Source organism: Bombyx mori, chromosome 13 (assembly GCF_030269925.1).
Source record: "Bombyx mori chromosome 13, ASM3026992v2".
In the NCBI taxonomy this organism is placed as follows: Eukaryota; Metazoa; Arthropoda; class Insecta; order Lepidoptera; family Bombycidae; genus Bombyx; species Bombyx mori.
The window spans coordinates 17139678-17618901 of record NC_085119.1 but is presented as its reverse complement, the minus strand read 5'-3'; the positions used below and the strand labels follow the sequence as shown (position 1 = coordinate 17618901).

General features: G+C 39.5%; 12 protein-coding genes, 4 long non-coding RNA genes and 1 other non-coding gene across 36 annotated transcripts; 9 read left to right on the top strand and 8 right to left on the bottom strand.

The window, feature by feature from the left end:
• Window positions 1-1634: 1634 nt before the first annotated feature.
• LOC101736574 (uncharacterized protein KIAA0930 homolog) lies at window positions 1635-60664 on the top strand. 3 transcript variants are annotated; one of them, XR_009974763.1, is made up of 10 exons: window positions 1662-2034; window positions 7270-7430; window positions 8631-8813; window positions 23113-23211; window positions 39534-39674; window positions 56979-57227; window positions 57609-57762; window positions 59035-59184; window positions 59265-59842; window positions 60518-60664. XR_009974763.1 is itself a non-coding variant. In XM_038014907.2 (9 exons), exons 1-9 carry the CDS (start codon window positions 1920-1922, stop codon window positions 59303-59305), a joined length of 1293 nt encoding a protein of 430 aa, XP_037870835.1. In that variant the 5' UTR covers window positions 1635-1919; the 3' UTR covers window positions 59306-60664. The 3 variants fall into 3 exon arrangements, 2 of the variants coding, with proteins under 2 accessions (XP_037870835.1, XP_062527922.1); XM_038014907.2 differs by having other exon boundaries at window positions 1635-2034; window positions 59265-60664; XM_062671938.1 differs by lacking the exon at window positions 8631-8813 and having other exon boundaries at window positions 1661-2034; window positions 59265-60664.
• On the bottom strand, window positions 4975-115519 carry LOC101746851 (phosphatidylcholine:ceramide cholinephosphotransferase 2). Of its 4 annotated transcripts, none has more exons than XM_012691756.4 (2): window positions 115094-115519; window positions 4975-10220 (listed from the first exon to the last, which is right to left on the bottom strand). In XM_012691756.4, exons 1-2 carry the CDS (start codon window positions 115185-115187, stop codon window positions 8863-8865), a joined length of 1452 nt encoding a protein of 483 aa, XP_012547210.1. In that variant the 5' UTR covers window positions 115188-115519; the 3' UTR covers window positions 4975-8862. The 4 variants fall into 4 exon arrangements, with proteins under 4 accessions (XP_012547210.1, XP_004927734.1, XP_021204912.1 ...); XM_004927677.5 differs by lacking the exon at window positions 115094-115519 and adding an exon at window positions 10822-11754; XM_021349237.3 differs by lacking the exon at window positions 115094-115519 and adding an exon at window positions 10676-10749.
• Window positions 45656-47029, top strand: LOC134200021 (uncharacterized). 2 transcript variants are annotated; one of them, XR_009974767.1, is made up of 3 exons: window positions 45656-46202; window positions 46286-46533; window positions 46638-47029. It is a non-coding gene; the product is annotated as an uncharacterized LOC134200021 (long non-coding RNA). The 2 variants fall into 2 exon arrangements; XR_009974768.1 differs by having other exon boundaries at window positions 46286-46647; window positions 46708-47029.
• Window positions 66690-83705, top strand: LOC101746713 (spondin-1). Of its 6 annotated transcripts, none has more exons than XM_062671933.1 (16): window positions 66778-66796; window positions 69230-69342; window positions 69647-69840; window positions 71096-71348; window positions 72135-72258; window positions 72727-72881; window positions 73057-73235; window positions 73481-73611; window positions 74425-74647; window positions 75036-75207; window positions 75622-75812; window positions 76044-76301; window positions 77293-77463; window positions 79303-79422; window positions 79954-80066; window positions 83444-83705. In XM_062671933.1, the coding sequence occupies exons 3-16, from the start codon at window positions 69675-69677 to the stop codon at window positions 83516-83518; spliced, it is 2331 nt and encodes a 776-aa protein (XP_062527917.1). In that variant the 5' UTR covers window positions 66778-66796; window positions 69230-69342; window positions 69647-69674; the 3' UTR covers window positions 83519-83705. The 6 variants fall into 6 exon arrangements, with proteins under 6 accessions (XP_021204911.1, XP_062527917.1, XP_062527919.1 ...); XM_062671935.1 differs by lacking the exon at window positions 66778-66796 and adding an exon at window positions 66858-66875 and having other exon boundaries at window positions 69235-69342; XM_062671934.1 differs by lacking the exon at window positions 66778-66796 and adding an exon at window positions 66944-66961 and having other exon boundaries at window positions 69235-69342.
• Window positions 115520-118586: 3067 nt separating the features above from the next.
• On the bottom strand, window positions 118587-196562 carry LOC101746988 (probable phospholipid-transporting ATPase IA). Of its 2 annotated transcripts, XM_012691761.4 has the most exons (24): window positions 194573-196562; window positions 191135-191251; window positions 147927-148056; window positions 145122-145305; window positions 144382-144542; window positions 143379-143576; window positions 142905-143029; window positions 142372-142518; window positions 141268-141377; window positions 140651-140824; window positions 140256-140436; window positions 138466-138639; window positions 138127-138299; window positions 137923-138054; window positions 137269-137427; window positions 136224-136580; window positions 135455-135591; window positions 135254-135374; window positions 134500-134691; window positions 133732-133850; window positions 133299-133433; window positions 132730-132828; window positions 125976-126067; window positions 118587-124101 (listed from the first exon to the last, which is right to left on the bottom strand). In XM_012691761.4, exons 1-24 carry the CDS (start codon window positions 194628-194630, stop codon window positions 124004-124006), a joined length of 3573 nt encoding a protein of 1190 aa, XP_012547215.1. In that variant the 5' UTR covers window positions 194631-196562; the 3' UTR covers window positions 118587-124003. The 2 variants fall into 2 exon arrangements, with proteins under 2 accessions (XP_012547215.1, XP_062527908.1); XM_062671924.1 differs by lacking the exons at window positions 191135-191251; window positions 194573-196562 and adding an exon at window positions 156421-156860.
• Window positions 161945-162028, top strand: TRNAL-CAG (transfer RNA leucine (anticodon CAG)). Its single transcript has one exon. It is a non-coding gene; the product is annotated as a tRNA-Leu (tRNA).
• A 100-nt stretch (window positions 196563-196662) lies between the features above and the next one.
• On the bottom strand, window positions 196663-219027 carry LOC101747123 (cholinephosphotransferase 1). 3 transcript variants are annotated; one of them, XM_004927680.5, is made up of 8 exons: window positions 218665-219027; window positions 217115-217355; window positions 208741-208899; window positions 205372-205503; window positions 202914-203072; window positions 202180-202305; window positions 200645-200801; window positions 196663-196770 (listed from the first exon to the last, which is right to left on the bottom strand). In XM_004927680.5, exons 1-8 carry the CDS (start codon window positions 218874-218876, stop codon window positions 196700-196702), a joined length of 1257 nt encoding a protein of 418 aa, XP_004927737.1. In that variant the 5' UTR covers window positions 218877-219027; the 3' UTR covers window positions 196663-196699. The 3 variants fall into 3 exon arrangements, with proteins under 3 accessions (XP_004927737.1, XP_004927738.1, XP_012547226.1); XM_004927681.5 differs by lacking the exon at window positions 205372-205503 and adding an exon at window positions 206913-207044 and having other exon boundaries at window positions 218665-219019; XM_012691772.4 differs by lacking the exon at window positions 205372-205503 and adding an exon at window positions 207974-208102 and having other exon boundaries at window positions 218665-219018.
• LOC134200019 (uncharacterized) lies at window positions 216090-217924 on the top strand. The gene is made up of 2 exons (XR_009974762.1): window positions 216090-216179; window positions 216274-217924. It is a non-coding gene; the product is annotated as an uncharacterized LOC134200019 (long non-coding RNA).
• Window positions 219028-219126: 99 nt separating the features above from the next.
• LOC110385551 (uncharacterized) lies at window positions 219127-222281 on the top strand. Its single transcript, XR_002430814.3, has 3 exons — window positions 219127-219536; window positions 220937-221096; window positions 221718-222281. It is a non-coding gene; the product is annotated as an uncharacterized LOC110385551 (long non-coding RNA).
• On the bottom strand, window positions 219674-280634 carry LOC101736718 (ankyrin repeat and BTB/POZ domain-containing protein 3). 4 transcript variants are annotated; one of them, XM_012691768.4, is made up of 25 exons: window positions 280330-280634; window positions 269181-269312; window positions 243867-244051; window positions 240217-240380; window positions 236526-236684; window positions 235812-235956; window positions 234916-235039; window positions 234547-234678; window positions 233772-233898; window positions 233111-233256; window positions 232297-232499; window positions 231886-232014; window positions 230969-231153; window positions 230142-230356; window positions 229574-229799; window positions 229322-229454; window positions 227851-227993; window positions 226078-226205; window positions 225237-225454; window positions 223610-223737; window positions 223415-223501; window positions 222708-222865; window positions 222412-222577; window positions 221734-221916; window positions 219674-221086 (listed from the first exon to the last, which is right to left on the bottom strand). In XM_012691768.4, the coding sequence occupies exons 1-25, from the start codon at window positions 280335-280337 to the stop codon at window positions 220889-220891; spliced, it is 3822 nt and encodes a 1273-aa protein (XP_012547222.2). In that variant the 5' UTR covers window positions 280338-280634; the 3' UTR covers window positions 219674-220888. The 4 variants fall into 4 exon arrangements, 3 of the variants coding, with proteins under 3 accessions (XP_012547222.2, XP_021204877.2, XP_021204878.2); XM_021349202.3 differs by lacking the exons at window positions 269181-269312; window positions 280330-280634 and adding an exon at window positions 259563-260805; XM_021349203.3 differs by lacking the exons at window positions 269181-269312; window positions 280330-280634 and adding an exon at window positions 259563-260805 and having other exon boundaries at window positions 222708-222862.
• A 2976-nt stretch (window positions 280635-283610) lies between these two features.
• Window positions 283611-284720, top strand: LOC101735514 (uncharacterized). The gene is made up of 2 exons (XR_209829.4): window positions 283611-283791; window positions 284528-284720. It is a non-coding gene; the product is annotated as an uncharacterized LOC101735514 (long non-coding RNA).
• Window positions 284721-286289: 1569 nt separating this feature from the next.
• Window positions 286290-292602, bottom strand: LOC101735651 (ADP-ribosylation factor-like protein 1). The gene is made up of 5 exons (XM_004927682.5): window positions 291981-292602; window positions 291682-291898; window positions 291057-291168; window positions 288195-288417; window positions 286290-287440 (listed from the first exon to the last, which is right to left on the bottom strand). Exons 1-4 carry the CDS (start codon window positions 291982-291984, stop codon window positions 288208-288210), a joined length of 543 nt encoding a protein of 180 aa, XP_004927739.1. The 5' UTR covers window positions 291985-292602; the 3' UTR covers window positions 286290-287440; window positions 288195-288207.
• Window positions 292603-328238: 35636 nt separating this feature from the next.
• LOC101735793 (uncharacterized) lies at window positions 328239-338182 on the top strand. 2 transcript variants are annotated; one of them, XM_004927683.5, is made up of 5 exons: window positions 328239-328558; window positions 328877-328989; window positions 331859-331960; window positions 334868-334994; window positions 336685-338182. In XM_004927683.5, exons 1-5 carry the CDS (start codon window positions 328438-328440, stop codon window positions 336720-336722), a joined length of 501 nt encoding a protein of 166 aa, XP_004927740.1. In that variant the 5' UTR covers window positions 328239-328437; the 3' UTR covers window positions 336723-338182. The 2 variants fall into 2 exon arrangements, with proteins under 2 accessions (XP_004927740.1, XP_012547432.1); XM_012691978.4 differs by having other exon boundaries at window positions 328347-328558; window positions 334868-335050.
• An 11052-nt stretch (window positions 338183-349234) lies between these two features.
• LOC101736849 (uncharacterized) lies at window positions 349235-363610 on the bottom strand. Of its 2 annotated transcripts, none has more exons than XM_004927938.5 (14): window positions 363209-363610; window positions 361875-361978; window positions 361309-361522; window positions 359889-360017; window positions 359031-359189; window positions 358623-358745; window positions 357818-357961; window positions 357214-357555; window positions 356533-356684; window positions 355865-355959; window positions 355063-355337; window positions 353949-354059; window positions 353369-353531; window positions 349235-353300 (listed from the first exon to the last, which is right to left on the bottom strand). In XM_004927938.5, the coding sequence occupies exons 1-14, from the start codon at window positions 363290-363292 to the stop codon at window positions 352843-352845; spliced, it is 2553 nt and encodes an 850-aa protein (XP_004927995.2). In that variant the 5' UTR covers window positions 363293-363610; the 3' UTR covers window positions 349235-352842. The 2 variants fall into 2 exon arrangements, with proteins under 2 accessions (XP_004927995.2, XP_012547322.1); XM_012691868.4 differs by having other exon boundaries at window positions 361309-361519; window positions 363209-363597.
• Window positions 363611-364713: 1103 nt separating this feature from the next.
• LOC101735920 (lipoyl synthase, mitochondrial) lies at window positions 364714-373351 on the top strand. Its single transcript, XM_004927684.4, has 8 exons — window positions 364714-364920; window positions 365596-365788; window positions 366381-366514; window positions 367167-367323; window positions 367706-367763; window positions 369665-369817; window positions 370398-370519; window positions 372068-373351. The coding sequence occupies exons 1-8, from the start codon at window positions 364873-364875 to the stop codon at window positions 372301-372303; spliced, it is 1101 nt and encodes a 366-aa protein (XP_004927741.2). The 5' UTR covers window positions 364714-364872; the 3' UTR covers window positions 372304-373351.
• A 1605-nt stretch (window positions 373352-374956) lies between these two features.
• LOC101736048 (fumarylacetoacetate hydrolase domain-containing protein 2) lies at window positions 374957-375993 on the bottom strand. The gene has a single exon (XM_004927685.5). It carries the CDS (start codon window positions 375891-375893, stop codon window positions 375036-375038), a length of 858 nt encoding a protein of 285 aa, XP_004927742.1. The 5' UTR covers window positions 375894-375993; the 3' UTR covers window positions 374957-375035.
• A 2967-nt stretch (window positions 375994-378960) lies between these two features.
• LOC134200018 (uncharacterized) lies at window positions 378961-380929 on the bottom strand. Its single transcript, XM_062671925.1, has 3 exons — window positions 380864-380929; window positions 380228-380381; window positions 378961-379172 (listed from the first exon to the last, which is right to left on the bottom strand). Exons 1-3 carry the CDS (start codon window positions 380912-380914, stop codon window positions 379012-379014), a joined length of 366 nt encoding a protein of 121 aa, XP_062527909.1. The 5' UTR covers window positions 380915-380929; the 3' UTR covers window positions 378961-379011.
• Between the last annotated feature and the right edge of the window lie 98295 nt (window positions 380930-479224).

Genomic DNA, 479224 nt, shown 5'->3' with positions numbered 1-479224 from the left:
CATGACCTGAGGTTCGAATCGATTCTGAAACACCTAGAGGCAGCGTCAGAACGGTACTTCGATAAGGATATGTGTCATGACAATAGTCTTATTTTTGCCGTCGCTCATTACCCCCCGACTCCTGCCCACGTAGGAACTAGTCACCATCTACGCCCTAGATAAGTCCTTACGGATCCATCAGATCTAATAACTCTTAGACGCATTTAACTCCTTCGGCTCTGGTAACCGTTGAAGTCGGTAAAGAGTTCCATGTGCAACCTAAATTTTAATTTGCGTAACACTTAACACCAGGTGGGCTGTGAGCTCGTCCACCCACCTAAGCAATAAAAAATAAAAAAACCTAACCCATACACCAGCGCCCCAGTCCGCTGAGTTTCTCATCAGATCTTCTCAGCGGGTCGCGATTTCGATCTGGTAGTAGATTCATTGGCGAAACAATTGCCTTTGAGTTATTAAGTCTCTTTCGGAGGCACTCCGAGACCTGTTAGCAAATCCCTTCTCTCCTGACAGAGCCTTTGCTCGCCCACTTGTCCTGGTGAAACTGGAAAGGCCTCTGGGCCACCAGTAAACCATAATTTAAAAAAAGTATACATTCCCAGTAATGCTGGTGCTATTTGGTAAGAAACTGTAATGAATTATACCGGCACAAAATCACAAAACAATCACCATAACATTTTTAGGGGTTATATTTTCATTTGGGGCATTGCCTAGATGCTGAACCAGGGTCTTATTTACATGATCACCAGTTACGATTAACTTTCAGAAAAAATTCATTTTTTATCGCAATTTTTTTTTATTGCTTAGATGGGTGGACGAGCTCACTGTCCACCTGGTGTTAAGTGGTTAGTGGAGCCCATATACATCTACAACGTAAATGCGCCACCCACCTTGAGATATAAGTTCTAAGGTCTCAGTAAAGTTATAAAGGCTGCCCCACCCATCAAACCGAAACGCATTACTGCTTCACGGCAGAAATAGGCAGGGTGGTGGTACCTACCCGCGTGGACTCACAAGAGGTCCTACCACCAGTAAAGAGGCAAGTGTCAAATCGGCTTAAATGCCTTCATGAGTGTCCATAATAGCAACGTAAGGCATACCTTAAAGTGTTCGTCGTGCTGGCAATCGTTCAGTTCTTGCGGCACACTATTTTCAAGTTTTATTACCTTTCCAATTTGACCCAAATGGTCCTACACTGTTTTGCTAATTTTTGGTAATTTTAAAAATAGATAGATAGATAGAATTCCATGTTGTAGTTCGTCGTGACCTAAATGATAAGACGTCCGGTGCATTTGTATCTAGCGATGCAACGATGTTCGCATGCCGCAGGCAGGTACCAATTTTTCTAATGAACTACGTACTTAATAAATGTTCACGATTGGCTTTCACCGTGAAGGAGCAACATTATGTAATAAAAATCAAACCCACAAAATTTGGTAGGACGTGTTGTGAGTCCGCACGGGTAGGTACCATCACCCTACTTATTTCCGCCATGAAGTAGTAATGCATGTCGAGATGAAGGGTAGAGCAGCCATTGTACCCTAAAAACTGAGACCTTAGCACTTATATCTCAGGGACCGTAGAGAATTGCAAAACCAAGATAGGCTAAAAAGTCGATGTATCCAAAGTCAAAATCAATTCGTTAAAAAATCAAATGTACACCTACGACATAAATATCAAAACTGTAATTTTCGTTGTCATAAAAAAATGGTGGGGTTTTTAAATGGCAAAGTTCCTAAAGTAAATCAATAATCTGTTAATTGATAATATATGACTTGATTCGGTTAATATGTGCCTTGATTACTAATCAATTACTTTTATAATTAGTTTAATTAAGTACCTGCTAAAAGTTGAAGTCGTTATGTGTTGATTTCCGCCGGTTATAGCGTTTATTTAGGAACAATTACGATTGGAATGTAAAAATGGCTCTGGGACTTGGAGGATGCACGTTTCTGAAGAATGCTACGATGCTGGAACAGCTCCTCGAAGAAATCAACTTTCAGAGAACGAAGGAGATGCGTCAATTGATGAAGGATGGTGAGTGACATTCTTTCGCTTTTCTGTGTAAGCATAAGTCATCGCTTGTGTGTTGTAGTCATTCATTTTGAAGATTTTTTAGACTGAAGATAAGACAGCAAAAAAATAATAAAAAGTATAATATGTAGCTTCTGTCCTAACCACAATTATACGGTCCATCCATAGATTAGATTTAGTTTATTTTTGTTACCATTATTCTCAAACGATTTTGTACTTAAATTAAGTTTTAGTAAACATTTGATTTATATATTTTGAAATAAAAAATGTACAGACACTAACTTAATTTGTTACAGTTTGATTAGACCACGATAATATAGATAGTGATTATTTCGAAAAACACACCATGAGTGTTGTTGTTAGATAAGCCTTAATAACCAAATAATGGATATTTTAGTTTATAATTTGAAAATGACTTAACAAGTATTAAATTTTTGTTTAGGAAATAAGTTAATGACTGACTAGATTATGAAGTATCTCATTGCAGAAAAGGACATAGTGGTCTATAACTCTTTGTTGGTATGGAAGAAAGTCTTATTTAACCAATCCTCTGTCATTCTACACTAGCTTACATCCTGTAACTTTGCCTAAATAGACTCTAGCAGCAGCAATTTCACTTCGAAATTTTAGCAGACAGATAGAACTACATACTTGTATAATAGGAATATAATATCTAAAAGTATCCTAAACTCAAAATCTTCCAAAAATTATAATCTTTAAATGACAAATTTTTGGAATACCTTATTAAAAATGAAACAAAGCTTATATACTAATTTTAATCTCTGAAAACTACGTAAAAACTGTTCAGCAGTTAGTGTTGTATGAAAATAATTTAAATTATCTGCTTTATCTTCTCTAACTCTGCTTTCATTACCCCTTTTTTAATTTGATTTGATTTTTTTAATGTACTGAAACACAAAATTCTACAATCCCGTATGTTTTTAAACAATAAAATAAACAAATAACAGTGTGTAATATAAATAAATTGTAAACAATAAAATCTATATATATATAAATGAATTGCTGTTCGTTAGGCTCGCTAAAACTCGAGAACGGCTCGACTGATTTGGCTAATTTTGGTCTTGAATTACTTGTGGAAGTCCAGAAAAGGTTTAAAAGGTAGATAAATATGATCTATCTAAATATGATGATGAATTAAATAAAAATAACAATTTTGATTTTTCTTCGATGTGCTCCCCGTCGGACGGATTCTTTTTGTTTGTTTTAGGTTTATTTTATACAAAAGCTTAGGACTTTTATTTATCGATTGAGACACTACGAAGTCTGCCGGGTCAGCTAGTTTATTATAATTATAAGGTAGATTTGTTGTAAGATTTTGTAATGTTACAATTTATAATGATCAATGTTTTTAAGTAACAGGTTAAATGTGTACATAATTTTATTGATCCATAAATGTACCTACAATAAATTATAGCCCATCTGAGTCAAGTCATAGTTTCAAAGCAGATTAATTTAACTTTAGTGAACAATTTAAAGTGGATCAGTATTGAATTTTGATACAAGGAAATAATAAAATAGTTTGTAGATAGATTTTACAATCAATTTGTTTTATTAAGAAATATGTGTTCGAGGATTAATTCTTTGAGAATGATTAACCTTATTTATTCTTTATTTATTTCATTTACTCCAGATTTTGCATCCATATTACATATTATTATTAAACCTATGGTTGCTTAGCAACAAAAATGGTCAGGGTCTTGTGAACTTGTGCAGACTTTGATGGAAAACAACTAGAGGTTCTTGATTGGTTTCAACTCTTATATATCACTCCACTGGCCCAACATTTGGGATGATGAATTGGTGATGCAACACGTAGACAACAAAAATGATGTTAGAGCATGGCCATCTTTCTTACAGTGGTCAATATTATTATTATTATTATTGTGTATTATCACAGTAAGCATTGTGGCCCAGATTGAGTTTGTTAGTATCAAATTATACATACTTACAACCTACTTGGATAAAAATTAATTGTTATATTTACTTACCTGTCGATAAGTTTAAGATCTAATACTAATACACTCATATAGTGATACAACTGTGTTAGTCTTCTAGTGCTACACCAGGTACTCAGCTTATCAACACCTAAATAATTAAAAGGTCTCATCTAAACATGTTCACAAAGTGAAATCAATAAATGACACACTGAATACTCAAGGCGGGCGTTGGCATAGTTGGTGTCCATGTGCTTCACCAATTCCAGATAATATATCACAGTTTGCATTATCATGGTATCGTTTTAAAGTAATCTGATCAATTCTTTTAAAAGTAGAGCCAAGCATACCATTGAGACTTGTTCAGCGGATCACTGACTGTTCCTATGGCATTTATTTCTGAGTAAGGTTTGTGCTAAGACAAATGTAAAATCTGTCAAATTTACGTTACATAATCAAAACAGATAGCATTTTACCTCAAATAAAGAAATGAAATTGTGTATAGATATCTCAACTCAAAATCAAAATAAAATTTAAGGTAGTTAATTGATACAATTAATCTAATTTCTTACTTTGTTTTTGTTGTATTTTATCTACAAAGTTTGAAATGAATATGAATAGTAACAACAACTCGCAAACATGTAGCTCAGTTGGTGAGATGCAGTATTAAATATTTATAGAATTAAGATTTGAAAGTATCGTTTTACGAACATGGTGCTGTCCTGAAACTAATATTTAGAATTTTTATTCTATTACTTTTTTCTTACTTATTCGCCAGTAGCCTAAGGGTCTATTTTAGCAACGTGCGGACGGGTAAGTGACCTCACGGGCTCAACCCGCGAGACTGCTAACACTAGCCCTAGCAACAGCAGCTTTGTAGAATCTACCATCGAATCGTAATCGATATATCTATTACTGTGAATCTGTGCCACGTTTCTATTATATACGTCTCGAAAACTACGAAATATAGGAAATAAAAGTGGTAAAGTCTTATGAAAACATTTATTAAGTATGTATTATTTATATTTTTTACATAACAGCATAATGTATTGTATGAATAATAAGTTGCATGCCTCATTTTACAAATAACAATAACATTCACATTAAGTTATATTCAATTTAGTTTCTTACGCACGGAATGTAATTATTGGCGACGCTACACCAGTCTGGGGACTTATTCATATTGTTTTTTTTTTTTCGTTTCCACATAATTCTCAATCAGGTACATTAATATAAAAATAATAACGATGTTATTTGATTTTTATTTGGTTACACCGGTAGTCTAGAAATTAATGTAAACGCGAGCGTGGCTGACGACATTAACACTTTTAAATTATATCGACAACAGGATGACAAGCGTCGGCATCCGTGAACATATACGTGGTTGTTAGCGGTACTAATATCTATAGATGAACTAACCACCTCTATACGAAGAGAAGAGCACGGTGTCACCGAGCCACTAAGACTTTCAATAAAAACAATGTTAATTTTCGTGTTTATTGTTTCATTTATCTTTTAGTTGGTGTGAATGGGCAGACCAACTGACGGTCGATCTGGTGCTTAGTGGTTATCGAGCCTGTGGCGCTGCCCACATTGGAATTAATTAAGGGTAACTTCACCCCTCAGAAAAGAAATCGAAAAGCGTACAATTGGTACTAAAGCGTGTGACGTCAGCACCCCTAATTTTGATGTATTAAAGTATTTTAGACGTTTTAAAGACACGATGGAACCTTGTCCACCCTATTAGTAAATGCGGAGCGAGTCTATCCCTTACGGTCTTGTTGAATCTGAACGCGGTACTACCATTCTTAATTTACAAGACGGTTATCAGTAAAGCAGGTATTTGTATCGTGTCTACTTAATACGAGTACCATTAAAGTATCTGTGTTATTTATATTGTTAAGAAATCTTATTGGTTAATTTGATTTATACTATTTAGTGTACAAAAGAGCTGGGATGATAAATTTTCATTCAAACTTCTCTCCTTGTCACTTTTTTTAAGAAATGAAACTTGCCGTTTTGAGAACTAACAATTTAAAGTTAATATTAAACTAAACAATTTAAATATTAATGCGAAAGTAATGTAACTTTTAATTATAAAAAACCAGGGAATATCCAATTGATAAATGTCATTCAAAATTATTACATGAAAATTAATTTATTTGTGAAACAATAACATTGATTTCTTTTTTAGGTCTTTATTTTAACAAATTCGCGAGTCACTGCGAGCATACAGTCGACACCTGCTTCTACTGTCGTTTTCTATCATTTATCAATTTAATTATAAATTTAAAACCACATTTGATATAACTAGTCCTTTTCAACGATTTGATTCATATGGTTCCTAAAAAGATGAACACACGCAATGTATATATGTACATACACACATATATATGAAAATATGTACATTTTTCTATCAAAACTGTTTTCGTTTGCGTGTCAATGTTTCGCCAGCCTCGCATCAAAATAAACATTAAGCAGTGCCATCATTTTAAATGAGGTGTACATTTCACTTAAGTATTAAAACGCGCAACGTGGTCACAAGTTTCTATGTTGTTGGAATCTCTTAGGCGGGTACTGTCACACACGGATGACGATTTTTTTGTGGCGTGCACAGATTCGTGATTCATTTGTTTTCAAATGCAACTCGATCGAACAACTTTTTATAAGATCAACTTTTACAAACAACAACTTAACAGTGTTAAATAGAATGTATTCAATCCACCAAGTCATTGAAGGCAGAGAAGCTAGTGGTCCACGTGACGTTCTTTGTCGCTCACGGATATGGATAATGCCAGAGCCGCTGAAATCCTGTATCATAGTTAACTGGTAAGACTAGGGTACAAATTACGGCTATAAGAAGGTCATATATCCGGGCTAGATAAATGCCCAGTAAAGTAAGCTATGTGGACCTATATGGACGTTTACAATTTCATATTAACAACAACAATGATGGCAAAATAAATACAAGACAACAATACAAGCAATATTACAACACACTTCACCGACATTACATTATGTTACGTACATTACATACTCGAAGGATTTCATCACTAATCCGTTTAGATCAAGGATCACACTCCCCAGTTTTGTACAAAGGCACTTCAGTACATACAACACATTCGGTATTCTAATTTAAAAATATAGGTACATAATAACACGAGATAATATTTACAAATAATTTTGATAAAGATCACAATTCAAGCACTACCAAACTTTAAATATCTCTCAAACGATCGAACCTATCCAGTGACGGATGTTAACATGATAGTAACGTTTGCAGATTCTGGCTTCGTAGTTCTACAAGGAACGACGTATTGGACAGATTTGTTCGTGAGGCACTTCCTCTTCCAGGAGGAGCAGGCCATTGACTGTGACGACCTGCTGTTCTTTGTTCGAAAACGTCATGTGAAGGGATCGTCGCGCTACCTGCCTAAATACGAGGTAAGCTACCAGGACCACAGAAGACTACGGCGTTCATTTTGGCATATAGAGAAATCATAACAACTAAATGGGAAATTAAAATTATATTATGAAGGTTACATCTTTTAACTCCCCTCAAGTATGTTATCCCTCAATAATGAGAACATGTGTACTACCTTTGAATTTTTTTTTAAAAAGCGATTTTTATACTTCATGTTTTGTGTCGTCAAGACTAAAAAAATAAATCGAAATATATTTATGAGTAGAATGTATGTGTACGTTCAAGATACCGTACAAACGCTTATCAAGAGATTATTATCGAACAGTTTTATGATATTTTTACCTGTTTCATACTGTTAATATTCTGATAATATTTTGTTTTCTTGTATTTTTTCGTTGAAAATTCTACATCAATTTATCATAATATTCATAAATGTTGTGTTCAGGATAAATATAATGTAGAATGTAAGTCTATTGCTCATACACATTATACATAATTAGCCAATAACAAATCTTCAAAATAGTGCGTTGCTTGTCAACTTTGAATGATAACTCAAGGTAGAGGAGTGCTGAGCGGAGAGTACAGCACACTGAGTTGTGGAATGTCGCTTTCTTAAATAGTGTCGGCGCTCTAACTATCCAACCGATTACTCGAACAATTAATGTCTCCCGATTCAATCCTAGTTTAGCACCATTCTTTGAAAACGAACAGTCGCTGAAGAACCTTTGGAAATACAAAAACTATCATTTAACAACACTCAAGTATGTACTTTATTTGAAACAATATAAAAATATGTTTTCTTATTAAAGGCTAGGAGCTTAGAGTGCGTAAGTGCAGCCGCACTCGGCACGAGCCTCGCAGTACGGTACATAAATACTATGTTCTTATATAGACTCCAGATTTATAATTCTATAACCACTTATAAAATATTTAATTTACAAAACAAATATTCTATCAACAGCTGAAGATACATTTATTTGATTATTGTTCTTTGTCCAATAAAAGATAACTTATATTACTTTTACGATACACAACAACAAAAATACACGAAGTAGTCCGAAATAGAGTTCGCGACAGAGGTGAGGTCCGACTCTTTGTCAGATTGCCGTCGAACCCACTGCCACGTAGTTTGACACAGTCTTGATCGCGACCCGTCCTCGGCCGTGGTAGAGATTCACTATTGTTCATCGACCGGCCCGACCGGCGGCGCCTGTTCGCAGACGGACGTCGAGGTGTTCCGTAAAGACTCCAAAAAACTGCCGATCGGCGACCCGGAGATCGACTGGGAGGAAACGGTCTACCTCAACCTGATCGTGCACCAGTTCGACTACACGCTCACGCTGGCCATCTGCACGCGCACCAGTCCCAAGGAGCTGCAGGTGTTGAAGCGGCACTCGCAGAAGGTGAGCGTCATACTCGCTCCGGCGGCGGCGGGGTCGCTCGGGCGCGTCACTAGCTTAGCCGGTTGAAGAGTTTGGTGCGGGGCCAGGGCAGCGGCCAGTCGTACCGCCGCGGCACCGGCCCCCTCACGTTGCGCTCCAGGTACGTGAACACCCAGTACCACCACTCGCGCTGTATCATGTAATGGTTGTATCCGTTTCCTGTCCGATGTGGCGTCACGAGCAGCGAGTGAAACGTCCAGAACAGTCTCGTGGTTATGTAGTACGCGATCACCACGTCCACGGTGTAGTGACCGTGGGCGAGCAGGACGAACGAGACGCCCATCACGGCGGAGCCCGCCATCGCCCAGTGCATTGGCCACAACTTCTTGGGTGAGTATTCCGCGACTATCAGATAGCTGAGCACCAACACCATCGTGTGCCCCGAGTATATGTAGTCTCCACAGTATGTGTGTTTTCCGTTTATCGAGAGCCCGAAGCCGGATATCAAGTAGAACATTCTCTTGATGATGAGCAGCGGGGCCGTGCTGTTGCTCTTTGGGCTACAGGTGTACGTCATGCTGGACACCGGCAACACGGTCACGAACATCGTGATCGAGCGGTACAAGTACAGCAGGCCGATGATGAAGAACAGCCGACGCGCCACGATGAAGCGGTGCTTGTGGAACACGACCACTAGCATCGCCACCGTAGTTGACACCATGATCAGGTACTCGGAGACCGCCAGGCCCCAGTCGTGCGCCGGCACGTTGTCTAACACTATGTCGTTGAGCGGCTTCGTCGTGTTCCGGTCCGGCAGTCGCTCGTGCACCAGCGATAGTGAAATCATGTTGATGCAAACGCACATGAATAGGAAGAAAAATGATAGAATCGTTTTCCATATTTCTTTAGGGTATCTTTCTTCTCTGACGGTGCCCGGAGGTAACTCTATGATGAAGTCGCCGGTGTGCGTTCTCTGCGGAGAGTGGTCCTGGTCAGGGTCGGACTCGTCCGTGGCTGGCTGCGGTGCGTCTGTTTTGGTGGTGCGGGCCAAGAGCGGTTGCCTCTGCATGAGTTCCGCTTGGCTGGGCATGGTGCCGTTTTGTGGTTGGTCGTTTTGTTGGCGAGGAGGATTGTTGTTTAGGTCATTCCGTTTGAAGCGCGCCTCGAAGTTGATTCCCTTGATCTCTTCGCGAGCGGTCTGAGAGGCTATGTCGACATCACAGACGGGAGGAGTCGGCGGGGGCGAGGGCCGGCACGCGGGCACGCAGGGCACGAGGGCTAGCTGCTTGGAAGGCACTTCATTTGCGAGATACACACGCACAGACTCCACTAGCGGCTCGGCGAAGTTAATTTGTTTTGGTGGCGACGGCTCCTTATCTGGGGAGCGTGCTGCGATCGTCATCCAATCACCATTTGGTTGAATTGAACCTGAAATTGAGAAATTCTCATTAGAAATGCTAGTATAATAATGTGAATGTAATATGTAAATAATGTAAATAAACATAATTTGTGTACCGACTCAGTGACAGATAACAGAGTTTATTGTGTTTGGTTGCATTTGGAATGCCGCATGTCGTTCTAAGTTAACAAACTTCCATACTTCGCATGCGAACAATTATTGACGAAAACACAACACTAATAATATAAATTGTATTGAAAGTAATGAATCAGTATAATTTACGCCATTATTGACTGGAAAACTACTAAGTGAGAATGTTTTTGCTATCGTGTATTTTATCACATGTTCGTTCTCATCGCCTAGTTTCAGACATTATATATTTGAAGGTTGGTAAGCAGTATAAACACACTCGTATATAATGACATACAAATATGCTGTAAATCGTATATTCTAGAAAATGTACGGCGAATAAACACAAACTAACAATAGCAGCGAATGCACGGTTCAAAGACCGCCGGGTGGGATTGCGAGCCGCGCCGCCGTGTACCGGCGCCCCTCTATCTGCTGTCAAATGATCGTAATTAGCCGTAATTGTTTGTTGTGGGCCGCGACTCGCGACTCGCGACTCACCTTTATGGTAGTTTCACGAGCACTGCGCGTGGCCTTCGAGATGCGAACACTTCGAGATAGCTGTCGTGAACAGTCGACTACGTTTCACTTTAAATCTCCGGACAAATGTTTTGTTCCACCTTTACGAATCTTTTGCTTTAGAAGATTCGGACTAGAGATGGCGTTAACGGTTGAATTTATTTATCTGTTAACTGGTAATTGATAAAAAAAATTACCGATATTTTTATTGGTTGAAAATACCGGTAAATCTTTTCGTTGAAAAATTAATTTTGCTAATGTTAAACTTGAATGGTACTAGCACTTTTCGAAATGATCCCATATTTCTGCATTGCGTTTCGGCATTTTAAATTAGATATACAATTTAAAAATCCACAACAACAAAGTAAGCAAAGTCTCAAACACACAAAAACAAAGTCAAAACACACAAACACAAAGTACAAATCTCTTAAAATACAAAAACACAACTTTACCAAAATAATAGAAAAGATGCACTGAGCCACCAAAATGTCAAGTACCAAACAAAATATTACGTTTAAAAAATCAACCAATCACGTCATCTTCGCGTTCGGTAAAAATATCGTTTCATTTCAATTTTTTAACGAAAAAAATTATCATTAACTGTAAAATACACCAACTTAAATATTGTGCTTTATTTTGAGGGGTATAGAGCATACAATGAAATCATAAAATTCAATATTTTTTACATGATAAGTTGAAGACATCTGCAAGGCGAAAATGAATCTTACGTGTTGAAATAAAGTTGAAACTTGCATAAATATAATTTCCAATAATTGCCTATGCCACTACACGCAGTGTGTTTGGTAAACGGTATTTTTAACCGTTTTGGGTAATTTTATTTATCGAATAGAAGTGTTAATTTTTTTTACCGGTAAATTTATTGGTTATTGGTTATATTAGCCACCTCTAATTCGGACTCACCCGATCAATGTGCGAACTGTCATTCGGAGCGAACGCGAGGGCTCATCGATTGGGCGGCTCAGTATCCCGTGTGCCCCTCGGGAACGCGGCTTCGGCTTCGCGTTCAGATATTTCATAGATTCATATAAACGAGGTCGAAATAGAAAACGATATAATGCACACACTTCACTGCATATCGGTAACGGCATCAGTGGCACTAGAGAACGCGTCGACGCTGACACTCGCGACGAACCTATTGCACTTTTAGATGGGCGGCTCGAGTGGCCACAGCGGATATTATACTTTATTACAAATGAATGTTGATCGGGACGTTATGATACTGCTGAGCGTCGGGTCGTGCACGCGACGACCGCGTACTAGAAAAGATTGAACACTGGTTGGCTTCGGTCCGGCGCCGAGTGTCGGGGCTCGTCGGCTTCGTTCGTGCGCACTCGGCTCAATGGAAGCAATTACGCGCAGGCTGACGTCACGCCCCCCGACCCCGGCCCCTCACAGCTGCTGTCTATTCGGAGGGTCTACACTCTACTGTGAATGAGGAACTTCGACCGAACGAGCGACGCTTTTTAACTATTGGCCGTAACTAGTCTATATTGAGAATTGAGATTGAAGCGGCTTACGGTCACAATTTCGCTGCATACAGTGCACACACGATTAACGAGTGTTATTAAATAACATAGGTAGCAGTAATGTATCCCGGCTAGTAGGGTGCGACAGCCGTTAAACCACACAATTGAGACTTGGAGCTCACGTCACGAAGTGGGTGGCGGCGTTCATGTTGCGATGCTTACGGGCTCCGGTTACTGCTTAACACCAGATAAACCATAACATTGTCACTATGTCAATGTGGAATTAAAAGAATGTAAAACTGATTGATAAGTTGAATTATGACACTGGAACGACATTGTAGCGTATTTATTATCTATTAGAATAGATAGATTATTCTAGCGACCTGATATTTGTAGATTTATAATCAAAATGTAAACCATTTTTAAAAGAACACAATAAATAAAAACAAAGGAGTCAAATTACCGTTCGGTCCTTTTTTCAAGATGTTAAAACAAAGGAGAGAATTTAATTTCATTTACTCTTAGGGTGTCGAAGTGTGGTCGAATTTCGAATCAGATAAATTCTGGTTCTGTTTTATACGTCTACAAATTAGATCATGTCGGAATGAGGATCGTGTTTGCATTTATTGTACCTACGTTCTGAGATCCGGTTTAAGATAATGAGGACATAACTTAGAAGAGTTTTATAGATACGTAGTAAAACCGACCACGCACAGGGATGTCGCAATTTACGTGTGAATTGTGCAATGTTGAGATTATCTTACTTATATATAGTAATATCAAGGTTTATCCCGGTTTGATCAGTTGCTAAGCTCGATTTCAAGTGTATTCGGGAGTGCTCACTGCTACCCGTTAGTGAGTGATACGCTGGAGTTGTTTATCCTTTTTTATTGAACACAGTATTGGCCTTCCTGATCAAGTGGCTGAGAGGTTCGCCACTGAAATCACGTTCTTGCGATGGATATAAAATATCTTTCGTTACCAGGTCGAATTTACAAATGTAACATGGACAATCCTGCCAATCTTTATATATTATATAGAACTATAATGTGTCATAATGTAATCAGTCGATGCGTGAATACAGCATCGGTTTCCTCAATGATGACTGTTAAAATTAGGTCGTTACCAGTAGCGCTTCACGACCGCTCTGTTGTGACACGAACATGATTTTTATATTATTGCATCGAATTCATGATGATTAGTTACATGTAGGGCACAAGATACTCATACAAGTAATAAGAGTATTTATTACACTATGAGACAGCCTCTAGTGGTTCGAACACGTGCTAGAAAAATTTGGACCACTACGAAAATGTATATTCTTATTTATTGTTTATGTGGGTGGACGACCTCACGGCCCACCTGGTGTTAAGTGGTTACCGGAGCCCATAGACATCTACAACGTAACTGTCCCAACTACCTTGGGATGTGAGTTCTAAGGTCTCAGTTTTTACACTACAGTGACTGCACCACCATTCAAACCGAAAGGTATGACTGCGGTGGTGGTACCTACCCGTGCGACTCACAGGACGTCCTACCACCAGTTATTACGCAATTTTTAGGGTTTGATTTTTATTACAAGATGTTATTCCTTCACCGTGGAAGTCAATCAACATTTGTGAAGTACGTATTTCATTAGAATACTTGGTACATGCCGCGGAATTTGAACAGGTACCGTTGTATCGCTAGATACGAATGCACCGGACGTTTTCTTATCTTTTAGGCCACGACGACTTGTTCTTTTGGCTACAACGACTAGTTAAAAACGTGGCCTATCGTTAAAATAATATCTACCTAATTTAAATTAAAAAGCTCTTATTGCGCTCATTTTACGTTTTTGCTGATGATACCTAACCATGTTAAGGCGTGTTATAACAGTGTAATAACAAATTTGGTTGTAGTTAATACCGTATTCAAATTTTGATTAACAACACCTTGGTTATCCGTGATCACGAAAATTAAATAGTATTCGAAGCATCGGAAATAATATAAGCGAGATTAAACCTATAAATAGTTTCAATTATATCTACAATTCGCGGAAACCGAAAAAAATTACTATGACGTCAAGGAAACCTGGAGGTGGTGACTAACGCTATGGGTAACACGTTAATACTATGTAACGCCACTGGTCAGAACTCAGAATGAACCGATGCGTTTTATAAGTTTCTAGATTCCGATTGTGATTTAAAAGCTCATTAACGTGACATTTAGGTTGCGTTAATTAGTCTCAGTTATTTTAATACGGTGCCAATTATTATCGTGGAACTTTATTGTTATTTCATTAATTTACCAAATAGCCCGATTAACAAATTATACCACTAAGTAAGTGCCTCTTCGTCATTTCTACAAAACAACTTTGGTGGACTGTAATGGTAGCGAATACCTATGTACGCTATGTAATAAGAAACGCGACAAAAATCTGAATCGTGCTAATGATGTAATCAAGCTAAGTTTGCAAATATACAATTATTTAACTTACAATTATAATTATTATTTATTTATCATTATCATTTTATACTTAACTTATCAAATTGTTTGTTAGTTTTTAAATGGTTCTCTGAAACAGAACTAGTAGAGCATATTCTTTGTTAGCTCGGGCTATCCATTGCTCAGAACTTTTCCCCGTTTCTTATACGGTTCTCTTCATTGATGTAACAAATTATGTAAGAAATTTGGTTAGGCCACTTGTGGTCAACGTTAATTTTACTTTATAAGGATCTCTAAAAGCATGTTAATTTATCTCTATGTTAATTTAAACACAAAGGATGTTTGTATACCAAAAGTGAGAGTTATACGCGGCCCTAACTCGGTCAACGGCTCTACCCAGGCCACCTGGATACTAGCACGTCTTATATTTAATCACGGATATGGTGTGGCCGTATTGTGTATTTATTGTTATACATATACTGACTGGCGTAGTTGAATGATCAAAACGTACCAAAATCGTTAAAACTTCACCCTTTAGGTTCATTTTGTATATTAATTTTCCGAATTTGTTTAGTTTAATAATAATCAAAAAATTTAAAAAATTATATAAGCTATCGTTTTCCTTCCAAACTAACTTGCCTATGATAACAGTTTATGTGTGTTTCTTTACGAATTTGTCACATCGGCAACGGTGAGGGCCTTGTAAATCCCTATTACGACACTTTCAAACTGATCGAAATCTGAATTGTTTTTTATTACCTAACCCGGCAGACTAGTTCACGACCACCTGTTGTGTAACGAGTGTATTTTATCTAATTACGTTGAGCCTACGCGTCGAACCGAAATGCATGATGGCTTGGTTCAGTAAAAAATGTTCACCATCCTTACTGGTGTAGACTTAATTCGCCATCAAGCTCCCTTTTATCATTATTTACCCTTCAATGGGAACTTTTTTTGGTTTATAAAAGGCTAGGCGGTATACTCGTCTGCGTTCGAATAAAAAAGAAAGGACGTGAAGGGTTCGCCTAGTGTACATAAAATACGTACGTGACTACGGTCATCGCTCACTTGAAAGAACAAGAATAGTTTTTTTTTTTTTTTTTTTTTTATTGCCCTTGTAGGCAGACGAGCATACGGCCCACCTGATGGTGAGTGGTTACCGTCGCCCATGGACTTCAGCAATGCCAGGGGCAGAGCCAAGCCGCTGCCTATCGCTTAATACTCTCCACAAGCCTCTTTTAAAGAAGGACATGTCATAGCGCTCGGGAAACACCGTGGAGGGGAGCTCATTCCATAGCCGGATGGTACGTGGCAGAAAAGACCTCTGGAAACGCACTGTCGATGACCGCAGTGGCTCCAGGTAGTATGGATGAACTCTACTCCGGTGGCGGGCGGTGCGATGGTAAAAACGAGATGCCGGTATCATCTCGAACAATTCCTCAGAGCACTCCCCATGGAACATTCGGTACAAAATACAGAGGGAACCGAAGTCCCTCCGCAGACCCAAAGGTTCCAAACGATCCGCGAGAATGGGATTATCGACGATTCGAACGGCCCTCCTCTGTATGGAGTCAAATGGAAGAAGCTGGTATTTGGGAGCCCCGGCCCAGAGATGGGAGCAGTACTCCACGCGAGGCCGGACTTGTGCTTTATAAAGCAAAAGTCTTTGTCCAGGCGTGAAATACCGCTTCGCTCTGTTGAGGACTCCCAGCATTTTGGACGCCAACTTGGCTTTGCCTTCCAAATGACTCCGAAATTGGACATCACTCGAAATGTCGACCCCAAGTATCCCGATGCTCGCGGAAGGTTGCAGGGATACTCCTTGGAATTGCGGCGCCATGACAAAGGGGTCCTTCTTCGCAGTGAACGCGCAAACTTGTGTCTTCAACGGGTTGAATTGAACTAAGTTCGATTCACCCCACTCGGAGACTCGCCCCAGAGAGTTCTCCACTTCAGACACAAGTTTTGATCGTCTCTCTTGCACCACGCTCCGAGAGAGACTCTGATGGCCGATATATCGCGCATCCCCCGTGCTGTCATCCGCATAGCAATGCATGCCATCAATAGACAGCATGTCATTGATATACAGGATGAAAAGCGTGGGGGAGAGCACCGAACCTTGTGGAACGCCAGCATTAATGGTCATGGTATCAGAACAATCACCGTCTACAACGACCGTGATGCTCCGCCCATCCAGAAAGCTAGCGATCCACTTGCAGAGACCCTCGGGGATTCCGTAAGATGGTAGCTTCGACAGAAGTGCCCTATGCCAGACCCTGTCGAAGGCCTTCGCGATATCAAGGCACACAAGGCTCACAGCAAGAGCCTCGCCCTTGCTCTCCAAGGCTTCAGCCCACCTGTGAGTAAGGTATACAAGAAGATCGCCAGCTGAACGACCGTGACGGAAACCGTACTGTCGGTCACTGATCAGCTGGCGATCTTCAAGATACTTCAGGATTTGTGTGTTTATTATTCGCTCCATCACCTTGGAAAGCAAGGAAGTTATCGCGATAGGCCTATAGCTCGATGGGTCCGACCGGTCACCCTTCTTGGGGATAGGGTGGACGTGGGCGGTCTTCCATGAAGATGGAACCCTGTTAGTGCAATAAGAGAGGCGATACAAACGCGTTAGCGCAGGCGTCAGCTCAGGGGCGCACTTTTTCAGAACCACTGCGGGGATGCCGTCTGGCCCACTCGACTTATGGACGTCCAGGAGTCGGAGCTCCCGCCTGACTGCACACTGTGTGAAGCAGATATCCGGCAGGGAGCTATCACACCGGGGGATGTTCGGTGGTGTGGCACCCCCGTCGTCCACAGTCGAGTTCGAGGCGAAGAGTTTGACCAGAAGGTCAGCCTTCTCTTTCGCGCTGTGGGCCAGAGTGTCATCGGACTTGCGCAGTGGTGGGAGACTAGACCTGCAAAAGTTTCCTTCTGCAGCTTTGGCGAGCGACCAAAAAGCACGGCTCCCAGAGGGATAGCTCTTTAGTCGCTCGCCAACTCTAGCAACGTGCTCCGACTTCGCCTTGGCAGTTACCTTCTTGTAGGACCTGGAGGCGGCGTTATATTTCCGCCTTTCCTCTGAGATGTTAGGATCCCGACGCCTCCTGGCATCATCCCATGCCACGTATGCGGACCGCTTGAGGTGTGCAGCATCCCTGCTGGCATTGTTATACCAGGGTCTGCTGCGACCCCCAACGGGCACTTCAGAAGAGGGAACAAACAATTCCATCCCCTGGAGCACCACGTCTTTAAGACGGTCCGCACAGACGTCAGGATCAGCAGAGGAAAAGCAGAACCGCCCCCATGGGTAGGATGCGTAAAATTCACGCAATCCATCCCAATCTGCTGACATATACCGCCAAACTCTTCGATACCCGGTCGTCGTTCGACGACCAGGACGAGAGAGTGGTACGGCAGCACGGATAAGGCAGTGATCGGACGATCCAAGCGGAGCGTCGACCACCACACTGTATCCGGCCGGATCCGTGGTCAGCAGAAGGTCCAACAGAGAAGGCTCGTGCCCCTCGATATCTGGGACACGGGTGGGCTGTGTCACCAGCTGGGAGAAGCCGTAGGCCAAGGCGAAATCGTAGGCAGTCCGACCCGGGAGGTCAGTGGTTCTGGACCCCAACCACTCTTGGTGGTGAGCGTTAAAGTCTCCAAGAACCACCACCTCCGCAGATGGGTACTGCTCAAGCACGCGGTTAGTCCCCTCTTGCACATGCTCTATCAGAGCTGCACCTGCATCACTGCTGTGGGACCTGTACAGGCACGCGTAGACTCGGGTACAACCCCCGTGATCTACGCGCAGCCACAAGAGGGACAGGTCCCGTTGTTCGAGGCCTCGTAGACGGCGACAACAAACATCAGCCCGGACGAATACACACACCCCGGCTTTACGCAGGAAGTTGTGCTCCAATACGTAGCCGGGGTATTCAAGGTAAGAGGTATCATCCGGAGCAGATATCTGTGTCTCCGTCAGAAACAGTAGGGCAGGCTGCGCCGTCTCAAGGTGGTGGTGTACGGCGTCAAGGTTGCTATGTAGGCCCCTGACATTGCTGAAATCCACATTAAATGTGGAATAGGGGATCGCCGATATAGCCCTTTTTCTTTTTCTTATTTTCATTTTGTTTTTTTGGAGAGTGGGATAAGGTGAGGTAGGATGTTCGGAGTGAAAACATGACAACACCTGAATAAAGCGCGGAACATAGTGTGCGGTCGATCACGGGTTCCGTGAGAGTCCGACGCAGGGCATGGAAGGGCCCCCAGTCCACCCTGCGTACGATCGCCGGGATCCACTCCGGTCTCCGACTCCGGCACGACGACCGCACGACAGGATTTTACACCGGTTGGCGGGACAGCTTCCCGGGGCGGAGTTTAGTAGTGACACCCGGGTTCAGGTCCCCTACTGACCGGCGGGCGGCGGCGAACACCGTTTCACTGGGTCTCCCTATACCCCTGTCAAACAATCACGTCCCGCAAGCTCGCGCGCACGTCTGATCCGCATGTTCCAGGTGTCATCAAGATTCACCCCCAACAAGGAAGAGGAAAGGGAAGGAATAGAACTGGCTCTCCAACCTACACGCCGGAACACAGCTAGGCTATTTGGCGGCGGACTCTAGTTGGAGGGTGGTCGCCAGCCAGTCGGACAAGTCCTACCACCGATTATGTATTCGGCTCCCGTTTTGCACCACCCAGGGGTCACTTGTAGGGAATCGCGGGTTAAACCTACGGAAGCGGGAAGCACCAACCCCCATTACCCATAGTACCCTTTTACGGGTTTAATAATAAATGTATTTATACCCTTAAAACGGGATTAAAATGTAACAAAACATTGAAGTGAAACAAAGCTTCGGGTTGGTTTCAAAAACAAAACGAAGGAAATTTCTTCCCAATTTTTTTTCTCGTCCAGCGCCGGATAATGTTATTGACAAAGTCAGAAATCCTGAACACATATTCTAAGGTCCGAATTATCGAAAATATTAATAGTTGTCCAGATCTCTTACCTGACCACACTAATCACAAAAACAAAATGTTTCGACACATGAAAGGAACCTCATAGAAGATACATAGTTTTTATTGTTTTATGATATCCGGAACTTAGTATTTGGTGCACCATGTAAATAGGCTGAAGTCTCACTTGTATTGTACATATAACAGCTGTTCAACCCTTCAAATCGTAACGCTTGATGGCTTCGCCATAGAAATAGGGGCGATGATGATTTACAATGCGCTCTTTCCAGCACCAATAAACTTGTTTATGTAAAAATTTCAATAATGTGAGGATGACGTTTTCTTCCTCTGTTAATTTTTTACAGGAATGTGAGTTTTTTTTTGTTCTATTGCTGTAGTTCTTGTCAAGGATAAAATTATTTTCGATATTTTATAATGAGTCATGGTCGTCATAGACTACAATACGTTCGATTGTCATCATAAAACAGACGTTTCCGCATGTAGCCGCGTGTACTCGACTACACAATAGTTTCGCGTCGATATCTCTTTATTCAGCTGTGCGTTATCGCTGTTATATTATACAGCATAATTACATTAATTAATATTCGCGATACCAATTTTCTTCACCTGAAAATGTGTTTGAACATCTAGAATAGTCTTTTTGAATACGTTTATACTATTTTATAACTAATGTTTCATATTTTTGATCAGACGTGAATTTTAGACGACGCGGCAGACGGTGCACTGCGTGTTATTTATAAACGCGTGCAATATTGGCAGCTCGGCGTCCTGGATGTTTGTCAGCCGTCTCTGCGTGACGCGGCGTGTTGTTGTGATCACTATTCTGGTTACCGTATGACACATTTTTTATGTTGTGAAACGCAGAATGGGCCCAAAATTTCTTTTATGTGGTAATGGGGAAGTACTTTCTATAGATCAATAGATAGGTAAGTTAATGTCCTCATGACGTTTCATAAACTCCTGTGATGGCTAGAATAAGCGTTTTAGTATTACAGCTATTTAGATTTCGCGGGATCGAGTTCGATTTTCTGTCTGAACTGTCGCTTGTTCATTGGTGTATGTAAAGTTATGATGAGAAATATAATAGACGTTTTGTTTTTATAATTGACATTGTCACAATACCTACTTCTAGATAATTTGTATAGCTTTTTGTAATATCATTGACATCTTTATACATCCATTCAAGATAATAAATAGAGAACTAATGACTTTTCACTCCATTGTCGTTGATGATAATGGTGTGCATATTAATGTAGACGTGTGAAAGCCCGGGCTCGTAAATATTTCCATAGTAGCTTATCTACCACAGATATTCGGTTGTTATTATCTGTATTATTTTTATCGCCCTAATGTCGTTATTGCCTTAGGGGAAAAGAAATTATAAACAGTTTACGAAGTTACTCGTTTTTGCTATGATTCAAATAATAATACTAGCTTTTGCCCGCGACTTCGTCCTCGTGGAATAGTTCAATGCTGTCGCGGACTTTTTTTTTTTAGATCTTTTAAAGGGGAACAATTCTGTCATACATTATTTTAGAGAAACTTTAACCGTTTCTGCAGCGCACGCAGCGGAAGCTCTCAAAAGGGGAAAAACCCCGATTTTGAAACATTATTTATTGGTGCTCCGCCTGTATTGATCTTAGCGTGATGTTATATAGCCTATAGCCTTCCTCGATAAATGGGCTATCTAACACTGAATTTTTCAAATCGGACCAGTAGTTCCTGAGATTAGCGCGTTCAAACAAACAAACTCTTCAGCTTTATAATATTAGTATAGAAGATAGTTTGTGTTCTTTGATCGTTCATGTTCTTCGTTCGTTACGAAATTCTACCGTGTGAAGTAGGCTGACAATTGAACACTAGGCTGAGAACGTTCTTAACGAATTAAACCTTTCAATCAATCAAATAAAATCGATCAAAAATCAATCAATACCGTATTGCGGAAACAACATAGAATGATAATGCAAATAGTATTTAAATACGAAAACGATAAGCCGATATACCCCAGACAAATATCCCATCCGATTTAAAAAAAAACAACTAAAATACCTACATAATATGTCTGAACGTGTTTATAAAATTTTTGAAATTTAGATTTATTCATTTTATGATATGTAATTTTGTGTATTCTAAACATTGTTTTTAGCCGTCTTTTATTGTGGAATGCAGTTAAGTATACGGTTCATTTGATGGTGAGTGGGGATACCGTGGCTCATTGTGGCCTCTCGTCGCTACCGGTCGTTGAAGACTCTTCTTGAACCTGTTTGAATGTAGCAAAAAATGTCCGCTTAGTGGACCACAAGAAAGAAAGTATCGTATCATTAATGATATTATTTGTTTGATTGTCATATTAATTAGCAATATGTTTCAATTGTAAACTTCCTCTTCGATTCAATGGTAAGCTTTTATTTTAAAATTAATGTTTAAGCCTCAAGCTCCCCTGTATCGCCACGTAGCGAACTAGAAAGGAATCAGGTTTGTGATATTTCTTACGAAACTGTACTATTATACATATACAAAATAACATTGAAGGCGCCGAGGTCACGGGACCGGCATCATTTCTGACAGGTATGTTTTTGTTTTTCTAAATGTTTTTATTACCTTTAATCTATATTATGTAATTTTGCTGCTAAAGTGCTCTGAGGAATTGTTTGAGATAATCCCATCATCTCTTTTTTACCATCGCGGCATCGCACCGCCAGCCACCGGAGTAGAGTTCATACTACCAGCCACTGTGTTCACTCACAGTGCGTTTCTAGAGATCTTTTTTGCCACGTACCATCATACTTTGGAATGAGCTCTCCTCTACGGTGTTTCCCGAGCGCTATAATCTCCTTGTTCTAACGACGCTTATGGAGAGTCAGGCCGTTAGGGAGCGGCTCGGCTCTGCCCCTGGCATTGTCCATGGGCGATGATAAACACTCATCATGAGGTGGGCCGTATGCTCGTCTGCCTACAAGGGTAATAAAAATATTCTCTTGATATTTGTTTCGAGACATGGTTAGTCGAAGCTCACGGCCTCACAACATACAACAGGCAACATGGATGCCGCCGTCCACCTTTTTTTTAAATTGTAGAAACGATCATCCTATCCTCTAATGGCGGCGACAGGATGTATGGCACGGCAATAGCTGTTCAGACTGTGGTACCAAACAAGTAATGTCATGCAATATTAGTTTTGAACACATGTTACGTCGGTACCTGATATTATAACTTATTTGATTAATTTTCTTACTTGCCGAATACTGACACACCGGCCACCTTACATACGACACTTATAAATAATAAGAATGAACGTGGATATATACTCGTATATACTATGTTTGTGAATATGATAGGTTGTAATGCGAATGTAAAGCGGCGTGCTGTTGTTTCTACTGTACAGGTCTACGCGTCTCCGAGCCGCCGCAAGATGGACACGAAGGGGGAGGGCGAGGAGATGACGTACCCGCATATCTGCTTCATGGTCGACAACTTTGACGAGGTGAGTGATTCGAGTATACGACTATTTTAAAATATTTTGTGTTCTATGAGTAATTGTGTGTGAGAGTCGAATCAAACTGCTCGATTTTACGTACACAGAAAATGACAACATTTTAGTTAACCACGAATTAAAGTGTTTGTCTTTATAATTTTAACAAAGACGAAGGATTCGTTTTCAGAAGTAATTTCGTACAAGTGCGCGGTTTTTATTGTTTCAATTCGTCCAACCTTGCAAGTTAATTTAAAAAAAGCTAATACGATTTTCAACCTAACAAACTGACGCGTAAGGCACTGTTTCAGGAAAACCTTGCCAGTCACGAATTATCTCATGATATTATTTTCAATTCATACGTATTTACATAAACTAGGGGTCCCGCAGTAGCCAAAATTCAATTTTAATTAATTGAAATTATAAGTTTGAACCTTAGAATAATTACACATATTCTAAGGTTTGAACATTATTATGATTCTATTGTCAAAGACTAATAATACTTCTATAATCACAGATTTCGCCAAGACTGCACTATAGACAAATAATATTAAATATTGGCTATATTAACCTATTCTCAATTTGACTACAGACTTTAAGCAATAACAAAAGTTTGACAATAAACCTACGAATAAATAATAAATAATTATTTATTCGTAGCAATAAACAAAGAATGGTATATGTTCTTATGTGTGTGTGTGTCAAATACATGGTAGTGTGTGTAATGTTTTTTTATTGATTCAATGTATTTTTAATGCATAATTAAAAAAAAAAATTAGCATTCTGCATTCCTTCTCTATATTCTGTATAAGTGTGGGAAATTTCATTCTCCGTCCGCACAATTTTAGGGGTACAAAGTTTTTGCTTCACGTAATGTATAGATCTACAAGTGCTTGATTCAAAAACAAAGCGACTATGTATAACTATTGATTTGATGTTTTTATTTTAAATTTTTTATTGCATAGATGTGTGGACGAGCTCACGGCCAATCTGGTGTTAAGTGGTTACTGGAGCCCATAGATATCTACAACGTAAATGCGCCACACACCTTGAGATATAAGTTCTAAGGTCTCAGTATAGTTACAACGGCTGCCCCACCCTTCAAGCCGAAACGCATTACTGCTTCACGGCAGAAATAGGCAGGGCGGTGGTACCTACCCGTGCGGACTCACGAGAGGACCTACCACCAGTAATTACGCAAATTATAATTTGTCGGGTTTGATTTTTATTACACGATGTTATTCCTTCACTGTGGAAGTTAATCGTGAACATTTGCTAAGTACGTATTTCATTAGAAAAATTGGTACCCGCCTGCGGGACTCGAACACTGGTGCATCGCTCGATACGAATGCACCGAACGTCCTATCCTTTAGGCCACGACGACTTCAAAACTGATTGTCAACCTGTGTTGGATATTGGAAGATATTTTATTATATCACACGTTATCAGAGAGATAAAGCAACTGAAATTAAATATGACCTGCTTCAAACCTTGACCCCCAGTTTGCGCATCTAGTAGTCGAACGCGCTGCGGCGGCTGCACTGGGATTTGAAAACGCAACGATTGCATCGGCTTTGTCGTCGGCTCATAGGCCACAACTTCACAACTGACAATATATTAATGAACTGTATTGACTGTTTGTTCATAAAACACCTATGCAGTCACTCAAATTACTTTTAGGATATTCTACAAATGTCTATATTATTATACAATAAGGAGCCTTTTTGCACTCAGAATGTTACACCGCGAAATTCAAACATCAGTGTCAATTCGACTAAAGGCTGCGTTGACCTTGAAATGTGTTGAACATGAAACATTGGTGAGGAAACTACATCACTATGGTATTAGGGATGGTGCATTGGAACTTATTACTTCCTATTTATCAGGAAGGATACAAACAGTAAATGTGAAAGGAAATAGATCTTCAGGCACCACGTTGAAAATGGGTGTACCTCAGGGTTCCATTTTGGGTCCTTTTTTATTTCTAATATATATAAACGATTTGCCTAGTTTTATTGAGTCCCGACACGAGGTCGTATTATTCGCAGATGATACATCTTTATTATTTAAAATTAAACGACAATTACAAGTCTATGACGAAGTGAATGATGCGATTTCGTGTGTGGTTCATTGGTTCCGTATCAATAACCTATTATTGAATAGTAAGAAAACGAAATGTATTAAATTTACTTTAAAATGTATTAAATCATCTTTAAATGTGAGACAAGTAGATAGTAATGTAATTGTTTCTGAGGAATCATTGGAGCTTGTTGAGTCAACCGTATTTCTTGGTATAACAGTGGACTCCAAACTGCAGTGGGGACCTCATATTCATAAATTGGCGAGTAAGCTTAGCTCTGCAGCATACGCAGTAAAAAAAATTAGAATGTTAACAAATGCGGACACGGCCCGTTTAGTTTACTTTAGTTACTTCCACAGTGTCATGTCCTATGGCATTTTGCTATGGGGCAATGCGGCCGATGTAGAAATGATATTTATTCTGCAGAAAAGAGCTATACGTGCTATTTATAACATGCATTCAAGGGAATCCCTGAGGGAAAAATTTAAAGAAATTAAAGTTCTCACTATGCCATCCCAGTACATCTTTGAAAATTTGATGTATGTTCGTAAACATATTGAGGAGTTTCCTAAGATGTCGGACATACATAATAGAAATACTAGGAACAAACACAAGCTTGTTGTGCCGATGAGTAGGTTACATAAGATACGAAATTCATTCGGGTGTTTGTCTGTGCGCCTGTACAACAAAATCCCACAAGATGTTCAGAACCTACATATACATAGGTTTAAGAAAACTATTAAAGAACATCTGTGCAATAAAGCTTACTATAAAGTCAATGATTATCTAGAAGATTGCACAAAGTGGGAATGAGTTGCTCGCTCCGGGAATTTCAATATTGTAAAATTGTTATGTTATAATTACTTATTGTAATATGAATATTTAAAAAAAAAAAATATTTAAAATAAAAATAAAAATCTAATATTAAAAAAAAAAAAAAAAACATGCCGGCTGAGTTTCTTGCCAATTCTTCTCAGGACGGAGGCTAATTCTTGTGAATTGGCGGTAATTCTTTTGACGTTCAATAAGTATGTACTTTCATTTATGTTGAATAAAACTTTTTTGATTTGATTTTGATTTGATTTGAAAGAAGGCACATTGCTTTTTAAGGGGGGCGGTTTAATATTCAGAATATTTTACTGATTAGAAAATGTTGATATATGATCGTTTTTTTCTGTAGTTATTACCGTCTGTCCATCTAGAGATATCATCAGCATGGTTGGTGGCACATTAACAGAAAATTAATCCGTAAGTCGTGTCACTAAAACTGAATATCATTAACTAAAACGTCAGGCGGTGCGTAATGTTGGCAATGAAACTATCGGTACACTCACGAAACGAACACTATGTATAATAATAAAAATGCGTTGGATGTGCTGTCCTTGACCGAGATATTTGAATGGAGATGTATCGAGCGTCCGACTGCACCGTCTCCTATGTGTGGGTATATTTTCTCTAGCAGCAAAAGCAAAAAAAATCGAAAGCTGTTTACATAGATAAACGGTCACTGTTGCTCGTGGATATTACTAGTGCTGTTCTTACCTATAATATTATATTATATAATAAAACTGGAAGAATATTAATTTAACAAATAATAATCAAAAGAAAAATATCCGTAATTTCATTTTAAAATAAAATTTCTTAAATGAATAATCGATCTACGTTAATAATTACAATTATCACGCAAAAAACTGATGAATTCGTAAAATAGCTGTTTCAAATATGAACGCGAACACTGCACTGTCGCCTGACAGACAGACTGCGTATACTAAGCTAAGGGATAATTTTCACAAATTCAATGGTCAGTTTGTCCTACTTTGAAACGAGGATGAAGTTGAAGTTGCGTCGGTACAGCGGCTGTCCCGCGCATCAAGCCGAGCCGCATGGTAGCTGCGTTCCGCGGTGATTGTCTACGAAATATGACAAAAACTAGGATACATGGGTTGGGAATTAGGTAGTTAGGTATGTGGCATTCCGCCATTAAGTCTCATTACAATATTTGCTTCTTTGCGGCTGTAGGTTTGGGTATTGCTGATGTCCTTTGGCGACAAATGTAATCGCAAAAAATATCATATATTGAAGCGGCGACCTATGAAACGCGCATGTATTGTGTCACTACGACCGGACATAATGCATGAAATCCGCGAGTCGTGTCGAGCCGGCAGCGTCTCGGAACTTGCGCGAGCGTCGCGGCTTGTTTGTTTACCAGTCTATATATAGACGACCTAGACCGGCCCACTGTGGAAACACTAAATTACTGGTGTACATATTGATGTTTGTATAAATTAAATGGCCTTATTATGAGATTGGTACGATTATGTAACGCAAATGTCTTGACACCGCGATGCAGAATAGTAAGTAAGCAGTAGCATTCTTTCGTCTTTGAGCATTATACCATCATACTGGTCGAGCGGACGCGGATAGGCACCACCATCCGCACGATTTCTGCTTCGACCTAATCGTGCTCCGGTTTGAACAGCCAAGACAATATGATCTTGTATAACTTGGACCTCATGTCTCTAAGTAGATGATGCCATTCACGTCATGTACACGGGTACCGTAGTCGTTTGATACCAGATGGGGCGTGAGTTCGTTTGCTCTTCTACACCATTAAAAAATAATGTTACATACAACTCCTGCATTCACCTTGTTCATTGGAACTTTCTTCTTTAGTGTCGAGCGTTATAACAATATGCTTCACACTAGTATATTTTATTTCTGTTGTGACGCATTCTCATCTAGCAGTAAACGAAAATGAGAGGTCGTATTTGTAATCATGATCTTTATCGCACGCTAGTGATAAACAAGAAGTTTGAAAATTAAATTAGGTTCAAGTATATAATAATATGTATGTACATTAAATGTAATGTTTCTGTAAATAGTACCTGTGTTCTTGCGTTGAGCGAGTTCAAATCATGTTTTGTTTATGTTCAACGTCTGTAGTGCGTTTGCCAGAATTTATGCGAATGTTCGGTTATTTCCTAGCTAGCATTAATCTGCGAAAAGCCTATAAAATTAGGTTGCCAAAACTTTAAGGCCTTGATCAAACGTTTTGTAACCTTTGATACCAATATGTATCTTCGTAAATTAGCTATACTATGTCGCTATGTTACTAGCAATGTCGGTAAATTAGTAGTGAACTTATGATATCGAACTACTATCTAACAGTGTTAATAACTACAACACCTTGTCCACTTATCAACAGGCAATTTTACCTACCCAACTGCCGGCACTTCGCCTTAATTTCTGCCGTAGCATATCATGCATTATTGTATTGTGGGATAGCCACTATTTCAATTCATCTGAAATTTGGACCTGGTATTTCAAAGTATCCCTGCGCTTTCATATATAAGTTAAATGTGATCCAACTACAGTCTAAATTTAAACACTCATTGTGTAAAGTTCAGACTGTCTAAAAATATCATGTTCCAACAAGCTCAGAGAGTAGTTTGACTTCAGCGGTACTCTTGGAATTAAACCCAATGGACATTTAAATTGCGATAGGTCTGACGAAGAAGAAAACCTATCGTTCCCCACTTTCGAATATATCAAACTTTAGAGTATACATAAGCATGTTATATGTATACTCTAAGCATAAAACATAACAGCACGTATATTTTTTCATTCCATATTGAAAGTCGTGGCTTGTAACGGTACAATGGAGGGTTATAAGTTATAACCATATTGAATTTAGCATACGACTACTACTATGTGTACATGGAGTCAATCGCTTCATGTTTCGACGATAATATTTGTCGACGTTGCATTGATGCCTCTATAGTTATAAATAGACTGACTCGTTGACGCACTGGTTAGCGCCCTTGACGGTTGCGCTGAGGTCGTGGGTTCGATTCCCACATCGGGCAAATATTCGTGTGATGAACAGGTTTGTTTGCTCTTTGTTTGGGTGTTTGTTATCTATAGATGTATATATATTTAGACGTATATAAGTATCTGATACCGATAACAAAGAGAATCCTAAATTGGGACCGGATGACTGCATGATTTGTTCCCAGCTATTTATTTATTATAGTTGAGAAACCCGATATTTTCACACTTTATACAACTAGCCCTCTGTCTGACGTCCACTCTCTTTGCGAACGTTACTGTTATACTTGTTCGAGAATATAAAAATATGCCATTATCAAACAAGAAATGCAGAACTCGACTAAAACTCGACTTATGCAGACACGCTAGATTAGGAATGATTATGACACGTGGAAGATTGGCTCTCATGGAAATTTTAGAGTATTTGTCAAACTACTATTTATTTTCGACGGCGTGATTCACGTTATGGTGTCAATATACAAATTAATAGACTATTTCACACACGACTGTGTCTCAGAATAATCATTCATTATGGAAAAATAATATACAAAACATAGACATTTTGGTTTTATTAATCTGATGGAAAAATTTGGTGATTTTTTCATATCCGGGTATATGACACTCACAAGTAAACTACGACAACAACTAACTGATGGTCGGACGGACGGACCGCGTGGTGAGGCCGTCTTTCCGTCTGTGACAAACAAGACTTACAACAGATCATACAGCACTGGATCTGAAAATAGGTTGTGCCGTGAGCCAAGCTGGACTGCCACGTTGGACATATCTGCCAAATGAATCAAAGTCTGTCTGTCTCGCACAAAATACTTTGACAGTTTCAGATCAAGCTGCTGATGTTGGCCAGACGTAATTGAATTTCATTGATTCTGTACATAAAGCTATACGCCAATGGTGTTGCACTCGATATTGTTTTCTTCTGCCTTGTTTTGAGAATAACGGTAAACGGTTCCTGTTTCATGTTTTTTTATCCATTTTTATTGCCCTGTATGTATTCAAAGTGTGAAGTGAACATGATTCATGATACATTAAACATTATTGTTTATGGAAGTTTATAATGATGTCATCATAAGCAAAAATACATTCGGAATGACTGTATACATATAATGTTACGGTTTTTTAAACTCATTATAATTTTCTGTTGTTTAATTTAATTTAATGCTTCATGAAGCATTGTGCAATTGTTATTACGGATTGTTTCCTTACTGCGAGGTTTCAAGTACACTGTTGACTCATCGTAGGTTTTATGCAAGAAATCTTTAAATGACAGACGACGTGAATATATTGTAATATGGAAAAAAGCTATCAATAGAGACGTATGAATACTTCGCGTTACAGTCAGTCTTTCTAGTACAGCAGAGTAAATTGATCTGTGAAAATGTTGTAATAAATCGATAGGTTCGTAGCATTGAGATTGATCAAACACAATTATGTTGCAGTGAACCAGAGAAGTAGGCCATCCTGTCTGCTCCGAGTGGTCAATTCAATTATATGCGCGCTCTCAACTTTAACTGAAATAGACATAAAAATTCATCCAAGTAGTGAACTTTATAGTCAAATTTTTTTTTTTTTTAGCCGTATGGGCAGACGAGCATACGGCCCACCTGATGGTGAGTGGTTACCGTCGCTCATGGACGTCAGCAGTGCCAGGGGCAGAGCCAAGCCGCTGCCTACCAAAATTACAATATTACAAAAGATACAATATTTATTGGTCGTTAAAGTTATCTAACATTGCATACCGAACACTGGAATTAAAAACCGTATCTGTTCGGATTAAATGACATTCGTTTTTGATAAAATACGAGAAGCGACGCAGCAGTCGAAGTAACAGATGAATCAGATATTTCGACTTATATGAATACAATATATTTATACATTGAAAAAAATCAAATTTTAAAACTCTGCTGTACTCGTAATAGGGTATTAAAACCGTATGTAATCGCGCTCAAAGACTATTCTCAATTTCATTAAGAATGTTCACGTTAACAATTAAGTATCACAAATCCAACTGTTCTTAACCGGCTTCCAACCATGAGCATGCATGCCGGTTTGAAGGAGAGGGTACTGTGTGCGAATGGTGAGGCCCACCGAGACACAAGAGCGAAGTATCAGTTGTATTGTAATTAGACAGGTTGGTGTTACGGCTGGTCGTACGGGTGAGCTCACAATGCGCCACGTATCACCAGTAATTAGTAATTTTAGAGTGTTTTTACTCTAGTCTTTCGTGAACACGTGCCAAGTACGTATTTACCTGCTACTACAAATCCCGGCTTAGTCGCTACACTCAATACAGAAACACGTTTGGCCATTGACACTTTATTATTAAGAACTAAAAGCCTTTCTATGTATAGTCTATGGGCGCCATCTGAACTAGGGCTCAGTACGCGGAGGTCGGAGCCCGCGGCGTTTGGACCGTATCCAGCCGCCCTAGTTCCGAGTTGGCTTCGGTCTCGACCTGTTTAGCAAAATTGTTTGCTCTCGCTTCAATATCGACTGGAGCTGACACTGATGCGTCTAAATATGGCTGCCGTTCGTTGTTTGAATCTTGTCATATCCCATATACACCGTTCAAGTTATTTATTTAGCAGACCGAGTTTGAGCGAGTTTGTTCTTGTCGTTATTAAACTATATTCCCGGTATCCATAAATCTTGAATTAAGGAAAAAATATTGGTTGTCCTAGAGGGTTGCACCACATAGAAGGTTAGGTAGGCAGATTGCAATTGAAGCAATGACTTATGCATGTATGTGTCAAGGTGCGTGTAGTATCTAGGAGCTCAGGGAACTGCTTGGGGCATGCTTCTACACTGTGTGGTGGTCGGCTGAAACACTTGCTCGGAAAGTCAAAAGCTAGTCTTATAATCAGAATAGTAAAAACATACACAAACGTTTAGTTGTAATAATAAGGACGTCATTCATAAGGTGTGACGTGAAGCGTCGTTCCATTGTGTATATTTCTTGACAAGTTCAGTGAACCAGATCTCATGTTTGTCATTCCTGCATGTATGGAAGTATTTTCATTTGGTTTTTGATGCATTAAGGATCTTGTACAATGCCTTTTTTATTGATTTTGTTATTTTTGAAGTAGTTATTTCATGGATTTAGACTTCCCATTTGTACGTGTTGACTTTTATATAATTCTGTTTGATCATCTCCCAATTAAATATAAATTGATCTTAAGCAATGAATGAAATGTAATCAAATCTTAGCTGTATTTTTTTTTATTTTTGATGTTAATGCACTGTCGATTGCACCTATAATTGAGGTGACATTTGCCATGAACTTTTGTCAATTGTTCAATGTATTGTATTGATGATAATTTTGTTGGTGCAACTTAATAAATAAATAAATAAATAGTTATTTTGGGAAGTGTAAATTAAATTTAGAACGTAAATGCGTAATCAAATGAGCCTGTGTACTTCATCATCGGTCTAAAAATATGTAATTGCTTTTTCTTAAAAATCTGGTGACACATTAGTTGTGATTGTAACTTATTAATAACACGAGTCCGAAGATCAGGACTTCCATTTTCATGTGAAGCATGACGACTGACGCGCATGTACAGTGTGGTTTCCCTGCGACAGTATTACTTGTGACGTCACTGCTGCTCCATTGTTGAGACGTCATTGTGTATCATGCTTACTGTGATATTTGCGGACTAAATTCGGTAGAGGTACAACAAACACCTAGAGCCTTGAAATTATAGACAGAACGATGCATTTTTCTGTGAGTATGTAATGTGAGTCCTATAGCTTCAGTGTCTGATTATCATTACACGGACGGTGAGCTAGTCTGTTTATCGGCGACAAAATCACTCTTGAACGTAATTGAACATAGAGCATGGCAAGAATTGTTTGTTACTAATTGTACCCATGCTATGTGATCATTGTGCAGCTTGTTGATTTTAAAACACAAAGATAAACACCAAATAGCACTATGGTAGTTCATTATCAGGGGAATTTCTGAAGAATTACGTATAATTTGATGTTGGAATGATTGCTTTGTTGATTACATGCCCGGTCAGGTATCCACGGATGCAAACATTGAGGCGCTAGTTGTAGGGCTAACTATGCAATTATTGGCGCAGTAATGTATGTAATAAGCATTGTTAATTTATTGTTTTTCCTTAATTTCATAAGGATATACCGCAACACATATTCTGAAATTTTGATGACTACTTCGCCTGTAATAGATCGGTTTGTTTTCTTTTAATTTTAATTTTCAAATTGTCAAATTTTTTTGGTGTGACATTTAAATAGAATATTGGCCTTTTAATGCTCTTCTTCGAACGAGGTTTTAAACAATCTTCAGCAGTAGGACGCCTGTGCTTCTGTCACTACTCGCTATCAGGTGTCCCAAGCGACAGTCTATTAAAACAAACAAAATAAAAGTGTAAAGTCATCTGCGTGATGAATAATGTTCATTGGGTTTGATATCCACAATCCACTGTAATTCAGAAGTACAGGTTGTGCAATGACTTTAAAACACTTAAGTACTGTTCAATCTGCTAAAAACTGTTTATATTATGTTTATGGACCACGGAAATCTTGGAAGTTAGGGAATGTTATTTTTCAATTAAAATCTTGAACATCTATCTCCAATGTCCTTGCACATTAAAAAACCGTTTCGGACTTCGATCAATATTAAATTGTGCCCAAAAATACTTTTTAGTGTGTTCGGCCTTTTGGCTCTACAGGCTGTCCGCTGAATATTTTACCACAGTAAATGCGTGATAACGTGATTAGCTTATGAGCATTGATTTTTATTAATATTAGCGTCGGCCCAATTTTCTTTTTAAACATTTCGTTATCTTGCATACCTACTTTATACTTATCTCTTTTAAAACAATATATTATGTTACACCTTCTCTCTCTAACATTTAGTTTCCCACATAAATAAAATTACGATAAGAAGAGTACGCACGCACCTAATTTTATTTACGAGATTCTTTAGTAAAATACGCGGATTTTTCGTAACCGCCTACAGTTTTTTTATCAGTATACGTCGACAGGCGAGCGACTTGGTACTAATGTCCGTCACCAGAGACACGCGACAACTTCAGCGTCGTTAGCTCAATAACACGCTGATAAACACTAGCTGGGTCCAGATAACGTGCTCTGTGATCTAATTTAACGTTCCTACGACACAGCCAGCGAACAACCGCCCACATGTACCAACCAATCGTAATTATTACTCATTAGCTGACCCGGCAGACTTCGTAGTGCCTCAATGGATAAATAAAAGACCTAAACTTTTGCATAAAATAAAACAAACAAAAGGAATCCGTCCGACGGGGGACACATCAAAGAAAAAGCAAAATTGGCATTTTTATTTAATTCCGAGCATTTTCATATTTATCTACCTTTTCAACCTTCTCTGGACTTCCACAAATAATTCAAGACCATTAGCCAAATCGGTCCAGCCGTTCTCGAGTTTTACAATACGAAATATTTTCGCGGTACAGGACAACAAAGTATAGTGTGAGACTCACAGCACATTGATGACTCATTTTACACATTAGATGGCGCACTCACCAAGCGACTTGCTGTTTGCTCTTGCTATTTAGCTATTTATATGTCGTCTTTCCTTATAGAACTTTTATTTATTTTTTTATTAAATGTTAGTAGTTGATTATTAAACAATAACTAATAAAAGATTATTTAGCTAATAAGTTTTAAAATAAGGTACGGAAATCTGTTGTGATATAGGCTGATAATAATAAAATGACGAATTTAGTTGAAATTATTTATTGGGGTCGTATCGTACATGTTGCTTTAGAGGTTGTTACAAAAAAATCACTGACAATAACATGACGGAACCGCGTTCGGCGGGCAGGAGTCCAGTCAGTCGCTTTCGATCGATTAATGTCTTTTTAATATTCGCTGTTTGCTGAACTGATGTTGTTTGTCTACTCGTGGAGTATTTAACTCGAATCACAAAATAATATCGCTGCTATTCGTCATTTCGGCAAGGACTGAGTACAAATTATGAGTAAGTAGTTTTATTTATATACATTTTTTTATTCTAGTGTAGGCAGACGAGCCCATATGATAATGAGTGGTCATCGTCGCTCGTGAATATCCGCAAAGCCAGGGGAACAACCAAGCTGCTGCCTAATCAGTTAAAAATCCCAGTAGTTAGGTTTGGTTCGTCATTATTTCTACTGTACTGCGACAGCTACATACAAGGGCGGGATGATAAGTAACTAGCCTAACAATAAAACACTTAACTTTTCGTGATAAAACTAATTTTATTTTTCGACATAATCTCCGTGAACTTCTACGCACTTATTCCATCTTCGTTCTAAAGCAGTAATGCCTTCCATAAAATGATTTCTTTCGAGGCCTGCAAAATACTCCTCTACAGCGCCTATGATTTCATCATTTGTGGCAAATTTCTATCCGCCAAAAAAAGTTTTGAGCTTAGGGAATAAGTGGAAGTTTGATGGCGCTATATCAGGCGAATAAGGTGGGTGGGACAGCAAATCATACTTCAATTCGTTGATTTTTGCCATAGCTTTAACACATGTGTGAACCCTAGCGTTGTCTTGGGGGAAGATGATTTTTTTTCGGCAAATCTGGTTGTTTTTGCTGAATACACTGATGAAAATTATATAGAAGATTAGCGTAGTATTCTCCATTAATCGTTTGACCTTTAGGAAGGTAATCTATCATCAAGATCCCATTTGCATCCCAAAAGACGGAAGCCATCACTTTTCCAGCCGACTTTACAGCCATGGCTTTTTTGGAGCCGGGCATCGCGATTGCGTCCACTGTTTTGATTGAATTTTTGATTCTGGCGTGTAATAACGAACCCATGTTTCATCTGTTGTTACAAATCGACGTAAAAAATCGGCATTATTACTCTGAAACGGTCCAGACATTCTTTTGACTTCTGCACCCGAATCCTCTTTTGATCGTGCGTAAGCAATCGCGGCACCCAACGGGCCGATGACTTTTTCATATTTAATTCTTCACTTAGGATATGATGTACCTGGTCTTTTGAGATACGTGTAGTATCAGCTGTTTGAGATAACTTCAGTCGTCGATCTCTTAAAAGCATATCATGTACTTTCACGACCATTTTCGGAGTCGTGACGCTTTTTGAACGTCCGGGGCGGGCTTCATCTTGGACACATGTACGACCGCGTTTAAACTCAGCCACCCAGTTTTTTACCTTTTTTTATTTAACTCGTCATAGATATCTTTCCCCTTCATTCCCTTCATATGAAGAAACATTATCACCGCTCTTTGTTCAATTTTATCCATTTTGAAAACACTTGGCGAAATATATTTTCAAATGACAAAAAATCAATAAAATTTTCACGCCATCAAATTCAAATTTAGAACACAGGTAGCCAGAGATACGAATTTAAAAATGACATATACATTTTTAAAATTTTAACTTTTTAAATAGTAGAGGCTAGTTACTTATCATCCCGCCCTCGTACATACGTGTTATAATGTCTGTTGGCCCGGTAATCTTTTATGACCAGGATACAGAGAGCTGATCTAGCCAAACGGTATGTTTCCTCGCCTGACGTCAAGGATGAGACGATGAGCCTCGTGAATCAGTCAGTGTGGAATGGAAATAGTAATCACCATGATACTTCCTAATTCAATTACAACGTTGGCAGCGGCCACGAGTATGTGTATCGTCAGGTGCTAATTACCTCGGAGATATTTGTTTGGTTTCCGTTTGATTCATTTCTTAAACGGATGCTATTGCAATACTTTGGATAATTCAAATAGATTTATTACTTGATTAGGACGAAGTCTGATATGTGTTAACTTAGATGTATTTATTCCATAGACGGGTTTAAGAGCTCACGTGCAATAGACATCACACCGACAATGCCGCCACCCACCTTGAGAAGTGGAATCTTATACCCATTACGCAATCTAATAATCTAAGTTATTACGCAAATTATCAGTATCGCGAGTTTTGTTGTTGATATGTCAGGATGTTAGTGTTTTATCGTCGAAGTTATTCGTGAAATAAATTAAGTACATTTCATTACCAGAAAAATTGGTACCCGTCTGCGGGATTTCACATCGCACCGCTCGATATGATTACACTTAATCTAAAGTCCTTTTTTATTACACGTATTAGTCGTTGTAAGTAAACGTTCTAATAATTGATAATTTTCGTGCTCAAATAATTAAGTGTTTTTATTAATAGTATTATAATTGTAAAAACTCAAATAATAATCTGTCGAAAACGACATAACGATCTCTTTCGACTATAAAATTATGTATTTGAATTGCTCGATCCAAGCACGATATTGAACTGAATTAATAAGTACCTAACCGTAGCCACCCTCGGTTAAATCTAAGCCCAATGAAAGTCCATATACCTAACTTACTTGTTCGCGGTTACGGAAACCATATTCGAAGCGATGGATATTATAGTTACGTTAAACGAAAATAATAAGCGTGATATTAAATTACAGGCAGTTTGCAGTATGTAAGTATATGTATTCGTGTGATCTCTCATAGCTCCCAAACTTCCACTGTATTATTATTAAGTACACCAGCACTCATCAAGTCGATTCACTGGATGCATTTTAGCTAGTCATGCATCGATAATGTCCCGACAAAACGATCTTTAATGGAGCAGCAAGCAAATGAAAGTAAACCGTCGTCCTATGTGAATGTATTGTGTAGCATCGCTCTATCACTGACGTGTTAATGTTATCAACGGGATAAGAGAACTTGCTCCAATTAATATAATTGTTTTATAATAACGTCTTTATCAGCTATGCGATTATTGTCGCCATGAAAGAGTTGCACATACCGTCGTTACAAATAAAGCTAACTCGAGTTTATTTTGCAAAGGACTCGAATTTAAATATAAAATTTTAGCAGACTTGATTGCATTTAATAACAACCTCGGCCGATAGCCGGACCGGACGCCGCGCCGGTGTGCGTTTGTTATACGATCCGAACGGTTTGTGTCACACAGTTATATGAACATGAGCTACTCGTGTCAAGTTACCTCCCTATATATATACTGCCAAGCAGTTTAGATAAAGCATCGTACTCTAGTACTATCTGAAGTTGTTACGATTCGTAAAAAAATACAAGAGGCTCGTCTTACTTTAGTCATTTATTATCCAATATACATAAAATACAACGCGGCGATTGCATGCAGCAGAGATGCGAATGTTGCGATGGATGTGTGGAGTAACGAGAATGGATAAAATACGGAATGAATATGTTAGAGGAAGTCTGAAAGTGCCACCTGTTACAGAGAAGCTGAGAAGTGCGCGTTTGGGATCGTATGGACATGTGATGAGACGAAATGAAAATGAGGTTGGTAAGAGAATGTTAACTATGAATGTGGAAGGATATAGAGAAAGAGGTAGACCTAAGAAGAAATGGTTGGATTTCGTGAAAGACGATATGAGTAAGAGGGGAGTGAGCGAAGAAATGGTATATGATAGAAGAGTATGGAAGGAGAAAACATGTTGCGCCGACCCCAGGTGACCGGGAGAAGGGCAGAATAAAGATGATACATAAAATACAACATAAAATAAAAGTTTTTATTAATCAAGCAATTGTTATATTTTGTTGTTGTTAGGGTAGTATATTTATTTTAGTCGTCTCTACCCACAACACAATAGAATGTCGCATGTAGCTTGGGGCCGCTGAATGTGGAACTTTTGTTCATTAATTAGCCCAAATTGGACCTAGACGTAATATCACAATGCAGCGTTGGTATTCATGGTTATTGTAGTTTTTACCTACAATTAGCCTAAGGCACCGAGATTTGAATAGGTTTTATAGATTTAATCTCAGTTCGATGTTATTGATTTATAAAGTATAGTAAGCTGGGAAAACGGTGTTAGTGGACCAGGGTCTTGGCAATAAAATGTCCGCACATTAAACGGAACGAAAAAACGTCGAGATTACTATTGTTTTCATATCAAGATATACCGGTGCGGGTCGACCGAACTCGTGATAATCTTATCAGGATACTCGCTATCACGATGAGGTTCGATATCGTCGCACTGATACGTGCCGGATGGAGATTGTGTTCTTGTTCGAGGAAATGGCATATGTATACACTATACACCTAGCCCGGATCTGGTTATACAGGCTATACATACAGACAGACTGCGGATTATGCAACGTTACTGTCAATAAAGGGCTCGCTGCACAACAGCACGCAACTACAGCTCGCACTCTACTCAGATTACTCGTATTTTGTCCATGTTTACCGATTTGCTATTTAGGTATTTGACGTTGAAAACATCGCACATGCATAGAAATATTGTAATAGGTGCGTCAATACGCAATACACAAATGTAAGAATAATCCATAATTACTATATTTACGTATCTATATTTTAATTACTAAATTACAATTGCTTGATTTAATTTAATTAAGGTGGACAATGTATCGGCAGGTGTTCTGTGACATCGTGGTGCGAGACGGCGAGATGGTGTGCGTGGAGCTGGTCGCGCGAGGGCGGGGTGGCAGCGCCCAGGCGGTTATCTTCCTCGGCTCCATCCGATACGACACGCTCACCAGGGTCTACGACTCTAGGGTAAGTCTAACCTCCCTTGTGTCCAGTCTCCTAACATTTCAGGTTATGTGACAGCAATACTTACTGCATTATAAGAAAGGCAACTTCTTGGACAAATCAAAATATCACACTTCACTCCGGTTTGAGCCCCATGAGCTTACCTACTAGTTAAGGTTACGCTGAAATAGCCTCTCAAGGCTATCAGGCTAGGTGGGAAAAAAAGCAAAAACCTCCAAAATAACAATAAGTTTGATGAAATATAGTTCAGTTGGTTACGTTTGACGAGGGAAATCTCCTTTTCACGTTTATTGTTACGGTCATGTAGACGTGACACAGTAACTTGAGCCAGTATCGAAATGTCCTGACACAAGCCGAGCTATTGTGGATAAGGTCGGCCCGGCCCTACCACGTAAGGTCATTGGGTTGCTCGAAGCGGATCCAAATCCTAAACAAACCAGCAACAAGTGTTCCCGACTCCGTGACCGACATTAAATATGGCACAATAACCCTTTACAAGTCTTGAATCTGCTTGATTTTTCAACCGTCATAGTCACTAACAAAATTATGTTAAAATAATTGTCTAGTTAAATTTTATATTATAAAGTTATACTTATAATAATATATAAGTTAGAGCTTCGTTTCGACTCTGGGAACAGTCTCCACCACCCCATGGAAAAGATTAGTAAAATTATCCGCGATTTTGTCAGTGCAGATGATTGTTACTTCGTGGTGTGACAAAATATTTTTCTTGTTTTCTTTTTCATTATTTTATAGACAAGTAGCAATACGAGTAAAATTTTTTGAACACGGTAATCGTCTTCCAGCGTGGTACATAGCCGTTCGTGAAATTATGTAGTGTACACACTTGCTTATGATTTGACTTAGCCGCGTACGTAGGGCTGTACTTAGTTTATAACAAAGAACCCGCATTTTGCTGTCGATTATAATTTCATGCCAATGATTCAGTCAAATTACCAGCATCCCTACGTATTTTTGTGACCGATTGATTCAATTAATTATATTAAGAAACTGGTCACAAAAAATGGTAAATTGAATTAAAATTTTATGTCGACAATTTTAATTTTAACGACTGAGTTAATACTCAGAACATTAGCTTGTTAAAATCATTCGTATGATAAAACCAAATTAGTGTTGACCTTGTGTTAAACTTGTTCAGAGTGAGCTTAGCGTTCGTTGGATAATTCACTGCATTTATTTCACGTAGGTACTGTTTGAAAGTCTGTTTGATTAGTTATTGCTTTGCCTGAAACTAGCCGATTTATTGTAGTTTACGTAGAATGTAGGACAAGGCAATATAACATTATAATAACTTGCCATTAATTAAAAAAATACGACTATGTAATCTCAGCAACCTCGAGTCAATAGTTCTTTCTTTTCTTTCCTATCGTCGGTCCGTTGTAAGCAGCCTCACCTTGTCTCTCTGCATAGCGTTGATAATGCGGATGGTCAGTTATCGGCCGAGTAAAGCCGTAGGCTTTTAATTGGTGTGCTCTGCTATTTCGATAAAATAATTAAATAATGAGTCATCAGTACGAGCTCGTGACGCAACGATGGCGATAAATGCGCATTTGTGTTATTGTACAAAAACAACTGATTAGTTCTTGGATACGCGTGAACAGAAACGATGAGGAAAGCGCTAATTTAAAATCAAACGACTCCAAAAATTTATGCGAACTGTATATAAACAAGCGTACCGAACATTACTGTAGATTTGGGGGAACCGGGACACCTTCCAACTCCAATCCAAATTTTCAGCGGTTTTATACCAATAAAATTGAGATCAAATTTTCATATACGATGCATTATTACGAGTATACATATTTCATTGCAAAATATACACAAAAACTTAACAAACTAGATTCATCTGACATTTAGGTGAATCGGATCACATATAGAGTTTTTCGATAGGGCTGACACTGTTTAGTCGTCAGGTAGTTAGTTACCTACCTTTAAGTAATTAACTTTTCAATATCTTTATTCAGTTACAAAACTTTAATGACTAAATTAAACGATTTAAATATTCTTAAAGTAAATAAAAATTATTTTCAATTCAACAAAGTTAAATCTCTAATAACACAACATAAGTATTGCGACAACCCAGATTTATACCCCTAGTCCCTATATTCCCTCAATCTATTGCACGTTAAGTTTACATCCCTTAGTGCCTTGTCACAGGAATCACAAGCACACGGACATGGCGCGGTCGCATTCAATGACACGGCTTGTAGGGCACCGCGACTGGCTTAGTGTCGTTTTATTTGAAAACAAGGGTACTCGGATATGCGTGCCCTCTTGCACAACCTTGTCAATAGGCAAGCATCTTGACTCATGCATTTCTTATAAAATTGTATTTAATGAATTTAAAGAAGAGGATTAATAAACAAATTAATCTAGCAGATTTTGAACTTCTGATTGGTAGTATTGTGGCTGAGTCCGCAAGGAGTGGTACCGCTTCTGTGCATATTTGTGTCGCAAAGCATCTTAGGTTCCGTTTCGAAGGCCCTACTTTTTACGATACTACTTTATTGGGACTTCAGCTGTTTGAAGGTGGGTGGGCGCACGATACTTAATACTCAGTGGGCCGTGATGTCATCTGTGTATGGTACGCGGCGATTGGAAATTTAATATATATATAATAAACGGTAGCGGTTTAGCGGTAGGCAGCGGCTTGGCTCTGCCCCTGGCATTGCTGAAGTCCATGGGCGACGGTAACCACTCACCATCAGGTGGGCCGTATGCTCGTCTGCCTACAAAAAGTATTCAATATGTATCAAATAGTAATGTCGTAATTGTTAGTCGGTGGTTCTTAGGATAGAATGGAGAACATCGACCAGATGTTATTATTAAAGATTTTTGCGAATTGTTGATAGTGTCACAGTACGATTCAGTACAATTGCTAAATTGAATCTGGCTTATAGCTAAAAGGTGTTACGGAAACAATAGGTAATTTTGTTTCTTATGTTGATATGAAAATTGTTCTTGTTTGATTGTTTTAGAATGAAGCATAAGGCAATCCGATGGTGGTTCATAGACTTTAAGAATATAAATTGATATCAATCTCACGAAAAGCACAGCCGTGCCCATCAAAAGGAGCCCAACAGTTCAACGGCTGCTCCACCCTTCGAACCGAAACGCGTTACTGCTTCACGGCAGAAATAGGCAGGGCGGTGGTGCCTACCCGTGCTCACTCACAAAACATCCTACCTCCAGTAATTACGCGAATTATAATTTTGCGAGCTTGATTTTTAACAAGACATTATTCCTGCGTGGAAGTCCATCGTGAACATTTGTTAAGTACGTATTTCATAAGAAAAATTGGTTCATAAGTTATTGGTGATTGGACGTTTTATTCTTTAGGCCTTATTAGCAATATTAGTAACGAGCGGTATTTTTACGAAACCTTGCAAAATAATATAGAAAATGCCTTCCAATATCGCTGATACGACAAGATATACAATAAATTCGATAAGGTAACAACGTGGTACATATGAATAGCTAAACGTAATGTAAAGATATTTCTGTACATTGAAGAGATTAACAGAAAACCGGTCAAGTTTGTATAGAGGACAGGTGCCTGCCAAGGATTCCGTGTTCAGTGTTAATATTCACGGTTCAGTGTCAAGGTGAACGCGTAATAAAATTAATTATATTAGTCGCAAGTATCACATGCACAGTTTAATCTATATTCCAAATTTAATCTATCCTATTTTCACAATCTCATAGTAAAACCACTGGTACAGATGATCAGTGTGCTCATTGCCAGCTTTTTCACTTCTCGATCGCGTAAAAGTTAACTCAAATTTATATAGAGTTGGAACAGCTTCCCTTCGTTTGCCACTAGGGGCGCTGTTCTAACTCCATAAAAAATTAAGTTAACTTTAACGCGGTTGAAAAGTAAAAAACTCGCACTAAGTACCAGTACACATTACGCGTTCCATTCTTTGCAATTTAGCTACAAAAATTAAAATAATATGACCTACAACTAGGTCTACATTTAGTTGCTGACTCTGTGTTTTATTGGGGCGTTGTGCAATAATTATGTACGTGATTGATCGAAAAGAAACGTACTTATTTTATTATAGAAAAGTCGAACGCAGATATTTGGTAGGACGTTGACGGATCTAAGCGTGCATGGAGAGGTACCGCCGTACTGTATACATATCTCTGCCGTGAGCCAGTTAAACTTTCTGGTGCTGTGAGTGCGATAGCCATTACACGACGACACAACATAATAATAACACAGCTCTACAAAAAAATCTTTTTTTGTTGCCCTGGATATCTTATCAAATTGTGATGTTTTCAAGTGCCCAGATTACGAAAATATTCATGAAAGTATTGAATGTGCTTTGTTTTTATGATTATTGCATATCTTATATCGTATATTTTAATCAAATTATCGGCTTCTAATAAAATTGGCCTCTAAAATATTGGAGGTCCTCAATAGAGCGAAGTGGTATTTCACGCCTGGACAAATACTTGCGCTTTACAAAGCACAGGTCCAGCCTCGCGTGGAGTGCTGCTCTCGCCTATGGGCCGGGGCTCCCAAATACCGGCTACTTCCATCTGACTCAGTCAGTCAGACAGTCCCGTTCTCGCGGATCGCTTGGAACTTCTGGGTCTACGGAGGGGCTGCGTTTTGTACCGTATCTTCCACGGGGAATGCTCTAAGAATATTGTTCGAGATGATCCCCTCATCTTCTTTTTACCATCCCACCTGCCGCCACCGGAGCAGAGTTCATCCATATTATCCGGAACCGCGGCGTTCATCAACATTGAAACGCTACATACCATCCGGCTTTGGATTGAACTTCCCTCTACGGTGTTTCCCGAGTGCTATGACATGTCCTTCTTCAAACGAGCCCTGTGGAGATTACTCAAGGGTAGGTAGCGGCTTGACTCTGCTCCTGGCATTGCTGACGTCCATGAGCGACGGTAACCGCTTACCATCAGGTGGTCCGTACTCTCCTCTGCCTGCAAAGGCAATAAATATATATTGACGGAGCGAGCGGTGACGTCAGAGACTGATGGCGTTGGTGATGGTTTCCATGTTTTTTCTCCCAGGTTTCTTTAGAGTGTATTCAATGCATCAGTCGCTAATGTGACGTTACAGTAAATAGTTACCTACTCATTATTTTGTGTTATCTAAAACTTTTCCTTTTCAATAAATAGAACGTAATGAAGAAGCAATAAAATTTTGTTGTTGTTATATTTCCCATAGTAGTAATATGTATGTAACATATATCGCACCAGTTCTGCGGAAAAATAACACTTTGTCTGCATAACATATACATATATTTGATCCCTGCCAACCTGTATCTCGCCTTCGTATTTGAAGAGTAGTAAAATACAGTGATTGGCTACGATTCTCTAAACCCAAGTATTGGTACGTGATAATATTCTTCCGATAGACATCCCCCTGACCTATTAATATTAATTTTCTATTAACTTTAGTATTGTAAATTATTATTCACTAATAATATTTATCTTTTAAGTACATAGTTAGAATAACATATTCGTTTGTTCTGTTCTTAAAATCACAGATTCGCGCATGGAAAAACTGATCAGATCTGTTTGTATTTAGATTATTTTTTCTCTAAGCACCTCTCATTTTTGTTTATACTGTGAAACTGGCCAAATCAATACTTAAGGCGTTGGAGCAGCTTTTTTTTATATAAAAAATAACAAGTATATACAGTAGTACAGCCAGTCTTACAAACTGTGTATGTGAAGCCGTTCGTTGAGGTTTAGCTGTGTTTATGAGGAGTGTGGATGTGTCGGGCGGCGGGTCGGCGCCGGCACGCGCCCTTGAGATACACGCTCCTGTTATCGCTCGGCCGCTGCCTCCGACGGGAGGGGAGCAGGGTATATTCTCGCTTGCAATATAATTATCGTACTCATATATTCTATATTTTTGTCATTTATATTTTGTTTGTTAAACCTTGCGAAACCGTTATTATTACGCCGGACTATTTTGATAAAACACTTACGGCCGTTTTCAATAACGTATCTGAGTTTTCGGATAGATAGCTATCTCCGAATATCAGCAAGAGCGTATCTATCCTTAGTTTGCGTTTCACAATCACGGATAAGTGCTATCTCTCTTTAACCAACAGTAGATAGCTTCTTCCCTCCGATTTATCCGAGCCTCTTGATACGTTTCGTTCTACTACAAATACGAAACAACATCAGGATCAAGACTTATTTTATTTTATTCTAAATTATAACTATAATTTAACCAGCATATTGTAGACTATCATAAACACATTTGTTTATAACAAAAAGTAATAAAAACATATGTAGATTTTTTTAAATTGGACGTATTGCTATTTTTATCCTAGTCGAAATTATGAAACGAAACGTTTTGACAGTCCGTTTGCCAATAAGCAGTGATCAGTTTCTTTTGTTTGTTTTTCTATTGTTTACCTACTATATTAGATAATGACTTACCTCCAAAACGCTTTAAAACTTTCGTTTATAATTCTAAGTGTGTTTATAATTAAAGAGCTACAGTGAAATAAAATGAATTCTGTAAGTATCTATGAACTACATTGATAATAATAATTTTACTTTGAAAACTTTGAGTTCAAGTTTAGAAAATATATCTTTTTCAGTCAAGAAAGGCAGCACCCATGACAAAAGATGAGACGATGATTCTAGCAGAACTTGTGGCGGCGAAAAAACATTTCAATAATAAGGCAACAAATGCCACAAACAATAAATTGAAGGAACAGGCTTGGCAAACCCTTGTAAATGATTTTAATTCGTCGATTCGTCGTTTCCCACGAACTCCATCGCAGCTTCGACTAAAATGGGAAAACTTAAAGAACGCTACGGCAACATAAGAAACAACCTTAGTAAGGTTAGTATAATTAGTTGATTGTTTGTCTCTAATAACACATTGATAAACATGATTTTTTCTTCAGGTTGCCGTAGTATTTGAAATAATTATGCTCTTTGTTACAGGCTGGAGGTGGTAAGGATTGCAGATGAAATTTTGGATAAAGCATGCACATTGTTTTTAACACTTTTACAGCCAAGCGGAAACAAGATGGAAGAAAAGAAATGCAAGGCTAGCATAGGGACAATGCATTAGCAGAATATCTAATAGCAAAAAAGAGACTTGACTTGGAAAATAAAGAAAAGGAGATTGTTGTAGCAAAAGTTAAGTTAGATTTAGATAATTAAAAAAATTAAAAATTACTTAAAAGGAATATTAAATTTCATAAATTAAGTAGGCAATAATAATTTTATGTTAGATAGTTTTTTAAGTATATGTACAAATTCTAAATTAAATATCTTGCATGTACTAACTACCATGTAATTATCATTTTGGAAAATAAAAAATAGTCAAATTATCTTTGGAGTTTATTTTATAAATTATCTTTGGAAGCAATTATTTATAAGTACATAGTTGTATTTCAGATGTAAGTTTTGAAAAATTGTTACGAACAATTATATTATTTTCCTGTAATGTATCTGCGACTGAAATTTCTGATTCTAATTCTTCTAAATTCATACTTCTGACGATATTATGCAGCATGGCAGCTATAATAACAGCTTGCATATTTTCTAGTTTTAATCTACTTTTCAATGATATACCGGGACTCTTCTTTTACAAACACCAATGCATCTGAAAATTATACATTATTCGCTTAAATTATTTTACAATACAGTATAACAAGCTCTTAACTAAAAAAAAAGATTACCTCTCTATAGTATTTCTTGTTTTAATATGTGATTCATTTTAAATCGTTCCGATTGAGTATGTGGGTTAATTATTATTAATCACGTTAAAAGATAGGGTTGTGGGGATAGCCTCTATCGGCAAGCAAATAGCAATTTCCAAGTCCACCTTGTTATCAATGTTCTCTTGATATGTAGATAATTTATTATAATAGTGTCATATTAAATTCATATAAACACCTAAATATATAATATAAAGAAATAAAAATATAATAATAATATATAATAATAATAATAATATAAATAAGGTAATATAAATAAGAAATACCTTTTCAATCGGAATGGTTAATTACAGTTGTATCATGAGTAGACCCAGGCCATCAAGCAACAACATTTTGAAACATCAATGATGCATTGCACACAAATTGCACTTTCAAAATACTCTTTTTCTATTTCTAAATTCCTCTCCTATATTTGAATCTGTAACACAAATATAAAATGTAGAGGTATCAGTGTGTAATAAGAATGAAGGTAAATAGCCTACCAGGTTATAGTATTAGTATATGAATGTCATTTAGTGCACCATGGGAATCCAGCAGTATTATAGAATTCCTGTTGAGTGTGATTTTGTAACACAACAAAAATTAGGTATAATTTTGCTATTGCTATAAACAAATATAAGTTGTAATAACGAGTACTTTTATGGTTAAAATTTATCTTACCGTTTTGACGTTACACTCAAATATGGTCTCATTAAATTAATCAATTCATTCACAACACCTTTGCTCAGAAATCTATAGTCAAATTCGTAATTATTGATCTTCGGCATGTAATTCAGACGATCTTTATTTTCCTAACCATATGATATCGGCCTCACTATCACTATCTGCATCACAATCCATTATCATTTGAAATAATTCCATATCACTATCATCACTGCTACAATATGCCAATATGAAGAGAAACAATTATTAAATTAAAGCGATTTACTTTCGAAAGATAAACATGTAACCGGCCGATTTTGACAGATAAGCGAATGCCCATACTAGAGATAGTGCCGCCTACCGGAGAGTTACTTAAAACTCATATTGAAACGGAAGTAAGCACGATTTGTATGAGCGTTCTATCTTTAGCAGGCTATCCGTCCTCCCGACGATGGATAGATAAATCCGATAGGAACTGCTGCCCGTCGATAGGTTATTGGAACGTAAGTAAGGACAAAAATATAGATTTGTCTATCTTTAGTAACCGAAACTAGGGATAGATAGGTTATTGAAAACGGCTGTTAGTAATTTCGCTATTATTTATTTTCACAAATTTGAAAATAAACATTTACAGTTATCCTTAGAATGTGTCTGTGAGGATTACCTTCTTACGTTTTAAGAAATAAAAGTATCTATAATTAAATAAAAAAAATTAAATGCGTGATTGGAAGTACATGGTTATTATTACTATGATTGAAAGTAAATAATATAATTCAACTTGGACGTCATTTGGCATACTTTTTGAATACCAAAATTAACTCTACCAACACTTAGAAAAAGTCATAAGTATTGAAAAAAAAAAAAACTCGAAACAAATTCAGTGTACTTGTCCTGTTTTTATATGTTCATATTTAAATAAGTTTTTGCTGTTATCAAATTCACGATATTATTTTGAACATAAATCAAGTATTATTAATAATAATAATATTAATAATAATAATATTAATAATAATGTAAACGTGAGGGACGAATATTTCATTGCCATGTAGTATGAGGCGTACAAATATCATCTAGTTTCGAGGGGTTGTATGAACCGGTACTCGGGCTGTAAGGTTCACATGGGCTATTGCTCCTACTTTCTACATCGTGATTTCTGTTGGCGGCTGTAGCATTTTCGGGTTGTAAATCCCCGGCGAGAGCCCGCCTGCTCAACTCTCCGCCGCTGACGGATCCTATGCTGGAACACCCAGCTGTTATAGTAGTTATTTCTTCCTCTGTCACGTCATCAAATTGCATTTCTTCTATTGTATCCCATCTTTCTTTTTCTTCAGTAATCCAATTTGCTTTGTCATTATGTTTTGCACTATTTTCCCATAACCTAGCCCAATACATTTCCAATTGTTCTGCTGTTGGTATATCTATATTACTATTGTCTCGATCAGTTTTCGGCTTTATTAGGTTTCTGTAGAATAGTTTTTCATTTGTTAGAAATATAGTGTTCTCATTCTTTCGTTTCTGTGAGTTGTTATATCTTTTTAGTCTGTGGGCTTTTAGAGCTAATTTTTGTTTCAGTGTGTCTAAAAATTCTTGAGATTTTTTATTGCCATTTTCGTGTGATGTGTGTATTTTAGTGTTTTTAAATATTTGTTCAACGCTTTGGACTACTTTTTTAGATCTATTATTATTTATGTATTGGGTCAGTTTACCAATATCTGCTCTCAATTTTGCTATATCCTTCTCCAATCTTTGTTGCCACGGTGGTTTGAAGTTTTTTTTATGTCTCGCGTTTCCTTCTATTGCTATAATTTTATATTTTAGTTGTTCCGAAATAGTTACGGCGGTGCAATATGTTAATGTATGTACATCTGATAGTTGTGTGTCTGGTGAGATGTAATCTACAAGTATGTCATTATTAAATAGACGTATCAGTTCATTTAGCTTAGAGCTATATTTAAGTTTAGGCAATGGCGGCCTTGCTTTAGGGTCCATGCCTGAGTACATTGTTAAATTCGTTTCAAATTTATCTTTAACTTCTTGTGTCTGTGTTGCCCCTTCTGTGGGGTTAGTATTTAAAATATCGACTTCATTTTCTAACAGCAGAGTTATTGATTCGGTTTGAGTGGATGAATGAGAGGTCTGCGTGCTAGAGATAATATTTGTATGTTGCTGTGTTTTCTTCGTTAAAATAGTTTGTGGAGTAAGTGTCGTATATTCGTGTGAATATGTTTCTGAATTTAATTTTTCATTTTCAACATTATTGGTTTGTTCGTCTTCGAGCTGTTTTCTCACTTCCTCTTTTAGTCGGTCTAGGGTTTCTTGAGATAGTAGTTTATTTCTTTCTATTGCCCTTTTTTGGTCAGATATTCTTTGCTGTGAAATTATTACATTAGGGTATTTTAGTGAAAAATGTTCATGCAGCTTTTTTCTGTAAATAGTCAGATCAGTTTCTAATTTAGTGACGTAGTAGTAGGTGCGCATGATAAATAGGTTTACTTCTCTGCTCCATTTCATGCGCACCCTTGTTTTGCCAGCTTTGGTGGACGCAGGTAAAAAGGCATTCGCCCCCTGCGCAACATCCATAGTCGACGTTGGTGAGCCTCTATGACCCGAGGATGATGGTGATGATTGTACCGAGGGGTTGTATGAACCGGTACTCGGGCTGTAAGGTTCACATGGGCTATTGCTCCTACTTTCTACATCGTGATTTCTGTTGGCGGCTGTAGCATTTTCGGGTTGTAAATCCCCGGCGAGAGCCCGCCTGCTCAACTCTCCGCCGCTGACGGATCCTATGCTGGAACACCCAGCGCCAGCTCCAGGTGTGCCCCGGCGATCGCCCCCGGGAAGCGGCCCTCTCAATTTTCTTTTTAGTCTTGTCTCCATATTAATGGGTTACCTTTACCTTGTTAGCCGCGTAAGTTTCGATAGTACGCGTTTCCGCTCCCCACGTGGACAGATGTTCGCCTCGGACGTAAGGTAGGATTTTAGGGAGCTAAGGTAGGATTTTAGGGAGCTAAGGTAGGATTTTAGGGAGCTAAGGTAGGATTTTAGGGAGCAATAATAATATTAATAATAATGTAAACGTGAGGGACGAATATTTCATTGCCATGTAGTATGAGGCGTACAAATATCATCTAGTTTCTAGTCAGTATTACGGCTTGCTGCTCTGTTAATGTGAGCTAATACAAACTAAAGAGTATTAAATTATCTTAGGTAATATTGTTAGTGCTCCCGTCGGTAATGGGTCGTGTTACGGAAGCCGCTTAAAGTTTACTCACCCTGTAAACCTGTCACGCTGGTGAGGGGTGGTACTCAAACAATACACGCGCGTATTCACATGTTTTCGTTCATTCTGGTTAGAAGGATAGGACTGCCGTTGTACGATCGACTGCGGTATTATATGGATACCTAAAGTTCAATAGTCCTATGAACAGTTGAGTCCAAGCTGATAAAAATAAAGCAGACAGTGTTGGGAGTAGGGAACTACCGGTTCACTTTGTGCGGCGATGCGGTATACCTACCTCCACCACATGTATATCTCATCTAAATCGTATAATTATGTACCTACTATTGAACACTCATCACTTACCGTCACAGTGATATGTAGTAGTAGTTATAAATATTCGTACGTATTTTTATCGAGAGTGGGCGCTGTAAATGCATCTGGTATGTGAGATATCAAAACTTATCTGACGCAGGACTGTGTTGTCCTCTGGTGACAATTACAGATATATTTACATTTTCGCAATCTGTTTGTTGTCTGATCAACAGACTGGTTGCATTGCTTTTATCAAAGAATGTTGGCTCGGCGTTGACTAAGTTAGCGTTAAGAGGTATATTTGATTAATATTAGTTGTATGTTGTGCTCACTTTAAGAGTTCTGTCGGAACGAGAGAGAGCTCTGAGGAATTGTTGTAACAGTAATTCGCCCGTGACGCCAAGCGGCCAGCGAGATCCACTAGTGTGAAACATTTATCAGTTACTTATTAGGGTGCGCACATACGTTTGTGGGGGGATCTTTCAACCGGATGAGAGTATCCTGATTTATTTAAAATTTAATTGTGATAGTTTCAATATAAACACTTGTCGCTATCGTAGTTCTGCGATGGTGCCTAGGTGAGTCCAGAGATCGCAGCTTCGTGGCCTTGTACCTAATCTATTGATGTTTTTAGGTTCTGTAAATTAATAATGGCGCGTATCGTTGTAGTCCGGGCGTCCACGATTCATCATCTTGTTAATGGTATACCAACAGCCCTTCTACCAAAGTAAGTATGTAAAAACACTTCGACAGTTGCTGGGATTATGGCGAACCGTCTTTCAGAGAACATCTGTTAATTCGTTTTGTCCCACTGTAGTTGATAATTTCATGAAAAGTTTAGTAAGCTGAACTTGTTTGGTGCTTGTCGCTACAATATAAGGAGGCGGTGGAGTGCTGACGTCACGCCGCCCGCCCACGCCGCGGACTCGCACCAGGGCTCCCACTTACTGGCTAATTAAATATTCAAAGAGATCGCCTGCTCACTGAGATTTATCACGACCACACTACATTATAAATGCAAAAGTTTGCATGTTTGTTAATCAATTACACAAAAAATACTGAACGGAATTGAATGAAATTCCGCGGAAAGATGGTTCATAATGTGGATTAACTTACAACACAGGAAACGCTGATGTCGCACCCACGCAACGCCGCGCCGGGTATCTTCTATAATAAATATATTTAGTTTTGTCGTTTCATATTTTCATTTTACAGCAGATCTTTAAACAGATTTATAGAGTTTATGGGATTTTATTTATGTGTTCAAAGCAAAACTATTTGTGTTCGTGATTTCTATGGCCCGTAATAATATATTTTCTTACAATAAATAAGCTCATATTTTTTAACTAACTCACTCGGTAGTAAAAAATAAAATAATGCTAACGACAACAAAATATGAGTAAAAATAGTTGAACTTCAAAGTTGAAGTAAATCATAAAACATTATTAATGTATCACATACACGAAACAGACACAGAATAACGCAGACATTGGCACGAATATATTGTTTATGGTCTGTTATAAATACAAAACGTAAAAACTAATATTTTTGCCAAACTATTTTTGAGATGATCGATAAATTTACCTTTTATACTTAACCGCTGTCAGTAAACTAACTAATAAATTTGACAGATTGATTATGAACCAGACGCTGTCTGTTCCCACTAGTGTTTGATCTGTTGATGTATGTAGAATTTTATAGTACTTTTATGGTATGAGGTAAATTTTGTTGTTCAGTGGAAACGGGAAAAATAGGTCGATGTTGCGTTTAACTTGTAAATTACGATCTTCTGAACTAATTTATTGGTTCACGCGGGCACCGGAGTAGGTACTGGTAATTGCTTGACCGAAACTGAACACAGAACACGTGTATATGACATTCTCAAACAAAACTATATTATTATAGTTTATGAGCAGGAACCGCAGGGCCTCGCGGTAGTTCGACGAACAAGTAACTATCTTGTAGGGATTCCGTTTGTGATAACCCTAGCTCTCGCCGGAGACTGCGCGATCTATAACTAGGCCGAGTGTGACTTTTTATAGTCTTCGGAGTGACTTCACCACTAATAACTAATGTCCCACGTACTATTATTGTTTTTAGACGTCGCATATTACTGTACTAACTAGGGCACTAGGTTTATTTCTCTATTTTGTTACAACAGATGGCCTTAGAGATGTTCCGAGCTTTTTCATGCGGTTACCAAAAATAATGGACACCTGGTGGTTACTAGCGTCCACTATCACGTGGGAAGGTCGAACTTTCAATCGTATTAAATTAATTCGCGTAATGCCACCTTTCAAACCAGATAGGACGGGGAACCGACCCGTGTAAACACATCTCCGGGGGCGGTGCGTGTGTAAACACAGTAAGGATACGAAAATAGCAATAGCAGGCTGTATTCTGGTTCGGGCCGACTGACCGAGAACGATCTGCCTGTGATAAATAACGTACGTTTTATAGTACGAACTAGTAGTAGTGAAAAAAAAGATGTGTTGTGATTATTCAGATCAAAAAACATTATCAGCACAGCATACGCAAGCTAACGACCTTCCAGCCCAGAGGGTTAGAAAATTTCCATTTGAATTATAAAAGTGAAGCGGAGTGGAGCGATGTGGGGTTAATTTGGCGTCCGCCTCGCCGCCGTCCAGACTGGGACTTGTTGATACGCCGACCCCCTGCCGCCGCCGCCGCCGTCGTCACGCCGACGACTCTTCCACACAATATCGACACTCTTATATTACTAAATGTAATGCCGTAAATGGGTAAATGAACTAAACAAACACACCATCGTCATAAAGTTGAAGTATTACTTTACAACCTGCTCTGCTATTCAAACTCGAACGCACTACTGCTCCGTACCAGAAACTGACAGCAATGTGAATCTGCTTACTAGGATGATGAAAGAGGTGAAACGGGAATTAGGGAATTGAGAATATGAGGATACAGGAATATAGATAGCATAGCCATCCGATTTCGGCCTCCTGCAATCATACACAGTGCCACATGCCCTATAACCTGCCTGAGCCGAAAATCCTAAGCTGTGAATGATAAAGTTTAAATAGAATGACATTAACTGATAACAGTTGTCAAATGATATCGTGTGAGGCTAAGTGCTCAAGTGCGTGGCGGAAAGTGCCGTGAAGCCATCCACACTCGGCAGGAACGTTACAGCGGTCAATATATAATTAAATATCAATTTAATTATATTTTTGCTTAACTCTCAAAAGTGTACCAAACATATCCACATGCACCTTAAATATATACCAAGCAACGTAATATCTTGTTCAAACAAATCTCAATCGTTTTATTTACAATAATTAAATATTTAAAACTATCTGCTATATATGATATGAACAGGTAAACTTGGAACCTGACTGTGTCCTCGCGAATAAAACTGGATTATCCACATTATTCGTACGTTAATATTCATTTCAATTAAATTTAATTATAAAATTCCGGTTTGATCAAACGTTACGTGTTTATTTTCATGTTGTTATACATCGGAATCGACTATGATTTAGATAAAAGGTTTTTTACGGATTAAACGTCGTGAGGACGTCAGAGCTACCTTAAGTGTTTATAAGTTAAAAAAAGCTAGACTTATTTCGGAAAGATATTAATTAATAACTAATATCATAAAAAATATTTGAACCGCTGCGACTAGTTGGATGAGTTCTTCGACCCATCTGAAGCATCCAAAAATAACCTCGAAAAGAACGGCTTACTCGAATTACTGGACTCTTTGTTCATCCCTCAATAGCAGTATCTTATCCTTTTTGTCATCTTAACTTTCTGGATGAATGTGCTCTATACTACTCTGCCTATTTTTGCCGCGAAGTCGTTGCACAATTCGTTTCGAAGGCAAGACTGCCGGGTGTACTGATACTGAGACTTCAACCTTGTCACGAGATAAGCACAAAATAACAAAACAAAAAAAACTGGAGACTGTAATTTGATATTTTACTACAATCACGTAATTTAATAACTAATATAACACTAATACATATGAAATAATGAAAATGAATAATGAGACATATTTAAACTTGTTCCCTTGAAGAATGACCGCACCTTTTAATGGTCTTCTAGCCGAATGGCGCTCTGCGTGGAGTCGTGCTCTGTACGATGCGATGCGAGCGATGTGTATATACTACGTGCAGTGAACGTAGTGCAAAATAACCGCGTATGTGTTAGTGTGAGTTTTTAACGTTCTCGATAGCGTAAGAGTTAACTCAAATTTATATGCAATTAGAACAGCGCCCCTAGCGGCAAACGTAGGCAAACGCTCTAACTCCATACAAATTTGAGTTAACTCTTACGCTATCCAGAACGTTAAAAAACGCACACTAAGCACACAATCTCGTTTCACTGCTTGTGTTGCTCATTGGAGCGGATTATTTACACAGCATCGGCTCGTGGCAAACAAACAGCACATTACTCACTGATAGATAGGCATATAGAGAGTTAGTTTGAGTGTCAGTTTATTTTTGAACTTTATCTGCATAATAAAATAAATATTTTGGCTCAGTAGTCTTAGCCTAGAATAGTACTACTCCGTCTCTTCTCCCAGGAGTCGTAAAAGGCGACTAAGGGATTCACCGGAGGCGTTCTAAGAGTATTGTACCAACGTACTGAAATCGGTAACCGGCATCTACTGGTGGTAGAGAGTATTGTCCGCTCGCACGGGTCGGTACTACTGAGCTGCTTATTTCTATTGCGAAGTAGTCATATTTTGCATTGTGAAGGGCCCGCTTTCTGTAGAGCGCACCCGATAAACACAACAATTGAGACTCCGACCTTTGGGCTCCGGTAAGCACTTAACACTAGGTGGGCCGTGAGAATGTTTACTCAACAACGCAATAAAAAATATATTATGTTTGTTGGTTGGGTTCTGTTAGCGCATTGATATAATCGCGCCTTACGTTATACACTAACGTATTCGTTAACCTACTTATTAAATATTTTCAAAGAATAGTAAAAAAGAAGGACATCGCCAGTCTTCTTAAGACTATAGCTCATTTTGAAGTAGGTCGTAGAGATGACATTGAACAAGTATGTTGCGGATACAGAAGTCATGCTTGCGGTGTTCAAGTTATGAATAAACGTGGAAAACTCGAAGTGGTTTCGTCGCATCACGAGCGTGCGCACGTGAGGACACACGCGCTCTACAACACGTTTTGTTTGTGGAAGTAAACTCTTTAATATGTTAGTTTATGTACAGATTACCTCAATAGTTACGTCCAGGCATATTTCAATTCATAAATGAAAGTCAAAACCGCGTACAACCGTGTGACGATAAACTGGGCTTAGCGAGCACACACTCGAACGAATTGTTTGTGAATATAATATGAATAGAATGACTCATTGATCCGTCCTGCATTCCAGCAAACTTCATTATCAACTAAAGTAGCCCAGCGTATGTCGTTTGGTCTACTGGGCAGCAAGACTGCAGCGCGCTGTGAGTTCGTGCGCATGAAGGGGCCGGGGGGCAAGGGACACGCGGAGATGGCGGTGTCGAGACCGCGGGGGGCGGGGGTCGACACCCCCACGTCTGAGCCCGGCCTGGCCGCCACAGACATGTGGGATAGTGACTGGGATGAGGACCCCGAGGAGCTGTTTGTGTATCGACATCAGGTGAGACTTACTGTAGATTTCCTTAATTTCTATAAATAAAATTAGGATGGTGATTGTAGGCCTGCAGAGGTAAGTTCTACCACACGACCTATTTCTGCCACGACGCAAGTCGTCATATGTTCCGGTTTGAAGGTTGTGTTAGTTGTTGTACAGTGCGATTCAGTCGCCGAGCTCATCTCCGGCTAGAGGCCGTTCAGGATGCGAACTAGAGTTCGATGGGGCTCAACCAAAACCAACATCCAGTGGGCCGAGAGCTTGTGTCTCCGCCTAGTGACTAGTGTAATCGAATACATTCTGCCGCGTAGCGCCATCTATATGTCACATGACGAATCTATTGTATCAGATTTAAATATAAATAGGTATGTTTTGATTGCATTTCAGCGTCGTCTGAGCGACCCCAGTGCCAACATTAACAACTTCACTCGCAGCGGGTGGCGCACCAAGGACAACCGGGACAAGAGCCGCTCCGAGAACGAGGGGCTCGATTCCATGGTCAGCGGGGTCGCGGAGGTCGAGGCCGGGGACCTCAGGGACGGTACGTGCCGCCCGCCGCCCTCCCGCCGCCCTCCAGTCGCTTGTTGGTGCTTGGCTCAGTTTGTAGCGGGGCGCGAGTTCCACTGTTGGCTCTGTTTCTTATTCCCTGAGCTTCACGTAGTTTCCACGTGTTGGCTTCTTGCATGTCGTGTGCTGGTATGTTTCGATTTTCTGTTTCTGTTCGTACCTTATTTGATTTAGCTATAATCAAACGGAATCGCATAGCACTAGTGGTGGCGCTCGGAGGAAGCCGTTCAATAAACTCGCGCACCGAATAGTACATTTGAGAATATCGACTCAAGCGTAGAGGTTGCTAGCGCCCGCTCTATAGATCTTAAACGAGTGAACGTGTCGCATGCTGCCTGGGAACACGAACACATTCTGTGCCTCGATGATATGATAACGGGACGCTGCTGAGTTTTACAAGATTTACGTAATAGTTAACTGAAATGCGAGAACCCGATGTACTGAGGGCTCGCGCGGGCCGCCCAGAGCACACGGACTGAGGGGCCGCGGCCCTGTGTGTTGCCAGGGCGGCGCCGGCCGGCTTCCTCCGCGCGCCGGGCGTGCCAGCCGGCCATGCGCGACCTGTACCCGCGCGCGCCCCGCGACCTCTCCTCCCCCGCCTGCCTGCACACCGTGTGTCCGCGACCGCCCTCCGCCGCCCTCTGCACCGCGCCCTCCGCGCCGCGCCCCCTGCCGCCCGCCCGCCGCGCCGCCCGCCCCCGCGCCCTGGAGCCCGGCGCGCGGTGCGAGCTCGCCGACGAGGCCGCCGCGCTGGACGAGGCCGCGCTGCTGGCGGAGCGCGCGCCGGGCGTGCTGCAGGACGCGGGGGGGCGCGCCGCCGTGCGGGGGTGCGAGGAGCGGGTGCGGGCGGCGCGCGGGGCGGGGGGCGCGGCGGCGGGGGACGCGCGCTGCTACGTGACGCTGCCGCGGGCGCGGGGCGGGCTGGCGGCGGCCATGTTCCGGCGGGAGCGGCTGCCGGCGCGCCGCACCACGCCCGACGGCACCGACATATACTACTGGTGCGACGTGCCCAGGAAGAAACACAACGGTAGGCCGACGCGGGCTGCGACGCACCCCCCCCACGCCGCCCCTCCCCGCCCCCCGCTCGCTTTGCGCTGCAGATTCGCTTCTCGCCCTGCTCTCTGTTAATTTTGTCCTTTTAAGTCAGCCTCTAATAATTTCTCACGGAACGTTCACGACCGGGCACGTAGCTAGATGTGGCCCCTGAAACTTTCTTTGTTCTCGGCGCCATGTCCGCGCGGCACAGAGCTGGACGCCGGGCTGTACAACCCGCTGTGGGCCATGCGGGGGTTCTCGCAGACCTTCCACTTGTGGAAGGAGGGCAAGAGGCAGAGCTCCTCGCCGCTCAACGCCTTCCTGACGTACGTGACGCTGCCCTGGTGGACCATCGCCAAAGGTCAGCTTCGATTATAAAGTACCCAGGCTTTAAAAAATGCAACCAATTCATAGTTTTATCGCTCATTGTCTGTATTTCAGATATTCTCGACCATCGCGAAGAACCGATCTTGACGTTCTAAGCAGCTCGGCCGCGACACACGAGGCCGCGGCGTGTCGTCCAACAGGAGCACGACGAGCCAGTACTCGCTCTATAACCGACAAAATCACAGGAACTTGTATGACTACTCAGTCGCAGTTTGTTTCCGTTTTTTCCAACGGACTTTCTGAATTTCATTCCTTAAGATATTATTTCCCAAAATGCACGTCTCGTATGTTATGTTCGCGCAGTCGGGCGTGCACTGTACAAACAATATTGAGCTGTGAACGTATTTGTGATCGTGTAATGATGCTACCTCATAAATGTTGTGTGTTCATCGTGCAAATGTATTGTACTGTCCGATAACAGATGTATAACAAGGCAACAAAATACAAAAACATTGATTTGGTGAGACGGAGTACACCGCAGTGGCTCTGCAAGTAGTTCGCGCGCCGTCGCCTAGATGGCGCTTATACCAATATTGAGAAACTAACAAAATGTGTTAAATGGTTATTGAATTAAATATACAATATTCCATGACTGATATAATATTCTAGTCGACATCGGTGATTATGTACATGTAAGTTGATGATATTATAATGTAACTTATTATGTAATAAATACGCTTAGAAAATTTTTGTCGTACTCGATATGGTATACCGAATAACATTTGTAAACAAAAATAAAATATGTGTTTAAAATTCAAAAGTAAATTAGAAAGAATTGTAACGAACCGCATTTGATTTGTTTAGTTTTATTTTGTAATCGTTGGAATGCATGAGGCCTCAGCAGTAACCGCATCATCTGATTTAATGAATACGTCTCGTTCTGAGTGCCCGCTACAACATTACTATTGTAGTACAATCGATTGCAATTGTATTTAAGCTTGTGTTGTATTGTTCCCCTAAAATCCGTTATAAAGCGTGGTGTCCGCCCCGGGGGAGGGGGACTGGTTTGTGGGTGTCCGCCCAATAATTGAATACACATTCGATGTGACAATATGTCGAGATATAAGTATGCCGAGTATCAAAACGTGACGTCATTCTGAACTTTGAAAACATTACGGAGGTGGGCGCATGGACTGTCCAGTTTGGATTTGGCTTAAGTTTTTAAAGTAAATACATAATTTTGATTAATATTAAGAACATTTTGAAGATCTCGAAATCTCTTTAGTTTTTTTTTATTATGAAAAATCGAATTTTCAAAATTTTGTTGCTATTTCTTACTTCATTACTTTATATTGCTACCCTTTCAGGACCAATACACCTCAGAATTATAAAATTTGCAGTCAACGTGCATATTACTTTGTATTTAAAATCTAATCCAAGTAGCCGCGACCACGCGAGCTGCGGCGGGATGAGGTGACTGTGTGATTGAATAAAGTGAATTGTAATTAACTTTATTTGGCATATAATTTTGTTATACTTTTCCAATTTCCCAACCGTTCTTATATATTACGGAAATGCGCGGTGTGAATATGGAGCTTGTAATTAAAGATGAACTTATTCACCTGAACCGTGGTGCCGCCAATGCACTAGTAGCCACGCTCGGGGAAGGCGACATTGAATCATATAACTAATCCATCGGTGTGCGGGGTCGAATGCCTCGCACGGCGCTCCGGAAAGTACCATTTTTTCTAATGACTAATACAAACTTAACAATTGTCCACGATTGACTTCCACGATGAAGGAATAACGTCGTGTAATAAAAATCAAAAACCGCAAAATTATAATTTGCACAATTACTGGTGGTAGGACATTTTGTGAGTCCGCACGAATAGCTACCACCACCCTGCTTAATTTCTGCCGTGAAGCAGTAATGCGTTTCGGCTTAAAGGATGGTGTAGCGGTGGTACTGTAAAACAGAGACCTTATAAATCGTATCTCGAGGTGAGTGGCGGCATTTGCGCTGTAGATATCTATGGGCTCCGTTAACACCAAGTGGGCTGTGAGATCGTCCACCCATTTAATCAATCAAAAAATAATATATGGCTACTATTTGTTAACTGTTTGTGTTGAGGTAGGTTCTATTACCGGTGCGGTCCCGGGCCCCTCGCCCGTGCACTCCGCGCACAGACCATTATACCTATATATTTATCGATATTTTTCCGTCAAAGTTTCAAGTTTCAGTTTGTGTGATAGTCGAGTGAATGGGGCTACCTTTTGAAGAAACAAAATCTTGGCGTTCATATCTCCAGTACCTGCAACAATAATATTCATTTGATTTATTTATTTCAAAAACAAATAGTATAATACATTCACATAGATTAAAGGTAGATACAACAAAATAAGTGTGCCACGTGAGCAGATAGTAAACACAAAACAAATAACTGACATGACTTAATTTTACCAAAGACAAATCTATAAACTACAGTACCTACTACAAAACTACTATTGTTATAAAAATTCTAAAATTTGCGTTTCTATATTCTTCGTCAACGTTGGAGGAACGCGCGTCCTGTATACTCTGCTATTTAGTTTTCCTACCTATTCCAGTAAACTCGAGGGGTTATACTAGATTCACGGAATGATTAGGTGAGCTGACGGGTTCGAACCTGGTGGCGTTTGCTAATACTAGCCCTAGCAAGAGCAGTGTTTCGCGGAATCTATCACCGGATCGGAAGTGCGTCCCACTGACAAGATCTGGCGAGAAACTCAGTGGGCTGGGTCTGTAGTTTCATTACTGTCGATACGAACGATAACCGAGAAAGCTCCCCGACCTACGGACCAATGTATTGAAAATGTTTTATTTACCTTTATAGGAATCTACATTTGTTATTGTTGGGTAGACCAAGCACCGGTAAGCATTTCTGATTTGGTGGACGGTACAGAACGCTGTAAATACTGTCGTGTGGCCAATAGCTGTGTATCCAAACTTTTCTTTTATTATTATTAACTGCATGGTAGAGGAACCTGTTTCAGGACTGGTCTATCGACACCGGACGAATGCACCGGGGCTATTTACATTCCGATCAAACATATCGTTATGCAAAATCATTACCTACAGTAAAAAACAAGGTTTTATTAATAACAACTATAGCCAAAATAACTATTAAATAAATTAACCTCATTAATTGATTGCATTATACAATATAAAATATAAAAATTGTGCCGGTGGTGTTCGTTGGCCGTCCGATCGAGTTTTCCTTCATCTGGAGCTAATCCTGGAGGTCGACTCAGGTCACGTTTACGATAAAATGCATATCTATTAAAATTGAACCGACAAACTAAATAATTAGATACCTACTCCGTAAGAAAAGATTCTGTAGCGGGTAGTCATCACAGAAGACATTTGAAGGATGTCTGAATCTCGCTTACCTACTATATTTTAAAGATAAGCTTGCATAAACGAGGTGTGATCAAAAAATAACGAGACTTCGTTTTCATCCAATAATATTTATTTATTTGTGAATATCAATTTTATCGCCTTTAAAGTAGCCCCCTTTGGATACATGCACGTATGCCAGCGCTTTTTCCACTTTCACTTTCCGGTATTGCATTTAGCGGCTTCAGCGATTCTGCTTTTATCTCATCGATTTGGCAAAACGTCTTCCTTTCACGGGTTGCTTCAGCTTTGGGAATAAGAAGAAGTCACAGGGGGGCATGTCCGGTGAATACGATGGTCGCGGCATCAATACAGTGTTGTATTTGGCGAACAGCTTACGATCAGGCATTGAGGCATCAGCACCTGCAGTATCGTGGTGCAGTCGCCATGACTGATTTGATAATGATATCCGCAGAAGTTGATTGACATCAGCCCTATAATATACCGGCATCCTCGGCAACCTCTTATAGTAATTCAACAATCGCTCATGATCAGTTTTTTCACTTTCTCGACGTTATCGTCCATTACTGATGTACTAGGATGCCCAGGACGCTCCTCATCTTAACTTCTTCTCGTCCACTTTTAAAACGGTTATACCACTCGACAACTCTTGCTTAGCTCGTAGCAGAGTCACCGAAAGCAACTTTATCCCATTTTTGTAGCAAAACTTGATGCAAATTGTCGGATCAATTTTTCGAAAAGTGAAAAATGACTGAGCGCATTAAAACCTGTAGAATTCACTGGCAGTTGATGGCAAACTAAACATGTAATATGGATACCAATGCACATACAGGCAAGTGCAGTAACATAACAAAAATATTTTTGCCAATCTGACGAATGCAGCCCGGGAAATTTAGTCTCGTTATTTTTTTATCAATCCTCGTATTCCTACAAGTTCCGAACAAGAACATGCGGACTGTCGGTCTACCGAGCAATATCACCCACTCAGTGGGAGATCTTTCCTTTGTCGTATACCCCCAAAATTCTAATGTAGCTTGCAATGTAAAACCCCCCAAATACCTACACAAACTACACATACAAACGTTCCAGGTTAAATGAAAGCTTGTAAAGTAGATTAAGTTTTGCATTTTTTTCATTATAATATTGCGTTGACGTGTGGACGAGCTCACAGCTTTCGTGATATAAAGTGGGTACCGGAGCTCACAGACATCAGAATGTGAATGCTGCCGATCTTGAAACTTGAGTTCCAAATGTCTGTTGTATAACGACTGCCCTTCAAGCCGGTACACATGACACCCCCGCAACATGTATGTATATTATGCCATCTACTCGTACCTACTGCATCTACTGCAGTAGACTAAACGTGGCTGACAAAGGCGTGAGACTGAACCCTAATACTCAATATGAATGTCTCGCTCATTCGTAATTAACACACAACAACTCCCATCTGTTTTTATGAGCTTGTGTTTTCTTCATCAAACATTCCGGTATTACTCAGAGTAGGTACACAGTTTGTAGTTGTGTATTTTTTATTGAAAATCATTAATAATATTAATATTAATAATATTTACTAACAATCACGCCACGTTAACTGGTCCCGTGATAAGTTCGGAAAGAACTTGTGTTAAAGGTACCAGATAATGGATATAAATGTAAGATTTTTATTATACACATACATATTATATTTAATATACATCCATAACCCTGGAAAAGACATTGATATTTATCATACAAATATCTTCCCTTGGCGGGATTCGAACCCGCGACCCCCTTGTGTAGTGACCATGTCACTTACCACTACACCAGACGGCCGTTAAATCATGATGTAACGCACTGGCTGTTTACCTAAAGATATACAAATTTGATCTTCTGGCTGAGCCTTGATCGCCCACCTGTCCTGTTGAAACTGGAAAGGCCTCCGGGCCACCAGTAATCCCTCAATCATAGAAAAAAATCAATTTCGAAACTTTGATTGCATTGTCATCTATAAGAATAGCGAACTAAGACGTTACTTTTTTAACCAACGTTAAAAAAATCCTTGGTTAAATTACAGGAAGTCCACTGTCCTGATGTTGTCAGTGCAATTAATCAATTCAATATATTTTTTATTGCTCTTGTAGGCAGACGGGCATACAGCCCACTTGATGGCGAGTGGTTGCCCTCGCTTCTGGCCGTCAGTAATGTCAACAGTAGCCAAGTAGTTAGCCAGTAGTTATAGATGGAAATGCATGAAAGAGATCTATACTTAAACTTAAAGAAGACGAAGAAACTGCATCTTGAGAAATGTTTGAAGGAACTTAATAGTTACTCATATCCGACAGATTGTGGAGGGAAAATCCTTGATTTAAACGACGTAATGCTCTTAAAAACCAAAATATGACAACTAACATTTGTACATACATATTTAATTAAATTGTGCAAGACATCCGTTCTGTGCTCTACAGGAGCGAACTCGGAAATGTAATGAGAGCCCTTGAAACCCGAGCTCACTGCTTTGTTTAATTTAAATCATAACATTTTATGTTCGTTTTAATTGATCATGTTCTGAATACGGAATACCTATCATTCTTATTATTGAACTGAACACTTCTTTAGCACTGTTGTGATTTGAAATTTGATGAAGCGAAAAAGCGATCGTAAAAAAGGTAATATATAAAATCCATAGGATTCAACCTGAAAGAAAATAAGTTAATACTTCTGAAGGTTCGATGTGAATTACAAACATGTTATATTTCATCAAACTATGAGTTTGCGTAATTATCACAATAACTGTTCCGGTTTGAAGGATGATCTCTATACTACCTTGAGCATCGGCGATGCAGCGTGTTCTGAGTTTGCATACTTTAGCACCGTGTTCTGTCCTGAGCGCCATCTAAGTTATTATTTCAATGCGGGTAAAATTTTGAATGTCAATATGCTAAATCAAAAATGGCGACGACGTTCATGTCAAGAGTACCTTTAACATCGGAAGAATTTTATCAAAGTAAGAGGATAATAATAAAATAATTAGTCGACGAAAAATGACTTCCACGAATTCGTCTGTAGATGATTGTCTTTTTTAAGGCCCCGGTCTCTAGGTACTGTGGTTTTAAATTAATAATTGTCGTCGCGGCCTAAAGGACTATGCATCGCTCAACACGAATGCATCGGACGTCTTATGCTTTAGGCCACGACGACTTCATAAAATTATTTAAGTTGGTACTCTATGTTTTTTTTTTAGATTCGTATATTTGTGTCAATAAAACCGTGTTTAAATCGTCTCGGCCTAAAGCACAAGATGCCCGGTGCAGTCGTATCAAGCGATGCAAGGGTGATCGAGTCCCGCAGGGGGGTACCAATTTTTAATGAAATACGTACGATTGATTTCCACGGTGAAGGAATAACATCGTGTAGTAAAAATCAAACCCGGAAAATTATAATTTGCGTAATTACTGGTCGTATGATGTTTTGTAAGTCCGCACGGGTAGGTACCACCACTCTGCCTATTTCTGCCGCGTAGCAGTAATGCTTTCGGCTTGAAGGATGGGGCAATCGTTGTGCTGTAAAACTGAGACCTTAGAACTCGTATCTCAAGGTGGGTGGCAGCATTTACTTTGTAGATGTCTATGAGCTCCGGTAACCATTTAACTTCAGGTCGGCCGTGAGCACGTCCATCTACCTAAGCAATAAACAAAAAATTAGGGATCCGAAAAATGGATGTTTATACATATAATAATAGACACAACTACCAGTGGAAATTAAACCTTACCACTCTGTGATTCGCTTAGTAACTCCGTAGGCTCCGCTGCAGAGTTAAATGGTTCTAGCAAGATCACACTTAAGATACGGAATCATCGGCGTTGGCAATTGTTATCAGCCGATATATAGGTAATATTTTAAATAATCTGTTTTTCACTTACGAAGTAAACCCACAATGAACGTGGAATATTGCTTACAAAGATATCACACCATGGTTAATTACAAAATTTAAAATTTATCTTCCATTTACAAGAAGAAAGTGCATATGTATAAAACAAATAAAAAACATTCATAAACATGTGTAATTTTTCTTACTTAAAATAAGCCTATTTCTCATTCGTTTCGCTGTGATCCCGCTGTGGGTCATAAATTCGGAATGATAAAATCCAAATCTGGGACCCGTTGGAGCTGGTGGGCGGCGCCTGGCATGCGGCACACGCTCCGGAAGCCGCCACTTGGGTAGCTCAGCGCGCTGTCCGCGGCTCATTACCGCATCAGTCGCGAGGTGGAGGTGAGTGGACTTTAGCTATCTCATACATTATATCACACGAGCAGAGTTTTAATGTTCCGTGTCAAAACTTTCACAAAAGGTATAAAAGTATTTTTTATTGTTTGTTACTGCCTGAAAATAAAAATGAAGAGAAAAGTGTTCGCTGATCGTTCGTCATAAAGGCGGGTGTGTCAATTATTCAAACATTACTTAATTCCACAAATATAACATTCCATTACATATAATTCAGTTAATTCAGTTACATATAATTCATATAATTCAGTTTTTAAAAAGGCAGGAGTTTTCATTTAAAGGTAAAAGTAAAAAAAACATAAGAATAATCCTAGGAAGTCGTTTCACATTAAAATCTTTTACTTAACCAATAACATTACTGTTTTCTGTCTTTCCATACGATCGAATTACGTTAATGAATAATGCGCCTTGTTTGTAATATACAACATCGGAGTTAAACAATACAATTTAAACTTCACCCAAAATGTTCAAGTCTTGAAGAAGTGGCTTTATCGGCGTCGTGATGTCCATGAGTTCCGATTATCCCTTAATGTCAAATGGGCCGTAAAATCGATTACCCATGTAATTTAAAAAAAATATGTTTTATTTGCCCGTGGCCTATTGATATTACTGAAGTCATGAAGATATTCCAAAGCGCGACGCTTGTGCCTGTAGGTACATGTTCTAATTAAGTTGTGGACATAACGTGATCAAGGACATCGAATTATCAATTGAAACTCTTAAATTTTCCTTTGTTAGTTGAGCAGTAATGAATATCATCTTACCACTAAATCGATTTCACTAAAAAGATCGCGGGTCTGTCCTAACTTAACTTACCCCGAGAAAATATAAGTAAGATAATTTTGTCTTGATCGTATGCCAGAAAAACAACTATTGTTTAATTCTCAGTAGAAATTGAGTTAATCTGTCGTTAATATAATTATATACCTAGTTAATTATAAAATAGTTAGGTAGTTTTTTTTTAAAAGGACACTTGGTTCTGAAGTATAAATATATAATATGTAATATGTTTTATATTGAATAAATAGTCATTATTTTTAATTCAATTGTCTCTCGGAAAACTCGTCATTTCATCGGGCTATGAGAGTCGCAGCCATAACTAATACTATATTAAGATTAAATCTTGCATTTCATATTTACATTTTATTATTTACTTTAAAATTTTCGTAGTCACCAATGGCTGAAATAATATATTTCCTAAGAGCACGTGATCCAAGTATTATATTACAACACTAGATACTTACTGTACGTACGATTTCATTGAACAAGCCACATAATTGTTCACTCCAGTAGCAGGATTGACAAGACAATATAATTGCCTTAGTGACATGCCGGGGATACGGCGGGGTGTTTATGTTCCGCCGTAGCCTTGACCGAGGGCTGTGACGTCATCGCCAGACGATCCTCGAATTTGTTAGGTAATAACGATTCCGAAAACTAGACCACAGCGCGGCGGGTGCCTGATATTGTACAATATAGGTACACTGTATTATGAGTACTTGTATTATTGAAATGTCTTTTGTTGTATATTGCATATTGTTGCGTTTGTGTAGGTTCCGTCTTTGTTTTTTTTTTATTGCTTGGATGGATGGACGATCTCACATCCCACCTGGAGTTAAGTGGTTACTGGAGCCCATAGACATCCACAACGTAAATGCGCCACCTACCTTGAGGTATAAGTTTTAAGGCCTCAAGTATAGCTACGACGGCTGCCCTACCCTTCAAACCGAAATGCATTACTGCTTCACGGCAGAAATGGGCAGGGCGGTGGTACCCACCCGCGCGGAGTCACAAGAGCTCCTACCACCAGTAATTACGTAAATTATAATTTTGCGGGTTTAATTACACGATGTTATTCCTTCAACGTGGAAGACAATCGTGAACATTAGTTGAGTACGTATTTCATTAGAAAAATTGGACCGTCTGTATTTTTATTCGTGTTCAATAGTGGATAGGCAGGCGTACCCTCAATGGGCTGGACTGCATAACACAGACGCCGTCTTCCAATTTGAGATGTGATGTCGGCGAGTAACTGTCAGCTTGCCCTTCAAACCGGAGTTGTATGGTGGCCTCACAGATATGTCTGAGCGGCGCCGTCAGAACCCACCCGCGTCGACCAAGAGACGTTCTACCTCAAGCTAAGCAGTTTAAGTTACAATTAAAGTTTGCCGCACATGTATACAAATAGTACCGTCGGTGTTAAGTGAGTAGGTAGACTTGCCGTAAGGACCACAAGCGCGATAGAGAAGAAAAAACTGCAAACTTATTTTCTCAGAGAAAAGCGCTAAGAGTTAATGCGTGCTCGTGGCTACATAAACGGATCGCGCTATTGGCGGTCAGCAACAATAATGTACACCAATAGGCTTACTTAAAATTTGCGTAATCAATGTTTACTTAATGTAATATAGCAAACTTATTTAGAGCAGTCGCTTGACCCCCGACATTTGACCTCTTATCAAGTCGTTCTCACGAGTTTGATAACTAACTACATTCTGCGTACTCTATTCTCGACTGTAGGCGGTGGTGGTGACGTGGTGAGTAACATTTGAACTACACGAAAATTTAATATTGGTACTTAATTAGAAATAATTAAGGAAAAATAAAATTCATAACAAATCAAATAATTGTTTATGCCGCTAGATGCAAACCAAAAGACTTTTTAAACGACATAATGAACTGCGCAGGTAGCGTTTCTATTTGGTCGCAGATATTATGTACATTACAATATGAAATGAGCTACATGTTTAATAAAAAAATGTCGTATTGAAGAGTCAAATAGAACCTAAAGTGTATTGTGATAAAATTAACTGTTTTTTACATGTTGCTTTGTTTACGCAGGGTTTAGTACGTCTTAAGCCCAAATAAAATGGGCAATCTGAGAATTTTAGTGTGGCTGGGCCTAGTGTCCGCGGCACTGGCCTGCGAGCTAAATCCAGGTCCTGGAGTAGGTTCAAAGTCACCTGGAGACAATCACTACAGGCTGATTGTTAACGGAGAAGTTGAGCGATATGCGCCGGATCAGAGATATGTCGGTGAGTTCTATCTGGAAGTTTCTTGGAGACGTTTTGTTGCCATTGTACAGCTGAACTCGATCACTAAATGAGTCAACATAATAGTATAGTATAGTAGTGATCATAACCTACAGACCGTAAGGAGGTAGTTCACGCCTCAATTGTTACAAAGTGGCTGCTGTAGCCAATCGACGAAATCACGTAAATACATTAATAATATTGTCATTAATTATAATTATATAATTAATCACAATTTGTCTTTTTGGTTACATATTTATGATATATAACTATTATACAAATAGGAATCTCTTTGGCTTTCGCGAGTCCTAGACACTGTTGAAACTGTTTTTATGGTTTAATCTCGCTTTTATTATTTTCATAAATTTTTTTTCGACGTTTCAAACACTTTACTGTATCCGTGAGCGCGGACCAGTCATCCATCGTATAAATAGCGTTAAAAATGTACAAAATATGATACAATCGCGCTTGAACTGACTTTAAACGATAAGGCCTCTGTGTGACGGTGTCCAGTACTGAAAACACGGAAATCAATATTTAAGAGATACATCATTAAATTCCGCGCCGAATGTTTTGCATGTTCCACTGTTTTGCAGCATTTATTGCAGCACCGAGATAACGCCGAATTTGCTCGCTCTAATTATTTGTCACTGATAACTGCGGTCTGTCCAAAACGAACGAAAATAATTTAATGTGTCGTAAAATTTAAAGTTTGCACCAAAATTGAAATTGCCCGTTCTAAGCAATGATCAAATATATTTTTACAATATAAATTGTTACGACCGCTTGTAAAGTATTAGAAATGTGTATAACTACAAAGACCAATAATGCTTAATAATAATAAAAAGTAAAAGTAATCGGTAAAGTTGACACGACTCGCGTGGACCGTTGAAACACGTGGTAAGCCGGTCATCTTTAATTGTTATTACTTATATCTGGATAGCTTTTTGTTTAAGGACATGTCCTATCACATATCATTACTACTATATTAAAATATTTAAACGCGAAATAAACATTTTTGTTTTTCCGAAAACCACGATAATACTTCCTAGAATGCAATCATTCTGGGAATACCAACTGGATGATAATAAACTGAATGATAATTATTGAAACAATTTACTTGTTGATACAATGCAACCGTTGCTCTTACAAAATGAAATTATTTTCAGTAAATTTTGAGTCTTCTCTAATCATAGTTTACAGACCCCACGCAATGATTGGAATCGAAGATTACCTATTTAGTAAATGCTTTTTTTAGTGACTCTGGTCGGTTCCCGCACTCATGACGTAGTACAACAGTTTGCGGGCTTCAAAATAATCCTTGATCCTTTGAACCCGGACACAAGGAGGGCGCCCAGCAAACAGGGACAGTTCCAGCTCTTCGCCGATACTTTAACTAAGTTCGACGAAGAATGTACGAACTCCGTTGTCGAGGCTGACGATCTGCCCAAAACTGAAGTCCAGGTCATGTGGAAAGCGCCACCGGCTGGTTCAGGATGCGTGCTTTTGAAGTAAGATAGTCATTTAAAAGTGATTTGATACTATATGGGCTATTTAAGTCCAGCATTTCCAAAACTCGTTATTAACACATTGTTCAGCATAGATATGTATTTCAATAAATATTGTATTTTGTTGAAATGAGGTAGGTGCATGCGAATAAAATAGTCACTGATGAACTTAGCGAGCTATCATTGAATATATCGCATCATATAATTTAAGTTAAGGGTGGTGGTATCTACTGGTGCAGACTCCCATGACACCCTATTGTCAGTAGCGGAAAATTAATACTTACTCGGCCTTGAAAAGTACAGAGTTCAGAAGACAATAATCTATATAATGAAATGGTCAGGTATCGTGTAGCTGGTACCTAAAGCTTAAACCTTTAAGCTTTAAGACATGAAACGCGGAGTCACTGAGAGAGCTCAACTTACAAATTAAATACAAAATACAAATATTTTCTTTTTAAATTAGCTAAATTGAATTTGTATTTTCGATAATTCTAGCTTATCGTCGTTGTAAACCCAAAATCGACTATGTGCACTTTTTGAGATTTTTACTTTTTGACCTTTTCGTATAGTTCACAGCCCAATTTACCGTATAAAAGAACTGTTAAATGTCTATAGCTTTAATATTTATCTATAGCTTTCATTTGATATAGTTCTTAAAAATCCACCTTCATATAAATTTTTACACGAAAATGTTTTTACTCATTAATTCAAAATTGAGTTTTTGTACATAGCAGATTTTGGTTTGACAGCGACGATATGTTAGTTTCATTGCAATCTCGTTTATTCCAGGGCGATGGTGTATGAAAATGCGAGTCGTTGGTTCGCTGAAGACGGTCAGTTGACCAAACGAATCTGCGAGGACACGTCTCTGTCCATCCCCGACTGCTGCGCCTGCGACGACGCTAAATATAGGGTCAGTTGAAACAGGCAGGCGATACTTAGAGCGTCACTCGATGCGTCGCCCGCCGGCTGTGATCCCTCACATTCTCTATTACAACTTCAGCAATAAGTTTTCAAAACAGTAATCCGGACATGTTCAAGGTGACAACTCGAATCGTCAATCGTGTAATAAAAATGAAACCCGCAAAATTATAATTTGCGTAACTACTGGTGGTAGGACCTCTTGTGAGTCCACGCGGCTGGCGTACCACCACCCTGCCTAATTTCTGCCGTGAAGAAGTAATGAGTTTCGGTTTGAAGTGTGGGGCAGCCGTTGTAACTATACTTGAGACCTTATAACTTAAATCTCAAAGTGGGTGGCGCATTTTCGTCGTGGATGTCTATGGGCTCCAGTAATCACTTAACACCAGATGGGCTGTGAGCTCGTCCATTCATCTAAGCAATAAAAAAAAAGAAATCATGTAATTTTTATGAACATTAGATGGTGTTCGAGGGGCTCTGGTCTCCGCAGACACATCCAAAGAACTTCCCGACCCAAGCTCTGTGGCTAACTCACTTCTCTGACGTCATCGGAGCCACTCATCCTAAGAATTTCACTTTCTGGGGCGAAGGACAGCTCGCTTCAGACGGATTTAGGTAGGATATAATTTCTTTCAATCAGTTGTGTGCAAGAATAGCTTGTTTTTAGACGTCCACAAGTGTATCGGAGCGGATTTGCTTGTAATAAAACAGCTTTCGCTTACACTTTGGGCTCACGGGATGTGGACTTGCCAACACAACGCACTACAATATTATTGCGAATCTATTTTAGATCTCTGGCGGAATGGGGTTCAGTAGGTCTGATGGAGCGTGAACTTCGTCAACACGGAGGTCTGCTCCGGTCCATCGTCAAGGCCCAGGGTCTGTGGCATCCGAGGGTCAATTCCAATACTTCTGCTGCCTTCACTGTTGACAAAAAGAGGCATTACCTCTCTCTTGCTTCTATGTTTGGTAAGATTGAAGTTTAATTATTATTAGTAAAGCTCCATTAAATTTGTTCTATGTAAGTTGAGTCCATAGCCGACCTGCTGCGGACCAGATAGCAGAGGTTGTGATATGACGACAAGAATATTCAAATCCATCTTTAGACACAAATGCGATGATTTAATATGATAAGTGAATAAATTCCCGCATTTACCGTTAGAGGACTCCTGACAAACCGAGTCATCACTAAATACGATTACTTTATAAACCAGGTCCATCTCCTGACTGGGTGGTGGGAGTGAGTGGACTGGACCTCTGCCAGAAAGATTGCTCCTGGGTTGAATCTAAGATTATCGACTTGTATCCTTACGACGCTGGCACAGACAATGGCGTCTCTTACATGGTACGTTTATACTTTAGTTCATTACATTAAGATTACATAATCGCTTTATAACAATTATGATTTAAAAAAAATAATATGATGCTAGCCTACCACGACTCTGTAATGTTCAATTTTGATTAACAATGAGAGTTTCAATGTAAGGAACACTTGATCCTAAACAGGGATCATTGTTCTTATTGTTCTAATATTATCTCCGGCTTCCGTCAGTTTCGCAAAAATTAAAAATAAGTGCATTTGTTTTTAAGCCGTTTATTTCTTCCAGTCAAACAAACATTTAATAATGTGGAAACCTTTGATTTAGATCCGACGACTTTATTATAATTAACCATTAGTGTTTTTGTAGGCATGTTAGGTTAATTGTCTCTTACAATATCTAATCGTAAGGGCTCCAGTAACCACTCATCATTAGGTGGACCGTGACCTCGCCTGCACGCTCAGAGTAATAAGAAAACAATAAATGTCTGACTTAAGCACCCGTGAGTACGTTTGACGATATGTACAGATAAAACTTATGCAATGAAAATAAAGGTCACGATGATCATAGGTCGTGGTATCTAGTGTTGGCTGGCGGACGGGTATTCGTTAAATCTTGAATGATTCAGTAAAAAAACTTTTCTCTGCGGCTTCGTTGTAGTTCGTTGTACATCAGTGCAGGGCAGTCATGCGTGTCCAAGACTATTGTAAACTTAAATGAATAAATAACTTTGATGTTGCGCTGCACAGATACTATTAAATTACGTGGAGGTAATAATCTAAGAAAATATTTCGAAAATATCTCTTACAACAATTACTCTATGGTTATTATATTTTTAGTCGCCCAATTCTGAGACCGTACCCCGGGAAAGGATGTACCGCATCACCCCCATGTTCCCCGAGGACCCTCGTGCTCCGTTCTACGACCCCGACTCCAAGACGATGGCTCCGATGGCCAGACTCTACCTCACCAGAGAAAAATTAATTTCCAAATCTTGTGACGAGGAAACTCTTTTAGCTCTCGTCGCTGAAGAGGAAGAGAACACGCAGACGGTCGATAAACGTGAGTAACTTGTGCTTGCCCTCGCCACTGACTGCTGATTCTGCGAAAGCGGCGCTCGTCCAGTAGGGGACCTTCGCCTCTCTTCTTAGAAAGGGAACAAAACAATCATATGACCATCTTTCCCGGATATCTCTTGTATGACAATTACGGAAAAATGTACGCGTGTTCTGAGTTTTGGTTTCAAAGACCGACATGGACGGCATCGAGAATAGCTGCCGAGGGATTAGTAATGAGATATAATGTAGTCATGTGACGGTTGCAAAGAGCGGGTGGTTATAGGCAGCACAGAGCCGTACGCGGTGAAGATAATTGGGTTATATTTTAAAGCAGAAGTAGACGTCTGCAGGCTATATCACGATGTTAGAATAATGAAGGGTGTGTTCGGCAGCGCAATGTGCGGTGACGGAGTGGAGCGCGTGGTCGGAGTGCTCCGTGAGCTGCGGCAAGGGGCTCCGCATGAGGACGCGCCAGTACCGCCTGCCCGACAAGGCGCGCATGTTCTCCTGCGACCGCCAGCTCGTCTCCAAGGAGATGTGCGTCGCGCCCGTCGCCGAGTGCGAGTGAGTTCGCCGCCCTACCACTCTTGCACCATGTGACGCCTGTTCACTCGGGTCAGGTGAACCCCGAGCGTGGCCTAACTCTACACTGCATGTCAATTTAATTTCTGTTCATATATTTATAAACAACTAGCTGTAGCCGTCCACTTCGCTGGGCATTTAAAATTAACATTATTATTTCTCACCCCCACAAAGATTCTCATCATTAACGCCCCCGCAGCTGGTGTAGGGAGTCCAACACTCATATAAATATTAAGCCTAATATTAAGCCTATCCATTAAGCACATGTATTTTCTACATGGATACCAAGTTTCAAGTCAATCGGATGCATGGTTCAGTAGTTATAACGGAACATCCGTAAAAACCACGGTAGATTTATATATTAGTATAGAAGTTGAATCATCAATGCCGTTCTAGCGGTGACGGCGAAGGTGACTCGGAGGCCGACAGCGTGGGCACCCCGGTGGAGGACCTGGACGGAGTGTGCAAGACCTACGACTGGGGCTCGTGGAGCGAGTGCTCCGTCACGTGCGGCGTCGGCATCAGCACCAGGAGACGACAGTTCGTCAACCACATGGGACTGAAGAAATGTCCGCTTGTGCAGATCGGTGCGTGCAGATACCTACACACAGCAGCTCTATTACGTTTATGTAGCGCCGGCGGCGTGAGGTTAAGGAGTGACTGCTCTTACAAATCGGTGGGACAATAAGTATGACGCATTTTTCCACGTTTTTAATTATCAACGATATCTAGTATTTTTTTCTTTAGTTTCTATTTTAAGAAAACAATCCGTATCCTGATGCTTGTATATGGCAAGTAGTCCACAATGTCCGTTGCAGAAGAGAACCGCAAGTGCATGGAGCCGGCGTGCGCGGAGGAGGAGGCGGCGGCGGCGGCGGACCCGCGCTGCCCCACGTCGGCGTGGTCGGGCTGGTCGCCGTGCTCGGCGTCGTGCGGGCGCGGGGTGCGCTTCCGCACGCGGCTGCTGCTGGTGCCGGCCGACCAGCAGGCCGCGTGCGCCGCCGCCGTGGAGCTGCTGCAGCAGCGGCCCTGCTCCGACCGGGACGACTGCACCATCGACATGCTCACCGCCAAACGTAATCGAACTTACTTGTTATAACACTACCATTATACTCAAGGGTGCCTACACACTCTAAGGAGACGAAACGGCTATGCGTAGATCACGGATGCCCTCAACTGAAGCAGCTCAGTTCTAGAGTAGAGACCGGGCTCGAGAAGAACCAAGACTATTTCTGTTACTAAATATTTTGTTAAACTTCCTGTCCAATTACACCCGTTTGTTTTTGTATACAAATAAACTGTATCTCTTTGGACGTCAAACTATGAACACCAGTACCAGTAGATAATATTATAGATGCTAATAATCTTCAACAAAATTCGCAGGACATTTTAATATGAACTAAATCATCAAGATAGTAGATGTTGTTGTTGGAAGGATTCGCATCGTTACTCGCGCACTCGGCCACGGACGCTCTGACGTCGGCTGCTCGGCTGCTCGTGTCATAGTTGAAACGAATCATACATACATACATACATACATGTGTAGGCACGTGCGTCGGCGGTCGGTTGACTGGCCGCGTCCTATCTCATTGAAACGCATTATACCACTAGGCTCATTCTCGTATTGGGACCACGATACGACTCGGTACTTGTGTTAAGGCGTCGTGTTAGTATCTGAGATCGTGGGCCTGTACGGGACGGTACCACCACCTGTCCGTTTTTGCCACGAAACAATAACGCAATCCGGTGTGATGTAATCTAAAGCAATCGAAACTTCAAGCTCATCTACGCGATATGTACGACGTGATCATTTTAAGATCGTCTGGATAATTGTTTCAAAATGAAGATATTGTGTCGGTTCTCTTAGGTCCAAACCAATACAAGAAGTCGTAGGTTGTAACCTAACAGCATTGGTATTTATAAGTACAATATAGAGTTCACTATATGGAGACGTTTACAGCTGCTTAACTCTACCTCTGATATCGCTCTAAGGGATAACGGCAGAAGACAAGCTTTCTGTATCAAATTTTGTTATTTATTGTCTAAATCATCAAATTGTATGTGTAGGCATATGTATGGAGGAACCCACTCAAGGGCCGTGCAGAGGACTGTACCAGCGCTGGGCCTTCGTGGCCATGAAGGGGATGTGCATTCCCTTCAACTACGGCGGATGTCGCGGCAGCCAGAACAACTTCCTCACGCAAGAAGACTGTATGAACACTTGCAAGATTATGCTCGGTAAGTAAACGCTATCCACTCACCACAATTGGGACTTCTGGCCCTAAACAAGCCCTTTGACTTGTAACGCGACTGATTATTTAACAAGAAGACAAAGGTATGTTTGTGTACTTCTCACTAAAAGCGTCTTGTGTTCCATTTGAAGGGTGGAGAGCTGGTGGTTCTTCTGCTTGATAGTTTACTGATTTCGTATTAGGATTATTACAAGTTTTGTGATTTGGTAACTTAAGATCAGGTGACTTGTGAGTTCGTCTCTATTAATCCCAACTAATAAAACGAGTTAGTTGCTCAATGAAGAGAATAATATTTTTAAATAAATAACAGAAAGTCTCGACACGAGTGTAACTATGATCCTCACAATGTTGGCACAACTTTATCGGTTATCGGTTATCGGCTATTATATCGATTGCTTAAGAACGCTTCGTTTCTAGAATATTCTTATTTGAACTTAACTTTTAGATAAACAAATTATACAAAGGAAAAACATCATTTTTTACTTCATAGGAAAGTGGAACAAATTGATTGAAGATTCATCATGTACATACTCTAAATATTGGCCCCAATCAGGCCGTCAGATACCGTCTCATCCAGCACAGATCCAACAACTTCTCTTCTTAGTAGTCTCCCCACAATTAAAGTCGGACTACGGGAAAGTTAAGGAGTTTAAGAATTAAAAAAAAAACTATCCGAAGTCTTGACTTACAGGTGTAGAATCCAAGCCAATAAAATATTAATAAACAGAATATAATAAACAGAAATATTAATAATTAAATAGTACTTTTACTGTTATTGAGTCCAATTTAAATTTTATTAAACATATTCTTATATATATGTATGTATAAAGTGATCTAAGTCGCGAGTGGAGATCCCAAAAACGCAAGTAGTGGGTGTATAGTTCTCTATCTCAAAGCGTTTATAGTACTTATATGTATAAACAAAATAGTAAACAGTATGGCTCACAAAAATAAATTATATCGTAGTTTTTATATATAATAACATCTATAAAGTATGAAGCGAGAATAATTTAATTCCCGTGAAAACGATTTACAAAATGTAACACCAAAACTGACATTTGAACAATAATAATGAAGTCAACACGCCCTTTCGGCTCAGCGCTCCCGCAGCGGCGGGCCGACCCAGTGACCCACTAGGCCAGTGCGACTCTATCGTGACGTAAACCTGACGTCACCACTCAACATTATAGTGACACGTCATGTGACGTCACTCTATTGTCTGGAACTCAACCACGTTACTGTAAATCAATAGTTTTCCTGCGTGGGACTGTGTGGACACTGTGTGGGAAGTAATTTAAGCTTTTAGATTTGTATATTTGTGTCAATAAAACCGTGTTTAAATCGTCGTGACCTTAAAGGTTAAGATGCCCGGTGCAGTCGTATCCTAGCGATGCACCGGTGTTCGAATCCCACAGGCGGGTACAAGTTTTTCTAATGAAATACGTACTTATCAAATGTTCACGATTGACTTCCGCGGTGAAGGAATAACATCGTGTAATAAAAATCAAACCTGCACAATTATTATTTGCGTAATTACTGGTGGTAGGACCTCTTGTGAGTCCACGCGGGTAGGTACCACAACCCCGCCTATTTTTGCCGTGAAGCAGTAATGCGTTTGGGTTTGAAAGGTGGGGCAGCCGATGTAACTATACTTGAGACCTCAGAACTTGTATCTCAAGGTGGGTGGCGCATTTGTATTGTAGATGTCTATGGGCTCCAGAAACCACTTAACAGCAGGTGGGCTGTGAGCTCGTCCATCCATCTAAGCAAAAAAAAAGGTCAAATGAATCTTGGTGTTCTTAAATTTGTATGTTTGAATGCTCAGGTGGAGTAGTGCCGGGGGGATCAGTGCCTTCGCCGGCACTTCTACCGTCGCCCGTCGTCAGTTCCAACTATCCAGGACTCAGTATCAGCTCCATTGTGCCTCTTTCTAACGGTGTTGGTGGTAAGAGCAGATTTTTTTAAATATAATTTATAACTTGCTCAGAATTTAGAGCACAACATAGACCTTATAACTAACTGATATTGTATTTTAAACTGCAATTGAACCCTTAGATTAGTTTGATTATCAATTTTACAACATTTCTTGTCTCTAAATTTTATATATTGATTCGAAATTAATTTATTATTATTATTATTGATTACGATGATGAATCTCGCATCGATTCCGTATATTATTAACAATATAATATTGCAGCAAACCGGTCGCTACTGTACTGCACGCGCTAGTGAACGAGTCAATACTTGTTATTTTTTATTTTCTTGTTGCCGTATAGGCAGACGAGCATACGGCCCACCTGATGGTGAGTGGTTACCGTCACCCATGGACTTCAGCAATGCCAGGGGCAGAACCAAGCCGCTGCCTACCATTTATGTTATACAATTTCCCACAAACATTATTCTATGTAACTAGGTATGTTTCTCATGAAACTTAAAAATTAGTGCGTGAGGACTGTGTGTGTGTGTTTTACTACAGGTCCTACCCTGACGGGAAGTCCAGGAGACTGTCAGGTGAGCCAGTGGAGCGACTGGAGCAAGTGCAGCCAGCCCTGCGGAGTCGGCTACCAGGAGCGCGTCAGGACTATTCTTGTAAGATAGCACGCTTGTAATCTCCAGTTGGTAAATGTGACATGAGAATTGCCATTCAAATTGTGGCAAAATATTACAAGTTTGCGGGTTTTTATTGGACCGTATGGTGTTATTACTCCATGGTGGTATTCCTCTATGAACAAGTGTTCGGGATAAAAGAGTCGAACACCCGCGATGGCGTTACACAGAGTAGGTATGCCACTACGTGCACCGCTTCAAACTATGCAGCCACTTCGCGTTAGCTGAATGTGCGTGTGTATATGTAATGTACCGGGTTATTGCTAAATGTCATCGAGAATCCTCAATTCGTGACTGAAAACAATCTGTTCGTCCGCGACTCATCACGTCCAACTCGTAATAAAACATTATTAAAGCACTAAAAGAATTTGAAGAAATTATCGAAAAACACTTCTTTGGGGAATGAACGTAGCACCCAGAGCCTAGTAACATGTAAGAGTACGAACTTGACTTCTTACTCAACTGATACTAACGGACAGATATTAACAAGGGGCTAAAATTAAAACAGATTCCTTCGGTGTAGGCAGAGTGACGTCACAGGAAACAAGACTGAATTTGAATCACCGAATTTATGCTCAAAGCTCAAACTTCTGTAGAAGCATTTCAATTAGTCAGTGAGTTCAAGTAGGTATTATCCAACCATTAATGGTATGAAGAATGTATAAATTCATCGGCCCAAGTGTCAAGATATGATTTTTGTAAGGTTAAGTATCTTGACAACACCATGCTCCACATCCACGAATGATCCTCTTACCACCACATCTCTAGCTGGAAGGCGACCTTTTTGACCGAATTCACTAAAGCCTGAACGTCGCCGCGTCATCTACTCCCGGCCTTTATCCGATTCGTTACAATTTGATTTCTTTGATGCTCTAAATACCAAGATGATTAGGATTTCCTAAAACATCCTAAAAGATTGGCCGTGACAAATTCTCCCATGCAATAAAGTGCGTACTTGCATCGATAGCTGATCGTAACGATTGAAATATGTATTGAAGTTAATGGAGTGATCATTATGAATTAGTTTCATGTTTTTTAAGGATTGTAATGTAAATGCAGAAAATAAAACTCGCTGAACTACCAGATGTGTCGTATGATAAAAAAAGAGAAAGATGTTTTCCTTGTAACGATAGTCAGAGCGGGAAACAATCTGCACGCGGACATTAACACTTTCGTATAATTGATTCCGAGTTAGAATTATCAATACGATCAGTAAATGATATGAATGAGTAGGTACAGAGCGCAAAGGGCATAGCCCTCCTCCAGCGATCGATTCCTCAGCACCAAGTGATTAGCAGCTACGTAGTCTATCGGTCTCAACTATGAATTTCAACTATTAATGTACTAACTAAATATTGTTCTATCAACATCATCATCAACACATCTAATGAAACAGTATGATTCTGCATCTGTACATTGATAACAAACTAATATATAAAAATGAATTGCTGTTCGTTAGTCTCGCTAAAACTCGAGAGCGGCTGGACCGATTTGGCTAATTTTGGTCTTGAATTATTTGGGGAAGTCCAGAGAAGGTTTAAAAGGTAGATAAATATAAAAAATACACAAAAATTACAATTTTGTTTTTCCTTTGACGTGTCCCCCGTCGGACGGATTCCTTTTGTTTGTTTTAAGTTTATTTTATACAAAAGCTTAGGTCTTTTATTTCTCGATTGAGGCACTACGAAGTCTGCCGGGTCAACTAGTAAACTAATAAAAATGAAAAGGAGGCTACTAAAGAAGTGCAACAGAACAGAACCCTCCTATTTTAAACGTACTTCGAGATATGAGCTCCAGACCACCTGCCCTACCCTTCAAAGAATTACAGCTTTTTTCAGAAAGAGACTCCTGTCTGGGAACCATCGACCGCGGCATCCTGGTATAGTGCTATTGATTCTCCGCTGATTCCCTACGTCCTCTTGCACGATAACCACCGGAAAATATGAGTGTAGCTGTTCTAGATCAACACAATACAGTCAGTCTACACTATGTGAACCTCATATATCAAGTTGGGCGAAACGTGCATTATTAACAGATGTTCAAACTTATGCGACGAGATTTTAAATTCACTGAACTTCAGCAGGAGAGACTTCAAATACCCATGACATAGGAAACATCCTACACACTATTACATATTTACAAATTAATTAATTCATTAGCCGATGTCAACCGTTTGTGTCAAGTGTCTGACACTCGTCGTGATAGTTAACGACGCGTCAAGTTCAGTGGCAATGGGTCAGGGCCTGGATGACATCAGCTAGTTAATGGAAGACAATTTACGTCTCCTTTTAATGATGATGCAGTACATGTATTGTTCCGAATGTGGTTATATGAATAATCTGACAGCAGAAAAAAGAAAAACCGTCGTCCGCGCACAGAATTCTGTCGATATTCAGTTAACGTGTCCACTGTGAGTAGGTGCTTGTGAGTTACGACGTGGGCGACACGTGACCTGCGTAGCCGCAGCCAAATACATTGGTCCGACTGCTCTTGATTCCACCTTTCACAACGCCCTCCACACCGCCAGAGACACAAACGGATGGAGAAAGTGATACAGAAGGGTGGTCGTGACCCTCAGCAGTGAGGAGTACGACACAAGGAGGAGATTATGGAATCAGGACAACTGGAAATAAGTTTTACAAATAATACCGCGATTTTATTCAAGTAAATGGGTGCGCGCGACTGATATCTTTCTAGGGTGCTGTTATTGTAACTGCATCCCATGCAGCGGGAGACATTGTATATATGTACATAGATATTTTCATTCTGAATTCAGAATAAAATTAATGTCTTAGTTACCTGAATAGAGGTCATATCAATTTTTAAATATTTGTTTAATCGCATTTTTAATAATATATATTGCGGAGAATCAACAATTATTAACACCATCGTGAGAAGGGGCGAATAGGGGGATCGAGCTAAGAGAAATATTGAGTACACCGATCACGTTTGTTGTCTTAGAACAATTTAGAAATCTTCTCTTGACGCCAGCAAACGGAAACGAATGACAGTTCTTAGGGCAGAAGCATCGCTCTTCAAGAAGGCTGGTTGTTAAGTGTGATGGCGTCTACGAGCCTCCATCGGCTAGGCTCTGTCGTAGCACGAAGTTAGCCGAGTTCCGACGATACCGCGATCGAGCTGCGTTTTGTTTAGCTATGAAACTAATGGCCGTCTCCGACATATACATATATCTCCTAAACGTACAATGTTATAAATAATCAATGAGATATTAGTGGTGTATCTCTCATCATTCGATGGTTGAAAAATTTTAGTACCGTACTAATATTATTAATATCTTGGCGATTCTGTAAGGCCTTAAAAGTATAATTTTGTGAACATTTTGATTGTAATGATTACAGGCACAGCCCGGCCCGGGAGGAGTGCCGTGTCCGAAGCTAATGTCGCGGCGCCGACGGTGCTTCAGGCGGTGTTAAGTACACACACAAATAAATGAAAATTATTATTTAGATTATGAACTTACCAGAATTTTATTTTTTATTTTTCTTAAGATTTATATTTTATGTTAAGACACTAATTATTATAGTGTAATCGTGTCTACTTAATCGAAATATTTTCTATGCTTTTTGTATTGTTTCCGATAAATACAAAATAATACGCAGATTTTTATCTTTAATTTGCCCTCTGTGCATTGAACATTTCTTATGTTTACTAACAATTAATAAATTGTAAAAGCGTTGCTTCTGTTATCAGAGCGTTGCGACTCCTTGTGAGTACACAACATGACACACCGCTTCGTTCGCGGACCAGGTCTTGGCCCAGCAACGGTATTTTGTCATAGCTCCCGAAGATAGGCAAGGGGGGACCCTTGTTACCAAGTGGTTACTGTCAACAATAGACAAAATGATTATTATAGCCAAGCTACTGATTGAAATATAGTCGTTACTCAGGCGCAGTTAATTGTGTTCCGAATTAGCTCTCAGAGATTTCACTAATTAAATGATTCAGTTGTCAAATTACCCCGGGCGCTACAAACAAATTACATAGTTGTATCAACATGACATCACTGGTGTTTTTTCGTGTATACCTCGTCATGTGCATTGGACCAGCGCCAGCCTTGATGACTCCGCGGCTCTCCTGCGACTCCCCTGTGACTCAGTGTGACGAGGTGCGTGGTTTGTTAGCCAGCTAATCCTTTCGCAGTTAACACACTGTCACACCGGTAAGTACAAGCTGTAAACCGCTAGATACAGTAAACGAATAGAGCGTCGAAGCGTTTTTTAATATTAAAATACTAATTGTGTCGATAAGAGTACCGCCGAGAGCCTTCGAGTAATAATTAGTACCTTTAATATCGATTTTTAATATTGGTTGGTCACAAAAAGTATGTAATGTGTGTTGATATTATTAGTACAGGATTTTGCAGACTGAATATATTTTAATTAACATTTCGGAAAAAAACACTCAAGTATTGAATGAATTTGAAATTAGGAAACAAACTTATTAAAAAGTAAGTCGGTACTTGGTTCTCTCTCGGTCTATCTTGGTACTAGAGCCATTAGCGCACAACACAAACAGTAGCGTACAATACCGCTTCTTAATTGAAAAATTCCTGAGAGTCATTTCAATTAAAATAGCAATTCCCACGCTCGAGTTCTTTAAGCTAAAAAAGCAGACGGTCACATACTCAATACTCATACACGACGGCGTCTATCCGGACATATTTCAGTTTATAGTCTTCTTAGGCTCTCTATCCTTCGTCAATCGTACTAGTATAGTTAAATATCACATTATTCTCCTATTTACCCTCTCCTTAATTCTCACTTTGAGCACAGGCTTAGGCCGTGTAGTCTGTCCGATTCAAGCAAGGCGTACGAGGCGAGAGATATTGTGGATAGAGGCTTATTCCCCAGTTTCAATAAGTCTAAATATAACTTCTAAATATTATAGAATGTTTCACATCTGAAAATGTCTATAGGTACAACACTACGTGTCTGTAAAACTGTGGATCGCGGCCGCGTAAGTCAGCATCCACAGCCTGCAGCCGAGAGTTTGAGTTCTACTGGAACAACTTAAACCATATTTTTCGCGATTGAGGTATCTACTTTGTATGTATGCCCAAGTTGCAATGTAGATTACATTTGAGGCTTTCTCGGAATGAAGATGTCGCCGGTTCAACAATAAGTCCCCACGTCACTATAATATGTTAGGCGAGAAAGCTCTCAGCGAGAAAACAGAGCAGACATTGATGTTATTACTGGTAGCTTCAGATACAGTATTCCCAAAACCAATATAATACTATGTAATTATTATTTTTTATTGCTAGTCCACCCATCTAGGGTGGACGAGCTCACGGCCACCTGGTCTTAAGTGGTTACTGGAGCCCATAGACATCTACAGCGTAAATGCGCCACCCACATGGCGACTGGTGGTAGGACCACCAGAAAAAAAAAAGTTCTAAGGTCTCAGTATAGTTACAACGGCTGCCCCACTCTTCAAACCGAAACGCATTACTGCTTCACGGCAGAAATAGGCGGGGCGGTGGTACCTACCCGAACGGACTCACAAGAAGTCCCACCACCAGTAAAGCAATGTTTATTTCACTACACGTAATGTAACACGACATATGTAAATCTGTTGACGCGCGGAGTCGACGACCTCACGGGACGCGAGAAACAGCCTTTGCTTTTGACTGTTTGGTCAAGCGATATGGATTTACTAAAGCGATAATTATTCATATTTACTTTACCAAATGATTATCGTTTTCCTGTTTGTTTATGTACCATATGTTCTTTCCTTCTATTATCGAGAACCGTAAAAAAAGGGAATAAAACCTGTATTTTTGTATTTGCAACTTGTCAAAACAAGTTTAACTATATAAAAATGCTAAAAGCAAAACGAATTGTAATGAGACCAATGAAAATTACAACTTCGTATTTATGCGCCCAGTAATTCGTTCCACACACGTGAGCATGGCGGTTGGTCGCTAGCTCACAGAATTTTAATTTTCGCACTTAGAGGATACAGGTTTTAGAAGTTAGTTTTGGAAGTTTTCGTTTAGTTGTTAACTAACTAACATCCAACGGGATGAGAATCTTGATCCACAGTCTCATCCAAGGGGACTATCTTGTCGCGTCGCTGTTTAGAATTAGTATTCTGACCCTTGTGTATTGCTAAGTTAGGTATATCAGCTACTACCCGCATCCGACATCTATAATCCGTATACATATCGTATATCTGTATCTGTAACAAAAAATACAGACATGCAAATGTAATAAGTGCATTACCATATTTATGTAAATTTGTAAAAACACAGTGAGTGATACTTGAGAGTACGTTATTTATTTGTACAAATAATATTTGCTAATTTGCCGCTTATTACTTTCAACTTTATTAATATTCATTGTTTTGGAACAGTTCAACAACCTCAATTTATATTTTGGTTTCCGAGACTTTTTTTATTGCCCTTGTAGGCAGACGAGCGCACGGCCCACCTGATGGTGAGTGGTTACCGTCGCCCATGGACTTCAGCAATGCCAGGGGCAGAGCCAAGCCGCTGCCTACCTCCACCACAAAGTGTCCACGGACACTACGTACATCAGGTTGAAGTCTCTATTGGATTGATATATCGACTGTTTTTTGTGTTTCACTTATGAAGCCATGCAGCATGATAATCTCAAGCTGCGTGCACTCAAAACACGACCTATTCTGTACTATGCGACAGTCATGGGGAAATTCATTTTAAGGTAGAAAAACGTCGTCGTGGCCTAAGGGATAAGACGTCCGGTGCATTCGTGTTGAGCGATGCACCGGTGTTCGAATCTCAGGCGGGTACCAATTTTTCTAATGAAATACGTACTCAACAAATGTATACGATTGACTTCCACGGTGACAGAATAACATCGTGTAATAAAAATGAAACCCGTAAAATTATAATTTGCGTAATTACTGGTGGTAGGACCTCTTGTGAATCCGCGCGGGTAGGTACCATCGCCCTGCCTATTTCTGCCGTGAAGCAGTAATACGTTTCAGTTTGAAGGCTGGATGGCGCATTTGCGTTGTGGATGTCTATGGGCTCCAGTAACCACTTAACACTAGGTGGGCTGTGAGCTCGTCCACCCATCTAAGCAATAAAAACAAAACTCAAGGCTACTTCTACCGGTGCGGACAAAACAAATGACCGTTGTTAATAACAGAAACTTCCTGTACACTAAATACAAAACAAAAACAACTAAAACAATTTGGGTAATTGTCTGTAAAATTACATTGATCAATGTGAACCTAATGGTTTTCTATAAATAACTGAAATTATAAAAAGATCATAATGCTAATACAATATTTCTCTATGTAATTTAAATTGAGTTTTAAATTGTTGTTATTCATAGCCTTTTTGGATGAAAACGTCCTTCGTATTCCAGTCATTTAACATCTTAATTGGTTCAATAGCAGTTATTTTGTTAGTGCTCATTGGTTCTCCATGTCAAAGTACCACAGTAGACTAAATTACAATTAGAGAAAAATTTAAGTGCCGTTGAATGATCATTATTGAAACCACATTTACAGTATTACGCGAATCCGCGTTATATTCAAATTTTAACGACTTTTCTAGTATTCCACAGTTTTTGGTGTATCCGGACGACTGAGTGTTGCATTTTAGAAATATCTTACAATATCTTCAGGTCTGGCAGTTTTGAACATAAGACTTTTTTATTTTTTATTTATTGCTTAGGTGGGTGGACGAGCTCACAGCCCACCTGGTGTTAAGTGGTTACTGGAGCCCATAGACATCTACAACGTAAATGCGCCACCCACCTTGAGATATAAGTTCTAAGGTCTCAGTATAGTTACAACGGCTACCCCACCCTTCGAACCGAAACGCATTACTGCTTCACGGCGGAAATAGGCGGGGTGGTGGTACCTACCCGTGCGGACTCCCAAGAGGTCCTACCACCAGTGATTACGCAAATTATAATTTTGCGGGTTTAATTTTTATTACACGATGTTATTCCTTCACCGTGGAAGTCAATCGTGAACATTTGTTGAGTACGTATTTCATTAGAAAAATTGGTACCCGCCTGCGGGATTCGAACACCGATGCATCGCTCATCTCGATCGGTCATCTTCAGACCAACCGTCTTCTCTTGGCTACGATTCGCCAATACTCATAAACAAAATGCTATAATGAACTGATGATGTGTAGGAAAGAGTGTCTACAGGTAGAGAGAGGGAATGGCTACTGATCTTTCTGCTGAAAATCAACATTCTGACAAGATGAAGAGGAAAAACACGCAACAATAATATGCGTGGCTTCTGCAAAGTTGCGATGACGCAATCCTACCGAAAACGTTAGTTTACTAAACACGAATCAGATACACAAAAACAATTTTACATTACATGGCTTGTGTTGTTTCAAGGTGATCTAGTTCTTCCGGGTTACAATCGCGGATCGCTGCGATCTACACAACATCATACGGTTGTTCTAAATCAAAATACAGTGCACAGCTTTTATATTTATTTTATGGGAGAACGCAAAGAAAAACCATCTATCCGAATATTTAGAGTGCATGAAAACCAAAAAAATATATTCAAAAATATTAAATAGTTTTCGGTTGAGGGTCGACATCAGTATTAGAAACAATCAAACGAGCTATTCATTTACATGATCTATATCTGATCAGAGAAATTTATAGTTGATAATAGGAAATTCATTTAATTCCAGAGTTTTTTATAGACGGGTGAACGAAATCGTGGCCCACCTGATATTAAGTGTTTCCCGGAATCCATAGAGATCAACAATGTTAATGCCGCTACCCACCTTGAGACATGAGTTCTATCTCTCGGTTTTGCAGTACAACGGCTGCTCCAGTCCTCAAAGCACATTAACACATGAACACTACTGTTTCTCGGCGATAATAGACAGGGTAATGGTGGCTCTTCTGAGCCCCACCACCATTAAAATACTTTCTGTTTCCAGTTTTCTACAAGATGTTAGCATCATATAAGAACTTATTTTATTTATTATTTTACTGTCCACATGGACAGACGAGCATACGGCCCACCTAGTGAGCGGTTACCATCGCCCACGGACTTCAGCAATGCCAGGGACAGAGCCAAGTCGCTGCCAACCGTTAAAATTGGCTTCCCGTGGCGTATTTTGTAATTAATGTTCCTTACTGCGTTTTAGTATAAAGCAGCCATGTTGGACACGTACTTAACGATTGTTTCCAAGGTCTTTCCGTACGGCTGACTTAAAAGTCTAAAGTAACGATGTTTCTGTACCGGGGGGCGATGGCGTAACTATTGTTGTCGTTAACGGCCCCTAAGAGAGCGGGCTAAATCAATCTCGACCACTTTCGTATTGTCATTGACTGTCGCCGTGAAGAATATCGCGTGGTAAACGGATTCGAGACGTGGTTCGAGGGTAGAATTCCAATGACTTCATGGTAAAGTCACGAAGCATTAAAAGTGCCTGCAAAAACTTACTTGATGAAAATATTTAGATTTTGACTTTTTGTTTGATGATGAATTGATAGTATTCACATCCTGAAGTTCTGACTCTAATATCAATATCGGTATTTTATTTGACTACAAATAAAGTTTCAAATTTTATTACCGGAAATAAAAACAATTTATTACATCTGAGTTATTTTCATCACTTTGAAATATTATTTTCTTTTATTTATGTTTCGATCATCACTCCCTACTTTACCAGCTGCATTTTAGAATGAAGGTCTTACAGCTAATGTGAGTTTAGTAGAACCATGCATGTATTTTCCTTTCACAGTAAAGCCGGGCATTTGATAAAAGTTTCGACCTCGTTGCCAAGGCCTCAAGTAGTTAGTACCAAATGCGCTCATTATTATTTGCGTTTCTTGTGTAGTCCACTGGTTGTTACGTTTCTTTCGTTTGTTGATGTCACTATTTCTTTTGTTTAAAACTTAAAATAAAACCTAAAACCTTAATAACGCACAAAAAAAAAACCGAACAAAGCTAATGGCCAACAAGGTCTATGCAGAATTTAGATAATGGCAAATATTTTAATACGGAAGCGTTTTGAGAAACTTTAAATAATATCGACCTATAAAACCTAGGAGACAATGACGAGAATAAATGAAACTCGTGACTAAAAATCAAACTTCTCTAAAAACTATCGCAATTCAGGTAATTTCACGGGTGAGTTGTTGTCACACGATGCTCACAAGCTGAAAGGCGCGACCTCTAGGGCCGGACGCGAGTATCGCAAATCACTAACAACACTGCCAACTGAATTAGCAACGTTTATATTTAGAATGTTCCCGTAAATAAGTGGGCGTCCTAAAGCGCTTGGTTCTAATACATTTTTATGTCATTAACAACACAGTAATACTCACTATAATGTGTAGCACGTATTTTTTCTGTCACACACTAGCTATTCCATTCTGTTCGTATATTTGCCTCGCAAATTAACAGTTCGTTCCGCTGTAATGTTTGTTTCTTTGTAATTCGTATTCATAGTTTTAGCGCTATAGATAAAATGTGCTTGTACCCGCGTACCAGTCCGAGATGGTTTGAATTCTATGATTCGATGTATTATATCTATGTATGTATTGTATCTGTATATATGTATTGTTATGTATTGTATATGCATTGTTATGTATTGTAGACGCTGCCCACTCGTCGTGTGTCATGTTGGTCTTGGTCCGTTATCAGCGTTGTCACTATTGCCCACACCTTCGATATAAGAGTTCCAAGTCTTATTAGAAATATTGTTGCTTTTATTTTGGAATGTGCGACTGCAGGAATGAAGAGGATGGCCGCAGTTGTGCAATAAAAGATTCAAACCATTGCTAATAATTATTAGAAGCAACAGCTCCTGACCGTCAACAGAAACACTTGTAGAATTCCGATACATCTAGTTGTCGGTACTATCACGTATTCACAAACGACTTCCGCTATAAAAAAAACATCTTGTACTTAAATTAAATCCACAGAATTGAAGGTTTTTTTATGAAGGAAGGATTACTAGTGGCCCGAAGGCCTTTTCGTTTTCCGAGCGCCTCCGAAGGAGACCTAACAACTTAAGAGCAGCTGCTGCGCGAATGAATCTACTACCGGATTTAAATCACGGCCCGCGGAGAAGATCCGACGAGAAACTCAACGGGCTCATGTTAGAGCTGAAGGCGTCTAGTGCTGAAGTTAATGGACCCGTAAGAACGTGACAATCGAAGTACGTACCGCCGCCCTGTTCTCCCTGCGAGCGCACTCACGGGCTCAACCTTACGATTTACGTTACGGATGCTCCGCGACGATCACATTATTTGATACTTTGATCTCACGTTTGAGAGTAGGCGACGACTCGCGCGCCGTGCAGCTCCGGACATTACCAGCCAGAGCTCGATAGCCCAAATACGGCAGCAGAAAACAATATTTATAAAATACAAAAGCATGTTTCGTCACAGAGTCGCTTGTTGATACAGCGCCTCAGTTACCGCGTGTACCGCGGCCGCGTGCTCTTGGGATCTTCCTAGACTAATTGTCTCATTGTTAACAATACCTAAGGAAGTGTTTGTAAGCGTGACATAATTACGAATAGGAAATACTAAACATAATTTTATGAAGGGTTTTTTGCCTACTTTTATTGTAGACGATGGGACTGTGAATGCGAATAATCATTATAATTATGGGTATTTCATCGGAGTAAATCGATGATATTCTCCGAGTGAACCATCCATTATTGGCGATGGTGTGAACGATGACGCGTTGGTCGTTTCACTGAACTTATGTGTATTCAAGTTTTAAATTAAGGACGGATATATTTTCGTGGTGGGTGGGAAAAATAAAATCGATAGCCACAAGCTACGGAGGGGGTATCGTGGAGGGATGACTTTAAAAACCTCATTTGGGGCGAGTAGGAACAACATTAAGACATAAGTGCGATCATCCGTTCAATCCACATAACCATAATACAGTTTGTCGACATCGCCCAAAACACGACATCTCGGGTCCTCCCGATCCACTAACGGTGCTTTCAGGTACCCCAAGCACCTGTCATAGTTCTCGTCGAACCCGTCGCTTACGACGAAGGGCTCGGCGAGTAAATTAACCCATAGACACGGTCCACTGAGTTTCTCGTCGGATCTTCTCAGTGGGTCGCGTTTCCGATCCGGTGGTAGATTCTGCGAAGCACGGCTCTTGCTAGGGTTCGTGTTAGCAGCATCGCCAGGTTTGAGCTCCGTGAGCTCACCTACCAACCCGGCGACGCTGACATGTTCTCCTAGACCATCATGTTAGGTAGGAAAAGAAAAAAAACGTACAGTTTGGAAGCTGCTCAAATAACAGAACGAAAACAACAAACGCGACATTAAGCCGTAAAACCGTTTAGCATTATTTTAATTACTTTTCTATTTTTTATTTACACTTTTTAAAGAGTTTTTCAAGTTATGTATTCTTCAAGAACACAATGACCTCAAACATAAGCCGTTAAACTGCTTTTATTACCTACTATTACTTTGGGAAACAAAATGTGGGGAGCTCTAGCAGCATGCGGAGTGTGGTCTTGTGGCAGACGCCCGGTAGGAAATGTGTACGATGGGCTGAGCACCGAGTTCTCTGGTGGGAGTGGGAGTCATTCGTCATTTTAAATTAGCACGTGGCGTCACTAAAGTCACAATCTCGTTCTTGTTTTAAGAACGACTGCTGTTCGCATCCATTGGACGACTAAAAACACAATTCAGATAGAGTTCGTTTGCGATGTAAAAACCGCAAGTGAGAATAAACGTGAACAGGAATGTTGTGACGTAGCACGGGTTCGGTTGTGACCCTGACAGCGAGAAAGTGCGCGGCTTGAAGCGCGGCGCAACCGCACACGTCAGTACACTAGTATAGTGTCAATGGACTCTGCTAAGTACTACGCCACTACACGCACGAGTATCGCAATCTTCACAGAGTAGTCGTGGCCAATACGACTCGAGAGCGCCGCTGCTACAAAGTCACCGAGACTGCGACCTTAGACGTCAGCCTGGCCTGCGCCATTTCAGTGGGTGGTGAACACATAAAATGATGAAAGATGATGGATATTACCAGAGATGTGCTAACGTCATTGTCAATATACAAGAGGCGCTATAATCCGTGTCGGTGGCGTTAACCTTTACTGACAATAAAAGTATTAAAGAAAGTAACTCTGATTTGAATGTATAATTTCGCCGACGATGCCGCGATGGCCCGCCGGAGATAAGCAAAGAAATAAAACAAATTTGTATGTGATTTAAACGGCCTCATCGGCAATTCCGTTACTATATTTGTAATATAGTCGACACTATAATAGCTCTCCGAATAAGTATATAATAACTCCGACTAAAATAAAAAGAAGATATTTGTGTTATAGTGTTATAAATATATTTTTAATTATTTTTCCTCTTTTAGTTAATAATTAAATTCTGTCAGTATTTTGTTTCACTTAATATATACATACTTTTTTTTTTGTTCGTTTAGTTAATTTTAACAGGCTTACAGAAGTATTACGTATTTTCTCTAAATTAAAATGTATTTTGTAACGCTGTATAATGTTCGTCGTAACGATGCTGTACGCGTTTTTTATTGTCATTGTGATGTTTCCAACGCAACGTTTCGAATAATATAGAGTTTTGTGGTAGCCGACACCGTCGTGCATAAAATTTATTAATTAAATAACTTTTACTTAATGAAGTTATTAATTAGATAACTTTTACTTAATTAAAGGTTGAACTCGAGAGATTAAATTCTTGAATTTCAAGATTTTGGGTCTGAACCGTGTACTTGAAAGCCTCGTGCTCAATTTGCAAGTGTTCAATTCTTTAAGGTCGAGTGTCCAGTCGTCATGCCCCACACGAGCAGACGAGCCTGATCCCCGCGACGGGCAGTGAATGCGCGCGCTCCCCTTGACACAGTTACTTTAACTTTACAACATCACACAAAAATTCACGGCGAATTTAACTTCCAAATGCCATTCATTTGGTACTGAACGTACTGTTTTCAAACACACAGACTGCTGAGTCCGCGGCCTGCCTGTCGTGAAGCGGCCACCTTTAGATTCCGCGACATAAAGCTAGTCGTCCAGATTGCAACATGGGGTTGATGGCGGCTTGGCTCTGCCCCTGGCATTGCTGAAGTCCATGGGCGACGGTAACCACTCACCATCAGGTGGGCCGTATGCTGGTCTGCCTACAAGGACAATAAAAAAATAATAATAACTATTATATCTAAAGTTGTCGTGGCCTAAAGGATCAGGCTCGCCATTATCCTCTCCGGATTAGATATGAAAAAGATTGTTATGCTGATGTAATGGAAGAAGTTGTAGCTCGTGACGGCCGGGGTCTTGTCACCACATTTTCTACTAGCCCGGTGACGCTGATATGGTCCCCTAGACCATCAGCTTAGGTAGGAAAAAAAAGTCACCAAATTTTCTGACGTAACTAGGTGCTCAGGCGCACTCTCACCATTGATCTTACTGTTACAATGTTTAGGTATGTTAAAATGGTTAGTTTGTCTATACGTACCTACCGTGAGCACCTAGCTTTGCTAAACCGATGCTACCATGAGCTTAATTGCAGCAGTTCAAAAACGTAAGAAATGTTTCCGCACTTAGGCAATATACCAATCAATTACGTATATACTTCTTACTCATATAATTCCTCATTGCCTGACCGACATGAGGTCACTTTAATTGTATCCTAACGTTGTTCGATCATGTTACTAGATTTTCTCAGTATTTCTAGAGCATGAGACATAAATGAAAGTTTTAAAATATTCCAGAACCAGCCATTATTTCGCGAAAATGATCTATTTGATTTAAAATAGTGAAATAACACACGTTGTATGTATGTTGTAAAAATCTTAGGTGACCTTCATCTAAGATTTTTACAACATTACCTTTTCACGGAAGGTTTATTAGGGCACAATATCATCAGAGTATCGCACGACAGAAGGCGCTTCATTATGACCGAATATATAATGTCATCTAATTTCACTGGTAAAATTCAGCAAACTCTAAGCCAATATACCTATATAAGCCAGTTTTAGACTACCCCGCGTACCCCACTATTATTTAATAGTTAATAAAATGGGTCAGCGTGTGTTTATGAACTAATTTAACGGCCCGTACGCAGCTTGTCTCCATTACACAAAGAGGGCTTCAGGACGCACCTTGTAGTCTAGTTCACACGCCGCGACCTGACGCCGCTGTACCGACATTTGGGTCAAGGTCTTGGCGCGACCTCAATGAGTAAATCCCGCTCTGTTATTTTAAGGCGGATTGTTTAAGAAACTTTTCTCTTTGTGATTATTGTATTATTATTATTCTGAATACTCATTGATGTGTGTATGTGATGGCTGTATTTGTTTTATTGCTAAGAGTGGTGGGTGAACTTACGGCCCACCTAATGTTCTTAAGCTCATAGACATCAACCGCGTAAATACCATCACCCACTTTGAGACATGAGTTCTATGTCTCAGTTTTTATAGTACAACGGCTGACCCCGCTACACCACCCTTCAAACCGAAACGCATTACTGCTTCATGGCAGAGATAGGCGGGGTGGTGGTACCTACCCATGGGGATTCACAACACGTCCTACCGCCGGTAATTACGCAAATATATTTTTTGGCGGGTTTGATGTTATTCCTTCACCATATAAGACAATCGTGAACATTTGTTAACTACGTATGTATTTCATTAGACAAAATGGGTACCCGCCTGCGGGATTCGATCACCGGCACAGTGTCGCCGCTACCGGTACGTGATGCCCAACAGATTGAGTCAAAACTTGCAGAACCGGTGTCGGAAGACGCAGCCAGTCTGCAGTACCTACATGAGTCTATGAATCACAAGCTATTATTAACCAGTTTTATAGGTTTTCACAAGTAACTCTTTATAAGGAACGAGAGGATACCGGTCAGGCTTCGTTGTGATTGTCACGAAATATTATACAGACTCATTCTGGGAGTTTGTATTAAAACAACTACATTTTACTGGTGGTAGGACCTTTTGTGAGTCCGCATGGGTAGGTACCACCACCCCGCCTATTTCTGCCATGAAGCAGTAATGCGTTTGGGTTTGAAGTTGTGACTATACTGAGACCTTAGAACTATATCTCAAGGTGTGTGGCGCATTTACGTTGTAGATGTCTATGGGCTCCAGTAACCATTTAATACCAGGTGGGCTGTGAGCTCGTCCACAGATCTACGCAATAAAAAAAATAAAAAAATTGTTAATTTATTTGTACCAATATCTTATCCGTCTATTCTTTTCTAGAGTATTTACAGATATGATTAATTGGAATGCTTAAAAAAATGGTATCATTTACATAATCATAATAAGAAAATTCATGTGCGATGTACATTGAGAGCATTGATTTGGAATTCGACTGATCAATTTGAAAGATTTCAACAAAATTTGACGGAAATGAATCACGAATGTATTAAACACATATAGCAGGAAAAAATTATTCGATTTGAAATATTCGCTAGGCTGGCAAAACAAAAAAAAAACTGTACCTCGTTTAATTTATTGATTCCACAATTTCCGTTAGTATTATGTTTGTACAATGTTTGTGGTCATTGACGAAAAATGCCAAATAATGAATAATGCGATATTGCCAGTAGGTACAGAATACACACTGCCACATATAATTTTATATAATTTTAACATATAATTTTAAATGCCCGATATTACCCTAGAACGAAGCTTAAGAATCGACAAAGGGTTAGTTGACACAGTCCACATTGAATGATTTCAATGAATACTTTCACTATCGACGGTACAGTGTACGAGTTCACACAGCTGCCGTCGCCGGTAACTGCTAGAAATGCTGTGAGTTTGTTATAAGAAATAAAAAAAATGAATTTGTGAAAAAAAATTTTAACTGCAAAATAATAATAACAGAATATCACCATTGTAGATGAACTCAATCAAATATACATTTATGAGGATAAACCAAAAAGTACTGGTCAGATCTTGATAAAATTTAAATGTAGTGTAGTAGTATTAGCATCAGTAGTAGTAGCCCTAGAAGTATCAGCTTTCAAACAAAAACATCGAATGAAAAAAAAAAACAATTAAACATTCAAAAATATCGATGTTTCAAAACTATTTTTGATTGCCGCTGTGGGCACAACGGCCCAGCTAATGGTGAGTGGTTATCGACGATTCGTCGCTTCAGGAATTCCAAGAACCCAGCCGTACCGTTGCTTGCAAAGAGTGCTACTACATACTTCCACTTCGGTACGAATAGCTATGAGAAATAGTTTAAATGAATTTCTCGTTTCTCGCATATATCCATGAGGTGTAACAACAAAAATCTTAATAGGCCAATAATTAAGATTTTTGTTACTAAATATAGAACTGGGAGTTTTGAATCGGTATGCTATAATTTAACGTGCTCTGAAACAAAGAACAAGTTTGGAACACGCAATGTACAATTGGTTTTTAAACGCGTCTTCGCCGACATAACATTGACGTAGACAAAAATATATATTTATTAAGGTATTGATCAGAATGTAACGACCATCCACTGTTTGTGCGCTGGACTGTGATGAATTACATTTAAATTATTGAATAAAACGTTTGACATTAATCACATCAGTAATGTGTCATAGTCATCGTTCTAGCGATTTCTTAATTGGCCCACACGACATTCCGGCAGTATGTTCTACGACAAGTTTTTGAATTTGCACAACAATTTCGAAATTAAGTGAAGTAGCTGTTAATTAAATATATATTTATTTAAATAATTCTTCACGAATGTCGACTCAAAATTAATCAGTCCCATAGATATTATATTGTGAATTGTATCGCAAGCAGAATTGAATTAAAATTAAAATCGATCTTCTAGAACCATTATTGTACCTGGAACAGTCAACACGTTCTCAACTACAGAAGAATGCGTCGCACTAGAGGTCACGGCAACGCGCCGCGACGGTGCGGTGGCCCGCTGTGCTTACTCGCCAAGACGCAAGGTCTCATAGTTTTTTGGAGATCAATGTTTTTTTTTGTATATTTTCCGTTTACGTTTCTAATAGATGTCATTCTACCATCGGGCGATGAGAATCCAAACGCCCTGTAAAATACCTTACCTTAATTCCAACAAGAGCTCAAATTTCCATGGAATACGTAAAGCAGTTAGCCATGTTGAGAGTTTTTTGTGTCAGATGAAAATTGTTAATCAAATACATAATAAAATTGAATTACTGAACAACAAAAGATTCAATCTTGATGCCATTCAATTACGTACGAGTATAATCAGTCACACACAAAATCTATGTAGTGAACACACAATGACAACTATCCAAATATAATTCGTTGTGTAAATAGTTGTATGTCACGCAAGCCGTGGTAAAATCTTATAGCCTTTTTTCGTAGATCAACTTTGGTAGCATCGCACGTGTTCATTCGTTCCTAATGTAAGGTTTCCGAGGTTTTGGTTTCAAATGTTATTGGGGTAATTAACGTTGAAATATTGTTTTCATTATATCTGCTAATTTGCTACACGCACTGGTGGTGCACGGCGGTGTGCTCCGCCGCCCGTTTAGGTATCAGGGTCCTGCTAATTTCAGTGGCAAAAAGTACAAATACTTTTAAATGAGGTCCAAGTTAAGGTCTTAAGATGGCGACTTACATTGGTGTCCATAGGCTCCGATGTCACGGCCTGGCCACGGGGATCGGCGGTGCGAACAGCGAAGCGGTGGGCGAGGCGACCATTCGCGCAGCACCGTTTGCAGGCCACGGGTACTCACGTTCGCCGCCGCGACTAGTAAGGAAGTCCGACAGCGAAATGTCTATATCGAAATTATCTCGATATTGCTTACAAATTAATAGTTTTTTGGTTCAGGACCTATTATTTGGAAAAGATTGTGAAGTACATGATTTGAATAAGAATCGGAGTATACCTATAGATGGAGAATTCCACAAGAAGTACGAGAAATACTTTGGGTGGCTTCCAAATAGCTGGTCTAGCTAGTATTTCAGCTATTTTATTTTTTTATTGCTTAGATGGGTGGACGAGCTCACAGCCCACCTTGTGTTAAGTGGTTACTGGAGCCCATAGACATCCACAACGTAAATGCGCCACCCACCTTGAGATATAAGTTCTAAGGTCTCAAGTATAGTTATAATGGCTGCCTCACCCTTCAAACCGAAACGCATTACTACTTCACGGCAGAAATAGGCAGGGTGGTAGTACCCACCCGTGTAGACTCACAAGAGGTCCTACCACCAGTAATTACGCAAATTATTATTTTGAAGATATCATTTTTATCACACGATGTTATTCCTTCACCGTGGAAATCAATCGTGAACGTTGAGTGTTGTTGAGTACGTATTTCATTACAAAAATTGGTACCCGCCTGATATTCGAACACCGGTGCATCGCTCAACACGATTGCACCGGACGTCCGTTAGGCCACGACGACTTTAAAAATATAAAATAAAAAATATAAAAATTTCGGCGTTAATTTTTCGCGGCGAAAACAACTAAACTCATTTAATCACTGCACTATTCGCCGCGACTACCGCTCGACTCCGTGGCTCGCGCCGTCCTTATGCATGCATTTGTTTTGCTCGCCCGCCGCATCGCGCGATTCGCTCGGTACATTTCGCCGGTCGCTTCGCCGGTCGCCGGTGCGCGTGGCTTGTTAGGTACATTTCTATGCGCTTGTTTTAGTCGCTAGACGCTTCGCCGTTCGCACCGCGCGAATATTCGCATCGGCGAATGTCCCGTGGCCAGGCTGTCATTATCAATACCTGCATTGGGTACACTTTCGTAATTATTTTCTTAGTGTGATATTTTAGGATAATTAATTATACCTAAATATTTCAATGGTTGTATGATATAACTCTATACCAATGTTACGCCAAACTGGACACAAGTTGGCCACTCGAGCTGAACGATGTCGCAACTCTTGTGGACACTCAATCAATCATGTGAACATATCGCTCTGGTTTTGTTTTTCTGAAAGTTTTTGCCAGATAATAACGAAGTATATTTTTACATCAGTCCAAAGTATAAATGGTGTAACTTTAAACTTTAAGCGAATAAATGAAAACAAGAAAGCGCGTTTTAGTTATAATGATTTATTTTATCCAATTACGAATCATTTAATTGTGCGAGCATATTTAGATCCAGAGGTAAATTGCGTATTATCACTCCAGATGCAGGGAGCGGGGAATTTGTGGAACTCGAACTGGGGCTGAAAGCCATCGGTGGTCGGAGTGCTCTCCCCACAGCCTTCCACACTCCTATGTCAGCGTGTGGCATCCTCAATCAAGAAGCACTGAGCGGAAGCGTCCTTATTGCAGAGTTAGTACCATAACTCACAAGCCTGAGGGATATTGAAGATATAAGAAATTTAAAACTCTATATTGCAATAAACATATAGAAAATACCTAAATAGCATTAACTATTTTGTAGTTTTTTTCCTTACCCTTCAGACCGAAACGCATTACTGCTTCACGGCAAAAATAGGTAGGGCGGTAGTACCTACACGCGCGGACTCACAAGAGGTCCTACCACCAGTAAAGAGGTCCTACCACCAGTAATTTATCTTGGGCTTATAATATTTTGAAAGATACGCATTTCCGTAAAAAAATCTCAGTAGATCTAGCAAAAGTATTAATAATATGTGAAGTATGCACTGCTGAGCGGTACCAAGGTCGAAGGGCGCGCCCTTGTCGGCACAGGAAGCTGCTGACGGCCGGTAAACATCGCTAAACGACGACATAATCCATCGGATTAACGATTATACCGTCACTCTCGCTGTCACTACCGTGACGGATCGGTTTACAACTGACGTCAGTCTATTGTTAGTAGTCTTCTTTAGGAGATTTGTATTCGATTTTTTAGTCAGTGTGTACGTTCCCACAATTTTTTTTCGTTATTTGGGTATCAACTTTTAATTGCTCTAGATTAGCAGACGACGTTATGGCTAATTAAATAATATAGAATTCAGAAATCAGAGTCCAGATGTCACCGTGACCGCGAATTTTGCGTCACCCGTGACATGAGGTTGCGCGGTTGAATATATAACGGCCATCACACTATTCGAGCCCGAATGCGTGTTTGTTTATTGTCAGAAATAAGCCGGATGATGGAGGTCCCCGGACCGCCATGCGCCAGTAACTTATATGTGAATATTTATAAATTTAACAGAGTTGGTTTTACAATACTATGTGTGTCTCATATCATGAATATTTGTGAAGTTCTTAGCGGTCTGGAATCATTGGTTCCCTTTAGAACCCTTCAACACCAGGCGTCTGGTCAGACGAATAAATTTATTTTATTTTTTAATCCGATCCAGGATGATCCACCTCGCGTACTTTTTCCGATGATATAATAACTAAGGTGTGACGTCACGCATCCTAGCTAATGACGGTAGCGGGCCCTCCAAAAGCACAAAAGCAATCCAAAGTACAAAAAAAACAATCGATACAGACGTTAAATGATGAACGGTCATTAACTACCGAGACACTCCGAGTCGACAGTTAATGCCATTATTTATGTACGAGCTAGGAGTGTTCAATGTCAGCCGATAAATTAGTGGCAACTAATAGGATGTTAATTAATGTTATTAATATAGGTAGCTCTCTGACATAATGTGATAGTGTTGCGTGAAACAAAACGATTCTAGCCGAGTGTAGAGCGCGACAGGAGCGCCACTGACGCCCGAAGGGTGTGTCCGTAATATTTTAGGACTTACAGCGTATTTATGGTTGTGTTACATCATTTGTAACCGGGTTTTGTTTGACCGAGCCACTGTATAACAGATGTGATTGTTTGAGTTAGCAATTGTGAATATTGACGATAGGTCGAGGAAGTTTGAAACGTGTGCCGTATCATCTCATGTTTGCTAGAAAGACTGTTAACATTTACAGATCTTTCAGGGTTGTTGGGCGAAATCAATTCGTGTTAGGGGTAGGGGGCTGTTCTACCTAAAGCCACATTACGAGTCTCTCCGGCGCACCCAGTCCCAATGGTTTTTGAAGCCGAATAGCTTGCTGTGACATTGTTTTACTTTTTATTAATTATCTTGTGTCAGAAAATTGATAATGACGACAATTCGCGCTAGTAATAATTCCACAGATTTTCAATGTTCAACGCTTGTCTGAGGTGAACAACCCGCTTGGTGTGAAGTAGTTAGTAGTAGCCCATAGACATAAAACTTTATATTCTTACATTTTTCTGTGAGCTCACTCCACATCCATAACACAATTCACACCAATCTTAAAGTACAAATCGAGTATGTATGTAACAGGTGCCAGTCGACAGAATACATGTAAAGCATAACGAATTTCGGGTAATCGATTTATCCGTACGTACGTATATTACTAAAATCAATCATATTGTGGGCTTCTAGTCTATAATATCATATGTGCTTCATAGCGACTTCCACAGTGAACGAATATTAATATTTTATTACATATGGTACATAGCAGCGTGTTGTACAAATACGTTTCCTTGGATAGTTACTGAAGGCGTCAGACATCGGGTGGTTCAATGCGACTGTCCTGCTTATTTTTGCCTCAAAGTAAAGTAATGCTCGATGAATTAATGTTTCAAGGTAGAGACAATGCTAAGGTTTTCTACGTTACAGTTTGTTCACGAGTGCTATTTTTTGACGTGATTTATTGACATTGTTAATTAAATAAATGACCAATTAATCATTTAAAGGCGCCTGATACTGAACTTTATTTAAGCTTAAAAAGATGATGATTTGCCAATACTAAGGTGTACACCATATTTGTTCGTGGTTATTAATTAATCATCTACATGTGAAAAGGAATTAGCGAGTGGGGCCGTCGGCGAGCCAAGGTCGACAACAACGCCTCAGAGCTAGGCTAGCTTGTATGTACTTAATAATAATACAAAATTCGACTTACCGCTGGAAGCCTAGTGAGGTACTTGGCTGATCCAGGAACTGTCAGGTCTCATGATGGTGATAGAAATAAAAGAAAAGTTGAGGATTGACACTTAGCTTCGAAATCTCGCTCATACGTATGTTAGGTACTGGCGAGCTTAACGTTACGTGTGACAATAAATGTTAGACAGGTACGCTGTTAAGTAAAGGTCCCTTCCTATGCGGTATAAAATGAAGTCTACGCGGACGAAGCGGCGGGCGGAAAGATAGTTCCATAGAACGCACTCTACCTGCTACAGGGCTATAGGGAATTTAATTTTTACACGCTTTATATTAGCTTCACTTGTATGTATGTTTGTATGTTTGTAACTGACTCCTTTAGACGCGACTTTGACCCACTTTAAACGGCCAGATTTCATTTAAACTTTGTAGATTTATCGAGGACCGATGACAATTCAATATTTTAAAAAAATTTGAAAAAAAAATAATGAAAAAAAATATTGAAAAAACTTAAATTCAACTAAAAAATAGAAAATAAATTTTAATAAATTTAAATTGAAAATAGTGTAAAAAATATATATTTTATTGTAAAAAAAGCGTGGGGTGCATGGTGTTATTAATTATAAATATTTTTCTGACAGATATGAGTAGAAGAATTATTATTACTCACTGTGGCAGCTTATATATGATTTCCGAAACCGTGCACCGACCCTAATATCGTAACAATGATGATTTAATCAACATGCCAAATGGCGGTGGTCTCGTCGATCAAGATTAAGTATTTTATAAACTTGTCCTTTTCTGTCTTTACGAAGTTCTCGTCAAGAGGAATGGCGATTTCCACTTACATTGCTCGATACGCAGACCGATCTTATATCACAAATCAGGCTTATTGGTGGCAATAAAACTCTCAATGACACATGGCTGTTTTAAAGAACTGGTTGAGGTTGGTATTGGTAATAAGGTACAGCAGAATCAAGAAAAGCCTATTTCAGAGCAGGTTGTTGATGGATAATCCTAGCCGCTTGGTTATGTCTATGCAAGTACTCGCCATTAGCAAAACAGCCAGAAACAATATGTCTAATAGACTATCCAGGGCGGTGGCGTGCAGGACAAACGTCGACCGTCCCATCCTTTAGTATGTATATATTTTATGTTTTTTTTATCGATTTAATGTATTTTTTAAGCAGAATAAAAAACATGCGTTATGCACTCCTTGTCTATATTCTTTATAAGTGTGGGAAATTTCGTAGGTACTTCTCCGTCCGCGCAATTTTCGTAAAAAGGAGATACAAAGTTTTTGCTTCACGTATTAATATATAGATACCAATTATAGCTTATTTCTTTGTTTTAAATGTCTCATTTCAAGAGCCTTCAAGAGTCTCAAGACCCTTCTTGATTTGCGGCAGAAATACTGTGCAGACTGGCTGAGGTCACGTCTCTCTACCAGAGCATAATATCAGATAGCCTGTCGCGTTCCCATCAACATCATTTTAATTTCATAAAATTGAATATCAATATACTTAGCTGTCCATAAACCCTTGTTATTCGACTATTAGGTTACTCGTAAAACTCTATGTGTATATGGTAGGCGCCAGCATTGATGCTCCATCATGTATTTCTGTACATCAAAGAAACTATTGTCAAGAGTATGCGCGCGTACCGTTCACCTGTGACGTCCGACTTGATTACTTGCCAATCAAGGCGAGTGCGCAGCCTCGTCCATAGTGAATCGTCCCAAAGACTACTATCGTTAATAATCTTACATTTTATTCCTGATGATGTGCGCTTGAACCGGCCGTATAATCATACTGCCGCGTTGATGCCGTCATCATGTATTTTGACCCTTAACCGATCCTGCGTCCCGGCTTCACGCTGGTGTACTTCAAACTTGAGTCGCATGTCACATGTGTCACTGGGCAGCGGCAATTAATCTTCTGATTGCTACCTAAATTTATCTGTACGTTGAGGTTAGGAAGTTTTTATATTTTTTTTATTGCTTAGATGGGTGGACGACCTCACAGCCCACCTAATGTTAAGTAATTACTGGAGCCCAAAGACATCTACAACGTAAACGCCACCTTGAGATATAAGTTCCCTTGAGATATAAGTTCTAAGGTCTCAGTACAGTTACTACTACTACTACTATTTACCGTTTGTATGGAGCCTATTATTGGCGCTTCAGTTTCAGGAATTTGTAAAGTAAAGGAGGGTTATTTTCTACGGTTATCGCGATATGTAGACATAACTTAATCTCGTGTTTTTTCATTCCATTAATATCGTCTCAAACACTACAGTTTTAGTGTCGACCCTCGATCGGAAATATTAAAATGATCTAATAAACGCAAGACTAAACCGTAAAACAAAATATAAACACAAATAATATATTAGTAGTTCATTATCGAATACTAACAAACAGCTCTAAGAATTTAATAATAAAATAGTTTTCTCTATTTCTCGATGACTACGTATTACCTCTCTTTGCTGAAGTTAGAATAAAAAACATACGCCATGAATATACAATCTCCTTCGTTTAAAGTCGTTAATAAATCATTGAACCACATTGACTTGTTGATAAATCTCAAATCACTCAATTTCCGAATATACGATCCTATGAAGTCACCTTCACATTTAGCCCCATGAATCAGTTTCGAAAACATTGAACCGAAATAACAATGATTTGTTTTACGTGCAGTATCGTTTGACGGCGTATTAATTGAGAACTACTTAATAGTTCTAATCAATGATCAAACGTGGAATATTACACAATTTAGTGTCGATAATTGAATGGGTTTCCGTTCTTCTTGTAGCTATTCATGTACATTTGAATAGACGCGTTGTTTCTAGAGCTGGAGCTTCGGGAGAAAAAACAGTGTCTTTCTACTCACGCTCATTTACGCTAATTCAAAATTAGACTACGTAATCATCCGTTGTTACCGCGAGTAATGAAAACATACATTAACGACGGTTGAAAAGATACAAATTTTCGACATTAGAAGCACATATATATCCAATCGCATCTACTCACTTATTCAAACAGAAATGGTTGTAAGTAGCTCTTCATATTTTAAAGGTCTATCTAAAGATGTTTCGCATTCAGAGAGCAAAGAAGAGCATAGAGCTTCGAATCATTAGACGAAGCAGTATCACGTCACAGTAAAGAGGATAGACGGACGAAATGACGAGGGTTTCGTTATCTGCTATTTAACGTAGATTAGCATACGCTTCGTCACTAACTTAGCAGTTGTTCAGCTGATGAAGGCGGGACGTTTAGCAGCTCCCATATATCCAACGAGATAATTTGAGTAAATGTCTTACATTAAAATTTGGTGAATTGTATCTCAGTCCATATATTTTAAAGATTTTTTTTTATTCGGTATTATCGGTCTACGACAAAATTATGAAACTAACGAAAAGTGTCTATTTCAATTGTGTTTGTTAAATTTAACGCAATTTATATTAATCAGGATTCCGTGTTCAAGACTGTTTCATTCAGCATTGATATTGCTAGCTCTCCCAACTAAATAAGTTAAGATCAAAAATGAAATTGAATATCCAAAGCAAAATAAACCTTAATTTGTAGGCAACACGTCGGCCATTACCCGGCTCAAGGCGGCGTTGGGCGGTTTCACTACATCCGACTGCAATTTACCATTGACGCAACCGTTAAGACTATTTACATAGTTAATTTGATAATACATTGTTAGCGGAGCAGAACCAAGTGCAAGATCTATGCAGTTTTGTTTGCTATATCTAACAATATAAATAAGTTTTTTTTAAAGTCCTCACCACGTCAAGATAATATATTAACATAAGATTTTTGTAGAAATGCGCCAACAATTATCAGACTATTATTTTATTTATTTTAATGTTATTTGTTGTTAATTTTGAAAAAATACATTTTATATCTTATAATTTGAGAATGATAAAAATGCACTAATGGAGTTAACAATATTATGAACCAAAATTATGCGTTCAAATCGAACGCATGACGGCAAGTAACAAAATACAAGGAGCTATTTTAAATAAATAATATAAATTGGCAAACCCAATCTCAAATAATTTATCGAGCCGCCATTTTGAAACAATAAACTAGTGGTCTGTTGTTGCTACGTTAACTGGCAGCGATGCAGGATTCGACTACGCTATCAAGAGTTTCTCGTTCTGTTTTTTTTGTGACTCGGATTTTATTTAATTAAGTCTTCCTGCAGGCTATGTTGACCTTGATGCTAAATTGTACTTCAATTATGTTGTGTTTTACCTACAGTTGATACAGAATAATATAGGAATGTGAACGAACATTGGACGCGTGCAATCTTTAAGCTGCAAGATTCGTCTTAGCGTCAAACGTACTCGTAAAACGGCGGACCATGGAATGGATATAAGAGTACATTTCTCAGATAATTTTATTTATTAAATTAACTATTATCAATTATATGGATAAAGATAAGTTCACCTAACTGCCGCCGAAGACAATATGCTACGAACACAGAAGTACTTAGAAGACTTACGCATTAAGAAACAATAATATGATACCCTAAAGTTCTCTACATAACCATGTTGTGTTTCAGGAAACTTTTCCCTTTCGCATCAAAATCTAGGTCAGACCAACAACGCTTCAGAATCATTTTGAGTACACAACTAATTTTAATAAAACCAGAAGAAAAGCCACTTTATGAAGTTCATTCCAATCAATTTGTTCAACAAACTTATTGTCATGCAGGCAGTAGTACTTTGCCTGACTTTTACAATTTTCACAATTTTGAATTTGAAATTTCTGCAAATTGTATTAATTTAGTTTAAAACGGCAAATATTTCCAAAAAAAACCCCTCCCCTATAGGCCAGGCTACACGACTCATCACGTTATGTAGGTATTACTAACACATTTGATTTGAAGAAATTCTGGTTGCTGGTTATTTTGCTTCGTGTCAGAAATAACGACATAGTATGCGGTCAGAAATATTAGTATCGAGATTGGCGTAATTCCTTAAAATCCTGAGATTCAGGTGACAAGTTGTAATCCGACATTTAGCAGATAACTAGACTAGGATTATAAAGTGTACATATTCACAGATTCTGGTGATGCTGGTCAACAGTGTCAATCTGTGGTGACGTTATTTCAATATGGTTTAAATTGGTTTGGTCAATTTTAGTCTAACGTAGGAGTAACACGTCCAACTGGATTCTTTATGACATACAATAGATTTTTTGCAAGGAAAAGCTTCATAGAGAACTATTAAACTGTATCTAAAAGAGAATTGAGTAGATATTGATTCACCGTATTAATCCATCACTTTAAATATCAAGTCGATAGAGTACACAGATTGCATAATTCATCTATGCCAGATGAGAAGCATGGAACGAGAGAGCCCGCCAGTGCTGTAATATTTGACGTATGGCGTATGGTATAAATACGGATAGTACCTACAGGGCTATTAAAATTTATCGCATGAACCAGAACGCATGATGGCGTTTTCGCAGAATTCGTTAGAAAGATCTCCTAATATTTGAGCTCTTAAATTTGTCAGCATCATATTAGCATTCATAGCAGTTGATTTGTACTGGGCAATCAAAATATTACCGCGGTTAGGTTTTTACAAGTTTGCTTATTATCTATGTCGTGTCGCATTCGTAATAAACGCTTCGAGTGCTGTGCTCGCTAATGTTAGCACTGTATATTTATCTTACATTAATCTTACAATAATTAATATGTAAAATAAATACGACTACTGTAGTTTAGTCGAGTATCAATCATGTGGAAAACGTTTTACGACCCTCGGTGTGATCTGGTTTAAAACTAATATTGCCACTACTGCTAGTCGTCGGTCTAGGGTGCCTTTATATGTATTGAACTTTCTCTACTCTTCCTTCTAATTGTCATCTCGAGTACTCGCACCTCGAGCAGGATATGTATCGCGCCCACACGGATCGGTAGCACCAATACTAAAATCTATTTGTTTCATTGAAATCGATTGATAAGTATATCAGATACGTTCAATCTACAGCGCGTAAACGCTTGTATCTAAATAAAGATTACACTGACATGAACTCCGTTCTGAGTACAAATTAACAAAGATCTTATGAGAATATAATTTTCTTAAAACGACATATAAATCTTAGTTTCAAATAATTACAAGTACATATTTACTTTCGCTATAAAAATAATTCTTCGTCTGACAGCCGACGATAACCCGAGCGCAGATTCAATAAATATTATTAGAAAAGAAAAATACGTTCGAGTTATTTATGTATGAAATAAAATTATTTTAGTGTCTTCTTGTTACGCTCGCCTCTTATAGGGATTACCTGTACGCGTTGTCGGCTTCCGATTTGACACACAATCACTGTCGAATAATTAAATACGAAGAGAGTTAGTGTGATAGTGAAACAACGAACGAATCATGGGAAATAAATATAAAATTGAAACTTTTACCGTGAAGTGAAAGTGTTGGTACATTACGAATTAAAAAAAAATCCGATTGTAAATGGGTTGGGAAATTATCAATAACCCGAAACAACTTCAACATAAGCGGATTTAAATTACATAATTAAAAGCATTTAGCGTTGTCTAGTCTAATTTTTTGTCAAACGGCGATGGAAGGCGAAGCCAGTCGGCCAGTGTGCCTTGCTGTCATCTGGGACCGTTGACCTTACGCTTCAGCTGATTTTAATAGTCCGTAGATGCAGTGACGTAGCGAAGGGGGCAGGGAGCCAAATGGTTTACAAAACAAAAAATAGCTGTATAATTTTTATTTTAACTGATTTTTGGAAAATATTACGTTATAAGGGTATTATGCCCCGGGCGCTAGTTAAGATCGCTACGTCACTGCGCGTAGATGCATAAGGTTTCATGATACTATGACAAGAGGTTGTATTTATTAACTCCATGGACAAGTTCCGGAATAATTCCCGTTAGCCAAATAGATATAAGAATGCGGTAGTAGCACGCCCTGGCCCTCACTACTTTCCATTCACCGCAATTCACAAATCTTCTTTGAAGTAAGCCATTAGGATTTTCACGCGATGTTCCGAACAGATGAAGGTGCTCAGACGTAAACAGCGAACGTTAAATCCAGTCGCGTGTAACGTGAGTCACGCGCTTTTTTTGTGCATACCTCATCGAACGTTCAAGTACTTTATAAATATGAAATCTGTTCAATGCTAGCTAGTATTGATTCATGGATCTTACAAGGGAATAGGCTATTAAGAGATTGATTGAAAGATACTATTACAATTCCAGGCTACTCGAGAAACCACTACATAGACATAAATTAAATCATTTTGGGCCACTAATTGTTGTGACGACAGCCATTATAGAGTAGAAGTTTTTTTTTTTATGTTTGAGGGATTACTGTTGGTCCGGAGGCCTTTCCAGTCTCACCAGGATAGATGGGCGACCACGGGCTCAGTCAGGAGAGAGGTAGAAAATATCTGACATTGACAGATGCCTGAATCTCTCTAACGACATTTTCAAGATAAGTTTCCATATATACAAGTTCCGAACAATTACATTTGGACTCAGTAAACTGTCGGCGAGCTCGCATATAGCTCTACAAGCCACGGTCCGGGAGAGACAGCAGCCGCCGCCTGCCCTATCATCAGACATCTGCAGTTATCTTTACGTTTGTGGCGAGATGAAGGGCGCGGCTTGTTATCAGATAATTCACATGTTATTGTTTGAGACACATCGCACGATAAGATTGCGAGATTGCGATTGCTCCAATTTATTGTAATTCTATAGTTCATTTGCAGCTGATCAAGGAAAGGCGTAAAAGACAGCGAAATGTGTTTTTACTGGTGTAGGATCTCTTGTGAGTCCGCACGGGTAGGTACCACTACCCTGCCTATTTCTGCCGTGAAGCAGTAATGTGTTTCGGTTTGAAGGGTGGGGTAGCCGTTGTAACTATACTGAGACCTTAGAACTCATCTCTTAAGGTGGGTGGCGGCATTTACGTTGTAGATGTCTATGGGCTTCAGTAACCACTTAACATCAGGTGGGTTGTGAGCTCGTCCACCCATCCAAACAATAAATAAAAAAAACACCTGAGTAATAAAAAAAAGACAGAAGAGGATTGTTATTTGATGCGAGGGGTACGATGACATGATGTACAGGATAGTTCCCGAGACTGAATGGGGTTGATGGCGCTGCTGATTCCTGACACTACTGTATCACACACAAGCAAATTGTGCTCGATACAGTAAGCATACTACCTATTAATTTACACATCACACAGATCTCACACAAGGCATTATCAAAATCCAGACGTTTCAGCTCTTTTAATAAAGTATTCAGGACTTGGATTATCATGCCTCAAGGTATAACCATTCACAGAGGGTCATTGGCCCCTCACCCGATTAGGTTAATCTGTTAATCTGAATTTATAATTTCTGCAACCGAAATGCAGGTATTGATTCAAACGTCCCTAACGAGTACTGTTTGAAGATAGCAACGGATTGTGTAGGAAAGAAGTCGGTCGGCAAAAGTGTCAAGGTGAGGGCTCGCAACTCGCTGGTCGACCACGCATTTACTGTTATTTATTTACTACATTGCAGGCAGACATCGTGCTGGAATCTTAAGAATTCCCTAACGAGATTTATTTTAGTATTTTTAATGTTAATTGAGGCGTGTTATTATTAAAATATATGTGTAAATCATCCAGCTGCTTATCGTTGGGTCTTATTGAAGTTTTTGATTTAATTATCGTGTTTTATTCAACGAAAAGTGAAGTAATAGTTCCGGTGATTAGTTTTGAACAACTTTAAAATACTGTTCCTTTAAGACACTGTGTTCGGAATGAATACAAAGCAATCTGCGCTATCTATTCTACGAATCACGTTTTGTTTGTTCAAAAGCATGTCAAAAATGTATTTTGAGTTGAAGAAATGCGTCGAATTTTTATCCAGCTACGTAAATCTAAAAGAAGCAGGTATATTATTTGAACAGTGAGTGTTCGCGTGCAGCTTGTACAAACCCATAAAGCCTCGCATGATGTGGAGCTGTGATTAGAACAAATAGACAACATAATATGAATGACGCTTTAAAATATAACGGTAGGTAGCAGCTTGGTTTCTGTCCCTGGCTTTGCTGAAGTCCACGGGCGACGGTAACTACTCACCATCAGGTGGTCCGTATGCTCGTCTGCCTACAATGGCAATAAAAAAATGGATTCTTACATTCGATTAACCAGTATAATATTGTTTATAGCAGATGAAATCATGGCTTCGCAGCTGGAACTGACGAGGCAAACGCGTTCCCATTATGCGGCCATGGGCTTTATTATAATTTTGATTTTTATAAAAAGGTTTTGTTTGTTCTTAAGGACGCCACAAATAACGAACGACCGTTAATTAGGCATTAGTTACATTATAACTAATACAAACTGCGCAACGAAGTCGTGAAGAAGGCAGAGAGCACAACTGATGAAGTGCGTCGCACAAAATAAAATACGTCATGATGCCTCTGAGGAATGAATACTCAGAAGAGGAAAATACATGAATCACAACACGATGTTACGACGCTCGTAAAAATGAAGAACTATACGAGTAGTACCTACCGTTGTAGAGCCTGTTCAGAATGGACTCATGTTGCTTGGATCGATTTCGGATAATCCTTACGATTACATTTACAAATTTTTATTTAAGTTCCGAGAATACTTGTTAATAGTATTTACAGAACCTGTATTTGTGTTACATATCACGTTACATTTACTATTCGCACACGGATCGCATTCTCTCGGCGGCCGGAGACTGTGAGATCTTGTTGTAGAGACGTTCCCCCTCTCACAACAACGTACCTATACTTGATACGGGCGGTAAAGCAAGAGAAACTGACATTGGTAACAACTACTCTTAATAATTAAGGTTCGTTTTTAAAATGTTCACTATCAATTGCTGATAAAAAAGGTAATCCAAATGATTGTCTAAACATTGTCTAAATATTGTCTAAATAGCTAACGTTTAAAAATAAAAGATTAACAAATGAATTGCATTTTTTTAAACTTTTGTCTTACTTTCTGAATACACACACATACAGCCATAGAGTTAACATATTATATTAGTATTGTAGGCACTTATTAACTCCATGCATACAGCTTCGATTCCCCAATTCCTTTGTATACTTATCATAAACCCGACCGTGCTCAACTCAAAAGAAGGACATATTATACAAAATTTCATTAAACATTGAAAGATTCAAGTTCGCAGCGTAGATGAAAACGATGTTCTAAATCTATTTCAAACAATATTTAACTACAAAAATCATATTGTGTTGTTATTTCAATATTGGTTACATGTTTTTACAATTGTAGTGTTCCGATTCGTCATGAACAATTCTAATTTGTATTCGTCGATGTGCCATATTCAGTATTTACTATCACTAACGTCGTCGGATAAATATTTGTAAAGCATATGTGATGTAATAGAAAAATACCATCGACGGCAATACATAACAAAGCCTTCGGTTTCCATCGCTATGTATTTACAATCCATATTGTAAGCCTTTAAACACGTTAAAAGATATATTTCAATTGTTCGTGGTGCTCGAACGAAAGAATTTTAATTTAATCAACCGGATTACGATTTGGTGATGACCCCGTCGAGAGTGCTCGTGGCTCCTACACCACCCTAAGGAGGGCCACCGCTGATGAAAGACGGTAGTTTAAGAGATCTATTAAAAGACTCTCCTGTCTTTGTTTCCGGAGCGTCCGGGTCCCATGACAGGACCGGGAGACGTCCGCGACGAACAGCGTCTGTAACCAAACGCGCAGCTAGACGCGACCGATGCGGTGACCAACAAAGTCGCTGAAAAAAACAACTCATCGTCGCCGTCATGATCGTCATGATCGAAATGCAAAAAACAATTCCTCCTCTGCACTTGTCAGACCTGACTGAAGTCGTCAGAGCAAGGTCTGAACATTTCTGAACATTTCAATGTTCAGTTTGTATTTGTTGAATTTATTAGAAAACCAAAGATCTAGCGCAAAGGCATAAATTATCTTCCATTGGGATGAGAGAAATGTATAAAAAGTGAGAGTACTTAGTAAATATTTCACTTATATAATTGTATGTTCAATTATTATCTCGGGTTTGTAACCTTATTTTGTATGTTATATTGTAAAATTGTTTATGTACATTTTAAAGAGTACAAAACAAAAAAAAAACAATAGAAAAGCAAAAAAGGAGGTGCTAATATGTTACGAGGGTCCTTCTCAGGACTGCTTTGATATGTTGCAACTACATAAGTACGTAATAATAACTTAGACGCCGCGGCGCCGCCTAATTAAGGTGTATGTATGGTGCTTACTGCAACACACATCTTTCCTGAACTGTAACACGTTGCAAATGAATAAGATATAGGGTTAGATTCTGAATATAATATTCCCGAAACACTCAGTATACGCTAACGTGAACATAATATTCTACGTCATTAACCAAACAACAAAATGATATCTAAGGCCTTGTTCAGTCCGTTAAACATAATGTAATAATGTATCTGACATTTGCTTATGTCGGTTGTCAGATCTGTTACCGAATACTACACATCCAGTTGACTGTGATGTTATAAAACGTATAAGAAAACTCTTTAGTGGTAACATTAAAGATTAAATATGAGAACGATGAAGGCGCAGAAGTGAAAAGTTTATATTTCTCTTGTAAAAATATGCACAGCGTGTATGATGTTGCCCCTTTTGAATCAAGTTTTTATTCTTATTCTCCACCATTGAAATACCCATTGAAGTTTCCTTTCAATTTACGTAAACAAACATATATTATTTAGGTTACTTATGTCTGAAGATTAATAGGTAAATATTATTGAATTAACAATAAATTAAAAAGCAATTATGATAAAACTAACGAGCGGTCGTTGAAAATGGTGTGTGTCGTCGTTATTTTGTTCGGCAAAGGATGTTTATGGAAAATGTTATAGGTATGTTACTTTTCTCAAGAAGTAACAATAAACATGAATAAAAAATTAGTACAACCTTCTGAAAGTCATTAAATACGCGTATTGTGCCATCTCAATACGCGTATTGTAAGATATAATAAGTATTAATAGACAATAACAAAGCAAATACTGAGAGTCGCGAGCACAAACATAATAATTATGTAAAACATTAACGGTCGACGCACGAAATCATTGCTGAATGGGTACTTTGCAGCAGAAGTACTGTTTGTAAACAAAACCGTACCTTTCCCATTCAGCTGAGTCCTCAATCTGGTGATCTCCCGGGAACGACTGCGGCTCCGGCGGTGTGCGGATATCCGCCTCGGGGACCGCGCCATCTCTCCTGCGTTTCCGCACGACACTTTCACATTCTCTAAACAAATCCACTACACATCAACACCAGTCTGTAAACCGTTCGTAATTATTAATATAATTGTCGACGTTTACGTCTGAAGGCACGAGCGTCACGTTTAAGGCACGGAGTGGTACTGTGGTGGTGGGACGGTGAGCGCGGCGGCTCGGCGGCTCGGCGCTCCACACCTGAACTTACATCATTGATAGCGGTGATAATAGATTAGCATCGGGATCTCGCGATAACAGATTAATGCTTATTATTGATTGTTTTATTGCGGATTATGTCATATTGTTATAAACCGGATTAGTTAATTATAAAGTGAGGCACTCCTGAAGTTTCAACGTTGAATAATGATCAGTCTGTCATGGAAAATCAAATACTAATATTTATAAGATGCTCGCTTCCCGGAGTCGATGTTTTTACTCAAGGCCAAGGTGTCTAAATTTAAACTCGATGTTCATGGTGAAATAAATCATAGCGAGCATCTGATTTTTAATTTAGAGAACTTTATTTAATCAATACTATGTACAATAGACATGGGTTCACATGCTCGTGGGCAAAATAATATTTATTTATTTATTTACTAGCAACCCAATACACATTACAAGCTAAACAGATACAGAATAAAGAACAACAAGTAAAAAAAGTCTGACTTGTAATATAAGCCATGTGCGCACGACTAAACAAGACAAGAAAACAAGAAATATGCTGAGTGTGTACAATAAATTCCTTACTACTATAGAACAAAACGACACGATAACGAAAACTAATCTAACTTGGAATGTAGGGAAATAATTTTACTCACAACTAGCGACCCGCCCTCGCTTCGCTTCGGAAACATTAAAACACACATGAAACCAAAAAAATAAAAATAAAAAAAGTAGCCTATGTTCATCAGGGACAATGTCGGCTTCTAATGGAAAAATAATTTTTCAAATCGGTCCAGTAGTTTCGGAGCCTATTCGAAACAAACAAATCTTTCCTCTTTATAATATTAAGTATAGATAAACATTAGACAATTACGCTATCTACTTAATCTACCATTAAGGCGGAGAATGCCCAATATGTGATATCATACGAGAAGTCGTAGGTTCAAAATGGTGAATAGTGAATCTGAAAGTTGAAGAATCCGTGAGCGAATTGAGCACGACGCCCGACGCCAGACTTTCATCTAGTGATGCAACTACGGTGGTGTACAAATCCTAAGTAGCGATTACTCTCAGTAAGTACTGTGTTCATGTTGAATGTGTTCTCGTCCAAAATCCCTCAGTGCCTTAAGACAAAGGTGTACGACCAGATGTGGTGCTTCACAAAAGAAAAGGAAAGGAAGTTTACTGTCGCGCAGCGAGCTATAGGGAGGGCTTTGCTATGCTATGCTCGGTATTGCTCTACGTGACCGAATCATAAATGTAGAGATCCGTAGAAGAATCAAAGTTGCTGATATAGTCCGTTGGATTAGCAAGCTGAAGTGGCAGTGGGCAGGCAACATAGCGCGAAGATCGATGGGGGCGTGTTCACAATTAACTTACAGTAAGTTCAGTAAGACAATGATGGTATTTCATACAATCCGTAAGTATTTGCGTTTTTCATGATGTTATTCGGTATTTTTTACAACAGTCCCTTAAATTTTTCTACATTAACAGGTCCAAGCTATGATTTATTTCTTTAATAGTATGTGACGGAAACCCACGTACGAGACGAAAACGAAAGCAAGCAGAAGCCGATCATTAGGTGATTTTCCAAAGGGATACTGCTTCCTCGCAGAACTCAGTCTCGGATCCCGGATCCTCGGATCAGAGTACGATCACTAATCAAACTACACGAGGTAAAGTAAATTTCATATTATATGAAGTTCTCATATATAATATTGACACTTTTCCTTAATGGATGGTACACGTAGCTAAATTGCCTGATATCATTTCCTGAGTCAATCACTGATGAATCAAGGTATAAAGATTACATTCTTAAGATCTAGTATTGTTAAACTTGTGTAGTGTGTGTGTACTTATATGTAAAAATAGTTCATTTTCAGTTAAGACTGCCTACTATTACAAACATGTAACAGTACGCGGGATCATGGCTAACTCTGCTTCCCATTTAATACAATAACACGTAGTCTGCAGCAGCAGTTAGCTATCATTAAACACGATCAATCTTCAAACGACATTTTGAAGATAAGCTTACACAAAAGTTCCGAACAAAAAATATTCGAACCGTCGGTCTAGCGAGCAATTTCACCCGCTCGGTGGAAGATCTTCCCCTTGTCTTTAACCCCCAAACTATACGTGCACGGCGTATGTACTTCTATTCGGAACCTTTGGCTCTAAGACAAGATTTTCATAATGTCTGCGTGTTGTGCTAAAGCGAGTGTTCGGAGGAATTGTTGAGATTATTTCATCTCCCATTTCCACTGCATTACCAAATATACGAGCATAGTTTCTCCCAACTTCTGAAAACGCTATTCATACAGAATGCATTTTCCATCCGGTTTTGGAATGAGCTCCACTCCGCGGTGTTCCCTTTTGCGCTATTGATACGCTTTAGCTAAAATGGTTAGACTAGCTCACGTCTTCGTCGACATTATGTGGTTAGCGGAGTGAATACGACAATGCCACTCTCACCTTAATATTCAAAGTTTGCATTCCTTCGAAGCAACGATGGCCAACATGAGTCGGGCTGCGAAGTGTCGTTTGATGCGCCATAGCTATCCTTGGACGAATTAGGAGCTATTATATGTATAATATTTATTTGACACTCTATTCACAGTTAAGAATGTAATAACAACATTGTGAGCAACTTTTTTGTTGATTAGTCTGTCGGTGTCAACATTACTCATCATTAACATGTCATTATTTTAGACTTCAAGTGAAGAGCGGCGAGCTTTTAGATCTGTATTATTATGTCTAATGAACAGATAATTACCTGTAGCAGATATACTAACATTTTTGCTGTCGAGTAAGTTCTTTAATGAAATGAATCTTTTAAGTCAAGAGGATGAAAAGAAAATTAATATGATGGTCGGGGTGGATTCATTTGTATTTTTACCAAGTTGTCAAATAAGTATTTCATGTTACATCTAGTTTACTATACTATATATGTGCTAATATTGATTTTTTTGCAAAAACTGTAACTGGTAAATTGGTCTACGAAAGTTTATTAATGGCCGTGACCCAAACAACATACTGTTGGAGAGAACCAGTTCACTGCCGAGCTAGTGTCGGGGAGAGAGACATGCTAAACAACAGGTAATTGCCGCCAATTTTTAGGCATGAAATAAATATTTTGGGATAATCGAATAAGACATACGAAATAAGTACACCGCGCTGGGTTTGCGGGAATCAACACCTGATATTAATTAGTTAGGATAGACAATAAAACACCATTTACAGAACAAGAATAAATAATAATTTATTATTTGTAAATTCTAATTTTATTTCTTATATCATAAGAGGACGAAGACAAGACGATATTTTTAACATCAAAACAAACAGGTTTCCCTTTTTACAAACTGTGTGTATTGAAATCGATGCAGAAAATCATGAAGCGGCTGCGAGTCCTAGCACGGCAATACTGAACAAACCCGTATGTGTGTGTAGTTCAAGCGCTGTATAAGTGAACCTTTCAGAAGTATTCCTCTCATTCCTACAGATGTAAGAGTATTGGTATCTAAAGGTTAACATTTCAGTTTTATCGATTTTCATAGCACAACGGTCGAAAAGTTTTCATTTAACAAATATCATGTTTGCATTATACGCTGTTAATCCATTATCATCGTAACAGAGTTACGGTGAGGCGCGCAAGGCAGGGTCTGGACGGAACGCGGTGTGCATCCGGCGGCTACCTTTGTGTTACATTGCGGTCTAATCAAAGATTACGGAAACGACAATGTATGCGTAGTAAATTCATATTATTCAGTTCACGTTAGAGTATTGATACTTAATACTTAAAACATTGGACGAAATTACTAAATGTTTAAAGGAGCGTTAAACGGGACCGAATATAATTTTGTCCTTAAGTTACAGAAGTCAAATAGTTCTGTCAGTCACCGGTACAACTTCACCATATTTTATATATCATTTGTCTTTTAGTTTCGCAATGAACTTGAATAAAATGTTCACGTTACTGTTGGTATTAATATTTTTATTTTTAAAACAAGCAGGCGAGTAAGAGGCGTATATTTAGTATTCGTTCTCGCACTCGACATCATCACTCGGCGAAAGTTACTATCGCTGACAATGTAATGATCAAGTAAGCTATAATTTATTCTGTTAGAAGCAATTCACATCTCTACGGACAGTACGATTTGGAAATAACTATAATATTCAATCTAGTTTAGTATCTCTTTTAGTCCTTGACTGCTTGAAAACTGCTTTTTTTTCCTACTTAAGCTGATAGCCTTGAGAGGCTATTTCAGTGTAACTTTAACTAGTAGGTGAGCTCACAGGGCTCAAATCGGAGTGATGCTAACACTGACCCTAGCAAGAGCCGTGCTTCGCAGAATCTACCACCGGATCGGAAACGCGACCCACTGAGAAGATCCGGCGAGAATCTCAGTGGGCTGTGTCTATGGGAGCAAGCGAAAACTGCAGTATTGAAACGAAATAGTGATTTTGATTTCGGCTTCGTTTATTTCTATTGTTGTAATTTCGTCTTGCCTTCGTCCTTCGATGGCTGTAAATATTTAACAATAATATTCTGTTCGAAATACACATACATTCAGATAAAGTAACATTGATTTCTACGCAAGTTCACCGTAATTGTACGAATATATATATATTTTTTAAATAAAGTAAAAACAAAACGTGAATAACGTGAAAACGAAAACATATTGCAAAATTTGTTTTATCGCAATCTTTCAAAAAGGTATACAAAAGAATCAAAGTCATATACAATAACTTTTACTACATAAACAGTTTAAAATATATATTTATTTACTTACATGTAGTTTATTAGATTAATCACAAGTCGTCTAAAATTCAAACGAACGTTAATTTGTAAATATTCTGAAATAAAATGTTATATCACAATTTATTTTAGTTCACTTAAATCATTATTATGTTGTTAGTTAAATTGTTTTTTGTTAGTTCTTGTCGCCAATGAACACCAATTTGCTTTTTAGTGATTTTTGAGATCTAAAACTTTACTCTCGGCATTAATCCTAACAAATAATACGAATAATCATTATATATACAAAATATTCTTCAACTAATATCTATAAAAATGTTAATTTTAATTGAAATATGTCAACAAATCAACAATAATTATTTTAACAATGAAAAATAAGTTAACAACGGGCGACCATACGTCTAAAGTGTTCTCTTCAAAAATGATGATGCAGTCTGTCGTGACGTCACATTCCACAAATGACATGTTTGTCGAAGTATATGTGTATTTGTAGTTTTTAGGTACATTAACCTTCATGTGACTCAAAATGTATACACTTCCATTATATTTCTTGTTTTTCTTTAAATATACCGAATTTGATTATGTTAAAAATATATTGCAAGTAAGAATAAAGAATAATGAACAATTTCAAAGATTTCCGTCAATGCACAACTCATTGCAGGACTGCGTTGTCTCGTGTATGTAAGTACCAATAACGGAACAACCCGCGACCTCTAACGAGATATAATAATAATTAATTATCTAATAAAACATAGTATTGTCTTCGGATTGCGGGAGTCGTAGACATACTTAATAACACTCCTTTTACGATTTGATCTCGCTAAAATTTCATAATAGAACGAAAATAGTGTATGCGATATTAAAACCGTAAAGGTATAATAGTTCTAATTAAACTTACTTGTTAATGACGATATATTGTTTTGTAAAAGTGACGTTATGAGAACGTTCTGAATACTACGTTATCAGTGGTTGGTGCATCATAAATTCGATTCGATCTAAACAGTGCCGAGATTACGATAAAAATACAATTTGCATATTCGATACATAGAGTACATCGATCTAAAAGATTACCTATCTATAACTATTTTGGTTTTATGATTTTTTCTCATAAGTTTATTGTGTAAAAGCTTTTAAACATATTGGCCTAATAATAAAAAAAACATGAATTTTTTATTGCTATAAATAGATTTGACATATTTGTAAAGTTTTTACATTTCTATCTAACTGAGACGTGGTTAAGGATCAAAGCTCCGCTAAGTTTCCAGCAGTCTAGCCTAGTGTAAATATAGTACAAAATTTATATCACTTTGGTTTCCGTGTGTATACTATGGGCACACGGTTGATAGAAACATCGTATTGTGTGCAGTCGGGGCTAACCATCAATTGGTAAATTCGACAACTGCAAGCGCACTAGAGTCCTTCTTTGTTCACGACTTTCAAGTAAAACTGAAAGTATTCTGGTTTGTGCCTTTAGGCTTTTCAGTAGAAACGATACTGGAATCTCGAGCAAAACTGCGTCTGGCGCTGGTATACTTGGACATGAGGACTTACCCATGGACATTTGCCTTTTGCCGCTTTTTATGTAGATATAAACTAGTTAACTAAAAAAAATCATAAAACCAACAAAGTGACTATGTACCATATCTTGGTCACCGATTTATTTTAACTACGAAGCGACATCACAGATAGCACGTACTCTCGTATGTTTAATAATATTATATATAAACTGGCGCGCTAATATGTTACTGCTGACTACCGCACGCAAGGAGCCTGCAGCATGTATATATATCCCTTCAACTGCTCATAATGTCTTTGGTAAAAGTGACTTCAATTGGGTGGTAGTCTAGACATCAGGGCGCAAACTCCGCCGTCGGATGTTCACATCGAGGCGGAAGGTGGCTTTGAGTGGACTAATAAATCCTCGTCCCCAGGGGCACGAAAGATTGCGACACTCACACAATAGACGACAGCGATGAGTGTTGTTTTAGCGAGTACTCACTCTTTATGGACTGTCCCAGTGGACATTGTATTAAGTTTTTTATGCCTTCCACAAAAATAAACTTTGGCATGATTACAGTGGTCACGATTTCCAGATATTTTTATTCGAGAAAATCTTTGTGTGTGAATTAACCTTTAGACGGATTTTAGCAAAGTGGTAGTTGTGTGACAAGTCGGACGTGATGTTTGACAAGCTTCGTTTCATACAACTTGATTTACATATTTGGTATTTGAGAGGACTTTTTCTTCTCTCATATGTGTATATTTTCATAACACGAGAAATGTTATAGAACAAGGTTCAATGTTGGACTGTTTCACGCGCATCGTATCCAATGTTAAGAGACTGCGTAACAGATTATTCAATTTTTGAAATATTGATACGTAGCCCACTTTCTTTTGTTGTTACTCTATTAAGTGAGTTCTAATCTGTTTTTTTTTCTTCTTATTTCTTTTTTTATAAGTGCCTGTTCTTCCGAAGCACTGAATTTCTTGTTCGGACAACGATTTGTGTCACATCACGTTATGAGCTTCGACTAAATCTGATTCACAATAAACCTTACTACACATACATATAATATGGTTTTATATAGGGTTCTTATCAATTTAAAGCCAGTCCGAAAACGAAGTGGTTGCGAAAGACTGTATTTTCCAAGTTTTTTTCACTGTATACAATGTTATACAAATAGCAACACAGAAGCGCGGCGATTTCTGCTTCGCCAAATATGATCCGCCTAATTTATGCCATTTTTATACTAGAATCAACATATTCATTTTCCTCTCAGTTTATGGTTACGTTAAAAATCTTTCCTCGCATTTCGTCTTCGTCATCGACAACCTTTGAACTTGTTTAATGGAACAAATTCTCCACTTTATTTTTCATATTAAATATGAATTCGCAAAAAAAATTACAAGTGTCTGTTTATAAGCTTATACAATAAATACGGCAACATTTAAAACTTATGTAAAACAAAAAATAACGCTAACAGATCTGTACAAAAACGATTTATTCATAAAATAATATCTTTCTTTCGGCATTTTACTTAGCAACCTATATTAAGATTGAATAATTTTACTATACTTACACATTATTATACACGTGTTATTATTTTATTGAATCGGAAATTCGATTTTACATTCGACGCACGCATATGGGACGAGATCTCCGCATGGGAACACGTCCACGTTTAGTGTTTCCTACCCATCCGTAAAGGTGTCTTAAATATAACGCGCAACTAAACATGTGTTTCCCCATGGAAAGTACAAAACTTGTATATAATATGTAATAAATTACGTGAAATTAAAGTAGAATCCTTTAATATACTTACGTTAGATGATAGTGGAGTTATCGGCATCTAATCCGGATTTAGAAACAATTCTCAATTTCAATTTTCAATTTTCAATTTTCATGGTCGTCAAAAAAACACATTCACTGCATCAAATAAGGTTTACATACCACTCTCTGTGGGGACTAGTATCGGATCCAAGGAAAACGCTCCCGACCGATTCCGTTCCATTTAATGTATTCACATTATTAGCCTTTGGATTCGTGAACGTTTTCCTTGGAATCTGTAACTACTCCTATGCTTTTACTTTGAGATCATCTACTTTGATTTCAATTACGCATGTAATGTAGAGATAACAATTAACAGCAAAAAATAAGCATAATATTTTGGGTACAAACAAAGGATTGTTCCCTGTAATTGAACTGATCTAAAGAATTTGCCATTTGTAATATAATACCGTAGACATTACGTATGACAATACGTATTAACATTTTACATAAATAACGTGCATAAAACAAGTGTGTCATGACGTATAAATAAATAACAGGAACAAATGTAATTTGTACGCAAGTGTTAGTGTGGTGTTGCCCCTGGGCTGGCGGCGTTGGTCAGCTCAAGAGTGCTCCGGTCTCGGCTGCCTTGTGTCGTACACTCGGACCACGTCCGCCTGGGACACACTCCCGCCCTCCTCTTGCGAGAAAGCGAATCCATCTGCACAACCCGACAATTCAGTACATCGAAGTTAAACAGTCCACGAAAAACAAAAATCTAAATGTGCCAATCAAATTGAAAAGGGATGTTGACGCAAGCCGTGTGGCGGCTCGTGGCGTAGATAGGCTTTGAATTTTACTACTTTTAAAATGCTACTATTTTTTTTTTTTTTTTTTTTTATTGCTTAGATGGGTGAACGAGCTCACAGCCCACCTGGTGTTAAGTGGTTACTGGAGCCCATAGACAACTACAACGTAAATGCGCCACCCACCTTGAGATATAAGTTCTAAGGTCTCAGTATAGTTACAACGGCTACCCCACCCTTCAAACCGAAACGCATTACTGCTTCACGGCAGAAATAGGCAGGGCGGTGGTACCTACCCGTGCGGACTCACAATAGGTCCTACCACCAGTGAAAACTACTAATACTAATGCTAATTTAAAAATAAACTGTTGCCATTAAATGTTATATTTGTGTTCATTAAATATATGTATTTAGGGGTTAAAGTATGAAATTGCCGATTTGTACTGAAAAATTGAAATTAGTTTTTTTTTTCCATTTAATATATTTATTTAATCAAAATATCTACCATTATTATCTATACATTGCTGCCATATAATAGGAAGGTCATTTATGCTTTTGCGATAGAACTCTGGTGATCTAGATTGTACAAACTGTGTGAAAGCATTTTGTACTGCCTCCTGGGAAGAAAACTTTTAATCACGTAGAAAATTGTCCAAATCACGAAAAAAATTGTAGTCCTTTGGAGCAAGCAAGGTCTGGCGAATACGGAGGGTGATGAATGATTTCTAATTGCAGTTCTTGTAGAGTTAAAACGGTTTCTCGTGCTGTATGAGGTCTCGCTTTATCATGAAGCAATAATGATGAAGATCGATTCATGATTCGGGACTGTTTCACTTCAAGTTTTGCTATCATTGTTCAGACATCTGCCGTTATTTCTTGACTAGATCGGAGAAAGTTATAGTAAATATCACTATGCTGAGACCACCAATCAGTTACTTTATGTTGGTAAGCTTTGCTTTAGGACACTGTTGCGGCGTTTGACCTGGGGTCAGCCATTGCATTTTTCGCTTACGGTTATCGTAAAAAAATCCACTTTTCATCACATGTCACAATTCGATCCAATATTCTTCATTTCTGTATCTATTGAACAAACAACACAAGTTTCAACACGCGTTTCCTTCTGCAGATCAGTCAAATCATAAGGCACTCATTTTTCATATTTATTTTATTTTATTGATTTGACGCAAATGAGTCAATATTGATTGTCGGTAAGGTAACGTTAAACCATGCCGCTAATTCCTGGATAGTTTGTCTATCGGCTTCCACCATCTCTTTCAATTCATTGTTATTCACATGTGCAGGGGGTTTTCTACGTGGCTCGTTCTTCAAATCAAATTTTCATCATGAAGCGGTTAAACATAAAACGCACGGTGCGTTCATTAGCAGTCCTCTCTCCAAACGCAATATTGCGAGCTGTTTCTGCAGCGTTAGTTCCGCGTCGGAACTCGTATTAAAAATCGCTCGAATTTTCGAAGTATCCATCTTTCTTGACTAAGCTGAATAAAAAAAAAACAACTGAGAGTCGATAATCGAAAGTTGCATATTTTTTAAAAGAAGAACCTCATAGGTACCATTTGAAAAGAGTTTCACTCAAAAATATCACACCATGAAGGTTCTATGTCAATTCGAATTGACGGCAATTTCATACTTTAACCCCTATTTTAAAGGCTAAGTGATTTTTTTTATCAACATCCCCATGACGTGAAATGGAGGTGGAATATGTGTGCGTGTATGTGTGCTTGTGTGTGCGCGTGTCTGTGCGCGTGTGTGCGGCGCGGCGTGTACTCACGCGAGAGCTCTAGCTCGACGGCGGCCCGCGAGGTGGAGCGCCGAGTGAACACGCTGCGAACGTTCTGCAGCAGCCGCGCCGTCTCCGTGAGGCTGCCACACACACCTCGCGGTCACTACTACACTCGCTACTCAACGCTATTCACAAGACAACCCTTACAATCCTCCCGACTACCCTCCTCTCTAACACTATGACGAATAGCCCTATTCCCCCCTCGTGTATCGTAAAATCAAAAAGCGTGAAGTGTTAAACAACAATTTACATGGTCATCAACGAACTCTTGCTGTTAAATCAGCTTCACTTAAATCATCATTAAGTCACGAACGGACCGCCATAATAAAATAATGTGCAAGACATTATTTTAAAGTTCTGTTGTGGACCATTTAAACTGTGTGTATGAAGCGTTAAGCGTAATTAAGAAGCAAAAGCGTTAATGCTGAAGCCATGCCCGTACTTACACTGAGCTAGCCTGACGAGCGCATGCGCGGCCTCCGCCACGCTGTTCCGGGGGACAATCACCATGCGTTAGTCACACACATGTAAATACTTCAATACTACATAAACAGTAATTGTTAGGAAATCGTTTCAAAAATACAACATCTACATTTCATTTTATATTTAAGAACACTTCAGTTCGAACGGCCGTTTCTAATTTCGGATGAAACAAAACGTTATTTAAGTATTAAACACATCAATTTTGATCTAAGGAACGATTTAAAGCGAAATAAGAATCCGACACCTGTGAAAGATATACGAACAATAAATTACATTTATTAGTTACGTGAAGTTAGTTCACTGGTTTTGTTGAAAACAGAACACTATTTGAGAGCCAAAATGTGTAATATCCACAAGGACTATAATAATACTATAGTCGATAAAGTCGTAATTCTTCCATCTTAATTTCTTCAAAATATTAAGTATTTAAAAAAAAATTGTTACATAAATACAAGAGGACGATCTTTTGTCTACTGTACGCCGACTACTCAGAGTTCCAGGCGAGTAACAGACTCGTACATACTTAAATTGAATTGGACACTTATCGACACTTCTTTGACACATTAGCAACACTAAATTTCATGTCATTTGCTTCGGTTTTCGCGCGTAATTGTAACGACTTTTACGGTTTAATCTCGCTTTTATCATTTTAGTTATACAAACTCCGTTAATTTTGTCTATTGGTTACTCAAACTGCGGTAAATTATTTATTTGATTAGTTTCTGACAAGTCTTTTGTGTAGAAAAACGTACATTTCAATTTTTTAACTATGACGTGTGACAGTGACAGTTTAAAATGAAACTACTACACGCGAAATGAAACCGTTAAAGTACAGTCAATTATTTATTATCACATTTCATGTTTTAATATTTGAGAGACGAGACGTGTGTGTGTGTTTGCAAATATTGTTATGTGTTTATGTTTAATCTATACTTCTATACTAATATTATAAAGAGGAAACATTTGTTTGTTTGTTTGTATTGAATAGGCTCCGAAACTACTGAACCGATTTAAAAAATTCTTTCACTGTTGGAAATCTACGTTATCCCTGGGTGACATAGGCTATATTTATTATATTTTCAAAAAAATTAAGGATATTTACTGAAACTCCAATAATGTAACCCAATGTGTTAACAAAATTACGTAAAATTCTTTACATCGCGTGCGCTACTTCCCAAGCGAAGCCGGGGCGGGCCGCTAGTTTTAAATAAATAAGGTTTTTTATAACTAAAATTAAAACCTTATTTATTATTTATTAATTAAAGTTTTTTTAGTTAGTTTCAGAAATTGGCAATGATTGTTTGACTATCCTTTTATACACATTTTAAATTAAAGGACACAGATAGCACTGTGAATGTTTTTTTAACAAATTATTTAAAGGAGCAGACGAGCTCTCGTCCACACTGATGTATAGTGGTCACCGCAGCCCACATCCTACACGTGGATGCCGCCCTTCCGTCCCTATCCACATATTTAATCAACTCTCTTTGCTTTACGCCCCACTAAGAGTCGTGACTTGATTTCGAAAAGCAACTCTACAACATGTAATTAATGATATTTTCTATTGTCTCGGTCACTAGATAAAAATACGAATTCCCACTAAAATCCGTGTAGTGTAAAGACTTTTTTTTTTACAAGGCATTATCTCTATGTGGCGTATAATTCGAAGCGAAAAATATACAATGTATATGTGTATCTAATTTGTATGTCAATGAAGTGCGTCATATTTTTGAATTACAATAAAGGATCGAAAAAGCAAATTATAATACAGCGCAGGTTACAACGCAGGATAAAGTACTACACAATTGCATCTGACAATAGCCGTTTATTATCGACATATTTTACACAAAACAACAACAATAGGAAGATGTACATACACATGTGTATAGTTATATTTAACAATTTTAGAATTCGTTTTTATATACATATAAATAAATGTTGTTTGTACACTGCATATCTTTTGGTCAAAATCGCCTTTATACGATATTAACAAACAAACAATTGACTGCCCTGAGTTATACCAACATGTGAGAGAATTCACATTTAGGGCGTTGGTCAGTTAGTCAGAAATAGTGACCTCAAAAAGACTACAAAAATCTAGTCATACGACATTATCGAGAATATTATTGGCGAGGTACAGAGTCGCAAGTACGGTAACACGTTGATAAAAATATAATGTTGCCAATTGATAAAACCGTATAAAAAGTTGCGGGTAAATCGTGAAGATTTTTGTTTGTCCAAAATAGCTAAAATTGTTATTTATTTCATTTATATCCATTAACAAACAAAGTGCGCATAATTTATGCCTTATGTCAATCTTAAAAGAACTATTGCTGATTTTTTAAATACAATCTGTATACAAATAACAAACAACATTTACACTCAAGTCATTTATTTAATAAACTAGCAACAATAAAACAAGTCACGATCCGCACTGAGATACGTTCGATGCGAAAATTATTTGTACATATCTATCTATATATCTTCTAATTTAGTTGAATTTAATTCAACCAGGAATGAATTGAACCTTTCCCAAAAACGGAAGGCGGGAGGTAGAACGTGAACCCTAGCACGGATAACTTATTTTATATATAAATAGGCAATGGTTTTACTTAATTTTATTAGCTACCGATGAGATTTTGTAATTATTATTTTTTTGGAAACAGTCTATTTACCCCAACGTTACAATAAAAAATATCAAAAACGAACCAAAACAGGAATTGTAATACATGCACTGAATCGAAGTCTTGAGGTGTCAAGAGATTATAGTCTAGTTTCGATCATTGGGCGAACACATATTTTGTATAGGTACTGTTAGTATAGTAACACAAATAAAATCAGATGCCGCACGGGATGAGTCTTGTATCTACCTGCGAGATTTTATGAATGGATTAGAAAAACCTTTAGGTTTCTCCTTGAGACACGCAGCATTGCGTCCTGCGTTTGACGTTTTCACAACTAAATTCACAACTAAACTCAGTACTGGCACAAGTTACAGAGCATACGTGAGTTTCTTACTGCTTATGATTTGCGATTTAGTGGGAGTTTTAAATTCCTGTGCTATGAATTTAATATATTATCGCTACTAATCATTTTAAATGGTGCCACTATGGAATTCAGTATGCGACAAATTATTGCTTTAAGAACACCATAGGCGTTTAATTTTGTTAATCATCTAGCGTATTAAGTTTCTAGCTCTTTACAAATCCCACTCCACTCCGTTGTGCAGAGAAAACATCAATTTTGCGAAAATCAGTTTGTAATGAAAATTCAAAAAACATTTTCCAGAAAAAGTTAAGAATTCCAGTTGAATATTACATTAATGGAAAATTGATTATTCCGAGCAAGGCGTTAATGGAGTAAATAAATTAGAATGTCGTTATCGACAGCCCGTCTATACGTGTGGGTGCAGTGTGATTCTAAAACAGCGCCCCTAGCGGCAAACGTAGGTAAACATTCCAACTCCGTACAAATTCAAGTTAACTTTTACGCTATCGAGAACGTTAAAAAACTCGCTATAAACACAAGGAACAGAAGTGTAAAGAGTTCTCGTGTGCAAACTGATTCTCCTTTGATTGTTGGTTGTTCTGTATAGCACGATCATATTCTAATGAAAATACTAACAAATATTACAGACTGGTTAATTTGATTCGTTTCATATATTCTCATGTCTAATTACATTAAATGTATTTTAAGTTAAGGAAGCCTTAGGAGGCGGACGTTGTTGAAGAGAGCCCTTATTAATAACTAATTTTATTTAGAAAACCAATGTTGACGCTAAGCTTTTATACTAAATATGGCGAGGTCTAAAAATACGTATTTGTATGGTTTCCAATAAAGCGGCCATGTACAAAAATTGTTTTTGGAAATGAACAACAAACAATGCAGATTGCGTTCGAACTATCGGTACAATTGATAGCATTAGAGAGTGGACATCATCGGTCTGCTTCAACCATATCTTACGATCTGCGAAATACCATGGTTATGCTTTTTTTTGTGAACATAATGGATTTCATAAGTAACTGATTTATTTTGAAGCAGCACATCAAAGCTCTCACTTAAATTGTATAAAAGAAAAAGAGATATATAGTAAAACATTGAGGCATCGTTTCGATGATGACTTAAAGGGCATCGTTTCTATTAAATATATCAAATTATATTATTCTAAAAGCTTTATTAAAAAAGTTCACTCTTTGTAAAATCTTAATATAGGAAGAGAATCTAGCGAAGACCGGGGGCACACCCGGAGCGCCCCGGACGTACACCGGGGGCACACCTGGAGCGCGCCGGGCGCACCCACCGATAAAAACAAAAGTTACCGTTTGACAGCAGCCTTTCGTCTCAACCAACACGTGACGTGCCGCCATCTTGAAATATCACAATAAGTTAGTCTAATGGGAATGCATCTGTAGAATAACTTAATAACTTACACACAACATTTAATTTACAAACTCTTACCGACCGAAATAAGGGAAGTAACAGTAAGCGTTTGTAAATATTGTTTAACAAAATTTGTACAAAAGACGAGTGACGAACTATCGAGACTAACTAATCAGTCGTAGGCCCGCTCGCATCGTGAGACGATGCGGCGCGGGTCCCTATCGGGGGTCCGGTTGCGCCGACGGCCGCGCGTCAAATGACGTGCGCGTCGCGGATCCAGGGCGGGCGCGGGGCGGGCGGCGCGGGGGCGGGCTGCACGTGGCGCCGCCTCCAGCGCAGACCCACGGGCTCGCCGCGGCACTCGCTGGCCACAACACAACGTCAGCACGCGCCTGCACTCGCGCCAAGCTCTGTCTGTCTCTCTCTCTCTCTCTCTCTCGCTCTCTTTCTATATACGCGTTACTTTAGTCGACTATGCTCTGTATCTTTAAATCGCCATGTATTGTTATATACTTTTAATAATCAAAATTTTAACAAACTGAATGCGAGAGCGACACAGCCTGCTCGATGTACAGACAGACACGGCACGAGTGCACGCGGGGTGCGGGGGGAGGGTGGGATGCAAAGCGAACTAAAAACGGGACTAAATAACGTGCTCACTAATGCTCAAAATTCACCTCGTCTGCATATCCATTTTTTATTAAATAATTCGGACAAAAGCTTAGTGCTTTTTTCGTCGAAAATACAGCAACACAATTCCAAAATGGGGTTACCAATCAAAAAAGGTGTAAATTTAGCTCCAGGTAACAATAATACGACACAGTTGTGGATATACAGACATAAGGCTAAATAAAATAAAACCGATCATACATACATATACATTTACAATAGTAAACGCAATTATGATTGCAATAAAGCCAATCCACGATATCGAGAGGTAAAGCTTATCATCGACCGTTTTGAGCCCACACATGTATCGCGCTTTATCGTCGCCCCTCATCCCTGACCATCTCTCTACAAACTTACATGTCATAGTAATGTAAGTACATTTCAATTACATGTGGTTCCCAGAGGTGCACATGCAATCATAATAATATTATTGTGCTAAATTCAATACCAAAATAAATAAATACAGTAACATATACATTTTATAAAATATCTACATTTGTGTTCTCCAGTGTTTACAGAAAAAAATTGCCAATTTTTTAAAATTTTTTTTCTTTCTAACCGTGATACCTATGTAAAATGTTGGTGAAAATGAAAAATTATGAAATGTTAGATTATATTATTGGTACTCATGTGGCTGCATATAGCATTATATGTTATAATTAATAATTCCAAACGCATAAACACATGCACTACCCGGGCCACTCTACGGACAAACTGGACACGGGTCTATGTTGATGTTCTGCTATTGTATTTGTAACGGTTAGAAGAATCTTATATTTGTAGATCTTATCTTCATTATGTGTACGTTTAATATTTTTTATCTTAAAGCTCGAACAAAATAATCACAAATAACTTGGATTAAAGTTTAGTTGATACAATATATTTATAAGATTGGAATCTTTATAGAAACATATTGTATCATATATAATCTGTGGCGCCAATTCTGAGTATTTACATGTTGTTTTATACATTATATATTTAGTTTTCTGTTTGTAAATAAAACAAGAGTGGCTATTATGTCACGCGGCCTCAAACAAGAGTTAGAACGATTTCAGTCACTCAGCTAAACGGTTTCTCTAATTAACTTTTACGACCCGCTTATAAGGTCTAAAATCAAAGGTTCTAGAATTCGATATCGTTTTAAAGAGGAATATTAGCAAATACTGTAAAGTATGGCGGGTCGGGGGCGTGAGTATCTATGAGCACTTACGAGTGTCGCGGCTGGGCCAGCAGGGCGGGCGGCGCGCGCTGCTTCAGCTCGCTCTCCCGCACGGCCTCGGTGGCGGATTTGAAGGCGGAGTTGCGCACGCTGTAACGGGCGGGTCGCGTGAGACGCGGTGAGTCTCAATCAGTTTTAAAGTAATTAATGAAAAGTTAATAGCTTCTGTATTCAGGCTAGACAGAGAGCGCACTATAGTAACAGATGACGTCAGAGGCTCTGTCTATACGTTCCAATTCCCGCTGAATTAAACGATTATTATAATACTGGATGTACGTTATATTAGCGCGTGTGCGGGTTTTTATTACCCTTGTAGGCAGACGAGCAAACGGTTCGCCTGATGGTCACTGGGGACCGTCGCTCGTGGACATCAGCAATGATAGGGGGCAGGCCGCTGCCTACCGTTGAGGTCTGTCCTCAAGCTTCGTTTGAAGAGAGACAAGACCCAGCGCTCGGGAAACATCGCGCTGTAGACGAAGGCGACAGTTCTAGATGGGAGAAACGGACGGAGTTTGCTCTGATGATTATATAGTTGATAATAATGATAATTGTATAATTACACGGTGACGACGAGGTCCGGTATGAGGGTCGCTATCGGGATGAGGATGAGGCCGAACCAGAAGACCAGGGAGCCGAACACCATCCGGTCCATGCCCAGCATCACGGCTCCGATCAGAATCGTTGGGTATATGTTACTGTCAAAACAAAGATTTATGCTTTATGAAGGTGACACGAAAGTTTGTCGAAGAAGACCAGAGACTGTGGTACTTTAAGTCAAGCAGAAGACGTGAGTGTGTCCGCGCCGCACTGTAGTATGTTGGAGGCCGCGACCAGGCGTCTTTATTTGTGTTCCATTGCCTGCATCAACCACAAGGAACATATCATTTGTTTAATGTCACTGAGTTGTCACTGTCACTGAATGTCGCTGAGGGGGGCGAGGGAGGGTTCTAGCTGGGAGTTGTCGTGTAATGCGCGAGTCGTTATGTTACTGACCTGTATATAAGTAAGAATAGCAGCCAAAGAGCTAAGGACCCCCATATGGAGACGTGCGTGACCCACGTCCACGAGTGCGTGGCCAGCCCGGCTTTGAGACACACGGTCAGAACCACGTACTGGAAATAAATAATTATTGATTTTAGTTAATCATTAACAACGTTCTTCTTGCACTGCGGACATGCTGCTATTCCGTATGTACATTATAGTTCGCGTTAAGAATGCAGTGAGTCATCTTTGTTCGCCGGCCTAGCCCCGCCCCTAACCAATCAAATCTTCTCAAATTACAAGGTCAAGTACACAGTGACCAGTTGAAGGCATAGCTTCAAACGCGGCGGTTGTGTCCTGTAATTGTGTTACCTGATTTATATTTAAAAAAAATTAATACCTCACCAATCCGTAAAAATAAAAGTGGTTCGGTAATTCATAGCGGAGAGACAAAAGTAATTTACAATTTTTTTTTTGTATTTTATACAGTCTGATTTAAATGTGACTGTGGACAGCATAATACAAAAAACAGCAAATGCATGCATTATTAAATTTTAAGTTTATTTTTTTAAATCATTAAACTTAATCTATAAAAATATAATTTGTTTGAATTTTAACACCACTTGAATTCATACACCTTTACCTTGCAGTTGCACTGATGATTCACTGCATTCTTAGCGCGAATGAACTGTAGGAACTAAGCACTATGGCACTTCTATATGGCGACACAATCTTGGGATATATCTTGGAGGTACACAGTCACCACCGGAGGATACGCACGGTGTAGACCAGGTTCCCCAGCACCAGGTAGCCGCCGTCCTTGCCCGAGGACCACAGCACGTGGTGGTCGGCGAGCGCCACGGGCAGCCAGAACAGCAGCACGGAGTGCAGCAGCGCGTTGACCGCCCACACCCAGAACACGCGCACGTTGAACAGCAGCCCTTGTTGCGACGGGATGTACAGGATGGGGTGCTGCAAGAACCGTCCACAACTTTTTTTATTGCCCTTGTATGCAGACGAGCACACGGCCCACCTGATGGTGAGTGGTTACCGTCGCCTATGGACTTCAGCAATGCTAGGGGCAGAGCCAAGACGCTGCCTACTGACCAATCCGCTGCCTACCGAAACCGGACTTTTTCTTGGTGCTCCTTGGGTGTACAGAGCTTCATCACATCAAAACATAGATTATTCTATTTAATGTGAGGACCATGGACAGCCGCGGTGTAGTTAATTTGTCTCTCTCGCTCTCTGTATGTGTTAGAAGCTGAACGTGAACACATATGACGTATCTTTTTAATATGTTATATTAATTTTTAACAATGAACAAGTTTGTATAAGTACAAGTACACTACGGCAGCGCGCCGAGGGAAGCCACTGAAAATATATACAACAATGAACACTGGTACAATACGACGTGCTCATGCGGTCCCTGTCGCTCAGATGTTGCGTACGATTATGTTTATTGTACAAACAGTTAGCGCAGTAAATATAATAATTAACCAGTTTAATAGAGATTTGGTCCAGTTCAACTTACCCTGAGCATGATCTCCGGTGAGCACAGCTTGTCGAAGAGTCCGATGGCGAAGGGTGGCAGCGCAGTGAAGATAACGTTGTAGAAGCCGATGGTCCACCGCTCGAACAGGATCTGCCCCGACCTGCCGACGGAACGCGTCACTGCACGGCACCGCGGGGGGCGGGGTGCGGCCCCGGGGGGCGGGGGGCGCGGGATACTCACCAAGCAGAGTATATGGCGAACCACAGTTCGATGACGTACAGACAGATGTTTTTGTAGAATGAATACAGAATGAGTTTGCTGATTCGCGAGTAGTTCCAGGCTCCGTGCACCAGCAGCAGGCGGAGCAGGAAACGGAACTAGGAACAATACATGTTCTTAATGAACAGTACATGGATAACAGTTTGTGGCTTTAGTAGTTATCTCCATATTGTTTTAACTGGTTGGCTCTATTTAAATACTTGGATTTGTATTTAATGAGCAGTGGTCGGAGTAGGTAGATTGACTTTATATACTTGCGTCAAGATATTATAATATGGACATGCCATTTTATCCATAATCATTTTTTTTTTAATTGTAAAAAAATATTTTTAATCGTCATCGGATACAATTTCTATATTTATGAGATAAAGTAACAAAAAGCCCTGTCTAAGTTTTGTCTCATACTGACAAGCGTCATTTCTAATTCAACAGAAAGGGACAAAATACGGTGTAACGATTCCAAGGCGTTTTTGTATAAATTATATTAAAATACTGATTTCTTTCACCATTAGTTAGCGTAGATTAATATTATTAATACGTTTTTCACCTTAAACACAGATTTATGCTAATTTCAAAATTCCGGAACAAATATCACAATAAATATGAAGTTCCGGTATTTTGGAGGCATATCCATATTATCCTCTACGTTTGACGTCAACGACCTTAAATGAATCTACCTACTCCGACCTCTAGTAATGAGCCTTGGAACTGTTAGCTAGGGTGTCGGCACCTGCGCGATGCTGTAGTCGGAGGCGCAGACGGCCTGCAGCCCCTCGACGCCGGAGATGCCGACGCCGACGGACGCGCGCTGGATCATGGCCACGTCGTTGGCTCCGTCGCCGATGGCCAGCGTCACCGCCCCCGTGGCGCCCGACACCAGCTCCACCACCTCGGCCTTCTGTATGGGCGACACCCTGCAGCACACCACCACCTTGCAGGATATGCACAGGTCCAGGAAGTCCTTCTTCAGGTCGCAGCCCATCGCGTACTTGAGGCTCTTTCCGTCGATGACGAGCGCCACGTCGTTCTGCTTCCGGAGGTTGTCTCCGAAGTCTATGGCGTGGCGCGACATGGACTCCCGGGTGCCCTGGGGAGACACGACACTGCGTTGTAAGGAACTTATTATGTTGGCTCAGGATCAAAAATTACAATTGTAATTTCGGTATATTGTATTTAAGCAGAATATTGCAGTTCCATTACATTATAGCTACCACTACAATATTTCGTGTCGACTTGTTGCAAGATTGGCCGTGCCGGTGACATTGTCAACTCGCCCTTATCTATTATAATCTATAAATGTACTAAAGAGTGGTGAGCAATGTAATAAAACTGACATCGAAGTGCGGCGGCCTTCATGTCTCTTGCCATTGTCCTATCGGGAGAGGGAACAAGCAACCATGTGGCCGTGCAGTAACTGCAGTTTACTGGTGGTAGGACGTCTTGTGAGTCTGCACGGGTAGGTACCACCACCCCATCTATTTCTGCCGTGAAGCAGTAATGCGTTTCAGTTTGAAGGGTGGGGCAGCTGTTGTAACTATACTGAGACCTTAGAACTTATATCTCAAGGTGGGTGGCGCATTTGCGTTGTAGATGTCTATGGGCTCCAGTAACCACTTAACACCAGATGGGCTGTGAACTCGTCCACCCATCTAAGCAAAAAAAAACTTGAATATATTTGAAGCTTTAAGAAATGTTGAGACCGAAGATAGAATTGCTTATTGTTGTTAGTGACGAGTGGGGTGAGGGGGTGGGTGAGGGGGCGGGTGAGCACTGACGTCGAGGCTGTCCTCGTTGAGTATGAGCAGCGGCATGGCGGTGTGGATGAGCCGCGCGGAGTGCGCGATGTTGATGGCGGTCTCCTGCTTGTCTCCCGTGAGCACCCACACGTTGATGTTGGCCTTCAGGAGCGCGGCGATGGTCTCCGGCACGCCGTCCTGCCGCACACACGCGTCACTGCACTCACGTGCTCGGTACAACGTAACATATCGCGCGGCCAAACGTAGCTTATTTTGGTACGTTCAACCATTTATTTTGGCCTCAAATGACGTCACACGAATGTTACGTTCAACCGAACTCGTTGTCAATAATCTGTTTGTTGATATGCATCAGTGTACCTATTGCATTCGTTCAACATTAAATAATTTAAACAGATAAATTTTAACACTGAACGCATATTGTATTTAATATTTACGTTTTAGTTATAATCGTCTTGTAATAAACTTTTCTACTCCTATATTACATAGATAATTTCATGATGGTCACAATGTGCTGGTCCTCCATGAACGTCAAGACATGTCTCAAAGCAGTTGTCCCGTACTTTCAATCGGACTGACTACACGGTAACAGAAATTGGCAAAATGAATAAATAAGTATTCGCGTGGGCAAACAAATGTAGATCTTGTTTGTATGTAGTTAGGGGGCACGCTCACCTGCAGCTTGTCTTCAATGGCAGTGGCTCCGAGCAGCCTCAGGTTGTTCTCTACGAGATCGGCAGCTTCCTCGATCTTCTGCTCGCGGTCCTGTATCGCGATGCTCGCCTTGTGGTAGGTGTTGGACCAGTCCTGTTCGAACAGATCACGGTGTGATGGGATGCGAGCGAGGGGGCGGAGGGGGCGGCGGGGCCCGGCACGCACCTGGTAGACCTGCTCGGGGATGTCGGCGACGGCGAACACGAGGGTCCGGAGCCCCTCCGCGGCGAAGTGCTCCAGGTGCGCCAGGGTGGCCGCCGCGAAGGGCGCGCTGTCTCCGCCGGACAGCCGGCTGTAGATCACGCTGTCCGCGCCCTTGCAGTACAGCTTGATGGTCCCTGCACACGGGGCAGCCTATAGTACTCAAGATTTGGGTATGTATTGACGGCGTTACTATAATATTTTAATTTTATTTTTAATACAATAAACTTAGTCGTTTGATAAAATATTGTAATACAAATATGAATTGATTGCGGAAGTAATTAGCGGAGTGTGGGGGCGCACCTTCCGGCGTGCGCACGATGACGGACATGCGCTTCCTGGCGGAGGTGAAGTCGAGCACGTGCAGCAGCTGGTAGCGCAGCGTGTCCCCCAGCGCGCGCACGTGCACGTGGCTGGGCGTGCGCGTGCAGAACGAGAAGCCGAAGGCCGCGGCGCCCGTCACCAGCGCGCGCTCGTCTGCACACACACGAGGCGGACATGCCGCACTACACTTATTTACTGCTTTTAATTTGATACCGTTTAATAATTAAATCCATCGAATTTTGAACACAATTTATTTTCACAATAGAGCAAGCGGATAAATGCGAATCAAAGAGGTGCATCGGATTAAACGTTATTTATTTGATAATTGTAGTTCAAGGTCCCAGCGTGGGATTGTCAGCTACTATCAGTGCTGAGACTAAGACTGTTGCGTCATCTCCGAGTGATCATCGCAGCACCTGGGACCACTGTGTATACCCTCAATACAGTTCCAGAGACCATTCTCACCACGTACCACCCGACCACTGGATCGAGCTACCTTCCCCATCGACGTCCCGCGGACGTTACTACACGACTTTCTTCATACGTTAGTGCAAATTTTCTTTCCATAGTGGCACCGGTTGTGTCTATTTCTAGTCTCCAGGAGTGGTAGTACCTCTGACCCTATACTATTTGCACGTTTTCAATGACAATAAAGTAAAAAGTAATATGATGTGAAAGAACAATGGCAATTTTTTACCTGAATGTTTTAAAAGGCGTCTTAGATTAAGACATAAACGAAACTTCATCATTTTATTTGCTCGTTTTTTACACGATGTTAGATTTACGTGGCAAAGCCACGAAAAAATGTTACTTTAATAAGCTTTTAATTCGATTTTTGTGTACTTCCGGTATAATACATTTGTAAAGGATGGCATTTATACTATTGGGACAAAAAAGCAATATTTTTTGATAATGAATAATATTCATAAAGTATTTAAAATGAAAATAATAATATTAATTATCCTTTGTTACAATTAGTACTTAAATAACTAAATATGTAATAGTAATGCCAGCACTGCAGATGACAATGATTTGAACAGTATAACAACTGACATAATGCGCATGAATATGCCCGTCCATAAGGCTCGTGAGTGGAAGAGAGAGCGAAATATTCGCTTCACCGCTCCGATTTTTTATGACCCAAACTGCACGGACAAAATAATTCTACTATAGTAAATTAGCTTTGCAAGCCTTCGTTTGTCGCAAATATGTGACTAATTCGTTCAAAGGGTTAAAAGTACCTATCTCTGACACACATTTTTACACATTTACAAAGAAGAAAGAACAAACGATATAATAGGTATGTATATGTACCTAGGTAGCTCTGCAATTGCTAACGGTACCTACTCGAGTACTATTATAAGTGTATCCTTGGTTCATCTATGATAAGGAAACGAAAAATGTTATTTAAACATATCATTTACCTATTTTTTCAATTTGTTATAGTCCGTGCCTACAAAAATCAGAGACATCTATTTATTGATAGATAACCTCAAATTATAAAGTAAACACGTTGATATCTTTTTTTTGTGACGTCCTAATACCAAAAATATTTCTGATTAAGCTTAGGCTATGTTATTCCTATCGTTTTAGTATTTTTTTGTTTCAAGACGCCTCAAATAGATGTCAGGTAAAATGTTGTATAGAAAGCTGCCATTGTTATTTATAAATGATGAGAAACCGAGGTTGCCCTAAATTGTCAAAGGAACAGTAGCAGCGCTGTGACCCTGAGGTCACAAATATATGTTTGGAAGCGAGTAAGGCGGTACCGGGGGAAGCGGCGTGGTAGTCCACGGTGTCCCCCTTGGTCTCGGGGATGACGGTGTGGCAGATGGCCAGCATGATGAGGAACTCGCGGATGACGGGCGCCGTGGGGTGCTCCCGCGTCAGGTTCTGGTACAGCGGCGTGTCCTCCAGCCGCTCCGTGGGCCCCGGCCGGCTGTAGATCACCTGCGCCGAGGGGGGCGGTACAGTTTGATATCGACAGCCTTTTTTTGCAACTACTAGGTACTTTAATTTGGTTTTATTATTATATGAAAATAACTCTACTAAAATATTTACTGGACTGAAGCGTAACAAAATTTAAAATTAATTGTATAATGTTATTTTGATATTTTTTAGGCATTACAACACGCGTTCAGTCGAGTGACTCTGACATAGGCACCTCTGCGATGGTGCACTTGTGGAAGACCATGACGTTCTGCGTGAGGGTGCCGGTCTTGTCGCTGAACACGTAGCGCACCATGCCCAGCTCCTCGTTGAGGTTGGAGGTCCGCGCCATGGCCGCCGTGTCGCTGGCCGGGTCGTACATCTCGCTGTCCATGGAGATGAACTTGGCCTGCGCGGAGAGAACAGCGGCTTAGTGCTAGCGTCGGAAGGACAGCTGTGCTCCACGGATGTTTACCCAATTTTTTGGGTCTTTAATTAGACTCTAGGACTTAGATAGATTTCGGTTCCCGTGGATGATGTGAGGCGACTAAGGCCTTCACCGCAGCGCGGGCTTTAGTATTCTCCGAGTAATGTATCACCCGCTGGATGTACTGTGGGACGGCTGCGGAGGTACTTCCTTATTGGACACTGACATATCATAAGTAGCAAATTTACACATAGTTCACATTACAGACGGGGACTGCGTGCAGTGTTGTTGGATTCTATTAAAACATTACACTGGAACATCAACCTCGTGTCCGGTCTGGTGGACGGCGGCGTCTGTCTTGTGACGTTTGAAGGGATCGGTAACCTCTCAACTTCAGGCGATCAAATAAAAGTAGTGGTACTGACCTGGAAGAAGCGAACTATCTCGGCGGTGACCTGCAGCGATATCGGTATGAGGTTGTTGTACAGGATCAGGAACGTCAGGAAGTTGAACCCGAAGTGCGCGTTCTGCGCCTCTGGAACAAGCGGACGCGCCGTGACCAGGGGCTGGCGGGGGGGAGGGGGCGCGAGGGGGCGGGGCGGACGGGTACGCTGTCGGTTGGCCTTCGCTTCCCACGTTACGTTCATTCTTACCATCGCGCACAAAAGTTTTTAATGACGAAATGGTTTTATATCGAAAATTAGGAAAATCACTTATTACGTGTATTGTTTTATGAAGGGGAAGGCTGATAATGAATTACAAAGAAAGCAAGCTTGCCAATCTAGTTTTGTCAGAGTAATTTAATTTGAAGAATGCATACTAAAACCGAAGTTACACAACTTACGACAAAGGTATTAAATTAAAACAAAGCAGTTGAAGAAATTCAATATCGATATCACATTAAGGAAAGTAGGCCATTCTGTACTCCGTCTGCGAGCCCGTCCTGGACCATCAAAGTGGCCTAGTCCTTGACACAGGGATACGCTGCCAGCAGAAATGAGTTGGAACCTCACAGGGATAGCTGACCCCGTTAATGAAAAAGTAAATGTAACGAGAGAAACAGAATGGGAGTAATTATGCACCAAGGCAATGGATATAGAGGCTGATTACTGTGATGGCGATCATGTGGTCGGCGTGACGTCAGCAGCATTAGTTGTTCGCGGGGAGGGGGGCGAGGGCCGAGACTGACCCCCCCCGCACCCGCACCGCGCCCTTGTCTAGTTTTCACATCGTCGTGATCCTTGCTCCAATTAAGTCACAGCGACTTAATTGGAGCAAGGATTAATACTTTAAGTTTTTGTACTAAATTAGATTAAAATATTTTACACCGAATCATACATGTTTTTATTTTTTTATAATGATATTATATTTTCCAATGCGCCAGCCGACAACCTACGCAAAGCCGCGAATGGAAGGCTCAGTGACTGCGCGGACACACATTCCGGCGCAGGGTTCGATTCAATTTGAAAATTGAATTTATAACCGGCCATATATTATCTTAGATCCTTCGACTTAAAACTAACACTGACCTTCGAGGCCGATATACCAGTCATTGTGGTTCCGCATCCAGAACTCGTTGAAGCCGGCGCTGAGCAGCGACAGCGCCAGGAGGATGATGAACAGCATCAAGATGTGGGTGTTGGTCTGGCGGTCGATCGATGAGCGCTTCAACGGGGCTGGAAGACAAACTTCTATACTGACACAGTGGGCACGGCCCCGCCCGCCGCGGTGTCCGAGCAAACAACAAACTCTCATGATCTTAAATCATTGTAGTTTTTTTTAATTGCTTAGATGGGTGGACGAGCTCACAGCCCACTTGGTGTTAAGTGGTTACTGGAGCCCATAGACATCTACAACATAAATGCGCCACTCATCTTGAGATATAAGTTCTAAGGTCTCAAGTATAGTTACAACGGTTGCCCCACCCTTCAAATCGAAACTCATTACTGCTTCACGGCAGAAATAGGCAGGGTAGTGGTACCTATCCGCGTGGATGCACAAGATGTCCTACCACCAAGACCAGGTAACTAAAGAAATGTAGTACTAGTGACGTTATTAGTACCTTTAGTAGAATTCTTCATGAGTTTAGTTTCGTGTCCCGTGTACACCACCACGCCGTGCACCCAGGCCGTGTTCCGCAGCATCGCCCCCCGGAGGAGCATCTGGTCCAAGCCCAGAGGCAGCGTCCTGAAGAAGACACATAATCCATTATTACTTTATTTGTAAACTTTCAAAATGATTTAGTAATAAACGGTTCAGTGCTAATTGTTCCAAATAAACAAGGACCCTGTCCGCGCACACGGACCGCCTCAAACAGAGAACAATGAAGGATAGAATACACTCGCGGCGGCTGCTAGCACGGAGGAACATTCCCAGATAACTTTATATACATACAAGTTCTGAACAACATTGGTCCAGAGAGAAAATGTTTCCAGTGTCGATTACCACATACTCAGCAAGCAATTCATTTAATTCGCGATACATTGACCTGAGGGAAAACACGACAAAAGTGGGATTGAAACAGTATAGTAGTTACTTGACATTGGCCTCCTTTAGCAATCCATTGAATTCGTATAGATGTCGGTTGGGCGGCTCGCACTGCACGGTGGCGCGGAAGTCCGCCAGGGCGGGGGCGGCGTCCAGGCGGGCCGTGTCGGGCTGCGCCTGCCGGATCTTCAGGTTGGTCTCTCCGTCCAGGTTGCTGGTCTCTATGAAGGATATGCCCTGGGGCTCGCTGCAATACCATTGTTCTTTTGATAAGTTCAGAGATTAGATGACAAGTTCAGTATTGTATCGGAGCACGAGATGCGACCTACAGGAGGCGGCGCCCGCTGCACCCATGGCGGGTCCCGCAAGCAGGTACCGATTGCTCTAATGCAGCCTTTCCCAAAGTGGGCAAGGGCTTCAGGCTTAAAGGTGGGCAGTAAAAGACTCAGAAAAAAAATGGGGGCGTTGTGTAGAGGCTTGGGAGGCGAATTGTAATTTAATCTAGGAGAACTCTTGAACACCGACTGAGCCCTCGTTATAGTGGTTATTAAGTAGGTAGCTGAAAAAATGGGGACGCTAAATATAATTTCTCAAAGTGGGTAGTCGACAAAATAAGTTTGGGAATCCCTGCTCTAATGGAATACGTACATAAGCGATGTTCACGAATTCTTTCTAAGACGAAGGGATAACGTCGTACAAGGACTGGTGGTAGGGAGACTTGTGAGCCCGCCCATTTGTACCGTGAAACAGTAATAAGTTCCAGTTTGAAGGGTGGGGCAGCCGATGTACCATAGAAATAAGGCTTAGAGCGAGTCTCACGGCGAGTGGCGGTTTTACGTTGTTGATGTTTATGGGCTTAGATAAAAATTTGGCCATGAGCTCGTTCAATGCATCTAACCTAAAAAAAAAGGAAGGACCAAGCGCTAATAGACATCACGGCATGCCGCTGGTGCACACTTCCATTCACTGGCATTAATCTGGTTGGCTATGAGCTTCGCTGAGCACCTGGTGACTGGGTGGTTAAATCCACGAGACATATGAGTGAGACGTGCCTAGAGGCCAGCAGCACCAGGTCGGCTGGGAAGAACTGGTTGTTGAGCACTTTGCAGATGTCGCCGATCTGTAGATGCTCCCATCGTATGGCGACCCAGCGCCGCTCCCGCAGCACCTCCACCAGCCTGCGGTTGGTCTCGTCGTCCGCTCGGTGCCGCTTCTGTAATCAATTGCATCTTCTACGTTTCAACCTCTTTAAATGACAATGTCTAATTTACTGTATTCTTCTTAAATTCAATTAAAAAGAAATTAAATTACATTATCAATATTTAAATAGGCAAAAACAAAAGAGTTTAATATCGTTTTCACATATTTGTTAACATTTTCGTCTTTAGTTAATATAGACGTCGCAGAATACTAATAACAAAACATAATACAACAGAACACTAGCGGGAAAACATTGAAGACACTAGTTTAAAAAAATCAAAGACCTTATTAATATTATTTTCTATGGTATTCCATTATGGTTGAAATGTTTTTTTTTATTGCTTAGATGGGTGGACGACCTCACAGCCTACCTGGTGTTAAGTGTTTAATGGAGCCCATAGACATATACAACGTAAATGCGCCACCTACTTTGAAATATGAGGTCTAAAGTCTCAGTATAGTTACAACGGCTGCCCCACTCTTCAAACCAAAACACATTACTGCTTTACGACAGAAATAGGCAGGGTAGTGGTACCTACCTGTGCGGACTCACAAGAGGTCCTGCCACCAGTAAATACAAAAACATACTTACAAAATCTTCAACAATCTCCTTGATGGCGCTAACGCTCAGTATGAGTATGAGAGGAGTGAGGGTTGTCCACCGTCCCGTCGGCGACACGTCAGGGATCTGCTGCAGCAGGGCTATCAACAGGAAGAAGCAGTTGGAATACCGACGGAACTGCTCGAACAGGAATAAGGGAACGAAGGACGGCACGCTGTGGACAAACAAACCTTCATTCACTACTAACTTATTTGATCATGCTCATCCGTCGAATTGTAAACACGATTAAAAGGCAGTTTTATAGTACGGACTCATCTTTAATTTGAACGCCACCACGAAAACTGACAAGTGCTCAAAGCGGTCGGGAAAGAAATGAAAAAATATCGGAGTAAGAGATTAAGCCGTAAAACTACTATTTATCTGTCAAGGAGTATTAAAAACCAAAAAGACTTTTATCTAACCTGCCTTATATTTAAAAATGTCTCTATGCACAACTATATTGGTGGAAAATTTTCTTAGCCAAAGATTATAGCTGAAGTGTATGAGTTAGAGGCTCTCATTATCATAATTTGACTTTCCGCCTTCAACAGAAAACTAAATCAAAACAAATTAGTTATTGAATTGCGAAATACATATTGGGATAGTCTCAAAAACCTGAAAAATCTCTAGTGCCTGAAGTAATATTGGCCGGGACACGAGAGCGGCAGTATGGGCAGCAGACCTTGACGCTTGTTAACAAGAGATCGTCACGGCCGAGCCGAATTTCCGCTATGCCTTCAGAGACATGGTACTTATATCATCTAAATATTTCATTGTATTCAGAATTGAAATAATACACGTAAGGTCTTTCATTTTTCCCCTTCAAGAATGTAAGACTGCTTTAAAGGTATAACCAAGATCTGGAGCTAGCCCGTGGAAGTTCCCACCCTACGAATAATAATAGTATAAATTTATATATTATGTACTCTAGTTTTATTTTATTAAACTATATTATAAGAGCTATCATCATAGAAGCCTTACATAATTATGTTTATGTGGTTGGCCCTGATAACATCGAACATCGATATTTCTTGACAAAGATGATTGCGAGTTTTAGCTATGACATTATAGATGCTCGATATCGTGGTGAGATTAGTACAATCTGCCCTAGTAAATTAACCCACAGATACAGACAAGCCCACTGAGTTTCTCACCGGATCTTCTCAGTGGGTCGCGTTTCCAATCCGGTAGTAGATTCTGCGAAGCACTGCCCTTGCTAGGGCCAGTGTTAGCAACACTCCCGGTTTGAGTCCCGTGAGCTCACCTACATGCCCCATTACGCTGACGGTCTCTCAAGGCTATCAGCGTAGGTATAAAAAAAAAACAATCTGCCCGTGTGCTAAGCACACTATTCACTCACAACTGTAAAATAATACAAGCGTTGCTTCAACATCGCGTCAGGGCTAAGACGTCCATTGGAAACATAAACCTACTTCACAGATTTCCAAAGTGGGAAGCGGGCTATATCCCACTGGCCTCTGGGTTTACTTGAAATCTGTCTGGTATATAGATATCCAGTTTACACATGCAGCAATGTTCTGGCATAGAAAATTAGTAAACTATTGAATGCTGAGACTCCCGCCTATTTCAGCCGTGAAGCAGTTTAATGCGTTTCGGTTTGAAGGTTGGGGCAGCCGTTGTAATTATACGGGAACCACATATCTTTAGGTGGGTGGCGCATTGACTTTGTAGATATCCATGGGCTCCAGTAACCACTTAACATCAGGTGGGCTGTGAGCTCGTCCACCCATCTAAGCAATAATGAAAAATAAAATAAAAACTCCAAAATAACTGAGTGCCTGTAGCAATATTCCTTATTTCAGTTTACGCTCGATGGGCACGCAGCCAAGCGTCTGATCGTTCGTCGTAAACAATGTGCAGTACTGGTGATCTAATCACGAATATTGTATGTAAATATTTATGAGTGCTATATGGAAGTGTTCGACCTTGTTGTCCCTTAAATGAAGAGGCGACGTTCAGGAATTCCAATTTACACTTTTATAGATTACTCTAGTCGTGAATAGCGGATAGTACCATTACATACGTACGTGGAAATAACACCAGTCATTTTGTGTTTGTCACACATGTCACCCAGTATTTTCATGATTTAAAAATCATGTTAGTGCGATACATTGACTATTATAAGACTCAGTTGCGAATAATCTCGAATACTTAGATGAGTTAGTTGTGCGACTTATAAGGATTATTGCAATTTTCAAGTAGTCTTTGTTTATGAAATTATTTTATTTTTTATTGCCCTTTTAGGCAGACGAGCATACGGTCCACCGGATGGTGAGTGGTTACCGTCGCCCATGGACTCCAGCAATGCCGGGGGCAGAGCCAAGCCGCTGCCTACCGATTTTTCATTTACACTGGTCCATAATTTGAGGCAAAAGTTATATACTTCGAAAAATAATCGAAACGTCTTCTTGAGAAGTATTTTTAGCGTTATTGCAATCTCAATGCTGCAGCTCGACAAAATGAGCAGTAAATACAGGACGCGAGGACATTCAATATCTAGTGTATCGCGTAGCTATTAATAGTCGGTTAAAATTTGCAAATGCATCGTTGCGATTTCTAGTTGTATTTTTTTCATATACCTAATGCTGACGGACGAGTTAAGGATCATTGACATGTCACTAACACTTTTGAACCCTACAACAATTGGCATTTACATAAGTTTCAGAAAATTGGCAATCGCATAGGCACCATTAACGTACTGTGGTCACCCTCGCAAGTTCAGAGGTTTTCGTTACTTCTCCATTACTACAAACAGGCTAATGATGTGCGCGTCACCTGTATTTAGCAGTAGAGATCCTGTTCGAGACGAACTTCTGGGGCTGCGGTCTGTTGACGAAAATGACACGGTTTTGCTGATCGGATGTGGCACCGTCGGTGATACCTGACGTAGTTGCTTCATCTTCATCTGGAACAAAGAAAAATACACATGTAGGTATATAATGTTCTATTTTATCGTGTCTTCAATTCAATTCAATTTAAAAAAATCGTACTAGTATACATCGTACTGATACTGATGTGCAGACGAAGCCTACATTGAAGAAAAATCATATTTCTTGTTTAAAATGTAAGACACACAAATTATTCATGTTCTGTGCCTTTTCATCAAAATTTCACGCTGACGAGCCACGTTCAAGGTAAGGTCGAGGCGTAGTTTATAGTTCAGTCTTTTAAACACTACAATAAACGAGGTTCCTTACTTTTTTTATAGTAAGAAACAAAATCAGCACTCTCATTTTGTTGACTGGTACTAACGAATTGGTTACGAGTTTAAGCTGGTCTCCATCAGTACGTGTCGAACTAATGTACACAACATATTCGGTATTTGTCTGTAGTGACGATTATACCATGTAATGAGTATGTGATTGCCATCTACGAGTATACTAATATATAAATCTACGGTGGTTTTTACGGATGTTCCGTTATAACTACTAAACCGTGCATCCGATTGACTTGAAACTTGTTATCCATGTAGAAAATACATGTACTTAATGGATAGGCTAATATTTATATGAGTGTTGGACTCCCCACACCAGTTGCGGGGGCGTTAATGATGAGAATCTTTGTGGGGGTGAGAAATAATAATGTTAATTTTAAATGCCCAGCGAAACAGACGGGTGCAGCTAGTATTTTATAATAATGAAGTAACGTTGTTAATATAATGCTAGTTTCAGCCAATATAACGTATATCGTATAAATCCCAAACACATATATATCGTTTGTTTTCGTTGCGGAAATTTTAAGGAGTCATCAAAAGTTATTAATTTACTAGAAATTAGTATATCAGGGGAAGTCTACAAGTAGCCCCAGTGAAAGAGAAAATAAAGAGTGGAAGGTTATTGTGGTATGTGCATCATGTGCATGTTATGCGCAGAAATGTAAAAGAGGATTTACGGGAGATGGGTGTCAATACAAATATGATGTATGCCTAAATGGAAAAAGAGGATACGCTGCGCCTATCCCATAACTATGCGGCATTACTTAGGGAAACAATAACAATATCAAATTATTCTCAGTAAGACTTCGCTGAGTGACCGCAAATATTACAGAGTGAACCGTCAAACATATAAGGTAAAATCAGTTATGTTACAATTTGAATGGGTTACCATAGTTATGGCAACAATATATAATTATTTTAGCCTACTATGCCAAAGCTAATGACTTTTGATAATGTTTATGAGCTGCTTAGACCTATAGGCATTAAAATGCCGCCGCCCACCTTGAGAAACAAATTCCAATTATTAACTGCACTGGAATGTGATAAGTGGCCGATTTTGATGAAGCAGACAAGTGCTACCAACCCGTGCGGGCTCACAACACACCTACTTTTTACTACCTAACTGCCAATAACCTCGAGGGGTTATTCTAGCAACATCAGCCCTAATAAGAACAGTGATTCGGGGATCGGAATCACGACCCACTGAGGAGATCCAGCGAGAAACTCCGTGGGTTGTGTCTATGGGTATCTGCGTCACATTCGACGATAACGGTGCTTGGAATGCTTAAAAGCACCGAGAGTGGATCGGTAGAATCCGAAAAACATGTCTAGGGAGACATTCGCTGTTATGGGTCGGGGAATTAGCTTGTGCCGGCTACGACAAAAGGATTATCGTGCCGTGACACTGTCTCGAAGAACTCCTATTGTACCAAAACAGTTGAACATATTTTTCTCTTTACTTAGTATTTTTTCTTTTTGTTTCTCTAATTAAATTGAGGTTTGTAACCGATTTTAAAGTAGCTTCCTGATGAGCCAGAATCTGACTACGCAAAAAAAGGTTACGGAGAAATCTTGTTAACAAATTCTGACACTCGATGTATCCTTAACACTCACAATTGTGGTCATGTTTCAATAAATTGAATATGTCAATCATTAATAAGCCTTTGTAGTCATCGGGTTTCCAATGAACGTAATACAATATATATTCATATTGATAATTACATTTTAATGGAATCATAGTTAACGAATTTAGCGTATATGTTTAAATTAACATTAATATAACGGAATGTTATAGAAATGATTGAAAGTTCGAAGTGAGCGTACCGTCTGGTTGTCAAAGGATCCATTTCCAGCAAAGCAACTTTTATTTGCTATCTTTTAGAGCTCACGAAGGTACTGCTTGATGATGATGAATGATGCAGTGCGTTAGTTATTCGTTCCTTGATTTTAGCTAAGTGAAACAGAGAGAGACCAATAGGTCTCCGTGTTTCACTCCAAGGAAAGTTATCTCGAATTTTCGGCAATTTTTTTTTTGTTAGATGGGTGGAAGAGCTCACAACCCAGCTGGTGTTAAGTGGTTACTGGAACCTATAGACATCTACAATGTAAATGCCGCCACCCACCTTGAGATATGAGTTCAAAGGTCTCAGTATAGTTACAACGGCTACCCCAGTCTTCAAACCGAAACGCATTGCTGCTCCACTGCAGAAATAGGCAGGGTGGTGGTGCCTACCCGTGCGGACTCACAAGAGGTCCTACCACCAGTAATTACTAAAATTATAATTATGCAGGTTTTTGATTTTTATTACACGATGTTATTCCTTCACCGTGGAAGTCAATCGTGAACATTTGTTAAGTACGTATTTCATTAGGAAAATTGGTACCCGCCTGCGGGACTCGAACACTGGTGCATCGCTCGATACGAATGCACCGAACGTCTTATCCTTTAGGCCACGACGACTTCACTGCGTTGTGTTTAACTCTTTTCCGATTAGTAAATCGCCATGTAATTACATATTTATACAAGTAATGTCGTATGTCATTTTCAAGCGGAGTTACCGCTTTTTTATCGAATTTCGGACCTCGATTTAATATTGATGATTCGCTGCATTCAGACACAGGCAAATGCAATATACGTGATTACTCATCAACCCACCTGCAATAAGTCAGCTGAAGTCTTAGGTCATCATATATTTTAATTTAAACACTGACGCAAGTGCAATGTCTGATCTTTCAACTCATTTTTTTATTCTTTGCATTGTCCCCAGCTTAATAGTGCAATATGCTAACAGCACTCTCTAATTCGTAGAGCACGAACCAACGAATGCCCAAAGCGAACCGTATCTATTATTTTAATTATGTATGTATAACGTTAATTAATGCTAATACGCTCGAGGAAATGCACACCATTAGTGGAGGCTGGTGGATTAGGCAGGACGTGCGGTGAAGGAGGAATGAGGACAGGTTAGATGAAGTCCGACATAAACCGGCTCGTACATCCAATGGTCGGGTTTTCGTAAAGTCAGATTGCCCAGCGTTAAAATTATCAGTTTTTTTTTGGTACGTTGTATTTCAGTAGCAATCATAGGTTCATAGTACCCAGTCTGCGGTCACATTCTTAACGCCGCGGGCTGCGGTGTTGTGCAATGTACGGAAGTAAATTGATATTATTACTTTCTAGCTCCTCTTTAAGGTTTGTACCTAATATTTTAGGTCGCTTGTTGTTGTGCTACTATTTTAATTGCGGGTTAAGGCGTTTTGGAATCGAGTCGTTGCGACTGTGCCGGTAAATCGCGCAGGCAAGTACTAATTAACCAAATACAACACTAGCACATGTTCACGAATGACTGCGACGATGAAGGAATGTTATCGTGTTATAAATATCAAACTAGTAAAAGTTAGTTTGCGTGGTCACCACTTCGGGCGTATTGTACGCCCGCACGGGTCGGTAACATGGTTACCGCCACCATGGCTATTTCTGCAGCAAAACCGTCAGGCTTTCCTTTTTGAAGGGTCAGACAGCTGTCGTATACAATTGAAATTTAGACCTCAAATCTCAAGGTGGGTGGCGGTATTCACTTTACGTTGTTTATGGGCTTCTATGACCACTGAACATCAAATGGGTCGTGAGTCGTGAGTTCTTTTACTCATTAATGTAGTAAAAAAATATAGCTTTCAAGAAACCGGGTGACGTCAGAGCGTCTCGTTTATCATACGAGCAAAATACTCATTGTTACTTACACAATAGGGTACAGAGTACATACTTCAAATTTTATCGGACCATGGTGGATAAGTCTCGAGGAATTATAATTTCATCGGAACTGTTCGTTTGTATCTGCACATGTATTGGATAAATTTTGAACAAATAATTCGTGGTGTCATTCGAAGAGGCCTTAATGAGTTTACTCCGCATGTTTTGTACTAACGCCTGCCGTGAAACTGTCGGGCATACCAGTTTGAAGGATAGAACGGCTGTTTACAATACAACAGAGACTTCAGGTATCAAAGTGTGTAGCGACATTCAGTATACGATTCCTGTGGGCTCTGGTAGTCACTTAACTGGTGGTGGACCGTGAACTCGTTTACACATTTAGTACTAGTTTTTTTTGTGTTTGTTGTATGCTTCTTAAAACTTGGTCGGAACTACGAATTGTACTCCATCCTCATATAGCTACGACGAGAGCAGCATAACTCGTTGGTCAAACACATCTAGCAGTGGAATGATATTTGATTTAAGCGCCATTTCTACGCCACATTTATCATTGTTATTAAAGTTGCGTTTTATTTGGTATTAGCATCAACAGTTCAATGTTTTTAATTGCAATTCAATAAGGTTTAGTCCATTCAAATAGCCGAATAGGCTTTTTGTATTGATGTTTTTTTTTCAAAATTTAAATTTTAAATGGCTCTCTTGTAAAGTTGTAAAAATGTCGCATAAATCAAATAGCTTTTACCCCTTGACATAATAAATCCATTGCAATAAAAACAAAAAAAAAATCTTCACGCACTTTCACCGTGAACATAAAACCCATAACATAAATTCTGGCCATTCAGAATCAGAGCAACCATTATTAATTGACAATTTACAGCTAATATCCGTGCAGTTACGTAGTTTCCAAAAGCATACATACACAGTGCTTTACAATTAGTTTTCCTGCATAGTATGTTATCACGCGACATTAAATAATACTAATTTATTGCGTGTACGTACCTACTGAACGTAACATTGACTTTAAAAAGGTCAGACGATTCTGAATCAACAATTGCTTGTAGTTGATCAAAGCACGGCACGTTGGCCGGTCACCGTCGACGCCCTCGACACGTCCTTACGGATCCATCAGATCCAATAACCTTTGCATCAGACGCCTTCAGCTCTAACACTAGGAGCAGGATTAGGGCCCCGGTAACCGTACTCGTCGAACTCGACAAAGAGTTCGCCGTGCAACCTAACCCATGAATCAGCTCGCTGAGTTTCTCGCCGGATCTTCTCAGCGGGTCGCGATTCCGATCCGGTAGTAGATTCATTCGCGAAGCAGCTACTCTTGAGCTGTTAGGTCTCCTTCGAAGGCGCTCGGGTAGCTGTTAGCAAATCCCACCCCTCCTGGCTGAGCCTTTGCTCGCCCACCTGTCCTGGTGAAACTGGAAAGGACTTCGGGCCACCAGTAATCCTTCAATCATAAAAAAAAAGAAGCACGGCACGCGACCACAGCCACCTCTATTGCTATTTTCCCTAATTTTACCGACGGCAGGACGACATTGCTAGATTCCGTCAGATTCAATCCGTTTTAGGCGTGAAGTTTTAAAAAACTCTCATCTGAATGGTATGATAGCTGAATCACTATATTCTTGAGACTTCATATCAAAACGGGTGGCTGCATTCACTATGTGATGTCTTTAGCTTTGGTGACCAAATAACACGAGGTGTACCACGCCCTAGTCTGTCAATACTTGCCACATTTATTTAAAAAATGATAAGATAACTCAACATTCGGGCTGGATTCATAATCATAAATAAACTCACATGAATACAAACATTAATTGCTTACTTATTTTTTCAGAGTTTCCAATGTTGTACCGTTATTAAAGTATAATTTTAAATTGTAATTGTTAATTAAACGGTTGCCTGGAAGAGATCGCTTTTAACGATAAGACTGCCTATTGTACAAATGTATCTGCTTGTTGACTCTTTTTTAATGTTAATTGTGTTTTGGTGTGCAATAAAGGGTATTTATTCTCTCTCTCTCTCTCTTTCTCTCTAATAGTTAGCATAATTAAAATGATCATAAACAAGCAACGCCGAGGCCCGAAACTGAATATTTCAATCATGATCGTTATCAGTCGCGCGTGCCGGGTCAGCTCTCACAAGGTCATGTGAACTCAAGGACAAGGCTCCAAAATAATAGAACCAAAATACTTATGTTTTCATACATTTTATACACGTATTACAGTTTGACCTGTATTTTTGTAATGTATTTTTTGATTCAATGTTAACGCTTTTAATGCCAAAACTGAGTTATATTTTTGACTAGCTGTACCCGCGAATCCGTCCGCGTGGAACTTAAAAAAACATTACTATGTTTTTTAATAATGTTAGAATTTTCCTAAAATAGAAGAAGCCTAAGTTACTCCTTATTACATCTGCCATCTGCCAGAGAAAGTCCCGTCAAAATCAGTTCAGCCATTCTTTTATTAAATTTTTTTATTGCTGAGATGGGTGGACGAGCTCACAGTCCACCTGGTTTTAAGTGGTTACTGGAGCATATAGACAACGGCTGCCCCACCCTTCAAGCCGAAACGCATTACTGCTTCACGGCAGAAATAGACATGGTGATGGTACCTACCCGTGCGGACTCACACGAGGTCCTACCACCAGTGATTACGCAAATTATAATTTTGCGGGTTTGATTTTCATTACACGATGTTATTCCTTCACCGTGGAAATCAATCGTGAACAATTGTTAAGTACGTATTTCATTCGAAAAATTGGTACCCGCCTGCGGGATTCGAGCACCGGTGCATCGCTAGGATACGAATGCACCGGACGTCTTATCCTTAAGGCCACGACGAATTGTACAATGGCTATTTTATATGATGGAGAGCTGATGCTCTGATTAATGTTAGGAAAGCATGACATCTTCAATGCTGACATTGCTGCCCTCATCATCAAGGTGGTCATTCATACTTGGTGAAGCACAAAGATAAACTTGTTTACTTTTAGCTGTTTTTTCGCTTCAAAAACTAAGGCTGACATAAGTAATGTAAAATACAAATTTGTTTTTTTTTATAGACGGTCCACCTTATGATGAGCAGTTACCGTCGCCATGGGCTTCAGCAATGCCAGCAGCAGAGCCAAGCCGCTGCCTACCGTTAAGTACTCTCCACAAGCCTCATTTGAAGAAGGACATGTCATAGCACTTAGGAAACACCGTGGAGGACAGGTCATTGCAAAGCTGGATGACAAAAAAGATATCTGGAAATGCACTGTAGTAAGCAGTAGCTCTAGGTAGTATTGAAGAAATCGACTCCGGTGGCGGGCAGTGTAATGGTAAAAACGAAATGATGGGATCATCTCAAATAATTCCTCGGAGCATTCCCCATGGAACACACAGTACAAAATACAGGGAGAAGCATAGTCCCTGCGCAAACCCAGATGTACCAAATTATCCATGATAGTGGGATTATTGAGAATCCGAACAACCCTCTTCTGTATGTACAGTATGTATAATTTGTTTTTACAATAATTAAATGGACGAACTCATGGCCAGCATGATACCAAGTGGTTGCTAGAGCCATAAGACATCACGTGAATTCAGCCACCCATATTTACATAAGAGGTCAAGGTTTCAAATGTATTGCACAGCAGCTGTTTCATAGGTACTACAAATAGGAATGCATGATTGCGCTGTGGCAGAAATAGCAAATTTGTACACCGACATCACTTCATACGAGTACACATTGCTTCTTATCTTTTAAGCCGCAATGACTTCAAAGATTCAAGAATATAAAAAAGACAAGCCTGCGAATTTTATTTCTCCAGTTCTATTCAGGGCTGTGGCTCATTTCAAAACTGGTAGAGTTTACTTTCAAAAAGTATACATGACATATAAATTAATGACATTTAAAATTTTTAACAAAAGATCCACAGAGACCCCAGTTGGTGCTGTCTATTTCAAAATAGTAAAATCTTAATTCTTGTATTCTGTATCAAATCAAGCTTAATATCTTCTATGTAATTTTCAAGAGCTTCTAACCCTCAATAATAACATGAAATTACTACATATTTTTTCAAAAATTATTGAATTTTTTTATAATAGGTACTCATACTTAAACAGCAAGACCAAGATTCAGAGAGCAACAGTACTTAAGGGCAGATACGGTAATACTAGTATCATGGTTAGTGTTAGAGATCAAGATCTTTAAGGATTCAAAGCCATCAGTGTAAAGTATGTATAGTTTAACTGTAACAATTTATCTCCGATTATCATGCACTTTTAGTAGGTAATTGGTTTTGAAAGCATCTGTTCGTAGACTAAGTAGAACGTGTCTGGTACTTACGCTGGTTCATTTTGAGCACCATGGCCCTATAGAACCTGGAGAAAGGCGCCATAATGTTGTGCTCCTGCAAGAAGCTCACCACGTACTCTCTCAAAGCTAACGCCATGTCGACACTGATGTAATAATATTATTCTTCACAGGGTTATACTAATACAAACTAAATTTGACACACATTATCACCGCTCCGTACAGTTCAAAAATATTTTTATTGAACGAAAATAGAGATTCTGTCATTGGATATTGTATGAGGACATCTTCAAAATATCGGGCACGGACGATATAATTTTTGGTTTTGGTTAAGGTTTTACAATTGTTACATTGAGCACCTAATGAAATTACTCAGTAAAGTTTTGAATACATGTTGTCATCACAAACAACAGCTACGTAAATCAACGAATCCGCGATCGATCTTTCCATTTTCGCCGCCTACTATAGTCAATAGTGATGTGCGCACTTGACATTTGTAACGAAGTTCGTCGTGAATCGATTTAAGCTATAAAAATTGAACAAAAAAAAACTGTTCATGAAACAGTATGTAACTCTACATAATATATTACTATTTGCTATATATTACATTACTGAATCTTGGTGTAAACAGATAAAAAAAACTATCTACAAAGATCGAGACGTGAAGTCTCGTGTCAATTGCATCTACACTATTACAGTTCTTGGTTTACAGAACTAAAACAAATCAACAGATTCGCACAAGTTGCTTAGGTTGTTTCTGAAACAAACTAAGCATAAGTTTGAATTAAGATTGACAGAAGATTTTAATCTACATTTAGTTTAGCACTAGATACGCCGTGAAATTGTTTGCCCATCCATTTCTCCAAATAATATTTACGCATATAATTTAACTAATGTAAAAGTAGCATTTGCTTGTTTAAAAGTCAGATAACTAATACTTTTTTTATGGCGTAAATCGCTGGGGAGAAATATTGGATTGAAATTTGATCTTGAAAGTTATGAAAAAGCATTAAGGTTTCATTTCACCTAAATCACGTGAATATTTTTTTTCATTACATATTTAGTTAGTCTCCCAAAATTTTGTATGTATGGCAACGACTTACAATACAGTCATAATACTCAACAGCGTTAAAATACTCGTTTAGACCCATCTTTTACTATGTTTTAATTAGGCAAGTGTGATTGAAGTTTAAAATAATTGAAAATAAAATAACAGTTTATAATTAGGTAACTTAAATGTGGTTTCTGTGTTTAATGAATTAAATTAAATTCGATTTGATTTGCTATTTTGGTTTCCAATTGCTGTTACAAACAATCGAATGATGATTTCCTTTCCCAACACTAAAACTCTTGGCAGGTAACGCCCTCTGGAGAATTTTTCCCCCAACTATTGACAATTTTTAATTTCAAATGGTAAATCTATTAAAATATAAGAACTCCACGAATCCTTTGGTGTGTATACACATGTCTATGTCCATGAACGAGGTACTTATTGCATTATTGCAAACACTACAAGTCATTTTGGATTTTGTTTCATTGGGATAGCTAGATAGATTAGCCCTGATTAATCTGGAGGACTTTCTAGTGTTTCCATCTTCACCAGGACGGGTCTGCGAACTGAACGACTGATATCTAAACTGAATAATGACATTCTAGTCTTGAAATGCTTTGAGGTTCAACTAGTGCTTAATTGAGACCTTGACCTTAAGATAGTTATAACATGGTGGTGGGCGATGTGCTCCTCGTTTGTCTGTCTGCCCACCATCATCAGATTTTTTAAAATAGGACACTTGGAAAGTGCCTTTCTTGTTTTCTACTGAATTAAAAAAATGCAACCTGGCTATCATATAGATACTGGGTCTATCAGTTTCAGTTCTACAGGACAAACTGAGATTTCTGTGATGATATGATGTTAATGCGGTCGAAACATTCTCCAATGATTTAATGACCTATGATTTACTGCTTTTTATCGGTATATGAAATCGTCGTGGCCTAAAGGATAAGACGTCCGGTGCAATCGTTGTTGCGATGCACCGGTGTTCGAATCCCGCAGACGGGTACCAATTTTTCTAATGAAATACGTACTTAACAAATGTTCACGATTGACTTCCACGATGAAGGAATAACATCGTGTAATAAAAGTCAAACCCGCAAAATTATAATTTGCGTAATCACTGGTGGTAGGACCTCTTGTGAGTCCGCACGGGTAGGTACCACCGCCCTGCCTATTTCTGCCGTGAAGCAGTAATGCGTTTCGGTTTGAAGGGTGGGGTAGCCGTTGTAACTATACTGAGACCTTAGAACTTATATCTCAAGATGGGTGGCGCATTTACGTTGTAGAGGTCTATGGGCTCCAGTAACCACTTAACACCAGGTGGGATGTGAGCTCGTTCACTCATCTAAGCAATAAAAAAAATAAAAAAACTTCGAAGTTGTTTTGACGCGGGAGTGATTTTACTTGATTCGGTCGAGTGTCAATAGGACAGAAGGATAGAAAGCAGAGCTCGAGTCCAGCCAGGAGGGGATTCGTCGAAGTCTCAATAATTGTGTTGTTATAGCGGCTGGTACCGCCCTGTCTACTTCTGCCGCGAAGGGTGGAACAGCTGTACACTGAGGCTGAGATCTCATGTCTCAAGGTGGATAGGCACGCATGGACTCCGCCCAGCACTTAAGGTTGCTGAGAACTCGTTCTTCCGTCTGTGCAAAAAAAGCAGCCGTGGGGTTTTTTCCTACCTAATTACCAGTAACCGTAAGGTACTATTCTGTTTTTTTTCGAACTGGTAGGCGAGCTCGCGGGCTCAACCCGGGATGACTTGCTAACCCTAGCCGCCGGAATCGCAACCCACTGAGAAGATTTGAGCTGAGAAACTCAGTGCGTTGTGCCTGTGGGACTGTGCGAGATCATAATACCTCCATATCGTCAGCATTTTTTTTAAATAAATTTTTTCTTCTTCTTATCAGCCCACAGACGTCCACTGCTGGATATAGGCATCCCCCAAGCCTCACCACAAAGATCGGTCCGGCGCTGCCTGCACCCAGCGGATTCCCGCGAACCTTAATCGGTCGTCGGTCCATCTTGTGGGAGGTCTACCCACGCTACGTCTCCCGGTACGCGGTAGCCTCTCAAGAACTTTCTGGCTCCAACGGACATACGTTTTACGAGCAATGTGTCCTGCCCACTGCCACTTCAACGTCGCAATCCTTTGGACTATGTCGGTTACTATGGTTTTCCTGCGAATCTCCTCATTTCTGATTTGATCTCGTAGGGAAACTCTGAGCATAGCCCTCTTCATTGCTCTTTCGGTGACCTTTAGCCTTCTTATAAGACTCATTGTTTATATCTTATTTTCTAAAAAAAAATTAAAAAAAAAAAAAAAGTTTTTTCCTAAAAATAGTTCCATTTCGGAATGGAAACGTGTCCCTAGACAATTTAGAGGTCCATTCTACCTGTTCCCTGAACAAATAAGCGAACCGTCTAATTAGAGCTTCAATTAAACTCTATTTTCCCTTTGACATTCAAGTTCGGGTTCGATGTTATTTGTTGACTTGTGAAATTTAGACTTACGGGACATTTACATAAGGACAACAGCGATTTCACGTCAATTTCGTGATATTAATGATCTTTGTTTATAGAACACAATATGAATGTAGTATTTAAGTACATACATACGACAGAAATTCATTCCTAGTTTCCAGTACACAATAAACATTTAATTTAATTCTGAGGAATCGGTTTACGGATATCCGGTCGAGGGAGACCAAACTGGGTTGTGTCAGACTCCGGCGCCTCCAGAGAAAAAGAGGGAGAAAAGGAAAATCGAGGTCCTCCTCCTCTTCCTCCAATTCTTCCCAGGAGACTACGCCTTGAAAAAGCGCGCGAGGCACCTGCCCCGCAGAACCGACTACCGACTATACCCCATCAAGTTCCACCACACCAGCTAGACGAAACTTACAGTACCACATGAGTACACAATAAACCTTAAACTTAGCTATAGAATAAATAAAAACATATTTCCGAAGTGCTATGCGTTACCATGAAAACTAAACATATAATATCATAGAAAATATAAAGATTGGATTAGATGGTATAGTCATTCAGGTTTTATAAAGTACTAGGTACTAATTTTAGCGCGTTTGAGAAAACAGATCAGAGTGGATTTTTTGCGCGAGACGATGCTAGGCGCGCTAGTGCGGCATTTAATTATTATATTGCAAACATTTCAGACCATGTTGTTAGTATTTTTATACGCTGAAATAATATATCTATAATACTGTCTTCTGCGAATGTGGAGTCGGTGAGTAATTCAATTACGCCAAAGAAGTTCTAGCTTCTTATATGCGTTTATTTATACATCTTTTTAAAATATCTATACCTAAAGTATAGAGCATTGTGACTAACATATGATATTAAAATATACATGCATATTGCATTATTATGGAACTATGTATACAGATGCTCAAATCCTACGACAGATACATTCCATATTTTGAATAAATACGCAAATACCTATGAGCTACGGGTTCACGAATAACATCGACGAAGCCATCATAGGGTCCAGTTTGAAGCGTAGAAGTTGTATTTTTGTACATTAAGCCTCGAATTGCGACAGTGTTAAAGTTTTCTTTTTTTTATTGCTTAGATGGGTGGACGAGCTCACAGCCCGCCTGGTGTTAAGTGGTATAATTAAAATTATATAAGTAATGATAGCTCCTGTCCCAAAAATTATACAAAGAGATATGTGGTTACTAATGAGATTGAGAATCCGTAATTACATTACGCTTTGAACTTACGCTAATTATACTTATTATAATACGTAGTACCTACCTACATACGAGGGTGTTAAAATTTCTACCTCATTTGTCACAGGCTGGTTGAATTTTCGTTTTCATGTTAATCTGCAGCAGCCATTTACATAGAAGGTGAGTGTGAGCTCACCTAGCCACTTAGAGCAATAAGAAATAACGCAAAATGCACATAAGTAAAAAAAAAACCATACCTAGTTGTATCTTCGATATCTAGTGAAGTGTTCACAGCTCTCTCCAATGACCGCTGAGCAGAAGTCCCAAGTTGTTCGACACATTTTAGATCCAGATAAGGTTTAAGTAAACACGGAAGTTTCTATCTTCGGTCACGTTCTCACGGGAATATTATCGCGATAAAATATTCCTTCACAAATCTCTGATATATTTCGTTTGTTAACTTGGCTTTTACTTTTTTCTATTTAATCGATTTAAATGATGTAAATATGAAAATTAGACACTGTTAGTCAAAGTTTATAGCTATACAATAATAATAAAAACAACGATTTTAGTTGATTTTGAAGATATCATAAAAAGGAATTATCAAAAAAAATTAAACTCGTGAAAAAAAAGGTATTCCAGACACACATGTAGACACCTCGTTTAGGAATTTTTCTTGAAAATTTGATGTATATTTTCTTGTTTTCTTGAAAATTTTACGTTATTTTCATATTTTTTCGGACGGTCCCTTATCGACTGGAGGTATTGCACTGGATGTACAAGAAAACAGAATCTATGATTTGCGCATTTGACGACAGTCAGGATGGCCGAGCGGTCTAAGGCGCTGCGTTCAGGTCGCAGTCCACTTCTGTGGGCGTGGGTTCGAATCCCACTTCTGACAGTTTCTTTTACTATTTTGTTACAAATCTTACATGAATTAAAGAACTCTAAAGAAAGCTCTGCGTTGGTAAGCGCATCTCCTGAGCAGTGCGGAATTGGCTTCTCTATATTATTGAATTTTATTAATAATTCGAGAAACTTTTTAAGGAAGTATGGAAAAAGATGAGATATTTCGCAATATACCTCAAATACTGAAATTTAGACAGGCAACTACGTGTGCCGGGTCGGTCGGCTAGTAAAAACAAATTATTTTAGCAATTTAGAGTGGTGATTTGTGAAGGGTGATTGACAAGATTTGAATGAGAACCGAAGACTAGGCTCAGTGGCCTAAATTGGCAGGGGCCTATGTCCTGGACGACTTTGGACTCATAATGACAATGATGTTTTAAAAAAGGGTATAAAATGTTATAAAGCTCCGTAAATAAGTATTTTCAGGACACTTGATACGTTTTTAAGCTTTACCCAAAATGTACAGTCAGTTCTTTATTAGTTTTGCCTATCATTTGAATCGAAGCTGACATTTTCTACGAACGAGCTAAATATTGAACTGAATTCTACTTCCAAAGGCTGACGATATGGTGTCAGTAAGTATTGTGGCTCTTATAATTATGTTTTCTTAAACAGAAACTGTCAGCTCTTAAAAACCAGTGTATTTTTAAATTTGCATTTCACACTCAAGAAAAATTCTAAAAGAAGCCCAACTCTCTCGGTGACCACTTTACGCCAGGTGGGACGTAAGCTCGTTACCGCCTTATACAATTAAAACATCACTCTATTGAGTCATCACCCTTCATTGTTACGCGTGATGTTCAATTATCATCGACACATGAAAAACGTGGTGGCGGTTGGAGACCGGCTCCGTACCTACTGCTTGTGTTTGCTTCAAACAAGCGCTCGCGGAAGACAACTGATGGATAATAATCGCATAAAACTCGAGATATAACTATCCAATCCATGGTTACGAGCAGTAATGATAGAACTGGAGACAGTATTAGGTGCTAGTACTCACCGAGCCTCCGAAAACTCGACGTCGACACACTCGCAGGAATATCCAACATCATTCACAAAGCTGTGAAATAGTAATCTATAATGTGTGCAACGTAGAATAGAAGGCACGTAGCGATGTACATGAACACTAGGATCTGAACGAGCATGGTGACTTCTGACGCTCCGGAGGAAGACTGCCGACGAAGGTTAAGAAGCCATATACCTGCTGATTATACAACCCGACGTTGTGTAAGTGTTGTTATATTGACGCGTTTCCATGTAAAGGTGTAGGTACATTGTTTTATTTGGACATTTTGTAAAATTAATTTACTTTGCGTTTCCGAAGATTAGTTTATTTATCACTAACTGGCCCGGCAGACTTCGTAGTATCTCAATCGATAAATAAAAAACCTAAACTTTTGTATAAAAAAAAAACTTAAAACAAACAAAAGGAATCCGTCCGACGGCGACACATCAAGGGAAAAACAAAATTGTGATTTCTATTTAATTCCGAGCATTTTCATATTTATCTACCTTTTAAACCTTCTCTGGACTTCCACAAAAAAATTCAAGATCAAAATTAGCCAAATCGGTCCAGCCGTTCTCGAGTTTTAGCGAGACCAACGAACAGCAATTCATTTTTATATATATAGAAGAAGAAGATAGAAGAAGATTTTATTTTACGATAGCCGTATTACATGACAATTGTGACTTCGAACTCATGTCTCGAGGCCCTGGTGCACTAGTATACTCATCTACCCGTGCGTACGACACAAAAAAGAAAACAATGTAACTTTGAACGATGAGACCTCAAATGAATTCGCCGAATCGAGTACTTCCTTGTTGGCTACGAAACTTGAAGTCATCAAGGATTATTTATTCAAAGATGAAGGAAGCCGTTAAGTCGATGAAATCCTTAGGTTTTTGTGGAGATTTACTGGTACTTGTTTTGTTGACTGTCGTCGAAAACAAACGAGTCTACAGCCCGTATATATGACCGTAATTTATATTTATTACATTGGCGAACGAACTCACGGCTCGCTGGGTGTTAAGTGGTTGCCTGAGCCCTTAGATATCAAAATGTGAATGCTTGACACTAGACTATACTTACTACTCTGTCAAGAAAGTACCGGGAAAAGATCAATATCACACAAAATGTTGCTTATTCATCCAATTTTATTTTATCACCTTCAAAGTATCCTCCTTCAGAAATGATACATTTACGCTAACGAATATTCCAATCGTCAAAACATCCAGCGCTTTTTCCGGAAGTGAGTTCAGTTCTCGCCGCAAATTCACCTTTATATTTTCTACCGAATGAAAATTGACTGACAGACTCGGTGGCGCACTAATTACCGCCCCTGTTGCGCCGAGGTTCGTGGTTTCGATTCCCATATCAGTAAACATTGTGTGATGTGAAAAGGTTTGTTTGCTCTTTGTCTGGGTGTTTATTATATAAACATGTATATATTTAAACGTATATGTTTGTCAGTCTCTGATACTTCTAGCACGGGGAATGCTAAATTTGTCCGGTCGACCATGCGTGATTTGTTCCCAGTTGATTAAAAAAAAAAACGATTGCCACTAAGTGGTAAAAAAGGAAAAAGTCGGTTGGTGTCATATCTGATGAGTAGGGTTGCTCGATGGTACTTGGCGGGTTTTTGGTCAAAAATTCGTTTGCAATTATCGCCTTGGGTAAAGGCACATTATCGTGGTGTAAAATCCAAGAATTTTCTTTCCACATATCTGGCCTTTTCGTTGAATTGGCTCTCTTAAGCGCGTATAACGCTCAAATAATTCTTTATTTACCAGATGAAACTCAAACTCTGCGCCAAACTAGAGTTAACAAACAAATAGTTGTGCCAATCTAACAAAAAAAAAAAGAGTTTCGAACCATAAACAAATCATCCATTCCCAACACTTTATTGACTGAATGTGTACCCGCAATGTATAATTCTTGCGAGTTCATACTTGATCACACGACATAATTGCTTCATTGTGAAAGTCGAGGTACGAGATGAGAGTAGGTATACCGGACGTACTTTATCCGGAAATCCTTTGGGCCACAACGACTTCACTTTTGAAGTTAAGCCTACACATAAGATGCTCAGACAAAGCGCTTTTTTTATATTTAATGGATATGAGTTAATGTCAGACAAGTGTACCTATCTACTTACTGTGTCGAAATGTCAATTATATTGTTTTATTGCACCTAAAGCACCCCTTAAGCCGAAAAATTTGACTTCTCTTAAGCTGATCGGTACTCAAATCTGCGGGCTCACAAAGCTTCATAAAGTCATTTTCTTACGATTTTTGGTTAATATATACCTTTTTTTTTTTAACGCTGGGGAATCCATTTACGGATACCCGGTCCGGGGGGGTAACGAACCGGGTTATGCCGGACTCCGGCGCCTCCTGAGAGGAAGAGGGGGACGAGAAGGTCCTCCACCTCCCCGAATTCCTCGCAAGAGACTACGCCTTGAAAAAGGCGCGCGAAGCACTTGCCCCGCAGAACGACTACCGACTAAACCCCCATCGAGCTCCACCACACCGGCTACACCAGACCTACGGTACCGCAGTGCGCGCCGAAAGTCCGCCTTCGCCAAGCTATGCCTATGACTTAATTACAACTATAATATTGTCACAGTTATAAAAAAACGTGAGATTTAAATTAAATTGAAAAGTATTTTTAATTATGTCTGCGACTCTCGGACTCCGAAGAAAATACTATGCTCTATTAAGATTTTTAAATTAAATTTGTATATCAAATTCTGTTGTTAGAATTAGCGAATTAAAATGACATCATTTATTTACCGCCGATTAATTATGCGAGGGGCGTGTGGCGGGAGCCCGCCGCTTTGTGTTTAAGTATTTTTAAAATAGACGTTATGCTTTTTCATAATTTCTATTCTATTACTAGAAGAGCTTATTTTTTCTATATTCAGTCGATGTTCTTCGATATCGGTTTTAATATCAATTTTCTTTGTTAACTGAGTTGGTACATTATTCATTTGAAAGATTTATTTATCTTTAATCTTTCTATCTATATATATATATATAAATGAATTGCTGTTCGTTAGTGTTGCTAAAACTCGAGAACGGTTGGACCGATTTGGCTAATTTTGGTCTTGAATTATTCGTGGAAGTCCAGAGAAGGTTTAAAAGGTGAATAAATATGATAATGCTCGGAATTAAATAAAAATAACAATTTTGTTTTTCCTTTGATGTGTTCCCTGTCGGACGGATTCCTTTTGTTTGTTTCAAGTTTATTTTATACAAATGTTTAGGTCTTTTATTTATCGATTGAAGCACTACGAAGTCTGCCGGGTCAGCTAGTTACAAATGATTTCTGATAGCACGTCAAACATAGTATATAATTATACACACAGTTACACAGATAGGAATAGGAAGGTCAGCACTATCAGTCGCCAGTCAAAATTCATAAAGGGCATATGTGAAAAAAAATTCCTGAATTGAAGAGCGGAGCCGTACAGTAGACAAGTAAATACTCGACGAGGCCCACTAGTGAAAGGTAAGGTATTGTTATTATAAACGGATTATCCGTACGTATAATGCTAGCACTTCAGCTGGCGTACAAATATTAATTTTATTACGTTGAAGCAAAATCAACCGAATCCCGATAGCAATTAAGCTATCTTTGCATCATACCGAACATGGTGGAAACTTTTCTGGAAATAAAGAGCTGGTAGTACTGGGAGTTCGATTTCGATTCGATAATTATTTTTTTTTGTAATTGAGTTATTACTGGTGGCCTTTCCAGTTTCACCAGGACAGGTGGGCGAGCAAAAGCTCAGCCAGGAGGGGTGGGATTTGCTAACAGCTGCCCGAGCGCCTCCGAAGGAGACCTAACAACTCAAGAGCAACTGCTTCGCGAATGAATCTACCACCGGATCGGAATCGCGACTCGCTGAGAAGATCCGGCGAGATACTCAGCGAGCTGATGCATGGGTTAGGTTGCACGTCGATCTCTTTATCGAGTTCGGTAAATACGGTTACCGGGGTCCCTAAGCCTGCTCCTAGTGTGAGAGCTGAAGGCGTCGATTCGATAACAAATATCGCTATCGACTAAAAATATCCACGGCTTTGCATTGCACGTAATGTAATGTAATTGGGATCAGCTGACGCGCGAGGTGCATATTCTCGTGTGACGCGGGGGGGCGGCCGTCAGCTGCCCCTCGCTATACGGTTCGAGAATAACACTGACAGACTACATTGACAGGTACTCATGCTGAACATGGAAAATGAGCATTGTTTTCTGCTCACGGTGCGGTATTAATGAATGAATGAACGAATGAATTAATGAATGAATTATTTTATTTCAGACAACAACAACATACTTAAAATTACCAATTGAATACATTTAAAATATTCCATTCAACTGATACTTATTATACTTCGAACCAACCATTATTATTATTATTATTTAGTCCGCAAGTGAACTATGGTACAATGGTTCAAGTACCGACAGTCATAGCGGTCTGTTAATGCCTAATGTATTCCCTTATTAACTTTTCATAAAACCATTCATTTTACGTTGTCTACGAGTTCTAGAACACCTAAGGCCTGGTGAACCAAGAACTTGTCAGGGCATTTACTGCAATGATTAATAACTTACTGTTTCTGTTCGCATCCAGCACTGCAGTCTCTGGTGCGGGCGGTGGATCAGCTATCTGGTGCAGCGGCAGCTCCACAGCCTCATGAGACCCTCCCGGCCACGCCATATCATCACTAGTCACTGTACTAACACTATAAATGCACTACGATATGTGTTTCAGACTTTTCAATACGTTTGAACACTGTTTTGATATGTTGATTAAAGAGTCTATAAGTTTGAAATAAATTGAGAATGAGAATTTTTTCGTTATTGCATTTGTGTACGTATCCGCTATCTTTCACGTATCTGTTATCTTTCTAAGGTGTCAATGCGACTCATGCGAGCTTATTGGTTTAATGTTGCATTTATTGATTTTGTTGAGTCGAATATAAAGTTATAATTCCTATTGTACGTCCATGTGACCACCGAAACTATAGCATTTGAAACATTGGAACACGTAATGATAATAAACGCAATGTTATAAATGCGAAGTGCTTTTATCGAGATGAGTGCTATTGATTGAAGTAAATAGGTAGATGAGCTGACTGCCTTCTTGAATTACCCTCTAGAGCCTCCCTTGCCCGAATTCTTGGGAATTGGTAACCGCTCAAATCATCAAGTATCCAAATATCCCATTAAAGTCGTTTCTCGTGTAGATCAGTATCTGTCGTATTTTGCTTGTAATTGCTTCCTAGTTTATTCACTCATTCATTTATTTATTTACAACTCGATAATGTAATGTTTGCTTTAAATGGGACGCAGAAATTTTTTTTGTAGTCTAAGAATGCCTAACCCAAGTTTGAAAACTCTTCTATATATCTGTTGCTGGGTAATCGAAGGTTCCGGTTTGAAAGACAGCGTAGCCGTTATTTTAAGGATGTTGGGACTTTTGGGCCTCTTGTCCCAAAATAGGCATCATTCACTTCCTGGTATTTAAGGGATACGGTACGCTACGGGTAGCTACGTAAGACCAGGTGAGCTTTGATTTGTGCCTTGGTGTCCAAAACGATCATTTACCCAGTGACAGATTTTGGCTTGATGCCGCCCTAGGCCCTGCTTATCACGGCTCCCTTAATGTTAATATAAATTTTATTACTTTTGATCCAATATTTTTATTTAAAATTTAAAATAATCTGAACTCATTTTCAAAGGAGACTGTGTTTAATATTTTTCGTCTCTGAAATTTTGGCATTTTAAAAATGTTCCGTGCCTTAAGCATGCCGCCCTAAGCTCAGGCCTCACGGGCCTATACATAAATCTATCACTGCATCTACCACCATTTACTTTTCAACGTCTTTCCCGATGGTGAATTGGAGATCATGAATGTTAGTCTGCTATGTTAGTGTGTGTAGTAGTTGGTAATGCAAACGCAAGTAATAATGGACCGTACAAACATATTTGACGTACTGAAAACATACACAGAACCGGAGAGCATCAAGCCTCGAGCGCAACATGTGCCTGTACATACGCACATACATCATATCTAAAACCCAACCCCCGAGGGCACAGCATCGGTCGTCCTATTTGGGTCACTTATTGTGTTTCCCGAGCTTGCACCGCCCGGCCTTGATCATCTTAAATAACATTTAATTAACAAAATTATCAAGACTGATACGTTTTTTATTGATTTTAATTATATTTTTTCGTACTAAGGTGTGGTGATCTTGCGGCACACCTGGGGTTAAATGGTTTTCAGGACTCATCGGCAACATAACGTCAATAACGATTGAAATAAATCGTCAAAGCCTCTATCCTACTCTATAAAGCTTCATTTTATAGCACGATGATGTCTTTCATCACGGAAATATTTTCGGGCCACGTATTAAATACGTATTCCTTAGACAAATTTACTCGGAATTAAACTACCCGCATACATAGGCGGTTCACTCGATACGACCGCACCGGGCGTCTTATCATTTGAGCCACGACGAAGTTTGATACTGAAATTGTGCTCCAAAGGCACCAAAAGTCCTATTGAGTAATTAACAGGAAGTGTATCTTAACTTAAACTTCTTAAAACAACAGCCAATAAAAAAAAACTATAATAATCTCGTATAGGGTTAATAGGCCATAGTATTGTGACCATAATCTATTGAAACAATCGGGTCAATTACCTAAAATGAACAAATGCAGGATCTTCGCTTGATTTAATTCAGTTTATTACAAAAGAACAATGTAAAGTAATTCTTACATTATTTATATTTTAACTTGACTTGTCTAACAAAAGTCTTAGTATCATAAAATTCAGTATTTACCGCCATTTCTTAATAGAAGCTAAAGGATTACTTACGCAATAAATCGGCTACAGCTCGAGAGCTGGAGCTATTGATTATTTAAAGTTATAATCTTAGTGGCCGTTAGCATCATTAGAACTCATTCTAGAATTTAGCAGCCAAACGTGTCTTTTATTATCTATTCCGGGCTGACGAGCTTAAGGCTCACCTGGTGTTAAGTAGTAATTAGAGTTGAAAATGTGACAACACGAGCTCACGTTGAGATAAGGCACAAGGCAACTGTGTTGAGTAACGGCTTTTCAAGCCGGAACGCTTGACAGTTTCGTGGCAGGAAAGGCAAGGCGGTGGTATCGGTCCGTCCGAAACATGTCCCATTACCGTGTGGTATCGAAATTTTACTTACGATTTATAGTTGGATTAAAGAAAATCTAGCAGTTTTGATGATGATGATGAAAGTAAATGGCATTGTGTGTGTTTCCTACGGACTTCATTCACGCACTTTTCGATCAACATAGATGGACCGACGAACTTCATGATCGACCTGATTTTACCAGTTACCGGACTACAGACACAGACAGACAGACCCCACACATAGATACAGCTGCGCACTCGACGTGCCTTCAAACCGGAAAACAGATTTTTTGGAAAATAATTGGCAACGGAAATTTTATTCTGTAATATTCTGCTTGTTGCAAAATAATACCGAATTATAACGAGCTTATTTTTAGTAGAAACAAACATTTTAACAAAATACAATTGCCTAAGTGAGCTTTTGTAACGAACTTCGTTAATTAGTAGCGCGGAGCTTTCACGGTTCTATTGACGTCACAGGAGTTCGCCCTTAAAGTTCAAATGTCTTGTAGCTTGCATCAGAACCGGCGAAAGCGACTTACGACATCGTTGGTATTTATATAAATGAAACATTTTGTAACGAAGTTGGCGGTAGATTCGTGAGGATACACGAGCATACGCGTGTGTCTGATGTAAGCTTGTTGTAGCAAAATCCTCATCTATTTTCTCAACAATCTCATCCCTAATTTCCAACTTAGTCCTACCAGATGGGCACTTTGCAAGCCCACACGGATGGGTATCACCGCTCTGTAAATTTCCCTACGAAGCTGTCGTTGTATTCTTGATCTATGGTTTCCTATAACCTCAATGAGGGACCTCCGAGGTGAGGTTGTATACTAAATAAAATAATCACTTTCAGAAACTATTTCTCTTAAGTAAGGTTAGTAAGTTTCTTACGCTTTTACTGGTGGTAAGGTATCTTATAAGTCTGTGCGGGTGGGTACCACCACTCCGCCTATTTCTGTCGCGAAGCAGTAATGCGTTTCGGTTTTAATGGCGGAGCAAAAATTAGAACTCAAGCTTCAAGGTGGAACACGGCACTTACGTTATTGAAATACATCGCCTTCAGTAGCCACTTACCACCTAATACGCCGTGGGCTCGTTCACTCATTTAAGTAAAAAAATATTGAAATTTATTATGCTTTAAGACACCTTATCTTAATTGCGCCGTTGGCTGAAGGTTGCTGTCATAAAATATCACCAAGTCTCAGGCACGTCCGAACACTGTCGGGTAAATTACTCAGCACACATTGGTTTACATTTAATGCTGTAAGCGCTAACTTTTCAAAATTGAATGTATCTTCTAAAATTTAAGTAACGGTAGTGGTATGATATGGTATTTCTTGAAACGCATGATCGAAAACCTATCAGTTTCATTTAACAATTTAATTTAATTAGAGTTTCCAGAGAGTCGGAAGGGGGTGGAGGGAAGCTCTCGGCCTGCCATCGTCTCTATTGCAGATTCACCAAACATAAACTTAATAAAACGACAAGCAACTTCGGGTATTGATATTGTTTTTCGTCTATTATGGAATGGTATTTTAACATTTGGAACACTTTTCTTGCACCCCGCTGCGATAGTGAATACTTGTGTTTGTTTACGACATGTAGCGCGTCTGCCGTGTATATATACGTGTATATAATCAAAGGCGTCTGCACAGTGCACAGTATTAAACTACTACGCCAATGTTTGACGAGACCTTTAAATCGAGAAACCTTTAAACTGTATAAAATATGATTACAGTATTTTAGTTTTTCGTTTCTAGTTTAATATATTATATTTATTTTACAATTTTATTTTGCTCGACACTGTGGTTACGGTTCTACGAATATGAAAACCCTAAAGTATTCGTAACACGATTTTAATCAACGATGTATTAATCCAAATATATATCTCATCATAATTACCTGAGAAAACACAATATATAATACTCGTAAATTAGTATGAACAATTAAAAAGCATTTTAAACTAAATTTATCTAAATTTTCATTAAAAACGAATCAAATTTAGTTTAAAAATAAACACATTACACACTCGGAATCACAAAAAATCACAAAACAATTTGGGCACACGTTTGCATTTTTATCCGTACTAGAAATAACTGTGTTCTTCTTGTGGAGGCGGCTAACTTGTGACAGCTATTGATAAGAGCTGAATTGGAGATGGTCACGGATAGCCGCGATAAACGCGATAAGGCAGCCCACTGACGATCCGGGCTTATCAGTTGTAAAACTATAATTACCTAAATAAAAAAGTAAGGCAAGTGCGTTCCGAATTATGCATCAGGTTCTGTATGTGGGAAGAATGTTGGAGACAGTAATCAAAATACATTATAAATAACAAAATAATCCTAAAAAAGGTCGATTTCCAAACAGTATTTCTCTAAATTAATTACCATTTTTAAAAAAAATACCCAAAAAGTCTTATTCAAACGAATCATAATTGTTTATTTTACGTTTAATAAATTAACTACAATTATCACTACGACCGAGAGTCGAAAATATATGTATAGCATAGCATAATGATTACGACATACGAAGCAACAAGCGAATATTTACTATTTTAAAAGCTACGATTTCGTTAAAAACTACACTACGCTACGATTTCCTTTTCAGTGTGTCGCGGTTCCGATCCGGTGGTAGATTGTGGGAAGTACTGCTCTTGCTAGGGCTAGTGTTAGTAAATTCGTTAGGTTAGAGACCCGGGAGCTCACCTACCTAGTTACGTTTGCATAGCCTCTCGAGTTTACTAGAATAGGCAGGAAAAAAGAATGTTTTCTGAGATCTCTGCCGAACCCTGTACCCGGGTACAGCAAAACCCAAAGACACCTATTAGAAATAAACATATGACGATAACTATTTCATGAAACCTGAGTCGCGCTACTGACAGCTCCACGTATTCGGAGCAACAATACGGTGACGATCGCGTCGGTCTAGTGAGCACAACCACCCGCTCAGTGGAGGGTCTTCCCTCTGTCGTTCCCTGTAAAGCTGTATAGATAACCGTTAATTCAACTTAACTGAAATTCAAGTGCTCAAAAGTCAAATTCCAGTAAGAAACACAGTCCCGAGACGAACCCGCGAAAGCAAATCAGTAGTTTTAATTATTTCCTAGGAGGTTGAACGAGCTCGCGGCCCTTCTGTTGTTAAGATGGCAACTGGGGCCTACATACATATATCATAACGCAAATGAAATACTTAGTTGACACGTGTTCATGATTGACCTCCATGGTGAAGGAATAACATAATTAATAAAGTAATTGTAATAACATTAGACATGTAATGGGTTTATCAATTTACATTTATTTCCAAAATTTCCAGCTATATCAGGAAAAAAATACGATTAAAGACTACCTACCATAATTTAGTAGCACCGCACCTTTCTAAATCTTTTATCGTTAAGAAACGTTTAAATTTGATATATATTTATTTATCAACTTGAATCATTCGTAAAATTGTTGTGATAATGAGCTTCCGCTAGCAGGCGAATGAAATACGATCTTAATACAAACTACATAGAAATACATGCTTATATAATCTAAGGAGCTGAGCCGATAGGCATTTGTGCGCATGATTATTACCAATATTAGAAGTGGCAGAAACCTCGAGTCAAAAGAGTGAGGCCACAGCTACATGCAGACGAGGGCTATCTGCCCCAGCCCAGGTGAGTGCATGTGACGCGCGGCAGAAATGTGTATTTAAATTTTTTATGTCAACGTAACGTTAAAACTCTGATAATTTCACAATTTTAATTATAATCAACTCATAAGGGTTATACTCCTATACATATTTATAGCGTGGAAAGTCGGACGCTCTGTGAGACAATATAGGGGCGCGGAAGTGGGCGCGCCACTAAATACCCGCAATCTGACCGTGTGACGTCACATGTTATATCTAAATCTGCAGTGACCATAAGTCAGTATTTAGTTAGGAGTTAACTGGAAAGCACTACTTTGTATAATGACGTCATGTTTCGCGTTATTCTACGTACTTTACGACGCGTATTGCGGCAAAAGGGATTTCTCTCTTATTTCCGCTCTTTAAATTTAACAATGATCAAAGTCTCTCATTATTTTTCTTAGCTGCTGTTAGAAAGACGATAATTGATTGCAATATCGTGCTGCCTTTCGTATTTAGCCTTCGACCAACAATGAACCCGAGGAATGACTCGACTGATACCTAAGCGCGTGTCCATTAATCTAGATTTATATCAGCAACTCACAAACGGAAGGTCGCTATAGTCACCACGCCCCACCATGACCAGTGCCCAGGGCGTTTCATCAAGGGTATGTAGTCTGGAAGATTAATTATTCTACACGTTTGTGTTTAGGAACGCAATCTATTGCATTCACGGAATAATGTACATTCTAAACAATACGTCATAGCTTATATGTCACTGTAAAAGCTGTAAAAACCTGTAATACTGTAAAAACGGAGACCTTAGAACTATATACCAAGGTAGGTGGCAGCATTTACGTTGTAGACAGCACTTGGCTCTGCCTCTGGCATTGATGAAGCCCATGGGTGACGGTAACCACTCACCATCAGGTGGGTATGCTCGTCTGCCTACAAGGGCAATAAAAAAAAAAGATGTCTATAGGTTCCGGCAACCACTCCAGGTGTGCCGTTAGCTCGTCAACCCATCTAAACAATCAAAAAAATCAAAAATGACACTCGTGGCTTTAGACGTAGCTTAAACGATTACAATTTTCGTTATTTTTCATTTTTTTTATTTTTTTTATTGCTTGAATGGGTGGACGACCTCACAGCCCACCTAGTGTTAAGTGGTTACTGGAGCCCATAGACATCCACAACGTAAATGCGCCACCCACCTTGAGATATCAGTTCTAAGGTCTCAAGTATAGTTACAACGGATGCCCCACCCTTTATAACGAAACGCATTACTACTTCACGGCAGAAATAGGCAGGGTGGTGGTACCCACCCGCGCGGACTCACAGGAGGTCCTACCACCAGTAAAGGTCCTACTACCAGTAAGCCTTTAAGCACTGATGAAAACGATTCGAACTGACGATCAGGAAGATTTTAAAATAAGCATCATGTAGCAGTGAAGATTATTATAGCGATACTATAGACATTATTATAGAGATTATTATGGAGATTATTATAAAGATACTATAGAGAAGAAGATTGCATAACTGGTTCGTACTAGTCCACACTTTCCCGTAGAGTCATACTCACTGTACAGCGCGCACTGACATATCTGGACACTCCCGGCTTTTACGAGAACCGATTCATTCAGGTGATCGAGTTAACTGATTCTGCTACGTTTATGTTGCGTCTAATGAGCCTTCAGCAGGCGCTCGTGAACATCCGACCAAAGAAATGTTTGGTAGATATATCTATTATTTCATAATATCTTTCAAATGCAGACAAAAATTAGAAAACATGTCACTAGATTTGCTACGACCTGGTTGCTGGATCCTTATTTAGTTATATTAGTATGCTTTCGGTATATTATTGAACCACATCACTACTACATCCCACCGCAAACAGCCTATTAGAGATCTGTCAATGTCGGTATGCTTAAATAATTTGTATGTACGTGTTCCAATCTAATGGGCCGCTAGAAATATTCCATATATCTTTATTTCTATTATGAAAAACTGTGAAAAAAAACTTTATTCAGATTTTTTCTCTTCTTTGTACACATTTAATTTTTTTGGTACGTACCGGAATTTGTCAGGTTGTTCCTCATAGATACCAATAGCTTTTCGTATGTCTAGACCTATTATAACATGTAGTACATATTGATAAGTTACAATATCTATGTTTATTCAAATTACAGAAATTAATACGTAAGTTGTTACTCCATTATTGAAATTGTAATTAACGTAAAAGTGTCTATTTTAATATGTTACTATAATGGCATGTACTGCAAGAAAAATAAATTGAAAATATTCCAATAAATCAATAAACAAACAGAATAAATTAAGCAAAAAGTACAGATAAAAATCGACTAGAAGCAACGTGAAGCTTCATTTCCGGGAAGCACTAACTGCTTCGACAGTGAGGCTGAAGCTCTTCGCAGAATCTACTCCGTTTAGGACTGTTAATGTATTCAATCTAATCTACAGCTATTTGCGTCAAACTCAATAAATTATATTAATTTATAAAGTCTGGTTTTATAAGTTTAAAAACTTACAATAAAAATGGTAATCGTAACTATAATAAATGTTTGAGTGAACAAGTGAGAGCACAATGAATAAATGAGTATCCAATCACTACGTGAACTACAAGAGGATTTTATTTATTTATTATTTCTACATCTAACGTTGTTGTCGGGTTTGTTGAAGATGGTTTGTTCAAGGACCGCAATACTGTACTGGAATAATTAGTGTCAACATACTTTGGAATTCCATAAACATATTATGTAGTTGAAATAATCGTAGACGTTGTTTTTTTTTTCTTCCTAAGCTGAGAGCCTTGAGAGGCTATTTCAGCGTAACCTTAACTAGTAGGTGAGCTCACGGGGCTCAAACCTGACGATGTTGCTAACACGAGCCCTAGCAAGAGCCGTGCTTCGCAGAATTTACCACCGGATCGGAAACGCGACCCACTGAGAAGATCCGCCGAGAAACTCAATGGGCTGTGTCCGAGGGTGTAGACGTAGTGTAGCTTCAATTGTTTTTCAGTAAGAATGGGCGGGACGGTGGCGTGGTGGCGCGTGAGCTCCGTGTAAAATGTAACATGTTCTACCGTCAGTCAGTTTGAACTAACAGACGTCATTCTGGATGATTTCAAATCGAATACCGCTCGAAGCGAGCGTAATATTTTACGTGATTCCCAACTGAATGTTTTACTTGAGACTTTATAGCATTCATATGTACGTTCTCGGGCAAAAATGAATTACGAGAGCAGTAAGCTACATATGTCCGCTCTATGCGATTACGCTTGTGGATTGAGACTTTTAATACGCGTATCTGTGTTAGAAAAATACCAGAATACATCTGTTGTGCTGGCAGCGGGCAACTAATGTAGAGTCCACTGCTAATACATCTAGCAAGATGTCAAGATTAAGTCCAGGTATCGGCAAGAGGCGCAGACAATCAGCAAAGGAAGTGCTTCTTAAGGCTGTGCTTGTTCATTTTGATGTATCTTTGAGATGTTCCAGAAGTAGCTGTTCGCCTCAGATTGTAAACTGATTCAATAATGTATTGTAAATTGTATGAGTGATGTGTTGATAAATTTGGAAAAGTTTAAGGGCCTTTATGTTTTACTATTTTCTCTTGGTCGGGAAATCGCATTCCGGATCGATGATAAAGTTATGATGTTTTAAAGGCGCCTACGAAATTCTACTTGAACCAAAAACTGAAGTTTTTATTTTATTAGGATCGAGCTGCTTCGTGGCCATTAGACATGGCACTGGCAGGATACCGTTGTCCTTCGATATGACGTAGAGTGTACTTCGCTACTGTAGCGGCAGACTCAGAAAGACCAAGTTTTTGCAGCCACGCTACGGTTACAAACATAGAACTAATGATTTGTATGTAGGTATCTACAATCGTCAACAGTCCAAATACGAATCCTCAAGTTCTTCGGGCACCGGTACAAGGGAAAGTCGAGGGTAAAAGATCTCGCGGACGATCTTCAACACGGTTGACCGACCTCATAAAATCTGTGACTCACTCCAACATAAACGATTGCTCTCACTCTGCGAAATATCGTGCCACATGGCGTCGCATCGCGAGAGCATCGCATATCCGACTGATGCATGACTACGACCACTCTGTCAAGAGTTTACGAATAGAAAGAAGAAGAAGAATCTACAATCAAGAGCTCTAAATCAAACTAAGAGTTTAATTGTAGCTCGTAAACGGATCCCGCTGCTTTGACTGCTCTCGATGCTCTTCAATAACACGCGGTTCTTCGAAGGATTGAGTTTGAATATTTGTGAGGGTTATGGCATCGTGACACGGGCCGGAGGGTGGGTCAGAGTGGGCTCATTCGTCGACATGGTACCAACAAAACGGATTTAACAAAAACACTAAAATATTCATGAGAAAGACTTCTACTCGTACTGAGATTGATTTACAGAAAACAAATTAGTACCAAAAAACTAGAATAACCTAGAAATACTTGTAAAATAATTACTGGTGGTAGGCCCTCTTGTGAGTTCGCGCGGGTAGGTACCACCGCCCTGCTTATTTCTGCCTTGAAGCAGTAATGCGTTTCGGCTGAAGGGTGGGGTAGCCGTTGTAACTATACTGAGACCTTAGAACTTATATCTCAAGGTGGGTGGCGTATTTCAGTTGTAGATGTCTATGGGCTCCAGTAACCACTTAACACTAGGTGGGCTGTGAGATCGTTCACCCATCTAAGCAATAAATAAAAAAAGAAAAAAAAATGCCTTCACAGTTCCCGAGCAATGTCTCCGACACTGAATACGCATTAATATTCTATTCTTTATGTTGGGAAGTTCGAAAGCATAATATCTGCTTAGAGCTTGAAAAGCTTTGAAAGGTTTTCCTAAGTTTTGTGAATTTTGTGAGGATTAACTCATGGAATCTTCTTAGCGAGTTCTATGAAATCTGTTCTTTGATCCTACAGGTCACCTGATCGTAAGTTGTCACCTTAACTCATAGTAATGAGAAAGTACAACCAATCTATCTGGCTATTCAGTTGCGAAGGATTGAGGGCCGAGATGCCTGACATCATTACAGATTTTTCGAAACGTTTCAGATTGCGACTAAAAATAATAATTGGTAGGAACCCAGGAAACATAGTTATTATTTTAAGGTATCAAAGAATCCGCGGAAGGCGATCGTGTCCTAACTCAATGTATGGAAATACCAATAGAATACTTTGTGATAAACTATTTAATTTTTACAATATAGTTTTTAATCTGACATCATTTTCTCTATATAGAATTTATTTCCTAAACAATGTTTGTGGTCACGAAAATTAAAGTTTGAATTCATGATATCTATGCTACTAATGGAAATACTTTTCTAACGGACTATAAATAATAAAACTACCTACCAATACATATGCCAGGGCATATTCATTGGACGCTGCTAAGCCGTGTCGAGTGTTGAAGTGTGAAGGGCCCATCAAACATTAATAAAGTGATCTGAAATAGCAGTAACGCGAATGCGTGCTTTTGTCTGTTTGTCCTTCTTGGTTGGCACGGATTTATTTAAAATACGAGCTGTAGGCCTCACTGACATAGGCTATCATTATTGTCAAAAATAATATTACTTTATAATCACAAATGCTACAAGGTGAAACCGCAGGACACACTTATTGTAGATTAGATTTTCGAAAATGTTCCCGGTGAAACAGTAGCGTGGTCATGAAAGTGAACACTTACCATCGGATGCGATCAGCGAAAAGCGAACCTAACACTAAGTTCTAAAAATAAAAAAATTGATTTTCTAACGTTAACGTTAACTCAACGTTATTGTTTAATAAATAAATATCATAAGTTAAATAGCATTGTTATTGTTAATGTATGTTAGTGTTATCTGTTTTTACGGAGACGCGTGCTGTAGGAGGGAAAGGGTGCGAGCGACCGCCCCGCGTCACCGGCGAGGACTGCCGCGCGTCAGACCAGCAGCGCCCTGCCCTGCCCTGCCTACCCGAGCTCTCACACAGACTTGCTTACTTGTGTTCTGTCGAAACTCTCACTAACTGTGAAAATTAAATAACAGGTATATTTAATGGTCGTAGAACGTATTGTGAGTTTCGTGAACACGGGTACGAGCGTAAAAACAATCACTATGCCACCGAGGTAGGTGGGATAGACTCTAGACAGTGTAATTGATAATCAACCTCTTGAGCCTTCATTCACTTTACACTTCATTTTCGTCACTTCATTGTAGACTTCACACCTTCAATGGCGCTTACAATATTAAAAGTAATTTATGTCTCAACAAATAAAAGTGATTCGCGACTAAACTCACGAGTGCTCACTTTTGACAGCCGGTTCATAACATATCGGCTTTACTAATGCTTACATAGTTAGTAGTCCTCGACTAGTGTAAAGAATTTATGGCACACATCGTTTATTCCACATACATTTAATTGTGTTCCCGTGACTGTCTCCGCGTGCCGTATTCCGGCATGAACCGACAAGCCCGCCCACGAATATTTTACGTGGATATCCGCTTTCGAAGCGCGACGCTGATCAATTACACTTCGCTTCCAAAAAGGAAAACAACATAATGTAGTCGAACGAAACTCGTTTTTGTCAGATACATTATCCCAAACAATAATAATTTTCATAAAAATACACACATACACATACCGTGTGTACAGATAACAGAATAAAGAAACTCGATATATATTAATATATAAAACTACAGTGGTTTTTACGGATATTCCATTATAACTACTGAACCATCCGATTGACTTGAAACTTAGTATCCCTGTAGAAAATACATGTACTTAATGGATAGGCTAATATTTATATGAGTGTTGGACTCCCTACACCAGTTGCGGGGGCGTTAATGATGGGAATGTTTGTGGGGGTGGGAAATAATAATGTTAATTTTAAATAGCCAGCGAAGCGGACGGCTAGTTCCTTATAATGTTGGTTGAAAACCGTTACGGCTTTTAAAGTATTAGTATTAGTATTATTAAAGTAAATTTAAGAGCAATTTTCTTTGCTAGAAAGAACGTCATTTCGGATGCTCCAAATCTACTCTCGGTGCTTTGAGGCTCTGGCGGTCACCGTTTTCGTCGAAATCGGCGAATGCGATAAAGGAATTTACTTGCAACTTATCCCATAGACACCACCCACTAGGTTTCCCGCCGGATCTTCTCAGCGGGTCGTGATTCCGATCCGGTGGGAGCTTTGCCAAGCACCGCTCTAGCTGGGGCAGATATAGCACAGTCTCTCAGCTCGTCGAGCAGGTGCTGGAATAGCCCGTCGAGGTTACCGGCGAGTAGGTAGGAAAAAAGGACAGTAGAAGGACATTTTATTGTAAAGTTTTTCAAAGTTTAAGCTTTTTATTTTAAATTATTTTCTATTTCGTTCAGTAATGTGATGTTCACGTAAGCCATCACACCACCTCACATCTCATTCATTCTCTATATCTGACTACAGTTGTGTACACAGTAAATGGTTTTTATTTATTAAATTCGCACAACTGGGTAAAATCTAACCACATGAATATTCGACTTCAACGAAAAACAAATGCAATATTGAATTCTTTTGTGTTCAAGCGAGTGCCAGCGCAATGTCTGTTAATACTCGTACTAGTCAGAGAGACAAGACACATGCACACTTTAAATTCATCTCGACATCGGTGTATTCGTATCGAGAGATGAGATACGACTCTGTCGGTACTCAAATCCCCCTGACAAGTTTTTCTAATGAAATACGCGGTTAAAATATGTTCACGATTGACTTCCACGATGAAATAACATTGCAATTACTGAAAATGTCAAACGAGGTTGGCATTCTGGCGGTAGAAACCCGTCCGGAGCCACAACATGCCCGATTACGAATGTTCCAAATAATGTAGGTACCTCTAACCGTTCTCAGCCGTATTCATCTCAAGATCAAAATAAACTCAGGTAACTCCTCCTTGCATCATATTCCTCATTGCTGAGGATCGTGACCACCCTTTTGTATCACCTTTGCACGCACGATCTTGTTGTCTCTGGCGGTGTAGAGGGCGTGAAAAAAAAATCGAATCAAGAGCGGTGCGGATCTGGTCGGAGCAAAGTATTGGGCCGCGCCCCCGAGGCCTTTTCCCATCCACTTTACTGGTCACGATGAGCCTCTCGAGATTGCTACCATCCTTCCGTGCAATGTGACCGAAGTATTCAAGGACTCTGCGAAGACACTCGGATGACAGCCGCGAGGAGATTTTGAGTTCTTGCAAAATTAATACGTTAGTCCGAAACGCTGCCCATGGAATACGGAGCATCTTTCTCCAGCATTCAAAGGCATCAATGCATTTGCGGTCTTCAGATTTCAGTGAACAAGTCTCTTTTTATTTTTTTTTATTGCCTTTGTAGGCAGACGGGCATACGGCCCACCTGATGGTGAGTGGTTACCGTCGCCCATGGACTTCAGCAATGCCATATGAAAAAATCGAGAAGACTAGAGTCCGTACTAGTTTGGTTTTGGTCTTTACGGAAATGTTACCATCATTTCAAAGTCGGGTGGCATGTGTACGCGGCAAAAAAGATTTCTGAAGCGCACTATAGATGAACGTAGTGGCTTTAAGTTGTATGGTTTTTTTTTATTTATTTTTTATTTCTCCTAATATTTATAGAACGCATGTCTCAAGGTGGGTTTTTACGTGGTACCGCGGTATTTACGTGGCTGTCTATGGGCTCCGACAACCACTTAACACTTAATATGGACTGTGAGTTTTTCCGCCAAACTAAGCCATAAAAAAGTCAGGTAAATACCAAAGGAAAAAGAAAAACCCGCTGAGTGCCTTTCGCTGCTTCTATTCAGGATGAGCTGAAACTTTATTCTGTATTCAATTATGATGCGACCTGATTTATATTCATCACGGGCTGACGTCGAAGTTAAATTTAAATTTCAATTCATTTCTCTCTATTTTCTTAGGAATTAGAGCTTTTTCTTGGTTAGCTGTTTGTTTGTGTTTTATGCGTCGGCACATCATTCATACGATCGAACCGAAGTTTTGCAGTTGCCTAGCAGCTACTTGAAATACTGTACCGTATGTTCCATGGGGAGTGCTCTGAGGAATTGTTCGAGATGATCCCACCATCTCGTTTTTACCGTCGCTCCGCCCGCCACCAGAGTAGAGTTCATCCATACTAACTGGAGCCACTGCGGTCATCCACAGTGCGCTTCTAGAAGTCTTTTTTGCCACGTACTATCCGGCTATGGAATGAGCTCCCCTACACGGTGTTTCCCGAGCGCTATGACATGTCCTTCTTCAAACGAGGCTTGTGGAGAGTACTTAACGGTAGGCAGCGGCTTGGCTCTGCTCCTGGCATTGCTGAGGTCCATGGGCGACGGTAACCACTTACAATCAGGTGGGCCGTATGCTCGTCTGCCTATAAGGGCAATAAAAAAAAGAACTTATTAAAGCATCAACGAAGGAGCGCGAGCAGTGGCGGCACGTGCTGCTGTGTCACGTGTCAAAGTAAAATATTCATTTTGTCTCAGTCAGACTCAATCACTCACTTGTAAAGAGTACTCGTGATCAATGTAACGGTGATCAGTTCCATGTCGTACTATTCTAGACCAGTCATCTCGCGCTGCTATTTTTCTGATGCGTGTATTAAGCGGGCCCTTGGTCAGGATATTTATCTGGTTAGTTCAACGTATGGGAGATAATTTATGAGATCTATGACCATTGACTGCTCCGACTCATCCCTGTATAACAGCCCCCTTATGGAGGTCTTCTTGAAATAATCATATTCAAACAATAGTTTAACAATCTTATTTTTTTAGTAATACGACCTATGGCACTTTCGCCGACCTTTTTCAAATTAAGTTTGAAAAGAGCTCTCAGCGCTATACCGCAGAATTCTAAATGGCTTTCGATTTATTTCTTTAAGAAAATTTGTAAACAATAAGTACATTTCCCGTGTCGAAGCTGAATCCTGATTAATGTTTATAATGACACCGCTAGGCAAGCAGCGTGAACGTCAATAAATTCAATCCTAGACAAACGACTGCAAATCACTCAATTAAAAAGCATTTAATTGATTCCCTGTAGCTTTATCGATTTGTGAGGCCGAAGGGAATCGATACAATCGAGGCCGACCCTTTAAATAATCGATAACTTAACAACTACTCATTAATTCCGTACACGAATGTTTATAGCGAATACAAATTTAAGGACGCGACGTCTTTCTGATTGATAAATAATGCTGAAGTGATTACTGGAGCCGGTAGTGGATAGAATGTTAATGCAGACGTGGGGATGGTAGTGGACAAGTAGCATCTTATATTATTTAAAAAGCTAGAAGTTACCGATAGCACTTTTGACACTGCCGTTTCAAAATTTTGAAAATTTTATAACGTTCTTTGGTTTAATAAGCTTTGCCGATTTAGATTATATTTTTGTTAAAAAGTGATGTGTTTTTCTACGATGAAAGTGAATGATAACGTCAATCGTAAGGAAGGCTGCTGGTTTTTTAAAATATGTAACTAAATACACTTTTAAAAACAGATTTATGAATAACTAGCGACCCGCCCTCGCTTCGCTTCGGAAACATTAAAACACACATGAAACAAAAATATTAAATAAAAATTTAAAAAAAAAAGTAGCCTATGTTCATCAGGGACAATGTCGGCTTCTAATAGAAAAAGAATTTTTCAAATCGGTCCAGTAGTTTCGGAGCCTATTCGAAACAAACAAACAAACAAATCTTTCCTCTTTATAATATTAGTATAGAAAAATATGGTTATATGCAATTAAAATATTGATCGAACTGCACTGAACACCTGGTGGGCTTTAAGCTTTTTCTCGCATCTAAGTAATAAAAAATAAACGAAGAACTATAAAAATGTATTTCATATGTACGTTCTAACAGCAGTCATCCGTGATAAATAAAATTGTTGAAAGCTTATTATTTACGTAGTGTTTGTTAATTGATTTCATTTAAGTTTAAGTTTTTAGTTAAAATATCATTTTCAGAATGCCTACCTAAATATTTCAATTGTATGTATTATATTTTGCGTTGAACCATTTCAGCGTAGCAAACAACACTGGTATTGAAGACATAATTCGTAAATATTGGCCGGAAGTGGGTGCGGCGAGTCGGCAGCCACTTCCGGCCCAGTTACGCGGAACAACACCCTTCGAATGAAAAGGTTAAAGATTAATAGACTACCGTCTAATACTGGCATATACATATTAGAATCGCGAATTCACTCCACAGCAGTACCATGTGCTAGTAACTGTGAGTCGTTAATGTTCAGGGTCTAGTTCTTACTAACACTTCTGCTACTACCACCTACTTGTGAACTATAGTACAACACGGCTTTGCAATGAACTTTCTTAAATTTTTTTTTCTTATTGCTTAAATCGGTGGACGAGCTCACAGCCTACCTGGTGTTAAGTGGTTACTGGAGCCCATAGACATCTAGGACGTAAATGCGCCACCCACCTTGAGATATAAGTTCTAAGGTCTCAGTATAGTTACAACGGTTGCCCCACCCTTCAAATCGAAACGCATTACAGCTTCACGGCAGAAATAGGCGGGGTAGTGGTACCTACCCGCGCGAACTCACAAGAGGTCCTACCACCAGTAATTACGCAAATTATAATTTTGCGGGTTTCATTTTTATTACACGATGTTATGTTATTCCTTCACCGTGGAAGTCAATCGTGAACATTTGTTGAGTACGTATTTAATAAAAAAAAATGGTATGGTAACCAGCAAACATCTTGAGCAAATGACCTTCAAATGACGTTCAAATATTTTTACTATCAATAGCAGTTGACCTACGTAAATAAACTGTAGAATTATAAGACCGAAAAGGGCTAGGCGAGTTTTTGTGAGGCGCATCACTGAAATTATCGCGCGGCTTGGTCACACGCGACGGATGCGTGTGGCCTTTGCTTTATATTCATTAATTTAATTGAATCTTTTTATGGTTTAGGTAGAGGGTTGCCTATTTGATAGCCTTGACAAGCCTGGAGGGTTGTGATACTCGGACCTAATGGACACGAAAAGGTGAATACAATCACAATCTCTGAAACGTATTGGTCTAGATGGATAGACGACTTTACGGCCCGCAGGATTTTACTTCTCGGAGGCAACTGAGATGCCCTTCGCGTTTCAGCTCGTCTCACATAACGGTAAGTGGCTAAGATTTGGTTTGTGGTCGGCATCATACCAATTATGCCTCCCAAATTGTTTCAAATTAGCGCATACTGATTGCACTTTTGAAAATATCTTGACAATGCTTATGATGGTTGCGATCGATCCATATGCTGGCTTGCCATCGTTAACTATAAAAAGTTGTTACTATAAGCAGCAGTGTATTGGAATCCAATCTTTTTTCCCCTCCTACCTATTGGCTGGTAGCCAAAGAGGCTATTCCAGCTACGCCTGGACGAGTAGGTGAGCTCACGGGCTCAACCTGAGAAAAATGTCTAACACTGGCTCTAACAAGAGCAGTGCTTCGCAGAATCTCGGTGGAAGATCGAAATCCAATCTTCCATTTGGATTCCAATTGGTATCCATCTTTTATTTACTTGGTGACGACTAGTTACCGCCGAGAAAATACTGTGGAGAACAGTTTGCTCCAGTGCAGTAATTAAAATCAGAGAGAGAAAGGACTTCGTCACAAATAGATTCTACAAAACTAATTACGTAATATTAAAAATATGATTGTACCACGCGGCAGTGAGCTTCAATAATTTGATCGTTTAATAATCCCGGGGATGCGGTGGGATTTGTCGAAATGTCAGTGAATATCTAGGGCATGCCGCGCTGACATTTTTATTGTACTACGAAAGGGCATTTTTTATGATTCTTCAAAGGTACCAACACTCATTGTAGCTTCTAGATTTGAATATCAGAATAGGATTTCGCCGGTTGATCATTCGAAACTATTATGACCTCAACATAAGCTAGAGAGATAACACATTCCGAGACAGCTAATTCCATTATTGTGTCTATGAAAAAAAGGGTGCGTGTACTTATGTACGCGCGTAAGAAGTTATACTTTATTTTTATTAAATTTATTTATTTATTTTTAATTTAAATTTTAATCAATTTGAAAAAAACATCGATTAAACAACATCCTCAAATACGCATATTGGACATCCCTTTTCTTGACATCGTATAAATTCGGTAATTCTCGGTACGGTTCGGAAAGTTCACCTGCGCCTATATTCAGACTCACCAAGTTACGTCTAGTAACAACAACAAAAAACGATATTTATTTTGTTAGTTTTCTTATCTTTACAAGGTAAAATGTTTACATTTTCATCATTTTCATCACCTAATTATGCCGTGAAGCGGTAACGCGTTTCGATTTGAAGGGTGGAGCAGCCGTTGTACTGTAAAAACTGAGACCTGAGATCTCTTATCTCAAGGAAGGTGGCGGCATTTACGTTGTGGATGTCTATGATCTCCGGTAACCACGTAACGCCAGGTGGGCCGTGAATTCGTTCGACCACCTAAGTAATAAATAAAAAGACGAAACGAAAGAGAACATGTAATACAAATAAAAAAGCTAAATCTTGAAACGCCAATCAGTATGGTCCTTATTGGGGGCACCGAGCGACAACTAGTGACATCGCAACAGTGAAAATGTGAAGCCGCAATATCATTTATCAAATAATACGAAACACAAATGCAGTGAGATATCATCTCACCCTGACCGCAAGCCACGTTCAGTGTCACATATCAACCTGATGCCGTCACACACAGCAGGTACAACCACTACTGATTGTACTCGCACGTAAAGGCGTGCTGACAAACTAAATTAGACGCTGGGTTATCTTTTATTTATATGTATAAAACGCGAGTTAGAAAAAAAGGCGAATTTTGTTAGGGGTGATATGGCCTGTTTTTTATTGCTTATCGATAAACAAGGTTTTTTTAAGCTATTGCATAGCTTTTATCGCGGGCCTTGAGCGCGGCGACCGAATCATGAAATTTGGTAACGAAAAAAACCTTACACCCTTCACTCCGCCTACCATGTAGCTCGCGTTCTTGAACCTTGCGCTTGTGTAGTGTTTGTGAATAAGCGCGTGGCGTGATGTCACACTGCATGCGCATCATGAAAAGTCTGTCCATCTCTCTCTCGCGCGGTCTAGCTTATGAGTGTCAAGGGGACAGTTAAGGTTTTGCTTTTATTAATGTTTAATATAGCATGGTCTTGTTTTATTATTGTTTTAATATTAAATTATCATTGTTTAATTATAATTGCATAAGTTGATAAAAAATGCTATGCAATAGCTTAACCGCGGCAGTTCCCGAGTGCCACACGTTTCTTTATTTATTGCTTAGATGGGTGGACGAGCTCACAGCCAACCTGGTGTTAAGTGGTTACTGGAGCCCATAGACATCTACCACGTAAATGTGCCACCCACCTTGAGATATAATTTCTAAGGTCTCAATATAGTTACAACGGCTGCCCCACCCTTCAAGCCGAAACGCATTACTGCTTCACGGCAGAAATAGGCAAGGTGGTGGTACCTACCCGTGTGGACCCACAAGAAGTCCTACCACTAGTAAATGCCCTACCCGTGTGGGTTTTCTTTGCGTCAACTATAATAATAATCTAGCATTATTCATATGCAAGTTCTATGTCATTTGTGAACAATTCTAGCCAACTCCGGGATTCGAACGACAGCCGTCGCGAAACTCGAGCCTTCACTTCTCATCGTGTGCTTTAACGGTACTAACACCAATTATAAATGTACTTTATGTTAATCTGCAGTGACCCACAGCGGAGTCCTACCTGACCTGTGGATAGGGCGTTTTGTGAGCCCGCAGGTGTAGGTACCACCATATCTTTTATACATAGGAGAATCATGTTTACGGTCCCGTGGGGATCAGACTGGGTTTTAGCGAACCGTGAGCTCGTCCACCCATCTAAACAATAAAAAAAAAACTGTCATGTCTATTTCTGTTATTTCAATACAATTGGAACTTGGACCTCGTGTAGGCGATCACTACTTAACATCAGCTGGACCGTTTACAGCATTATAATCTAATTACTTAATTTAATTATGTACTTTATAAATTAACTTTATACGAATATAATCTCAAAAGTTTTACTAGTGTTTAATGTAGAAATCATCGCCGGTGATTGTATTAAATGGATTAACGTTGATAAAGGCTTTTTATTAAATTATTTGTGGAGTCACTACGTCCCAAGGCACTAATGTGGTTTACTGTTTCAATAAACCGATCGTTACGTTGCTAGAATGTGTATTTTAGTGAGTACTTTTTATTAAATTATATTCAACGTATTTTTTTATTTGTTTTGTATAGTTCTTCATTAATTACTGGTTAGATAGGCACAAAAAGAGTAGGGTGTGGTCACTTGTAATAATATTCTGAAGGATTTGAAACTTTCTTTGTTTTATATACTAACCACGTCTTGAGAGGCATTGAAAACAATTTGGTACCTACGTGAATGCATTATTTTAGAATAAAAATGATTACAATTAAAAAGATTATACCTAGTGAGCTTATATGTAGTTGAACTTAAAAAGGTAGACGAACGCTAATGCGGGTTTTCTTTGGTACTTTTTAAGAGGCTATCCCGTCACACATCATTGTTGCATAGGTATAACCGTATACTCAGCGCACGCCACGGAAGCTCTCAAAAGGAATAAATACAATTTACCTGTTTTTACAACATTTTTCAATAATGCTCTGCTCTTATTGGTCATAGAATGTGTTATACCTATAGCCTATAATTTTACTCGACAGGTGATATCCGACCTCAATATCCAATATTAAAATGTTTTTTCAATTAGAATGATTAGTTCCTGAGATTAACGCGTTCAAAGAAACAAGCTTTATAGATTTAGATCAGCTTATTTAGTTATTAACTTTTATTTTTAAGATCTTTTGATAATTTATAAAATTACAAATCGTAATCCGCTCAAACGTAGCCTTAATTACTATTTTTACTTGGACGTGGTGAACAAGTCCACGGCTCACCTGGTGATAAGTGGTAGTGTAACTTTTAAATATAACAATGTGCCGCCACTCATCTTGAGATATGATATCGAGATTTCAATTGCATTTTAAAAACGGCAAACATATTCTTCGCACGGTAGCTCCCTGATTGGAACCTTCGACACTCGCTCGTAGTAACATGTTCTAGCTGAATCAATAACTATTTTTTGTGCAAATCCAATTTCATGAATTCTAACCTCATGCTTATTTATTACATTCGTAGAACGTCCGGGATATTTGGGGTCAATGACTTGACTTCAGAATTTCAGTAACCAATATGGGATTGTATTTTACACGTTAATATAAAAGGTTAAGATTAAAGAACTTATGATACAAAATTCATAAATTGTTTCAGGAAACAACGATATCTAGGTTATAAGTCCATATTTGTAAAGCTGAAACACGTTGACGGTTTCGGATTCGTTCCTTCCTTAGTTTTGTCCCAGTTATTACAGTGTCAAACGACAATACTACAGTCAATCAAGGCGAAAGAACACCGCTGGGTTATAAATGACAACGAGATGTCAACAGCGGATCCGCGCGTCTCACTCGTAATGTTGACGCCTGACGATGACAACAACGTTACGACCTGAATTTGTGACATTTTATTTTTATTGGCGCTTTCAAATTTTATTATAGTTTTGAGAAACGACAAAGCAAAATGATAGTCTTATGAATTGTTTCGATTTGAATAAATTGAAATTATATGAAATATTATTACAAGTATAAATGTATATTTAAGGAGCAAGTAACACGTGGGAATAACTTCATTATTATCAATCTATAGACGTCCATTTCTGGACCTGGGTTCGCAATGAGCTGCTTTTTTCTTCTTAAGTTCTAAAATGTACTTTTTGGCGGAAACGCGAGGAGTGAAGTTGTGTTATTTGTTTTATTTTGTTTATTTAGTGTTTCTTTAGGTTTAAATGCGTAAAAAAGGTGGTTTAACTGTTTAGTTTCTGTGAAAGTGTACAATTGTGAGAAAATGAAACAAAGCCGCTAGGTGTAGCTTCTCGAGATCCTCCAAAAAGTTCACTGAAAAAATCTCAGTAAATGACCGCCATTTTACTGAGATTATATATTTTATCACATATTATCATTTCATTTGTGAATTTAATGCGTTTTTAATCATTTATGTTATGTCGCGATTAGTTTCATTCGTTTTTTACTATTCATAAACTGTAAATAATTAAAACGGCGAATTATAAAAATCTTATTACTTGACGCTGACTAATGCACAAACCATGCCGGAGCCAAAAAATAAAGAAGAAGAAGAAGAAGTTCTAAAAATCTGATACTCACATAAACTCGGAAACGGTTGTTGGTAGTGGCGAAAAGATCGTCGCGAGAAACTCCAGCATTTTGATAGATTACTTCCAATTGTTAAAATTGTCCGGTATATCCTGCCCGTTATGGTTTCTGCAAAGTAAAAGAAACCGTAAAGGACACCTGTAGTCTTATTATTCATATAGAGTTATCGGAACTTTATAAGTCCGTTGATTGTCAAAATGTATAATTACTTTATCTAATGTCACAATCGTTCTATAGAGCTAAAGGCTTCATTAACAGTCCGATAGACTTAAACTAACCCTATTGTAAGCACTTGACTCGACGGATTAAATGACATTGTAACTAATATCGATTATTGCTTTGAATAAGCATTTTATTATAAATAAGATCACTAACTGATAAATATAACATTTAAAATAAGATTGAAGAGTTAGTAAAATTCGTTAGAAGATTTTTATTCTAATAGTCTGTTTGTCTGTGGATCTGAAAATGCATCTATACCACCCTGAACTCAACGTAGGTAGTCGAAGTTGTAAGTACTCTGACTGTTTTCCCCCAAAGCTCCCAAATTTCTAAGCCCCTATCTTGAGTATCTACGGCTAACTGAGCAAAGATCGATAATGCGTTCAGTTTGAAGAATGTAAAATGCATTATTCCAATCCAGTTGCGATTTATTTTAAGTAGTTTCTTCTTGTTGCATCTATGGACTTGTAGCAAACTGAGGTAGGATGAAGTGGCTTATCAAACTATAGCTAAAATTTTCAATGTAAACAGTGAATTTGGTAATGAAGAGTAACGTGCCCCCAGCTTGGTGTGACGACATACGAAAAGCAGCTCTGCTACTCGACGACTCTGCATGAGTTTAGACGACAACGCAGTGCTTCATTCGGAAATGTTGTTTTTTAAATTAAACTCGAATGAAAAAAATATATTTTATATTAAAACAGAATTAGGTCTAATTCCGTATCTTATCAGTTTCACAAGTGTAAGTGGCACGTTAATGTCTACTGGTTCGAGTGTGATATCTTTAGATAGAAAAGTGATTCGTGATAAAACGATTTATTTACTTGATTTTCAAAATTATTATTATGTTTTTTTTTTATTGCTTAGATGAGTGGACGAGCTCACAGCCCACCTGGTGTTAAGTGGAAACTGGAGCCCATAGACATCTACAACGTAAATGCGCCACGCACCTTGAGATATAAGTTCTAAGGTCTCAGTACAGTTACAACGGCTGCCCCACCCTTCAAACCGAAACGCATTACTGCTTCACGGCTGAAATAGGCAGGGAGGTGGTACTTACCCGTGCGGGCTCACAAGAGGTCCTACCACCAGTAATTACGCAATTTATGATTTTTTTTTTTTAATTTTTATTTGAAGTCGCCGTGGCCTAAAGGATAAGACGTCCGGTGCATTCGTATGTAGCGATGCACCGGTGTTCGAATCCCGCAGGCAGGTACCGTTTTTTCTAATGAAATACGTACTTAACAAATGTTCACGATTGACTTCCACGGTGAAGGAATAACATCGTGTAATAAAAATCAAAATTATTATTAAGCCCCTTTTTTTTTTTAATGGTTGTTATTTGAGTGGTTACCATCGCCCGTGGACTTCAGTAATGCCAGGGCCAGAGCCAAGCCGCTGCCTACCGCCAAAAATAGAATCAATGCATTTTTATACTTAATTTCTATGGAGTATGCAATAAGAATAAATTGAAAAGTCTGCATCGCCGGGCGCTGTCTAAAGACCTGTCCGTGGCTTTAACTGTGGTCACTCGTTTCTATCTCTCAATTTCAAACATCAAGCTTTTGCACCCATATACCCGCTGACTGTTTAATAAGCCTTCGCTAATGTCTTGGTTAAGGAACGAAATATTACTTCTTGTAAGCGATAAATGGACTTAACGAGCTTTTTTTATAGTAAATATCGAAAGCACCACTTTTAGGTCTTTCTTTACCTTCCAAATGGCTGTTTAGTATACAGAAAATTAAAGTTTTTTTTTTTTATATTTTTCATTTTCTTTAATCAAAATATGCGCCGATGGTATCGATGCATCTCTGCTAGCACAGTGCCAATTTTTCAATACCCTTCTAGAAAAGTCAGGTGTTCCCGGCAACAAACTTCTTCAAAGGCATTTTGTAGTGCCTTCAAAGGCATTTTGTAGTGCCTCTCAGGTATTGCATTTTTTCTCTTCTATGAAGTTGTCCAAGCTTTGGAAAAAGTAGAAGTATGTCAGCGCAAGGTCTGGCGAGTTGGTGGATGACGCAAAACTTCCAACCCTTTTGTAGCTTAGAGACCGTTTGTTATGCCGTATGGGGTCGAGCGCTGTCGTAAGGAGCAGTGGAAACGAGCGATTAACCAAGGCTGGTCGGAGATTCGCGAACACAGTAATGCACAGTAACCAACCTACACAGAGGATAATCGATAGGGATAATCATAAAGGTCATCATGTTGATTAGACCCTGGCTCAGCACCTAGGCAATGCTCCAAACGAAAACTTACCTCAAGTTCTTAACAAAGCTTCTTACTAAATGGCACCAGCATTTTTTTATTAGTCTTAGTTGGGTGGACGAGCTTACAGCCCACCTGGTGTTAAGAGGTTACTGGAGCCCATAGACATCTACAACGTAAATGCGCCAGCCACCTTGAGATATAAGTTCTAAGGTCTCAGTATAGTTACAACGGCTGCCCCCACCCCTCAAACCGAAACGCATCACTGCTTCACGGCAGAAACAGGCAGGGTGGTGGTACCTACCCGCGCGGACTCACAAGAGGTCCTACCACCAGTAAATGATGTAGACCACAATAAACGGTCCTCCACCTTTGGAACGGCAACTGTGTTAAATCTCTAAACATTCCTCACTAATAGCTAAACTAATTTGTAAAATAACTTTGTGGGGAAATTTTCTATTGTGACTCACACTTCTAGCGTTGGTACTGATTATTTTGCTTATAGTGTTACACTATTTTATGCGTTTAGGGATTCTAGTCAAACATAAACCTCTTGTTGCCGAAGACTAAAAAGACGCAACGTGAATGCCATCAACCGCACGTGGAGATGAGCTTGAATGCTAAATCTCATGGAAAATACACTCCTGCTCTATGAACTGAATGATATGAATATGATTTATTTTACGGCGCAAACAAACGTCCTGATATAACCGCTCTTTGATTCATAATGATAATTAATATTAGAACGCTATACGAAAACAACTAATAAATACAAGGAATAAATTCGTAGTATATGTAAATTTAAGTAAACAAATTCAATTCGAAGTTAATAATACCTATGAGTAATTCGCGAACACATTTCAAATCCAAAAAGTTACTTGTTCGAAATTACACATTAGTCAAAATTAAACCTTAAGCCCATTAGTTAAATTGTAAATTAGATAGATACAAGTAATTTAACATTATGTTGGATATTATTTTAGATCAATGTTTTCTTACCAGCTTCTCCTAAATCTTCATAGTGTAGTCTTCGGAACAAACGAGCCCAAGGTACCATGATTAACACGAGAAATCAGCACACAGTGTCTATTTAAAGTTGATAACAGCGAGCGCCATTACCTATACTATATAGTACTGCGCTCTCACTATCACCAGACGCCGCGCAACGCTTGGCCGGTCATTATCACGAAACGATAAACTCTACATTATTAATATTTATTTTTTTATTTTTTTGCTTTCGAACAACGTTGACGTCTTTAAGTGTTTATACTTAGCTGTCGGATACTGTGAGTGCGCTGAATGTGTAAATTCATTGTAGTTTCGTGAATACGAAGATTTAGTAACTGCCCATTAATTCATAATCGTCAGCTGAAAGTATAAGAGGTGGCAAGGTAGAGGTTTAGTGCGATGGACAAACCAGATTTGCTGTCCTCGATATCACGTTGCCAAGGCTGCTGAAACTCGAAATTAATGGAGGAATATCGTCCGGCAAAAATTAATGTCCTGATAGATGAGCATTGTGGTATCGAGACTACAGGAGAAAATTGGATATTGAAGTTTTTGTATTATTTCTTTGATTGAAAAATCATTTCGAAGAATAGGGTACCTGATTACAGAAAATCTATTTTTAATGGAAAATAATCTTTAATTAGGAATATTTTCAATCAAATATATTTGATCTTAAATGATGTTTTCATTGGCTATAATAAAACACAATATTTAGCCTGTTGTCTGCGTACGATTTAAATGTCAGTTTCATACACAATAAATACACTTAATATTTATGTCAGTTTGATTGTGATCTGTTGTGATCATATTATAGTCTTTTTTATCAATGCGGTGTACATGGTAACAAGCCGAACGTGATTTCACAGATATTCAACTTAGTTCGTAGAAAAAATAGAAATAATTTATTATACGAACGGGTGACGTTGGTCAAAGGAATACCAAGTCACAAGTTACACTTATTTGAGGCAATGGCTCTCTTTATGCCACTGATGATCTCGTCACCATGAAAAGCGATAGATAAGATTTTTTGTTAAACGTAAAATAACGTCCTCGTCGAACTAACCTATAAGTAAACACAGGGCATTGAATTTCTTGTCGGATCTTCTGTGGGTCGCGATTCCGATCTGGTGATAGATTCTGCGAAGCACTGCTCTTGCTAGTACTAGTGTTTGAAATTTCTCTCAGGTTGAAGCCCGTGAGCTCTAGGCGTCTAGCTCTCCGGGCGTAGCTCGAATAGTCTCATATGCTACCGACGAATAGGCAGGGACAGAAAATAATATAAAAGTAAAAAAAACTACAGTGAAAACTAATGGTATGCGTAGTTCTGTTCGGTATGCGCATACCTTAACTATTCTATCGTAATGAATAAATATAATGTTGTTTTTTGGCTACGATTTTTTATTCGCTTTCTTTCGTGATCACGTGATTTATCGGTTTTAAATGTAATTTTTAAATATTTTTTTGTTTTCTAAAAGCATTGAAGGTTGTAGAACTGGTTGGTCTGTATGGACGTGCCTACAACATGCATTTGAGCAAATTTCGTCGTCATTACCCTTCTCATCGAACTCGTCAGATATCAAGAAGACTTCGACGAGCGAATTGAGCTTCTCGTCGGATCTTCGCAGTGGGTCGCAATTCAGATCCGGTGGTAGATTCTGTCGACGCCAGGTGCCGCTCGTATTTACCGGCTTAGAATCATCAGATGTGAAATGAATAGGTTAGTAATGTAATTTTTTAATAGTTTATGGGTGAATAAAATTATTTCCTTACATTATTAGTTAGATTAGTTTTCGTTATCGTGTTGTTTGTCGTAATTGTAAGGAACGTTGTTGTACAAATTCAGCACTGTCTTGTTTTGTCGTGCGCATATATTATAACTTATGTTGCAAGTCAGATTTTGGTTCTTTTTTCTTGTGTTTTTATGTATCTTTTTAGCTTGTGATGTGTATTGTTAGCCTAATAAAAAAAGAAAAAGAAAGGGAGATACGAAATGAGTAATATTGTGAGTCGGAGTTGCTGTAGCCCACGCGCCGAACGACGAGGAGTTCTATTCGAGGATTCAGAAAATAAATGAACCAGAAAACATTTTATACAGCTTTAATAAGTCACAAACATTAATTAACTAATACTATTATTATTCAACAGCGGCTCTGTGTCCTCCGCGTCCGATCTATCCGGTTCACAGGGCGCTGTAAATAAAAAATAAAAAAAAAAACTAAAATAAAATATCGGAACACAGATAATATCAATCATGCAATAACTTCAAAGTGGAAAACTGAAATATTTGGTTACATATGTTTGATCCAAACACGCCCCAACAAAAATGCCCAGTTCTATGCTAACAAAATACTAGTTTAGGTTAGTACATCATACTTTCTCTCATAATTATAGTTTAAAAACACAAACACACATACACACTTACACTGAGGGATTTAGTAAAAGCAAATGTATATACAGCAGGAGATAAAGAGAGACGTGCACGGGAACACAACCTACGTAGTGCGGAAGCTGCGGCGAGCGTCCCCCGCGCCCGGGGGCTACACTACGCACAGCCCGCGGCGCCACTCGCCGCTCGTTTACCGTAAATAAAACAAGTCGATTACAATTAACATTTTATATTTCACATAGAAAATACAACGTCACAACATTATCATTTTTAAATACAAATTTACACAGGCATTTGCGTCCAGCACAATCAATACATCAACGTTACATTTATATACAAAACTCTTAATTCTCTACGCAGTTTTTTTTTCTCCCTTCTAATAAACACCAATCGTATTACTTAAAAACAATATGTGACACGCTACTATATAAAACGGGAAACTATTTCATTGACTACATTATTGAGTTGACATTGACATTGACATTCGAACTGGGATGTGAATCTCACTTGCACGGGGACTCTCGGCTATGAAATAAGTAAATATATATATGCAGAAGAGAAAGTGTTTAGCTAACGTATATCGTCTTCTCGCATTAAAACTGTATAATCTCAAAACTTACTAATTTTACAGGAGAGTGTTTTAAAGGTTATTAACATGTGATCTTTTTAATATTAATCATCTTTGCAACATTTATTTTTTATTTTTTACCAGTTACATTATATGTCTTTTAAAGTGAGATAATATTATGTATTAATTTTGTTAATAGTAGTTAAAACATAGTCAAAAATAAATAAATTAAAACTAAAACTAAACAACGCTCTTTCGACAGTATTTATGAGAAAAATACTGGTGATACCAAATTATTCCGCATATTAATTCAATTTCGAATCTTTTTTAGAAATTGTACACTTTTAATGCAAAAAGGCGATATATTTAATGTTTTATAGCATCCAACACCGAGAAAATTGAAATATAGAAGCAGAAGTGTTAGTGTTCTAATATTTGTTTAAGAATAGCTCTTAGATCTTAACGAGCAATAGGTTTATTGTTATTTTATGGAGGAGCGCGTTACCAGACATTCGCGACCGGTCGCCACTCGCGAGAATATTTCTAATTGATTGAATAGTCATAACATTTTTAAACAGGACTATGGACATATTCGGAACTGACTCGTTGGAAAATGTGGTGTAGCTGAATGTGTTATTTGGTACAGTCCGCGCGCGAGCTGCGATGAATCTGTGGCTGAGGAGGCCATCACTTCATACCCCGCACTCTCCTAGGACTAGTGTCGACCTCAACGTGAGAGTGCGCTTACCGAATCGTCTTCATTAATTTTGCGATAGCAGTGTTATTTACGTGGTGTGTTTTCTATCCTAATATTATAAAGAGGAAAGATTTATTTGTTTCTTTGTCTTGAATAGGCTCCGAAACTACTGAACCGATTTGAAAAATTCTTTCACTGTTTGGAAGCTACAGTACTCCCGAGTGACATAGGCTATAATCTTTTTTGAAAAAATTAGGGATCCTTACTAAAACTCTAATAATGTAACCCAATGTGTAAAAAATTTAACTAAAATATTCTTTACATCGCGTGCCCTGCGAAAACTATTGATGATAGATTCTGTATGTACAATAATGTACTACGACTTTGTAGAACACTATTATTTACAAATAGTGTCGCGACAGCATATTATTATGTCTAACTATTATATTTATGTCGCAATAAGTGTTCCTTTATTAACAAAAATAAAACAACATCAAATATCGTTGAAATTTTTGTTAAAGACCCGAGCGGAGCCAGAGCGGGCCGCTAGTCCATTATAAATAGTATTTACACTTATAAGTCTTTTTGTTTGCATAATAAACATGTCTTAGCATTAGAGAGGAACATTACTGGCAAAAGGATGGCTTAATGGAGGATGTTGTCGAATCATTAATTATTGAAGTACGTGAGGAGAGTGTCGATACCACATCAAATCCTTCAAGTACTGATTAATTTGATTGCCACAGTGATTAACGTTCATTTTGTTCAATAAGTATCAATTCATTAAATTAAATTCATACGTGATCTATTGTTTTTATTTTATTTGAAGTACATAATACCCCCATAAAACTATTTTATAATTTACAGTCGCAGGGAGGCTTGAGATGTGTTAGTATCGATAGCGCAATATCGACTGATTACAACACTAGCTCATTACGTCAACATTCTTCGGAGGTCGCGCGCGGACTGTGTGTTTCTTCCATATACTATATGTTTTACTATTTAGCATTCACTAAGCGGGAGCTACTGGCGCCACTTACTGTTGAGGGCTCCCTATGTATACCTCACACACATCTACAATAACAATCGAGTGATTTAAAGAAGACCCAACCACCAGTTAACGCTATCCTGCGACGGAACAAACTATAGTTGCTTTTGATTCGAGTTTCTAACATTAGGGGACGATGCAATTGCAATCGGGGCATTTTTTGTTGAATTGATCGGGGGGTTGGAAGGGGGATCGTCCCCGCTGTCACACGCGGTGCAGGGGCCCAAGGACCACAGGGCGGTTCGAAACAAGACTTAACTATTCGTTTTGTGCTGACCGTATAACGTAATCTACAATATTTCGACAAAGCATTTGTTACATTACAAAGATGAACAATATCTTGAGGTCTCACAGTTAATTGGACGCGACGTCTCCACTCAAGGATACGCGTGACGTAAAGTCATCCTGGGGACGTCTTGCGCGAGTCCCAGACTCCGTGCCTCGCTGTCAATAGTCGAGAACACGCGTTTGCCAGGCCGCAAGAATATAATGGGACCTCAAGTAATTAAAATAATCTTTTAACTGAAAAGCATTCACCTCGTACACTAACGCGTCATCCGTAGCTTTATATTTATGTATATTGAAGTAGCGATAGAGATGGACATTGTCTAGAAAGATTTTTGTTTTAACTAAAACTCCCAATAAGGTCGCGGCCCAACTCACAAAGTTTATCGAACCTTTCAGAACTTTGAGTTTTTGTGGAAAACCATACATCGTTATTTCACAAGAGAATCAAAGACGCATTAAGCTGAAGTTGTGCTTAGTGACATCGACTAGTTTGAACAGAATAAGAGTGTAGTGGAGGGACTATTTAAATTGGTAATAAAAACAAGTACGGGATGTAACGCTATGCGCACGAGCCGTGACGTCATTAGTAGCTGTAATGCTTTCTCTGTCTAACAATCATCTAAACAGTTGTAGCATTTCGTCGTATTCATATAGAAGGCAGCTAAATATAATTTGTTTAAAAGCCTATTGACATTGCCAATGTAGTAGACCAGGGACAACCTACCTTTACTGATTATTTTATTACCAATATTTCCTCGTTAATAACAACATTCATATTCTTTGGCTGCGTGTGTTCGAAATAAATAATATAATTAATATGATACAATTTCCATCATGTTTCACCCGCGGCTGCTACATCATTTAACCTAATATTTGCCGTCGGGTTGTTGTTACCGGGGACGTTTAGTACGTGAGCGACAGAGACGGAAGTGTTACTGAGCGACTTTGAACCTTTTGAGTGTATTTTGTTGCTCACGGAGATGCAATACAATAGGCTCAAAAGGTTCGCGGGCACACGGGAGGGGGTTAGTTGGCTGGCTGTCGTCTCGCGTGCTTGGCGGCGTGGCGTCGCGTACCGTTTCTGTCGGGCGCGGCCTTGCTGTGCGCGGGCGCGGAGGCGGAGGCGGGGGCGGGCGCGGCGCGCGGGATGCGGAACAGCTGGATGTCGAGGTGGTCGCAGATCTCGCGGCAGACCTGTCCGCAGTAGCGCACCAGCTCCCCGCACACCCACACCTGCGGACGAAACTCACTCGATGAAACGAAAAAATAAGTCCATAGAGACACAAATACATAAATGTATAGGATTCAGCCTGCGAGAGAACGAGATAGAACACATTAGACGTTCTCAGTGTAGTGTTTTTTTTTAATACAGCGCCATCTATTACTAGTGGTAGGAACTCTTGTGAGTCCGCACGGGTAGGTACCACCGCCCTGCCTATTTCTGCCGTGAAGCAGTAATGCGTTTCGGTTTGAAGAGTGGGGCAGCCGTTGTAACTATACTGAGACCTTAGAACTTATATCTCAAGATGTGTGGCGCATTTACGTTGTAGATGTCTATGGGCTCCAGTAACCACTTAACACCAGGTGGGCTGTGAGCTCGTCCACACATCTAAGCAATAAAATAAAACAACTATGAGATTTTTTAATGCTAACGTGTGTATGAAACCTCTTGTAGTGAATTTTAATTTAGGATTATACGTGAAGTTAAAATATCAATTCACAGAGGGCGCTACCTCATACTATAAAAGATGATTTACAATTATTTACTAATGACAAAATTTTACATATACTTAGACATTCAGGATAATTGTATTTTAATTTTTGAAGGTTTCACTTCTACCACGTGTGAATTGCACACATGTTTTCTTCTTTTTATTGCCCTTGTAGACAGATGAGCATACGGCCCACCTGATGGTGAGTGGTTACCGTCGCCCATGGATTTCAGCACTGTCAAGGGCAGAGCCAAGCCGCTGCCTACCGCTCAATACTCTAAGCCTACTTCAATCTCTTGCCTCAGAGCAGGCATCGGCGTTCTCGTGATGTCTATGGACTACGGTGGCTGTAGATTTCAATAATATAAACCAAGTTTTAGTTTAACTCTTTAGAAGAGCGACATTATCATACAATTACTATGGTAGGCAGCGGCTTGGCTCTGCCCCTGGCATTGCTGACGTCCATGAGCGACGGTGACCACTTACCATCAGGTGGGCCGTATGCTCGTCTGCCTACAAAGGCAATAAAAAAAAAAAAAAAAAAAAAAAAAAAAACCTCCCGCATCCCTTAGGCTTGCAATATCTATAACCCTTTCTTCAACCTTGGAGTCCTCAAGGAATGTCCAGTCACTGGTGGTACCTCCTGTGAGTTGGCACGGGTAGGTACCACCGCCGTGAAGCAGTAATGCGTTAAAGGGTAGGGCAATCGTTATAACTATACTAAGACCTTAGAACTTATATCTCAAGGTGGGTGGCGCATTTACCTTGTAGATGTCTATGGGCTCCAGTGACCACTTAACACCAGGTGGGCTGTGAGCTCGTCCACTCATCTAAGCAATAAAAAAAATCGAGGATCTCCAGGGAAGCAGTCGGCAGTGCGTAGGAGAGGCGACAGGTACCGTGCAGAGCCAGAGCACCCAGTACTCCGGCAGCGCGTTGTTGAAGTACTGGTTAAGGAACAGCATCGCCGGCCCCAGCAGTGACCAGTCGTAGTACTCCATCTCGCTTTTAGTCATGTGAGCCACCTGCAAGCCAACACAAAAACGCGTTCTAACTCATTTCATACAGGAAGTTTCGATATTTCAATCACTAATCATTTCCAGAGCTCACGACTTCTATCACAAAATTATTGGCAACAAATCTATTTCTTCCTCGAAGGTTATACCAGCTCTCGACACTGTGATGTCTTAATGGGTGGTCTGTGTTCAGGATTGGGCAGCTTTCGTTAGATATGAACCACTGCTAGAACACTATGTATTCAGAGTTGAAAACCCAGCACGGTGTCTATGGCCCTTGGCCCTCAGACTCAGCCGACTGATTTCTCGCCGGATCTTCTCAGTGGGTCGCGTTTCCGATCCGGCGGTAGATTCTGCGAAGCACGGCTCTAGCTAGGGTTCGTGTTAGCAACGTCGTCAGGTTTGAGCCCCGTCACCTACTAGTTAAGGTTACGCTGAAATAGCTTTTCAAGGCTCTCAGTTTAGGTAGGAAACAAAAAAAAAAGACCCTTGGTCTTATTGGCCTTGCCAATATCCGTGATAAGGCCAATCATTAAACGGCCACTGGGCTCGTATAAGAAAGTCCGTTTCTTTAAACCAGTTATCCACATCGCCTGCACTCAGTCCCGTATACCCACCACCAGTTTGTTCGTGACCTTCGCCGTGACCATGCCGAACGCTAAGATGTAGAGCGCCGGGTGGTTCTCGTACACGTGCGACTCGCTCTTCTGGAAGATGATAAACGCCGGCACCACGACCAGCGAGAACGGTATCACCGGAGACAGGATGCTCGTGCCCTGGGTGGGAGACTGAGTATGTACCTTGGTCTTGACGGATCTTGAACTTTGGTAAATCATGCAAATTATCACATTTACATAAAATATTTGTTTTTTTTCTCAGGAAAATATATAATTTTTACTGGCTCAAATTAGAAATCTGTAGACCACCATGTCAAGGTATAATAATTGTAGCAAATAAATATAAAAACTTTAAATAGTGCTATTCTTTAATAAAGTCTTTTCTACTCTTGAGATTAGAAGGGTATACACAGTGTACATGTACTGAGCCGGGCACCACGAGTCACTTTTGAGTTCCAAGTACTCAGATTACAAAAATACTGCAGAAAGGCATTATTTTTTATCAATCATAATTGAAAACATGAGTGGATGAAAGGGTTAAGTAACATTTTGAAGATTTTTGAGTTTTTACATTGAATGAAGGTGTTATGGGCCTATAAACAAACGTTAGACCTTAAACTCCGGATTTAAAGGCTATTTTTAAAAATTGCAGTGGTGCAGGAGTTATGTACAAAGAAAAAGTACAAGTAACCAAAGTTTGTTGCCGGTTTTCTCAAAATTAACAAATTGTATCCCCTTCATCCACACACGTCTTCAATTTATAAGTGCATCAACATACAAAATATAAAACTAACAAAATTACATACTACATATATCTATACAGTAGCGTCATGCAGAGAACATGCAAGCCGGCTGTGAGTAGTAACATTCGCAACTAGGACGATGCAGTTACACGAAACTATGAGAGCACAACACAACACTACAGAAGTACCACCCAACTGTGAAACAATTTTACGTAGCCTCCCTGAAATATGCTTAAAAAGCGACTCGGCATTGTCTGGATTGCCAAGAGGTAGTCTTCAAAAAGTAGGGAGGGTAATATTAGATCGTTAGCGTCTGTTCAAAGATACAGCCTTAGAACCCTTCTGACACATATTCAAGGACACATTGGTCTTGAACCTAAATTTAGGCAATGTCTTAGGAATGAAAAGGTTCACTTTGAGGGTGATTTTGGCTAGCCTAGGTAATTGTTAAAAGGGGTCCATATACAGGATTTTGTTTTAGCTCCATAGAAATGCGTGATGCGACGCGAGCTGTGTTACGTCAGTAATGGCAAGTTATCCTGGTGATTTTAAAACTATTGTATTTAATAAAACTTCAATATTCGTTTATGAAACAAGTAAAGGACCATGGCAAATGACAATTGCCGGGCAAAGAATTTGATTCGCTGAGAATTCAATTAAACTATGGGCTGATGATCGAGAAAAAACATTTTCAGATACTGTACGTGGCCAGTAGTAATGACAAAGAGCTTGTACTACAATCCCGATGTCTATAAAACATGACCAGTTTTAATTACCAAAAATAAATTAACACACAATGTTGCAAATGGATTCTTCTATGAACAAACTTAGAAGCGTCTTAGGTTTAGTGGCCAAGACGTGTCTGCTGTTTCCTTGCTGTCAAATGCAAAGAAAAGTGCCTAACTATCTGATGGTCAGTAACCGTCGTCGGTGGCCATCATCAGTGTCAGGGACAGAGTAAAGCTGATACCGGTCACTGCATTTGCATAGCGTTCCGGAACCACGTGCAATGGTTTTCAAAACAAATAACCAGTAAGCTTTGTACAATTAACTGTTTTTAGCCGACTTCAAAAGACCTAATGCTCAATGCCTAATACTTAAATAGTAGCTGTTTTTTTTAATTATTTTGTTAGCTCAGATATCAGTCACTTATGAACCGATTAGGTAAAATCTGATAGTATTTTATTTCAAAGAGTAGATTGGTAGGACAGAAATTTCATAAAAACGGTTGAGAATTTTGATGTGTAAATCAAAGTAACTGCAAAAAAATGTGTCACTCGAGTAATTGAAATAACGAGTTTTGATTTTTAAAGAGAGAGGTAAATTGAAGTTAGTTTTTATTTTATATTGTTATTTTGGGTTCGTAAGCATATTTATATTTTTATGTATGATTTAATCATCAGCGCCAATTCCCTTTTGAATTATTTTGGTAATTAAAAATCGTGCTGTCCATTATTAAGCTCATGCATAATTCGGTTTTGTTAGACTAGTCGTCAGCATTTACAGCATTCGATGTAATATCAAATAATTTTGTTAGTTATACTAAAATCGTTAATTAAAAAAAAAGTTTAATTATTTATTTATTAATAATAACCAAATTAAAACCGCCAGGATAATAATATAAACGTGCAGCAGTTAAAAATAAACAAATAAAAAACGTTAAGTGGTTATCAGAACGGCACAATGCTGTATAAACATTATTCTTGGTTCCTTACTGCGACGGTCGACCCGTTTTTCCCGACTCCACCTTTGACTATAACGTTTATGTACGCAGCCACGAGATACAGCGTGAACAGTACGACAACATAGTTCGATATCAGATTAACACTGATCTTAATCGTCGGCAACTGTAGTGTTACGTGTGATGGACGTTTGGTTTCATGCGGTTACGATCCAACGGCGAGGTACGGCGGCAGTAGGAAAAGAAAACATAATCATGCCATTAATTAATATTATTTCTAACAAAAACAAAATGGGTAGGCGTGATGTCTTCACTCATGTTAGTCGGTGACGATGATTGAGATGGCTGCGTCGTATGATACTGAACCAATGAACATAATCCCTTTTAAAATAAAATCTATAGTAATAGTTTGTGTTCCCGTAATGAGCCGAAACCGTTTCCAAAATGCATCGATATCTAATAGCGTTATATACACAACGATGACCTAACATGCGGCGTCAAGAACAGGACTATTCACCGGTAGCTTTTTACGATTCAGTCACACACCAACATGTATTTAATAATTCACTTTTACAATTGTAGTGACACACGGACGATAAAGTCACATTAAGTGGTCCACTTACAAATCTCACGAGTTACAGCTATGTTTCAGGAGTTTAATCTCGTTTGTTTGACACAATAACTAGAGAAAATGGCCCTTATAATTCAATTTAAAAAAATCTAAGTAGTTTTAAGCTGTATGTGTGTATTGTATAAGTGTTATATCGTCTTCTCGCATTAAAACTGTATAATCTTAAAACTTACTAATTTTAAAGGAGAGTGTTTTAAAAGTTTAACATGTGATATTTTAATTATTATTAATCATCTTTGCAACATTAATTTTTTACCAGTTACATTGTCTGTCTTTTAAAGTAGGATAAAATTATGAATTCATTTTGTTAATATTAGTCAACACATAGGTAAACAAAAAAAAAAAAACTAATCTACGCTCTATTAACAGTATTTATGAGAAAAATACTGGTGATACCAAATAATTCCACATATTAACTTAATTATAATATTTTAGAAAATTGTACACTTTTAATGCGAAAAGACGTTATGTATTTAACAATCGTCAACCTTTGCACAGTTGTTTTGCGTATTTTGCGTTTTGCGTATTTACGGAAGATTTTTCGCATTAGTACCATTGCCTGAAGTTTGGGATTGCTCAGTACGCGTACAACAAAAACGAAGCTGTTTCACATTCACGCTCGAAATTTTACACAGCTAATTTTTTTATATTGACATGACACAAATGTTATACGGGGAAGAATATGTGACTGGTTAAATTACCCAATTTTACAGGCTTTAATAGTTCAATTCAGATAGTTAAAATATGCCACAATTGCAAATGTGTTATGTTATTTTTCTCATAGAAATGAAGGATGTTAGATTGAACTTCGTTCTCCGAGAGACCTATGCATGAAATTGTTTCAAGAAATCTCTGATAAATGACTGAATCGCAAAAGCACCATTATTTCCACTGATCGGGTGCACATACAAAGTAAACACACTGTCTGGGCAGCCCCATCTTACTGCTACGGAGGATCCGTTTTTTCCGCAACCCCTAGCTCTGAACGTTGAGACGAAATTCGTTATAAGGAATATATGGACCGCATGAGTCACGGAGCAGAGTTGCAGACACCAGGGCACGTTCGTGTACCGGATCTGTTGTTACCATACTTTGTGAGCTTTATATCTACAGCGACCAATTGTTACGATTGCGATCGATCAATGGCTGAGTAGCTCTGAGTTTGTTTCGTTAGTAAAATTTCAAAAAACAATCCGTATGTACATGTCTTACAGTCGCCAATTAACTTCCTAAGATTTAGATAACAAACTCATCTGCTGGTCTTGGTTAGGAACATAACTTTTTAAAATCTAACTGGTCTTCTGAACACAACAAAACTTTACACATATGAGTGAAGACCCACATCTACAGAATACAATATAAGACGCATCAGATACGTATCAATAAAAATAATCACGATACTCTAACACATTACTGTAACAATCCTACCCTAAATTACGGATAACTTAACGTTTACAAATAGACCATGCTCAAAGAAAAATAAAAAGTAATACGAAATCAGTGAGCATAATCTAATTAATAAACAAGAAATTTACATGCTATTAAAAAAACCCACATGAGAATAAGCGATGGAACCAGCGGAATGTTTTAGTTGAACAGAGTTCGTAAGCAACGGAACAGTTGGCAGAGCCATCGCAGCCGACACGTACTAAGGCGGAAATAAAATAAATGCGACACGTGTGGAAAGACTAAACTAATGGCGATAGAAACGAATTGTTAAAAAAAACCGATGATTTTACAATACGTTAAGAAATGAAAACCCAATCTAAAGCCAAAATTTCAAGAGCGGTTCAGGAAACGCAGCAACCCCGCGACTTTAGCGTAACCGACAGTAATATAACAGATATATAGGAGTCATAGCTTTATCCTATCTCCTAGTTTTTAAGTAATGGAATGGCTACTTCAATTAAATCAATTTTATTGGCAGGACATTTGTAAGTCCACAATTTCCCGAACCGCTATTCCAGTACCAGGCTGACATGAAGGTATTGATTGGATGTCTCACAGCGACGGTGGAGCCGTTTTTCCCAACGCCGCCGCTGACGATAGCGGCAGCCAGCGTCCCTATGGTGAGGAAGGCTCCAACGATAGCGGCCAGAGCCACCGAGTAGCGGATTTCGAGTCCACCACCGACCTAAAGGCGTTTTCGGTTACGGTCTCTTTTAACTAATTACAGTTTCGTAACCAGCGTTTGATTCGGACTGACGTCACAAAAGCTGATTGTAATAATACAAAGCGTTGTGGCCTGGCTTTGTGGGTCGCAGCTGGTACTCTCACGACAGTTACTTGTGAAGCATTCATGTGGGTATTTTTAAGTATATTTAAATGATTATCAAATTTTATTTTTGAACATTAAAATCTTCAACTTATCAATATTTGACAATCGCCTTAACTAAACATCTTCGATCTAATATCACAGATCTTCGAATACAATATCGTCGTCGTCAAACCAAAATCTGCTATGTGCACTTTTTGAGATTTTTACTGTTGACCTTTTCGTATAGTTCACAGCCCTATCTACCGTATAAAAAACTGTTATGTGTCTATAGCTTTAATATTTATCTATAGCTTTCATTTGATATAGTTCTTAAAAATCCACCTTCATATAAAATTTTATACGAAAATGTTTTTACTCATTAATTCAAAATTGAGTCTTTGTACATAGCAGATTTTGGTTTGACAGCCACGATACGTAGTTCAGTCAATAAGCATGATACCATGAAGTTAGATCGAAGGAAAAACAAGACATGATGAATCTAAAGAGAACATTACCTGAGTGGACCAGAAGTCGGGTCCGAGGACAGCGGATATTAGATGTATGCCGATAATCGAGAACTGAGCCTCGGTCACGTCTATCCGACCCATCTTCAACGTCCCCGTTACGTAGGCTTGCCAGTGTGCGCAGTAGAACAGAGTCATCGCACAGAAACACTGAAACGATACGCCAAACTATGCTGAACTTGTACTATACGTAAAGTTAAATTAGTATTTTGCACTTGAAGCTTGGCGAGGTTGGGCCCCGCCGAATCTGGAATTTATTACTGACGTTGCGTTGGCTTTTTTTTTTGTCAGGAGGAAATCGCCAGACTCCAGCCCTCCATCTCCAGTGTCATGTCGGAGTCGAACCGACTAAGTAAGCCACCTGTCACGGCCGAATTTCGCATGAGACCTAAATCAGGAAAAGGCAAAGGAGTGAGAATGAAGCGCTTAGTGAGAGCACATCTCTCCCATCACCCTCCCCCCTGGATTTTGGTAACCAATTAATTATATTAATAATCCATTCGCCGAGTATTGTTTGGCCTAGAACCTATTCTAACTAACCACCTAACCACCACATATCTCTTCGGGTTGATATTGAAAAGTCGACTAGTCGGCATTCCTTGGAGATTGTACAGCAGCTTTCACTAAATATAATACAAGCGTACTGCTACCGTCGATTGCCATTGAAAGGTTGTAAGGCGTATCTTATGCCCGCACGGGTAGCTACCATTAGCCAATTTCCGTTGCCAAGTAGACATGCAATCCAGTACAAGGGGTGGGACCGTTATACAATGCCATTGAGACTAGGACCTCATGTCTAGAGGCGGGTCGCGGCATTCACGTCGTAATATATTCTTCACTAACCGCTTAGCTCCAGGTGGGTCGTAAACATCCCTCACATACAGCACACAGATGAGCTTTATTCCAGTACAGTTAAGTATAACTCAAGGGCGTTCACACTATCTCTTATATCGGTTGTTTTTCTCTACGTTAACAGACATAAATAAATACCTATTGAAACAGGTCAAACGCATGAATGTGTCATCGATTGACCCTAATCGCCGGGGTAGAGGATGACGTCATCGTTATAACTAGCTTGTTGTGGTTTTAATATTATCTAGATATTAATATATTTTATAAGAGCTTCGTATACTTCGACTTCCCTGTTTATTTTCCATTACTGGAGAAAACTAGATATGAAAAATTGTCGAGAGGGTCTATATGAGTAGTCAGTCTATCAGGCCCAAGTAAACTACGGGTTCGAAGCCCGGTATTCCTTATGAGCAGTTAAACTGAAGAGTCATCAAGGTAAGCGATGGTATTCGCACTGACGTATAGGTTCTGATGACCGCTTTAGCCCAGATGGACCGTGAGCTTGTCTGCCCTCCTTCCCTGGATATCAAGATGGCAATTTAACAGCAACTGGCACTGATGATAAGTTGCTAAATCTGTGAGCACCCGTGATCACACGTTACGACTAAAACTTCGATCGTATGATAACAAACATTCTATAGGTATATTCATACTTGAAGCAAAATTTTATACCCCTTTTTACGAAAATCGCGCGGACGGAGTGTGAAATTTTCTATACTTATAGTTTATATACAGAAGGATGCAGAAAGCAATATTTTTTTTGAATTATATAATAAAAATAAATTATATTCAATAAAAAAAAAAAACATGACACACACTACCATGTATTTGACACACACACGCATAAATACTCGTTTTTTTTATTGTTAAAGTCTGTGTTCAAATTGAAAATAGATTAATATTGTTTGTCTTGAATACTATTTATCTATAGTGTAGCCTCAGCGAAATCTGTGATTATAAAGGAATACCTAGTATTTGACAAGATACCCTTAATCCCTTGTTCAAACTTATAATTTTAGTTATAGTCGAATTTCGACCGCTGGGCGACCACTAGTAAATATAAATAATTGACGACCTTTTTAAAGTATCCCTATACTCTTTCCTTTTAGAAACCCGTACGGATACTATCGTGCTGGCCCGACACAAGATGTACTTACGGAGCATGGCCACCGCGTTGGTGACATTGACATCGACCTAAAGGTTTCCCGTATTTTTTATCAAGCAACTAGCTGCCCCGGCAGACTTTGTAATGCCTCAATCGATAAATAAAAGACCTAAACTTTTGTATAAAATAAACTTAAAACAAACAAAAGGAAGCCGTCCAACGGGGGGCACATCAAAGGAAAAACAAAATTGTTATTTTTATTTAATTCCGAGCATTTTCATATTTATCTACCTTTTAAACCTTCTCTGGATTTCCACAAATAATTCAAGACCAAAGTTAGCCAAATTGGTTCAGCCGTTCTAGAGTTTTAGCGAGACTAACGAACAGTTTCGGTAGGCAGCGGCTTGGCTCTGCCCCTGGCATTGCTGAAGTCCATGGGCGACGGTAACCACTCACCATCAGGTGGGCCGTATGCTCGTCTGCCTACAAGGGCAATAAAAAAAATACAGCAATTCATTTTTATATATATAGAAGAAGATAGATGCGAACAAAGACTTAAACATGATAATGTCAACATGTTTATAAATAAACGATAAACAAAAACATATGATTCAACTTATGTTCGACGTACGTTTCATAGATCCGTCGAGGAATTTATATACGCACATCAAAACTTTATACAGAAACATCACGGGAGGAAAATTAAAGAGACAAGTTAATACGTTATATCCGGAATGACGCACAGGTCGCACTGATTATACTGCTTTGAGTACACGCAAATATTATTTCTCATTATCATCATCATCATTGTCCTGCCCTTCTCCCAGTTATTGGGGTCGGCGCAACATGTTTTCTCCTTCCATACTCTTCTATCATATACCATTTCTTCGTTCACTCCCCTCTTACCCGTATCGTCTTTCACGCAATCCATCCATTTCTTCTTAGGTCTACCTCTTCCTCTATATCCTTCCACACTCATAGTTAAAATTTTCTCACCAACCTCATTTTCATTTCGTCTCATCACATGTCCATACCATCCCAAACGCGCACTTCTCAGCTTCTCTTTCACAGGTGCCACTTTCAGACTTCCTCTAACATATTCTTTTCGTCTTCTATCCATTCTCGTTACTCCACACATCCATCGCAACATTCGCATCTCTGCTGCATGCAGTCGCCTTTCATCCGCCACTTTAGTGGTCCAACAAGCTGATCCATACAAGACGGCATGCCTTATTAAGGTCTTATATATCTTCCCTTTTAGGGGCAGAGGAATGTGTGAGTCACATGTGGTGCCCGTGACCTGCCGCCATTTCTCATTATGTCTTTAATAAATTCTGATAATTACGGAAAGCGACTTTATAAAATCGTGCTCAGGTGGAACTGAAAAACAGCATAATTGTGTGTTTCTTGGCTACTTAGCACTTAAGTATTTTTCTTTGTTTCACAGCGCGTCGGTGTTTAAACAGTTATACCTGGGTCTGAGCTCTGTTTTCTTGTAAAGACCATGTTGTAAGATAAACGTGTTTGTATTTTATTCACATGTGGGGATTTGGATGCGAACATGCCTGGGAAGCGACCATGCGATTCGTAGGGTGCGGATAGCAGATACTCGATCACAATTGAAGTCAAACTCAAAGTCTGCGCGGTATTGTCATGCATATGAGCTCAACTAATCACTCTATGCCAGGCGCCAATAACCTCTGTCTGATCATCAATGATGAACGAGAAACTGTCACAATTCTCTTTAGACATAACAACGAAGCAAGCAGCGTCGCCGATCGGGAATAACTGGAACAGTTATGACGATGGTATGACTTTAATCTTGTTTTTTTTTTTATTGCTTAAATGGGTGGGTGGACGAGCTCACAGCCCACCTGGTGTTAAGTGGTTACTGGAGCCCATGGACAACGCAAACGCGCCACCCACCTTGAGATATAAGTTCTAAGATCTCAGTATAGTTACAACGGCTGCCCCACCCTTCAAACCGAAACCCATTACTGCTTCACGGCAGAAATAGGCAGGGCGGTGGTACCTACCCGCGCGGACTCACAAGAGGTCCTACCACCAGTCATCTGTGTAAACGCTCTTGTGTTTCAAGAGCGTCAGAGTTTCCGTTATGATGATAAACCGCTCTCACCCGGAGCTCGTCTCGGCTATCTAGCGTTGCGCCGCGAAATACTACGACAGTAAATACTATAATACTTTTACATTTAGCCACGTGTCGCGTTTTAAACTTCAGCCGTCCCGTGTATGCCGGAAAATAAAACATATTAAGGCCTTGTCACCTTGAAAATTTTTCGTGCCTACGTCTTAATCAGATTACCAAATATATGTAAATTGTTTTACGCATTACGGTTATTTATGTATTGTTTTAAATATGAAATGTTTTAAGGAAAAAATACGGAAAAACACAGTTAACCAACATTCTTTTTTCCTCTTTTTTTTCTCGACGCTGGGGGCGGTAGACGGAGTTTGTCCGAGTCGAACCAACTAAATAAATAAAGCCTTCTGTCGTTCATTCGTTACCCGGCTGCTCTTTCGCAAGACGCGCGTAGAGCAGTTGCACGTAGACCCAAGACCTCCTTCGCCGGTCCCCTCGGCAGCATACGAAGGGGATTAGAAAAACTCAAAGTGCCAGGATGCGGCAGATATCCTTATCCCGTCAACGTTCATGCCACGCCGCCTGCTTCTGCAAGACGGTGTATTCGCAGAGGTGGAGTATCACCCGCCTACGAACCCTGGAACCTGTTTGTGCAACGAGGATACGGCGCCGCTTCTCCCATGCGGAGCAGACCGCGGGCGTACGCTCCGCCGTGTCCAAGTCACATCCACAGTGCAGGCACTCTGCGATCGACTCAGCTCCAATCTAGTGTAAGTACTTCCCGAAAAAGCCGTGCTCGGCTAGCACCTGCATCAGTCGGTGTATTGCGTCGAGGGTCCGCGGACCGGCCGAGGGATCGGGCAGCCGCATAGTCGCCGCTTTTGTATCAACCAAACTATCATACCGAAGTTTTCAAACCGATTTTTTTTTCATACCTAAGCTGAGAGCCTTGAGAGGCTATATCAGCGTAACCTTAACTAATAGGTGAGCTCATGGGGCTCAAACCTAACGACGTTGCTAACACGAACCCTAGCAAGAGCCGTGCTTCGCAGAATCTACCACCGGATCGGAAACGCGACCCACTGAGAAGATCCGGCGAGAAACTCAGTGGGCTGTGTCTGAGGGTTAATTTACTCGTCGAGCCCTTCGTCGCAAGCGACGGGTTCGACGAGAACGATGACCGGGTCAAATCGATAGTTAAGATGTAAGCTTCAAATTTTTTTTAAATGAATTTGTCGGTATTATAAGCATCACCACAGCAAGTTTAACTTGCAAATAGTTGAAGGCCACGTACCTTGTACCCATGGTTGAAATAATGGAGTCAATTTATTTAATACCTACAAATTGTCACGTTTTCTATCACAAGAGTCAACAAGAAATTTGTATTCAAGGTTCAACAACTTGTCTTCAAATTCATCCGATTATGATAATTACCTATAAACTAAAAAATATATTCATGCGGTGAGCAATTGTAGAGATAGCGGAATTAATTGTCTTGTGATTCTATGTTGCACGTTCTCTGATGTATCTGTGTACTTTTAATATATATTGATGTTTGGACTAAATTGGTGCTTTAAACAAGTGAATCGTGTAGCTACGTGTTGGTACGCTTAAAGTCAACGGATGCTCTCATTTGAACCCATTACGATTTGCATTGGGGAACCTCTTATACTAGTTTGGTGAGTGCACTTTATGGTGCTTCTGTTTCTTCTAAATAATAATATAACAGGTTAACCACTTTGACATGTTTAGTTGTGCTTTTTACCCCCTAAATATTCTCTGGTAGCCTAAGAGGCTTTAGCAGCTACGCCTGACTGAGAAGACCTGGCGAGAAATTCAGTGGGCTAAGTTACGCCATTAAACAACTTCCTGTTTTGAAGTAATCTGTATATGGAATATTTTCACGTTTTTCCACAGTATGATTAAGAAACATTCTGTAGGAAGTGTTTTTCAAGGACACGCTGCAAGTATCGGGACGACTTAAGTCGCTTTGTTTGCTTCCCTTCGTTCGCCGTTAGGGGCGCTGTTCCAACTCCATACAAATTTGAGTTAACTTTTACGCGATCGAGAACGTTAAAAACTCGTACTAAACAGACCGGTCCACATCATTATTATTGATGTGAATAAAATTACAAAGTTTTTTGAAATTCGAGAGCACGGGCGGACTTTACGCTTTTATAACCTTGACCTGTACCTGTATTTGTACATGTATATGAACCTCTTAGTGTAAGCTTCCACAAGTTCAAAATGTCTAATTAACTTGAAAGTTTGTACACGTACCAGTGGCAACGCAATATTTTTTTTAAATAAGTTTTATATCCACCATATATGGACCAGGATGAGCATTATTCTTGATAGCATGATATTCTTACTCTTAATTCCCTTTGCACGAGCATCACCGATTTAAAATTCACCGATTTTTTGGCAATTTATCAAACACGAAACTACTTTGCAAGCAAATTTGCCTTCAAGACAATCTAGATATTGAGAGTTTAACAATGATGAAGGAAACTAAATATGCAAACGAGTCGATTTATTCTTGAAAATACGTATTATTTATAAATCAAATACGAGCAGATACTAGTGCAAGTGTCAATTTACATCTAGTAAACTTGATACAACATACGAACCTATGTTATGAAGCTGTATATTATAATTATTTTATAATTAGAATAAAGATTTTCTAAGATTTTTTTTATTGTAAGAGAACTTGCTCACGCTCACCATCGGTGTGCGAGTTTTTGAACGTTCTCGATAGCGTAAAAGTTAAATCAAATTTGTATGGAGTTAGAACGTTTGCTTACGTTTGTCGCTAGGGGCGCTGTTCCACTTTTACGCTATCGAGAACGTTAAAAAACTCGTACTGAGCACACTGGTTTCGATTATAGTTGAAGGCTTTCGACATCGCAACGTGTATGCCGACACCACCGTGTGAATATGAGGTGGAAGACTTAACTGCACTTATATAACGGTTGCCCTACTCTTAAAATCTTCGCGAATGACTGATGCACGGAGATATAGGCGGGTTAGTGGTGCCCACTCGTGCGGGCTTTTGATACGCCCTAGCACCAGTCGATGCGGTATCGCAGGGCACTGGTACAATTCCTTAATCCTTGAAAACCTTAATCGCCTTATGAGGAGAACAAATGGGATGGTGGTATTGTAGGTACCAGACAGCCAAACTTATCTGCCACAAAACTAATTTTAATCAATTTAGTGACACAAAAAACTGTGGGTTACTTCAAAGTGCTTTCACAGATATATTCAAATAATTTTGATAATCACTACGTCAATATCTTAGTGATTAACAAACAATTTTATCAAATCAGTGTCATTTTGGCCTTGCAATACGTAACTCTGTTAAGGGGCTTGGTACGTATATTTTAATGTCAAGTTTGAGAACGTCCATTCTTTAAATAATGAATTTTGAATTTTAACCCTTTAATCGCTCTTTTTTTTTGCACAGGATGATTAGAAAGGTTACAGTCCAACTGGAGTTAAATTGTTATCGGAGTCTACAGATGTCACAATGTGAATACAACATGAGATTGCCATGAGATTTATAGAAAGCCTAGTGTATAAAGCAGAAACGGGTACTTCATTTGATAGTAAAAACGATTTTGTGATCTTATAAAGCTGAGACAATAAATACTAATTTCTTGACACACTATCAGTTTAAATCACTAGAGCTCAAAGTGTTGCGCACATAAACATTTATAGATCGTTCTTGTATTGCTTTGGATTCTAGCACCAATCACACAGTCACAGATAGTAAATATTAATTAAAAAAATAATAGTGAAATTGGACATTAAACTAAAAAATACAAAATAATTATCATATCTCAAGCAATTTATAAATATGATCAAAATGACAGAAAACTAAAATCCGTAGTATCACTCTATTGCAGTATCTGGCAATATAGATATTTAAGGACTATAATTTTAAGTACGGCCACATCTATATCTGAACAACAAGGTGTTCATTATTTGAAGGTATTAAATTGGCTCCGATGTATTTATTACACCTATCTACTTACTGTCATAATTTTTAGAAAATGGCTTCTTTAAAGTACTGTAATTTATGGTCTGGGGTTGAAGACAAAGAAAAGGCATGAAAACTAAGCAAATCAATTTTAGGGATATTTTGCAGAGAAATACCAGCTCGCCATTCAGATACGGGGATACTATCATACTAAATGTGCACTAAGGGTATTTTTTGCCAGACCTTCTGCATCTCATCGTTTTTATACTATCTTTGGAGATCTCTATAACTATATGGGATTTTATTTAAAACCAAATAAACTTACCTGAAAGAACATCCAGGTTGGATACTCTCCGAGCTTGACAGCAATACAAGCACCCAAAGCTATGAACACAGTGGATATGCTGTCACATCCATGATCAAACAATTCTCCCAAAGGAGATTGACTGCCTGTCCGTCTTGCTTGTTTACCATCAATGGCATCCAGGCTCTGATAAACAAAGACACCTAAGGCGCACAGAGCACATGCCCATCTTGGTGGGTCTTGTCTGGCATCAGGACTGTACCTAATGTAAAAAAAGAATAAATTAGTGAAATGTTTGTGTTTTAAGCTGTGTAGTGTATTTCTAGCCAAATAATTTCATTAGTGAAGTTGAGAATTGGAGACTGTCTATTTAAAACTATGTTGTAATTAAGATCCCTCTTACTTAGCTTTTTTTGTTGTTGTTTTTAAGCAACCAATTAAAATTTTATTGCTTAATCAACAACACTAATTGATAAATAGTGTTTGAGGTTCTTTTTGTCTGAGAATAAGTAAAATCAACATCATAATCTTTAACGGTACCATGTTTAGCTCAGTCGAGAAAAAAATATTAATACTTTATTTTGAATAACCTGTTTAATTACTGATATTTATGATCTATAAACTGCAAAATTGTCTAATTACAATCCCTCATAAATAACAGAAGCGCTCATTCAGTACATTGTTCTAAAATTAGTAAAAATTGTATACTTAAATTAATGACGGCACTAAGATATAAACCTGTAAAATAAGTAAAACATTCAAACAAAGCATGGATTCCACTGTAGAGGATCCTCCAGTAATAAATATTAAAAACAGTGTACTTTGGATAAATTTTACGTTTTTTTTCTTCAACGGAAAACAAACACATAGCCCATCTAATGGTCAGAGTTCACTGTTCTTGAACTACAGTCCGGGCAGTAGTACAAGCCCTGCCTACCTTTAAGTCCCTAAAAGTAAATAAGCTCTACCAACAGTATTTTTTAATTTGTCAGTCATATTCATCATCAAATAATTTATAGGTTTCAGAATCATCTATAACCATGAAAACTGTAAGGCATGAGACATCTCAAATAATAAATAAGAAATAGGTACTCTGTCTAGGATAAAGAGCTAAAAGGTTTCAAATACATAAAATTACTTCCTTTCCATCCAAGGATACCTTTTGAAGGTTGGGCAGATTACTAATAAATCCTGAATAAAATATTAATAATTATTAAACAAGTTTTTTTGTAGTTTATATCTAAATAGTTATCTAACAGAAAAATCAATGTCTTATCAAGATAACATTATGTTAAAGATAAATAAAAAATATTACATACATTAGACTGATTTATATTCATATTAATATCTTATCTCGGTGGCGCGACTTATTCGACCAATCAAAACGAAGAATTAATTTCACAAATTTCAAATACAATGTAAACATTGTTGTGGGTATTTTTAGAATGTCTGGGAGCGTACGAAAAATGTTCATGAAACGCTGTTACCGTTATGTAGAAAGTATTTAGTGGATTTTTTTCCAAATCGAAAGTGGTCTAGTGTAATGACACAATTTTGCAATTGGTACTTACCATACTAATATAAGCGTGGTTACTATATTTACAATTAGACCTAAAATTGTGATGAGATTCGGAGCTAGCCATAAAGGCGTCTTTGATACCAGCCAACACCACCACGGCTGGAGCCATGCGTCAAGAACGCTGGCACTGGTGCAAGAGTATTTGTGTTCACTTAGTCTTTTCAACTGCGCAGCATTGAGTATTCTTTCTTTGTAGAACTGCATTTTTATAACACTGTCACGACATTACACTATAATATTGAACTAATTATTCGCCAATATTTTATTATTCGCAAAATATCTATGCACAGTTCACATCACACCACCATGTACACCATAGACAAAATTGCTGCTTTACTGTCAAAATGTGTCATGTCAAGTAAAGTTGTCAATTTGACGATGCATAGAGTTTTTCTTTGTTTTTTTCAAAGCAAAAGTATTAAATTTCCCACCGTCAAATAATTTGGATTGAAAAAAGGGAGCTGTGGCGTGACAATAAGTTTTAGGATGAACGGTCCAAATTAGAATATTGAAAGAAATATGTTGTCAAAGATAAAAAGAAATTAGTTTTCACACTGAAGATGTTCACATATTTTATTACTTAACTAGTATTCGCTGAATTTCCATTCCAACTAGTTGCCATTTATAATAATATATGCTATGCTGATAAATGCTTCCACGGTGAAGGAATAACATCGTGTTATAAAAATCAAACCCACAAAATTATAATGATTTGCGTAATTACTGGGGGTAGAACGTCTTGTGAGTCCGCAAGGGGAAGGTGCCTGCCTATTTCGGCCGTGAAGCAGTAATGCGATTTTATTTGAAGGGTGGAGCAGCCATTGTACCTACTATATACTGAGATCTTAGAACTCATAACTCAAGGTAGGTGACGGTCTTTCCGTTGTAGATGTCTATGGGCTCCAGTAACCGGTCAGGTGGGCCGTGAGTTAGTCCACCCAACTATGTAATAAAAAAAAACAATAATATTATTAATTTTAAATTAACAATGAAACAAATAATTTTACTTTTCACAACATGATGCTTTATTTTCAACAATAATTACATTTTTGTCTACTATATTAACTAGGCACTTCCAATTTAGTAATTAGGTACCTACTACAGGATTTAAACATACAATGAAACGATTGTATAATAATAATTACGTATCTAAAGTGAAAAAAGTTTGTTCATTTTCATAAATATGAAGAATTAATTTAGTTTTATATTAGTTTAACGTTACTATATCAATATAAATGATGTTAGTAGTAATTACGTAATTCATTTTTATATGTAAAATGTAATTCATTTAAATATGTTATTATGTATATATAAGCCTCTTTTAAAAGGCTATTATTGAAAATTCTTTGTGTGTTTCTGAGGATCCCAAGATCTGTTACATTTTGAGTCTGGTAGATGGCACCCATTCTGTCTTCTGGATGTTATTTTTATAGGATTCCGGCTTACATAGATAATAGAAATCATTTATTTATGTTATGTCTGGTTAAATTTTTCTTAGATTTAATTTATTTTCAGTGTTGTCGGAGAGCATAAAAAATTATGTTCAAGTAAGTCTAGTTAGTAGGTATCTACTGTATAGAATAAGGTATTGCTTCGTAGATAACTTTAAAAGGAATTGGACAACCACAATAATAAAATATTAATGTTTTCAATCATGTCTATGACTCGAAAAATCTAATTAAAACACAATTTACAGTAGAAAACTATTTATCGAATTTAACAATAAAAAGTCAACCCTCATATGAAATATGCGAACAATTTAATTTTGTTTAGTATTACATATATCGAACATTTTAAAGCCGTATTTTACTAGATTTACATCTATACATTTAAATAAAATTAGAGTGTCTGTTTGTAGTATTGAAATAACCGCTTTTTACTACATGCGTATGAATATATAATTATACGGTACTTACACCAAAATAACATTTTTTACAATTTTTGTCTGTCTGTCTCTCTGTTTGTTCCGGCTAATCTCTGGAACGGCTGGACCGATTTTGATGAGACATTCACTAATAGGTAGCTGATGATATAAGGAGTAACTTAGGATACTTTTTTTTAGACTAGCTTCGCCTCGCGGCGTTACCCGCAGTTATTGTCGTATCGCGCGCAACATGGCGGGCTTCGTCTATCAATCAATAATAAAATTTTATGTTTCCGAAGCGAAGCGAGGGCGGGTCGCTAGTTTACAATAAAAATGTACTGTTTAAACAATGCTACCTAGCTTTAGAATGACTTTTCCTTGATTCGATTCGTTTTTGCAGTGTTGTTAATAAAGCGCCAAGCACGTTGTGGCCGGGCAGCCGTTTGCCGAAGAGCAATCGCTTTACCGAGTCGTCATATGTCAAGAGAGCCACCATGTTCTGGAGAAGGAAGCCTTGGCAGTATTCTAAGAGTTGCGATGCTCCATATACCTGTCAAATGGTAAATAATAAATAATATAAGTACTTTGTCGCATATTATTATATTTATAGACATTATACGATTGTCTCAAAGTTATTATAAAATGAAGTCGTCGTGGCCTAAAGGAAGACGTCCGGTGTATTTGTATCGAGCAATGCACCGGTGTTCGAATCCCGCAGGCGGGTACCAATTTTTCTAATGAAATACGTACTCAACAAATGTTCACGATTTATTTCCACGGTGAAAGAATAACATCGTGTAATAAAAATGAAACCCGCAACATTATAATTTGCGTAATTACTGGTAGTAGGACCTCCTGTGAGTCCGCGCGGGTGGGTACCACCACCCTGCCTATTTCTGTCGTGAAGCAGTAATGCGTTTCGGTTTGAAGGGTGGGGCAGCCGTTGTAATTATACTGAGAATTCAAGGTGGGTGGTAGGTAGTACGTTGTACATGTCTATGGGCTCCAGTAATATTTTAACACCAGGTGGGCTGTTAGCTCGTCCACACAGTTAAGCAATAAAAAAAAAAGTCACTACCTATGTTTTTTTTAAAATATTTTTATAAGAATAGCTTTACTAAATAAATAACTGCACTTGTTAGTTCAGTAAATTTAAATCGCACCAAATTGTGTGTTAATAGTGCATCTCCAACAAACCTTAGCGTGAATATAAACTGAGACGAGATTGTGTAGATCAACTGATTTAGCGGCTCTGGCCTCGCAGTGCCTCTGTAGCGGCAACAGTTGGAAGAACGAAGCGGCTGCCAGCACCTCCAACACATCAGTCTCGGGTATGTCGAGCCCAGAGCAGCCGCCGGAATACAGATATTTCATTACTTGCTGTAAACAATAGACAAATTGAATTCACATTTATGGTGGTGCTTGATTAACCATATACGGTGTGTTTTTATTTATTTATTTTTTATTGCTTAGATGACTGGACGGGCTCACAGTCCACCTGGTGTTAAGTGGTTACTGGAGCCCATAGACATCTACAACGTAAATGCGCCACTCACCTTGAGATATAAGTTCTAAGGTCTCAGTATAGTTACAGCGGCTGTCCCACCCTTCAAACCGAAACGCATTACTGCTTCACGGCAGAAATAGGCAGGGCGGTGGTACCTACCCGTGCGGACTCACAAGAGGTCCTACCACCAGTAAAAATATATACTACTATATTTGTACTAATATATTTGATTATTTAATTATCGTTTTAATTACCCCTCATCCATTTCGTTCAGTCAATGAAAGTGTGAAGTCGAAACAACGAAGCTTGCTGCTGTGTCTTGCTGCTTGCTGTCTACCTTCAATAACTTGATCCGACTACCCTCTTACCTCAAATATATGGTATCTTATGTCGTTAATCTGAACAAGGGGAGGTGCGGTATTTGTCGGTGGTAATGCTTCGCTGGAAGGTCGAGGTGGCGCCAACATTGCTCGCAGCCGCGGTGACTCCGACACCAAAACTATTTTATGACCATAGAATAGACGTCCTTCCACCCTGAAATGAAAAAAATCGTTGAACTCACTTAAAATATTTGTAAGAAAACGGTATATACTTTTCGCGAATGGCCTTCGATAACGCTTAATAGTCGAAGCTCGATAATTTTATATGTTCCGTTGTACCTTACCTGAACGTAACGTCAGCGAGCGAAGGGTTGTTGACGTAGGACGGGTCCACCCTGGCGGGCGCCGGGGCCGCGGGGGGCGGAGGCTCCACGCTCGGCACCGGCTCACGACCGTAGCAAGCGCACAGTATGTCGGCCAGCAACAGCACCGTGCCCTCCTTCTGTGCCAAAATGAGCTGCTGGGTGTTCATTATCACTTAAAACGAACTAAAAGTATAAACGTTTAAGGATATAGAGCAGCCTTTCCCAAAGTGGCCGACAATGTCCCCTTGTGGGCGCTGCATTCCTAATGGGAGGCGGTAAGAGACCCAGAAAAAATATAGGGGCGATGTGTAAAGGCTTGGGAGGCGATTTGTAATTTCATCTTGGAGGACTCTTAGATACCAACTAAGCTCTCGTTGTAGTGATTTTTAAGTAGGTGGTTGAAAAAATGGGGGCGCTAAAAATTATTTATTCTCAAAGCGGGCAGTAGACAAAATAAGGTTGGGAGCCCCTGATATAGAGTAACCCACCACCACTATCCCACTTAAGGGTGATAGTGGTGGTGGGTTACTCCATATCTTTGTATGCTCTTTGTCTATGTTTCATTTTAAAATCAGAGAAGTTTCAAAATTTCCTTAATTTAATTATTGCTTCGAGCAACTATAATCATGAATACATATTGCAAAAATATCTGCAATTTGTAGTACGAAAAAGGATATTGTGCTTACCTTACTGTACCGTAGAATGTTGAACAGTAGAGGGAGACATTCGTAAATGAATTGTTTACTGTAGTGACTGTCGTCTGACGGACAAACCTGTGATGAATTCATCTCTATTAAAAACACTTCTCTGTATTATATTGGTATTACAATGGTAGTAAAATAATGTAAATGTTAAAACTGAATAAAAACTAAAAGTCAGACCTGTAAGAAGTCTTGTAATAGCTGATCGATAACATGGTCTAGCGCAGCATCAGCGGCAGCCGCTAGGGACAGAGTCCAGGCATGTAGCGACCATGGCACTCCTAACGCCCTCAACTCGAGAGTGATATCTGTAAAATTATTTATTTTTATGTCATCGTCGGTGGTGCTCGTAGGTATTAGAACGTGATTTTCGGCACCTGACTTGTGCCACGAGGTTAAAGTTTCAATTTTTTTTAATTTTTTTTTATTGCTTACATGGGTGGACGTGCTCACAGCCCACCTGGTGTTAAGTGGTTACTGGAGCCCATAGACATCTAAAACGTGGCTGACCCACCCTTCAAACCGAAACGCATCACTGCTTAACGGCAGAAATAGGCGGGGTAGTGGTACCTACCCGCGCGAACTCACAAGAGGTCCTACCACCAGTAAATTGTGTAACTTCTGTTACGAAACGTAACGCCTGACGTCCGGTAGAGCTAGCATAACCCCTAGAGTATAGATAACCCATAGAGATAGTTTCACGACAGAAATAAACCGGATATCGGCATTTATCAAGTCCCACACACAATACACACTATAGTCTGCTCATATAAAAACTATGTTATTAATCTAAGTAGCTACTTCAAATACAGCAAAGATTAAGTTAATCTGTGGAGTATTTACTATTTAGGTGGCTAGTAATTATTTGTTTCAATATCTTGGCAACACTAGCCCACGATATCTTTTTTTTAAGTAGCTTATCAAACGACCAAACATTTTACGTTTAATCAAACAATTGCAGCTAACATTGATATTAAGCAATTTTATTTCAATGTCACTTAATAGTCACTTCTTCGATTGATAAAAATGATAACGATTTATAGTAATACGTCACCATTTTGTGTCAATAACATTAAACTTACCTACATAATACTATATAAACGCACACTTACATATTAATCACATTATAACTACTGTTTTATGTTTTAAATTACACATTTTACATCTTTATGGTTTCTAAGCAACAAAGGTTTCATAACTGTGGCGAATTATTATTCGACATTTAGGTAGATTTATTAAAAGTTAAGCCAATGTGACAAAGGTAGAAGAGCATACGTCCAATGTATTGGAAAATGATCGCCGCTCCCTGTAGGTGTACATCGGCAAATTGAGATAAAACTCTGAGAGTACCTCGGAAAGCTTTCCTTCTAAAGTTTTAATGTTGGTTAAAGAAAACACCGCTGTGACTCTTCGCCGTAGCTGGTATTTGGAATAAATCAAAGAAATGTATTATTCTATATTAAAATATTTAATTATTTCTTCTGATCCCTTTCTTTCTTTACGTAGCTATCAGTCAGTAACTTAGTGGGGCTATTCTCAGTTCCGTGTGACCGGTGCTCGAGCTCACGGGGCTTGGCTTTTAAGATATTGTTAACACGTACCCTAGCACTAGCCTTGCTTCGCTTAATTTACCACCGGTTCGGAATAGGAACCCACTGAGACGATCCAGTCAGAAACTCAGTGGGTTGTGTCTTATGGGATAAGTTGCACGTCGAACTCTTCGTCGCATTGCACGAGAATGATTATTTTACATTTACGAGATGCCCATTTCTCATAGTATGTTCTTAAACAAGGTCATTAAACTTACCTAAATGATCAGTCTCAGCGGCACAGTACATGGCGTCTTGCAACGCCCTCTGCTGTTGTTTGGTGAAGGCCGGAGGTCTCGTGGGCGCCCCCGCCCCTGCCGCCCCCTCGGCCAGCACCTCCTCCAGAGACAGGACCTCCCCCGCCACCCGCGCCCCGCCCCGCATCGCCGCGCGGAGACACCCTCGGCGCCCGTGCGTACAGCACACCGCTACTGCACTGGAATATTAAATAGAATAAGTAAAGGTTGATTTACACAAGAAGAACTTTCTAGAATATGAACTACCGGAAACAGGAATTAAATTTTTTGTCTGCTCAGTAGACAAATGTCGCCTCTTGATGCAGAAATCTAAATACACGTCTCAATAGATTGTTGTGCACCTTAATGTCAAATTGATGGACCACTAACCTACTTTTTTTTTTCTTTGGCCAGGAGGAAATCGCCGGATCGCCGGGCATGTCGGAGTCGAACTGACTAAAGCCTCCTGTCGCTCAACAACCTACGTCCGAACCTCGCATGAGACAGAACTCATGAAAAGGTAAAGGGGGGAAAGTGAAGCGTTTAATGCGGAGTACATCGCTCCCATCACCTTTCCCCTCGAGACGCCGGACCGGTGGTCGTCGGCGCCACGACCACCAGCTCCCTCGGTCGGCAGGCTATCCGGAGCCCGCCTAAATGGCGCTGGTTAGAATGGATAACCACTAACCTACTTAACGCCATTTTACTATCGCAGTAGCTGTTGAGGGAGATAATGCTATGACTAGATACAATACTATGCCAAACGAACTTGGTGGCTGACACCACTGCGTATTAAGCGTAGTCAAAGTCTTAAATTTCCTACCTGTAACATCCATATTGTGCCGCCACAGAGTAGCAGAGAGCGTCGTTCAACTGAGTGGAAAGGAACGGATCGGCTCCATTTGACAGAAGCAGCTGCACCAACTCTAAATTGCCGACACCGCAGGCAACCTATAATGCAAACAAATTTAGGAATTTTATTTTGCGAAGTATTAAAACATCACATATCTAGAAAGAGACGATTGGCTTGTCCCACCCTTGTAGAGCGTCATCTCTTTCATACCTATATTAGTTGTAAAATAAGTTTAAGTGCTATTCAATTATAATACCCATTTACGTACGTACAAATTTCCTGAAGCCAAGTAAATATCATTAACTTTTAAATCAATGTTTATTGTCGTGGTGATCATTTGAAACTTTTATTAAACAAAAGTTTTTATTATTGAACTAGCTGACCCAGCAGACTTCGTAGTGCCTCAATCGATAAATAAAACACTTATACTTTTGTATAAAACAGACTTAAAACAAATAAAAGGAATCCGTCCGACGGGGGATACATCAAAGGAAAAATAAAATTGTTTTATTTTTATTTCATTCCAAGCATTTTCATATTTATCTACATTTTAAACCTTCTCTGGACTTCCACAAATAATTCAAGACCAAAATTAGCCAAATCGGTCCAGCCGTTCGCGAGGTTTAGCGAGACTAACGAACAGTAATTCATTTTTATATATATACAACATGTAACATATTTAACGCACACCCTCAAACACCCCAATTAGACTTTAATAGTATAAACGCTATGCATACACCAAATATTATTTATATGTGCGTTAACATTGATTATTTGTGAAATTAGTTATTCCAATTTCGTGGAAATAAAATGGTCACCGATTCACACTCCGCTGCGCACGCACACACAGACACATGTACACACTCGCCGCCGCGCTTCGCCCCTTGTTCAATGCACTTTAATGACCGTTTTCGTATTTGTTGTTTTATTTTAGATAATACTGCAATGTCACTTTTCACTTTATCAAAGGCGGTTATTATCTTATTCTTTAGTTCTTCGGCACTTATTGTCTGTGTGTTATAAACTAGCGATTTAATTCGCCCCTACAAAAAAAAGTCGAGAGGCGTCAAATCAGCTGATCTAGGAGGTCACTGACCGAAAAGACATAGCGATATACGGGAGATATTTTATTTGCACTATCACTTGACCTCTTATCGATAAGGTGGACGCGCCGTGACTGACTTGTCAAAAATATTTTGTTGACTTCGTTGCTTAGATTTTTCTTTGATCACCGCCGACGCAACCGCGTCGCATCGGGATTAGCCTGCCGTTTATTGTAAGAATATTAAGCCGACGAAAGAAAGGGATAGTAATTATTTTTGTATTACGTGGTTTTCTTTTATGTATTGTAGTGTTGCTGTGTGCCGGCGGTCGCTGTTGGTATTGTGTGCGTAGGTATTTTATTTTGTAATAGACTATTAGCCTTGAAATAAGTATCAGATTTATTTAATTAAATAATATATTTTTTTTTAATTAGATATTTCATTTTAAAAAGTCTTAATACCCTGACTTACGTTCCATTTTCGTTTCTATGAATTGTTTAGCTAGCTGTGTAGGGTGACTGTAATTTACCTAGTTTTAACTAAATTTTAGAAAAAAAATTTGGTACATAAAAAACAATCAAAATCGATCCAGATTCCGATTCTGAACAAATTACTTTCAGGGTGTGCGTTAATTATGTTACATGTTGTATATGTAGATAGAAGAAGAAGAAGATAGGTTATTGATTATTGAATAAAGTACCTGCAGTGGTGTTAGCGTACAAACGTCATCTCCTCTGGCGGGCGCGCCGTCGACTCGTGCTCCAGCGGACAGTAACCGTCGCGCGCACTCCAGCGCCCCACCGCCGCCGGCACCGCTGCAGGCGTACACCAACGCCGTCCAGCCTGTAAAGATATAACACCTCAGGAATAACTAGCTGTACCCGTCCGCTTCGCTGAGCATTTAAACAATTAAATATTTACTAACAATCACGCCACGTTAACTGGTCCCGTGGTAAGTTCGTAAAGAACTTGTGTTACAGGTACCAGATAACGGAAATAAATATAAGATTTTTATTATACATATACATATATTTAATATACATCCATAACCCTGGAAAAGAGATTTTATATTTTTCATACAAATATCTTCCTTTGGCGGGATTCGAACCCGCGACCCCCTTGTGTAGTGACCATGTCACTTACCACTACACCAGACGGCCGTCAAGACAAATAACAATACTATTCTTATAAATTTAACAACAATATTCTTGGACTGGTGGTAGGCCCTCTTGTGAGTCCGCACGGATAGGTACCACCACCCCGCCTATTTCTGCCGTAAAGCAGTAATGCGGTTCGGTTTGAAGGGTGGGGCAGCCGTTGTAACTATACTGAGACCTTAGAACTAATATCTCAGGTGGTTGGCGCATCTACGTTGTAGATGTCTATGGGCTCCAGTAACCACTTAACACCAGGTGGGCTGTGAGCTTGTTTACACATCTAAGTAAAAAAAAAAAAAAAAAATTAACGTTATTATTTCTCACCCCCACAAAGATTCTCATCATTAACGCCCCCGCAACTGGTGTAGGGAGTCCAACACTCATATAAATATTAGCCTATCCATTAAGTACATGTATTTTCTACATGGACACCAAGTTTCAAGTTAATCGGATGCACGGTTCAGTAGTTATAACGGAACATCCGTAAAAACCATTGTAGATTTATATATTATTGTATAGATAAGGCCTTATCATCAGCCTTGGAGCAGCAAGCTGTAAGTTCAAGATTGTTATTTTTCTTATTATCCTTGTAGACAGACGAGCGCCCACCGAATGGTGAGTGGTTACTGTCGCCCATGGACTTCAGCAATAGCCAAGACGCTGACTACCGTTAAGTACTCTCCACAAGCCTCGTTTGAAGATGGACAAATCGTAGCGCTTGGAAAACACCGTGGGGCGGAGCTTATTTCAAAGTCAGATCGTACGTGGCAAAAAAGATCTCTAGAAACGCAATGTGGATGAGCGCAGTGGCTCCAGGTAGTATGGATAAACTCTGCTCCGGTGGCGGGCGGTGCGATAGTAAAAACGAGATGATGGAATCGTCTCAAACAATTCCTCAGGTTCCCCATGGAACATACAAGATCTTCTTAGAACTTGAATTTCTTCTATATTGACCGCTTAATTCAACATCTCGCAAATTACCATGTTTTACTTCTAATGGCAAAAGGTCCGTACCTGCAGTAGGTGGTGTGTAAGCTGGATTACTCTGATGAGTTCCAGGTGAGCGAGGCGACAGTGGCATTGCACAGTGAGCAGCTGACGAGCCCCCAGTCTCAACATTTGGGTCGGCTCCGGCTTCAAGGAGCATCTGTAAACATAATCGTGTTTGTAGATTATTTTAATTTTCAAAAGAATTCTCAAGAAAATGGCAAAAATGTTGTACATATTTCAATAATCGTATTAAATATTATAGAAGTTAATACTAACGGTAACAATCTGATCGTCTCCAGCAAGAGCTGCCTTCATGAGCACAGTCATGCCGGAGGCATCCGTGGCATCCAAACCAGCTGGTGGTAGGAGAGTTCTGATACCACCAACGATTTCAGGTCTTCCACTCAGAAGAGCTCGCTGCGCTAAGCCCAGAGCAACTCTATTGAGTTCGTCTGGAGTGCGGGTGCATCTTGACCAAACTGGTTCTATCGCTTCTTCTATACTGAATGTATTGAAATAATTAGTTAAAACTTTTGATAGCTAGACGGAAACTAATCGTGACATGGGCACAGAATCAGAGGCGAAAGTATGTTTGGAAGGTAGTAGACGTATTTTAAAGTTCATGAAAAAGTTCATAATATCAGCTACATGAGGACGATTCGTGTGTTAATATAGCGGCGACAAAGCTTAAAAAATTGATTTCATTTCCAAATAATTCTAATCGAATGAGAAATATATAGCCTATTTGAAAAAAAAAATATTATTTTCTAATTTCGGGCTACCACCAGCCTACATTCGATATGAAGATTGATATTTGTAATGCAGCATGTTTGAAGAAGATTACGTGATCGGTCTCGGTGGGCAGTCAGCATGCGGCAACAGTAGTCTAGCAGCTTGCATGACGTCATCAGCGTCGGGTACAGCCGGAGGGGGTCTGAGAGACGCGTGAGCACGTATGACACGCACCCACTCGCCCAGCGGAGGCAGAGCTCCAGACCCACGCTCCCCCCACAGTCCAGCACCTCCACAACTGCCCCCTGTACTGGTGGAGTGCTCCAACTGAAATTGGAAAATTGTTTCATTTATTTTTTAATAATTAGATGCATGGAAGAGCTCACGGCCCACCTGGTGTTAAGTGGTTATCGGAGCCCATAGACATCAAGAACGTAAAAGTGGTCACCCACATTAAGACAAGAGTTCTAAGGCCTTATTTTTTACAATACAATGGCTGCCTCACCCTTCAAACCGAAACAAGTTATTGCTTCACGGCAGAAATAGGCGGGGCGGTGGTACCTACCCACGCGAGCTCACGAGTCGTTCTACCACCAGTTATTACCCAAATAATAAATTTGCGAGTTTGATTTTTTTACACGATGTTGCCCTTCACCGTGGAAGTCGATCGTGAACATTTGTTATGTACGTATTTCATTAGAAAAGGCCACGACAACTTCATTTTGATCGCGAAACCATACACCTAAAGGTCTATTTGGTCGCAAATCCCACTTTTTTTTTTAAAACGATACACCTATTTTCCCTTTGGAACTTTCAGATCGACAGATGGACAGTGCCAAAATCCTCCAAAAATAAGCAGTATCTACCGTCAGTTTTCTAGACTTCTGATTTTCTGGTCTACACTTTACGTGTAGTTTTTGGTAAATTTAAAATGATTACTTGTGAGCATCTCATGAAGTAGTAGAGAGCTCTCTCGGCCGGCGGGGACAGGGGGGGCGCTCGCGGGTGGACGCGTCGGAGCACTGCTCTCAGTTCCGCTGACGAGCCTGCGCACGTGGTCAGCAGCACTGAAGCACTAGATCCTGCTGAACCAGTGTTTGAACCGGCCGACGTTCCGGAACCATCTAGTCGAAAATTCAAACTCAATAACAATACTATACAAGATATTGTGTATTATACAAAATGTTCACGATTGACTTCCACGGTGTAGGAATAGCATCGTGTAATAAAAATCAAATCCGCAAATTTATAATTTACGTAATTACTGGTGGTAGGACATCTTGTGAGTTCGCACGGGTAGGTACCACCGCCCCGCCTATTTCTGACGTGAAGCAGTAATGCGTTTCGGTTTGAAGGGTGGGGCAGCCGTTGTAACTATACTGTGATCTTGGAACTTATATCTCAAGGTGGGTGGTGCATTTACTTTGTAGATGTCTATGGGCTCCAGTAACCACTTAACACTAGGTGGGCTGTGAGCTCATCCACCCATCTAAGCAATAAAAACAAAAAAAATTTAACAGAGAAGTCGCTACTCAGCTACTGTCTTTTGTTGGAACTGACTATTATTTCAGCATTCCACCACAGGCTTCCAAATAGTGAAGCATGTGTTAAGCCTTTAAGTAACTTAGTACTATCATTCCAATTAATGTCGCGAGCAAATAATGCGTTTTTGATTCTTTTTTAAGGCTTTTTTTATATTTGAAGAGATAACCATGCACTCATCCGTACTCAGCTCATATACCGATCTAAACCAAAAAAATATTAACATAAATAGCACTCAAAATTACACATATAGGTAATATTAATGAATGAACTAAACATCATATTATTTATTAAATATATAATTTATTACTAACTCGAACCATTTGTAGTGATGCCAGAATCATGACTGAGTCCTAATTGCCTATGCTCTGGTCTAGTCATTCCTGATGATGAACCGGATCCTAACGAACTCATTGACTCCCATCTTGAGAGTGAAAGAGCTCCTGAAAATAAAATAAATGTTTTAATAATTAGTATCGATAAAAGGAGTCCTCCTGCCTAGATTTACAACTAAACAGACAAACTCCATTAAGTAATGTTAGAATTTGGACAACAGCCAACTAATTTTTCTGTTTCTTAAAAATTAGCATTTATTAAATATATTTAAATATCTGCACACAACTTCAAATTATTATTATTTTATTATCGCCAATTGCTTAAGACATTAACGTTAATTGTCTCCAAATCTCTCTGAACAAGAGTTGTATGGTTCTCATTAACTTTACCTGATGCTATTCTCCCGGCATTGAGATGACTGTATGGCTGTAATAAGCCCCAGAGATCAGCACAATTGGCTACAGCGAGATCGACTGCTGCCGGCGTGATGGACGGAACACCAACATTACTGCCTCCTGAACTTGCAGCCGCAATCAACGCTATCTCTTCTAATAGAGTTTCCATGCCAGCACATAGATAGATCGCTGCGTATCTGAATGTTTATAAAGTTTTGAATAGTTACAAAATTTATTAAAAACTGTTCGAATGTAGTCAATGAAAGGTGACTAAAAGAAGAATGGAGACTTTTTGGCGGAAACGCGAGAAGTGAAGTTGTGTGATTTGTTTTATTTTGTCTATTTAGTGTTTCTTCAGGTTTAAATGTGTAATAATGGTGGTTTATTAACTGTTTAGTATCTGTGAAAGTGCACAAATGTGAGAAAATGAAACAAAGCCGCTGAACGTAATTTCTCGGGATCCTCCAAAAAGTCCACTGAAAAAATCTCAGTAAATGAACACCATTTTACTGAGATTATATTTCATTCCATATCATCTCATTTCATTTCATTTAATTTCATCTCAATTGATTAATGTCTCAAATTAATCATCTTCATTTCATTTCATTTTATTTCACTCCATATTATCATTTTTCATAAAAATAAGAATATAAATCAAAATAAGACATGACTTAAAGGTCTTAGTTACCAGGTCATAAAATCCCTTTAAAAAAGTAGGATGGACCACTGAAATAGTACCTGCGAGAATATTTACCGAGTAGATGTGTACGTAAGCAAGCAACTGTTGAAGGTAGTTGTATTGACTTACTCATGTACGAAAGGCGCGACGCGGACATCGAGCATCCATCGGTGGAAGCGTCCCGGCGCGAGGCTGGTCCGGGCGCGGGTGGCTGACCCCAGTCTTCGCGCCGCTCCGCCTGATGTCGCGTACATTGTGGCTGCACGCTGACAGGCCTGAATATATTCCAATTTTAGCCGAGCTCACAGCCCACCTGGTGCTAAGTGGTTACTGGAGCCCATAGACATCTACAACATAAGTGCCACCACCCACCTTAAGATATGAGTTCTAAGGTCTCAGTATAGTTGCAACAGCTGCCCCGCCCTTCAAACCGAAACGCATTACTGCTTCACGGCAGAAATGGGCGAGGAGGTTGTACCTACCCGTGCGGACTCACAAGAGGTCCTACCAGCAGTAAAGTGCTGCTTTCAGTCACGATAAATTAAAATTGCAGTGGGGGGTCCCCTAAATGAGTGCAGTAGAATGGCCTCGAGCAGGGAGAGATGGCGGGACATCGTGAGACGCATCAAGTCTGCCCCTTCCAACACTATATGACGATCACGACCACTCTATCAAGAGTGACACGATTGAGAAGAAGAAGAAGACTTAAATAATGTTTTTGCTTTTTCTCAGAGAAAGACCTATTTTATCATCAGTTAAATATCTAAGAAAATGAAGAAGTACAGTATACCTTAATACAAGCATCTGCTAGTGGCGTGCTGAGAACGATCTTAAAAGCACCGGCCACTTCATGCTTGGAGCAGAACCCAAAGTTTTGAGACAAGCGTTGCGCTTCCCTCGCAATCCGGACTAAGGCCCTAGAAAATATAAAAATGTTTAAATCCTTGGTTCTAAGTATTTGAAATTTGTGGAAATTTGCTATATGAACATTAGTACTAATCGATCAATCTATTAAAGAACCTTAAGTTACATAAATTATAGATTAAAAAAACTAACAAAATACGTTTTTATAGAAAATCCAACTAAAAATAGAAGACAAATTTTAATAAATATGAATTAAAAATAGTGTAAAAAAAATTGATTTTATTGTAAAAAAGCATGGTGCTCTTCAGGATATTATCAAAATAGCTCTTCTACTCATCTGTTCATAAAATATTTATAACTACTGATACCAAGCACCCCACGCGTTTTTTTAAATAAAATAATTTTGCTAACACTATTTTTAATTCGAATTTATTAAAATTTATTTTATATTTTTTAGTTGGATTTTTTATAAAAGCGTATTTTGTTAGTTTTTTTAACCTATTATTTATTTTTCATTTTTTAGTTGAATTTCAAATTTTTTAAATTATATATTTTTTTTTTTTTTTAAATATTGAATTTAGAGTTAATCCTACGTTTTGAAGGGGGTCAAAATCATGTTCAAAGATTCCGTTACAAACATACATACGTCTGAAACTAATAAAAGGTATTAAAAAGATTATAAAATATGTTATACAATGTACCTTTGTAGTAAATAGGCCAGCCTTGGGGGAGTATCCGGCGCCATCTTGGGTGCTAAGTCACGGCATCTTCCTGTCTGCAATACCCGACTCACCTCACTTGCTGTCCAAGGCATGCAGCGCAGCTCTACAAGTCTGGAAGCAACAAAAATTCGGAATAATTATGATTTGCTGTTTCCGTAGCCAGACCGAAATGTAATTTGAATAATAAGGTGAACCAAAAAAGTAGAACTATTATTTCAATGTAATGGAACCTTCGAAGTAATGTCCCAAGGTGGGTTTTTGGATTCTATAGTATCAATCGGAACATTGTGAATTTCCTTTGCGTACGACGATATATATTAATTTTACGTTAAAACTGCAAGAACACACCTATTATGAGAGTCCACCCAGACAAATTCATCGGCGCTGGTGACGTTGGTACAGACTGTATCCAGAGACGGTTGTCGGACAAGTGGAGCTCTCCTTCTGCGGGCGTCTGTGGCGCTACCGTTTTCTGTAAAATTCGTTTATGATGCCAAAGACTTTTACATGTTAATAATAATCTGCCTAATTCTTTGATAGTAGATGCACATGTACGACTCTAGCAAACTTTGGATTTTCCCAACCCTTTCATTAATCGATTTCATTGCTGCTTTTTCTAACACTCTCCCGCAAGAAGGGTTGACAGGCATGTGGACGGTATAAAAAATCGATGTTTGCTAATTGAAGAGAACACGGATAAATGCTTTATCGTTTCCATTTGTGGGGAAATGAAACGGAAATTGAGAAGACCCGTCTATGCTCAAATAGATAAGACGCGGGTTACGCCGTATTGCTGTAGATGGACAAATAAGTTCAAAGTATACATGTTTTAAGTTGTCATCAGAGCCCATATACACATATCACAACGTAACTACCATCATCCGTCTTGAAACCACTTTTCAAACCGGACGCATGACTGCTTTGCGACAGATATCGACATTGGCTGGTGTTACAGATCGACCAAGGAACAATTTTTCACCGCCTCCACTATTGACGAGCACTATGTTTTTACTTCACTTCAAGATACTAATATCATATCGTCTGTTGTAATCTGTCTAGACAATGCATTGACATTATTAACCAAGTATAGTCAATAACCGACCAAGTATACACTTAGATCATGATGTTTATTAGCAAAGCCGTCAAGAGATTGGAATTGTATTTAATTTATCAAAATGGCCAAGAGTTACAATGACCGAAAATTGGTTAAATTATCGATTACTCTCAAATAAGGATGAGTGTACCAGGAACTCCGTTATTAGTTCCTCCCCCAGCGCTTGAAGCGCCGCTAGTGGCTGTACTGCTGCTGTCTCGAGAACGAAGAGTTAGCTGTTTTATAGCTGACCTTATATCTTCTAGACCTCCACCTCCAGGCCAAGGCGATTGTAGCTGAAAATGGCAAAACATCAGACTTTTGTGACGAAATGTAATGTAGAATAAGTTGAAAATGCCGTTACGGTATACCGACTCTCTAGATCTTCCAACATAGGATATTTTGCTGTAGAAATGCGGACCCACTCACGAGTCCGATATTACACACAATGCTGATATATTTACTACAATAACTCAGATATTAACACAATAATCGTCACAGAGGTTTTCTGACCCGGTTATTTAGAACCCTACTTCTGTTGCTGCGTAAAATTCTATCAACACTCCGATGTCACGAGACCAATTTAGCGGGTAATTTGGGGCTACTCTTATGCATCAACATAAGTCAAGCTAAACATCCACTGTAGGGGAATTTTTGTCGCAATCGTTTCGACCCTCATACTAAAGGATTAGTTATCACTTATGTCTAATCTACTACGTCAGTACATATATGACTGACGGTACCAACGGCCATCTTAGGCTGATTCGGCTTGTCGGCATACAGCCTACACACCTCGAGCGTACCTACACCGGCTATAGACAAATATAAACACAAAATAATTACTTAATACTAATATCAAATTTACCTTATTGTGAGGTCGATGTTTTGTTCTAACATGAGGTTGTTGCCTGGACCTCCTAGGCTCTTCCCTCCCCGCCTCCCCGCCACCCCCGCTGTCCGACATGGATGCATGACCCGATGATCTGTTCTCATCGGAACTGCTGTTGCATTCGCGTACTCCATTCTGAAATGATGGTCAAATGTTATTTTTTTACTATCAGTTATTAAATATCTATTTATAAGGTACAACTTCTGCTGTTTAAGTTTAAGTTTCATAACTATGATCTGACCTCAACTTTTTTTTGGGAATAGTATGCTTTAAGTTGGCTTATCCAGAGGCCATAGCTAGTTGTCTAGGCCGTTATTGTTGTAGATGCGGTGTGGATGACATCTCGCTATTGGCACTTTTGATATTAATTGCTCCCATTGGAGCCCATAGACATCACAATATGGATGCCGCTAGTCCATTTCAGATCAGACAGAAGGCCGGAAAGCACAATTGCTTCGTGTCAGAAATAACTCATTCGGGTAATTTTCCACGTTTTTAGATCGGCAACCCTGCGCGATGTCATTACGCAATATTGTATAATTGTATAAAATCTCATCGTAAATCGCTCGAAATTAGAACCATCTTTTTGTCTCTGCATTATTACGGGCGCATCGTCTAAATATTACAATAATTACATGACTTTAGTTTCTTGGCGAAAGTACAACAAACAGAAAACGTTATTCATTATTTAAAGAAATCCCACGATCTTTTTGATAAGGGAAACCGTAATCTGTGAGAATCTTTCAATCTTGACGTTTGAAAGCGAAAACTGTAGCCGCCATTTTGTGTTCGGTCGAGTTTAGCGCGAAGAGGCTTACTTTTAATTAGATTGTTGTTTATTGTGCAATTATTACGGTAATTTCAATATTTTTTTAACAATCAACGGTTTCTTTTGCCGTTAGTTATACCAAAAACAAATATACGAGACATGAAAAAGTATATCCAGACCCTGAATACCCTTATATTTAAATCTGTCATTTAACATGTAACAGTGAGCCCACGCGTGTTAGTGCTATTATCCTGTCTGCACTAAGCAGTCGCGCTTTCACTGCTTCGTACTTTGACTTGTCTCACAAGAGCAGCATTTATGTCATGTTTACGTCATGCTCCGAAAGCCACTCAAGTTTGGAAATCATTTAAAACACGAGACCATAAGGGACTAGGGCATCATCAGCTCTAAATCAAGACATAAAAAGGTTTTTTCCTCCACATATGTATAGGTGACATAACTACCTTTTTTATAATCAGATATTAATGACCAAAACGTTCGGTCTTGATCGGCATATGTGACGGAAATCGTGTACCTAGTAGTTAAAATTAAAATCGCAAAACCATTTTAATGAAATTGTACGCGTTCATGGTTATTCATGGTTAGCATAATACTTGATAGTATTCAATTCATTAAATTATTTCCATTGAACAAAAGTATTATGTGTGTATTCTTTATGATACTACCAACAAAGTAGAGGAGTTTAAGTAGGAAAGCGGATCCTGGCAATGGATCAGGAAAACGCTAGGAAGAAGTAGAAATAAGTTATATTCACTACAACGTATCATATTATTAAAAAATCTACCAAGGTTAGCCCATCCAAAATTACAAAATCGATCTCAAAGGAACGAATCGATAATAATCAACCTATATCGATTCCAATTCTAATAAACTATATGAAATAAAGTGGTTTCGTTGATCACAGTGTAAACTTTTCACAGTCACTTCTTTTTTATTACAGTTTATAGACAGCCGCGCTCACTGCCCGTAAAGTCGTCAACGAAACCCAAAATACCTTCACAGCTTTCCATATCTCTATTACTTAGAAATGTCGGCAACCTTATATTTAAACTGTAATGTATAATGAACAGATCGGGCATCGGAACTTCTTATTACTAGGATTTATGCTAAACTGTATGTCTCCCTAGATTATAAAGTGGCGGCTATCTATTGGCTAATAGACCAGTTCTGGCGAAAACTCCGATCGTGAAAAGTAATTTAAAAAAAAAACTTACAGTATGTACTAGGTAATATAGACTAGTCCCGAAGTGTCCCGAATAATACGGACCATGAAGAATGCTGGCTCACCTGGTGTTGAATGGTTACTGAAGATACCCATCTCGGGTTTGAAATCGAAATATCAGTTGTATAACATAACGGTTAGGTATTCGATCATTTAAGCCAAAATACATGATTGGTTCGCGGCAGAAATAGGAGAGCAGTGGTACCGGAATGCAGGCTTGTTATACGCAAACACAATCTTAAAGTTTCGATCAAGCTTAGTTTTTTAAAGTTTGTAACTACTAAAAAACATTTAAACTGTAACAACACGTAACTTTTATGTTTTCGCACGATACACTATCCCGTAACAGTGAGATCGCGTGCGCGTGCTCAGTAATCGAGCGTCAGTTCCGATCGAATCATGACCCGATGACACTAATCGTTCTGTGGCTATCTACCGAACAATTTACTACCGCGGTAGGTAGTCGAGTTATGTCATATTTTATTTTTCAATACTTGGAAGGATTGCACTAAATTAATAATGTTAAGCTTTATAAAATAATCAGGTATATTTGTAACAGCGTTTAGTTTTGAATTTGAGCGATTTTAAGTCTTTTAGGAATAGTCTAGTGTAGTTGCGCAGCCATGTCTTAAATACGTACTAGTCCGGTCGTAGCTGGAATAGCCTCTTAGACAGGAATAGGTAGGAATAATAAATAAGGAAATAAGATCACTAAGTGTGTCACTAAGCGGCTCTTTTCTTGAAATGAAAATTTGAAATAATTGTAACCTAATCAACAAAACCTAGGCCACCAATAAAATGGACTGTTTTAGGTAATCAAATTTGACGTTGCATTACGATTAATAAGAAACAAAAATTATAATTTAAGATTAACAAGCACAACACAATCTGTGAGTTATGAGTTACAAGATGAAACCGCTTTAAAAATGTGTTTATAATCGGACCCGTACGACCGACCACGTACAGTTTCGAAGCTGGACCTGACCGCAAACGGTGATATCGTGGCGTAGACTCTGACAATAAATGTCGTAAGAAATAGCGGTACACCGTATCATATCATATCTATATTGGCTTGCAACCTCTTTGACAGAACATAAGACATACAACAACTAGACGTAGACTAAGAGACACATAACAGATTGCTCAGATTGGTGGACTAGCTCACAGCCCACCTGGTGTTAAGTGGTTACTGGAGCCCATAGACATCTACAACGTAAATGCGCCACTCACCTTGAGATATAAGTTCTAAGGTCTCTATAGTTACAACGTGGCTGCCGTACCCTTCAAACCGAAACTCATTACTGCTTCACGGAAGAAGTAGGCGGGGTGGTGGTACCTACCCGCGCGGACTCACAAGAGGTCCTACCACCAGTAATTACGCAAATTATAATTTTGCGGGTTTGATTATTATTACACGATGTTATTCCTTTACCGTGGAAGTCAATCGTGAACATTTGTTAAGTACGTATTTCATTAGAAAAATTGATACCCGCCTAAGATTCGAACACCGGTGCATCACTACATACGAATGCACCGGACGCCTTATCCTTTAGGCCACGACGACTTCATAAAATACGTACACGAACCAGACGACAAGGAACAAACCGAGCATTCTCATATATACATGAAATAGACGACAAACGAACGAATCCTACCTGTGCGGGTGTTGAATGGAGATGATCATGTTTGGGCGCTCGTCTCTCTAGGGGGTAGCTCGTCTGCGGGGAGGCTGCGTTGGTCAGCTGAGAAACAGCTGTCACTGGCTTCGGTGGCGCCGTACTGGTGGGCTCTGGTACTGCTTGCGGTATCTCTTCGTGGGCTACAAATTTATTGCATTAGAACTTGATGTTTTTCTTTCCCTGTTGACGATGTAATGTAAGCGCAGTTGTGAAGATGTCGCTAAAATATCATAAGCCCCGAGCACTCGTGAACGGACTTCCACCTAACGAAAATTTAATTACTAGTAATAATATATTGAGTTACTAATAATACAATATTTTACTGGTGGTAGGACCTTTTGAGTCCGCACGGGTAGGTACAACCATCCTGCCTATTTCTGCCGTGAAGCAGTAATGCGTTTCGGTTTGAAGGGTGGGGCAGCCGTTGTAACTATACTTGAGACTTTAGAACTTATGTCTCAGGGTGGGTGGCGCATTTACGTTGTAGATGTTTAAGGTCTCCAGTAACCACTTAACACCAGGTGGGCTGTGAGCTTTTTTTTTATTGCCCTTGTAGGCAGACGAGCACACGGCCCACCTGATGGTGAGTGGTTACCGTCGCCCATGGAGTTCAGCAATGCCAGGGGCACAGCCAAGCCGCTGCCTACCGCTTAATACTCTCCACAAGCCTTTTTTAAAGAAGGAAATGTCATAGCGCTCAGGAAACACCGTGGAGGGGAGCTCATCCACCCATCTAAGCAATAAAAAAAACAATAGAATTTTAGTCACTTGCACGTCTGCCAACATACAGTACTGTTTGTTTCATACACCGATCAACGCAATATAACAGATACAGTCATCTCGACATGTGAAACAGTTATCGAAGTGAACAGCCACCACAAATTGAATGTTACTAACGACATTGGGACATAAGATTGGTATCCTAATAGCAATCTCACAAACTGTAAGATAGAATAGAGCACCTGCTAGTGTGCACTCGCTTGCAAAAACACTACAAAAACGGGTTTTTTTAATACATCAATAACAAAAACGTTATCAGTGTGCTAAGTGCGAGTTTTTTTTAACGTTCTCGCTAGCGTAAAAGTTAAAACAAATTTGTATGGAGTTGGAACGTTTGCCTACCTTTGCGACTAGGGGCGCTGTTCTAACTGTATACAAATTTGGGTTAACTTTTACGCTATCGAGAACGTTAAAAAACTCTCACTAAACACACCGTTATTGGTTCGCTCAAATGAAATGTATTGATGTTTGAAGCAACTGAATCAGAGTTAAACTTTACACTCTTTTGGTAGTTTTTTTTTTTTTTTTATTGCCTTTGTAGGCAGACGGGCATACGGCCCACCTGATGGTGAGTGGCTACCGTCGCCCATGGACTTCAGCAATGCCAGGGGCAGAGCCAAGCCGCTGCCTACCGCTTAATACTCTCCACAAGCCTCGTTTGAAGAAGGACATGTCATAGCGCTCGGGAAACACCGTGGAGGGGAGCTCATTCCATAGCCGGATGGTACGTGGCAAAAAAGATCTCTGGAAACGCATTGTGGATGACCGCAGTGGCTCCAGGTAGTATGGATGAACTCTACTCCGGTGGCGGGCGGTGCGATGGTAAAAACGAGATGCTGGTATCATCTCGAACAATTCCTCAGAACACTCCCCATGGAACATACGGTATAAAATACAGAGGGAACCGAAGTCCCTCCGCAGACCCAGAGGCTTATCAATACTTTTTCATCTGAGGGTCTCTTAAACGATCTAGGCACCGTGGAGTGTTTTATAATCTTCATACGTTTTAATAATCTTGTTAAAAACTATAAATAGAATAGAAATTATCATAATAATATTCAGCGGGCCTCTGTTTGCGAAATTAATACTTTCATTGCGGTGTATTTGAATTTTTAAAGACTTGCATAATTTTAATGATCATAATGTCTTAGACGACTTAATTAGCCGGCTGGTCGCAATAAGTATGTAGCTAAGCAAATATTTTAAATATTTCTATCTATGTATATAGGTAAGGAGGCTTGGAGGAGGCCTATGTCCAGCATTGGACGTCCATGGGCTGATAGAAAAATATATAAGGGGGTCGCGGGTTCGAATCCCGCCAAGGAAGATATTTGTATGATAAATATAAATGTCTTTTCCAGGGTTATGGATGTATATTAAATCTGTGTATGTGTATAATAAAAAGTCTTACATTTATTTCCGTCATCTGGTACCTGTAACACAAGTTCTTTACGAACTTATCACGGGACCAGTTAACGTGGCGTGATTGTTAGTAAATATTTATTTATTTTATTTATAGGTAAACAAGATCACATCCCACCTGATATTAAGTGCTTACCGGAACCCAGCGACATACTCTCAGTTCTAATGAAATAGTTCTCCCACCCTCAAACTGACACGCATGACTGATTCGCAGCAGAAATAGATCAGGGTATTTTTGGTAAAAATTGGTACCCGCCTGAGATTCGAACACCGATGCATCGCTCAGCACGTATGCACCGGACGTCTTATCCTTTAGGCCACGACGACTTCAAAGTCTGTTTCTACCCGTGCAGGGTACAAGAATGTATGCATGTACCTTTTTTTTTATTGCCCTTGTAGGCAAACGAGCACACGGCCCACCTGATGGTGAATGGTTACCGTCGCCCATGGAGTTCAGTAATGCCAGGGGCAGAGCCAAGCCGCTGCCTACCTTCTGTATGGCTCGCTCGATAGTAATCCAGGTAAGAGACAGTGTTTTGGAGACCGGAGCTTATGGTTCCTGGTAAGACGCCACTGAATATGGACATTATTGAGGAGGTACGTTATACGACTTTTAAGACGGTGTTAGAAAAACTAACGTTTGGAATGACAGTTAACAATGAGTGGCAGAAGAAATATACCTCGACTACGTATCTGTTCTGGTTAGTAGCCTTCGATCGTATATCTTACGATAGGCGATGATGTTAACCCGGACCATGCAATCGTCCGCCTAATTCATTCATAGCTAAAAAATCCATTACTTTAACATAGTTTTATCAATATCTCGTTTCATTTTTTTTTTGTTTTTTTTTATTGCTTAGATGGGTGGACGAGCTCACATCCCACCTGGTGTTAAGTGATTACTGGAGCCCATAGACATCTACAACGTAAAAGCGCCACTCACCTTGAGATATAAGTTCTAAGGTCTCAGTACAACGGCTGCCCCACCCTTCAAACCGAAACGCATCACTGCTTCACGGCAGAAATAGGCGGGGTGGTGGTTCCTACCCGTGCGGACTCACAAGAGGTCCTACCACCAGTAATTACGCAAATTATAATTGTGCGGGTTCCATTTTTATTACACGATGTTATTCCTTCACCGTGGAAGTTAATCGTGAGCATTTGTGGAGTACGTATTTCATTAGAAAAATTGGTACCCGCCTGAGATTCGAACATCGGTGCATCGCTCAACACGTATGCACCGGACGTCATATCCTTTAGGCCACGACGACTTCAAACGTATCTGTTCTGGTTAGTAGCCTTCGGTCGCACATCTTGCGGTACTCGATGATATTAACTTTGTAGTGGTACCTTTAGCTTAAAATACCCATTACTTTAACAGACAGTTTTATCAATATCCCGTTTCTGGTAATTATGTGACTTACATTTATTGAGTTCTGAGGGTGGTGGAGGCGTGGTGGCGCGATGAGCGTGTGGCGGAGGCGACAGTCGGCGCGTGACGGGAGCGGCCGCAGCCGTCGCGTGCGAGACCCGTACGCGGAGAGCCCTCGCTCCTCCGACGCTGCTGCACCACGCGCCTTCCTCACCAGGACGACATCCACTTGAGGGTCTGAATGGAACAACAATATTATAATAATACAACAACATAATGATATGAGCATACTTGCGTACTGTTATAACCCTAGTATGAAGGTGGTATCCCTAGTATCCACTGGTGGTAGGAACTCTTGCGAGTCCGCGCGGGTGGGTACCACCACCCGGCCTATTTCTGCCGTGAAGCAGTAATGCGTTTCGGTTTGAAGGGTGGGGCAGCCGTTGTAACTATACTTGAGACCTTAGAACTTATATCTCAAGGTGAGTGGCGCATTTACGTTGTGGGTGTTTATGGGCTCCAGTAACCACTTGACACCAGATGGGCTGTGAGCTCGTCCACCCATCTAAGCAATAAAAAAATAAAAGAAGGCTATTTGGCTGAAGATACAATTTAAAGTAGGTTAAAGAAATAAATTGTTTTTGGCGGCCTGTCTTTTCTATTTTATAAATGAAAATGTCCGGAATATCAAAAACGAGTACCTGTTTAAATAAACTTTCATTAATTGTGTTGCGTAACCGGTCAGCTTCGTACGAATGTTACGAATTACCATTTAAATATTGCAGGTATATGTTTGTCAAGCCTAAACAATCATAAGTGACTTTTTAAATTGAAAAGATTCAGCTAAATTGTATAATATATTATCTAATGTTCTCGCGTTGCGGTGCTTGAGATTCGAAGTTAATCACTGCTACCTTAATACTGATTTCCTTTTATCTTTGCATCCGTAGTTTCATCGACTACATTTTATATGCATAGTAGTCGGTAACCCGTGTTCAGTAGAGGAATATGTACAAATCTTAAACTTGGCTATTTCGATACAACAAATACCTAAGTTAAAAAAAACCTGACTCGTATTTAATTCTGAACGATTCTATGGGGGGATGGCTTTCAATTAATTAACTGTTTATGCAAAGCAGTTTAAAAGTTCTGTACTTTATGTGTGTATACATTTTATAATGACCCCATCACAAGATAGGGTATACGTGGGACACTCTAAATAATTAAGAAAGAAGTCAATTTGTATGAAGTAATTGATAGGTACCAATCGAGCTTAGGCACATAGTCAAGTGAAGCTCACGATGATACAAAATAATCTTGCCGGTCAAAGGCTCAAGTTAGTGCATAGATGATACCGATTTATTCCATAGGTTTGGGGTTGCGACTCGGGGTCAAAGTGTCAGTGTCAGTTGAATTGGAACGACTAATCCATTCTCCAGACAGTAGCGAATTATTGAATAGTTCTTAGATAAAATAGACAGGAAGGTATTACTTGCGAGCTCAAGAAACGCTCTTTAAAACTATTAGAACTAAAAATAGAAATCAAGGCAAGAATTAACTTAAGTATCTAAGAAATTAAAGTATCATCTGGGCTAGATTATTCACATCACATAGCATCTTTTGTTTTTTATTTATTTTTGATGTGAAACATCTATAGCCGCACGTAAAACCGATTTCTGGCGTGGCGACGCGTCGCCATGCGCAATCGACTGTGCGATTCTCTCCCACTCGATCCGGCGTTAAGCCATCTCTCTCGCTACACTGAGCTCGGATACCTATAGTGTATACTCCGTAGTGTATACAGTGTTGTTTACTACAGTACACATAGCCTGTGGTTTACTTTAAAACAAATTATTTTTTCGTAATATTTTATTTTATCATTACACATCACATTTAGTTCCTATCACTATCTGTTCTTTTCTGCATATTACTTTTACAAAATAATGTCGATGTTTCAAATCTGCCAGGCGTCCCGTGACGGCTTACATTTTTTTTTAATTCATTACACCTATTGAATTTTTTTATAATAACGAAGATTTACCTAACCATAGTTATCAATTTAGAGTAAAGACTATTCATGATTTCAAAGCTGACAATTATATTAAATTAAAAAGTCTTTAACGAAATTGCATACTATTTTAAGATTTTTCTAACAATACAAAACACGGTGATAACACTTCACATTGTATTTGACACATGAAGGTTTCATGAGTCGTAGATATATCTCGTAAGATTCACATTGATCCGTAATAACTAAAACTTTGAATTGTTCAGTGCGTTGCAAATTGTATTTTATGTAAATAAATGTGATTTTAAACCGTAAAGGTATTTTTGATCAATCGCTGACTATTTATAACGAGACGGAGCCGATTTATTCCGGTATCTGTTAACCTGTAACCCGTGAAGTAACGGTCGGTACAGAGCTTCGGCTAACCTCATGCGTGTCGCGTCTAAACAAGCGACGCGTCTGTGACGAATGCACGTATTATGTATGTATATTATCTCTTTATATACTCCGTGTGCTTTGTGAGATTTTTAAAACGGTCTCGATTGCTTAAAAGTAACTCAAATTTGTATGGAGTTGGAACAGCGCCCCAAGCGGCAAACGTAGGGAAGCTGTTCCAACTCCATACAAATTTGGATTTAGTTATTACGCGATCAAGAAGTTAAAAACCTGGAACTAAGCACACTAGGCGTTTGTAAAACAATTTAGTTGTAGTTTCGTATGAGCGAACGAGATAAGTGAAATGCAAATATTTCTGTGATTAGTACATTACCACCTACCCCCATTGCCTACCCCCGATGACCATTATCGAGTAACGACGGCGCAGGACCGGCGACTAATGACGCATTTAGTGAACTCTGTGGTCACTGATCGTCGAAGAGACCTATCTACCAGTCGCCTTCTTTTAGTTTATGATATGACTTCTGTATAATTTGTTTTGTCTAGTGTATTTTAGGTTCTGAGTGCTTAGTGCGAGTTTTTTAACTTTCTCGATAGCGTAAAAGCTAACCCAATTTTGTATGCAGTTGCAAACGTACGCAAACGATCCCATTCATACAAATATGAGTTAACTTTTACGCTATCGAGAACGTTAAAAAACTCGCACTAAGCACACTGACTACATAAGTATTATGTAGTTCACAGATTATTGATTCATTTGGCATCGACACCGATTAGAAAAATGGATTAAAAGTAAGATTCGGGTTTTATTAGTACGGAATCTTAAAAAATATAAAAGGGCGAGTCAGGGAGGAAAGCGTGACCAGATGGAACGTGGCGAATTACGCGATCAATCTGTGAACTGTATAGTTCGCCCGCGATCCAACTGTTTTGAATCAAATCATTACATCTCTTAATATATACTAATATATAAATCTACAGTGGTTTTTACGGATGTTCCGTTATAACTACTGAACCATGCATCCGATTGACTTGAAACTTGGTATCCATGTAGAAAATATTATGGATAGGCTAATATTTATATGAGTGTTGGACTCCCTACACCAGTTGCGGGGGCGTTAATGATGAGAATATTTGTGGGGGTGAGAAATAATAATGTTAATTTTAAATGCCCAGCGAAGCGGACGGCTACAGCTAGTTGTCCCTCAAGTATAAACATGACTTTTATTACAATAGACGGACATACTAGTTCACAGCCCACCTGGTGTGAAGCGGATAGTTACTTGACACAAAAATGTTTGTAAACAAACAATGAAAAATATTTTAAAGGAAATTACACAATATAACAACATCCTACAAGTAAATTGGAGTGAAAGCCAATTTAAGTTTTACAAAAACGAGTCTTATCCCAATGAGTTAAAGTTGATTGATGGCAATATTAGATATGTAGTTGATCAGGAAGTTACGAAGTGTCATAAAAGCGTGGGACTTTAATGTAATGATGAGGATGCGAGAGCTTCAAATGTGAGGATTACGTGAGCCGTTAATTATTGAACTGTATATTTTATTAGAATCTGCACTCACTGTTTACCGGTAGTGAGGTGGGTCGCAGGAATCAAAAGAATAAAACAAATTAAATATCGGTCGGTGCCATCCACCTACAGATCAACTTTTATTTATTTATTTATTTATTTATTATTTGTGGTCATAGATTAACAAAGATTAATAAGTTAATATTAATAAATGTATCACTATGTCCTGCTAGTAAAGCGTACAAATATTAGGTGTAAGTATAATCTACATAAAAATAAAAATAACTTAAATTATAATTATTGAACTCTATTCTTTTTTTTTTTTTTTTTTTTTTTTTTTTTTTTATGATTGAAAGTTTACTGGTGGCCCGAAGGCCTTTCCAGTTTCACCAGGACAGGTGGGCGAGCAAAGGCTCAGCCAAGAGGGGTGGGATTTGCTAACAACTGCCCGAGCGCCTCCGAAGGAGACCTAACAACTCAAGAGCAATTGTTTCGCGAATGAATCTACTACCGGATCGGAATCGCGACCCGCTGAGAAGATCCGGCGAGAAACTCAGCGGGCTGATGCATGGGTTAGGTTGCACGTCGACCTCTTTGTCGAGTTCGACGAGTACGGTTACCGGGGTCCCTAAGCCTGCCCCTAGTATTAGAGCTGAAGGCATCTAATGCAAAGGTTATTGGATCTGATGGATCCGTAAGGACGTGTCTAGGGCGTCGACGGTGACTGGCTCCTGCATGATCAGGATTCGGGGAGTAGTCAGCGGCGGCAACGATAAGGCGATTATCATGACGCATAGCCTTATCGAAGTATCGTTCCGACGCTGACTTCATGTATTTCCGAATTGATTCGAGGCCCAGGTCGTCGTGTAGGTCAACGTTCCTCACGAACCACGGAGCCCCGACAGCTAACCTGCAAAAGCGGGATTGTAGGGATTGGAGGGTGTCTATGTGTGTGCGGGCCGCGTGAGCGAACACCACACTCGCGTAAGTCATGACGGGCCTAATGCAAGTTTTGTAAAGTGTCACCTTGTTCCGAAGGGACATTTTACTCCGCTTACAGATGATGGGGTAGAGTCTACCGAGAATAAACGCGGCACGGTCACGGACTGATTTTATATGTGGGCGGAATGTCATCGATGCATCCAGGGTAACGCCCAGGTACTTGACCTTCCTGGCCCAGGGTATGGGTTGTCTAAAGAGAGTAATCGGGGGTGTGAGATTCCTCCTCCTAATCCGGGAGGAAATCCGTGTGGAGCTTCCCCTCTGAAATAGCACCGCAGTACTTTTCGCTGGGTTGATGTCTATGCGCCATTTTCGGAACCACTGTCCTAGGGCTAGGGCTGCGCTCTGAAGCTTCTTCGCGATTAGGGACTTATTTCTACTAGAATAGTAAACAGTCGTGTCGTCGGCGAATAAAGCTAAATGGGTCGGCGGCGACCGGGGAATATCGTTGACGAATAAGCTAAATAGGAGGGGTGAGAGGACAGAGCCTTGCGGGACTCCAGCTGTAAGAGGTCGTGGGGAGGAGCGGGTTCCCTCGACTCGATATCGAAAAGAGCGGTTCGACAAGAAGTCCCGTATGATGAGCACGAGACTATCCGGCACGCCCATGTTGAATAGTTTGAAAATCAAACCGTTGTGCCAGACTTTGTCGAACGCTTTTGCGACGTCGAAGAAGAGAGCTCCCGTGTATAACGGTTTTGGTCGATTAAGCCCCACAAGAATGTGCTCCGTGAGGCGGTGCACCTGTTGAACGCATGAGTGATTTGTACGGAATCCGAATTGTTCATCGATGAGAATGCCCTTGGATGAGACGAAGTCTCTGAGGCGTTTGTAGATCAGACGCTCATACAGTTTGCCTAGAGACATGAGGAGGCTAATCGGGCGGTAGCTCGTCGGATGATTTTTTGGTTTACCGGGCTTATGTATGCCGATAACGTCCGCTTCTTTCCACACCGCGGGAAAGATACAGTTCGCCATAGCGGCATTGAAAATAGATGCCAACATCACGATGAGTTGGACGGGTAGAAGTTTAATAACGCGGTTAGATATACCGTCGGAACCGGGAGCCTTGCGAGGACGTAGGTCTTTGATCAAGTCTTTAACTTCCATCGGGGTGACGGGTGGTAACGCATCCGAGGGTGGCAAGGAGGCTCTGCGTTCTACCTCACTGTCTACTAATTCTACATGAACAGGGTCCACGGATTGAGTGCTGGGCGTGCACTGGGTTTGCAATGTATCGGCCAGCAGCTCTGCTTTTTCGTCATCATCAAAGGCCGCGAGTCGGCCTGAGGGGCCTACGAGGGGGGGCATAGTTACTACCGTATCCGATTTGAGAGTACGAGCTAAGCGGTAGTAAGACCTTTGGGAGGGCGCGAGTCCTTCTAAGAAATCAGACCATCTGGCATCTCGGACTTCGGCGATGCGAGACTTTACGTCGCGTTGTAGGGCACGCATTCGAATACGATTTTCCGCGGTAGGATACCTGTCGTAGGCGCGTATCGAGGCGTTCTTAGCTCTAAGGAGTTCCCTAATATCGTCGGACAATTTGAAGCGGTGAAGGAAGTCCTCCGCTACAACTTGTTTCGATGACCTATCTAATGTCGAGGTGATGTGTGATGTTAAGATGTCTATGGCTTCAGCGGTATCCTGAGGAGACGGGGTAGAGTCCGGGTTAAACGGGAGCGATGGTGGATCAGATTCAGCCAGGCTGATGCCCAGCGTGTGCCAATCCACCACAGTCCTCGTGACGGGAACGGAATCGGGAGCGCGACCGAGCTTCATAACGACGGGACGGTGGTCTGAATCTAACTCTGAAACTACTTCGATCGAGTGTAAGCGCAGAGTTACGTTTTTTAATAACGCTATGTCGAGTATATCCGGGCGATGCGCGATATTTAGCGGGTAGTGAGTCGGGGTTAACGGAGCGACGATATCGAAGGCGAGATCATCGACTAACGCGTCAAGCCGCCTGCCATTCGGGGTTGTGGTGTGTGAGTTCCACCTGATGTGTTTACAATTTAGGTCGCCCGCCAGAATGACAGAGCTCCCCATACCGAGCAGCGCCTCGATATCACTGCTTAGAACGATCTTATCCGGTGGAAGATAAACGGACGCGATAACGATCGGCGCGTGTCCCGTCAGTGAGATTCGGCACACTGATGCTTCGATATTAGCGAGCGCGGGAGGATCGAGCGGGACGCAATGCAGGGCTCTTCTATAGTAAATGACGGTACCACCACCACGGGCAGAGAGCCTGTCGTTCCTGACCATGTTATAGTTCGCGATTTTAGGGTCACGGCGCGCGGGCTTAAGTAGGGTCTCCTGCACTAAAAAGATATCAATTTGATGGTCACGCAAAAAGTCAGAAACCTGATCACGTTGATTTGCGAGACCGTAAGCGTTAAAAAATCCTATCGTCACGGATAGGGGCTTTATTCTACTTATATACGCCATTGATTACCGGCGGAGTGAGGGGAGGACGTACGTATTTAATGACGCGTATACGTCGGCGTATTCCTGCACAACGGCGATAAAGTGTTGTGCAGTGGAGGCAGCGCGAATGGCGTCGCCCAAAGCGTTAACGCGCTCAAAGTTGATCGACTGAAAGAAGTCGATCGCTAAAGCGAGATTTTCGGACGCGGTCGGAGGGCAAGTCGCGGGAGAGGGACGAGTCGCGGGGGCAGGACGAATCGCGGAGGATGGAGTTGTAGCCGTGTTCGTGTACGGCAGCGGTTTCGCCCAGGCCGAGACACTGGGCACCGCCGCCGGAACGAACGCTGGCTTAGCCTGCGACGCAGAGGGTGCCGTAGCTCTGATGTCTGGGCCGGAAGCTCGGAGGCGGTTTTGGCGGGCGACGCGGCGATTTATTTTCGGGGCTCGGGGGCATCCGCGGTAATTTGCGGGGTGACCCTGTGTTCGACACAGGACGCAGCTAGGCGGTTCCGTCGCGGTTTTTTGATCGCGAGTGCATAGGGCCGTGGCGTGATCGCCTAAACATTTGACGCATCGGGGGCGCGCGTGACAGTTACGGGAAGAGTGCCCATACAATTGACAGTTATGACACTGGCTAGGAGTGCCTTTTTTATGGGGGGCTTCGACAGCGATACCAGAGAGCCTACAGACGGTCTGTGTGTTAAAGATTTTCTTACCCTCGGGGGTAGGCTGGAGAGCGACTAGAACCATATTATATGGCTCCCTACCGCGACCGGTGTGCATACGGTGCACAGAATTCACTGGTAGGCCTTGTTCTAACAGGTCGGCTTTTACGAGCTCTACATCTAACTCTTTAGGGATTCCGCGTATTACAACGCGGAGTTCGCGCTCCTCCTGAAGCGTATAAGTGTGGAAGCTTATACGCTCCTTACGGAGGTAAGAGGTGAGGGCCCTATGGTCATCAGATGAATGCACCTTTATTTGGATGCCATTCGCGAGGTTACGGGCATTCGTGAAATTGATATTTTTGGCCTTAAGGGCCAGGGAAACTCGATCCCAAGCTGCCTTCTCTTGAAGGATTACCGGAGGAGGGGACTGGGTTTTATTTTGTGCCACCGGACGCGGCGACGGACTGGCATGGGCTGGAGGCGCAACGGGAGTCTGGGGGCGGGGGCGCGACGCGTTCGCGGCTTTGCTAATTTTAGCGGCCGCGGGAGCGCGAGACTCCGCGGCACGCTTCTTACCCTTTTGTACCAGGGTAAATCCATCCGTCGATGAGGCGGGGGCGAGGTCGACCTCCATCTCCGAGTCAGAGTCGGAGGACGAAGAGGCGGGCGCCGGTGACCTACGAGCAGGTGTTTTGGAGGGCGCGACGGAGGCCGCGGATGATCGCACAGCTGGAACGGTGGCTACGGCGGACGACGCAGCAGTTTTACTCGCCAGTATAGGCGACGCGGGAACGGCAGGCACGACGGAGGTTGCGGTGCTCGATGTAGAAGCTTTGCACGCAGGTACAGGCGACGCAGGAGCAGCGAGCACGGCGGAGTCTTCGAGAGAGCTCGCAGTGTGATTGGCCTTGAAAGCCAGAAACTCTGAGGCGAGCTGTGGATGACGAAGTCGGAGGAATTCCGCGAACACAGCGTCCATGATCGCTGAGTGCCCAGGTGGGGCGGCCCCGGGTCTTGAAAACACTCGCCTTGCGGCGAGGCCCCAACTTCTCGGACCTGAGCGGTTCTATTGAACACAGGTGGCGATGCGGCACGATTACTACAGGACAAAGAAAAAACACAACAAAACGGAAATAACAAAAAGAAACAAAACAATTAAACACTTCCAGGAAAGCAGTTTGTCGGCAGATGTACCACGAACACAGAAATAACGAAAGGAAACAAAACAAATAAAAACTTCCAGGAAAAAACACTTGGTCGGCAGATGTACCACGAACACAGGCCGCGCGAACAATGGCCGGGCTAACAAAAGCCGGGCGAACAAAGGCCGGGCGATCGAGTGGTCGATGGGCACGTCCGCACGTGACGGGTGCCTCTATCGGAATGAACTCTATTCTACTTTATTATCTAAATTATCTAAAGTTATCGTCTAAATCTAATAAAATACTTGCAATTTTTGCTTAAAATCTTGTAAATCTATTGTCTTCAAAATTTTTATAGGTAGTTTATTAAATATTCTTGATGACATACTAAAAAAACTCTTGTCATAAAGGGCAGTTCTGAGGTAGAGAAGAGATCTTTTATTTTGAGTTTGAGCTGTTACGGTATAAGCCAAGCCTAAGTTCTCAATAAATAAATAATAGTTTAAAAAAACTAACAAAATACGCTTTTATAGAAAATCCAACTAAAAAATAGAAAATAAATTTTAATAAATTTAAATTAAAAATAATAAGAAAAAATAATTTTGTTGTAAAAAACCGTTTGTTAGTTTTTATAAACAATTTTTTTTTTGTTGAATTTCAATTTTTTCAAATTTTTTTGTAATATTGAATTGTCAACGGTTCTTAATGAGTATACCAAATTTCGAGTTAATCCGATGTTTTGTAGGGGGTCAAAATTTATGTTCAGAGATTCCTTAGACTAACATACATACGTCTGAAGCTAATAAAAGCGTATTAAAAAAAAGGACCGCCTTCGGAGCCAAAATACCGCATTGGGAAACAAAACTACAATTGCCAGAGTCAACAACATAGTAGACCAAGCGTAGGGGGTCAGTGCCGATTATTTAGATACTCTTCAAAATAGTATTAGGACCTACCTTGTATCTCAGCAACCGTGCTTACTCGTGAACACTTTGTACTAGGTATCTTATACCTTTAAACAAGCAATTGTTGTATATCTTATACCTATATATATAAAAATGAATTGCTGTTCGTTAGTCTCGCTAAAACTCGAGAGCACCTGGACCGATTTGGTTAATTTTGGTCTTAGATTATTTGTGGAAGTCCAGAGAAGGTTTAAAAGGTAGATAAATATGAAAATACTCGGAATTAAATAAAAATAACAATTTTGGTTTTCCTTTGATGTGACCCCCGTCAGACGGAATCCTTTTATTTGTTTTAAGTTTATTTTATACAAAAATTTAGGTCTTCTATTTGTCGATTGAGGCACTACGAAGTCTGCCGGATCAGCTAGTTAATATATAATAATATAATCTGAATCTCGAAAACGGCTCCAACGATTTTCATAAAATTTAGTATACAGGTGATTTTGGGGGCGATAAATCGATCTAGCTACGATTTATTTTCAGAAAATGTTGTTTTATTCGTGTTTTCAATAATCAACTCTTCCCGGCATCTATTGGCGATTAATAATACTATTTTTCTTAATTGAGGGCAACTAACCGCTTTAAAGAAACAAGATGGCGTTATCAAAAAAAAAACATCGGTCATCGTCTAGTCAATTATAACATTAGTATTGTCTTAGGCTTTGGCGAGCCAGCTCAATATTTAAATTACTACAATTAATAGAGCACAATATTCCAATATTCGTACGTCGACGAATAGCAACTGACCCGCCCGTGACCACGGAAATTGTAAAGTATTCGCGAAGTCGGAAAGAATACAATGACAGTAAAAATCCAAGATTAAATCGTAAAGTTTTAATGATTATTATAACATTGGCAGCTCTCAGACACTGGCTGGAACCGGTAATTCGAACCTGCGAATTCTGACATTACGCTTCTAAGTAAACCTTACTAGCCGTAGTCGTGTCGTCAGCTCGGCACCACCCTGGGAGCTTCTGGTGTGAAGTATATTTGGTGTTTGATGCATAGAGCGACTGTTATTTATAATAGACAATTGAGATCTTGACCTCAAATGGATAACGGAGTTTGCGTTGTGATGGCCATAGATTTTTTTTATTGCTTAGAAGGGTGGACGAGCTCACAGCCCACCTGGTGCTAAGTGGTTACCGGAGTCCATAGACATCAACGACGTAAATGCGCCACCCACCTTGAGATATCAGTTCTAAGGTCTCAGTATACTTACAACGGCTGCCCCGCCCTTCAAACCGAAACGCATACTGCTTCACGGCAGAATAGGCAGGATGGTGGTACCTACTCGCGCGGACTCACGAGAGCTCCTACCACCAATAACAACCTAATACCATACAGAAAAATAAATCTAATTACTAAGGTATTTGCATAAACGGCGTGTCAACGAAGATTTTTCTGATATTTAACCTAAAATATTTGTCGTTGTAAATAAAGTGCCTGTCAGCTTGCTACATGAAACGCCCGCGCTTAAAACCTACCAATTAAATCCTATTTGATTTAGTTATAATTACTATCTACTCGCACTCCGACCTTGATACGAACATTTCGTTTCCACACACGCTCCAATTAACTCACGTTATATGGAATATTTTTGACGAATGGTTTTTGACGGGTGTCTTGCGCAGTCTCGTCTGAGGTTATTGCACTTTGACATGTGTGAGATTACCTTCTGTCCGCCGACACACAAGCGACTTAAACGCAACTGTCGCCAATGAAGTTAATAATGCATTTTCCCATTCTAATTACAATCTAATTATAGTATAAAAAGTATTAGACAAAGAAAAAAATGTGTGCGTGTACTAGTGTACACACGTAAGAAGTGAAACTTGTTTATGGCCTTATTTTTCGAAAAATGATCTACATGCAACTTTCTAGAAATTGGTTAAATAAAGTTAAATTAGATAAAGTTTAAACAAAAGGATTTTATTATCATAGACATGAATACAAAAAAGTTAAATTAGATAAAGTTTAAACAAAAGGATTTTATTATCATAGACATGAATACAAAACAGATGGCGCGTAACGGAAAAATGTGACGCGTAACCGAAAAATGTGACGGTAAATTTTTTTCCAACGCCGATAAGGAAGTTTCACTTCAAAAAGTTAAATTAGATAAAGTTTAAACAAAAGGATTTTATTATCATAGACATGAATACAAAACAGATGGCGCGTAACGGAAAAATGTGACGCGTAACCGAAAAATGTGACGGTAAATTTTTTTCCAACGCCGATAAGGAAGTTTCACTTCAAAAAAGAGTTCAGTCTTTTCCTTTCGAGTCTCTCGGCCGATTTCTTTCGTTTTAATCAGATATTAACGATCTAAATTATTTTTTATTTATTTATAGATTTTCTTTACTTATTTCATCAAAATAAAATAAATAATTTAATACCTTAACCGAATCTAAAAGTGGCTGTAGTAGAATTTCTACAATTGGGCGAACAACTCATATGGACTACTCGCACAAATTGACATATAAACTTGAGGTCTGGGGGTTCATTAATATTGATGAAAATATTTTTAGTTTTCATCATTGATTCAATAATGAAGTCGATGTAAAATAGGAAGTTATCGCAGGTTAAAAGATAAGATGCCCGGTGCATTCGTATCAAGCAATGCGACTGAGCCGGTGTTTAACTATGACAGGTAGGTACCAGCTGTTCTAATGAAATATGTACTTAATAATTGAACACGAATGACTTCCACAAGTTAAGAAGGAATCACATCAAATTCGCCACAAATATAATTTGCTTAACGCGTAGGATATAACGCTTTGCGCGTAGGATGTCTTGTGAGCCCGCACGGGTAGATACCAACACTACCTATTTCTGCCGGAAAGCAGTAATGCGTTTCGGTTTGAAGGGTGGGGAAGCCGCTGTACTGTAGTAACTGAGGTAGTTGTTTGTTAAGTAACTGAGACTTAGAACGAAGGTGGGTAACAGCAATTACATTGTTCATGTCCATGGGCTCCACTAACCACTTATCACCGGTTGGACCCTGAGCTCGTCCACCCATCTAAGCAATAAAAAGTAAAGTAGCTTGGAATAAGTAAGTACCTGCGTGTGTTATTCACTTCCATTATTATTATTTTGTTGATTTCAATTTATGTACTTTTATCGTAATAGGAAATGGTCAGACATTATCCAAACGTTTGTCCTTGATTGACCTTCACGGACATTAGCTTTGTCCACAATCAACTACTGAATGTCCCTGTTTAATCTGTAAGCAGTGTTATTTTTAACGCTCTGTTATTCCAAAAACTTAAAGCACAGTTTTTGGGAATTTAGAATTCGAATTATTATCTACAGATTAGGATTGACACATTAGAAAATGCTAAATCAGAATGGTCTTCAGAATGGTCCAATACTACGGCTCTAAGCTAGTACCTTTCTGATGATTAAAAGGTATTCTTAACGTACGTCCATGTGTCAAATATTGGAAATCACCCAAAGTAATTAAGTAAGTGACACATGATGCGACTGTCGCAACACAATGATAATTGACACGTCTGAATCCCTTATTCTGGTAAATAGGGAACTTTATAAGTTACTTTTTTCCCTACCTATTTGCTAGTAGTCTAACGGGGCTATTCCAGCTACGCGTGGACGGGTAGGTGAGCTCACGGGCTTAATCTGAGAGAATTTACTGCGCAGAATCCACCGAGGGTGAGGACGCTGAGGTAACTTTGAGAAGGTCGCGTTCCCGATCCGTCGGTAGATTCTGCGAAGCACTGCTCTTGCTAGGGCCAGTGTTAGCAAGACTCCGGTTTGAGCCCCGTGAGCTCACTTACACGTCAAGGAGAAGCTGAAATAGCCTCTCAAGGCTATCAGCATAGGTAGGAAAACAAAAAGAAAGACGGTGACCGGTGCTTAAGAGGCTTAAAAGCACCGAGAGTGAATCCGGGGGATCCAACAAGACATTTTTCGGGCGACGGCGGCTTTGCGTTGCTCCGTTGCGGTCGGATAAGATATAAGTGACACATACACGCGCCCAGTATTGCAATGGTCGAATTTTCTTATTAAATCATTCACCTAAACAACGTAATTTGTATATATTACAAAAGCTGTTTGCCTTTTAGATCAACAATAATAAAGAAATCATGAACGGAAAGCGTAAATTCAATTCGATTGGAAGAAAGTGAGGAGAATTGATAAAATGATAGAATTAATACAGATTACTACATTATTATAAAACTTTTTAATTTCGTGGTTTCGTGGTCTTAACTGAATGATCTAATAATGCTTACTGTTAGCGCGGGCCGATGATTATGCGAGACCACTTGATTTCGAGTGAAAACCACTATCGATATCAATTAATAATGCTATGGATTGATGCGGCTATTTTATCATCTAGGCTGTTGGCTAACTTACTATGGATGTTATTATTATTATTATGGTGTATTAAATGTTATTATGGTGTATTAAAAAAAATCGTCCGCTAACATGAAAAAAGTATGTTTGTTACTAGCTAAGCCTGGCTGGTTTTGCTGTGGCATTTTTGTTGAAAATTTCATGGGTTTTATTTTTCTGCATTAATCCGTTTTCTGAAACAAACATAGACCTAATCTACTCCCTGTAAGATCAACTATCTGACAATTAAGATTTTGTCGGAATTGGTCCAGCCGCTTAAAAATACAACCGGAAAAATAGACAGTCATACAAAAATATTATTTCATAAATGTTTTTTTTTATTCTAAGTCCCTATATCCGTGTGAATTTAGTAAGCGTGTCGTCGTGGCCTAAAAGATAAGACGCCCGGTGCATTCGTAGCTTTACAGCAGGTGGAAATTTAGCTCGTTCATCTATCTAATCAATACAAAAAAGGTGTCGACATTCCATACATATACTTAATTTTGCTATAGTATATAAATTACAACGAAAGCTGAATAGATAAATGCTTAAATACTTATACATAACTAAAACTTCCCTTAAGTTAGTTTTATGTGTAAAAAAACACGTTATTGGAATTTTAGTGTCGTGGACGGGTAGCACTTAAGTACGACTCACTAAAGCAATTGATGGAATTTATAAGCGAAGATTATAATATCACCTAAATTGAGATATGAGGTTGCCATCTTACCATTGAAAGCGAAACGTATAATAGTGGTAATAGGCTACCTGTTTAGTATAGTAACCTCCTGAAGACTGTAAACAAGTCCTAATCAAGGTAACTGGGATAAGTTAAAGCTAGTTTAGTAAGGCAGAGACTAGACAGCAGCTTTGACATTGCTTCATATCCATGAACGACACTAACCACTCATCAAATGGAATGATGCTCCTCTGTCTTTAAAGGCGATCAAAATTTGGTAGTCGTGCAGAAACAGTGATGATGACTGAGTTCGTCTTATTAATTTTGAACATAATTCTAATAGATATCAGGAGTTCTATTAGAAGTTCCAAATTTTATATTAAGCACCACATCAAAATGGCATTTCCCACAAAACTTTAATATTTTAGATAGTAAGCTATGACAAATAACAAAACAAAAAAGTTAAGTAAAAATCAGCCAGACGATTGAAATCGTTTTCTTATAGTAATATTTCGTATTTCAAATTGAAATGTTTTAAAAAAATTACATTTGGTTCTTAAAAAGTACCTTTTTCTCCATTCTTGAACGAAGCTCCAATCGCAAGGCTCTTCATCATCAAGAACTGTCGCTTCATGGTGTTCACTAGATCCCCCGTGCACCAATTCGACTAGTTGTCGAGCCCTTTCGAAGTTTTCTTCAAATTCGACAACCAAAAAACCATCAGAACTGATGGTCCCAAACACATCTTTTCTGTACGTTGCATCATTGATCGTCACTACGTCGTCTATAGGGTCTTCATATTTTATTTCTGAATATATAGCTTCCGATACATGAATTTCTGGTGTTGGACATTCGTCTGCTTTATAAATGAAATTATCCAGTCCAATAGTCTCAGTCTCGTTTACAAACCTGTTGACGTATATGGCTTCTGGCTTTTGATTTTCTTCTTTAAGCTTCTCCTCTCTCTTCTGTTCGTTGTGTTTCCTTATAATAGAATCGCCGAAATAAATAACTACTTTGTTATTGTTTTGCGTTATTTTGTTAGCTAGGCCAGCTTCAGTTAGTGGTAAGTTTGGCTTCTTATTTTTCTCTTGCGATATCTTTTGTGCTAATTCTTCGTAGCACGGAAGACGGTTGGTGAGCATGTTTTTCTTTTCAGAGTTAGTCACCTTGTTCTCTTCTCGTTTCTTTTCGACACTCTGGTACACTGGTGGACGGCAGCAGTCGTCGTACTGTGGTTGTGAGTTCCACGGTCTAGGCTCACTGTAAACATGCTCTGTTGATGCTGACATTTGTGGTAAAGGCAGATATTTCTCATGAACGTTGCTGGGATTGGGAGTCTCGTTTTTTCTAAAATTCAAAACGCTACGTCGCACTTTAGATTCGGCGGCGTCGGTACTGTTAACTTTCTTGAGCCGCGAGTTCCCTAATATCTTAAATAATGGCTTATGATCAGTTTGCTTGACACGATCAGTGCTCGGGGCGCGCCGCATCCCAAACGGCCCCGCCTGCTCCTCGCTAGGGTGAGGGTACAGCTGCTCACAGCTGGTCGACTTGTGAGTGGCCATCCTCGTCTTTGTCGAGTTGAGTGGCTCCCTGCTCTGCCAGTGCCTGACTGAGAGTCTGGCCGCACCACGAATGAACTTCATCGGCTCCCATGCTTCGGCCTTTTTGAGAATGAAGTTGTCGCTCATGTTATGTTTATTTGGAGGTTTCCTTGCGTCGGCGGCCCTGCAAGACTGCAGCTCGCGACAGAGGAAGCACGAGCAGCGCGCGGGGCACAGCATGACTGCGCGCTCGTGCCGTGCGCACTGGCCGCGCCGCGACGCCCCACGGCTGCCGATGCCCCGCTACACTCGCTGGAGGCTCGCACGCGAAATTTTCACGGATTAACGTACCGTTCGTAAGCTCGATGCTAGTCATTAAAGACTAACTCATATTTTGATATTAAATTCATGAGAAAACACATTGTTTTATGTGGTTCTTACGTAAATATACATATAACCGACTTCTTAGTTTATAATCGCGCCACTTAATGTAACGCAGGTTCATTCACAGCAAAACTACTTTCACTGTTTAATGAACATTCTGCTTCTCACCATTTCGTAAATGCTCTTAAAACACTCCATCGGCGCTATTTCATCTTTCCTAGTACAAACTCGTAAATTTTATGGATGTCGATACGAGTACACTTTAAAATTTAGGGCAACTCGTCAGCAGCCCCTTCAAAGACTTGAACGGCTATAAATACTCCCAGAAACACATTTTCGTCATATCACTAATGTGTACAGTTAACTGTAACGCATATCGTGTATACTACAACTTGCATATTAAGCTCGTCCATTGCAAAGGTGAACGAAACCATCACTTGAACGCTAAATATAGAGCACTCTATACACCGAGGGTCTATTATGAAAATCTTTTGTATTTGATATGTCGAACGGTATACTTTGAACGATAAACTATATAGTAAGTTAGGATTTCACGTGTTCGATATTTTTAAAAACGTAATACAATAGGATAATATCGATTCTTAAGATTTAGAATCCTTCATAGTTTTTTTTAGTTCCGTACATCTTTGTTCAGGAAAAGTGTTAAATATTAGAAACATCAAAAATTGCCAATTAATGAAACACATTTACATCAGCAACGCATTTGTGGACTCGATAGTGGGCTAAATGACAACTCTTTGTTTTTCTGATACATTGTTTGTATGTGTTGAAAAATGGGTAAGAGAATTCTAACAGCTAGTTCTTTGTTAGCGATGTGAAAGATATTGTTGAAAATATTTCTTTCTACAATTGAAAAGATCCTCCACTGGGCCGGTCAACCGATCGGTTGGTCTGTAAATGACTTATTTTGATGATAACTTATAAAATCAACATTGTTCTTATCATTGACACTAAAAAACAACAGTAATATTATTATTGTCAAAATATTCCTAATAAGGCCACTCTTCAGAGATCTGTCCTTAGATACAAACAAAATGTACATTGAATTCCTAAACCTTTAGGTTGAAAAAAAAACTATTATAAAAAGAGAATCCACAACAAAATTGCAGCTTACAACATTAATTCAGATCGACAAAGATTCGGATCAAGAATGCGGTGTAATGCCGAGGCTCGGTAGCAGATCTGCATACTTTCTTGGTGTTATATCCAGATACGGTCTGGTTTTATGAAGGCGACCCTTACCGACGTTGATTATGAAGCGGCGTGATCAACAAGCAAAGGAAACGATAACACATATTCTGGTTAAGATCAAAGAATGTGGCGGAAAAATATAATGTCTCTGTTTAATTTACACCCACTTTTATGCCAAGTGGTATTTGAATACTATTGATATGATTAAAAGTGAAGTTGTTCATCTATTTTAACTATTTTGATGTTGATATAATTTAACATCCTACATTGTTATTTTTAGCGCCTTATAAGCGGAATATATTTAAATAATACGTGAAGCAAAAACTTTGTATCCCTTTTTACGAAAATTGTGCGGACGGAGGAGTATGAAATTTTTCACCCTTATAGAGAATATAGACAAGAAGTGTACAATGCTAATATTTTTTAAAATAATGCATAAAAGATACATTAAATCAATAAAGAAAACATTACACACACTACATACCATGTATTTGACGCACACACGCATGCATACTATTTATTGTCAAACTTTTGTTCTTGACGTCTGTGGTCAAATTGAGAATAGATTAAATATTGTTTTTCTTTATTAATATTTTTTCATAGAGTAGCCTTGGCGAAATTTGTGATTATAGAAGTATAAAATACAATCATAATAGTGTACAAACTTACAATTCCAATTAATTATAGTCGAATTTCGACTACTGCAGGACCTCTAGTATATTTAAATAGAATTCTAAAAAAAGTAACGTACGTACCTGACAATTAATAGATGACACCACATGTATGGGTTAAGTGACGTGACTGATTTATATGTAATCTATCGAAACAATAGACATTAATAATAATTAGAATAAATGCGTTTTTTTGCCGCACATGCCTATTGCTTATTTAATTATGTATATACATGTATACATAATTATATATACACAAGGTATTTAGACATTTGTTCAGTTGTTATAATTTTTCTGTATGCACCTGTTTTGAATTGCAATCCAGATTGTTATATTAAATATTTAAACTTATAATTTCTATGGTTTTAATTTGTTTTGTGCATCAATAAAGGAATAAAAATAATAATATTACAATCGCACTTAAACAGTATATTCCAGTCTTGTGTTGAAGCTGGCACAATGTTTTCTTTATACTTTGATTGATTGGCAAGCTATGTCATTTTAAAAAATGAGATCTCTTTCCAATTAACGCCATTAATACCATCTTCCGTTGATTGTACTTGTTTTATGTGGACTTTAACCTTAATAAGTTCTTTTTCAACTGTAAAATACAATAATTAAGTAGACAGAGCACCGTCAGCTTATTTTCAAATCAACTTCTATCAATCGAGATCGTATCGAGCGTTCCAACAATAGTTCGTTTTTGTACTAACACCGGCCATTATATTTTCCGTTACATTATCTATACGTATAATTTTAGTAAATTCGTCAGTTCTTTAAATGTGTTTATGTTTTACTGCCTTCAGATAATTTAGTGTTTGGTAGTGATAGCACAGTTGTGTGATAGCACACATGTAATGTGTATGAGTCGGGCGATTGGGCAGTGGTGGTTGGGCAGAGGTATGAATATTACGATATATTATGTTCACGAGTGCCTATGGCGTCTTCCTAGCGTTCTGTTTAAATGGTTAATGTCCACTGACGAGAGTCACTTTCTAGGAAAATGGCATTATCTTGTTTTTTTTTATTCAACACGGGAACAAAATAACTCTGCTATAAAATTTCAAAGAATAATTAGTCTGAAAGGACCAGAGCTTAAGACATTCAAAGCGATAAAGGACTCGGTGAACTCGTGTCTCTTCATGCAACCATGGTTGATGTTGAGACAAGATTTTTTCAAGTTTTTTTTTTATTGCTTAGATGGGTGGACGAGCTCACAGCCCACCTGATGTTAAGTGGTTAGTGGAGCCCATAAACATCGACAACGCAAATGCGCCACCCACCTTGAGATAAAAGTTCTAAGGTCTCAGTATAGTCACAACGGCTTCCCCGCCCTTCAAACCGAAACGCATTACTGCTTCACGGCAGAAATATGCAGGGCGGTGCGGATTCACAAGAGGTCCTACCACCAGTAAGATATGGTATAAGTATAAATGTATAAGTAAAAAAGTCACCAGTATAAATGCACACTTAACATTTTTTTATTGCCTTTAATTGATTATTTCGAACGAGAAAGCTTTCATCGTTCACTCCGCCATAACCGCTTAGCACCTCATGAACGTTAGCTCGTCTACCCCAGACGACAACACAAAAACTTCACAGATTTCCAATGAATATACAACAACAATAGCACTATCGTACTACGAATCGTGAAAATGAACATGTAGAGTTAGTAATGCATTAAACACGCTGTTCTAAGCTAATTGAAATTAGCATATATAGTTTAAAATGTTAAAAAATATGGGTCTGGGTACTCATAGATTAATTCACATCAGGATACGTGTCGATACGATTTGTCTGTGGAAGTGTGAGGTGCACTATGATATTTTGCGTACCGAACTTCGAATCAGACGAGCTGACACTGTTTTCTGAAAGCTTTAGGCGACGCTAAATTGTTTTTTATTCCGCTTTATGGAAGAACAAGCTTACTTGTGGTATGTTTACTGAATGGAGTCTATAAACATCACAAAGTGAATGCCGCCGTCCACCTTGAGCCACGAGCCTAACTTGAATCACAAGTAAAGGTGGTATAGCAGGTCTATACCCTATCGACTGTCCCGCCCTTCAAACCAGAATTCATGACTTCGTTCCAGAAATAGACAGGAGGTAATAATAATAATAATAATAATAAATAATAGTTGTAATATAATAATAATAATTTGAACGCGCTAATCTGGACCGATTTGCCCATTTATTGAGGAAGGCTATAGGCTATTATAACATCACGCTAAGACTAATACAAGCGAAGCACCAATAAATAATGATTCAAAATCGAGTTTTTATTCCCTTTTGAGAGCTTCCGCTGCGTGCGCTGCAGAAACGGTTAAAGTTTCGCTAAAATAATGTATGACAGAATTGTTCCCATTTTAAAGATCTAAAAAAAGTCTGCGACAGCATATGTCTATAAGTTAAGGTTAGCTCACTATAAAGTTTTTATGCTAACCAAATTTGTTCTAAAATAAAGCATTATTTGTGAACCATTCCGCGGGCAAAAGCTAGTATTAAATACATACATGAAAACTCAACTAACGGACATTAAAAATATTTATTGCCTATTATTTACTTGACTAAGGCCCGTAATTAATAAAAACGTACCAACGTCTGCTTAGAAAAAAAAGTAAAGAAAAATAATAATAATAAATAGGTATCTCCTACGGTTCAACCACACGAGCTCTCAGTCCACTCTACCACCATCAAAGAGTGTTCACAAGTACTCACGGCTTGTTACGAGTTAACAAAATTTAAGGATATAACCAGCTCGATCTGTCCCTATCGTAGGCGTGTCGAAAATCAACAAGCACTTCTATGTATTCGTTGTGCTGTGGTCCGTCGTCGTTTTCGCGCAAAACCCACAAGAATACAATAGGAAAATGAAGAATCGCTGATCAAATTACTTTCGCCGGCTCCCACATCTCACGTGGGAACGTTTTTTTTTAAATGTACTTAATTAACTACATAGTGTTTTATGTAATGAAAGTCATTATTACTTTACTTTCATAATGTCATTGTTTCTAAATTTCATAATTATTATCTATACTTCTATACTTAATATATAAATCTATAGTGGTTTTTACGAATGTTCCGTTATAACTACTGAACCATGCATCCGATTGACTTGAAACTTGGTATCCATGTTTTTTTTTATTGCTTAGTTGGGTGGACGAGCTCACAGCCCACCTAGTGTTAAGTGGTTACTTGAGCCCATAGACATCTACAACGTAAATGCGCTACCCACCATGTAGAAAATACATGTACTTAATGGATAGGCTAATGTTTATATGAGTGTTGGACTCCCTATACCAGTTGCGGGGGCGTTAATGATGAGAATCTTTGTGGGGATGAGAAATAATAATGTTAATTTTAAATGCCCAGCGAAGCGGACGGGTACAGCTAGTTTAATTTATAAAATCAATCTTAAATCTTTAGTTCGAATTGACTTAAGGTTCTTTCATTTTGAGTTGCAGTTGCAGGGGAGCATAACGCCCCTCGCCAGCGATAATAATAGGTCCCTATGTCACCCCTCTAGTTTCCTATCTATGTTTAAGTTCTTGGAATAACAATTAAATTATATAGCCGTAAAAAGGACTCAAAGGTGATATCGGTACTCGTGAAAATGTGATAACAAATTTTTATTATTCTGATTTTGAGATATCGAAATCTCATATTGCGACTGAGACTCGTGTGAAACCATTAAAGAAACGTTGACAATAAACACCATTATTTCCTAACGAAGCACTACACGAAGTCATCATGAGCTCAGTAAAAAGCTCCGAGTCGCGCCGAGGGCGTATTATTTAGACATTTAAAATCGGGAATGCGGCCGGGCTGAGCTACCAAATCTGCGACGGGGACCGAAAAACCACATACGTAGGGTTGCTGTCGGTTTTTTTATTGTAACAAAGTACTGTATGTAGAGAATTTCTTTAAATCTTGTAAGCCCTATACGAAGTCAGTAGCACAGAGAAAACACTTAACATTTATCAGTAGTAACCTTATGATGCTGTGCTAGGGTTTGCAGGCCAGGATGTGGCTTTCATGATTTGATTGAGACTTTGTTTTTATGTTTGAACCGACTCGACCGCCTCTTGTACAACTGTATCTGCTTTTTGAGTGTTTTTTGAATGTAAATTGTGTTCTTGTGTGCAATAAAGTGTATTCTCTCTCTCTCTCTCTTAAGAGTTTAAAACCGATTGGTCACTCGTCCGCCTTAAGTGAAAAATAAAATGATAACTATTAAGTTGTGTATTTTAATAGCGACGAGTGGTAGCCACCACATAAAGTTGTGGATAACGAGATCGTCCAACATTGTTGCCGGTTGTAATTAAATAGTTATTTCGTGAAATGACGAGACAGTCTTTAACACACCTGGCGCATTCATTAAACGCAATCAGTCCGCCATTCTGAATCTTGATGTGTTTAAACATAAGAAAATATACATATAAGGAACAGGTTTGTCTTGTACATTGAAAACATTGATACAACAATTATTTGAGAACACTATTAAAGATTGCGATTCAATTGTAGATTTATTTTTTAATATATTTATTTAATATATTTTGTACACACAGCTGTTAGAAAAGACACGACAATAAGGATACAGAGTACAAGGGCACTACTTATTTCATGTTGAAATTATTTAGATATTATTTTTGGACTATGATCAAATTTTTTTTTTTTGTTTTTAAATGATGAGGGGTTTAATTTTTAGCATAAAACTGCCATTAAATGTGCGCGCCAGCCCTGCTGCAACGAATCCGGATTTATCTGTACGCTGTGGAATGTCAAACGTGTCCCCCGGGGGACGTGGTGAGCTCACACGCGAAAACACTTCATGGATATACTTTAAAAGGCGACGGGAAATTATCTAACGGACCTCAACAAACAAATATGAAGACTGATGAAGAAGCTGAACTGGGTTGAGATCACCAGGGTCTAGTTCATTTTACTCTCAATACACAAGGGCAGACGATTTTCCTTGGCGCTAAGCAGTTGTGGGAAGCCATAGACGTCAAAACATGAATGTTACTGCTCACCATGGAAATGAGGTGGAAGTCCCATTTATTTAAAATTATTTAAAATTACGTGGCAGAAATGGATAGGAAGGCGATACCCACCAGGGGGAGCTGACAATTATCAGAGGTCAAGAGGATTGAGGTTTAAAGACAGGAAAAGCTTAGAAAAGAAAATGTAATTGAGGATTGAGATACTCGAGTTATGGATATAATCTTAATTATTAAACAGATGACTCTATTGTCGCATCGTATATTATTTATCATTGAACCTAATCGACTAGAAATACCGAAAACACAGTGAAACGTGACGGTCTTTCGAACCAACGACCTTTCACATGAGATCACGTATGGAAGAGTTGTGCCATGATTACGATTATATTACTAGAATGATATACAGAAGTCGCTCATAATACAATAATAGTGTAGATGTGGCACATAAAATAAAATTATTCCACTGATGCACTTTTACTCTTCCAAAATCTTCTTATAATAATTAAGAATTTATTGACACCTGTCTGAAGCTTTGCTCATTTTAATCGTCTTCGCCATCTTTTTTTTCTCTGTCACTCTTTTCCCCTTCAAACTTTTTCTCTCACTAAATTTTTATTTTTTATTTTTATTGCTTAGATGGATGGACGAGCTCACAGCCCACCCGGTATTAAGTGATTACTGGAGCCCATAGACATCTACACATCTCATCACATCTTAACGCTCCGTTCCACACTCTTTTCATACGTTCTATTCTTACCAATCCTCCAATAGTATTCTTCATTTAAATATGATGTCTGGTTAGACACAAAATATAACGGTGTAATCTGAGTTTTGACCTAAAAGCCAATAAAATGCGCGATAAATCATCAATTTACGAGGACTTCTCGTTATAAAGAACCGATAAGGATTTAAATTGAATTCAAGTTATTCGGCTTTTAGTGACAGGACGACAAACTGTTTATTGTACAGAATATAATATAAATTTTGAAATGTTTTTTTTTCCTTGGAAATGTATTTTTTATTTAAATCAGTGTTATTTTATATATTTATGCGTCTTGGTTTTTTAATGCCCTCGATGGATGTAGGAGCTCATGACTCAGCTCGTGCTGAGTGGATACAGCAGCCCATAGATACCATTACAGCATGGAAGTGCCACCTACCTTGGACCACATTCCAGGTGTTCCACTCTTCACACCAGAACGCAAGACTGGTTCGCGAGTTGGGAAAAATATAGCAGTTAGCAGCTTGGGCTTACAATATACTCTTCACGCTCACTCTATCTAGATTGTGGGTACTCCATGGTGGATGATAATATGGATAACATCTCGGTTTCGGTAAGCTTTTATACGTAGTGTGTTTATTATTTACCTTCTAGGTTTCGGTCTAAGGATCTCATGCGGGGCAGGTTGTCGGCGCGGTGACCACGCGGTGCAGGCGCAGCCGTGCTCACGTGAGTCCCCGCCGCTCACCGCCTCCGCGCGCCCCCCGCACGCATCCTCACTAACAAACAACAGAATGTGTTAAAAGAATATTAATTTGAAGAATATTCATTTAAAGATTGAAGAAAGAAGAAAAGAATATTAATTTTAAGAATAAAGAAATTAATTTAAAGAATACTAGTGGTAGGACCTCTTGTGAGTCTGCGCGGGTGGGTACCACCACCCTGCCTATTTCTGCCGTGAAGCAGTAATGCGTTTCGGTTTGAAGGGTAGGGCAGCCGTTGTAACTATACTTGAGACCTTAGCACTTATATCTCAAGGTGGGTGTAGCGCATTTACGTTGTGGATGTCTATGGCTCCAGTAACCACTTAACACCAGGTGGGCTGTGAGCTCATCCACCCGTCTAAGCAATAAAAAATATCAAGGTATAAGGCACATTATTAGATTGATCGAGTTGGCATCACTGATGTGCCGATTTGTCGAGATGGAATCTTGCGTCCAGTTTTAAAGAAGGAAAACAGCCGCTGTTTCAATACGACGAAGACTCGGCCTTACAATCATTTGTGATTTTTGTATGTGTTTCCCGCTAGCCGCTGGATATCAAACGCACCACCTGGACAACATGGTTCGCATGTGGTCCGTGGACTAGTCTACCCAGGCCAAGAAATAAAAATCTTCGTTTACAACTCCTTAATTTCGAAACATAAATAGCAACTGCCTGCAAATTTCTTCACGGCCTATTACAAAACAGACAGTTAAGTGTATTCCGAATACAAGCGCTCCTTATTAATTCAATTGAATGTATGATTGGGAACTAGTCCACACGTTATATGCACGAGGGTATAACACAATGAGTCCCTTGTGCGTCGAACCAGTCGAACCCCGGACGTGTGGTATTCAGGACGAACGATTATCGCATACAAAAGCACACTGTGTTTTTAAATCTCTTGAAATTTATAACCGACTAGCTGACCCAGCAGACTTCGTAGTGCCTCAATTGATAATTAAAAGACCTAAACTTTTGTATAAAATAAACTTAAAACAAACAAAAGGTATCCGTCCGACGGGGGACACATCAAAGGAAAAACAAAATTGTTTTTATTTAATTCCGAGCATTTTCATATTTATCTACCTTTTAAACATTCTTTGGACTTCCACAAATAATTCAAGGCCAAAATTAGCCAAATCCGTCCAGCCGTTCTCGAGTTTTAGCGAGACTAACGAACAGCAATTCATTTTTAAATATTTAAAGATTAGTAAATAGGAATTTAATTGTATACCGAATAACAAATAATTGCAGGTGGTCAAATAAGCGAGATATTCAGCCTTGTTATCCACCTGAGCTTTAGTTTCGTTGTGCCTTTTGAGCACAGTTAACATCTATACCACCTCATGGGTATGGGGACAAAGGAAAAATATCATAATTTCCATTAGTAGCAAACGTTTCCATCAGGCTTAGAGATTTAGACAGTCGAATTTCAAGGTACGTGGCGGAATATACTTTGTAGCTTCTATGGCAAAATAACCAAGGCATTGCTCAGAACTTTGTTGACTGCTCAGCACTCTTTTGCAACTTCGGTTGGAGAAGACAGTGTCATAGAACTTGAAGAACACTACTTCATCTTAGATCAATTAGTATTTAGGAAAAATAAGCTCTTAGAAAAGCACTGTGAAACTTATTACTAATTTAATTTATAATGGTATATATAAGTTGAATGGTACCACGGGAGCATTGTGCTTACAAAGTTACTAATAAAAGAAAAGCATTGATTCGTAACATGGGGTGTCCGATTCAATGCCATTGTCTTGTGTCACGCGCTGCCGATCTCAGGGTGCGCGGTTCGATCTGCCTTTGTGCGCTTTGATTACAATAATACGTTAAAATATAAGAGAAAGTGACTATCAAACAGGAGATAAATTGGCTACTTGAAATTTAATTCCTATATTATTTTAGCTGTCGGCTTTATTAATTTATTATTTTAATTTTTTATATTTTTCGTTTATTTGTGATAGGACCTCTAGTGAGTCCGTGCGGGTAGGTACCACCGCCCTGCCTATTTCTGCTGTGAAGCAGTAATGCATTTCGGTTTGAAAGACTGGACAGCCGTTGTAACTATACTGAGACCTAAGAAATTATATCTCAAGGTGGGTGGCGCATTTAGGTCGTAGATGTCTATGGGCTCCAGTAACCACTTAACACCAGGTGGGCTGTGAGCTCGTCCATCCATCTAAGCAATAAAAAAAAAAATATAAAAAAAAATTCATTCTTTTATAATTTATTAAACAAGGTGAAGACCATAATGTTTTGTATCTTTTGTTGAAATTTGCGATTGACTACAGTAGACAACAGTTCCTCGGTAATACCTACCACTGCAGGATTACCTTTTCATCAGTTAAAACTAAAAAGATATAACTCTACAGCACTTACTACTTATTAAAGTGGATTTATCCCAAATTCTACTTTTTAACTCCACGTTAGACACTTACATCAGAATGCTTCATGGCCCATAAATAAATGGGCTTAGTCACTGATAGACAATACGTTTCCCGCCGTTCCGGACAAATTGTGTACTTAATGAGATGTCATTTATATGTGGGCTGTGGTCGGGTTCAGAGACCTTAGTGTCCGACATCCATCAAGATGCTATTTAAAGTTTAATATCGGTATGGTGATATATATACGTCCCTCTCACGCCATAGATTGCGGGTTTGAGAATGGAACAGTATTTATGTGGTTTGATTAATTAAACACAGATAATCAAAGTTCGTGGAGTATAGAAATCAAATCAAATAAATAATGTTAACTGTATAGATTATAAAAATATATAATCGTTTATAGTGTTTCAGTGGAGTCCCGAGTGAAATTAAAAGTCCTCTGAAATTTTACCTTACTAAAATAATTGAACACTTTGAAAACAAGAAGTAATACGGTAAGGTATATATCTCAGTTCAAGCTATGCGAGGCTCGTGTGCCGTGTGGGAGGGGCACATAAATCGAGTAAATCGATGCTTATGCGTTCGGATGCCTTCGTGTCAGGTAGATAGATACACGGACGATCTTGTGTTCTTAAGTTTTGTTTCTCGATATTGTTTTTTTTTATGATTGAAAGATTACTGGTGGCCCGGAGGCCTTTTCAGTTTCACCAGAACAGGTGGGCGAGCAAAGGCTCAGCCAGAAGGGGTGGGATTTGCTAACGGCTGCCTGAGCGCCTCCGAAGGAGACCTAACAACTCAAGAGCAACTGCTTCGCGAATGAATCTACTACCGAATCGGATTAGTGACCCGCTAAGAAGATCCGGCGAGAAACTCAGCGGGCTGATGCATGGGTTGGGTTGCACGTCGACCTCTTTGTCGAGTTCGACGAGCACGGTTACCGGGGTTCCTAAGCCTGCTCCTAGTGTTAAAGCTGAAGGCGTCTAATGCAAAGGTTATTAGATTTGATGGATCCGTAAGGACGTGTAAGCTCGATATGGGCGATCGAGCATACTACTCATCTGTTCTTAAATGCTTTCTATAGGGCATAAGCTTTGTGTTAATGCCTCCACCGATTTTGAGGTATTACGTCTGATCTCAATTGTATAGTATAACAGCCGACACCTTCTTAAGCTGAAAGGCATGACTGCTTCTAAAATATACGATTATCTCTCTAAAAAGTCCACCGAGTTTCTCGCCGGATCTCTTCAGTGGGTCGAGATTCAGATCCCGTGGTATATTCTGTGGAGCACTGTTCTTGCTAGGGCTAGTGTTAACAAATTCTGTCAAGTTGAGCTTGCGCGTTCATATATTATTATGCATTCGGGCGTAACTGGAATAACCTCCTAAGCTATCAGCGAATAAGTAGGGAAAAAACTCTCTAAAGTAGATATGATTATAGAGAAGTGTATATATATAGAAGTGTATAACTTACTTGAGACCTTAGAACTTATATCTCAAGGTGGGTGGCGCATTTACGATGTGGATGTCTATGGGCTCCAGTAACCACTTAACACCAGGTGGGCTGTGAGCTCGTCCACCCATCTAAGCAATAAAAAAAAAACTAATTTTTAAAAGATCAAAATAATAACAGACACAGGTATTTGTGTTTCATTGTGATACGCGTTGATCTATTGAGGTTCGTGTTGAATGAAATGAAATTTTGATGACAAAAATATATTATTCTTCAAAATTGTCGAAGATGATACTTTAAAAGCATTCGATATTAGCAACTGCGGCGGACTGCTGTAGCTGAAATTTTAATTAAAGATAAGAGTATCTGAGAATAGCTGAGTTCTGTCGGATATTCTGAAGCGGGTTTGGCTGACTCGGTGGTGCAGTAATTAGCGCCCCTAACTGTTGCGTCGTGGGTTCGATTCCCACAACAGGTTTGTTTGCTTTTTCTCTGGGTTTTTATTATCTATATATTTAAAGTATATATATCAGTCTCTGGTACCCACAAAACAGGGAATCTTAATCTTAATCTAATGCGTTTCGGTTTGAAGGGTGAGGCAGCCGTTGTAACTATACTGAGACCTTAGAACTTATATCTCAAAGTGGGTGGCGCATTTACGTTGTAGATATCTATGGGCTCCAGTAACCACTTAACACCAGGTGGGCTGTGAGTTCGTCCATCCATCTAAGCAATAAAAAAATCTTTCTTTGTGATCAGATGTCTCCACGTGATTTGTGCCCAGTCATTTATTTATGATTTATAAAACCTTTGTATATTTGTTTATTGACTTGATCTGTATTAATAATCATATTATAATGCAGTCTTCGATTATCCGAATGAACGAACAAGATCACTTGAATTCACTTGAGATGCTTTTGTGCATTCAAGTGGAGCATTTTGCAAATTGCTACAGCATTCACTTGAAAGTTATTAATACTGGTGCTTACTGAGGGTATTAAAGGCGCGTGGCAAGCACGGTCTTGTCTGCGTCAGAAGCGAAGCAAATTATATGAGTTTTAGTTTTTGAAGTAATTTGATCTCATGTCTCAATGAGGGCAGCGCTACTCCCGAACTCTTACAGACTCCTGTAATCGCACAAGACCTGGGAGTACGTATTCTACATTCTCTGATTTTGGTTATTTTTATATGTATATTTATGATTATATTCTTTTACAATCAAACATTATCTACCAGGTCTTCGGTTTCGATATAATTTTGTCCGGCAAACAGTAACCTACATCACTTCAGCCAATAAAAGTTCTTGTGATACATTCCTTCAATACTACGAGTCACAAGCAAAATCAACAAACATACGTATGCATTTACTATTACATTAATATTATTATGCGTGGTTTTTCTTAAGTTAACATTTACTTCAAGTAATCTTTAAAAAAATTGCCTTGCTTAAAACTGCTCTATTTTTTTAAAGTAACTGTGACCATCTATGCTTGCCTTGTATTGTGTTCTGCTCGATGAAATAAACTGAGGAGTGGGAATTAGTCCCTAACTATTCTAGTAACCTCGAGGGGCTATTCTAGATTCGCTGAACAGTATTTTTTTTTTTTTTGCTTCGATGGGTGGACGAGCTCACAGCCCACCTGGTGTCAAGTGGTTACTGGAGCCCATTGACATCTACAACATAAATGCGCCACCCACCTTTAAAAATAAGTTCTAAGGTCTCAGTATAGTTACAACGGCTGCCCCACCCTCCAAACCGAAACGCATTACTGCTTCACGGCAGAAATAGGCAGGGCGGTGGTACCTACCCGCGCGGACTCACAACAGGTCCTACCACCAGTAGGTGAGCTCACGGGGTTCAGGCCTGACGATGTTGCTAACACGAACCCTAGCAAGAGCAGTGCTTCGCAGAATCTACCACCGGATCGGAAACGCGATCTACTGAGAAGATCCGGCGTGAAGCTCAGTGGGCCTTTTTTTGATCACACGGCATAACACATTTGACAGCTTCAAAATGAATATTGAAGTTATCCGATTTCAAATTACACTAAAACAATGATATCAAATGTAATGTTGCTAAAGAAAAATGTTCTCTCAAACAATAAACACACAGACGATATTTTCTTATCCGAAAATGTACATACTACTTTACAAGTCTAAGTTCATGAATCGTAAATTATAACCAATCCAGACGTCAGACCCTACACTACTACACTCTAAAGGCTACCGTACAACCTTGCATAATATTTCTATTGAACGTTAAGCTTGCTGTCAAGAATTCCACACGTTTCAAACAAGTTCCAATTAAATTTGAAGGGGTAGATAGTGAAATTTACAAGTTTAGCCTGTCTATAGCTGACATAAACAGAGTCAGCATTCCGACACAGACGGAGTTAAATGGTGCAGACAATGTAGTCAGGGAGGCTTTTAGATATTAGCTTTAGTAATAGCATTCCGAAATGTCACTAAGAACAGTACCAGTAATTGTAGGTACTAAGCTGGTTTTAGCTTTACTGTAGACAAGTATTGCTGTGTTGACGGCGCGCCTTCCCTTGATTTGCTTGAAATCAAATTACCTGAGTTCCAGTGCAAAGGTTTAATATCAGTGCCGCCTATCGTTAAATCTCTCTTCCTAAAGACAATAGTTATGTATTACTTTATCTATTTAAGCTTTTGAGAAGTAAAGATAAAGGGAAGATCTTTCATTGAGCGGGTTATTTTACTCGATAGAACGATGGTCCTAATATTGTTGTTCGGAAGTTGTATATTATTAAGCAAGCTTACCTTGAAAATGTCGTAGCGAGATTTAGATATTTGTCTATGTGTTGAATATAAGAATATCTTGTGTTCTATGATAGTTACCGGCTACAAACTTATAACAAATATTATTATTGTTCCTTTTATTATTTAGTAACGTTTTTACTTATGTTGCGTGTCTAAATAAACAAAAAAAAAACATCGCAGTTTGTACTGAGTACAATATCTGGTCGGTGGTGCCCAGTTTGTAAAATCATTTACGTACTCATTTAATCAGCTTAGAACCAAAAAAAAAATTGTAATATGCCGGTGGTAGTTGTATTAGTGCAGTGGTCTCGTAAGTAAATGTTAATCCTGATCCCACGGATCGGTTGCAGCCTTTGGGTCTACGGAGATATTTCAGTTCGGTGTTTCAACAGTTCGAAGCACTGGGCTTCTCAACGAGCTACTCTTTACGATCTGACTCTACCACATATCATATTTCAAACGAGGCTGGGTCAAAGGCTGAAGATTAAGTGGTCACCGGAGCCCATAGACATCAACAATGTAAATGCCGCCACCTACCTTGAGATATTAGTTCTAAGGTCTCAGTTTTTACAGTACAACGGTTGCCCACCCTTCAAACCGAAACGCATCTCAACATCCGATCACTGCCCAAGGCCGGGCAAGGTTGGAGTGTTTCCGCTGCTAACACTACCACCAGACACGCGGAACCAAGGACACCTGTTTGGTGAAATCGTCGAGGAGATAATCGACGACTCTACGTCAGCCGTCATGATACGGCAGCCGGTCAGGGCGCCCGAAGCGGCTCCGCTGGTATCCCGGGATGTAATTCTGGGGCAGAATCAGCCTGCTTGTTGAAAGCGCGATACACCGCCAACCGGTTGCTCTTCTACAGCAGTTCTGTGGAACTACAGTTTTGCAGAACTGTTATCATGCGGCGCGCTAGAATGCTGGTAGCGCGCCGCCCATCTTCGGTCCTTCAGGTCGCCTCGTAGCTTTCCCCGAGGGAGGCTGTCCCCTAGATGAATCGAAGCCGGCCGAAAGCCTTTCTCCGGTCCCCGGACGGAAACCATAGATCGGTGCGGAGAGGAAACGGCTCAATGATCTGTAGACTGTAGGGCGGGTTTGCTTGTCGGCGAGGTCACGACTTCAGTACGGACCGTCGAAATTGAAGCCTTCACGCTCGATGGCCACCTCCGTCCGGACGTGGCTCTGCCCTGTCGGGGAGGTCATACTGCCATGCCTAATCGTCAGCGAGTACCTCCGCTTTCAGGTTCCATTGAGGCATCCCGGCGAAACGCACGCCGCCTCAACGGAGATTCTCGAATCGTCCTGACCGCGATCCCACGCTGCAGGCGTCGCAGCGCCATGGTATTCCTACAGGTCAGGGCGCGACGCAATATTGGGGCTTCGTACAGTACCATCAACCGCAGCACCCTACGTAGTGGCAACCCACCGTCGTGCCAGATCCTGATACAAACTTAATGATCGTAAAATAGAAAAGCGGCACTTACTATTTCATCGTGCATTTAGGACGATACCACAGTCGTAAAATCCTATTAATAAAGCAACGATCGAGCTGTAAAAACGCTAATTTATAACCGGTATATAGACGATGATATCAAAACTTTAATATTCAAGATGGAATACATTAAGAATTACATTTTAAGTACAATCGGTTTGTTTTATGAAGTCCTGTGTCGGTGGATGTTATCTGAGTAACTGTGTTTTTATTGAGTGTTGTAACTATATTTCTAAAACAAAATTAAATTGAGATCGAAATTTTGCAAAATAGACATTTCCTACCTGCCTACATTCATTGACTCATTGTCGAAAACAATTAAGTTTACTGACATAATTTCTTTATTAATTAGGTACATTTTGTACATGTAATTTGTTTATTAATTACATTTTGTACATGTAATTTGATTATTAATTACGCTTTGTCCGTATAAATAGTATGTATTTATGTGATCTATCTATCTGTGTGTAAATGAGGAATAAAACATGAAGTTCTCACAATATTCAGACACCTTTCTTTGTCAATTTGAAGAAGATTATGATTTCAATAATTTTATTTTCAATCTAGCTAGCTATCTAGCTATCTATAGATTATCCGGTAAGAAATAGTAATGAAAACACGCACGAAACACACCATAAAAGACTTTCAATCTTCAAAATTGCCCTGAGTAAAAATACGGTTAATGCTAATTCGTATTTCCCGAGTTCTAAGCAAACTGTTGAGAGCGGTAACCTAAGTATGGATCTACTTAACTCAAATAACACGTTTTATCCTTTTGAAAGGTTGAGTTTCTTAGTAAATGCATCTTTACCTCAGTTTCTCTATAGAATGGGGTTCTGTATCTGTGAGTGTACACCAAGAACATGGCAATTTAGTTTCTCTAAATTAAATCTGCATTCAATGCGTGTATCACTTGTAATATTACTTCGAACATGATGTTTGGGTTCGAGTTTTTTTTTTTTTTATTGCTTATACAGCTGGACGAGCTCACAACCCACCTGATGTTAAGTGGTTACTGAAGCCCATAGACAGCTACAACGTAAATGCGCCACCCACTTTGAGATATAAGCTCTAAGGTCTCAGTATAGTTCTAACGGCTGCCCCACCCTTCAAGCCGAAACGTATTACTGCTTCGCGGCAGAAATAGGCTGAGCGGTGGTACCTACCCGTGCAGACTCACAAGAGGTCCTTCCACCAGTAAAAATGAAAATATGTGTTCTTACATTCAACAATTTATGTAAAAGCGTTTTGATGTTTAATTAACGTAAAATTGTAATTGTTTTTAAAGATTAAGTTTAATTCGAATTTCACTACATTTGTTTTTATTATTAATGAATTATTAAATATCAGAATCTAAATAATTATTTAAATTACACTTTATTCGAGTGCGTCATTTATGAATTAACATGATAGCTTCTAGAGTTCATTCCACTTCAACTCGCTATATTTTGAATGGTTTTTTATTTATTTATTTTTCGTGAAGGAAGAATTACTGATGGTCCGAAGGCCTTTTCAGTTTCACAAGAACAAGCGGGCGAGCAAAGCCTTAGCCAGAAGGGGTGGGATTTGATAACAACTGCGCGAGCGCCTCTAAAGAGAATTTATCATAGTGACACAATTCTAAACAGTTTATGCGCACACTAGGTACTTAAATTTGAATTTTTGCGTTCGAAATTTATAATTTAAAGTTTATAATTTGCGTAATTACTGGTGATAGGACCTCTTGTGAGTCCGCGCGGGTAGCCTCTCCACCACCACCGCTCCGCCTATTTCTGCCGTGAAGCAGTAATGCTTTTTGGTTTGAAGGGTGGGGCAGCTATTGTAATTAATTATATTGAGATCTTAGAACTTATCCAGTAACCATCCAGTAACCACTTAACACCAGGTGGGCTGTGAGCTTGTCCACCCATCCAAGCAATAAAAAAATAAACAGCTAAACCAAGGAAAGGTTAATTGAGTCTTTGGCAGCACTAAGCGCCTTGACCATACTCCTGGTACCATAGATATAAGCTGCGGTAACCATTTACAGTCCGGTCTGCAGCAGAAGACAATAAAAAAACATTTTACTACCTTCTGAAAATTATACACCTAGAGATATCCGAAGCTTTTTGTAAAACAAGACTATTCAATGGTACGCATTTCGAAAGCTCCACAAGAGGCATGTAATCAACTAGATGATTACAATTATTGGAGACTTCCAACTGCTGTTTACAGAACTGGTTTTCTTTGTATGATATTATTCTTGAAATACTTTCCGTGGCTTTGTAAATAGTCTTAATTTTATTCTGATTGTGTAACATAATATGTTGTATTTTCTTTTCGCTGAATGGTTCGTTTCAATTTAAGATATGAATGAATGAAAAAAATGTATATTTCAAATTAAAAAATACTTTTTTGTTTTAAAAAAAAACAAGCTATGCCTAGGTTCCGTACTTTGTTTTGTGAGGCAATAATAAATAATTTAAAGAACGAAGAAATTCTATGCTTCGAAGACATTACATAACCAAGGTGCCTATATTTTTGCAATTATTTGTATAAAATATCAATAATTGGTCGGAATCTTTAAATTGTTGATATTTCTTAATAAGCTTACGGCCCTTTTGCTGTTTTCAGAATCATTAAAGAACACATCGTGAAACCCCTCACTCATCTTAAGCTTAAGAGTGAAACCTTGAACTGCTTAGTCCGTGACTTCTTAGCAGAAAAAATTGGTATAACGATGGAAGCGACCCCTTCGGCATTTCAAATTGCCTGAACAGCCAACAATAGGTACTACTAATTCATTAACTGCTAGTAGCATTTTATCTATGACTTTCACAATTTTTTCTTAGTTCATTTCAAAGTTTTGTATTACAATTAAAAATAATTTAAAAACAACTTTCGCTTCAGCAAATCAATGAAAATATTACCTAGCCATACATTCCACTGATAAAGCACACACCGGTACACAGAACTGCTTTTCAACGTCATAAAAACACACTTATACACATTAAATCATTAAAACACGACAAAATACATTAGGATCAATTATTTTTAGAATGCACCAGATGAACTAAACTAAATATTGTACAACCTTCTCAAGACATTAACGAGGAATGTTTTCGGATTACGTTCAAATATCATATGAAATGTACGAAATGTTTTTAAGTAGTTTTTTTCCGTTTAAGGATGTGGGCAGACGCATACAAGGCGCGCAATACACTGGCGGACCGCGTCCCCGGCTCTCCTATAAATTCTTTACAAGACTCGTGCCAGAGCTTGGCCCTGTACAGTCGCGTACAGTCATATGAACGGAAGCCCTTCAGAGGTGTTAGTTTTAATTACTGTTAAAAATGTGTTTTAATATCTTCAAGAAAATATATTTTAATAGTATTTATATAATTTCACAATGCTTTTTAGGAAAATATAATACTAGCACCTGTTTATTTTTCTTTCTCAGTTATTTTTATGTATATTTGTAAAATGAGTTTGTTATACATACAAAAATCTCTTGGAAAAACATTTTAGGCACCTTAGAATAAAGAATAAATACAAATAATTCACAAACAAACATTGGAAGGTAAATGTTCGACGTAAAAGTATTTTTTTGATGATTGAGAGATTACTGGTAGCCCGGAGGCCTTTCCAGTTTCACCAGTACAGGTGGGCGAGCAAAGGCTCAGCCAGGAGGGGTGGGATTTGCTAACAACTGCCCGAGCGTCTCCGAAGGAAACATAACAACTCAAGAGCAACTGCTTCGCGAATGAATCTACTACCTCATCAGAATCGCGACCCGCTGAGAAAATCTGGCGAGAAACTCAGCGGGCTGATGCATGGGTTAGCGTAAAAGTACCGTCGAGCACGTGGGTTTAAATAGTAAAATGTTGGACGCGATAGTACAAGAGATCGGCGTGTGCGCTGCCTCCGGTCGTCGCTCGGGCAACCAGTCAAACCGCCCGCGGCCCCCCGCCCTCCGCGCTCGGTCCCAAACTTTAACAACCACATTCGAAACCTGACCTAAATCGAACTTAATATAGCTTAAAGTTACATTGAGTAAATTATCAGTTACCGCATTTTTCGGTTTGGCAGTAGCTATTTTGTACAGAGCGTTCCTCGTGGCGTTTTCAATATTGTATTATCAGACGATTGATAATTTAAGCTTTAATGTGTGGCAATAAGGTTACTTATAAACATTGGCATTAGAATGCACCTGTCGATTTGGAACTTACATGATCGAAATAAAAATTAACAGATATTCGATACAATTATATTGGTGGTTGGTACCCGATGTACAAGATGTCTGGGCACGGTATATTTAAGTAACTTCGGTAAAATGAAAAATGAGTGGGATTTTTATTAAATTCCAAGACCTGGCCAGACGAGCTCCGCCTAGTGCCGTGTGCTTATCGGACTTCCAACTAAACCCTTCTAACCTGAACTCAAGACCAACACCGGCTTTGAGGTATGATTGAAAGCTCAATATCGACTATGCTGTCTTTAAATTTGTATCGCACTATTACTTCTTGATCTACAGGTCATATATACTTGGCGAGGCTCGCAAAGCCCCCTTACGACCAGAGACTTCCATTAGTATACTAAGTACATTTTAAAGCGGTGGTTTGAAGAATTCTCGGAAGGGAAGCCACGCCCGGTGTAATTTTATCATCAACCAATTAGATAGCATGAATTAGAAAACTGATGTTTATTCGTGAATATTCTTCTTTTTAATCGTGTCACTCTTGACAGAGTGGTCGTGATCGTCATGTAGTGTTGGAAGGGGCAGACTTGATGCGTCTCACGATGTCCCGCCATCTCTCCCTGCTCGAGGCCATTCTTCTGCACTTAGTGCACCATTCTGTGTAGTGGCACATCCACGCTGACCGCAACTTTGAAACTTTATTAAATTTAAAGCAGTCCTCATTAAAAATGGTCTCTTACAGGCTCTCCTAAAATTTATCGCCATCACGCTACACAGCAAATGTACCTATCGTTTCGTTGTATGTACTACATACAAATTGCTATTTGCAGATCAGAGCTCAGCTTAGTCAGACTGGAATATCGGTAGAAATTTCGCTGTAACTAGGAGTTGTAGAAGTTCTCGTAGGAACTCTTTTTGTTTCTATTGGTCTGGATGAAGAGCTGATGTAAACTGGTTGACGAAATACCTACATAAAAATAGCTACGTCAATGTCACCAGCCTGAGACTTACGCACAGACTCAGCATTGTATGATGACTTTCCCACCGACTAGACTAAGTCTTTCAAATCAGAACACATGTCTGCTGAAAGAATGTTGCATCACGAGGTGACCCTCAGCACGTCCACACATCAAAAGCAATAATAAATAAATTATTTATTTAGATCGGCGATCACGTAGGTAGGTATAACTAAGCACCTATCTAGCGGTCGTCTCGTCTCTCATCTTAAGCCGCTTATTTGGCAGCTGTCGTTTGGATTTTCATCTAAGAGGTTCGTATATGTCTGTCGTATCGTGAACTATGTTGTCAGGTGGGTTAACAGCTATATTACTTTCTATTAAATAGTGTATACTATTTTCATTGACTTTCAACCCAACCAAACATTTTAGTCCAAAATGTTCTTTTAACCCTTTGAGAGCGAACCGCCGATAGATCGATTCTCTATGATTGCGTAGAGTGCGAAGCGTCGGATTACCGACTATTTACGCAGTTTAATTCTCTTGTCGTGGCCGTCGGTAATTACATACCCGATCCTGCGGACCGAATGGTAAGCAGTCGACGTCGCCCTAAGCACGTCATTTCGGGTCCTCCCGATTCAACTTTCTGGTCAAACTCGTCGCTCACGACGAAGGGTTCAGTGAGTAAATTAACCCATAGAGAGCCCACTGAGTTTCTCGCCAGATTTTCTCAGTGGGTCGCGTCCGATCCGGTGGCAGATTCTGCGAAACAAGGCTCTGGCTAGGGCTAGCAACGTCTTCAGGTTAGAGACCGGTGAGCTCAGCTTAGGTAGAAAAAAAAAATACGTAGTTTCTTTATAGGTATTAGGAATCGACCCGTACAGACCTGTTTTTTGTTTAATTTTTTTTTTTGCTGAATTTTTGTAATTTTGTTTAAGCTAAAGTTTTTATAAGGTATTTATTTACAAAAATCCTTTAGAAATTTTAGCAAAATATGTAAAAATAAGCTCGGCACTAAAAGAGTACCTATATGTATTTTAACAGAATGTAAACGTCTGTGGTCTAACCAGTCTCGTGATTGCTCGTGATCTGTGCTCTTATTTGACTATTTTGATAAATCAAAAAACAAAATGTCACAGCTATTAGTCTAGGCTTTATAAAAATATATACAAAATGTAACTATGGAAAAAAGAACAAAATTTCCGTCTTCTACACGATGCCGCAAAATAACCAATCAAGTAAGTAAAATGATGAAGTATGCACTGTAGAACGTTCTCCTTAGACTTCGCCAATACTCTTATAAATTGTATAGGTAGATATTCGTCGTATTAATTAGTAAATCCCAACCAAGTTTACTTGTAACTGAATCTGCACGGTAGGAACCACTATACTGCCCTTTTTGCACCGAAGCAGTCACTAGTTCGGATATAGAGTCGGATGGCCCTTACACTTCAGATTGTAACCTAATTACTAGTTGGGAAGAGAATGGGGTGCATTCGAAGAGACCTACATACAGCATTGGGTGGACACGGGTTGAAGAAAAGATTAGCTGGGTGGTATTCACGTACTTTACGTGCTTAAGTATCCTTTTTTTTTTATTGCTTAGATGGGTGAATGATCTCACGGCAAAAAAAGTTTCCGAATCATATACAAATGAAGAACGTAAACGCCGCCACTCATCTTGAAACGCGAATTCTAAACCTCAATTTTACAGTTCAACGGTATTTGTTCACGGTAGACATAGGTAGAGTGGTGGTACTTACCTTTGCGGGTACAGTACAACGGTACAACTGCTTCACGACATAGACATAGTGATGGTACCTACCTTTGTGGGTTCAAAATACGTTTCCACGACAGTAATTACGCAAATAATATTTTTTGGGGGGTTTGACGTTATTCCTTTATCGTGGAAGTCATTTGTGAACATGTATTAAGTACGTATTTCATTATAAAATTTGGTTATATCTTTTATAGACAGCGGAGAAGGCGACAAGACACCCTGGCTGACGATCATAGGGGGTCTAGTTCTAGGAGCGGGCGTCATCGCGCTGTTATGCAAGTTGTATTCTAGATATAGTAATACATCGCAGGAGGAACCTGTTGTCACAAAAATTAACCCAGCAAAAAGAAAATGGCCGGACGATTGTTAATATAAATATGATTAAAACATGAGTTTTATTATTTAATGAATTAAGTCAAAGGCGCATGATTTGCGTTGACCTCTCGTCTCAAAAATTGTGATTTTATAGCCGTGTTCTCGTTAGTATGCTTAGTGCGAGTTTTTTAATGTTCTCGATAGTATAGAAGTTAACCCAATTTAGTATGCAGTTGGAACAGCGCCCTTAGCGGCAAACGTAGGCAAATGTTCCTACTGCATACAAATTTGAGTCACTTTTACCCTATCGAGAACGTTAATTAACTCGCACTAAGCACACAGAATAGTGTAAGCGCGGCGCTCTTGTAGGAGCACCGAATAAGCAGTAACAAGACGTCTTTAAATTATCATAAAGATCATTTTAAAATTTAGAGGAACAAGTAGACCTAAGAAAAAATAGATGATTGCATGAAAGACGACATGTGTAAGAGGGTAGTCAGCGAAGAAATGGTATATTATAGAGGAGTATGGAAGCAGAAAACACGTTGCGTCGACCCCAGGTGACTGGGAGAAAGGCAGGAGAATGATTATAATTTTAAAATTCATCAATACTTTTAAATCTCTATTTAAGTAAGGTGTCTGGTGTTTGGTAGTCGAGAGATAACTAGGTACCGTGCCTTGGATCCCGAGGTGGCTACTGGTTTAACTTAATAGTATGGCACTTGACACGTGTTTGCAAACTTTTGAGTAATTCCTTCAAACATAATATCCAACAGGTAAAATGTATATTTTTGAACATACTAATGAGCCAGCATACTGCGCATCGGTGTATTCACTTAACATCAGGTGGGCCGTGAGCTTGTCTCCCATTGTTCGATAGTCAGAGCAGCTCTCGCCCACGGCCTGGCTGATCGCGGTAATAATCAAACATAACGGATTAAAACTGTGTCCACGTCCACAAAAAAACCATGACATTCTTTTGATAATATCTCCATAAATACTAACGTTTTGAATCAATATAAAAGCATTCATTCATACCCGATCTTGTGCACAGAATGATAAACAGTCGACGTTGCCCTAAACACATTATTACGGATCCTCCGGATCCATTAACGGTGCTTTTAGGTACCACAAGCACCGGTCACCGTCCTTGCCGAAACCGTCGCTTAGGACGAAGGGCTCGAGTAAATTAACCCACAGACACAAACCACTGAGTTTCTCGCATGATCTTCTCAGTGGGTCGCGATCGGTTCCGGGCGTGGGTTCCGATCCGGTGGTAGATTTTGCCAAACATTGCTCTTGCTAGGGCCAGTGTTAGCTGCGTCGTCAGGTTTGAGGCCCGTGAGTTCACCTACTCAGTGAATCTAGAATAACCCCTCGAGGTTACTAGAACAGGTAAGAAAAAAAAACATTAAGCATAAAGAAATAGTGACACTTCTGTCAGAGCGACAACTCTCTACAAAATGAACGTCATTCTTTAGGTAGGTACTTTAGTTACAAAAGGTAATACATAGGTGGTTAAACTTAGGAATTTGTATCCAACGGATTAATTGTATTATGGCGGTGAGATTGGTATTGCCAGAGCACTTAAAATGTTAACTACACACATTTGAACGTTTTGAGACAAAATAAAAACAACAGTTTATTTAAATACACGATGTATTTATTTGGAATAACATTATGACGCGGTTTATACTTAAATATTATTAAATATATAAATTACAGGCCGGTGTAAGGTTTTTCAGATAAAAAATATACCGACGCTTATAAAAGTCCATCACACTGAACAAATTACCTTTTGTTTTTACGTCGCCACCGGACTATAATACATTTTTGCTTCGACAGTTAACGGACCATCTGGTTTTCAATTCGCCACACGAAGCTAGCTTTGAACTTAACCTTAGTTTTTCCGGAAAAATAATAATTTAAAAACAGATATAAAAAGATGCATTACGACATATGTATTACTGGGAAAACGCTGAGCAATAGTTGGTCAACCTGCAGGCTATTACGTCCTCGACAGACGGTGACATTGATATTTTCTGAGAAATTAGTCTATCTATCTCTTAGGTTTATGGCGTTTCCTTTTAGATTTCGCCAATGTCAAGTGTATTTAATATGTACTCTGCTTTCTATAGCGGGCAGTCGGGTTCTTCGCGTGATAACTGACAGTTATCAGTAGCGATCACTCATCTGTTAAAAAACACTTCAGGCACAAGGAACCGGAACCAAAAGAACGATATTTGGCTTTATTAAAACAAACTAATAAACAGACAGTTAAAAATACTTTACATATATTTATTTCTTTCTTTAAACGAGAACTGTACGATGTATACAAAATCAAGACTGTGTTTCTACTGAACTTCATTTGAACTTTTCGAAGAGCCCGAGAGGCAATGTCAAGCGATTTTGTTCTTTAATTTGTATTACTAACGTTTACATTAACTTTCATGTTAAGCTTCAACAGTAAATAAATAAATTCACGCAACGTCGTGCTTTAGGTTGTCGTCAAAGTCTAACGACAACGCTTTTAAATGGTCTTGCCAGTAAGCGAAATGTTTCTTTTTAAGTACAAGTTACGATTCGGTTTGCTGTGAATTTTATCACGAAAGAAATTTTCTCTGGCTTATTCATAATGTACAAATCGACAGCAACATGGATAGTTTTGGCGACGACGTGGTGCACTATATACTAATGGCGTTAAAGATGACTACGACTATCTTCTTATATCTGTCCTTATCACACAGGTTCGTTTCACGGTGATGCCGTCTCTGTCTCTCTTCATATAAAACCTGAAATAGAATTAACCACTTTTAGACATAACATTATATTATGTATCTCGAAAATATCGAGTGGTCAGTGAATCACACTCGCATTGAGCGATGCGACTGTGCTGATGTCCAAATCCCGCAGACAGGTAAAATTGACTTAAGGAAGTAGGCAACTCCTGCCGCTATACAATCGTGCGTTCTGGTTAGAAGTGGGACAGCTATTATTGACGGCCTGTCTCAAGGTGAGTGACGGTGTTAATGTTATGATGTCTACGGACTGCAGTAGTCACACAGCACCAGGTGATATGATCATCGTAAATGTATCCATTCAGCGGTAGGCACTATGTCAAAAACCGTCCCAGAAACACAAATAGCAATTTCTTTTATTACCCTTGCAGGAAGACGAGCATACTGCCCACTTGGTGATGGTAGTGGTTACCGTCTTTCGTAGACGTAAGCAATGCTGGGGTAATGCAAGGCTGTTGTCTACCGCTGAGGACACTCTTCAAATCCCATTTGCAGAAAAACATGTCTCAGGAAACCATGTGCAGGGGAGTTCATTCTGGAGCCGATTGGTACGTAGCAGAATATATCTCTGGGAACGCATTGTGGATGAAGATGGGAGGGATGCAGTCTGCACCGACGGCGGGCAGTGTGATGATGGGATCATCTCAACAATTCCTCAGAGACAAATTAATATGTAACCTTAGTTTCTATTACATCTAAGTTTCGAATTATTTAAGATAATCTCTGAAACACAGTATTCGATCCTTACCCAACTGTATACGTTATTTCCTAGCTTGAAGCGCGTTCGAGAGCCAGTCCATCGCCTGATCTAGCCCCTCGCCTCTGACGGCTGAAGTCTTAAAGATCTGGAAGGTTCTATCGCGCAAGGCGTCCAAGCCCAGGGCCTGGTGTACCTCGGCTACTGTCAGACATCCGGCCATGTCCTGTTTGTTGGCTAAAACAACGAGTATCGCGTTCGCTAATTCTTCTTCCTGAAATTCATACGAAACAATTAAATTAACTGACTTAAAAAAAGTACCGTTAAGTACTCTCCACCAGCCTCGTTTGAAGAAGGACAAATTATAGCGCTCGGGAAACACCGTGGAAGGGAACTCATTCCAAAGCCGAATGGTACGTGACAAAAAAAACTCTGGAAACGCACTGTGGATTAGTCATTCGTGTCACAGCGAAAACACTCTCTCAACACAAACAATGGTGTAAATTGTTGCTACTTTGCTTTGAGAGACAAACGCTTGATATAATTCGGCTTTGTAATGTAGTTCCAAAAGGCTGCACCTATTTGACTGGTAGTGGCCATTTTAGCCAATCCCGTCCGTACCACTGCTCTGTTTATTTCTGTCACGAACTGCAATGTGGACAGCAGTACAGCCCTTATTTCAATACAGATACTTATATATTTTACCACCACCATTTCAATGACGATAGGACATCTTGTGAGGCAGCATGGCTAGATGCCATCAAGGCAACATATACATATTATGTTGTTGGCTTCCGGTAACCCCTAAACACCAGGTGGGTCATGAGATCATCCCCCATCTAGGCAATTAGTAAAAAGTGAAAGCCTCAAATTAGCTGTAGGCGCGTGCTAGTTTATTGGAATCCGGTAATCATTCAACATAAAGACAGCCGTTAGTTTATTGATAAAACGAGTTGGCCAATAATGATCATAATAAAAAAAAAAAAAGAAATCTGAAAAAACCTATTAAATTTAACAATAGGTACTACTTCTACCACACTTTTAGACAGAAATAACTTCCCAATTTTTTTTCAAATCACCTTTTTGGAAGTTTATTATAAAGTAGTATTATAAAATTGTGAAGTAAAATTATCGACAATACTAGTTGGACCAGTTATTTCTGCAGTAATATTAAGGAAATTTCAAATTTATTTGTTTGGTAATTTGCACACAGAATGAAGACAGTTAATATCTGCACCGGACTACCAATTTTAATTCCTTTTTTTGTTTAACTGTGTGAACACAAAAATTATAAGAAATAGAAAGGCACAAAACCAAGCTGTGAAATTATATTTTAGCCTGTATGGACTGACCAATTATAAAATTACATCAGCTAGGTATCTTTCCGAGGTACAATGCAGCAAATTCTGCATGTTATCCTAACATATTTAATGATTTTCTTATCTGTAATGCTGTAGGCTAGACTCTGTAAAGACGGCAATTAATGAAAAATTACTGCTGAATTTGTTCATCGAAAAATACTAAGATTAAAATTTGACATCTCCGTTTGGTAGCATTTGCTTTGGGCATCAGTAGCCACTAAACACTGAATGGGCTGTGAAGTTCATCTGTCTATATGAATCAATAAAAGCAACCTATTGTTACTCACAGAACAAACGTTTGTTTCAAGAATTTACTCATCAGAATTCGTTCACAACTTTCATTTATCTTTACCAATGTTGTGCATTAAATAACTAATAGCTAAGTGAAATAATGTGTTGTATTTGTACTATCAGATACCATCAACTGATTGTACAGACATATAATTAGTAAAATTTGTGTCTATTCCTGATGATAATTTTAACATGCATTTACTTTTTAAATAAATGCTTTGTTTTTAAATTGTGTCTTAAAAAAAATGCTTATTTCAAATAGGTGTATGGATAGTTTTCACTAATTCTTCCATGAAGTCGTCGTGGCCTAAAGGATAAGACGTCCGGTGCATTCGTATCTAGCGATGCAACAGTGTTCGAATCTCGCAGGCGGGGTACCAATTTTTCTAATGAAATACGTACCTAGCAAATGTTCACGATTGACTTCTACGGAGAAGGAATAATATTGTGTACTAAAAATTAAGCCCGCAAAATTATAATTTGCGTAATTACTGGTGGTAGGACCTCTTGTGGGTCCGCACAGCTAGGTACCACCGCCCTGCCTATTTCTGCCGTGAAGCAGTAATGCGTTTCGGCTTGGAAGGGTGAGGCAGCCGTTGTAACTATACTGAGACATTAGAACTCATATCTCAAGGTGGATGGTGGCATTTAACGTTATAGATGTTTATGAGCTCTGGTAACCACTTAACACCAGGTGGGCTGTGAGCTAAACAAAGCAAAAAAAAACTATTAATTAAAACACACTGCTTCTGGCAGTTTCCGGCAAGTGTTATTATTATAATTTATTTTTTTTGCTTAGATGGGTGGGTGAATCCCTTCACCGTGGAAGTCAATCGTAAACATTTGTTAAGTACATATTTCATTAGAAAAATTGGTACCCGCCTGCAAGATTCGAACACTGGTGCATCGCTCACCACAAATGCACCGGATGTCTTATCCTTTAGGCCACGATGACTTTTAAATATTGCTCTGTATACCTTTTGTACAAGATGTATAGATATCAGAAATATCTCTCTAAATTTTAATTATTTACCAATACATTTATATACCTGAATATACTTTCAAATGTATCACTAAATAATTTCCTAGTTTATACATAGATATTTTTGTTATATTATATTCATTTCGTCTTATTGGAATTTTCTACTTGATACACATCAAGTGATTTAGATCACATGATTTAGTTTCTGTCATCTTCTTAAGGACTCTTAGTTTAAAATAGTATCCATTATACAGTATGCTTTAATTTTTTTCAACTCACCCTTAACATATGCACAAGTTCATCTTTAGATATTCCTATTCGATCCCTGTCAGCTGAGTCTACAACATATATTATTGCATCTGTGTTGCCATAGTAACATCGCCAATAAGGCCTGAAATAATAATACATGTTTTTACATTTAAGTAACAAAATTCTATTGATTGGTCAATTTTAATTGTATTTTTTTCAAATATTGAATTATGCTGGCTTACCAAACTTTTTGAATTTTCCTAAAGTATTTAGAGTGTTTGAGTATTACACAGTATTACATATTACACACACAGACTTATAGTTTAGTTTAAATCTTTTAAGACCACAATGATGAGTTTGATTGAGAAATATAGTGTATGATAATAAATATGTATGATGTCTTTGATTGAAATATATGGTGATAGCCGTGAACCAAATATTAATATTTTTAACATTTACATTAATTTGTTGTAATGGTTGTATTCTAAAGCACTGCTGCAAAGCATTAGTTAATTTTAATAAGCAATAGTATTGTATAGTAATAGAATAGAATGTACTACACTTGAGACTTCAGCATCGAGTTTGAACATCTTGACAGCATAATTGCATATGACCACTTGTAACAAAGTCCTAACCTTCAAAGCGAACATTTTACCTAATACTGGTCTGTCCCCCAAGATCCCACACTTGGAACTTGAGATTTTTATATGTGACTTGTTCTACGTTGAACCCAATCGTCGGTATAGTGGTCACGACCTCACCGACTTGCAATTTATAAAGAATTGTCGTCTTTCCGGCACCGTCCAATCCAAGTATCAAAATCCGCATTTCCCTTGCACCCAGCAATCCTCTAAAGTAACTAAATAGACCACCTACAATATAAAAAATATACAACACTCCTCACAACAATACTTTAGGTAAAAATTCAATTTAAAAAATCTCATAAACTCATACCCATTTTATTGATAAGCTTAGTTTAATTTATTGCTATTAATAAGGAATGTTTATGCACTTCGTTTGCACATTAAAGATTTTTGAAATTGTTTCTTTGTACTTATTTACACATGGAGCACACTAAATATCCTATTTAACAATAAATATTGTACATTTTATAGAAATCTCAGTCATTTGACGTGTAAGCAAGCACTCAATTATTTTGTTGCCAGATTTTGAAAACTTTTATCTTATAACTTGTGACGAAAAGGCGTAGTTTAAAACTGTTAAAGTATGGTAGAATGTTAAACAACACTGTTTTCTCAAATAATAATCAAAAATTTTGTTACGCCAGTTCAATAACAAAAAATGACGCTATGTGCAAACTGTTCCAAAAAAAGCATTTTCCTCTTGTGGTCAATGGCTTAACAATTAATTTCTTATGTAAGAACCAAAAAAGACACATTAATCATAGATTATACACTTAACACATTAATAATTAACTCGTATCGCAATCAACATTGTGTCAAGAAGTTTCTTTGTTTATTACTTATGTTTTTTTTTTATTATCTGCAGGATTTGAAACTATTTACTATATGTAGCCACTAGAAAATTCACTACCACGTGTAGGTAGAATTATAACTTCCTGGGTCTACGTGCTGATGTGTCATCATTCTGAATTTTTGTGTTGCGTAATCACTGAATCAGTCATGGTTTTCAACTTAGAGGTGGGATAGCCACTATTGAATAGAATTGAAACTTCGGCTTCTTATCTCAATGTGGGTGGTAGAATTTGCGTTGTGATATCAATATCCTCCTTTTTTCCTACGTATTTGTCAGCAGCTTCAATAGCCTATTCTGGTTTCATCATGAGTAGTGGCCGAGCTCACGAGGCTCATGCTGAAAGACGTTGCTCACATCTGCCCTAACCAGAGAACTGCTTCGCAGAACATGATGACCACCTGACATAAGGAACCGTGGATAGTTCGACTCTCTATTAATGCGTAGAGAGTGCGAAGCGTCGGATTATCGACTATTTACGCAGTTTAAGCCTCTTCTCATGGCTCGACGTCGCCCTAAACACGTCATTTCGGATCTTCTCGATCTAATATCGGTGCTTTTAGGTGCCTCAAGCACTGGTCACCGTTCTCGTCGAACCCGTCGCTCGCTATGAAGGAAATTAACCCACAGACACAGCCCACTGAGTTTCTCGCCGGATCTTCTCAGTGGGTCGCGTTTGCGATCCGCTGGTAGATTCTGCGAAGCACTGTTCTTGCTAAGGCCAGTGTTAGCAACACCCCCGGTTTGAGCCCCAAGAGCTAGGGTAACGCTGACATACCTAGTCTCTCAAGGATATCAGCATATAGGTAGGGGAAAAACAAAAAATAGGGTTGGCTGTGGCTGAGTTCGTCGAGCAAAAAAAGTTAATGATATAGGCTTCTAATATAAAAAAAAAAACTAAAGAAATATAATATTACTGCTGAATTTTAGATAGCAGTCTGCTTTTCAAAAGTTTCCTTTCCTGCAGCAAATAACTTAAAAGCTATTTTATGCAGAATGATATTAAATATGATAAGGCGCTTCTTTAAAATGAGTCAAAACCTGAGTATGATAAATGAGATGAATTTTATGACGCTTTAAATTGAAGTATCTGGATAGTGTTTTATTTTATATTTGTTAATATAATCAAAATATCAAAATAAGTATTTTTAACGATTAGCCCCATGATTTGCAAACGAAATAAATTTTATTGTCCCTTTGTAATACAGTAATGCAAAAATTTCCATCGTTCTGTCATGACCTCTGCAAGTGTAGTGCTTGCACACGCGGCCTGTACACACATTTACTCTCTCCAGTGTGCTTATTGCGAGTTTTGTAAAGTTCTCTATAGCAAATTTGTATTGAGTTGGAACCTTTGCCTACGTTTGTTGCTTCAGCTATCAGAACGCTTTTATGAAAAGTGGCGCGACACAAGAGCCCCCTTAAAGTGGCAGCCTCTTAGGTACTACTTTTCCGAGCAACCATGGAACATCGCGATTTGCTGTCGTCCAAAACGTGTCTTATTGTTGAAGTGTTTTTCATAATTATATGTTTTTTGTTTATTCTACGATTCCCATATTAAACGAAGGTCATTCGTAATACTTCTCTTTTGTCTGAATAGTTTTAAGAGTCGTAATGATTAAATTATTCTTGTACTTACGATCATAGATTATACACTTAATATATTTGAGACTTACGATAGCAAGCATAAAGTAGAATTTGTTGGCAGTGTCGTCATGACGCGTCACAGCCCCGCCCCTTGTACGCAAGATACGTAGGAACAGTAAGACAAACGAAAAGTATTCTTCGTTTTTAAATCATTTATTGTGCAAAATTTGGTAAAGAAAACTAGCAGTGAACAAAAAGACAAAATAAAGTGTAACATAATTAAACAAAAGAAAATTAAAAAATTTGCTGTAAATGTTACGAATCGCATTTTATTGCCAACAAGCGATTTAGATTAAACACAAATACTAGGACGCCTATGTCATTCACCAACACTTAATTTGACCTTAAATACTTGTTTTAATGAGTTTATACACATTTCTACTTGAAATCGTTCTATTCATATTATTATTTAAAATTGCGTGTCAATAAATGGAAGCCAAGCTTTATATTGTATAAATTAGAATATTAATCTCAGGGCCTGGGATTTTTAAATTACACGTGTATATTTAAACGAACGATAAATTGAAATAAAAACCAAGATTTTTTGTATTAATGGCTGTTCTATTTCAATAAGTAGAGATTTAGTTCGTAGTAATTACCTATATAATTTAATCTTTTTGTTGACAGGCAGGCTAGCTCATGTCCCACCTAGTGGTAAATGATTACTGAAACTTATAGACCTCACAATCCGTATCCGTATCCAATCCACATTCCGCTATTCATTTTGAAACACGAGTCGGAAGTATTAATTCTCTGACTGCGACAAGGGTGGGAACCGTTTAAACTGGAACGCATGATTTATGTGCGGTAGAGATGGATACTATGGTGGCATCTAACTGAGAGTTTATATTTCGTCTTACAAGACGTAATTTTATATTATACTGTGCAAGTTTCAGTTTGTATTAAAGTCATCACACTGATTTTTCATTATCTTGGTAACGTTCTGTCATCTGTCAAAAATGTTTGTTTACACAATGATAAGCGAAGACTTCAACCTCAGACAGGCGTGTCAATTGATGTATAGCTTTTCTACTTAAAATTACGTTGAAGGCCGTCTGCAAATATGCTGAAAATATGAATGTTATCAATCGCTAATAAGAGTGATTTTCGTCTGATGAGTAGGTAGGTTGGTATAGTTTTGTTGATTTAGTGTCTAATAGAATTACGGTAGCTTATTAATTACTATTTTTAAATTATCTGTGGTGGAAATTCCCATATTTCTCTTATTAATTTCGCTGTAGAAATAACGCATTTTAAATTGACAATTAACGGTACATCTAATGTAGGTAGGTAATTCGAAGACTATAAACACTTTAATTTTCATTCACTTGACACTTCATCTGAGGTTCAATTGTCTATTACACTTATTTAATGCAATTTTATTTAAATTTCAAAGTCATTTATTTCATAATCTTTTAATCCATTTTCTTCTTTTTACAAATATTTTTAAGGAAATACGTACTTAGCGGCTGTTCATGATTGACTTTTACGGTGAACGAATAACGTCGTGTAATAATAAATACAAAAATAAAACCCGCAAAGCTATAATTTGCGTAATTATTGGTGGTAAGACGTCTTGTGAGTCCTCACGAATAGGTACCATTACCCTGTCTATTTCTGCCGTAAAACAGTGATTCGTTTCGGTTTGAAAGGTGGGGAAGCTGTTGTACTCTAAAAACGGAGACCTTAGAACTTAGGTATGTCTCAATGTGGATAGCGGTATTTACGTTGTAGATGTCTATAGTCTCTGCTAGCCACTTAACGCCAGGCGGGCCGTTAACTCACCTAGCCATCTAGGCAATAAAAAAACAAACATTCGTGAATCCGTACTAGGTACGGTTACATACCGTCATGCTTAATACAGCCGTTTTTTATATATATTTTTATTGTCTAGGTGGGTGGATGATGTGAAGTGGTCTAGTAAAGTCTGGTAAGGCTTAAAGTATAGTAAAGCCTGGTTCGACGGGTACTAGATTCTCGTTTCTGGTTTTTTTTTCCTGCCTAAGCTGATAGCCTTGAGAGGCTATATCAGCGTCGCCTTAACTTTGACTAGTAGGTGAGCTCACGGGGCTCAAACCTGATGACGTTGCTAGCACGAACCCTAGCAAGAGCCGTGCCTCGCAGAATCTACCACCGGATCGGAAACGCGACCCACTGAGAAGATCCGGCGAGAAACTCGGTGGGCTGTGTCTGAGGGTTAATTTACTCGTCGAGCCCTTCGTCGCAAGCGACGGGTTCGACGAGAACGGTGATCGTGTTTTTGGGCTTTAACCACTTAACATCAAGTTGACAATGAGCTCAAAGTTCTCTGGCAGCAAAAAGTTACATAAATAAATAAATATTTAATACGTACCCTTGCCCAAGACAGAAGTTTTTTATTTTTTTTATTGCTTAGATGTGTGGGCGAGCTCACAGACCACCTGGTGTTAAGTGGTTAATGGAGCCCATAGACATCGACAACGTAAATGCGCCACCCACTTTGAGATATAAGTTCTAAGGTCTCAAGTATAGTTACAGCGGCTGCCCCACCCTTCGAACCGAAGCGCATTACTGCTTCACGGCAGAAATAGGCAAGGCGGTGGTACCCACCCGCGCGGCCTCACAAGAGGTCCTACCACCAGTAATTACGCAAATTATAATTTTGCGGGTTTGATTTTTATTACACGATGTTATTCCTTCACCGTGGAAGTCAATCGTGAACATTTGTTTAGTACGTATTTCATTAGAATAATTGGTACCCGCCTGCGGGATTCGAACACCGGTGCATCGCTCAACACGAATGCACCGGACGTCTTATCCGTTAGGCCACGACGACTTCAAAATATAAACACCCTTCCAGTTAAAAAATAAAAATAATGTAAATATTTACAGCTGAAACCTCGACGAAGAACAGCGCTCCAAGCTTAGATTTTATAACATTGTACAAATATGCTAAAGCTTAGTGTCTCTCGTAATGGATGTCCGCCGTCAGCACGCCGTATATGGCAATGTGCACCACCAAACATCGACTGCGTACGTTAAATACGTAAATTCATGTTAATTAATGACTCAAACTCATAAATTAACGTTATGAACGCGCCGAAATCAAAACACGATCGTTAAAAGCGCAGTGCACGTGTTAAAATAGCTCGCGTTCCCGAAAAATGTTGCGTGATTCATGGCTTTTTGACGTTTTCATTGATCGTGGGAATGTTTAACCTACCTTTAGGATGGAGTGAGCCCTGCGGAGGAAATTCCACGACGGAGTCGGGTGCTCGAAACGCCCTGTGGATGTAGGCTGCGGTTATTGGGACCGGGTACAATCACATCGCCACCTGGAGGAGCTGACTTCAGCAGGCGGCGATGCGATTGTAAAAATGAAAAAGGCGAGATCATCTCGAAAACCGTCTATTCAGTATTCAGCGTCGCTGATATGATATTTCACGGGGCAGAGATGAATGTTGCTTCTGTTGACATGTATTCTATCAGCCCACAGACGTCCACTTTTTTTTTTCTACCAATGCTGATAGCCTTGAGAGGCTATATCAGCTTCACCCTAACGTGTGTAGGTGAGCTCACGGGACTCAAACCGGAGTGTTGCTAACACTGGCCCTAGCAAGAGCAGTGCTTCGCAGAATCTACCGCTGGATCGGAAACGCGACCCACTGAGAAGATCCAGCGAGAAACTCAGTGGGCAACGCTTACTGCTGGACATAGATCTCCCCCAAGCCTCGCCACAAAGACCGGTCCTGCGCTGCCTGCATCCAGCGGATCCTAGCGAATAAAAAGATCTACCATTAAGGATTTATAATAATTTGAGATTTTATCTTGTAAGTTTGTAGAAATATTTAGTCACTATTCACGTTCAAACATGAGATTGAAGTCCCAATTATATTGATTAAACGATTCCCGGCCTTCCCGCCGATCTTAAACTGACTGATTTTCGGCTGATAAAGATTTGATGGTGGTAACCACCCTTGCGAGCATAAAAAAATCCCAACCCTATACAGAAAATTATTTCCCGGTGGTAAGAGAAGAAGTACTTTTATTTTGGGTTAGCAGGAAATCACCGGTCTTCCGTCTTCGTGTTGGGGGCGGTAGGCGGGGCATGTTGGAGTTATAATAGCGAATGTATAATTTTTTTTATTTCTTAATTGGGTGGACGAGCTCACAGCCCACCTGGTGTTAAGTGGTTACTGGAGCCCATAGGCATCTATAACGTAAATGCGCCACCCACCTTGAGACATAAGTTCTAAGGTCTCTCAAGTTACAAGTTACAACGGCTGCCCCACCCTTTAAACCGAAACGCATTACTGCTTCACGGCAGAAATAGGCAGGGCGGTGGTACCTCCCCGCGCGGACTCACAAGAGGTCCTATCACCAGTTATTACGCAAATTATAATTTAATTATAATGTAAGCGAATAATACCCACTGTCGTTAATTAACCCGCGTTCGAGAGTCAAATGAGGCAAAATCTAAAGGCAGGCTGGACTCCGATGGAGGCAAGGTGACGTACAAAGCGTATAGCTCTCCGCCACACTACGCGGCGCAGGACACAGATATTATGCATATACCGTTCTAGTTCGTGTGAAAAACAAAACAACTTTCGATAATTTTTTCCAAATTTCCAAAAAAGTATTTATAAAACAATTAATCTATCGATCTCCTAGACGGAACTCCTGCGATTTCCCCACTGAATGAGTTCATTAGTGAGTTCTTAGTTGCGATTCGATTCTGGTATTGGTAGGTAAGATAGTCATGTAGTGGCACTGTTACACATGCTCCTCAATACCAACACAATATATTATTGTATTGTCTTTATATAAAGCAATTTATTACTATAAAGGTTCCCATATCATCTCATTTCATTTCATTTCATCCCAGCTGATTAATGTCTCAAATTAATCATCCTCATTTCATTTCACTCCATAATATCATTTTTCATAAAAATATGAATATAAATTAAAATAAGATATGACTTAAAGGTCTTAGTTACCAGGTCATAAAATCCCTGTAAAAAAATTACTATAAAGGTCGCAGAACAGATTTGGCTTCATTAGTGGAAACACACATTATTTATACCAGTACTTTAAAATTTTTATTTCAATAAACTTTTTTTTTTTTTTTTTTGCCTGTTTGTGTGGACGAGCTCACAGCCCACCTGGTGTTAAGTGGTTACTGGAACCCATAGACATCTACAATGTAACACAATGTAAATGCGCCACACACCTTGAGATATAAGTTCTAATATTAGTATCAGTATAGTTACAACGGCTGCCCCACCCTTCAAACCGAAACGCATTACTGCTTCACGGCAGAAATAGGCGGGGCGGTGGTACCTACCCGTGCGGACTCACAAGAGGTCCTACCACCAGTAACTCTAAGTCAATCACAGTTTTTCTTTTTACAAAGAACTTCTGGACTTAGGTACCTCGTCACAGATCCCCGTCACCATCAAAACGGATGAACTATGCTCAAATCTACGAAGCCTCGAAGATATTAAACCAAGAACTTAACAGATATAATTATTATAATGTATGCAGTGAAATAACGTACACATATTTATAATTCGCGTTATATTTGTCAATGAGACGGATGCACAGGCGGATTTCATTACAGCGGTGTGCGGTGAGCGTTAACGAGCCGTGTAGCTTAACGATTGTTATGTAGTGTTGGTTACAACAATGAAGGCCTAAGCGTTTCACTGCTATGTTTATTTATTCATTTATTGACCTGGATAGGATAAATATATGGCGATAATGTGATCTTGTTGGTAAAGAGGAGATGTTCCTTCTCCCACTTTACGACATTTTTCAATATATCTTCTTGCTATTAGGGCATAAAGAAGAAAATAATGGTTTCGAGATATATAAGTTGATCTATTACGATTCATCTGGCGATCATAATCTATAAACGCTGCGAACGCTGTGTTTCTAATTCTATTATAATTTGTCCATAGTCGGGATAATTAGTACTAATTAATAATTAGTAATCCAATATATTTTCGGGCTTTATTATCTAATTCTGTAGTAATTCCAGTGCTCAGAAATAGATTAATAACTTGTCGTGGCGGATTCGTGTCAAACGTGACGTTACTAATATTTGAAAACTAGGTATCAAAAGATACGTATTAGGTTATAATATTTGTCTAATGCCAAATTTTAGATTGTAAAGGCCTTCATCGTGTCAACTTATAACAATGTGTGATTTCAAGGTATCTCATATTGAGATCTGATTGTAACACCAGAAAGGAATTTTGGGGCTTTCCGTAGAAAGAGACAAAAGGAATGACGCAAGTGATTGTTAACACTGAAGCTAAGCTTCTTTGAGAGATAAAATGCAGTGTTGCTATATTACGTTATCGATTTTAATAGTTAGTAAAAGAAAATTCTAATCACGTGATCCACTAGATGCGAAGTGGTCAACACATATATATGTATGTTTTTTTTTCTACAGGAGAAAATCGAATTTTACTGGTAGTAGGACCTCTTGTGAGTCCGCACGGGTAGGTGCCATCACCCCGCTTATTTCTGCCGTGAAGCAGTAATGCGTTTCAGTTTGAAGGGTGGGGCAGCCGTTGTAATTAAACTGAGATCTTAGAACTTATATCTCAAGGTGGGTGGCGCATTTACGTTGTTGATGTCTATGGGCTCCAGTAACCACTTAACACTAGGTGGGCTGTGTGCTCGTCCATCCATCTAAGCAATAAAAAAGAAAAGTTACTTTTCCATTTAAGTATATTTTAAAAACAATTTTTTTTTGCTACTTAATTTTCCGTCGATACATTAAAATGGTCGAATATATCGGATATTGTTCAAGCTTATCGTCAACCGTGTTCTCTCGCGTAGTTTAGTAGCGCGTACCTATTTACAAAACTAAACTCTTACAAAGTCAGAGCAGGCGGCGAGTCGCCTTTCCCGACCAAAGAAACTTACATCACACATCTAATTTCAACTAAACTATTTCATGACTCCTGGTTTAAAATAGAAGTTCATGAATTAGATTAACCGCTGGTATTTATTAAGAACCAAAATACCTTTTTTAATTATGACCCAAATTGTTCTTTATAGCGTGTACACAAAATTCAAAATCGTAAAGCAACTATTAGGTATTATATTTGCAGAATGAAAATTATTGTTTAATGGCTTAGAATGTTTGTTAGTCATGTGAGCTGGTGTATTTACAGGAGCTGCCCACGCACACATACCTACTGGGACGTTGTGACGTCGTCAATACGTAGAGGTGACGTCACAGTTTGATATTTCAACAGGATTAGGGAAATATGCAGAACGAGACAAGTTTTACTTTCTTTTAGTTTTTTCCCGAGATATTTACTAGAATCAAATCCTATTCCAGAGTAGAGTATCATTTATTTTAATCGAAAATAACATAAAATCGTGAAATGTATAACAAAAACATATTGATACAAATGACTTATTACTAAAAGCGGTTACATTCAGACAACGTGATGTCCACGTGCTCTGGTAACCGTTTAGGTCTGCGAGTCCGTCTTCGTCTTCCCAACTAGAGCACTAAAAGAACACTTGTGCTGTAACAACTGCCCCACGATTCAATCCGGAACCCATATTGATGTATGTCGTTCGCTGAAATGTGCAAGACGGTCGCATCTACTAACTGACCCATAGACACAGCCCACTGAGTTTCTCGCCGGATCCTCTCAGTAAGACGCGCTTCCGATCCGGTGGTAGATCCTGCGAAGCACGGCTCTTGCTAGGGCTAGTGTTAGCAAATTCTCTCAGGTTGAGCCCATGAGCTCACCTACCGGTCCGGGCGTAGCTTGAATGGCCTCGTAGGCTACCAGCGAATATGTACCGAAATAAAAGGTACAAAGTGATCGGATGTTAATATTCCCTCCGGTTTTCGCGAGCTCCTTTCCAATACTTGACAGTTTTCGTAATCACTCGGACGATTGAAAATAAGAGTAATCTATTGAAAATATGAATGCGCCCGGTCACCGTCCTCGTCGAACCCGTCGCTTGCGACGAAGGGCTCGACGAGCGAACTAACCCATAGACACAGCCCACTGAGTTTCTCGCCGGATCTTCTCAGTGGGTCGCGTTTCCGATCCGGTGGTAGATTCTGCGAAGCACTGCTCTTGCTAGGGTCAGTGTTAGCAACTCTCCGGTTGAGTCCCGCGAGCTCACCTACAAACGTTAGGGTGAAGCTGAAATAGCCTCTCAAGGCTATCAGGATAGGTAGGAAAAAAAAAAAAAATGAATGCGATATTTAATCGTAGTTTTGTTAGCGATGTTTGTTAGCGATTTTATTTATTACCTACTTCTTTTACATTGATGGGCGAACGTGCTCTCGAACGCCCATCTGATCTATCTGATGCTAGCAGGTTAGCGGAGCATGTGTGAGTTTTACGCGTTTAATTTTATTCGCGATGTCATTCTTTCATCGGAAAACTGCTTTACTGACTGCGGTCTCCCACTCATTTGAGACTTAAACAAACTAATTTCTTATCACGGGGAATTCCTTTGGTTTTGGTTTTTTAATCTGATTAATAGTCACAGCATAAATCTAAATTTAAATATTTACGAATTTGAATAATTTATAATTTTCCCTGAGATAAAATTAAAATTGCCCTTGATCCATTGTAACTGCAATAGAAATAATAATTTTAAATATGAACATATCGATTTTAACATACAAAAGTGAGGACATTACGCTGGACATTACAAAGGATTTTACGCTAAAATAAATGCAATAAATTACGGACTCCTATTAAGATCCCATTAAAAGTGTGATCAATGCATGTAATGCAAAAATCAAATGATTTCATTTGATATTTACATTACATGCTTTATAACATTTTAAAATTATCTACAGTCTCTAGTACTGCGGGGGGTTCGTCTGTGCGAACTGGTTCGCGGCATTAAAAGATCACAAGTTTCCAAAATGCGTCGCTCAGTATGAAATTAGCGTTGTCTTTGGCATAGGTTACAGTGATAGCTTTTCGATACTTCATAGTTCAATGTTCACGATTGACTTCCACGGTGAAGGAATAACATCGTGTAATAAAAATGAAACCCGCAAAATTATAATTTACGTAATTACTGGTGGTAGGACCTCTTGCAAGTCCGCGCGGGTGGGTACCACCGCCCTGCCTATTTCTGCCGTGAAGCAGTAATGCGTTTCGGTTTGAAGGGTGAGGCAGCCGTTGTAACTATACTGAGACCTTAGAACTTATATCTCAAGGTGGATGGCGCATTTAGGTTGTGGATGTCTATGGGCTCCAGTAACCACTTAACACCAGGTAGGCTGTGAGATCGTCCACCCATATAAGCAATAAAAAAAAAATTGTCACTCGACTTCCGAATATACTCTTGAACACATAAAAAATATTGATACCAAAGATCATGTTCACGAAAAACCTAAGTGTCTGGGAGGGAAGAGTGCAGTGAACTAATGTTATTGTCTTGTATATTTCTACTGTGTTGTTTTTCAAGAGTAGAGTACTCAAATTCTATTAATGAATAATTGCTAAGGAAAAATCCGCCTGCTTCTTGGCTGTTTTTGTAAAAGATTACGGAATGTTTGTGCATATACAATAGTTTTTGTTATTCGAGATGCAGTTGTTCTACTCATGCCCGTATAGTGATAGCATCAGCAAAGAAAGATAAATATAATTTTATATCTAAGCACCAGGTTTTCTATTTAAGCTGATACCACAAAGGGCCGTGGCTGCGGGAAACTAATCGCTACACTAAAAAATAGCTATAGGCAAATACTTGTTACGACGCGGCGACGTTTTTAATAAAATGAGGTTTTCATCTTCTTTTTGCCCTTTTACCTTTCACATGTGGGACGTGTGGTCGGTGCAACATCCTCTTTTACCACTTAGGCCTATCATACATCTCTGCTCTCACACCATTCTCTCGCATAATCTGTTACCTCAAGTCTTTTTAGAACGCCCCCTCCTCACATTACGGTCTACATTTATTTTTAATAAAATTGGCTATTTCTCAATATTTCCATACTGAGATTATAATATTATTTACTTTATTAATTTAATTGAAGTAATGTCAATCAATTGTTACGTCTTTATCGGAGTGATGTCGAGATATGTAGGATTTTGTTTTCATAAAGATATTTGAAGTAAATTACATATTATCAATTAGGTCATACATACATAGATGCTACGTGGGTAGGCCTCCCAAAAGGCCAACGACCCGCTGAAGGTCACGGGAAAGCGCTGGTGGATGTGGTCAGCATATTACCGGTCCTTGTGGCGAGCTTTGGGGATAGTCTATGTAACTGTGGAGGGATAGCCTATATAACTATGGACGTATGTATCTGGGGCGATGATGATGATGATGATATCTATTTAAAGCAATTTAATAATAAATAAAACTAAAGTTATTTTAAACTATTGTCTATCTGAGTTAATATAATGTTTAATTAAAATTAACAACACTTTATTCAAACTCTGATAGTGACAGCACTGAGACTTGTCAAAACAAGAATCTCAGTGACATATGATGTCATAGCAGATAAAAGACCTCAACGACTATCCGTTATCACGACAGATTTTTATAATTTCATTGGATCGGGCTACGGAAGACCGGAAATCAGTAGTTTATTTAAAAATAAATTATTTTTTTTATGATTAAATGATTACTCGTGGCTCGAAGGCCTTTTCAGTTACACCAGGACTTGTGGACGAGCAAAGGCTTAGCCCTGAGGGATGGGTTTTGCTTATAGCTGCTCGAGAGCCTCCAAGGAGACATAATGACTCAAGAGCAGCCGCTTCGCGAATGAATCGGATACCGGATCGGAATCACGGCCCACTAAGAAAATCCGGCGAGAGACTCAGCGGGCTGACGTATGGGTTAGGTTGCACGGCGAACTCTTTGTCGAGTTCTACGAGTACGGTTACCGAGGTCCCTAAGCCTGCTCCTAGTGTTAAAGCTGAAGGCGCTCCATGCAAAAGTTATGGGATCTCTAATGTATCCGTAAAGACGTGTCTAGGGCGTCGACGGATTTGACTTGATTTTGACTTTAATTTAAATTCGATACTGCCAAAACCTAAAATATCGAAATACGAGTATACCATGTTATGTTACTAGATAAAACCTTACAATTACAAAAAAACAATAAAGACTTTATGTGCATGTTTCAAAAGGGATTGTGGCTTTATGGTTCATTGTCTATGGTACTGTACACACTTAAAACTTAAGAAACCGTGACGCGTCTGAAGTCAAAAAGTCATTGAAAAGTGTCTAAAGTACCTAAAAACTTCTACTATAGTAAAACTTTTACTATCGTATTTACAAGGACGTTTTTGGAACACAAAACCTTAGAGTACAATGGCCGATAGAATGACCTTGCTATTTACCACGTGATGATATTATTGGCTTGTTATTATATTATATACTGGTACATAACATATTTGAAAGAGCTTAACATCAAGGAGAGACTATCGTCAACAGTCCAAATACTAATCCTCAAGTTCTTCGGGCACATCACTCGTAATGAGGACTCCATTGAGCGGTTGGTGGTGCAAGGGAAAGTCAGGGGCAAAAGATCTTGCGGACGATTTCCAACACGATGGACTCACATCATAAAATCGGTGACTCACTCCAACATAAATGATTGCTCTCACTCTGCGAAACACCGTGCCACATGGCGTCGCATCGCGAGAGCATCGGTATCGCAGGATCCGACTGATGCATGATCACGAAATCTCTGTCAAAATTGTACGAATAGGAAGAAGAACATAACATAAGGCATACTGTAGTTTTCGGTGACGAATCGTATGCAATTCCGCGCACGCATACCCACCGAACCGACACGACTTTTTACGTCAAGTGATATTGTAGTAATTTTACTATTTTTAATAAACCAATTTTCAATAAAATTATTTAGTATTTATTTATTTTAGATCAAGCTTATCTTAATAAATCTCTGATTGGTTGTCGAAATTGGTTTAGTCGTTCGGAAGATAAGCAAATACAAATGCAAATACATTCAATCAGTAGAAAAGTATTAAAGATTTCCTTTTAATGTCAGTATATACAGTTTACTTTTAATTTGTTTTAATGTCCCGTCATTTTGCTTAAATCGCCATCTGGTTACTGCCCTCGCCGAATCCGTCGCTTGCGACGAAGGGTTCGACGAGTAAATTAACCCATAGATAGACACAGCCCACTGAGCTTTTCGCCGGATCTTCTCAGTGGGTCGCGTTTCCGATCAGGTGGTAGATTCTGTGAAGCACTGCTCTTGCTAGGGCCAGTATTAGCAACACTGCTGGTTTGAGCCCAGTGAGCTCACCTACATATTACGATGAAGCTAAAATACCCTCTCAAGGCTATCGGCATAGGTAAGAAAAAAAGTCGCCATGAAGGTCAGTGGCACCTAATCTATCACTAATTGTCAAAAACAGCAGATCACAGACGTCTTTAGTTTTTTTCTGACAACTGATATTTTTTTGGTTTCGTATCTAGGGTGCGCGCTACGCGTAAGAGGTCGTTTGAAAGGAAGGAAAGATGGATTGAGGATGGGTGCCGGAACGTGCTGTGAGCTAATACATATCATATCATTAGCTTGGCACATACACACACGTCCTGAGGGCGGTTCTGTGAATTTCTCACAGCCGCAAGAAGAGTCCTTGTCCTGCCGAAAAACGGTTTGGAAAGTAGTCATTGTATTTTTTTACTTCACCCCTTAATTTGGGCGGCGGTATTGTAAGCATTTGTATTGGTTTTACTCAGTACATTTTATTTATTTATTGCTTAGATAGGTGGACGAGCTCACAGCCCCACCCTTCAAACCGAAACGCATTACTGCTTAGAAATAGGCATGGTGGTGGTACCTACCCGTGCGGACTAACAAGAGGTCCTACGACCAGTCGATTTTATTTTATTTGTTTGACAAAATTTGACAAACCTACGTAGTTAATCATCATGCAACACAAAATACATGTGATGAACTTCATTCAGAACTGCACCGCACATTAGTGCTTACTATCAGCCACGGTTTTAGCAAGTCATCAGTTCGGGTGTGGGCTAAACGTGACTCATACATACATACACATATGTACATAATTACACGCCTATTCAAATTCTCGTCCCGTTACTGGCGTCCGTAACGTGTTACAACTTATAATCGGAGCGTACGTGGGATAGCGCACGAAAACACACCTAAAAACTGGATTGTTTGAAGACTGTAAAAAATATAAATAGAACCAACATTATGAGGATAGCCTCTACATTTTCCCGTAGACATAAATAATTTTACTATGCTAAATGCTTTTAAATTGGAGTTTACAATTACCTCTAATCTTATCGGATGGAAGGAAGTATGTCCTCGTGGGTCCACCATTCTGCGTATTTTTGTGGCGTAGCACTCGAGCTCCGGTTTGAGGGGCACAACCAAGGGATCAGCCGCTCTAAATTATAGAATAGTAGCTGACCCGGCAGACTTCGTAGTGCCTCAATCGATAAATAAAAAACCTAAACTTTGTATAAAATAAACTTAAAACAAACAAAAGGAATCCGTCCGACGGGGAAAGCATGAAAGGAAAAACAAAATTGTTATAATATTTTTATGTATTATAATTCCGAGCACTTTCATATTTATCTACCTTTTAAACATTCTCTGGATTTCCACAAATAATTCAAGACCCAAAATTAGCCAAATCGGTCCAGCCGTTCTCGAGTTTTAGCGAGACTAATGAACAGCAATTCATTTTTATATATACTTATATAGATAGATAGATAACACGGGTCAACACCAAATTTGACTTTGATTGCAAAGCATACAATTTCGATATTCGATATCGATATAGATCGTAATTAGACGAAAAAAAAATACATAGCATGAAACAGTTCGCTTTTGAACTTTAATAAATTGACCACATATGAAACAAAATGCATCAGCATCGTACTTTCGTGACATTTTCAGTTTTTCTGGGCTTGTACAAAATACCTGATCGTTGTTTATGACTCGAGTTCCATCTAGTGGCACTGTGTAAACGTAAACGTTTTAAAATTAATTAAAATTTATAAAAAAATTGAAAAATGAGTATAATACTATAACTATCACAAAAGCAAACTTTATACAAAAAAAAGGTATTATATTTTCGTTTTTGTGAATAATTAACCGGAAAAACCTAGTATAAGCGTTAGGACAAACAACAAAAAAAAATTTGTACAGTTGTGTAATTCACAGCACAACTTCATATTTCAAGTCCATACATTATGTTGTAAGATTTTTTATGGCTTAAAAAATCAGACAATTTAATTAAACTATAATGTGCATTAAATACAGAATGTACAAGTAATTCATGTGTATTAGAAAGCATTTTTCGCTTAGCCAATAGATCGTGCTAATAAATAGCTAAGAAATACCATTGAGCATTGACTAATATAATTAAAAGTATTTTTACTGTAAAAGTACTTTTAATTAGGTCTATGACTTGTGGTAAGCCCTAGAAAATATTAATAGCATTAAATTTAAAATCGTTTTTAATTGTTAAAAAAGTTCCATATCATATTTCATCATACGACCTTCGAAATTGAAACCGGATATTGGATCAAGGCCTTCGTTACCACGTGCTAAGCAGTACATTGAGGTCAATAACAGAGAAGGAATTTCGGCATGTCCAGTCATAACGAAGGAATTTAGAATATTGTTGCATAGTAATGTTATAAGGTGATGAAATGTACTTTCGAAGTTGCGCGGGAGCTTTCGAAAACTTTTAGTAGTTTATTAGATTTTCGCGCGTCCTAAACATTGTTTATGACAACCGACTGAAGATAGGGAAATCTTCAAATCAACCAACGGAAGATAGGCATCTTTTGAGGTTATGGAGATATTTTCATACCGTATATTTTCATGCCGTCAAGCAGTAATGCGTTTCGGTTTGAAGGGTGGGGCTGTAACTATACTTGAGACCTTAGAACTTATATCTCAAGGTGGGTGGCGCATTTACGTTGTAGATGTCCATAGGCTCCGGTAACCACTTAACACCAGGTGGGCTGTGACCTTGTCCACCCATCTAAGCAACAATAAAAATAAACAAAACTTAGTCTCCAATTAAACATTAAACATATGTGCAGGGATAAAGGACATGAAATGACAACCGGTCATGTAATAAATACCCTTTTCAGGTATATTTTTTCAAAGCTGCTAACTAAAAGGATTAAAGTTCTACTTTATAAGACTATATAGATGACTGACCGATGCATGTATTACCTTACGGATCTGAGTCGTAGGTGCTCAGTGGGGCCTTAAAAATGGGCACTACCACCTTACAATCAATTGTCTACCGTATAATAAAAAGCTTAGTCACCAAGCCATTTCTGTCTCTTCTTCTTAATATTGGGCATTACTATCCATTTTGTTTTTTTGAATTAAACTAATATCATGTTACTGGATGCTGCTATCAACCTTGAGATATTAGATCGAAGAATAAATTTTTATGACGGCTTTCCTTCCGTGCAAATCGAAACCTTTGGATAGGAACAGGTACCAACCAGTCATAGCCTGTACAGTGACCTCTAACACGTACAGTTGAAATCTTACTAGTAACTGTGTTCCTACGCAAATAGTATAAATATACATTGCGCAACTGTAACGCTGTAGTGACGGTGGTCACGTATCCACAGTCCAAGGATCGTGTAATGGGATTACCTGTTCAAATATTTGATGAGGTCACAAATAACAAATTTTTAAATTAGTTATTTATGACTTTTTTCCTGGTCAACATGATTAAAACAATGTTTCTGTTTAATTTCTCATTTATTACATTTAAATTTTCCAAATAAGCGCATGAAAAATTAAACCTGAGAATTGGGGCTGGTGCTGATTGAGGACGCTTGCTTATTTACAATAATCTAGAAATGTTAAAAGCTCGAATGATTCGAATCCTGAATCTATGGACAACGGGCATAATCCGATCAAGCTGATTGAGTCAGAGAGCGACTGTGTGGACTTAAAATTATAATAAAGTAAAGAAATTTATAAAATTCAAATTTGTAGAGCTTTTGAATTAGTGATAATTTTTTGTGATAGGCGATTCTGAATTTGTCTGTTTAAATAAAAAAGTAATACTGTGCCTTGATAATCGCGTGAATTGAGTGCCTCGACCGGTTCGGGATTGTGAGATTTTCAAATCTTTTATTAATCCAAATGAGGTTTTTATGTAAAAAACTGTAAAACATGTGTATATTCTTATCTATATGTACATTTATATTAATATATGTATGTATTGAAATTATTAGTGTTGCACTAAGTAAACACAGATTTCTCTTTTGGTTTCAGAATGTGATCGGTGCTCAGTATTGTAAGCTCTTGGTGAAACTGGAGAGGCCTCTGGGCCACAAGTAATCCTTCGATCATAAAAAAAAGTATTGTATGCCTGTTCTAGTTATTCTCATTTGACAAATGCAGTAAATTTTTGTACAGCGATATATGTCATCGTACATGCTTATGTTGATACAGAGTTAGCCCTGAATTTTTTACCGGTTATTGTTTGTAATGAATGGATTCTAAATCCATTACGATTTAAAGTGCCTGTAAAAGTTTGACTTGTAAATCCGTGGCTATTAAACAATTTTGTCAATTTTATACCTAGCCCGCATTCACGGCAATTCATCTCATTTTAAAACAATCATATTTAATCACATTTCGTACACCTAAATACGGTCATAGTCTCATTAGATTACAATGCCTGCTGCCTAATAAGAACCATTAAATACATTGACTCTGGACATTGTGGAAATGAGTCAGTACTCTGTGGGCATTAACAATATTTGTATCTATCATCGTGACAAGGTTGTTTCACAAACAGTAATGATGTATCTCACCGCCTACCTCAACATGATGTATGCTCAACATCTAAACATACATTTATCTATTTAACCAGCTGGTTAATAAATGAAAGTAGCTAATACCGATAAGGTAGGCAAGATGCCTTCGATTATAACAAGAAAATATGTTTCCGTATCCCGTTCACATCACCAGTGTGTTTAGTGCTAGTTTTTTTAAAGTTCTCGATGGCGTAAAACTTAACTCAAATTTGTATGGAGTCGGAACGTTTGCTGCTAGGAGCGTTTTTCCAACTGCATACAAAATTGGGTTAACTTTAACGTTATCGAGAACGTTAAAAAACTCGCACTAAACACACACGTATCTGTCCCCTCTTCTCTTATTGAAATACCGACCGCATACATTGAAAACTTTCTTTAACCTCCTTTAACGACAGTGTTGCGGTACTGTAGGCGTTAAAATCTGACGAAATATAAACAAATACTAACACAACATTCCACACAATGATTTACGTGATTTGTTAAACGACCCACGCGATCATAATCTGGTTTTAATTGAGGTGTCACATTTCGGATCGCACACGTTGACAGTTTGTCAATTTTGATACATGACTCGTAAATTATTACAATACCTACACTTAGAAATAAAATATGAAAACTAAAAAAACACGCGGTTACGTAAACAGAACTAACAATTAATTCAAATGTTTTTCTGCCCTATTGTCAGGATATTAGAGGGAAATTATAAAATTATTGTATTATCATCTAACGGTGCTTGAAGCGTGTGCAAATAAATTCAGTCAAAAATTATTGGGAATCACATTGGGAATGGATGATTTGTTTACGGTTCCGAAATATTCTTTTTTTTTTTGTTTTGTTGTCACAACTGTTTTTCATTTTGGCGCGAAGTTTGAGTTGCATCTGTTATTTATACAATCCTGGTTTTAGTTATATCATATTTAGTGTGTATACGTTCCCACAAACAAACATAAACCTACCAAGCTAATAAAAGCGTGTTAAAATAGAGAAACGTAGTATTATTATAATATTATAGTATTCAATTCGTCCTTGCTTAATTTCATCTTCGACGGCTTATATTTGTTAACGTTTCTTAAAAAATACTCTTTCGGATAGAAATGGCGTATCTATACTAATCTTATAAAGCTGAAGAGTTTGTTTGTTTGAACGCGCTAATCTCAGGAACATGTCCTTCTTCAAACGAGGCTTGTGGAGAGTATTAAGCGGTAGGCAGCGGCTTGGCTCTGCCCCTGGCATTGCTGAAGTCCATGGGCGACGGTAACCACTCACCATCAGGTGGGCCGTATGCTCGTCTGCCTACAAGGGCAATAATAAAAAAAAGGAACTCCTGGCCCGATTTGAAAAATTCTTTCGGTGTTAGAGAGCCCATTTATCTGGGAAGGCTATTATAGGCTATATAGCACCACGTTAAGACCAATGCAAGCGGAGCACTAATAAATAATGTTTCAAAATCGTTTTTTTTTTCCCTTTTGAGAGCATTCACTGCGTGCGCTGCGGAAATGATTAAAGTTTCGCTAAAGTAATGTATGAGAGAATCGTTCCCTTTTAAAAGATCTAAAAAAAAGTCTGCGACAGCATATGCCTATATATTAAGGTAAGGTTGTAAGAGGCGGGTAAAATTTAGCATTATGTCAAAGTAACTATTCTACGCGGATGGAGTCGCGGGCAAAAGCTAATCCATAATACGATATATTATTATATTTATTGTAAGTATATATAAGTTCAATAAATTTAAATCAAATCAAACTTTGAATACCCAAAAGTACCACTATGGTCTTAATCTTGAGACAACCGTTGTGCAATACGATTGAAACATGGACTAAAGTGGCGAGGTCGCGGTGGCACCCACGCTGTAGTATCTACGGGCTTCCGGTGTTCCCTTAATACCAATGTCCAGTGGGCTTGCCCGCCATACAATACGATAAGTGAGTGATGCGGAAACAAATTACCATCCACTTCTACGAGAAGCCGCTCGAAATAATAGATTGTTTCTATAAATAGATAACCTACATTCAAAATTAGCATACTGTATAAATATAGCTTGTGTTGCTGCGTGCTCTTCGCGTTTTAAGAATAACCTTGTAGTATTATTCGTGGAATGTTCTATAAAGCGACCGAGATAACAATATTGTTTCCGTGGACACAACTCTCACTCTTGTATCTCGAAACGATATAGACGATTGTGGAATTAATGAAACATATAGATAAATGTATGTATTCAGTTCGGATTATTCGGATTACAGTTAATGTGTTATTAAATCTAGTTTTATTGGTAGTATTTATTGTTTCGAATATTTCACTGTATCCGTGGTCACGTTTACGATAATGGTTACACCTAATAATAAATAAACTATGTGATAAATTCAATTTTTCATAGAGCATTACTTTTTGTTGCTCTATTAATATTCAATCTGGTTTGTGTGTTTTAATTTCACAACATACATACAACATAATACAATTTATTATAAAAAAATCCAACTTTAACAAAATAAAATGAGAATACCAACAATGCGGTCGTAGTCAATTGAATATTTGCGTTATTAACATTAAGCATACCATAACGGGTCAAATGACCCATTTTGAACTTTTGCATTGAAAATGCACGTATGATCTTATTGCTTTTGTACATTTGACTTCATGACTTTTTCTTGCCAAATAATCTACAGTGATTATATAATTTTACTTGTCGTACGTATAGCGTTTTCTACCCGCTATGGTAAAAATAGGTACCAGTAAGTGCTGGTATGATTAAGTATTAAGAAAAACTACTGGTTAGACTTTGATAACATTTTAAATGGGATCGCATGATTAGCCCAGTTTTCAAAATATATATATATATATATATATATATATATATATATAAAAATCGGCTCACCTAGACAATAGTTATTGAAGTCAAGGTATATCAACAAAAATGCGGATACTAGGAGCTTGGTTGTGCTCTTAATATTCCTGATGTCCATGAGTGACATTGAGCACTCATCGTCAGATGTGTATCAACTACAGAGACAGACGGAGATACAGTCTTGGCAATATTTTTTACATTCAGAGGGAAAATGTCGTACGAGCCATTTACATTTGGTTCTTAATTCAGCAGAGAGCTTCTATATTAATATCGCTTTATTCATTACAATTAATTTCACTGTGAACTCGCCTAAATTCATATTACATAACAGTTAAGTCAGCGAGAGTTAAAAAGAGACTACAGATTTTCCTCATTAGGAAACAAAATTCGTTATATTAAGATTGCATCAGTATTCTACACAAGCGAGCGCTGTTCTCAGAATCGATTTCGTTGTCTAATGTCGTTGTCTCGTTGCTATATCGTATAGTTGCCAGAGGCTTATTATCACATAACCTTATCGTTCTATTTCAATATTAATGGAAAACCCGGGCACGCTACCCGTAAATGTAATAGCACATCTATTGAAACTATTCGCCGTCTGTCCACTGATAATAGTATTTTGAAAAAACTTTCCTTGTAACACTGACAACAGTTGTAGCATCAGTTGTTTTGAAGTCGTCGTGGCCTAAAGGATAAGACGTCCAGTGCATTCGTGTTGAACGATGCACCGGTGTTCGAATCAATAATGAAATACGTACTCAAAAAATGTTCACGATTGACTTCCACGGTGAAGGAATAACATCGTGTAATAAAAATCAAACCCGCAAAATGATAATTTGCGTAATTATTGTGAGTCCGTGCGTGTAGGTACCACCGCCCTGCCTATTTCTGTCGTGAAGCAGTAATGCGTTTTGGTTTGAAGGGTGGGGCAGCCGTTGTAACTATACTGAGACCTTAGAACTTATATCTCAAGATGGGTAGCGCATTTACGTTGTATATGTATATGGGCTCCAGTAACTACTTAACACCAGGTGGGCTGTGAGTTCGTCCACCTACCTAGCAATAAAAAAAGCAGTTATTATTTTAGGAGTAATTTTACTATAGTAGTGGAAGCGGTAAGTACAAGGCACACATTGGCTCAACAGTCAATTACCTTATATAGCGTACATACCTTATCCGACTTCATAATTTTATGCTCCGACAGTCAATGTAACTTATCGAGAACATGTCTCAACGGGTTTGTAGCTTGAGGGAAAGTCTGAAATTGAAAGGTTATGAAAACATAGGAGTTTTTTTTAACCTAAAAAACGTATGTGTCTAACGGAAGTAGTATTTTTTCTGTATGGTGGTAATGTGTATGCAAAAGTTAGCTGGAATAGCCCCTCAGCATATCAGCGATTAGGTAGGAAAAAAAATATCGCCGTCGTGCGTAAACTGAAATATGAGATAAAAAAAAAGACGGTTGAGATAAAAAAAAGACAGTTAGTTGTTATACAAAAAAAAAATAATAATAACCCGTTGACTAATTAACTAACTTTCTTATTTATATTATTAGTAGGGATAAAAATAAATGGCTGAAATAAATTAAAATTTTAAATAAAATTTATTTTTAAACAATTGACGCAGTAGTTTTTAAACTTAATAATATCTAATTGAGACGTTCCGGTGTGCTCCTTTGAAGTTTAATATCCAACTGAAAAAAACGCAAAAGAGTCATTGAGATTATAAAAAAAAAATGATTTAACTGTAGCCACTCTAAAACTATTCGGAATCTTATTTATATAACGTTTTATAGTTGTAGACGATCTCTTGTACTAATTTAAGGTCGTTTCAGACAATGGCATTGACACGACGCGACCACGTGGTCACTACGTTCCACGTATCACAGCGCTCGGTAACTAAACGTCGTAACTCACACCAGAATGTATTTTCAGTTTTAATTACCTTGTTTTAAAACATAAATTTTTAATGTTTGTTGTAATATTACGAAAATTATATAACCAACGGCATCAATATCATTAACTCTAGTTATCAAAGTTTAAAGTTGATTTTCAATGCATCTTCATTTTAGAATCGAGTAGTGCTCTTAATATTTAAGTTCGCAGTAATTTAGTTTCTATTGCTCTAGGCACAAGATAAGATTTACTTTGTATTATATATTCGATGAGTTTCATTCATGAATTAAGAGTGATAATGTGCTCACTTCATTAATCATTTATTCAGAGATGTAGGGTATTAAACGGTAGGCCAACCACTCACCATCAGGTAGACCGTATGTTCGTCTGCCTACAAGGGCAATTAAGAAAAACAGACTTTTTAGCTGGCTTAGTAAAATGGCTTAATACAGAATCGATAATCATCATCGTGTCTGTTTGTCTCAGTAGTTTTCTGAAACTACATATTAATAGAAGGTTTTTTTTCCTACCTATGCTGATAGCTTTGGGAGGCTATTTCAGCTTCACCCTAACATGTAGGTCAGCTCACGGAGCTCAAACCGGAAGCTTGAACGGTAAGTTCTATGAACCGGTACATTCCAAGTACCGGTCACCATTCTCCTGGGACTCATTGAATGAAACGAAGAGTTAAGAGTGCAACTTATATAAATACAAGCCGCTGAATTTTTTCGTTGGATAATTTAAATTCTGGAATCGATCTGCTAGATTCAGCGAAACAGTGGCGCAGAAATAATCATCGGTGATCACGTACCTATATGTGCAGTTACCGGATCTCCGGAATTCAATAAAATTATAAAATACTAGCGGCCCGCTCCGGCTTCGCTCGAGTCACAAAATTTTCAAAATAAAAGATTATAATAATACACATACATTAAGCCTTATATTATTGGCATCAGGTTTCTAAAAATAGAAAATTATAAAGATAGTTTGAATATTATTATTTTAATGAACTTTTATTTTCATTTAAATAATATTTGTTTATTAATTTTATAAATAATACAGCCTATGTCACTTTTTCAAATCGGTTCAGTAGTTTCGGAGCCTATTCAATACAAACAAACAAATCTTTCCTCTTTTTAATATTAGTATAGAAGTATAGAAAACATTTACCGTAAAATTAAAATTAAAACAGTTTATTGACCTTTTCAAAATGAGTAACAAATATTGAAGCCGTGGCCCAGACGTCAGGTAGAAGGTAAACGAACACAACGTTTCAGTGAGTCAATCCGGTTATCGTCAAAGATCTCGGTTGCAGTAATTCTATGAAACTGACTCATTTGACGTCACTTAGATTATGTAACATAGACGGGGTATTTTACCATATCACTATTGCGCAATATTATTTATATTCATATAATTAAATACAAACTTCCAATATGAACAGCTACTAGCAGCTAATTAAAATTACATCAGTTTTAATTTTTAATTCCAATTTCATTGCCATATATAGACGGGTAGACGAACAGACGACCCGCCTGGTAAAAAATTGTAACCGTAGCCCTTAAATTTAACAACGTGAAATCCACTGCCCACGTTAAATCGAAATCTCAATAAAGTCATTTGCGTGGGGCGTCCTCTTTCACGCGTCTATAACTACGGTAATTCCTCCTGTATCTCGCGTTCTGTCCCTTCGGTTCGAGCAATCAAGAGACGTTGTACGAAGGACTCTTTTAGTGAGTCCTTGGTGACTCTCGGCTTTAGTAGCGACAAATCCTATACAAACCAGACATCCTTCAAGCGCGGGGCTCACGTCGGAGACTCGGTTCCGGATTTCACATCCATGTACAGATGTTAACTTATTAGACATGTAAGACTAATAAGTTAACAATTTTGGAGTGTTTTTATTAGGTGCAAGGCACGGTATCGGCGATGGGAGGATTTTAAACACACAACTTTACACGTTTTGCTAAGTACAAATGTGATTACAGAAAACTGAACCGCTTGTATAGAAGACTTGCATTCCGCTAGGGAAATGTTCGAACTCACATATATTTATTTACTTATTATGATAAGCAGGGCAAGAAGACTATGCTATTGAATGATTCTATTCGGAAAACCATTAAAAACTATTTTATTTACCGGATCCCGACATTTAAACTTCGGTAATTTTAAATGACATTACAAGCTAAATATTTAAGGCTCAAAACAACATCTGTTTTAACATATTCTTTGCTTACTGTATCCGTGAATATTATTAATAGACATGTACTACGTGTTTGGGAATCCCGGACTTCCTATTTCATTACCGGAATATTCCAATTTATTATTAAAGCATTCGGGGCTTTTACCAAAGTTAAGTTATTGTAAAATTTATATATATATAAAAATCGAATTCAGTACATACATGTATCAATATTTCTTCTTTGTGTTGTTGTAGATAAATTATTGCAGGATGCAGGCAGGTGCGGTCACCGTGGTAAGCTTTGTGGGAGGCCTATGTCCAGTGGTGGTCGTCTGTGGGCTGTTAATGATGATGATGAAGGTAAATGAACAAGTGAACTCAAGACTCACCTGATATTAAGTGAAAACCGGGGCCACAAATACCATTAAGTAAATGCGGAACACGGATATCGGTTATATTAAAAGACTATTCCCAATGAGTCGCCATTAACCGGAAATATAGAAGATACTGGATATCTGCCCGTGCAGACTCGCATATTCTAATATCAGATAAAATTATCCGATTATTGTAGTACCCAATTCCACTTCTGAGATATTATCGAATGTTAGAGGTTTTAAACTTGATGATTCCTTAATTAGCCATATATAGGTGAACGAACTCTCCTCTCACCTGGTCTTGGTTGGCAGAGCCCGTGGGCATCGCTATATGAATACCATCTTGAGTGTTTAAGCCCTGGTTACCTTTCAAACGGTAAAGCATATCTGATCTACAGCAGAGATAGGTGCCTACAAATACACTTGCTTAAAGATCCACCCAAGCAACTAGCCCAATTATTAGACACCTACAGCTCTAGCATTAGGAGCAGGCCTAGGGACCCTGGTAGCCGTACTCGTCGAACTCATCACAAAGCTTCACGCGAAACCAAACCCATAACGTCGACTCTTTGAATATTGCCCCGGATCTTCTCAGCGGGTCGCGATTCCGATCCGTTAGTCATCCGCATTCGCGAAGCAACTGTCCTCGAGTTGCTAGGTCTTCTTCTGAGGCACTCTGGCAGCTGTTAGCAAATCTGACGTATGAACAGTTATGTACGTATTTCGTCTGAGAAGTTTGTGTATACAGAATTTCAGCCCCATCATAGTCGCATCACTCGATACGAGTACGCCACATGTCTTACCCGTTGCGCCGCGGGCAATTCTCAGCACAAATATCCATGGTTTATTCCCTTTCTTGTTTCTTAGTTCGAACTCACGTATAACCAAACAGGTGGCGCCTGATGATTAGAAGATAATCAGATAAAGTGTTCGTAGAAATTGTAACGAGGAAAACGTATTAAGAATTCTCAGTAGCATGCACTTTAACATTGAAAACAAGAACGAACTAAATACTTGACTTTTATAAGATTAGGATCCTAGGAATTAATTATACGCAAGTATTACGAGGGTATGCAGTGCTCCGAAATTGAATCACTCATTTATTAGCCTTGTAATTTGTCTCTCTTTAGTGAATACCATGAGAGAATTAACTTCAACATTATTTCTAAGCTATTTTAGATTTGTAGAAATAAATAAGCAAATCAGATAATAATAGTTCTTTTCGGATACTTTTCCCATCGTTTATTTCTTTAAAAACCATTTGTGTGTTATCGCATTACTTGAAATCGGCAACAGGGTCAAATTCAAGGCAGCGAAGTAAAACAAATTTTCATCTAACCGCCGAAATATCTAGACAAAAGATTATAATAACACTATTATCAATCTTTTGTAGATTTGATGCGATTAGTTTCGCAGATACCTAGCTTTAACGTAATAAAACAAGTCTTAGGTAGCAAGTATAATCCAGCGGTGCGATTGAAATCTTATCACTTTCCGTTGATTTTCAATAGATCGGCGCCAAATAAACTCTCCGATAAACGCATTCTTGCGATTACTTTTAATATCTGTTCATATTTCGTGAAACTGATATCAGTACGCCGAATATTTTTTTAATAATATCGACGATGATTCTTCTACTAATTAATTGGGACAAACCCACAATTAAGTAAAAAATATGTTCCAAAACAAATAAAATGTCGAATTAGATTATTTTTTAGATTGGATAATGATTTGATTGTATCATATCGTATAATTAAGTACAAAAAAGTTTAGCGATTTCAGACACGTTCCATCGAAACTTATTTATAGATGCAATCTAAAATATGTAATATAATAATTATAGTAAAATACCTATATGTAATAATTATGAATATGATGCAATTTGCTTTTTAAATGATCTTACTGTTAAAAAATGACTTGGTTTATTTGTTATTGTTGTTATTTTAGCTTGTTTCGACCTAATGGAAAACCATATACTGTACAACATTTTTACTTGTAGGTATAAGGATAGCACTATCTATCTTTCAGTCCACAGAAATCCACTGTTGGACGCAGGTGTCCCCCAAGCTTCGCCGCAGCGATTAGTTCTGCGTTGCTTGCATCCAGCGGATCCTCATGAATTTCAATAGGTCGTACTCCATCTTTTGAGAGGCCTATCCACGCTAACTCTTCCGGTACGCGGTCGCCAGTCTAAAAATTTTCGGCCCCAGCAGCCGTCTGTTCTACAAGTAATATGCCCTGCCCACTGCAGCTTTCACGTCGCAGTTCTTTGGGCCGTATCACCATTCTTTTCCTGCGAATCTCCTCATTTCTAATTTGATCTCGCCGGGATTATTAGGACGGCACACTTTTTACTGTTTCTTTTTGTATTTTCATCGGTTTCGCGTTTTTATTGCCATTATATTGTATCGGATCTTTTCGAATACTTTAAGCTTTTTGTGATCACAAATGGTTAAGGTGTAATATGTACGTTGACATTTGAATATAATATAAGCCTTTATTAACAATCTAATTTAAGTTACATTTTTAATACACTTATTATCTAGTTTTATTATTCGATAACCCCAATACGGCTGGTCACCGCGGGGTCGCCGACCACTACCCCCCAAGACATTTGAATATAGTGGTAGTTTATTTTTGAACAGGGTAGGCAGACATACTACACCAGCATAAAACCATAGTGTGCAGTAAAAGTATTTAAAAGTATATGTATCTACACTTGAAAAGGACACTTTTCTTACTATTTAGACTGCTATTTTAAGAAAGAAAAGAAAAACCATAAACACGTAAGAAGAAGACATGTCCATTGAATATGTTTCGCTGGTTCTCCTTATGGCTTTTGGCTCTTATGGTTGTGGCTCTTATTGAAATATGTGGTCAAATTTAATTTTGAATTTCAACAAACACATGAATGACATTGAAATATCTGCCAAATTACAATTTTTTTAATAATCAGAATATTAAGTTTGTTACCGTTAATAAGTCCTTGGCACAATTCCTGAAAGCGATATTAACAATGTCTGTGTGTACCGTAAATGTTAACACCAAGCGGCCATTACGTTATGAATGAACTGTAATGTTAGTAAAATGTATCGGAAAACAAACACAAAAGGTTTTTCCTTCATTATATCAAAATGGAATCTGTCGTCACATATTTTACCAAACGTGTAATAATTTATTATAGGTACGTGTTAATTGATGAGTAACGGTGGTTTTACGGATAGAATGTCACAACGGCCTTACAGTTTTGTCCCAGAGCATATGACTTTAGGACGCTCGATTCAATAATTTTAGTAGCCACTCTAATGTAGCCCTTAAATAAAATGGTGTCGTGGGACACCGGATAAGAACGAATTTCCTTATTATAAAAATAATAATTTTAAGTTCTATTGAAGAAAAAAAAAACTGGAGGTTTCGCAATAACCCACGGTCATTCGGTAACGTGCGTACTTATTGTGGTACATACACTTCATTCCCCGTTGCTTGCATAAGAGTTAGTGTATTGCGCAAACGAACGCTCTGAGATCGTGGTCAATGAATGATAGAAAATATGTTATTTTTTGTACGTTATTACAAAGTTAATTCGTACACTGAGTGCATTACTAATACAAAACTTACGTTACGGACTAAGAAACTGGCTGACCAACAGTTAGCAACATATATCGACGAATAACACCTCACTCGTCGGTGGGCCGGAAACTGTAAATTAAAGAAGACGTCGGAAATAATATAATGACACTGAAAAACGAGAGATTAAATCGTAAAAGTACTTTTAATTATATCGATACCATGGAACACGTTGATTATAATTTCTTTCAGAAAAATTACCTAGGCTTTGTGGCCCGGTGCACTCGTATTTCCATTGCTCAAGATCCTAAAGTCTACTGGATATTCCGGCGCCTTAGTAAGAAGATCGAAGTCAGAAATCGGCATAATTACTTGAGTGCGTCGCGTAGAGCACCAGTGACCTACATGGCAGTAAAAGAGTTAAAATTGTGTGGTAGGCGCCATTTTATAAGTCAACACGAAATAAGGCAATAACCCTTTGTGATTGGTCCGGTTGACTGACCTCGTTTGACAGCGCTCATCAGCGAACGTAACCTAAAATACTTACGGTTTTGAAAATTTTAAATCAGTCGATAAATATTTACCTAATTTTGCTATTTCATCGTATAGCCAATTAATCATTACAATTATGTATATCGAAAGTAATCTAGAATTATTCATTGTTTTTACAAATTGACGTCATTAACAACATGCGACAAAGATTCCATCGACATATTATTATTATGCTATTTTCATCATTTTTAAAAATTATAACCACACGTTGAATTATCATATCGATCACTTTATGTAAGATACCTGTTTATTTACAACTTGTAATTCAAAGACATTTATATTTTATGACTTTTTATGATTTATAAATTAGTTTCAGTATTTATTAGATCTGGGGACTTCCCTTTGTACTAAAATTTTCGATCCGTTCAGTTCATAAATTGTTTATCTGCTCTAAACAGTTACTAACGAACCGTTTACTTAAAACACTGAGCTTGAACAACTTCCAGACATCTATTCAAACACTAAATGTTTTGATTAGTCTACATAGATAAGAAAGAGGCTTCATAGGGAATGGACGGCCATTTTTAAATTGCCATGTCCTAAAGGATAAGGCGCCCGGTGCATTCGTATCAAGCGATGCGATTAGGCCAGTGTTCGAATACGGCATATTGGTAGGTACCAATTTTCCTAATAAAATACGTTCTTAACAGATGTTCACGATTGTCTTCCACGGTGAAGGTATAACATCGTGTTATAAAAATCGAACACTTTTAATATTATTATTGGCGTAATTATTTGGCGTAATGTGAGACCGCACGGGTGAGTACGACCGCCCAGCCAGTTTCTGGTCAGCCGTTCTACTCTAAAACTGTGACTTAGAACTTTATATCTCAAGGTGGGTGGCGGCATTTGCGTTGTTGATGTGTGTAACCTCTTAACACCAGGCGGGCCGTGGGCTCGTCCACTCATCTTAGCAATAAATGAAAAAGATATCATACGCCGTGATTGGTGTTTATGTTCACGTGAATATATTTATATAGGATTGGTAACAATGGAACGTATGAAAAGAGTGTGGAAAGGAGTGTTTTTTTTTTATTGCTTAGATGGGTGGACGAGCTCACAGCCCGCCTGATGTTAAGTGGTTACTGAAGCCCATAGACATCTACAACGTAAATGCGCCACCCACCTTGAGCTATGGTCTCAGTATAGTTACAACGGCTGCCCCACCCTTCAAACCGAAACGCATTACTGCTTCACGGCAGAAATAGGCAAGGCGGTGGTACCTACCCGTCCGGACTCACAAGAGGTCCTACCACCAGTAAAGGTCCCCAGTAAAAGGTGTAACCAGTTTAATTAAACTAGTAATATTTCGGTACTCACTCTAACCGGCGCTATCTAGGCGGGCTCCTGATAGCCTGCCGACCGAGAGGTCCGGTGGTCGTGGCGCCGACGACCGCCGATCCGGCGTTCCGAGGGGGAGGGTGATGGGAGAGATGTGCTCCGCACTAAGCGCTTTACTTTCCCCCCTTCGCCTTTTCATGAGTTCTGTCTCATGCGAGATTCGAACGTGGGTTGTTGAGCGGTTTTAGTCGGTTCGACTCCGAAATACCCCTCCCCCCCGCCATCCCCAGTGGAGGGTTGGTGTCCGGCGATTTCCTTCTGACCAAAAAAAAAAGATACTTTTCAGTGAGTCCCATAATCACCTTTGACGGCTCCCATGATAGCGTAGAGCAATTTCAATTACAACACAACCGATTTTTTAAAATTTTTTTTACGTTTTCCTCATATCGGCGAACAGTTACCATTACCGGGTAACGAAGGTAGCCGCACGTCACCTGCAGTGATTAGGCATTTCTGATGTCAAGGATATGTACCTCTGGACTGAATTATAAGCGGAAGCGGGTTTATTATAGAGGAATTAGGTCAGTACGATTGTAGTCACTTGGGTACTATTTCTTATTAGAAAACAGTACAAATAATATGTACAATATTAAATGTCATGCATGTACTAACGAGTAAAGGTATTTATTCGCTCTGTCAAGTAAGAAATGCAAATGCGACGAATACGAATAGACTACATTTTCTTTTCTTTTATTTTGTTGGAGTCCTCAGTCGTTTCCCGATCGGAGTCCTACCTTGGTTAAAATATTTGGTACTCGGTATGTAGCTTAGGTGAATTTATTCTTGTCATATGTGTTTCTGGTTTCCATAACACAAGCCAAAGTCGTAATATCAAGGCCATCGTACGTGGACCGCTTACTTTTGTTTATTTAATGATACAAAAAGTTACTCTAAATGAATTCTGAAAAGCCGCTTATTATTTCAGACTCTACCTCCATACCTTAAGTTGTTCCTGCTGCTAAGCTTGTCTTGTTAAGTAAAATACGAATTCTTCTGAATGTCACCTTCTGTCACCATGTTACAGTGCTAAATAGAAATCCAGGAGGTAGACCGTTTCAGGTTTGAATAGTAGGTTCTTGAGAGAAACGATTTTTGGAAACTAAATGGATGTATGGCATAAATATTGCAAAGTCCATATAATTCAAGGTCTCTAGTCAATAATATCGAAGAGACACGATGGCTTAGAAAAAAAATTGGCATAGCTTCCAGACACTCAGACGTCTATTGTGGTCTGCCGCGGAAACTAATCTCCGTTAAATGTGACAGGTATGACATTGTTGGCATTAAAACATAGATTAAATTGCCAATTAGTAAAAAATACTACTGAGAATTATGACGTAAACTTAAATGATTATATAATAGTTATTTTAAAGAAGTTCGAGAGGATTATTTCCTAGCGATAGAGACGCATCGTTTATAATCGAGTCAATGGTTCTTGGTATTATTCTATCATGAATCTACAGAGTTTCCCGCCTGTTGTTTCGTGGGCATCTACAAGTGCACCGTTCTATTGATTCTGCTGTTGGGAAATCATACTTTCCGCTTTGAACAAGTTGCTCTTATTCCTAATCAATTTAATAACTTTTACCTCATTTCTTATGTTTATTAGATACATAAACAAAAACATAGTTTCAATTTCACATAAAAAAATCGATTTAATTTCATATTAAATTGAATTCTACATTCAAAATCAATCGAATTATGTCAAATTCACTAACATTGGTTTTTAATTCATTCGACTCAATCCAGTTTCATTCGATTCGATAAATTCAGTTTGTTTTAATCGTATTAGATTCGATTCAATTAATTTAATTTATTTTCTTTTAATTCAATTAAATTCGATTAAATAAACAAGATTCAATTTATCTTGATCCGATTCAGCTTAATTAGATTCGACAAACAATTGATTTATTTTGATTGAATCAAATTTGAAATAAATTGATATAGTGTAAAAGCGGAACAAAACGAAAAAAAAAACATAGCTATTTTTTCCAAAATTGTAATAGACTCAATTCTACCCTCCAAGTAGGAAAATAGTTCAACTTCAATACCTTATGCCCCTTCAAAGTCCTTTGCATTCATTCACAATGTGTTTTTACAGAACGATCTACGAGTTATGATATATAATATATAATAAATTCTCAGGAATAATTTTTTGACATTGAATTTTATTGAACCTCAACAATATTCTTGTGCATTGGACCAAACGTACATATAAACGTGCTAGCTATTGAATTAGTGTAACGGGTTCCGTAGTACCGGCCGTTACTGTGACGTCATAGCGGTGACGCGCGCCCCGCTTTTCCTCGAAGTTCAATGAATTTCACGATTTAAGCTCGATTTTCAGCTGAACTAATTAAGCTCACGATTGTATTGAATAACCTTGGTATGATTGTGATTTTCTAATTGTTGTTGTGAAATACACAGAAGTAGTTATGCGTTTGGGTTAGAGCGGTGACAGTCATTCAAACGAACCGCCAACAGGTTCGCCGCATACACGGCATGATGTCTACGGGCCACAGCAACCAACTTTTTTTTTTTTTTTTTATTGCTTAGATGGCTGGACGAGCTCACAGCCCACCTGTTCTTAAGTGGTTACTGGAGCCCATAGACATCCACAGCGTAAATGCGCCACCCACCTTGAGATACAAGTTCTAAGGTCTCAGTATAGTTACAACGGCTACCCGACCCTTCAAACCGAAACGCATTACTGCTTCACGGTAGAAATAGGCAGGGCGGTGGTACCCACCCGCGCGGACTCACAAGAGGTCCTACCACCAGTAACTAATATCAGATGGGCTGGCAACTCGTAAGAATTGTCATCCTTAATTTACAACCAGAAGCTATGTATGCATCGCGGCAAAAACATGATAGTGCAGACATACACGCGCAAAAATATTAATAAAGAGCAAAAACTTTGGTCTTTTATAAAGTAATATTACCAAATCTTGAAAGACGCGATGTCTGTTCGAAAAATGCGATCATCACGTTTTCTGTGTGATCATCATAATATATTCCGTATATCAGTAATGATGTAATCGCGTCGTAATTTTTATCGATAACATTTGACTTCCGATCCTATAATTAAATAAATCCACAATTAAATTATCGTATCTCAGCGGACGTTTATTTTTATTGTAATGAATTAGTCTTATCTCATTATTTGATTCAATTACTTCTCAGTAACAACTTTTGATAAAAATGTCAAAATTAAACCTACCTCGTTCCGTTACTGGATATGGTTATGAAAAAAAAAGTAATTAAGTTCACCGCCCTCTTGATAGTAAGCACATGACTAAAACGTGAATGTTGCCGGTACCCCTCTACTCCTAATCCATTTCTGTTATACATAATAATATATGGTTGCAGATCTGCAATAGAGAACCTGGTAGCGGGTGGTTCTTGGAGCCAATAGACAGAGCGGCGTGAACTGACCTTGAAACGTTCAATGAGAACATACAAAACGAATTATGATTTAGCGGCAGAAATAGGCGGGATACCGGTTTATTACCCGTGCGGATTCATAACACCACTTAACACAACCAATGACCTTCCTACAAGAGGCTCGGCCTTGTCTCGTCTCAGCGTTACGCTGACAGCAGACGTGCTACGCGTTAATCAGGCAAACGACAGTTTTATCTTACACAATTTCCCTTTATGGACGAAATTCCAAAAAAACCTTCCTCCTTTCTCTTAGTACTCCACAAATACAGATCTGATAAATGTATAAAAATTTGACGAAGCATGTTGCGAATAATAACATGTACTTTTAGGTTAGGAATATTATGCTCTTTTTTTTATAATAAATAAAGTTTAATGAATTAAAAAGAAATGTATAAAAATAATGAAAACCTATTTATACACAAGAATTCATAATTTTTTAAGTCATATTAAATCCGATGTTAATAAATATCTGTGATCTCTAACTCAATAATCGTCCTGTTAACCCGAGTGCAACAATACCCATTTTAAAAGTTCTTAGATAAATCCATTTAAAGAATAGCTTTTAAATACTGAAAACGCTTTTGCGGTACCTATGGTCCACACAGTATTTAATACTTACAGTTTCATCGTCACGGAGAATTAAACTGTATATATTTTTAATACGCTTTCGACTGTAATTATTTATTAATAAGCTTATAAAGCAGAATACATTACAAACTTTAAAAAAAACTAAGTATAACGTAACAAAGTAAGATACTAACAAATGAATTACCCATCAAGTAGTTCTTAGCACGGTTACAGTTGTTCGTAAGATATAAATAAATAAAAAATCTTACGTTACGGACGTTTTTTCCCGGTTAGGCTACCCCTCCGCATCGTCCCATAAGGAACTTCGTTCCAAAAATATTACAGAAATTGAAAAACCTTATCTCGGCTACGCCTTATCTGGAAAGCATTTAATAATTTACCATGAGTGAAAGCGTTGAGTAGCACACGCGGTTGACACGAGCGCTCGGTGAGCCTCTCCGACAATCGCTACCGAAGACTAATGTCGTCGCTCCCTACGTCACGGTCAGCTGTTCAAACACGGCGACGTCGTGAAACACTGAGTGACGCAATTTTATCATGAGGATCACAGTGACTCAGCCCCGCCTCAGAACTTATAGCACTGAACCGGCGAGCCCAGGGGCAGACCTGTACACGACGTCGGAGCAGAAGCACGTGCTTGGATAGTGCAGTGTAGTGACAGTGAGAGATGGAGAAGCTCGTTCTGTGTTTAGTGTTGTTTGCGGTTGTAGCCGTGCAAGCGAGACACCAGTTCCCTAGAGTCAGCGAGCGCCTTGGGGAACCCTTCAGGATAGGGGAATACATCAAAGGTATCGCATGCAATGCAAAAGCCTCAACTAGTTTTATTTAAATCTAAATTGTTTTTATTGTTCGTTCATTGATAAACCTATACAATCTAATTTTTTATTACTTACATCATGTTAATAGTAAAAAAATTAAAACTTTGATACTTTAACTTTATTATCTGATGGAGTTTCTAATGCAATTCACAATTTAAATACTAGTTTTATTTAGTTTCAATCTGGACACGTGCTTACAGCAACTCTAACAAATCTTATTTGTATTTTGCAGGCTTTTGTAACAACTTAAATTAGAAATGATAAGTTTATCCATATTCTTGTCGACAGTTGTCTGCACGTCAGAACTCAGCAACGAAAGGGATCACATCATGGAAAAGTCGAGATGCGGTGAACCGAAGGATGTCTTCGTGCAGTTAAAACCTAACTCACCTCACGAGCTGGTACGTTGGATAACATCCCTGAGTATTTCGAATTCGCGTTTGTGTTAGCACCCCTAGACTTAGAAATGCACTTGCCTTTTTTTTTAGCTTAAAGCAATCGTCCTTTCCGCTTGGGAGGATGGAAAACTTGAAACTCATGTGTCAAACTAACACTTAGTAGTTTAAATTTAGTGCCAACCGGCTTATACTATTTATACTTATTAAGATTAAATAAAAATATCTTTACACTCCTGACAATCTTAGTCACATTTCGGTTATTTTAATTTTCGCATTGACAATTTTCAGTAAAATAAAAGCGATCGTTATAATTTCATACATAAAATTGGTTTTAATCAGGTCGTTAGCTCGCGAAAGTTCCAGAAAATAAATGACTAGGATGTAACAATGTATAATTTGTAGATGTTCGATTTTGAAAACTTTTGTTATTAGATACCTTCATATTCAATTGTGTTAATATTATATTGAAGTATAATATGTTGGATACCGGCTTACACGAGCTAAATAAATCTGCAGAAATACTTTAATCCAATACGGAAATATTTATATAAGTTTTTTTTTAATTATTTTAAATTGCGTAAAATGACATAACTTCTATGTCACGTCACCGGTGCCAAGTTGAACATGAGTTGAACAGTGGTTCAACCATAGACCTATATAATAGGGACACGACATATTGTTCTATACGTACAATTGCTTATATAAATAGCACCCATTTTGAAGGCACATACATAAACATATATCTATCTCGTTCTTACTCAGCACTTTAACTCGCAGGAAAACAATATAACAGTATTTCAGTGCGTACATAAAATGAAACATGAATATACGTAAATATCTCCGTCTCCGTCTAATGAGGCCGAAAATCCGCCATGTTTAGCGCGCCAAATGTCATTGTCACGTCAGTTCGGCCGTCTGTTTTGGGTTGTACATTATTTATTGACTATGATATCGATTTAATATGATTGATTATATAAAATTTCATAATTTATCATGCTTAAAACATACAAAAATAATAATTAAAACGTATTTTATAGGATCTCAAGAAAGTCGATGTCCTAAAACTATTATATATATGTATTTAAATTCATTATGGAGCCCTCATGCGAAAAATCCATTTTTCGGTCGGAATCTATTGATTATGACACTAATCATAAATACCACTTTAAAATATGTCATCAAAACATATTTAGACATTCTGTTTAGATATTTCGGGAAAAAGGCTACCGACAAAATCTCTTCGGAACTATTTAAATAAAATAGTTTTATTCCGCAGTGAGTAAAACACTATTGTAAATTTGTTAAATTTTTAATAATTAAGTGATTTTAGAGAGGAAGTCACAAGGAATGACGTTTGTAATTAATGAATAAATGTTCTGTAGGTGTTTTTTTTTTCACGCGGTCCCTTGATAAGTTTAAAATTTGAATCACTCTCAAGCGAAAGTGATTCAAATGGTGCGGCGCACCTTCCTTGGGGTGCGCTGCGGTAGTATGTTACGGACTTTAGAGTCAGCAAAACAATTAAAATAGATTGTAATAGTCTAAGAAAAACACGTACTCAAAATACGATAACATTTAGCATGCTAGAAATGGGCTGATGGCTTTGAACTACGGCATTTCTTTATGTTTTGCGACAAACGACAACTTTATAAAATCAGTGTAGCAACTTTTAAAAATCATCATATCGTTTACTTGGCAAATTCGAAGGACGAACTTGTCTTAGATTTCACCCATCTAAATCATATCATATTTGCACATAGCAATATACCTACTTACTTCCCATTAAAGTATAAATTCTACAAATAAATAATACTCAACAATATTTAAAATAAAATGAGCCAAGAACGTTTATCGATAAAACCTGATAACATTGAAATCTTTTGTACCGCACTAAAGCCGCCATGTTTTGTGGCCAGATGACGTCACAGTGGCACGAAATTTTGGTTGACGTTTCATTTCCATAGGTTTCCTACTTCATTGGGTTCAACAAATTAGCCTGTCATTAATTTCTGTAAACGTCAAATAAATACTAAGTCATGATGTCATATTTATTATTAGTTTTTTAATGACGGAACACGAGCAATGCCTTTGAGGCAGGCCGACATTAAAATTAAAAATATTACTTTAAAATATGTGACAGTGTCAATAATGAAACAAATTAAATCCATAATAAAATTGAAGTTACGTAAATACTCTAATGTTCTGGCTATGAAAATAGCTGTGGTTCTAATAATATCCCAAATTCCTTAATCTAAAAGAAAAGTACCCACTTAATCACTGAAACTGATATTTCATATATATTTAAATACATAAATCATTTTAACCCAACTAGGTATGTATATTATTAAGATATGATACAAAAATATGAATTAGCATTTAATAAGAATAGGTTGCACTGCAGTATACATAAGCTTGTCACCTTGTATTCCTAAATAAATAGTACTGTATAAGAAATTTAGATTACTTAGTGCCAAACGTCATTATTGTCGTAATGAAAAAAGCAAATATTTATTTTAAATGACTAAGAAAATCCATAATACAATGTTTAATTGCAAAATTGTTGAATCCGAGAAGATTAGACAAGCTATATTTCAATTACGTCATATTACGCATTTCATTAGGACTTTCATGACTAATTATAGTGTTATTACCGATTGTAAATGCGTTATTTGTCAAAATAGATTTTTGTTTTTTGTTTAGCTAAAAGCAGCAAACTTTCTTTAACCCAAGTATCAAAAAGCGCAAACAAATCTTATTTAGTTTCAGCTCCTATCCTTGGAGCGGTGTTCGATTAATGGAGATTGTTTTGTGAATGAAGTTCAGCTAATACTTTCATATTTAGAAAGTTTAATGACCTTTGTGCTTCTCCCAGGTGAGCCCTAGCGCGGTTTGGGTGAAGAACTGTGTCGGGATTTGCGATTATGACAATGAAGGATCCTGTATTGCGACTGAAACAAAAATCAGACACATACCGGTGAGTATTCTACTGCTAATAACATAATCTCTATATATAAAAATGAATTGCTGTTCGTTAGTCTCGCTAAAACTCGAGAACGGCTAGACCGATTTGGCTAATTTTGGTCTTGAATTATTTGTGGAAGTCCAGAGAAGGTTTAAAAGGTTAGATAAATATGAAAATGATCGAAATTAAATAAAAATAACAATTTTTGTTTTTCCTTTGATGTGTCCCCCGTCGGACGGACTCCTTTTGTTTGTAGAATTTAGGTCTTTTATTTATCGATTGAGGCACTACGAAGTCTGCCGGGTCAGCTAGTGCTTAGTAAACTCCAAAGGTCGAAATGATGGGTTCATTGTTTGCTCAGAAAATTTAAGAAATAGCACCCCGTGTGCACTCAGAAGTCCTTGTCAAGGCTTCAGAATTCAAAATTATTATTGAAACTGTGGAGCGTTTTGTATGGTATTCGCCAATCAAATTAATTCAGTTATCCGTATAAAGAATTGGTTTCCGTAAACCTAATGTGGACAACCAGCTACAGAATAATATAGTGCTCGTATAGCGATCGGTACTACGAGCTTGTATGACAAGGGATCCAAGTTCGAGACTTGGTAAATAATATATTTACCAATCATCAAGCATAAGCCGCCACCACCACTAAGCGCCCTTGCTCGTGACTAAAACGCAATAGTTCGTAATTCCCACAGGCCCGTTTTAAGATTCCCTAAAACTCCCGTAAATAACGTAAAATTTTTACAATCGGTCACAGTAAGTCCGTTAATTAATTTTACACTTTTTATTTCATATAAGCTGCTTAAAATAGCTTAAAATTATGTTATCATCTAAAATATCTAAATAAAAGCAGTCATACCTTCCGAAGAATAAGGTAACAGTTATTCCAATATTACCGAGACAAATCACTTATAGATAATTGGATGCTAATGTAGAATTTGCTAACTGCTTTGGTAATACTAAAAAATTAAATGAATTTATCCAAATGCATTTGCCAAAAAAGCTGTCACGATTTTCAATTTCAATGTATGATATTTAGGATAAATAGCAACTGAATAAAACACAAACCATCATTATTATTAAGGTACATTTTAATGATGGAAATGGTGTGGAGTGGTATGAAGTGTGAGTACATTTACTCTCTGACACTCCTTTATTTGTCTACACTAGAAAGACTAACAGTGTGTGACGTATTAATATGCGATTAGATTCAAAAAGATAATATGTCGCGATATAGATAAGCGTTACAAAATGTGATGCAAGATCCCGCTACAATTACAGGTGTACAACAACTACAGCAACTATACTAAAACAACGGCTTGTAGAAATGCATAATACAAATTATTTGATGAGTTTGTGAACGCATTCGGTATGACAGAGAATTCAATAAAATTGACTAACTATACTGAGATTTTAGAGCTCATATCTCAAGATGGGTGGCGGCATTTACGTTGTAGATGTCTATGGGCTCCAGTAATCACTTAACACCAGGTGAGCTGTGAGCTCATCCACCTATCTAAGTAATAAAAAAAATTAACAAATATCTGCTCGTTGTCACTTTTTTATTCGCGTAAATAGACCAACAAACAGCCTTACTACCAACTCGCAACTTTTGGTAACATTAGTGCTGAAATAGACACAATGGTGCTTCCGACCCTTATAATGCCAGCCAACTCATAGCACGTGCCTCAGTGATCATTAAAACCGTTAATAATTGGCAAACTGAATAAAAAGCCACGAAATTTAAGAGTTTATCGTGTAATGTATGCAATTTACAAATTTCCAGGTAAACCTGAAGGTTTCAATTGAAAACAAAATAAACAATTTGTACACAAAACTTATTCAGAATATTATGTCATTTCAATAATAACAATGTCGCAATCAGTTGACAATCGTGTAATAACTGTGTCAAGGACTAACGATTAATGAACGTATTATAAACACAAACTGACAGATAACACACGAATTGACTCGTGGCGAGGCTCTTTCTATTTCAGGGATTATGGATTCACTAAGCTTCCTACGATGTGAAGATGTCACTCTCTTGTGGCTTCTAAAACTGTTTTAATAATATGAGACAATCAACTCTAACAATGAACTTAAAACTAAAAAAATAGTAATATTACTATACTTAATAACTAAAATATATTAATAAAAGGAGTCCCTTTAAGCAAGGTTCCGAAAATACTGGCACTGTTCTCCCTTTGCTCCCCTTTTTCGCCAGCTCTTCGGTCTCCTGTGATGTCGATTAACCTTTTTGCTATTTCCTTAAAAAGCCTCATAGGGCTAGGACCCCACGGATCAAGGATCTCGACACCGAATGGGACAAAAACAGATTCGGAGCCTAGACCCCTGTATTTGCATGCTTCGGCTTTTTCAGCCGCTTCACAAGCCGCCCTATTTTAATATATATATATGTTTTATTGCATTGATGGGTGGACGAGCCCACAGCCCCCTGGTTTTAAGTGGTTACTGGAGCCCATAGACATCTACAACCTAAATGCGCCACCCAACCAACTTGAGATATAAGTTCTAAGGTCTCAAGTATAGTTACAAAGGCTGCCCCGCCCTTCAAACCGAAACACATTACTGCTTCACGGCAGAAACAGGCAGGGCGGTGGTACCCACCCACGCGGACTCACAAGAGGTCCTACCACCAGTAATTACGCAAATTATAATTTTGCGAGTTTGATTTTTATTAGACGATGTTATTCCTTCACCGTGGAAGTCAATCGTGAACATTTGTTGAGTACGTATTTCATTAGAAAAATTGTTACCCGCCTGGGATTCGAACACCGGTGCATCGCTCAAACACGTATGCACCGGACGTCTTATCCTTTAAGCCACGATGAACTAATATATGTAATTAATATGTAATAAATGTAATTATAATCTTATCATATTTTCGAACAGGTACGAATATACAATGGAAATACGAATAAAGAATCATGTGCCACGTACGCGGTGGAGGAGCACGTCAAGTGTGGGTGCTGCGCCCTGAGTCCCGACCACTGCGTCTCCCCCAGGGTGTTCAATCCTCGTAAGTGCAGCTGCCACTGCCCCAATATCGAGGACAGGAGGGAATGCGTCAAGAAGGTTCGTAAGATGATGGATGTCTTACTAATTACGGGCGCGTTTATAAAACATTTGTATGCTAACATGTAATAATAAGCTTGTTCATATATATTTTTTAATATCACATTCTCTTTATTCTTCTTTTGAGGGTAGTTTTATAGGCGATGTAATGGAAAGTCATATGGAGTAATTGATGGTTTAAGAAACATCAAATCTTTTCTCTTACATTTCTTTACTGGGTTTCCGTGTCGGGAATTATGAAACTTTTATTTTAATCAAATGATTGCAAATGCGCTATGCATTGGACGAAAGGACCTGCAAAATGTAATCACAAAAATATACGACCGACACAGCATAATCAAATTGAAATATTTAGTCATTTTGTCCTATTTAATTGTGCATGAGCTTTAGACATTATTGTGTTACTTGCCTCAAAGAAGAATAACATTTAACTCACATTTTTTTACAACAGTTTAATGGCACTTTGGTTTCGTAATGCATGATCATGTGCACATATGTTTAAAACCGCCTCATCTAAAGTACTTACGCTTCGACCGGCATCCATTGTCTTTAAACCTTGTTTCTTTTTGCTTTTTTGTTGTTTTTTTGTTTTTTTATTGTTATTCAGCAACATTATTCTCTTTTAATCCATAGGAGCGGTGACTTAAAATGGTATCAATAACTTATCTGTGTCTACACTTAGAGTGTAAGTGTCAATAAACCACCAATAAGTCACTGTTTCTATCGGTTAGATGGACGAACGAGCCCATCTGATCTTAAGCGACCACTGGATATTACGACGTGAACATCGCCACCCACCTTAATAAGCTGAAGTGTAAATTATAAACGGCTTCTATGCAACCCGTCGTACCGAAACTCATAAGATCACGGCAGGAACAGCCAAGACGGTGGTACTCATTCGAGGGTTAGCAATACGCCCTAAATTTTTAATAATTGGTAGTTACAACAACAAAAGGATATGTGGTTTAAAATCCTCCGTGACCTATGTACTTTATACACGGTTGACGAGTGCCATCAATGGAACCTTGATGTTACACACTGAAACAGTTTCACCGCGGCTTAATCTTGCACAAAAAAAAAGAAAAAACCGGTGAAAATGCCAATTTACCTATTCACGTGTAGATGATTCAATTCAGAAATATAGCAACTTACGAATTGAAGTGACTTAACTAAAAAATATATAAGAAAATGAGTTTTATACTTTGACCGATTTATTATTTTATATTCTATATTTAGATTTATATGTTTAGATTATATATATTTAGATTTATATTCTATCAGTTTATAAAATATATATTTTTTAATTAGAAAATTAAATTCAAATTTTAGTCGAGAAAGGACAAAGTACACTCACCGTTTATTTTAAATCAAGCGCGTACTTTAAACTTTAAGATATGCGCATTAAAGTATAATATTGAAATGGAAACTGAAAAATTACAATTCTTCAATTACCTTTTTGGCGTTTACCAAAAAAGAACAATAATTTTTAATTAAGCAACTTCAATTCTAAAGGTGCGATATATCGATACATCATCTACAGTATGAAAGGTTGGAGGGTTTAAGGCCATTGACTAGCGCTTTTGTCTTTAGTTAACTAGTTTCCTTGAATACAATATTACTGTCTCTTGTTATAGACGGACATGACTTGGAACCGAGCTCACTGCAAATGTGAAAAGATATAGATCGGAGCGGCGACCAAGACTCCACCAAGAATACGGCTCAAGCTAATACGGCTGATGGCATTGAATTATAGTGACGGACCAATGACGCTAGACTAAACATGATTATGATGATACTAAATCAGTATACGCAACGACTGACTGATAATGTGTCTTAAAATTAATGATAAGTTGTGAATTTAAACAGTATTATAAATTGTAAGTTATTTATTATTTTCTATGATTATATCAAAAAGGGGCCAAATGGTGTTTGTGTAGGTACGTGTTGTATCACTTTTTGGTATGTTTTTTTTATTTATTTATTTATCTCGGGTACTTAATTATGTAAGTTCAGTATTTTTGTTTTGTCCCATCGTCGGCATCGTAAAACAACGTTTGTCCGATGAGAGTGCTTATTGCGAGCTTTTTAACTACTCGATCGCGTAAAGGTTAACTCAAATTTGTATGGAGTTCAAACAGCTTCCCTTCGTTTTCCGCTAGGGGCGCTGTTCCAACTCTATACAAATTTGAGTTAACTTTTACGCTATCGAGAACGTTAAGAAACTCGCACTAAGCACACAAGTAGGTTCATAAAAATTGACAAGTATTATTCTACTGAGAGTATTTTAAGTAAGTTATTGGCATTAGACGTACGCACAGATGTTAATTCAATTATTTTATAAGGCTGCTCATGTCAAAATGTATATTCATTTAAATAGAAAACGGCTAGTCTAAATTCGGTTTCTAGCTGTTTGCTGAGATTGGTGTCAAACAATAAAATAGTATGTCCATAATATCCCATAATTATATAATTAAGATGCAGGCATGCGTGGAAGATGGAGATATACTCTCATAACGCATCCAGTTTTCTTTTAAGGTATTAATTGATATGTGATTTTGTAACTAATTTTGATGACGTAGTCCCAAAATTTTCTTTGTGAATGTAAAAAGTAATTTGTAAATATTAACGTGTAGGAAATATTGCTAGTTAAAAATTTATTTATTTCTTAAAAGAGTACCTACTTCTCGTAAGATCAGTTTTGTAGGCTTAAGAATGTATTTAGAAGAAATTTGACAATGTCGTATGTTGGATCGTAGGTTCACGATGTCGGCGATTTAGTTTAGGGCGTAATTTAAATAAAATATGCGCAATTCCTAAATTGTGATATAGGTTAAATTCCATTAGGGTTAATTTTTGAGTTGAAACTGCTCCTAGTCAAGCAAGGTTTCTTTTGTGGGTTTCTCTTTTGTATTTTAGCTCTCTTCACGGTGCCTCCTTTAGCGAGATATGACCTAGTCTGCCGAAGTGCCAAAGGCATGGAATCTCAATTTGATTTTTGTTTAATTTATTTATTTTAGCGTGTGTACTTAATAGCTTTAAAAGCTAACTGATGGACATGATTAGTCGTAAGTTCATTGTAAATTTTTGTTAATATTTCTAAGGATTTCAAAATAAATAAATTAATCTGCACTATTTTATTTTTTTAAGTTACTAAAAATGTTGAATAAACTTTTTAAAAATTGATTTAATTTGTTTAGTTGAAAAACAAAAAGCATTAAAAACAGAACATGAATGCTTAGTGCTCGACTATTTTTTTTTTTTTTTTTTTTATTGCTTAGGTGGGTGGACGAGCTCACAGCCCACCTGTTGTTAAGTGGTTACTGGAGCCCATAGACATCTACAACGTAAATGCGCCACCCACCTTGAGATATAAGTTGTAAGGTCTCAGTATAGTTACAACGGCTGCCCCACCCTTCAAACCGAAACGCATTACTGCTTCACGGCAGAAATAGGCAGGGCGGTGGTACCTACCCGTGCGGACTCACAAGAGGTCCTACCACCAGTAATTACGCAAATTATAATTTTGCGGGTTTCAATTTTATTACACGATGTTATTCCTTCACCGTGGAAGTCGATCGTGAACATTTGTTGAGTACATATTTCATTAGAAAAATTGGTACCCGTCTGAGATTCGAACACCGGCGCATCGCTCAACACGAATGCACCGGACGTCTTATCCCTTAGGCCACGACGACTTCATAACTCCTTGCTGCAGCTTGGAGCGCCGCAGAAGAGATTTTCACCTAGACCCGATTATAATAAATGTCGTTGTTCAGTCCACAGGCTATTGTGGGCTTTCTTCCAACGTTTGCTTGGCACTTTTTTCCCTACCTATTCGCTTATAGCCTAAGGAGCTATACCAGCTACGCGCGGATGGGTAAGTGAGTGAGTGGCTCAACCTGAGCAAATTTGCAACGGCAATGCTTCGCAGAATCTACCTTTTTTTCTTTTTTTCCTCCCTATGCTGATAGCCTTGAGAGGCTATTTCAAAGTATTGCCCTTTTAGACACACGGCCCAACTGATGGTGAGTGGTTACCGTTGCCCATGGACTTCAGCAATGCCAGAGGCAGAGCCAAGCCGCTGCCTACCGAAACTGTTCGTTAGTCTCGCTAAAACTCTAGAACGGCTGAACCAATTTGGCTAACTTTGGTCTTGAATTATTTGTGGAAATCCAGAGAAGGTTTAAAAGGTAGATAAATATGAAGCCAAGCCGCTAACCTAATCTTAACTAGTAGGTGAGCTCACGGGGCTCATACCTGACGACGTTGCTAATACGAACCCTAGCAAGAGCCGCGCTTCGCAAAATCTACCACCGGATCGGAAACGCGACCCACTGAGAAGATCCGGCGAGAAACTCAGTCGATTAATTCAAGTCACGACTTCGTCTGTCATAATTTGATGACTGTACGGAAGCATCCATACGCATTAGCCACCAGTATCAAACAACTTTTTTTCTTTCAAACGACTCCCCTCCACTCTCGTGGGTATGTCCTAGCTTCGCCTGAGAGTCGATCTAGGTAAGGTAGGAGGGGCGAAGTATCAAACCTCCTAGCATAACATAAATAAAATACTTTTAAATAATTTATTTACCCTCTCATTTATAAATGGGTGAATATGAAATTCTGTGAGACGCGAATATCTATTTATGTATTTTAGAGACTGATCAGAGTTTCGGCTTAATTCGAATAATCGTTATTTTCACTATGAAAACTTTATTCGTTAGAGGATGTTATTACAACATTGTGTTATTGTTTTTATCGCGATCTAAAGGCGAAGTGTCACTGTTTGGCTGCGAATGCACTAGACGTCTTATCCTCGAGGCCACGACGACGACAATCTGACAATTAGGTATCTGACAGGTAATTTTCCTATCTGTGGACTATTTTTATTTTACCTAAAATAGTATGTAGTAAAAGTTGAATAAATTAAGTAATTTAGTAAATAGCAACTTTGCTACTTTAAGTTTTTATTTTAGTTGAATGTTTTGGTTTCTTTTTAAGATAAATTTTATTTAAAACCTTTTTAATACGCTTTTTTTAAATTACATTTTAAAACGGTTTTATTTCACATAGTTCACGCAAAATATTATTCAAACGGCATTAAAAGTGTCTACATCAATTATTTCTATTTTAAACGTGAAATAATCATTTAAAATGAAAGTGTGCGTTCGTAGCACTTTTTCTACGAAAATAGCTACAAATCCCGCTACAGTGCGACCGACTCTACGAACGAAAATTTCGCACAAATAACTTTACTTCTTGTCTACACGAAAATTGACCTTCCACTGACCAACGTGAGCATTTTTTTATTGCTTAGATGGGTGGACGAGCTCACAGCCCACCTGGTGTTAAGTGGTTACTGGAGCCCATAGACATCCACAACGTAAATGCGCCACCCACCTTGAGATATAAGTTCTAAGGTCTCAAGTAAGTTTGCTGTCAATCGATTCCGCTACTGCTCGAAATCTGTTTCGATTATTTCATTTTCGTGTGTCCTTACAACGCTCTGATATCTCCGAACATGACTGAAGAGTTTTCCATACAATAAGCGTGTCTATGTTTACGAACGCACACCAGAATGCGAAGTACAGTTCATCTAAATTCGCTGCTAAATGAAAACACTGACTCATACAATACGAGACGAGAAAATTTACACATAGGCCTACGTATTTGTGATGCCAGAGATGTGAAATCTTCAGTAACGACGACCGGTTTTTTTATTATCTATTTATTGCTTAAATGGGTGGACGACCTCACAGCCCACCTGGTGTTAAGTGGTTACTGGAGCCTATAGATATCTACAACGTAAATGCGCCATCCACCTTAAGATATAAGTTCTAAGGTCTCGGTATAGTTACAACGGTTGCCCTACCCTTCAAACCGAAACGCATTACTGCTTCACGGCAGAAATAGGTAAGGTGGTGGTACCTACCCGTGCGGACTCACAAGAGGTCCTACCACCATATCAAGTCATACTTGGCATTCATATATTTACTACCCTGGTAACGAGTCTCCATGGGTACGTACAACCCTTTTTACCTATTTCTGTAGCAATCATTCATATATGCCGTTTTGAAGAACATGATAGATGTAATTATAACACAATTGACAGTTGTACCCGACGTAAGGTCGGTGAAGTTATCTATCTGTGCTTCCGGTGGGCACTTAAAATCGTGTGGGGCGAGTGCACGTTTGCCTGTCCACAGCTATAATAGTAATAAAACAGGTTGAGTCATGCCGTAATGAAAATTTAACATACCGGCTTGGCTATTTACTGTAATTTCACGTTTTCTACATAAACTAATTATAAACATTCCCACCATTATGAACCGCGTGTAATGAGTGCAATCTTAAAAAAAAACACCTCAACGTTTTTAAGATCTATTCTCGATCGTTTGACCACGCCTTCTAAGGCATCGTCAAGCCAACACCCATTTTCACACCGCCCTAGATCTCGATTCCAACGGAAAATCCCTCTGGAACAAGGCGCGGGATGCCGATCCAGTTATTCATTCGTGCGAATCCGTGTTTCAGGTGTATCAATAAAACGATTCTTTACTTTCTTGTAAACTTCACCCACGTTTGTACCAAATTTACCTCAAAAACACGTTATCTTTGTTTCGGATTCAAAAATAAAATTTTATTTTCGTTTCCATCACGAGGTTTCTACTGAAATATTTAATAATGATGTTACAGTTTCATTTTTGAGGTTTTTAGCTATGATTTTCTTACGTGCCAATCGATTTTATTGACAAGTGTGTGAGCAGACGAGAGGGAGCGCCTTATTCAGTTTACATTGCGAATGTGAGCTTTTCATATTCATTTTGATTTATTTAATTTTTAGTTCATCAATAGGGAAGGGGGCCACGGCCCATCTATTGTGAAATGGTTTTCGAAGCCCACAGATATCTCAACGTGAATGATCGCATATTATTATTGAGACATGACATGATTTAAGTTGAAATGCTTGGTTGTTTCGCTACAAAAGTAGACAGGATGACGGTGCACTGCTGAACATAGGCCTCTCCAACTGATGTACAGTGCGGCTGGTCCGTTGCCACCTGCATCCAACGTGACTCAGCGATTTTCACCAGGTCTTTCTTTCATTCATTCTCTTCAACAGTCCAGAATTAAATTAAAACGATCATTAAATCATCAAATATTCAGGTCAAACGCCGCAAGAGTGTCCTAAAGCAAATCTTACCAATAAATAGGTAATGGTAACTGTTTGGTGGTCTCAGCATGGTGTTATTCACTATAGCTTTCTTCGATCTGGTCAAGCAATAACGGCAGATGTCTATTGTGCCGAACTCCAAACAATGATAGTAAAACTTGCAGTGAAACAGCCCCGACTCATGAATCGATCTTCATCATTATTGCTCTATGATAACGCGAGACCTCATACAGCACGAGAAACTGTTTTAATTCTACAGAAATTGCACTTAGAAACCATTCGTCACCCTCCGTATTTAGCAGACCTTGGTCCAACGGACTACCGTTTTTTTTTGTCATTTGGACAATTTTCTACGTGATAAGTTTTCTTCCCAGGAGGCAGTACAAAATGCTTTCACACAGTTTGTAGAATCTAAATCACCAGAGTTCTATTGCAAAGGCATAAATGACCTTCCTATTATATGGCAGCAATGTATAGATAATAATGGTAGATATTTTGATTCAATAAATATGTTAAATGAAAAAAAAACACGAATTTTATTTTTTCATTACAAATCGGCAATTTCATACTTTAACCCCTAATATTAATTACTAAATAAAATCCAATAATTCGAAAGCTTTTACAACAAGCGCAAAGTATGATGTCAAAAGTGTTTATTACTGTCTATTGTAGCAGAGTGTTATAAAAATTGCGCGATAATTGTATAAAAATAATCTGTTACAACATTATATTAAACAACTTATCAGTAAGAAGAAACTTATTTGTAAAAGAGCCTCCGTATCAATTATAAAATGACGTAGCATTTAAAAGTTAGAATCACAAGTTCGGATACAATATATAGGTAAGTATAAAGGTCGCGGACTGACAAGCGCATCCTTTTTAAATCTGATGATAGCTTAACAAACACCCCTACAGCCAGATTTTAATTATTCTTCTTCTAATTTAAACATTTTTAGACTGAAGTATAACATCCTTGGTATTTTAGATTGTGTTTTGCTCAAATTAGTTATTGAGAAAGTGGAATGGAACATGTTTAGTTTACTACGCACCATTCAAGTGCCTGTGATTGGAAAAATTTAGAATTTGATAGAAGACAGCAAACAATATTTAATTTAAAAAGAAATACTCCAGTACCTATATTAGTGACCACTCACAATCATTAGGCGGTATGCTCGTCTGTCTATAAAGGAAAAAAGTTTTTGCCCAAAAGTAGATTCCAAGTTTTCAAATGTTTATACTAGAAGGTTTATACTATAGATAGGGAAGAAGAATAGGGAAGAAGGATATACTAGAAGGCAACAAATGTTAATGCAACACAACGTACCGACTATGAAAAAGTACAAGATAAAATTAAATTTTCTTTATCTATATATATAAAAATGAATTGCTGTTCGTTAGTCTCGCTAAAACTCGAAAACGGCTGGACCGATTTGGCTAATTTTGGTCTTGAATTATTTGTGGAAGTCCAAAGAAGGTTTAAAAGGTAGATAAATATGAAAATGCTCGGAATTAAATAAAAATAACAATTTTGTTTTTCCTTTGATGTATCCCCCATCGGACGGATTCCTTTTGTTTGTTTTAAGTTTATTTTATACAAAAGTTTAAGTCTTTTATTTATCGATTGAGGCACTACAAAGTCTACCGGGTCAACTAGTACTTAATGAATAAATGTTCATTTTCATTCAAAGGAAAACCGAGAAATCGCAAAGGAATGCAGATACCAACGTCTTCACTATTATTTACTCAAGGCACCTGTTTTCTTTGGAAAAATCGCTTTCGTAAACCTCATTCATTTCATTAATAGCAATTGACCCGTTGTTAATACAAACACAATATTAATACAGGAAAAAAACTCTTCGTCTGTCAGCGTTGGGTGTGGATTTGCACTAAATTGACGTTTGAGAAAACAAACAATGTCGGAATTTGGCGGTAGAAAAACAAATAGGGTGGCATTGGCGCGCATCAATCTGCCACTACAACCCACGTGTCTGTGTAACATCGACACGATTCTAATTAAAGTTCTCTGTTTATATTTATTTAGCGCATGCTTGAACTAATTTTGTACAGTGCAATCCTAAAATATATTCACGTATGCCACTGACCAGATGCTATCGTCTCGGCGACTTTGATTTGTTTCTCTAATTTCTTTTTTGTATTTATAGAAACGCCTGTGATTAGCTTAGACAGTCAGCCCTAGTAAGTGTATTATTTAAGCCACCGTCCTAAATGTTTTAATCGGGAAGAAGTAACGTATGTGAAAGCTAGAATTACCTATATAAGCATTATTTCGATACAGCTGACACATTTTACAATATAAAGACAATTATTTTGTTATGGGTTCCAGTGAAAACGAGTTCCAGTATGAGATCGTTTAACTTTAGATTTTGAAGAATTGGAATCAGGTCTTCTAGCTTATGCAGTTATAGAGATAGTTATAGTGATACACGATCTACTTTGAGCCACGGAGCAGTTACCGTGCGACCGGAAAGAATAGATTTCTTTAATAAGTTTCTGCTTCCTATTTATTCTGGGATAACCCACTGACATATATTATCTTCAAATACCGTGAAAGAATGAACAAAAAACTATGGTTTGTTGTCCAAAGATCCGGCTTGAGATTGTTGCTAAACAATTTTACGGTAATTAACTACTGATTCAAGATTACGTTACATAAACCGGCTTTAAGATTTTTTCTTTGCCTTTTCTAAGTGTAAACAGTTTTTAGCAAAAATAGCTAATTGAGCTCATGATCCGTATGATAGCAAGCAGTAACCGTTATTAACATGAAAATAATTGTACACTTTTAACACGTACCACCTCAAAATAAAAGTAAATGAAGTGACGCGTATGTTTACCACTAGAACATTCTCACAAAAACCCTTACAATAATAAAGAGAAAGTAAAAAAAAAAAAATTTAAATTAACAAATGAATATGTATAATAAAACTAGTTAAATGTGTGCTACAATAGAACTTTAGCGTCATCTATCAATTTAAGAAACGAAACAAAAAATTGGATAGTAACTGGAGGTCTATCGAGCAAGAGCGCGCGCTTAGCTTATAACCCTTTAGCAAAGAAAATGCCAAAAACAAATACAACAACGTTTTCTCTATAACTCTTAATTTGCGCAGAAATGATTCTACTATTATTAATCTTTTAAAATTCTCAAGCTACGTTAAAATGAAATAACATTTAATATTCTTTTTTAGAAACATTAATCAATTTATCCAACTACCGGTAAAGGTAATTTATTATAACAGAGGAGAACTCAGGCAATATGACCATTTTTTTAATATACGCTTGCATTATTCCTACGATTTGGGGCCGGTACACGGTAGGTAGATTGAAGTGTGCTTAATATGAGTTTTTTAACGTTCTCGATAGCGTAAAAGTGAACTCAAATTATATTGAGTTGAAATGTTTGCCTACGTTTGCCGCTAGGGGCGCTGTTCCAGCTGCGTACAAATTTGAGTTAAATTTTACGCTTTCGAGAACGTTAGAAAAATTCACACTTAGCACACAGGTACAAGCTTACGACCACCAACCTTAGACATTTGTACGGTAGGGTGACTTCAATTAGAAAATATGTTCCTGCATATCGTGGCAAAACTGCTTTTTTAATTATTTTTATATTGCCCTTATAGGTAGACGAGCACATGGCCCACCTGATGGTGAGTGGTTAGCGACGCCCATGGACTTCAGCAATGCCAGGGGCAGAGCCAAGCCGCTGCCTACCACAACAGTTTTTTTAATTATTATTAGCGAAATGGGCGAAATAGTCCATGGGCGACGGTAACCACTCGCCATCAGGTGGGCCGTATGCTCGTCTGCCTACAAGGGAAATAAAAAAAAAAAAAAAAAAATAGACTTCGTACTGATGTGATTAGCCATATCCACTAAAACTACAATGGATTGTGGCACGAGCCCTGTCCCAAACTCGTTAGCCCTCCTGTAAACGGTAGGCAGGATGTAATTATGGCAAAAATCGGGAGGCATTATTTTATTAGCGTAAGCGTTCCTGACCGTGTGCTAATAACCGTAAGGACAGTGCGTCGCTTAAGTAGGGTTCGACCGGCTTAGTTAAATCATTTTCGATTCCGGATAGGATTTTCAGGAATTGGTCTGATGAAATAATTTATTTGGAGAGTTCACGGCAAAGTCGGAAAGATTAGTGATAGTTACGTTAATATATTTGTAGGTTTGCTTAATGCGTTCTTAGACAATCTCTCTGTTTGTCTCCAAAACTTGGTTGTTAATAGTTCTTGTTGCTAAGACAAATGAGACAACAGTCGCTACGCGTGTGGTACAACGTGTGGACAGCGGTCGTTTCTCTGGTGTTAAATAAAAGTCAACATGTGAACTTGAGTGTCTCGAGTACGCCCCTGGAAATGACAAAAACTGCGTGAACGTTGGGGAATCACTGAATCCTAGTAGACGCACATTTATGACGTTAAGATTAGATTACTTTAATACATATTATAATATCATTGCTCCTTTACAAAATTCTCAAATACCCTATTAAAGCTGTGTGTACATCTATACATATAAATAAAATTGGAGTGTCTGTTTGGAACGGCTGGTACGATTTTGACGGGACTTTCACTGATAGGTAGCTGATAATATAAGGAGTAACTTAGGCTTTACTTTTTTAGAATAACTTGGCCCAGTGGCGTCACCCGCGGTACGACGGGACATAACATCGCGGGACTCAGCTATCAATAATAAAATTTAATGTTTCCGAAGCGAAGCGAGGGCGGGTCACTAGTCATACATACAATCCTATAGATCAGTGCCTTTTACTTTTGTGATTTTATAAGTGAGGGCTGGTCAAAAAAAGATTCTAGGCTTTGCAGCTCAATTTTAATTGAATCTAAATAAGTGTTACAACTAGAAGTAAGCACAGAAGAGAAAACGCGTGTGCGTTTTTGTCGAGCGTATTGTGGACTCGCATTTGTCAATGTATTACTATTACTGTCTCGCCTATTTCCATTTTCAAGGATATGACAGTTTTAATAGTACCTACTGAAATTGTCTCGTAAGGTGTGTAGAAGAGTTCACACAGTGAAGCTGCTGCCACTAAAAACTTGTTGACAGAATGATAGCCTTACGTGACGTAAAAATATTCCAAAACACTATTTTATCGTTATAAAAAAGACTACACTTAATGCTAACTATTTTTTTTTGACACACGAATGGTCTATGTAAAAATTATTTTACTTTAATTTCCGTCTATGATAAAATATTCTAAGTGGTGTTGAATCCACAACGGTCTGACCGCGAGACCCTAAGCTTCCATTCTAATTCCTGAAAAGGAACGTCAACTTGTACAAGTATTGTTTGTATTACTCCGGAAACAAATAATGATTACGCTGCAGTCCTAATCAAGAAATGAATCGTCACAGACCATATGTTGTGTACTGGTAATAAAGCGTGGATTGTATTATTTTTTTAATATTAAATTTATTAAACTTTTATATAACAAACTAGCTTTTGCCCGCGACTTCGTCCGCGTGGAATAGTTCACAAATAATGCTTTATTTTAGTACGAATTTGGTTAGCATAAAAAACGTTATAGTGAGCCAACCTTGACATATAGATATGCTGTCGCGGACTTTTTTTTAGATATTATATAGGGGAACAATTCTGTCATACATTATTTTAGCGAAACTTTAACGGTTTCTACAGCGCACGCAGCGGAAGCTGTCAAAACCCGATTTTGAAACATTCTATATTGGTGCTCCGCTTGTATTGGTCTTAGCGTGATGTATACCACCCTATAGCCTTCCTCAATAAATGGGCTATCTAACACTGATATAATTTTTCAAATCGGACCAGTAGTTCCTGAGATTAGCGCGTTCAAACAAACAAACAAACTCTTCAGCTTAATAATATTATTAGTATAGATTAACGACTTAATATAAGAACACAAATTGATGCGTTGCTCTTGGCGGTTGAATTTGAAAGAGCGTTGGTGTCATGGCAGACGTCGCTCGCTGACATTTTTACATTCAGAAACTAATAGGTATAGAGTGCATCACAAATATTGGCTACAACTCAGAGCGGATGCGTTAAAATGTTTTGAAGTCTTGTGGCATGCATCATGAGCTTGCTGTACCCGTATTTCATATTACTCACTTCAATTATTTTAGATATTCAACATTCCATGTTTATAAATTCGACATGTTTACGCATAAAACGTGGGCATTACACTCACAAACAAAGCAGGGTGGGCCCGCTTCGAACGCTGTTTCAGACGAAGCAAATCGTTGAAATTAACTGCCGGGTACAATATCAAACAATGTAAGTACATTGTTGGAACACTATGCTATGTACAATTAAACAAATAGGATAAATATCCTATAGTCGTGAAGAAAATATTTTCAGAGTGAATGATTTTGGCTCGGTGAAACACCGCGGCCAAACGTTTTATCGGTCAACATTTCCTCTTGTTAAAGTTGCGCTATCTGAAATACCGACGAACAGATTTAGACCATGAATGCACAATCTTGAACAATGGAACGTAAGCGGAATCGGGCCTTGACTCTGTGACCGAAACGCATGACTGCTTCACGGCAGAAATAGGCGGGGTGGTAGTGGTACCTACCCGTACGTGGTTACAAGACGTCCTACCACCAGTAATAACTAAATTAGTATAAATTGGTACTTGCATGCAGGTTTCGAACACTGATGCTTCACTTTGGTACGATTGCATCGGGCGTCTTGTCCGTTAGGCCACGACGACATAAATACCAAAGAGGTCGTCTTTATGAACTGGATGTATAAGAGCAGGTTTAGATAAGTCTGTTCAGTGGTCCACGGTCACAACACGTGGGCTACCACTCACTTGTAACATCTAAGGGTTGTTCCATCTGCGACTTCACTGCGGAAATACACAGCCAGTGGTTCCGCCTTGGCGCACAGCGGACTATTTACACCACAACATTGGTTGAGTTTATACGGGAAGCATAAAAAACCGCATCTAAATGGATAATCGACAATAAAACAACCAGTAAAAGTTAACAAAAGTTTATTAAATTTTATCTTATAAATAATATATTTACACGTATAATTAAAGGTAAATATATTTAAGTATATTATTATTTAAGTTAAACTATTTGGTACCTTTAAAACTCATATTAAGTCATCCCAGTGGCGTGCGCACACAAGACGCAGTAGTAAATTCATATTTTGTTTCGCAAGTGTGTTTTTATTGCATTTATTTCATTAATTTTTACAATTTCCGACAATTCCGTGATTCGTGACGAGAAAAAAACAGCATTCACTTATATTATTAAAAGTAATCAGTACATACCTACCCTGCTGCAAGGATGTCGAAATAAAAATAATGTACTCCCTTGTTTTCGGAACAATGATAAACGATATTCATTTGCTATACAAAACAGTCTCTTGGATGACGTAAACACGCAATGTAAAACGCACCTTTCCGTTTTGAATTACACTGCGCGCTAGTAAATATTTTATTATCAAGTTAGAAGCGATCAACACATCGCATCGCATCGTCGTCGTGTAGTTTGAAGGATTACTTCTGGCCCGGTGGCCTTTCCAGTTTCACCAGGACAGGGGGAGCTTGCTGTCGCTCATCTAAGCACTGCGAGACCATTGCCAACATATACGAGATTACAATCTTAAAAAAAATCGTTCTCGCAGTTGCATACAACTAGGAATGTTTTCGTAAAGAACGAGTAATCGATTTTAAATTCATTCTTCTTCTAATAATTTAAAGTATGTAATACAAAAATATTATTTGTATAGCGTAAAATAAGAATATAAAAACCTTGATATTTATTATTATTATTATTAAAGTTGCGACGTGTCTAAACTAAAACATGATTTCAACTATTCAAATTTCGATTGGTTGATATTTAATTAAATACAATGTAATAAATATTCCTAATACAAAAAAAAGTTATTTTTTATTTTATGTGTCTACTGGCGAGAGATGTTAACCCAAATTTGTATGCAGTTGAAACAGTGCCCCTAGCGGCAAACAGGCGAACGCTGCAACTACATACAAATTTGATTTAACTTTTACGCTATCGAGAACGTTAAAAAACTCGCACTAAGCACACTGAACGAATATATGACTCAAAGTTTACGAGACACGCCCGGCGCCATCTTGCGCGTCACTAAAGCTTACGACGCGAAATCTCATTGGCACAAATTATTTAATAAAATCAGTCTAATTATTTATTATGTGACAAATGTTATTTACAAAAAAAAACTTAAATAATAATTAAGTCTTCGTTTACTTTTAATTAAATATAAAAATAAGCGTCTACTTTGTCACTGCGTAGGTACATTACAATTTGGAGAAAAAAAAAACAAAAAAAGAATTTATTCAATTATTATAAATTGGAAATATGAATCGACTTCCCGCGTGGTCTAAGCGGTTGCAGAAATCCACAGACAATACACTGCCGTCCACAAGTTTGGAAACACACCTGTTTTTATACAAAAAAGTCGATCGATCGTACTAAGTAAAACGAAATTATATTAAAAATATTTTTTTACGACATTTTAAGATTGTTCACAAAAAAACAACAGGTATATATATATATCGGTTGCTTGTTGTATTCAATGGTGTAGTTTTATATATTTTTTCTAGTTTTAAATTATTTGGACTCTAGTTAGTCGCACTTGAGCACGCGAAGGTTGTGATATTAAAATTGTCTGTATTCGGAAGTTTTCCATTTCTACTTTACCCGTACCTTTTCTTCTGAAAATGGTAAAACGCAAGCATTTACACTTGAATAAGGAAGCGCTTTTTGTACATTGCGCGAGGAGGATACAGTCACCGTCAAATCGACAGAATAAAAATAGATTAGAATGAGGCGCATAAAAACTGAACCACAGTTTAATGATAAAATGTCCTTTACAATTTTCGGAAGAATAGAGAAAATAAAAAGAAATTGATGGCATTTGCTTTTATTCGATTTTACTTGGCTGCTTCTAAACTTTCGGATGGTAGTGTATCTGAGTCAGGTCGGCCCCCCTCCAGACTGGACCCGGGGACCGTTTCATATTGCTAACATTTTACTTCGATTCTTGTACCTGAGAGCCGCTGTGGGACCGGCGGGGAGGACCACCCGCATAACCACAGAGCCAATAACAAAGCACCGTTACGACGGTAAGAGTAACGTCATCTATCGCCGAATAACAGAAACGAATATCAAAGGAACTAGTAGCATCGAGAACGCTCGAGAAGTACAACGCCATCTATTGTCTGTTAGCGGAAACACACATCGAAAGTACTCGACTTGTGAGGAATGTTCTCGATAAATCTAGGGATGTCGTATCGACTATAAAGCGGTGCAGAGATGGCACGATGTCGGCTAGTAATCGGATCTACTCGAAGTGAAATAGCGAACGGATCACCTGAAGCGAAGCGGAAGAAGTGAGTTACGAGTTGTAAAGTGTTCGTTAAGTGTTATTACAGTTTCAATTTATACTTCGGTAATTTTTTTTATTTATCCTGGACTTCAGCGAGTAACAGTACTTTTAGTTCCTATAGTAGAGTAGTGCTGTGTTCACAGCAACGGGCTCGGTCGGCTGAACAAATACTTTAATTGTGTCTAATGGAAATCTATCTAATGGAAAGAATCTAAATTATTCGGCGAGGAATTAGAGGGGTAGTCCAACCCCGCTCCCATGAGACTGTGGTTTAGAATTTGTGTCGGGGATGCGAACAATGACGTCACTGTTCAATAGTATGTTTACTGTGTTTAGTATGTCACATCGAATACTTAATGTTTTTTGAGACGGCGTAATACGTTATGTATCTAAACTTCAATATTGTGCTAACTGCCGTCGACCTTTCTAGAAACAAAAACAATTCTAGATTTGAAATGTAAATGTCTATTCGAGGTGTCAGGAACAATGTTATGAGAACAAAAAAGACCGAATAAACCGTAAAAACAATTTTCATAATTAAAGTGACTACACTGAAGATCTACAGATTAAAAATATTTTATTTTAAACTAGCCCACCCGGAGGACTTCGTAGTGCCTCAATCGATAAATAAAATACCTAAACTTTTGTATAAAATAAACTTGAAACAAACAAAAGGAATCCGTCCGACGGGGGACACATCAAAGGAAAAACAAAATTGTTTGTTTTTATTTAATTCCGAACATATTTATCTACCCTTTTAAACCTTCTCTGGACTTCCACAAATAATTCAAGACCAAAATTAGCCAAACCGGTCCAGCCGTTCTCGAGTTTTAGCGAGACTAACGAACAGCAATTTATTTTTATATATATAGATAGATAGAATAGATTACGGACCGTCGAACCCCGAATAGCATAATGTAGAAGTAGTGTTGGCAGAACGACTGCTCGTTGCATATATTTCGCTCACTGTAAAAAGATGAGCATCGAATTATATTTGTTTCTTGTAAAGTACGCAGGGGTTTCGAGCGAAGGGGGATCGTTACATGTCCCCCGGGGTGCCACTCTGTTGGGGGCTTTGTTTTGTCAATGTTATTGCGACACCCTCGGCGGGCGGTCAAAAACAAAGGGTAACCTCCTAAAGTGTCGTTGGCATGATCCCCCTCTAAATGTAATGTTCGTTAATATGATTGTGCTGAACACAGAGGCACTAGACGGCGGGCACGTTGTAGAGCGCGGTGAGCTTCTCGAAGAAGGCGCCGTCGGGCAGGGCTCCGTCGCGCGCCACGTGCGTGTACACGTGCACCTTGCCGTCCGTGGTGTCGCGCAGCACGGAGGGCGCCCGGTACTCCTCGCCGAACTCCTCGCGCAGCCTGTACTCCGGCCTGAACTCCTGCTTCACCTTCAAGTGCTCGTCGGCGACGGTCACGTTGGGGGCGCCCCTCCGCAGCTTGCGACCCCCCCGCGCCTTCCGCTCGCCCTTGGCGGCCATCGACCTCTTGTCTGCGTCGTCCTGCTTGGTCTTCGCCTGCTCCTTCTCGGGTCTCGACTTGTTGTTCTGCTGCTCCAGACGCTGCCTCGCCTTCTCGTGCGTGAGGACGTGGCGCTTCAGGTCGAAGGCCACGCGGAACGACTTGTCGCACTGCTCGCACTTGTAGGGCTTGTCGCCTGTCGGAGGAACGCGCGGTTACTACGTGCGGTAGGGGGCGGGCGCGGGGGGTTGGGGGGGTACTCACCGGTGTGCGTCTTCATGTGGCTGAGGCGGTAGGAGGAGGCGCGGAAGGACTTGGTGCAGTAGTCGCACTTGTAGTTGCGCTCGCCGGTGTGGATGCGCCGGTGCACGTTGAGCGAGTACTTGCGGGCGAACTCTTTGCCGCAGAACTCACATTTAAAACATTTCTGGAATTCAGATGCGATCACGTTTATTATCACACAGCTCAGTGTTTTTGCTATTGTCACGACATGCATAAATTTATTTATTTATATGTTTGCAAATATAACGCAAGACTACTTGTTAGTGTTAATTTATGTAACAAATGTGTTCAGTAAGATCTTCTACACAGTGACGTCAGTACAGAGCAGTTCGGCGCAGATAACCTTAAATACTTTGAAGTTCATTTGAAATTTATGAGCAGGAGTCTGGCAAAAACAACAGAAGAAATACAATGTAAAATGTTTAGAGAAATTTAGTAAAAAAGCGAATAATGTCATGTCGTTAACTAAACGATTGTCTATATGATTAGTTGGAGCCATGACGAGGAGCTGGGGCGGCTGGACAGCGACAGAAAGTGGTGGACAGACGGGCCCCGGACGCACCTGGTTGGTGTGGATGACCTTGTGGTACTTGAGGTCGGTCCACTGGCGGAAGTCGTGGCCGCACACGTCGCACTTGTAGGGCCGGTCCCCGTTGTGCACGCGCCGGTGGATCTGTGCATAAACACACCGACATATACGCAAAAAAACTTTTTTGGCGGGAACGCGGGGAGTGAAGTTAAGTGATTTGTTTTATTTTGTCTATTTAGTGTTTCTTCAGATTTAAATGTGTAATAGCGGTGGTTTATTAACTGTTTAGTATCTGTGAAAGTGCATAGACATGGGAAAATGAAACGAAGCCGCTGAACGTAACTTCTCGGGATTGCATGCTAGTACGATTTTGGTCCCCATAATTTTCATACCCCGGGCCTATATATGTAAATCGATTCTAAAGGAGTAAACTCCAATAAACTCCAAAAAAAAAGTGTGTGTGTCCGCTCCGACGCACGACTGGAGTTTACTGGATATAAAAAATTAAACGAAACAATACGAGAAATAGTTCTATATTACGACAACACGATACACTACAGATTATTAACAAATTAACGAGACACAAAACAAACGACTAACAAATATATGAAAATACAATAATGAGAGAAACGCGCGATCAGTACGAGGCTTTGTGGCGGACTGCCGGCGCAGCAGCCCGGCGTCACCTGCGATAACGCATTTCGTGTGACATGCGCAATCAGGCGCATAACGCATTTCGTGTGACATGCTAGTACGATTTTGGTCCCCATAATTTTCATACCCCGGGCCTATATATGTAAATCGATTCTAAAGGAGTAAACTCCAATAAACTCAAATAAATAAATCCTAAATTAAAATTCACTACAAGAGCTTTCATACACACGTTAGTATTAAAAAATCTCACAGATGGCGCTGTATTAAATAGTATGTATATTTCTGTCTCATTCTTTGCTGGCTTCATCCTACACATTTTTGTATTTGTGTCTCTTACCTGTCGTTTTTTCCGTTGCATCCGGTTTGAAATCACAACGATTCTAAAGAAGTTTTCACTTCAAAAAAACATACACGCACGCTCCAGGATTACATTACGCGTGACGTCACTTGGGGCCACACGGACACGACGGCGACTAGTGCAGCGTTGAATTACCTTCAAGGCTCCAGAAGTATAGAAGGCCTTCCCGCACTCCTTGCACGCATGCTGCTTCCCGCCGTGGGACAGCACGTGGTAGAACAGGCTGCTCCTGTGGTAGAAGACCCTGCTGCAGTGCGGACACCCGTATTTCTTGCCGGTCTTCTTCTTATCTTCCTTCTGGGGCTCCTTGGGCGACTGCGGCGGCGGCAACTCCGGCTCCGGCATGATGCTCTCGGGGATCATCGGTTCGTTGGCGACGTCCGTCTCTAAGATGCGCTGAAGCACTTCCTCTGTAATGTGAGTCTTTTATTAAACCTACAAAAATCGCAGAGGAGTGGAATTTACTGTGGTCCCGACTTGCAGCACACCCGGCCAGTACTGAAGAACCAGTAGGGGTCAGGATACTGCGGCAGGTGGTTGGGACCGATATCTATTTAATGTTATGAACAGACGTGCAAATGAATATGAAGAAGGAAGTAGGAAGAAAGGATCTGGAGGGGACGACCATCCCTCCCTCTCATCATGGGGATAGACCCACCATTATATGATCGGAACCATACAGATCATCATCGTCACTCATCTCATAAAACAAACTCATCACTATTCATTTGAACGTCTCATTACCTCATCACATTTTCAGCCACATCACTTCATCGCCTTAAAAAAATGGCCAACAAGCAGAGTCATCACCCCTGCCTCGTTAGGTAGGGAGTTCAAGCCCGGGCAGAGGAGGTTGCTCCGAGCCCGACCCGTGCCCGTGACATGAGGACCCAACGATGCAAATGTATATCTGGAGATCCGGCTGCGAGCTACGCACCTTTGAGTACTTTGAGGGGCGGCGCGTCGTGCTCCCTGGCGGTGCTGCAGAGTCCGCAGCACCCGCTCTCGTCGCACGCGTTGCCGCGGGAGTACCTGCCGAAATACCAAAAGCACGACACTCAGCAGAGCTTGCCTTGCGACATATCAAAACTAATAGAAGCGTTTTGGTGGATTGTGACAGCCCTAATATATAAGTAGGTATTTTTTTCAGTCTTTTTGGCGAGAACGCGAGGAGTGAAGTTGTGTGATTTGTTTTATTTTGTCTATTTAACGTTTCTTCAGGTTTAAATATGTAATAATGGTGGTTTATTAACTGTTTAGTGTCTGTGAAAATGCACAAATGTGAGAAAATGAAACAAAGCCACTGAACGTAACTTCTCGGGATCTTCCAAAAAGTCCACTGAAAAAATCTCAGTAAATGACATTTTACTGATATTATTTTTCATCCAATATCATCTATTCCCCTTTCGTTTCATCCCAGTTGATTAATGTCTCAAATTAATCATCTTCATTTCATTTCACTCCATATCATTTTTCATAAAAATAAGAATAAAAACTAAAATAAGACATGACTTAAAGACCTTAGTTACAAGGTCATAAAATCACATAAAAAAATTTTTTTTTTTTAAAGCGCCAGTTACACGTGCGTCAGTAGGGGCGGCGTACCAATGTCGGACGTGCTCTTGATGCACGTGTCCGTTGTCCACAGTGAGGTGCGGCAGCAGGGTGTGCTCGTACTGGTCGGCCGCCTCCTCCACCGACACGTGGATCCCCTCCATCAGGTCCTCGGGTTCGCTGAACTCGCCCATGTCGTCTATCTGAAACGTGTCACCAAGCCGTCACAATCTGAATGACCGACAAATAGCTCTGATGAAATAGGGTTATCACAACAAAGTTGGTTATTTGTTAAGACAAATAGATAAGTTAAAGATCCACCTGGTGGGAAGTAGGTCGTTACGCACGCATCCGTCGAGGCAGTAGCTATGATATGCGCTTCTTGTGAGCCTGGGATGGCTTTGAATACCTTGAGGCATGACATTGAAGTCTCAGTTTTATTCAATAAGGGCTGTCTTAATCTTCCAACCCAAAATGCATGAATGCTTCGCAGGAGAATGGACGGAATGCCACTAACCAACCCTACTGATACAATATTCCTATTAAATAATCATCAAAACGCTTTTTTTCTCTTTTTCCCTGTATATTCGCTAGTAGCCTGAGGACTTATCCTGAGAGAATTTGCTAACACCAGCCCTAGCGAGAGCAAAACATCGGTGAATCTACCACCGGATCCCGACCCACTGGGAAGATCACCACAAGCCGCTCAGTTCTAAATGACAAACAAAATACCTTTCCATTAGAATGAGCCTCCTTGATGTGAGCTTCGCATTGCTTCTGTTTCCGAAACGACTTGCTGCACTTCGCGCAACTGTACAGTTCTAATTTATCCAAAGTGTCGTACAGGTCACTCTTGTCGGCGTCTGTACTGGTCACGTCCTTCGGGCCCTCGATGTTTGCCATCGAATATTGAACTTTATTGTTCGTGTAACTAAGTGTTTTATCGTTTGTCGTATATAATATCTGTTTATCTATATTTTGGTACATTGTTTTAGGAACTGTGTTTTCTAGGGAGAGTTCTACTATAGAGTCTGGTAGGGTTGCCACGTTGTCAACGATACACGTGTTTGTCATCTGGAAGAAAAAATGTTTTTTAGGTATATATCCTAAACCTTTTTTAAGTATTGCATGCTAATCTCCACAACTACGTAATAATTAAAGGCCCGTCCATAAAAACTTAAAGCAAAGTATCTTTGTCTATGTCTAACTAGTTGCAAATGTAATATTTTGTTTTATATTTTTCACAAAATCGTTGGTGTCACTGCAGTCAGCATCCTCGGCTACTGTCTACAAAAAGGAGCTCCCAGTTTGGAGCCAGATGAGTGATTATTATTACCTTATCAATTCCTAAATCAGGTACAGGATTTTCTATGATTATTGCAGTGTGAGGTTCGTAGTGCTGTTTAAGATGCTGGAAGAACTTCAACTGTTCTTCACCGTAGAACTCTCCGCATAATTGACATAACAAAATCGGTCGAACCTGTGGACGAGTTAATTAATCTAGTCATTCACAAAAATAATAATTCAGAACAGTCATTCTTATAATGCAATGCTGATGGTCTCTAGTGGTTAGTGACTTCCGGTACAATTCAGTCTTGATCTGTAATATTTGTTTTTGTTGTTAACAACATTTAAGGATGTTGAGTTTGAAACATTTACTTATTAATTTAATTGAGACATCAAGTACATTTCTTAGAATGGGGTCCCGGTCAGTCCTGATCTAACCCGTCGCTTGCGACGAAGGGCTCGACGAGCGAATTAACCCATAGACACAGCCCACTGAGTTTCTCGCCGGATCTTCTCAGTGGGTCGCGTTTCCGATCCGGTGATAGATTCTTTGAAGCACTGCTCTTGCTAGGGCCAGTGTTAGCAGCTCTCCTGGTTTGAGCCCCGTGAGTTCACCTATACGTTAGGGTTAAGCTGAAATAGCCTCTCAAGGCTATCAGCATGGGTAAGAAAAAAGAAAAAAAAATTGCACTCTTTATGCAGTAATCACTTAACCACAAGGGAGCCGTAAGATCGTCAGCTCGTCTAGTTAGAGTTGATTAGAAAAAAATGTTCTCAATTATAATTTTAACGAATTATCGATAAGGCCACTATAGGGTCAAATCTGGATAAGTCAAAATAGCGACTAAAATTACCTCGTGTGTGATATGATGAGTATCTTCCGGCATCTGGTCCTGGTGTTGCACTCCAGTCACAAAGTTATCAGGTAGGATTTCTTCATGAGGCACCTCGTTTGTACAGCTAATCACAACTATGTCCTGGAAGCATTCAGTTGATGTTAATGAAAAGTGGACTTATTCTATTATACACATTATTTATTTGATGCCCTCTGATTATTTATCAAGTACCATTTTGGAATTGTAATATCCTCATCCAATTTTGAAACTTAGTCCTCCTACGAATTCCAATTAGCCAATATCTTGCAATTTCATGAGTCAATTGTAGGGCTGACAGTTTGTCTAAAAACTATAACCCAATTGAAAATGCAACATGGACTTATTTAGTGCCTACCTAAGTTAAGGACAAGAGCGGATGCCCCCCACCTGTTGAGGAGTGCAACTCCCATTACTTTTCTTCAATTTTTTGGATATCCTCTTCTTATGCGGCAAGCTTTTCTTGCTCTGGTGTTTATTCTGAACCGGCGAGGCACCAGCCAGTTCCAGAACTGGACTGTCTGCTGCTGTAAGGATTTGATTGTTGTCCTGTTTGTGAAAAATCTACATTAACTTTGGGGATGCACAGTGTTTTAATTATGAAATATTTTCCTGGCAATTGAGTAAAACATGAAATTTCTTTCTGAGTTTTTTTATGTTACACAGTGTTATTTTCACTTAAGTTTCATTTGTCTTATAGTCTAAACTAAAAAATAAATAATTCAACTATTAAGTTACAGAAAAACTTGTCATTTAAATGAAGAAAAATTCAGTTATGTCTCATCAATTATTGTATTTTGGTAATCTAAAGTTTACGATTCATAAACAAGTAAAGGCAAATGGTAACCGTCATTGACAATTTCGTTTTGTTAATAAGCAGAAGTAAGGAAAAGCAGAGCAAAATTGCTCAATGTGGCTTCTCGAGTTGTTTGAGAATTCATTAATTAAACTTCTACGATTTAACAACATTAGTGTAGACAATTGGAAACTTCTATGAAACAATGACCAGTTACCATAAATTAGCTACAAAAAAGCCACTAGTAATGACGAAGAGATAACCATTTAACATCAGATAGCCAGTAAGCTGATATTCCCCTAAAAGTCATCATTTAAAATGGTAACAATTTTCTCATAATCCCAGAACAGTAATACAACATAGTATTTTAAGCTTCTGTGTGTAAGTATGGTGTAAGAATTATACTAATTTGGAACCACTAATAATGATGGAATAATAAATTCAAACCTTACTTTTAGTGTTGCAACATTTTTTGTTTTATTATGAAACCAGTCAGTTTCCTGGCATCTCTTCATTTCTTGCAGTGGGGGCAGTGGCGGTAGTTGTGGTACGTGTACCACAATAGGTTCTTGTTGTTGTTCCTAAAAATACCATGACAATGTTAATTTGCAGATTTATTTCAAGTGTCTACTACAGGTTTTTTTTTATTTTTTATTACTAAGTTGTGTGGATGAGCTCACAGCCCACCTGGTGTTAAGTGGTTACTGGAGCCCATAGACATCTACAACGTAAATGCGTCACACTCCTTGAGATATAAGTTCTAAGGTCTCAATATAGTTACAACGGCTGCCCCACCCTTCAAACCGAAACGCATTACTGCTTTACGGCAGAAATAGGCGGGGCACTGGTACCTACCCGTGCGGACACACAAGAGGTCCTTACCATTAGTCTAATTTATTACATTATTAGTTTATTACAGTAAAATTGTAATAAAACTAACTAGTGCACTGGAATTTATGAGGAGCTTGTATGGTGTTGTTAATATGTAAATATATAAAAATGAATTGCTGTTCGTTAGTCTCGCTAAAACTCGAGAACGGCTAGACCGACTTGGCTAATTTTAGTTTTGAATTATTTGTGGAAGTCCAGAGAAGGTTTAAAAGGTTGATAAATATAAAAATGCTCGGAATTAAATAAAAATATCATTTTCCCTTTGATGTGTCCCCCGTCAAACGAATTCCTTGTGTTTGTTTTAAGTTTATTTTATACAAAACTACGTCTTTTATTAATCGATTGAGGCACTACGAAGTCAGCCGGGTCAGCTGACTTGTAATAATTTAGAACAGTGGTTCCCAAACTTATTTTATCTACTGCCCACTTTAAGAATAAATTATATTTTAGCGCCCCCAATTTTTTCTACCTACTTAAAAACCACAATAGCGAGAGCTCAGTTGTGTCTAAGTCCTTCTAGATGAAACTAAAAATCGCCTCCCAAGCCTCTACAGAACGCCCCCATTTTTTTCTGGGTCTCTTACCGCCCCCCCATTAGGCCTGCAGCGCCCACAAGGGGGCGTTATCGTCCACTTTAGGAAAGACTGATTTAGAAGAAAAAAGTTTATTTAAAAAAAAAACAGCTTACAAAATTTCTGTCTGGATATTAATGACTGGTCATAGTTGTAATTTATACCCCATAATAATAATTAAGTTATTTTTATGCAAACAAAAAAAAGTTACCTTTTTATAAATATGTCTTACTATTACTGTATTAATTAAAAGCAAAATAGAGATTAAGGGTATTTTTATGAAAGAGAATAAATACTAAAGCATTTTCCAATGTTTTATAGAATCACAAAATGAATTGGGAACGAAATCAGATTTATGTAGAATAGTTTGAATTTGTTTTAGATTACTATTTTGCAAAAACATCCTCACCAAAGTCTGTCCGTTGTAAAGCCTCATCGACCCATCTAGGATTACCGAAGTGTCTACATCGTTCCTGACTTGCTGCACCTTATGGTGTAGATGGTGTGAGGTTCTCGACTGCTGGGCTAGTTGTGCTACAATAGCTGCAATCCTGCTGTCAGGATCTAGGAGTTCTTCGCCCCATTGACCTTCTGTTACTTGATCGTTGACTGATACTTGTCTGCTGTGTACAAGAAAGAATTAAGTATCAGTAGAAAATAATACTTATTTCTTCATTAGGTTCAGGACTTTGGGGAAAGTCAGCCATTCACACCCGTAAATTGAGGATAAGAACAGTTACACTATGACCTGATGTCAACAAAATACCAACGGTGGTAAGTATTCATGTGGTTTTTAGTAATTGCTGAAGTACATTTTCACAGCCTCGGTAGATGTCCATCCTGATGGTGAGTGGTCATTATTACTGATGGACATCAACAACACCAGGGGCCCACTCAAGCTACTGCCTACTGCTAAATTTGATGGAGTAGTGTTTAGTATGATTAAATATTAAATAAGTAATGAGTCAGAGGTACCTGCACATTGGTGCTGAGTAGTTTTGCGTGTGCATGACGGTGACACGTCCGCCGCCATCATCTTGGACACTGAGAGGTAGTCCATTTGTAGTTACATGAACAGTCTATAAGAAAAACAAATTGCCTTAAATTTTTATAGAATAATTAGAGAACCAAACATCAGTAAGGTAAGTGGAGCTCTACAAGAGTAGATACCAAGATTTTTCCTGTGAGCATGTGTATTTCTTTGGACTAGCTTACGCGCGCGACTTCGTCCGTGTGGTATAGTTCACAAATAATGCTTTATTTTAGAACAAATTTGGTTATCATAAAAAACGTTATAGTGAGCCAACCTTAACATATACATTTCTGTCACAACAAGAGAGTTAGAGACAATTCTTTCATACATTATTTTAGCGAAGCTTTAACCATTTCTGCAGCGCACGCAGCAGAAGCTCTCAAAAGGGAAAAAAACCCCAATTTTGAAACATTCTTTATTGGTGCTCCGCTTGTATTGCTATTAGCATGATGTTATATAACCCATAGCCTTCTTCAATCAATGAGCTATCTAACACTGAAATAATTTTTCAAATCGGACTAGTAGCACCCGAGATTAGCGCATTCAAAGAAACAAACTCTTCAGCTTTATACTATTAGTATAGATGATCAAGGTCAGGCTATCATTATTATTTAGCATATTTAAGGTTATATTGAATATCTTTATATCTGTTATACCTTTTCTGAAAGAGCTGACAGTATGAGTACAGAGTAGACAGTATGAGTGAGACAGTACAATTGATTTTTCTACTAGAGGTCTCAAGCTGAATTTTAATATTCACATACATACAATCTCATTTTATAGTTGAATATTTAGCATATGAGTATTTTAGTTTACAGGTCAATCAACCAATTAATATTAATTTAGCGGTGTAACTTTTTCATTGACCCTCTGAAAGTTCACTGATATGTATAAATGATAATGACTATTTTTAGTTAGTATGTTGCTGTGTTTAAACTTAAATATTTTGACTATTTATTTCAGATTATTGAAACTTACGAACTTTTTATTGGAAATATTAACAATTTATGTGGTAAATTTATCATCAAATAGTTATTAATTACTTTGAAAAGAGATAAAATTGACTCACTTTTGTTTTTCAAGTCAAAGGACGCAACGAATTCGTCACGTATTTTTTATTTACTTTCTACTACATGGTTAAATGTTTATTCTAAATTCATCAATATCAAATTTGAAACCACTCAATTCTAATCTAATGTGGCCCAGTTGCCGAAATCCATTATCGAGTTACGTACAACAAAGACATAGACGTAAGATTTGAAAATCAAAATATCACCTCGTTTGCTTGATGTGTATTTATATAGTGAGTTACGGCCTCGTCCATTTTGTCTTCTAGGAGATGAGCACCAACGTTTCTCATCGTACACAATCATAAAAACAGCAACGGTATTGTTTATTTCAATAACAATTAGGTTAGATCATTTGAAATTGACAGCTGTGCTGCTTCAAGGTCAACTTTTTCTTCGTCTATTTACAACTTAAATTTACTATATTAATAACTAATGTAATGCAAATTAAGTCTTCCAACGGAGTAAGGTTGTTGTCATATCAATATTTTTATATTTCAATAATCTATTAACAGCAAAATACCCAGCAATTTATCATATAAATAGAAACAATCTCTAAAGCACAGAACACAATAAACATTACATAGCTCGAATATATTAAGTGTATAATCTATGATTACATAGTATAATAATAATAGATAACCTATGGTGCGCAGGAAAAAAAAACGTGATAATCATTAAACATGATTTGTGGGAAATTTTTAGAGACCTTAAAAGGGGAATCCTAAAAGACCTTCAGGTCAGAATAATCTTCCACTCTAAAAGTAAACCTTTTTTCGGGAACGTGAAGACCGAAGTTGTGTATATTGACTTATTTTACATCCATTCCGTTGTTGTATGACTCTTGTCAGAGTGGTCGTGGTCGTCATTCAGTATCATTACTGTGGGCATATGCTATGCGCCTCAAGAGCAATTGCCACTTCTCCCGGTTTGTGGGGAGCCTAGTACAATCATGCAAACAACCTCTAACTGCCGACTTGATTTATTTTACTAGATTAGTGTTTTTTCAGGTTTGAACATGTGGTAACGCTGACTTGTTAACCGTTTTGTATCTTTGAAAGTGCACAAGTAAGGAATTAAATTACCTACTTCCACTTCAGTTAATTTGAAATATGTTGTTCCATTCAGTTTCGTCATGATGGATTACATTTTAAATAAATGTACTTTAATTCATTCTCTTTCATTTTCAAAAATTGTACCACTAGTAATTACAACAACGCAATAAGTTAATTTTCATATTGAAATAAAGATGATAAAAGGAATATAACATATACTTAACTAAGTATATGTGACCATCTTTCAGTGTATATTAATTGTATCTATGATGACCTTTCACTAATATAGAGACGGATTTTTGGCCGGAGCGCGAGGAGTGAAGTTGTGTAACTTGTTTTATTTTGTCTATTTAGTGTTTCTTCAGGTTTAAATGTGTAATAACGATGATCTATTAACTATTTAGTATAGGTTAAAGTGCACAAATGTGGGAAAATCAAACAAAGCTGCTAGAGGTAGCTTCTCGGGATCTCAAAAAAAGTCCACTGAAAAAGTCTCAGTAAATGACCACCATTTTACTGAGATTATATTTCATCTCAAATCATACCATCTCTTTTCATTTAATTTAAATTTTCATTATCATTTTTCATAAAAATAAGAATATAAATTGAAATGAGAATTGACCTAAAAGTCTTAGTTACCAGGTTGAAAAATCCATTAAAAAAATAGAGTATACGCAGATAAAATTGTCATTAATCATCTGATATCTGTCAAAAACCGTCAAAAACTACGTAAATAATGTCAGAATTAAAGACGGAAATTTTATTAATTTTATTATGATTCTAGTAATTATAAGTAGGTAATTAAAATTGTAATAGCCATGATTCGCAACACAATTAAAAAGTATAAAGTCACCAAACATTTGGACGTAAGTATAATACCGAATGTTTTGTAATTACAATAATTCTTTTTATTGCGTGTCGTCACTCTCCTTGAACTTTTGTCGTAATAATGATGAAAAATACGTGTGATTTAGCATAATATGTTCATCTCTTACACTCTATAAAGTTACATTTCTTTTTTACATAACCGATTTTTAAAGCTTCTAATCTTGTCATAAACTCCACATGGTGCTAAGAGATCATCGAAAGCCACAGATACACACACAGTGCCGAAACTCTTTCTGAGAGTTTTAAGTGATTTAACTCTAAATTGTACTAACATATTATTTTAAATCGCAATCCTCGAATTGGCGGGAATATGCAGAGAGGTGACCACAAAGGGGCTATTTAGTCTTTAAAAACATTAGCATAACTACAGACTTCCTGAACTTTTTTTTTTATTACTAAGTTTGGTGGATGAGTTCACAGCCCACCTAGTGTTAAGTGGTTACTGGAGCCCATAAACATCTACAACGCAAATGCGCCACCCATAGACATAAGTTTTAAGGTCTCAGTATAGTTACAATGGCTGCCACATCCTTCAAACTAAAACGCATTACTGCTTCGCTGCAGAAATAGGCAGGGCGGTGGCACCCACTCGTGCGGACTCACAAAAAGTCCTACCACCAGTAAACTTTTATTGCTTACATAAAATTTTGTAGTTTCCAAGATACAAACACTCAAATAAGTTAGATGCAATCAGAGAAAAATTAAAAGAGGGTCCGAATCTAACCGATTTTATATCTGAAGATCGTCCAAAAAATTGGGATGAATATCAAGGCAAGCTGAAAAGGGAAAAAGGTGAATCCGAGAGACTTAGGTTACCGCCATGGTTGAAAACTACTATACCCACAGGTATTGAAATCATTCTTAATCTATTATTTTAAAATACAAAAATGAAAATAAAAAATACAAAAATGAAAATATGAAAATATTAAGACTTTATTCATAAAGTTATTGAACTTAATGTTAATCGTTTCACTCTTGACATGATATAATGCCCTGCCATTATGCCTATGTGCCTGCTCATTAATTGGTATTATGAAATAATTATGACATAACTATCAATTTCAACTGCAACAAAATCACCAAGCAAAAATATGTGTATATGTATATGAGCACTCTCTGGAAATCTCTATGGTACTGTTTCTGTATGCAGTTAGATTTCAGCAGCTTATTTACTGAACACAGAGTGTAAAGTCTGTCTCATCTGCCCACATATCCATCTACAGAGTTTCACACTGGATCTCAGCAGGTCACGATTCCAATCCGTAGCTGCAGATTAGTAGATGCATATGCAAATCAGTAGCCCTTGAGCTGTAATGTCTCATTTGAAGGCGCTCTGCCAGTTGATACCAATGGAGGAGTTGCTTTACACCCAGTGTTTTGATTATGTTTGTTACACTTACGTTATGAAGAAAAACAATTGTATTGCTTTACATTTTAGGTTCAAAATTCAATGAAATAAAACAGCAGTTACGTAGTTTGAAGCTTAGCACTGTTTGCGAAGAAGCAAGGTGTCCTAATATTGGAGAATGTTGGAGCGGAGGAAAACACGGTGCATCAACTGCTACCATCATGGTAACAACTTCAATTGTTAAACATGGGTTAAACTTGACTTTTTATTTGCTGTGCTGATAGCAAAACTAGCTCAAAGGGCATCTGGTGCTAAGAGGTAACTAAAACCCATAGACAGGAGTTGCAAGTTTCAATTATATTGTGGTACCAACTATAGTTTTGTTGCAGTGAAATGATACCACTAATTACAATTTTATATTTAATTAAATAGCGATCAAATAATACAAATGTTAACAGCGAAGCACCAGCGTATGTTTTGTCTCGAACTCAACCGAAAGACAACATTTTGCGAGTACCGACGAATATTATATAAAATGCGATGCTTCAGCGCAGGGCCGTACTCAGCGCAGGGCCGCACTCAGACTCGCTACAATATTGTGTAATGGCTATCCCAATCCTTGTAACTGTAATGCATGGCCTCTTTACAGCAAAATAGGTGGGATGATTGTACCTACTCGCAAGGGCTTACAATATAACCACCATTAATAAATAAATGATTTTCGTTTTGGATCACATCATAATCTGAAAACCACTTACAGAATTTAAGATCCAGCCTCATTTGCAGAACAATTGCTGTTCTTGCCATCAACCCAAAATAAATTCTTAATTTGGTACCAACAAAAAAACTTAAAAAATTTGATTCTATTCATTCCAGTTAATGGGAGATACCTGTACAAGAGGCTGCATGTTCTGCTCAGTGAAGACATCAAGGAATCCACCACCTCTGGACCCAGAGGAGCCAAGGAACACTGCACATGCTATCAACCAGTGGGGTGTCGGATATATTGTACTTACCTCAGTTGATAGAGACGGTCAGTTTTAGTTTTTATCCAAATGATTTGAAATTCAGTTCAAGATTACCAGCAGACACTTTACAACACAATAGATGTGTTACTTTAATCACTTATTTTTTGTAAATAAGTGTGTCCAACTTGATTTTTGATCTTTGAGTGTGAATTGAGTGCGATTTCGTGAGCTTTATCCAGGTTTGAATAGTTAAATCTCAGGGAAAAATATTTTATAAAACCCGGAAGAAAAGCTTTAATTACAACGAGCTAGAGCTTTAATTCCTTACAATAAATAACTTATTACTGATTGTCATGTAATGAAATGATCACAGAAATTTTTGGATTTCACTAGTAATTTTATCGTAAATGGTGTAAAAAATAAAAATAAAAACATGATTTATTTCAGACTTACCAGATGGAGGTTCGCTGCATTTTGCCGAAACAGTTAAAGAGATCAAAAAGCTGTAAGTTTTCATAAAAAACAGTGTCTTAAAATTTTTGAATAATGATTAAGATTTTGTCCTCATCCCCACTGTGTGGTCGGCGCCGCCTGGCAAGTCGTACCATATGTCATCTCTGCACTCACACATATTTCTCGTATATCCGAAATATATACCTCGTATATACGAAAATTACTCGGACGAAGGAGTATGAAAGGACAATGCCCATTTTCTTAGGGCGTTTGGGCCCCTAAAAAAAGTTGTCGGGTCATGATGGTTTTAACTTAATTTGATAGACAAAGAAATATCGTTTCATATTCAGAAAACGATTTTTATATTCTCTCCCAGGTTTAAGATAAATCTGTTTTTTTCTACAGCTCAAATTAAGTTGTTCATTGTTTTCTTCGAAATCAATAATCGCTGTCATCATTATTTACAGTATTAAATAAGTTAATTGTGGTTAATGTTGCTAGAAATAAGCCCTTACGTACATTTTATTATTATTATATCCTCATAATAATAATAAAATGAAATGAAAATCCGGAAGCCGGCAACGATATTGTTGTTGTTGTTTTTAAATTCGCCAATAAGCAGGCAAAGAGCATAGCCTATACAGTCTATATAATCTGTCGTAGTTATATATATTTTTTTTCAATAAAAATTGGTGTATCTCTTTTTATTCCTTTTTGGGAGTTTTGACGTCAACTCAATGAATAGCACATTGAGTGAGCGTGAATTTCCGCAGACCTTTTATCTTGAAAAAAAAAACAGTCACTGCTATGTTAGCCACACAAAAATAAACTAAAAAAAAAAGTCTGTGAATTATAACCATTAGCTATTTTTTTTAATTTGTTGTTCAAGTCACAGACAGCTCTTTCGTTTGGCTGCTTAAAGGTTTACTATAAGGCTTTATGGGCTAAGCCCTTTGCCTATTGGCTAATTTAAAAACTATGGCACTCAGTTTTGGGATGTTATCAAATAAGTAATTTATTTTTTTGTAAAACAATGCCAGGTTGGAAGAAATGTTGATACATAAACTAAACAACGTGAAAAAATAAGGCATAGTTTTTCAAGTACAAATAGTTTTGACATAAAGTTGGCGCACTTTTGGGCATTGTCCTTTCCCACACTTATAAAGAATATAGAGAAAAAGTGCGCAGAATGCTAATATTATTTTTTAATTATGTATTAATAATAAATTAAATCAATAAAAAAAACATTACACACTACCATGTATTTGACACACACACATACATATAAATACCCTTTGTATACGGTCAAACTTTTTTATTATATAAAGTCTGTAGTCAAATTGAGTATAGGTTAATATTGTTTATTTTTAATATTATTTGTCTATAGTGTAGTCTTGGCGAAATTTGTTATTATAAAAGTATAATACTTTTTAACAATAAAAACTTAATAATGTTCCAACTTATAATTGAAATGAATTATACCTAGTCGAATTTCGACTACTGCGGGACCACTAGTTAAAATAGTTGCTCTAATTGCTGTCAAATGATTAATTCTGTTACGCGCTGGGGCCGGGATAAATAAAATTTCACTGAAGTATAAATTAAAAACTGTATTCAACACTTCGAACACTTAAACACTTCACAAACACTCTAAAACTCTCAATTCGCTTGTTCCGCTTCGTCTTAGGTGATCCGTTTGCTGTTTCGCTTCGAGTAGTTCCGATTACTGACTGACTACGTGCCAACTGCCATCCCTGCAACGCCTTTATAGTCGATACCTCATCCCTAGAATTATTGAGAATATTCCACACATCTCTAGCAGTGGTTTCCGCTATATGACAATAGATGGCGTTGTACTTCTCGAGCGTTCTAGGTCCTTCGACATTCGTTCGACTATTCGGCGATAGATGGCGTTAATCTTACTGGCGTAACAGTTTGTATAATTGGTTCCAGCAACAAGGACATCCTAGTGGAGTGCCTGGTGCCGGACTTCCGAGCCGTCCGGGGCTGCGTGGCGCGCGTGGCCTCCAGCGGCCTCGACGTGTTCGCGCACAACGTCGAGACCGTCGAGAGACTCACGCCCTTCGTGCGTGACCCCAGGGCGGGGTGAGGACCCTTCAAGTTTCAACGATACATTAATTACTGGTGGTAGGACCTCTTGTGAGTCCGCGCGGGTAGGTACCACCACCCTGCTTATTTCTGCCGTGAAGCAGTAATGCGTTTCGGTTTGAAAGATGGACAGCCGTTGTAACTATACTTTAGACCTTAGAACTTATATCTCAAGGTGCGTGGCGGCATTAACGTTGTAGATATCTATGGGCTCCATTAACCACCTAACACCGGGAGGGCTGTGAGCTCGCCTAACCATATACGCAATAAATAAAAAATGTTAGTTACGGACACCCAATGTCCGGATCGCTCTCCTTGCTTAATTAATTTTTTATTGCCTTTGCAAGCAGACTAGCATAGGGCCCACCTGATTTTGAGCGGTTAGCGTCGCCCATGGACTTCAGCAATGTCAGAATCAGAGCCAAGTTGTTGCCTACCACTAAAATCTCTATCTCTATTCATCTATCTCTTGTTGAAGTAAATCTGAACTTAATAAGAGATGCCCAGATAAACGTAGCCTTATCTCATGCCGGCATCAACAATGGACACAGGTTAAAATGGACTAAATGATTTGCAGGTACCGCCAAACGTTGAAAGTTTTACAAATGGCCAAAGAAATAAATCCTGATTTAATAACGAAGTCGTCCATCATGCTGGGACTCGGCGAGACCGACGCGCAAGTGGAGCAGACCATGAAAGGTATCCCACTTTTTATTTTATAGCTTAAATGGGTGGACGAGCTCACAGCCCACCTGGTGTTAAGTGGTTACTGGGACCCATATACATCTACAACGTAAATGCGCCACCCACCTTGAGATATAAGCTCGAAGGTCTCAAGTACAGTTACAACGGCTGCCCCACCCTTCAAACCGAAACGCATTGCTGCTTTATGACAGAAATAGGCAGGGCGGTGGTACCTACCCGCGCGGACTCACAAGAGGTCCTACCACCAGTAAAGAAGTCATTGTATGTACTTATACATACATACAAGGAAGAATATGGAGGAAGAGGTAGACCTAAGAAGAAATGGATGGATTGCGTGAAAGACGATATGTGTAAGAGGGGAGTGAGCGAAGAAATGGTATATGATACGAGGAGTATGGGAGGACAAAACCTGTTACACCGACCCCAGGTGACTGGGAGAAGAGCAGGAGAATGCTGATGATATATCAATATTTAAAGGTAACATTTCAATTCTACATCAAAGCTTTTTTCGTAAGAGATATACCCGAAATTGTATTGTTGATTGTAAATCATTAGCTGACCCGGCAGACTTCGTAGTGCCTTAATCGATAAATAAAAGACCTAAACTTTTGTAAAAATAAACTTAAAACAAACTAAATTTATCCGCGTCCGACGGGGGACACATCAATGGAAAATCAAAACTATTATTTTTATTTAATTCCGAGCATTTTCATATTTATCTACCATTTAAACCTTCTCTGGACTTCCACAAATAATTCAAGACCAAAATTAGCCAATCGGTCCAGCCGTTCTCGAGTTTTAGCGAGACTAACGAACAGCAATTCATTTTTATATATATAGAAGATAGAAAATATAGATTATGGGCCCGTCGGTCGGATGCAAGACGGTGCTGAAGTACCTGGGCTATAAATAAATAAACTCGGGGTGTAACCTCATCCGGTGGTGGAAGCACTCGTGGAGCCTCCGGGCTGTTGGCACCCTCCTCTCTCAACAGACCGAGGGCCGCACTAAATGACCGAAACGATAATTGCTAACCGTGTATATAAATTATAATGTGTAGTTGACAAAAAAATAGATTTAATCCATATGTCAATACGTGAAGCAAAGTTTTTGTACCTCTTTTTACGAAAATTGCTCGGACGGAGAAGTATGAGATTTACCACACTTATAGAGAATATAGAGAAGAAGTGCACAATGCTATTATTTTTTTTGCGTAGAAGAAACTTTAAATCAATGAAAAAGACATTACAACACTACCATGTATTTAACACACACATTGTGTATTTGTTTATTGTCAAACTTTTCTTATTGCTAAATAATCTATGGTCAAATTGAGAATATATTAAATATTGTATTAAATTAATATTTTTCTAAAGTGTAGTCTTGGCGAAATCTGTGATTATAGAAGTATAATAAATAGGCTTTCACAATAGAATCATAATAGTGTACAAACTTACAATTTCAATTAATTATAGTCGAATTTCGACTACTGGGAGACCACTAGTAATATATTAATATGCAAATAATATTCTGTTGGATCAGATCTACGCGAGGCGGGAGTGGACTGCGTAACGCTGGGCCAGTACATGCAGCCCACGAAGAAGCACCTCAAGGTGTTCGAGTACGTGACCCCCGCCCGGTTCCAGCAGTGGGAGGCGCGCGGCCGCCAGCTCGGCTTCCTGTACGTGGCCAGCGGAGCCCTGGTGCGCTCGTCCTACAGGGCCGGAGAGTTCTTCATCAGCGCCGTGCTGCGGGACAGGAAGGTCAACTCGCAATGACGGGTAGAAGGCTGGCCTTGATACTCTAAACTAATTTTCATTAAGATGTGGTTAGCGTAACTGCTATACCCATAGCTACTGCAGAGCGGTCCCCCCGGTCCCCCAGCGTCGCGGCTCCGGGCCCAATAGCTTAGTCAAACAGCAATCACAATTTTAGGATGAATTTAATATTTAGTGTTATTCATTTTTTTTTATTATTAAAACTAATATCATTATCATTTTTATGGAATCAAAGTAATGACTGGTCGTGATTGTACAATGTTTTTGTTGTCACGTCGCAGTCGCCCCAGGACTGCACCACTTTTACTTTTACATTACACATGATATATGTAAATATTTGCTGCTTAAAATTTTGATCATCTTCAAGATGACAGTATTGTCTGCACATGCAAACGTGAATTTCAAAGCGTACAGAAACATGTTCTCGTTAAATAATTAGATTGTTAAATGGCCTAGCCTAGTTCTTATTGATAATTTAATACAAAATACTTCACACATAATAATATTTATGAATTTTGTTATGGCGGCATGCAATACTCAGAAACTAGTTTTCTTAAGGCTTTATTTTTCAAGTTTTATTTAAACTTCAACAATTTTCACAACAAATTTAAAATATCAACTCTCTTCCCGTAATATTGAAGTCGGGTGAAAGGGACAAATGTCTAGTCGAAGGTAGTCACAAGTTGTTTGAACAGAACATCACTGACATGTATTTATTTAAATCATAATTTATTTAAACACTTCTGTATGTACGTAAATACATAGATATTAATAGTAAAAGAAGTGTGAGACAAATTTAAAGTCAAACGAATGAAGTAAATAAGTTGAAGGGGTCACATTTCTCTTTTGCAATTTTCTCTCTCTGTCTTGCTGTCTCTGTCCTTCTCACACGTTTCTCTTTCTCAACTAAATATTATTCGGTTTCCCGCAATGTTGAATCTCTATTTAATTACGTTATTATCCTGTGTACGGAGCGGAAGGATGGTGTCGGAACATGAGCGAGACAATATTAATTTCTTAATTCAAGTAAAATTGGTATTACCAAAACCCAACTGCGTAATCTATATCGTACAAAATTATAGGTCAACGACCCCGCTCGTGAAGCATGTTCCTACGTACTACATCTACATCTATATATTCATTATCGTATCATCAGTTCCATTTTGTAACGAGTCCCCTGATGTGTTTTGTTGGACAATTAATTTATTGTTGGTGTAATAGAAATAAATATTTTGTTAAAAAATTGCTTGTTTGATTATTGAAATTCCTTTATTATTATAGCGTATAGCGTAGATTGTGAGTCCGTGCGGGTAGGTGATGCCATACTGCTCATTTTTACCACTAAGCAAGCCATAGTTTCGATTTTAAGAATGGGGCAGTGAAGGTACTATTAATAGTAATACCAGTAATACCAATAAATAAACTCCCCACCCACAGAAATGTCCTAAGTCACGCACCAGTGAACCCATGCAGCATATTCTGAGGATTGTGGTATATAGCTTTACTAATTTGCCTAAGGCTACCTGACTCCTGTGTGCTTAGTGTTAGCTTTTTAACGTTCTCGATGGCGTAAAAGTTTACTCAAATTTGTATTGAATTGGAATGTTTGCCTATGTTTGCCCCTAGGGGCGTTGTTTCAACTACGAACAAATTTGAATTCACTTTACGGCATCGAGAAAGTTAAAAAACTCGCGCTAAGCACACTGATAGGCAGAACGAGACTGCGAACGGGGGTATGGCAATAAAAAGATCATTATTACAGCTGGCAACTAATATAGTATCGACCCTCTTGGGATCACATAAAACCCACGGTTAAATTTAAATTCGGATAGCTCGGTAACTGATTTTCTGATTACATAAGGCTTATGTAATGTCGCTGCGCATAATCAACTTTTATTTTGACGTCTACGTCAAAACCATCTATGACGAGCTAGTGAAACTTGTGATAGCGACGCTTGAAAGGCAAACGTGACTAAACGACAATGACGGCTTTATACATAAATGATAGGCAATAACCATATTCGATGCGCAAAAAATATATATTTCTAGGTCTATTAGAATCATTTCAATCCTACAGCTAGATTCGTTAAAATATAATTTTTTTCGGGTTTTTCTACTGTAAAGTTCACGCACTGTCGCTTAGTCACGTTTGCCTTTCAAGCGTCGATAGGTATCCGTCGCGGCTTACCATCAATACTTATGCCAATTTACAAAATGTTCGCCTTTCATTCTCATAACAAGCGAAGCCTTTTTCTAATACAATCCTAAAGGTATAGATCTTTGTATTTACCGATTCCAATGGAGCTTGTATAAGGTAGACACGCACACGTCAGCTAAACGTTCCGCGCCGCAGACGAACGCACGGACGCGCCCGCCACAGAAGCGAAAAAACCAACACCGCGCGTTCTGAATACACAAAACGTAACTAATTTCGGAATCGCGAAATGTCCGTCGACGTTAGAAATATTATTTTTGGATGTGGTATGTGAGAAGTTGAGTAATATTTGTAGCAGACTTAACAGGAACTGATCGTCTGAACTCTCACAAAACTGCCACACAAAAATATCACAATGTAACGTACTCGTATATAATAAATCGATATTATATACGATTTAAAGTTATATGAACGTGCGAAAAAATAAATGAGTACACATTTTATGATTATATTTTATTTATGATTAAAATACAAGAACCGTTCATAAAAATGCTTGTTCAATTAAACGATATTGAAATTAAAATTCTTCGACTCTTGTTTCAAAAGTACCAATGTTCTCTATTTCACTCGTGATCACGTCACCGGGTTGAAGAAACTCTGGGGGGTTTCTGTATACACCAACACCGCCAGGAGTCCCGGTCAAAATGATGTCTCCTGGCAAAAGAGTCATAACATTTGATAATCTTGCAATAATATCCGGGATTTTGTGGATAAATTGGTTTGTATTACTCTTCTGTTTCTGAACGCCATTAATGCTGCACTTTACATTCAAATTCTGAGGATTTCCGATCTCATCGCTGGTAACTATCCAAGGTCCAATTGGGCAGAAGGTGTCCATTGCTTTACCCAACAGCAATTGACTGATTTTCTTGTTCTTCTCCCAGTCTGTAGCGCCGATATCCTGGGCTATTGTGTAGCCGAGGACATAATCAAAGGCATGCGATGAATCTACTTTACTGGCTTTCTTCCCGATTACAACCGTCAGTTCTATCTCGCAGACCACAGCTTTACTTACATCCATTTTTAACTTGATGGTGTCGTTTGGTCCCACCACAGTACTAGGAAATTTGTTGAATATAAAAGGAAGTTCTGGAGGCGTCAATTTCTGCTCTTCACAGTGATCTTTGTAATTTAATCCCACGCATAGTACTTTATCATTTCCATGGACCGGAGCTTTCAGCGTGATACCGGATAAAGGCACTGGTGATTTGGCGCTGATTTTTTTCACTTTGGAAATGGAATTCGTTTTGAGGAGCTCAATTAACGTTGATGGTAATTTTGGATCTTCTTTATTGATATCCACAACATTATCGCCATCTAAGAAACCCGCTCGGATTCCATCGCTGTTTTTGTAAGAAAACTGTAGGAGTTTCATTTTTAAATTTCCTGTTTTTACTTCTTCAAACGTAGCTGATATTTTGACTGACTGCAATTTATAGGATGCAGTTATCTTAAGATGATAGTTATCTGATTACAGAATCATGTTTGAGTCAGATACTGTGAGATTATGTGTGTTCGAAAACATGACATCATATTATGCAATATAAGGAATATGGTGTAAACAAATATAATTTTATTTATTCTTATAAGATTAAGTATTTCGAAGTATTGAGGAAATGGAAATGTAGCCATTAAAACTAAAATATCAAAAGGTCAGAATTTGTAAATTGAAAAAAATACTATTTCTGATCATTAGGTTTGTGGCGGTAGCCATCACAGAACACAAGATATTTGACAGATGCCTGAATCTCGCTTACGACATTTTCAAGACAAGCTTGCATATATGTACTTAAATACAAGTTCCGAACAACAACATTTGGACCGTCGGTCTACCGAGCAATGTCACCGCTCGGTGGAAGATCTTTCCTTTCGTCGTACGTAAGCCTCCCAAAGGTTAAACTATAAAAGAGCCTTTAATCGTTTTTTAGATTGGCGACATGTTTTTAGATTACAGTTTCAATCATAGTGTAAAAATCACGAGCGAGTTACAAATTTTTCTCACTACTTATTGGACTGTGACATCTAATAGATAATGGTGATCAAATACCGTATCCAAATTTAAGTGAGTCGGTGTATTTGATGCACGTCTGGTCAGTAGCCGGCATGTTTATTCGACGGTCGGCTTTTTGCTAGTTCGTGCGTTTGTAACGCGGGGAAGGACTGCACTTTGATCATTAGCTGCTTCACTTTATTGTGTTTTATGTAAGCTCCTTTAACAATCGCAAGGAAAGGTTACTAGAAGCCACTAGAAGGTGTATTAATCGATTTATTCTAGACAATAAGAATATGATTTTCGAAATAACGAGTCGGAATATTATAAGGCAAAAATATATAAAACAGACGAAGTATGTTCCATGGTTTCTTTTATTAAACGAGCAACCTCGAATTTCCCGAAATACAATTACTATTTTTTTTTATAATTTATACATTTTGAAATCTATATATATAAAAATGAATTGCTGTTCGTTAGTCTCCCTAAAACACGAGAACGGCTTTTTTTTTTTTTTTTTTTTTTTTTTTTTTTTTTTTTTTTTTTTTTTTTTTTTTTTTTTTTTTTCCACAGGAGAAAATCGCCGGATCCCCACCCGCACAGCAGGTGGGGTATGTGGGAGTCGAACCTCACTAAAAACTCCTGCCGCTCACAGCCGGCGCCCTACCCCGGACCGGGTGGGAACCCAGTCGGAGCTATTGAGACGGCGGGACAGGGTTTACGCAGTGCACATTACATCCATCCCGCCGTCCCCCAGACGCCGGACCGGCGGCCGCCAGCAACACGACCGCCGGTTCCCTCGGTCGACGGGCCAAGAGCCCGATTGATAGCGCCGCGCTACACCTTCCCCCGGAGCGGTCGGGGGAACGCGACCTACCACGCCGCCCCACGCCTAGGTTGCTCCCCGCACAAAGCGGGTGGAGCCCGAAGCCCTTAGGGGGCCGGGTTACGGACGGGACCCCGGTCCCGACCCCCTGCTCGGCGGCGGCGGGTTTCTGCGTAGTGAGGAGAGCTTTGCCTCACTCGCCCCGCCGCCTCCTTCTGCGAGATGGTGCACTCGCAGAAGTCGAGCATAGCCTTCCAAGACTCGTCGCCGCCAAGCATCGACGCCACGACGCCAGGCAGCGACAAGTCTGGTCCTATCTTTGCGACAAGGACACGGCGCTGCACCTCCCATGCGGGGCAGACAGCGAGCGTATGCTCCGCCGTGTCCAGGTCGTGCCCACAATGGTGGCACCTCGTCGTCGGCTCAGCTCCTATCCGGTGCAGGTACTTTCCGAAGCATCCGTGCCCAGTCAGCACCTGCACCAGACGGAAGGTGAGGCGTCCTCGGCCACGATTCACCCAGTCATAAAACACTGGGTAAACCGCCTCGACGGTCCGTAGACCCCACGTGGGGTTGGCCAACCGCCTCGACCACGATTCGAGCACGGACCGCCGAGAATGGGCCTTCCGCGCCCGCAGCTCACTTTTGGAGGGACGCGCCACGCCCAGAGCACGAAGCTCACTGCGCCACCGATAGTCGGCAGCGAGCGACTCCGCCTCCAACTCCCATGGCGGCGTCCCCGCCAACACACACGCCGCCTCGAATGAGACGGTGCGATATCCACGGATGACCCTGATAGCAACGGTGCGCTGCGGCCGGCGCAGGAACCGAGCCATAGTAGCCCGAACGAGAACGGCTGGATCGATTTGGCTAATTTTGGTCTTGAACTATTTGTGGAAGTCCAGAGAACGTTGAAAAGGTAAATAAATATGAAAGTGCTCGGAATTATAATACATAAAAATATTATAACAATTTTGTTTTTCCTTTCATGCGTTCCCCGTCGGACGGATTCCTTTTGTTTGTTTTAAGTTTATTTTATACAAAAGTTTAGGTCTTTTATTTATCGATTGAGGCTCTACGATGGCTGCCAGGGCAGCTAGTTAGTTAATAAAAAATCTTTAAAATGATACGTGGTTCCATCCGCAAGGTGACGAGTGAAGCTGTGTAAATTGTGTTATTTTTTTTAATTTAGTATTTCTTCAGGTTTAATCGTGTAATAGCAGTGGTTTACTAGCCATTTCGTATCTGTAAAAGCGCACAAATATATAAACTTTATTTTCTCATCTCACCTGGTTTAATTTAATTTCACATTTTATTATTTCGCATCTAAAATATACATGTACTATATAGTTTTTGAATATAAAGTTGAGACTGGCAAGAAAGGGATCGCAGGAAATTAATTGTCACACTAAGAAAATGTAAATGAGAATGCCAAATGTTAGATAAACACCAACCATCGTCTCTGTTTAAATTGTTTTTTTTTTGTATTTAAATAGCCTTGCGTAAAATATTTTAAGCATCGGAAATAATTAACAATTAATTAAATGAATGTAATTAACGTAAAAACAGTTTTAATTATAGTCATAAAACTTAAACTATACATTTGATTCAATGAAATACACAATCGAGTTATTAAGTTTTTCAACGTTTAATACCTGTTTTTCTCTCGAGGATTTTTTACAGAAAAGCGAACTGCAACAAGACGACGGTGTAAGTAGCGGTAAGTGAGATCAGATCTAAAGGCACATTGTTGATGTAAAATAAACCAAACACCGTCATAGGTTCAATTTCTGTGTCTATTATACGGTAAATATTTTTCAAGTGACAACGAACTATATCTGAAAAAAAATAATGAAAAAAAAGCATTAAATATTCTGATCACAATTCTTACTTAGCGTACTACTTACTACTTATACAGCGAACCTTTCCACCTATAAACTTACTTAAACGTTGTAATTATGCTTTGTTTAGTAAATCAATATGTTTTCCGCACACATTAAGGCTGTATTTTTTTATTTTTCAATTTAGGTGCTGATAATTTATACCCTTTATGTAGAATAGGAATGCGATCGCTATCCGAGATTTCAAAGGTATGTTTATAGCTTCCTGAGGAAATAGACGCGGACTTGCAACGTAGTGGATGGGTATGGTAGGATACCGCGAAACCGGGTTTAGGAGTAAGGGCATTAGTTAAATGGAACACATGAAGTTAATAGTTAAGGAAATTATTTAGTGATACATTTGAAAGTATGTTCAGGTATATAAATGTATTGTTCAGGTATGTAAATAATTAAAATTAAGAGAGATATTTCTGATATCTATACATCTTGTACAAAAGATATACAGAGCAATATTTAAAAGTCGTCGTGGCCTAAAGGATATGACGTCCGGTGCATTCGTGTTGAGCGATCCACCGGTGTTCGAATCTCAGGCAGGTACGAATTTTTCTATGAAATACGTACTCAACAAACGTTCAATATTGACTTCCACAGTGAAGGAATAACATCATGTAATAAAAATCAAACCCGCAAAATTATAATTTGCGTAATTACTAGTGGTAGGACCTCTTGTGAGTTCGCACGGATAGGTAACACCACCCTGCCTATTTCTGCCGTGAAGCAGTAATGCGTTTCGGTTTGAAGGGTGGAGCAGCCGTTGTAACTATACTGAGACCTTGGAACTTATATCTCAAGGTGGGTGGCGCATTTACGTTGTAGATGTCTATGGGCTCCAGTAACCACTTAACACCAGGTGGACTGAGAGCTCGTCCACTCATCTAAGCAATAAAAAAATTAAAAAAAAAACACAGATAAGGATACTAGCCATCCACAGTAGTGCCAGGCAAGCTGCAATCTTCGACCCAGCCTCTAAACTACTTTACTACAGGATTTACCATTCTCACAATTTCGTACGGCAAGATTGCAGAGTCCTTTTGTCTTCTGTAATTCCCTTTCTAAGTAACTGACGCAGACACTGATCAGCATGATTCGAGCAATGAATTTGACTCCGATTAAATTTTTTGACATGAACGTCCCCCAAGACAGATTCTAGAATTAAAAAGAACACACACATACACTCATATTTAATCGTGCCTAAGTATGCCAATTCTATTTCTTTCTTGGTTGGATTTCTTCGCAGACAATGAGAAACGATCAGTTGATGAAGTTTCTGTTTGTTTTCCTTTTTTCCTACCTAAGCTGATAGCCTTGAGAGGCTACATCAGCGTCGCTCACGGGGCTCAAACTCGATGACGTTGCTAACACGAACTCTAGCAAGAGCCGTGCTTCGCAGAATCTACCACCGGATCGGAAACGCGACCCACTGAGAAGATCCGGTTAGAAACTCAGTGGGCTGTGTCTGAGGGTTGTTTCTGATAACTTTTCCACAAAATCTATGGTAATATGAAAGCGTAGAGATTTGTTTTACCAGCACTTATTTCCTTAAATATGTTGGAATGGCATAGGTGTATAAAATGCGACTTGGTTAAGGTCTCATACGTCAGTTCTGAAAAAAATATTCAAGTACTTACGTCTGACAATACAATCAATATCTCCACTGTGAGCATTTGAAAGAAAAACATGTGTATCACGAGGAACATGAACTGCAACAAAGAGTAGGATTAGTTCAGGCTTTCTAAACTGTGAGTATTTTGATGTCGTGTCAAGCCCTACTGGGCTGTGTAAAATATTGTGTACAAATATAAATGTGTTCTCTCACTAGGGAACACATTTATTGTTCTCTTACTAGAGAACACATTTATGGGGACTGTTAAAATCATTGGATTTGATTTGATTATTTAAACGTTGAACGAAAATTTGTTTTTAAGCCCTGAACGGATTAATATTATTAATAGGTTTTTTATTTTTATTTTTTTGCTTAAATGTTTGGACGAGCTCACAGCTCACCTGGTGTTGAGTGGTTAATGGAGCCCATAGAAATCTACAACGTAAATGCGCCACCCACCTTGTGATATAAGTTCTAAGGTTTCAGGTATAGTTACAACGGCTGCCCCGCCCTTCAAACCGAAACGCATTACTCCTTCACGGCAGAAATAAGCAAGGTGGTGTAACGTACCCGTACGGACTCACAAGAAGTCCTACCACCAGTAAATAATTATTACTAATCAGTTACTGCTCAGTCTATGTAAACCATTTTCTCATTTTCTCTGAAAACTAAATATGTATTTAATTAGCTTGCAATCGACAAATTAAGATAGCCACTGGACACCTACACCACACGGAATCGTGAAAAATTTACAAAATACCGTTTCTTGACTGTGACTCTTTTACTATAGTATCAGAAAACATCAACTTGTATCTGCTTTCAGACTCGATTTTCTCACACCCTGTGCGTTAAAGCATTAAGATTTGATGTGGCTAACGACGCAACCTGCTGATTGTGCAAGGAAGAGGTGCCAATATTCATTACATAATTTGGGAGTGCGACGGCCTTGCAAGGACAATGGGCAATTGTTAATCAGAATAAGAGTGTTATAGGAATATGTATGTCTATAAAGACTATCTCAGGATTCATGCGAGCGGTGGTTGGAGATTAGAAAGTGGTTAGGGAAACTATGGAAAAGATCCCAAGATCCGAACTGTTTAGATTTTTTTGTCTATAATCTAAGTCTCTAATCTAATCTAATGAAATTTGAAATACTAACAAACACTCTAAACGTTTTCTCCACGATTTTATAAGCTTTAGAGATTTCTTTGAAAGCCTTCAAAATTCTTGATACTGTTTCCTCGTCGTTTTGACCATCACTTTCCTTTATCAGTTTTGCAATATTTACTGGGTCCAACGCTGTTTGATTAATATATTTAACTCTATCATAAAGCATATAAAGCACTGATACAAAGGTGATAGCTTCTAAATCTTCATTCATAATCCCAATATTAGCGAACGGAACCCATTTTTCTGATATTGGTAAGATTATCACCATATAAATCAGAAAATATACGTTCATTATTACCGTAGATGACAGCAGCAATATGATAGCAATGAACAGTTTCAAGTCGCGGTGTTCTAGCCTCACAATCTTCATTAACTCGTCGATGGAACAAAGACTTTTGAACATTTGAACATTCTTTTCGTTGTGGAGAAAAGTGTTCGAGAACACAATGAATGAGTTCATTAAGTGGCCGGCATATATTTGTATTAAAGCCATGGATGTTTCAGCTACGCTGTTACCGACACATGGAACGCACACAGAATAAACAAAAGACGTATAAAAATGACCGGTCGTTGCGAACAATATGTTGAATATACTGTAAAACTTTTGAAGTTTAGTTGTCTTAGTTATTCCATTATCGCCCACTTTTACACGCACAGAACCGAATAGAGTTTGGACCTTAAATAACGGTTTGAAGATTTTCAAAACACTGTATTGAGGTGATACGTTCATTTTCAAAACATTAATGCGGTGCGGCAATCAATTAACCATAAAACTAATATCAATTTGGGCACGAGCGCTATAAATATATAATAAGATCGATAGCCTAATCATGATAATGTTTCTTTTTAGATTGTTTTATCCACACATGACTACCATTTTACACGGAAACTATAATTATTAAAATATTGAAGCAAAAGCTTTGTACCCTTTTTACGACAATTGCGTGGACGGAGGAGTATTAAATTTTCCACACTTATAATGAATCTGCCTACAAAGAATATTGCGGTATTTTGGTCATGTTGCACGTAGGGATACCAGCAATTTGGAACGCCTTGTGGTGACCGGTAAAATAGAGGGAAAAAGGCCTAGGGGTAGAGGTCCCAAACGATGGTCGGACCAAATAGCGGAGGAACTGGGAATGCCTATCAGCGACGCACTCCACCGGGCTGCAGGGCGGGATCGATGAAGACAGTTGGTTGACAAAATCGGACGGAGTCACGATCCTCAGCAGTGAGGAACCGATCGAAGAGAGAGAAAGAGAGAAGATAATGAATATAGAGAGGGAGTGCAGAATGCTAATATTTTTTTAAATTATGCCTAAAAATACATTAATTCAATAAAATAAATATGGCACACACTCATAGATTATACACTTAATATTTGAGATACACTACCATGTATTTGACACACACAATCTTCGTTTATTGCCAAATTTTTGTTATTGTCTAAAGTCTGTGGTCAAATTGAGAATAGATTATTATTGTTTATTGTTTATAATGTAGTCTTAGCAAAAACTTGTGATTAAAGGAAATAAAATAATAGTCTTTGACAATAGAACCATAATAATGTTCGAACTTATAATTTCAACTAATTATAGTCGGATTTCGAGACTACCACTATTCATTATTAAAACTATACTATTTATACTATTATTTTGTGTCAATATGATTAGCCAATGTACCATAGTGAGCTATCAATAGCTTATCAAATAATTCACAAACATCAACTTCTCTGAAGCAACGTTTCAACCGAATGTTGAAATTCCAATAAAATAGGCATTGTTAAAGATTACGCCACGCGTTCGCGCCACTCAAAATTCAGAAGCGCGCATACTTGATGAGGTGCGTGGGAACACACCAGCAGGACGTCTAGTACCTACGCTATTCGCGAGAGAAATAATTTCGGTTACACCCGACCGGTTTAAATGTTAATATTGAAGGAATGGAGATGAAATCGCTGTTGGGTCCGACCACGCCTTGAATTTCAGAGAATTCAATCCAAATTATACAAGTGCATATGTACGGCGTATGTATGTACATATGTATATAATAATATTGGGGTACTCCAGATTAAATAAACAATAAAAGGCGTAATTGCGTGTTCTGTTATATGTATAATGAGAAAACAACATTTAAAGCCCTTAATCTAATCTATACTAATATTATAAAGAGGAAAGATTTGTTTGTTTGTTTGTTTCGAATAGGCTCCGAAACTACTGGACCGATTTGAAAAATTCTTTTTCCATTAGAAGCCGATATTGTCCCTGATGAACATAGGCTACTTTTTTTAATTTTTTTTATTTTATTTTTTTGGTTTCTTGTGTGTTTTAATGTTTCCGAAGCGAAGCGAGGGCGGGTCGCTAGTAAAATTAATATTTTTAAACAAACTGAACTTTCTTTTTACTGAATGTCAAACTTCACTGAATGACATATAAGAAAAATCCTTCTTAGAAAACTAAAGAGTTTTAGACTATGAAGATTTTTCTTTACATATACCTAGTCAGGTCATAAATTCTGTCACATGTTTAATGTAAAATAATTGAAACAAGTTTATTCATTATGTAACCATTCATATACCAAAATGAACTTAACAAAACATAGATTCTTATGACACTAAAGTTTATTCAAAATGACCTCCGTGATTTTGAATACAGGCCTTCAATCTGCGCGGCCAGTCGTCTATCGCAGCACGAACGAGGTCCATGTCAATATCGGCGGCTGCCTTAATCAAGGATGTATTGAGTGACTCCAAATTGGGATGAGGCTTTGAGCACGCCTTTTCCTCCAAGTGTTGCCATATCTTGTAATCTAACGGATTCAAATCTGGACTGGAGCAGGGCCAGTCTTTGTGCCGGATGAAGTCGATTTCACGCGCCGCCAGCCAGTCTTGTGTGCTCTTCGCTCTATGAGCTGGCGCCGAATTTTGTTGGAATACCCAGTGCCTGTTATGGTATGAGAAACAGGTTCCACAAGGTTCGTCAGGACTGTATTTTGATACACAACTGCATTCGTTTTTACACCTTTCTCACAAAAATGTACCTCTGTTAAGCCCCAATAAGAAACTCCCAACCATACCATGAGCGAGGATGGAAAATGACCTCGTTGGACACGCGGAATACGGTTGCTCGCTTCTTCACTACTGTGGGCGTACACCTTATCATTTTGTTTGTTGTAGCTCTCTTCTACGGTAAAAATTTTTTCATCCGAAAAAAGAATTTCCCGATATTTTTTTCCCGCGTACCGCTTCAACAAAGCGCGGCATCTCTTCAGTCTCAGGTCCATTAGACGAGCATTCAAACGATGTCCTGTTTTTCTTCGATATGCCCGAAGCCCTAAGTCTTCATTTAACACCCTTTTCACCATGGTTCTGCTTAACCCCATCTGAAGGGCCAACAGTTTCTGCTTATGTTCGGGATTTCTTTGAATTCGCGCCTTCACAGCTTTTATTACTGCTGGAGTCCTAACAGACCGAGGGCGACCACTTCTTGACCTGTCATCTACACTAGAGTCTTCATTGTATCGTTTGATGGTAAGATAAATGAATCTTTTGGTTATGTTAAAATTTTTCAGTATGTTAAAAATTTGAATTGGCGCGTAACCGCAACGATGCAACGCAATAACTGCAACACGGTCTTCTTTAAGCGTCCACTATGCATATTTAAAAATGAGTAAAATTCTAAAAGTATACATTTTTATTTTCATGAACAATTCGAAATTCGAATTCAATAAACTTTTTTGTGGCCAGCATTCTAAAAGAAAAGTTTTTACTGTGTGACAATACTTATGACCTGACTAGTTATATGCGAGTGTCGTTACTTATAGTTATTTCTAAAGGAGTTATGTAGGTGCCAAAATGAAAAAGGTTTATAGGCACTTCGAAATGGTTATGATTTTAATATCGCTAATGCAGAGCAATCATTAGGAATCAAAATATACCTAACCGCTAACATACCCCCTTTTGCCCGACCACCGAAGGAGTAATGTTTTTGTGAATGGACAGGCTTCACTAATCTGCGCCAGACTCTTTTATTTGATTAGGTCTTATCTTAGGTCTTATCTTAGGATTTGAAGTACATCGAAATGCAAATTGGATATACAAAACTTCTACAAGATCTATTCTGTACTTTCATGCTCTTTATAACTTAATGCAAACTTCACTACTGGTTCAGAAACAAAGTTCTGCTGTCTAAGGGAACTAAAGAAACTAGGCGGGTGTTTTTACTCTTTTAGCGTTTCAAAGCTTAGAACTTAGGCTGGGTTATTTAAATGTATACGAAATCAAATTGGACTAACAATAAAATTAAATCATAACGTTACTCTGTAAAAAAGAGCGTACCGGAAAAGACCAATATTTTTATTATTATTTTTTATTATTTTTTTATTGCTTAGATGGGTGGACGAGCTCACAGCCCACCTGGTGTTAAGTGGTTACTGGAGCCCATAGACATCCACAACGTAAATGCGCCACCCACCTTGAGATACAAGTTCTAAGGTCTCAAGTATAGTTACAACGGCTGCCCCACCCTTCAAACCGAAACGCATTACTGCTTCACGGCAGAAAATAGGCAGGGTAGTGGTACCCACCCGCGCGGACTCACAAGAGGTCCTACCACCAGTAATTACGCAAATTATAATTTTGCGGGTTTCATTTTTATTACACGATGTTATTCCTTCACCGTGGAAGTCAATCGTGAACATTTGTTGAGTACGTATTTCATTAGAAAAATTGGTACCCGCCTGCGGGATTCGAACAGCGGTGCATCGCTTCAACACGAATGCACCGGACGTCTTATCCGTTAGGCCACGACGACTACATTCACAAAATGTTAGTTATTCGTCCAAATGTATATTATCACCTTCAAAGTATGCTTCTTCAGGAAGGACGCACCAATCACCACCGAATCACCAACGAATTATTCAGTCTTCAAAACATATTTTAAGGGTTTTTTCTGGAACTGAGTTTTTTTTTTGTTCAGTTCTCGCCGCCAATTCTTCTTTGTGCCTTTTACGGAATGAAAACGGGTGCCATAAAAAGAAACATGTCGATTGACGCCATATTTGGTGAACAAGGTGGTTGCCCGATGATACTTGTTGAGTTCTTGGTCAAAAATTCGTTCAAAGTTCGGTCTGGTGCGGAGGCGCATTATCATGGTGCAAAATTCAAGATTTTCCTCTCTACAAATCTAGCCTTTTCCGTCAAATTTGCTCTCTTCAACGCCGTATAACGTTCAAATAATATTATTTATTTACCGATGGCATTCTGGAGCAAGGAAAATCTTCCGTCATATCTCGAACCCTTTTGAATGCTTTTTACCACATAAGCACTAGTTTTTTGTTCACCGCAAGCCTTCTGTAACATTTTCAATGACCGCGAGCACGAACTTTCATTGGCGATGCAAAACTTAAGACAAACTCTTGGTTCGATGTTTTTGTCTGTCCATTGTGAAATTCGCAATACATTCCAGATATAATATAAATTAAACAACACTGTATTTAATCGAATTAGCAGATGCAATCCAAACTCCGCGTTAAAATAGAAAAAAAAAAACATTGTGTCAATCTAACAACAACAAACAAAAAAGAAAAAAAGGATTGGAACTTGAAAATGAAAAAAAATTCAAACCCAAATATTCTTTTAGAAGATAGTTGTGAGTTATTGCACTATCAAATAGTTACATAATCCACGAATTTCATAGGGTATGTTACATGGCTTTAATCTGAAAAGATTTTAATTTCTGAACCGAGGCCTGGTAGGTTTCCGCAGTGTTCAATTTCAAGTTATTGGTTACTTTTTTTTTTTTTTTTTTTTTCCACAGGAGAAAATCGCCGGATCCCCACCCGCGCGGCAGGTGGGGTATGTGGGAGTTGAACCTCACTAAAAACTCCTGCCGCTCACAACCGGCGCCCTACCTCGGACCGGGCCGGAGCCCAGTCGGGGCTATTGAAACGGCGGGACAGGGTTGACGCAGAGCACATTACATCCATCCCACCGTCCCACGGACGCTGGACCGGTGGCCGCCAGCGAAACGACCACCGGTTCCCTCGTTCAGCGGGCCGAGAGCCCGCTTTGATGGCGCCGCGTTACACCTTCCCCCAGAGCGGTCGGGGGAACGCGGTCTACCATCACCCGGCTTCCTATTGCGGGTGAGCGTGCAGAGCACGCCACCCCTCGTCTGGGTCCCTCCCCGCACAAAACGGGTGGGACCCCTAGCTCTTAGGGGGCCAGGTCACGGATACGACCCCGGTCCCGACCCCCTGCTCGGCGGCGGCGGGTTTCTGCGTAGTGAGGAGAGCTTTCCCTCACTCGCCCCGCCGCCTCCTTCTGCGAGATGGTGCACTCGCAGAAGTCGAGCATAGCCTTCCATGACTCATCGCTGCCAAGCATCGACGCCACGACGCCAGGCAGCGACAAGTCAGGTCCTATCTTTGCAACCAGGACACGGCGCTGCACCTCCCAAGCGGGGCAGACAGCGAGCGTATGCTCCGCCGTGTCCAGGTCGTGTCCACAATGGTGACACCTCGTTGTCGGCTCAGCCCCTATCCGGCGCAGGTACTTCCCGAAGCATCCGTGCCCGGTCAGCACCTGCACCAGACGAAAGGTGAGACGTCCCTCGCCACGATTCACCCAGTCATCAAAGACCGGGTAAACCGCCTCGACGGTCCGTAGCCCCCACGTGGGGTTGGCCAATCGCCTCGACCACGACTCGAGCACGGACCGCCGAGAATGGGCCTTCCGCGCCCGCAGCTCACTCTCGGGGACACGCGCCACGCCCCGAGCACGAAGCTCGCTGCGCCACCGATAGTCGGCAGCGAGCGACTCCGCCTCCAGCTCCCATGGCGGCGTCCCCGCCAAAACACACGCCGCCTCGAAGGAGACGGTGCGATATCCGCGGATGACCCTGATGGCAACGGTGCGCTGCGGCCGGCGCAGGAACCGAGCCATAGTGGCCCGGTTGCGCGGCTCAGCCCACACAGGTGCACCGTACAGGGCCATCGATCGCACCACCCCCGCGTAGAGACGGCGCACAACCTGATCCGGTCCCCCAATATTCGGGAGCAGCCGGCTCAAAGAACCGGCCGTCCCCATCAATCGGGGGACCAGCTCCGCAAAGTGAGCACGAAAGGCCCACCGGCTGTCCAACACGAGGCCGAGGTACTTCAACTGCACCCCGACCCCTATCCGGACGCCTCCAACCACGATGTGGGTGTCAACGGGTGGCGCCCTCCGCGGCCCGTGAAACCACAGAGCCTCGGATTTATTGAGCGCCACGTCGAGACCCAGCCTAAGTTATTGGTTACTAGCTTAAGTTTTTGAATTTTGTTGTCTGTCTATCGTTTTGTTAGATATCTCACTTCCACCTGGGGATGTCCCGTTTAAAACACATCCGCTATCTCGGTATCTTGAAAATTAAATTGGAAAATTTTCCTACGTCTAGCTTAAGATTTTTACCCTTGCTTTCCCATTTGCGAGCGACCGGAATCGTATTTTAAAATATAATACGTTTTTATTTTGGAAAATTCCGCGAGCGGCTCCGGGGAGAGAAAGCTAATTTCAATTTCATTTAGTTCTGGCGCGATTCCATGCACCGCTCATAGACTACGGATGTTTTAAGGTTTCAGATGCGAACAATGAGACTGGGATGAGCTATGATAATCTATATATTAATACGTGAAGCAAAAACTTTGTATCCCTTTTTACGAAAATTGCGCGGACGGAGGAGTATGAAATTTTCCACACTTATAGAGAATATAGAGAAGAAGTGCACAATGCTAATATTTTTTTTAAATAGTGCATAAAAGATACATTAAATCAATAAAGAAAACATTACACACACTACATACCATGTATTTGACGCACACACGCATGCATACTATTTAGTGTTAAAATTTTGTTCTGACGTCTGTGGTCAAAATGAGAACAGATTAAATATTGTTTGTCTTTATTTTAAAAAAAAATTATAGTGTAGCCTTGGCGAAATTTGTGATTATAGAAGTATAAAATACAATCATAATAGTGTACAAACTTAACAATTCCAATTAATTAAAGTCGAATTTCGACTACTGAGGGACCACTAGTTAAATTTAAGTTATAATATATTACTGGTGGTAGGACCTCTTGTAAGTCAGCACGGGTAGGTACCACCACCCTGTCTATTTCTGCCGTGAAGCAGTAATGCGTTTCGGTTTGAAGGATGGGGCAGCCGTTGTAACTATACTTGAGACCTTAGAACTTATATCTCAAGGTGGGTGGCAGCATTTACGTTGTAGATGTCTATGGGTTCAAGAGATCAGATTCACACATAGATAACAGTAAGAAGAAAAAAAATCCATTTTTTTTAGCTGTAAGAGTAAATCTATTTCTGATATTCAAATGGATACCTCTCTATTTCAGGGCTAAATAGTTGCTCTGTGAATGCAAGTGCAGAGTACTCGAAGCACGGAACTCTAGGGAGCGTTTGGGTACCGTAGGCGGGCAGATTACACCCTGTCTGAGCTCCAATACGCAATTTCATTCGTTGCAAGAGGATTTCGCATTTTTATCGGGGCACCCCTTCAATGCTTTTACTATTAAATAGGTATTGAGCCGATTTATGGACTGTCACCTCTTTATTACTTGATTTTTTTAGGAATAACTTTGACTTATTTTTTCGGTCGTTTCAGAAAATCGAATGGAATGTATCAAGTATAACAATAGGTATCAAGTATGTCAATTGAAAAAAAAATTCGATAAATTAGCCCATTTTATCGCCGCTTTTCTCAGTGGGTCGCGGTTTCAATGCGGTGGTAGATGCGAAAGGTTGGTGGTAGGACCTCTTATGAGTCCGCACGGGTAGGTACCACCACACTGCCAATTTCTGCTGTGAAGCAGCAATGCGTTTCGGTTTGAAGGGTGGGGCAACCGTTGTAACTATACTGAGACCTTAGAACTCATATCTCAAGGTGGGTTGCGCATTTACGTTGTAGATGTCTATGGGCTCCAGTAACCACTTAACACCAGGTGGGCTGTGAGCTCGTCCACCCATCTAATAAAAAAAAGATTTTGATTGAAATAAATAAAATCATTGTAAGTTTATTTTTCTTGAACTTTTATGTAGCATTATAGTTACTTGGGTATTTGGAGTATCTGCTATTTGGAGCTTGAGTATAATGAGTGAATGAGCTATATATACTAAAGCGCTCATAATAAAATTAAGAAAAGCCGTTTTTTCTTTAAATATAATAATTTACCATAAATATTAAATAAACAGTTGCTACTGCTAATGGTTAAATCATATCAATTTGAATACGATATGATGATGCGATTTTCTGCAATAAGCTGTTTGTCATTTTTAAACAGAGAATTAATTGAATTGTATTAATTAAAAGAGTTAATTCATAAAAAACAAGTTCTCACATCAGTGAAGGTTCAGTGGGTAACAAACATAAATCTTAGATTGTTTAAGCTATGCGATTTTATATGGAACACCGAAATAGATTTGTAGTTGAATAGTCACACGATCGAAGTAAAATTCACATCGTCATGATAATCGCTTTATCGTTGCCGCCGCTGACTACTCCCCGAATCCTGATCACGCAGGAGCCAGTCACCGTCGACGCCCTAGACACGTCCTTACGGATCCATCAGATCCAATAACCTTTGCATTAGACGCCTTCAGCTCTAACACTAGGAGCAGGCTTAGGGACCTCGGTAACCGTACTCGTCGAACTCGACAAAGAGTTCGCCGTGCAACCTAACCCATGAATCAGCTCGCTGAGTTTCACGCCGGATCTTCTCAGCGGGTCGCGATTCCGATCCGGTAGTAGATTCATTCGCGAAGCAATTGCTCTTGAGTTGTTAGGTCTCCTTCGGAGGCGCTCGGGCAGTTGTTAGCAAATCCCGCCCCTCTTGGCTGAGCCTTTCCCCGCCCACCTGTCCTGGTGAAACTGGAAAGGCCTTCGAGCCACCAGTAAACTATCAATCATAAAAAATAAAATAAAAAATTCACAGAAGTAAATATCAACGTCACGAACAAGAAATTTGCGTTCATCCAACATTATGATTAGAGCTACGAAAATGTGACAATGAACTAAGATTCTCCATTATCTTCAAGCTATAGACTGAAGAAACTTTTAAAACAAACGTCTACGAGATTGGTTATATCAGAAAATAATGCGAAGGGTCTTTTTGGGACACAGAGTAAGAGTTTCTCAGTAACTCGTCGTGGCCTAAAGTATAAGAAGTATAAAACGGTGCATTCGTATCTTGCGATGCAACGGGGTTCGAATCCCGCAGGGGGGTAAGCATTTTTCTAATGAAATACGTACTTAACAAATGTTCACGATTGACTGCCACGGTGAAGGAATAACATCGTGTAATACAAATCAAACCAGCAAAATTATAATTTACGTAATTACTAGTGGTAGGACGTCTTGTGAATCCGGACGGATAGGTACCACCACCCTGCCTATTTCGTTTCTATGCGTTTCGGTTTGAAGAGTTAGGTAGCCGTTGTAACTATACTGAGATCTTAAAACTCGTATCTCAAGGTGGGTGGCGGCATTTACGTTGAACATGTCTAGGGGCTCCGGTAACAACTTACAGGTGGGCTGTGAGCTCGCCCACCCACCTAAGTAATAAAAATAAAAATTATAATTTTCTGCTTTTTTCATTATACATATAAACAAGTTTGTATTGAGGAAAGTGATACTCTAATTTTTGTCGAATTAAGTTCTGTCAAAAATGTTTTACGTATATGATTCTCGCCTATTCTTAGGAATTCAGTAAAATAATAAACCGATTTGAAGCATCTCACGCTCCGCATAAGAGTTTAGTCTAATTAATCCTGACCTAAGGAGGTTAAAGGATTTAAGGTAAATAGAGGTTTCACCTACCATTAATTAGAGGTTAAAGATCGGCTAGATAGATTAACTATTATCAGTTCTTGCTCAAATACCTTCTTCCTCCTCTTCCCGACCTAATTACTACTTATTTATACGTTGCTTGGTATGTTATTGGTCTACTACACGATTTCTATCGCCAAGCTTTCAAGCATACAAAGGAACAGGCGTACTACTATATAAATTAAAATTCGATTTAATGTCTTAAGGTGGGCATCAGTGATTGGAAGACTGCGGGTAATTTTTACACTGTGACCAAGAAGGGGAGTAAATTGTGCGTTTATGCTGTCTTAACTGACTTGTCTAGATGAAACTGTCGTTCGAGGAGGCAAACTTGTATGAGTTTTCGGAATTATTACTGTTTATTCAGATTACAATCTTTGCTATTATTGCGCGGCGTGTAAAGTTTGCGCGGACGACATGATGCTATGATTAATGATGATTTGTGAATGTTATTTGACTTGATTGTATCTGTTGTGAATTGTCACTTTACTTTGACAAAATTTTCGGATTAAGCTGCCGGATTAGCGAGCGGAAAATATGAAGTAGCCTCATGCCATTACAAATCTATATATTAATACGTGAAGCAAAAACTTTATATCCCTTTTTTTTTTGAAAATTGCGCGGACGGAGAATTTCACACACTTAGAATTTCACACATAGAGAATATAGAGAAGGAGTGCAGAAAACTATTTTTTTTTTTATATATGCATTAAAAATACATTAAATCAATAAATAAAAAAAAACATTACACACACTACCATGTATTTGACACACACGCATATAATTATATACTCTTCGTTTATTGTCAAACTTTTGTTATTGCTTGAAGTCTGTGGTCAAATTGAGAATAGGTTAATATTGTTTATCCTTAATATTATTTGTCTATGGTGTGGTTTTGGTGAAATCTGTAACTAGAACCATAATAATGTTCAAACTTATAATTTCAATTAATTATAGTCGAGTTTCAACTATGCCGGGACAACTAGTTTTAACAAATACTTTTGTGTGTGAGATCGAAGAATATTATCGTATAATAAAATTCGACCCGCAATTATACAACGTGTTACAAAATACCTCGTAAAAATATAATTAATTATTATCAAAGCCAAAACTTTGTCAACCCTATTAAGCTGTCATGTCAGGGAACCAGATTATTTAATAGAAAGGTCTACGTACCTATTTTACCTAATAATTGTCTACATTAATAGTTTTTCTATTTTTAATCCATATATGTTAATTTGACGTTTATTATGAAAAAGTAAGTGTTCATTTATGTTCTTTCGTTAGGTTGGATCTTTTAAGATTTTTGTCGTTCCGCGAATTAGGTAGAAATGTAGGTACATTCTGAGTAGTTTTTTTTTTTTTTTGTTGCTTAGATGGGTGGACGATCTCACAGCCCACCTGGTGTTAAATGGTTACTGGAACCCATAGACATTCACAACGTAAATGCGCCACGCACCTAAAAGTAACACAACAGTAATAGTTTACACCAGTAAAAGTAACAGTATTTCTTTTTTTTTATTGCTTTTGTAGGCAAACGGGCGCACGGCCCACCTGATGGTGAGTGGTTACCGTCGCCCATGGACTTCAACAATGCCAGGGGCAGAGCCAAGCCGCTGCCTACCGCAAGATTACTTGTGTAATCACTGGCATAGGGAATGGTTATAAGCCGAATGAACCAGGCACTATTAAGTGAGTTATTTCTGTTTAGAAGTGGGCATGTGTTAAAGTAGATTGCAGATTGGGAATATCGATATAAAAATACTTGGAAAATCAAACTCATATTTCGAGGTGAATTGTGCCGTTTAGATACATTATACATGAGCTTTAAGAGGAACATCTTAACACTGAGTACATCCTAATGTCTTAAAGTATTTCGTATCATTCCCGCTTAACGCTCAATATGTTGCCAATGGTTATATATTGTAGTGATTTTAGAGAAAAAAACCGTGGTACTACGAAGTTAATATCGCTACAACATACATCAGATCGTTATGACTTTAATACCCAATATACTAGTAACATAATGTAAAGCCACATTTCAATTACAAACTCAAATTCGGATTGAAAGCAAATACAGCAATTGGCATTCGAAATTTCAATACGTATGCAAACGCATTAGATCTGGGTCTAGCTGCGGTAATCGAGCCGTCTCAAGCAGCGTATGGTAATGGTGTGTTTGGTCAGCAGACCGGATGCAGACCGGAGTTTTTGGAGTTCGGAGAATATCTTCGGGTGTGCATTGGAGTGCATCTGACCTGAACGGATTTCGCTACGAATTATTTTCCATTTACTCCGCGAATATAAATTAAGTTACTTAATAGAATTGTCCATACCTACTAATTGCATTTAGATAGACAAACAACCGTTTATATTCATACTTAACACGCCAGTTCCAAAATCTTAGGCCCTACTACTGGTGATAGAGCAATTCGAAAGACTAACTGCTAATAATTCAATTTTGTATCAGGTGATTCGTGAGCTAATTGGTCCATCTATAGAGCTATTAACTTACTAGTACCAAAGCCATTATTCATCATCAGCCTAACTTGTGATACCATATCCAGTGGCTTCCTGCACCTTGAACGTAATTCGGTACCACAAAAGCTTATTTCTAAAACGGCTAACTTTTTTTTTGCGGCTTTTATTTTTATTACACGATGTTATTCCTTCACCATGGAAGTCAATCGAGGACATTTTTTAAGTTTATTAGAAATAATCGGTACCCGCCTGCGGGATTCGAACACCGTTGCATCGCTCAATACGAATGCACCGGACGTCTTATCCTTTAGGCCACGACGACTTCAAACTGGACATGTTAATGTTTTTAATGGCTTACAGCTAGCAAGATCACCTAAAGAAATAACATCAATGAATACCAATGAAAATTCCGATAAAACAAATGGCTTCGTCTAAATGAAGGAGTTCGAAGGAGTCTTCCGCATTCAAGAGTAATCGATATAAATGAAACTAGTTAACCGCCAAATGGAATCAGCTCGTAACGAAGATTTGTTGATCCCTTCTGATCAGCTGTGGGTTGGTAATGGAGGAATTTATGATTTTGCGGCTTAGTTAAAAGAACTAAGCAAAATAATAAGGACGTTATTGTTTATGTGTCTTCCTTTAAGGGCAGACATCGTAAGTGAGAGACTTTCACATTGTGAATAACACCACTCATCACAAGGTGAAGTCAGAGTTGCTTTAGAACAACAGCTATCCTAAATGCGCTAGATGGTTAACCTATGTCTGCTAACACGATCGATTTTACCAATGTATTTTACCAGCCTCATGCGATAGACAGACGTCAACGACGTTTTGATTATGACCTTATAGTCCCAAAGATATCCTCGATTTTAGCTGCAACCTACATAAAAAAGAAACCCTTGCAAAAATCTATATATTAATACGTGAAGCAAAAATTTTGTACCCCTTTTTACGAAAGTTACGCGGGCTGAGGAGTACGAAATTTCTCACACTTAGGTATAGAGAATATATAGAAGGAGTGCAAAATGCATTTTTTTTTGTTTACCGTAAAAAATACATTAAATCTATTAAAAATACATTACACACACTACCCTGTATTTTGACACAGATACGCATATTATCTCTCTCTTGTCAAACTTTTGTTCTTGTTTAGGATGTATGGTCTTAGATCCCCTTGCCTTTCCTAATAAGGAAAAATTGTACCAAAAAAAAAAGTCTGTGGTCAAATTGAGAATAGATTATTAAGGTTCGTCTTTAATGTCATGTGCTTAGTGTCGCCTTGGCGATATCTGTGATTATACCACTGAAATAAGGTCTATGGATTATACTTGTAGAAGTAGAGTCTTTGACAATAGAACTATATTAATATTCAAACTTTTAATTTAAATTAATTATGGTCGAATTTCGACTACCGGGCGACCACTAGTTATACTAATTTCCCAATTTAAATAAAACGTTTCATATAGGTTTAGCATGACGAGACGGGGCGTCCACCCGGATATATGCAGCCGGTTAATACCCGGGGCACGCGAGGCGTGATGCGTGAAATTGGCCAGTCTTTCGGCCACTTCATAAAATATAACTGGCACCTAATGATGTATGGGGTAATATCGCGATCGAGACGTATGAACGAGAATACAAATAGAGTTGCTTCGGAATTATCGTAAACATATTTTGCGGTTCATGAATTCTGTTTTGGTTGAATTGCCACACGTAATAATTTCTTCTTTTGTCTTTTTAGCTTGACTCGTAACTATCTGTATGTATATAACGTAATTTTCAGTAACTTTAAGACTTTCGATTTGCTTGACTCCCAGGACCTACAGGATTTAAGGGTTATTTTTCGTTTACTATTTAAGTTTTTTTTTTAGCCTTTGAGCTATGGTTTTCTGTATCGTGTAATAATTTTATTGGAACGAAGTTCCTTACGGCAGGCTTGGAGGGGATAGGGATTTTGCTGCGCGACCGAACTGAAAAAAATGTGATAGTAAAACCGTAAGAAAAAATCCGTGGAAAAAAGTGCGTGGAATAAAACCGTTAAATGAGACGTGCGAATACTTTCTTGTACTTAAATAAAAACTAATCAGCAAAATTTAAGAGAAAAATCAAGAAAACTTACATAAAATTGAGCACGATTTTTTTTTGCAAATTGTGTCGATTCTACATTAGCCGAAGGAACTTCGTTCCTACCTGGTGTCCCACGACACCACATAATTCATTTTTTTTATTGTAATACACACCTAGTAAATGTATACTCAAAGTACTAGCCATTTTAATTCAATAATTCCAGATGTCGGTCCTTTCCCTAAAATCAATAGCTTAAAAAAATATTAAAAGACTTTGATCTCAAGGTCGGTGGTGGAATTTCCGTTGTTGATTTCTATAGACTCTTAATAGCTACTTCTCATTAGGTACGTCGAGAATTTATTGATCCAACAATGTAAAAGGTGTAGAGAATTTACAAAAACGACATGTATTTACTGGTCAGTGAATAACTTCCATTTTCCGTTTATGTCAGTGTAGTTGTTATTAAGTTTTCGGGGCTTCGAAAACGGTCCCTCACGCGCGTAAGTTAAACGAAAATCTAAAATGTACAACTGAAATTCAAACGAAACTATTGTCGACGTGCTATTGTTCCCTCATGACTAATACAATCTAGATTTATGCGTGCGTAATCATAACCGGAACGAAGCAGTCTTTACGAGCGGAGGTGTTCAAACGCTTTATTTGCATATTATTCCTTTATTACGCCGCCACGAATTCATATGTAAATCGACGATGTTCACCGATCCTCGGGGATCTGACCCGGAGGTCTGTGAGTTACGAATTACAGTTCCAGTAACTTCGATCGCGTATTCTTTGGTTAGAGCCCGTTTTGTGTTTTCGGTTTGTGGTGTTCCTTTATTAATAGCCAATCAAGTAATTTTGATTTATGTGGAAGGCATAAGTATTTGTGCAGAACGTTTAAAAAAGTGACTAGATAATGACCGAGGATCGCTCGGTTTTTTTTGACGTGACATTCGTCCTATAATTCGATGGAGACGGCTGCACGCACGAAAAAACATGACTCATGGAGGCGTTCCATTTAAGGCTTGAAGAGCAAGCGAGAGCGCGCAACGAACGACAAAGAGGCACAATCGGCCTCCGCGTTCGGCAGCGTTCGACATCTGTGTCTCTCCTACTTGAGTGGGCGATGCATCCGCGTGGGCAGCTGCTATACAATAATACATTTACATGTTTTCGTTAAGTATGAAGTTCAGTGAAAAGTGAATGTGGTGTCAATTGTCCATACAAAATATCTAACAAACAAATAAAATAAAAAATTTCTGTTGAAAAATGAAACCATTCCATCAGTATTTTCTTATGACGTTGTCACGTTCAACTATCGTCAGTAAACCGACTTTACAGACAATCGATTTTTTTTCATAAATAGTGTTTTTTAGAAATTATATTTAAATACGAATTACATGTTGATAAAATAATGAAATATGAACAATATTTTTTGATGTTAGCGACAGAATAATAAAAAAAAAGTGTGTGTGTCCGCTCCGACGCACGACTGGAGTTTACTGGATATAAAAAATTAAACGAAACAATACGAGAAATAGTTCTATATTACGACAACACGATACACTACAGATTATTAACAAATTAACGAGACACAAAACAAACGACTAACAAATATATGAAAATACAATAATGAGAGAAACGCGCGATCAGTACGAGGCTTTGTGGCGGACTGCCGGCGCAGCAGCCCGGCGTCACCTGCAATAACGCGGCCGCGCATTGGCTCCTGATTGGCGCGCGCACGCATCACGCAATCAGGAGCCAATCAGGCGCATAACGCATTTCGTGTGACATGCTAGTACGATTTTGATTGGCGCGCGCACGCATCACGCAATCAGGAGCCAATCAGGCGCATAACGCATTTCGTGTGACATGCTAGTACGATTTTGGTCCCCATAATTTTCATACCCCGGGCCTATATATGTAAATCGATTCTAAAGGAGTAAACTCCAAAAAATATGAACTGGTTATTATAGAAAAAATCAAAATTAACGATAAAGTTGATTATTGAAAATACGAATAAAACAACATTTTCTGAAAATAAATCGTAGCTAGATCGATTTATCGCTCCCAAAATCCCCTGTATAATAAATTTTATGAAATTATTTGGAGCCGTTTCCGAAATTCAGATTATATATATTTATATACTAGCTGACCCGGCAGACTTCGTAGTGCCTCAATCGATAAATAAAAGACCTAAACTTTTATATAGAATAAACTTAAAACAAACAAAAGGAATCCGTCCGACGGGGGACACGTCAAAGGGAAAACAAAATTGTTATTTTTATTTAATTCCGAGAATTTTCATATTTTTATACCTTTTAAACCTTCTCTGGACTTCCACAAATAATTCAAGACCAAAATTAGCCAAATCGGTCAAGCCGTTTTCATGTTATGTCGTGACAACGGAAAACGGGTTTCATTTTTATATATATAGACAAGAATTGCTCGTTTAAAGATATATATACAATTTTTTTTTTAATAAAGTGGCCTGAAATTCTTTGCAGTTTCAACAGGATAGGTTAGCGAGAAGAGGCTCAGCCAGGATAAAATGTCTGCGTATTATTTGCCTAATTCCATCCTCGAACACGCAGTCTATATACTTACAGCTGTTCCTGGTGGCATGTACAGACAATGAAATGAAAACAATTGCGTTTCCTGTGTTGTCCTTCCTTAAATGAGTTTTAAGTCCTCAAAAGTAAGCAGTGGCTTAGCCGTTTCCCTGAAGCCGGCTGACGTCTACCAACGAAGGTTGTCGATCTTATTGTAGGCAGTTTAAATGGATACCACCGAAATTCCCGAAACCCTAATTTGATCAAAAGATGTATAATGATGTATAAATAAATAAATAAATAAATTATATTATATTATACTAAATAAATAATCATGAAATAATAATAATATAAATAATCATTAAATGATTCGAATTGCCAACTCGGGATAAATATTGTAATTTTATTAATCGTGTGTTTCATTTTGAGATAATGTTTATTGAATGTTTTAATTAACACATTTTTTCTAAAACATTGTATGTCTATGTTCATAACAGTATTAATTTTTCTTTATCTCAAACAACATTTCTGTATAGTTAGAGAAAAATAATTAAGTTTAAATATTCTATATTGATTTTTAATAGTTATAAAAAGATCGTTCCGTGTCTTTCCTTTCTAATAAATAACAAACCATCATCATTATCAGCCCACATTCGACCACTGCGGGGCTTAAGCCTTAACCGATTTACACTGAGTCAAATCTTCTGTTTGTATACTCTCTCTCTCTCTTTCTTATACTGGTGGTAGGACCTCTTGTGAATCCGCACGGATAGGTACCATCGCCCCGCCTATTTCTGCCGTGAAGCAGTAATGCGTTTCGGTTTGAAGGGCGGGGCAGCCGTTGTAACTATACTGAGATTTTAGAACTCATATCTCAAGGTGGGTGGCGGCATTTACGTTCTAGATGTCTATGGGCTCCAGTAACTACTTAACACCAGGTGGGCTATAAGCTCGTCCACCCATCTAAGCAATTAAAAAAAGATATCTTTTCCCAGCTATTTATCCCACATGGTGGTGGGGTCAGCTTTCCTCACTTTACTCTTCCATTTCGCTCTGTCTTCGATATCCTCGTCAGCAACATTGTTTGTATACAACAAATATAATACTATAGTGGTCGGTATTGTCCTTTCCTGGTTTGTTTTAAATAATAAACTTTCACAAATTAGCAGCGTAAAGCAAACGGTAGAGCAAACACGGTACAGCGCTACAAATTCGGCCAGTGCCGTATTCAGGATCGCAATACTAATTATGACCCAGACAGAGACCCCTAGTCATAGGTCTGTTTGAAGAAAGCGACAACACAAAGATCTTCTACCGAGCCGGTGTTTTTACCCAGGAATCAGAAGATTCGCAGAAAAAGCAAGGTACTGACATAATTCGAAACAATACAAAGATGAAGTGGCAGTGGGCATGGCATATTGTTCAAAGAACTGCGAAGAACGCGCACTGTAAATCGCAGAGTAGGTAGGCATCCCACGAGGTGGATAGACGATCTGCGGTCTAAGGGTTGTGGCAATCAGCTAGATGTATGCTGCTGTAGGATTGGCCGTTGTGGCGAGCCTTGGGGAAGGTCTAGCAGTGGACGTCTGTCTGACGATGATGATGATGATGATCATTTGAAGTGTAGAGTCACCAGTATTGATCTTGCTTATCACAGGACAAAAACAAATCCGGTTATGTCTAGATTGTAAGTTTTTAATCAAGTTCACAAGCTCTGTTAGAGTATATCAGTGTCGCCAGCTTCAACAACAATTATTTTTTGTTCACTTGATGATAAAAGAGTTGGCGCTCATTGTACTCTTATCACAATAAACCTTCTGAGTTTCTCGCCGGATATTCTCAGTGGGTCGCGATTCCGATCCAGTGGTAGATTCTGCGAAGCACTACTCTTGCTAGGGCTAGTGTAAGCAAATTCTCTCAGGTTGAGCCCGTGAGCTTACTGAGCCGTCCGGGTGTAGCTTGAATATCTTCTCAGGCTACGAGCGATTAGGTAGAGGAAAAAGGAAAAGCGATCACAATGAGGCGATTGTGTCGTGTTTTATTCTCTGAGGTAAGTTTAAAGCATTTCTGCAACAAAGCGATACAATACAGCAAAAAACTTCGAACGTGTCTCTCGAGGTATTTGCTGGTAAACTATACGCGTTGTTGTTGCTAATTAATTTCGCTAACCATTTCAAATATTTTGGGATATGCAACAAAAAATACTGTTCAAACATTTAATCATTAAGAGAAAAGTAAAAGATAACGGTTAATGTTACAGCGACGCCCCAGAATGGTTCTCATTTCGGCCCTGTCGGACCAATCGAGAGGCGTTTTAATTTGTAATCCAATATGGAGATTAAACAGCAACCGGTAAATACGATTGCAGGATTAAAAGTTTTCAGTTCATTTAACAGACCGTTTCGCTGTCACTGTTTTCATTTGCTAATTAACGCTGAATTGTTTTTTGGGAATTATCATTTGGAGGTAGCGTTACGGGTCGTTCGTATGAAGGATAGTTAGTCTGTGATCAAGTTGAGAATAGATTAATATTGTTTTTCTTTAATATTATTAGTCTATAGTGTAGCCTTAGCGAAATCTGTGATTATAGAAGTAAAGTCTTTGACGATAGAACCATAATAATGTTCAAACTTATAATTTAAATTAATAATTATAGTCGAATTTCAACTACTGGACGACCACTAGTAATATTAGTAACGTGAAATGTGGACAACGTTATAATTTCACGTAAATATTTCGATAAAATATACAGATTTCACGTCTCGGGTGCTCTTGAGAGGAGGTTGCATTCGAGATTTTCAGTAATTGGACGGAAAATCCAGCGTAACTTGCAAGCTTACGTTTTCGAATTTAGCATCACGTTTTGGGTACGAACGTGAGACGTTGCCGCATGTCGCTGCGTCAGGCGTCGCCGGTATAACGATACGCTTAACGAGGACGTTCTAATTTGACAGCTCTGATTTGACAACAACAAAAAATTTAATTGCGTTATACAAATTATTTTGATATAATAGGGGTTAAAGTATGAAACTGCCGATTTGTACTGAAAAATTTAAATTTGTTTTTGGAACGAAGTGCCTTATGTGACGATGCGGAGGGATACGCTTTCTTTTTTTCTTTTTTTTCTTTTTTCGTGTAGAGGGCCGAACCTCCTACGAGGTCCCCGCGCAAAAGGGGCGCGCGGGGTATGTGAGACTCAACGATCTGCATGGTGTTGTGAGCAGACCGCGGGCCCAATGGCGGAGGGGTACCCTAACCGGGAAAAAAAAACGTACGTAACGTAAGATTTTTATTATAGTAATGCACACAGTGTACGACTTAACTTTGTAATAACGTACAGAAAATAACATATTTTTTATCATCATTCATTGACCACGATCTCAGAGCGTTCGTTTGCGCAATACACTATATAGCTCTTATGCAAACAACCGTGAATGAAGTGTACCACAATAAGTTCGCACGTTACCGAATGACCGTGGGTTGTTGCGAAACCTCCAGTTTAATTTTTTTTATACCTCGAATAGAACTTTAAATTAATATTTTTATAACAAGGAACTTCGTTCTTGTCCGGTGTCCCACGACACCACATATCTTTTTTTTTTTCATTTAGCGTATTTATTGAATCAAAACATCTACCATTATTATCTATAAATTGCTGCCAGCTAATAGGAAGGTAATTTATGCTTTTGCGATAGAACTCTGGTGATTTAGATTCTACAAACTTTGTGAAAGCATTTTGTTTGCAAGCCCATAATATAATTACATACTTCGCTGAAGACTCAAGATAACGGAAGAAAAGATTATATTCTGACAGACCAAATGACGATGAAACAAGCATTGTCGGCCGTCTGGTGTAGTGGTAAGTGACATGTTCACTACACAAGGGGGTCGCGGGTTCGAATCCCGCCAAGGGAAGATATTTGTATGATAAATATAAAATGTCTTTTCCAGGGTTATTGATGTTTATTAAATATAATAAAAATCTTATGTTTATTTCCGTTATCTGGTACCTGTAATACAAGTTCTTTATGAACTTAGCGCGGGACCAGTTAATGTGGCGTGATTGTTCGTAAATACTTATTTATTATATTCTTACTTATTGTCGATGTGCCACTCTGTTAAACACTCAAACGCACACCGCTCTCGATATATACCTATACAAGTTAAGATTATCGCAAAGTTCATCCATCAAAGAAGGGTTGCCTCAAAACCTGTCATTTGCCGTAACTAACGTCCCCCGAAAACCGATGATAAAATTTAACGGTAACAACTTAACTGAGGACCTCGTTAATCAAAGATTTCCCAACTTACTTTGGCTATAACGAGTCGTATCGACTGCCTCGACTTAAGCCTAACTTAAATCTCACTTAACAAGTACTTGACGCGAACGTTCTTGACGCGAATCCGTCGGTATGGTTTAATTAATAATATGAAGTTTTAATTACGTTTTATATTACAATGAGAAGTTTTGATCAGGTTTTTATGTTGTAGAGTTCGATTCTCATACTGCTGCACCGCTTATAGATCTCTCTACTACTTAAAAAAACACGGTTGCGACTTTGATCTCATCTCTCAAGACAGTTTGGCGACACTTGTGTTGTAAAGTGTATGGGCTTGGATTGTACATTAATAGAGTTATTTTTTTAAGGACAAAGAAGATATTTGGCATCATCGTTCCTACTAACATCGTCGTGGCCTAAAGGAAAAGTACGGTGCATTCGTATCCCACAGGCGGGTATCAATCTTCCTAATGAAATACGTACTTAACAAATGTTCACGATTGACTTTCGCGGTGAAGGAATAACATCGTGTAATAAAAATCAAACCCGCAAAATTATAATTTGCGTAATTGTTGGTGGTAGGACGCCTCGTGAGTCCGCATGAGTAGGTACCACGACCCTGCTTATTTCTGCCGTGAAGCAGTAATGCGTTACCTAGATTACCCTACATTGGATCCCTCTGTGTGTCTTACCGTAGCTTTCACGGGGACTGTTCGTCGGAACTAATGAAAGCTTTCTATTGCATAAAATGCAGTGCTTCTAATTCGGCAAATTGTTTTTGGCTTGTCCGAGTTCATCTCGTGTACAACGTGTTTCTAGACATTTTTAATCCTCGTAGTTAGAAAATTTTGGAATAAGCTTGTGACAGCTTTCAGATTATTTTTCAGTTTCAGTATTCAGGGTTGTAAGACATGTTACTCTTCAAACGAGGTTCGATTAGGGCACTAAAGAGTATTTTAGATACTTACTCCATAGCATGGTTTTAGTCCTATCATTGCGGCTGCCTATCGCCAGTGGTGCACCACTTTTTAGTCAGTGGGCTAGAGCTAAGCCGTTGGCAATAAAAAGGAATTACGAAAAGAAATATAAATCTATACTAATATATAAATCTGCAGTGGTTTTACGGATGTTCCGTTATAACTACTGAATCATGCGTCCGATTGACTTGAAACTTGGTATCCATGTAGAAAGTACATGTACTTAATGGATTGGCTAATATTTATATGAGTGTTGGACTCCCTAATAATGATGACAATAAATGATAATGCAAATTTTAAATGCCCAGCAAAGTGGGCGAGTACGGCTATATTGTATAAATGTGCGTGTGTGTGTGTGTGTGTAGGTTACTGTAAGGAAGTCCTATCCTTTCGACCGTTTATCACGAATATCGCGAAGTGAAGATCGCAGAAACAATTGCCTTTCACACATCCCAAACCAAATTACATTTCCAATTCATGAAGGCAGTTATCCAAGTTTTTCCCTCCCCCCTCAGACCCTCAGCACCGTTCGCACCTCAAGAAGGTTTCCCTATGAATAATATTTCGAAAGAACTTGTTGACTTAATTTTATATCCGTTACCCTTATTTTAATGTATTTTTATTTGTTGGATTCAATTTGAATTTGAATAAGGCTTTCAAACTTCCGATGGTGTTTTGGGTTAGATATTAGGCCATACATTCATATTGCGGAAAGTCAAAACGTGTTTAACTTTCTCGTGAATTTGAGAAACTAATTTGTTTTCATTCATAGATTTTTTTAAAGATTAAATATATATTTTTTTAGATTTCAATAGTATTGTATAAATTTGATTTTACTCTTGTGCCCACTAAATATCAGATGGGTAAAGATTTGATATACTTCCAGAACAATGAAAAAGTGCCTTTGCAAATCATTTATCTCTCTAAGTTTAAATGTTTAAAAGTTTTTCGAAGCTCTCTCTAAAGAAGGACAGATTACTAATAATGTACTATGAATAATTAACACATAATAATGTCTATATACATTTATCGTCAGATTTTTGAGAGAAACATCGAGAAATTTCCCACTGTCTTTGTTAAACTTTTGTATTTACTTACACAACCAACCGACTGGGCAGCGTTTGTCTGGACGTCATAAAACACACGTTTTACCGACTTATTATACGATAAGCGATAACGGTTCTCGCTAAAAAGTCTTTTTACATTCGAGGGGAATATAAATTGGTGGCAATTTCGTCTTTGTCGTGTCATTTTATCAGGTTGGAAACGTCTTAAGAGTATTCTAGTTTGTAATTTGTTTAAATGAAATGGTTGTGAAATACGAAAAGTATCTTTTATTTTGTGCAGCCTTTGAAATAGTCGTGGCCTAAAGGATAAGACGCCCGGTGCATTCGTATCGAGCGATGCAATTGTGCCGGTGTTCGAATCCCGCAGGCAGGTAACAATTTTTCTAATGAAATACGTACTTTATTTATTTTATTTTTATTTATTCCATTCAATACAAAGTCAGGCTTACAGTTTCCACCAAAACGCCTGACTCATTAACACAAAAACATTATTGAAATTATTAAGTACTATTATAATATTATGCTAAAAATAAAATTATTTTGGAATAAAGTATTCCCCAACTATCGGCAAATACGTCAGCATCCTGGATTTCGGACAGAAATTCGTTTAACAGCGCAATTGCCCTGGCCGTTGGACAGTACTTAACAATTAATGTTAACGGTGAAGGAATGACACCGTGTTATAAAAAAACAGACCCGCATAAAATATAATTAGCTTAGTGATTAGTGGTAGGGAGTTTTGTAAACCCGCTCGGCTAGTACCACCGCTCTACTTATTTGAGAGTGAGAACCCATGTCTCTAGATGTGTTGCGGCATCTACGTTGCTGACGTCTATGGGCTTTAGCAACCGCTTAACGTCAGGTGGGCCGTGAGCTCTACAATCCACCTAAGCAAAAAAAGGTACCCTGTATAATTAATCTGATGATTTTGAATGCTATATCAAAAGTATTTTATATTTCGAACGTTGAATGTCTTCAGCTTTCAAATATGATTTCGAAGCCACGATTGTCTGTGGTTACGAAATATATTATTATCTATATATTAATACGTGAAGCAAAAACTTTGTATCCCTTTTTACGAAAATTGCGCGGACGGAGGAGTATGAAATTTTCCACATTTATAGAGAATATAGAGAAGAAGTGCACAATGCTATTTTTTTTTTAAATAATGCATAAAAGATACATTAAATCAATAAAGAAAACATTACACACACTACATACCGTGTATTTGACGCACACACGCATGCATACTATTTATTGTCAAACTTTTGTTCTTGACGTCTGTTGTCAAATTGAGAATAGATTAAATATTGTTTGTCTTTGTAAATATTTTTTATAGTGAAGTCTTGGCGAAATTTGTGATTATAGAAGTATAAAATACAATCATAATAGTGTACAAACTTACAATTCCAATTAATTATAGTCGAATTTCGACTACTGCGGGACCACTAGTATTATTAATATCGTGTAATATATTCCATGATACCCGTAGTATAATATGTAACAGTTTCATTTTTAAGTTCTTTTGGGTTTGATTTTCATCCGGTCCACTTATTTACTGCGTTTTGTTTAACATTACTTTTAGTAATCAACATAATTGTTACGTAAGAAGATAGCTAGATGGTTAAAGAATTTAATTATGAGAAGGCGGTATCCTCGTTACAGGAATCGTATCCATCGGTAGTCCGAGAGTACTGCCGTCTGTAGATAAAGTATCCTCTAAGGAATAACGAGGCATTGCATTTGAGAACAAAATAAAGTGGTGCTACTTTGATAATGAAATCATTAAAATGATACGATCTTTGATTATAAGGAATGAACCGAGTTTCTAAATATAATAATAATTTTATTGTAAAACTGTTTAAATTTATGACTTGGATTAAAAGTTTTAGTAATTTAGAACGAAATGTTATATGAAGACCTGGAATGAGAGGAAAGCGAAGAGCAGATAAGAGGATGACCAGCTTTGAAGTGGTTCATAAATTTAATTATTTACTGGCTACCTGATTCGGTGGTGGTAAATTGTTACTACTACATGGTTAAAACCGCTCATCTTGAAACATGAGGTTTGAAGCGTAGTATTTAGTTGTCCATGGACTATATGGGTCCGGTACTCACGCAACATTGGATAGACCGTGAACTTTTTTGCCGTGGCATTGCAAATAAAACAATGATATTAACGATTGAAGTGTAGCTTTCTGACAAAAAATGTTTTTACGAGACTTCACCGAAGCAACGACAAAGTAAAAAAAAAGATTATTTCTCCTGGCGACCTTTTTATTGTCTTCAACTGTAATGCTCCGGATATGCGCGCCTGATTCAAGGTAATTCTATTTTTAATTAAAGTTCAAGTTACCGTGAAAAAGTCCCATCGATGCAAATCCTTCGTCTATTATTTGCATCTTGGTAGGTATTTTAAAATAACTACAATTTGTGTAGACATTGCGTCCAGAGGCAAACACAGGCCTGTAATGTAAGACATACAAATCACCAGTTAACAAATCTTGGAATTTTTACTATAAATCGGGAACCATCACTGACTGTCATAATCATCGTCATCTAGATTACTAACTCAAGAAAATTTAATTATTATAGGCCGTCTTTTGTTAGTAATTTTCGTAGTAAATAGATGTCGATAGTGCTGTGTAAGTGTGGTCAATGGAGTCTTTTGACTAGTGACATTTTGTCGAAATTCCAATTTTTGTAACACATACCATAATGGCCTTTAATGTCCACTTAATGAAGTCGTTTTTCTCTTGTCATTAAATACTTTAAATTTGTTTCGAATGTTTCATTAACACAAAACCCTAGACTAGACTTCAAACATGTCACGGAAATTCCAAGACTCACAAACAAGAGAAGCAATCATCAAGTTTATTTAAACAACGGAATCGCATCAGAGAACACTAGAGAGCGTATGTACGATGAAGTTGAAGTTGTAATATCGAAGACTGCGACACAATCAGACGCGAGGCAAACATTCGCCCTGTAATCAAAGTTAAAACGTGTTCGCTGTGATTGTTATGTGTCTGATTGTGAATATTAGTTTACTGTAGGTGGTGGCCTAGGATCAGAAATGTGTCCATAGAAAAACTTGTCATTATATGGTCTAGGATTCACGGAACAAACAGAGGGTAAGGTCGAAGGTAAAGATTTATTTGATGGAGGAGAAGGACAAGTCTGTCTTTTGGTCAGAGATTAAGAAATATCTTTTAATTATTATAGAAGTCACATTAATTAAATAAAATTTTAATACATGTCTTACAATGAATGGCGTGTATTCTATTCTGAAGGAAAAATACGTTTCATATGTACTTTGACGGTTTTAATAAGGATTTTTTTATACTCTGCTACCTGTGTTACTTGCCAACGCTACGATGATCTAAGCTTTAGAGGCGCCATTGTTCCTACCGATAATAACGTGTGTAGTTATGATGCCAGGTTTCATGGAATAAGGTAGATCTAGCGATCAGGGGTATAAAAAAGTCTTCACATTTTTTAGATTGAAATCTGCAAACCTAATATGAAAACGGCCAAGAAGAAGAAGAAGAAAATCTTTATTCGCCAGAAATATAGTTTACAAGATATTATGGATATAGGACAGTTTCATATATTTCGCCTGTTTAGGCATGCGAAAATGTAACTTATTTTTATATTAATGCTAACACAAAATTTACTAAATCTATCTATTTTTACATTCTATCACTTCTTATTCTAATATTTTATTATGTACAACACTTATCATTTAAAAATTCTTGCACACTATAATAAGCCTTATCTATTAGCCATAAATATAATTTTCTTTTAAATTGAGTTAGTGAGTTAGTGGAGCTAGGAACATTGTATTATTAAGTAGCTTAGGTTATATATATGTTATTTGTAAACGAAATGAACGTCAGATCAAAAGGACCGCGCTTCTTTGTAGGTGGGATGGCGCAGTGTACGTTTGTAATTAGCTAATTACGCAGGTGCGTGGGTACGTACGTGGGTTCGATTTGCGAGGGATGAAACTGATAAATGGACTCTTTTAATTTACCTCTGACTGAGGTTTGAAAGCTTTTATTACTTATTTAGTAAGTTTCAGAGCAGGTCGTGCCCTTTTAAAGCCCAGGTCTTGTTATGAAGCGATGAATTATTATATACAGTATGAGGTGAGGTTGTAGTCGTATGACAATCGTGCTAATCAACTACAGTTTGAAGGGTTTGAAGGGTGGGGCAGCCGTTGTAACTATACTTGAGACCTTAGAACTTATATCTTAAGGTGGGTGGCGCATCTACGTTGTAGATGTCTATGGGCTCCAGTAACTACTTAACACCAGGTAGGCTGTGGGCTCGTCCACCCATCAATACAATAAAAAAAATACAGTCGGGTTTACAAGGAGAGGCAACTTGAGCCCTTGATCCACCTGCTAAGGGTCTACCGTGGCTGATAGACGTTGCTTGAAAGACGACACTCATTTAGGGTGTTGCGTCAAAATCGCAGCTACATTCAATTCGGAATATAGCATTGCTTAGCGGTAGAAACAGTTAAGACGCTGGTACTCGCATGGGCTCACACATAATATTGCAGTTATCAAGGTATGAAAAACTTAGGGACTTTAGGGTCTTAGAATACCACTACTATAGACAGAAGATGGGAAATTGGGAATTATTTTCAGCTTATAATTAATATTTAAACTGGTTTTTATCAATATAAATATATTTACAGAATATCTAATCTTACTACAGAATTATGGCTAATCAAGTCTTGAAACAAGAACGTACAACAGCTAAGGAAGTACACAGGGAGCCTAAGATAAACATGATCTTAACAACACGTTTAAAACTGCTTCGTTTTAAAAACGCGATAATTAGAAACACGTCAAGAAAAAATGTAAGATAAAGGAAATTTTAACCGAACCCTATCTAGAACGAGCTGTTCAGGTTTATAACCACAATGTTATTTCGGGAGCAGTAACCAAAGGACATTTTCGCTAACTTTAAAATCTAGTTAGGCTATTCAGAGTACCTGGGTAAACCTAGGTCCTGGCTACTGCCTAGTGCCTATGGTATGACTCTGTAATCAGCCATTCCTATGCAAATTCACTCGCTGAACCAACTATGGCTTTATGTATCTTGGTACTCCCGCTACGGCTTGTTGTGTTGATGTCGCCTAGTAAAATCGAGAAGTGCTCCATTGCAGCTGTTGTTGAGTAATTATAAATATAGGTCCCGCAGTAGTCGAAATTCGACTATAACTAATTGGAATTTTAAGTTTGTACACTATTATGATTGTATTTTATACTTCTATAATCACAAATTTCGCCAAGACTATACTATAAAAAATATTAACACAGACAAACAATATAAATCTATTCTCAATTTGACAACAGACGTCCAGAACAAAAGTTTGACAATAAATAGTATGCATGCGTGTGTGCGTCAAGTACATGGTATGTAGTGTGTGTAATGTTTTCTTTATTGATTTAATGTATCTTTTATGCATTACTTAAAAAAAATATTAGCATAGTGCACTTCTTCTCTATATTCTCTATAAGTGTGGAAAATTTCATACTCCTCCGTCCGCGCAATTTTCGTAAAAAGGGATACAAAGTTTTTGCTTCACGTATTAATATACAGATATTATACTAATTCTACGTAGAAACTGGCTGAATGTCTTTACCACTGGGCTAATAGCTGTACAAAGTATTAGCTCAATATGACAAACGATTCGCGAATGTATGTATGTACATAACAAGTATGCTTATAAATTGAAGTCACGGAAGTCAGTCTAACGGATATACGAGTATAATAATAATATATAATTGGAGTTTAACAATTTTGGCGGTATGATAACTTACGGTGGTAGTTAAAACAAGTAGTATTTCAAATTCCTTGGTTTTTTATTAATTACAGCTTAAAATAATATGTAAAATTAATAAATACTAGAGGTCCCGCAGTAGTCGAAATTCGACTATAATTAATTGGAATTGTAAGTTTGTACACTATTATGATTATATTGATTTAATGTATCTTTTATACATTATTTTTTAAAAATATTAGCATTGTGCACTTCTTCTCTATATTCTCTATAAGTGTGGAAAATTTCATACTCCTCCGTCCGCGCAATTATCGTAAAAAGGGATACAAAGTTTTTGCTTCACGTATTAATATATATATTTGCAAAATTGAAAGGCATCACGATTCTATAGTTTTTGAAAATTGTGAGTTTTCGGTTTTACGTCTCGAAAAGAATCGATAGTGTACACTTAACACCGTAGACTTGCTTGCCTATATAAAAAAAAATACATAAAAAATAAAAATTTTAGAGCGTCTTATACACAAACAGTGGCACGAGTGTGTTGCCGCAGTGAATGTTTGGAACAGAGTCCGCTATAGGAGTAAGTGAATTTTCCCCTTCATGCAGCCACTTGGCTCGGCTGCAGAAGGTTCTATCCTTTGATTACACACTGAGAAACTTACAAGAACCTCTCAGCGATAGATGAGGTTTGTTTCTACCACTTTGTGTCATTGATGAGTTTTTGAGATTGAAATACTAAGATCTAAGGAACGATAGCGAATATTTTATGTTTGAAGTGCTTCGATTGTAATCGTATTTAAGTTTTGTGTTTCGTAATAGGACAGAGAATGTTCCTATAATATTGTTATTACAGAAATATTCTATTTAGCTGTAATATGTGATTTCGGCTACTTAAATGCACATCATCTATCCGGAGCATTATCAGTACTAGTATTTGATAACTTCACCTTTCTTTTATTGCTCATATGGGTAGACGAGCATATGACTTGATGGTGAGGGGTTACCGTCGTTCATCGATGTCAGAAATGCCAGGGGCAGAGCCAAGCGGCTACATACCGTTAACTGTCGCGCTTATCTTAAGATTGAAGATGGAAGATAGAGATAGATATTTTTTTTATTGATTAGATGGGTGGACAAGCTCACAGCCCACCTGGTGTTAAGTGGTTACTGGAGCCTATAGACATCTACAACCTAAATGCGCCACCCACCTTGAGATATAAGTTCTAAGATTCACAACGGCTGTCCCACCCTTCAAGCCGAAACGCATTACTCCTTCACGACAGAAATAGATATAAAATATATGTTGTGAGCCTGAACTTGGTATGTCGAGTGGCAAATAATATCTACCGCTTACTATTCTTCGTAACAGACAGTTATAACCTTGAGGCATTCAACGCAAAATCCGATTCCAAATAAACTGAAATGTCAAATAACTAAATATTACAACTGTGAGCAAATATCTTAACTCGATAAACTTCGTTTGTCGCCTAGGTATTGTTTAATAACAAAAGCCAATAGGACGAAACACGATTATTGCGGACACAATCAAAGGGCACCGATTTTGACGCGCTACGTAATAACATTAATATGAATTTCCAATGCAAATAGATGGACGCAGGGTTTGGCCGATTGACGTAGAGTAGGAACTTAGACGTGAAACTTGAGTAGCTTTTTTGAATTCTCTGTGACTTCTCAGAATTCTTTTTTGTGATAAGATTTTGGTCGGCGAAATGTTATAAATCGTCGTGGCCTAAAGGATAAGACGTCCGGTGCATTCGTTGTTGCGATGCACCGGTGTTCGAATCCCGCAGGCGGGTACCAATTTTTCGTATGAAATACGTACTTAACAAATGTTCACGATTGACTTCCACGGTGAAGGAATAACATCGTGTAATAAAAATCAAACCCGCAAAATTATAATTTGCGTAATCACTGGTGGTAGGACCTATTGTGAGTCCGCACGGGTAGGTACCACCGCCCTGCCTATTTCTGCCGTGAAGCAGTAATGCGTTTCGGTTTGAAGGGTGGGGTAGCCGTTGTAACTATACTGAGACCTTAGAACTTATATCTCAAGGTGGGTGGCGCATTTACGTTGTAGTTGTCTATGGGCTCCAGTAACCACTTAACACCAGGTGGGCTGTGAGCTCGTTCACCCATCTAAGCAATAAAAAAAAAAAAAAAAAAAAAAAAAAAAAATAGAATTTAGCTGCATAAGAATTGCATGTATTAGTTGAATGTTATCACTGCGCACACTATTTTAATACGCTTTTATTAGCTTCAGACGTATGTGTTAGTATGTAACAGAATCTTTGAACATGATTTTGACCCAACGTCGTCCCAAGCCGTCGGATTAACTCGAAATTTAGTATACTTATTAAGAACCGATATCAAAATATTGAAAAAAATTTAAAATAAATAATAGTTTAAAAAAGTAACAAAATACGCTTTTATAGAAAATCCGATTAAAAAATAGAAAATAAATTTTAATAAATTTGAATTAAAAATAGTGTAAAAAAAAAATATTTTATTGTAAAAAAGCGGGGGGTGCTTTTCAGGATATTATCAAAATAACCCTTCTACTCATATCTGTAACTACTGATACCATGCTAGTTGCATGCATGCATGATTCTATAAAAGCGTATTTTGTTAGTTTTTTTAAACTATTATTTTTTATTTGGACGTTAAATAAAAATCTTCGTTCTCATTCTTGGAACTATGTTAGATATGATATGTGGAAATACTTATATTACATAGCCTGTATGAATTACTCAAAATAATACAAACTTATCTAAAATCATGTCTATTTAATATTTTCTCCTTCGCGTAGACAAAATTAAAGATAGCTTTACAGTTTAATTTAGCTTTTTTATTGTCATTATTATTATTTTTATGTTTCGCTCACTTCACAAGTTTGGTCCAATGATTCAGTTTTACATTTAGTAGTAAAGCGTAAAAGTGATTTTAATGATGTCATGTCTATATTCGAACTTCGGACTAATCTATGTCGATTCGGCATGACCAAAGTGACCAGTTGGCTGAGCATCCACCGATGATTGTAACTGTTAGCCTTTCCAATAAACTGTGATTTAGCTATCCCTTCAAGTTTATGTTCAGTAACAATGAATGTGCTATTGTTCTTATTTTGGAAATATTTGGTATTTTAAAAATATTTATCGCAATAAAATGTTCGGTAGATTTATCGATGATGGCCACCATTGAAAAGATTTGGTGCTTGGAAGCCCACAGATTTCATGGGAGATGAGCTTAAAGCTAAAGTTCCATTCGTACTTTTGTTATCTTGTATTGAAGGACTCGGAATCGAAGCGTGTGATTGTTTCGCAGCAGATAAGATAGATTACGCCCAAAAATTACGACTCACTTTGAGACAAGACATCAAAAACTAAATTGTGTTCTGTTAAGACTGTTTTACACTTTAAACCAGATTTGATTGCTTTGGGATATATAGAACGACTAGCTTTTGCCCACGACTCTTTCCGCGTGGAATAGTTACTTAGGCATAACGCAAAATGTTACCCCCCATTTCATTTACGTACAAAGTGAAAACATTTTGAAACATTCTTTATTGGTGCTCCACTTGTGTCGGTCTTATGATGTTACATTTTATAGCTTATAGCTTTCCTTAATAAATAGGCTATCTAACACTGAAAAAATTTTTCAAATCGGACCAGTAGTTACTGAGATTAGCGCGTTCAAATAAACCAACTCTTTAGCTTTTTAATATTAGTATAGATGGTAAGTTTTTTTTATTTATGTTTTTTATTGCCCTTGTATGCAGACGAGCATACGGCCCACCCGATGGTGAGTGGTTACCGTCGCCCATGGACTTCAGCAATGCCAGGGGCAGAGACAAGCCGCTGCCTACCGCTAAAACCTTACCTTACCTTCCTTCAGGGCTCATAATGCGGCCAACAACCACAAACCTTCATATCAATGCTCAGGTATATTGCGGAAATTTTCATGTTTAAATATAAAACTAGTGTATTTGGCCTCAGCATCAACATCGGAAGTGTTTCGATGCACAAATACGCAAACAGTCATGTTCCCGGTAATGAACCGTTGGCACGGTACACGGCGCGCGGTGCAGTACTAACGTCCTCCACTGCGACGGAATATACGTGACTGATTTACCGATTTGAGATTACGAACTCTGAAGAAATTGTTTTATTTTTATTTTATGTTCTATTTGGGAGTTGAGCATCGAGCCTACACGCCGATATGGTAATATGGTTTGTTGGAAAACACACTGAGAAGTTCAGACTTAGTTATTAGGTTATTTATGTTATGAGGATATGATTGAAGAAACAGGCAGCTTCAAAAGCTTGTCATAGAATATCGACTGTGTGTAGTCTTGGTTCGCCTAGGTTTTTTTTTTGCCCTTGTAGACAGACGATCATACGGCCCACCTGATGGTGAATGGTTACCGTCGCTCATGGACTTCAGCAATGCCAGGGGAAGAGCCAAGCCGCTGCCTATAAAAACCTACAAAAGGTAGCCATCATCCACTCTATTTTAGTTACGAAATAGTCCTAAGCTTGAGGAAAACAACAAGTTATTGCATTGTAGAACTGAGATTCAAAATTCATGTCTCAATTATGTATATCGTCTCTAAGCTCATATTTCCATAACACTATTAAAAAAGATACAACACACTAATAAATTGCTCTCGGAAAAAAATAAAAAAGATGTATGGTGTCGTGGGACACCGGATAGGAACGAAGTTCCTTAATATAAAAATATTAATTTTAAGTTCTATTCGAGGTATAAAGAAAATAAAACTGGAGGTGTCGCAACAACCCACGGTCATTCGGTAACGTGCGAACTTATTGTGGTACACTTCATTCACGGTTGTTTGCATTAATTGAGTTAGCGTATTGCGCAAACGAACGCTCTGAGATCGTGGTTAATGAATGATAAAAAATATGTTATTTTTTGTACGTAATTATTGCATTTGTGCATTACTAATAAAAATCTTACGTTACGGACGTTTTTTCCCGGTTAGGGTTGTCCCATAAGGAACTTCATTCCAACAATAAATAAAACATAGTCCTTTTTTTTTTTTTTTTTTTTTTTTTCCACAGGAGAAAATCGCCGGATCCCCACCCGCGCGGCAGGTGGGGTATGTGGGAGTTGAACCTCACTAAAAACTCCTGCCGCTCACAACCGGCGCCCTACCTCGGACCGGGCCGGAGCCCAGTCGGGGCTATTGAAACGGCGGGACAGGGTTGACGCAGAGCACATTACATCCATCCCACCGTCCCACGGACGCCGGACCGGTGGCCGCCAGCGAAACGACCACCGGTTCCCTCGTTCAGCGGGCCGAGAGCCCGCTTTGATGGCGCCGCGTTACACCTTCCCCCAGAGCGGTCGGGGGAACGCGGTCTACCATCACCCGGCTTCCTATTGCGGGTGAGCGTGCAGAGCACGCCACCCCTCGTCTGGGTCCCTCCCCGCACAAAACGGGTGGGACCCCTAGCTCTTAGGGGGCCAGGTCACGGATACGACCCCGGTCCCGACCCCCTGCTCGGCGGCGGCGGGTTTCTGCGTAGTGAGGAGAGCTTTCCCTCACTCGCCCCGCCGCCTCCTTCTGCGAGATGGTGCACTCGCAGAAGTCGAGCATAGCCTTCCATGACTCATCGCTGCCAAGCATCGACGCCACGACGCCAGGCAGCGACAAGTCAGGTCCTATCTTTGCGACCAGGACACGGCGCTGCACCTCCCAAGCGGGGCAGACAGCGAGCGTATGCTCCGCCGTGTCCAGGTCGTGTCCACAATGGTGACACCTCGTCGTCGGCTCAGCCCCTATCCGGCGCAGGTACTTCCCGAAGCATCCGTGCCCGGTCAGCACCTGCACCAGACGAAAGGTGAGACGTCCCTCGCCACGATTCACCCAGTCATCAAAGACCGGGTAAACCGCCTCGACGGTCCGTAGCCCCCACGTGGGGTTGGCCAATCGCCTCGACCACGACTCGAGCACGGACCGCCGAGAATGGGCCTTCCGCGCCCGCAGCTCACTCTCGGGGACACGCGCCACGCCCCGAGCACGAAGCTCGCTGCGCCACCGATAGTCGGCAGCGAGCGACTCCGCCTCCAGCTCCCATGGCGGCGTCCCCGCCAAAACACACGCCGCCTCGAAGGAGACGGTGCGATATCCGCGGATGACCCTGATGGCAACGGTGCGCTGCGGCCGGCGCAGGAACCGAGCCATAGTGGCCCGGTTGCGCGGCTCAGCCCACACAGGTGCACCGTACAGGGCCATCGATCGCACCACCCCCGCGTAGAGACGGCGCACAACCTGATCCGGTCCCCCAATATTCGGGAGCAGCCGGCTCAAAGAACCGGCCGTCCCCATCAATCGGGGGACCAGCTCCGCAAAGTGAGCACGAAAGGCCCACCGGCTGTCCAACACGAGGCCGAGGTACTTCAACTGCACCCCGACCCCTATCCGGACGCCTCCAACCACGATGTGGGTGTCAACGGGTGGCGCCCTCCGCGGCCCGTGAAACCACAGAGCCTCGGATTTATTGAGCGCCACGTCGAGACCCAGCCTCCTTATCCTTCCGACGACGAGGGCCACTCCCGCTGTGGCGAGACGGGCAGACTCCCTAAAATCATCCCCCCGGGCCACGACCAACGTGTCGTCCGCGTAACAAATAACGCGGAGGCCCGGGAGGAGGGCGCCCCTCAGCACCCAGTCGTACCCGATATTCCACAAAAGGGGGCCGAGAACCGACCCCTGCGGAACACCACGCACGACCGGAAAGCGATGAAGGGTCCCACCGTACCCGGTACATACGACCGACCTGGCCCCCAAATAGGACCCAACCAGCCGGCGGAGGTAGAGGGGCACTCCATGCCTCTCCAGTGCCCCCCCTATCACGGTCCAGGGCAGAGTGTTAAATGCGTTGGCGATGTCAAGAGACACCGCCAGCGCCACCCCACCCCGAGAGACGGCCTCGTCCGAGAGGGACCGCACGCGAAGAATTGCATCCACGGTCGAACGGCCCTCCCGGAAGCCGTACTGCTCCGCCGACAGGTCAGGCCCCACCCCGACCAGGTGCCGAACGATGCGGGCAGCCAGAATACGTTCCAGCAATTTTCCCGCCTCGTCCAGCAGCACGATAGGACGATATCCGGCGGCTGTATCCACCGGGCGCCCCTCCTTCCTCAACAACACAAGTCTACCCGTCCGCCAGAGCGACGGAAACCGTCCCGACTCCAAGCAGCCATTATATAGCTCAAGGAGCCGGTCCCCCAGGGCACCGAGGGCCAAGGCCAATACCCGGCCGTGGACTCCGTCCGGGCCGGGGGCCGTGTCTTTCGCAGTCATCTTGACAACGGCCACCCGGAGCTCTGCCTCCGTAATACGGGGCACCTCAGCAGGAGCTTGGCCGTCGACGGTGTCAGACGGCCCGCCCATAGCGGGAGGGACAAAACCCTCCCGCTCCTGCGGGAACAACGCCGAAACGATGTCCCGCAGCTGCTGGGGCTGGAGACGCTCAGTCATAGAGGGGGCCCACGGGCGCAACTTGCCGCGTACCAATTTGTATGGGCTCCCCCACGGATCCGCTTCGAGCGCCTCCAAGAGTCTCTCCATGTTCTGCTCCTTGGCCCGCCTGATGGCCAGCCGCAGGGCGTCCTTCGCAGCGCGATATTCGCGGTGCAGCCGAGCTTCCTCCTCCGCGAACGCGACGGGCTCGTCGCGCCGCAGGCGGCGGCGACGGCGGTGTCTAGTGCACCGGCGGCTCGCCCGAATGGAGACCGCACGCAGTCTTGCAATTTCGGGCGACCACCAGGGCGACTGTCGCCGTCCAGAGTGCCGAGAGCCGACCCGGGGCATCGAGGCATCACATATGCGGTGCATCGCGCCCCGGAACCATTCGGCCTCGGTTTCCACATCGACAGGTTGTGGACGCTTGGGCGCCCACGCCGCCACCATAGAGGCCTCCACCAGGAGCTCCCTGTTCAGGAGCTTCAGTGCCCACCTAGGGAATGACCGGGATGCACTCTGCGGGGGGTCAACCCCGCGGGCACCTGCAGCCGGCGTCGGCGCAGGGGCAGAAAGATCGTACCGGATATACCGGTGATCGGACAACGATTCCGCCCCCACCACCACTCTCCAGCCGAGGATGCGCCGTGCGACGGGCGAGCTCGCGAACGTCAAGTCCACGATAGACTCGCCCGTCCACCGCACGCAAGTCGCGATCGAGCCCCTATTAACGATACAGAGACCGACCGCGACCGCCCACTCCTCCAGCAGCCTACCACGAGCGTCCGTGAATGGGGAACCCCAAGCGACAGACTTCGCATTGAAGTCCCCCGCCAGTATCACTGAACGGGGAGCGAGGTGACGAGCGATCACCTCTAGCCCGTCCAGGAACCGCTCGAACTCGACGGTAGGCCGATTCGGAGAAAAGTACACCCCGATCACGACGATATTTTCTAACTGTACCGCGACGATCCCGGGGCCCCTGGTCACCATCGCCAGGGGGGGGACCATCGCGGTTCTTCTGATATGTATGGCCGCCAAGCCATCAACGTCCCCAAACCAACAGTCATCCGCTGGGGGAACGAAGTATGGCTCGGCGACCACAGCCACGTCAATTGACCACTCCGCCATGGTCTGGAGCAACATGTCCTGAGCCCCAGCGGAGTGGTTCAAGTTTCCCTGCAGGAAGCGATAGGTGTGATCCATTAAGGCTGAACCACATCCATCGCTCCCTCCCCTACTCCATTGCCCCCGCTATCGGGCGCGAACGCCTCAGCGGGGGACAAAGTGCCGGCCGGTGCTCCCCCGGCCAACCGCTTCTTTTGACGCCGCTTAGCTTGGCGGCGCCGATTTCGTTCTGCATTCTTGCTGGCCGGAGGGCAGGCCTTGCCCCCGGCCCGGTGGTCAGCCTTGCGCCCGGCCGCCGCACATAATAAGCAATGCGGCGCAGCCGAGCACACGGCCGCCTTGTGTCCAGGCTGACCACAGCGAAAGCACAATCCGCTGCGGTCAACCGTACTCGCGCATTTAGCGAGGCAGTGCCCAGTGCTGAAGCATCTGAGGCACCGCCAGGCGCGTGGTTCGAGAAGGCGCACGCGGGCCGCTATCCAGCCCACGCGCAACCTGCCCGGTTCCCCCGACGGTCTACCGGGCGGAGGAGCAGCCAAGGAGGTGGCCGCCTCTACCGGGCAACGCACCCAAACAGAGCCAGCCCCGGTATAACCGAGGCGCAGCTCGCCTACAGTTATATTCTCCAGGGCGCAGTTGCCCCGGGCGGCAATAGCCGCCGCCACCTCATCCTTAGTGGTGCAGTCGTCCAGGCCGGTCACTCTCAATTCAGCCATTTTGACCGGCCTGTGCACTCGAACCTCTTCCTCAGGCAGAACCGTACGGAGCTTCGCCGCCAGACGCTCCGCGATGCCGGAACTATCGGCACCGGGACACTCTAGCAGCTTGGCCCCATTGGCCGTCAGCCTACAGCGGAGGCCCTCCCCCGCCCCGATCTCGTCCAGATCAATAGCCGCGCGCGCCCGGGAGACTACATCTCCGTATGACACGCCCTTGGCCTCGGCGGCCGGCAGCAGCGTTAAGACCACTGCCGCCGACCGCGGCGCGCGCGACGACTTCTTCTTCATCTTCTTTTTCTTGGCGGCCACAGGCGCTCGACCCTGTTGGGGAGCAGCCTGAGACGCCGCAGTGGCCGGTGCTCCACCCACTTGGGGAGCTGTCGGTACGGCCCTCTTGGCACCCCGCCGGGCCACCACATTCCACCCCTCGTCCATGTTAGACGGGGGCGGGGGCAGCGTACGGGGTTGAGGCGCTTGCGATGTGCACTTCGCGTTAGCGCCGCCCCCCCGCTTGGCTCTGTCTCGCCCCGGGCCCGCCCTAGTGGCTGGAGCCTGTACGGGGGTGGAGCGGGTCACTGCAGCACCCGACACCGCGGCATGTGTAGACGCAGGCCGTTCAGCGTCACTAGCGACAATACGTTTCGCTTCGAGTGCCGCCAGCCCGCCACCCAGCCTTTCCATTGCAGCCTGGACGGTGCGATCGATAATCTCGTCCAGGCTGTAGCAATTCGGTTCCGGCAGGCCCACGATCCGTGGCCCCGCGGATCCCTGCTGCCGCTCGACGGCCGTCGCCTCCCTAGACCGCGGCGACGGGAGACGCGAACGCCGCTGTACCGCGCGCGATGGTGGCAGCACGGGCCACGGGTCGCCAGCCGCCGCTGAGGGACAGGGACCCCGAGGGACCCCGGAGACCAGCGGCGACACCGCCGGCACAGATGCCGGAGGAGTCCGCGACCCAGCGGCACGTGGCAACGCGGGCGACGACCTCGTCGCGGCTACCCGCTTGGTAGCAGCAACCTTGTCATCGGGCCGCCGCTGCGCCTGTAGCTGTGCTCGGAGCCTCAAATTCTCCGCCATCAGCTGCACCACCTGGTCATTGGCGGAAGCAACCGAAGGCAGAACCTTCGAGACTCGCGAGACGACTTCCCGCAGCCTGCGGCCAGCAGCTTTGGTTTTGGCAAAAACATAGTCCTGGTCAATATTTGAACAAATGAAATCTTTAAATAAATTGAGCGTTTCTATCCATTTCCTTCCATCCATGAGGTGTATGTACGCTGTCTCAAAGACAAAGCCGTTTCTCCTGTCTAAACCTCAAACGATAAATCCATTGGTGTCCAGCGCAGATTATACGGAAACCCGTTGCTCCCTCGTCTCAAAAACAACAAAACAGCAACATGAAATAAGCAAAAATTGTCCTTCACCTTTGGATTCAAGGTTCAAAGCTTCAGCACGAATAATTTTGTAGGTTACATCCGTACATGCTTCTTTTGTAGCTGGTTTGTAGGAAATTGGTCTTTATGCAGGAGAGATACAGTTTACGTGGAGGTCCCAAATGCTTTGCGAAGAAGACGTCATGTTTCCGATCCAAGTAAAGGCTTGTTTGGCTTTGCTTAGTGTCGACTTTTGTGCAAATGTTGAAAAATATTTTTATTGAAAAATGCAGAAGAATTAGATTTGAAAATAAAACGGTTTAGACGTTTCGTTAATACGTATTTGTTATAGATTTTATTCTTATTATAATTAAAAAAAAACAAGTTGTAATTCTTTCGTAATTTTGTACCATGTCATTATGAACAAATGGTGATAATAATGTTCACGCTTCGTTCTCGGGCAAAAAACCCGTCCCAATCCAAACGTCACACGAATTATCTATACTAATAATTATAAAACTATAGTGGTTTTTACGGATGTTCCGTTATAACTACTGAACCATGCATCCGATTGACTTGAAACTTGGTATCCATGTAGAAAATACGTGTACTTAATGGATAGGTTAATATTGGACTCCCTACACCAGTTGCGGGGGCTTTAATGATGATAATCTTTGTGGGGGTGAGAAATAATTATGTTAATTTTAAATGCCCAGCGAAGCGGACGGGTACAGCTAGTTGTACACATAAAATCAATTAGTCAATCAAATATCTATGACTCAAATATTATAATTGTATTTCGCGTTGATATACAACAGTTTGCTGGCAGTCTGTTAGCTTTTCAAAGTCCTACACCCTTCACATCTGTTAGACTGCTGTTAGTAATATTACGCCGATAATAGCAATGCAATCTATGGTCGTATAATAGGAACGAATATCAAAAGAACTAGCAAAATCGAGAACGCACGAGAAGTACAACGCCATCTATTTTCAAATAGCGGAAACGCATATCGACGTTGCAGAGATGACACGAAGGTAATTGGATTTACTCGAGGCGAAACAGCGAACGGATCACCTGAAGCGAAGCGGAAGAAGATAATTTTAAAGTGTTCCTTAAGTTTTCTAAGTGTTAATTCCGGTTTAATGTGTACGTCGGTAGAATTTTTATTTATCTCGAACCCCAGCGCGTAACAGTAACGTAGACAAAAGTAAAATCGAATGTACCGAAATTCTAACGCCTGGCTCTGTAAAATCCCGTTCCACTCCTCGCCCTGAACGTATGTGGCGTAGTAGCAGTAACAACGTCAAGGTCGGTGATTGGCTTCCTTTCCGCATCGTATGTCACTGGCCGCTTGCAAGCACGTTAAGCGAACTACCCTCTTTTGAGCAAATTTTCAGGTATTTTTTCCGTAGAAAAATCCCGTTTGTTATGCTAAAAATCTACGCAAATTTTCAATAGTGAATATTCTATGACGTATAAATGAAACGGGACTATACTACTGTTTTTTTAATTATTTAAATTACTTTACACAAATCGCAGGGGGTATTCCTATTGCCTTTTTTAATACGCTTTTATTAGCTTCATACGTATGTTACTATGCTATGCTATGTTATCATGCTATATATACTATGTTAGTATGTAACGGAATTTTTGAACATGATTTTGACCCCCTTCGAAACGTCGGATTAATTCGAAGTTTGGCATACTTATTAAGGACCGGTGACATTTCAATATTTTAAACAGTGTGATCCGTTATACTTACTAGGATAATCATGAATAGAGATTTTTTGTTTTCCTGAGATTCGGAGTGTCTGCGTCAAGACCAATAGGGAAAGCTACCAGGCGCGCCGATCGCCTATTTCTCCGATAAGCTACCGATTGATACAGAGGAAATTTTTGAAAAATTGAAAAAAATCAACTATAAAATTAAAAGAAATAATAGCTTAAAAACACTATAAAAATACGCTTTTATAGAAAATCCAACTAAAAAATGGAAAATATATTTTTTTTACTGCTTATATGTGTGGACGAGCTCACAGCCCACCTGGTGTTAAGTGGTTACTGGAGCCCATAGACATCTACAACGTAAATACGCCACACACCTTGAGATATAAGTTCTAAGGTCTCAGTATAGTTACAACGGCTGCCCCACCCTTCAAACCGAAACGCATTACTGCTTCACGGCAGAAATAGACGGGGCGGTGGTACCTACCCGTGCGGACTCACAAGAGGTCCTACCACCAGTAATTACGCAAATTATAATTTTGCGGGTTTGATTTTTATTACACGATGTTATTCCTTCACCGTGGAAGTCAATCGTGAACATTTTTTAAGTACGTATTTCATTAGAAAAATTGGTATACCCGCCTGCGGAATTCGAACGCCGGTGCATCGCTAGATACGAATGCACCGGACGTCTTATCCTTTAGGCCACGACGACTTTAATAAATTTGAAATAAAAATAGTGTAAGAAAATATGATTTTATTGTAAAAAAAGCGTGAGGTGCATGGTATCAATAATAGTTATAAATATTTTATGAACAGATATGAGTAGAAGGGTTATTTTGATAATATCCTGAAAAGCACCTCACGCTTTTTTTTCCGCGAAATTTGTTTTTTGTTTATTTATTATAAATTGTACAAATATTCACTTTGTTAAACCAATAAAATAGAAACAACGCACATCTTACCTCCGCGTCTCAAAATTATCAAACTACCCCATCCGAGATCACGTTACGTGAAACTTGTTATCTGTTTATGACGTGTAGCTCGGAGCGCGGGCCTCAAGGTGGGAGCATCAGGCGATAAATTAAGAGTCGCAAAACAAACTTCACTTGGATAATTACAGCACAACGGTGTCCGTTCACTTCTACTTTCATTATTCTTTGTATTCGTTTCCATTGTTGGAGATAAGAAGTGAATCAAATATAGTTTATTGCTCTTTGTTTTACGAGTTGTTAATTATGAATTTTAACTATTAATATACTATACTTTTGAAGCCGTCGCGTCGTGGCCTAAAGGATAAGACGTCCGGTGCAATCGTATCTAGCGATGCAACGGTGTTCGAATCCCGCAGGTGGGCACCAATTTTTCTTAATGAAATAAGTGTTTAACAAATGTTCACGATTGACTTCCACGGTGAAGGAATAACATCGTGTAATAAAAATCAAATCTGCAAAATTTAATTTGCATAATTACTGGTGGTAGGACTTCTTGTGAGTCCGCACGGGTAGGTACCATCACCCTGCCTATTTCTGCCGTGAAGCAGTAATGCGTTTCGGTTTGAACGGCGGGGCAGCCGTTGTAACTACACTGAGATCTTAGTTAGAGCTTATATCTCAAAGTGGGTGGCGTATTTACGTTGTAGATGTCTATGGGCTCCAGTAACCACTTAGCACCAGGTGGGCTGTGAGCTCGTCCACCTATTTAAGCAATAAAGAATAAAAAAACTTACTACTGATATACTATACTATTTACTTCTATGATTATATTTTAGCGAAAGCCGGCTGCAACCTGTAACAGCTTTCCTTATACTGCAACGCGGATGCATCTACGACCAGGTGCTTTTTTATCCCTAAGTAATCATTGGCAGCCTAAAGAGCCTTTCCAAATACACGCAGTTAGGAGAGCTCACGGTCTAAAGCTGAGAGAATTGTTAACATTGGCACTAGCAAGAACAATGCTTCGCTGAATCTACCACTAGATCGTAATCGCAACTCACTGAGAAGATGCGGCAAAAGATTCAGTGGATACTGGCTGCTTGATCAAAGCCTTTTCTTCTGCCCTTACTAGTTAGGTACTGGTATAGTTAGTACAATGAAACGATATGTATCAATATACGTTATATATTATGTATCAACGTCTTTTCTCGTAATATTGTGATGCACAGAAACAATATGATCGTTTTGTTTTAAATTATTGTTATTTTACCGTCTGAAATGATTATCATTTGGTTAAGAAACCCCAAAATGGACGCCGATGGGTTAGGCGTCACTATTAGTGAGGTTTAATACATAAATTTTTAAGAGAAAAAAAAACGTTTCATTTCTCAGCGTGTGGAGTCTATTCTCATATCGTGTGATATAATGGAAACGCACGATAATGTTTTAGTATGGCACCAAGTCGCACGTGCCGCTAACGACTACCGAACTGTTTGATTTAAAGTCGCAACAATTGTGTTTACGAGCCCTCTCACCTCGCCCTCCGCCCTCCGCCCTCATAGAGCGCAGGCTTCATTTGATGTCACGCTTTTAAATTTTCTATTGTTTTACATTTCATTGTTTAAGTTACGTGATAGCGAAAAAACTAAAACTATGAAAAACAGGTTTAAAGGAGGATATTGGATTGTAACAATAAGACACAAGGGAGAATTGAGCGTTGGTAAATAGAGCAGGTTTAGAACTGAGATTTAGAACTCATTTTTAAATTATTTTTTATTGCTTAGTTGAGTGGACGAGCTGACGACCCACCTGATGTTAAATGGTCACTGGAGCCCATAGACATCTACAACGTAAATGCCACTTACCTTGAGATATGAGTTCTAAGGTCTAATTTTTTTATAGTGGAACGGCTGCTTCACCCTTCAAGCTTAAACGCATTACTGATTCACGGCAGGAATAGGCGGGGTGGTGGTACCTACCTGTGCGGACTCACAACATGTCCTACCACCAGTATAATGTCTAAGGTGGGTGTGGCTTTACCTTTGTGGTGTCCATGGGTTTCGGTGACCACCTACCAGAGTTGGGCTGTGGGCTCGGTAACACGTCTAAGCAATAAAAAATGAATTGAAGTTATAAAGGAATTAATTTTGTTTTAATATATACCTATTATGAATGATTTTATTTGGTCGCACTTAAAGAAAAACTAGGAAAGTTGATAAAACATAATATAATGCCTTGGTCTGTCGACATAGAGTTTAGTTATTATATTCGATGCGAAGATTTATCTGGGTTTTTATTTCTTATCCCAAGCGAAACTGCGCAGCCAAACGCATTCCGCGCGTCATTTGAAACTTTGTATTTAAACATATCCTCAACATTATAGAAATGTTTTAAGCTATTGGATAGCTTTTGTCGCGGGCTTTGAGCGCGGCGACCGAATCAAGAAATTCGGTAACGAAAATAAAACCTAACATCCCCTACTCCGCCTACCAGGTAGTTCGCGTTCAACACTTTCACACGTTGCGCTTGTGTAGTGTTTGTGAATAAGCGCACGACGTGACGTCACACTGCACGCGCATCATGAAAAGTCTGTCCATCTCTCTATCGCGCGGTCTAGCTTATGAGTGTCAAGGGGAGACAGATAATGTTTTGCTTTTGTTAATGTTTATAAATGTGGGTGGTGGTACCTACCTGTGCGGACTCACAACATGTCCTACCACCAGTATAATGTAACCAGATCGTTTGGAGCCTCTGGGTCTGCGGAGGGACTTCGGTTCCCTCTGCATTTTGTACCGTATGTTCCATGGGGAGTGCTCTGAGGAATTGTTCGAGATGATACCGGCATCTCGTTTTTACCATCGCACCGCCCGCCACCGGAGTAGAGTTCATCCATACTACCTGGAGCCACTGCGGTCATCCACAGTGCGTTTCCAGAGATCTTTTTTGCCACGTACCATCCGGCTATGGAATGAGCTCCCCTCCACGGTGTTTCCCGAGCGCTATGACATGTCCTTCTTCAAACGAGGCTTGTGGAGAGTATTAAGCGGTAGGCAGCGGCTTGGCTCTGCCCCTGGCATTGCTGAAGTCCATGGGCGACGGTAACCACTCACCATCAGGTGGGCCGTATGCTCGTCTGCCTACAAGGGCAATAAAAAAAAAAAAAAAAAAAAAAAAAAAAATGTAGCGTGGTCTTCTTTTATTATCGTTTTGATATTAAATTATTATTGTCTAATTATAATTGCATGAGTTGATAAAAAATGCTATACAATAGCTTTACCGCGCAGTCCCCGAATGGCATTAGTTTTTTTTTGGAAAGCAAAAAGTATAATCGTCATACTAAAGGTGATGTCCAAGTATTTTTAATACAAATGTTTTTGGTTCATTTAATATTTGGCGCAGTCACAGCGAAGCGTGGTTCTATTTCATTAGTTCGAAACATAATAGCTGTTTGTCTTTTTTGAACAGAATATTATTAAATTGTTAGTTTCGTTGTCCATCGTTTTTATTACGTTTTGAGCTATCTTTTACTTATTTTGTTATCAAATAATCGAGGATTCAATCAATACTCTCTATATATTGTATTGCTCTCTTAGTTCATCTTTTGATCCAATTATAGGTTCGGAACAATAGCTAATTGGATATTTAATTAAACAAATTTACACGAAGTTTTATGTTCTCATTGTTCTTTTTTATAGCCCTTGTAGGCAGACGAGATAATTGTGATTTCAAAATATATAATATCAAACTATCATCTAAATGGTATATGTTTCACATCAGTATGTTTTAAAAAACATCTCTTTACTCTCTTTTTCTTGTAAAAGCCAACTTCCTCTTCCAAGCCTCATCAATATGTGCCCCAATAGCACCGGAGATATTTAAATATATCACTACTACATTCAAATCCAATAAATTGAACGACTTCAGCGCACTACACCGCCAAGTATAAAGGTCCCGAACGTTTTGAAAGAAAGAGCAGGATTCTAATAAACCGCTCGACAAACAAGTGGCAGAGAAGTAATACCTCGTGAAATATTCCAATGAAATATGTATTAAAAGCCGCGGCCGCTGAGATTAAGCCAGTGACGGCGACGGGGGATATTAACGGGGCTTGTGTTCCACTGGATGCTATACTAAGCATGCAGACTCAGTGGAATTGAAAGAATTAAACCAAACCGTTTTATTCTCGCATTACCTTAACATAATACGTAGGTATGTTAGGAATTGGAAAAAAAATCAGGATATCTAAATTATAAATGTTTTTTTAGATAACCAATGAGTACAAAATTTCATTAATAGCACGTACCTACATTACGTTTTACTACAGGCTATTTTAATAGCCCTTTTCTATTTTCCGAGTAAGGGCGATTTTATTTATTATTATGACAGTACTTAGTGGAATCGAGTTACGAAGCTCTGACAGATTTTTTACACTTTTTTTCTTTTATAATATCATATCTTTCAGTGTAGAATAGTTTCGAAGCTAGGTGTGCGGGAAGCAAAGAATTTAATCTACAATGAAAGAAGTTGGAGGTTCTTTGTGCGTGTCACCTACCGCCCGACCCTCGCAGCCTACTGCGAACTGTCACGACGAGCAACGAAACCTCCCGTGCTTAATGGATGTGATATTTAGAAATTCGATTAGATCGTAACGTGGGTAATATTTAGAAAATATGTACGCCCTTGCATTTATATTCATTTTATATTTGATAAAACAATTGTTTGTCAACAGATTCCTATAACAGAAAAAATAGTAGTATTTTTGCTCCATGTCATGACACATTAAAAAACGGACTATGGCCATTTTTATACATTTATTCTATGGGTTGTATGGGTTATGGATGTAGAAGTAATTAGTAATAACATAAGTTTATAGCTTGATCAAGATATTTTTGCTTCGAAAAGTTTGGAAAAAAATTTGTTATAGATTATAATTTTTAGACTACACTGATACTCTTGAAATCATTTTTAATCATGAAAAGTTTTTCATTGAAATGAAATTTATTGAAAATATAAATTCATTAAAAAATATTAATTTGGTAAATAAAATAACTAAATACCACACAACATATTTGACCTATGGGCTGTTTTACAATTGTTAAGAATAACGTAATTTATGATTTGCGATCTGTAATTTGTGATTTGCGATCGTGCATTTATTAGGCAAAAATAAATTTTAAGGAACTGTTTTAGACATTATACACATAGTACATATACACATATCAAAAACATAATAACATAAAACGTAACAAAAAACCTCAATAAAACTGCCGTATCTACAATAGCTTAACACGTCCGCGTATCTTTTTCTTACAATTCAATATCATCCCTTTGTTGCTGGTTTTCGCTTTAATAAATGCGGCAGATCCCCAATTTCGGCTCGAATAATATTGTCACCTTCCAAATAACCTTTAACTATAAGGAGAACGATTTTCATTCGATTTTTCATCGTTCCCTCAAACGAATTTGAATAGGAAATATTGTGTGCTATTATTTGTCGTTTATTTTCGTATCTAGACTAAATTATATTTGAATAGAAATTATTAGAAATGTAGCTCTTAAGTATTTTACGCCGATATTTATTGTTAGGCGCTGGGGCTCGGGATAAATAAATGTTCCAACAAAGTACAACTTAAAACTGTATTTATCACATAGATCACACACAGAACACCTTAAAATTTCCGCTTCACTTCAGGTGATCCGTTCGCTGTTTCGCTTCGAGTTGTTCCGATTACTGGCAACGCTTTTATAGCCTATACCACACCAATTATCGAGAATATTCCACACAAATCGAGTATTGTGTTTCCGCTATCTGATAATAGATGGCGTTGTACTTCTTGAGCGTTCTAGATACTACTAAGTCCTTCGATATTCGTTCGACTATTCGGCGATAGATGACGTTACTCTTACCGGTGTAACATTTTTTTAATACCGGTAACCGTAAAATTAAACGTGAAACAATTTCGCACTCTATCTTAGGTAATAAGAAGGCACATTTTCTGTGACTATACTGTATATTTCGTAGTCTAAATAAAATCATGACAAATGATAAGATCAACCTTTGTCAGTTGTAAATGTTATTGTAAAGTTATAGTACAACCTAGTTAAGATTTTTTTAATAAAGGAAAGTCTTTTATAAATTTGATAATTGTGATTACCGGCGTGACTCGATTTCACTGGTTCCTAAGCAAAATAATATAATTTTTATTACAGATGATCAGATAAGTTACTACGAGACCAAGTACTACGTTCTATAGAAATATTTTTCTAATCGGCCACAATATCAGAAACTAAATTAAATTCTGAAGCAATCTGAAAACTTTCATCCATTAAAATATGAAGCGAATATTCAAAAGTTTCTTAAAACAAACCCTTCGGCGAACCGCATTCTCTCTCGGAGCCGATAGAAAATGTAATTTCATCTGTAACTTGAAGCAGTTTTCTGCTGTCGAGTTAATTAAAATATTGCAGGCAATCAGGGGTGGCCGGCGTTAAACCGACGCTATATACCCTTAAATATTGTTTAAGGTCTTATTAATTTCTTGTTTGGTTATGCGTATTAATGTTGCCAATGAGAAAATTTATTTTGGATGTGGTATTTTATACTATCACTCATCTGTTCAATGAATATTTTGTTTCAGGTGTCGCAGATATTATTCAAAGTACATTTAGCTTATAACCTTGATTTACGAATAACCCAAATAAATATAAATTATATTAAAGGCGAAAGTAAACCGTAAAAGTAATCATAATCATATTTTATTAGTTTTATATATGGCAATGTGATATCATCGATTAATTTTATTTTTGTACATGCATATCGTATTTTCAATCTCAAACATTTTAGAGGAATTGATTTCTTGTCTACAGCTCCGCCATAACTAAACACTGCTTTTCAAAAATTGTTTTGATGATAGTTGCCATATCTATACTCTTTATATTGGATGTGTAAATATAATTTTATTAAGTACGTTTTAGAAATCCTTTCAGGATTGTGTGAGATAAAATATGAATAAACTTATATTAATTTTGAAGTTTATCGCACCAATTTTATGAGATTCAATTTATTTTAGTTCCTCGCAGGGTTCACGCAGGATAGGATACAGAGGCGACGATGCTAGAACGATCTGTACTCATTGACTCTATAGATTTATCTTACTAAGGAACTTCACATAACAAGGCAGCTCTGCAATATTGGCCAAGATCAAACACTCAGATTTTTCGGACATATCATGCGGTCTCCAAGGCATAGTCTGGAAGAGCTTCTCATTCTTAGCCAAGTGCAGGGAAAACGTACTTGTCGTGGCGTGCAACCTCTTTGACAGGACATACGGCCTACAAGAACTAGACGTCTAAGACAAAGACTTGATAGGTTATTCGACAATAAAAAAAAGAAAAGAAATGGAACGAAAATTAACGTGGACAGTCATTATTTTCAATATCTTCCTAAAAGACGTACACGAACTAAATGACATATACATGAAATAAACGACAAACAAACGAACCGACCGTTCGGTGCCAAAGGAACGTTTATTACTGGTGGTAGGGCCTCTTGTGAGTCCGCCTATTTCTGCCGTGAAGCAGTAATGCGTTTCGGTTTGAAGGGGCAGCCGTTGTAACTATACTTGTGACCTTAGAACTTATATCTCAAAGTGGGTGGTGCATTTAAGTTATATATGTCTATGGGCTCCAGTAACCACTTAACAACAGGTGGGCTGTGAGCTCGTCCACCCATCTAAGCAATAAAAAAAAATTAAAGGGAGGGCCCCAACGAGATAGTGGGACACTATCTTACCAAAAAATGGATCAGACGCAAATCAAGCTCATGTATGTTGCAAAGAAATACTTAAAAAGCCATAGTTTTCTTGGTTTTTTTTCTTCCGAGTTTCATCATGTTTATAATTTATAATATTGTCCTTTATCCGCTTGTTTTTGGAACGAAGCTCCTTATGGGACGATGCGGAGGGGTACCCTAACCGGGAAAAAACGTCCGTAACATAAGATTTTTATTAGTAATGCACACAGTGTACGACTTCACTTTGTAATAACGTACAAAAATAACATATTTTTTATCATTCATTGACCACGATCTCAGAGCGTTCGTTTGCGCAATACACTAACTCTTATGCAAACAACCGTGAATGAAGTGTACCACAATAAGTTCGCACGTTACCAAATGACCGTGGGTTGTTGCGAAACCTCCAGTTTTATTTTCTTTTTTGTTTTCTTTTGGCATATTTATTTTGTATCTGCTTCTAAAATTGTAAATTTGTATGAGAGTAAAGACGAAAGAATATTTGACAGGATGAAGGTTTGATAGGTTTGACCTTTTAGTTAAAATTCTAATCAAACGTCCTCTAGTATAGCTTACAGCCCAATCAGTTTTTTTTAACTTTAACGTGCTATTCTTTATATGCAGTTTATTTTTTGGATTTGGTATTTTTTTTAAATTCAACTTTGGCGTCGTTAATCATTGTTAAGTTCAAAATTTAAATATTCGAAAATACAGATACAATAGGCTTCTTTTTACCTACTACAGTATTTATGTACATACACTGTAGATGTTAGTTTTCTACAATGTCAAAATAATAGTGTACATCAACAAAAAAATGTCAATACTCAATTGCGAATTTGAACGCCAACTTTTAGGAATCAAGTATTGATTCACGGGCGGACTCTGGTCTGGAGACGAAATGCGGTTTCAATTCATTACTCGATCTTGCACTATCATCGCAAAAGTCATGAATATATTTTAGATACTTAATTGGAACCTAACCTATAATTTATTTACATATACTATAATATATATTTTTTTATTGCTTAGATGGGTGGACGACCTCACGGCCCACCTGGTGTTAAGTGGTTATCAGAGCCTCTAGATAACTACAATGTAAATGCCTTCATCCACCTTGAGACAAGAGTTCTAAAGTCTCAGCTGTAGCAGTATAGTTACTAATTCATAGGTAAAATAAAACACGCTGTATGTACTCTGTAGTTTGAAAGCTGCAGTTAACGCATATTATGTATATACGGTGGGATTTAATCTGGGAGCGCACATATGAAGAGACGTTACAATATTAATTATTCATCGGATATCCAGCGAATAAACCAATTTCATGGTTCTTTGCTCGCGGATCGCGTCGGCTCCGATACAGGGTGATGCTTAATGGAACAATGCTTATGGAGCACTCTTTCTTTTAAAAAGTATTTAATTTTGGAGGGTAGTTAGTTCTTTGTAATGGAACTGAAATAGAGTACATTTTTTTGTATTTTTTCATTATCGCTTACATGGGTCACGACTATAAACAGTGATCAGCACGAATAACGGAGGAAGAGGATTCAGGCAAAAGAGCTTATGAAACACTTCATCAGTTGTGAGCACAATACATACATAGTTGTAAATGGAGCATTGTGAATATGTAAAATGTGTCTTCGGTATTTCTGTCATCATAGCTTAAGTCTCTATTGGTATGGTATTATCGCCACCGTATCTTTACTTGACGAACATTTAATTGCATTATATCTAATTTTTCGATATTATCATGCATACTGTCACATATTATATTGTCTCTTTTCGACAGAATTAAAACTCATATTTACCTTTATTTATTTATATTTATTTATACTTATTGTACACAAAAGAAAATACAATAAAAACAGATTTAAAGAATGTCTAAATACTATGTACAAAGGCGAGCTTAACTCATTCATGAGTTTTCTTCCAGCAAACCATTAGCAGAGAGAAATACGATGTATAAGAGGGGAATAGTGTACAATATAAGAGCTATTAAAGCATGATTTTTAAACTAAGTATTAAAAAAACAAAAATCTAATATTAAATGAAAAATACATATAAATAAAAATACATAAAACAATAACTTAAATACGATTAAAGTGACAGGAAATGTTTCTTCATTTGACTCTTAAAAACTTCTAGAGAGGAACTAGCACGAATAGGTTGAGGGAGAGAATTCCATAATCGCACTGCTTGTATTGTGAAAGAGCCACTATAGCGACTAGAGCTGTGTATGGGAGTTTTTAAAAGAAGAGAAGTGGCTTGTCGACTAACTTTGCCGTCAGGAATCAGATATTCAAAGCGTTCACGGAGATAGATAGGGGCATCAGGATTGTGAAGAATAGAATAGAGAAAAGAGAGAATGTGGCAATCCCGACGTCGCCTAATCGGCAGCCACCCCAGCTCAGCCCGGAAATCAGACACATGGTCATACTTCCGGAGACCAAAAATGAAGCGGATGCACAAATTCTGCAGACGTTCGAGTTTATCTAAAAGCAATTCAGAAGCATCTAGAAAACAGATATCAGCATAATCAAGAAGAGGAAGTAGAAGCGTTTGGGCAAGAGAAATTTTTGTGCGAAGAGGCAAGAATTTTTGAAGGCGTTTCAAAGACTGAAAGGAGTAAACTGTTTTTCTGCTTACTTCGGAAACGTGATTAATCCACGAGAGGTGACTGTCGATGTATAAATCTAGATTTTTGACACATTTCGAATACGCTATCGGAACGTTGTCGTAGAGGATGGGCGCTAACGAGCTGTAATCGAGAAGGCCGCACATATACCTACCACCAACAATGAGAGCTTGCGATTTCGAAGGGTTCACCAAAAGACCAAAGGACTTGGCCCAGTTGTAAATCGCAGAGAGATCCACGTTGATTGCCGAAATGGCAGCCCCAACGTCAGCAACCCTCGTATGGCGATATAGCTGCAAGTCGTCTGCATAGAGATGGAAGTGGGAAGATAAAGATTGAGAAATTGTGTTTATAAACACAGAGAAGAGGAGAGGAGAAAGTACGCCACCCTGTGGAACACCCGCAGTGAGGTCACACCACTCAGAGAAAGACTCTTCATAGCGAACCGACTGCGAGCGTCCACGGAGGTAAGAATTAAACCACTGAATTACCGAAGACGAGACATTAAGAGAGGATAGGATACCGAGAAGAATGTCAAAATCAACTGAATTAAAAGCATTGCTGAAGTCCAGTAAAACCAAAATAGTAATTGATTTCCGCTCCATGGCCAAGCGAATATCATCGGTGATTTTCACCAACGCGGTGACAGTGCTGTGACCTGGACGGAATCCAGATTGATACGGACTCAGTAGGTTATTCGAAGAGAGGTAAAAAGACAGTTGTTTCTGAACAATGCTCTCGAGGACTTTGGAAAAGATCGGAAGAATAGAGATGGGACGGTAATGGGACAAAGAAGCAGGTTTTGCAATTTTAGGCAAGGGTAGGACATGAGCCTTTTTCCAAAGTGACGGAAAGGAACTGGACTCAAGAGAAAAATTTACTATGTGGCAAAGGACATGAGCAAGTTCCTCCATGATAAGTGTGAACATTTGAAGCTGCAGATTATCACATCCTACTGCCTTAGTGGAAATGGATTGAAAGGATTTTTTAATATCCCGCTTAGCAATTGGTGTAAAGGAAAAAGAAGTATTTAATGGCTTAGAAAGATTTGAGAGATGGTTAAGAGTAGAAGATTTGATGGTGGCATCGAGAGTGACTGGAGGCTTGGCAAAATGCGCATTGAGTGCGTCAATATTCGCCATTACGGTATTCTCCTCAACAGCCTTACCGATACCAAGAGACTTGAGAAATCGCCATACTTGTGTAGTATCGAGATTAGTTATGGAATTGTGAATGTGGCGTCTCTTTGCATCCCTACACAGGCGACTGCAACGGTTGCGAAGTTTTTTGTAGACTGCCCAGTTTTCCTCAGACGAGTTCTTCCTATACCTCATTTTCGCTTTATTGCGCCTACTCATAAACAACTTAATTTCATCAGAGAGCCATGGTGCAGGCAAGTGCCTAACCCTGATTCTCTTGAGAGGTGCATGGTTGTTGTAGAGATCTAATAGTAGGTTGTTAAAGGCAGCAACTTTACTGTCGATGTCATTGCACTTGTAAACAGACGACCAGTCCAGATTACTAGCATCAATCCTCAAACGCTCGAGAACAATATCTTTGAAACTGCGGAGAAGGAGAAATTTAGATTTGCGTCGAGGACAGCGAACTTTGTAAGAAAGGTAAATAAGGTCGTGATAAGAGAACGAAGCTGATAACTGTCCATGCGTTGAAACTTTGGAAGGGTCAGAGACAATAATGAGATCTAAAAGAGAAGGAGTAGAGTGAGGAGCACGATGAGTCGCCCCCAAGGGAAGAGGGTGCATGTTTACAGAAGAAACTAGAGAGAGGAATCGCTGAGACCGTGCGTCATCCCTGATCAGGCAAGTGTTGAAGTCTCCAAGGATCAAGACATGGTCATATATAGAACATACATTTTCTAACATACTTTCAAAAGATGAGAAATAATCAATGTGACTTGAAGGACTATAAAAAACACCAAGAAGTATCTTGGTGTGCTGGATAGCTACCTCTATAAAGAGGTGCTCAGCAGATTGAGTATATTCGCTTGGTGACTGATCAATGACTGCATGCTTCAGATCAGCACGGAGGTAGATTGCAACACCACCACATCCGCGACCCGTCCTGTCATTTCGCAAAAGTTTGTATCCGGGGAGTGCATATTGCGAGGATGGGAGTGAAGGCTTAAGAAAAGTCTCAGAGATAAGCACAGCGTGAACATGGTCTGAGTCAAAGGAAGATAACAGATCAGGAAAATGTGCGTGAACACTTTGAGCATTGATGTGAACGACGTTGAAACATTTAGAAGAAGACGAAAGGGAATAAGCAAGTTGATCGCGTAGATGAGTGGAATCATCATTATCAAACGCACTAGCAAAGCTTCTATCAGAAGAAACAGAAGAAGAACATGACAAAAAATTATCATCAGTGTCACTGTACATGAAATGCTTTAGATGAGTAATAAAAATCAATAATACCAATAAAATAATAAATAAAGACTAACGAAAACAAAAAAAATATAAATTACACCTAAAATCCTTAATAACTACTAAAAATACAAAATATAATATTATCAAACTAACCTCCAAGAACAACAAATTAAAAACAATTATTTTAAATCATCAGTGATTTGGTATACCTACAACTAAAATTGATGGCCAAAAGCCACAGAGCCAAAGTTCTATGGTAAAGGAGGTAGGTAACATACCAAAACATGTCATTGTGTCAAACTTGTCAAAGTCTTAGCGATGAATGTTGAAATACATGTTTATACATAACTAAGTCTAACCAACAAACACAAACTAAATTAATTTATATATCAGAATTAACAAACGCCAAACTACAACAAGTAAAACAGAAAGATAGACATAAAAATGAGTATGGAATACATCAAAGAATTTTAACGAAGTAAAATAATTAAAAATAAATATTATGCTATACTTTCCATAAAATAATAAATAAAGTGAAACATTATTATTTAGGCGGTTTACGGATCCTCTTGTCCGACGTATTCTTGACCTGCAACTTTGTGGTTTTCACGGCTTCAGCAGACTCATCACCAGGCGCTGGTGCCACAGGGTACTGATTTATCAACAGACGGAGCTCAGCGACAGTCTCTATCTTCCGACGTGTTTTATCAGACAGCTGGATTACTATCTTGCCTTCTGATGTCCAGCACTGCTTAAGGCCAAAGTGTTTGCGAGCACCCAGAAATGCATCATGGCGGGACTTCGTCAAGAATTCAGACAACGTCAAACCAGAACCCTTCAGCAACACCTTATTCTTCCAAACATCACTTCGATGGCTATGGCATTTGAACCTTATTAAAACTGGACGAGGCTTGCTTTTATTAGCTCCAAGATGATGACAAGTTACTATGTCAGTTGAAATAATATGACTCAATTTCATGGGACCTTTTAAAATATCCAAAACAGTAGCTGAAGGGTCTTTATTATTGTTGACCCCATGAAGCAACAGTACTTTCCGACGAGACATCATTTCATGTCTGTCCAGGCCCAAAGTAAGCAACTCGGTTTGAGTTTTCAAAGCAGTTAGTTACTCTATTATTAACGAGGAACTTTCGAAAATTGATTGGAAACAATCTTTTATGAATTTAGATGTCGACATGGCCGTGGGCAAGTTTCATGAAATCTTAGACAAGATTATTTCTGATAATGTGCCTGTGAAGGTCGTAAGAGGTAACTCCAATTTCCCTTACTGGTACTCCTCTGCTTTAATCAAGTTGATTAAAGAAAAAAGAAAATTTCACAGGAAATGGAAATGTTATGGTCGATTGGCCGACTATTCAAGTTTTTCTGTTCTTCGTGAAAGACAAAAAGCCTTAAAAATTTGCTGTTACAATGCACACATAACAAAGTGTGAGGATGATATCTTGAAGTGCAGTAAGCAATTTTGGAGATTTGTTAAATCCAAGAGGAGTGCTGGGGATTTTCCTAACGAATTGTTCTTAAATGATAGGTGCTCATCTGATGGTTCTGAAATATGTAATTTATTTAATGTTCATTTTGGTTCTGCCTTTTTAACTAACAATACACAGTCAGCATCATCGTTAAGTTATACCCCTGCTTCTTACGACCTTAACTGTGTAGATATTTCTTCATTTTTTATTTCGGTGGGTAAAGTCAAGCAATATTTAAAAAATCTTGATATTTCCAAGGGTGCTGGTCCGGATGGTATTCCGCCTGTTTTTTTGCGACAATGTTACGCTCAGCTGTGTTACCCTTTGCATCTTCTTTTTAATCACTCATTATCAACTGGTGTTATGCCCCGTATTTGGAAGCGGTCGTTCGTGGTGCCAGTCTTTAAGAGCGGTGATAAACATAACATAGCTAACTACAGACCAATTTCTAAAATTTGTGCCATCCCTAAGATGTTTGAACGTATAGTTTATGATTTTTTATTTCCATTGATTAGGCCTCATATTATAGAGCAACAGCATGGTTTTATAAGCCATAGATCTACTGAGACAAACCTCTGTGAGTTTTTGGATTATGTATTGAGCTCCATGGAGGATGGTCATCAGGTTGATGTGGTGTACACGGATTATTCCAAAGCGTTCGATCGAATAAATTTTGACATCTTGATTGAGAAATTGCATGGACTTGGGGTCCACGGTGATTTGCTGCGATGGCTTGAGTCTTATGTTAGATATCGCAGTCAGGCTGTGACTTTCAATGGTTTTTGTTCATCATTTGCACCTGTTCCCTCGGGAGTTCCTCAGGGCTCTCATCTCGGTCCTATGTTATTTAATATATATGTCAATGACGTTTCGAATGTTTTCAGGAAATCCAAATTTATTATGTACGCTGATGACAAAAAAGTATATAAAGTTATAAAGTCCTTAAACGACTGTTTGGAATTACAGGATGATTTGAACAACTTATTTGTTTACTGTCAAAATAACTTACTCACAGTGAATACTAATAAGTGTACTATTATAACATTCTCACGTGGAAGATCGAATATCTTGTATGACTATTCTATTAATGGTCAAACTTTGGTACGCACCACAGTTGTTCGTGATTTGGGTATTTATTTGGATTCCAGTTTGATTTTTGATTTTCATGTTAATGAAATAGTAAATAAGGCTTTTCGAATGTTAGGCTTCATACTTAGAGTTGGTAAAGACTTTAAAAGACCATCTACTTTGATTCTGTTGTACAACAGTTTTGTACGGTCTATATTGGAATATGGCTCCGTCACATGGAACCCCCAATATAATATTTATATTCAGCGACTAGAAAGAGTCCAAAAAAAGTTTTTTAAGCATCTTTTATACCATTGTCGTCGCTTTAACTCTCCAGAACCGACAGAATTTGTCTCTCTAGTCGATCGCAGGCTACTGAGGGATCAAATGTTTTTATATAAAATAATAAATAACGAGATTGATTCTAGCTATCTACTTTCCAAAATTTCATTTAAATGTAGTCGTATTTCCGCGCGTTCTAAACAGACCTTCCACATGTCCACGGCTCGAACGAAATATGCTTCTAACTCTTTTGTCCGTAGATCTTGTAGGTTGTATGATGCTAAGTTCTCTAATGCTGATATCTTTTGCTTGTCACTTGTAGCATATAGAAAAGCTATTTTGGAGTGTTTATAGGGTGATTTGGCCCGATAAGTGTTGTAGTTTTATAGTGTGAGTTAATGTATAAAATGATATGTGCGTATTGTGTTGCTTTTGTTTTTTTTTTTTTGTAATTTAAATTTCTAAATTTCTCTTCTTGTTCACTATCTACTTATATGTGATTTTGATTGTGGAAACATATTTGGTTATTGTTTTAGCTATATTTTTTAAATATTGTATGTTTTGTATTGTACTGTTTGTTTCCCAAATAAATAAATAAATAAATAAATTACACACAAAGGATTTAAATTCGGCAAACTCACGGGATAAACTCGCTATGGTTTTATGTGGGAGATCTGTGGTAGCTGCATTCTTCAAATCTTCTTCGTGTTGTGCCATTCTTAAGTTCAGTGTTGTAGACAAGTCTTCCAGTTGTGCAAATAGTTTGGAGTAAATATCCATGGTGATGATAATTAAGTTTTTAGTTTGAGTGAGTTTAGAGGAGAAATAATTGTTGAAATGAGAGTATTAGAGGTCAGTGATCAACCTGGTATCAATAAATCATAACAATATAAGCTGTATTATATTTAAATTAAAATAAATCTTAGAACACAAATTTTTAGTATTGACACTTAGACTACCCTCACGAAAAAAAAAGATACCTTTGAGAATATTTAAAGTTGCTTAGATAAGAGTGCAACGAAAACAATTGTTTCATATTTTATCTGCGACTTCTAGATTGACACATGACGCCGCCGGGTCATAACTTTTTAATACAAACCCAACACCCTGTACATCGATTACTAAACGCATCCGTTATGCCGTAACCGCGCGATCAAATTTGCCGCGTCAGCGCACACTCGACCACTCTATACGCTATTTTACATGGTCCTCATTATTGCGATGGTAATTTAGACTTTACGGTACAGGTTTTGACTAATTGGAATATGTTAGACGAGGTTTTAAGACCCTCGCGTCGTGGTAAATTAGCTTATTTTTATACCCAGTATACCTACTGCGAGTAGTCAATAATATGTAGTATTTGAAAGATCAAGATTCGGTGATAGTTCTGGAAAACTGATAAACAGCAACAATTCTGTGCGGAGCCTTAGCATGTCGAGAAGAGTTGTTTAATTTACTATCACCAAAAACTGATTCTTCTTCCTAGTCGTACACTCTTGACAGAGTGGTCGTGGTCATGCATCAGTCGGATCCTGCGATACCGATGCTCTCGGGATGCGACGTCATGTGGCACGATGTTTCGCAGAGAGAGAGCTGTCATTTATGTTGCAGTGAGTCACAGATTTTATGAGGTGTTGGAGATCGTCCGCGAGATCTTTTGCTCTCGACTTTGCTTTGCACCACCAACCGCTCAAGGGCATCCTCATTACGAGTGATGTGCCTGAAGAACTTGAAGATTCGTATTTGGACTGTTGACGATATGATACCATTTTAACAACACAACGTATCTTATTGAATCGTTTAGATGTCATTTCGATCCTTCCGTCGACTAACTAATGGTAACCTATGAGGAAATATATTCTCTATAAATCACTTCTCGATCGTCGATAAGCAGAGCAGTTGTAAGAGGTTACAGATGTTGTAAAATTAATGCCACTTCCTTACAGACCACCTGGTTGGAATAAGTTTAATCTAGGTACTAGCTGCCGACCTATAAAATGGGAAGCACTTAAAATAAGTAGAAACTTTGAAAACATTGTTTATGAACTTCTTATATAAAAACATTACAGATAAGACGAAATGAAAATCTTCCCCTATTCGAAACTGGTTCAGAACTTCCATTACCGAACCCTAAAATCAGATTTAAGTTTAAGTCAGCTTAAACCCAAAACGCCAAATACGGTTTGAATATCAAAATACCCGGACAATTTTTGTCCGGTTGACGGCGTCTCATTTAATTACCCGGGCGGGTGGACTCATCCGGATGAAGGCATGGGAACCGGTACACCCGGTTTTCTTCGCATTTAACCGGTCCGTTGATTAGCTGACTCCTTCGTGATTGTTTCGTCTTGATGGAATTCATTCGGATAAATTTTGTATGGATTATTATTATAGATGCCTGTGCGTTAGAATTATGTGGATATAATAAATATATTTCCTATTTAAAAAGTGGGCTGTCAAACGTCAGTGCGTCGGTACTTCCACATTTCTGTGGAAAATTCGAAAACTAGCAAAGCAGACACTGAGATCCGCCTAACACATGATGGGCCAGTTTTCGCTGGATCTACGCCAAGGATAAAATTACCGGTCACCGACCTTTTCTTCTCTTCTCTTGTTCGACGAGCGAACGTGCCCATAGGCACAGGGCATTGAATTTCTCGCTGGATCTTCTCAGCGGGTCGCAATTCCGATCCGCTGGTAGATTCTGCGAAGTGCTGCTCTTGCTAGGGCTAGTGTTAGGAAATTCTTGACCCCGTGAGCTCACCTAACCGTCCAGGCTTAGCTGGAATAACCCTGAAGTGACAGGCTTTACTAGGTCTTCAGAGGATTGCAATTTACTGTTTGGTATGTAATATTTAAAATAGAAGAAATCGATAAAAAAAATTATTGCCTAGATGTGTGGACGAGCTCACAGCCCACCTGGTGTTAAGTGGTTACTAGAGCCCATAGACATTTACAACGTTAATGCGCCATACACCTTGAGATATAAGTTCTAAGGTCTCAGTATAGTTACAACGGCTGCTCCACCCTTCGAACCGAAACGCATTACTGCTTCACGGCAGAAATAGGCGGGGCGGTGGTACTTAGCCGTGTGGACCCAGAAGAGGTCCTACCACCAGAAATTACGCAAATTATAATTTTGCGAGTTTGATTTTTATTACACGATGTTATTCCATCATCGTGGAAGTCAATCGTGAACATTTGTCAAGTACGTATTTCATTAGAAAAATTGGAACCCGCCTGCGGGATTTGAACACCGTCGCATCGCTATATGCGATGCACCGGACGTCCTATCCTTTAGGCCACGACGACTGTTTAATATAAATTTCGCGATAGTCACATCTATAGTACAGTATTTAATCACTCGTTTAATTAAACATCGGTCACAAAGAGGGTAGAGACACGAAGCCATTCAGACAACGATTCCTTAACTTTACGACTGGCCGTTGCGTTCCGTTACGTATTCAGACTATTTCGAAGGGACGAAAATCGGTCTTCCACCGTCTGCGTATTTACATTAACAAAACTTACTGCTCGTGTTGTTACTGCTTGTTATTTGTTATTATATGGTTTTATTCTGTTCAATTTGTAGCAGACCAAGATGACACTTTTGTCATTCCGTCATCTCGATGCTCACGGGAATTTAATTGGCAAACATCTCATCTCGGAAAATTATAAAAGGGTTTCATTGTAATTAAGGGTTTTTTACATTATAAAGTATATTTTAAGCCAAAGTTATCCACGAATAGCACTGAAGATCCAGTGGAAGAGTGCACTATTAAAGCTTATTTTTTACGTATTTAGCACGTAGTGTTTCATTATAATTAATTTATATCAAATGGAAATAGTTAAAAAAAATGTGACAAAGTGCAGTTATATTATAATAATAAAATTATACTGGTGGCTCCTGTTAGAATATGAAGTCAAAACAATAATTATTTCACACAATGAGTATAAAACTTGGGGGTCGTTTATCTTGGACGCCCTGAAGTCCGTCCATGTTATGGTCGCTCATGGGACTTTGCCAGGATTTAGGTCTAGATTTTGAGGCTTCCTCGACTACTGTCCGGCTGGCGGTCTCTGATGCTTAGTTTGGTACGGATAATTTGAAACTTAGTACGTTTTCATTCGAAAATTCCATTTTTGGAGTTAAATTAAATTCCTAAGTAGGAAGCGGTAGGGATAATTGGTTATTTCGTGGTTGAAGCGCCATAGTTAATACTTTTGTTAACGGGAACCTTTGTAGCCACTAATTAGTACATTCCTTCCCAGACATGTGTATGGTCAGACATGATCAGGTAGTCACACTCTGAACTTTTCAAGCTGGAATTGGTATCGATGGACTGAACGTATCCCTTGGACCGTTTTAGGATAATATTTATTCATATATAAATATGAATAAATAATTGACAAAGTTAAAATAGTTATCTGCTCTGTCTTTGTCAATTGTAGTACTTACTCGAATGTTCCTCCGTTTTTTATATAATGATTTACTTTTTTTTGTTTATTTAGGAGATGTTGACGAACTTTAGTAATATGAACAAATACATGTTGTACACATTTTGAAACAGTCAGTTTTAATTTCTAATTTGTTTATAATAAAAATAATATATATACGTAAATGGAATGCATATCTTGCGTTGTCAATGGCCATATTGTAATAAAGAAGTGTCGAACCTCAATTGTTCGACAAACACTACCTTAAAAACCTGTTTATGAGGTTGAGCCCTGAAAAAAGAGACAAAAAATAGTAACGAATAACAGTTTCATAAATAAGAAAGGTACTTTGCACAAAATGAAGATCCGACCATTTGTTTTTGATATAGTATGTATGTATATCAAAAACAATATGTATATAGTATGTATGTATGTGGAGTTACATTCACGTTCAGTGTTGCCAGTTAAATAAATGCAGTGTCAAATGATAATGTTAATCCGTCACATGCAATGTGCTGGCGTGACGTCCCACGAGGCTTATGGGATAGCAGACGAGCGCTTTGAAAGCAGCTTTTTTACATTTTCAATTGGTCTAATAGAGCTGAGAAATAGCGTTTCAATTGAAGTCTAGATGTACTCGAAACATCTATGGATCATGCAGGCCCTTTTACGTCATTACGAAACAATTTAGTGCATAACGATTACAATCATAACGAGTTGTTTACTGATGGTAGGACCTCTTGTTCACTGGTGGTAGGACCCCTTGTTTACTGGTGGTAGGACCTCTCGTTTACTGGTGGTAGGACCTCTTATGAGTCCGCACGGGTAGGTACTACCGCCCTGCTTATGTATGCCGTGAAGCAGTAATGTGTTTTGGTTTGAAGGGTGGGGCAGCCATTGTAACTATACTATATGACTGACTATAATTATACTGAGACCTTAGAACTCATATCCCAAGGTGGGTGGCGGCATTTACGTTGTAGATGTCTATGGGCTACGGTAACCAGTTGTTGAATGAAATGCCCAGTACTTATTTTTAATACCGTAAATAAACAATTAACGGAACTTGGTTTTGATTGTTTGTCGTAATGAATGAGAGATATTTCATCGAACGGGTTATGGTTCGCAGCACAGACTATCTAATTCTTGTACGTACTTCTAGTGTCTCTTGTTTGTGCGTTCTAGGTTTGTTGGAATTATTATTATCACAATTCAGGTTCTTGTTTGATTTCCTTCTAATCGCAGACGAATACCGCTGTAGTAGCTACAGGACTACGAAAAACATTGTTTTCAAGAAAAAGAAAACTTTGGCCTCATATCTCAAGTTTAACTTCAGAATTTACGTTAATATGCCCATGGGCTCCAGTAACTACTTAATAACGAATATGATATAGAGCACAGGTTTTTACAGGACTGTATCTGGCGAGAGCAATCATAATTTCCCAATTGAACAGTAAGGCATTTCTCAAATCGAATTGATTGATGATAATACCTCAAATAATACCTCCAGAAAACAGCTTTATCCACGTGGTGGATGTTTTCAAGTATCTCGGCGTTTAAATACTGCACCGGGAACGCTCGTTTGCCTGCTCATAATTCAGAGAGAATCCGAGTAAAAAGGGGTGCGAAATGACACGTGTCACGCACCCCTGATTGGTCACACCGTCCTTCTGTCCATCCCTCCAATTCGACCCCTACAATTATACGTAATAAGCGAGTAAGCTGATTTCTGGTACTACTGTTCCTTCATAATTGATTCGAGATTGTAGTAACTGTTTTTAGTAAATATGCAATAAAATATATTTTATCCGTGAATTTGCTGTTTCTCGAGCTTTGTTGATTTTTATAAGCGACGCTGTTCATTTCACATCACTAAGACTGCTAAATTACAATTAAATTGCAAAATACACAAAAGATTTTATCTATTTATTTTCACTTTCAATATCCTCTGTAATTACCCTGTATGGATAATTTTTTTAAGGGATTTTATGACCTGGTAACTAAGACCTTTAAGTCATATTTTATTTTTATTTATAATCTTATTTTTATGAAAAATGATAATATGGAGTGATATCATTATTTATAGTCATATGGTCATTTAATACTATAAGATCATTTAATAAATATATAGTAGTCTTAAAATCAATACACCTCATCATTGATTGATTCATCATTAAAGTTTATATTATTATACAATCTAATAAATTATATCAACTATTTTGGTTTATTAGCTACAATTCAAGCTTCGAAAGCGTGAAACGTATCTTGTAAATTGCATTACTGCACCTCAAAGGGCAGACTCGTCTGTGTTTGCCAACGTTTTACCCGTTGATTTCCACACCCCATGTGTTTTAGGATATTTCGAGAGTTCAAGTAATCTTTATTTCTTCGAAGTTCATCATTGGATGGCTGTGTTTTATGCACTTGAAGTTACACAGGGTAAGTATTTAATATCGGCTGTATGCTGATGTTGTATAGCTGTCATTTACCTGTTCGTATCTGTCACTATTTTAATATTTTCAGTGCACTAAGTGATATAATAGGCAGTATCACAATGTAGTTCACACTTGATGTAGAGCATTCACATGTCAGCAAAAGCGGTCATTGGACAGACATCAAGTTGCACAGTGACTCAAGCATGAGAAATTTGGCTTCTGGGCTAGACTGGCAATTGCTCAGCATAAGGCTGGAGACATGACTATACGAGAAATTGAATCTGTCGGTATTCGTCAGAGAATAAATGTATGCCCACAGTAGACTTCATACTATAAGGCCTATACCCATCCAACTCCATATTTATGCAGCATTTAGAATCGAGTGTCTCAATGTCTATATCCATAGTAAAAATTGAATGCCTAGTGCTCGCTTAGTAGTAATGAAGACTACTGTAAGATTTTTCAGTATATTTCAGTTTTTAGTTTCTAATATGAAAAAAGAAAGCTAATACTTGTTTACAGATATTTCCTTCTACTGTTTTTATTAAGATCACCGATAACAGAATTAACAGAATTAACAGAATTCTTTATATTATTGATTGGCAGTTTCATTAAAACTAATACGGGATTATCACTCTATCTATAATGGAATCTAAACAGTGCGGGAGAATGTATTGTGTAGGGTTATCGGGTATTGTATAGAAGTTTTATTATATTGGCATTGATTACACGAACTAGAAGTGTTCGCACAAAGTAGCATCGAAATTGACGTGAATGGAAAAAAAGAAATAAGTTATTTCAAATTAGATGGCATTCTATTAAATAAAAAATAAAAATCAAAATCTTTTATTTTCAGATATTTAAGTCTTATAGTGTGTTAGTATTACAAATAATTTGAGAAGGATGTTAGTATTTAAGTAATCGATTCCGTCTCTAGCAGCCTCATCATGTGGCTTGTAGAGCATGCAAGTTGATGAACCTATCCAGGGTCGGTCCATCAAGCCTTTCGGCTAAAAAATCTGCATTGCATTATAAAATAATCTTTAACATTGATTCTTTTTTTTTTTTTTTTTTTTTTTTTTTTATGATTGAAAGTTTACTGGTGGCCCGAAGGCCTTTCCAGTTTCACCAGGACAGGTGGGCGAGCAAAGGCTCAGCCAAGAGGGGTGGGATTTGCTAACAACTGCCCGAGCGCCTCCGAAGGAGACCTAACAACTCAAGAGCAATTGTTTCGCGAATGAATCTACTACCGGATCGGAATCGCGACCCGCTGAGAAGATCCGGCGAGAAACTCAGCGGGCTGATGCATGGGTTAGGTTGCACGTCGACCTCTTTGTCGAGTTCGACGAGTACGGTTACCGGGGTCCCTAAGCCTGCCCCTAGTATTAGAGCTGAAGGCATCTAATGCAAAGGTTATTGGATCTGATGGATCCGTAAGGACGTGTCTAGGGCGTCGACGGTGACTGGCTCCTGCATGATCAGGATTCGGGGAGTAGTCAGCGGCGGCAACGATAAGGCGATTATCATGACGCATAGCCTTATCGAAGTATCGTTCCGACGCTGACTTCATGTATTTCCGAATTGATTCGAGGCCCAGGTCGTCGTGTAGGTCAACGTTCCTCACGAACCACGGAGCCCCGACAGCTAACCTGCAAAAGCGGGATTGTAGGGATTGGAGGGTGTCTATGTGTGTGCGGGCCGCGTGAGCGAACACCACACTCGCGTAAGTCATGACGGGCCTTATGCAAGTTTTGTAAAGTGTCACCTTGTTCCGAAGGGACATTTTACTCCGCTTACAGATCATGGGGTAGAGTCTACCGAGAATAAACGCGGCACGGTCACGGACTGATTTTATATGCGGGCGGAATGTCATCGATGCATCCAGGGTAACGCCCAGGTACTTGACCTTCCTGGCCCAGGGTATGGGTTGTCTAAAGAGAGTAATCGGGGGTGTGAGATTCCTCCTCCTAATCCGGGAGGAAATCCGTGTGGAGCTTCCCCTCTGAAATAGCACCGCAGTACTTTTCGCTGGGTTGATGTCTATGCGCCATTTTCGGAACCACTGTCCTAGGGCTAGGGCTGCGCTCTGAAGCTTCTTCGCGATTAGGGACTTATTTCTACTAGAATAGTAAACAGTCGTGTCGTCGGCGAATAAAGCTAAATGGGTCGGCGGCGACCGGGGAATATCGTTGACGAATAAGCTAAATAGGAGGGGTGAGAGGACAGAGCCTTGCGGGACTCCAGCTGTGAGAGGTCGTGGGGAGGAGCGGGTTCCCTCGACTCGATATCGAAAAGAGCGGTTCGACAAGAAGTCCCGTATGATGAGCACGAGACTATCCGGCACGCCCATGTTGAATAGTTTGAAAATCAAACCATTGTGCCAGACTTTGTCGAACGCTTTTGCGACGTCGAAGAAGAGAGCTCCCGTGTATAACGGTTTTGGTCGATTAAGCCCCACAAGAATGTGCTCCGTGAGGCGGTGCACCTGTTGAACGCATGAGTGATTTGTACGGAATCCGAATTGTTCATCGATAAGAATGCCCTTGGATGAGACGAAGTCTCTGAGGCGTTTGTAGAGCAGACGCTCATACAGTTTGCCTAGAGACATGAGGAGGCTAATCGGGCGGTAGCTCGTCGGATGATTTTTTGGTTTACCGGGTTTATGTATGCCGATAACGTCCGCTTCTTTCCACACCGCGGGAAAGATACAGTTCGCCATAGCGGCATTGAAAATAGATGCCAACATCACGATGAGTTGGACGGGTAGAAGTTTAATAACGCGGTTAGATATACAGTCGGAACCGGGAGCCTTGCGAGGACGTAGGTCTTTGATCAAGTCTTTAACTTCTATCGGGGTGACGGGTGGTAACGCATCCGATGGTGGCAAGGAGGCTCTGCGTTCTACCTCACTGTCTACTAATTCTACATGAACAGGGTCCACGGATTGAGTGCTGGGCGTGCACTGGGTTTGCAATGTATCGGCCAGCAGCTCTGCTTTTTCGTCATCATCGAACGCCGCGAGTCGGCCTGAGGGGCCTACGAGGGGGGGCATAGTTACTACCGTATCCGATTTGAGAGTACGAGCTAAGCGGTAGTAAGACCTTTGGGAGGGCGCGAGTCCTTCTAAGAAATCAGACCATCTGGCATCTCGGACTTCGGCGATGCGAGACTTTACGTCGCGTTGTAGGGCACGCATTCGAATACGATTTTCCGCGGTAGGATACCTGTCGTAGGCGCGTATCGAGGCGTTCTTAGCTCTAAGGAGTTCCCTAATATCGTCGGACAATTTGAAGCGGTGAAGGAAGTCCTCCGCTACAACTTGTTTCGATGACCTATCTAATGTCGAGGTGATGTGTGACGTTAAGATGTCTATGGCTTCAGCGGTATCCTGAGGAGACGGGATAGAGTCCGGGTTAAACGGGAGCGATGGTGGATCAGATTCAGCCAGGCTGATGCCCAGCGTGTGCCAATCCACCACAGTCCTCGTGACGGGAACGGAATCGGGAGCGCGACCGAGCTTCATAACGACGGGACGGTGGTCTGAATCTAACTCTGAAACTACTTCGATCGAGTGTAAGCGCAGAGTTACGTTTTTTAATAACGCTATGTCGAGTATATCCGGGCGATGCGCGATATTTAGCGGGTAGTGAGTCGGGGTTAGCGGAGCGACAATATCGAAGGCGAGATCATCGACTAACGCGTCAAGCCGCCTGCCATTCGGGGTTGTGGTGTGTGAGTTCCACCTGATGTGTTTACAATTTAGGTCGCCCGCCAGAATGACAGAGCTCCCCATACCGAGCAGCGCCTCGATATCACTGCTTAGAACGATCTTATCCGGTGGAAGATAAACGGACGCGATAACGATCGGCGCGTGTCCCGTCAGTGAGATTCGGCACACTGATGCTTCGATATTAGCGAGCGCGGGAGGATCGAGCGGGACGCAATGCAGGGCTCTTCTATAGTAAATGACGGTACCACCACCACGGGCAGAGAGCCTGTCGTTCCTGACCATGTTATAGTTCGCGATTTTAGGGTCACGGCGCGCGGGCTTAAGTAGGGTCTCCTGCACTAAAAAGATGTCAATTTGGTGGTCACGCAAAAAGTCAGAAACCTGATCACGTTGATTTGCGAGACCGTAAGCGTTAAAAAATCCTATCGTTACGGATAGGGGCTTTATTCTACTTATATACGCCATTGATTACCGGCGGAGTGAGGGGAGGACGTACGTATTTAATGACGCGTATACGTCGGCGTATTCCTGCACAACGGCGATAAAGTGTTGTGCAGTGGAGGCAGCGCGAATGGCGTCGCCCAAAGCGTTAACGCGCTCAAAGTTGATCGACTGAAAGAAGTCGATCGCTAAAGCGAGATTATCGGACGCGGTCGGAGGGCAAGTCGCGGGAGAGGGACGAGTCGCGGGGGCGGGACGAATCGCGGAGGAGGGAGTTGTAGCCGTGTTCGTGTACGGCAGCGGTTTTGCCCAGGCCGAGACACTGGGCACCGCCGCCGGAACGAACGCTGGCTTAGCCTGCGACGCAGAGGGTGCCGAGGCTTTGATGTCTGGGCCGGAAGCTCGGAGGCGGTTTTGGCGGGCGACGCGGCGATTTATTTTAGGGGCTCGGGGGCAACCACGGTAATTCGCGGGGTGACCCTGTGTTCGACACAGGACGCAGCTAGGCGGTTCCGTCGCGGTTTTTTTGTCGCGAGCGCAGAGGGCCGTGGCGTGATCGCCCAAACACTTAACACATCGGGGGCGCGCGTGACAGTTACGGGAAGAGTGCCCGTACAATTGACAGTTATGGCACTGGCTAGGAGTGCCTTTTTTATGGGGGGCTTCGACAGCGATACCAGAGAGCCTACAGACGGTCTGTGTGTTAAAGATTTTCTTACCCTCGGGGGTAGGCTGGAGAGCGACTAGAACCATATTATATGGCTCCCTACCGCGACCGGTGTGCATACGGTGCACAGAATTCACTGGTAGGCCTTGTTCTAACAGGTCGGCTTTTACGAGCTCTACATCTAACTCTTTAGGGATTCCGCGTATTACAACGCGGAGTTCGCGCTCCTCCTGGAGCGTATACGTATGGAAACTTATACGCTCCTTACGGAGGTAAGAAGAGAGGGCCCTATGGTCGTCGGGTGTTTGAACCTTAATTTGAATGCCGTTCGCGAGGTTACGGGCATTCGTGAAATTTATATTTTTGGCCTTAAGGGCCAGGCAAACTCGATCCCAAGCTGCCTTCTCCTGAAGGATAACCGGGGGAGGGGTCTGGGTTTTATTTTGTGCCACCGGACGCGGCGACGGAGTGGCACGGGCTGGGGGCGCAACGGGAGTCTGAGGGCGGGGGCGCGACGCGTTCACGGCTTTGCTAATTTTAGCGGCCGCGGGAGCTCGAGACTCCGCGGCACGCTTCTTACCCTTCTGTACCAGGGTGAATCCATCCGTCGATGAGGCGGGGGCGAGGTCGACCTCCATGTCCGAGTCAGAGTCGGAGCACGAGGAGGCGGGTGCAGGCGACCTACGAGCAAGTGTAGGTGTTTTAGAGGGCGCGACGGAGGCCGCGGATGATCGCTCAGCTGAAACGATGGTCACGGCGGACGACGCAGCAGCTTTTCTCGCCAGTATAGGCGACACGGGAGCGGCAGGCACGACAAAGGCTGCGGTGCTCAATGCAGAAGCTCTGCACGCAGGTACAGGCGACGCAGGAGCAGCGAGCGCGGCGGAGTCCTCGAGAGGGCTCGCAGTGTGATTGGCCTTGAAGGCCAAAAACTCCGAGGCGAGCTGTGGGTGGCGAAGTCGGAGGAATTCCGCGAATACAGCGTCCATGATCGCTGAGTACCCAGGTGGGGCGGCCCCGGGTCTTGAAAACACTCGCCTTGCGGCGAGGCCCCAACTTCTCGGACCTGAGCGGTTCTATTGAACACAGGTGGCAATGCGGCGCGATTACTACAGGACAAAGAAAAAGCACAACAAAACAGAAATTACGAAAAGAAACAAAACAAATAAATACTTGCAGGAAACCACTTTGTCGGCAGATGTACCACGAACACAGAAACAACAAAAGGAAACAAAACAAATAAAAACTTCCAGAAAGAGCACTTAGTCGGCAGATGTACCACGAACACAGGCCGCGCGAACAATGGCCGGGCTAACAAAAGCCGGGCGAACAAAGACCGGGCGATCGAGTGGACGATGAGCACGTCCGCACGTGACGGGTGCCTCTATCGGAATCAACATTGATTCAAGAAGCTTTAAAAGATATGCTGTACTTAGTAAGCATTTCACAATAAAGTCAGAAGCATTCCACTAAGAATATAAATTAACAAAAACGAAAGACGCGTTTATTTATTTTGCGAAGCAGGCACCTATTCGATTTTTCGGGATTAGACAGCAATTTTTTCAATACAGTTCAGACTTGGAATCATATATTGAGAGTGGCAACAATCACTTTGTAATGAGCCGTCATTACTAAACAGAAAGGGGATTATAGTTTTAACATAGCTCAATTGATAGCTCTATTGCTTGTCTGTGTTAAAATTATAAGTTCTCGGATCGAAAAATCCCATTTACTAAAGTCGTTTAAAACGTAAAAAATAGTTAGATCAACATATGTTTCTTTACTTCGAATACAAACTTGTAATACGGATATGTAGTTAAATGCTAAAATAAAGGCATCAGATCAAATTCCATACGGTGTTCATATCTCTGAAGTAAACTGAAGTTACAATTTCACGGGGACGTGTAGCACAAAGCGTTTTTTAGCTTAACAAGAGACGAGCGTGTCCACGTGATTGGTCTCGTACAATGGCCAATTTTACACTTTATACTAGAAAAAAAGAGTGAAAAAACCCACCAACTTTGCTAGCTTGCTGCATTGGGTTCTGTACGTATATTGGGTATTTCTTTACTTGTAAATAAAAGTTTTCTTAAGTTTGCTAGGTAAAGTAAGAGAAACAGTTTACATACAAGTTAAGAGGAATCGCCACACGACATGGTTCGCAGACGATGCAAAGTATTTCTTGGTGGCGTGAAGGCCTTTCCAGTTTCACTAGGACAGACTGAGGCAGCCAGCAAGCTTTGCCAGGAGGGATGGGATTTGCTAACAGCTAAAGGAGACCTAACAACTCAAGAGCAGCTGCTTCGCGAATGAATCTAGGATGCAAAGTGTAACATGCTGACCAACGTAATTGAACAACACAAGGATGAATAGAATCTATTAACTTTATTAATCTTACTTAACGTAGTTTGTCGTATGAAATTGATTGTAATTATCTTTAAATTAATTTCCTGAAATAGAAATGACAATCGTAGAAACATCACGTTGAATCATAAGTTTATGGTGGTGTAGTCTGATGAAGCGGCACTTTTTGCGATAATCAGCAAGTGATCTGTCTGTCTTACTAAGTTGAATTCACACAATAGTAACAGTTTTAGCAAATGAAAGGCATTGATGAGATTATTACTAAAAATAGACAATTTTCCCAATAGATTTATAATTTTAGGTAAACTGAATGGAAAACGGACTGTGTGCAATTCACACGCGAATGAAATTAGTCCTTGAGAAGTATTGCTATATACATATTCCAAGTGCTTATTGTTTTTCCATCGAGTTTAATATGACAACTGTGCTAAGGAAGTTTCAAAAACTTGTGACCCCTTTTTGAGTTCAAATCTAAAATAGTTTTCGAAACTGAGTTTCATGGTGATTCGGGGAACCCAAAAAAATACTGCCAATTAGGGATGTCACAGCCGCCCATTGTACGCCGCTCACGGAAGCAAGTATTTAAATTTCCATTAGGCACTTTGAATCGGGCGAGACTTTGTAATTGGTGTCGGTTCTGCGCTGACATTGTCGCGGTCTCGATCACTTTTGATGTTTCGTAGACAAAAGACAAAGAGAGCGAGCGGCGTTCCTGAAGTTTCACTATGACCAATTACATCGACCTACAAAATGAAGGAAACAATATGCGCTCACGGATCTCAAACGCGAACATAAATAAAATAGACTAATGACGTTTTTATTGCATTTATTTAACATTAACATTCCGAAAAAAGCAAAATACAACTAACTACCTTTATTTTTTCGACCAGTAAGATTGTTTGATCGTATTTAATAGTAACTTAGCTGCTGTAGGTATTTAAAAATCATCAGCATAGATAACACACATAATTTAGTTATAGATAAGTAACTTAAGCTTTTTGGAGTTTACTCCTTTAGAATCGATTTACATATATAGGCCCGGGGTATGAAAATTATGGGGACCAAAATCGTACTAGCATGTCACACGAAATGCGTTATGCGCCTGATTGGCTCCTGATTGCGTGATGCGTGCGCGCGCCAATCAAAATCGTACTAGCATGTCACACGAAATGCGTTATGCGCCTGATTGGCTCCTGATTGCGTGATGCGTGCGCGCGCCAATCAGGAGCCAACGCGCGGCCGCGTTATTGCAGGTGACGCCGGGCTGCTGCGCCGGCAGTCCGCCACAAAGCCTCGTACTGATCGCGCGTTTCTCTCATTATTGTATTTTCATATATTTGTTAGTCGTTTGTTTTGTGTCTCGTTAATTTGTTAATAATCTGTAGTGTATCGTGTTGTCGTAATATAGAACTATTTCTCGTATTGTTTCGTTTAATTTTTTATATCCAGTAAACTCCAGTCGTGCGTCGGAGCGGACACACACACTTTTTTTTTTTTTTTTTTTATTGCTTAGGTGGGTGGACGAGCTCACAGCCCACCTGGTGTTAAGTGGTTACTAGAGCCCATAGACATCCACAACGCAAATGCGCCACCCACCTTAAGCTCTCAACAAAAATGTTTACGGGCGTCGGCCACTAGATGGGCTCCAGTAACCACTTAACATCAGGTGGGCTGTGAGTTGGTCCACCCATCTAAGCAATAAAATAAAATAAATATTACTTATATTTTATTTTTAATGAAGTATTTTATAAATTTTCAGAAGCCACAAATTGATATAATTTAATCAATTTGTCTATAACAAATAAAGACTTGTATGATTTAATTATTTTTTATTTTCTGTGTTTAGTTATACCATAATTAAATGCCTTAACTTTAAGTTTAGGGGTATCCGTAACCAGATGTCGCTAGTTTCCATACATAAAAAATATTTGACTTAAAGTATCGCGGTTTCAGGGCTCTGATCATCAGTACTACAGGACGCAAAGGAAACATTTGCGAAGCCAGCAGAAAGATTATTTACCAAATAAACAATTGACGGTGTCTTCAAAATGCCGCAGATGCCGCTGTAAGCAAACGACGTTGTTTTCAAAGGCTGAGGAGCATGTGGGCCAGTAAACTACTCTTACTCAAGAACATCACAGTGGTTACTCCAGCTGAGAACTCTCAAACCTCGTTTGTAGAGGAAATATTATAGCTCAAAATCACTAAAGAGGAAACATAATTAATTTTATCTGAGGATTTATTCATTACAGTAACTATGCTTATTGTACAATCCCGAAAGTAACATGGGTAGGATTGTACGAGATACTTTGTATTACACGAAAGAAATTAATACAGTATCAGTAAAACTGGACTTTTTAATTGTCCACACAAAACAATATATTCTGATCATGAATAAAAAATGTTAGTACATATTTCAATTGAGTTCCTGACCCTCGACATGAAACAATGACTCTTTTGTATTAATAAAAATACATTTTAAATAAAGGTTGCCCGCTAGTTTTAAAGGCCAATTAATTTTTCGCTAATAACAGCGTTCGGGAGGCCCGTATAGCGTGTGACGTAACACGTCAAATTAGTAACGGTCGCGATCGGCCATTTTGGATTTTATTTTGAAAAATCGTATGTTCCACGATTGGGTGCTGTTGTCGAATGGAAGTTCTTTCTACTGGAAATTTATGAAAATAGAAAACGAGAACGTGGTAATAAAAAATTTTTTTTATTTAATTTTTTATTTTGGTATCGCTTTGCGCACAGAGAAGTAAAAGTTACAATCGATTAAAACCTGAAAATATCATAAGATTAGAATATAATTTGTAGTATTATTGATTCCAAAAATGAATATCCAAGAGGCTGCGATGAAATTTATGGAAAAATGCACACTCAACTTTATAAAAGCGAGTTTTGTAAAAAAGTAAATAGTGTAAAAAGCGGTTTGGACTTTATGATCGTAAAATCTATAAAAAACATGTGTGGTGTCGTGGGACACCGGATAGAAACGAAGTTCCTTATTATAAAAATATTAATTTTAAATTCTATTCGAGGTATAAAGAAAATAATTATTCGGGTATACATTTTTTATTATGATTTTTTTAACGATAAAAAAAAATAGACTACTTTACAAAGTTATTAACTTTATTTTATTCACAATGATTTATAAAAAATATATTACAAAAATATGTTATTTTTTGTACGTTATTACAAAGTTAAGTCGTACACTGTGTGTATTACTAATAAAAATCTTACGTTACGGACGTTTTTTCCCGGTTAGGGTACCCCTTCGCATCGTCCCATAAGGAACTTCGTTCCAAAATATGTAAGTGTAAGTGTGAGGTTAACTGATTTATGAGTTTTCTTCCAACAGCAAATCCTTCACTATCCTGACAAGTTCACAGTTATCCACTGCTGGACATACACTTACAATTCTATCTTTATTTAGCTTAAACTAAATTCAGTATAACGCGGAGCTTCGAATACTATCAAAATACTATTACGATTATCGTCAAGTTTGACGTATATGTTAATATTGTATATTTTTAAAAGCACCGTGCCTGTAGCCACGGACCACAGTGCACACGAGTCTGCCAACTTTGTCTTCTTTCATATGGGAATATGTGTTGCTTGAACGTGCATAGAGTAAGCTACAGATGTGTCATTTGATCATATCCAGTTCTTAAGGTTTGTCAAACTTTTAATAGTCTACAGAATTGGGTTTCAAGAATTATTTTTAATCGCGTACCAATTGACATTATGATAACCTTTTCCAAATTTGAAAGTATCCTTACGCCTGGCACTGTTAATATCCGTAGGCAATGGCAACCTTTACGATAAACTGGGATGCTAGTTCATACTCTGTTTAGACAATGGTAAGAGTATTAGATGAATACATCTATAAAAACATTGTTGATTGTTTTTCTTTGGATTCTCATTTCGCAGTTTATTCTTTAAACATTTCATTTACTTGTGTTACCGTCCCGTTTTGTACTTTGTTGTTACCGTTGCCCATGGACATCATAGCATGAGGGCCGTCACCTATTTTAGGACATGAGGCAGTAGTCACAAATTGTTTTATTGTACAACTACTTTTCCATCTTTGTATTGAAATACATGATTATTTAATTTAAAAATAAGCAGAATGGTGCTACCTACCCTTAGGGACACATAATATAACATACAACTAGTAAAAATATTCATACTTCTCAGTCTACATATTATTATGTTACAATTTCTTCTCAAAACATGATCTTTGGTTTGCGCTTTTAAAAAATGAGGCAAGTTTAGAAGACCCGTGAACTGCCGGCGGTTCAATGCAATTTAATTTCATGAGTGGCCTACCTGTTACCCCTAATACGAGACTCGATAGTTAGAAAAAAAAACTATTATATACTTAAACTAGCTGACCCGGCACACGTTGTTTTGCCATATATAAGATTTCTAGGGAATTTCTAGTGTAGAAAAGAAAACAAACTTATTGCAAGTGTGTAAGGATGTGGTAAATGAGTGAAAGAGGCATGTAGCGCTGTGAACGATGAGGTAATATAAAAATAACAAAACCTCATTCAACCACATAATGCCTCATTATAATTTAAAAAAAACGTCCAAAAAATAAGAAATAAATGTTAGTGGTTGTAGGTGGACAACCCTTATCACTTAGGGGTATGAAACATAGATAGTAGCCGATTCTCAGACTTACTGAACATGCATATAAAATTTCATAAAAATCGGTCTAAACGTTTCAGAGGAGTATAGTAACTAACATTGTGACATGAGAATTTTATATATTAGATTAAGCTTGATACATTTTTTTCCTACTTATTGTTAGCAGCCTCGAGGGATTATGCTAGTTTCACCGAACTTGTAGTTTTGCCAGTATCTGCCCTAGCAAGAACAGTGCTTCACTGAATCTATATCCGGAGTGGAATCGTGGCCCACTGAGAAGATCCAGCGTGAAGTGATGAAACTCAGTGTGCTGCGTTTGTGGGCTTTAAGTTCCACGAAGAGCCTTTCGGCATATTCGACGGCCTCGACGAGCATAGTGACCGGTACTTGGAGTGCTTTAAAGCATCGAAAATGGATAGAGGCTTAGAATATAAAGAATAAGAAGATCAAATATCTGGAAACAATCTTAGATGGTCGTATCTATACTGGTATCTTTTTAAGAGCACATAAAGAACACTGTTATATAAACAAACAATTTATTTATTTATTACATTTCCAGAAATTTTGAAGTTACCAAACTCCATACAACGTTCACAAGCGTATTTCTTAGTATTTCGCGAAACCAATGGTAAGGACGTAGGCCTTATACGCGAAATCGTAATAAGCAAACTTTGAAACAAGTTTGATAAGCTTTTGGGCCAATTACCGAGATTAAATAGCGAGGTAGAGCTTTTCTGTTGAAAGCTTTTCTTGATGTGTTTTTACGGTGAGTTACGTGGAGGGTTCCAGGCGCTATTTCACTTTGAAATTATGATATTCAAATACTTGCATTTAAGTGCGGTAAACTTTGGAAACCGAAAGGAGATGGTTCTACTGTTATATAATTTACTCTTATTTGTATAGGTATTACGTCTTATTAACTTAAATCTCCGATATCTTGCGATATATTTTATAAATTGAGCAGCGATATGTTCTGATGGGGCAAACAGACGAAGTTGTCGATGTTATCGACTCGGCAGAGTCGTTAATTTAAGTTTATTATTTGTAAATATCCTTTGCGTCTGAATAAAGGCTTATAATAATAAAATAAAATAATATAATGTTCTGATGAACCGCTTGCTAAATTAATTGCCGGTCTTTAGAATTTACATTTTTGCAGCTTATAGGAAACGACAAATCCAAGATTATTATTGAATATTATTCAAGCACCTTTGTTCAGAAGTTATTATTATTGAATATTATTCAAGCACCTTTTCTATTGCATGATAGTTAGTATATATGGTGTATTCCTATAATTTAGATATTTAACCTCGTTTTTTGTTGCTATAAGTTAAATATAAAATCAATATTCTCTTGTGTTATTTATACGTACCACGAATACACAGACTTAAAGAGATTAATCTCGAACACGAAATTAATAATCTTTTGACTCATGTTAAAAACGAATATATATGTGTGTTGTTTTATTTGAAATTAAGTATTTGTTGAAACATGGAGTTTGAATGTGGTGATTCCTGGAACTTCTTTCTTCATATTTTCAAGATTTTTATTAGGTACTTTATATTTTCCATTCTTAGAAATTTTGTTAAACGTTGTTTAAGGATCTAAACTTCAAACGTACCGCCCGAGAAACATTTAGGAGTAAATAACATATTTTTTAGATCACAGCGCAATAGTTACACTGTCCATAAGCCAATTCTTATTCTCAATCAAACCCTCTTTTGAGACAAACGGATCGTCCCGCAGTCCGGTCAGTTTGTTTGCAAATCTCATTGTGAATCTCGGACTTCACATAGTCTGTGAAGCTTAATTAGAGCGGTGTCACGGGACATTGAGCTTCAATAAAATGCAATAGAGTTTAAAATATATAACAGGCATAGTTTAGCTTATTTATTATATGAACGAATGAATGAAGGGTTGGCGATCGCATTAGCGATGGTTTATTTATTTCAGCGAGATGTAACGGCGACAGAAAATAAAATAATAAGAAATTTATAAGTAATTATCACTTAGTTACTACTATTTAGTAATAGGATGTAATTTTAATGAATGTTTTAAACATTATTAAATTTAGATTTATAGAATTACAAACAGATTTATTAAATTTCACTTTTTTAAGAAATAATATGTTTACTGCGCTCAATCAAAGTCTAAAGTTATGTTAAAGCAATATTTTTTATTGCTCTGAATTGTTAGACGAGCTCACAGTTCACTTGCTATTAAGAGCTAACCGAAGCCTATATTTGTCAAAAGACGAGTGAGGTTAAGGCCAAAAATAAATGTCTCAAACATTTCGGTCGACTGTCTATTGACCACAAATATTACGGTCTTTATTTTATAAAGCTTCTACTATATATGTACGATATGACTGTATACTACATAGACGAATTATTTTATTTGACGGCACTACAAACCGCCCTGCATCCCAAGGTAGCCAATTAAGGCACGCAACCCCAGCACCCCGCCCTAACGAGCCGTCAAACTTTTTACCAAAACATTGCGCACAATTCACCCTTGTAGTGGCTATTTGAAATTTTTTATAGAAATATCGAGAGAAACATTTTTTTTTGTTAGACAAGCCAACTCATATGACGCTAAGCGGTCACCGTACCCCATTATTGTTATAGTTATGCCATATTTCAAACATTAATGCCTTATTAATTCGCGACAGAAACTGACAGGACTGCGGTACCAGCCAATGCGGGCATACAATATGTGCTGTAACCAGAGCTCAATGTAGACGGTAGGAAGAGCATTCTACCACCTACTTGCCTAATCCTGCTCTGAATCAGTTATGAGTTACAGTTCAAAGGGTGGGACTGCCGAGTGGTTTGACATTATGATGATTTTTTATAGGTTACAGTACCGTCACAATATCAAGTATAGCTTGAGCTGATCTGCAGTGACCCTTGTGGGTTCTAAACACATTCTATGGCTTATATTCTGGTAAAACCTTGGGATGGAGCCCCTAGTGATGATCTCTCAGCGCTTTGATGTCGCTCCCCTCAACTGAGATTTACTTTACAGTAGGAAGTTGACTGTATTAGCGGTGTCCACCCGATCCTGTGGAAAGAATGGTAAGAAGTCGACGTCACCCAAAACGCGTCATTACGGATCCTCTCAATCCATTAACGGTGCTTTTAGGTACCTCAAGCACCGGTCACTGTTCTCGCCGAACCCGTCGCTTGCGACGTAAGGCTCGGCGAGTAAATTAACCCACAGCCCACTGAGTTTCTCCCCGGATCTTCTCAGTGGGTCGCGTTTTCGATCCGGTGGTAGATTCTGCGAAGCACTGCTCTTGCTAGGGGAAGTGTTAGCAACACCTCCGGTTTGAACCCCGAGAGCTCACCTACAAACTAGAGTAATGCTGATATAGTCTCTCAAGGCTGTCAGCATAGTTTTTTTTTTTTTTTTTTATTGCTTAGGTGAGTGGACGAGCTCACAGCCCACCTGGTGTTAAGTGGTTACTGGAGCCCATAGACATCTACAACGTAAATGCGCCACCCATCTTGAGATATAAGTTCTAAGGGTCTCAATTATAGTTACAACGGCTGCCCCACCCTTCAAACCGAAACGCATTACTGCTTCACGGCAGAAATAGGCAGGGTGGTGGTACCTACCCGTGCGGACTCACAAGAGGTCCTACCACCAGTAATTACGCAAATTATAATTTTGCGGGTTTCATTTTTATTACACGATGTTATTCCTTCACCGTGGAAATCAATCGTGAACATTTGTTGAGTACGTATTTCATTAGAAAAATTGGTACCCGCCTGCGGGATTCGAACACCGGTGCATCGCTCAATACGAATGCACCGGACGTCTTATCCATTAGGCCACGACGACTTCAGGAATAAACAAAAAAGTAGCGGTTATCGCTTTCTGACAGATGGGCCGTAAGTAGGTCCATCTTCAACAGCAATATAGTCAAATTAGTGGGAAAAACTCTTTACAAATTTTCACCACGGCGGTGCGCTGGTTCTATATTTTTGGAAGAAAGTTTTTGCGGGGGGCGAGTATCGCTAAAGATGCACAAAAAGAGGGGCAGGCCGAGGCTAGGCTATGAGGAGTAGACGTAGCTGCCAACCCGTCGCTAGCTTCTTACTGGCTGCAGAATTCGACGTCACTGCTGGACGACGCGTAATGGCGGCGGCTGGCCTGACGACTTGACACGGCACTCTTCTAAATTATTTGTTCATAAAATTGGTATACCATTCGCGCAACGACGAGTATGATCGTCAGTAAGAGTTCGTAATTTAATAGAAAATTAATAAGAGTCAATAAAAATATTTAGGTGACAAAACAATCGGCATGTGGGTGTACAACGCGTGCGGTGCCGTCGGCGATAGTATTCTTTTTTATTTTTGACTTTTGCTTTTATGTTTTTTTTTATAACTGGCCATGCTATAGGTTTTATGTCTACTCGCATTAAAAAATAACCACAAATAATATATATAACTTTTAAATGAGACAGTAAAGACGAAGAGAAACCTTACAGCGGTTGAGACATGCGGCTCCCTATTTGCGTAGCCTAGAAGCGCTGGAGGCAGTCTAGGAAGCACAAACAACAGCGTGTCGACAAGTTTGTAACTATTGTGTGCTGTAAGTTGTTTGTTGTGTACATATGCTGAGTTTGTTTTACATTACGCTCTCTCTCACTCTGACAAATATAAATAGTTCGCTGTGGACACGTTTGATGAAGACGGTTTCACGGTGAAAATAGACAGGATGTTGGTGGTTGCTGTGTGTCCTCATAATACGCCATTTTACCAGTAATCATGTAACCACTTAACATCAGGTGGGCCGTGAGCTCGTCCACCCATCTAACCAATAAAAAATAAACTACAAAATTAGTTCGAATATTGTTAAACCTTTCATTTTAAACCAACGTTAATATAACACTTTAATTCTGTCGTCTAAGTTCATGTTTTAAAGTTTATTTTACCCTTCACATGGTACCTCAGTACCATGTAAGAGTAGCAATTATTACTCCTCAGCAAATCAGGTACGGCAGTGAGACAGTTCCGAAGCGGCCTCGTAAAGGATTTGAATCTGAAATCAACTCCATATTAACATAATCCGTTGGCTGTGTCTTTGAGACGGTGAAATGTTTGTCAAAGATCTAACGAAATTGATCTGATGTTATATTTTAATTTATGCTGATTACGATGGAGCTACCGTTCACGTTGAATCCAACGATATTTAATTACATATGGCCTTATTTTAGGTTAAAGAATATTATAATATAAAATGAAGAGATTGGTATGCGATATGGCTTTCTTGTGCTACATTTTTAATGCTCTATTCATAATATCAGAGAACATGTTATTTTTTTATTATATCGCATTATTTAGTATTTTAACATATTTTTAAAAATAACAATATGTTGTTTTAAACTTTATAAAAAAAATATACAATTTAATCCACGCTTATAAAATTCGATGGAACACAACGGCCAGCGGTATTGTAATTAAAAATTCCTAATTCTTGGTTAATCAGATGAGCTAACTTGTAATTTATTGGAGTCCATAGACACAATCACGTGAGCGGTATCTATCTCATTTGAATTGGATTAATGTCTCAATTCAGCAGCATGAACAGCTAGCTTCTCTTCCAGAACGTATCGTTTGGTGATAGAAATCGACTGGATAGTGGTACTAGCCCGTATGGTCTTGCAACATACCCTAACAACAAGGAGTTAGGGACTTGGTGGATAGGTAGACGTAGGGCGATCAGGAAGTAGTGGTGGCAGTTTGAGGATTTTTTTATTTTTTTATTGTTAGGTGGGTGGACGAGCTCACAGCCCACTTGGTTTTAAGTAGTTACTGGAGCTCATAGACATCTACAACGTAAATGTGCTACCCACCTTGAGATATAAGTTCTAAGGTCTTTGTATAGTTACAACGGCTGCCCCACCCTTCAAATCGAAACGCATTACTGCTGCACGGCAGAAATAGACGGGGCGGTGGTACCTACCCGCGCGGACTCACAAGAGGTCCTACCACCAGTAATTACGCAAATTATAATTTTGCGGGTTTGATTTTTATTACACGATGTTATTCCTTCACCGTGGAAGTCAATCGCGAACATTTGTTGAGTACGTATTTCATAAGAAAAATTGGTACCCGCCTGAGATTCGAACACCGGTGTATCGCTCAACACGATTGCACTGGACGCCTTATCTGTTAGGCCACGACGGCTTACAGGAGGAGGCCGCAGTACCATAACAAAATTATTCTTACTATAGTCAGAGAGACGATTATCGTGTCCTTTGTGTCTCCTTTCTGTAAGAAGTTTTATATGAATTCATTCAAAAAGCTTTATATTAACTTTTTGCGACGTGTACGCAATCCAATAAAATCCAGCAAATGATCTTATCATTCCACATGATCGCTTTAAGAAACTTAAATGAAATAAAAAAATCACAAAAGGTCAGGAAAGGAATTTGTCGGAAGCCAATCAGTCCCTTTCTAATCAGGGCAGCGACGCGAGATAACTGCTTAGTGGTAGGGTGACCATGTCAGGGGTCGGCCTCACGGGTCAGCAGCGGGACCCAAAGGATTCGTAAATTAAGTGAACTGACTGAGCGAATGGCACGAAATTGAACTACTCTAGATATCGAAAACGGATGTTGTATATTGGTGTATTTTTAGGTATTTTTTTTCAGGTTGCGGCAAATTATTAAATTATAATTATGTTTGGATTAGGTAACCGGCTGTGAGCAATCGTGAGTCGCCCCATATTATATCTATATATTTAAAAATGAATTACTGTTCCTTAGTCTTGCTGAAACTAGAGAACGATTAGACCGATTTGGCTAATTTTAGTATTGAATTATTTGTTGAAGTCCAGAGAAAGTTTAAAAGGTAGATAAATATGAAAATGCTCGGAATTAAATAAAAATAACAATTTTGTTTTTCTTTTGATGTGTCCCCCGTCGGACGGATTCCTTTTGTCAGTCCGACAGAAGCACCCGCCGCCTGCGGACGTGCTCATCGACCACTCAATCGCCCGGCCATTGTTCGCCTGGTTTTATTGTTAGCCCGGCCTTTGTTCACCCGGCTTTTGTTCGTGGCACATCTGCCGACAAAGTGTGTTCCTGGAAGTGTTTGTTTTGTTTTGGTTTATTTTTGTTGTTTCCTTTTTTTTGTTGTTCTATTTTTTCCTGCAGTAATTGTGCCGCATCGCCACCTGTGTTCAATCGAACCGCTAAGTACCGAGAAGTTGGGGCCTCGCCGCTAGGCGAGTGTGTTTAAGACCCGGGACAGCCCCACCTGGGTCAGACATCATGGAAGCTTTATTTACAGAATTCCTCCGACTTCGCCACCCAAAGCTCACTTCTGAGTTTCTGGCTTTCAAGGCCGATCACGCCGTGAGCCCTCTCGGGGATTCCGCCGTGCTCGTCGCTCCCGCGTCGTACACCGCAGCGTCCGCCATGCCTGCCGCTCCCGCGTCGCCTATACTAGTGGGTAAAACTGCTGCGTCGTCCGCCGTGGCCGCCGCTCCCCTGGCGCGATCATCCGCGGGTTCCGTAGGGTCCGACGGACGTCCTGCATCTGCCCGTAGGTCGCCTGCTCCCGAGCCTGCTGCCTCCTCGTCCTCCGACTCTGACTCGGACATGGAGGTCGACCTCGCCCCCGCCTCATCGACGGATGGATTCACCCTGGTACAAAAGGGTAAGAAGCGCGCTGCGGAGTCCCGAGCTCCCGCGGCCGCTAAAATTAGTAAAGCCGCGAACGCGTCGCGTCCTCGCCCTCCGACTCCCGTCGCTCCCCCTGCCCGTGCCACACCGTCGCCGCGTCCAGTGGCACAAAATAAAACTCAGACCCCTCCCCCGGTAATCCTTCAAGAGAAGGCAGCTTGGGACCGAGTTTCCCTGGCCCTTCAGGCCAAAAAAATTAATTTTATCAGCGCCCGTAACCTCGCGAACGGGATTCAAATTAAGTTAACGACACCCGACGACCATAGGGCCCTCTCAAGCTACCTCCGAAAGGAGCGTATAAGTTTCCACACTTATACGCTTCAGGAGGAGCGTGAACTTCGCGCGGTCATACGCGGCATCCCAAAGGAATTAGATGCCGATCTCGTCAAGGCCGACCTTCTAGAACAAGGTCTGCCGGTCAATTCCGTGCACCGCATGCACACAGGACGCGGGAGGGAGCCATACAATATGGTTCTCGTCGCTCTCCAGCCTACCCCCGAGGGCAAGCAAATTTTCAACGTACGAACAGTCTGTAGGCTTTCCGGAATAACCGTCGAAACCCCCCATAAAAAAGGCACTCCGAGCCAGTGCCATAACTGTCAGTTGTACGGGCACTCTTCCCGTAATTGTCACGCGCGCTCCCGATGCGTCAAGTGTTTGGGCGATCACGCCACGAGCCTTTGCACTCGCGATCAAAAAACCGCTACGGAACCGCCTAGCTGCGTCCTGTGCCGAACACAGGGTCACCCCGCGAACTACCGTGGTTGCCCCCGAGCCCCTAAAATAAATCGCCGCGTCGCCCGCCAAAACCGTCTCCGAGCTTTCGGCCCAGACATCAAAGCCACGGCACCCTCTGTGCCGAAGGCTAAGCCTGCTTTCGTGCCGGCGTCGGTGCCCAGCGTCTCGGCCTGGGCTAAACCGTTGCCGTACACGAACACGGCTACAACTCTCTCCCCCGCGACTCGTCCCACCCCCGCGATACGTCCCTCCCCCGCGACTCGTCCCTCCCCCGCGACTCGTCCCTCCCCCGCGACCTGCCCTCCGACCGCGTCCGACAATCTCGCTCTAGCGATCGACTTTTTTCAGTCGATCAACTTTGATCGCGTTAATGCTTTGGGCGACGCCATTCGCGCCGCCTCCACTGCACAACACTTCATCGCCGTTGTGCAAGAATACGCTGACGTATACGCGTCGTTAAATACGTACGTCCTCCCCTCACTCCGCCGGTAATCAATGGCGTACATAAGTAGAATCAAGCCCCTATCCGTAACGATAGGATTTTTTAACGCTTACGGTCTCGCAAATCAACGTGATCAGGTTTGTGATTTTTTGCGTGACCATCAAATTGACATCTTTTTGGTGCAGGAGACCCTGCTTAAGCCCGCGCGCCGCGACCCTAAAATCGCGAACTACAACATGGTTAGGAACGACAGGCTCACTGCTCGTGGTGGTGGTACCGTCATTTACTATAGAAGAGCCCTGCATTGCGTCCCACTCGACCCCCCCGCGCTTTCTAACATCGAAGCATCAGTATGCCGAATCTCACTGACTGGACACACGCCGATCGTTATCGCGTCCGTTTATCTTCCACCGGATAAAATCGTTCTAAGTAGTGATATCGAGGCGCTGCTCGGCATGGGAAGCTCTGTCATTCTGGCGGGTGACCTAAATTGTAAACACGTCAGGTGGAACTCACACACCACAACCCCTAATGGCAGGCGGCTTGACGCGTTAGTCGATGATCTCGCCTTCGATATCGTCGCTCCGCTGACCCCGACTCACTACCCGCTAAATATCGCGCATCGCCCGGATATACTCGACATAGCGTTATTAAAAAACGTAACTCTGCGCTTACATTCGATTGAAGTAGTTTCAGAGTTAGATTCAGACCATCGTCCCGTCATTATGAAGCTCGGTCGCGCTCCCGATTCCGTTCCCGTCACGAGGACTGTGGTTGATTGGCACACGCTGGGCATCAGCCTGGCTGAATCTGATCCACCATCGCTTCCGTTTAGTCCGGTCTCCTCAGGATACCGCTGAAGCCATAGACATCGTAACGTCACACATCACCTCGACATTAGATAGGTCATCGAAGCAAGTTGTAGCGGAGGACTTCCTTCACCGCTTCATATTGCCCGACGATATTAGGGAACTCCTTAGAGCTAAGAACGCCTCGATCCGTGCGTACGATAGGTATCCTACCGCGGAAAATCGTATTCGAATGCGTGCCCTACAACGCGACGTAAAGTCTCGCATCGCCGAAGTCCGAGATGCCAGATGGTCTGATTTCTTAGAAGGACTCGCGCCCTCCCAAAGGTCTTACTACCGCTTAGCTCGTACTCTCAAATCGGATACGGTAGTAACTATGCCCCCCCTCGTAGGCCCCTCAGGCCGACTCGCGGCGTTCGATGATGACGAAAAAGCAGAGCTGCTGGCCGATACATTGCAAGCCCAGTGCATGCCCAGCATTCAATCCGCGGACCCTGTTCATGTAGAATTAGTAGACAGTGAGGTAGAACGCAGAGCCTCCTTGCCACCCTTGGACGCGTTACCGCCCGTCACCTCAATGGAAGTTAAAGACCTGATCAAAGACCTACGTCCTCGCAAGGCTCCCGGTTCCGACGGTATATCTAACCGCGTTATTAAACTTTTACCCGTCCAACTCATCGTGATGTTGGCATCTATTTTCAATGCCGCTATGGCTAACTGTATCTTTCCCATGGTGTGGAAAGAAGCGGACGTTATCGGCATACACAAACCCGGTAAACCAAAAAATAATCCGACGAGCTACCGCCCGATTAGCCTCCTCATGTCTCTAGGCAAACTGTATGAGCGTCTGCTCTACAAACGCCTCAGAGACTTCGTCTCATCCAAGGGCATTCTCATCGATGAACAATTCGGATTCCGTACAAATCACTCATGCGTTCAACAGGTGCACCGCCTCACGGAGCACATTCTTGTGGGGCTTAATCGACCAAAACCGTTATACACGGGAGCTCTCTTCTTCGACGTCGCAAAAGCGTTCGACAAAGTCTGGCACAACGGTTTGATTTTCAAACTATTCAACATGGGCGTGCCGGATAGTCTCGTGCTCATCATACGGGACTTCTTGTCGAACCGCTCTTTTCGATATCGAGTAGAGGGAACCCGCTCCTCCCCGCGACCACTCACGGCTGGAGTGCCGCAAGGCTCCGTTCTCTCACCGCTCCTATTTAGTTTATTTATTAATGATATTCCCCGGTCGCCGCCGACCCAGCTAGCCTTATTCGCTGACGACACAACCGTTTACTACTCAAGTAGAAACAAGTCCCTAATCGCGAGTAAACTCCAGAGCGCAGCGTTAGCCCTCGGACAGTGGTTCCGAAAATGGCGCATAGACATAAACCCGGCGAAAAGCACAGCAGTGTTATTTCAAAGGGGAAACTCACCGCTTATTTCCTCCCGCATTAGGAGGAGAAATATCACTCCCCCGATCACCCTCTTCGGCCAACCTATACCCTGGGTCAGGAAGGTTAAGTACCTGGGAGTCACCCTGGATGCATCCATGACATTCCGCCCACACATAAAAACAGTCCGCGACCGTGCCGCATTCATTCTCGGCAGACTCTATCCCATGATCTGTAAGTGGAGTAAAATGTCCCTTTGTCCTTTTGTAAAGTGTCACCTTGTTCCGACAAGGTGACACTTTACAAAACTTGCATAAGGCCCGTCATGACTTACGCGAGTGTGGTGTTCGCTCACGCGGCCCGCACACACATAGACACCCTCCAATCCCTACAATCCCGCTTTTGCAGGTTAGCCGTCGGGGCTCCGTGGTTCGTGAGGAACGTTGACCTACACGACGACCTGGGCCTTGAATCAATCCAGAAATACATGAAGTCAGCGTCGGAACGGTACTTCGATAAGGCTATGCGTCATGATAATCGCTTTATCGTTGCCGCCGCTGACTACTCACCGAATCCTGATCATGCAGGAGCCAATCACCATCGACGCCCTAGACACGTCCTAACGGATCCATCAGATCCAATAACCTTTGCATTAGATGCCTTCAGCTCTAATAATAGGAGCAGGCTTAGGGACCCCAGTACCCGTACTCGTCGAACTCGACAAAGAGGTCGACGTGCAACCTAGCCCATGCATCAGCCCGCTGAGTTTCTCGCCGGATCTTCTCAGCGGGTCGCGATTCCGATCCGGTAGTAGATTCATTCGCGAAGCAATTGCTCTTGAGTTGTTAGGTCTCCTTCGGAGGCGCTCGGGCAGCTGTTAGCAAACCCCACCCCTCCTGGCTGAGCCTTTGCTCGCCCACCTGTTCTGGTGAAACTGGAAAGGCCTTCGGGCCACCAGTAATCACTCAATCATAAAAAAAAAAAAAAAAGGATTCCTTTTGTTTGTTTTAAGTTTATTTTATACAAAAGTTTAGGTCTTTTGTTTATCGATTGAGGCACTACGAAGTCTGCCGGGTCAGCTAGTATTATTATAATTGTTATACAAATATTTTGTAAGTATTTGCTTAATGCTCATTATGTCTCATTTGAGAATTCTTGCCCTAGATAGACATTTGATGTACACGTATCGCGTGGTATGTTTTGACTGGTTTTCTAAATTTGGGGTACGGTTCCTATATTCACGGTTTATTCTTGGCTATAATACTATTCACCAATAGCTTCCACAATTTCTCAAGATAAAAGTGGAAGCAGTGGGAGGTGGTTGTGGTACCTTGGAACTCATTTCTCAAGGTGTGTAGCGGCGTTTACATTGTAGATGTCTGTGGTCAACGGTAACTACTTAACACCAGGTGGGCTTAGGGCTCCCATCTAACCAGTAAAAAAAAAAACCTATCAACAGAGAGTATGATAGGTACTTGAGTCTGAGTAAGTGGTCAATATTATTCTTGGAAAAAATCTTCAGTCAATATTTTTTCTGCCACGTGAGACTTAAGCTCTTAAGTGAATACGCAAAGCAATCGCTGCTGTTTCTGCTTAGATTGGTGGACGACCTCACGGCTCACACGATGTTAAGTGGTTATCAAAGCTTATAGACATCAACAATGTGAACGACGCAAGCCACCTTGAGACATGAGCTCTAAGTCTGTCAGTGTCACAGTATAAGGGCTGTCCGACCCTTTAAACTGAAACCTATTATTGCACTACGACTGAAATAAGGACATAAGAGAGCTCACAAAATGCCCTACCATCAATAGGTAGATCAGGCTATAACTATTTTTAAGAAAGCTTACTGGTTAAGGCCTATTTATCTAATATATAAAATTCTCTTATCACAATGTTCGTTCCCATACTCCTCCGAAACCGCTTGACCGATTCTCATGAAATTTTTTATGCATATTCAGTAAGCCTGAGAATCGGCTACTACCTATTTTTCATACCCCTAAGTGATTAGGGTTGTCCACCCCTAACATATTTTTTTTTTATTTGTAGTTTTTTTTTTGTTATAATGAGGTATTATGTGGTTGAATGAGGTTTTGTTATTTTTATTATATATTCCCTCATCGTTCACAGCACTACAAACCTCTTTCACTCATTTACCACATCCTTACACACTTACAATAAGTTAGTTTTTTTTTCTACACTAGAAATTCCCTAGAAATCTTACATATGGCAAAACAATGTTTGCCGGGTCAGCTAGTATTATTGTATAAATGTGTTCATTAAGATTTTGTAATGAGATTTAAAACTCACGTCTCTTGAGAACTCATACGCTTTCGTCGGTTATATTATCTTTGAATGTATAAGAAGCTTTCGCCATTGAGCTATCATGTTAATTATAAAACGACTTGAGCAACTGTTATCCCATAGTTACAACGTCCTTTGATGCTTTTGAAATTATATTTTTTATTTATTGCTTAGATGGGTGGACGAGCTCACAGCCCACCTGGTGTTAAGTGGTTACTGGAGCTTACATCTACAACGTAAATGCGCCACCCACCTTGAGATATAAGTTCTAAGGTCTCAGTAAAGTTACAACGGCTGCCCCCACCCCTCAAACCGAAACGCATTACTGCTTCACGGCTGAAATAGGCAGGGTAGTGGTACCTACCCGCGCGGACTCACAAGAGGTCCTACCACCAGTATATATTTGTTTCGCATTGATTAAATATTTTATTAAATGGGATTCGATTCACAGTATGCCTGTTCTGTAAATTTTTCGTAGTCGGCATAGTCCACACATTGTATTTCAAACGAAACTATACTAAAGTCACAGCTTCGTATTTTCAATTACAGATAAGATTCACCGGAGCACGCTCTGATAAACGTACGTATTAGGTACAGACAGACGTTCAGTCTCACAAAAGATTCGTTTGAGATATCTAACGTTTTCTTTTAGTAAAATGGTTCAGTTATCAATTCTCTGTATCGGGAGATGAGTTCGTTTAATGACGGCAATATAGAGAGCCCTCTTGCACACGCCCCCCTTTTTATTTAGTTCAAGTTATAGACTTGTAGCGATTTATAATAACATTTAACAACAAAAAATAAATAGATATGGTAAGTATTTCCAAAACTATTCAAGTAGCTCTTTACAAGCACTTTCTTTTTTTTTTTTTACTTAGATCGGTGGACGAGGTCACTGCGCACCTGGTGTTAAGTGGTTACTGGAGCCCATAGACATCTACAATGTAAATGCGCAACCCACCTTAAGATATAAGTTCTAAGGTCTCAGTATAGTTACAACGGCTACCCCAACCCTCAGACCGAAACGCATTACTGGTTCATGCCAGAAATAGACTGGGTGGTGGTACCTACCCGCGCGGACTCACAAGAGGACCAGTAAATTTGACAAGTGCAAATCCGTGTTCATTATTGAGAAGAGCCGAGAGGTACTCATGGCTTGCTCATTTCTAATATAAGTACATAGCTCTAGACAAAACTACATTTGAAATTATGTATTATAAGTTTTTTTTTTTTTTTTTTGGTCAGGAGGAAATCGCCGGACTTCCGCCCTTTTCTGGGGATACTGGGCGGGGTATGTCAGAGTCGAACTGACTAAAACCTCCTGTCGCTCAACAACCAACGTCCAAACCTCGCATGAGACAGAACTCATGACAAGGCAAAGGGGGGAAAGTGAAGCGTTTAGTGCGGAGCACATCTCTCCCATCACCCTCCCCCTCGGGACGCCGGACTGGCGGTCGTCGGCGCCACGATCACCAGCCCTCTCGGTCGGCAGACTGTCCGAAGCCCGCCTAGATGGCGCCGGTTAGAGCGGGTTACCCTACGGAATACCCCGCTGGGCCAGAACCAGCGTGGGTCGAGGATAGCCGGCCTTCCATCACCCGGATGCTCTTGCGTAAAACGCGTGCAGAGCAGCTTGCACGTCGTCTTCTTAGGCCCCCCTCGCCGGTCCCCAGACCGACATGTGAGGGGGACCCGAAACACTTAGAGGGCCAGGGCTTGGGCGAGATCCGCCTCCCTGGCCCCCGCTCGACGGCGGCGGGATTGTGCGTCTCTCACGCGCCCCGCCGCCTCCTTCTGCGAGATGGTGCACTCGCAGAAGTCGAGCATCGCCTTCCACGACTCGTCGCCGCCGAGCATCGATGCCACAACACTCGGCAACGACAAGTCGGTTCCTATTTTTGCGACGAGGACACGGCGCCACCCCTCCCATGCGGGGCAGGCGACGAGCGTATGCTCTGCCGTGTCCAAGTCGCAACCACAATGGTGGCACTCTGCCGTCGGCTCGGCTGTGATCCGGTGCAGGAACTCACCGAAACAACCATGCCCAGTGAGCACCTGCGTGAGCCGGAAAGTGAGGCGTCCTCTGTCACGATTCACCCAATCCACAAGGACCGGGCGAATCGCCTCGACGGTCCTACGACTAGCCGAAGGATCAGCCAGCCGTCTGGACCATGACTCCAGCACGGACCGCCGAGATTGGGCCCTCCGCGCTCTGACCACACTGGGGCTGGGACGCGCCACGCCCCGGGCACGAAGTTCAGCCCGCCACTTATAGTCAGCGGCGAGCGCCTCCGCTTCCAGAACCCAAGGCGGCGTCCCAGCCAGTACACACGCCGCCTCAAAGGAGATGGTGCGATAACCACGGATGACCCTGACCGCGATGGTGCGTTGCGGCCGTTGCAGCAGCTTCGCCACCCCCACGGCCAGGGACTGGCCCCACACGGGCGCCCCGTATAGGGCCATTGATCGCACCACCCCCGTATAGAGACGGCGCGTCACCTGGTCAGGCCCCCCGACGTTGGGCAGAAGCCGGCTTAGCGCGCCGGCCACCCCCAACAAACGAGGGACCAGGTTCTGAAAGTGAGCACGGAAGGTCCAACGACTGTCCAGAATGAGGCCGAGGTACTTCAACTGCACCCCGACCCCGATACGGACGCCTCCAACCACGATATGGGCATCGACAGGTGGCACTCTCCGGGGCCTATGGAACCACATGGCCTCGGATTTACTGAGTGCCACGTCGAGGCCCAATCTCCTAATTTTGCCGACGACATGCGCCACCCCAGCCGTAGCAAGACGGGCAGACTCAGCAAAACTCCCCCCCCGGGCCACGACCAATGTGTCGTCCGCGTAACAGATTACGCTCAGGCCCGGGAGGAGGGCACCTCTCAGCACCCAGTCATACCCGATATTCCACAAAAGGGGGCCGAGCACCGACCCCTGTGGAACACCGCGCACGACCGGGAACCGATGCAGGATCCCACCGTGTCCGGTACACGTGACCGATCTGTCCTCTAAGTAGGAACCCACCAGCCGGCGAAGGTAGGGGGGCACTCTATGTCGTTCCAGCGCCCCCCCTATCACGGACCAGGGCAGGGTGTTAAACGCATTGGCGATATCGAGTGACACCGCCAAAGCCACCCCACCCCTGGAGACGGCCTCCTCCGAGAGGGCCCGCACGCGAAGGATCGCGTCTACCGTTGAGCGGCCCTCTCGGAAGCCATACTGCTCCGCCGACAGATCGGGTCCCACCCCGACCAGATGCTGGATGATGCGGGCTGCCAGAATGCGTTCCAGCAGCTTGCCCACCTCATCCAGCAACACGATGGGACGGTACCCGGCGGCAGTATCCGCCGGGCGCCCCTCCTTTCTCAACAGCACGAGTCTGCCCGTCCTCCACGATGAAGGAAACCGTCCCGACTCGAGGCAGGAGTTGTAAAGTCTCAAGAGTCGGTCCCCTAGGGCACCAAGAGCCAAGGCCCAAACCCGGCCATGGACGCCATCCGGGCCGGGTGCAGTGTCCTTCGCGCACATTTTGCGAACGGCCACACGGAGCTCCGCCCCCGTTATATGGGGCACCTCAGCAGGGACTTCGCCGTCGTAGTCCGGCGGCGCGTCCATAGCGGGAGCGACAAATCCCTCCCGCTCCTGCGGGAAAAGCACCGAGACGATGTCCCGCAGCTGCTGAGGCTGGAGACGCTCCGTGATCGGGGGGGCCCATGGGCGCATTTTATTGCGCACCATATGATAGGGCCGCCCCCACGGATCCTCATCCAGCGTCTCCAAGAGACCCTCCATGTGTTGGTTCTTGGCTCTTCTGATGGCCAGCTGCAATGCCCTCTGCGCGACGCGGAATGCGCCGCGCAGCCGGGCCTCTGCTGCCGCGAACGCAATCGGATCGTTGCGCCGCGGCAGGCGGCGGCGGCGATGCCTGGCGCACTCGCGCCTCGCCCGAACGCACTCCACGCGGAGTTGCGCAATTTCGGGCGACCACCAGTACGCCTGGCGATTAGGAAGTCGAGGGCCGATCCGGGGCATCGACGCATCACAAATGCGACGCATCGTGTCCCGGAACCACCCTGCCTCACCCTCGATCTCGACCGGGTGTGGACGCATGGGCGCCCACGCCGCCACCATAGAGGCCTCCATCAGGAGCTCCTTATTCAGGCGCTTCAGTGCCCACTTGGGGAATGACCGGGACGCACTACGGGGGTGGTCCCCGTGGACGTCCGCGACTGCGGAGCGGGCGGAGAGATCAAACCGAATATATCGGTGATCTGACAGCGTCTCCGCCCCCTCCAAAACCTTCCAGTCGCAGATACGGCGTGCGATGGCTGGGCTCGCGAACGTAACGTCCACAATAGACTCGCCCTGCCACCGCACGCAGGTCGCAACCGAACCTCTATTCAACAAACAGAGGCCGGCCGCGTTCGCCCACCTCTCCAGTAGCCTACCACGAGCGTCCGAGCGGGGGGAGCCCCATGCGACAGACTTCGCATTGAGATCCCCCGCGAGAATCACCGGACGGGGAGCGAGACGGCGAGCAATCGCCCCGATCCCGCCCAGGAAATGCCCGAACTCGACAGTAGGCCTGTTCGGAGAGAAGTACGCCCCGATCACGACGGTCCCTTCCAACTGCACCGCGACGAACCCTTGGCCCCTGGTCACCATCGCCAGGGGGGGGATCGCCGCGTCTCTTCTTATGGCTATGGCCGCCAGGCCGCCATCGTCCCCGAACCAGCAGTCATTTGCCGGGGGAACGAAATACGGCTCGGCGACCACAGCCACATCTATAGACCACTCCGCCATACTCTGAGACAGCATGTCCTGAGCTCTGGCGGAGTGGTTCAGGTTTCCTTGGAGGAAGCGATAGGTGCGGTCCATTACTGTAGGACCACATCCATCGCTCCCTCCCCTTCACCGCTGCCCCCACCCTCCGGCACCGGTGCCGCAGCGGGGATTACAGCGTTGGCCAGTGCTCCTCTGGCCAACTTTCTCCTCTGCCGGCGCTTTGACTTCCGGTGCCGGTTGCGTTCGGTGTTATCACCGGACGGGAGGCACGCCTTTCCTCCCGCCCGGTGGTTAGCCCCGCGCCCGGCCGCAGCGCACAGAGCGCAGTGCGGGGCGGCCGCGCAGGACGCCGCTTTATGGCCCGGCTGGCCGCAGCGGAAACACAGACCGCTGCGGTCAACCGAGCTAGTGCACCTGGCGAGACCGTGTCCGGTGCTAAAGCACCGGAGGCATCGCCAGGCGCGTGGTTCAAGCAGGCGCACGTGGGCCGCTATCCAGCCCACGCGCAGCCTGCCTGGATTCCCCGACGGTCCCCCGGGCGGAGGAGCAGCCAGGGAGGCAGCCGTCTCCAACGGGCAACGCACCCACACTGAGCTGGCCCCGTTATAACCACGGCGCAGCTCACCCACGGTTACATTCTCCGGTGCACAGTTGCCCTGCGTAGCGACGGCCGCTCTCACCTCATCCCTGGTGGTGCAGTCGTCCAGGCCGGTCACTCTTAATTCCGCCATTTTTACCGGCCTGTGCACCCGCACCTCCTCCTCAGGCAAGACCATACGGAGCTTCGCCGCCAGACGCTCCGCGATGCCGGGACTATCGGCACCGGGACACTCTAACAGCTTGGCCCCATTGGCCGTCTGCCTGCTGCGGAGGCCCTCCTCCGCCCCAATCTCGTCCAGGTTGACTGCTTCACGCGCCCGGGCCATCACATCATTATATGTGATGCCCTTGGCCTCAGCGGCAGGCAGTAAAGTTAGAACCACTGCCGCTGATCGCGGCAGGGCTAGAATATATCTCTCGAGGCAACTCAAAATTGTAAAAATCGATCGAAATGCTATCTCGCCTCCTGATACCATCGCACCGGAATTAATTACACGTTGTCATTAAAGTACTTTATCGTGAAGTCTATCAGGATATGTTACGAATATAATTAATT

Coding starts and splice junctions, on each gene's coding strand:
- LOC101736574 (XM_038014907.2), top strand. CDS start 1,920: ATGGCTCTGGGACTTGGAGGATGCACGTTTCTGAAGAATGCTACGATG. Junction 2,035..7,269: donor GCGTCAATTGATGAAGGATG/GTGAGTGACATT, acceptor TAACGTTTGCAG/ATTCTGGCTTCGTAGTTCTA. Junction 23,212..39,533: donor TGGTCGACAACTTTGACGAG/GTGAGTGATTCG, acceptor ATGTATCGGCAG/GTGTTCTGTGACATCGTGGT.
- LOC101746713 (XM_021349236.3), top strand. CDS start 69,675: ATGGGCAATCTGAGAATTTTAGTGTGGCTGGGCCTAGTGTCCGCGGCA. Junction 72,882..73,056: donor CTCGCTTCAGACGGATTTAG/GTAGGATATAAT, acceptor AATCTATTTTAG/ATCTCTGGCGGAATGGGGTT. Junction 79,423..79,953: donor TCTTTCTAACGGTGTTGGTG/GTAAGAGCAGAT, acceptor GTTTTACTACAG/GTCCTACCCTGACGGGAAGT.
- LOC101746851 (XM_012691756.4), bottom strand. CDS start 115,187: ATGGCGCGGTCCCCGAGGCGGATATCCGCACACCGCCGGAGCCGCAGT. Junction 10,221..115,093: donor GACTCAGCTGAATGGGAAAG/GTACGGTTTTGT, acceptor TCTCAATTTCAG/GTTCAATTCAACCAAATGGT.
- LOC101746988 (XM_012691761.4), bottom strand. CDS start 194,630: ATGGTACCTTGGGCTCGTTTGTTCCGAAGACTACACTATGAAGATTTA. Junction 148,057..191,134: donor ACAACCGTTTCCGAGTTTAT/GTGAGTATCAGA, acceptor TCTTTGTTCCAG/ATGAAGATGAAGCAACTACG. Junction 135,592..136,223: donor CCGACTACAGCATCGCGCAG/GTGCCGACACCC, acceptor TATTGTTCCTAG/TTCCGTTTCCTGCTCCGCCT.
- LOC101747123 (XM_004927680.5), bottom strand. CDS start 218,876: ATGCAGTTCTACAAAGAAAGAATACTCAATGCTGCGCAGTTGAAAAGA. Junction 208,900..217,114: donor CAACCTGGATGTTCTTTCAG/GTAAGTTTATTT, acceptor GTATCGTTTCAG/TGTTTCTGTGCGATGACTCT. Junction 205,504..208,740: donor CCGACTTCTGGTCCACTCAG/GTAATGTTCTCT, acceptor GTAACACTACAG/TTGCCGACGATTAAGATCAG.
- LOC101736718 (XM_021349202.3), bottom strand. CDS start 260,782: ATGCTGTGCCCCGCGCGCTGCTCGTGCTTCCTCTGTCGCGAGCTGCAG. Junction 244,052..259,562: donor GTTCAAGAATGGAGAAAAAG/GTACTTTTTAAG, acceptor TGTTCCATTCAG/ACCCTCAAGTGGATGTCGTC. Junction 235,957..236,525: donor AACATCGACCTCACAATAAG/GTAAATTTGATA, acceptor TGCCATTTTCAG/CTACAATCGCCTTGGCCTGG.
- LOC101735651 (XM_004927682.5), bottom strand. Junction 291,169..291,681: donor GGGGGACAGACCAGTATTAG/GTAAAATGTTCG, acceptor TTATTATTTCAG/GCCTTATTGGCGATGTTACT. Junction 288,418..291,056: donor AACTTGTGCATATGTTAAGG/GTGAGTTGAAAA, acceptor TATGAATTTCAG/GAAGAAGAATTAGCGAACGC.
- LOC101735793 (XM_012691978.4), top strand. CDS start 328,438: ATGGAGAAGCTCGTTCTGTGTTTAGTGTTGTTTGCGGTTGTAGCCGTG. Junction 331,961..334,867: donor CAAAAATCAGACACATACCG/GTGAGTATTCTA, acceptor ATTTTCGAACAG/GTACGAATATACAATGGAAA. Junction 335,051..336,684: donor GGAGGGAATGCGTCAAGAAG/GTTCGTAAGATG, acceptor CTCTTGTTATAG/ACGGACATGACTTGGAACCG.
- LOC101736849 (XM_004927938.5), bottom strand. CDS start 363,292: ATGAGAAACGTTGGTGCTCATCTCCTAGAAGACAAAATGGACGAGGCC. Junction 360,018..361,308: donor TTTACAACGGACAGACTTTG/GTGAGGATGTTT, acceptor TGGTATTTTTAG/GAACAACAACAAGAACCTAT. Junction 355,338..355,864: donor GCCCCTCAAAGTACTCAAAG/GTGCGTAGCTCG, acceptor CTCACATTACAG/AGGAAGTGCTTCAGCGCATC.
- LOC101735920 (XM_004927684.4), top strand. CDS start 364,873: ATGATTCGCAACACAATTAAAAAGTATAAAGTCACCAAACATTTGGAC. Junction 366,515..367,166: donor CATCAACTGCTACCATCATG/GTAACAACTTCA, acceptor TATTCATTCCAG/TTAATGGGAGATACCTGTAC. Junction 369,818..370,397: donor GTGCGTGACCCCAGGGCGGG/GTGAGGACCCTT, acceptor AATGATTTGCAG/GTACCGCCAAACGTTGAAAG.
- LOC101736048 (XM_004927685.5), bottom strand. CDS start 375,893: ATGAAACTCCTACAGTTTTCTTACAAAAACAGCGATGGAATCCGAGCG.
- LOC134200018 (XM_062671925.1), bottom strand. CDS start 380,914: ATGTTTTTCTTTCAAATGCTCACAGTGGAGATATTGATTGTATTGTCA. Junction 380,382..380,863: donor TATTGATTGTATTGTCAGAC/GTAAGTACTTGA, acceptor TTTTAATTCTAG/AATCTGTCTTGGGGGACGTT. Junction 379,173..380,227: donor CGTACGAAATTGTGAGAATG/GTAAATCCTGTA, acceptor ATTTTTTTTCAG/ATATAGTTCGTTGTCACTTG.